At 41.8% G+C, this 564749-nt stretch overlaps 6 protein-coding genes across 10 annotated transcripts; 5 read left to right on the forward strand and 1 right to left on the reverse strand.

Moving 5' to 3' along the window:
• The first annotated feature begins 921 nt into the window (after nt 1-921).
• MTMR6 (myotubularin related protein 6) lies at nt 922-23747 on the forward strand. The gene is made up of 14 exons (XM_063127029.1): nt 922-1094; nt 9876-9992; nt 11519-11681; nt 11789-11946; nt 12660-12788; nt 13616-13750; nt 14767-14899; nt 15111-15220; nt 16255-16380; nt 16949-16998; nt 18347-18547; nt 19976-20110; nt 20194-20320; nt 21329-23747. The coding sequence occupies exons 1-14, from the start codon at nt 1071-1073 to the stop codon at nt 21587-21589; spliced, it is 1869 nt and encodes a 622-aa protein (XP_062983099.1). The 5' UTR covers nt 922-1070; the 3' UTR covers nt 21590-23747.
• A 57749-nt stretch (nt 23748-81496) lies between these two features.
• On the forward strand, nt 81497-93405 carry AMER2 (APC membrane recruitment protein 2). 2 transcript variants are annotated; one of them, XM_063127017.1, is made up of 2 exons: nt 81506-82381; nt 82559-93405. In XM_063127017.1, exons 1-2 carry the CDS (start codon nt 81514-81516, stop codon nt 83440-83442), a joined length of 1752 nt encoding a protein of 583 aa, XP_062983087.1. In that variant the 5' UTR covers nt 81506-81513; the 3' UTR covers nt 83443-93405. The 2 variants fall into 2 exon arrangements, with proteins under 2 accessions (XP_062983088.1, XP_062983087.1); XM_063127018.1 differs by having other exon boundaries at nt 81497-93405.
• A 69432-nt stretch (nt 93406-162837) lies between these two features.
• SPATA13 (spermatogenesis associated 13) lies at nt 162838-324803 on the forward strand. 4 transcript variants are annotated; one of them, XM_063127024.1, is made up of 15 exons: nt 162838-163109; nt 258614-258697; nt 258941-259019; nt 271603-273408; nt 289620-289976; nt 294735-294879; nt 306843-306979; nt 307297-307476; nt 311169-311354; nt 312657-312836; nt 313701-313933; nt 319416-319545; nt 321734-322106; nt 322981-323055; nt 323420-324803. In XM_063127024.1, exons 3-15 carry the CDS (start codon nt 258978-258980, stop codon nt 323599-323601), a joined length of 4026 nt encoding a protein of 1341 aa, XP_062983094.1. In that variant the 5' UTR covers nt 162838-163109; nt 258614-258697; nt 258941-258977; the 3' UTR covers nt 323602-324803. The 4 variants fall into 4 exon arrangements, with proteins under 4 accessions (XP_062983094.1, XP_062983095.1, XP_062983096.1 ...); XM_063127025.1 differs by lacking the exons at nt 162838-163109; nt 258614-258697; nt 258941-259019 and adding exons at nt 230457-230629; nt 231806-231841; XM_063127026.1 differs by lacking the exons at nt 162838-163109; nt 258614-258697; nt 258941-259019 and adding an exon at nt 230457-230629.
• Nucleotides 324804-336243: 11440 nt separating this feature from the next.
• On the forward strand, nt 336244-340498 carry LOC134399646 (complement C1q and tumor necrosis factor-related protein 9A-like). The gene is made up of 3 exons (XM_063127728.1): nt 336244-336415; nt 338278-338340; nt 339699-340498. The coding sequence occupies exons 1-3, from the start codon at nt 336244-336246 to the stop codon at nt 340496-340498; spliced, it is 1035 nt and encodes a 344-aa protein (XP_062983798.1).
• A 4303-nt stretch (nt 340499-344801) lies between these two features.
• Nucleotides 344802-425447, forward strand: MIPEP (mitochondrial intermediate peptidase). The gene is made up of 19 exons (XM_063127028.1): nt 344802-344981; nt 347390-347563; nt 348489-348577; nt 349920-350006; nt 352308-352371; nt 353380-353562; nt 355124-355280; nt 356050-356098; nt 356787-356847; nt 358441-358493; nt 367771-367924; nt 370314-370391; nt 371614-371818; nt 374813-374922; nt 382419-382493; nt 386514-386633; nt 413019-413140; nt 415150-415223; nt 425195-425447. The coding sequence occupies exons 1-19, from the start codon at nt 344802-344804 to the stop codon at nt 425290-425292; spliced, it is 2133 nt and encodes a 710-aa protein (XP_062983098.1). The 3' UTR covers nt 425293-425447.
• A 39260-nt stretch (nt 425448-464707) lies between these two features.
• On the reverse strand, nt 464708-531140 carry TNFRSF19 (TNF receptor superfamily member 19). The gene is made up of 10 exons (XM_063127033.1): nt 530699-531140; nt 502071-502169; nt 500398-500508; nt 489285-489463; nt 488415-488500; nt 469415-469579; nt 468698-468823; nt 467312-467414; nt 466229-466623; nt 464708-465208 (listed from the first exon to the last, which is right to left on the reverse strand). Exons 2-9 carry the CDS (start codon nt 502134-502136, stop codon nt 466236-466238), a joined length of 1224 nt encoding a protein of 407 aa, XP_062983103.1. The 5' UTR covers nt 502137-502169; nt 530699-531140; the 3' UTR covers nt 464708-465208; nt 466229-466235.
• Nucleotides 531141-564749: the final 33609 nt, after the last annotated feature.

The raw sequence follows: 564749 nt of genomic DNA on the forward strand, positions 1-564749 counted from the left end.
TCCTAGATGGTGCTTGGACTTTGCAGCAATTTCCTCTGCCTTTTAAATGCGTATAATGCAGATACAATATATGGACATACACAGAGAGATGTATGTATATAAAAAGCTTTCAATTTTTTTTAAAGAACTTTAAAATAATTGAAAACTTTAAAAACAAATTTAAATTTGAAAACAGTGTGTGTGTGTGTGTGTGTGTGTGGAGAGAGAGAGAGAAACACACATGGAGTAAACTCCAGCATCAGTCCTACTTCGAGTAGAGCCATTGAAATGAATGGGTCTTATATTAGTTGTGATTAACTCAAGTCTGATTCATTTCAATGGGTCTACTCTAAGTAGGACTTATAGAATCATATAAGGCCATAGAGTCCAACCCCATACTCAATGCAAGAATCCACCTTAAAGCATCCCTGACAGGTGGTTGTCCAGCTGCCTCTCAAGGGCCTCTAGTGTGGGAGAGCCCACGACCTCCCTAGGCAACTGATTCCATTGTCTTACTGCTCTAACAGTCAGGAAGTTTTTCCTAATGTCCAGCTGGAATCTGGCTTCCTGTCACTTGAGCCCATTATTCCGTGTCCTGCACTCTGGGAGGATCGAGAAGAGATCCTGGCCCTCCTCTGTGTGACAATCGTCCAAGTACTTGAACTCTCATGTCTCCCCTCAGCCTTCTCTTCTCCAGGCTAAACATGCCCAGTTCTTTCAGTCTCTTATGTTAGAGTTTACTCCGTGTGCGTGTTTTCTCTGTCTCTCTGTGTATATTTTACCCACACATACATACATATACAAGCATATGTATAGTCTGATGCCGTCCCTACGCTACTGCTTCTCCAGCATTTGTCTCTTTTCTTGACCGGGTCTTCCGGGCCACAGGGGTCGCTGTGAGAGTGACTCCGTCTCCCCCGCACCCGCGGCCGCTTTTATTGCTTCCCCGCCCTCTGCCCCTACTCGATCATCAGGAAGCGTCTCCTGGAGACGCCGGGTTCGCTGCCAGTTGGAGACGGGGCGGTGGCCGCCCATTGCTGCTGCTGTTACGGGTCCTGGTGGCGGCCAGCTAGCTCGGGCGCGGAGGTATCATGGAGCACATTCGCACCACGAAGGTAATTGAGCGCCGCCTCTTCCTCCTCCTCGCCCCTCCAGTCCGGTAGCCCGTTCGCCGTAGGCGGGCTGAGATCTCTTCTCCTTTAGCCCGCTGCTTCGGTCTCCCCAGTTGGGCTGGCGGTTCTCCTCCGTTGCCGCGGCGGGGGCCTCCAGACAGGCGGCCGAGAGAGCTTGCCGGAGCCCCGTCTCCTCCCCTCGGATGCGGCTGGCAGCCCCAGGAGCGAGCTTGCGCGGTGTGGCGGCTGCCCTGCCTCTGTTACCCGTTTATTTAATGGCCTCTACTTCATCTGTCAGTTAGCCGTTAACGTTTTCTGTGCGAACTGCAAAATACACTTTGGAATGAGTCGGTGGCAGCAAATTCGGGGTGTGGGTCTGAACGGCCTGGGTCCCGATCTTGTGCATGCTTACTCAAAAATAAGCCGTGTTGTGCTCGATGGGGCTTGCTTCCAAGAAAGGCTGGCGGGGATTGTAGCTTCACTGAATTCAGTGGAGCCTACTCCCGTGTAAGAAGTGTGTAGGGTTGCAGCCTTTAGTTTGTCACAGAAACGTGCATACAGAATAGTTTCATGGCACGTTAGAAAGCAAACCGATCTGGCAAAAGCTCTTACAGACTAGATCCAGTTTCATCATATTAAGCCAACATTTGAGGAAGCAGGTTCTAGTCTTCGATGGTGATTTTAAAGGTGCCACATGTTTGTGTATTTGTTGTAGCTGACTTGGTCTTTGTTGTAATGTTAGCTTTCAAAGGCAAGAGTCCACCCACTTCATCCGGTGTATATGATGGTGGGCTCTAGTCCACAGAAACTGTGAGCGTAATCTTATCTTCTGTATGCTCAGAAGTAAATTTCGCTAAATTCAAAAGGACTTGTGATAAGAATTCATAGGATTGCAGCCATATAACCAGAACAAACACATTTTTACTGGGAAGTAACTTGGTGTGTTCATTTTTAATAGTAATAATAATAATAATGTGTCATCTCTGTGTTTGGGATTTTACACAGTACAAAGGGGACAGGTCCCGGCCCTAAGGGGTTTACAGTCCAAAATTCAGCACAGGGAAACCGAGGAAGTAAGCAGGAGATAAATAGGAAAGCAATGGAGTGGGGGCATGGCTCAGTGGTAGAGCACCTGCTTTGCATACAGAAGGTCCCAAATTCAATCCTGGGCATCCTTCGTTAGGGCTGGAAAAATTCCTACCTGAAGGTCTGGAGAGTCACTGCCACTCAGTGTCAACAATACTGGGCTAAATGGACCATTGGTCTGATTCGGTGTAAAACAGCTTCCTATATTCCTGTTATATTTATTTATTACTTTTCTATACCACCCAATAGCTGAAGCCCCCTGGGCAGTTCAGAGAAATTAAAACCACAAAGTACAGTATAAAACAATATAAAATATAAAAGCTTGAAACTACAATATAAAAGTACGACCAGAATAAAACCTAGATTCTAAACTACAGGCTGAGTAACAGGGCATGGGGGAAGTAGGGGTTGTACTAAAGCCTTCACAGAAAAGATAGGTTTTGAGGAGGGATTTTAAGGAAGTAAGAGAGGTGCAGGTGTTCTGGGAGGCTGTTCAAAGCATACCACGCAGCAAGAGAGAAAAGGTGGAGTCTTTTGAGGGACCTGGAAAACTTTGGAGAGTGGAGCTGGAGGAGTAAAGGTCATGGGCAGGAATATATTGGGTTACAGCAGTGGAGAGGAACATAGGCCTCATGCAGAGTCCATCAAGACTGGTCCATCTAGCCCAGTATTGTAGACACTGACTGGCAGCAGCTATCCAGTGTTTCCGGCGGGATTCTTTCCCAGCCCTCCTACCTAGAAATGTCAGGGATTAAACCTAGGACTTTCTGCATTCAAAGCATGCATTCTAACGTTGAGCTACGACCCCTCTCTTAATACAGGGGATTGATATGGTGGAGGGGGGCAAGGCTGTGGGGGGATGAGCTTTTAAGGAAAAGATAAGGAGTTTGTGCCAGATCCAGAAGCAGATAGGAAGCCAGTGAAGGGGTTTTAAAGAGAAGTGCTGTGTGGGAAGATCAGAGCAATGAAGACAGTCGGGAAAACTTTGGCAGCAAAGTGCTGGGTAGCGGTGGGGGATCCAAGGTGAGACAACAAAAGACCAGAGAGGAGATGAATGCAGTTGTTCAGATGAAAAAGGAAGAAGTGACATGACCTGAACTGAACATGAGGAACAAAGGATGCCAGTGCTACATGCCTGCTCAACAGGGTGGATGGTAACATTATCAGTGGATGAGGAAACCAGGCAGGAAGAGGAAGGCATGGGCAGGAAGATTAGAAGTTCAGTCTTCGTAAGTATACTAGGTTTGCAGCCTTATTCTTTAAGATGCCCCAAGCCTAGGGTGACTATATGAAAAAGGACAAGACTCCTGTATCTTTAACAGTTGTATTGAAAAGGGAATTGCAGCAGGTGTCATTTGTATGCATGCAGCACCTGGTGAAGTTCCCTCTTCATCACAACAGTTAGAGCTGCACTAGCCCTGCCCTCTTGACCAGATACAAAAGAGGGCAGGGCAATTACAGCTTTAACTGTTGTGATGAAGAGGGCATTTCACCAGGTGCTGCATGCATACAAATGACACCTGCTGAAATTCCCTTTTCAATACATCTGTTAAAGTTACAGGAGTCCTGTCCTTCTTTCCATATTATCACCCTAGATAATATATCTTTTATGAACAAAGGGTTGGACCCTGAACATATTTAACTTGCAAGTAAATCCCACTGAAATCTGTGGAGCTTACTTCCATGAAAACAAGGTTAAGATCAAGATGTAAAAATTTGTTTTCCCCATCCCTGATTTGAGATGTGGGGTTGATTCCTTGTTCGGGAAGGGGAAACAACTCTGCAATTACTCAGAGGCACACACACACACACCATCCTTCATATGTTGATTGTCTGATAATAGGTGCCAGCGCTAAACCCCCGACACAAATTAAGCTTTGCTTTCTTCTGAGTAAGCATGTTTAGGAGTAGAATCTTAAGCCATGGCCCACAGTCCTTTTGATGTCCTAGTGTTGGTCTGCTCTAACAAAAACAAACACAAAAAAGTGGGCTTAGTCATTGGAGCAACCATTGTGATAGGGAGGGATAATTCAGAAGGACAGATCCTTTACTTAGCCTTTGTTTGATCTCTCTTCTCCCACTCCACCTTTTGCCAAAATATTAAGCAATACTCATAGTTTAATATTTCTGGGACCATGACAAGTTTATAGCTCTGCATCTGATGCCCATAATGGTGCACCATTGCACATTCCATATGAACCGGATCACCTTTTGCCATGTACTTGGGGGCCATCTTGAGCCTTGGCATGTTTAGCAGTAACAGTTCAAGGCAGAGAGACCAAGAGATTTGCACATGAAATGCTAAAGAATGAAGACTCCTCTCTGTGTGATTCATTTTCCACATGCTGTAGGATTCATATGTACTCTGAGGAGATGTTCCCTTCGTTTTAATTTTAATCTTAGGAATATATGGATCGGTTTTTGTGGACTGCAGCCTAAATTACAATGTAGTGATCTGAGTGGCTTGTATTCTTTGTCTAATTTAGGATAGGCTGCACTCCTTTTTCTCCCTTGATTGGGTGTTTCCCACATTCTCCTTGTAGCCTGCATGATGTTCTGCTAGGGATGTCAGCCAAGGGAGTCTCCCTGTTCCCCCACCCCCGAGATCATAGGTTTTGGAAATGGATAACACTCTCCAAACTTCTTTTCCATAGTCTTTTGAGTAGAAACCACATAATGGATACTTGACAGTTATTAATGAGGCTTATTTTCAATTTGAATGCAAATTTTAGATTTTAAAAGAATTAAGTTCTCATGAAACTAATGAAATTGTAAACAAATCTGCATGCAGATAAAATAGATATCTCTTCCATCTACTCTTTAGTCTTAAAACTATAGCAGTAACTAGGTGTTTCTTTATATGAATAGTCAGAAAAATGTGGCTAGAACTGAGTTTAAATTGTTGGGATTAAACCCCCCTCCCAAGATTATGGTTTAGATATGAAAAATATGAATCTTGCTCTGTGAATATTTACGGCTTTACTTTAGTTAAAGCTCAGTTGCATTGCAGAAGATCACTGATCTTGTTCTAAAATGTGGTCTGTATGCTGGGATCTCTAAACCATATAAACTATTTGCCAATGTAACATGCTCTATCAGAACTACAAACTATGAAATATCAATGAAATGCCCTCCTGTGGAGTGATCTGCAGTATCTAACTCCTTAGATCAAAATTATATGAGATGGGAGCACAGAAAGAGGAAGCAGGTGCTAATCTACTCTGCTATTCCAAATGTTTCAAAGAAACATTCTAATGCCGGGTGGAGGAAGTTGGGGGAAAAAACCTTGCATATTGGAAGTGGAAAAAGTCATGAGCAATTACATAATCATAAACTAAGGAGGAAGGATGTACACCACAAAAGGGGGTTGAAACCTAATGGATTTGTCTTAAAGTGGTAATCTGTTGGAAGGAAGAATCTGTTAAAAGTTGAGTTTGTGTTGTCTGTTCAAAATAGGTGCAACTCTTCCTTTATTTTTCCTAGTTCTTCAGAGACTTCTATGCCAAATTGGCTCTCCCAGTTGCCACGCCTTAAGACTATATTTTTCTGAGTTGTCTGCTTACTCTTTTGGCATGCAATGCAAACAGTTCAACTGCTCAAAGAGTTCAGCTGACTCCTAGGCTGGTGTTCTTCAAGTTATTATCCTAAGGGCTGCACAATTAATAATCTGACAGTCTAACCATAATTTAGCTTATGGAAAAAATTAATTATGCCATGTTTCAAAATAATAGTCTATAACTTACAAAACCTTGATCTTTTAAATTTCCCCACTTTTACATTGTATAAATAGGTACCTCTACAGCTAGACTTCATTTCTGAGGATACAAATATTTACATATTTTTTGATGTCCAGCTTGTGCATATCAAAAATTGCAGGATGACTGAGTAAGCCGGGTAAGTACAATTGCTCATAAATGGGCAAGTCTCTGCCCCAGAGGGATCACTTTATTTCCAACCTGCAATCCATTTAGCCTGTGTTGATGGTTCAAATGATTGTATAGCTTGGTTGCATATAATGCCTGCAGCAGGCTACTTTAATTCTGAGCTTAATAGAAACTGCCGATCGAAAGCCTGATTTCTGATAACTAAATATTTAAGAGTTACTGATGTATGGTTAAGCTACATTTTTAAGAGATACATTGATGTGTGGTTAAAAAGCAAAAGGTTGGATAATTGGTCATGAAACCTTTCTTGTAACTTAGCCAGATAAAATATTGATGATCAGATAATACTGAGGACTTTACCTGCATTGCTGATGTAGGATTTTCTGTTGCTGCTGCTGTATTCTCCCTTGACTTCAGATTCTGCTGCACACAGAGTTCAGGAGAAGTGCATTCTCTGAATCTAGTGGCAGTCCCATTGTTAGAAGTCTAGCAGCAGACTTCTGAATTACCACTAATGAGCCAGCTCTGCCAAGAGAATATGAGGAATGTTTCCTTGCCAAATCTTTCATTACAGCTTTGTGTGTGTGATGATGATTGTTTTTCAGGCTTTCTCTTGGGATTCAAACAAAACAAACCTTAGAGAACATTGAAAATGGCTGGTCTTGGTGAATTGCTCTCCACTACCGTTCAAAGCAGTGTTCTCCAACCTGTGTTCTTTTGGGGGAACATTGTGTGAAAGATCCTGTGGCTTGTACAGCCTTTGCTTTTGAATAGGTTTCTAAATCTGTGAGAAGGGTACGACATAATAGGAGATGTGTGGCTGAGGCTGCAACAAAGGGCATCCCCTCTTCTTCTCTCCCAATAACCCATAGTAAATTAAATGCATAACATCAATTCGTACTGAGTTTCCCATCCCTAAAGGGTAGCCAAGAGTTGCAAAGTTGGGGAAACCTGGAAGTTGGTGACTTCATATCACATGTTTTGTTTTGCTACTTATTACCAGGAAGAGAAGAGCAGGAAACACAGGGCTGTTGTTTTCAACAGGGCTAGGGTGACCATATGGAAAGGAGGACAGGGCTCCTGTATCTTTAACAGTTGAATAGAAAAGGGAATTTCAGCAGGTGTCATTTGTATGCATGCAGTACCTGGTGAAATTTCCTCTTCATCACAATAGTTAAAGCTACATGAGCCCTGCCGTCTTTTGTATCTGATCAAGAGGGCAGGGCTCCAACAGCTTTAAGTTCTCTGATGAAGAGGAAGTTTTACCAGGTGCTGCATACATACAGATGACACCTGCTGAAATTCTTTTCAATGCAACTGCTAAAGATACAGGAGCCCTGTCCTCCTTTTCATATGGTCACCCTAGACAGTGCCTTCTCATCTACAGCAACATTTTGTTCTGGCATTCATGCGTTTTCATATATGTGGCAATTCTGCCTATTTCACAATGAGAATACTTTTTTGTTAAGGCCAAAACACAATAACACTGCCACCAGGTCCTTTACCTGAGGTCCAATCCCTGTGCTTTGTGAGATGCGAGGGCACAATGGCTTTACTCTGACCTATTTATTCTCCCCATTACTTTACCCTTTTGTAGCCACAAACCATTATCATAGGATTTTGTAAAACGAAGAGATATTTATTAATTACAGCATTAAGATGTTAAATAGTAAATAAGTAACTTTTAAAGCTTCTATATATGTATTTCCTCTCACACACACCTGTTTTCTAATTTAGTCCCACAAGCACTAATCTGAGTCACTATCTGTTCGTAATCAGTCTCTTCACAGGCCCTATCCAAACGCCCCCCTCTCTCTCCCCACAAGCCCTATCTCGGCCTAAACATTTCCCTATCTGAACTACTCAAGCACAGCTCTCTGTTTATATAGCACTCCCCATCTCTCACACACACACTCCCTCATCCAAACATCTCACATATGCAAACACTCCACACCTCCTGCCACTCCTACCTCTCTCACTCTAGATCTACTTACCTTGAAACCTAGAGTTATAACATCAATACGCATATATACCCACGGGTTTACAATATATACAGTATGGGTCACAATGTATATGTTTCTTCATGTTGCTGACAGTCTTATTTAATGCTGCTGCTCAGTAATTAGTTCTGAGTAGACATCTATAGGATTGGGCTCAATTTATGCTCCCTAATCTTTAAATGAGCCCAGTCCTATACATGTCTACTCAAAACTAAATACTGTCCAGTTCAATATATAGGTACAGGATGTAGATACATTGGTTTTGTGTTGTTGAGAAATCTGCCCAGCAACTATAATGCAAGTGAGGTGCAAGAGAAGTGGCCCTCAACTGCCTGATCAGGAGCCCTTGTTCCAGTGTTACTGAGCTGCTCCTGCCAGATAAGTTCATTGCTATTTGAGAGATGGGAATTGTAGGAGAGAGTTGGCAGTTAACAGCCACCCTGGAACAAGCCCAGGGACTGGCTGGAATCAAGTGGACCCCATTACTGTTCTTGAGGCTGCATTGCCACTATAGGCCTCACCGCAAACATAACCTCTAGAACCATTTGATTTAGAGTTGCTGCTCAGCCAGCTTTTTCCTGGCATGACCAGAATTTTGTCCTCTTAGTTGTCACAACTGGAAGATGCAAAGCCAGAAATGCTTTAGCTTAGCTGTTCTCTGCATTAATGTGTATGTGTGAGAGGTCATAGCACACCGATAAGCACTAAAACATCACCTGGCTGGTGGGTGCAGGGTGTTTTCTGGTATTGTAATTTGTTGTACACCGCTTTGGTGATGTCTTTGGAAAGGCGGTATTGAAATATAAAAAATAATGTGCTGTGAAGGCTAAGGACTGTAAATGCAGATGTGTCGTGCACACTGCGTTAACTTACCAGACACAGATCTTCCCCTTCATAAGACGATCGTGCATGTGGTTTGTTCTACTATCTAGGACAGGGCGGGGGGACGGACTATTTTTGAGTCAAGAGCTGCATTCTCTTATGGGTAATCTGTCAGTGCCTGCTTGCTGGTGATGAGCAGGGCTGAAGCCAGCAGTTGGTGGAGCGAGAGCCAAGAGCCAACAGGGCCACCTCCTTTTTCTCTCTCTTTTCTACTCCCTCTTGTTACCTGAAGGGACATATTACTCTTGCCAGGGGTCTGCACTGATCCCTGGCAGAGGCCTTTTAAAATTAGGCTGAGGGCCTCATGTGGCCCTAGGATGGCAGGTGGCCCACCCTTGATCTAGGATGGGGCTGGGCAGAAAGTAGATCTCCAGCATTCCTGACTATTGGTCATCCTGTCAGGGGCTTCTGGCAGTTGAAGTCCAAAACATCTAGAGATCTACCTTCTCTCCACCCCTGATCTAGAATAACCTTGACTAGAGTCCATGTGTTTGTGTTGGTCCCTTTCCCTCACTGTTGTACAGATCAACTAACCATTTTGGATTAGAGCCTGAACCTCTTCCGCTACTTCACTTCTGGCTGCAGAGTATCCCAACCCCACCTGTCTGAAGGTGAGAGATATAGAGGAACAGATCTCACAGTGTACACTACTGTGGTCCATCTCTAGACAGACACAAGGGCATTCTCTTCCCAAAGGAAAGGCATTCTGCAGATGCTTAGGGACACTCAATTTGCAGACTAATTTTTTGGAAACGATTCACGCCAAAAATATGGAATGAGCAGCAGTGTTGTTTTCTGGAAGTTTTTGCTTTGTTTGTAGGTAACTTGTACAGGATAGCTTTAAATCTACTGAGTAATCAGGCTCCTGCTATGTTAAGAGTATACTTCATAGTTTACCTTTTTTTCCCTCTTCTTCTTTCTCCCACTCACAGGTTGAACAGGTGAAATTATTAGACCGATTCAGCACAAGCGTCAAGTCGCAAACAGGAACTCTTTACCTTACGGCAACTCATCTGTTATTTATAGACTCTAGCCAGAAGGAGACATGGGTGAGGATTCTTAAGTGCGCTCTCTCTCGTGTGTGGTGTACTCCTTGAATCAAATTCTGTGTTTTTGTTTTTGTGTGTGTCTCTTCTAAGACCTAGATGGGCTGATTTAGATGGCTCCCCATCTTCTGGCTTGTGATAAGTGGATTGTTGTTGTAAGCTGCCTTTAGCATGGGAGATGTGAGGTGTAATTGCTTTAAATGAATACGGGCCTCTGTGCCGCCTGATTGATCCTCATTGTTTCAATTCTAATCTATTCTAATGTGTTGCAAATTTACTCTTTCAAGAATCCCAGGCTCTAGCTTCCCTCCTACGGAACCAGGAGGGGTGGAATGATTTCATTGATCTCACATGGTTCAGGCCAGTTGCCCAGATACCATTCCTATATCTGCATGGTGTTTAGCACTAAAGCATATTGAAATGTCAGTCCCCATCCCAAAGCACATAATTATCTTCCTCTGTTCATAGCACTGCAACAGTTTCATTTTTCATACTGATTTTTTTTTAAAGTGTGCTGATTATCCCATACTGGTCTAGCTATTTAAATTTCATCATTTTCTGTGAGTTCTGAATAATTTTCCCTTTAGTATCTTAATTTTAATCCTTTAAATGAAAGATAATTTTGAGAATTTATGAACAAATCTCTGATTATTCTTCCTTAGTCCATGTAAGTGGTTTACCACCACCACTTTTCTCCTCTCTTCCTATCAGGAGGAGTGTGTGTATATGTGTCTGCCCTTGTCGCTGTTGACGGTCAACTTCAGTGACAGAACTAATATAAATATAAGTGAGGATCCATGCAACTAGCTCTTTGCACCCAAGGAGCTTTGCATGTTGTTCTCAAGGAGCAGCCCCTGCCCCAAATTCTACATAGAATCATAGAGCCATAGAATAGTAGAGTTGGAAGGGGCCTATAATGCCATCGAGCCCAACCCCCCACTCAATTCAGGAATCCACCTTAAAACATACATGACAGATTGCTGTCCAGCTGCCTTTGAATGCATCTAGTGTAGCAGAGCCCATCACCTCCCTAGGTAACTAGTTCCATTGTCATACTGCTCTAATGGTAAGGAAGTTTTTCCTGATGTCCAGCCGGAATCTGGCTTCCTGGAACTTGAGCCCATTATTTCGTGTCCTGCACTCTGGGAGGACTGAGAAGAGATCCTGTCCCTCCTCTGTGTAACAACCTTTCAAGTACTTGAAGAGTGCTATCATGTCTCTCCACAGTCTTCTCTTCTCAAGGCTAAAAATGCCCAGTTCTTTCAGTCTCTCCTCATAGGGCTTTTGAATCTGAGGAGAGTCTTCAAATATAATTCATGATGCAGGGAGTATGTGTATTAAAAAAAAAGTCAAAGCATTCCTCTGGGTGTAGCTAAAGTTGCTCAAAAAGCACCTTTGACATGATCCCTTGAACCGTTGTAGTTAACATGTAGATTGCCTAGTTCTTCCGTGGAAACCAAGGTTGAAGAAAGCGCCATTGAGCATCACTGTTGAATTAGTCACCCTCTGTGGACTCTTGTGTGCTACAGATACTGCACCATCATATTGCTGCCGTGGAGAAACTTGCCTTGACTACTTCCGGCTGCCCCTTGGTGATCCAATGCAAGAACTTCAGGATAGTCCACTTCATTGTACCCAGAGAAAGGGATTGCCATGATATTTATAACTCATTGCTCCAGCTTTCGAGGCCAGGTAGGGCGACTGCCTTCTTCATTGTGATGCGATACTTGTCCTCGCAAAACTAGACCGCAGGGGTCAGACTCCTTTCTATTTTTCCCTCCCTTCCTGGTTCGTTTTAGCAAGATATGATGAACTGTATGCCTTCTCATACAATCCAAAGCAAAACGAGGCGGAGAGAGTGCGAGGCTGGCAGCTGATTGACTTAGCAGATGAGTACAATCGCATGGGTGTGGCTGACTCTAACTGGCAGTTGACAGACGCAAATCGTGATTATAAGGTAATAGATGATAAGGTCATGCATTTATGTTTGTGTGTTCCACATTTTTAGTTCTTTCTCATTTTGCATTGCTCTGTGGCCCTCATTGGCTTTGAATGCTAAAATAAGCTCACGTGTGGGATGGATAGACTTCGAATGGGCCTGTGTGGTGTGTGCTTTAGATTTCTATAAATTGAAGTCTACGGGGAGGAGCATCTGTTTTTGCCCTTGGTGCTGGAATAACAGTGTCATCTATTCCTTGTCTTCAGTTTATAATTCTCTGTCCAAGGCACTGTCTGGAAACCTTGCTTCTTGCAATAATTTTTCAGTTGCTTTGAAGGGGCAGATCCCATCATGTCCTTGTGCAGGCAGCCAGGCCCACCATTCCTGGTGCATGCTCCGCTGGAGCCGACATGTACACGATAAAGCGCTTCGAGGGTCAAGCCCTGAAACGAGCAAAACGCCCATTTATGGAAGTGACAGGTTGTGCCCCTTCCAGAAACTAACCTCTCCCAGTCAGTGTCAACAATACTGGGCTAGACGGACCAATGGTCTGACTCCGTATAATGCAGCTTCCTAGGATCCTGTATTCGGAAGCCTTCTAGATAGTGATCCCAATCCAGCTATTTCTGGCATGCAGGTTGTGCTCTGCCCCATTGATTTCAGTAGATGGCACTACTTGCACACCATATCAAAATGAATGAAGTTTCTTACAGTTCCTTTTCCTCCCTCAGATCTGTGAGACATATCCCAGAGAACTTTATGTTCCCAGGACTGCAAGCAAGCATATAATAGTTGGCAGTTCTAAATTCCGAAGCAAAGGAAGATTCCCTGTGCTGTCATATTATCATAAAGATAATGAGGTATAGTCTGATTTCCTTTCAGTGCAAGTGGGCTAAAGGCTATTTTCCAACACAGGAAAAGACAAGAGGGTAAGTACAGTAGCATTAGGTGCCTAGATCTATTGTAGCTTGACGAATTAGTGCTACGTAACAATACGCTAAGACCTGCTTAACTTGGTGTCTGTGTCTCTACTAATTTTGATAAAGGTCCAGAAATGGAACCTAACTTGGTTTCGTATATAGCAATTATTCATACTAGTTGAAAAAATAAAACTTCAAGAATTGATCCACGCACATTCCTTTATGGGGGAAGTTTGAACCTATAACTAATGTCATGTGAGATGCCTAGAAAACAAGTAAATATGACTTCGGCATTGAACCTGATCTGAAATCAACTACATTTGTAAATATACTTGTGTTTATAATGCAATCTGTAGGTATCCCTTTTTAAAGAAACTAATCTGTCATCTCAGATCTCCAGCTTCGTCACTGAATTTGGGCAAAACCTCTCTGCCTGTGACGGTGGAAACCATGGGTGAAATTCAGTTTCATCAGTAGAACCAGGAGGGAGGCATTCCCCCTCCCCCAGACACCTTAAAATTTGTTCCAGAGAGTTGGGGAGTGTGTTTCCTACCCATAAACCCTTTAAAACATTTTAGTTTTTAGATTTTTCTTTTGAAGGTATTGCATGTTCAGTGTCCAGAGCATCATGGCTCTGGTTTTCCTTTTCTCTTGTTAGAGAACGAAATACTCAACTAAGATCTGGCCATGCTATTTATGTCTTCTAAAGTGCTCTCTTTTGATCTGTTACCTTGTTCTTCTATTTGCCCCCTCCGTCTTCTCACTAGGCTGCCATTTGCAGATGTAGTCAGCCTCTCTCAGGCTTCAGTGCCAGATGTCTGGAGGACGAGCAGATGTTGCAAGAAATCAGTAAAGCCACTCCTGCTAGTAGCTATATGTATGTCGTGGACACCAGGCCTAAAGTATGTGTCTCTCGTTTCTAGTTAATTTTCAGTGTTAGGTGATACTGTTGTTCTGAGATGGGAAGGAATAAGGTGGGATTACTGTTGACTCAATGGTGCTTTGTTGTTAGGTTGCCATTTTTGTTTGGAGCGAGTTTGATCAGTTCTCAGCTTGATCCTGAGAACAGCAATAAAATATCTGTGGCTTTTGTACCCATGTATACCACAATGTTTGTGTACTTCCGTTTTGGCAGGAGTTACCTGACCGAAGTCCCTGGCCAGAATCCAAAGAACTATACAACTAATTGGCCGTGTTCAGAAGACACGTTAAACCATGGCTTGAACCACAGTGAATAAGGCTCTTTTGCTTTATTCACCATGGTTAAATTCATGGTTTAAAGTGTCTTCTGAACACAGCCATTCTGTGCTCCAAGAGAATTTGGTCTGTTGTTTCTCAAAATAGCAGCCTTTCATGCCACATAGTAAACCAGTCTGGAAACAAAGGAGACTTTCAAAACAGATTGTGACTGTTTTGGGAACTGCTGTTGCGGGAGTTGAATATCCTACTGGAGGCACCTAAAGTACACCTTTGCATCAGAGCCATAGTATACTGGGTTTGGGCAGTATTATTTATTTATTTATTTATTTAGAATATTTATATACCGCTCCTCATTGAAAATACTATCATCCAGCCTCTCTGGCTATGATAAGTGGTCCAGTCCAGATTTCCTGTGCTAGGTAACATGCAGTCTGACATTACAATGTGAGGAGGATGGCTTCTGGCACTTCCTCTAAACCTGGTAATATTCCCTACCAGGTAACATGCAGGTAATTGGGATTCAATGTGACCAGTGACTTGGTGCAGGAGGGAGGAAATCATCAAGAAAAGCAGTTGGTCTGGGAGCCCAACTAATCAAATGGTCATAATCTTCTTCACTCTCAAATATGCACAGTTCAGGAAGCACATCACGGAATATATTAATCAAAAGTTGCTTTCTTTCTGACATTGTGACTACTTTGTTTTCCTTTTCTTTAAGCTGAATGCATTGGCGAACAGAGCGGCAGGTAAAGGCTATGAAAACGAAGACAACTATTCCAATATTAGATTCCAGTTTGTTGGAATTGAAAACATCCATGTAATGAGGTCCAGCCTGCAGAAGCTTTTGGAAGGTATGCGTGCATGTGCTCCTAACGAGTACAAATCATTGGATCATTGCCAGAAAAGAATCACTCATGTACCCCTTTAAAGTGGGGTTGTAATTGCAAGAATGAACTGTATTTCTTGAGACACTTTTGACTTAAAAAAAGAGGATAACATTTGGATCCTCTAGAAAGAACTGTTACTATTTGAGTTTAACCATGGAGTTCCTTTCCATTTTAGTCTGTGGAACAAGAGGCCTAACAGTCAATGATTTTCTGTCTGGTTTGGAGAGCTCTGGATGGTTGCGACACATCAAAGCGGTGTTGGATGCTGCTATCTTCTTAGCCAAAGTAATTACCATTGTTTAATTTGTGGAAAGTGGTGGGTACCCATGTTATACCCTTATAAAGTCAGCTTGTACTCAGCAAGCTTAGTTACATTCTAGGCCACGTTACCAAAAGTACCAATACCCCAGCAGAATGTTCTTCCTGCCTTAGTAAAGAAATAATTTCTGGCCCCAAATCCGGGGAACTGCAGGAGGTGATGCTGACATGTTCATGGAGTCCCCCGCTCCCCACTATTTGGGGCTGGACCATAGCTCAGTAGTAGAGCAGACGCATTGCAGGAGGTCCCAGGGTTCAGTCCCTGGCACCTTGAGTTAAAAAAAGGATCAGGTAGCAAGTGATGTGAAAGACCTCTGCTTGCGATCCGAGATTTCTGCTTCCAGTCAGAGCAAGCAACACTGGGCTCTATTAACAAATAGTCAGATGTGGTATAAGGCAGCCCCCTAGGTTCTGAAGGTAATGTGGTCAACGCCGTCCGAATCAGCAGTTCTGATCACCTTATGACATTTGGATGGGGAAGAGTAAGTGGTCTTGATTAACTTTTACCTAGTAATGGCCTCCCCTTCAAATGGCTTTAAAAGGGGATTGGACAAATTCATGGAGAAGGCTATCAATGGCTACTAGGCCTGTTGGCTCTATGCTACCTCCAGCACCAGAGGCAATGTGCCTATGTACACCAGTTGCTGGGGAACTTGGGCCAGGAGGGTGCTGTTGCACTCATGCTTGTGGGTTTCCCATGAGCAGCTGCTTGACCACTGTGTGAACAGACTGGTGGACTAGATGGACCTTTGGTCTGATCCAGCAGGGCTGTTCTTATGTTCTTACCTCCTCAGGCAATTGGCTGTAAATGCACCCTGGAGCAACAACCTATTGCACTCTTAGGGCAGATTCAAGTGCAGGGCAACTGTGTGCACCAGAAGGTGATGCCTAAAGGCTGTTGCTGAAATTGGATTAAGCTACGCATCTCAGTCAAACTGAACACCTGAATTTCTTTTCCTCCATGTTATCCACATTTTATTAAGACCTTGTCCTTTTCACAGGCCATCGCTCTCGAGCGTGCAAGCGTGTTAGTACATTGCTCCGATGGCTGGGACCGGACGTCTCAAGTGTGTTCCCTTGGTTCTTTGTTGTTGGATCCATTTTATAGGACAATCAAAGGATTCATGGTAGGTACTCAAAGCAAACTGAGTTGACGCATGTTAAAACAGGATTACTTTGAACAACTTAGTGGTTGCACAAAGTGATAAATCTTTTGGAGTTAATGTTGCAGATTAGACTGGAGTTTGCTCATCTTAATAAAAAATAGGGATAAAAAACATCTTGCTATATATGGAGGAAACTGTCTTATGTTTTAAGACAGATAAAACTTAAATTTGTAGAAGACAAAATTCAGTATTGACCTGCATTTTAAAATAATGGTGAATTTCAATAATACCTTAAGCACCTAAGGGAAATCAATTTGTAATTCCTTAGTGCTGTGCTGGAAAATGTTGGTTTGAATAATAATTTTGAATACTAAACCTATTGATTGAATCAATGCTATGTCTTTTGTGACTCTGACACTAGACTTTAATCTAATATACATTTGAGTTGAGATTCTTCTGTTCCTGCTTTGATGTTTTGAACAAACAAACCAAGAAAGCTGAACTGAGAACTTTGTCCTGGGGGATATTATCTAAAATAAAACCTACAGCATAAAAGTAGGAGAATGGCTAATGCCTTCTTTTCCCCTAGGTTTTAGTTGAGAAAGATTGGATTGCTTTTGGACACAAATTTTCAGACAGGTAAGGTCTTTTCCTTCAAAGATGCTGTGTGTGTGATTTTTTTTTGATACTTCATCATGTTAAATTAATATTTGGATTATATGACTGCATCTTTGTAATCTTATAGAGACATGGCTATTTTTAGGCCAGAAGAAGTATTTTTCTTTGTTTGGGGAAATGCCCCAAACGACTTTACTAAGTCCAGGAAATGATCTTGGAGCTGACAGAGCCCCTGCATTCTGGTATCCCTATTTCTTATTGTACTACCCAACCCCAAATACTCAGAAAATGTTAGTTCCCTTGACCATTGCAGAGCCCTCTCCTGGCTCTTAGCATCCCTCCTGTGTCTCATGGTATCACTGGTTAACTTGGACTTACAGCTTCCGATAATGAGCTGCAAGTTATGCTCATGTGGTCAGTCTCTGTCTCTCTGTCTCTCTCAGAATCATAAGCAATATCCACTGTGATACTTCTGCTAATGTAAATGATGCTTCACTTGCATAAAACACCTCTAAGACAACGCTGATAGTATTTGCTGGTACAATGGCTTTTCTGGGGAAACGTGTTGCTCCAGCAAATGCTATTGGTGTTGTGCCTAAAGGTAATTCCCGATAGCACATCATTTACATTAGCGCTAGCATTGAACTGGATAGTGCCCTATGTATATGGCTTAAGCAGACACATATACTTCTGCATATGAAGTTCCAGGGAAGCTATTCATATCTAAAAATCTGGCCTCCTTCCTGAAGATCTCAACTTCCTGTTTCCCATTTTGTTTAATTTTATAAGTGGGTTTTCCTCGGCTCAGCATATATTTCTCTGAATAACACAGCCGTAATTGCTTATACAGCAGCTATGGTCCAGAAATGCACAACTAGTACTGTATGCCCAATGAGGCTGTGGGCTTGAGTGTTTCAAGTAGCAGTCCATTTGGCCACCACACGCACACACCCTACCACAAGACAAAACTGCTTTTGAAATGACTTGGGGTTTCCTAAAAGCAAGCTCTTCTATGGAACAGAATGTGTTGTTTAAAGAAAAGTCAAAAATTCCATGAGGAATGCCTTAGGTAAGCTCTTTGGATCAAGTAATTTCAAGTAAGCCAATAATTTTTGTTTTGTTTGTGTTCACCAACCATTGTCACATAGATGAAACTAAACATATGGAAGCAGGAGGAGATATCTTGTGTGTATTACAGTCCTGTAACTACCCCGGATTTGTCTTCTTGAAACTGTAATGTCTTTCTTTCTGGACCAATATATACATGTATCAAGAGAGGCTGCTTTGCTAATGATCCCATACGGTCTGGTGGGGTGGGTGGGAAATACAGTATTCTGTCTGCATCATTAACATGGAATATATTTCATAGGTATGGACAACTGGATGGTGACCCAAAGGAAATCTCACCAGTCTTCACCCAGTTTTTAGAAAGTGTCTGGCACCTGACGGAACAGTTCCCGCAAGCCTTTGAGTACAACGAGGCTTTTCTCCTTCAGATCCATGAACACGTCCATTCGTGCCAGTTTGGAAACTTCATTGGAAACTGCCAAAAAGACCGAGAAGAACTAAGGTAGGTCTTCCTACACAGAACTGAACCCCTGCTCTTTTCCAGCAAGAGGAGCCAGGGAGTCTTCCCATGGGGTTATTAAATATGCAGCCATCAGATAAGATCTGTGGTGGAGGGCAATGCGCCTTGCTGGATGGCAAAGCAGCCAGTGGTTCTCATCATGGCAGACGCTCAGGAATCACCTTTCTAATGGAACAAAAACTGAATCAACGCCTATATAAGGAACATGTTTCTTATACTTGCAAAATCTTCTGGGAATGTATTTCTTTTAGCAAGGGAGAAGATTATGTGAACCTCATTCTCCTTCCAATCTCTCTTCCCCTGCCCCCTGCGACCTGCATGCCATTTCACTTATTTAAATTCCTCACCCCCAAGAAGCTATTTTCCATAGTGGATAAGGGAAGGGGAAGAGAAGTATCTAAATTGAATTATCTCTTTACACTCCTAAATTGGGTAAACACTCTCTGTGCATTCCGGAAGGGGGTCCAGACAGATGTTTTGAACTTGGCCTTTTAAATGGTTAGGGTTGCTAAGGTTCATTTTTAATGTTTTATTATGGCTGCATTCAGACAACACGATAGTCAACGGTGGGGTAATAATCAACTTGACAGTTGTTTATTGAGGGGGTACTCCCCAGACAACATGATGATAATGTAGGATCAGAGTAGGATCAGCATTGATTTGATTATCAGTCCATGCTGAGTTGACTCACTCATTCCCTGTCCTCTCTCCCCACTCCGTCCTCCCGCTAGTATCCCATCAGCCATTGCTGCCAAAAATCTATCCCAGCTAGACTAGAGCGGCAGCCACCTCTTTGACCGCTCTTGCCTTGCAACTCTGTGGCTGATGAAATAATCAACGGTGGCCAAGGAAATAACCAACAGTGTCCTCCACACAACACAATAACTAATGGTGGTTCAAATAGCCAACTTTGCACAGCATTGGTTATTTGCGCTGGTTGTTTCGGCCAAATAACCAACCGTTGGTTAAAAAAAACTCCTTCCACACGACACAATAATCCATGGTGGGTTAAATAACCAACCGTCGACTATTTAAACCACCATTGGTTACTGTGTTGTTTGAACTCAGTCTATGTTTTAGTGAAATGTTAAAAACATTGTTAACCAAATGGTTATGGTTCCTATTTCCTGAATGTTTTGTAAACCACCTTGGTTGGCTTCAGAAAAGCAGTACAGAAATGCCATATACAGTAGAAATGATAAATAAAAGAACCAGCGGTGGTGGAGAAGGACGGTTTAAAAGAGAACCTCTCTTCCAGCACTGCAGCCATAATCCAATTCTGCCTCATCTCCCCCATGGCTGGTTCCTGATCATAGATCTCTCACATTGTGTGTAGTTTTCCACTGTGATAGGGTCCTAAAGTTCTTTAGCTGTAGACAGTTATTGACTCCAAGTTCTTCTTGCCTTAAGATTGAAAGAGAAGACTTATTCACTGTGGCCTTTCCTTCTGGATGAGCATGAGAAATATCTAAACCCCGTCTACAATGAGAATTTTTCTGAGTCGCTTACGGTTCTGGAGCCTGACACAGTATCCTTTAATTTTAAGTAAGTTTGAATTACATTTTTATTTTGCATGCTCTTGCAACTAGAATCCTGTATTTACATAATATTCTGGTTGTTGCATGCAGGTTTTGGAGAAACATGTATCATCAGTTTGATCACACCATGCATCCCAGGCAATCTGTGCTCAGCCATGTCATGAGCATGAGTGAGCAAAATAAACTACTGGAGAAAGACATTAAGGAACTGGAAGCTGTGAGTATTAGCGATTTTATTTCTGTCCCCAACATAGGTCTGCTTTCCTCCTGCAAAGTTAATAAAAATCAGAACTTCATCCCTATACATTTCCTTTTCAATGATATTTTCTTTGCATTGCCTTTGTGAATATTGGGAGCTTTCAAATTTGTTAAGAGGAGGTTAACACTCTACCTCCTGGCCCATTCAAGAATACTTTCGCACAAGTGGATTGGATCAAGGAGAGGAGTTTGCCCTAAAGGGAGAGTTACAAGACACTTTTCATGTTCAGTTTTTAATCCATTTGCCATACATGTCAATTCTTTTGAATAGTATAACTTGGTATTGAAGTTGAGCTTCTAATGGTTTGCAGGATTAGTCTCTAGGGCCAGCGTTGCTCATGCTAACCCTAGACAGTTAGCTAGGGGTGTTGGCTACAAATGCAGATAAGCAGATAAGCAAAGAGTCCCCTTTCAGATACTGCCTTGAAGCATGTACCTGAGCAACAAAGATGCAAGAAAGATGAAGGACTTGATGTTGTAGGAAGGCAGCATAGGGAATCATAGTTCAGTGGTAGAGCACTCTCCAGTTAAAATGATCACTGGCTGCAGGCCGGGAAGGACCTTCACCTATTATTAGACCTATCCAGTGGAATTGTAAGATGTTTTTAAAATGTTTTTAGGATGTTTTTTAGGATGTTTTTAACAATGTATATTATGTTTTAGTTGAGTATTATGTATTTTATCATTTATTGTTGTTCCCCGCCTCGATCAAAATGGAGAGGTGGGCAAGAAATAAATTAGTTGTTGTTGTTGTTAGATCCAGGGGATCCCCTGCCAATTGGAGCAGAGCAGCTAGATAAACAAATGGTTAGGCTGGGTATAAGGCAGTGTCTTATGTTCCCAGGGAAGATGAGGAGTCCTGTGGGTTGGGGGACTGGCTGTGAGCAACATTTCACTTGGATCTGGACAGGTAGAAAAGGAAAAGGTCAAGTAACAACTAATTTTGAATTATTCTTTTAAATCCCAGAAACTAGGCCATGTAAAGAAGGAATTGGATACAGCCTTCACTAAGGAAACTTTGCGATCTGTTCATCCTGTGTCCCCCGTCCTTAAAACGCCCCAGTGCTTTAAGAAAGAGCAGCCTCTCTTGCATGGGAATGACTGCATTCGAACGATAGAGGGCTCCAACGCAGCAGATAACCGGTACAGCGAGTATATGGAAGAGCTCTCCAAGACGGAGCCTAATGTCGTCAGTCTGGAGTACGGTGTGGCAAGAATGACGTGTTAAATGTCAGGCGGAGCCCTGCTCTGTCTTTCTGAAAAGACTGGAATTCAAGCACGGGGCATTGTGAGCCTGTTCTCCAGGAGTATGACCAAAAACTGATTTGTGTAATAGAGAGCCTCATTCATGTAAACTTAGAACGGCACACTAGTGGCTAAGGAAACGCTATTCTTGTGAGAAGGAATCAAATCTAACAATATTGGAAGAGAGGTGGAGAACTTAGTAAACCTTTTGTGGCTTAAAGAACTAAGAAAAGGAAGTGGTTTAATATAACAAACTTATCGTTTGCACTAGATAACTCAGAATGTTATTTAATGTATCTGTTGCCAAATGGTTAATGGTCTTTGAAGGTGGACTTCTTGGACATAATGGACTACTTATAGGGTCCACTGAACGTATATATGTGCAGTGTATGCCTGCTCTTATCTAATCTGTTGCCTGCTGCTAATTTCTGACATCTCAAATGCCATTGAAAGTACTGTATCTCAAACTATGCTTACATTTTTCAGTCTGCTTTTTTCTTTGAGAGGAAAAGACTCCACCATACCCCCAGAGTATGCACAATGCCTTTTTGAAATTAGTTTCCTTCAAAATAATTCCATGAGGTTTTCAGATAAGAGGGAGAGGGTGGGTGGAGGGGAGAGAGAGAGAGAGAAATGCTCCATAGATTTTATCTATTGGCATGTTAGTGTGCATCAGCACGTGTGGAATTCCAGTCTCTCGTTTTTAAATGTCTTTTTATAAATATCAGGAAAATTGGTTACTTGGATTGTTAATGGATTGAAATTGTACCCTGGAGGCGGTGAATCTTTCAGATTCTTACCTGGCTAGGTGAAAGACAACCTAAGTGTTAAGACGTATAATCTATGCCCATGAAAGGAACAAAAATGTTTCAGGCTGTGTGATCAAAACAGAACTGGTACTAAACAAAAGCTGTGTGTCAGACTGGTCAAACTTTCAGACTTTACAGATTTGGCAACTGCGCATAAAATAGTTTGGACATCCCCCCCCCCCCCCAAAAAAAGGTCCATTCTAGGAACAGTACCTGTTTTTAAAGGTTTGAATCCCTAGGTGGTCATCTACAGGATTCTTGTTCATTTTGTAAATCTGTTTTTTTTAAAACACACAACACAGAAAAAGCAGCTCACTTTTAATTAGTAAAAATGCTACATTTAATCACATCTGCAAATAAGATCCCTTGAATGATGATGGCAACCATTCTTGTTTTGAAATTGAGAGAGAAATAAGCACCAGGTTTACAGGCCAGCTGGCTGCAGGTTCTCTAAAGCCACTTGCTTTGAAAAGCCATTAATATTCATATCCTCAGGGTACAGGATACCACCTGGGATTGAAGTGATCTCTACTTAACCAGAAGGCTTAGTTAGTAGGGTTATACTGTGTGCCTCGCATAGGAAAATCAAATGTTTCCCTAATGTCTTTGTTACCGCTTCCCCAGAAAAGGGAATGGATTCGCTTTTGATGCCTCTTTTTGCTATTCCCAATTTGTTTTTATTGTCCGAACGGAGGAAAGGAAATGAGCTTTGAGAGCTGAGATTATAAACATGCATGTCTTGGCGGTATTAAGCTCCCTAGGTGGTGCAGTTGGCTAATTTATACCCAAGGGATCAATTGCTTATTTGGCTCTGAGTGAAAATTAGTTTAGACTCACTCTAATCCCTGATGGCTGTTTGATCAAAACTGCCAACGCACCACACAAAACTTGACACAGTTGCCTGTATTTCCCTCTGCCTTAGTTGGGATCCAGGTTTTAATAACAACGGCAAATCAGGTCATTATTGTATAGTGGGGGAGGGGAGGGGAGGGGAGGGTGGTGAAGCTTAGCCCAAGTATTTTAAGGAGTTACCAATTTTGCATTATGACATGTATAAAGAGGGAGCAAGCTGAAGGCTTACTTGTCCACAGATTCTGGCTGGGTGGGGAAAGGGGGATCCAGCATTCAGTGTAGTAAACCTTGTGTATGTTCTCATGTTTTTGCCATTTTAGGCATGGTGTGGATTTTGCATTGAGACTGACTGTGGAAAGGTACGAGAGCAGAGAAATGCGTACCTTTTGGTTGTTTGTCCCTCTAGTCTTCTGCTATGGATGAATACTCGCCTATGTTACCTGAAACACTGAAAATACAAGACTAAATGTTGTCATCACACTTGTCTCTTGTTGTATTTTTATATTGCGAAAATTAACCCATGGGTGGCTTCATATCCAGCTTGTTGTGGAGCTATAGAATTAGCTTTTTAAACCAGCATTGTCATATGGATGTTTTAGAGCCAAGCTAGATGGGATACTGACCGCTTTACCTGAACTTATTTTTTATTCTTATAAAATAGCTAATAGCTGCTGTGGGATAAGGGGGCATTGTCAGGACTGTGGCACATAAAGCAGGGGAGGTTTAACCCTTTCCAGTGAGAACTTCCCTCCCCTAAGGGCTGATAACTGCCAGTGGTAGGGTGACCATATGAAAAGGAGGACAGGGCTCCTGTATCTTTAACAGTTGTATTGAAAAGGGAATTTCTGCAGGTGTCATTTGTATATATGGGGAACTTGGTGAAATTTCCTCTTTATCACAACAGTTAAAGCTGCAGGTGTCCTGCCCTCTTTTAAATCTGGACACTCTAGTATAGCTCCTGCACTTTAACTGTTGTGATGAAGAGGGAATTTCACCAGGTTCTCCATATATACAAATGACACCTGCTGAAATTCCCTTTTCTATGCAACTGTTAAAGATCCAGGACCCCTGTCCTCCTTTTCATATGGTCACCCTAGCCAGTGGCAACTTTCATTAGAAAAGTAGGAAAGGGATACACCTGCTCTTCTTGCGTGCCGCACTCTTGGCGAAAACCACCAGCCCCCTGGTGGGTGTTAGCTGAAAAATCAAAGATGAAATTTCAGGTGATGTGCGTAGTGTCACATTTGCTAGCTATTCCATTGCTCTCCTACTTGTGTGCTTGCACAGGCAGCTGATTCGCTGCTGTGCAAACAGAGTGCTGAACTAGATAGGCCTTGAGGCTGATGCAGAAGGTCTCTCATGTTGTTTTATGTTCTTACTTTGATACCCAGACTTTAAACAGATCTGCTCATATAACTCGACAATTGTTCAATGATAAGATCCATATAATCATGAAGAGACAGACAAACTATCAATGGCTACTACTCCTGTTGGCTGTATGCTACCTCCAGCATCAGAGGCAGCCTACCTATGTACACCAGTCCCTGGGGAACATGGGTGGGAGGGTGCTGGAGCACTCATGTGGGTTTTCCCATAGGCAGCGGGTTGGCCACTGTGTGAACATTATGCTGGATTTGATGGACCCTTGGTCTGATCCAGCACAGCACATCTCTCTGCCTGATGTCCTGGACAGCTGCTAGAAGGACCAATGGTCTGACTCCGTGTAAGGCAACTTCCTATGTTCCATTTATGAGTCTTTAGGGGGGGAAAGGTACACAGGTATTTGAAGCATGAGGAGAAGGGCAAGACTGATAGCTGAATCAGCGTTTGACGTGTAAATATCAAGTCACAAAGCCAGAATCAAATTTTGAATATTGTGATGTGTTCACACAATGCTTCATCTGTCTTCAACCAGGGTTTAAGTGTCATTTTTGTTTCTAATTTGCCAGGCAAATGAATGTTAGGGCATAATACTATGAATGTTTTCACAGAAAAATAAGGCCTGTAACTCCCAGCATCTGCTATAGTCTGAATTCCTTTCAGTGCAATCGGGCTAAAGGCTGCTTTCCAACACACACAAAAACAAGAGGGTAAGTATAGTAGCACTAGGTCCTTAAATCTAGAGTGACTTGATCTAGATACAGGAGGACAGGGCTCCTGTATCTTTAACAGTTGCATAGAAAAGGGAATTTCAGCAGGTGTCATTTGTATGCATGCAGCACCTGGTGAAATTCCTTCTTCATCACAACAGTTAAAGCTATAGGAGACCTGCCTTCTTGACCTTGAGGTAGGTTGAGAGTCAGTGAGTGGGCAAAAGTTACCAATTGAGCATCATGATTGATTGGGGACTAGAACCTGGATCTCTTAAGTTCCAGTTCAACACTAACCACTAGACCACATTGGCTCTCACGTATACATGTAGAAGTGAGATCTATAATACAAGGTTGCAATGTATTCTTTCCTTGTTGCAGGAGTGTTCCTGTTCAGGGTTCCAGACTGCCTTTTGTGCCTTTTTCCAGGATGCTCAGTTCTAATAAAGCTCCTGTATAGATCTTTGCAATCTTCCCAGGAGCTAGAACCTGGTGGGTGTCATGCTGTTCACATGCGAAATGATTGGGGCTTGAAATGGAGAGCGTTGGTATCACTTAGGAAAAACAATGAAAAAAGGCCAGCTGCTTGTAGGCCGGTGCTCTTTGATATAGGAGTGGACATACATACATTTCTTTGAAGAACTTCCTAACTCATTTTTCAGACTAGGGCCTGTTCCCCAACGTATCTATTCAGGTGTATTCCCTTTTGGTTACAGAGCAATTGCAGGAGGAAGTTCTTATTTCAGTTTGGGGACACTTTGGTGAAGGTTTTAGGTTCTGCACCTACATTAGATGAAAGGTGTGCTCCTAGTTTGATTAACACAGAAGTTACCGCCCAGAGAGCTGTGAACCGCCCAGAGAGCTTCGGCTGGGGGGCGGTATATAAATGTAATAAATAAATAAATACAAATGCTTTTGTAAATTTGGTCAGTTATATCATATGGATGAAATTGCCTGTTATTACAAAGCTCTGATGGGGTGGGGAATCTTGCAGAAGTAATGCCTTGTTAATAAAATCTCACCCAATTTTAAAGCATTTCCCCCAGGTGCATAGAGGTACAATTCTATGAAGTGCCTTACGGGTGAGAGTTAATTGTGTAGCGAGATCCTTTTTGTTTAATTGGAGCTTTAAATTTCCAGGCGTTTGCTTTTGTAGGACAGCTGCCAAATAGGCATACGAGCGAATGCAGCAGGGCTCTGCTGAGCTTGTGCATTTTCCATACATATCCAATTACTAGTGACCTGAATCTAGGAACGCGGCAACCTAGAAGCATCTACCCGCAAAGAGGAGCAGAAGCATCCCTACTGTTGGCTGGTCTCTTGCCCACCTTTGCCGTTTCAGATCAAAACAATCATCTCACTGTATGCTTCAAAGACTAGGCTGAAATGAGAAGAGATCGGAACATGTTCTGGGCTTGGCACGGAAGAATGTCCTTCTAGGAAATGGCGTTATGCATTCTCTTCTGCTGCAGTTATTTTTTCCTTTGCCAAAGACCTCTTCTTTTTTTTATCGACTCCCGCAGTCATAGGGCACATCTGGAAAGCGCTGAGATAACGCAATACTCTGATACTGCTGCATTGCAAAAAGAAGCCTCTCCATCCAACCATTCTGCGCTTAACAAAGACTCTCCCAGCTGTTTTATCAAGAGAGGGATCGAAGCCAAGGAGAAAGGCGGAGCTGCTGCCCCCTTTTTTACAAATGCTGTCATGGAATTCTGATTATTGCTGTTGTCGCTTCCCCCACCCACCAGCCCACTAAAAGTGCTGTGTTTTCTTTTACCTTACATCATTTTTTTATATTGCTTCCCAATACAATAATGCAAAGCAATTGCAGTACTTCAACAACACCCATACAGTGTATTTAAAGTTGTTCAATCACCTGGGCCGGATCTACACGACTGCTTTGAAGCACTTTAAAGTGCTTTATAACAGTTTTGACAACTGTTGGGGTGCAGGACACACTCCATATACAGTTGTCAAAACTGTTATAAAGCACTTTAAAGTAGTAGTGTAGATCCAACCCTGGTTGAAGCCTATTCCAATAAATGATAAATCGTATCCTGCTTTTTTTGTTGTTGCTTTTTTAAAATCTGGACGGAGCTAATTCTTACAGCAACTCCCATAGCAACTCATGAGTTGTTACTTTATTCATCACTGTAGTAGTCTAAGTCTTCTATTTCCATTGTACCAGAGACGATATGCATGTGTTTTGCCAAGCTTTTGCTAAGAGGATTCTTGTAGCTATTGACCACCATTAAATAGCTAGGGAACTGATCTTTAATATCATGCAGTAGTATAGTTGTTGGGGTTAATTGCAGCTCATAGCCTGTAATTTAGGGGTCCCCGACGCAGCTCCCGTGGGCACCATGGTGCCCACAGTGACCTGCAATGACGACCTCAAAGCTCTACACCCCCTGTCCCCATCAAAAAATGTTTTTTTAATTAAACCTTGAAAAATGTTAGGGAATTATTATTATATCATCATCATCTCTTTCTCGCTTGTGGTGGTTTTTCTAGACAGACATGATGGGCATGGTCAGGTCATGCTATCTTTTATTGATTCAGGAATTTCCTGACAATTCAGCATGTTTTACGTATGCTTGCTTTCTGGATGTTGGTGTGGATGATGATGATTCCCCACCTACGTATCTACAGAATATCCTAGGCAGCATACAAAGTTAAAACCATTTCAACAAGACAAAAACAATCCCTAAAATACCATTGGTAGCATAAAAGTGTTTAAAACAATAAAACCATACAGCATAAACCCCAAAATACAATGGTTAGTAATAAGAGTCTAAAAAGGGAAGGCCTGCTGGAATAATAGTCTTTAATGCCTGCCTAAAGACACTCAAAGAAGTCAGCAGGTGCCTTTCAACCGGCAGGTCATTCCACAGCTGAAAGGCAGCAAAGGAAAAGTTCCTCTGGCGTGTGGCTGCCAATATCACATTCAGCAGTCGCAACAGATAACCCTCTGAGGACCTTAAATGGCAGGCTGGAGTCTTCTTTTGCTTCCTTTCTGGCCTCTAGCCTTGCTCTTTCTCTGCCCTCTCCCTTGCTATTTTCCCCTCCCTCCCATCCTCTAGCTCCACTCTTTCCCTCCCTCCACACCCCAGCTCTTTAGCTCACTTTTGTCCAGCCAGGCACCCATGACAGTCATTGTGTAACTAACCACGTTTACTGTGGGGGCCATTTTGTAGTAGTGCCCACAGCAGTTTATCAAATTCAAATGTGCCCATGGGTCCAAACGTTTGGGGACCCTGGCTCTAATTTCTCTAATGCCATTTATTCTCTTTTTTAAAATGGACCATAGCGTGTTAAATGGTGCAGTCTTCCTCCTAGCCAGAAGCCAGCACCACAGTACATTGCTCTGATTTTCTGGAGGCCAATAAGAAGCTTGAAATTAAGCTTGGATAGTAGTCAGTAACCAAGGGCAACGGCATAGGGATCACAGGAAGCGGCCTCATGGCAGGTCAAACTATTTGTCCTTTTAGCCCCACATCGCTGTTCTAATTCAACTTTCGTCCATTTTGGTGGGACTTCTGCAGAAGTTATTATTATTATTATTATTATTATTATTATTATTATTATTATTAATTTATTTATATAGCTCCATCAATGTACATGGTGCTGTACAGAGTAAAACAGTAAATAGCAAGACTCTGCCGCATAGGCTTACAATCTAATAAAATCATAGTAAAACAATAAGGAGGGGAAGAGAAAGCAAACAGGCACAGGGTAGGGTAAGCAGGCACAGGGTAGGGTAAAACTAACAGTATAAAGTCTGCACAACATCAAGTTTTAAAAGCTTTAGGAAAAAGAAAAGTTTTTAGTTGAGCTTTAAAAGCTGCGATTGAAGTTGTAGTTCTCAAATGTTCTGGAAGAGCGTTCCAGGCGTAAGGGGCAGCAGAAGAAAATGGACGGAGCCGAGCAAGGGAAGTAGAGGCCCTTGGGCAGGCGAGAAACATGGCATCAGAGGAGCGAAGAGCACAAGCGGGGCAATAGTGTGAGATGAGAGAGGAGAGATAGGAAGGAGTGGTGATTGTTGCGTTCAAGGTGTTATGGAGTGTTCTGCCTGTTTTATATCTGTATCGTTGTGTTTTTGTCAGGTGCCATGCACGTTTACTCAGAAGCATAGGCTTATTCAAGTCAATGGAACTTACAGCCAAGTAAGGGCATATAGGATTTCTGCCTAAGAGTCTGAAGGACATACGGTCTTGTGTAGAGCTTTAGGGTTTTACCAGTGACAGCTCAGGTTTTGGAGGGTCTTTCACCAAGACTCCTTCAACGGACCCTTTCTCCTCAGTGAGCCTACTTTCTCACTGCCATTATGACTGTCTGCTCTTTCTCCCCATCCTTTCTCATCATTGCTACCACTTGCTTGCTTGACAGGCAGAGAGCCAATGCGTAAGTAGGCCGTGGCATCTCCAGCTCCTCCTTACCACCACCGTTGTCTGGGCTGGAGTAAGAGGCAGATGAAAAATAGGGAAGAGGAGGAGGAGCAACTCCAGGGGGCTCTTGCCAGTTCTGGGGTGTGGGTCCTTGGCAGGTGCCTGACCATGCCTACCTTTGACACCAGCCCTGGGTTTGACCTAGAGATTAAATGGTTCTGATATTTGTACTCCAGCCTTCCTTAACATGGTGCCCTCCATATGTTTTGGACTGCAGCACCCATCAGCCCTAGCCACCATGGCCAGTGGTCAGGGATGATGGGAGTTATAGTTCAATACATCTGGAAGTCACTACGTTAGGAAAGGCTAATGCATCCTGCCTTGGTAAAGTTAAGTCTTGCTAGGTGTGGGTGTGCCACGCCCACATTTAAGCACAGTTGGCATATCTGTGCCATGAGGCCCAGTGGAAAATTAGATGTTACACTACAGTGTTAGAAATGTACACATCATCTATAAGGGGGTAAGGTTGGGGTGAGGTTCTTGTGAATTACTAAATACGTATCATGTGGCAGAATGTATAAGATGGAACATGAGTGAAAGAAACAATACTTAAAACACCGTGGGGTGTTTATAATGGCCTAATTCAAAAGCTTTGAATGAACCTTCCTTCCCAGTTGCCCATCCTTTCCAAGAATTGTCTCTCTCGGCCCTGATAAGTGATTTGAGTGCATCTGTGGTTTTTCAAATTACCGTTTATGCTCCATAATCCACATTTATTTCTACATAATTCCCTATGCCCCTTCTCCCCCTCCCCCTCTCCCCAACATAATCTGCTTGCTTCTAAAAGGTGGCTTTAAATCCTTTGGTAGTGGTTTCCTGAACAGTGGTTTAAAAATACAACCCCACCAACGAAACCAAACAACGCTGTGCCCTACTTTCTAAAATGCTGGCATGGCCTTGCCATCATGGATACAAGTTTAATAAACTTTTGTCCGACAGGGAGTTCCTTGATTTTATCATGCAGTTCTTAAGCTATTGCAAGATTGTTCCTTTTATCGTTTTGTATTTTCACAAGAACCTTTTAACCAGCGTATGTGCATTTATGCCCCATCCCCCACCGCTCCTATAAAGATAGTCTGCAGAGTTTTATTTGCTAGCCTGGGGTGGGGCGGGGCATGCTTGCAAGAGCATTTGCATTCTGAAAGGCACTTTTGTGTGTTGGCGGTTGTTTTTAAATCCCGTTTCGGTCTCTAACTCTGAGCTCCATTGAAAAGCCTACTTCCCTTTAGGATGACTGATTTAGAGCTCTCTTTTTGTCTTTCTCAGAGGCTTTTCATGAGCTAGTGAACACGAAAAAGCATTGCTTGTCTCTTTCCTTTCATGGCTCTTGATTGTAAAGGAAACGGTCCTCCAGTGCTTTGCATCCTCAATTACGCAGACGCTTTAATGGAGTGTGAGCTGGGTGGGGAGAAATCAACCTTCTTTTTGATTAGATGAAAATGAAGTGCTGATAAGACAGCATGAAAATGGCAGATCACGTGTTAGTATGTTACCTTGCTTTAGCTTTGTTCCATTGGGTACAACTCCAATTCATTGGATTAGTGCTTTTTAAAAATACTAGTCATAATTGCATAATGCTTTGGGCCCAGATCCCACACTTAACCTGAGTGGGTCCAACCTTAGGCATGGTGAGGGAAACATGAATGATCATGGTTCCATTTTTGTCCTGCTCTAACAGTCAGGAAGTTTTTTCTGATGTCCAGCTGGAATCTGGCTTCCTATAATGGGCTAAAGTTACAGGAAGCCAGATTTCGGCTGGACATCAGGAAAAACTTCCTGACTATTAGAGCAGTACAACAATGAAACCAGTTACCTAGGGAGGTTGTGGGCTCTCCCATACTAGAGGTCTTCAAGAGGCAGCTGGACAACCATCTGTCAGGTATGCTTTAAGGTGGATTCTTGCATTGAGCAGGGGATTGGACTCGATGGCCTTATAGGCCCCTTCCAACTCTACTGTTCTATGATTCTATGACCCACCATCATGTCTACAACTTAACATGTGACATGACTGTGTGTGTGTGAATAGACTATGTGATCCTTCCATTCCTCCCCCTCCCTTGAGCAGGAAGGATCAGAAGAAGCATTTACCTGGTTATCTGCACCCTCCACTGTGACCAGTTTGAGAGGGGGGTGCTAATAAAGTTACTTATTTCCATTCTAACTTGGATTACACATTAAGAGCAGGATCTATGGGGCTTGTATGACTAAGGTCTGTGTTTGCCGTTTTGGTAGGTTTCAGCTTGTTCAGCCTGTGGAGGTGAACAGGTTGGTTGGAGGAGGACTAAGGCCAATGACTTGCTCATTAGACCCATGTCCACCTTGGCTGATTAAAACTGCCAGAGGAGAACTAGCAACATGGGTGATGGAGGCTATGTGGAGGAGGGCTGTGTTCTTTTTAAACTGAAGGGGGTAGTGATGCATTCTCTACTTAAAAAAAACATTTGGTCCTACCAAGGATAACTATTGGCCAATCTAAATTTTGCCTTTTACGAGTAAGATGTTTGAGTGAATGCTGGCTACTCACCTCCAGGATTTCTTGGAAGAAACTCCATATTTAGATCGTTTCTGGTCTAGATTCAGGTCTGGTCTGGGGACTGAAATAGCCTTGGTGGATGACCTTCACTGGGAACTAGACAGGGGAAGTACGTCTCCAGGCTGGTGTCAAAGGTAAGTATGTTTGGGCACCTTGACAAGAGCTCTCTGGAGTTGCTCCTCCTCTTCACTATTACAACCTGCTTGTTCACCTGCCACTTGCTCTGGCAGTGGTGAGAAGGAGGAGCAGTAGATGTCACTGCCTACTTGCTCCCTGGCTCTCTGTCTATCAAGCGAACAAGTGGTAGCAATGAAGAGAAAGAGGATGAGGATCAAAGCTAGTGACAATGGTGATGAGAAGGTAGACTCACCAAGGAAGAGAGTCTATTGAGGATGCCTGGCCCAAGGGTTCACAAAAACCTGGAGACAGCACTGTGTTTCCATGTAAGTTCTGCTGTATCTCTCAGAAGCTTTTTATACCATCACGCATGGTATCCTCCTGGGATGTTTGGTTGGGATGGGGCTAGGAGGCCCACCCTAATGCTGAGCCTACCCTCTACTTTTCCCAGATTAGACCCCATCAAAATTTGTTTATTTTCTATACTGACCAATAGCTAAAACTCTATGGGCAGTTCACAGAAATTAAAACCACAAAGTATATAATAAAAACAGCCAGTTGGTTCCTTGCAAATACAATTTGCAGAGAGAAATAAAATCTAATGAAAGGTTTAACTCTTAACTAAAGGATTATTATTATTATTATTATTATTATTATTATTATTATTATTATTATTATTTACATTTATATACTGCCCCATAGCTGAAGCTCTCTGGGTGGTTTACAAAAGTTAAAATGTACATTGATGGTGCTATATAAATAAATAATAATAATAATAAAAACAGTGAACATTAAAAAGAAATATACAAAATTTAAAAGCATAAAAAGCATAAAATACAAACAAAAACAGACAATATCCATTGTACAGAGACGTTTAAATGTTACTTTGTTAAATTTAACAGCTAGAGATTTCCCTTCTGAGCAATAACTGAACTTTGACTGGATTAGTTTAACTGTGGGTATCTCTTAATCCCTTTATGATTTGTTTACAGGCCATGTGTTACTGTCATACTGCACCTGTGTTTATAAAGATGTACAGAGACTTTTCTTATATTCCTATTTCATTTTGCTCCAATTTACAATTAATTATACTTGTTTAATTATACTTTTTGATATTAAAAATAAAAAATTACTCTATATTGTTTTCTTTTTTGTTTCCTTTCTTCTTTTTTAAAAAAATAGCTTTTTGGACATAAATAAACTTCAACTTTGAATTATACTGAAAACCATTGTTATCCATGGAATCTGTATGTCAAGAGCTTTCCAATGAAGTGTGTTTCATAAGAATGGTTCAATGGGAAGAAGTCAAAAAGGTATGAGCAAATAACTCCCAACTTTGAATTATATATGATATAAAATATAAAAGCTTAAAACTACAGTATAAAAATACAACCAGAATAAAACCTAGCAGTGCAGAGATTTAAAATACAGTAACAGATTTAAAACAGCAAATCTAAAAGAATAAAATTCTAAAATGCTGGTAAAATAATAAAAAAGAACTCTTTACCTGTCATTGGAAAGAGCACAATGTAGGTGCCTCTCTAGGGAGATCATTCTACAGCTGGGATGCCACAGCAGAAAAGGCCCTCTTTCTGGTAGCCACCCAGTCACCTCTCGACATGCTAAGTGTTGATGGGAAACTTCAAGGCCTCTGCTGTTCTCCATTCTGATGTTTCTTCATCCTTTAACTGGATTTGGATCAGACAGCTCTTCAAATAGAGGACTGTCTTTCAACAGCCATCCACACAGGGGCTGTCTTCTGTAAGGTAGGATGCATGGCCACCCTATCCCTACCCTAAAATTAGCAATTGGTCTTGCCTTCCTAAGCCCCAAAAGCTCCACTCTTCCCATCTGTTGCAATAGCACGACCTATAACAGTGTGTCTAGATGTTGCACATTATAGTCTCATGGAATCTCTTTGTATTGAGTGTCAAGGAGGAAATACGTAACGGGATACAAGTTGTTACAAGGTAGCTTCTGTGAGCAGTACTGACTCCATTTTGAAACAACCCAAAACCCCACCTACAGACTGAGAGCATTCACAAAAGGCCTAAGTCAAGTAACCATTTCCTGACAGACTTCTTCAAATGCATTCCCCAGAGACTTTCCCCAGTGGCAAAACGAAGCAGAATATGAATGCTGGATGGCAAGAGTCATACCTGGTCATACACATGCCAATGCAGCCCTGTTGCTGAACTCCAGGCTGCATCAAGTACAGCCATCATCCCAAATCACCCTCTTTTGTTCCCATAGCAAGTAGATCTTTAGATAAGATCATACAAAAACCCTCAAGTTTGTGGGAAGAAGGAGGCTAGCTCCCTCTCTCTCTTGAACCAGAAACACAGAGCATACTACACATTCCAGCTTGTGTGAGCAAGCTGCCATGGGTGAATGCTTTGCCTCACTGTATTCTTTTCCTCTTCACCTAGGACCAGGAGTTGCAACGCTCCCCAGTTCCAGTCTACAGGAAAGGGCTGCAGCCCAGGGAAAGGTATATTGCCTTTAAAGATTCCCTGTACTCTTTCCCCTGCTGTCTCTGTGTGTATGCTCTTAAGTTTCAAAAAGTCTATTTTTCAGTCTTGAAACTGCTTCTAAGCTTCCACTTGCTCAGCTAATTTCCCCAAAACTAGCTTGTGGCTTTGTATTTGTTTCAACCTCAATAAATGTGCCATTGTGGCGTTATCCCCTTCAGTGCTGTAAGTTTCTTGAGTAAGAATCGCCTTACTTAGCCACAGATGCTCTATTGCCAATGTCAAAAGATTCCTTATAAGCAGGTGTAAGTCTCATTAGAACGTGTGCAAGTTTGTACACGGGTCTAATAAGAGCACATCATGTAACAAGGTAGTGTTATGTCTGATGAATTAGTTAATTTGGATTTTGAAGGAAACAGAAGATCTACAAGCAGGAGTCTTCTAGAATTATCCATAATGGGTGCTTGTTTTTCTTCCCTCAGTTACAACATGCAGGTGAATCGCAAAAAAAGGGGACATGCCTCACCAAAAAAAGAGGATAAAACATCACACCAAGTTGAATGCAAGTTGCAGTTGCTGATTTACCTGTATTGATAAAAATCTAGACATTAGTATTTTTATTTAAATAGAATTCGACACATCTCACCATAGTGTGGAAGATTGTGACCATAGTATGGAAGACTAAGCGCGTCACCAGATGAGCATTTTATCACACACTCGTTACTGGCCACTCACAGTTTTTGGTGGGTCCTTTTGATGACGATGTCCACCTCACACGCGTCTCCCGCTCCTTTTGGTCTCTTTTCCGTCAAAAAATAAGACCCGGTAAATCTGATTTATTGCACTGCAGGAGAAGCAGTGCGATAAAAATGCCCACTGAGTGGGCCACGTGGTTGTTGCTGCATCTGCTTTCTTCTCCGTGTGAAGAAAGTGGAAGCGGTTCATTGCTGTTGTGGGACAACAGCAGGAGACCAAAGTGATGGTAGGGAAATGCGATGACGCTCTAAGCCTTGGTCAACCTGCTGTCCAGGTGCTCTGGATGGGCAACTTTAAAGCTCAGCTCTTGGCTTCTGATGGTTCTTTACCTTCAAAGCAGACTGGGACAGAACAGCCCTTCAAATCCAGGCTGCTCTCTGTAGAAGAGGACACACGGACATCATATCTTCAAACTATATTTCTCCGTGGAGGAAAAACATATCATAGAAGTTAGCCCCCTACTGTACAGATGAGGAGAGTTCCCATAGACTTGAACTGTTCAAGGATTTCATAAAATTCTCTGGGACATTCACGGTTCAGTCATCATCAAAATAAATCAGTGGCACAGACTGAGACTTCAACATCCCTTGCTTAATTGTGTTTCCCCGGAATATGAATCTTATTAATTTCTGTGGAAATTGCTACTCCTATGTATATATGAAGTGCATGGTGTGTGTGTGTTTTTAACTTTAATATGTTTTTAATTCTTTCAAGGCACCCAGGATACTTAGTCCTTAGTTCCAAATATCTATCTTGATTTATAGACCAAAACAAGTGATTTAATGGGATAGAACTTTTTTTTCTATTGCAAAACACTGAACTTGTATTAATTTTTCACATTTTCCAATAGAATCATAGAATCATAGAATAGCAGAGTTGGAAGGGGCCTACAAGGCCATCGAGTCCAACCCCCTGCTCAAGGCAAGAATCCACCCTAGAGCATCCCTGACAGATGGTTTTCCAGCTGCTTCTTGAATGCCTCTAGTGTGGGAGAGCCCACAACCTCCCTAGGTAACTGATTCCATTGTCGTACCGCTCCAACAGTCAGGAAGTTTTTCCTGATGTCCAGCTGGAATCTGGCTTCCTTTAACTTGAGCCCGTTATTCCGTGTCCTGCACTCAGGGAGGATCGAGAAGAGATCCTGGCCCTCCTCTGTGTGACAACCTTTTAAGTATTTGAAGAGTGCTATCATGTCTCCCCTCATCTTCTCTTCTCCAGGCTAAACATGCCCAGTTCTTTCAGTCTCTCTTCATAGGGCTTTGTTTCTAGACCCCTGATCATCCTGGTTGCCCTCTTCTGAACACGCTCCAGCTTGTCTGCATCCTTCTTGAAATGTGGAGCCCAGAACTGGACGCAATACTCTAGATGAGGCCTAACCAGGGCCGAATAGAGAGGAACCAGTACCTCACGTGATTTGGAAGCTATACTTCTATTAATGCAGCCCAAAATAGCATTGGCCTTTCTTGCAGCCATATCGCACTGTTGGCTCATATTCAGCTTGTGATCTACAACAATTCCAAGATCCTTCTCGTTTGTAGTATTGCTGAGCCAAGTGTCCCCCATCTTGTAACTGTGCATTTGGTTTCTATTCCCTAAATGTAGAACTTGGCATTTATCCCTATTAAATTTCATCCTGTTGTTTTCAGCCCAGCACTCCAGCCTATCAAGATCACTTTGAAGTTTGTTTCTGTCTTCCAGGTTATTAGCTAGCCCACCCAATTTGGTGTCATCTGCAGATTTGATCAGCGTTCCCTGCACCTCCTCATCCAAATCTAATAAAAACGTTGAAGAGCACTGGGCCCAGGACTGAGCCCTGCGGTACCCCACTCGTTGCCTCTCCCCAATTTGAGAAGGTTCCATTGATAAGTACTCTTTGAGTCCGATTCTGTAGCCAATTGTGAATCCACCTAATAACGTATCTATTTAAAAATATTTTTACTCCACAATTAAGGGTGGAACTCCTCCAAGGTAGTGTCAAACATAAACATAAGGGGAAAAGAATACAAGATAGTAAACAAATACAAAACAATACAACTCAATAAAAACAGTACTTACATAAGAACATAAGAAGAATCTTGCCAGATCAAAACAAGGGTTCCTCTAGTCCAGCACTGCGTTCACACAGTGGCCAACCAGCTGAAGGCCAGGGACCCACAAGCAGGACATGGGTGCAATAGCACCCTACTACCATATTCCCCAGCAACTGATGTACTTAGGCTTACTGCCTCGGATACTGGAGGCAGCATAGCCATCAGGACTAGTGGCCGTTCCTTCTCCAGGAATTTGTCCAGCCATTCAGATTGGGGGCCATAACTATGAGCTCCATCAGATGAGCGTTTTATTGCATGCTTGTTACTGGGCACTCACGGATTTTCACAGGGCCTTCTCATGATGTCGTCTGCCTCCTGCACGCCTCCTGTCCCTTCTAGTCTTCCTTGTGCACCAACAACAAAAACCCAGTAAGTCCGACTTATTTTTAAAGATGGAAGTTGCCGCTCTCTCCTGCTGTGTGTAGGAGAAGCAGCAGGATCAGAACGGCCCACTGAATGGGCCATGTGCACGTTGTTTACTTCCTCTTTCAAAATGAGGGACAACAATGTGGGTGGAGAAGCGACAGTAAGCAAATGCGATTTTCCCCTGTGTGATGACGCTCTACAGCTTGTGGTAGCAAATTCCACCACAAATTAACCCCAACACTATTATTATTATTATTATTATTATTATTATTATTATTATTATTATTACTATTATTATTATTATTATTACTATTATTTATTTATTTATTTATTTATTTATATAGCACCATCAATGTACATGGTGCTGTACAGAGTAAAACAGTAAATAGCAAGACTCTGCTGCATAGGCTTACATTCTAATAAAATCATATGTTTTCCTCTGATTGCTGCTGCTTCCTCTTTCTTGATTTTGATGCATGCCCTACTCCTGTTAAGTGTGTAGAGCAGCAGCAGACAGCGTCTGGAGGTCCAGGGGCCCTAGTCTTGGTTTCACAGCACTTCTCCCAAAAATATCTAATAGCAAACTGCTCTGTAGTTCTACAGAGTGCTGCAATCATTACGTTTAGCTTCCTTCCAAGCTAAACGTAAACCTTTTGGTACTCTGTAATGCCTATGGATCACCCAAAGGGCCAAATGTAGTTTTGCCCGCAAGCGAAATATGACTGTTTGGGGATGGCTTTTTAAAATTAATTATGGGGAGGAGGGCAACAGAAAGTGGAGGAGACTGCAATGCCACATGCATTCTATAGCCCACTCCTATTGTAGAGCAGTGGTCTTCAACACGTGGGTTACGATCCAAAAATAGGTCACGAGACCAGTCCAGATGGGTTGTGACAAAGCTGTTGCCACCATATTGGGCAGTTATGAAAGTGGGTCCCATATTGTAGGTTGGAAGTCCGAGGTGGGTCTCTGGTCTGGTCCAGTTGAAGACCACTGTTGTAGAAGTTTACAGCCTCAGTCAGCCTTCCCCAGCCAATCAAAAACCAATTTGAACTGTGAAGAGTTCCATCTTGGCCTACTGCACATTATTCAAGCAACAGTGTGGAGTTCCAGTGCTCATAGCCATATGGCTGGAGATGGCGGGATTTGTCATCCAACACATCTGGAGGACACCAACCAGGACAAGGAGGGCCTCCCTTGATGAAGTATCCAAGTGTGGGATCATGTTGTGGATGAGGTTATGTCATGACACTACATCTGATGTGATGTTACTGGACATAAGTGTCAGCTGATACAACCGTCTGGTTACACAATGACATCATTGAACACAATTTATAACGAGGGCAACATAAACAATGAGCAAGCATTTTGGCAACACGTGCTTTGCATGTGGGGAATAACCTAGAAATAAAAAAACAGTGAGAAGTTCCATCTCGGCTCAGTCCAGGACATTGTTCAAGCCATAATGTGGCTTCACTGCTGATTTGAGGGCTGTGAGGAGAAAAACTTTATTTCAAATGCTTTTTGTATTGTGTGCAATATGCTCTAAGTGCTACTGTTCCAGAAATCCCCAATAACACAATTTATCCAGGCTTTGAACGCAATTTCTACTTCCCGCCGTTCCCTTCGCAGTTTTGGCTGCTTTCTCTATCGAACATGACAAGTTTGAAATATTTTCCAGTGTGTGAAATGTGCCACAGGTATTGATTAGTTCTTCCCACCGGCTTACTAACTGGTGCATAAAGTAAATGAGCTCTTTTGGCAAACACAGGAGAAGTGCCACATGCCCACTCTCCTTGCTCCGTAGGCAAAACGTTGCATCAGCAAACGCTTCAATATTCACAGAATTTAATTCACTTGTAAGTAGAGCACAGGATTAATTGCTTTTATGGACTTGCTCTGCTGACACAATTTTTGGAAAAAAAAAGAGAAGCAGACTTTCAATTAAAAGTGGTCAGCAGCAAACCCTCTCGGCCCATTTTATAGTCAGTCATAGTGTAGCTTTGAAACATATGCTTTTGAGTAATTTGAAGGAAGGAGGAGATTAATACCTTTGTCTAGGTAACATTAGTTTCATTTTTGCCTTCAACCAAATCCTAAAATTAGTTTTATTATATACCACTTAGTGCATTCTGTGAATGGAAAAACAGTGCACCAGTTTTATTTATTTATTGTTAAACGTATTTGCCTAATCCTTGTTAAACATCCAAGAACCTGCTTTGAAACTTGGAGAGACCGATGCTGTTCTTATTTTTGCATGCATGGATTAGTCTAGCCTTCCCCAACCTGGTGCCTTCCAGATGTGTTGGACTACAACTCCCAGAATCCCCCAGCTGTATGGCCATGAGCAATGGAACTCCACACTATCCAATATGCTGGCTAGGGGATTCTGGGAATTGTAGTCCAACACATTAGAAGGGCACCAGGTTGGGGAAGGCTTAGTCACTTTCAGTTTAGATTACTGCAGCATGCTGTACATGGGGCTGCCCTTGAAGGGTGTTCAGAAACTGCAGCTGGTGCAAAACGATGCAGCCAGACTTCTTTCTGGTGTGTGTTTTACTGCCTACCCTGGCTCCTGATTTGTTCCGGGCCCAGTACAATGCTGATGCTTACCTAAAAAGTCCTAAACAGATTGGGCCAGGGGCCAGGGCCAGGATATCTGAAAGACAGCCTCCTCCCACATGAACTATGAAAATGAACTATAACAATGTATATGCTGTTGTGCCTTGCAATGACTGTTCACTCCTCGCATAAGCATCCTGGAATGTAAAGCGGAAGGGGTTAGGACTTTGCTGATGTACAGGGGAAGGGTTCTAGCTCGGTGGTAAAACACCTGCTTTGTATACAGAAAGTTCTAGGCAACTCCTGGAATCTCCAGGTAGGGCTAACCAGGAATTCTGCATGAATCCCTGGGGACCTGCTGCCAGTCAGTGTTGACAAGACTGGGCTAGATTTGTGCTGAGGCCCTTTGTGATAAGCACAGTTCTTTTGCACAGTGAACTGCTAACTAGCTGGACGAAATAACCACACATAGGTAGGTGGTTGCGTATGGGTAGACACAAGCAGAGGATAAATCAAAGGGAAAATCTACATGTAGTATTGGTAATAGCTGTCAGGATATACTTTGGTGCATTGCACATTATAACCATTAGATGCAACCCTTTCTCCATCTGGTAGGAGTTACTGGAAATATTTGTATTGTTTATTAGTAATTCCTGCTGTGTACAGAGAAACATTCCAAAGGAACTATCAGCAGCTTGTAGAAAAATCCATAAATGTTAGTTGAGTGAAACATGCTTAATAACATTTTGAGGCCCTCCTCTCGGGGCGCCGTCTTTCATAAGCAAGAACAAACACCACTGTGTATATCCATCAGCATATACAAACACTCAGGCATCTGGTAAAGGACTGTTAGTGTAATAGGCTTCCACCACACCTCACCAGCTTTCATTAGATCACAAAAGGGGTGATCTAACCCCCTACAACCCCCATAAGAAAAGCCGAAAAGGCTGGAGAAAACCAGCCATGGTTTCTGGTTCCTCATCATGCAGGTGTAAAAGAGGGGGATCCTACACGTATTATTATTATTATTATTATTATTTATTTATTTATTTATTTATTTATTTATTTATATAGCACCATCAATGTTTCCATGCGCCCCCAGTGCGGCCCCAAAGCGATTGTGTAACTTGCCTGGAGAAGAGACGAGGAAGAGGCGTCCTTGCCACCACCGCCATCGCCACCCACCTACTTCCTCGCTGGCCAGGACGGAGAGCTCGGCGGAAGAAGGCGGGGTGGAGAGCTTCCACCCCACCTTCTTCTGCCGAGCTCTCCAACCCGGCCGAGTCGGAGGTAGGTGGGTGGCGGCAAGGACGCCTCTTCCTCATCTCTTCTCCAGGCAAGTTACATGATCGCTTTGGGGCTGCACTGGGGGCGCATGGAAACGCCCTCAGTACTACGTGTGGAATCCCTGCTTTCCTTTCTAAACCTGCTTCATGCATTGCTTTTTCCAACAGCAATTGCTCTGTGGCATTTGGGCAGTTACTTCCTCATTGTCAACAAAAGAGGACAAAAGAAGATACCAATCTGCATAATAGTCATATATGTAATTCTATATGTATAGGCACAAATGTTGGAAATAACAACCCTATTCAGACAACATGCTAAGCCACAATAGTTAAGCGTTTTGAACCAAATGTTTTGAGCTAACCATTATGCCTTAGCGTGTTGTGAACCATTCCTAACCATGGTGGTTATGTAACCATGTTTTAAACACAATCACTAACCATTTGCAAAAGGGTTAGCGGCTTAACCATGGCTTAGGGCTCATCTACACCAAGCAGGATATTCCACTATGAAAGTGGTATGAAAGCGGTATATATAAAAGGCAGGAGCCACACTACTGCTTTATTGTGGTATTGAAGTGTACTGGAGGATCTACACTACTGTTTTATAGTGGTAAAGAAGTGCACTGACAACTGTTGGGGCCCATGACACATCTACACTGAGCAGTATATTCCACTATGAAAGTGGTATGAAAGCAGTATATGGTATTTGTCATGGGTCCCAATAGTTGTCAGCACACTTCAATTCCGCTATAAAGCAGTAGTCTTGCTCCTGCCTTTTATATACCGCTTTCATACAACTTTCATAGTGGAATATCTGCTTGGTGTAGATGAGCCCTTAGCATGTCATCTGAACTAGGTCAGTGGGCCTTCTTCAGGCAACACTTCAGGCTCTGTGGTTAGCGAAACTGGTTTCTCTGGGGTTAGCACTAACCACAAACCGTGCTGTTGCACACAACACTTTAAGCCATGGTTAGAGCTGCTAACCCTGCTGCAGCCGGTCCGACTGTGGTTAGTGAGTAAGCAGGGTTTAGCAAAATGAATCACCCAAGACACCTTAAACCCTGCTGCTTAACCAAGCGCCTTAACCAGCAGGCTTTAACGTGTCTTCTAAACAGGCCCAATAAGTATTATTCAAATAGAAAAACAATACATCTCATCATAATGGGCAAGATTGTGGCCAGGTCACTTGTGTGACTGCTAGGTCTGCTGCCCAGGTGCTCACTGTGGATGGACAACTTTGAGGTTTCCTGCTCCTCATGGTCCTTTGACTTTAAACTAGACTTCGACTGGACAGACCATCAAATAGGGGATACCTTCAACTAGAGGACTGTCCTCTGCCAGCTCTACAAAACAGAGGACTTTCCTCTGTAAATTAGGAAAACTGGGCACCTTACGAGCCAGAGGGTAAATTTGTCCCTGTTAAAACAGGCATACTTTTCAGAGCAACACCATTTCCACTATGCCTGAGGTTGCTAGCTTACAATCCGGGGCTCCTGACTTTACGAGGGGCTTGCCTATCTGTCCTATTGTATATCCCATAGAGGATGTGCAATGGCATCGCGTTAGTTTCTTGCAGTGTCCTTTTACCATGACTTTTCCATTTGTTCTGATGCCATCATGTTGTTTCTCCCGCCCATCAGTGGTGGCTTCAATTCATTCTCTCTCTCTCTCTCTCTCTCCTTCCAGTGTTGCATAAGAAATGAACTGAAGAAAGCCTTTTGAAGTCCTGTGCTGTGCCTGCACTTGTATTGCAGGAATACTTGTGAGTAAACGTTTTTTCTTTCTTCACTAAAGAAAAGTGTGGTCTCTTTTTTCAGCTGTTTGTGTGCATGTGGGACCAGTAAACACTCATTTTGTTCTGCTTTTTGCTTTTCTCTGTTCTCTGCCTTTTTAACAGGAGGTGGCACTACCAAATGATCCCATCTAGAGATGTGAAAGCCCAGAAAAAAAAAAACCCAGAAAAAATTAGGGGGGGGGGAAACCATCCCCCATCTGGGACCGTTTTTCCCCATAAAATTGGAAAAATTGAGCAGCGTTGGATTTTGAAATGTTTTCTTTTAGAATTTAAGTCAAAGTATTTATATATTGCTATCCAGGCTTTACTCTCCAAAAATGATTTCTAACAATTATGTTATAAGAACACTTTTATAGAAAGATTAGGGATGTGAAATGTCTGGAAATAATGAAGCCATAAGGGGATTTTTTTTTTATCCTCTCTCTAAGATTCCCAACGTAGTTATTTTTTAATTTCTTATTTTACTGATAGACACGAATGCTCAGTTTCCCAACATGTGAGTAGAGTCACAATTGTGCATTATTGACAGTAAATATGCATTCTTGACATTTTGGGTTTTATTCTATAGAATCATGTGTTTCTGATGCTGTAGCACTCGTTTAATGTAATTCTAATCCATTCGGACAATAATTACGAATTTACTGAGTTTACTTTTTAAAGTTTTAAAATATGATATTTTTATGAGCAAACTAAGTTATACATAAAATAACTTTAGGAACAGAAAGGTTGCTTTATGTTCCTAAAGCAGCCCTCTCCAACCTGATGCCCACCAGAAGTTGTAGACTACAGTGCCCAGCATCCCTGGCCACTGGCCATGCTGCCTGAGGCTGACAGGAGCTGAAGTCCAAAATATCTGGAGGGTACCAGGTTGGGGAAGGCTGCTATAAGCAACAAAGTGACTTTAGATCTGTAAAGAGTGCTGGAAAAAAAAGTATTGCTTATTTTTCATTTCCCCCAAATTTCATTTTTTTATAAACCCCCTCCTCCAAAAAACATATTTTTTCTGTGGCCTCAAATTTTTTAGAAATATTAAATCTCTAAACCCATCGCAGTGAACAATAACTGGAATGCTTTCTGAACAATCATTGAGTGTCATCACATGGGGGGAAATCGCGTTTCCTTACCGTTGCTTCTCCACCCCGCTTCTGACCCTCATGACTTCTCTTCTTCCCTGATGGGAAAGAAGAAGTGAACAACGACCACGTGGCCCATTAAGGGGCCATTTCTTTTGCACCGCTTTTCCTGTACACAGCAGGAGATCGCAGCACTTTCCATTTAAAAAAAAACAACTCAGTTTTTTGGGTCTATCTTGCCATGGAAAAACGAGCAGAAGGAATGGGAGGCACACGGGAGGCGGACGTTGTCGTCTAAAGGACACGCGCATGTCCGTAAGTGGGCAGTAGCATGCATGCGATAAAATGCTCTTCTGATGAACCTTGTTGTGTGTGTAAAATAAATGTACCATTATTGCTCATTTGGAGATTGCAAGTAACTTATTCCTTCTCAGAATCAATCTGGGCAAACTGTTGTGTGTGACCTGGGACCATGTGATCAAGCCATTTGTATTTTCATCATGCTGCTGATATCATGAACAGCATCCAAACCTGGGGAATTGTTTCTAGTTAAAGTTCCCTGAAAGAGGAAATGCAGGACGTGCATCCAGTAATGGGGCAGATAAATCTGACTCGGGAGAACCACTGAATATATTAAAATACTTAATGAGCGCCTGATGTATTCTTGCATTCGGTACAGCTACATTAACCCGGTTCCGTTGTAGAAAATGAGTTTTTCCTCGGCACATAAAGAAACATCTCCCCTCCCTCCCACTGTGAAGCATATGGGTATAAATCAACCTCTCTGTGGCAGGCAGTAATACAATATACATGGTTGCCTTTAACTTGTTTTTCATTCAGTTCAGCCTAATTTGTTAGCACCGTGGGAGAAACTGGCTTCAAAAGGAGACAAGCAACAATGCAATACATGGTACACAAGCAACGCTGTAATGTTTCCTCTTTATGTGGCATGAGAGATGGCTGTCCAATGAAGCACATGACGCACTTAAGACCCAGAGTATCTGGAGCTATCCATAAATAATCCTTGACATGGAACGTACAAAACTGCCATACACTGAATTGATCCCTCTAGCCCTCTCCCCTGATAGGCAGCAGTTGTCTAAAGCAAGGGTAGAAAAGTTGGTGTTCTCCAGATGTTTTGCACTACAACTCCCATCATCCCTGCCCATTGGTCATGCTGGTTGGGGCTTATGGGAGTTGCAATCCATAACATCTGGAGGGCACTAGGATGCCTACCCATGAGCTAAAGTCATAGGCAGGGTTCTTTCCCAACCCAGATCCTTCAAAGCAAGGTGACCCTCCAGAGATTCTTGGACTACAGCTCCCATCAGCCCTAGCCAGCACAGCCAATAGTGAAGGATGATGGGAGTTGCAGTCCAGCAACATCTAGAGGGGCACATGTTCCCTATCCCTGCTTTAATGGGAGATACAGGGATTGGGTTCTATGTGTGCAAAGCACATGCTCTACTACTGGCTTTTAGGGAGGCCTCCACCAAGCAGGACCAAGACGTTTCATAGCAAAGCATTCAGAGGCCCAAGTCTGAGTCCAGCACTTCAAGCTACAGTTTCTCTTTTAAGTGTTTTAGGTAGAGCAGCCTGCCTTCCCCAACCTAGTGCCCTTCAGATGTGTTAGCCTGCAAATCCCATAATTCCCAGCCAGCATGGCCAACGGCTGGTGGGAGGTTGAGAAAGATAATTTTTGGAATGGATTATAAGAGCTCAAGATGAGGATTTGGTTGTCTCCAACTCTACATAAACTTGAAAGCAAAGGTTTCCTAGCCCTTGTATAATCTGAGTACTGAAGTTGTACTAGGTTGTGTTTGTTTAATATTTGGGACTACTCCCTATGCCATTTTTTAAATGGAGGAGACATTCCAAAGGAAGTTTGTGGTGTGGCAATGAGAGAATCACTATTCAAAGACGTATCTCTATACTTTGGGTAGGCAACTTATGGCCCACACCTGTCCTTTGGCACATCCAGCTGCTGGATCCAGGCACTGTGGGCTTACTCTTGCTCTCTAGAATGCCCCTCTGGGAATCGCTTCCTCTTCAGGCATTTCTACACAAGCCTTTATTGTGCACTTGTGATTGCTCACTCACGACAGTTTGTGGGTTCTTTAGATGATGCCGTCATCCTCCAGGGCATCTCCTGCTTTTAGTAACCATTATCACAGGGTGGTTTTTTTCATGATGTGGAAAGTCTAATATTTCTCTCTATCCTGCCATAGAAACCTCATGAAAATGTGCAATTCCACTATGTCACAGCACCATCTAGTGGCTGAATAGAAAATATATAGAACTTGCCCAGAAAAAAAACTGGAAGAAACCACATGAAAAGGAGCTGATCTCAATCCTGCAAAAAATTCGGAAGCAGAAGCCCCGGTAAGGGTGCCAGGTTTTAGCCTTGTGTAGAAATGCTCTTAGTGTGTGTGCTTTCAAATGAGAAAGTATAAAGGAATGGGGTGGCCCAGTGAGAACAAGATCAGTTCCGCAATCCTGCACTTTTGGCTCAGCCTGCTGTCTGATCTGGCTCTGCTCACCACTAGCTGCAGCCTCCGATTGACTTTTCCCACATAAGAAAAAGGTTTCCTGCTCCATCTCTACATCAACTACTCAGATGCACTAGTTAATGAGATCTGTCTCCTTATATCTGATTTCTTCATAATAAGATAAACTCCTTAATCTTCATTTTCTAAGGAGAGAGAGAGAGAGTATTCAGATGACTTTTTTTTGAAACAGCAATTGTTGATACTGATCTATATCTCCTTTGTGAACCAGAACTGCCTTTTTTATTAACGGATTATCACTTTAGGAAACATTGACCACTGCAAGTGATTGTAGGGCCCCAATGGAGAGCAGGAAATGTATGTCTTCACTTCAGCAGTCTCCCCACTCACTCCTGTACAGGTCGTGATGATGATACAGCATCTGTGTAAGGGAGCCTGGGGGAACATGCCACCCAGTCTTCAAAAGAGATGGGATAGCAAGAGGTCTTTTGCCTTTGATCTAACCCGCTTTGCCTTCAACCCTGCCCACAACGGAAATGTCCCCACCCCCTGAGAGCATCTCCAAAATGGTTGAAAGAGGTTCTTCATCCCTGCTCTAGTAGGGTGACCAAATGTCAGGATTTCCCCGGATTTGTCCTGGTTTTTGTTCTTTCCATGGTGTCAGGGGGGATTTTCTATAATTTTCAATAATGTCCTGGAATGACACACCTTTCTCTTTAAGGCTGCCACTAGCATAGCAGGAGGGAATGACATGCTTTCTTGAGGCACATAATTCCCCCACCCTGAGCTCCAATTGAGGTCTTAAAGGGGAAAGTGGGTCATTCGTGGACATTATAGAAAAGGCCCCAATTGGAGTGGATGGTGGTGGTGCAGAATGAAATCCTTTCCCCTCCTCCACTCCAATCGGGTTCTTTAAGGTGGCGGGGGAATAACGTACTTTCTGTAGGACTCAGAAAGCTGCTTCCCCACACACACACTAGGTGTCCTCTTTTTTGGTTTCCCAAAAATGGTCACCCTATGCTCTAGGGTCCTAGGCAGAGGACTTCCATATCACCTGTTACATGAGAACCTATTAACTGGAGATGCTTGCGATTGAACCCATGACCTTCTGCATGTACCACTGAGCTAATACCACTCCCCTACCCTTCGGCCTGTTGGATAATAGGAACAACTCTGCATGTTTCCAGACACTAGGGGGTGATAGAGAATGTGTTGCATCAGCAGCCACATGGCATGTCTTGTTCATCCTGCTTGTTGTCCTGCAGCTTCCATTTCCTCTTTCCTTCTTCCCTCTTGTCTCTACAAGCACCATACAGCTCTGCAGAGGCAAAGTGAAGTGGTTCGTGCAGCAAAGGTTGGGAGGCAGCAGCAAAGTGTTGGAGGACAGAATTGTGTGGGGCATGGCCTACCTTGCACCCCCTAAGTTAGCCTGTGTGTGGGAAGCCAAGGAGGCTACAGGCTGCCAGAAAAAAATGGTTGTACAATGATTCATAAGTAAGGTAAGCACAAGAATCGCAAATGCACCCCATCAAAATTTGTTTATTTTCAAAAGTTTTTTCTTTTCTATCAAGTTGAATGAGAATGGCAGGGGGAAGTGTGGAAGAATTTTTCAGCACATCACTAGTTTAAAGTTATTATAGAATTTCAGGCCAAATCCTGTTTGCTTTACCTTTGTAGAGTGACTAAATACAAAAGAGGGCAGGGCTCCTGCAGCTTTAATTGTTGTAATGAAGAGGGAATTCCACCAGGTGCTGCATGCATACAAATGACACCTGTTAAAGATAGAGGAGCCCCGTCCTCCTTTTCCATATGGTCACCCTACTTGAACAGCTCCCATGAACTGTGACACAACTCTCCCTGTACCTGCGGTCTGTTTTTACCCTTGGCTGGCTTTAAAGACACTGTTCAAGTTACTGTTTTGGAACTGCTTTAATTCCACATCAAAGGAGTAGCCCAATAAAATAAAAGGAAGAAAACTTCCACACAATAATCAGACGAAGCAGACGAAAGCCAAGAGCCGGGGTAGAAAGTGGGAAGTTTGCAGCAGAGCAGTCATGCAGATTTGGCCTTGGCTTCATTCAAAATGAAGGGCACGATGGAGAGCCCCTGGCAAAAGCAAAACATGGAAAAATAACCTACCCAGATGGTGAATTGCACAGGGGCTGGGCAGGGTTGTGGGGAGAGCCATCTATTCTCCTCACTGCTCTCCTTCAGTTTGTCCTGTGTTTCTCATTCTCAGTAGAAACAGATGGGATACAAACGGGAGAAAGGAGGAAAGAGGCAGAGTTAATACGAATAGAAACATTTGTTCTAACTCTGTTTAGGCAGAAAAAGCATGCTTGTAAATAGAAAAGGATTAATAGGCATTAGCCTCTATTTCAAACTGTATTTTCTTTCTGTCAGCTTTAACCATCTGCATAAAAATCACAGGATTTTTAAACAACAAAGTGGGTGGCTAATATAACAGTAGGCCTCAGAAACGCTCAAGCTGCACTAAAGCTCCTCCCGACTTCCAGTCATGTTGGAGCAGCCTTCCACAACACATGTGTGGACCAACACATCTGGAGGATACCACATGTGTGGACCAATACATCTGGTGCTCTCCAGATGTGTTGGTCTACAACCTCCATCATCCCCAGCCACCATGGCCAATTTTAGACCCGGGGCTTAATGGCCTTATGCAGGGACCCCTTTAGATGACCATATGTATTACTTCAATTGGGAAGGACACAACTGATGTTTCCCTTCCACCCCCACCTTGCCACTCCATGCTTTAAAGCTCTTTCTACATGCCTGATGTTAGAACAGCAGCAACAACAAAACTGTTAGAAGAAGAAGAACGACAAAGGAAGCACTTCTTCATGTAGCGCGTAGTTAGGGTGACCATATGAGATGGAGGACAGAGCTCCTGTATCTTTAACAGTTGTATGGGAAAGGGGATTTCAGCAGGTGTCATTTGTATGCATGCAGCACCTGGTGGAATTTCCTCTTCATCACAACAGTTAAAGCTGCAGGAGCCCTGCCCTCTTTTATATCTGGTCAGGAGGGCAGGGCTCCTGCAGTTTTAACTGTTGTGACAAAGAGGGAATTTCTCCAGGTGCTGCATGTATACAAATGACACCTGCTGAAATCTCCTTTCCCATACAACCATTAAAGATACAGGAGCCCTGTCCTCCATCTCATATGGTCATCCTATGCATATTTGAACTATGGAATTCACTTCCAAAAGGCACAGTGATGGCCACCACTTGAGATGGCTTTAAAAAGGGATTGGAGGATAAAGCTATCAGTGGCTACTAGTCCTGATGGATATATGCTACCTCCAGTATCAGAGACAATATGTCTATGTATGCCAGTTGCTGGAAAACATGGGCAGGAGGGTGCTGTTGCACTCATGTCGTGCTTGCGGGCTTCCTACAGGCAGCTGTTTGGCCAATGTGTGAACTGAATGATAGATGGGCCCTTGGTTTGATGTAGCATGGCTCTTCTTATGTTCTTATATGACTGTTCACTAATCCTGATTTAGGGCTTCTCTACGTTAAGGAAAAATCCCAGCATTTCATTGGCTCCTCTTCTTCCAGAGTATTTGCAGGTTTACAATGGGCACAATATATGTGCTTCTCCCCCTGTTTTCCCCAGTTCCTTTGCAGACATGTTCCATATATACAGTCAGTAGATCACAGAATCATAGAATAGCAGAGTTGGAAGGGGCCTACAAGGCCATCGAGTCCAACCCCCTGCTCAATGCAGGAATCCACCCTAAAGCATTCCTGACAGATGCTTGTCCAGCTGTCTCTTGAAGGCCTCTAGTGTGGGAGAGCCCACAACCTCCCTAGGTAACTGATTCCATTGTCGTACCGCTCCAACAGTCAGGAAGTTTTTCCTGATGTCCAGCCGGAATCTGGCTTCCTTTAACTTGAGCCCGTTATTCCGTGTCCTGCACTCTGGGAGGATCGAGAAGAGATCCTGGCCTTCCTCTGTGTGACAACCTTTTAAGTATTTGAAGAGTGCTATCATGTCTCCCCTCAATCTTCTCTTCTCCAGGCTAAACATGCCCAGTTCTTTCAGTCTCTCTTCATAGGGCTTTGTTTCCAGACCCCTGATCATCCTGGTTGCCCTCCTCTGAACATGCTCCAGCTTGTCTGCGTCCTTCTTGAATTGTGGAGCCCAGAACTAGACGCAATACTCTAGATGAGGCCTAACCAGGGCCGAATAGAGAGGAACCAGTACTAGGGTGACCATATGAAAAGGAGGACAGGGCTCCTGTATCTTTAACAGTTGTATTGAAAAGAAAATTTCAGCAGTTGTCATTTGTATACATGGGGAACCGGGTGAAATTTCCTCTTCATCGTAACAGTTAAAGCTGCAGGTGCCCTGCCCTCTTTTCAATCTGTTCACTCTAGTATAGCTCCTGCACCTTTAACTGCTGTGATGAAGAGGAAATTTCCCCAGGTTCCCCATATATACAAATGACACCTGCTGAAATTCCCTTTTCTATGCAACTGTTAAAGATACAGGAGCCCTGTCCTCCTTTTCATATGGTCACCCTAACCAGTACCTCACGTGATTTGGAAGCTATACTTCTATTAATGCAGCCCAAAATAGCATTGGCCTTTCTTGCAGCCATATCGCACTGTTGGCTCATATTCAGCTTGCAATCTACAACAATTCCAAGATCTTTCTCGTTTGTAGTATTGCTGAGCCAAGTATCCCCCATCTTGTAACTGTGCCTTTGGTTTCTATTTCCTAAATGTAAAACTTGGCATTTATCCCTATTAAATTTCATCCTGTTGTTTTCAGCCCAGCACTCCAGCCTATCAAGATCACTTTGAAGTTTGTTTCTGTCTTCCAGGGTATTAGCTATCCCACCCAATTTTGTGTTATCTGCAAATTTGATCAGCGTTCCCTGCACCTCCTCGTCCAAATCATTAATAAAAATGTTGAAGAGCACTGGGCCCAGGACTGAGCCCTGCGGTACCCCACTCGTTGCCTCTCCCCAGTTTGAGAAGGTTCCATTGATAAGTACTCTTTGAGTCCGATTCTGTAGCCAGCTGTGAATCCACCTAATAGTTGTTCCATTTAGCCCACTAGATGTTTGTTAATCAGAATGTCATGTGGTACTTTGTCAAAAGCTTTGCTGAAGTCAAGATATATGATGTCTACAGCATTCCCACGGTCCACAAGGGAAGTTGCCCTATCAAAAAATAAGATCAAATTTGTCTAACAGGACTTGTTCTTGACAAATCCATGTTGGCTTCTAGTGATCACCGCATTGATTTCAAGGTGTTTACAGATTGACTTCTTTATAATCTGCTCCAGAATTTTCCCAGGGATGGATGTCAGACTGACTGGTCTGTAGTTCCCAGGTTCCTCCTTTTTGCCCTTTTTGAAGATGGCACTGCAAGATTTCCAAAATATTGCACGATTCTTGAATTACACCACCTCTTTGATGGCAGTTCTTGGCGGGTTTTATTTGTTACTGCATTTTCGGCAATTTTTAAAATGGCTGAATAAACCTAAAAAAACTACAAGAGAGGCATCAGAAGTTGACGACTTCATGAAAAAAACCTCAGAAACTTCCATGAGTGAACAATCACGAGCACATGATAAATGCCTCATGTAAAAGTGCCCTTAATTTAAAAACAACGACAGCCCTAGCACTCAGTGCATGTGCAGGTTTGCATTTTTAACTCACTGAAACCATACTACGACCAGGATTACAGAGATAAAATGGAGTTTGCTTATGCACCTGTTGCTCTCTGGGTGGTCACTGACCCCATCCCCTGGGCCGTGTGTCGATGGACTTTGACCCCAAGGTCCAGCCTTAGCTGCACCACTGAACATCTTGAATATTCCTAAATTCAGGAAAGCTTTCACTCTGGCCAGGTTTAACGTTCTACCTTCAGCTCTTTTGGATGGAAGGTTTGGAAATGTACCCTACCAAGAACGGGTATGTCCCTGTGAGATGGGTAAAGTGGAAACAGTAGACCATGTTCTGCTGTATTGTTCCTTTTATCAAGATCTACGCCAAACATTTATAACCTCTATCTTGCAGCGAATTCCCGGTAGATCAGATGAATATTACATAAAACATCTTCTATCGGATCAGAATCCTCAGGTTACTCTAAAAGTGGCCAGTTTTTGTGCGGCTGCCATAAGCCGACGGAAATTAATGTTGAAGAATTTTATTGCACCTTAGACTAAGGCTGAGACTGCCGCGTTTTATGGATTTTATGTATGTATTTTATTGTATATTGGGGGTTTTATGGATTTTATGTATGTATTTTATTGTATATTGGGGGTTTTAAGATTATTGTGATGATGTTTTATGTTGTGCTGGTCTATGACCGAAACAAACAAACAAACTGAACATCTGTGATTTTATTCTGCTGGGTTTCCTTTCCTCAACTTGTCTGCTTCTAGATTGTCCCCACTGTCTCTCATCCCCAGGGGTTCTGCATTTGATGCCAAGATTGTAGCAAAGGTTTTGGCCAGCATTATGCCTGTCGAGCTGAGCCTTGTATAAACCCAATCTGTGGGTCATCTGAGGTACCCATATCATTTTGAGGGAGGGGATTAGGATTTAGGTCTGACCATTTTTGTTTATTTTTAGCTTCAAATTCTGGCTTTCCATCTGGCTGTTGAGCAGCTCCAGTTATCTACTTATGCCTTTCATTAGACCTTTTGAAATATTTCTTCACTTTGCCTAGAACTCTGCATGGCTGTCTCCACATGTTGTCCATATGGCCCGTCAAATGACTTCATTGTATTTGGTTTCTTTTCTGCTTGCATTAACTACATTTTTTCTTTTAAATTATAACTTTTAACATTCATTTCTTTATCCTTTATAACAACTAGCTGATATGCCTGGCGTTGCTCAGGTCCATGAATAAAGTTTAGAACATTTATTTGATATATAATAAATTTCTATGCAACTTATTCATCTTTTGGTTGGTTGGGTTTTTTTAGTTTGGTTGAGTTAGTAAAGAATAAATTTATTTATTTATTTATTTATTTATTACGTTTATATACCGCCCCACAGCCAAAGCTCTCTGGGCGGTTCACAAAAGCTAAAAACAGTAAACATTAAAAGTATACAAAATCTAAAAACCACCAGAGACATAAAAACAACAGTATAAAAACAGCAGCATCCATTTAAAACAACAGTTCTGGGGTCAATTAAAAAACAAACTTAGCGTTGTTCAATGCCGTTCCATGCCTGGGAGAAGAGAAAAGTCTAGACCTGGTGCCTGAAAGATAACAATGTTGGTGCCAGGTGAGCCTCATCGGGGAGATCATTCCACAGTTGGGGGGCCACCACCGAAAAGGCCCTCTCCCTTGTTGCCATCCTCCAAGCTTCCCTCGGAGTAGGCACTCGGAGGAGGACCTTAGATGTTGAACGCAGTGTATGGGTAGGTTCATGTCATGTTAGAATATATGGGAAATTGTGTTAATAAGAACTGTATTTTAAATTAGAGCTTTGTGATAAACCACTGTTTTGTTTTACTTGAAAAGTCTACACCTCCCATTATGCCTTGGCCCAAAAGACCCAGAAAATCTGACTTTTGGGGCTGTGACGAACCTTGTCTTCATTTGTGCAGGAATGGGTCATGTGGTCATTGCTTGCTTCCTCTTTCTTCCCTGTGTGAAGAAAGAGGAAGCTATTCACCCCTATTGTGGGACAGAAGCAGAGTGCAAAGCAACGGAAGGGAAACACAATTTTCCCCCATATGATGATGCTCTAAATTACAGTAATTATTTCCAAGTATGCATATATACATATATATTAGCATATTCATTTTTTGGAATTTTTAAAATTGTTGTTCTACTAATACAGTCATCCTAAAGAAGTTTAAGGGGGAAAGCATTTAGAAACGTTATGCAAATGTATGCCTTCTTTTGTGCGTGTGATGCATTTCTTCTTTTTGGGCGATGCATAAGTGGCCACCTTAATTTTAAAAGCATTGAACAGTTTGAGATAATTTGAGAACAAAATCAGAAGGAATTGCCTGCTGAAATTCATTTTCAGCGCTACATTTGGCAGGCGGAGTCTTTTACAACCATTTTCTCTCTCTCTCTCTCTTTCTCTCTCTCTCTCTCTCTCTCTCATCCACACAATAAGCCTGTGGTGTCAGCTAGTTCTATGCCTGTTTTAAACATCTGGAACTAACTAAAGCTGAGAATAGCAGCTTGTCCAAGGCAACTGAAGTCACATGCAAACTACAAATGTAAAGCATTGAAATTGCTCTGGAACCAGTTTAACTGTCATAGCTTCCCCCAAAGATCCCTGGAAAAAGGAACCATTGGAAGGGTGCCAGCAATAATTCATTACATTTCCAGGATCTCATGAGTGGGGACCATTGCCATTAAACAAATTTGAAACCAGTCTAAATTTGTAATGTAAGCAGATCATTATTGAATCCTGAAGAAGGATATCAACGGCTACTAGTCCGGATTGCGCGCCATCTCCAATATCAGAGGCACTATGCCTATATAAACCAGTTGCTGGGGAACATGGGTGGGAGGGTGCAGTTGCACCCATGTCCTGCTTGTGGCTTCTTGGTCAACAGCTGGTTGGCTACTGAGTGAACAGAGTGCTGGACTAGATGGACCCTTGGTCTGATCTAGCACGGCTCTTCTTATGTTCTTATGAATCCAAGACAGAGTAAGAGTTTTACAGGCCCAGGTGCAGCACTCTAGGCCAGACTTCGCCAACTTAGTTCCCTCCAGAGGTTTTGGATAACAACTCTCAGCATTCCTGATGATTGGCCATGCTGACTGGGACTGAAGGGAGATGATGGGTGGGCACCAGATTAGGCCATAATGATGCTGTATGAATCAAAAACTGGATTTATATGCCAAGCCAGATTCCTGGGTACAGGCTGGTGTATCTTGTTCACATGAAACAATTGTTTTTATTCTTGAGCAAAAAACTGTATCCCATGTTGCAGGACTTCAAATTAAAACCAAAGACACAGCATAGAACAGCAAACCATGTAAAACCAAACAGAGTCTGCGTAGGAGAGAAAGAATGAGCCGGATGTTGATCTGTGCGTGGGTTTTCGTCAGTTCTTTGCCAAAAAATTCTCCCACTTCTTAATTTTTTTAATTTCACCATTTTCATTTGATTTGACAGAAAACAAATTGCTTTCAAAAAGTTATTCAAAGGAGAACTTCTCATGGGTTGAGTTCAGGGTTCTTGTGCTTTCCCTTACATATAGGAAGTGGCTAAGGAGTTTGTGCGAGTCTCCTCTCTTTCATTGTACAATCTTCTCTCTGGCAGACTGTGGCCTCCTTGGCTTCCCACAGTTCTATTAAAGCCCAGGGGAAGATATCCTGAGGTAATTCCCCCCACCATAGGGCTTTTTTAATCAGGGGGTGCAGAGTAATGTAGAAATGTGCGATAGAAAGGGGGGAACACATCAACCTCAGTCACCTCACAGTGATTAAGCTCAAAAACCTCACTAAAATAAATTAAAAATAAGCTTTAAAATGCCCTGAGAATGAAGCAGAAAAATGGAAGCCTCTTGAATGAGGGAAGAAAACTTGAAGGATGAACTTTTGGCATAGCACTAGCTCCACCTCTTCCCTGAAACTGGATACAACTTGCCCAACCTCCTCACATCTGCATTTTGGAGGATGCAATACAGTTAATGCTGTTGACTTGCAATGGCAGTGCATAAAACAGGAACCCTTAAGAAAAAAAGGAAGCAGTTATGCTACAGTTCCAGCCACTAGTGAGCTCCATCTATGAGAAACTGTTGAGAATTTCTCCTATCCCTGCAGAAATTTGGTGAATTTGTTCTCCCAATTTCTTTGGCCACAAATAAGGTGGAGAATTTTGAGAGGCCATTTGCGCATGGTTCATGATTCACAATTTGACAAATGGATCTGCAACTACATTGAAGAACATTCATAATCTACAAAGGTAGATATCATTGGAGAAGCACAATAGTATTCACAGAACATATTTCTATTTTATATTTATAGACTGCCTGCCAGTTTGGTGTAGTGGCTAAAGTGTTGGACTGGGAGACGGGAAATCTGGGTTCTAGAATCATAGAATAGCAGAGTTGGAAGGGGCCTACAAGGCCATCGAGTCCAACCCCCTGCTCAATGCAGGAATCCACCCTAAAGCATCCCTGACAGATGGTTGTTCAGCTGCCTCTTGAATGACTCTAGTGTGGTAGAGCCCACAACCTAGTACCCACACAGTACCCACACTAGTACCCACACAGCTATGGAAACCCACTGGGTGACTTTGGGCCAGTCACAGACTGTCAGCCCAGCCTACCTCACAGGGTTGTTGTGAGGATAACATGGAGAGGAGGAGGATTATGTATGCCTCCTTGGGTTCCTTGGAGGAAAAAAGGTGGGATAGAAATGCAATAATAAACAATAATAAATTCCAAAAGAAAGAATGGTGCATCTCTGTCCATACTGTGCAGCTGGGCTGGCCCTACCATTAGGCAGTGTGAGGGAGTCGTTTCAGGCAGAAGATGCTGGGAGGCAGCAGCAAGATATTGGGAAGAGAACATTGTGCCCCATGCAGTCTGCTCTGTGCCCCCTAGGTTAGCTTGCTCTCTTCAGGTGCAGTGGAGGATATTCTGTCATCAGTGTTACATAGGGTGACCATATGAAAAGGAGGACAGGGCTCCTGTATCTTTAACAGTTGCATAGAAAAGGGAATTTCAGCAGGTGTGATTTGTATATATGGAGAACCTAGTTAAATTTCCTCTTCATCACCACAGTTAAAGCTGCAGGTGCCCTGCCCTCTTTTAAATCAGGCCACTCTGGTATAGCTCCTGCAACTTTAACTGTTGTGATGAAGAGGGAATTTCACAAGGTGCTGCATGCATACAAATGACACCTGCTGAAATTCCCTTTTCTATGCAACTGTTAAAGATACAGGAGCCCTGTCCTCCTTTCCATATGGTCACCCTAGTGTTACACCGAATTATCAGCCAGTCAAACTGGCTTTTGTGCTAAGAATGGGAGTGGGAGGCACCATCTTGTTTTTTGCTTCAGGCATAAAATGTCTTGGTCCATCCCTGCTGTGCAGTCCTGACAAAGTTTACATAATCAGCTGTGCCTTATGATGTGAGTATGCACTTTTGTGTGCCTCTTCATCTGAACCTTATTCACCACATTTTGGATACTGTTCCTGAGTCAATATCCAATTACTGGATGCACATCCCAGGCAGGAAATTTACCTGAATATCACCCTCATGAGCATGCAAATCCCAATCTAGTAAGGGGATCCACATCTGTATTTTAGCATCTATCTATCTATCTATCTATCTATCTATCTATCTATCTATCTATCACCATGAAAGCTTTAAGAACATAAGAAGAGACATGCTGGCTCACAATAAATTACCCAAGAAGGAAAAAGACTCACAATATTAGCATTTTAAAAAAGAAAAAAGAAAAGCAATCTTGGAAAATAATTTGGCAAAATTAAAAATGCTTGCCTATGGCCTAAGCAAACTGGTATTCAAATCATTAATTCAAATCAGATTAAAAACATCTTTAGGTTAATAGGTCAGTAATCCACATGTGCTAAAATATGGGTTACCAGTTAAATCATTGCGAGGCTCAGAAACACAGATAAACCAAGCAGGGATTAAACTGCTAAGGCTGTATTAGTGTCTTTAGGGAAATCCCAAATTGAATTTTTACAGATAGACTTTGAAAGAGCACTGGATAGTCATCTGTAGTAGATGGAATAAGCACCTTTTAAAATAAAGGTTATTTGATCGTGCTGATATTTCTGAACAAGTTGAAATAAAAGGAGGGACAGACATTTTTGAACATATTTCCCATTTTTTTAATGTTACACTTCTATGACAGAGAAATCAGCACGGCAAGAGCTTTTGCTGTGTTTGTCAATGGCTGCCAGCAATTGATTCACCTATGTTTCAGAATGTTTGTACCCATGGCAGAGATCCAGTGAGTAATAGGGATGACGCGAATTTCATTCCAGTTCGCAAATTAACCAAACATACCCCATTCGCAATCCCTAACACAAACAGGAGTGCATTTTCCTCTGAACTTGCAATAGCATTTGAAAAATATGGCTTTTTTTAAAAAATGCTCACTTCAGATGCACATTTTTCAAAATTTATGCATTTTCACGCTTTAGTCAATAGGAGGAAAGTGTACACTTTTGAAAAATACGCACAGAAATGTACACTTTCCCCATTTGAAACACACACATTTCCTCTTGAAATGAACTGAAAAACAGATAGCTAATGAAAATGGGAGCAAGCCAAACCAAGCTTTAAAATGAAGTTTGTAAAATTTTGGTAATGCCTATTTACGAAGTTTGGCCACTCTTTTGTTATCTAGCATAGAGTGTTGATTGGAAATGTTTTATTGCAACAAGTAAAAGTATTTAAGTGGTTTGCCAACCATTTGTTAAATAAGTTAATTCCCTGAGGCATTGTCAAACATGTCATTGTTAGTCTTATGTTTTTGCCATGTATCATCAGGGGCCCCTTGAGAGATCTAAAAATGACTGAGGCCATAGCTAGACCTAAGGTTTATCCCTGGATCGTCCAGGGGTCAAACCTGTTCATCTAGGTGACACACAGGGATCCAGGGCTCAGGCAGGGGCGAACCCTGGATGATCCCAGGATAAACCTTAGGTCTAGCTGTGGCCTGAGCCTCACCGTTTACAAAATAGTTGTGCAGTGGCCAAGCCAGTCACAAAATGGTGGCACATGCAGGCAGCATTTTTCAGTACCAGCTGGCAATTATTGGTATAATTTTATATTGATATTCCTCCTTAGGAAATTTCTACATTCTTTCCAAAATGATTTCCTTGTAGCAGGGAGTTCCTTTTCTTCACAAACATCTGAAGGTAAATCGCAGTTGCACCTCATTTTATGCAGTCTTTCTCCCTTGTTCCATCATCCTTGCTACGTTCTATCTTGGGGCCTGGATAGGTATACTCCTTTTAAACCATCCACAATGTAGCCTTCAGTACCCACAACATTATAGATTTTTTCATGATTATTATACCTAGAAAACTGCATCTTTTGGAAGACAAGTAGGAAATATTTAATATATTCCAAATACCCTGAGATGACTGTTGCTGCTAATTGCGTTTGCAGCCTTTAGTAGATGTATACAAAAGCCAGCCTTTCCCATCCCCAGGCACAGTGGGTTTGATACAATGCCCTTCTTTTGGTTTTGTTTAATTGGGCTAACAAGGAAAGATGACAGCTGTAAGGGTGGGAATGACAAATCTCTGCACCTGTCCTGATTTTGATGACCATCATCCTGACAAGAAATTACCCGATGATGCTGGAGCCATTGTCACTAACAGAAAGAGTTGGCCTTTAATAAAATCCTGCTCTAAAATGGAGGTTAAAAATCTGGATTTTCAAATCACAACTTAAACATCTATCTAAATAATAATTTAGAAAATGATTTTGAAGAGGTGGTTCTCTTTAGTGTAGAAAGGACCAGGAAAAGGGGAAGGAACCAGAAAAATATGTGTCATTTTTCCAATAATCATTTTGCGGTTTGTATCAGCAATGGGGACAAAAGACATTCAGGTTGAGTATACACTTCTTGGGAAAAACTTACACCTATAACATGTTCTACAGTGTGCTCTACCCTACCTGAAACTCAAACAAAAGACTAAGGTTTGAGTATTTTTTTAGGCTGATGCTCACTATTTCAGTTCGGATCTGTAGGGCAAGTGGTCCTTAGAGTTACACCAAGGCAGGTTTGCATAATGCTAAACTCCCAAAGTCAACTAAACACCACCTTCCTATCCCACCTTCCCACCCTTACAGGTTCAAGTATGCAGGAAAAACAGGAGGCGTATTAAGGCCCTAGTAGGGCACAGTACCTGGCTGCTGAGCTGAATTAAGAAGCATTACGCCCATGTCTATCAACTGCTATCAGCTATAGAGAGCTTTGGCTATTGGGCGGTATAGAAATGCAATAAATAAATAAATAAATATAAATAAATAAATAGTTACTGAATGAGGCTTCTCTATTTGGGGGGAGTATACCTCAGAGTCCTAGATCAAGAGTGGGCAATGCATGAGCTGCATTTATTTTAACACATTTGTATACCACCTATCAGCTGAAGCTTGCTGTTAAGTTTAAACACATAAATTACAATAAGACAGTAAAGTATAATATAAAGCCCATGAGTTTAAAACAGAATAAAACCAAAGTAATAACAAACATAAAAGCCAACAGCAGTGCAAAGATCTAAAAATGCACTAACATGTGTTTTTTTTTTAACTGAAGTGCAAAACACCTGGGGGGGGGGAAGCTCTTCACCTGGTGTTGAAAAGACCACCATGTAAGTGCCAGACAAGCCTCTCTAGACAGATCATCCCATAACCCCCATGGTACAACCCACACAACTGTGCCTCTGTCAGTCTCTACCAAAATCTTCCCTGTCCAGGTAGAGAGGGAAGAAGCACTTTAAAAGTGGTGTGGGTGGGTGTATTCGTATGCACATGTGGAGAGAGAAAGGTATTGTAGAACTGGAAAAAGTGCTGAAAAGGACAACTAAAATGATCAAGGGGCTGGAGCATCTCCTCTATGAAGGAAGGTTAGAACAGCTGGGATCGTTCAGCTTGGAAAAAAGGAGACTAAGGGGAGACCTGATAGTACAAAATCATGCATGATGTGGAGAATGTGGATAGGGAGACATTTTCCTCCCTTTCCCATAATACTAGAACCCAGGGCCATCCCACAAAACTAATTGGTGGGAGATTCATGACCGATAAAGGGAAGTAATTCTTATGGAATTCACTACCACAAGATATAGTGATGGCCACCAATTTGGATGGCTTTAGAAGGGGGTTGGATAAGTCCCTGGAGAAGGCTATCAATGGCTATTAGTTCTGATGGCCAAGTACAACCTCCAATATCAGAGGCAGTAAGCCTGTATACACTAGTTGTTAGGGAACATGGGTGGGAGGGCTCTGTTGAACCATGTCCTTCTTGTGGTTCCCTGGTCGACAGCTCATTGATCACTGTGTGAACAGAGTGCTGGACTAGATGGACCCTTGGTCTGATCCAGTATGGCTCTTCTTATGTTCTTATGAGAAGAAGTGTAGAGGTGTGTGCATGTGTCTAAGTGTCTGAATCAGCAAATAAATTGTGTGTGTGTGTGTGAGAGAGAGAGAGAGAGACAAAGAGAGAGAGAGAGCATTGTGGTGGTAATCTTGAGGGTTAGCTTTTTTTTGGCTCCACCCATAAATTCCCTCAAAGGGAAAAGCAGTGCAAGGCAAGGCAGTGGCCGCAGCACCATGGAAAGCTCCAAGTGAACAACCTGCTCCTGCAAAGGTTGGAGGTGAGCTGAGGCCTTATGAGCCTGTCCATCCAGCCTACCTCTCCTCAGTCTGCCCCCTCTGCCTGAAGACTGACAACCCTTTGCCTTTCTCTGGCCTTGTGCACTTCCTATGCCATTGGGCAGGCACAGGGAAGCCCAAGGTACCTGCCTCTCCAGGGGAATCGGGCTCAAGGAAAGGCATCTGCATGTGTCCTGATCATTAGCCTCAGGTTCAGTCCGATGCCTCAGCTAGTGGTTCAAGTGCTCTGGACTCCGCCAGCTCATCTTCCTCTGACTCTGAGCTTGAGGCTGAGGCATTGACACAAATGGGAAATGGCCAGCTTTGGAGCTTCCAGAGGCATGTAACTGGTCACTGCTGAAAGTAGAATACTGTCTTAAATGAACCTTGGCCCGATTGTCAAGGCAGCTGTTGTATTATTTATTTATTATGACATTTATATCCATTTTTTTCCTTACACAAGGACCCCAAGATGGCTTACATAGTCTTCTCCTCTCCATTTTATCATCACAACAACCCTGTGAGGTAGGTTAGGCTGAGAGTCAATGACTGGCCTAAAGTCACCCAGTGCGCTACATGGCCCACTGGGGACTAGACCCAGTCTCCCATGTCCCAGTCCAACACTCTACTACACTACACTTGCTAAACTAAAATGAATTTATCTTTTATTGGGTTTTTTAAGTTGCAAAAGAAAGAGAGAGATCCCATCCTTCCATACTGCATTTGTCTTTGGATTTTGAATATGAAGCCCCAGGAATGCATGAGTGCTTGTTCCAGGACTAGATCCAGGTTTCAGGGGACCTTAACAGGGTACCCTCAGGCCTCCTACTAGATCCTGCTACCTGTGGCAGCAGTGAAAGTCTCTTTTTGTTCTCCCCATCTTCTGCGCAGCAAGGGCAGGTTGCAACAGCTGCTTATCTCCACTGTCACCTGTTCTCACCCAAACAAGTGGGCAGGCATCCAAAACAAGTGGCAATAGGGGCTAGGAGCATCAGCCACCACTGGCCAGAGGCAGAAGACCATTAGGGATGGCTGCTCTGCATGGTCATCATTATCACTCACTCGAGCAGATGAATAATTGATTTGCCCTGGTAAGGAACAGCTACAGCTGCCTGCCCTCTGCAGCAGATGGAGAGAAGATCAAGCCACCACCGCAGGTGCAAGGACTGGGGAATCCTTCTTGACAGATGTTGAGGTCAAATGGGCCCTCCCAGGATGCAGCCTTGCAGATGTTTGGTCAGGTTGGCTTCTGATCCTTGTATGTGTTCCCCATAAAAGTGAAGCCCTAACTGCTAAATCATGCATGGAGTGGGGAAAGTGGAGAGGGAGACATTTTTATCCCTCTCTCATAATACTATGAAACTGACTGGTAGGAGATTCAGGACAGGTAAAAGGAAGGACTTCTTCACACAGCGCATATGGAATTCACTTCCACAAGATGTGGTGATGGCCACCAGTTTGGATGGCTTTAAAAGGGTATTGGACAAATACATGGAGGAGAAGGCTATCCATGGCTACTAGTCCTGGTGGCTATATGCTGCCTCCAGTACCCAAGGCAGTAAATCTATGTACACCAGTTGCTGGGGAACATGGGCAGGGGGGTGCTGTGTCCTGCTTGTGGTTCCCTGGTTGACAACTGGTAGGCCAGTGTGTGAACAGAATGCTGGACTAGATGGACCCTTGGTCTGATCCAGCAGGGCTCTTCTTATGTCCTTACAGGCAGTGGTTCCGACTTACTTATAGAATTTGACCACCCATGGCAGAGTTGCTTTGTGCAGCAAAGTACAGTTCTGACCCACTGATCACTGTGCAGCGCAAGGGTGCAGAACCTCAGGCCCAGGGGCCAAATCCAGCTTACTTGTGGTGCCAATCTGGCACACCAGGGTTCCCTAGATGGCCATGCCCCTTCACCTAGCCCCACCTCCTTTCCCCCAACCACCAATAATTTGGTGGTTTCCAGAATGTTGTGTATTTTCCCCCTCATTCTAAAAGATTGAAGTGCCTCTCCTAAGGCTTAGAGCTTTATCACACCAGCATTATACTGTGCAATCACTGCGAATTGCGTGCAAAGGACTCCAAAGTTTTCCAGTTTATAATCTGCTTTGACTGTGAAGTACTCCCATGCATCCTGCTTTAATTGTGCTTCAAAGGCAAAAGAACCAACCTGTTTTGGTACTACTTTTGGAGTGAATCATTTGTTGTTTTCTGAGCAGCCACTGGGGGCGCAGGAGCAGGATTTGATATGTTTAAAGAAAAATTAAACAAATGCTTACATCTGTCTAAGTTTTAAAGATAGAGACATCAAAATTGGCACAGTAATAGATATTAAGGAGAGCTTTAAGCATACCAAATTTGAATCAGATTGGGTCATCTGTTGATTTTTAATGATTTTTTTACATTCCCCCCCTTAAACCCATTTCCTGGTATGCAAAGGATCTTAGGAGCACTGCCGCCCAGGGTGTGATTTAGTTAGCAACAACAACAACAACAACACACTGTAGGGGATAATTTGATGAAACAGGTACACGGGATGAAGCTCTTAGTTACAGGCAGTAAGAGAATTTAGCTAACAGATTATGGTATGTTTTGCTGCTTTTGACCCTGCCTCTTTTGTCTTCGGCTACACCCATCACTGGAATACAGCCCCCAAGACTGAATTCAGCCCTAGGACTGGATAACAGAATAGCCCTAGAAATGCAGGTGTTAGGTGTGCCTATCTGAAACAATAGTACAATTCACTGTAAGAGCAGTTCAGCAACGTTACAACTTTACTCAGAAGTAGGGGTGTGCACGGACCCCCCCGCTCCGCCCCGCGGGCCGATCCGAAAATTTCGGGTTGGCCCGCTCCGCTCCGCCCATACTCCGCTCCTCTTCGCCGCGGAGCTCCTTACCTGCGGACGCTTGCGGCCCAGACTTCCTGGTTGAACTGCGGGCTCAATTGAAGACGCCGACGGACCGCGGACGGAGGCAGGTAAGGGAGAGGAGGGCGGGGGGGGGGTTACTGGGCCCTGCCGCTGTCGCCGCATGGGCGACAGCAACAGCGGCAGGGCCTGGTAAACCCCACTTACCTTTCCGGCGGAGCTCTGGATCGAGGCGAAGGATCCGCCTTCACCTCGATCCTCTTCGCCACGCTCCGCCGGCCCCCCAATCCTCTTCGCCTCCGCCTTAAGGGCAGGCGAAGCACCCCGCTCCGCTTCTAATTCGCTGGTCCGATTAGAAGCGGAGCACATCCCTACTCAGAAGGTTATGAGATCTGCACCTCTAGGTACTATCAAGAAGAGCTTGGGTAGTCATCAACTGGGAAAGCTTTTGGACAAGAAATCCCAACATTCCTGGCCACTGGCCATGCTGGCTGGGGTTGATGGGAACTGAAGTCCAAAGCATCTGGAGGACACCATGGGGAAGGCTGCTTTTGATACTGGATCTTTTGTGTTGTGCTAGTGGGTTGGATTAGGCAATGATCAATTATGCCTATGATGAAATAACAATAATAATAATAATAATAATAATAATAATAATAATAATAATAATTTTCTTACCCACCTCTCCACTTGGATCGAGGCGGGGAACAACAGTGAATATAAAACACATTAAAAACTGATTAAAAACATAGCATACATGATTAAAACATCCTTAAAACATCCTAAAAACATTCTAAAATTTCACTGGATAGGCCTGCCGGAATAGATCAGTCAGTGACTGATATGAGTCAGTCAGTGCATTTCACAAGCATTGAGAGTCCCCATGATGACATCAAATTAATGACTTCCGTGGACTGCATCTAGGAATCATTTTAGAATAAATAAATGGTTTTATTTTATTATTTATTATTACATTTATATCCAATCTGTTTTCCTCTTACAAAGAACCCAAGGCAGCTTACATGGTCGTCCTACTCTCCATTTTTAACCTTACATAAAAACTGGTGAGGAAGGCTAGGCTGAGGGCAGGAGAGGGGGTGATCCCGGACTTACCTACTTCCAGGATCGTCGCCCTGTGTTTACACGTGGCATGCAACCCCCCGGGAAGAAGAGGACATTGCGCCCACCATTTTGTTTTTTGTTTTTATCGGAAAAGAGTGCTTGAGCGACAAAGGTAAGTTTAAAACAAAAAACAAAAAACACCTCACTCTCACCCCACCCCCGACGGGCACAGAGCTCCTGAGGAGTTCCGCGCCCTGTGCCTGGTTCCTGGCTCCTCGCAGTTACTCGCAAGGAGCCTGGAAGAACCTGGGACAGCTGGCTACATGTCTCGGGATCATCCCAAGACCACAGGAAAAAGTTGGGATTAAAGGGTAGGGCCATATCCCGGGGAAAGGGAGGGATCATCCCTTCCTGCTCCCTGGATCCCCTGTGTGTCATGTGGACACACAGGGATGATCCCCAGGATATCGCCCTGTCTAGACATGCCCTGAGAGTCAGTGATGGGCCCAAAGTCACCCAGTGAGCTTCATGGCTGAGTGGGGACTAGAACCCAGATTTCCCAACTCCCACTCCAACACTCTAACCACTACATCACACTGGCTCTTATATTGTCCCAAGTTCCCTGGAAACTCTCAGTGCTTTATGTGACTGAATGAAGCAGAAGGCAAAACAAAACCCCAGCCGAACCTGGAAGTCGGAATCTTTTTGACCCCGCAGAGATGGCATTTCTATACAGTACAGACGTACTTCTATCTCTCGCAATTCCAGCTAATGGACAAAAACAGAAGAACTGCTGCTATGGGTCAGAGCAATGATCCCTCTAGCATAGCATCCTCTCCAGCTACAATGGTCAAAGAATGCCCCAGGGAGATCTGCAAGCTTGTGAAAGTTGCTAAAGCCATCTCCTGCTGTTCTTCTTCTGCAGTCAGTAATCAAAGGTATACTGTCTCTTAACGGAGAAATTCCACTTTTGACTCCCACGGCTTGCACCTACAGAACTATTTCCCATGTATTTATATAACCCTTCTATGTTAGCTGCCACATTTACGACATCCTCCTAGTTATGGCAGAGAGAACACTCATTCTATGCGTGGAAATTCTACGTGGATTGTTCCCTGCCCCTCATTTTTCCCAATGTGAAAATTGCAGACCTCCAATAAAAAAACAGTTCAAATGATACCAAGGCACAAAGGGAAGAAAGAAAGAATGGGCAGTTGCTTAAAAAAAAAAGAGCCAGGAAGCCCTCGGCGTTTGTTTCAATGGACCTTGTATAGGAACAGCAGGCAAAATTAACCACATGACTTGAGCATTAAGGTCAGGATTGGATTAATCATTATGGTATGTGCTCTACAGAGCAGAACCCCAGGCAAAATTGCTATGGTTCAGTTATCTGGGAATTTTTCAGTGTGAAGAATATTAGAATTGAGAGCTGATGTGGCTTAGTAGTGGTTATGACATCAGTGATTCAAATATTATCTCAGCCACAAATTAACTAGGGCTGCAATCCTGAAATCAGTGGGATTTACTTCTGAGAAGATGTGCATAGGATTGTGCTGTAGATGTTCTTAGGCAAGCCAATATTTGTTCAGTCCCAGCCCCCCCTCCCCACAATATGGGGATAATATAACAATGGTCGTGTGGATAGTGTCATTATATAGTTTAGTCACCAGGTGGCGCTGGACTAAGTTGTATCTAGGTGAGTTGGGTTTCCTGTTGCTGCTCTGTTCCTGTTTATAAAAGACAATAAAGTTCTTCTTTAGATTCCTGTCTGGTTTGTCCTCTAAGCCTTCCATGCAACGCCATAACGACTGAGATAATGTGTGTGCCACTGTTAACTTTTGATATTTATTTAATTGTTCCGTTCCTTAGCTGCCTTTCAAGACCCCAGATGCAATCCTATGGGGAGGGCCATAAGCCTCAGAACTTGGAGTCTTACGGCTATCCAAAGCAGAGACACGATGGATGTGATCAGGGCCAGATGAAGGCCAGCTGATGCCCTAAGCACAACCCATTGCTTCGCCGGCAAGACATTAAGACTCAATAAGTGCTGAAGGTGAAATAAGACATTGAAAACTCAGTTTTCTTCAAGGCCAGAACACACAACTATATTAAATATAAAGTGATTTTTATTATATTTATTTAACACTAAATAGCAAGCAATATAAGCCAATTACTTATTTATAACTAGGGCAACAGAAAAAAAATATAATTTTTCATCACTGTTTAATGCATTTTTTAATAAAACTGTTATAAGGGGGGGATGCAATGCAAACATTTCTTAGAATATGTCGCTAGGTCCTTTCTATGAATCTGGAATTCCTTAAAATGAGATGGCTACAGCTATGGAACCAGTACTCTATGGTGCCCCCCTTCCCTTGGTGCCCTAAGCACGTGCTTATATTGCTTAAAGGTTAATCCAGGGCTGGATGTGATCTTTGCCTCTGCCCTCCTCCAGCTCTGTATTTTTGCTAGACTGAGCTGTCTGAGTGGGGGGCGGAAGGAGGCTGTGGAAGACTCGGGATGCAGTGTAAGCTGTCCCCTCCCTCTCCAGTGGCATGTTCCCTTCCCCTTTCCTCCAAGGTTGCTTTTGTGACCTTGGAAAGGCAGACAGCATGGTTCTCTCCCTGCCCGTGGGGAAGGGGAGCTCAGATTCTTGGTTCCAAGATAGGAGTGCTGTCTCCAACTTTGGATCCAGGAATCTGGACTATCCTAAGGTCACCCAGTTTGGGGGCCATAGATTGCTCTCTAGGTATGTTAGGGTGGTGGCTGTCTCCCTGGAAATCTGCTGTAGGAGCAGTGGCCTTTGGCTGTCTGTTGGAGAGTTTAAGCTGTGACTCTACCTGTGCTCAACCTGTATATATGTAGAAGGTAGGGGTGTGCACGGACCCCCCGCTCCGCTTCACTTGCAGATCTGCGATTTTCGGAGCGGGCCACTTCGCCCCGCCTCCGCTCCGCCCACTTCCGCTCCGCTCCGCTCGGAGCTCCGGATCCGGATCGGAGCTCCGTTTCCCCCCCCCATAGGCTTGCATTGAAAGCTAAAAAATTATACAACTTTTTTTCTGTTCAAGTTAGAAACCTCATGTTTGGCACCATGACACCTCATGGGGGTATACACACACACGCCAAGTTTCAAAGCAATCCCATCATCCCCTGATTTTTGGGGAATTTTTGAAAATTGGGCACCCCATTCACACCCCTTTCCATAGCTCCGTCAATTTGCACGTTAGAAACCTCAAACTCAGCACCATGATAGCTTATCCATGTGTCCCCATGGACGCCAAGTTTCAAGGCAATCCCATCATCCCCTGATTTTTGGGGAATTTTTGAAAATCGGGCACCCCATTCACACCCCTTTCCATAGCTCCGTCAATTTGCACATTAGAAACCTCAAACTCGCCACCAGGACAGCTTACCCATGTGTCCACACGCATGCCAAGTTTCAAGCAAATCCCATCATCCCCTGATTTTTGGGGAATTTATGAAAATCCAACACCCCTTTCCATAGCTCCGTCAATTTTGCACATTAAAAAAACCCCTCAAACTCACCACCATGAAAGCTTATCCAGGGATACATATGCACGCCGAGACTCAAGGCAGTCCCATCATCCCCTGTTTTTTGGCGGGGCTTAAACCTGCAAAATTTGGAACTTCCAAAACTCCAAGTGAGCGCAGGAAGGACTTCTCCCCTGAGTCAAAGCCACACACACACAACATCCCTGCGAGGTGGGCAGGGGAGGAGGGAGGGAAGGCAGGCAGGCAGGCAGCTGGCATTTCTGGGGGCATAAGGAAGTGAGCCAAGGATAAGCCAGTAATGCATATAAAATGGAATAAATAAACAAATAAATAAACAAAGGAGGGGTGGAATTAAAAGCAGCAGTGTTGCTGAATAAACAGCAAGAAGAACTTTTTTAAAAAGGCTATATCTGTCTTTTACCAGCAACAGGGGGACGTGCCCGGGGGAGAGGGAAGCAGCTGTCAGTTCAGCTCAAGAAAGCCATTGCTTCACCAACAGCTCTGAGAAGTAAACGCTCACTTCAACTCATAACAGGCATCGCTCCACCACTAAGAAGTAAACGCTCACTTCGACTCATGATAGGCATTGCTCCACCGGGTTACTCTCTTTGGAAGGCTCTGATGGCCTTCCAGTGCAGGAGAGAGTGGGGGCACGTCCACGATGAGATGCCCTAGGGGAGCTCATCCCCTTGCACCACATCTTTTCAGTTGTTTCCCAAAGTTAGGGTGGGTAGCAGTGCTGTGTTTCTATCTCTTATTCTTGGCTTAGTATATGATTTCAGGTTGTGTTTGTGCATTTGGTGGGGCTACTGTGTTAAAAAACATGGGGAAAAGTCCGTTCAGATTAAGAAAGAGAAGTTTCCCAGAATCCCAAGTTACCCATTTTGCCTATGTCCTCCTCTAACTTTGGGATCATGTGATCATGACCGGGAGCTGACTCTGCCCCTCAGCCCTTTGAAAAAGGTATTTTTCCCGCCGGTTTTTTTTAAAAATCTAGCGCGCGACCCGCACCACGCAGAGAGGTGAGAGTAGTCTCAAAATGACCCCCATCCATGACTCTCTGTGCACAAGAATTTTCAGAACGATAGCTTAAAAATCAACCCAGTTATCCCCGATTGTTTTCCGCAATGCAATCCTATGGGCGAAATGTTTCAAGATGGCGATCGGAGCGCTCCGCCTGAACTAGGAGCTCCGAAAAATGGCCGCTTCTCTTCGCCTTGCTTCTAGGGGTCCGCGGTCCGCTTCTACTCCGCCTCTGGGTAAGGCGGAGCAGGCCAATCCGCTACTGCTTCTCCGCTCCTAATCGGAGCGGAGCACATGCCTAGTAGAAGGGTGGAAAAAATGCAAATATTACCAGACAATAGTAAGCCATCAGTGACCTCCTCCCGGTGGAAAGCAAACCTAGGGAAGTCTTGTATCCCTGGAACTTCTCACCACTCTGAGAAGTGGCGTGAACATAATGATATGTATCCTCATAAACAAGGAGAGAACTGTTGCCATGATCTGTATTATAAGAAGGAGCAATGAACAGGAAGGCCTTAATGTGGATTACAATACGATTATAATGCTAAGCACTGTAGAAATTTTACTTTTGTGTCTTGGGCAGAGTAATGTATAGCAGAGTCATTTGTAATGGAGTGGTTTGTCCTCGCATAACTCTTCCAAGTTGTAACCAAGCAAAGATTTAAGAAAGAAAGAAAGAAAGAAAGAAAGAAAGAAAGAAAGAAAGAAAGAAAGAAAGACTATTTACATGATTCGGATTTGTTTGCTTGTTTGGTTTAGCCATTTGTCTTTTCCATCTAGTTAGTAGATGAAAGAAATGAAAATCCTAACGCTGGCAATAATCATTGTGGAAATAAATCTGGGATTGGGTACTGCAGTTCTTAGAGAGCCCAGTGACAATATTTCATAGAATCATAGAATCATAGAATAGCAGAGTTGGAAGGGGCCTACAAGGCCATCGAGTCCAACCCCCTGCTCAATGCAGGAATACACCCTAAAGCATCCCTGACAGATGGTTGTCCAGCTGCTTCTTGAATGCCTCTAGTGTGGGAGAGCCCACAACCTCCCTAGGTAACTGATTCCACCGTCACACTGCTCTAACAGTCAGGAAGTTTTTCCTGATGTCCAGCTGGAATCTGGCTTCCTTTAACTTGAGCCCGTTACCTTGCTATGGAAAGGATTAATCAGAAGACGTTTAAATAAAATGCAGTAGGTCAATGCATTGCCATATTATTAATTAGATGTAAATCCCTCTGTTCAGGAACAACATGAACTTTACATCTTTTGAATGTGTAACCAGTTTTAAGACAATTTACATCATATATTACTATGAGGAGGGAAATCAAGAGAACTACTTATCATTTCTACTTAATATTTCCCTTTAGGACACAAACCAAGAGTAAAGGCAGGATGGCTGTTTACACAAGCAACTGAGTTTTTTATATGGAGTATTCTTTGATTACACTTTTTATTCTTTTCCTTCTGCGAGGAACCAGGGATAATATATCAAGTCCTACTTCTCTTCTGTATTTCCCCACATAACAATCCTGTGAAGTAGGTTATTCAGAGAGATGGCAACTGATCTACAGCCACTCAGGGCTCATCTACACCAAGCAGGATATTCCACTATGAAAGTGGTTTGAAAGCAATATATGGTCTGTGTCAATGGGCCCCAACAGTTGTCAGTGCACTTCAATACCACTATAAAACAGTAGTGTGGCTCCTGCCTTTTATATACCACTTTCATACCACTTTCAAAGTGGAATATCCTGCTTGGTGTAGATGAGCCCTCAGTGAGTTTCATGATTGAGTGGGGATTTGTACCTGGATCTGCCCGGTCCTAGCCTGACACTCTAACCACTACACCACACTGGTTCTCAGTGTGTACTTTGAGCACAGAGCTGGCTGGATCTGCAGTCATTCCTTTGAAGACAGACATACAAACTTCCAAACTGAACTGAGCCCATGAGCAACCTGATTTCCAGGAGAATCTGGCTGTGCAGGTTGCTGACTGGCTGGTCCTTGTGGCAATCACAAAGCCACTACCCTCCCTCAAACAGTGCTTCAAGTTTTGTAAAACCAAACAAGCCAAATTGGCTCTGAAAAAACCCCAAAGCCTGTGGCAAAGGCTAGAAATTCACACTGAAGCTGGAACCAGGTACATGTGGTAAGAAGCGAAACTCACTCAAAGCAGAAAATTCTGCACTCACTTCTGTAGGGAGATGCATGTGTTTTGGCCTCCACCCTAACTATCGTCATCCAGGGTAAGGATGCCCTGAGCTTGTCCCCTGTCTCTTCTTACGTGACTTGAATCTTTTTTTTCTAAAGGCACTCTGGGGGCGAATCTACACTATTGCTTATCACGTATATTTCCCATGTTAATGATTTATTTCCTTGCGTTTTAAAATGCAAAGGGGAACACTTCGGGATTAAAGCATTACTTACCTTTCGTTTTGACGTTATAAATTCATTAGTTGTATAAAAGTGTTGTTTTTATACTGTTGTCTTTATGTTCCTGATGGTTTTTAAATTTTGTATGCTTTTTTAATGTTTACTGTTTTTAACTTCTGTAAACCGCCTAGAGAGCTTTGGCTATGGGGCGGTATATAAATGTAATAAATAAATAAATAAATAAATAAATAAGACCAGAACACACTGTTCCTAGTATCGCTGTAGCTTGGTGTTACATTTCTTCGGATGTTACATTGTTCCGCCCACTTCCTGTCCTCTAAGCCGAATGGACACGAGGACAAACCCAGGAAGTGTAGCTGTTTTCGGCGCCGAATTCAAATAAACATGCCCCCCCCCCCATGTCAATGATTGGATGAACAAGGTGGTTTGGAACTTGGAAGACACGTAGCGATAACGAAAGAAGGGGGCACATACTACCTCATGCAACATCGGTACAATGAAGAAAAAGAAAATATCCAACGATACAAAGAAGCAGAAAACAACGATGATAGGGCATTAGATAAAGAGCGTCATGTGTCCCAGTGAGGTATCGTAACCTTTCTTTAATGTTATTTTTCATTAGTGTAGATCCCCTCTGGGAGTTGGTCGTAAAGCAACAAAATCAGGCAGTGTACTGCATGTCCTACCACCACCTCTGTGTGAGGTTCTTATGTCAAATTATTTTTTTGGTAACCATTTTTCATTTGTTTGGTTTAGAGCAATGGTTCCCATTTAGCTAAGTACTGCGGACCCCTTGTTTTTCAAATGCCAAGCCATAGACCCCCTAATTTTGAAAAATGTTGTTATCTCTATGGTAGTTACCTGTGCAAAGCAATTTTTTGGAGAAAATAAGGGGTAGCCCCTAATAAGCAACGGATTTTAGATATACTAAAAAACAGACCATAAAATTTGTGATATTACCACGCAAAAATGACAATGATTTAGTTAGGAATATAAAGACGAATTTAATTTTACTAACATCTAGTTTACAATTGAACAAATTATGACATGTCTAGCAGCTACTAAACCTAATATGATGGAAGAAATCATGCCTCTTTTTGTCCCGAACAATCCCTTTCACATCCGATTCAATATTTCCTACTTTTAGTCTCAAATCTGGATCAACATCAAGCTGATTTCTATGCTTGTTCTTCACATAACAAAATGTCAAAGATGTTTGTTCACAAAGATATGTAGAACAAAAGGGAACTAGATGTTTCAAAGCTTTTTCACCTAACTTCTTATAATCAGGAAAAACCTTCACCCCGAATTGGTCCAGTCTATATTCTTTGAAAAATGATAGAGTTGTTAGTTGTATATTGCCACATTCAAAAGGATTCCTTATCCATGAGTTTTCAAGATTAGGTGCAGGGAAGTAATCTCTGAAGCTAGTCACTAAATTACACAGGTGCTCAGTGATGTTATATTTTACTTCTGATAGGAATTCATCATCAGTGGACTCCAGAAATGAATGGTGAATATGTGAATGATGCCGCGGACCCCCTGGGTGGGTTACGCGGACCCCCTGTGGTCCGCGGATCACCAATTGGGAACCACTGGTTTAGAGGTTATCAACATAGAACCCACTGGAATCCAGTCTTTGGGGAAGTCTACACCAGCCATTTATTGCAGGATTGTATCGCAGTCATCACTAATGGGGCATATGACGTTCACTGCTCCCGTGGTGATCTCAGCTTCACCTCTCAATTTTCCCAGAATATCACTGACTGCTTTTGTTGCAGTTTTTCTGGCTCTCTTGCTTGAATTCCGAAGAATGTTTGCAGTGTGCTCCCCTTTTACGAGGTCATTGCTGTTCGCTGCAAGTTCTGGGCTCCGTGAATAGCCAATCAGTTGTGAGGGGCATGTACATGGGTATTGGAGGTGAGGTGTGTGGGAGTAGACCTGTCTGCCATCGCCACATTTTGGATGGGTATCAGTGTGTTTTACTGCAGAGTGTGCTTGGTTTTTTAAAATACAAACATATCTCTGTGCAGGAACATAAATTCGACAGAATTCATATCCCCCCATGTGTTGCTGCATATCTGTGCTTGTGAACATCCCTCATGAGTCATTACAAAAACACCTCTGCCCATCTCCCTAGTCCCACCCACTTCTACCGATATACATGCGCAAGCGGTGTAATGGGGCACACGTGCTCCTGCAACAGTACTCCTATAATTGCGGTAAACATTGGTGGCGTGTGCCCCGTGAACGCCGATTGTGGAAGCAGGGAACATTCGCAAGCAGCCCTTTTCCATTTATGAAAGGGATGCAGGTGTAGGTTAGACCTTTATCACCGGCTCAGTATAGAACATTTGGAGAAAGGGAACTAATGTCTTAATTGCATACATTTTCTCTTTACTGCATACAGCAAGGCTACTACAGTACAGTCCCATTTTTCCCCCAAGAGGGAAGTGAGGCTAGAAGATGGCTTACACATGGATTCACTCTGAATTCATGGCAGTAGTGGGACAAAATCAAGTCTTCAAGCTGTAACATCAAAGCCACACCAGCTCTCCTATCTAGAACAATCCCTTCTTTGTTTGCTTTCTTTCTAGCTCAAGGGTGGCCAAATTACATCTTGGAGCTGTCTGTAATAGACAATTCACAAAAGGAGATAAAAGATGATAAAGCTTGCTCACTCTCCATGTGTATGGGTATGTATAGACACACATGCATATGAAAGGCACTATATTGACACGTTTCCCTTCCCTCAAATCATCAGATATCCATGTGATAGGGTGACCAGGTGTCCTACTTTTAAGAGGACAGCCCTCTATTTTGAAGAGATGGTAGAGGACAGTCCCCTGTTTGAAGGTGCCCTATGTTTGTTTGGTTGGCTGGCCAGTCAAAAAACTGGGTTAAAGCCTAACAATCATAAGGATGGAGAGCAGCAGGGTCCTTGGAGTTGCTTATCAACACTTAGCGTCTGAGCAGCAGCAGAGTGAGCAGGTATACAGGTCACTTGGACACTACCTTCCCCATTACAGTGAGATATATGGTATTTCTATTTAAATTATAGTTATTATTTTAACATTTGTATATATACACACACACCACACATGCAAATACTATGCAAATTGGGGTCCTTTTTGTGTGTGCATGGCCAGTCTATCATGTGGACATCATGTGTCACAAATAAATGGGCTGTGATGGACAGTCACTGCCAAACTTCCCATAAATCTCTCCTATCAGTGTAGGTGAGAGCCTTCTTGGCTGCATCACTGCATTCACCTCGGTGCCATGACTGATACAGATGTGTTTGTGTACATCAGGGCTGGTGTCAGTGCCTGGCATCCTAGGGAAGCTGCTGGGTCCCAGTGTCTGGGTAAGACCCACCATTGACACCTGCCCTGAATTATCTGCACCATCCAGCTGGATCAAGGAGCTGCCAGTCATTTTAATTTCCCACAATACCCCTGGGCAATATGATGTGAAGGTTACTGTGAATATTTAAAATGGTGGGGGTCTTACCACCAACAGACAAGCCTGCCTGGGTAGGGAGAAAGGCACCAATATAGGAGTGGGACCACCAGAGGATGCTTTGTCAGCCCCCCCTTCAAACCTGAAGCCCTAGCATGCAGAGACAATTACTACATGAAGATGCTTTCTTCATAAGACTTAGATACGTTTAAACTTGCCATGCAGTGTAAGAAGGCAATGCTGTGAAATAAAGTTTTGTCTTTTGCAAACTTCTGCTTATGTGCTGCAGTTGCTCCCAGCGAGATTTCTGTGCGTTTTTTGTTCGCTTTTCCAGCATGGGCTTCTGTTTACTTGGGGCTTTGAAAGAATAGTTTTGTGTGAATATCTGCATTATGTAATGTGGCAGCTGTGGGTGGGTTGTTGGCAATGAGTGCTGAACGCAAGACCTCTGGACCTAACATCAGAAGCTTTTTCTTCCCAAGAGTAAAAAACAAGCCCTATAGCAAATTCACAAAGCACGCTCTCTGACCCAGATTCCAGATATACATAATGCTCCAGAGTTAATAACATGGAGCAGCATTACCACTCTATATGTACTCTGATAATGTGACCAAAAAGTAATGTGCATTAAAAGGTCTTGGGATTGCCTGCATTGATTTATAATATTTGCAAATATTTGCAAATATTATTGCAAATATTTGTCCATCTAGTCCAATATTCTCTGCTACTATGACTGGCAGCACTTCTCTAGGGTCTGAGGCAGAGAGGGATCTTCCTATCACCTACCTACTCCCTGGTATTTTATCTGTAGATATTAGAGACAACCTTGGAATTTGTATGCTACCTCATCCTTCCTAACCATATCAGTTTCTTTATATAAAAACAGATTTAATAAAAGATCTCCCCACCCCCAATGTTCATGCTGGCACAATACATCATTTAAATTGTCTCTTACAGTTTGTTGGGACGGGGAAACCCAAATGTAGTAGGTATGATATTGTTTTCAACCATTCTCGGCCTAGGATATTTGAAGGAATGCCTTCTCCCATATGCTTCCTCTCACACTACAAGACAAGGATGGGGATCCTCTTGTCTGAATTGCCAAGGGCCCAATTCAATTTCAGAAAAGCTCTCAGGGACTGCATTCCTGTGGTGGGTCAAACTAAGCCTTAGGAGAGGTGTTTCAACCTTTTAGAATGGAGGAAAAATGCACAGAAGCTGGGGAGCCACCAGAGGATTGGTGGTAGGAGAAAGGGGAATGGAGCATAGCTATCTTGAGAACCGCAGAGGGCAGCATTGGGACCCAAGGCTCCTGGGCCTTAGGTTCCCCACCCCTGCTGTAAGATCTTCCAGAGGAGCCCAGTTAAGAGGGCCTCCAATGTCTGAGTTGTTGTGGGTGGCAACCATGCCAAAGGCTTCCTTTGTTGTAGCACTCTCTCTCTCTCTCTCTGGAGCCCTTTGCCTAGAGAGGTCTGGATAAATACCTCTTTCCCCATGTTTAGGAGCTTGAGCAAAACTTTCCTTTTGATAAAGAGTTTTGTAATTGAATTGTTTAGTCGTGCTGCTGTGTTTGCATACTTTGTGCCGTTGTCTTATTCTGGCTTGTCTATGTTTTCATTTATATTTTATAGCACCTATTCATGTTTTTACCATTGTAAGCTGCTTTGGAGGTCATTTTTGGCCAAGAAGGTGGTCACGATCCTCATCCTTACTCAGTATTCTTGCTGCTTCATGTCCTGCTACACAGTATCTTTGTATTGCATGGCCACCAGCCCACACTAGCATTAACTTCTGATGTGAATTCATTTTTCTCTGCATGTTGTATTTGATTTGTTTATGTAACATCTTTACTCTGAATCACTAAGCAAAGGGAGCGGAAGGGCACAGAGACAGCACAAAATATACAGCAAAATAATGAACAGTTATATGTCTGCATGCTCATCTGACTGTCCCTTACAACTGTTATCATCCTCATCCCCTTGACAAGAAAACACTCCTTCACGTTAACTGAAGAATTGTAAGATTAGAATATTGGTTAGTGGTTGAGTTGATCAGGAGGCAGAATCACTACTTTGCACTCCTCCTGTACCAGAGATGAATTGGTGCAAATGCATGTTATCTTTTAAATCTTATTATTATTATTATTATTATTATTATTATTATTATTATTATTTATTTATTTATTTATATAGCACCATCAATGTACATGGTGCTGTACAGAGTAAAACAGTAAATAGCAAGACCCTGCCGCATAGGCTTACAATCTAATAAAATCATAGTAAAACAATAAGGAGGGGAAGAGAATGCAAACAGGTACAGGGTAGGGTAAGCAGGCACAGGGTAGGGTAAAACTAACATATTATTATTATTATTTATGTGTGTGTTTGTGTGGGTGTAATAAATACACTATTGTCCATAGTTAACATCATAGGCACAAGGGAAATTCTTCCTGTATTAAAAATGAAACTAAACTATGACGGTGCTTAGATAGTATTAAAATTTTAGAGATTGCAATGAACACTACCAGCAGCAACTTAAAGGATCTGACCTTGCATTTTGGGTATGATGTGTAAACAGCACTTTGCTCAGAGATACTGCAGCTAATAATTACTTAGGATAATGTCTTTTGCAAGCAGTATAGATAAACCTGTCCCAGAACCTGTGAGGGGGTAGGGAATACAAAGGATTCCAGGATCCTCATTTCTCTATAGGGCCCATTCCATTCCAACAGACTATTACATCTGTTGGATCTATCCAGAAATCTAGCCCCAGAGCTCAGAATCCTCTTTGAACAAGTTACATGGATACATGGATTTGCAGGAAACGTCTTTGAGAATCATCCAAAGCAACATCCTGTGGATGCAAAATGTTCTGGAAGAATGGGCCCTTAACAAAACCATTCAAGAAAGCGACAAGAAAGGATTTACCAGCATCAGGCCAAACAACACGTTGCATGGTTGGATCATCAGGCATTGTTGTTTTTATCTTAAAGCAGTCATTGGGGAAGGAAGGTGTCTGAATTTGATCTAGGAATGGTGCTCAGGGAGAAGATGTTTAACCCTTTCCCCTGCACCATTTTCCTAATCTAAATCCCACCCCTGAGCTACTGTTAGCTCTGGTAACAGGACTGAATCTATCAATTTCTCTCTCTCTCTCTCTCTCTCTCTCTCTCTCTCTGCATTATCTATACAGCAGGGATGGCAACCTGGTACCCTCCATATGCTTTGGACTACAAATTTCATAATTCCTGATCATTGCCCATACAAACTAGGGCATATGGGACTTGCAGTCCAAAACATCTGGGGGGCACCAAGTTGCCTACCCCTGATGTACAGATTGATGTTGTAAATTAAACACGTACCTAACCTAATACTGGAATATTTCTCTTAACCAGTTTTAGGTAGTCCAGAAATCTCTGATTACCTGAGAAATTGATTTCATGTCATGTCAGTACTATGGGCAGGGTTTTAAATTTCTGAATCTTTTTATAATTGGGGGTTGAGACACACTGTGGCAATGTGAAATGCATTCTGGGTTGTAAGGAAAATAAATACGTATTTTGAAGTTCGGTGTGTGTGTATTTTTAAGTGTGTTTGGCAGAGAATGCCACCAGACCCTATGGAAATTGCCTAGCTTTTTTGGCTTGTAGTGTACACTGCAATAAAACGAGTCCTTTGTGTCTACATTCTCTGGGCAAGATGAGATGCAAACCCCTCTCCAACGTTTGTGTTTAGAGGTTTTTTTCAATGTGGAGGGTGGAATTTGACTAGGCAGGGGCCTCAGCCCTGCTGAAGATTATTTCCAACGTTTGTCAAAGTGCCTTTGAGCATGTGCAGAGCGCCTCCAACCCCCCTTCTCCAAAAAAGAAGAAGCTGTGATTGGAAAACTGTTTCTAAATTATTAGGCATGGTATCTACGAAAGGTTTACACCCCAGTCCTTCTCTCTTTCTTAGGAAATTAACCTCTGAAGTACAAGTGAGGAGGGAAGCTGGTGACCATAAACGTGTTTCCTAGTTTTGCTCGAGTGTGTCAGCAACAGCCTCGTGTGCCCCAAATAAAGCAGCCCCCCGCCTCCCTCCGCGCACAGGCATATGCTAGGCGAGCGAGCAGCCGCAGTAACAGCAGCCCCAAATGGATTAAGTTATATAAGCCCTCCCCCTCCCCGCTTTTAGAAAGGAGTGGAGGGGGAGTCGCCTCTCGCTCGCTCGCTCCCTCCCTCCCTCTCCCCCCGCTCTCTCCTACTCCCCGGCTTTGATTGTGGCTGTTGTAGCTCAGGTTGATCGGGAGTGGACGGCGGCGGCGGGGGCCTGGCGCAGGCCCAGGCCCAGGGCTGAGGAAAGCTGCTTAGCCCTGCCTAGGTTGCCATGGTGACGAGCAGGAGGTAGCGGCGGCCGCAGCAGCAGCGGCGAGGCTGTCAGTGAACGAGCGAGCGACGGAAATCAGGAGCAGGCATCAGTGGGGGGCTACAGGAGGGGAAGGCAGCAGGCGCCGCCGCCGCCGCCGCCGCCATGGACGTGCACTGCGATTGTGCCGAGCCCACCGCGGTGGGCGAGCAGCCGCCGCCCTCGGGCAAGCTCAACAAAACCGCCTTCAAACTGTTCAAGCGGAGGAAATCCGGGGGCGCCATGCCAAGCATCTTCGGCGTGAGGAGCAGCGGCAAAGGCAAAAGCGGCGAAGGGGGCGGCGGGCAGGCGGCGGTGGCGGCGGCGGGCATGGTGAGGAGCAAGACCCACGACGGGCTGGCCGAGGTGGTGCTGGAGGGCGGCAAGAAGGAGGAACCGGGCGGCGGTGGCGGCGGCGAGCAGTTCGGCGGCGGAGCCAAGGATTCCTCGTCTTCCTGCTCCCCCTCAGCGGCGGCGGCGGCGGCGGCAGTGGGCAAGTCGCACAGCTTCTTCTCGCTGCTGCGCAAAAACGGCCGCCCGAGTGAAGGCGGCAAAGGCGAGAGACCCAAAGGGCGCGGGGGGCTCAGGGGGCTCTTCAGCAGCATGAGGTGGCACCGGAGGGACAAGCCGGGCGGCGGCGGCGGGGCCAAGGAAGACGAGGCCAGCGACAGCGCCGAAGGCCAGCCCAGCCTCCTCATGCCCGGTTCCCTCACCGCCAGCCTGGAGTGCATCAAAGAGGAGGCGCCGCGGTCCCCGCTGGCCCCCCAAGCCCGCCAAAGCCCTCCGGGGCCGGCCAACGGAGAACAGCTGTTAGCCCCCACGCAGGCCGCTGAGGTGATGCCCACCCAAGAGAAGCAGGAGGTTGAGCCACAGCCCACGCCACGCACCCCCCGGGGAGAGGAGCCTCCCAGGATCGAGTCCCAGGCGAAGGAGAGCCACCCGGAGCAGCTGGAGGGCGATGGCCAAGGCACCAAGGAGGACTCAGCCATAACAGGTGACATCCCCATCGAGCCTTCCCCCCCTGTTGAACCCGAGTGTGAACGCGGCCAAGAGACGGCGGCGGCTGCCCCTGACCCTTCCTCTCTTGATCCACCCTCTGAGCCATCCATTGACCGTATTTGTTTGATGTTTGCTGACGTGACTTCACTGAAAAGCTTTGACTCTCTTACAGGCTGTGGGGACATTATTGCCGACCCGGAGGATGACGTGGGAAGCGGCGGTGGCAGTGGTGGAGGTGGCAGTGACAAGAGTGCCCCTGGGGTCAGCAAAGCGGGGATCTCCAAAAAGCCTCCTACCGTGGTGGCTTACCAAGGAGGAGGAGAGGAGATGGCCAGCCCCGAGCAGGTGGGGGATACGTGCACCCCAGAGTTTTGGGATATGTTGTCTCAAACTGAGGAGAAGTCACAGGACACACCAGGAAGGAAAGAATCTCCAGAGGCTTCCAAAGATGGCGGCTGTGCCAAAAGGGTTCCGGATGGGTCAACAGCTGGAAAACAAGTTGGGCTGAACCAGATTCCGGTTCACCACAACCATAAAGAAGACCAGAAACGGAGGGAAAAGGAGCAACAGGAAGCCATTCCCAGCGGTGATGAAGGTTATTGGGATTCCACCACACCTGGGCCTGAGGAGGACAATACCAACAGTATCCAGAAAGAGGTAATTCCCAGGGACAGTTACAGTGGAGATGCTCTCTATGACCTATATGCTGATCCTGATGAAAACCCAGCCACGGTGACTTCTGCAGAAGACGTCACCTCCGTGACTTGTTGCAAGCCACAGACTTCAGTAACTACCACATGTCCAGCCAAAACTCATACAACTTCACTCAAGGACTCCAAGATACCCATCAGTATCAAGCATTTTACATCACCACATGGCAGTCATGGGCCAGATACCACTAACAGCCATCACATTGCACACCATCAGCCTACCAAAAGTGAGATCCCTAGAACAAAAATCCCGGTTTCTAAAGTGCTCGTACACAGGGCCAGTTACCGGAGCTTAGCTGGGACAACAGGTAAAGCAGCCACATATCATGAAAGTGCCAAAAAATAGAAGGAGATAAAGATGGCATGCCAGCCTTTACAGGAACCCACTAGTAAGCAGTTTGGCATCACCTAAAGGAAGTCACCTACTTGTGTAAGGGACATGTGCTTCTGAATTCCATCTTGATATATAGTATATATATAAAGTAGATTCTTTTTGAGCACTTTTTTAACATTTGTATCTGCTTTTCTGAAGCACTAAACCACTTGGGAGGCCACTTTTCCATGCCTTTTGCGGAAGCAGGACTTTGATTAGGAATATAATTAATAATGCAAACTTGTGCCATGACTTCTTCAAAGTGGACAGAGCTATGAGAGAGAGAGGACCAAAAGGAGTTTTCACGTATATATAGGTTTTAGTTTTAAATGTTTTTGGCCTATACTGAGAAATTATGCTTGCTCTAATACTGTGGGAAAATATCAAGCAAAATAATAATAATAACAACAGTAAAATCCCAGGTATTTAACCTGAGATATAGAGAGCACTCTCAATTAGCAGCAGATTGAATTCACTTGTGAAAGGCAGCTGATTAACAAGTTAGATGGATTTCTATAATATAAAGAGATATTTTTGTTTGTCTGTTAGCTTTGGCCCTGTCCTAATGTAGGTGGGTGATGAAGAAATCTAGTGAATTCTCAGATGTTTACACCAATATTTTTCCGATGCATAAAATAATCAGGTTCAAGGGAATAATTTTCCTAAATGCCAATATAGAGACAACTACAACATTTAAGCTGTTCTTTGTGTATAAATAGATGCATATGTTACTCTTAGTGCTACAGTTTTTAAAAAAAATTAAATGTTTTTTTCTGTATTTACTAGAGTTGAAGCAAAATTAGTTTTTATAGCTTGATAATTTTACAATTCTAAATGTATGGAACTTCTTAAAAGTACAGTAAACTAGAGCAAAAATTTATATGGGCTCTAACACCCAATGATAAATGACTCTAGTGTTAATCTTACAAAAGTAATGAATGCATAATACCAGAGCCAAGGTTTTAATGCTGTTTTGTTTTGCTTTTTTGCAACCTCCTTGTTTTCAGAAATTTATAAAAAGGAACTTACGTTCACTCTCTTGCAGAGTGACAGCCTGAGGCTACAAACTCATTTTCAAAAGTTATTTTCAAACAATAATACATTTTATTTGGGATATTAAAGAAGTTTAGTTTCTTCCCTCACCCACCCCATGTTTTAGGCTTAAAGATTATTTTACTTTAATAAAGACAGGGAAATTGGCAAACTGTTAGTCCATTACATGGTTTTATCATGGTGGACATGACATACATATTAATGGCCACTGGATATAAGCCCTGCTTACTGAAAAGTAGTTACTGTATTGACTTCTTTTCAATTAAGCAGCATCACATGATGTGCATAAAGACCTATGTTCAAGGTAAATTGAAACATCCTAGTGGGAAAACAGTGCTTTAAATAACTAAAAATAGAACAATTCTAAGGTACTGTTTTCAAAATGGAAAATGCTTTTTTAAAATTAAAATTTGCTTTTAAAAACATATATATTCTACAACCCTAGAAAATCTTAAATTTACTTATGTGAGTCAATTAGATTTCACCTTAGTGAAGTGTTTGTTTAACTTCTTTTAATTGACTGTAAGTAAATGTAGGTATACATATAAGAGCATTAAAGCCATACGTTAAGAAAGGAAAGCTAGAAAATATGAAGACTGTAACCTTCCCGCTAGCTAGGTTGCTTATATCCCATTGACTTAATCATTATTTAAGCAGCCTCTACACAGGACCGCAGAAAAAATTAAGAGCTAGTGTGTTTATTTACAAAGGCCAAGGATCTAATTTAGGCACACCCAAAGGCTTGAGCATGCTGTATAGATTCTCCCTCTTCTTTTAAAGAGTGGACAGCTGACCCTCATGTGCTCTCACAAACTACTTGTACCTTCAGTTTCATAAGTAGCTTGCTATTTGGTAGTGGCAGGGGAGAAACACAACACCCATCCCCTCAATGGGCATCTGGAAGGAGTTATGCAGCTTTTTGGATCCCAGCCAAAGTTGCTACTCACAGTGGTCAGGTTCTGAAGAACTGTGGAACTAGTTTTGTGATTCTAATGGAACTTTAGACATTTCCCCAACCAGCAGTCTCCATGTCACACAGTAAACTGATTTTGCAAGTGATTGTTGGGTGGTGGTGGTGGTGGTGGAAGCAGTTTGTTCAACAACAAAAAGTTAGGTTAGAGCAAGTCCCTCCTATGAGCCTAAGTGGATCTTTGGATCCCAGTCAATAATATATTTTACTTCCAACCATGCAGATAGAGCTTATGATCCTCAAACCAGTTCATCTTTGAAAGTAGTGGGAATATTGGTTATAATGGTTTTTAGATTACATGCAACAAGGTTGAGGTGGATCATGTCTTCCATTATCCCAGGGGAGGGAGGCAAGAATCAATCGAATCTTAGCCTTTCACTTCATATTTACTTTGTTGCTGTGTGTTAGAGCCTGAAAGCTGACTTCTAAGCATGCTTAATTGGCAATAAGTTCTGTTGTAATTAATGGGTTTCCCAAGAAGACACTTGTTTAGAATCTGAGTGCTAACCTACTCAGGTGGGTTATTTTGTAGACTTTCTCAGAATGTGTGGTTGGATGCAGGCGCATCTATTCACACATTCCTATTGTACATATGCATGTATATTATTATGGACACACATACTGTACATGCACACACTACAGTAATATGCTAAAGGGCACATACACTTCCATGCACAGATTAACAGACTAAGGCTACACAGCAAGTCTTGTCAATTATTTTGACAGTTACTTATATTTGCCTGGGAAAGGGATTCATATTTGAACTGATTGAGTTCAAGTTTTATTTTTAAAAAGATTTAGGGTGCAGAGGGTGATTGACACCCTTGTATATTCCCTCCCATTGAGAGCTCTGAAAGTTCACCAGATTAAATAGTTTCCCCTTGTAGCTGTAATATTCGGAAAGCACAGAACTTTAATCCTAATGATATAACAAACAGTTATTCTCTATTTTACATCAGTGAAGGTCATGCTCTCCTTTTGCTTGCCATTTATGCAAAACTATCAAAATGTTGCTTGTTTGTTTTGAAGGAGCAATTGTGTAAAAAAAAAAAGTGGTTCAGGGAGTTGAAAGTTGAGCTGGAAAAGGGATGTTGTGATATGCAGGATAAGTTAATTAGGGCATAATCCTATGCTTGTTTAGACAAAAAAAAGTCATACAGCTCCCAACACTCCTCCAGCCAGTCATACTGGTTGGGGCATGCTGGGAATTGTAGGACTGCTTTTCTTTCTAAACTTGCATAGGATTTCACCCTTAGAGGTTGAAACAGTGGTGCGTCATTTAAAATACTAAGAAACAACTTTGCCATTTGAGAGTCCTTATTTTTCTCACATTTTTCACCATATGCATCTTGTTTATCTGTAGCCTGTATATGTATGAAGAAACACTAGAGTTAGCCATAGATAAGGTTTCCCTCACATTTATGACTAAGATACACCATTAAAAATATTTTGCCTTTCTTTCATTTTCTTGCGCTTTCATTTTCCATTTTGTTGTTGCTTCTCTTATGAAAGTTTATTCTGAAGACCTAAGATGTTATACACACAACCATTTTTTCACAGAAACAGCAGTAGTGCTAGCTGCAGTCAGTGTCTTCAGTGGTTATTAACAACATTTATAACAAACATTGTGCACGAGGGAGTATTTCCACGATAAAAAAAATGATCACATGTTTTTGCTGGGAAGAGAATAGCACCATGCATACAACTAGCTAACAATAACATTATTTCTTGGCCAGGAAGAAAGTACTTTGGCTTATGATTAACACACTGATGATGTACCAGTGATAGAAGTTTTGTAATGTTGGATGGAGTTAAAGTTTCCCTATTGTAAGTTTAATCATGGCAATGAAGGGAAATACCAAGGTTGCTATTCCCTTACTTGGCTGGCAGCTAGAAAGTAGGTCTGAAGAGGAGTTAAGGAAAGAGGAAGGAGTACGTTTGTAGCTACCGATTGGTACAACCTGGTACAGTAGCAGTTCTGTCTGTTTATAGTGTTTATAAGTTTATGACAATCATATCTTGAAAAGAAAGCGGAGAAGATAACTTGAAGTAGAGTGTTTGTGCATTTTACCACAATAACATGGGATTGGCTGGGTTACGAGTCAGATCAAAGACTGTGTAGACATAGGGATGGTTTCACATTTTAAAGATACAGAATAGTCTGTATGAATGGCGTATCTGTATGAAAACCACATTCATAGGGCACCTCTATAATTGCAGATGGGTCTTGTGAGAATGAGGTTTGCACATGTCTGTCTCTGTCAGAGACCTGTGAATTCCCTGAGCTGTTGCCAAAGTTTCAAGTCCAAGGCACATTTGGGAGCCAGGAATATGTGAAACTCAGTTCTCACAAGATACTTTGGCCTGAAGGGAAACAATGGAAAGTTCTTCCCACAACTGCAAAATATAGCATGTGGAAATGACACATTACTCTGGTTTTATGAGAGTTAATTGTATCAGTGCTGACTTTGAGTATGATGTTCCCCATTCACTCAGATCGGAATCTTTCATTATGTGCTTACATTTTGCCTTGCCCCAATCAGCACCGTTACACTCAACCCACATGCTGCTACAAACCAGTGTCTTAAGAACTGGTCCTTAATTATTTGTAAAACATCATTTCATACAGTGCAATCTTATGCCTGTTTACTCTGAAGTAAGTCCTATTGTTTAGTAGTCTCCCTGCCCCACCCCATGCAAGTATGCAGAAGGTTGCAGCCTAAAGTGGCTAACAATTTTTAAAATGTTTAATTCTGGAACTTATAAAGTGTAATTCGTTTTTGCCAGGATGCTTTTATTTTTAATAATAAGATTATATTTGTATGCTATAAATATAAGCAGTGCCTAGGACAATGCACTGAAAGGGATGTTCAACAAACTTACATAGGATATATTTCATTCCCTTTTGTTACCTGTAGAACACTCTGATAGGTTAATGATTGAGAAAAATGGTGAAGTGCTGGCATTAAAGGAATGAAACATAAGGATATTATCATCCTGGAGGCATTCTGTAGACATGTGCATTTTAATCACAGAGATTCCTGTATTTCTGCAGCCTGGATAGGCAGAAATTATATTCCAGGTCCCAAAGATGCTGTATTGGTTAAAAACGATGTCATTATTTTTATTCTCTAAAGATGGCTTTATTTGTGTAGAATTCTGTTAGGGATGATGCTTGTACAGTTGTTAACCCTATAGATAATATGTAAAGAGTGTGTTAGATGAACTGTAATTTGGCATTTTATACTCTTTGCACTTACAGGTCACCTGGTACAATTTATATGTTCTTAGAAAATGTTATAAAATACTGTATAATTCCAGTATTTTGTGTGGCATATGTTTTTAAAAGGAGGGCTCCCCCCTTTTAATAGTGTGAACTTCTTTGTGTGATTTTATTTTGCTCCCATTGGTGAAACGTTTGTTTGCGATAGGTGTGGTCTGCATCTGAGATGAAGACTTCAGTTCTCCTCTCAGTGCACAGACATTGCTCTCTTTGGCAGGAGTCCACAGCCCACTTATTCTGGAGCAGTTCAATTGACTTTAGCCTGGGATAAATGGTACGTGGACTGCTGCCATTAGCACTCATAGGAATAAAGCACATGCAGTATATTTAAGACAGGCCTTCGCTTTACAAAGTAGACACATGATCCGTTCCTGAAGAAGTGAACTGGTTGCCCTCTAAAAATCTCTGCCACAAAGTCCTAGATTAGCAACGAACAGAATCAGTAGGTTTGTGTGTATCACCTTCTCCTATGAAAATTCCTTCCCTGGTTAATTTTTCATGTCCTCTACTGAATTATTTATCTAGACTAAAATGATATTGCACCAAAGTCTTTGAAATGTCTGATTCTGAGGGCAATTTCATCATAGTGCTTCTGTTCCAGAGAAACCAAATCGTCAATGCTTTGCTTAGTGAAGCAGAACTGTTAGTTGGTCTGGAAATTTATGGGACTGACCAAGCTCAAAGGAAGCTGTTGATTTGCATCCTGGGCGCACTCAGAAACTTTTCATCCTGCTAAACAGCATGTTCTCCCCCTAAAAACTTTTTTGTTTAGATAATGCCGTAGCTGAGGCAATTTAATCTTACATTTGCTTTAGAAGTTACATATCTATTTAACAGCAAAAAATGTATAGTTTTTAAAGAAATGGGGTTGTTAGCAAAAAAAATTGTTATTGATATGAAAATATGTTGCTTTTTCTTTAGGTGAGGAAGAAACATACATATGAAGGTTGTTTAAGAATTGTATATTGACATTTTATGCAAAGCACAGCAGCAGTGTGTTCCACACCTATTCCTTAGGCAGAAATCACCCATTTGCCCGTGTATAATTATACTGACACTATTACCAGTTTGAGTAGTATAATAGCAGTGCATTTTAAAATAATCACGGGATAGATTCTGCTCACTTCATTGCTATTGATTACCATGGAAAGTCGTAATTTAAAATCAGTTGGTGGATATGTGAATTCTACAATAAATTACTAGTATTCCAGCTTTGTACTAAACAACCAGGCTTGGCATGGGAGTGCCAATTCCATTACCAACCAGACATGGGGAGGGCCAATTTTGATTGAGGTCATGGCATGGTGGAAGGGGGAGCGTAACCCTTTGACCCCAGGCTACAGCAGCAATCCACTCCACACTACCCAAAAGCTGCTTTTAGCTATGGAGGAGAAAACGTACAAGCTTATCTGCTTAAGTCTGTAGGTTTTCTCTTTCATAGCTAACAGAATCTTTGGGCAGGAGACATTTTAATTCAGAAAATTGGGGTGGGTGCAAAGGGGGAGACTACATCACAGCCCCCTCCAACCTGGCTGCTTTCTATAAAGAAAAAAAAATGGGGCTCCAATCACAGGACTCTCGCATCACATGTATTTTTACCCTGATACTTGTATAATCTAGGGTGGATGTGAAACAATGGAGCCCTTCCCAGCAGTTTATTTATTTATTAAATTTATATACCGCCCCATAGCTGAAGCTCTCTGGGCGGTTTACAAAAGTTAAAAACAGTGAACATTAAAAAAGTATACAAAATTTAAAGCCATCAAAAATATAAGAACAACAGTATAAAACAGTATCCATTTTTAAACAACAACAGTTCTGGGGTCCATTAAAAAACAAACTTAGCATATGTTGTTAAATGCTGTTAAATGCCTGGGAGAAGAGAAAGGTCTTGACCTGGCGCCGAAAAGATAACAATGTTGGCACCAGGCAAGCCTCATTGGTTCAGTTACTGTACTGAAACAGATTGGGAGGACTCATCTTTCAGAGGATCCAATCTGAGAGCTGCATCAAACATCATGTTGCTTGGTAGCACACCTTATATATTTTATATGTTTCAAAAATACGGGTATTGCCAGAGAGCCAGGACTGGCTATAGTTCCCAGTTATGTGTGCACTTGGTGTCAGACCTGATTTTATGTGTGAAGCCACCTTGTGTACCAACTGTGATGAAAGTTAAAATATAGTGTGTGGTTACATCAGAATATTTAAGGCATCCTAGGCCATAGCTAGACCAGGCCAATATCCTGGGATCGTCTCAGGATCATCCCTGTGCATCCAAATGACACACAGGGGATCCTGGGAGCAGGCAGGGACGACCCCTCCATTTGCCTGGGATACTCCTTAGGTCTAGCTAAGGCCCTAGTCTCTTTTCAGTATAAGAGTTGTAAGGATTAATCTAGACCTGCTGATTGTGTAGTTAAACATCCCTTCCTCGTAGGCTTAAGATGTTTTGAAATCTGTTTGTTCTTCCTCTGCTTCTGTTTTCATACCGTGTGCAGCATTTTCATGGAATCCTCTGGAGGTGATTGGCTTGAATAGGCAAAGGACCCCTTTTTCTTTTGCTCATAAAGACGACAGGAATCAGGAGGAAGGGATGCCAGCTATTATTTACCTTTCAAACCAGGGATTGTGGGTCATGGAAAAGCCATGCTACCTAGTGGTAGAAGAGAAAAGGAGCAGGTACAAAGTGCTAGGAGAACATGGGAGTTCCAGCATAACTTTTAGTTCATATTGCTCACTGAGCACAGAGAATGCTATTAAAATAATATGGGAGCTCTGGTGAAACATGGAATCCATTTGCATCACTGGTGGCAACACATCAACGTGCCAATCTACTTTTTGGTGGGCCCTTGATAAATGCCGCCTTTATGAATAGGACAGAGCCTAAAGACATAAAAGAGCGCATAACCTCATTGCCAAAATACTGGTGGTTGTCCACATCTATGCGCCTATGAAATTCAAATCCCCCTAATCTGCTGTTGTTTACCATGGACTGTGAGCATTACTGGCTAGGAGTAACTGGTTGTTCACACTCCAGCAGCACAAACCACCTTCACACACACACACACACACACACACATATTCAACATTAACTAATGCACTCTTCATACAGTTCTTTCTCCTCTGATGTTGCATAGATTCCATCTGTAGTTTTAACCTAGCCCCTTCCAGCACCAGCAGCGCATTTTTAATGTGCCTCCCTCCTGCTGCCACTATGTATTTTCTCATTGCCTGCTGTGTATACTCCATGCACATCCCTCTTGCTCTACTGCCAGCACTGATTACATCCTGCTTATCCTTCATGCTTTATCTGTGCCCATCCCCTTTTGCCCAACCAGAAATGCATTTTCTGGGAAAAATTCCCTCCCTTCTCTTGCCAAATACATGTTCTCCCTCCATAGCCAAGCACACTGCAGGCTGTACATGCATTTTCTTATGAGCATGTCACACAACATCAGTAGTGTATTTTCGATGAATTTTCCCATCAGTGCACTATTTATGAGCAACCCACTCCATGCTGCTGCCTCATGCTCCTATCTCCTTCCTCCGAAACGACACAGCCTAAATTTATTAACCTTCAAGGAACAATGTATAGCTCATAGAGGAGGAGAAATGCAGGGTTTGCTAGGAAATGGTGCTGTTGTTAGAAGATACGTTTTGTTTAGGAAGGGGTGTCACTGCATTGTGGAAAGCCAAATTATTACAGTATATGATATGGTAGTCAGCGCTGCTGGCTTATGTTAGATTTATCTCGATACATAAGGACCAGAAGTGTACAAATTACAGTTGCTGTCAGGGAGTGAGGGAAAAATTTGTCCTTTAATGAGCTCATTGTTCTGACTAAAATCAATGCAGTCAGAGCTTTAGGGCACATACTCCACGTCACTTAATAGACAATAGTCAGCACCTTTAGAAACTTCAACCATTCTTTTATGCACAGCATAATTGAAGAATAATGAAAGATATGCTTCCCCTACCACCCCACCCACAGTTTCATGACCTATGTCTGTGCAGCATACATTTAACCTCATTGGTGATATAAAACCAGAAACCCTTAGTTATTCTGGAGCAATTAATCCAAAATAAAAGGTTTTGATTTTAAGTATGTGCCACTGAAGCTGAAATATCTAACCTTCCATATTTGAAAGGAAAAATATACATTTTGACACCAATGAAAATCGAATCCATGAACAATCTTTGAATACACACCTCCGCTTCTATGTAAACAATTGTTTCACTGTTCTACAGAAATCCACACTGTTTAGTAGTTGTGCTAATCTCTCTCTTGTTTTCCTGATCTAAATGCAAATCATGTATTTCTTTTTTCGTTGTTGTTGTTGTTGTTGTTCCATTTTAACAAGCAACTCACTCCAGGACTTGACCCTGGCATTCAGCATGTGCAATTTGAAGCTAACACAATCATTGCCATCCTTAATTTAGCTTGTGAAGGCAGAAATGGGACCAGATCCTTGCAAAGTACAGTGAATCCTATGTGCTGTCTACAGTGTCACTCTGACTGCCTTCATTTTGTGATTTGTTAATACGTATGTTTTTTTAAAAACTTTAATTACAGTTTCAAGTAAAACAAAATATTATTTAGCAAGTTGATACAGTTGGTTTGAGATTGTAAGGTATTATTATTATTATTATTATTATTATTATTATTATTATTATTATTATTATGTCTGTGTTACATTAAAGAAATCACCACTGAAGTATAAAAGTAATTCAGTCTATTTTTTCACACAGACATATTGAAGAAAAATGGGTTGTATCTGTCTTGAATAAATAGCTGCTTTTACATAAATGGCTACTATTCACTCCAGTCAAAGTTACGGTCTCCTAACATTTATCCTAAGTCACAGCTGTTCAGTGAGCAGCCATGGCTCCTAAGAGGCAATTATGAAGATGTGCAGACAAGGATTCAGGAGGCAAATGTCTGTGTCTTGTAACCACAAACATTTCCCCTGATATGGGAAGGCTGATCTGTACATCATAGAATCATAGAATAGTAGAGTTGGAAGGGGCCTATAAGGCCATCGAGTCCAACCACCTGCTCAATGCAGGAATCCACCCTAAAGCATACAGCAGGCAATATAGGCCGGGCTCGCTCAATCGTGGGGTGGTTAATAAGCTGTGGTGGCTTGTTTACAACCCTGCCTGGGTACATCACGCAGAACCCTATAACATTCCATGGGTTCTGAGTGGCTTGTTACCTACGGGAAAAAAGCCAGACCAGCCAAGTTTGCATGACACGACAAGCTGCACTGCCAAGGCTAAATGCACAACTGGCATATGTGGCGGGAAAATAAGCCATCCTGGCTTACTTCCTCAGCCGCAATTATGTGAACTGGGCCACTGAGTCAGAGCATTGGTCTATCTAGGCTAGTTTTGTCAACACCTACTGGCAGGAGTCTTTCCTAGATCTACCCATAGATGCCGGGGATTCAACCTGGGAACTTCTGCATGCCAAGTATGTGCATGCAGCCTTTTGCATTGGTACTTGATGCAAATGCACATATATATTTTTGACATACATCTGCATTGTGATGCTCATCTTAGTCACTTTGAATTTGTTAGATGTGTCTTTTGATGGGGACGAGGATGCACATGTATTTAAGTCTGTGTTTCTTATTCTTTCTGTGACCAGATGCAGAGGAAGACAGGGATCCTGTACCTATAATAATAATAATTTCAGAAGGAGTGATTTTTCTCACTGCGTGAAAAGCTCCACCTACCAACATTCCTTCTTTCACACAGTTTTACAGGTATAGGAGCCATGTTCTCATTTTCAACTGGAGACTGATCCTTGCCCTCTTTCTTTTTTCTTTTTGTTGAAAACCTCAAATAAACAAAAATCAAGGCAATTGTGGTGCTGTTAGATACTGTAGGCCAGGACTCAACCTGTTGGTCTTGTCCTGCCATTTGAAAACCAATTGATCAAGGTAAGCATAACACTTAAGACATGGAAGTGACATTCCTGCTTTGTCAAGCATGAGAGGTGAAATCTGTGATGCTGCATAAAGTGTGAATTGGCCATTATGCCTGCAAATAATTAGGTAAAACTCAGTTCACATGCACTAACATGTTATTACATAGGAAGCCCCCTAGATTAAGGTGACCATAGTTAAAGGACAGGGCTCCTATATCTTTAACAATTGTATAGAAGAAGGAATTTCACCAGGTGCTGCATGCATACAAATGACACCTGCTAAAATTCCCTTTCCAATACAACTGTTAAAGATACAGGAGCCTTTTCATATGGTCCCCCTACCCTAGATTGAGAAAGAAAGCATTGCCATCATGAATGAAGTCATTAGAATTTGGCATTTTCCAGTATATGGCTCAGCAAGATCTTGTCAAAAGAGCTACTGAAGCCTTCTAGAACTCTATTGCTAAGGTCACCCGAAAATGCAATGAAAAATATGGTGAATTTGATTTAAACTCAGTCAGATAATTGCACCAACCTGTTTGCATACCGAAGGCCTCCAGGTAAAGCTGAGACCCCTGCATAAAAGCCTAGAGAGCTTTCACTACGGTGGGGAGATTCCAGATTATACATCTGGGGGGCACCAGGTTGGGGAAGACAGGTACAGACAATACCGAGCTAGATAAACCAGTGATCTGACTTGGTATTCAGCAGTTTTATATGTTCTTCTATGCTTGCTAGCAACTAAGGGGGAAAGCTCTGGAGGGCGCAATCCTATGCATGTTTAAACAACAAAAAAAGTCCTACAACTCCCAGCATTCCCAGCCAACCATGGGGGAATACTGGGAATTGTAGGACTTTTTTTCTGTCTAAACATGCATAGACTTGCACCTTAAGAGAGTTTAAGTTACCGTAAAGAAATCTAGAATACGCTTGATGCAAACTGACTGAGATGGATTTGTACTGTAATAAAATATTGATTTGCTGTATTGCGTTCAGCACATTGTAACTGACAGTTCGTTTTTAACGACAAGAATGTCCCTACTGCCACCCCAGTGCTCTTTTGGCTGAGCAATCTCCAATGCAGTAACATACGGCTTATTTAAGACATGAATTTTAAAAACATATCTGGATTTTCTCTTTCCATTCACTTGACCTTCTTGGTTGGAAAGTAACTAAGAGCCATAGTTTTCAGCAGTACAAGGTAAATGGCTTAATAAATGACAGCTGCATACTAGTTTGTTAAGTGCCTTTAAACTTTGCACACAATTTTATTGTGTTTTTCCTTGTTATGTCCTCCTTCAGCCTTCCCCAACATGGCGCCCTCTAGATGCTTCAGACACTACTCCCATTAGCTGCAGCCAGCATGGTCAATGGTCAGGGATAATCGGATAATGGGAGTTGAAATACAAAACATCTAGAAAGCACTATGGTGGCTGCGATTTTGTTGGGCTTATGAATCCATTCTGGGTTTCAGTCAGAACCAGCCAGAACTCTAAAGAAGGTATCCAAGGTGCTGTATCCTATCCTCAAAAGAGGGTCAGCACCTTGGTTAGCTCCTTTCGAGTTTTGGCTGGTTCCGACTGAAACCCAGAGTGGAATCACAGCCCCACCAAAATCGGAGCCACCAGTCACCGGGGCATGTGTATATTAAAAAATAAAACACTAGATGCAATTCACTTTCAGGTTCTGCTGTGGAAGCTCCATTGTAATGAGCAGAGATAGCGGGTAAAACTGCTCTGATCAACTCCCATTTATTGCAATGGGCCTTCCTTGCACCACAAGAAAAATCACAGGAAGTCCGAAATATTTTTTAAACCGGAAGTTGCTACTCTCTCCTGCTGTGTGCAGGAGAAGCAGCGTAATTAGAACGCCAGACTGAATGGGCCTCGTGCTCATTGTTTCCTTCCTGTTTTGAAACAGGAAGTAACTGAGCAACGAAACCAGGAGCGGAGAAGTGATGGTAGGGAGCGTGTTTTCCCATGTGTGATGGAGCAGAAGGAAGAGAAAAATAGAATTCTGTAGTGTCCTGTGTATATGCAGGCAAGCTTCTACCACAATTGCCTAGAGTGGGTCTTTTTTATTATTATTTTGCACCACTGGGAATGCTGATAGTGTTAGCAAAATGATTTCCATAGCCATTCATAAGGAATATGGATGGCTTGAACTAATTGTACAACCATCACTGTTGTATTTATGTGTCATGGTTAATATACCCAATACATTTTGTTTTCTGTTGTCCAGCAGTAAGATCAGTCCTGTGGAATTACACACCCAAATGTCTTGTTTATTTATTGATTGGAATGTTTATTTATTTGACGAAAACTTGTTACCTGCTTTTCTTTTCTTAATAAAAACCCATAGTGACTACTAACATTATATGCAAATAACTAGTATAAACAGATCAATATAACAATGTCAGTATAACAATATATGAAATGACAAAAAAAAACATGCAAAATTAAGTTTATATAAAAGCAGCAATAACACACACATAACTCATCAATGTGTAAAATACAACTACAGTTTTAAACACTGCCCTGATAAATATAAACGGCAGATAAATCACAAGGCTGACATTACATCAACTGCCCGGAAACCCAAACAGATAATGCTACTTGCAAATCAGCTCTCAGAATTCCACTAAACGCAATTGGATTACAGGCATAACACTGTGTAGAAAGAGACACTATAGTTGCTACTGCTTGTATCAAAATACGGTGGGAATAGCAATTAACCAAGCACAACAACAAAATCCAACCAGCTCTGTTCTTCAGTAAACCTGAGTGGATTGCAATTGGAACTAATACAGTAGCCAACACTATTTCTTACCAGTGCTCCCACTTTCTTCCAAAAGAGCCCAGAGCAGTTTGTAAACGGCCTAGGACTAATCTACACCAAGCAGGATATTGCACCATGAAAGCAGTATGAAAGCAGTACATAAAAGGCAGGAGCCACATTACTGCTTTATAGCAGTATTGAAGTGCACTGACAACTGTTGGGGCCCATTGACACATACCATGTATGGCTTTCATACTGCTATACACTGTTCGGTGTGGCTCCTGCCTTTTAGATACCACTTTCATAGTGCAATATCCTCCTTAGTGTAGATTAGGCCCTAGTTTGCACATCAATTCAGGGGTTGTTTAACCTATGAATTGGCAGGGTTGAGCCCAAGCAAGCAAGCTGCTTCCCGTGCAATAGGTTGTTTGATCTGATGCAAAGCAGAAGTGGCAAGCAGGCAGGAGGCAGCGCACTTGCTCCTGCGTGGCCCTGACAACCCATGGTTTAAACAATGAACCGCCCAGAGAGCTCCAGCTATTGGGTGGTATAGAAATGTAACAAATAAATAAATAAATAATAAACAACCCATGGTTTCCCATTACATGCGAACCAGGCCTATGTTTCCCAGACAGTCTCCCACTCCTATTTACAGATTAGTTTTCTGGACTATAGAAGTCAGCTTTGGAAGATAATGTGACCATGAATATATGTCCTTCTCTGGTGCTCTGCAAACACACTGCTTTGCACTGGCTGAGCTGTCCCCTCCTGAAGAACCACGAGCTTTAAACATCTCCCTCAGAACGAGGGAGGGAGGGAGTGTCTGCCACATAATTGGATCCTGAATCTTTTAGGCAGCTGCATTCCTCTCTTTCCTTTGAGGCATTCAATATTTCATTTGCATTATCACCAAGCTTGATGAAACAATGGATGACAAGCACAACCATCTTTCCGTAGAAAATCCACAAAAAAATTCTCCTTCCAACCCTTTATATAAAAGAGACAGGACCTGTTTACATGGCTAGAGCTGCAACCCTATACCCATTTAACTGAGAGGAAGCCTCATTGAATTCCATGGGACTTATTTCCACATAGACTGTATAGGATTGATCTGTAAGTACAACTTCTCTGTCTTCTTCCTGGACTGCCCCACACAGTGCAAAATGCACCTGAAAAAATAAAATAAATTGTTTTCTATGTTTGTCCTTCTCTAACATTTGCTGTGGGTTCTTTAAGAAATGAAATACAGTAAGATTGGACGAGAAATATAAAGCAGTTTTATCTTTTTTGTTTTCTCATTCACATAGTGTGTGGGTGTTTGTTTTTTTAAATTATTATATCTGTTGATATCGAATAACTGTAAATATGTATGCATAATGTGTCATTGTTTATAGATAAAAGGTGATTTTTAAAAAAAGAAAGAAAGAAAGAAAATGTTTTCCAGATGCAGAGAATGCAGAAAGGTGAATGTCAGCTCCCTATCTGAGAAAGAATGCTGAATTGTGACTGAGTGCTGAAGCCATCCATTTCTGCATCAGTTCGAGTGATTCTGTTGGCACTATTTATAGAACACTGCTTTTACAGTTCTATTAGCATATCTTCCCTTGGAGGATCTACGTGACTAACCCAAGCCAAGGTCTTGCTTCCATGGTTCAGCAGAGAAAGGCCAGCGTGAAACCAACCACTCTGGAGAGGAATATTATGGCTTATAACTCAACAGCTTCCAATGTGACATGATTGCATCTCAAGAGTAATGCCTGCATGATACTACTTGCCTACCAATATAATGGGTGTGTGTGTGTGTTACTCATGCTGCTTAGCTAAGCAGGCGGAAAGACTAGTTTGCTCTCTGACCAGTGTGCCATCCCCATGCAACCAGTGTTTGAGGCACCTCCTGGCACTGAAGCCTCAACTGCCTTTCTTATTTATTATTTATTTATTTATTACATTTTTATACCGCCCAATAGCCGAAGCTCTCTGGGCGGTTCACAAAAATTAAAACCACAAAAAACATCCAACAGGTTAAAAACACAATTACGAAATATAGTATAAAAAGCACAACCAGAATAAAACCACACAGCAAAGTTGATTATAAGATTAAAATACAGAGCTAAAACAGTAAAATTTAAATTTAAGTTAAAATTAAGTGTTAAAATACTGAGTGAATAAAAAGGTCTTCAGCTGGCGACGAAAGCAGTACAGTGTAGGCGCCAGGCGGACCTCTCTGGGGAGCTCATTCCACAACCGGGGTGCCACAGCGGAGAAAGCTCTCCTCCTAGTAGCCACCTGCCTCACTTTCTTTTCTTCTTTTTAATGATGTGGCAGCTGGAAATGTGGGGACAGGAGCCATAGTAAACAATGTATGAAGATGCACAAACATTACCGATAAGAAGGGGCTAACCAAGCCAGTTGGAGTCACTAGGTGGGCCACCCATTCAAGAATACAATGGCTGGGTTGACACAACACATTAACCTACATTCACTGGTTGAGTGTGGGTTGTTGCTGAACCATTATTTGTTGAACTGTGGGTTCGCATGTTGTCCGAACCTAGGACATTTTCTTCAGGGCAACCGAACAACAAGCCATGGATTCTCAAGGTGGCTTATTCAAGAAAAATATAAACCACATTGCATGGTTAACAAGCCACCCTGCAATTCAATGAACAACCCACAGTTCCACAATGACCCACACTCAACCACTGAGTGTGGGTTAGCATGTTGTGTGAACCCAGCCATTTTCTCTTTGTTACTGAAGAACAGCAATCACATGCAAGAGTGCACCACTGAAAGAGATGGGAGTTAGATGTTAGGCAGTTAGAGAGTTGGACTGATATTCAAGAGACCTGGGTTCTTAACCCCCCCCCCCATTTAGCCACGGAGCTCATTGGGTGATTTTGGGCCAGTCACTGACTTGTAGCCTAACCTATTTCACAGGGTTGTGAGGATAAAATGGAAAGGAGGAAGACCTACCTTGGGCTCCTTTAAGGAAAGATAGGGTACAAAAGTAACGTCTAAATAGTTCAATAGACCGAGAAACAGACGTGATAAATTGTTTAGGACAGGGATGGGGAACATGTGGCCCTCCAGATGTTGTTGGACTGCATCTTCCATTGTCCCTTACTGCTGGCATGGGTTGATGGGCCAAGTTGCAGTTTAACAACATCTGGAGGTCCCTGTTCCCCGCCCCTGGATTGCTCTGCCAGTGAAGTATCAAAATTGGAGGTGCTGCATTTCTGACCCAAGCCAGCCAGAGATATTGTGCTGGTGCAAACATGTGCATTGAAGCTATTGTTCCAACAAGACATAATTTATCCTTCGTACACATTCAGGAGAAGTGGAAAGAGAGACACCTGACAGGGAATCTACTTTCAGTTAATGCATAATTCTAGCCTAACATTCAAATTGAAAGGGGGATGTGAACCAGTTTTAGTGAATCTTCTGCTACCTGAATGAATTCAGAATTAACCCATGTTGCAACCAAAAAGCTTCTCTGGCGCACACAGGTTTCTGATGTCCTCACAACCAATTGATCTTGCTAGGGCAGCCTGCTAGCACCTCGGTTTGTCCCATGGGAAGACTAATTTTTATCGATCTACGCCTCTTACTGCCTTCCAGATGGTAGCAGGTTTCTTAACAAGCTTTCTAACCTTCCCTTTCCCTTTGGGACTTCATTTCAACCTTCCCTTGTCACATCTGGTTTTCTTTCTCCAAGCCGGTGATTTGCATTAGACATGTCAGATATTGCTTCTCCGAGATTTCACCCACCATCAAGGTCTGTTTCAAATCAAATATTTTTATCTAATGACATTTTACTTGTGCATCATCACCCGTCGTTCATGCACTGGGATTGCTCACCTCATGTGACAGCAACTTCAATTATGTTGCAATGAAAAACGTAAGCATCTCCATTTTGTTGTGAAAGCCCATTAATGTGCATCGCGGAGGCTCTCTATGGCCTCTGGAGTCTTTCATTTCTGAAGGTGCAGCTTTTTGTGGCCTTCTGATCACTTCCATTACAGTGCCTAAAAGGAATGAAGGAGATTCCCAAGGGAAGAATACTTAATATGATGGTATGTGGGGATAGGAGTAATCTGGAGTCGATTGCAAGCTCTGCCACAGATTTCTGGAAGGCTCTGGGGCAGATCCCTTAAGCCTACTGCTTCATGGTGTAGGCCAGGAGTGGTCCACCTGCTGTGATGAAATCCAGAGCTACTACAGAAGGCTAAAACCACCACATATAGCTTGGAAGCCAGATAATTTTGGCCATTTTCACCTTCCATAGTGGTCTGCCACCAAACATTGGTGGCAAATGGACGGGCTTTTTTTTGCCATCACTGAAGTTGGCAACGCACTGTTGGTGGTGGCAGGAGTGCAGCTAGGGAGGAGGGTTGGGGGTGCAAAAATGGTCCCCAGATCCCCCAAATGCAGGTGAAGTGAACTGAAATCTACTGCTTACTAGAAACCTACAGTCAACAATTTAGCTGGGTTATTACACACCAAATGTGAATATGAGGAGCCTTTGTCACACCTGCAGCATCTAGTACTAAATGTGCATGCATATGGGCACTGAATTCAGACCAAGTCTGAAACCCAAGCAGAACTGGGTAGTCTTTAGTCTCAAAGTAACATATTTTGCTTTAGTTCCGCTAAAGGTGACCTACAGGCCCACCTTCTAATCCTAGGGCACATTTTTCCCCCATGGCCTTCCATCACTGTGCTTTGGGAGAGGCCAAGGATAGGACCATGAGATGTCCAGTCTTCCAGTGCCAGCACACTTAACTATGAAAAGCCTTAAACTGGATTTAAAGCACCATAATTCCCAAGCCCCTGCTCCTATCCTTCTGAAACTTTGCAGGTTTCTTGTCTGGGGGGCACCTCTAATGACCTGTGCATTTTCATACACATTTACTGGAAAACTATGGCGAGGGGGTTCCTTCTGAACTTTTGTTGGTTTCTTACTTAGAGACACTTCTGGGCTATCTGTAATTTTCAGAACAATGATCCACAAGGAACATAAGGAGGTAAGTATGGCCTTAGCTAGACGAGGCTATATCCCGGTGCAAACCCCAGGATCGTCCCTGTGGGTCCAGATGACGCACAGGGGATCCCGGGATCAGGGAGGGAACATCCCTCCCTTGCCCCGGGATACAGCCCTCCCCTTTGGGCCCGGTTTTTCCTGAGAGGCTACCATGTCCACAATTATCATCCAATTCTAACCAAGAGAAAAAAGTTACAGTGTTGGTTTGTTTTTTTAATTTCCCATTATAGTCAACAGGAAGCATAAGGGCTCAGTTTTCCATACCTTGACTTGGGTTTGGTACTGAGCTGAAGTGGACAAACTCCAAATTGGCCCAAGCAGAACCGGGATGTTTTCCAAACTGCTGAATCAGTGTCTGAGTTAGCGGGGGAGGGGAGTCAGTGCATACCTTAATGCATGTATGCATGTATCTATCCCTCTATCTATCTATATACACAAAGGGCCGGTTCAGACTAGGGTGACCATATGAAAAGGACAGGGCTCCTGCATCTTTAACAGTTGCATAGAAAAAGGAATTTCACCAGGCATCATTTGTATGCATTCCCTCTTCACCACAACAATGAAAGCTAGAGGAGCCCTGCCCTCTTTTGTATCTGGTCAAGAGGTCAGGGCTCCTGCAGCTTTAACTGTTGTGATGCTGCATGCATACAAATGACACCTGCTAAATTTCCCTTTTCTATACAACTGTTAAAGATACAGGAGCCCTGTTCTTCTTTCCATATGGTCACCCTAGTTCAGACAACAAGCTAAGCCGTGGTTAGGCCACTAACCCTTTTGCAGCAAATGGTTAATGAGCCTGTTTAAACCATGTTTATGTAGCCACCATGGTTAGGAATGGTTCACAAGACCCTCTAGTCATGGTTCATATGACATGCTAAGCCGTAATGCTTAGCTCAAAATGCTTGACCACCGTGGTTTAGCGTGTCATTTGAATAGGGTCACACAAACATACATACATACATACATACCCACATTAGAGGTGTGCACCCGTCCCTTCGCCCCACTTCGACTAGATAAGCAAATGCAAATTTGTGTTATGGGCCTGTTCCCCACATCGTTTAAGAACCTAGCAACGCCCCTGAGACTGTCCTCTGTAAAGAAGAGTACCTCACCACTAGGGTGACCAACTGTCAGGATTTCCCCGGATTTGTCCTGGTTTTTGTTCTTTCCATGGTGTCAGGGGGGATTTTCTATAATTTTCAATAATGTCCTGGAATGACACACCTTCCCCTTTAAGGCTGCCATTAGCATGGCAGGAGTGAATGACCTGCTTTCTTGAGGCACATCATTCCCCCACCCCGAGCTCCAATTGAGGTCTTAAAGGGGAAAGTGGGTCATTCGTGGACATTATAGAAAAGGCTCCAATTGGAGTGGATGGTGGTGGTGCAGAATGAAATCCTTTCCCCTCCTCCACTCCAATCGGGTTCTTTAAGGTGGCAGGGGAATAACGTACTTTCTGAAGGACTCAGAAAGCTGCTTCCCCACACACACACAGGTGTCCTCTTTTTTGGTTTCCCAAATATGGTCACCCTACTCACCACCCTAAGAGCGGCAGGTGATGGAAGCAACAGCAAACAGGCCTGGTGTCAGCACCTGGGTCTGTATGACTATGCTGGCGGGCCCTGGGCCTGCCTCCGCTCATCACCAGCATCCTTCCTTTCTTCTTACTTTTTTTTAAAAAAGCATTTTATAGTCAGGGGAAACAGTTGATCAGGCATGGTTACAGATGCTAATTTTATCTTTTTTACTTTAGATCTATGTTATCTTTTTTTTCCAGCAAAAAGGTGCTTATTCCAAAGTTAATTAATTTAGCATCTGGGCAGCAGGAGCAAACTGCATTTTATTTCTGTAGTCATGACGGTGCTATTATTCCAGTGAATTTAAAATGAGAAACTTCACATTCTCAGATTTATTTTCATCAGGGATGGTAAACAGGATTTGAGGAAGGGGGGTGTACAAGCAGTTATAAAGCATGGAATGGTTGGAAAGGGGGGAATAGAAATATCAGTGGTGTGCTCCACAACCTATGCATGTTTAGACACACACAAAAGATCCTACAATTCCCAGCATACTGGGAGTTGTAGGACTTTTTTAAAAGAACATCAGAAGAGCCCTGCTGGATCAGACCAAGAGTCCATCTAGTTCAGCACTGCGTTCACACAGTGGCCAACCAGCTGTCGACCAGGAACCCACAAGCAGGACCTGGGTGCAAAAGCACCCTCCCACCCATGTTCCCCAGCTACTGGCATAGACCCAGCAACTGCATCTAATACTGGAAGTAGCACATAGGCATCAAGACTAGTAGCCATTTCTGTCTAAATATGCATAGGATTGCTCCCTAATACTGTCTAAATGCCTCCCATTTAAGTGCAAGGTCTAAAATTACCTCACTGCACCAGTGCCTAACGATAGGGCTGGCACGGCCAGGGACTCTTTCACAGACCATGAGACCCAAACTCCCAATATTCTATCAAACTTCATAATTAAACTGTCAAACTGTAGGTTTTTTATATACAAGCACAGTAACGTTTCTCAGCCTGAACTCTGCAGACAACATAGTTAATCCAGAATACTTGGTTTCAGTTAAATCATCTGAAACCCCAGTGCTGGGATGCCTGTCGCTTGATTTCATAGATGCTTTATCTGGGCTTTTGCATTCCCACCCCCACCCTGCTTACTGACATTTGCAGGAAAAAGGATTACTCAGTTCTGAAATTGATGTCATGAGAAACAAATTGGTAAATGAAATTATTTTTGAATGACATGCAATGCCTTGTTCTGCTAGACTTTTCTGTTTCATTCACTTTGATAGGCTGAAGGTGCAATCCTATGCATGTTTACACAGGGGAAAAGGTCTTTAAATTCTCACACTGGATGGAGCATCTGGGAGTTATAGGGTTTTTTCTGTTTAAACATCCATAGGATTGCACCCTTAACATTTTTTAAAGGATGGATCCTGTTCTACTGATCCAATACTTCACTGTGGCCATGGCTAGACCAGGCCTATATCCCGGGATCATCCTGAGATCATCCCCATACGTCCAAATGACACACAGGGGATACCGGGAGCAGACAGGGACAACCATCCATTTGCCTGGGATAATCCTTAGGTCTAGCTAAGGCCTATGTAGAAGGTGCATTTCAGCTTCCAAAACGCCCTTGATTGGTGGCTGAGATCTTCCCTTCCCTTTTCCTTCTCTACTGATCCTGGAAAGCTGTGCTGCTTACAGTGTGTGTGAATTTCACTCCCATACAATGTATAATTTTCATTAATTGTTTAAAGTGCTCTAATTTTCAGACTGTCTTGAAAGGATCTTTGTTTACACTGATAGCAGAGGGTAATATTTCCAGCACTAGTAACCATGGCAATGAATAATTCTATTCTCAGATTTGGTGCCAGCTGCTGTGCTGTCTTGATGGTACAGCTCAGCTTGTTAATGAGAGACTTTACATGTACTGAAGAGGGGGATTTTTACTGGGCCAAGAATTAGCCTGTGGTTTCTTTAAAAACATGCTCTTTTCCTTTTAACTTCTAAAAAGAAAGTTTCTTCCCTCCTCCTTTTTACCCCAACTGTTTTTCATTCATAAAATCATTATTTGCCTTTTTTAAAAAACAAAAAACAAAAAACTGGGGATATGTCTGTATATAAAAACAGTATTTTATCATGAAAAATAACTATATATTTTAAAACCAACTGGCTTTTTTGCCAAGTGATGTTAACATATTTGGCAGCCCAGTCCTATGTACCTTTGCTCAGAGGTAGGTCCCATTATGTTCAATAGGATTTACTCCCAGGAAGGTGTGAATAGGACTACCACGTTAAGTTCTGTTTGCATTGCTTGTGAATGTTGATAATATGACACCAGAAGTGGAAGAATGCCATATTAAAATCAAGCTTTGTCATAATATATTTGTGACTCTTTCACTTGATTTACAGATGCGGGAAATCAAAATATCGTTCCACACATCATATGTGAAAATATCCAGAGCTTTTGGGATTCTTGCTTTTGAAATGTTTTCGGAATGTGGCAAGGGAAGGGGCTACTATCATGAGAAAACTGTAAAGACGAAATTTGCTTATGCCCCCTGCCGCCCAATTGCTTCTGCCCCCCAAAATAGGCATGTGAAGGCCAAGGTAGATGTTATTAAGTTGGGAAATGTGGAGTCCCAACCCCATATTTGCCAAAACATCAGGGTGGGGAGAAGATGGGAAAACAGCAAGCAGGGGAGAGTGGTGATTAACCTCTCTTGTGACCCCCGAGTGTCTTCTACAAATGGCTCCCCTCCCCTTGCAGCCCCTGTTTCTCCCAGCTGGATCAAATTCTGTTTTCATTCAGTTTATGAGAACTGTTAGACAAGGCACCCTGAAAGGGCTTCTTCCCTCAGTGAGTTTGGCACTTGTTTGCTTGACAGGCAGAGAGCCAGTGTGCAAGCAGGCAATGGCATCTCCATCTCCTCCTCCTCCTCCTCCTCCCCCCACCACCACCTCTATTGTCTGGGCCAGGTGAACAACCATATTGCAATGGTGAAAAGGAGGAGCAACTCCAGGGGGCTCTTGTAGGGTGAAACATCAAAACCAAAAGGAGGAAAGCATCCAAGTCAAAAGGATTTATCTGTATGAAGCGCAACACGTTTCGGTCTGTGTCCTATTAATAATAATTCGTTGGCGACATTTTAGAGGAGACATATTATTGCTACAGGAAAATCTGCAGACATCTAACAACCCCCCGAAGAAGGCTTTTAATAGGACACAGGCCGAAATACGTTGGGCTTCATGCAAATAAACCCTTTTGCATCCTGAGGACTTGTTTCTCTCTTTTCTTGACTCTTGTAGGGTGGCCATTTACCATTGCCAAAAAAGAAAAAGGAATTGCAAAATCACAAAAAAGAGGGCAAAAGTGGACATCAATTTGAATAATATTTGCATCTGTATACGAATAGGTTCAGATTTAGAAATAAAAACTATTGTTTAAATAGAAATACAACCCATCTCACCATACTGGGGAAGACTATGGCCAGGGTGACTTTGCTCCTGTTGAGTCTGCTGTCCACATGCTATGTGTCAATGGGCAAATTTTAAGAGCCTGGTGCTGCTCTTCCTCCTTATGTCTCTTTGACTTTAAACCACACGGGCTGCCTCTACACTAAAGCCAACCCCTGCACTCTTACCGGATATTCTTCTTCCAGAGTCTTTCCAGGTTTACGACAGACTCCTTTAGACAGCGACCATGTGATTTGGAATTGAAAACTTTCCTCCTGGTAATGCTCTATTAGGTTCAATGAAATAGCACCATCTAGTGGCTGTATTGGCTGGAGAGCTCATCAACTAGAGGACACCTTCAAATAGAGGACTATCCTCTGCCAGCTCTCCAAAACAGAGGATTGTCCTCTGTAAAGTAGGATACCTGGCCACCCTATGTTAGTGAGTGCCACCCTTCTGGGTTTGGGCCCTTGGAAGTGCCTGACCTTGACTAGCCTTGATGCTGGCCCTGGTTTTCATAGCCAGTCATGCTGGAAAAAACCCTTCAAAAACGATCTGGGGAAGGAGAGGATTTGAAGGTGAAAATTTGCAAGGCTTAAGGCCTCCTCCACCTGCCAATTTTTTCTCTACCAATGCCTCCGCATCCCCTCCCCCTCTGCAGATCATTGCATGAATATATCACAATGGTGCTGGGAATCCTACGTTTCTCCCGTAATGGCTAATTCAGCCATGAACCAGCTGTTTGAAATGCAGGAGTCCCAGTTTTAAAAAAGAATGACTGACTTATCCCTAATGTCCTCATCCTGTCCAAGACTCACATCAGTGGTGCAATTTCCTGGCACAGTGCCCTAATGATGCGCATCCTGTAGTCTTGTAGCTATTTTTTTTAGTGAAAATATTGGCCAGCGTGGAGTGGGGGAACATTTTAGCACCATCCTCTAAAAGCAAAAGTAAAGCTATGCTGAGATCATGATCACACTGAAGAGGAAACCTAAGACCGACTATGCTTGGAATTCTTCATTATGTTTTAGTGTGACATGAAAGTAATGCTTTTAGAAACAGTTATGAATATATGGAAGGTTTTGGAAATATAGCAAGTATGTAGGAATTTGATGCTGACAACCCTATCCTATATTCTGTCATTAACAGAAGGTGAAGCAAAATTAATGGTGATGAACTTAGGCCAATTCTCTTCTAGTTAAGTACTTTTTCCCTTTCTTTTTTTTAAATTTGGGTTGGCAATTCTATCATAAGCTATTTATGACATCTCCTTGTGCAACAGCGTTCACTTGCCTCTGTTCCTTTGTCCAATACAATAAAGGCAAGCATGGAACACTCCATCTGCGTCCTACACAAGGAGAGATCATCCATTATCTGCAACAGTGCTCTGATTTTTTCTCTAAACGCAGAAGAAATGGGTTTAAATATTTCACAAGATTGATGTAATAAATAATTGAACCCTGGCTAAGAATAACTGCGGCATGTGTTTAACTCCTGATGTTTGGCTTCTGTGTTTTTCTCTCCTTACCATATAGGAAATATTGCTGTTGTATTACTAAATACAGCTTATATTTTGTAGGCATAGCTATGTTTCTGACTGATCTGTCACTGCAAATCACACCTCCCTCCCACAATCTGAGGCAGCTTTGAGGAAATCCCACAACCTTGCCCTGGGCTGACTGCTCTTATGAGGCAGAGTTAATATGCCACATTTTGAGACAGAAAGGTAAAAAGGAGAGCTGTGCCAAAAATGACTTTCACCTTTCTTTCGGCAATTCCCGTTCAATTTGATAGGAAAGAAATTGCTTTTGAAAAGAAATTCAAAGGAGAAGAAAATTTCAGAGAAATTCTCAAGGGTTAGGTTTGGGATTCTTGTGCTTAATTGTGTTACTTAGGAGGTGGCTGAGGAGTGTGTGAGAGTGTCCTGTCGTTCATTAGCCAATTTTCTCCAGCGGCCTGTAGCTTCCTTGGCTTCCCACACTTCAATTAAAGTCCAGGGGAAGTCATCCTGAGGTAATTCTTCCCATAGGGTTTTTGCAGATCAGGAAGTGCAGGCAACCTGGGAAGCTGCAGAGTAATAGAGAGATGTGTGTTAGGCCTAATCTACACCTGGAGGCCTTCTGGCAGTGGGGAGGGATGATCACAGATTGTAAGCCTATGCGGCAGGGTCTTGCTATTTACTGTTTTACTCTGTACAGTACCATGTACATTGATGGTGCTATATAAATAAATAATAATAATAATAATCACAGGGGGTTGTGCTTCTGGGATCCTCCCTCAGGGGCCACACGCCAGCGAGTTTCCCCAGAAGTAAAGGAGGGCCGTTTTGGGGCGCCTTTTATTTATTTATTTACAAGCGGAGACATCTGCGCAATAGCGCAGGCGCGATCCTGTGCAAAGGTACAACTTTTTTAAACAACAACAACAACACAACAACTTGGCTCTGGAAGGTGCTGAGAGCCATCGCAAACATGATGAAAGTGCTCTCCCCCTCCCCCTCGATGCCTACAGACCTGCAGGGAAGAGGGAGGATCCCTGGGAGGGAGAGCCACATCACCAGGGGACCTCGGGATTGTCCCAAGACCAGAGGGGAAAAACGGGACAAGAGCAGTCCCAGATATCCTGGGAGAACTGAGTGGTCGTCCCCAGTTCACCCCGGGATCATTTTGATAGACCTAGGGAGAGATTTCATCTCTCTGATGAATGTAATGTGCCAAGGGTTAAAAGATGGCTTCTCTGCCAAAGGGTGGCTACAGGTGGCTACATGCCAGATTTGCATTCCTTAATGGTGGACATCATGTGCTAGCAGACAAAGGGCAAAACTTTCGACCAATGGAGCATCGAATGTAACCTATGAGTCATTGAGATTGTGCACCTTAACTTGAAAATTGAATGTAACTTAATTTGCTAATCCAGAATTGACCAATAGAAAGGTTAGAAAGAGACTAACACCCTCTTGTAGTCAGGTCCTATATATACTGTGAGATTCCTTTGTTCTTGGTGTCTCCATTTTGTAGAACCAGAGAGCACCCCTATACTGCAGTATCGGAAGTAAATGGATTAAGAGCATTCTCCAGCCTTGTGTGTTTGATTGGCTACTAATGAGTTGGGGTAGTGAGCCTTTAACCCCTAGTTGAGGGGCAACAATTTGGACCCGCAGGGACGACCATGGGTCCACCCCAGCATAAATGGCAGGTATAGATTAGGCCATAGAAAGAAAAACATGCACACACATCAGCCTTGGCTACCTCACAGTGATTAAGTTCAAAAATGCGACCAAAATAAATTCAAAATAAAATATAAAATGCCCTAAGAATGAGGCAGAAAAATGAAAGCCTCTTTAATGATGGATGGAAACTTTCAGGAAATTGGAATACACATTTTAGCACAGCACTTGCTCCGCCTTTTCCCTGGAGCCGGGTTCAGCATGGGGAATTCAGTGAAACTGTCCTCCCAATTTCTCTGCCGACAAATGGGTGGAGAATTTTGAGAGACCACTTGCGCACAGCTCTGGTAAAAAAAAGGGGGGGAAAGACCCCCATTTGCCTGTGTTTTTATTAATCTAGGGATAGATCTAAACTACTGGGCCAGATCTAAACCAAGCAGGATATAACACTATGAAAGCAGTTTGAAAACAGAATATGGAATCTGGCACGGGCCCCAACTGTTATCAGTGCACTTCAATACTGTTATAAAGCAGTAGTGTAGATCCTGACTTGCTTTATAGTGGTATTGAAATGCACTGATAACTGTTGGGCCACATTACACATTCCATATACCACTTTCATAGTATTATTTCCTGCTTCTTACTCCACATCATCCAAAATACATGGGGGGGGGGCGTGTTTAAAGCACGTTTTCCAACTGCACAAATGCCCTGTCACACACACACACACACACACACACTCCTGCCCAAGCCAAACACATTGTTTCTCTTTCAAGACTGGAGAGATTATCACCAACACTAGTAGCACCATAAACTTAAAGGCCAGATCTGTACCAAGCAGGATATAATACTTTGAAAATGTTTTGAAAACGGTATAAGGTGTGTGTTCTGGGCCTAAACAGTTGTCACTACTGTTATAAACCATTATAAAGCAGTAGTGTAGATCCTGCCCACGACAGACTGACAGGGCCATACGGATACCCAGGAAGGACAACAGACCAAGAGAAGTACACCACTGGTTGTCACCTACAGCCCCCAATTGAGACCGCTGCAATGGATCATCAGTGAACTCCAACCTATTATCAGCACAGACACTTCTCTCACACAAGCCTTGGGAGGCAGACCAGTCCTGGCCTACAGGCAACCTCCCAACCTGAAGGAGATGCTAACCAGCAACAGTACACAGGACAGAGACACAGACAGAGGGACCAGACCATGCAATAGACTCAAGTACCAACTCTGCCCCCCCATCTATTCAGGCAACACTGTCACAGGACCAAACAACATCAGTCACACCATTAAGGGCTCTTGACCTGCATTCTTAGATAATTTGTGTTACATGCCATCCCTGACTTTTTCTAGTGTTAAGTTCTTAATAAACACATACACATAACATGTGTCTATTTTTTTTCACCACTTTTTTCAACTGCACATTATCAAATTTCCAACTGCACATTTTCCCCAACTGCACATTTCGTGTCCAACTGCACACTTAAAAAAAAAACCCTGCAAAATACCGCAACAAATATTGTGTCTCCTATGAAGTATGGCAGGTGTATAGCATTACCATGATGGGATCGTAATGATTTGACTCAAGGTGTAGTACTGGCCTAGGTGTATTGGACTTTGCATATGTCTCTATGTATTATCGTAGTACCTTATCCATTTTGATACTCCCACTGGAAATGTATTTATAATAGGGGTTTTTTTAAGAGCATATTGGAAGTGTAGACATATTTTCATAGTATATTTCAGATGGGGACATGATAGCACTCTTCATGTTCCTAAAAGGTTAACACAGGGAAGAGAGCTGAAACCTCTTCTCTATCATCCAAGATTGTAAGATGCAAAATAACAGGCTTAAGTTAAAGGAAGGCAGATTTCGCTTAAACATCAGGAAAAGCTTCCTAACAGTAAGAGCACTTGGACAATGGAACCAACTGCCTAGAGAGGTGATAGTCTGTCCGTCACTTGACAGGGGGTTAGACTTGATGGCCTTCATAGCCCCTTCAAACTCCAGAATTCCATGATCTGCAGACTTCCATCCCTCTTCTAAATATATTGTTACAGTTGCTCCAAGTGACACAAAGTTTCAGGGCCGCGGCCCTTACCTGGATTTGCTTTCCTTTGGACTTCTGACATTTTGCAATATTTGACTTCCCTGGAGACTTCTGACATTTTGCAATATTTGAGTTTATTTTCAAATATACGGGTTGAAATGCAGAGGCGCCGCTTAAAGACTCCACACACAGCCAAAGTCCGTTGCTCTCACATCAGTTGTCCAGAGTCCCAAAAATGCTGCCAGCTGATAGAACAAACTCAGCTATGTGTGCACACGTGTCTTTCTCTGACTCATCCCCTGCCTCTAACTGCAGTTTCTATTGTTTTTCTTTGCATAGAGGCAGGATCTATACTACTGCTTTAAAATGGTTTATAACAGTAGTGACAACTGTTGGCGCTCGGGATACACACCACATACAGTTTTCAAACCGTTTTCAAAGTGCCATATCCTGCTTGGGGTAGATCTGGCCAGAGACACCAAGATTACATTTTTTAAAAAAACAAAGTCTTGCAGCAGTTTAAAGACTAACATTTTTTTTCTGACATGAGCTTTTACGGATTATAGGCCACTTCATCAGATGTATGGAATATTATGGAGAGTTACAGTTTTTTTATACCATACATATCGTGTGTGTGTTTGTGTGTGTGTGTAAAGAATGGTAAACAGTGAGGTCAGAAGGAAATTCAATGCAGAAAATACTGATGGTGACCATCAGTATCAGACAGGCAGGAAATCATGCTTCCCTAACATCACTCTACTTACTGGTTCTCTTTTTTTGTGAACCACCCAGAGCGCTTCGGCTATTGGGCAGTATAAAAATGTAATAAATAAATAAATAAATAAATAAATAAATAAATAAATAAATAAAATTCTCTTCCGCAATAGGGACGAGCAGAATTACACAGGGGAAAAGGGGGAAGAAAGCAGCAGCCACGTGGCCCGTTCACTTTACTTATTTATTTACTAGCTGTACCCTGCCACACGTTGCTGTGGCTCAGTCTGGTTAAATTGAAAAGAAAGAAAAGACAAAGCAGATGTTTCTAATATGTTTAATTTCACAATGCTTGTGGATATACAATATTTTTAGTTGTTCCATTGTCTGTGTAGATATAGAGATTGTCTGGTTTGCCGACTCTAGAACACGCAACATATAATTGTCCATGTGAGAAGCAATCTGTGTCTAGATCTAAACCGCACAATTCTAAAGATTGGCCCTGAGCTTTGTTGATGGTGATTGCAAACGCCAATCGAATTGGGAATTGCAATCTCTTAAATTGAAATGGCATATCTGTTGGAATCATAGGAATGCGAGAAATGAGGACATCTTCACCTTTGAAAGGTCCTGTCAAGATTGATCTCTGACTATAACAATTGCCACTTCGTCTATAGTTGGAGCATTGAATCTTCGCACATGTTCTCCAGCAGGCGTTTTGTCAGCATGAATAACAATCTTGTGTGTATCAGATGGCATCATGTCAATTGCTGTTTTGAACAAATGTACTAAATTGTGTTTTTCGTGAAGTAGCTGTTGCAGTTTTGAAACGATGGACCTTTTTATGCCGGTATAAATTCCGCAGCGTGCATTCAATTCATCATTGCCATCACCAGTGAAATACATTTGTAGGAATTTATGTTGACTATCTTGAAACGGAAGGAAGGAGCCGGCTTTATGATAAATTTGTCCTTTGACTTTGAAAGTTGGCATAAATAGAGCTGTGATGATTTCTGCGCCGAACGACGTCATTTGGAAGCATGAGTTGTATTTCCTGATGTTAGATAGGAAATGCTTTGATTCTGCGGTATATCCGGCAAGCAAAGTTTGTAATGGCTCTGGTGGTTCTCCAAGTTAAGGCAGTTTAATTTTTCCAGCAGTGCAACACATTCCTTTTGTTTCTCCATTAAATTTAAGAGCCTTGCAATAAGGACACACTTCAGTCATAGTGCCGATGAGAACATGCCGCCTCAAACTATAATCATCAGCTGGGTTGTACCGGAATGCAAGGCGATTGTAATCGTGTGATTGTTTACCACGGAGTCATGTTTGACGCTGATGTGCTGTTTCTCGTTGACGTCTTTCACCCACTCTCAGCCTGTCGCATTCATTCTGTTGAGAACAAAGCAGATCTGAAGCTGTAGAACGCGATTGCCGTGCTCTCAATCGTGCATCCTCAAGTCTGGCTGAACGTTGCTTGGCTGGTTCCTTGGCACGTATTTGAGGCATTCTTTTTCTTTTTTTCTCGTTTGCTGATGCCCGTTCTTCCTCAGTCTGATTTGCAATTTCTCGTCGCAGTGCTTCCGCTCTGCGAGTATGACGACCTAAGTGTGATCTTCTGCGAGGCATTATTTGGATGAAGTAAAGCAGATTGTTTGGTTTTTTAAAAAGGATGTTTTTACGGTGAGAGGGTTAGTGGAAACTCCTGGCAGTTACCTTTCTTCAGAACGTGTAACTGTCACAGGTGTGACATCTATATTCACTCAGCCAATTGTGAGAGAACATGCAAATAGGAGAGGAGGCAGAGGCAGTGGATTGGCCTACTGGTTGGCAATGTCACAATGATCAGCAAGACTGGTTTTGAGGAGGCCTATTTCTTCGATTTCAAGACAAACTTTTGACCCCATATAGAACATAGTTACATAATGTTGTGCCGACTTCTACTGTTACTTTCTACTGTTAGTTTTACCCTACCCTGTGCCTGCTTACCCTACCCTGTACCTGTTTGCATTCTCTTCCCCTCCTTATTGTTTTACTATGATTTTATTAGATTGTAAGCCTATGCGGCAGGGTCTTGCTATTTACTGTTTTACTCTGTACAGCACCATGTACATTGATGGTGCTATATAAATAATAATAATAATAATAATAATAATAATAATAATAACAACGCTCGCATATTCGAATGCAACATTGTGTCAAAATTCCAAAGCAATCGGTGAAGAACTTTCAGAGATATAACGTCTGTTTCGAACGAACATTTACATTTTTATTTATATAGATTTATTTCATTTATATACCGCCCCATAACCGAAGCTCTCTGGGTGGTTTACAAAAGTTAAAAACAATGAACATTAAAAACAAATTTACAAAATTTTAAAAGCATAAAAACAGCAATATCCATTTTAAACTTTCCCAGTTTAGTGGGAAAGTGCCCTCTAGTGGGCATTTTGCGGCACAACTTCTTCTGCACACCGCAGGAAATTGCAACAAATATCACTATAGTTCAGAAAAGATGGGTTTGTGGGGTCTTATTTTGTGGCAGAAAAAAAGCAGAAGGAGCAGGAGGATCATGGCATCATCAAAATGACCAGTGAACATCTGTGAGTGGCCATTCATGAGCGTGCTATAAAATGTTCGTCTGAAGGAGCTCTAAGTTAACAGTGGTCATTTATAGTGCAGCTGTTGCTGATAACAAACATAAGCCAATTAACACATGTAGTGTGATTAAAATCCATTATCCTGATCCAAGCCTCTGGCGATAGAATTAAACCTGTCAATGAATCCTAACTCTGCCGTCTCTTGCCCTAATCTCCCTTTGAAGTTCCTTTGCTCCACAATGGCCGCTTTAAGATCTGTGTCTTGGGAGGTTGAAGTGTTCTCCCACCAGTTTCTTAGTATTACCATTTTTGATGCTAAATCTGTGTCTACTTATTCTTTACCTTAGAGACTGACCTGTTTGCCCTATTTAGAATAGGGTACTTGGCTCAGCAATACTACAAACGAGAAGGATCTTGGAATTGTTGTAGATTGCAAGCTGAATATGAGCCAACAGTGCGATATGGCTGCAAGAAAGGCAAATGCTATTTTGGGCTGCATTAATAGAAGTATAGCTTCCAAATCACGTGAGGTACTGGTTCCTCTCTATTGGGCCCTGGTTAGGCCTCATCTAGAGTATTGCGTCCAGTTCTGGGCTCCACAATTCAAGAAGGACTGTAAGCCTATGCGGCAGGGTCTTGCTATTTACTGCTTTACTCTGTACAGCACCATGTACATTGATGGTGCTATATAAATAAATAAATAAATAAATAAATAAATAATAATAAGAAGAAGAAGAAGAAGAAGAAGAAGAAGAAGAAGAAGAAGAAGAAGAAGAAGAAGAAGGACACAGACAAGCTGGAGCAGGTTCAGAGGAGGGCAACCAGGATGATCAGGGGTCTAGAAACAAAGCCCTATGAAGAGAGACTGAAAGAACTGGGCATGTTTAGCCTGGAGAAGAGAAGATTGAGGGGAGACATGATAGCACTCTTCAAATACTTAAAAGGTTGTCACACAGAGGAGGGCCAGGATCTCTTCTCGATCCTCCCAGAGTGCAGGACATGGAATAATGGACCCAAGTTAAAGGAAGCCAGATTCCAGCTGGCCATCAGGAAAAACTTCCTGACTGTTAGAGCAGTGCGACAATGGAATCAGTTACCTAGGGAGGTTGTGGGCTCTCCCACACTAGAGGCCTTGAAGAGGCAGCTGGACAAGCATCTGTCGGGGATGCTTTAGGGTGGATTCCTGCATTGAGCAGGGGGTTGGACTCTATGGCCTTGTAGGCCCCTTCCAACTCTGCTATTCTATGATTCTATGAATACAGGAAGGCATTGCACACAGAAAATTGCGTATATCACACTGGAAGATGAACATTGTCCTTAGCTAAGGAATATACCTCTTTCAGGTATCTCCTAGCCATTCTGACGACTCAAGACCACCTAACAAAAACATCTAATTTCCATGGAGACCCATCAGATGGATCTCTCAGGCGATGCCAGCACCTGATTTTAGCGGTCCCATAGTATGGTGCCATTCTCTCAGTGCTGCTGCCCCCTACCTAGTTATACCCCCATCCCTGCGACTGGATTTAAGTGAAGATGAAGAAATCTGGAAATCCAAACATAGATCTTCCATGTAATGGTGTTTGGCCCTGAAGGCGAGACAATACTAGAAGGAAATCCAAAAGCTGCTACACAGTGACAACCAGTTTCAGCTGGATTCATGGATACTGCAGTGAAGTCAGACTTTCCTTTTTAATGCAATCAGCTGGTGTCCTTCCCATTGGTCCAGCTAGGTAGATTTAGACCCTGGACTTAAGGTGCAATCCTATGCATGTTTGGGGGGGGGAGTCCTACAGTACTGGGAACTGTGGAACCTTTTTCTGTCTACACATGCATAGGATTGCACCCTTAATTGTCATATGGGGGTCGCGCCTTTAGATGGTCATGTGTATGATTTCAGTTGTGAAGCACACAACAAATATATGTCTTTTCCCATCCCATCCCACTGCCATTCCATATTTTAAAACTGCATCTATATTCCACATATGTTAGAACAACAACAATTTGCAAAACGTGATTAAAAAAGAATCCTCTGAGCATGTGTAGTTTTACATAGCACCATCATGACTACAGGAATAAAATGGAGTTGCTTCTGCACATGCCACTTTCTTGCAAGACAATGACATTGCTGTGAAAACTCAGGAAGGTTACAAGTGGAGGACGACACGCGGTGCCTCCAGGTGAGCCTTTCGTTGTGGAATTGCCCTGCCTCACACACAGAATTTTGTGATGTCCTCTTCCATTTGTAGAACTTCTTTAAATAAGCATTTTATAGCACGCTTGTGACTGGCTATTCACAGATGTTTGCCGGTCATTTCAACGACAATGTCAGCCTCCTGAGTGTCTCCTGCCCCATTCCTGGATTTTAGCGGTAAAAAATAAACCTCTGAAAACCCAACTCTTCTGAGATATATTAGCATTTATCACATTTTCCTGCCATGTACAGGCAAAGTTGTGTGATAAAACACCCACTAGAGGGTGCTGTCCCATTGAATTGTATGGGCCATGTGGTCACTGCTCTCTTCCTTGTGTAATTACAGCTCATTGCAAATGCAGAAGAGAAGCAGAGCTATGGTAAGGGAACACAATCCCCCCGCCCCACGGTCAGAACTAGCTCATAGCTCTCCCATGTTTTCCCACTGCTTCTTCCAACTTTCTTCTTATGGGGGTAGGGGGAATTAAGAAAGAAAAGATGGAATAGCTGCTTTTTGATTGGTGGTGCTAGGAAGCACCCATCGTCTGGACCACTGTAAAATTCCATGAATGAGGAGGGACAATTGCATAATAAAAGCCTCATCTGGAAGCACTAAGCTGATAACGTTTTCTAACGCACATGAATATGTGTGTGTGTGTGTGTGCGCGCGCGCGTGCGCGTGTTAGAGAGAGAGAGAGAGAGAAGCTAGTTAGGTTTTCCGTAAGGAGAACCAAATTAAAAAAGAATGTGGGCTAAGATATATCTGATTTTATGAGCTCACTCCAGAATCCTGTTTTCAAAAAGAGCACAGTGCTGCTCATTAGAAGTAATTAATTTCCCATGTACTCTTCTCTTGTCAGTTCACTCAACTGTCACATGCTCCATCAGCCGTGAAGAAGCAGTCAGGCATCACGAGCTGACAACTTTCTCAAACCTCTCTCTCTCTCTCTCTCTCTGGTCGTGCCCTTTACTCAGAAGCAAACCACTGAATGGCCAAGCGGTATATATTAATAGCTCTAAACTGACTAGATTTTCCCACCCACTGATCTCCCAAAGTAGGACAGAATTAGATATTACCAAAAAAACAAAAACCCACCCACCCAACAACAAACAAATAGAGCTACTGCTCAAGTGTATCACTTTCTTTTCACCTCAGCAATATGTAGTATGTAACACAATGTATGTTGTCATTGCATTTCCCTGCCTCAGATAATTGGTTATTAGTGGTGAGGAGCAAGGGACACAACAGAGTTCAATGACATCATCACATAACATGTTCAATAGATGTTACCAGGAAGAGGGGAGAAAGAGAAGACTAGGGCCATAGCTAGACCTAAGGTTTATCCCTGGATCGTCCAGGGGTCAAACCTGTTCATCTAGGTGACACACAGGGGATCCAGTGCTCAGGCAGGGGCGAGCCCTGGATGATCCCAGGATAAACCTTAGGTCTAGCTGTGGCCTAGAACTCTAAGAGTTCCACCATTTTAAAAATTAAGATCCACTTCTACCCCTAGACAACTCAATTAGTATATCCTTGACCATTTCTTCCACACAACTCATCTCCCCAATGCACTGTGCTGCTTTCAGAGCCCTGACCAGCTTCTTAACAGAGTAGGAATCTGTTACTTCAAAGAGTACTAGTACTTCTTCACATAGTGCATAGTTTAACTATGGAATCCACTAACACAAGATGTAGGAATGGCCGCCAACTTGGATGGCTTTAAAAAGGGAGCAGACAAATTCATGGAGGAGAAGGCTATCAATGGCTGCCAGTCATGATTTATATTGACATTTGTTATTACATTTATATCCCACCTCTTTTCCTCCAAGAAAACCATGTGATCCTCCTCTTCTCCATTTTATCCTCCCAACAACCCTGTGAGGTAGGTTAGGCTGAGAGTCAATGACCGGCCCAAAGTCACCCAGTGAGTTTCATGACTGAGTGGGGGCTAGTGCATTTTCAGGTGATGGAGGAGCATGTGTTGTATGTGTCTTTGTGTGTGTGTTGTGCATTCTGTGGAGTGTGTGAGCAGGTTTGGGCAGTCACGCCAGGGACTGTATGCCAGCAGTCGGGGTGGCTATGCCCATTTTTGGATGTGGCCCCATCCTCGGCTGGCATGCATGCCCAGAACCAATTCTGCCCTCACCTCTCCAGTAGAACTTATGTTACCCCCAATGGAAGTCTGTGTGCGGGCCCCCACATTGAAAGCTTTATGCTGGTTCTGCAGTTCTCTGGGTGGAGCCCATCATGAGTCAAGTAAAGTTTGCACTTCATGTTTTATTACTAATCTCATTTTCAGAGAAACAAAATATTTATTTGTTATTGCAAAAACAAAAATCCCCATACACCCCAACAGTCCTACATTGTTAACACCTACAGAACCTGGGCCAGATCTACACCAAGCAGGATACAACACTTTGAATGTGGTTTGAAAATGGTATGTGGCATGTGTGTGGGGCCCCAACAGTTGTCAATGCCATTATAAAGCAGTAGTGTAGATCTTGCCCTAGATAATTTGCCCAAGATATAAATCTGGTAGAATTTACCAACGTGCCAATTTAGAAATCAGCCTGTGCTTTCTTTCATCCTTGGTGCATTTTTGCTTCTGTGCAGTTTTGAAACCTCGCTTGGTAAGTTTTATGTGATGATTGTCATTGGCCCATTAATTCCAAAAGCTCTAGGGGGAAATTCTGTCTACTCCTCTTCACAGATCTGTTGCATCTGAGTTGTTCTTATTTACATAACCCATCTGCCTCCTTGCTTTGGAAACTGTCTGCAGGCCTGGATATCCAACTGATGCCAGATAACATGAGCTTAGTTTAGTCAAGTGAGCAATGATACAGGATGGAAGGACACTGCGGCCCTGGGCTTTTTGTGTCATTTATTCTACGGTTACCCACCACATAGGCAACGCTCTGTGTCTGTATAAAATTGAAATGTTCACCAGCTATGTTATCCGATCTCTATGTTACTGCTTAATACACCCACCCCAAGATTTAGTCTCTAGAGAGGGAGCCATTTATGCATCACCAAAAAAGGAGGACAAAAGTGGGCACCAATTTGCATAACATTTGCATGTGCAAATGTATATCTGTGCAGAAACTGATTTTTTGCGAGGTGAAAGTTTTAATAAGTTTATTTCAAGGACTAAAGGGTTAACTGCAGCAGGGGGGAAATGTGTGCCTTCCACTAGGAGCATGTGCCCAAGGACAGATGCATTGCACATATGATGTGCTGCTAATGGAGTGGGAGTTACTATTAACACTGAGAGGGGAATGTAAGGCCAGGTTTCTGTCTTATATATAAGAAATTGTTACCATCTGATTGGAGAGTAGTTAAACATCCCATAGATGCCTATTGGACATGAGTTTGAACAGAGGTGACATGATTGAATGTTGGCCACACCAAAGCCGATTGGCTGGAAGGTTCTGCCAGGAGCAAATATAAGGAGTTTGTCCAGAGGTGTTGTTGTGAGAGACTGGGAAAAACAGCAGCTAAGAAGAAGAGCAAGTGCAAGACCAGAAAGCTAATCAGAACGGTGAGAGAATGTGAGGCAGAAGTTGAAGAAGGTTTGTAAGTGAGGAGGGGAAGACACCTGAGGAAGCCTTTGGCTGAAAGAACTGAGGTCTGAGCTTCAGCTGCTGGTGGTAACCTGAAGACAGAGCAGCTACCGGACCAAACTGAAGACTTCAGGAGAAGCCTGGTGAACAACTTCCAAGGTTCCAGATAGCAGGCAAACCCTACCAGAGAAGACTGCTCATCTAGCCCTCATTGTTAGGCCTGTGAGTTAACTGGGGTGAAGCATGATGGGGGAATTAGCTTAGGTTTGGTTAAGGTTGGGGACTGTAGCTTAGCTTCTACCACCTGATTGGTGGTAACAGCAACAATATATATTGTTTTGAAAGTAACAATATAAAAACCTTGTTCTTAAAATAAGAGCAAGCATTACTCTTATGTAAACCACCCAGATTACTTTGGCTGTTGGGCTGTATAGAAATGTAATAAATAAATAGCCTTGTTTTGTTCCTTATAAGTAAATAAATAGCCCTTTATCTTCATTTATTATACCTGTACCTCTGATGTGTTTGTCTCATGCCCAACGACCAGTTAGCTTAGGTAAAGGGGTATATTTAATCAGGGGGTGTAGATTTATGGTGTCAGCAGAAGTGAATGGCAGGATAGCCTAGTAAAAGAGCAGATCCCCCAAAGTTGATGGCTATAGCAGTAGGATTGCCCCAGTGAGAAGGAGCATTCCTTCACAATATATATATAGGTGCAAATTTAGAAGTAGTAACTATAATTCAAACAGAAACACAATACATCTCACCATGGGCAAGAAGACGGACCAGGTGACTGGCATGCCTGCTCAGTCTGCTGACCAGGTTCTCACTGCTGATGGACAACTTCAAGGTCTCTGCTGCTCTTCCTCCTTCCGGTTCTTTGACAATAAACTAGGGTTGAGCTGGACAGCTCATCAAATAAAGGACACCTTCAAATAAAGGACTGTCCTCTTCCAGCTCTCCAAAATAGACGGCTGTCCTCTGTAAAGTAGGGCACCCGCCTATCCTATGTCTAGACCAGTTCACATTGGATTGATTCAGTGTGAAAATACCCCTTTTTGTAGCTTGGCTGCCAACCCATATAGCTGTCTTCTATTTCTCCTCTTTCTCTCTTGTAATGTTTAGTGATGCATTGTGAAAGCAACTGTACACACATTTTTAATTTTATTCTATTTAAAATATTTCTTGGCTGCCTCCCAAGGCAGAAGCCTCCCAAGGAGGATTATAGAAATACATTGAGCTCCACCCCTTAATAAGAGGATTCTGGAGGTGCGGGTGTTGTTTTACAGATACTTTGTGTGCATGTGTGGAAATGACACCCCTTTCCCTTAGGGGAAGGGAATTCTGCCCTTGCCCAGAGGCACTTGGCCCTGGAATTGTTGTAAACAATTGGGGTGGCCATGAATAGGTGGTTCTATTTACCTTCGTGAACCTTAGCCAATCAAGGAGTAAAGAAAATCACCTGTAAGCAGTCAATGGTTCTTCTGAATAGAGCTATATAGATCGAGGGTGCAAATCCTTCTGCAACCAATCAGCAGTATTCAACAGTCCCAAGCCTGAAAAAACACGATTTCATTTTACTGCAGAACCTTAGCAGATGTGTCCCTGTAAGGGAGACTGCTTGAGCACCATATATAAGCTGCTCTGAGCTCTACACAGGACTGGCCCGACTATTAGGCAGAGGAGTGGGGGCACGGAGCAGTGCCAAGGTCTTGGAGGACAGAGCTGTGTTTGTCATGTGGCCTGTCCTATGCCCCCTAACCTACCCCACACTACCCTCAGGTGTAGTGGAGGATGCTGGACGATTACAAGTATGAAAATAAGATCTAACTGGTAGTCCAAACATCTATAGATGGAATGGGTGGGATACCACCTTGCCCTTTGCCTCATGTACCAAAATCTCTTGGGCCAACCCTGGATCTATGGAAGAAGAGCAAGGTATAAGTGAAGTTGTTGTTGTTGTTGTTGTTAGGCTTCAACGAAACTGAAACCTACCCAACCTTCTGTGAGGTCTACCAGCTGCTAATACCAAGTGTATCTTTTCTAACCATAATTGGAAATGCGAGCAAATGTTCTCCATCTGTTTATGGCAGCATTTTAAGCATTTAAATGTGTCCTTTTGTCACCCACTGCACCCCATCATATTTTTCTCAAAGCATACAGTACCCACTCCTATAAGACTCTGTTGGCGTATTTTGAAGGCTAAGGGCGATGTCGATTTTATTATAATTTGTCTATAAAGAGCAACTAGATAGAATGAAATCATTGATGTAAACAGCTGAGAAAGCGAGAGAGCTCAGGACTTTTTATGAGCTAAAAAGAAAATGGATCCATAACGTCTATCTCTGGATTTGTGCTTCAGTACTACACTGTACCTTTGAACCAGCATTTGGGAAATTAGTTATCATGGTGGAGTGTCATGCCCTCACAGAACACTTTGCAGACCACATTGCTACTGGGTTTTAGTGCTTTGATTTTAGCATTTTCTCTGTAACCAAAGGGTTTAACAGATGGTTCCTGTCCAAACTGATTAGGGACAGTTAGCCTGAGAGAATTACAGCTGGAAGGCAAGCTTAAATTTAATCAAAAGCGGTCAATTTTGAGGGACAGCAATCCTCTCCCATGGGGGATAGTGTGATGGGAACAAACATGTAGAGTAAAATCTGTACCAGCATGTATTAGAGACTAACATCAAGCATTTTGGTGGAAAATTTCAATTATCCCCAAAGAGGCAAGTTGCAGCTTGGGATCATGATGCAGCGGGCAACGGTAGGGCAGATCTGTAGCTCAGTAGCAGAGCTCCTGCTTTGCCTGCAGAATGTCCCAGTCTCAATTCCTGGCATCTCTAGGTAGAAGATGTCTTAGAGCTGCAGGCTCTGACTCAGCATAAGGCAGTCCAGCGACCCATTGTTCACAGATTTATAGGATTTTAGAGTGTTCAAAGTGATTCACATGGGGATTCTTCGCTCACTCTGTACAGTCCCACATATGGTTCTTGTGTCTTTGCAGCCGAGTTTTGTTTTGGAAATTTCCAGACCTTGGCTAGCGTTTTGGAGGCTAGCATCCCCCACTTTCAGTGTGGATGCCCAACAAGGCATGGCTTCCACCTTCCCACCAAGGTCCTTTTGACCACCACAGTGGCAGCATCATTAGGAAGTTTAGCTTCCCTTAACTCTAGTTTGGCAAAAATAAGAGTTTTTATTTGGCCCTTTTCAGAAGACAGCTTAAATCATGGTGGTTAAGGGTTGAACCATGGTGGTTAAGGTGTCTTCTGAATAGGGCCTTTATCTCGTTCTGTCTCACACCACTTGCAGGGTGTTTTTGTGAGCCTCTAGCAATGTAGGCAGCTTAGGGTGTCCATTTGGGACTCAACAAAAAAGAGAACACGCTGCACTAAAAAAATAGACATTAATTTGCATTTGTCCATGTGCTTCCACATGGATTTATGGCCAGATTGGAGTCCACCAGGAGAAGAGTCTTCAGTAACGTGGCCCCCTTCCCTGCCTTTGCAGGTCAGGCAGGTGCCAATGTTGTGTTACTTCCGGTCCTTCCTGAAAAGGTTATTTCAAGAAGCCTTCCTTGAGTGGCTGGCTGTGGTACTATCAGAATTTGGTTTGAACAGAACTCTATTTCTTTTTTTAAAATAGTACTTATTTTAATATGGTTATTTTATTTTATGTTTTATTCTATCTGCTTTTCACTGCTCCAAAATCTTGGATGTGGAGTGGTACACAAATATTGTAAATAAATAAATAAATTTTACATATGCTAATTTAATATATATAGATGCAAATTCAGAAATGGTGATTATAATTGAAATAGAAAGTCCATCTCACCATAGTGTGGAAGACTGTGACCAGGTAACCTTCCATAGGTCTACTCTGTGTAGGAGTACCATTGGGTACTCATTATTATGGAGTCCTCCCGTGGACTAGCCACGGCCCCGTGATTCTTTACAAAGCACATGGCCATCCTTGCTATTCTTCTCCACCTGCAGGGCATTACAGAGTTCCTATACATGGATGACTAGCTCAGTGAACCCCATCTACAATCAGCTTGCTGACCATTTGGCTTTCACGCTCAGCCTCCTTGACACCTTGGGGCTCTGTGTGAATTGGAAAAGGCCTACCTGGTACCGACTTGCTGGCTCGACTTCATTGCACTCTCCTTGTCTCTGAGGCCAGGCGTGTGCATTTGCCAGTGAGCAGGTTGAAGGTTGTTGCTGGTCTTGGCCCTGAGGTTGCCCTCAGTACTGAGCAGAAGGGCCTCAAATCCAGGGCAATTTAATCAACCTAGGGAAGGAGTAGACTTCATAGCGGCTAGGATTGTGAACTGTGAAATCCCTGTGTAATTTCACCTCAGCCATGAACTCACTAAGTCCCCTTAGGCAAGCTGCTGTCTCTCAGCTTCCAGCTGATAATACTACCTCCAGGATCAGAGGCAGTATGGCCCTGTATACCCACTGCTGGGCAGGATGCTGATGCACTCATGTCCTCCTGCTGATGGGCTTCCCACAGGCATCTGGTTGACTGCAGTGGGAACCAGGAAGCTGGACAAGATAGGCCTTTGGTCTGATCCAGCAGGGCTCTTTCTACCATTATCTGCAACATGAGGATAATAAACACTGCACATGTTGCTTACCTGTAAACAGCTGATCTTTTCATGGTCATCTGTGCACCTATGGGTCCTGTGCAGTTCATACTCCTAGCTGCTAGGAACTCTACTCCCTCCCCAGGTCCATACAATTGCTAGATACATGGGATTGAAGTTAGTAAAATACACTCCCCATAGCTTTTAAGCTGTTGAAGCAAGCTGCAAGGTCCCTGGTTTGGAAATCCGAAGAACTGGAATTGTCGGTACGAAGGCAGGCACACACGAGCCCTATCTTAAGAGCTTGAATCCAGCCATGCAAATTGCCCAGGCTGGTCCTGCGGTTATCTCCATCCATTAGACAGGCAGGCCATTGATACAGAGTGAAGCCCCTTCTGCACTTAGTCTATCAGGACTTCACGCTCTTAACGAGAACAGCTGGGCCTCATCTTGATGGATGTGCATGAGTGCCACCAGACCCATGCATTTGCGCTCCTTCTCATCATTCACGTGCAAAGGACCGCAAGTGCAGGGGTTCACAAGCGAGGAGGAGCCCCTGTGCACGGGGGCGCCCACGCCTCCTTGCATCCCCATTTTGTTTTGCTTTAGAGAAGGTGCAGGCACCCAGTGCAGGGGGTGGCCAAATCTCCTGGCATCTCTTTTCATTTCTTTTCTTTTTAAAAAAAATATTTTGGCCTCTCTGTGCCAGAGAAGCGCAGAGGCAGGGCAGTGGCAATTCGACTCACTTGCCAGCCCCCTCCCCCCTGTCTGGGCAGATGGCAACCAATCAGGGTTCGCCATCTGCTCAGACACGCCTCGGAAGCAGCTCCGAAGCAAGGTAACAGACGGCAAATGTGCATCTGAGCCTTGCTGAAAGGAAAAAAAGTCGGGGCAAGTGACCAAGTTTTTTAAAGCGGAGCTTTGGGGGTTTGCCCCTGGATGGCTTTGCGATGGCAGCCTCGTCATGTAGATGACCTGCCACCACTCCGAATCCACCCCGGGGGCAAACCTTTTGTCAAGATGAGCCCTTGGTCTCCAATAAGCATCATGAGAACATGCCCTTGATTAAGTTAGTGGCTGATTTTAATGGCATTAAACTGTAACTATTGTTAGGGCCAGAAGATGGCAGTAATAAAACGCAGCTTTGCCTTGGCTTTGCTCGCTAGGAGTAAGCAGCCTGCCTGTAGGAGAAAAAGTGTCATCTGCAGTTTCTTTTATGTGCAGCGCTTGTTAAATTAGAAGAAAGTTTGAATGGTAGAGTCTCAGTTATAACCCTGGCAGGATCTACCTCTACTGCTTTAAAGCGCTTTATAACAGTTTTGACAACTGTTGGGGCCCAGGACACACTACATATACAGTTGTCAAAACTGTTATAAAGTGCTTTAAAGCAGTAGTGTAGATCCGTCCCCTTTAAGCAGACCTGGAGAAGTCTATAGGGACAAGTATAGATGATAACTCGACATCACCCATAGGAGGGCAGAAGTAAGTAAGACGTTTGAGAGGCAAACAGGCTACAGGGGGAGAAGTGATTCCAAACTGGCCCCCTCCAGATGTGTTGGACTGCAACTCTCAACATGACTAATGCTGACTGGGGATTACGGGGGTTGTAGTCCAACACATCTGGAAAGTGCGAAGCTGGGTAAGACTGCACTAAAGGCACAACAACGCTCCTTTTGAGTTCTCCAAAGAACCAAGTGTGAGGTTTCCTGCTGCTGGAGGCCCAGGGCAGTATATGAGCATCATAAAAGAGTATTCTGTTCCATAGTGACTTTTATGCAACAAAGGCTGTTCTTTTTGTCCAATTCTTTATGCTTTTTGCTGTCTTTACATTGTTGGGTGTGGGTGTGCTTAAGTTTACAGTTTGGAAGAGTCATTATTGTAGGGTGACCATATGAAAAGGAGGACAGGGCTCCTGTATCTTTAACAGTTGCATAGAAAAGGGAATTTCAGCAGGTGTCATTGGTATATATGGAGAACCTGGTGAAATCCCCTCTTCATCACAACAGTTAAAGGTGCAGAAGCTATACTAGAGTGACCAGATTTAAAAGAGGACAGGGCACCTGCAGCTTTAACTGTTGTGATGAAGAGGAAATTTCATGAGGTTCCCCATATAGACAAATGACACCTGCTGAAATTTCCTTTTCAGTACAACTGTTAAAGATACAGGAGCCCTGTCCTCCTTTTCATAGGGTCACCCTACATTATTGTATTGTTCTTACTGTAGTTCAACATGTTGTGCCCCATTTTTGGGGTCCTTTGGCCCAAAAAGCAGTGTAAAAATAAACATTGTTAATTGCTTCCTGTCCTGTGCTGTGTTGTCATCTTGTTACACGCTCTTGAATTTCACTGCATTTTGTCTGGAAGGTGACTGTGTGTCTCAGAGGAAATTGATGTGGAGAAAGAGACTGTGTATATTAGAGGCAGTTTCTCTCTGTAAAATTCTAAAATGGGAAACCTTTTGACAACAGTTAGTCATCCCGTCAGGAAGGAGACACCAAATCTAGTTAAATCATAGTGCCTTGTTAAATTGGGGACTGCCACTCAACCATTCAGAGAGCTTTGGCCATTAGGCAGTATAGAAATGCAATAAATAAATAAAATAACATGCACGTATTTTGCCAATGGCATATGCAGATCTGTTGAACCCAATAGAAGCCAAGTGGGAGGTGGAAGGGAAGGCTGGAACTTCTGTTGACTTTATTGAGATTGGCTTTTGCATGACAGTGTTTGGAATATAACTTTTTTTAACTATATGATAATGGGCAATATAAACTAAGGATGTTATTATGTTTGATGACTTGATGTATCTTGGTGATACAAAGGAGAGGGATGTGATTGATGCTGCATCAAAAGTGCTCTGTGTCATTAAGCAGGCCCTGGGTTGTTCATTATCCCACATTTCTCCAGATGGGCTAGCTTGATGCTGGGAATGGGATGTGACATGTCCTTTGGCTCTTGTGGGCAAAGTATTTTTTATTTTTATTTTATTTTTATTTATTACATTTTTATGTAACAATTTTTATGTAACAATAGCTGAAGCTCTCTGGGCGGTTCACAAAAATTAAAACCATTAGGAACATAATAAAACATCCAACAAGTTAAAAACCCAAATACAAAATACAATATAAAAAGCACAACCAGGAAAAAACCAAACAGCAGTTATTTGGGATGAAGGAACAATAATTGGCATCCGGTGGAGAAAGAGACCTCCTATATTAGAGACAGTTTCTCTTGGTAAAGCACTAAAATGGGAAGCCTTTGACAACAGTTGGTCATCCCATCGGGAAAGAAACAACAAGTCTAGTTACATCATGGAGCTTTTCTACATGAGACTGTTAATCGCTGTATCTACTTTCCGTTGTGTCAAAGAATTGTGATCCAAACTCTACAGAAAGAGCTTTTACCTTCCTGCTTTCCTGCTACATAACCTCTAGGTGGCGCTGTGCTATAGCAGAATATTGCAATTACACAAGTACGAAATTACCTTTTCTTTCACTTTCAGAAATAATACCCCATTTCCCTGCTCTAAAAAAACCAGGAAAGCACTCTTAAAAAGCAGAAGTGAAATTGAAGGATCATGTTGTCATCTAAAGAACCCATAAACAACTGTGACTGAGGAATCATGAGCGCATAATGAATGCCTTATGTAAAAAAGCTCATGGTGTCTTGTTCAATTGGAGACAACTACTCAACCATTGATAGCACATAGCCATCAGGATTAGTAGCCATTGATACCCTTATCCTCTATGAATTTGTCAAAACCCCTTTTAAAGCCATCCAAATTGGTCCCCATCGCTACATCTTGCGGTAGTAAACTCCATAGTTTGACTATGTGATGTGTGAAGTCCTGCCTTTTATCGGTCCTGGATCTCCCACCAATCAGCTTCATGGGATGACCCCAGGTTCTCTACACAATTCATAATTTTGTAAACCTCTATCGTGTCTCCCTTTATTTGGCTTTTGCCCAAACTAAACAATCTGAGATGTTGCAACATTTCTCCTTAGGGGAAATGATCCACCCCCTTGATTGTTTTAGTAGCCCTTTTCTGCACTTCTTTAAGCTCTACAATAACATTTTTTTTTAGGTGTGGTGACTGTTGATTGACCCTAGGTGTGGGGGAAATGAAAACCAAGTGGAAGAGGAATGGAAGGGAATGATTGGAATCCTCCATATAGCAATATTTTTCTGCACATCCCAGTTATCCCTACTATTACTATGCAGATGAGCCTGCCTGGGGCTACCTAGGAGCTTATGGCTAAGGCAAAATTTGAATTGTGATCTTGTTTCACAGCTCACACTACACAACACCGCTCTAATGCTCATGACGTAACTCAGAGGTTTACAAAACTGGGATGTCTCATTTAGAGTAACCTTTGCCAACTTGGCTGAGGCCAGCTGGCTAGGGATGATGGAAGCTTTAGTCCAATGCTTCTGGAGGGTGCCATCAATAGTATTAAGCAGGACCAAGCAGTTTGAACATATCCTGCTGGTCCTGTCTTGTTTGCACTGACTCCTAGTTTGTTTCTGAGCCCAATTCAAAGAGCTAGTCTTTGCTTATTAAGCTTTCCATGGGTTGGGACTTAAATATCTGATGGGACACCTTCTCCTCCCCATGTCCTAAGGTCATCCTCTGAGTGCCCCCTCCAGCTCTTATGCGGACTTCTTCAAGAAAGGTGAGTCTCAGAGTAATAGGACTGCATGTTTTAATAGAACAATAGCCTTTTTATGGTGGTATGTCACCTCCCAGAATCATCTGGTGGCTCCTTCACACTGCCAAGATGTGACCTTGCCAAACACAATGTGGATTGCACCCTACGATTAGTACAACGACACGGGTCATTCACATCCTGGGAAAGGAGCGAATAAAAGGCTGACAGAAAGAGTCACGGAAATGTAATCAAATTGGCGAAATGGCCATGCAAGGCCAAAGTTACCCCGTCAGTGTAGTGTACCCTCAAATTCTGTCGGAGAGGCTGTATTGACTGGATTGTCTAGTTCATCCCAGTTCAGGCTACTCCGGTGAACAGCAAATTTCATTAACTTGTCAAAACAGTCCAGTCCAAAATGCTTGTGGGCCAGCATAGAGAATTAGGGCATGAAAGACAGCTTATGTGGGAAGTCACAGACAATGAAAAGAAAGTCGACCACGCTTGAGGCCATTCCCATTCATCAGAGTCTTGTTAGTCTGGTTAGGGGCTGCTGAATAGATGTGTCTAATCACATTTTGTTTAACCATGCCAGCAAAACAAAGGTTAGGAGGGCATCCTTTGATTTTCCATAAGGCAAATGGAGGTTAGGGAGCACATGCAACGGCTTTTTTATTTTTATTTTTATCTTTTTCTGCAAATGTTGTTGTGTCCCACCTGCGTATACTTTATCACTTTATTGCTCTTTTTTCCTACTATATTTCAGAACACTTATTGTTTACCCAATGTGTGTCTGTTTATATCTGTGTGTGTGTGTGTGTGTGTGTTTGTGTGTGTGTGTGTGTGTGTGTGTGTGTGTCTGTGTGTTTGTCTGTGTGTGGGCAGACTGGCTCACAGGATATCAGAAATATTTAGGCTGGCCACTTATGAATTACCAAAAAGAGAGCACCAATTTGCATAAATCTGCATAATTAATGTGTATAGATGCACATTTAACCACACTGTGTGGCTTATTTTCTAGAAGAACCCATAGTTTGTTGTTGGATTGTTCAAGGTGGTTAACAAGCCACATTGCATAGTTAACAAGCCACCCCTGCGGATGTTCAGACAACACGCTAACCCATGGTTCAATAAACAAACCATTGAGTGTGGGCTAGTGTGTTGTCTAAACAGCCCCAGAGAGACAAAACCCAGGCAAAATACACACCACGCAGAAAAAGAATCAGAAACAAAATGAGGTAACTATGCCCTCCACATACCCCTCATGTGAAAAACATGTACCACATCCTTCATCATTTTTATGACACCCACAGGCATTCTTGAAAATAAAGATGCTGCTCAAAGCCAGCATTTTGCTTTGCAACTTGCCTGCCTCCTAGTTAATCTTTTTATTTTAAATATTAAAAAAACTGGAGGGCCAGAGAGGCTGGTGGGTGCCAAGGAAGGTGCCCATGGGCACTGTGTGGCGAGGGAACCCCAGACCAATATAATAATATTGTATAAATCAGTGTGAATACCTCATGGCGGCCCCATATGTTTTGGCCTGCATTTCGCACCATCCCTCACCATTAGCTATGTGATAGGAGTTGTAGGCCAAAACATCTGGAGGGCCACAAGTCCCCACCCCACAAGTATAAATGAGACCAAGGGCTGTTAGTGCAGGCTAGGATGGTTGCATTCCTGTTAACAGGTCTTCCATGTGCAGTTTAGTCTCACAGCACAATATTTTAAATGGAAATTGTTAATTCGCAGACGAGTAGCTATAGCAGCATCTCTCTATAAGCTGCGTATTGTCTTGAATGTGGCTACATTGAATGGTTCACAAGGTAGTATTGCAGTTTTAAAAAAAAACACATAAAATGAAATACAGACACTAAAACAACACCAATTTTCTCCAAATAATAATGCTTTCTATGCGTAGAGTAACCCCTTTGTTCAAGAATAAATCATGCATTTATTTCCTGTTGCGATCTTATCTAGAAAATGTGAGTGACCGTGACGTTCCTTTGAAATGTTGGCTGAGCAAAGGGAAGGATTCCTTCTTGGTTTGCGGTCCTGTTGCACTTGAGGCCACACCAGGCCTACAATTGATCCGTTGTAGCTTGCCTTTTTGCAAGGCCGTTATGACAAGAGATGGTCCTTTATTGAATTTTGGGAGGATGGATATAATATTTATGTTAATATTTATATTTGCTTGTTTTCTATATTGTAAGTGTATAAACTTGAAATTGTAAGTAGGATATACATCATTCTGTATTTGATAGTTTTGACTATTAGTATGAAGTTTCAGTTATTTAAGAAGAGAGAAAAAGAGAGAGAACTACCAGCAAAGGTAAGCCTGCCCTCCATGAATCTTTAGCCTCCCCTCCACCCACCCCACTCCAGATCACTGAAATGGCCCTCCTGGAATTTGCCACCTGCAAATGGGCTGGTGGCATTCTTGTTCAGCACTAGAAAATTTATGTTTTGTGCTAGTATGTCCACTGGAGGCTCCTATTTTAGTGGGGCAGTGAATCCTCTCTGAGTTTCAGCCGGAACCAGTCAGAACTCTAAAAGAGCTATCCAAAGTGCTGAACTCTATCCCCAAAACAGGCTCAGCACCTTGGATAACTCCTTTAGAGTTCTGGACTGAAACCCAGAGCAGATTTATTGCCCAATTGAAATAGGTGCCACCAGCCTCCACAGATTGTGACACTTTAGTAGCAAGTGTTGTATGGGGAATGGAACCCCTAACTGAACTCAGTGGGGCTGAACTCAATATATGTAGGCTTGGGCTACACCAAATGATAGTGGTTCTACTGCAGCCAGTCTGGCAGTTGAAAACTGGCATATTAGCTTCAGTAAAAGTAGTAGATCTCCACCAGCTTACATCTAAATCAGAGTTGGGTAACTTGGTACCCTCCAGATGTTTGGCACTTAAGTGCCATAAATCTCAGCCGGCACAGATTTTTCTAGTCCTACCTGGACATGCTGGTGTCAAGATCAGCCCCCTTCTTCCTAGTGTGGGGGGCTGGGTTTCAGGGGCTGAATCGGACTTGGAGACTGAAGAAGAAGCAGAACTAGAAGTACACCAGCCAGGAGAGGAAGTGGGTGAGGAGATTCTACAAGACTCTTCAGGAGTCAAGGATGAATCTTCCCAGGAGTTTATCAGACGGGATGCCCAGGCTCACAGATGATCCTCCCCCACCCCACCCCATGGAACTCAGTCTCTGTCAGAAGGTGAGGGAACATCAGAGTTGACAGATCCCAGAGTTTGCCACAGGGTCAAGTGGATAGAGTTGAGAGGATGTGGGAGTTGGTCCAGTAGGGTAGCCTGAGGGTCACCTGAGATTTCAACTCAAAGTAACTCCCCGAAGGAGGGATTTAGTAAAAGCCAATTGGCACTGCTGCAGAAACTGTCCATTTAGTTGAAAGGCAATGACCTTGCTTTGTTAGGCTAATTAAGCTCAGAAAATAGCTCCTAGCATTCACACTCTCTTCAGGTGTGAAGAGACGTCTATATAAAGCTTTGTGGATTGTACGGCAGACCTCTTTGTTGTCTCACATCTCGGTGGGAGGGCTTGGAAACAAGGCAGCTGGGATTGAACCTGGGGACTTTTGCCTGCAAGGCAGGGGCTCTACCACTGAGCTATGTCCCCACCCATCATCCCAAGACATTATAGTCCATGGTCAGGAAACCTGAGAGATGTAGTCCAAAATATCTGGAGAGCACCAGGTTGTTGCAGGCTCCTGTAAGGTTTCAATAAATCTTGGTTTCATAAGAGGTATTGTCAAAATACTATACACTTATGAATATGTATTTGGGTTATATGTATTTATAGCATTTTATTTACCAAAGCGTGAGGGTACCATCTCCCTAAAAACAGAGAGCTCCCCACCCCCGCCTCCCCAGTGGAATGATCTGCAGCAGCAAAACCTGAACAACAACCTATCAAGAAATTTCTATTCTTAGACCATGATGTGATGGAGACTCATATTGGCTAGCAAACTGAAATATAACGGGGTAAAATAAAGAAAAGAGCATCACTGTTAAATATTGACATGGACAATCACAGGTAAACATACTTTATGTTTCCTTATCTTTTAATGTAGGAATCCACCAGGAGTTTTGAAGAACGGAGGCGTGAGAAGACTTCAAAGCAGTTCCAAAGGCTTGGATGAATGGCTGTCAACATCATGGACAGTTGATGGCAGCTTCAAAGTCTGCTTTAGCTTTCAAGAGCGAGGGGGTGCATCAGCTGCCCGGGTGTTGGTTTTGCTGTGGAGGAACAGAGCGGTTGTGTACCCAGGGGCTGTCAAACAACACAAATCACTCTGCACACGTGACTTGGTGTTGAAAGAGCAAAATTAACCTGCAAAACAAGATGAACGTCAAACTACATTTCTAAATCAACCCATTTATTTACTGATACTCACAAACAGTGTGATCCCTCACAGGTCTCCTCAGAAGTAAACTCCATAAGGTTCAATAGGCCTTACTCCCAATTAAGTGCGCATTGGATTGCAGCCTAATGTTTGATTTATTTATTTAAATTATTGATATCCCGGCGTTCACAGTACAAAATCCTTCCAAGGCGGCTTGCAAATAATGTACATGAATAAAATCACAATACAGAATATCCAAATATAACAGCACCTAAGGATCCTTCTCACAGAGTTCTTGGTGGTAATGGCCCTGTGGAGGGGAAAGAGAGACATCTTCAAGGACAACAAGAAGAGGGGCTGGACTAGCTCACCTGCTTTGCATGCAGAAGGTCCAAGGTTCAATTCCGGGCATCTCCAGGCAGGGCTGAAAAACGCCTGCCTGAAAACTCTGGAGAGCAGTCACTGCCTGTCAGTGTCAATAATACTGGGCTAGATGAATCAGCTAGATGGACTCAGAGCACCTCTACATTAAGGGGGGGAAACCCGCATCCTTACCAGGCTTTCTTCTTCTGGAGTCTTTTCTGTGTTTACTACGGCTTCTTTAAGTGGTGACAAATAGTGACCACGTGATTGGTAATTGAAAACTCCCCCTCTTGGCAAAGCTCCATAAAGTTCAATGAAACAATGTCATCTAGGGGCTGCAGACCTGTTCAGACAACATACTAAGTCCTGGGTAGGCTGCTAACCCTTTTCCAGCAAACGGTTAGTGAGCATGTTTAAATAGTGGTTATGTAGCCACCATGGTTAGGAATGATTCACATGGCATGCTGAGTCATGGTTTATTTATTTATTTATTTATTTATTTATTTATTGCATTTATATCCTGCCTTTTTTCCTCCAAGGAACCCAAGCTATACCTCAAAACACTTAACCACTGTGGCTTAGTGTGTCATCTGAACAGGGTCAATATCATAGCGTAACACTGACTTCACACACTGGGGATATTTTGCAATAATTTTAAATAGTGCATCTCTTTTAAAGTGAGATTACCAGGGGAAGGGGCGGGAGACGTCCTGGAGGTTGATAGTGTCATGTAAAAGACCCTCAAACTTCCATGAATGGCCAATCACGAGTGTGCCATAAATTGCTAGTGTAGAGAAGCTCTCAGTATAAGGCAGCTTCCTAAGTTCCTAAGGGGCTTGCCAATTTTCTTTCTGGAAGGGGGCCTGGACTTTAACAGCTGTACAACAGGCAGAAAATCAGCAGGGATCCCTTTTTCTGGCATAAGAGATGAAGTTACAGGAGAAGGGCTCGCTTTTTTAGTTTCTGCAATCCTGTGGCTGTTTGTGGCACAGAAGCCCTTCCAGAAACAGCAGCCTAAAATGAAGGCAATATCATGGAGACATAACTTTTGTTCTCTCTTCTGCTTTTTCCTAGCAATGGCCATTTATGCTGCATTTTTGTGGTGGCCATCTGCACATGGCAGAAAGATGTCACACTAGTTACAGCAGTGTCTAAGAATGTAGGAAGAGCTCTGATGGATCAGACCAAAAGTTCAGCCAGTCCAACATCTGTTTTCCAGCAACGATCAGACAGATACCTCTTGAAAGCTCACAACCAGCCAATGAAGGCATTATTTTTGTAAACCGCCCAGAGAGCTTTAGCTATTAGGTGGTATAAAAATGCAATGAATATATAAATAAATATTAGACTGCTCCCACTCTGTATTCAATAATATACAATGCCTCTGAATATAGACATTCTATCTAAAAATCATGGCTGACTATTGATAGACCCAGGTTTAGGTGAAGAGCCATAAAATGCCCTAAATCATATATGAACATGCATCTGATGCTCTGTGCATACTCCACACATTGGATGAAGAGGGCTATAATCCACAAAATCTTATGCCAGAATGAATATATCAGGGCTTTCCTAAATGAGGCAATTAATGTGTGCTTGTCATTCCCTACTCATGGTTGTTTATGGGTTCTTTAGACAATGTCATGACCCTCCAGTTTCTCTTCTGTGTGTACTTTCAGCGAGGTTTTTTAGAGCAAGGGAAATGCAGCATTTAATTGTGAAAGCAAAAGAAAATGTGATTTCCTCTTGTTTACTTGCACTATTCTGCTATACCACAGTGCCACCTAGAGGTTATGTATTGGTAAAGCAGGAAAGGCAATGCTCCTTGTGTAGTGTATGGATCTCAATTCTGCGACGAAACTGAAAATAGATACAGCCAAATAATAGCTGATTAACAGCCAGCCACAAGACTTGGGTTTTCATTTTTTAAAAAAATAAATTTAAAAAAATCAGTTATACAAACCGCAGCTGTAATGTGCATATTTCAACATAATTTGTTTAATTTGCACAAATTGCAGCCATAATATGCTTAATTTCCCCAAATTGCACCTGCAATTTGTACAAAATCAAGCCTACTATGACCACAATTTGTGCAAATTGCAGCCCTAATTTGTGTAAAATATGCAAATTCGGGGTGCAATTTGCGTAAATGGTGATTTAAAAAAAAGAAATCTGAGAAAGTCCCAGATTTCAAGGGGAAAGCCGGCAGCTAGCTCGTAAATGCAAGCCAAGCCAGGGGCTCCGGGGAAATCCGTTGAGTCCAAAAAGCACCGGATTTCCCCACAACAGCAACCCTCGGCTCCAGTTGCTGGATCGTGGAGTTCTAGTAAAAACCAAAGTAAATCCTAACAGCCTGAAGTCTACCCACCTCTATTTTACACTGATTGGTTTTTTTATTACATCTCTATGCCATCTAATAGCCAAAGCTTTCTGGGTTGTTTGTTTATTTATTTATTTATTTATTTATTACATTTTTATACCGCCCAATAGCCGAAGCTCTCTGGGCGGTTCACAAAAATAAAAACCATACTAAAACTACCAACAGGTTAAAAACACAAATACAAAAAATACAGTATAAAAAGCACAACCAGGATAAAACCACGCAGCATAATTGATATAAGATTAAAATACAGAGTTAGAACAGTAAAATTTAAATTTAAGTTAAAATTAAGTGTTAAAATACTGAGAGAATAAAAAGGTCTTCAGCTGGCGACGAAAGGAGTACAGTGTAGGTGCCAGGCGGACCTCTCTGGGGAGCTTATTCCACAGCCGGGGTGCCACAGTGGAGAAAGCCCTCCTCCTAGTAGCCACCTGCCTCACTTCCTTTGGCAGGGGCTCACGGAGAAGGGCCCCTGCAGATGATCTTAAGGTCTGAGCAGGTACATATGGGAGGAGGCATTCCTTCAAATAACCTGGCCCCAAACCGTTTAGGGCTTTAAATGTCAATACCAGCACTTTGAATCGGGCCCAGACCTGGACTGGCAGCCAATGAAGCTGGAAAAGGACTGGCGTAATGTGATCTCGCCGGCCAGTCCCTGTTAGTAAACGGGCTGCCCTGTTTTGTACCATCTGAAGCTTCCGGACCGTTTTCAAAGGCAGCCCCACGTATAACGCATTGCGGCAGCATCTAAATAAACATCAAGAAGCAAGGCGGGCTACCTGTCGGGTGCTTATAAAGCCTTGTATAAAACTGCTGCTACCTTCTGTTTAATGAATTCTGTTTGCTTTTTGTATTTGAAGATGATCCTTAGAACCGTTGTGTTGGGGGTGGTCATAGGAGTTGGTCCTTAAAACCACTCGGTTAGGAAGTATTTTGATTCTGTATTGTTCTCTATGAAAAAATAAATGTTTATCCCTTTTTAAGTATTTTGATCTGAAGATGATCCCTAAAATGCTCTAATGATTTCCTTTGGCCATTTGGAATGAACCAATGCATTTCATCCGGTGTCCTTCTTTTTAGTATGTCCCGCCTGCCGGCCACCCTAAACTTAACTCTTACTGGCAGTCCCAGCAGCCTTCTCTTCCTCCGGCTTTGTTTAACAGAGTGTGGAAGTGCCAGTGGGGAGACTTCTGCTTTTGTGCCCCACTTGGGAATAAAAGAGAAAATCTCTCCGGCTTCAATTGCTTAAGAAGGGTTGACCTCTCCTCTCCCTTCATTGTCTCTCTTCTCCTCCCCCATCTTTAAGCCACTAGCAAGAACACACAAGCAGAAGCTGAATAAGCAGAGCGCTTGCAAAAAAATGACAATATGCAAAACGCCCCATACTCAATAAAGTGTGTGTGGGGTGGGTGGGTGTGCATGTCCTTTGCTTTCCCTCCTCCCTTGTTCTGAAGGAAATTGATGTCGTTATATGGGTGACAGCAAATTATTCTTGTGCCCTTAACCAATGAATCCGGCTAATGCAAAAGCTCTAGAATATTTTTTTTTTTTGTAAAGCCGATGTCAGCCTTCTTTCTCGGTTTCCTTATTGACAAGCATGATCCTAGTACAGTTGTCTCAAATGCGCTGTCTTACCAAAGGCTTTCAAGCGTTGGAGCTTCTTCAGATGAGCGTTTTATCGCATGCCCGTGACTCACGGTTGTTCACGGGTCATTTTGACGATGCAGTGATCCTCTAGGGCTTCTCCCACACTTTCTGCCATTTTCTTTGTTATAAAATAATGCTCAAAAACCACGACTCTTCTGAGCTAAAGCTAGGGTGACCATATTTGGGAAACCAAAAAAGAGGACACCTAGTGTGTGTGTGGGGAAGCAGCTTTCTGAGTCCTGCAGAAAGTATGTTATTCCCCCGCCACCTTAAAGAACCCGATTGGAGTGGAGGAGGGGAAAGGATTTCATTCTGCACCACCACCATCCACTCCAATTGGGGCCTTTTCTATAATGTCCACGAATGACCCACTTTCCCCTTTAAGACCTCAATTGGAGCTCGGGGTGGGGAAATGATGTGTCTAAAGAAAGCATGTCACTCCCTCCTGCCATGCTAATGGCAGCCTTAAAGAGGAAGGTGTGTCATTCCAGGACATTATTGAAAATTATAGAAAATCCCCCCTGACACCATGGAAAGAACAAAAACCAGGACAAATCCGGGGAAATCCTGACAGTTGGTCACCCTAGCTAAAGCAATATTTGTTGCTATTTATGTGCAGGAGAAATTTCACTGTAGAGGGCACTGTCCCACTAAACTGAATGGCCCATGTGGTCACTGCTTGCTTCCCCTTTCTCCCCTATTGCAGAAGAGAAGCAGGAAGAAAGAGCGATCGTAAGGAAACGCGATCTCTCCCCGTCCCAAAGAGCCCTTGATGCCTGCTTTTTATCCCATTCCTGTTAGGCCACTGCCAAATGCTTTTTTATCCATCTCTACCAGATCCATAATCATGTCACCCACTTCTTGGCTTATAGATTCAGTAATGAAGAGAAAGTGGGCAGCCACTTAAACATTGCCAAAAAGTGAGACACCAATTTGCATAACATTTGCAAGTGCAAATTTGGAAATAATAACTATAATTTAAATAGAAATACGATCCATCTCACCATAGTGGAGAAGACTGACCAGGTGACTGGTGTGCCTGCTCAGCCTGCTGTCCAGGTGCTAAGTGTTGATGGGCAATTTCAAGGCCCCTCCTGCTCCCCCTTCTTTGACTTTAAATCAGATTTGGACTTGACAGACCATTAAGTAGAGGACATATTCAAAAAGAGGCCTCTCCTCTGCCAGCTGTCGAAAGTAGAGGAATGTCCTCTGAAAAAGAGGGCACCTGGCCAACCTATCTTGATGCCCTCCAGATGTTTTGGACTTCAACTTCCTTCAGCCCCAGCCAGCATGGCCAATGGTTAGGAATGCTGGGAATTGTAGTTCGAAACATCTGGAGGACACTAGGCTGAAGAAGATCTAGCTAAATGGCACCTCCATGACCAGGGGCAGTGTACCTTTGAATACAAAATTCTAGTGGATAAATAACAGGAGGGGAGAATGAGCTGCCACTCTGCATGAGCGTGCACTGTGGTGTGTGATGTAAACAGGGACCAAAGTAAACTGCTAAACATTTGATCTTTATGAACATTTAAAATTAATAGAACTAGCTCACAAAAACTGAGAACCTACAGGGATTAACCAGAATGAATTGCATATCTTTTCCTGCCTACCAGGGCTGGTTATTTAATAAAAAGAGACATCATTGCCTCTATTTAGCATAATGATATAGAATGTTCTTGTCAAAAGCCTGTACCGTTTTTAAATTCAAAAACCCTGGTCTGATTTCTTATCCCTGGAGGATAAATGAGAATAAAAGGCTAGCTAGCTCCACCTTTTTAATGCATATGTATTGGCCTAGGATATGAAGGAAGGAAGGGTGAGGGGAGGGGAGGGAAGGGATCATGGGTTGAATTTGCCTCTCAACAAATCTCATTCACTCTTTCAAAAAATCTTGCTCTCTGTAACTCCAGGCATGTAAGACAAACTGGCTCCTTAATTCAGAGTGTGCTGGGAATGTCCAAATCTGACGTTTGGCCAGTTCCATCAGAATACGCTTTGGTTGGAGAAGTGACGATAAAGATCAAAGGAAGCTAACATACATCGCTAAGAAAAAATCCTCCTGGATTTTTTTGTAACATTCAGGAGATGGAGGCTTTAGAGACAAGAGAGGCCAGCCAGGAGCGCATCTCTGCCATATTCTGTGGCTTTCCCATAACATATTGTTGGGGTCTTCTGTTCCTGTGTAATGGATCCATTGCTTCAAGGATGCTGCCAGAGGTGTGTTGCTCTTCTTGTCTATTTAGGAAGTTGGTTTTACGAAGGGCAGTCCTTCGGGTAACTTTCTTTCTACACGAATCCAGCTGGCATTATATGGGCAAGAGCCCAAAAAGCTCTGGGTTGTACAAAAATGCTGGAGAGCTGCCCAGACTCAAGGAGGGCTGTGTACAAAGGACTTGTGTTAGCTGTGCTGGCATGGTGGTGCTGCTGTGGTGGTGGTGCTCGGAGCAGTTACAAATACAGTTAAAAATACAGCTCACATGACAAGGAGCCCAGTGAAGCTGGTGGCTATGGCAACGGAGGGCTTTGAAATGGCCGCCTGGCTCCAAACTTTACTCCATTGCTTTAAGGTTTTGTTAGGTTTGGCCAACAGGGGCAAGTAAGGATCTCTCTCTCTCTCTCTGTCTCTCTCTCTCTCTCAACCAATAACCATCTACTCATTAAGAAAAGTTTCAGCTTTGTGAGTTTTACAGCACTTTTTCAAGCAGAGCGGTTAGATTGAGAGAGACCCAAAGGCCCGCTTTGATTTGTCAGCTAACAATCACATCTTTTGACCTTCAGCTCAACTTTTCTGTTTGCTAATTAGGAAACATGAGATGACTTAATTTGTGGAACATTTTTCCTGGCACATTACTGCCTTTAATTTACTTTTTTATCCATTGGCTTTCTGTTTAGGGGGACCATGTATTTTAAGGAGCAGAATTTGAAAATGAAAATGCACGGAACTTGCTAAAATACAGATCGTGTTCTGTGGTCCAATATCAGCTTCCTCTCTTGTGCAGTGTGATTGTAGAATCATATTGACTATGGCTCTGACAAGACCATAGGGAGCATCCTTGTAAATATACAGTCGGGGACAACACAGTGAATGACACTACAGATTTGACTTCATGTTAACAACAGAGCACAGGTCCCAGGAGTTTACGTAACATTTACATGTGCTTTAATTCAGTGAACTCAGGTTCTTCTTGGATATGTTACACTTTCGGAGGCAGGCAAAAACTCTTTAGTTCCGCCAGGCCTTTGGGAATACTCTGGACCTGTGTTAAACTATTGGATTTTTTCTGAAATGTTTTTAATATAGGGTGACCATATTTGGGAAACCAAAAAAGAGGACACCTAGTGTGTGGGGGAGGGAAGCAGCTTTCTGAGTCCTGCAGAAAGTACGTTATTCCCCCGCCACCTTAAAGAACCTGATTGGAGTGGAGGAGGGGAAAGGATTTCATTCTGCACCACCACCATCCACTCCAATTGGGGCCTTTTCTATAATGTCCACGAATGACCCACTTTTCCCTTTAAGACCTCAATTGGAGCTCAGGGTGGGGGAATGATGTGCCTCAAGAAAGCATGTCATTCCCTCCTGCCATGCTAATGGCAGCCTTAAAGGGGAAGGTGTGTCATTCCAGGACATTATTGAAAATTATAGAAAATCCCCCCTGACACCATGGAAAGAACAAAAACCAGGACAAATCCGGGGAAATCCTGACAGTTGGTCACCCTATTTTAATATCACAGTGGGTTTAATTCTATTTTAACTTTTGGAAATTTATATTGTATACTTCAATTGTATATGTTTTAATCTTAGAAACTACCAGTATTGGAAAAAGTCAAGATAATAATAACAACAACAACCTTATCAAACAACCTACACTATACTATACATACTCACCTGAAATAATCTTGGAAAATGCAGATCATAAAATATACTGGGACAGAACAATTCATACTGACAAAACAATACCTTGCAACCGACCAGACATAAGAGTCATAGACAAAAAAGGGGGGGGACCATACCTCATCGACACAGCAATACCGAATGACAAAAATGTTGTTGAAAAGGAAGAGGAAAAGAGAGAAAAATTGGCCATGGAAGTCAAAGAATGATGGCAACAGGAAAAGGTCACTATTATTCCATTAGTCACATCAGTCACCGGCATCACATAAAAAAAAACTATACAGAAAACCTTCAGAAACTGGGCCTACCAAAATACATCCACACCAACATCCAGAAAGCAGTCATAATTAAAACATGCTCAATTGTCAGGAAATTCCAGAATCTGTAAAAGACAGCATGACTTGGCAGAGCCTGCCATGTTCGTCTAGAAAAACCACCATGAGCGGGAAAGAAATAACAATAACAACAACAACAACAACAACAACAATACTTTTTCAGGCAGGGCAAGAAAGGAAAAACTTTCCCTGCTACATTTTCTATAGCTTTTTATTTAGTCAATCAATTGTTCCTCTTCCTTGGCATTGCCATGGTCAGTTTGCTTTAGAGAACATATTAAGATACTGGAAACAGTTGATTTTTTAAAAGAAAAGAAAAGTATTGCTATAAGCATTTAGCACAATTTGAAGAAGAACATAAATTGTAATATTATTGAGACCAGCTCATAAGTATTTTAGGCTCATGCTAGGTGACCTTTTGGAATGACACGTGAAGCTACGGCTAGCTTCGTTGCATGCCATTGCCACAGAATAAGATTTTGGGATAGGGCAATATAATATAGCTCCTTCCTACAAGCCATGTGGCCACTACACATACATGCACACGCACAGGCCTATTCACACGTGTGAGGAGTGTTGGTTATGGTAACTATGGAGAGGGAATGTGTAGGCAAACCACTGCATGGGGGCCTGTCACATGACTGGGAACCATGCGGCCCCTCTGTAGTTACCTGGCGATCCTCCACACGGTTTAACCATGCATCCTGGTGTCCTTGGCAGTGTAAACGAGCTCTTGGCAGCCACCCCATCCATCACAATCTGCAGCGGCTAGTTCGTCACTGGAAATGTGGGACACTCTAGGCCACCATCTCTATGGTCATGGCCTGTAAACCACCTGGAACGTGTTTTAGCCACTGGAGAGCCCACCATACATTACAGTAAGTTATCCTGGAGCCGCTTAAACCTGCTGCAAAGGGATGATTAGCAGGGTGGTTTAATGACCATGTCATGTCCCCCCCCCATGACATGCTAAGCCACCATAGTTAGCTCAAAATGCTTAACTATCATGACTAAGCATGACATTTGAATGTTTTCAAGCAGCCACCACAAACTCAGTGGTTGCTTGCTTTTGCCTTTAGTGCAGAACGATAGATTGGTTCATTTCTAGTGCAGTGCTCTGCTCCTCTGTGCCCAGAGAGTTGACTCATGTACCAATTAAGCTCAGATTGTACAGATTGTCTTTGAGATGGCAGATTCAGTGGGAAACCTTAGCAACGTAGCCCAGGCACACCCTAACGTCTCAAGCAATACATGCTGAATCGAGGGGGCCATTGAGTAGGGATCCATAGGGGATCCAGACGCACCAGGAATGGTCCTCCAGCTGCTCCACTGCCATGCCGAAGAAACACTGCATTCAAGAGCACCGTTGAGAGCCAGTGTGGTGTAGTGGCTAAGATGTTGGACTGAGAGTCGGGAGATCTGACTTCTAGTCCCCACTTGGCCATGGGCTTGAGGAGCGTACTTATTCCCCCCCCCTTCACCTGCAATGGCCCTCCCACAGTCAGGCAAGCTGAACGTGGGTAGGGCATCGTTGTCTACAGTGTTTAATAAATGAATGTATAAAAATAATGTCCATTATGACTGAGTACTCAATCAATGTTCGCCTTAAAAAAAAATCCCTGGGTGCACACCCTAAAGAATGTGCTGTGCACACCTATGCATGCACCTGGGGGTAGATCCCCCTGAACTCAGAGGAGTTTACTTCTGAATAAATATACACAGGATGGGATGGGCATCATCTTCCAAGTTTCAAAAGTACACAAATGTACCTGGCTAGTTTGAGACACAAGCATCTTGACTGGGTTTTGCTTAGAGCTCCATCACACCAGCGATTTAATGCACTCTCACCATGCTTGGTGTGCGGATTTGCAGCACGGTACTCGCATGACGCCATGCATGTCCTGCTGACACTCCACCTCTTCCCCAGCCTTTTCCGTTTTTCCCTAGAACACCTAAAGTCTGGATTATTTTCCCTAAGCATGTTTTCCTTTGTTGCGGGCATGGGCTGTGATGGGAGCCTTGCCGTTGGCTTGAATGGATTGCATCAGGTCCTGGCAGGGAAAAGTGATCTCTCACAGCAGCCGGCTCCAAGCCTCAATAGAAAACCCAAACCTTGCATCCCAGACTCGACAGTGGTTTTTTTAAAATCATACAACGCCCAAATCTCTGCAGAGACAGGATTGTACTCCCTCGATGACCCCAAAGAGCCAGACTAAAGGGCAGAAAAGCGGCCTGGTTGAAGCACTCATCTGACAGAACCTGTCTTGTTAAAGGGGGGGGGAGGAAGGAGCAACCAATGAACTGATGGGAGAAAAAGAGGTGGGGTGGAGTCGAAGAGCAAACAAGTGAAAGAACATCACAGGTAAAAAAACGCGGAGACAAAGCAGGTGTGTGGGGGGGGAAATCACGTGTGATGGAGCCCTTAGGCTTCTGCCATGTTATTTCTTTACGTAGTCTTTCCACCCTACTGAGTTATACATGTATTAGCATGTTGCTGTTTTTTAAAAATGGAAATTGGCTTATACTGCAACACTCCTCAAAGGTCTTGCAATATAACTGCTCAAGTGTATGAAGGAAGGGGATAATTTCTAAAGCAAAGATGTAAAAATTACTAACCTGGTGAAAGCTTTTAATCTACTGGAACGCCACTTGGAGCCGTTAGTGTGGAAAGCAGGGGTGTTAAGCTGCCAAAAAGGTGTTTAATTACTGTAACGCCAGGCCAGCTAACCCAAAGCACCTGCTCATCCATGCTTTTCACATTACAACCTAATCCGAATGTTTTCTGCCTTCTACCTCTGCAAAATGATGAGCAGTTTGAAGCAGTTGTCTGCTAGGAAGTGATACACCCCACCACAAAAATCAATGGACAGAAGGTAAGAAATCTCTTTATGCAAAGAAGAAAATCCTCCACTGGTTCCCTTTATCTAGCTAGGCCTGAACAAAATATGAGTCATTAAATTCAAAATCTTGATGTTTTGATAGGGTGACCATATGAAAAGGAGGACAGGGCTCCTGTATCTTTAACAGTTGTATTGAAAAGGGAATTTTTGCAGGTGTCATTTGTATATATGGAGAACCTGGTGAAATTTCCTCTTCATCACAACAGTTAAAGCTGCAGGTGCCCTGCCCTCTTTTAAATCTGGTCACTCTAGTATAGCTCCTGCAGCTTTAACTGTTGTGATGAAGAGAGAATTTCACCAGGTGCTGCATGCCTACAAATGACACCTGCAGAATTTCCTTTTTCTATGCAACTTAAAGATACAGGAACCCTGTCGTCCTTTTCCTATGGTCACCCTAAGCTACTCGTAACATCCTGAATCCAGGATTATGATTAAGTGCACCTAAAAAAAGAAGAAGCCAGGATTTGTAAACTGACAAACAGCCCTGCTTTAAAGCTGGTTTATGATCCTGGGTAGTTTGCACACACTCACCCATAATCCTAGTTTTGAATGTCACGTGAAGATATCGCTTTCTGCATTGTTTACCTGCTCACAGTTAAGAGAGGAGTGAACTGGAAGTGAATAAGCTGCATGCATCCATACACAGCTAATTTACATTATGGTTTATTAAACCAAAACTTTGGCTTATTGTTACTTGCAAACACAGACAGTTATCCAGTTTGCATGTAACAGCAACAATTCCCAGGTTGTTTAACCCAGGAATTGCAGAGACAAGGAGAATGTGTGAGCCACTCATTTGTCGTTTCCACTTTTAATGTTTTGTGATGTGCAAATCCAGAAGTAACCCATTTGTCCAGGGTTTGTTGTTTGGTTAACTCTGTGTTGTTTAACCCATAAACAAGACAGAGTTTCTGGGTTTGCACATCACAAAACAATCCAGAAATGGGACGTTCCTAGGTTGTTGATTAAATGTGGAAATGATGAGCATGCAGCTTGAGTGCTCTGCAATTCCTGGTTTAAACAGCCAAGGAATTGTTGCCGTTATGGCTGAACCTTATTAATGTGTTTGTTGGTCTTTAAAGTGAACACTTTTTTGGGTTCCACTGCAAGATTGTATTCTCTTTCACTGGCAATTTTGCCAACTGTTTTCATAGATTAATGTAGCTGATTATTGGACTGAACATTGCAGACCTAAAAATAACTGTTGAAACAACAATGCAAAAAACAAAGTTGAGATTTTCCAGCTGCTGGGATTTACATCTGAATAAATATGCTTCAGATTGCAATGTTAAAACGCTGCATTAAAATTGCAAAGTTTTTTCACTAACTTAGGTTTGATTTTTTCCCCAACGGTTCATCAATTCACTGTTTACATCAGTCCATTTTCCAGCAAGATAAGTGTACACAAATGCTTTTTTAAAGTTAGCCAGACATTCAAGTATGGGGGTTTGTTTAGTACCCTTAAAGTCACTTTCTGCTGCACCAGGCCATGAGCTGTGTTGTGAAACAAGACCTTTGTTATCTTGTTAAAAAATATTCAGTGCTAATTGCTGAATTCTGGCTCACTGTCACTTCCCACCCCCATGGTAACAGTGACTATTGTAAATTGTATAGTCCACAATGATGCTTTTTTAAAAAAAAAATTGCTTCCTATTTGGCAGAACAAATACCAGAACAAATACAAATTTCCACAACATGTATGCTTCATTACTGAATTAAATATATTTAATTACAGGGAGACACTGGATTTCATAGGACTTTCTTTTTCCATTTCACTTGCTGTATACATATCCATTTCCCTAGTTCAGAACAGTTCAACGGTACAGCTTCTAATATCAGAGGCAGTAGGGCTTTTCACCAATTGCTGGGGAACATGGAGAATAGGGTGCTGATGCACTCGTGTCCTGCTTGTGGGTTCCTGGTTGGCCACTGTGTGAACAGAGTGCTGGACGAGATGGATCCTTGGTCCGATCCAACATGGCTCTTCATATGTTTTTGCACCTTGGAGAGCTAAGGGAGCTGTTGCTTTAGCAGTGAGACAGCACAGACTGAGAACTTATATTGGAGCTGGAGAATCCCACTTTCCTGGCTCTCAAGCTAGCCCTGAGCCAGGCAGATGCTTACATACATTTCCTTCTCCTCCTGTGTAGACACACACCAGACACCTCACTAGAGTTCCTGAAGCTCCTGCATGGCATAAGAACATAAGAAGACCCCTGCTGGATCAGACCAAGGGTCTATCTAGTTCAGCACTCTGTTCACACAGTGGCCATGCAGCTGTTAGCCAGGAACCCACAAGCAGGGCACGGTGTAACAGCACCCTCCCACCCATATTCCCACAAAGCTGGTGTATATAGGTTAACTGCCATCTTCTCTGCTCCTAAAGTCCTGAGAGGTAATGAGGTGTGTGTGTGTGTGTATGGGGGAGGGGGTGGATTCAAGAGTTGACCAGTAGCCCAGACAACTGGTATGGAGACTCCGGCATCTGCATGAGAAGGAACGCAAGTGCGAACTTTTGCCATGCCTGCTGAGCGGGAAAGGAACGAGGGCGCAGGAACAAGGCAGCCAGGAAGAAGAGAGAAGAGATGCCGGGTGCCCAAACCACTTCTCTTCCCTCTGACCTTTGTCTGGCCGCCCGTTCCTTCCCCTTTTTTTATTTTTATTATCTGTATCTGCGCAGCTCCGCAGACACAGATAATAACGCTTAAAAAGGGGGGAGGAACAGATCCCATTCCTCCCCCTGCCCTCATTTTTTATTATTATTATTATTTACCACGGGGCACAGGGCTCTCCTGAGGTCCACCCCTTCCCTGTCCAGCCCAAGCCTCCGCTGCCAAAAAAGTCGAGGTATGTGCCCAACTTTTTTTCAGCAAACTTTCTGGAGTTTGTCCCTGGATGGCTTCACGATGTCGGCTGCATCATGTAGATGACCTGCCGCTACTGCTATGCCACCCCGGGGCAAACCCTTGGTGTAGCCATGCCCCAAGTGCTCTTTACCCATCTTGGGCTGCAACTCCTTCCCTTCCAACTTGGATATATTTTGTCTGGTTGAGTAGAGCAGATGGAGACGGAGGCAAAGTAGGGAGTTGAGCCTGATATCATTTCTTCCGCATTAATCATCTGATGAGGTAGCAATAAGCATTTGACCATCTTTAATTGTTTTAATGTTTTTTTTACTGGAATTTCAGTTAGTTTACAAGACGCATCCTGAGTTCATCTGGTAAACTTCTAGAAAGCTGTCTGAATTTGCTTGACTTTATTAGAAGTAACGATTGGCACATCAACCCACCCACCCACCCCTATTTGCATGAAAGCAGATGGCTCAATGCACAGATGCTTGGAGACAGGAAAGCTGAATTAGAGCTTGTGTCTGATTAAATATTTGCAGACAAAACACCTGACATGTGTCAGCACAGTACTCAGGCTGCCACAGAACAAAGGGGCTTAGGCCTTTTATGAACATGAGCCCAAGCGATAAAAATAAAAACAAGATGATGGGCAGGTGGAGGGGACGAACCTCCACAAAGACTTTTCAACTCTTTTTCTCAGAAGTAATGATATTAATAGTTTGGATCAGGGTTTAAAAGTTGGATCAAGATTTAAAAGCCTTCTTTACTTAATCATTTAATTATTTAATTATATTTGTTATATTTTTTAAAAATTAGATTTCTCTAGGTGTTGTGCAGTTCACTTTAAAAGAGAAGCATAAGAAAAATAGAACAAAATCCAACATAACATCAAACCAGTAGATATATACCAGCACAGCATAAAATATAATAAAGGTACAAAATCTGCCCGCTGCAGTTTGGAATCTGGACCATAAGCAGCACACAGCCCTAATTAAAAATAGGATTGTATTGCATATAATATGTATAGTTTCATGGTTTGTTGGGGATAACATCCTCTTTGTTTAGCACCCATGACCAGGGCTGACTTGGCGACCGGGGGTGGACACTCTTTGGCCTCGGGTCCTTTTCCTGTGCTGAGGGAAAGGAAGTAATTCATTCTTCTACATGTGGTCTTTGGACATAGATCAGCTAAATCAACTTGAAAATATTAGATTTCTGTCTGTGTTCATGATAGTTCCCCCCCCCACATCCATTTTACTTATTCAATTAATTTTCTCATTTAATTTTGCTGAGGATAACGGTCATCTAAAATTGAATTGGAAGGCATAATGTCTGTTGAATGAGCTTTTGCTAGTTTTAGGCTTGAGGAAAGAAATATTTTGCCGTCAGATGAAATCATTTTCAGCTAATTGAAGATTTTTCTCACTCCGTTTAGCTGTTAAACCCTAGCATATGGGCTTTGAAGGGCTTTTGTATTCAAGTAGGCTGGTGGAGGGAGGGGAGAGGGCAAAGGGAGTACAGTAAGACAAACACTCAGAGTTCAGAATAAGCGTTTTGTTTTTGTTTGGATGGACAGCATGCAGCAATACAGTACACTCCGTTTTGAAGGCAGTATCAAAATCCCCTTAAAATGTGTGGGATATACCTCAGAGTAATCACGGATGAGATCAGGCTTATATTATTATTTTATGGTGTTAGTAGATAAGAATTGGGGCAGTAGGCTGTATATTGCAGCAAAAATATCCAACTTACTAACTTTTAAGTTTTGTGAATTAAATAAGACAAACTCTGTTGAGCTCTTCTCATGAAACAGGCCACGTGTTCTTTGTTTACTTCCTCTTTCTTCTCTGGGTAGAAAGAGGAAGGATCATGGGACAGGAGAGGGGGTGGAGAAGCGATGGTAAAGAAATGTGATCCCCCCGCCCCCGTACCCCAACTGATGGCTCTCTTAAGTTCAGATCAACACTTGTGACTGCAGCCAGCTTGCTGCTATGAGGCAAGAAACCTGATACAGAAAAGGAAAGAAAACTAAAGATACCATATAGGAGGAAGGGTTCCCAACTGCCATGTTACTTCAGGAAGCTCATGAAACACTTTCCTGTTGAAGCAGCAGGGAAGGGGCTTATTTGCTTCACAAGAAAACGTGTCCGGATACGCCAGGCTAATTTACCCTACATTACTTATGGTTTCATGATTTACAATTGTCGGAAGCACAGTGGTTGAGAGATTGAGCAGCGAACCAGCATCTCCTTAATTAATTTTTTAAAATTTCTTTCTTTTTAATTCACTAGATAGCCTCATTGGATGGCTGCCTGCTTTCTACTAGCCCTGCTTCTGTGTGTTTTAAGAGCATCCCTGACAGCAGACGAAGCTTTTTGCTATTGTGGTGATTAAGTGATGGGAAAATGCTGACTTGCTAAATGAACAGGTTGTGTCTAATGTTAGTCCTGTGTAAAGTAGACCCATTGAAAAAAATGGGACCTAAATTAAATGTGGCTAAAGTCACATTCATTTCAATGGGCCTACTCTAAACTTGGATACAACCCAGTTATGTCGGGCTGCTCTTCAAGACATATAGACAAGACCAGTACGAAAGTTGGTGGTTCTTGTTTCATAAGATAGTGTATCCTTAAGGAAGCTTCTGTCTCTCAGGGCTTGTCTATACACCCTGTTTAGCCCATTCTGGCTGCACAGTGCTGCTGCCTTGTTTACATGATGCAACCGCCAACTCGCAGCCACATCAGGCTTCTCCACCCCAAAACTGCACTTTTTCACAGTGTCGATTTACTGTGATTATTTAAGTTGCTCTGAGGTCACCACATTATTTCCTCCGTCTGTCAGGTTGAGCCATTGGGCATTCCTAGGGTAGGTCTGGATAAGTGTGGGAAGGCAGGGCTGAGGGCAGGCAGAGGACTCGAAACACCGAATCACTGCGAACACTGCAGCTTTTCTGTCTGGATAGCCTGCAGAGCTCCCTCCTACCATAAAGTTTTATCATTCCCACCCCGTAGCTGCGATGCTTCAGGGTTTTGTGGGAACCAAGCAGCAAAGCAGCGTTGTAAGGACACCCCCTCAGTCTTAGTCCACCCATCTGCAATATGAAAATAATACCTGCCTACCTTAAAGGCTTGTTTGTAAGGATTATGGCTAGAATGGTATAACAACAAATGCAGATTATTGCTCTGAGGTTTAAGTAACTTACCCCAACTCGGTGCTGTCCAGATTTTTGGACGAGTCCTAGAATTCCTGATAACTGGCCTTGCTTGCAGGTTGATGGGAGTTGAAGTCCAAAACATCTAGAGGGCAGCCAGTTGGAGAAAGCTGGCTTAAAGGTATGCAGAAATTAGAATTGCCTCAGATATGGTATCTTCATTCTCAAGCGCTTTTTCAAGGACAGATGATAGAAACAGAAATTTTAGGATGTTAATCCGCTCAGCTTTTAAAGAGTCAGGGATGATGTATGCTGTTTTGACAGTGAAGCTTGTATTAATGGACCCTCCCTGAAGATATGTATTACTGAGTAAGAGTGGCACAAAGAGAAACACAAATCTCCTCTCCAGTGTTAGCTGGAGAGCTAATGCTACTCTCCAACAACGTGACTTTGATTTAGTGCTTATGACTTTGCAACCAGGGACCACCGTGGTTTTTTCTGTTTTTAAGCTTCCATATATGCCATATATTAGCAGAGGTAGCATCTTGCTCCAGGGATGTGAAAATTTATAGCTCACTGATGAAGTCCTTATCCAGTTAAATTGATTGCAGTACATCTGTTGATTTCAAAAGGATTGGGACTGTACACTAAGTGATATAATTAATCAGAATATACTTTGAGAATCTGAGAAGCTGCACACATGAGGGGGAAAGAGTATGTGACCTTGTGACTCATTGTCAGTTATTCAACCCATGGTATGGAAGATCATCTAAAGTGAGCCACCAACTGACTATTCAAGACAAACAAATTGTCCTAAGTTTGTACCAGAGGCAGGAAAGTGTAACCCTCCAGATGTTGTTGGACTACAGCTCCCATTGGCCCTATCCTCCCATTGGTCATGATTTCTGGGACTGATGGGAGTTGGAGTCCCAAAAAATCTAGAGGGCTATTGGTTTCCCACTCATGAAGTATGCCAAGGATACAAATCCCCAACCTTTAAAACATACGATTTTTCTGTGTTGATAACACTGCCATTATTCTTATGAAGCATAACAAACAAACAAACAAACAGGAAATGATCACAACAGATGCTCTTAAAATGTACTTTGGGTAGGGGAGCAATTTAACTTTGAATCTTTCCAAGAGTGGTCTTTGGACCTTGCTGAACGCTGCCCCTCCTGATGATATCTAAAATGGTGTCCCTGGTGGATGTGTTTAGATTCCAGAAAACGTTAACGGTGCTCAAAAAGGTGATTGTAGGGCAGCGTGGGAGCTAGGTGAGAGGATGACAGGATGTGGGTCAGGACCTCTTGAGCCTGGAGATGTATATTCCAGCCGCTCTCTGTTTTGTAGCTGTTAATTAACTGGCTTACTTATTAGTCTCTTGAGGAGAAGGATTCGAACCATTCCTCTAATCAGCATGCTGGGAGGATGGGGGAGAATTAAGAGTTTAATGAATGGGCAAAGAAGTGCTAAAAGATTTCCATTCTCTTGAGTACAAAGTCCTACAGAACAAAATGAGTTTCAGCTGGGAAAATGAAAATGTTTTAATGAATTATATTTTAAGCGTGGTTGTTGTTGTTTTTTAAAAAATCCATAAAATAGCTGTAAAAATAGTGGTTAATAGTTGCACATTGTTGAAGCTTGAATCAAGGGTAGGCAACTTTGTTTCAATGGACACCAAGGTGCCCCCATGCCCCCAAGGTGCCCCCACCAGATATAAGCTGGTCACTCACCCCTGGGAGACCCTCTTCCTCGCTCTCGTGGCTCCCTCCCTCCCTCCCTCCCTGTAGACAGTGTGAGCTTGCTGGTCGCCATTAGGGGGCTGATTAGGATTTTTTTGCTCACGTTCTGAATTGGACGTGAGTTGTTTCGCCTACTCCACACTGTAAGACAGTCTGGGAGCATAAATAGGCGAATCTGGCTGCGCTCCATTTTGGTCACATCTCATTCATGGCAGGTAGGGACGGGCATCCACAGGGAACTGAATGGTGGGCATTCATAGGCACTGTTATAGTGATAAGTGACTCCTGAGGGCTCCCAGTGTTGAGCCTTGTGACTGGGCTGGGGGATAAGGACCACCTATGAGGCCGACCTCTCTCACCCACCTTAAGCCAAGGGGGCATGGGCTGGGGGTGACAAGGGAAGGCCTCCCTACCCCATCAGGGGATGGACAGCAGGGCGGAGAGAAATAGAGCGCCACCCGCTGGGCCAAGAAAGCTCGCCCCTCCGCGTAGAAGGTCTGCTTGCAGGCTTGACTGGATGCCCGACAAGGAACCCTTTGCAGATCTTGAATAAAAGTGGCCCAGTTTAAATCCAATATATGGTGTCGTCTCTCATTTCTTGCGTCTGCCCCACAATTTTCTCACCGGCAGCTTTTACTGTTGCATAAATGGGGCCTTTACAGCTGCCACTGATGCAGCGCGGGTGGGTGGGTGTGCGATTTCTGGATCCTCCATTGTGTACACAATGAAGGCTCTGGAAAATGTGCACTCCCCCTCCCAGTGCATCAATGGCGGCCACCATTGACACTGCGGTGGGAAGTGCGCAATTTCAGCAGTGAGGGCAGGCAGCTGCTGAACACTCGTGGGCCAAGCTGAGCCTCCAAAGAAGCTTGCATGGCCCAGCAAGCAGGGGTGGATGGCAGGGGTGACCAGGCGACCGTCCACCAAGTTGGATGCGGGTGAGTTTGCCCATCCCTAGCTGGGATTGCTGTGAGAAAGGTTTTTGTTGCTGCTGAAAACTGTGGGTTCAAAAAAAATCATGTGTTGGGGCTCAGTTCCCTTCCGCTGCCTTAAGAACCTAAGAAGTGTCATGCTGGATCAGACCATGGGTCCATCTAGACCAGCACTCTGTTCACACAATGGTCAACCAACCATTGGCCAGGGATGAACAAGCAGGACATGGTGCAACAGCACCCTCTCACCCATGTTCCCCAGCAACTGGTGCACACAGGCTTACTGCCTCGAACACTGGAGAGGGCACACAAAGACAAAGTCTTTGGGGCAAGTTACTTGTCCTTTCTGATGCCTTTCGTGCCAGCCATTTTGTGGTGGTGCCCAGGACAGTTTCTCAAATTGCCAAATAACTGAAGTGGCTTGTTGTGAATGCATGTTTGGCAAAGCCATGCAATTTGGATGTGCTGTAGTGGTAACTGGATGTCTTAAGCACACATGGAGCTTTCAAATTATTTAAGTCAACCTTACTGTGTAGGGTGGCCAATACACCTTTAGTAAGTGTGTAGGAATAGTAATTTCAGCAGATGTAGCATGACAGCCAAACTACACCTACCAATGGGGAAGAAATTCTTTGATTTGCATTTTAGTGAGAATTTACCTAATTTTGCACTTTTGAACCCATACATGAACTGAAACTCCAGAAATTCGCACAATGGAGTCTTCTGATCATGCATGCAAAAATACATGTAAAAGGGGAAAGGACATACAAAAATGTATATAGCATTGAAAATAACATCAAAAAATGTACCAGATTACGAAAATAGCTTGCAAAAATGTGTGTCCTGGGCAGAATTGAGAACCAAAATGCATGTATTATGAGAAATGTTCACAAAAATGCTTACGGATTTTCACGAAAACTTTTTTTAAAAAAGCACTCTCAAAGTTCAGGACAAACTGATCTTAATATCAGGGGGTGGGGGGAATCTCAAGATTTGGGATGAACCAAATTTAAGACGGAAAAAAATAGAAACTGAGATACGGCTGAATTGGCAGATTCGTCCAGACTTAGCTATACTTGCTAAAATGTCCCCTTCTGTTCAACTATTAAAGGTGCACGAGCCGCTGGGCATTGTCCTTGGCCTCCCTTTACCCTTTTGCTGTGGCACCCATTGGTCAATCTAGCTCAGTATTGTCTACACCAGCCTTCCCTGACTAGGGATGCATGGATTTAATTAAATCTGTTCATATCTATGTTTCACAGAATGTCAGGCATCTTTTGTTCCATCATCTGTTTATTCATGGATATGGATTTTTTTAAGGGATGTACGAGAATTTTGTTCTGCTTGTACAAGTCTTCATTAGCACAGGTGCACATTAGTGCAAGGGCACATTGGCGCTAATGAGCATTAGCAGGAGTGCAGGTTTGTGCTAATGCACATTAGTGCAGAACCAAATTTGCGCAAATCCCCCCAAAAGTGAAAAACAGGTCCATAGGTCTTTGGAATCTGCTGGTCTGCTGTGCAATCCCCAGGTCAGATTCACCGAAATTTGAACTCATTTGAATCCATTGCAGATTTCTCTGACAGGTCTGTCCCCAACCTAGTTCAGAACTAGTAACAAAAAGACCCCCCTTTCCATTTCAGCATGAAAAGAGGAAATCACAATATAAGAAAAGGCAGGCTACAGCACCATCTTGTGGCTGTATAAATGAAACATATAGAAGTTTGTGTAAAGAGAGCATGCCATGATTGTGGGCCAAAAACGGTAGCAGAAAGCTGTGGTAAAGTTGTGGGATTTCCCCTGATGTAGAAATGCTCTGTCTCAGCCTCCAAAAATAGTCTGATTTATTTATTAAATTTATATCCCACCCTTTTTCCTCCAAGGAGCCCAAGGCAGCTTACATGATCCTTTCCCCCTCTTTACTATCCTCACAACAACTCTGTGAGGTAATTTAGACAGGCTCAAAGTCACCCACTGAGCTTCATGACCGAGTGGAGACTAGAACCTGGATCTCCCGAGTCTCAGTCCAACGTTCTAACCACTACACCACACTGGCTCTCCTTTTATTCCCCCATCCCATTGACTTCAGTGGAATGGAACATAAACAAAGTGAGTTCCAGGGTTAGCATAGTTTTCTGGGGTTGTGTCTAAGGAAGGGGGGGAATCCAAACCTCACTCCAGATCTGCCGCCCCTGGCATGACCCCATTTTTGGCCTTCCTGCCACTGAGCTAGCCCTAATGGCAGAAAGCTCAACCATGGCCCAGGGAAGACCTCTCTAGCCAGTGGTCCATCTAGCTGAAAATTGTCCAGGAGTCCTGCACATTTCTGTTACCTGATGTTCCCTAACCGGACATACATGTAGCACATGAGCTCTTCCACAGAGCTCTAATTCCTCCTGAACTAGTGGGCCTTTTCCAGCTTTTGAACTAACCAGTCAAATCTTCAGCTGCAGATCTTTAATGCAGATATAATTTCTCAGATGGGAAAAATATTTATTTATTTATTTATTATTTACTACATTTCTTTGCCACGCCACAGCTGAGGCTCTCTGGATGGTTTGCAAAGATTAAAAATGGCATGGAGATTACTCATAATGATCAAGAAGACAGCTAAGTTGTTGTTGTTTTTTTAAAAAAATCAAAGTATGATGGATTGATGTCCAAGTTCAAAAGCTCACTTTATTCAGTTAGTCATTGTGCATTGTGTTTCACTTAAAATGGGACCACTGAACCAGCTTGCATGCCTGAGACACTTTTATTAGCACTGAATATGTTTAGGTTTTAGCACTGGCAATCAATTAAAGCAATATTCTATCCCAATTCAAGGCCGTGTCATTGAAGCAATGAATGAATGAATAATCCGACAAGGTAAGTCACTAGCTTTATCCCAATCCACGACAGTGGTGCAGTGGTACATTTTGAAGTGCAGGGGCTTATCATGACATCGTGTGTACACATGCCAACATGCCCACACACAAGCACACAAACACCAAGGAGCAGCAGTACATAGCACAATACCCGATGTCATGTATGCCCCTACTGCTCTGGTGTTGGGAGCAGGTGACGCAGAGAATCAATCAGAAACAGAGTCTGATTCAGAAGATGCTGAGCCAGTGGGGGAGGAAGTTCACACGGAAGAACCTCCAGCTGCGAATGCGCCCCTCCCAGAGTCTGTCTCCCCAAGGCCAGATCCTATGCTCTCAAGAGACAGGGAGTCAACTTCCGGGGGTGAACATTCCAAAACATTACTAGATGCTAAGAATCCCCAGAAGTTAAAATGTTCAGCGAGATTAGCAGCAAAGGGACAGTCGGAGAGGTTGCGTGAGAAGGCGTCTACGCTCCCTCCTCCACCTTGAAGCTGGGGACATTTGAAAAGCCTTTTCTTTCCTTTGAACAATCAATTGTTTTGCTTAGTTTGCATAGCGTTGCCTAGGGGGGATTTTCCCATAAAGGTGCCTAGGTTGTGCTACAGAAGTGTTAATTGTTTGCAATAAAGCTTTGTAGATTAGCCTAGGAACTTTCCTTAGTTTTGACTTCTTGGGGATGCTTGAGCAGCTACAGCCCATAACACCCAATTTGTTCAGATCAGCATGTCTGCAATGCTATGCATAGTTATCTGGGAGTAATCTCCATTGAACTCAATGGGCCGCTAACAATTTTGCAGGAAATGCTTAGTGAGTGTGTTTAAACCATGGCTATGTAGCCACTCTGGTTAGGAATGGCTCACATGACACCCCAAGCCATAATGTTTAGCTCAAAATGCTTAATCCACCATGGCTCAGAATGTCATCCGAACATGATCAGTGGTTAGTATCCAATGTTAGTTCTACTTAGAATAGCCCCATTGAAATGAATAGGAACCAAGTTATCCATGCCTAACTTAAGTCTCATTCATTTCAATGGGTCTGCTCTAAGTAGGACTAACATTGGATACTACCGAATGTATAAAACATATTGAGCTTTCTGTTCGGTTCCTTAATTTGGGAAAAACTGGTGCGTCTGCAACTCCAACCCTGCGAGGTCGATCAGGATGCAAATCACACTTTGTTTATACTCCTCAGGGGTCGGCTGCCACTCCCTATGGAATATTTAAAAGTTTTATCAAATATTAAGATTTAATCATTCGTCCCCTGGATACATGGGAATCGAAGTGTAAGATGTTTATATATTTTAGAAACCTAGTTCTTGGTTTTTTTAGCCATTGTATCAATTCCTGTGCCGTTCAATGTTTTACATTAAATTGCATTTTATTCTCTAAATATTTGTATGGCATGTTACCATTTTAACTTTGTTTTAAAATGGCATTTTAGTTTTTTAATTTGTTGTAATTAAACGGTTTTTGTTGTTTATTCATTCAGTCGCTAGTTCAGATCACGAACTTCTTATTGCACAATTTAGAATCAAACTAAAGAGAATAGGGAAGACCCACAGATCAGTTAGATATGAGCTCACTAATATTCCTAATGAATATGCAGTGGAAGTGAAGAATAGATTTAAGGGACTAGATTTAGTAGATAGGGTCCCGGAAGAACTATGGACAGAAGTTCGCAACATTGTCCAAGAGGTGACAACAAAAAACGTCCCAAAGAAAAAGAAAACCAAGAAGGCAAGATGGCTGTCTGCTGAGTCACTGGAAGTAGCCCAAGAAAGAAGGAAAGCAAAAGGCAACAGTGATAGGGGGAGATATGCCCAATTAAATGCAAAATTCCAGAGGTTAGCCAGAAGAGATAAGGAATTATTTTTAAACAAGCAATGCGTGGAAGTGGAAGAAGACAATAGAATAGGAAGGACAAAAGACCTCTTCCAGAAAATTAGAAACATCGGAGGTAAATTAACGGTAGTAGAACAGTAGTTATTGGGTGGATTAGAAGTTACTAAATAAATAAAATAAATATATGGAGGAGAGGCCCCTTTTACGGAGCTGCCTTTAAACTCTGGAACTCTTTAAACTCCTTAAGTATTTGTGGGGGGGGGGGATGTTGAATGGGAAATTAAGAACATTTGCTTTATCAGAAACCTGCTCCTATCAGATGAAAATTCCTAGAACTGGTTTGTTGATATAAATCAATAGAGCTGCCTGTAGTTTTGGACTCTCCTTGTGGGTGGGGAGCTATGGTGACTGTCATGATGAGTGCCTGCACTTCAGAATTTACTAATGCACCACTGCCAATCTGGTCCCTATGGGAATCCTGCAACTAGGCATGAATGCAATAGCTCCTTCCCACTCACCTTTCCCCAGCAACTGGCATGCAGAGGCATTTTGCCTCTGATAACAGAGATAATATATAGTCACCACGGCTAGTAGATATCACGTAGGGAGACCACATGAAAAGGAGGACAGGGCTCCTGTATATTTAACAGTTGTATAGAAAAGGGAATTTCAGCATGTGTCATTTGTATGCATGCAGCACCTGGTGAAATTCCCTCTCCATCACAACAGTTAAAGCTGCACGAGCCCTGCTCTCTTGACCAGATACAAAATATGGTCACCCTAATAATAGCATGGCTCCTTCAAATGTTAATATACAACTTGTGCTGAAAGCTGTAGACAGTTGTAGCTGACTATTTTACCATCCATATTTATGTATATGCAGACAAGCCTTCAGGTAACAGACAGCACCAGTGAGCCTGTTACTGCCACCCCCAACCCCATCACTCTCTTCCCACTCTTGTTTTCCACACCCACCTGTCCTATCTTATCCCTTTGAAGCTAGTAGAATAAGTCTTGAGAAATTCTCACTTAATATGTTACTATTTCAGGCCATTTCCAGCCTTGCGGGGACCCCCCGTCTGATTTTTCAGTGCCACCAAGTGAACAGTGCATTCCCCCAGTACGCAAAATAGGAAATAGCAGCAGAACACCCTGGGACTCCACATTAATAGCTGCAACTGACTTACTGAATATCCCTTCTGCATCAATATAGATTAAGCGAGTGTTTTGTCATTGCATGTTTAGGTATGGCTCCCAAGGTCTCCCTCGAGCGGTTTAATCGCTGAGAAATCAATTTGGATTAGCACAGAAATGTAGAGCAGGGTTGCCAAATGTGTGTGTGGGGAACCTACTAACCTGTTTTCGGAGCAAAAAATAAAATCAAACTTTTCAGCAAGTAAAGCGGCACCTTAAGCGAAGTTTCGTGTCCTATTGCAGAAGCCAGATATTCTACAAGGAATTTCTTCTCCTGAACCATTTCCTTTCCATCGTCCCTTCCAATCCTTTAGCAGATTCTATTGTGTGTGTTTTTTGGACTCAGACTAAATCTGCAAAGCTTTCTGTGGTGCAAAAGCATGACAACATAAAGGCAGAGGGGACCAGAGTGATCCACGGAACCCTAGTCCTTTGCTACCTTGAAGTGGGAGCCAAACTAGAAGAGAAGTCATCCACACCATTAGGCATTGTGAATGGCTTATTAAAAGTAAATTGCAGTTCTGGCTGTACCTCCAGAGGTTGCTGCCAACCAGTGTAGACCAGCCATCCTCAACCTGGTACCCTCCAGATGTGTGGACATAAGTTCTGAACTTATCAGAACTGTGGTCCACAATATATTAAATAAATAAATAAATAAATAAATAAGATTGTCTGGCTAGATTAGCTATCTGGGACTTAACAATTCAACACCATGTGCATGATAATAATATTCTGATTTGCTAACACACTTTCTAAGGAATGGTTGTAAGTTTTCTTCCAGTGATATTTGAGAAGGAATCAGTACTAGGAGGAGGTGTTAGCTCACAATCCCCCCCCCCATGGTATAGTTTGGCCAACTGTATATATCGTTGGGTAACGCTGAATGGAGCTAAATCATCCGGCTGCGCTGATATTGTTGCAGAGAGAAAGAAACTATGGTTCTCGCTAGGTGACAGCGATTTCTTTGTGCAACAGCCTAGACCCACGATATAAAGGTCACCTTTTGGTAGGCTTTGGTAGCAGCGAACAGCAGTTCAAAGTTAAGACCGGCACATAGAAGCCCAGCTCCCCGTGGAGCAGGCCTAAGTGTACAATGCGTGTCATGGCTCTGTGTCAGCATTGAGGAGGAGAGACAAAGGGGCAATTCTCAAAGGACGTCTGTTCCTCTGCTTTAATAAATGCGCCAATTTGATTTGTTTTCCCAGATCTCAGCTCCCTTCCCCCATGCAAAGTGTTTGGCTAACCTGTTAGTCTCAACTCAGACTGGTAAAACCAGCTAATCTGATTAGTTCTCTCTCTCTCTCTTTCTCTCTCTCTCTCTCACACACACACACACGAAGAAAGGCTGCTGGGAAAATTGGGGCCTTCACAGCATTCTGAGGCTTCAGCTTGGATCAATAGGTTAGGGGGTTGCTGAATGCATCAAGCGCAGAGTGGCACGGGTCCGGAGCAAGCAGGAGAAGTGGCGTCCTCCTTTTTGCTTTCTTAACCTGGGCCTGGAGACCACCCGAATATGAGCCATCATGTTCCGCGTCACGTTCAATGTGGTGACGGAGAAAGTTACCTTCACCTTGGAAGCCTGCCCCTCCATCACGTGGAAGGTAAGCACAGAAAAAAAAAAACCCAAACATAGGTAGGGTGCAGGGGAATGCAAGCAAATTCAGGGGCCAAGAGCGTTTCAGTGATAATATTCCTGACGAGGCTGAAGAGCATCATGGTGGGAAGTTGCATATTGCAATGATAATATTGTGGTTTGGAGGGAAAAGGATTGTTTGCCCTTGATTTTAGGAAATGCTCTGTGATCTGCTCTTCCCTCTCTTTCTTTTTTAAAACTCCTTCCTACGCTTTTAAATGAAGCAAAATCCAAAACAACCTCTACAGAAACGGGAGAGGAAAGGAATCCTATATTTGCATATCAGCATTGTCAAAACTGTCCTGCCATCCAGTGCCACTTTCTGAAGCACTTTTTAAGTTCCTAGCACGATTCTCTCCCCCTTCCCAGAGATTCCATATTGAACAGGTTTTCATCTTATGAAACAGTAATAAAAATAAAATTCAAAAAGGGGTTTTCTGACTGGAGAAAAGCAGAATAGAGGCTGTAGTATTAATGGGTTATGCAAAGCATTTCTGTGGTAGACATTAATAATACGATCTGGCTTTCCTCCATTGCAAAATTGTGATTTCAAAGTCAATTCCTAGTTTAATTTCATTTTTTAATGACTAGGTCTCTCTGTACAATGCTCCAAATTGCTCTGTAATATCAGTCTACTATTAGTATGTAGGGTTTATGCTACCTAAAACTGCAATTGGAAAACATTTTCAGGAATATCATACTACACGTCTGACAAATCAAATTTTGGCATTGCCTGTGCCATGTGTGTGCATCTTGTAGTACACCGTGCAATGTCAACACTGCACACCGTTGACATTAAATGCTTTTTAAGCAGGAAGAGCAGCTGAAGCAAACATGTTTTGAAGGGATTCGGACAGTTCATGATAGTAACATGGAGAGGGGGCATATTTTATACATCTACATGGAAATAATATCAAAATGTGTCGGAACACTGAGTAACTTTTAGCCTGCCTTCTGCAGGAGAACAACCAACAACAATCACTTTTGGCTCCATCAAAATTAATGAGATTTGCAACAACAACAAAAAAGCACATCTTACACAGTCCCTCCCCATTAATTCCAACTGGGAATTGGGCAGGAGAGGGTCCTGGTAGATGTGTGTTGTCTGTCACTTTTCTACTTGGAGAGCATGTTGCAGAGAGCAAGGGTTGTCACTTCTTGTTTGTACAGAGTTTGGTAGGTGCAGTGGGTTGCTGTCGTAACTCTGGCCTGTAGGCATTGGAGTTGTGCATGATGTTAAATATGGATGTGATCATTTTAGACAAAAAGAAAGAAGTGTAAGTTAAGTCCGTCATGGAATGATATGCCTTTCCTCGGGGTTATAGTCTTATCTGAGACACTTTGGGATAGATTTTAGAATTTCTGCAGTCAGTCACTTTTGATTTGGACTGTGCATTCGTGAACATCTAATTCAAGGGAGAGTAGGAATTTCAGCAAGAAGAGCTGTAGATTCATAGAAGTGCTTGGATATTCATTCCATTCTCTCAACTATATTTTAGCAATCACAATGCAAATTCCATACAAAGTGCTAGGAAGCCATGCAGGGATTTGAATGCACAAGCAATATGTATATAATATATCTTCCTAACATTGCAACAAAATATTGCAGGCAAGTTTTACCTATTTTCTGTTCTCCTCGGAAATAATTAACTGCACAATCCTATGCATGTTTACTCAGAAGTAAACCCATTGTGTTCAATGGGGCTTACTCCATAGAATTCTGTTTACCATTGCAGCTTAACTGACTTTTCTATTTATTTTTAGCATTCCAAGGAAATATTTATTCTATTTATTTCCTGTCACAAACCTTTTGTGACATCAGGTCCTGTAAATGACAATTTTTCCCAGCATGGCCAGACACATTGCTTGCCATTTTCTTGACTTGCAGTGTGGAGGGGTCTCCGAGAGGGAGGCCTCTGAAGATGTTCTAAAGGTCCGAGCAGATATTCCGCATTGTTGAGCATGAAAGGGAAAGGTTAGCTTTTGAAGGGTATCAATTGGCTAGTATCTGTGATCTCACAAAACCTAACTTCCATCCCAACTATCTCCCCTCCACCAGCAAAATAGGTGAAGAATGAATGTATAAATGAGCAAATGTACCTGCAACACTTAAAAACAAAAAGGTGGCCAGCCTGCCTGCAGCTGGGGAGCTGCCACCTCACATAGGCTTTGAACTGCTTCATATAAAGCAGGAAATAAGATAGCTACCCCCTCCATCGTCATGTCATCTGCTCCATCCCCTGCAATGGTAGACACCATGGTGGTGAGTCATGGGCAGCCTACAGAGCCAGCCTCATGTGGAGCAGGACTCAAAACATGAATCCTTGGAATGGAACTTGAGGGGAATCCATCTAGCATGGGAAGAAGAGCCAGAGGTGTCAGCCAGGAAGACAAAGCCAAGTTGACTATTGCTCAGGTGAAGTCCAAGCCTAACCCAGAAATGTCCAAAATAGGGGTGTCAAACTTCTTTTACTTTTGGAGAAATTTGGGGGGGGGCGCATTCCAGGGGTAGGTGGGGCTGAAGGAAAAGGGGAAAGGCCAAAGGCAAAAGAGGTCGGCCAAAAATACTAGCATATTTTAGTTTAAAGCTCTTTCTGCTAGCAATTAAGCTGCAGGAGAAGCATTTAAACCTTTTAGAATGGGGAAAAACCTGCAAAAGTTATGAAACTATCAAATAATCGGTGATTGGGGGAAAGAAGGTGGGGCCAGTGAAGGTGGCATCTTCGAGGGCCGAATTTGGCCCACTGGCTTGAAGTTGAACGCCCTTGGTTTAAAAGTTGACCAGGACAGGACAGACAAATAGACTTTCCTGGTGGGTGGAGCTGCTGGACATCACAGCCTTTGGAACTTTTTAAACTCTCTTGAATGATTCACCACAAGGGGCAGCAGAGTACAGGTTTGCAAATTCCTGGGTCGATTCCCAGTGGCATCTGACAAGAGCTGAAGGAAAAGGGTGGCCCAGAGAAAAGGGAATTTCAGCAGCTGCCATTTGTATGCATGCAGCACCTGGCGAAATTCCCTCTCCATCACAACAGTTAAAGCTGCAGGAGTATAGCTAGAGTGACCAGATACAAAAGAGGGCAGGGCTCCTGCAGCTTTAACTGTTGTGATGAAGAGGGAATTTTACCAGGTGCTGAACGTATACAAATAACACCTGCTGAAATTCCCCGTTCTATTCCACTGTTAAAGATAGAGAGGCTGTGTCCTCCTTTTCATATGGTCACCCTAGCTAAAGCAGAAATACTAGTCAGCTTACTGGGAGTGTGAATCGCAAAGCCTGGAGAAAGCCAAGTTCCTACCACAGGCGCAGAAACCAATCTGTCTTTGCTTTTCATATTATAAATATGTGAAATAAGCTTGAGAAATATAATCTACAAATAAGCTGCTTTACAAGTACAGAAAGGATATTATTGTTATTATTTCACTTAATGAAATCAGAACTGAACTTTTATAATCTTGTCAATGGTGAATAGTTTTCAGTCTACATCTGTAATTAGCTATTTGAAGTAAATGAGTGCAGTGTAACATTATTGCCTGTTGCTTTCAGGGAGGTTTCAAGTATAAAAGTTCTCCTTGCTCACTTTTTATTGACCTAAAAGTGAACATATTTTTCTCTTTTACTTGAACAGATGTTCCCTAGTTAAAGGTTAATCTGAAAGGGTCCATGGTGGATCACAAGAGCCATTCAGCCTCCTTTAGGCAGGAACAAGCAGTAAACAGAATTATGTGTTTTTCAAAACAAGGCCAAAGAGACCAATGCAGTAGAATAGTTCGTTCTTTGGATGTCTAACATCCTGGAAAATCTTGCACGGAATCAAAATGCATGCCAAAACAGAACCATGCCAATAAGAAGCATGGAAAAGTCTTTTTGGAAGTCACTTCTACAGCTTTCGTGATGATAGGACTCATTTACATCACAACTGGCAACTGAATAAAGCTGGCAATCGAATCCACAACTGAAACTGATCTAAAGTCACACAGAGTTTTGAGATTCTTCCTCTTTTGCGTTCAGAAAATGCAAAATCACTTCACACTCCTGGGCAGTTCAGGAATGCCAGTTTTCCTTATATTCATTGGGTTGGATCCTTATATTCATTGGGTTGGTACATGCAACTGGGCTGGACTTCCCTCCCCCAAATCCCCCCCCCCCCCGTGGCGGTACTTTGAACCTGTCAGCTCTGGCTCCACTACTCCACTGATGTCTGATAGCTAAAAGATTCCTGGTTTCCCACTCCACATTTGACTCCCACATCTGTATTCATGGGAATATCATGATGTGGGAAATGTAACACTGAGAACTCATCCAAATTCATAGTCCATGAAGTTTTTAGAACTTCAGATTGTTTCGATCTGTCTGTGGGTAAAAGCCATGTGCTTCCTTTCCCCCAATATGTTCTTCCCAGTATAAACACCGCCCCCTCATCTGCAAAAGTTTGAAAAAAAATTAATTGCCTTATGCTTGAGGAAGCCGTTTTCATTCTATTTGCGGAGGGTATAATAATGTTCGATAGTTGTGAATTGCCCTAATTCTATTACACAACCCAAGATCTGTAAAATATCTTCAGGATACTTTCTAAAGAAAGCTCAGATTTCCTGTAGGAAAAAAACTGAAATGCATTATTGGAAGGGTGATAGGACAGGAAGGGTTTAAATCATGACCCATGTGGAAGGTCTATTTCCATCTAAAAGGGGACAAAGGGATAAGTGGCAGCACGTTTTGTGAGTTTCCTTCAAAATAGCTATCATAAAAGATCAATTTATATGCCCATAAACAAGACTCTTGTGGTCGATAACATTATTTTCCAGGATTGTTTACTACCCTTTAATCAGCCTGCCTTACTTTCCATCAGGGCGGTGAGTATGGTCAGTGCCAAGTCCAAGTTTTGGAGGGCCCTTGGACACCTTCAATGCCTGCCCTCAGTGAGTCTCCCTTCTCATCCGCATGGTCACCAGCTGCTCTTGCACCTCATCCTCATCATTGCTGACACTTGCTTGCTCGACAGGCAGAGAAATAGTGAGCCAGTAGCATCTACGGCTCCTCCTTCTCACCACTACTGGTGCCTGGGCCAGAGCGAGAGGCAGGTGAACAAGCAAATAGTTGTGACGAGGAGGGACAACTCCAGGGGGCTTTTGCCAGTGGGCCATCATCCCAGCGAGGGCCCTCAGCAAGTATCCAACAATACCTGCCCTTGATGCCAGCCCTGAATGGTGGACTATTTCAACTCTTTCAACGCGTGGTTCTTGTTTAAGTCATAATCCTAATTTATCTTAATGGTTACCTACAGACTGGGAAAATATTCCTTTATGTATTCAAACTATAAGCCATGTTTCAGGTCTGTGTCCTGAAAATTCTTCTGGATTGATTATTTGGATTAGTTAGTTTGGAGTAAAACAGGGTGATCTCATTTGCTCTCTTTCCCAGACAATCTTCAGTGTAAATCCATGTCTTTCTATTGAAGGATCAGGGCTGCGGGGTCACACACTCCCTCGTCTCAGCCCCTCCCCAGAACAAATTTCCCCACTCACCCTAATTGTGGTAATAGAATATGTTGGCATACCTGATACATCCCGGTTAACAAACCACGCTCCCTGCTTAACCGAAAATTGGTATTATTAAGTAGTATTCTTAATCAGAGTTTGAAGCTTGTTAGGAATGTCGATGCAAGTCTCAACTGTGGTTGAAAATAGCCCCCAAAGCCTTCACCATCTCTAAGAACATGTAGCATAAACAGAGCTGGGATTTCAGAGCTTCTGCCCATTAAATGATTTTGAATGTTGTCTACAAATGTGCATCCCACAATAAAGCAGTAAGAAGCTACAGCGGTTACTGCAAACATCTTGTTGCTACAGTCTGTGGACCATTCTGCAGACATGTGCACTGCATGCCCTTTTAGCAGAATTGTGGTGAAAGCTCCACCTCGTGGTGGATAGATGCATTTTGTCTTGTTATTTTTTGCCAATGTTTAGCTTCATCCCACATACCTGTTTCCCTCAAATTATCCCCTACAGCACTAAGCTGTTGTTGTTGTTGTTGTTGTTAGCTAAATCACACCCTGGGCGGCAGCGCTCCTAAGATCCTTTGCATACCAGGAAAAGGGTTGGGGGGGAATGTAAAAAAATCATAACAAATCAATGGATGACTCAATCTGATTCAAATTTGGTGTGCTTTAAGCTCTCCTTAATATCTATTACTGTGCCAATTTTGACGTCTTTATCTTTAAAACTTACGCAGATGTAAGCATTTGTTTAATTTGAAGCTTAAGGGTATCAAATCCTGCTCCTGTGCCCCCAGTGGCCGCTCAGAAAACAACAAATGATTTGCTCCAAAACTAGTAGCAAAATAGGTCGGGTCTTTTGGCTTTATAGCACAATTAAAGCAGGATGCATGGGAGTACTTCACAGTCAAAGCAGATTTTAAACTGGAAAACTTCAGAATACTTCGCAATAAAAGCAGATTATAAGATAGAAAACTTTGGAGTCCTTTGCACGCAATTCGCAGTGATTGCACAGTATAACGCTGGTGTGATAAAGCTCGTTGTCCCATATTAAGCTAGCTCTGTTTCTCTAAACTAGCATTTCATGGCACCTGTTAGACTAGATGGGCATAAAGCTGTGATGGAGGACATGCCTGATTTTCTCTCCTGTTTTTAATAGTGTGGGCATTAGGGGCAAATCAATCAGCGATGTGCAATTTAAAATGTTGTTGTTCCATTTTGCACCATTGCTGTATGTGTCACTTTGCAGGGTTACATAAGCAAAGGGAGTGCAAAGGAGTGCAAAGGAGGAAGATGGGTGAAGGAAAGGGAAAGGGAGCCACACTCATCCTGTATTTCAGTCTTCCCCAACCTGGTATTCTATGTGGGATTGCAAATCTCATAATTCTCAGCCAATTTGGCCAATGGCCCTGCATCGAGTCCTTTAAAAGGGCAGGAGAACTTTGTGGGGTGAAGGTTTAGAGAGCAGGAGGAGCAAAAGCAAGGGCCGGACGTATCATGAGATAGGAAATGGAAAGATTTGTGGGTAAAGGGCAGAGAGCTTTAAAAGGTAAGAACACAAAATAGAGAACCAATGTGGTGTAGTGGCTAGAGTGTCGGACTGGGAGTCGGGAAATCCAGGTTCTGGTCCCCACTCGGCCATGGAAACCCACTGGGTGACTTTGGACCAATCATAGATTCTCAGCCCAACCCACCTCACAGGGTTGTTGTGAGGATAAAGTGGAGAGGAGGAGGAGGATTATGTAGGCTGCCTTGGGTTCCTTGCAGGAAAAAAAGCGGGATATAAATGCAATAATAAATAAATAAATAAAATTGGTACTGGATGTGAAAGAAGCTGGGAAGCCATTGTGGACATTGCAAGAGCAGTGTGTGTGTACTGTGACCTTCAATGATATTCAGAACACCGAACATGGGATTCTCAGGAACTCTCCTCTCCGAGTACATCCTTGTTAGAACATCTGATACATTTGTCTTAGTGCTCCTGAATTATCTTGAAAGTTGTCTTTTCTGCTATAACTTTGATCTGGGTATAATAAACAAGAGACTTATTCCATGGTAAAGTAGCCCTTGCGGGGGGGGGGGGGGAATGCCCCAAACTCTTGGAAAGTTATGGAAACTTAGCCAGTACTCAGAACATAATCACTGACTGGATGCAGCAGTAAAGAAGTCAGGTTTCCTTTTCAGTAATTAACTCACAGTTCTTAGTTTGTTCGTAACCTTTTGGTAACAGCCAACATTGCTGTGTTAGGTGGCTGAAATAACATTGTTTACCTTTTGCACGACACACACTAAAGGAACGTTGCTTTACTTTTCAAAAAGTCAGCACAACTGGCAATCCCAATATAAATTTCCAAGAAGAAGGTCAATTTTGCATGACAGAGTTCTGTAAATTGTTACAGATGCCTCTTGCGCTTTGAAATTCTGGAGGAAATAGCTGGCTTGAGATGTGGGAAGAACAGAGAATAGAAGAAATTAAATTACTCGCAATATAAAAGATGCCACAAGGAATGTCAGATGGTGCAAAATGAAGTTCTTATGGACCAATTTGGAGGTTTACTGCGCCAGAAATTAATTTAGGATGGTGATGTAGATTGTGATGACAGGGCAGCTGCATAAAACATTATGGCGTGATAGTTGAAGTCTAATTGTTTCAACGGGTGAGTTGAGCCTGTGCTAAAGGGCTTTTCTACTGTGTCTGCTTTCGGTTTCATCGCAGAATTGAGATCCCAGCACTATAAGAGGAGTGTTTCCTTTCCTAACCTCTAGGTAGCACTGTGGTATAGCAGAATAGCGCAAATACACAAGTGGAAACAGCATTTTCTTTCACCATCAGATATAATAGACCATTTCCACGGCTCTAAAATAATTAGCCAAAAAGAGGTGTTTACAAACTGGAGTAAACATGTTGTTGTCAAAAGAACCTGTAAACAACCATGAATAGGGAATGATAACTGCACTATAAATGCCTCATGTAGAAAAGCTAAAAATCTCTCCCACTGAACTCTAAGCAACTTAAACGTGCTTGCTTCTGCTGGGTTATACACTATGTTGTTTTAGAAATGCAGCAGTGTTCCTGCAGGCAAATATGCCAGGGAAATGTTTAGAATTGTACAGATAACTTAAACTGTGGGTGATAGAAATGCTGAGTGTGTTGTACCCTAAACAGAATTATTGCTCACCATTCCCCCACCACCACCACAAGATCACCTAGAAAAATATGTAGGAAGGTGTATGTAAATCGCCCAGATATGTATTCAATGTTTATCAGAGCTGGAAGTCTGGAAGTCAAGAGATGGGACTTCCTGTCCAGTGGGATAAAACTGAAAATCAATCAACAACAGAGGCAACTTCAAAGGCCAGGGGAGTTCTGAGTGCAAAATTGTCATGTGGACAAATTTGGCCACACCACTGTCTCTCCTTCACCCATTCATAACCCTCCTGGTGGCTGTTTCCCAGGTTGCTATCCCATGTGATTGAAGTGTTTGTGCTAGAAAACTACCACTTTGGTGAGGACAATCCTATGTGTGACAAACACCAATATTCTGATGTAGCTCGACAGTGCTCCCCTAAGAGTGTCTGGAATGCTGGCACCATGCTGGAATGCCTGAATAGGCTTATCTCTTTCATTCCCAATACACATTCAAAAATATAAGGTCTTTTTTTATTTAAAATGATGCACCTCTTTTGGAATTCCTTGATGGATCACACATCTTAATGCTGGTACTTCAAAACACCTGGAGATCTACATTCTGCCTGCCCTTGCTCTGGAAAGCCTTCCCCAACCTGGTGCCTGTCAGATGTGTTGGGTTGCAACTCTCAACATGAGGAGATGCGCTAAAAAAGAGAGAGAAGTAGTAGCCCTAAGTTGTTCATCATTGGTTTTCCACAACCCCACAGTCACCTCTGCATATCATATTCTCCATCCTGTCCTCATGGTTTATCTGCTTTGGGAGAATGAGAATTTCACTTGCACTTTCTGCCTCCTTAGGATGCAGTGTTAAGGCTTGTGAGCCTTAACTCCCAGTTTCCCTGCTTTTTGGTGCTTGGTTGAAAGCTCTAGAGCCTTAATGCTGTTTTGTAAACTGTAGTTTTTTTGTTTAATCAGTTATCTTATGACTTGTTGTAAACCACCCAGAGAAATGAAATAAAGAAATAGATAAATACCCAAGATTCTACTCAAGTAGGTAACATATAACTAGGTAAGTTAAATTGACTTTATTAATTTTATTTGGAATTGTGGTGTGTTTGCATGTGTGTGTGCAAGTTAACCTTTGCTTGTTTTTCCCCTCCCCCTTCCTCCTAGCACTGAAGGGGGGAAGGGACCTTGGCGAAAGGGCTCAGAAAAAAGGGGGCAAGTCCCTTCCCTTTTTTATGTTCGGACATCTGGCTGTGTTATTTTAAAAAGGGATTCTCGCTAAACTCTTCCCCATGCGAAGGACTGCACAGTCACAAAAGTACCATTTGTGTGCTTAGGAGTTTGTACAAGATTTTTGTGTGTTCTGTGTTTCTGGGCTTTGGGAAAGAAAATCCCAAACACCTTTCTTTTTATTTGTTTTTTCTCCGGCTGGGCTGAAAGGGTGGGAGAGGGACCTAGGCAAAAGGGCTCAGAACCTCCCCAAACAGCTGAACAAACTAGGGTAGGGTGACCATATAAAAAAGAGGACAGGGCTCCTTTATCTTTAACAGTTGCACTGAAAAGGGAATTTCAGCAGGTGCCATTTGTATGCATGCAGCATCTGGTGAAATTCCCTCTTCATCACAACATTTAAAGCTGCAGGAGCCCTGCCTAGTGTGACCAGATACAAAAGAGGACAGGGCTCCTGCAGCTTTAACAGCTGTGATGACAAGAGTGTTTTCTATCCATTTTTCCTGGACAAGTGTTTGGTGATCAGGTTTCTTTTAGGCATTTCTTTTAATGTTTTGCTACATGTGTGCATGTGAAACTGTACATAGTTTCGCTTCTTTATAAATAATTAATTAGATCTAGACTTAGGCCTTAGCTAGACTGGGCTTTATCATGGGGCAAACCCCGGGATCGTCCCTGTGCATCCACATGACGCACAGGGGATCCTGGGATGAGGGAGGGATGATCCCTCCCTTGCCCCAGGACACAGCCCTCCCCTTTGGGCCTGCTTTTTTTACCCTGCTCTGCGCACGGGGCACAGTGCTCCTCAGGAGCGCTGCGCCCATTGGGATTAGGGTGGGGGGAGCGGGGAAAGTACTTAATTTTTTTTAAAAAAAAACCTTACCTTCAGCGCACGAGCTTTCATGTGCTCCGTCCTCTTTAAAAAAAAAAAATGGTCGGCGCGATGCCTCTCTTCCTGAGGTCAGTGCACCTCACGTGTAAATGGAGGAGGGATCTCGCGTTAAACCAAACACGAGATCTTCCCTCCTCTGTCCTGGATTAAACAGTAGGTCCAGCTAAGCCTTAGTCATATTTAGAGTAGACTCATTGAAATCAATGGAGCTTAAGTCAATCATGATTAACTGAAGTCTCATTAATTTTAATGGGTCTGTTGTAAGTATGACTTAGTCTAGATCAAACTTACATTGATCCCTTTGGGTCCAATGAGTGATAAATATAAATAATGACTGAGATGATGACTGGGGCATTTTTGTAATACCAAGAGACGCAGGGAAGTTGAGAACATCTCATTATCCAGGGTGTATTTCCTTTCCTTTCTACTTGCCTCAGCTTTTGATTAACCTGTAGGTTGTGTAAACAGATCTGAGACTGAAGTGAGTTAAGGGGGCTATTATCTCAGGATAATGAACCATGTAAATATGTGCTGGAGTGAGAACCTGTGTTGAATCAAGGCATAGATTTTATCCATTTTCTGCCCCTTGTAACCAGCAGAAACACCACAGCCCAATTAACATAGATGCAGCCAATTTGCTTGCATGTAAGATGATTAATCATCTCCTGGAGCAAGAGAGCACAGCTCACATCCAAGAGCTCATTCCTCTCTTAAATGAGACATGCTTGGCTAGGAGAGGAGGGAGTCACTCCATCAGTGGATTTTAAGATTATCAAATTTCTGTAATGAGAGGATTCATCATGGTGCCTGAAACTTGTCTGGCCTTTAAAACCTTTGTCTGCAGTGGGCAATCTCAGAGGGGTGTTTGAAAAAATTGAGTCCAGGCTTTATTTGCCTAGACCAGTGGCTAGGCCCAAAGGACCAGGAGATTGTTTTGGGAAAGCCACCCACCCACCCTGGTATATGTTAGGTTAGCAGTGGTTTTGTCCCCCAGAAATATGAGGCTCTTTAGAAGCTTATCCAGCATTCCTCAATGAAAAAACCAGTAATGGTGGACAGTTTTCCCTAGAAAGACATTGGGCCCACCATCGCTCATCTTCCCCTCTCCACGGGGCATGTGAATCACATGGCTGTATGCAATATGCAGGGTTGCTCAAAAGGCAATTTGATATTGGCCCAAGATAGTTTGGTGTTTGATGCAGAAAATCGAAATGGTGTCATTGTGATATAGATGATGCTGATGAATAATAATAATTTGTCACCCTTGAATGATACCTCCAAATTTGCTAATTCATCCTTCATAATGATAGTGTTGGTTGATTATAGAAAGGATTCCCTTAAGGTAGACTATTTGAAAGCCCATGCATTCAATTAATATGACACTACACACTCAGTGAGTGTCTCTACATTAAGGAAAACCCCTGCATCCTTAGCAGGCTTTCCCCCCTCAGGTTTTCCCACATTCACTATGGGCTTCTTCAAATGGCAACCAACAGTGACCAGGTGATTGATTTCTAATTGAAACCTTTCCCTCTGGGCAATGTTCCATCAAGTTCAGTGAAACAGCACCCTCTAGTGGTGGAATAAATCTGTGATTATTTTAAATACTGGATTATCTCCGGGGTGGGTATTAAGATTTCTTGGGGAAGGCGCAGGAGATGTCGTGGAGGTTGAGAGCATCATGTAAAGGACCCGCAAACTCCTGCGAGTGTGCAATTCTGTCTCTCATTCTGTCAAGACCTCATCTTTCTTTTCAGTCATCATCTTAACCCTTCATCTCAAATTACCCATCGGCAGATGCATGCTCCCAATGGTCTTTCTGAAGTGCTGCCAGAGCCTTACTAAGACTTATAAATTGTATAGTGACATTATTCATTTTGTAGCTTTAGGTTTAGACCTTTATCATAAAAGGCTTGAAATGACACATGACCATTATTCACACTTTTTAAAAGAAGAAACAAAAGTGTGCTTAAATTGTCTGCATTTATTTTGGAGAAAAATAATTTGCGGGATCTGATACAGATGGGTGTTCTGTGCCATTTTATTTTTTGCTGAAAATGATCCACTCCCTACTGCTCTTTGCCTCCAAAAGTTCTGTTTAGTGTAATGCAAACAGCAGTTTCAGGGGCAAATAGGGAGGGGGCAAATTTCAGTAGAAAATTAGAGCAAGGCCCCCCCATCTGGATTGAGAGCACAATCTAGATCAGGGCCCTACAGCTGCTTTTGCTCCAAAATAAAAGCTAATTGGTTGTGTTGCACTTAAAAAATAATGTTAAAAAGCCTAAATAATCTTGTGTAGGTCAGCCCAAAGCTATCCTATAAATTGGATATTCGATGTTGCAGTTATTTTTTCATACCAGTAGAGGTCAGAAGAAAACAGAATTAGAAAAAAAGCATGTAGAAGACTGTAGAAGCATCAGACTTTTAACTTCATGTTTTCAACTTATGTTTTCAGTGAATGAGACAGCAGGCTTTAATCTAAAAAACAACAACACCTTTCCATCGCTTGGCAACAGTGAAACACATTTTTTGAATAATGCATATGCCAAAATTTTCCAATGCTCACATGGATACAGCTTGTCAAGGGAAAGACCCTGACTTGACAGCACGTTAAGTATGATGTCGTCAAAATGCAATACTCCAGTTAAGCCTTTTTTTTTTTGAGATTTCACATTTTAAAAGAAATTCTGATAAATGTGGACATTTTCACTGCATTTTCTCACAGTTGACTGCAATATCAAGAGCATTGAACAAACTAGATTTTTCCACCTTCTGCTTTACAGTTCAGTTGCACAAAAAGTTGGGGTGAGGGTATTTGATTTATTTCCAGGTTTCCATGTCCTGTGGCTTCCTTTTCAGATTGTATCCTAGAGGCTGTGATTTCATTTTAGTTGGTTTTATATGGGATGGTGTTTCCTTTATTTAGCAAACACCTATCTAAGGACTTGTCCTTAAGACCAAATTGATCCTTTATAAAGTATGTCAGCAACATTAGCTTTCATCTACATCAAGGGTGTTATAGAGAAATAAGGAAAAGCAGGCAGGCTGTTTTCTACCCAACAGGTCAGTAATGACTAAACCTGGTGCGCTTTCTAGTGTCCTGGCTAATGAATGAAAAAGAACTGGGATAAATAACAAAGGGCATATTCAGACAGAGAGCATTATCACACGGGTGGAAATCGTGTTTGCTTACCATCGTTTCTCCACCCACATGTTTGTCCCTCATTACTTCCTCTTTTGAAAGAGGAAGTAAACAACCTGCACGTGGCCCATTCACTGGGCATTTTGATCCTGCTGCTTCTCCTGCACACAGCAGGAAATAGCGACAAGTTCCGTCTTTAAAAATAAGTCAGACTTACTGTATTGTTGTTTTTGTGAGTGAAGAAAGCTAGAAGGGGTGGGAGGCGTGCAAGAGGCGGATGACATTGTGAGAGGGACCCACAAAAATTTGTGAGTGCCTAGTAAAAAGCATGCAATAAAACACTCGTCTGATGGAGTTGAGAGCTTTTCTCCCACGATTCACCACTTGTTCCTGGATTCTTTTCAAGATTTAAATGGGGGTTTTATATGGCCATTTTTTTTTCTTTTATGCATAACGCTATATGCGATTTTCACGGGTGGGTGGAGCCTGGCAGGATGTTATCACACTTCTACCTCTCTGGTGTAGCCCCTCCCCATAACATGCAAAAAAGTGGGGAAGAGGTGGGAGAACAACTGCATGATAATGGCATCGTGTAAAGCGCATGGGGAAAACGGTGACCAAACCATGATGATCGCACAAAAAATTGCCTGTCTGAAGAATCCCAAAGACTAGGCACTCATTTTTTAGTTGTTATAAAATTAAGATTTTATTGTATTAATATTTAATATACTTCAATAACTTCAAACATTTTTGGCCACAGCCTGAATTTAAATTTTTGGTAGGGCTGTGCACTGCCTCAGATCCAAACCCCGAATCCGAAGCGGATCGGGGTGATTCGGACCTCCGAATAATTGCTCCGAGGCAGGTCAGCCAACCCCCAAGGCAGATCAGGGCAGCTTCAGGGGCTCTGGATCGGCCTCCGAGGTGGATCGGGGGGTGGCTGCACAGCCCTAATTTTTTGCAATTCTACATTGATTTTCCTCATCTACTTTCCAGTGGGCCGTGGGTCCATTAATCACAAAACCTCTGGCTACAGGCTTGCTGGCACAATGTTGACTTCCTTTTCAAACTGATGGTGAGAGGAAGTCGCAAGGAACTACTTTACTGACAGGAAGTAGGAAGGAACCTACTATCTAGTCCCTATCAAACAGTTGTTGGAATTGTAAAATCCCATTTTTTCTTGCACTTTACAATACAATCCGTGGTTCCAAGTGGCAGTGTTGCTGAGAGGTTGCATCAGCACCCTGGAGGTAATCCTATGGTTCAGTGCAATTGCTTTTTAGCTGTTTAAAATTTATTTATTTATTTATTTATTTATTTATTACATTTTTATACCGCCCAATAGCCGAAGCTCTCTGGGCGGTTCACTTTTAGCCCCTTTTAATGATAATGTCATATTTTTGTATTTTGTATGAATTGTTGTAAACTGCCCAGAGAGTTTCAGCTATGGGACAATATAGAAACAACAGCAACAAGAACGACGACGATAATAATCCTAGGGGAGAAGTGGAGACTGGCCAAGCCAAAGTGTTTGTGGGCCCTGCTAGTCACTAGGGGCTATGAGGCCTCAGACGTCTGCCCAGAAGTCCAATGCTAACAGCACCCCTGCTCAAACTGTCTCTATGAGCCTGTTCAGACAACACACTAAGCCATGGTTTAGGCTGCTAACCCCTTGCAGCAAATGGTTAGTAAGCGTGTTTAAACTGTGGTTATGTAGTAGCCACCAGGGTTAAGAATGGTTAACACAACATGGTAAGCTATAATGTATAGATCAAAATTCTTAACCACAGTGGCTTAGTGTATCATCTGAACAGGGTCATTATCAAACAAATCTACTGTAGAGAATTACTGTTGTAATTGAATCCTCTGGTCATCACAATGATACTTTAAAAACTGCATTTCCTGCCCTCCAGCGACCTTTTGTTAGACTTAACAGTGGTTTCAAAGGTTTCTTTTAGAATTTAATGAAAAGCCTAGTACAGGGCTGCTTGGGCTTTGAAACAATTCCATTTCTAATAGGAATGTTTTCGGGGTGGGGTGGGGATCTACACTACTGCTTTTAAAGCGCTTTAAAGCACTTTGAAAACATTTTGAAACCTGTATATGCAGTGTGTCCTGGGCCCCAACAGTTGTCAAAACTGTTATAAAGCGCTTTAAAGCACTTTAAAGCAGTAGTGTAGAACCCCCTAAATGTCTCTGAAGAGCCATTTTAGTAGGAGAACAAACGAGGCCTTAATTTTTGCCTTTGGGTTCAAGACTGGACAGGGCTGGCCCAGGATATTTTGCTGGCAGAGGTGGAGCAACAAATGGCTCTCCTCTCTTCCCAGACCCACACGAGCCAAGCTGCATAGTTAGTACCCAAGGCCAGTCAAGTTATTTTGGCACCTGAGGCAGACACACACACACATGGCTCTCCCCATCCGTTCCAGTAAACATACAATAATAATCTCCCATCCAGCAGGTTGGAAAGACTGATTTAGGATGCAATCCCATGCACGTTTAGACAGAAAAAAATGTCCTACAACTCCCACAATTCCCCTGCCAGACATATTGGCTGGGGAATTCTGGGAATTTTAAGACCTTTTTCTGTAAATGTATTTAGGATTGCACTGTAAATAACTAAACAACAACAACAAAAATGCTGCCCTTCCAATACGAGACGCCTAAAGCAGCTGCCTGACTTTGCCTAATGGTTGGACCGGCAGTGAGACCGAACCCTCATACTCCTGATCAATAATACCCAAATGAATTACCATTCGCTGGTTCACAGTTCACTATCTCTAGTGTGGATTGATACTCAGTAATAAACATTAACAGGTTGGGAAACCTTGGGTGCAAAAGAGCACTTGAAGCGTATGTTAAGGAATAAGAACGCTATGGGCATTAAAGGTTTGTAGGATTTTGCTACGAATTTTGTTTAGAATCATCGATAGCAGTGCTACACAACCTGCAACTTCAAGGTCCCAAATGAAATCGAACAGTATTCTGGTTTTATTCCTGTTGTACCTTCTGTGTAATTTTAGAGACTGATACTACGAAACCCTGATGTTTATTAGGCAGTGTGAGACTTTTATTTCCGCTGCAATCCATCGGGATAGGCGTCCCTCCCCCACACTCACACAAGCACATACTTCAGTATGTCACCTCAGGACCATTTGGCGGAGAGGGAGGAAGACTTTTGAAAATCACAATGGTGTTTTTTGTTTTGTTTTTGCAACGCAGTATCTACGGCCATTACTCATCGCCACAGAATGAAAGTTTATCTGGCATGTAGAATGAGCATGACACATAACCGTAAATGCAAAGGAATTAAAATTTAAGCTACACCACAGAATACAAGAACTATTCTTGGACTGGCAGACACTAATTGTGGTGTTGTATCTGCTCTAAACCCACATATCCCAACATTAATTTGGCAGTCTTCCATCCATTATCAAAATGTCCTTTAGAACTAGAGATTGCTACTCTGCCACTGTGGGATAAATGCGGCTTGCGGGCCATGTGTTGCCTCCCCACCAGTCTAAGGGTAGGCTGTGATTATTCACTGGTGAGGGAAATATACTTTGGACATGGTCAGAGACACCCATATTTTTTAATTATGGACCATGGCTGAGTTCTAGTGTTCAAAATACATTCTCTAACTAAACTATTTTGTCCTGCTTAGTCTCAGAACCTATTTTGAATACTAACACTTCAGCCCTGTTCTAGGGGTGCTTCCAGACAGCCAACGTCTAGCACTACCATTCAAACAACATTGTGCAGCTATTCTGCCTTTTCCTCTTTAACAGATTTTTTTGGGGAAAGAAAAGACATGGAAGAAGAGCCAGAGAGTTCCAAATGGACAATGATGTCATTGTTTGAAAGTGCCCCACGTGGCATAATAAAGGAAAGGGGACTTCTGAAGACAGTCACAAAAACTGAATGGGATGGATTGTAATTGTGGGGAATTGTTTGGAAGAATGAAGAGGGAAATTACCACATTCTCTGTAGTTCTTTTAAAAGTGGGTTTTACCGGGAATAGGGCAGGACACGTCCTGGTTGTTGACGACAACATATGATGGACCCCAAACTTCTGTGAGTGGCCAATCAGAGGCACACAATAAATCATTCATTTAGAGGAGCCTTGTATGTTAAACATATTTAACTGAAACAACTGCATTAGGCTATCGAGTCCAACCCCCTGTTCAATGCAAGGATCCACCTGCAAGCATACCTAACAGATGGCTGTCCAGTTGTTTCTTGAAGGCTTCTAGTGTGGGAGAGCCCACAACCTCCCTAGGTCATTGATTCTATTGTCGTACTGCTCTAACAGTCAGGAAGTTTTTCCTGAAGTCCAGCCAGAATCTGGCTTCCTGTAACTTGAGCCCATTGTTCTGTGTCCTGCACTCTGGGATGATCGAGAAAAGATCCTGGCCCTCCTCTGTGTGACAACCTTTCAAGTATTTGAAGAATGCTGTCATGTCTCCCCTCAATCTTCTGTTCTCCAGGCTCAACATGCCCAGTTCTTTCAGTCTCTCCTCATAGGGCTTTGTTCCCAGACCCCTGATCAGCAGGGAGCTCGGATTCCTGGGGATGCAATCCTATTTGATCCACCCTGGGTACTCATAAGCATGCAAACTCAGAAGCAAACAACTATCCAATGCAGAGCCAGCCGGAGATGCGTTGTATCTCATACTCTGCATTTTAGATAGACAGGTGTGCCTAGTGGAGGGTTTGGGGAGGAAAGGAGGTTGGGGATGGCTGAGGATAGCTCGTATCCCTGCATCCCCAGTCTCCTCCACTCCCTACCCACCAGCAAGCCTCCCTTCACTCTTCTACGAGCTTGCATTTGCAAGCTCATGGCGCGGTTCTCTCTGTGCTGGCTGCAAGGGTGCTGGGGAGCTTGGACTCCTGGCTCCAAGGTTGGAATGCTGCGAGCTCTGGCTTCAGATCCAGGTATCTGAAATAACCTTTATCCCCCCCCAGACTCTGTCTAGAGTTGCATAGGATGGCTCTCTCCATCAATTAAATGATAACAGTGTTGTACAGATGTTAGGGGAGCTTGACAATAAAGACTGTCTTACAGATCCCAGCGAGTCATGTTTTATTTTATTTTATTTTATTGGCAATCTGGAGTGAAACTACTTTAAAAAAAAAATATTGCTCTGTATTTAAAGGGGAGAAAAAAATGACTCACTGGGTTGGAATTGTTAACGTTCTCGATGGTGGCTTGGAGGAGGTCCCATGGAGAATAGCTCTCTTTTTGTTGTAAATGCTTTCCTCCTATGAAGATAATAAACCTTGACATTCAAGTCAATTTGTCACCTTTCCAAGACAAGGCTCTAACACTGGCACACAAAGACATATACTGGCACGTAGCCATATTAGTATCGATGGGATTTGTGTGTGGGGGGGTAAAAGGTTTAGAAGGGTGAGGGTCTGTTGACTGCCAAGTGCCAGTATGACTGGGGCTATTGGAATTTCACAAGTTATCAGTAGCCATGAATAGCCATTCACATCATCAAGATTAGTCATGAGCTTGTTGAAGAAAGGGAAAAAGTCATGCTCCCCCCCTTCTTAATTAATACTATAAAACTAAGGGCCTGTTCTTGGGAACATCTTGTTCATAACTCCAAAAAACAACAACAACCAGGCTGTGCAAATTTCTAGCAACACCAACCCGGCACATGCCATGGCTTAGAGATATTTTGATATGGACAGCTGTATATAGATCTATTATATAAATAAATAACCCAACATGGCTTGTTTAGCTTACATTGATTATGCAAACCAGACAACATGCTAACCCACACTTAGTGGTTGGGTGTGGGTTCTTGTTGAACCATGGGTTGTTTGTTGAACTGTGGGTTAACATGTTGTCCAAACCCAGGACAGTTTCCACAGTGTGGGTTGTTAACCATGCAGCGTGGCTTATTTTTCTTGAACAAGCCAGCTTGAGAAACCATGGTTTGTTGTTGGGTAGTTCAGAGTGGTTAACAAACCACACTGTGGAAAATGCCCAGGGTTTGGACAACACTTTAACCCACAGTTCAACAAATACCCCATGCTTCAAAGACAATCCACACTCAAACACTGAGTTTGGGTTAGTGTGAACTCAGCCTATGAACCTGACACCCTCCAGATGTGTTGGACTAGAACTCCCAATGGCCATGCTGGCTTGGAATTATGGGAGTTGCAGCCTAACACATCTGGAGGGTGCCAGGTTGGGAAAGGTTGGTGTAGGACTTATATTTTGCAAAGTCACAGCCCAGGCATCTGTTTTCACTGCCAGAATTCAACCCAGTAATATCTGGAGAAAGAATAGCATCCCTTAGGGCCTGCAAAATACAATTTGCTCATTATCACTGAGTAACTACAGAGAGTCCCCATGCAACAAGAGTGAAGGTGGCCTTTCCCTGAATTAGAGGAAAGAACTTCCAGACAAGAGGGTGCTTGAAAGGGATATGTGATTATAAAAGGTAGTGTCTTCACTAATGTCTAAAATTAGCTAGGAGAAGAAACATGGGAACAATGTATATTATATTAGAAGTGGGTATTTACTTTTAAAGATTTTTAAGAGAAGTCTTTTAAGAGAAGATAGTATTCTTATGTAGGAAAGCCCCTAAAACTTTGTTAAAAAGAATGAGGCTGTTGTCTATATGATACTACTCCTATTGTTAATTTAATTGTTTGTTTTATAGCTCCTGAAGAGGGAGACTTCTTCTCAGAAAAACATAGAGCACAATACATTTTCTTTCTTCCTCTGAGCACCAGAGTTTGCCTCCTCTGTCATTTGATTTATAAATAAGACCATAAGAAGAGCCATGCTGGATCAGACCAAGGGTCCATCTAGCCCAGTACTCTGTTCACACAGTGGCCAACCAGCCATTGGCCAGGGATGAACAAGCAGGACATGGTGCAACAGCACCCTCCCACCCATGTTCCCCAGAAACTGGTGCACACAGGCTTACTGCCTCGAATACTGGAGATAGCACACAACCATTGGGGCTAGTAGCCATTGATAGCCTTTGCCTCCAACCCCCTTTTAAAGCTATCCAAATTGGTGGCCATCACTACATCATGTGGTAGTGAGTTCCATAATTTAACTATGCGCTGTGTGAAGAAGTACTTCTTTTTATTTGTCCTGGATCGCCCACCAATCAGCTTCCTGGGATGACCCCGGGCTCTAGTTTTCTGAGAGAGGGAGAAAAATGTCTCCCTATCCACATTCTACATACCATGCATAATTTTGTGCACCTCTATCATGTCTCCCCTTTGCCTCCTTTTTTCCAAGCTGAACAATCCCAGCTGTTGTCCAATGTTCAAGGAATATTTTATGTTGAAGTTGTATTTGAAATTGTATTTGAAACCCGCAAGAGTGCTTCATTGTGCAATTGTGGTGGTACAATGCAGTCCTCTGAGGTCACTGAAACTTGTTTCCTGGCTAATGTAATGGGAGGAAGGCCGGTGGCTCTCCGTTATTGATTCCCTTCACTGTCTCTGGTACAGAAACTTGGAGCCCTATTAGTGTCCTTGTCAAGCCAGTTTGGCAGCTTATCACAGGAAATCATAGAAAGACGCTTGGCAAGTTTATAACTGGTCCTGCTGCATTTGTTGTGATTTGTGTGTGGGGGGAGGAGGTCCTTCCGGGTTTCTTGCTTAATTATTTTTAGCCGTTTGGAATGAAAGATTTATGTGTAGGTCAATAAGTGAGATTTGTAAACTTCTGAGAATGAATCCTGATGGTGGTTGAGCAGACCTGATATTTCAATGGCTGTCTCTGAGCAGTTCGAATGGAATTTAGACTGTATTGTATTCCATTCCCAAAATACTTATTCCACTGATGAGTATTTATTGCATGTCCTATTCTGTAAATTATTGGATTACTGGCTAAGAACCCAGGACTATGATGGGACAGTGAGCATGCTGCGATGGAAGAAAAGTGCCAGGGTTTTCAACTGCCCCTCCCTGACCTAACAGCAAGCCACCATGCATAAATTCCCCCATGAGGTCTTGTCGTTTTGCATTTTGAAAATTCAGGCTGCAGCAGACCAGGTTTTCCCAATTCTGCAGACTTTTCTTTTGCTTTCCTTATTACTCTTATGCAAATTTGATAATGGAAAATTACATTAAATAAAAAAAATACATCAGCCAAAAATGCACATTTCCCCCATAGGATAAAGCATAAAAATGTGCGTGGGGGGAATTTGCTCATTTTTGGAGTGTGTGTGTGTAAATATCCAATTCTGGCAATGAGTGGATGATGGAATGAAAGGCACCTGACAAACCATGAAAGGCAGATGGAATGGATTTTACAAAATCCATACATCCATAATGCTGACTCACCAGTGAATATACCTTGGCACTCAAAATTAGGGATGTTCGGATTGTGCCTGTTCAGATGACATGCTAAGCCATGATTAGGCTGATAATCCTTTGGCAGCAAATGGTTAGTGAGTGCGGTTAAACCAAGGTTATGCAACCGCTATGGTTAGGAATGGTTTACACGACATGCTAAGCTATAATGTTTAGCTCAAAATGCTTAACCACTGCGGTTTAGCGTATCGTCTGAACAGGGTCATTGTGTTTAATCCAATCTGCATGAATTCCATGGATTGGGTGGAGTTTTGAAGTCTGTTGTTCACAAACTCACAAATTTGAATTTCCTTTTCCCTGCGCCAAAAATTACATAAATAAATTTGCAGCAAGTTACGTAAGTATTTATGTAACAATTAACAGAATCTATATTTGTGAATTGTGTAACATTCTTCCTTTAACTTGCAATTTTACCTACAAATTTATGTATGTAAATTTCAGGGTTTTTTTCTTTTCTTTTTAAAGGCTGCATGGGCACAGAATTCGCATGATGCACAGATGCTGGTATGGCGCGAAATCCGCGGATCAGATTTTAAGATATCCAGTTTCATTTCAGTCCATCATGGATTTCTCCAAATCCAAATCTCTACTCAAAATATATTCACACAACTGTCCTTATTTATTGTGTTAGGGTTAGTTCAGTGGCAGACAGCATGCTTTGCACGCCGGTGATCTGGGTTCATCCCAGTGGGGCTAGTAGCTCTGATGTCAGTGGGGCAGTGAATCCACTCCAGGTTTCAGTCAAAACCAGTCAGAACTCTAAAGGAGCTTCCCCACTGCCCCCCTGACCGCCCCTGACATCAGAGGCCCCAGCCTCTATTGGTTCATTCCCTGACATCTTCTGTTTAGAAAGGATTCTGGCTAGCAAGGTTACCTGGAAAGATCTCTGCCTATAGCTTTGGAAAAACACTGGCTGTCCAGAGTAGGTGATACTGGGGCCTTAGCTAGACCTAAGGTTTATTCCGGGATCATCCCTGTTCATGTAAATGACACACAGGGGATCCCGGGAGCAGGCAGGGACGACCCCAGGACGATCCTGGGATAAACCTTAGGTCTAGCTAAGGCCTCAGTTTAATGGTCCTCTCGTCTCATTTGGTCGAAAGCAACTTGCTCTGTTCAAATCAATCATCCTCCAAATAGTCTTGGCTACTGTGAGAAAGCTGTGACCTGCCTTCCATGGAGCATGGTTACGTAAGCCCAACCCAGACAGAGAACAATTCTTTTGTTCTGGACCAGAGGGGTGCAAATGGGACCAGAAGCAACACCGGGAGGAGTTAATTAAAGAGAGAGAGAATGAATTAGGGGTATCCACCTTATTTCTTCGGGGAAGATATGAACTCTTCCTTGTAAGCAGACTTGGACGTGTTTGCCGTGAAGGGGACCACATAACCCGTCCTCCTCAATCATTCCCCGCATAGAGCCAAATCACAGATGTCAGAAAAAACTCATTTGGTGGCATTAATCAAAATGGATTAGATGGAGCTCTGACCAAGCAGCCCTGCGACCATAAGCCTCAAAGAGACCTTCCACCCAGCCCCAATGGCTGCATCAACTGCTTTGAAATTCTGTAGCCAGCCAAACATTTATCGGAGTGACATGTTTGTTGTCTTGTGGTTAAGGGCATGCTGAAACTTCATGTATTTCTGTATTTCTCTTCTGTTTACATTATAAGTAATCTGGTACATTCAGGTGCTGGTGTTTGGAAGAATTTCAGAGCTCCAATTAAGATCCCAGCCGGCTTGTCCGCTTTGACTGTTCTGTGGTGATTGCTAATGGACCACCACAGAGCCTGTTCATGCTGCTGTGAACAAATCCACTCCCACATATATGACATCGGTATAATGCTTCTAAAGCCAGAAGGTTTTCTTGGCTTCTGCTTTGAATGGTGCCTTTCCTCCTTCCTCTCCTCATGAAAGGAAAAAAACAAAAACAGATTGGGATTAGATCTTTGAAACAGACGTGGCTTCCCTTCCCCCATCTTTGTGTGTGGGGATAATAAAATGTATTTTTCTAGAGTAGTAGTGTATTCTGAGAAGAAAATAAAATTATGTGGTAAGGATGGCATTATATTGGGTGCTAGGTTTTTTGTTTGATTGATTGATTTGTTTTGTTTTATGCCACAAAATAGTCTTATGCATTGGATGGAGGAAAACACAGGCCTGCCGTATGAGTGATATTTCCCATAAGGTGTGTGGGGGTGGGTGGGGGGGTGTATACGTACATACAGACCTAAGTATCTCTACCATCTGTCTGTCTGTCTGTCTATGTTTTAAGAATGTTTTAAAGATGTTTTAATCATGTGTGGTATGTTTTTAATCACTTTTTTAACGTGTATTTTATTAGGGTGGCCATATGAAAAGGAGGACTGGGCTCCTGTATCTTTAACAGTTGCATAGAAAAGGGAATTTCAGCAGGCTTCATTTGTATATATGGAGTACCTGGTGAAGTTCCCTCTTCATCACAACAGTTAAAGGTGCAGGAGCTATACTGCAGTGACCAGATTTAAAAGAGGGCAGGGCACCTGCAGCTTTAACTGTTGTGATGAAGAGGAAATTTCACCAGGTTCCCCATATATACAAATGACATCTGCTGAAATTTCCTTTTCAATACAACTGTTAAAGATACAGGAGCCCTGTCCTCCTTTTCATATGGTCACCTTAATTTTGTATCATGTTTTTATACTGTTTGTTTTAGACTTTGAGTGGTTTTAGTTTTTGTGAACCGCCCAGGGAGCTTCGGCTATTGGGCGGTATAAAAATGCAATAAATAATAATAATAATAATAATAATAATAATAATAATAATAATAATTATTTATTTAAAATACTCAGTATTTTAACATTTAATTTTTACTTAAATTTAAATTTTACTGTTTTAACTCTGTATTTTAATCTTATATCAATTTTGCTGCATGGTTTTATCCTGGTTGTGCTTTTTTTGCTGTATTTTGTATTTGTGCTTTTAACCTGTTGGTTGTTTTATCATGGTTTTAAGTTTTGTGAACTGCCCAGAGAGCTTCGGCTATTGGGCGGTATAAAAAATGTAATAAATAAATAAATAAATAATATCTAAGTGCATATCTATCTATTTAGCTCTGGGGTTTCCAATGTGGTGCCCTTGGACACCTCTCTTGGCACCTACCAGTTCCCTGCCCCTCCTGATTTTATTTTATTTCTTAAGATTTGTTGTTGTTGTTGTTGTTGTTGTTGTTGTTATCATTATTATCTATGCTCCCATCTTGACGGCAGTGCCTTGGCACCAGGAGGCCTCGGGCTCCTGCACTCGCAGTCCTTCCTGGCATCTGTTCTGTGCCACAGCCTGCCATGTAGTTCCAAGGTCTGAAACATCTCAGTTCTGGGAGGTTGCTGATGAGGGAAACCACCAAGCTGGTGATCTCTTTGCACTTGCCTTCCCATTGGCCTCCAGTAGTATTCCAGGAATTTGCTGCTTCTTCATTATGGGTGATCAGAACTATTTTTCACTATTTTTCGGCTCCTCCCTGCTCCTAGTGAATGGAGAGATGCCGTGGGCTGAAAACAAGTGGCCGTAAGATAGTCATGGGATAAGGACCCTTAGCTAGACCGAAGGATTATCCCAGGCAAATGGAGGGGTCGTCCCTGCCTGCTCCCGGTATCCCCTGTGTGTCATTTGGATGTACAGGGATGATCCCAGGCCTTAGTCTCCAAATGCATATGTGAAGCTTCCAATAGGACAAAAGGGTGGAGGGTGGCCATGTGTCCAGCTTTAGAAAAGACAGTCTTCTATTTGAACAGTGGTGAGAGGATGGTCCTCTGTTTGGAGTGGCTTTGTAGTAGAAGGGCTGTCCGGTCCAAGTATGGTGTAAAATAATGTAAAGAACCTCAACAAGGGAGAGCAGGGGCCCTGAAGCTGCCTGTCCACAGTTAGCACCTTTGCTAAGCAGGTGCACAGGTAGTTAAGCAGGTGCTCAAGTAGTTGACAGTCTTTCCCACCAGGGGGAGATGTGTTCTATTTCTGTTTAAATTATAGTAGTTATATGTAAATGTTTCACAAATCTCTGTCCTCTTTTATCCTCTTTTTTTGGTGATGAATATCTGCTTTTGTGGCCTTGTGTAAAGTAGCTACCCTAATGATGTGGTGGCTTATTTAAGCTGTAGCTGTAGTCCAAAACATCTGGAGAGCACCAGGATGGGGAAAGTTGCTTCAATTTCTCCCATAGAAGTCAATGGGAGCTGTACTGACACAGTCAGATTGCCCACTAAGGACTCAGCAAAGTATTTCTCAGTCTCCAATTTGCATGGGATTTTACACAAGTCCTTTTGGTCTTCATTAGATAACATCTTCCAGTGACCCTGGGAGAGCTCTCCAGCTATTCATGCATTTTCTAAATAATCTGTCACGATCACAAAGGGGCACAGCGGCCATGGCGTGGATATTTATTGGTGGTGTTGACCTTTTAACACTGTGACAAACAACACTCATTCAGAGAGGGGAGTGAAAGCAGGCTGTTTTCTAGTCAAAATGCAATTCAGCTGTCTGACTTTCCTCTCCACATGGGGTCACAGACTCTGATAGTCTCTCTCTCTCTCTCTCTCTCTCTCTCTCTCTCTCTCTCTCTCTCTCTCTGTTTCGTGCTGTGTCTCACTCACACACTTAGCCATGAAGCGCTCAAGAAAGTTCACCTGATTTTAGACATAACAACCTAATTTCATAAAGTAACCTTTCCCCCTCCATATGTTTTGGAGTACAACTCACATAATCCCTGACCACTGGACTTCTTGTGGTCAAGGGAATTGTAGTCCAAAGCATCTGAAGGATACCCAGTTGCTTTGGACTATGCCAGCTTTGCTCATGGCAAAATGTCAGAATACCAGCTTTGCTTTGCTTGTGGAGCAATATCAGAATTCTTTGTACAGTAGTTATTTTGGTTAAACTTGGGGACTAAATGACTGTATAAAAAGAAAGCTTCCATTCCACAGGGGGGAAAATAGTTCATCCTCCTGTTTTAACATATCTATGGCAGGTTGATGCTTCATGCAGAAATAAATAAGTAGACATGCCTGTAGGTTTCCAATGTAAAGTTATTTATTATTATTTAACATATTTATATCCCACACTACCTCCAAGGAGCCTAAAAGGGTGAATATGGGATTTTCCTGTTTTATTCTCACATCAACCCTATAAGAGAAAGGTAGTATGGTGTAGTGGCTAGAGCGCTGGACTGGGAATCAGGAAATCCAAGTTCTAGTCCCCACTCAGCCACAGAAGCTCACTGGGTGAGTTTGGGCCAGTCACAGACTCGCAGCCCAACCTACCTCACAGGTTGTTATGAGGATAAAATGGAGAGGAGGAGGATTATGTACTCCACCTTGGGTTCCTTGGAGGAAAAAAGGTGGGATATAAATGTAATAATAAAAATAAATAAAGTAGGTTGATTTGGACAATGACTGCTCCAAGGTCTTCCAATAAGCTCCATTACTCTCAATTTCATCTGGAACCCAGATCCCCCATTCCATTTCAGACATGCTGCCTGCTTCATGGACACTTTCCCAGTACATGAGAAAAATCCAGGGGTGAGGGTAAAGGAAGATGTAACAGCAGCAGCCACATTTCATTGTTTATGTGTCTGCCTTGTGCACATGTCTGTGACGGTGCCCAGCTAGTGATCCTCAGTGTTAGAATTTGAGTGTTACACTTTTGGAAAGTATAAAATACCCTTAAAATAGGATGCCCATGTGTCATCCTTCACAGACAACAGTCATAAGAACATAAGAAGAGCCGGGCTGGATCAGACCAAGGGTCCATCTAGTCCAGCATTCTGTTCACTCAGTGGCTGCCCATCTGCCCACAGGAAACCCACAAGCAGGCCATGAGTTCAAAAGCAGTCTCCTGTCCATGTTCCCCAGCAACTGGTGTGCATAGGACATACTGTCTCTGGTACTGAAGATAGCATATAGCCATCAGGACTGGAAGCCATCAATAGTCCTTCATTTGATGGCACCCTCTGTTTGAAGGGTTATCTAATCAAAGCTTGGCTTAAAGTTAAAGAACCCTAAGAAGGGAGAACAGCAAGAGCCTTGAAGTGGCCATCTACTGTTAATACTAGGGCTGTGCTCCGCTCCGTTTCGGGCAGATCCGAATCGGGTCGGGGGAGCTGCGGATCGAGGCGAAGCAGTTTGCCTCAACCCGGAGGTCCGAACGCAGGTAAGTGGGGGGGAGGGGCTCACCTGACGCCGGGGCTCACCTGTGTCCGTTGCGGCCTGCTTCTGCTTTGAGGCCTGGGCCTCAGTTGAAGCCGGCGCCGGACTGTGCCGGAGGTAGATAAGTGGGGGGGAGGGGGCTTACTTGGTGCTGCCGCTGCAGTCTGTGCAGCGATGGCGGCGGAGCCAGGTAAGCGGGGAGGGGGGCTTATTCGGCCCCCATTTTGTCCCCCCTTCCTCACTTACCTGCCTCCGCCGTCTGCCGCAGAGGCAAGTAAGTAGGGAAGGGGGGCAAAATCTTGATGCATCCCTCCGGATCTCACTCTGCGGAGCAGAGCAGGGGAGGGTCGGATCGACCCGAAGTGGTTCGGGCCTGATCCGGAAGTTCTGGATCAGGCCACAAAGCAGTTCGGGGGAGTCCATGCATAGCCCTAGTTAACACCTGCCTCTGGAAAACTTTGTATTCCTTTTGGTGCCTCCTGGAAACATCTTTATTCCAGGAAGCATTTCCTTAATGACTAGCCGTGGTTTACTGTACATTTTGCATCTTTTAAAATCTATTTTAAAGTGTTTTATTCTGTTTTTATTTTATTTTATCTGGTACACCACTCCGAAATTTTCGATGGGGAGTGGTATATAAATATTATAAATAAATAAATAAAATAAAATAAAAAATAAACACCTGGACAGCAGGCTGAACAAAAAACAACTCACCTGGTCACAGTTTCCTCCACTATGGTGAGATGTACTGCATTTCTATTTAAATTATAGTCATTATTTCTAAATGTGCGTGTACACATATTTATTTATTTATTTATTTATTACATTTTTATACCACCCAATAGCCGAAGCTCTCTGGGCGGTTCATAGAAATTATCATCAGCAAACATATTGCAAATCTGTGTCATATTTTGTCCTCTCTTTGGGTGATGCATAAGTGGCTACCCTACCACAAAAGTATGCATAAATAAGTAAATAAATAAAAGTCCCTCTTGGCTGTATTTGAGAAGCCATGCTTTAGATAGGTTGCTGTGATAAAACACAAGTCACTTAGGAACAAGCTCAGCACTCTGGTGGTGGGGAGCAGGGGAAAGAAACATTCTTCCTTATATAAACAATGTTTGTTAGCTTTAGGAGATGGGGGGTGGGAGGTACCTGAGGAGGATTAGGTTGGAATCTTGTGTCTATGTTGTTCCAAATGTGTCTCAAAACATCCCACAGTTAATTACTGAGGAAACATGTTTCAACCTTCAGAAGAATGGTGTGGGAACTTCTGCGGAGTGAGGGGAGAGCAGAATGTGTCACATTAAGTGTTTCCGAAAAAGAACCTTGAAGTTAAGCTTGTATTAGTTTTTAATTTAGTCCTGATTTGCAGGCTGCAAATCAGGACGCCTCGGACACAATGAATTGCATTCACTCGGCGGTGTACAAGCAGCTACCATAATGAAATCCTTACACTTGCTTAACCGTGATGGAGTTTGTGTTGTAATCATGGCTGTGGTTTAATTGCACAGGTCTGGGTGTGGTCTGGCCAGTGCTTAGTTGAGAGGCCACCTGGAACCCCAATTATGCCACCTTGAGTTCTAAGACGAGAAGTAGGATATACATGGAATATCCAAATCCAGAAATCACAGAGTTGCGAGGCCGCTGTGGTGCCGAAAGCTTTCTGCTCACTCTTGACCAGGCTGATCTGTCGAGGAGATAGGGATTGAAGTGCACTTGGCCAGCGTTTGGCATGTGGTTCCACATCCCCACAAGAAATGTTCAACACTGCCATAGCTGACAAATTCCTGATGTCGGATTCAGTCGGCGTAGCCAAGAAATGTCATTCAGAAGTGACAAACCCAATGATTCACACACAGTGTAGAGGCTAGCAGTGGAGACTGGGCCAAATCTCCCTTCTCTAGGGGATACAGTCTTTTCCTGGTTGCCAGCCTACAACAGAGGTTGGCAACTTGTGGCCCTCTAGATTTTTTGACCTACAATTCCCATCATGCCTCACCATTGACTAGCTTGGTTAGGGCTGATGGGAATTGTAGGCCAAAATATCTGGAGGGCCGTAAGTCATAGGGGACAAAGAGTTGTGGCAAGGGGGTGTCTTTGGTAACAGCAGGCAATGGTAGACAAGTGGAAAACCTGGCCTACCAGCTCTCATTTCTTCTCAAAGCAGGAAAAATAGTTGCTGTTCAGAGATCTACATGGTTTTGCCTGGTTCCCACCAAATTCAGTCTGCAGCATCTCCAGTTAAAGGATCTGGTTGCCAGTAAAGAGAAAGATTTGGCTGCCTAGTCCCCTGGAGAGTCACTGCTAATCAGATTAGACCAGGGGTGGGTAATTTCAGGCTTGGAAATAAGCAAAATTTGACACTTTCAAACCTCCTTCGGAGTTTGCCACCAAATTTCGGTTAGCAAACCATGGATTTTTATTATTATTATTTTTGCCAGTGCACCAATGAATTTCAGTAGTGTGGAGGTGGCAGCAGGGTTGGCAGCAAGGGTAGCGGGGCCACACTCAAGGCCATGGTAGCTGCATCCCACCCATAGGTGGCATGTTGCCACCCCTGGATTAGATAATGCTGGACTAGGTGGACCAACGGGCTGATCTGGTATAAGGCAACTACATTGTGATACACTAATAGTGGAGGAGCTGTAGTGCTCTTCCCCCTCGATTGTGCCCTCATCTGCTCAGAAATCCAGGAACAGGCATTCAATAAGCATTGAAAGCCTTGTGCCCAAGATTTTACAAGGCTAATCTTTTGCAAACAACTTCTTATTCCTTTTTCTTCTCTCCAGTGCTTTTCCCTCACTCCCTTTATGCCATTAAAATTCTTGCCCTTCACAGTCCTTTGGTGAGCCCAAATGAGACACCTTCCCCCCCCTTTTGACATTCCCCTGTAACAGACATTCCAAAAAGTTTTCATAGTTCATTATTCATTGCTTCATTAATTATCCTCCCTTAGTAGGAGAGATAACACAGCCCACCTACATTATGTCTTGGCAACTGAAGCGTCTTCTTCTTTTCGAAATAGACAGAGTTCGTATTCCAAAGTGGGCACATGCAGCAAGTTGTTTACCTCTATCTTGCGCTTATGACTTTTATAGCGGAGCGTATCCAGGTTGTATCAGGCTTCCAATTCCCAGCGGGTTGAGAAAAAAATTAATTCATGCTATGACTTAGAACTATGCTTGTTATGCCTAGCAATGGATTTTGTGGGATTTACTGGGTATTTGAAAGGTATTAAGTTTTAATCACGTGGAACAATATTCACTCTAAATCTGGCAGGAATGCTGTCAGAATTAGGCTTCCCCCCTTTTAAACATGCACAGAAGAAATCTCCCCCATATTGCTTCAACTGTCCCCATTTATCAGGGACTGTCCTCGTTTTTTGGTACCTGCCCCTGGTAAATAATTGGCCCTGTTCAGATGATTATATCTCCACTTAATTCAGCAGAGACATGCATGAAGCTTTCCCCTGCACATGCAGCTTCTGTGCATGAGCTGTGACTAAACCAGGAAGTCTCTAATTAACCATAGTTTCCCATTTTGTGTGAACCTGGAATCCCTAGTTATCACTTTGGAACAAACCAGGATACTAAACCAATTCCAAACTATAGTTTAATATCCCGGCTTGTTTTGAAGCTAGTAACATTGTTTCTTGGTTTAGACAAAATGGGAAACTGTGTTTAATTAGGGACTTCCTGGTTTTGTTTGCTGCATGCTGCAAATAGAAGCACAATGGGACTTCTGGCAAAAGGCTCATGCATATCTCAGCTCACCACTGCTGCCAGGTAAGCCCAGACCCAGCAGTGTAAGAAGACCACTTTGCCAAGAGCTAGGCTGGCCATTTATGAACTGCCAGAAGAGAGGAAATGCTCCACCAAAAAAAGAGGACAAAAGAGGACAAAATTAGTATTTGCATATACTAATTTGCTTTCTCTTCCCCTCCTTATTGTTTTATTATGGTTTTATTAGAATGTAAGCCTATGCGGCAGGGTCTTGCTATTTACTGTTTTACTCTGTACAGCACCATGTACATTGATGGTGCTATATAAATAAATAAATAATAATAATAATAATAATAATAATAATGATATGTGTAGAGGCAAATTTAGAAATAAAACACCCACTAGAAGGTGCTGTCCCATTCAATACTATGAGCACTGAAGTTTTCAATTACAGACCAGGTGGTCGCCTCTCCTCCCATGTAATTCAGCTCATTACAATTGCGGAAGAGAAGCAGGTGCCGATAAGCGAATGTGACTTTCCTTTAGGACTGCAAAAACCAAAGTTGCCAAGAACCTAGCAGTCACAATACTGGGCAGAGTTCAATATGGTGGGTCACAAATGATAAAGGCTTACTACAGAACTCACAAGTCCTTTCCCTCGAGTTACTTGTATTTTCTTTGGAACATCCATAAAAGTGTCAGTGTTAGATATCTTTTGTCAGTCTGTTACGGATTATTGCAGACTTTGATTTCATTGTGCTTGCATCGATCCAACTCTGCTTTCCAACTGGGTGCAGTGACTATCAGTCTAGTCTTGCGGAAAAGGTGGTGTCCTAGTCTAGGCTTTTTTGGGTAGAGTTTCTGTGCCTTTGAACAGAGGTGGACAACTTAGAATCATAGAATAGCAGAGTTGGCTCTCCAGTTGGCCCTCAGAGTTGGCCCTCCAGGACTTGTGGCCCTCCAGTTGTTTTTGCCTACAACTCCCATGATCCCGCACCATTGGCTATGCTGGCAAGGAGCTTATGGGAGTTGTAGGCCATAACATCTAAAGGGCCGCAACTTCTCCATCCCATGCTTTAACAGTTGCATGTTTATTCATTCCTGTTATTCAAGAATAGTAATAAAGAAATAATGAACAGACTTTATAACACACAAGTGAAAAACGTGAGTGGCTTTAGAAGCATGAATTGTTCATCTGGAAATAATAAGCTGCCACAGGGTGCATACTTCCATTTGTAAAGACCTTTCGGTTGTCTTGAATGCACTGCTGGTATGACTCACCTCAAATGGCTTGCCAAGGCAATTCAGTGACTGCTATTCACAAATTAACTCCATTGTGATCGCTTCCTCCACTCCCACAGTTTGACTTGCGCTCATTACACAATCAAATGTGCCTACCTGCGCGAGATCTCCTGAGGCATAATGCAAAACTTTTTATCATGGTGTCGCTATACTGTTGTAGTCAATGTGAGAACTGATCTCAGGTTAAGAGATTTTAAGCAGGCCATGGCTCGTGAATCTTCTCCACCCTTTCTTCCCCTTTCTGGTGCATATTCCTGTCTTACTTCTCTTCAGCTTTAACCATGTGTTAATGTTATATCTGCATCAAAACTACCCCATGATTAATGCCAGGGCTGTTGAACCTCTTTTAGCCCAAGGAGAATTCTCCATTTTGGAGAGGTTCTCAGGGATTGTCTTCCAGTAGTGGGTGGGGCTTAAGGCAAAGGGGTGGAGCATAACTACCCAAAACACCTTTGCTTTTCCCCTAGCCCTGTAATATGAGCTCCTTTTAACTGGAGATACTACAGACTGAACCCGGAATGCTGTAAAAATAAACATGTCCTCTGCCAACTTCTACCTTTAAAGGAAACCAGTCACTTACTTTTATAAGCCTAGTAGTGGGAAGGACTGTTCAGCTATAGCTGGATAGAACTATTGGTTACATCTTCTCCAAGAGGAAATCTCATTTTCCTCTGCAGCCTGATCCATTTTCTTCTCAGTTAGAATTAATGCTCTAATAGGGTTAGTTGATCTTGCTGTTTTAAACCTCACTATGCCCATGTGAGAAGGGAAACCGAGTTGTATGTAATTAACTTTGCCCTCTTTAGAATGGGCTTCCAGTGTAGAATAGTAAGAGTATTTGGTTTTGCTTGTAGCAAGACTAAGGTCCATTTTGTACTGATACACCCACTTACCTGTATATTGTTTTAGTGCAGTTCTAATCTCACTTTGGGTAAAGTCACACATGTAGGTTAATAATTTTGTGACTACTACATCAAGTGAAGATGCCAGATTGAAAAAGACTTCGCAGGGCAAACTGATCTTTGGTCAAACAGCAGGGCAAAGAGAAATTAGGAGGTGGCCTGAAACACTCCCTTTGGTGCCTGGGCCAGAATATCCAAATGATTCCACCACCACCACCTCCCTAGGAAGTAAAATCTACTAAACTAAACAGTTGGCAATTCACTTCCCCTTGAAAATACCACCTGATCTTTTGCCTGGGGTTAGCGCTAGCCCTTGACTGAGAAAATTTATACAGTGGGGAGGGGATGCGCTGGAATGATCTAGAGCAAGCAGTCCTTTGGGAAATTCTGGTAGTAGCTGTAATCACTCCCTTGCTGGAATTAGTGTGGCCACATGCACCACCCAAAATGCGGAAATAAAGCAAGCACATCTAGTAAGCACAGTCCCCTGTGTAACTGGACCTTGCTTTTTAATAGGGAAAACCTACAAAAACAATTTGCATGGTATTTGTGAGTGCTAATTTATATGTGAATATGCAAATTGGAAATAGTAACTATAACTTAAAGAGAAATACAGTGCATCTCACCCTAGGGGAGAGGACCCTGGCCCTTGCTCACTCTGCGGTCCAGGCGCTAACTGCCCATGGGCAACTTCAAGGCCCCTGGTGCTGCTCTCCCTCCTTATGACTCTTCATCTTTAAACCAGGCTTGGAGTAGGCAAATAAAGGACCGTTTCAAAGAGCAAGCTGTCTTCTCTAAAGTAAGACACATGATTGCCTTCCCTGATACCCTTGTTGTCCCAGGACATTTTTCTGCCTGACACAGAGGCTGCGTTCAGACAACACAATAGTCAATGGTGTTTAAAGTCGTCAACCGTTAGTTGAGTTGTCAACGGGTGGTTATTGTGTTGTCTGTCGGGCAAAAACCACCCCACAGTTGACTATTTTCCCAAAATCACTAACTGAGAAATACAATGTGCTGCGGAGTTGACTAGTCGCACAACTGTTAGTTAGCATCTTGTCTGTTAGGCTCAGTGGACTATTTTGCAGGGTTGAGTTTACTATCTCAGGTGGCCAAAACCGCGCCGGCTGTTCTGCTATGGTTGGCACAACTCGCAGAGGCTGCTGAGATAGCACCGGCAGGAGCGAGGGCGGGGAGGGGGGCAGGGGCTGTGTCAGTCAAGTGCCAGGTTGACTATTAGTCGACTCAACGCCAGCCCCAACCATTCCACAGTTGTGTAAGAACATGTTGTGTGGGGAGTACCCCTTAGATAACCAACTGTGAGTAGACTATTCCCCCACGCCATTGACTATTGTGCGAATGCAGCCAGAGTCTAAATAGGCCCATGCTTTAAAAACTCTTGTTGCATTCAGGCACCAGCTCCAGCCTTCGGCAGTCTCTTCCTCCTCCTCCTCCTCCTCCTCATCATCATCATCATGGTGCCAACTATAACAGGTTGCTTCATCCTGCTATATGGCAGAGCTGGGTCTACCAGGGATCTTAGCAAGCAGGCACACCCTATGTAACTGGAGCTTGCTGTTTCACAGGGAGAACTTGCAGAGGATGAATTCTCCCATAGACTTGGCCTTGAATTTCTAGCTACAGTTGCAGCACTGACAGAAATAGCAACACCGAGTTGTTTGCAATCGTATATTACTTCCCACTAACACGCTTTGTTCAGACTCTGGAGCATGATTGTAAAGTTCCATGTGCTTTTAAATGGGAACTGGCATTGGTTACATAATCATAGACTCATCGTCATGCTGCTTCATTAAATGTGGATTAATGAAGGTAACATTCTTTTTGTAGGCTCCCTTCCAAAGAGAACAAGAAAAATCTCACTGTCTGACATACAGTGGAAGGAATATCATTGACTTTTCTCATATTTATATGGAGTGCTTCTCTGGCTAGAGCATGCTGGGAGTTACTGGCCTTTTTCTGTTTAAACATGCCTAGGTTTTCAACCTTGTTTTTTTTTATTATTATTATTATTTAAAAAATATGTGGTGATTTTGTAAAGCTTCCTTAAAATGGCTTCATATAAGGTGGTATAGAAATGGTAAATAAAATAAATTAATCCAACAGCATATTCTGGTTGAAGTGAGGATTCCAATAATTTATTGGAAAAACCCAACTTTCAAAACATAGTCTAATTCTAATTGCTCATTGAACTGCTGAAATTGAACATTCAGATAAATATTCCCCCTTGCCCCTCCCCCCAACAGGGCCTGATTCTCAGCCAATGAAAGCCAATTTATTGCATTTACTATCAGTATACATGTCCGTAAAGCCACTTTATAATGAATCAGGTTGTTGTCTATCTAGCCCAAAGCTTTCTGCTCTGATTTTTCGCTCTTTGGGCCCTCACGAAAGGGTCTTCCTTAGTCTTGCTGTTAGAGATCCCTTTTAGCTAGAGATGATTATGGTCAGCCTAAGATATTTTGTTACCTGAGGTCAAGGACAAGATGGTGCTCCACCCCGTTGCATGTACAGAAGCCAACCAGACTGACAGTTTCAGCACGAATGAAAGCATAGGGTTGTCCACTATACCTCAGGCTAGTAGGACATACCGCATGGAACACACAGATCAGTCCTTCAACATTTTGCCATTGCTCTTTGCCATGGCCTTATTCACTGTGGTTAAAGCCATGGTTTAAGGTGTCTTCTGAATATGGCCTGGCTTTCTGGCTTAACCACCATGGTTAAAGCTGTGGTTTAAGGTGTCTTCTGAATGGGGCCAGTGTATCACTAAGCTATGGCCTCCTCCCTACAAAAAAGCCACAGCAGCTTAATATTGTCAAAACTGTAATATTCAAACATGTGCACCAACCCTCTCTGGAGCTCTATACTATCTTAGGTTTTCCTAGAATCCAGCAAAGACATTGCATTATGGTTTGTACATCACTTGAGGAGTCCACACTTTTTGAGTTGCATCTTCCAAGTGTGTGAACAGATTCTCCTGAAAAGCAAATGATATGGACGTTCTGCCTGCACAATTTGATATGTGATCCAGACACGTCAGTCAACAATTAAATGCTGCAGGCATCAATGGATGAACATGTGAATTGGTCCTCATTTCAAATGAAGAGGAGAATACTCAGTGTTCACTTGCAACGGTGACCAAAAGTGCCATGCACACATCACAGTCAGTATAGTTCACTGATGATTAACAAGTGACATCATAATTGCACCCCTGCTCAGTGAGGTTAGCTGTTCCTAGTACTGAAAGAAGCAGGAGAAGAAAGGTACAGGAGCTGGAAACAGGGAGACAAATGAGGTAAATGAAGCGAGAAAGCAAGGGAGAATGCAACTGATATGGCCTGAGGTGTAATAACTCATGGATTTTCCCCAGGTATGACACATTATGTTATAAAATTAAAAAGGGAGTGGTGAATTTAAGAGACTGCTTCTTCATGATAAATCTTACTTTGAGGTGCATAAACTTCACAACTCCTTTGAACAAGCTATAGTTTGCAGCAACCAGAAAGAGTGGTTTGATTTTGCCCTATCAAGCCAGCTTTCTGGAGTGGAAAGTATCAAGAAGCCCACAATCTCAATACTTCAGCAATCTCCTTGAAATTCTTACATTGTGAGAAGCAGATCCACTGTGGCTGTGCATAATTGTCCTGTTGGAATGGGGATTCATTGGCTCTGCTTACAAATTTCTTACACAGTTAGGGGAAGCAAAGAAACAGTGAGTATGTCTTCACCAGGCGATATCCCGGGGATAATCCCAGGATCGTCCCTGTGTGTCCACATGACACACAGGGAATCCCGGGAGCAAGGAGGGATGATCCCTCCATTTCCCCAAGATATTGCCATACACTTTTGTCATGTTTTTCCCCGCAGTCCTGGGATGATTCAGAGGACTGCGGGTGGTATGGCCACCCATCCCGGCTTCTTCCCTCTTCCCCGTGAGTAGTGGGGGTCATCAGAGGCAAGATGCCTGGCTTGGGAAAGTCCAGGGCCATCGGGGGTGGGGTGGGAGCATGGTTGAACCTTTTTTTAAAAAAAAACTTTTCGCTGGAGCGCAGGTGTGCTCCAGTTCCTGTGTTTAAAAAGAAAATGGTGGGCCACATCCTGCTTCCTCCCTGGACGTCGTGCGCTGTGTGTGAACTCAGGGGGAGGACCTCAGGATCAGCATATCGCAAGATCCTCCCCCTCTCCTCTCCCCCCCGATGTAGACTTGCCTGGAGGCTATGGGACAGATTCTTCAGAATGCTTCTGTAATATACATGGGTGATCATATGGTTTTTCTGTCTCCTGGGAAAAGCAAAGGGTAAAGAACTGTTTTTGTTCCTAGGTAGAGCAGGGGTGAAGAACTGTTTTGAGGGCCAGATGGCATTATCTGCCCTGCTCCATTTCATCTTTCTCAGTGCTAGAGAGGAAGGGAGTTCTGTGTCTCTCTCAGCAGAGAGAAGTGGGGCTCCTTCACACAGAGCTTATGTAGTGCAATCAAGATCGGTTACTCACTGAAGTTTGCGGGTCCTTTTCATGAATGTCATCATCCTCCAGTATCTCTCCTGTCGTTTTTTAGTTCTAGTCTGCCATGATTTAACTAGCTGAAAATGGAGTAATAAATGGGAGGGTGGAATATTGTTGTAATGTTACAGCGCCATGTGCTGGCTGTATAAATGGAACCTATGGAACTTCCCCACAACAGAAATGGCAAAAACGTGGGGGGGGGGGACGGGGGAGGTACGTCTATTGTGCCTATCATAATCCCAGAAACTCTCTGCAAGAAGAAAGCCCAGTAAAGGTGTGAGTTGAGGTTTTTGTTTAATGTAGAGAAGCCCAGGGACTTGGTCATGCTGGGAAGAGAAGCCAATCCCCCCATCTTCAGCTGAGTCCATTGTTTTGTGTTGTCCCCATGGTAGAGTTTCTATGCAGCAGGATATCCTGTTCTGACAGAGACTGTCGCTGACATGGAAACTGCCAGTTTTAAAAAAGAAAGATCCATATGATCAACTGTAGTATACCACATTGTCACAAAGTAATGCCCACATGGAAATTCTATTCAGCTTCTTAATGTGTGATAGCGGTAATACTTTTTAGAAAGTTTCCAGGATGAAGAGCAGCAGCCCAGCACCACTTGCTGGAATTGCCTTGTGAGATAGGAGCAGAACCACTGCAAACCTGTGCTCCACACTCAGCGGGGTTGTTGCATGACATCACATACTAATCTGGGTTATGTGAGGCTGTGGCGTGTGTGGCTGCCATTTTGAATATGCAATCCCTGCTCAGGGGTTGTCATGTTGTGTGAACCTGGCGAGCACAGGTTATGCGAGGGTTAAACAATGTTCACATAAGCCATGGTCTGTTTTAGGGTTATGCGAAGGTTATTTAACCCTTGCATAACCCATGCTTGCTGGGTTTGAATGACGCAGCAATGCCAGAGCAGGGATTGGCACCATGGCTCATCATGGATTAAATAACCTACAATGAGGGTGTCGTCTTAATCCAGTCAATGTATGCAAGTGGTCCAGAAGGGCACCATGATAGATGGTATCAAAAGCTGCAGAGAGCCCCAGGGAAATCAAGAGGTTCACACTCCCCCTATACAACTGTACCCCTCTCCCAGAAAAGAACAAAAACCTGAGAAACCAAAGTAGCTTCTGTCTGGAATGAGACCAGACACCATATTGAAATGGATCTAGGTAAACCATTTCATTCAAGAATGCCTGGAGCTTATGCTTTGAGAGACAGCTTTAAAAAAAAAAGTGAATTACATTCTTCTTCTTTTTTAAGGTAAATAAATTTATCTTTATTTTCAATGTATCAGTTTTGTAGCTTTTAAATTATATAAATTATCTTTAACATACATATAAATTGCACCCTTTCATTATACCTCTTTAATTTGCCATAGAAATACAAAGTGCCTTTTAGGGCAAATGAAATACAGGCCTAAAGAATCAATAGAGGCACAAGGCTTTTATTGTATGACATTATGGGTGAAAATGACTGAAATGAGTGTATGTAGATAAAATCTTCTGAGATGAGGAGTACCTTTCTCTCACTAGGAGTATATCAAAAGGGAAAACAGAGCCATGAAGGTCATTCAGCATTCAAACTACAAAGTGGGAATTTTGTCTTTTGTGGGAGGAAAGGGGCCCACTAAATTCTCCCTCAGAGAGCTGGCACAATAATTCCTCTCTTCCCATGTTTGATCTTTTCCTTCTTATCCTATGCCTGTTTTAGTGGCGAGAACTTTTAAAAAGACACATTTTCTAGCCACAATGCCCAACACATGCCACTCTTCAGTAATGTTGCTTACTGAAACAAGGCCATTATAGGCAAGGCTGGATTGATTAAGTCAGTATGCTATAGAAAATGCTCTTCTGTGGTGGAATTATTTGAGATTTCACTGGGGCAGAGACATTGTTCTCTTTAAAAGTTTCCCTCAAAATAAAGCTGCTGCTTCGTCACCTGACAGACAAAGTAACAAGCCTATTCTTACAACTATGGAGAATACCAGTAACCTATTTGGCTTGAGAAATGGAATGATGTGCTGTTCTCTTTACTGCTTCAGATTTCAGGTGTGGTGTGGGTGGACGTTTTATCAAGGCAGATGTCTTTCAGGTTGCTTTCCAGGGTTGGAGGAGTTATGGAAGATCTATGGCATCTTGAGTGAGAAAAGTGGATATGAACTAGAAGATTACAAAACATAAATGAGGCCAGCTATAGAATTATGCTATAAAGGCTAAAGTGAAGGGGAGCATGTTTTGATTGGATATTTTGGATAAGACCTTACTTTCTTAAATTGGGCCAGCACTCAGGTTATATGTACAGTCTGCCACAACTACACAGAGTCATGGCCGTGGTGAGGCACCAGACTAGGACCAGTCACACCATTAGGCAAAGTATTGTTGTGGGGCAATACTTTGGGGCAAGTGGACTGACCTTTGTCCCCTAAGCTATCCTCCTGCCTTCAGGTGTGGTGGAGGATGTCCCATCACCAGTGTTAAAGAGAGAAAGATTAAACGCCCTCCAGTCAACTTTTGTACATGGAATGGTACCAAAATGTCAGGTACCAAAATGTCTTGGTCTGGCCCTGACTCTTCAAATTAATCTTCCATTTAAATAATATCTAGCCTTTTGACTTGCAGCAACTTAAGTAAAAGTGTGCTACTAGTATTTTATGTTTATTTATTTATTTATTTATTTATTTATTTATTTATTTCATTTATATTCTGCCTTTTTTCCTCCAAGGAACCCAAGGCGGCATTCATAATCCACCTCCTCTCCATATTATCCTCACATCAACAATCCTGTGAGGTAGGTTGGGCTGAGAGTCTGTGACTGGCCCAAAATCACCCAGTGGGTTTCCATGGCCGAGTGCGGACTAGAACCCAGATCTCCCGACTCCCAGTCCAACACCTTAGCCACTACACCACACTAGTATTCTACTCAGTTGCTCAGTAAGGACTAAGTGTAACGAATACTTGCAGATTTTTCTGTCACAAAGTGTGGCGATGATCACTAGCTTAGGTGGCTTAATTTAATTAATAATTAGACAGGTTCCTGGAGGCTAGGTCTGTTGATGGCTATTAGCCATGATAACTAAGTGAAGCTTCCATGTTTAGAGGCAGTATACCTCTGAATATCAGATACTGGGGATTAGGCAAATTGATGGATGATAAGGCTGTCAATGGCTAGTAGTCATGATGGCTACATATTATAATCAGTATTGAAGTAGTATGCCACTGTATGACTGTTGCTGGGGGACACAAGAGGGAGGGTGCTGTTGCACTCATGTCCTGCTTCCTACAGGCACCTGGTTGACCACTGTGTGAACAGAATGCTGGACTAGACAGGCCTTTGGTGTTATTGAACATGTCTCTCCTTACATTGAACATGGCCACAGCTAGACCTAAGGTTTATCCTGGGTTCATCCTGGGTTCGCCCCTGCCTGAGCACTGGATCCCCTGTGTGTCACCTAGATGAACAAGTTTGACCCCTGGACGATCCAGGGATAAACCTTAGGTCTAGCTATGGCCTATGTCTCTCCTTACATATGTAACAGGCCAGGTTGATAATTGGACAAATAGTTTGGATCCTGGGATGATTTCTGCAGGAGGGATCTCATGGCTACCTTCTTCAAGGTGTGGTGATGTAGTATCCCAATAATTTTGAGGTTCTTCATTCAAGAGTAACAATTTCCAGAAGCTAACCGTGTTAGTCTCCTGCAGCAAAACCACCAAAGAATCTTGTGGCATCTTAAAAATAACAAGTTTATTCTGGCATAAGCTTTCATGGACTATATTTCACTTGAGTTTTAAGATAATTTGAGGTATGTGCATGTGACTGTTCAGTTTGAATAAACTCATGTATATATTTGTTCTTGAGTTATGATAGCAAATTATATCCTGAATTTTATATTGCTTATATTTATTGGTTTATGGTTAAACGTAATTCTTCCTTCTTTCGGTGATCTCACCTTTAAAACTGTTGTTTAAAGTATGAAAGCCATATTTTTTCTTACTCTTCATTAAACCCTCCTTGCTCCTTAAAAAAATATCGCCACAGTGAAATTTATTATTGCCTATATTTCTTTAGCCATCACATTCCTCTGTATTACTGTAGTAATGGGTGTTGCTGAGATGGTGGTGTAAACAATCCCAACTGTGAAGTAACTAACAGCTTGCTTATTAACTGAGAGACAATAAAGGTTTTTTTAACCATTGTTGCCATAAATATAGAATTCAACAGATCTTGAACAAACAATGACATTTCATACTAATAATTCATCCTGAGAAAAGTGATCCTAGAAAAATGCCTGAGGCTTACTATAAATTATATTTGTCTGTAGGCTAGATGTTTCCTTACAAATGATACTTGTAAAACAAGACTAAAGCTTCAAATATATGAAATACTGTATTTAAGAAGGCAACACTGTTGTAATGAGTCAGTCCTTGAAAGAAAGAGACTGCTTTTAAGATCAGGATGATTATAATAGAGACTCTTGTGAAGATCTGGAGATTTTCAGTATGTTTTCTATAACTAAACAGAAAATTTGAAAGAAACTGAAACAGTAGAGGAAATACAATATAGTCCTGAAATTGCAAGTCTGTGTTGCTCAGACTGTACAGAAGTTTTCACACTACAGATGTATATTGGTTTTACACCAATTTAAGTGTCACAGTTTTCTCCAAAGTATGCTGGGGATTTTCATTTGGCCAAGTCATGAGATTTCTTTTGCTACAGAAAGAATTCTGTTCCCCCTCTTACAGATCTAAAGTTCCCTGTAGATAAAAAAAAAAGTCTGCTCAACCAGTTCAAAAGGATTCAGATATTATAGACCTGGAGAAGGTGCAGAAAAGGGCAACCAAAATGATCAAGGTGAGATGGGTAAACTATTCCCACTTCATCTGATTAGCTTGTGTCTTTTACCTAAACAGGAGTGTCTGAGGGCATGTCTGCACCAGCCATTTATCCTGGGCTGGTCACGTGGTCGTCCCTGAGCATCTAAATGATGCACAGGGGATCCCAGGGTTAACCAGGGACGACCACTCACTTTGCTTGGGATAACTGGGACCACAGTTTCCCCAAATTTTACTGTGTTCCTGGGACAACCCAGCTGATTAATAGCTCTGTGCAGGGCCAGTGCTACCATAGAGGCCACTCAGGCAGCCGCCTAGAGCGCCAAGCTAAGAGGGGTGCTGGGCGCAGCGCAGCACTCACGCGCGTTGGCTGTGAGCTGGCCCGAGGATTCAGCTGGGCCTGGGCAGGTGAGATGGTGCCCTGCGCCCATCCAGCTGAAGCAAAGCCAGGGACGCTTGTGGGGGGGGCTCCATGTTCAGACTTCCACCTGGAAGCCGCCCTCCAGGGCGGCTTCCGGGTGGAAGTCCGAACGTGGAGCCGCCCCCACCCCCACCCCAGCGTCCCTGGCTTCCCTTCAGCTGGATGGGCGCGAGGCGCCATCTCCCCCGCCGAAGCGAAGCCAGGGACGCTGGGATGGGCAGCTCCACGTTTGGACTTCCGGAACGTGAATGGGGTGCATGGGGTCTTTGAGTGAATGCATGTGTTCATGTGTGTGTTTGTTTGGAGTGAGCGATGCTGAGTGTGTGTGTGTGTGTGCACACGCGTGTGAGTTGGGGGGGATGATTTGGAGGTGATATTCCTATTAAATAATGCATTTTAGACCCATAGACGTTCCTTTCCAATTTGTTTGCTATAATTGGCATGATGTATTTCTTGCACTTTAAAATAAATTTAGCAGTTTCAAGTTTTGTGCTTCTTATTTCTTCCAGGAAACATATGTTCTTAAAAATCAAAGTTGGCATTTGGGGTGGTGGTGAGGGGGGGTGAAAGTAGCTCACCTTGACTAGGGCACAAAATAGTCTGGCACCAGCCCTGGCTCTGTGGTCATATCTTCTCCAAGCCAAACATGTATTAAAACGCCAGTTCTCCAGTCCTGTTGTCACACTTCCCATATCTTTACATTTATAGCAAGAGTCCAACCATCCCTATCCTTGACACCAGCCCTGCCTTATGCATGCTAAGGATGTTTGAAGCATCTTACACAATAGAGTACCAAAGTATATGGGACTCTCCTGCTTTTGACTAGGGGGGGATCTACACTACTGCTTTAAAGCGCTTTATAACAGTTTTGACAACTGTTGGGGCCCAGGACACACTGCATATACAGGTTTCAAAGCGCTTTAAAGCACTTTAAAGCGCTTTAAAAGCAGTAGTGTAGATCCCCCCTAGGCATCTTTTTAGAGTTCATTGTGAGTCTTTTGTTTTAATCACATAATAATGCCCTTCTTTTATTTGCCCTTCTTAAAATCTTCCTTTGAACCAAGATCCCATTTTGTCCTGCTGTGTTGTTGTTGTTGTTGTTGTTGTTGTTGTTGTTGTTTTAGTGAGGAAAAAAGATCAAGGCGTATGTTGTCTGTTGGGGGGCAGTTGCTATGCAGGTCTCTTCCACTCAGATTATTTTTGTTTGTTTCATGGCTCATCACCACCCACGTAGCATCTCAGCGGAACTTGTATCATGTGAGGAGCTATTAGCTGTTTGCTCGCCCACCCTGTGCTGCCACTGGAATGAGTTTCCAGGTGGTCACATATGAATGTGCAGCTTGCTCATAGTTAGCATGCTCTGTTGACAGGCAGAGAGAGCACAAGAGATAAATATTGTTGGCTGTCTCCTGTGGCTATGCCAAGCAGGACTAAGTTAAAGGTGGGGTGGAAGGGCTCAACCCATGTAACTGAGACCAGATGAAGGGGCCTCAGCTCCCCTGAGAATCCATAGGTATGAAACTTAGCGTCTACATTGCAATCCCCACTCTAGTCTCTCTCTCTCTCTCTCTCTCTCTCTCTCAGGAGTATGCAAAGAATGTTTGATGAATAATCAGGTGCTTTAGATGAACCTGTCTTTAAACAAATAAAGGCTTTAACAGTGCAGTCCTATGTATGTTTACTCAGAAGTAAGTCCACCACTGTGCAATGAAGCTTACGCCCTAGTGCAGCTTTCCCCAAGCTGGTGCTATTTTGGGCTACAGTTCCCAATATCCCTGACCATTGGCCTTCCTGGCTGGGGCTGATGGGAGTTGAAGTCTCTGATAAAAGAATTTTACTGGTTGTTAATAAGCTACCGAGCCAAGGTTAAGATTCTGTTATTAACGTGTAAAGTTCTATCCATGGAAACAGGTTACCTGAGGGATTGCCTGACCTCTTATGTCCTTGCCTGGTCCTTGTGGTGCTCAGAAAGCACACTTCTGATGGTGCCACATGCTCCTGAAGTTTTCCTCGGAGCATTTCGTGTCAAAGAACATGCTCCCAATTGACATTAGACAGGCGTCTTCAAGATCTTTAGACATCTGCTTGAGACCCGCCACTTCATGGTGGCTTTCCCTGAGGTGGAACCCAACCAGTATAGTTATAGTTTTATTGTCTACTATTGATTATTTTACTGTATCATCATCATCATCATCATCATCATCATCATCATCTTAACCACTTTGATATTTCACTGGAAAGCGGTATATAAATCTGTGCAATTATTATTTTTTAAAAAGTCCAAAACAGCTGGAGGGTACCAGTTTGGGGACTGAAGCCTAAAGCGGTCTTATCAATCATATTTCAGCTTTCTTCAGCATTCCAAAGCTATTTCCTCCATTTATTTATTAGTATTCATTTGTTTTAAAAGAACTCTATACTGCATTTCAGTATGAATTCACAAAGCAGTGTACAATAAAGTATAACATTTTCCATTATTTTTCTGTGCATATGCCATTAGAAACCAACAGTCCTAATTTTCTCAGTGAAAATGCATACATCAAGGCTGAGGATGGTGTCTCAGTTATACTGATGCTGTAGGAGTCCCTTGTTTAGATGCCCATGACAGTTATAAAACCTCTGGTCATATACTATAGCATTCACAACTGCAAGTATCATCCAGAGCTTTGATGATAACTGGGAGAGATTTCTTCCTTTGGCCCAGTTCACACATCTCAACAAGTATCCATGCTGGCTCCTGCCCCTTAATTGTTTCTGCTGCAACCAGGATGGGCTAAATAACCCGAAGGTGATCTATCCCTGGTTGTTTAGCGTTGTGTGTGAACTAGGAACTCTGAGTTGTTGTGGGAAAGAAAACCCAGAGTTGGAACCCAGGGTTTAACAAAACGCTAAACAATCCAGGAACAGAGTAACTCTGGGTGGTTTAGACCCTCTTGTTTGCAGCAGGAGTGATCAGGCAGCAGGAGCCAACATACTCATTTTCACTCAGGTAACAAAACCTGGATTGTTGTGACAAGCAAACCAGCCCTCCCCACCCCTTGCTACACACATGCAGACACTATTCCAGGTTAGCTAGGAGAGAACTGGAAGCTTCACTCCAGTTTCTTCAGTCTTTATGCAGATAGGGAGGGAGGAATGTTCCAAAAGAATGTCCATTGTATCCCATGTGGTCAGATGGAGAGCCCACAGTAGAGACTTGATCTCTGATGGGCTAACTGGAGTGATGAATTCCGGAGATGAGAGCTCTCCAGTGAGAATGCCATGTCCTCAGCTGACTACCACAGTATCTGTGAAGTATTTGCAAAACATGGAATGTGAAGTATGCAAAGTACTTCTGTTTCTGTAATGCAATGGTCATGCCAAGGTACCCACCACAAGTGTGTGATCCAGTGACCCTGCATACTGTTAAAATAATCTGCAAAATACAACTGATTTTAGCAGTAGAATTCGCTATTATATTGTTACCATATTTTTGTAAACTGTTCTGGAAGCTGTGCTGAAGGGCGGCATATATATATGTTTAAATAAATAAATAGTGTGCCTGATAAAGTTTGGTCTTGCCTACAAAAGTTCGTGCTGAAATAAATTAATTGTTAAGGCATCATGGAGCTTTTTGTCTAGAATAAAAGAGTAATGAACAACTGCATAAATTTGAGAATACAACACAAATCGTGTCTCCTCTAATTTCTTAGAATCCATAACCTAAGCTCTTCCTGTTGCTCCATATTTAACAGCTAATGACAGAGTTTATTGTAAGGCTAATAGTTTGAAAGAAAATTCAGATTTTTTGACTAGGCAGACAAACTGAATCTCCACAAACATTTATTGTTGTGGAAGTCCCAGCTATGTATTCTGTCTTATTGCAAGGCAAGATTGGCCTCCGTGAGAACTAGGGGACTTTTCCGTGGTAGCCCCAGAATTCTAGAGCACTGTCCCAGGAGCTGTCTATAGACCTCTTTGAAGTCCACCCCTCCTTTTACCCAAGCTTTCCCCTATTATCTCTTTAAACCTAGGATAATAAGCCTAAGGAGTGGGAAGTTACTACCAAATCAGCTGTATCCACAGACTTAGCTAACCATTTAGCCAAACACAATTCATGCTGAGCGTGTCAAATGTATCACTGTTACTGTAACTTCTAATTTGGGAAGTGAGTGCTAACTATTATGCGTTCATGTATGAGGTAGCGTAAACCAAGCTGGCACATTGATTTAACTCAGAAAAATAAAATAAAACTTTATTATTTAGAAGATGATTTTAATTAGCCTATGCTTTCCTTCCTATCACTCTAAATCCCCCACCCCATCCAAGATGGTGTTCTGCTGGTCCCCAAACCCTCTCTCCCCAAAGCTGAAAAAATGGGGGGGACCCTCCTGATATCACCCACTCCCCCTGGTAGAATTAAAACAGCCAATCACACACGAGCCCCATCCTGCCCACAGTTAACCCTTTCTCACCTGTACAAACATTTCTTGCAAAACTAAATACATTAATATTAATACAATAAAACAGATTAACATAGCAAGCAGGTGATTTTGTCACAGTCTCCCTCCTGATTACTTATCCAGAGTCAAATGAAAATCCTTCTTTTTCATTGCATCTTTGGTGGCTGATTGATTAAGCTATTTATACTCTGCTGTTTTATTTTCTTGTTAATTTATTTTGAGACATTTAATCCTGTTTTAGTTGAATTTGTTTAAAAAATATTTTGTTATGCTGCTTTGCAAATTTGCATTGAAAAAATAACTTTGAAATATTTCAAATTAATAGATGAACAGATGGGATTGTTAGCATTTGGTATTAAATGTAAAAAGAACTGAATTATAATTCAAAAGGTGTTTGAAAGCCTGATTTAGAATTTGTCCAGGGAAAATTATGATTAGTCCACTCCTCAAATTCTCTGCTGGTGTCAATCTTCTAAAAATGAAACGAACTTGTATCAGTGAAGCACTCTTGAACACTAGGGAAAAATAATAATGGCACATTTACATTTCTGTTCTCTTTAAATAGATATCTACCACTCCCTGCACACTCACATTCATATAGTATGTTCATCATCAACATTCTTACAAATATTCAGTCTAATTAGGTCCAAAATTTCCTTGCGTCCCTCTGCAATGGGGGTCCATTTCTACAGCTGACTCTCCTGGTCAGGTCTTAACCTGCCCTCCACACACACACTTTCTTTGTTGTTTTTATACTGTTTTTTATGTGTGTGTGTGTGTTGTTGTTGTTTAAATTGTATACTTTTAATGTTTACTATTTTTAAATGTTGTAAACCGCCCAGAGAGCTTCGGCTGTGGGGCGGTATATAAATGTAATTAAATAAATAAATAAATAAATTTCTGTTATTGCGATTTCACCAGATGTCAGGCAGATTCTGGCTGGACATTAGGAAAAAACTTCATGTTAGAGCAGTACAACAACGGAACTAATTACCTAGGGAGGTGGTGGACTCTCTCAAGAGGCAACTGGTCATCTGTTTGTCAGGGATGCTTTATGGTGGATTCCTGCATTGAGCAGGGGGTTGGACTCGATGGCTTTATAGGCCCCTTCCAACTCTACTATTCTATGATTCTATGATTTATTCCACAGTAGCACGCCTGCTAATCAACTGCATAGATGTTTATGCAGAGAGCAGCTAGTCTGTAGAAAGTGTCAATTGGCTAGTCACTAGACTGGTCAGGACAGGACAGTCCTCTGACAGGACAGTCCTTTATTTGAAATGCTGGGCAGTCCAAGTCAAGTTTAAAGATAAAGAACCGTAAGAAAGGAGAACAAGAGCCTTGAAGTTGCCCATCCACTGTTAGTACGTGGACAGCAAACTGAGCAGACATACAGAATGGGTTCGGACAACACATTAAGCCATGATTGTTTATTTTTCTGAATTAACCATGATGGCTTATTGTGTCATCTGCACACTGTTTTTCTCAACCACGGTGGTTTATTTAGCCAAAATAAGCCACCCTGGTAAGCCACAGTCTGCACTGAGGTCTATTTAAACCATCATGTCTTATTGTGCTGTCTGGCGCTTCAGAAGGGTTTAAGTACATTGCCTACAGAGTCGCTTGGCAAGAGAGCTCAAAACCACTGCTGCCACTCTGCTCCTTTCAGGCATTCTCTGTTTCCGACATCTGCCTAGCAACAGATGGTGCTCTCTGCCCTCACCCCTCCCTCAGCGGTGCATTCTGCAAACTTCCAAAGTGTCAAACCCCCACATTTCGTATGGAGAGGCATAGCCTCGCAAGGTTTTAGTTCCGCCTCGGGTGACTCCTCACAATGAGAACTTGTGTGTGAAATTTTGTCCCAATCCTGCAAACTTTCAAGGGTTTAGAGCTGACACCCCCTTTTTGGTGCAGAGGCATAGCAGTGTGGGGTTTTCATTGGGGTGCATCCCCATAAGGGGCACGAGTGTATGAAATTTGGCTCTAGTCCTGCAAATGTTCGACGGTTTAGAACAGCTCCCCGCTTTTGGGTGCAAAGTACCTTAGTAGGTTCAAAGCAGTATTAAGGAAGCCCAGTTTTAAGCAAGCCAAATAAGCTGCTTTGTATGCCTTTTATTTCTGTGTTGTTGCTTGCAAGGAAGGAAGGGTTTGGACATTGGGGCTGCGGGATAGGAATAAGAAATGGGGAACAGGGGGGAGCAAAGGGAAGGGAAGGGGAGCTCACTTTTCCGTGCAAAAAAGTTTCAGCTCACTTTTCCGTGCAAAAGCAGAGTCAATAAGGCAGAAACAGAGGACACAAGAAGACGCCCTCTAACATGCAGCTGACCAGCTGAAGAGGGGACCGTAGCATAGCTTCAGCATGAGGGTTGTCAGGATAGGGCATCCTCTGCAAAGGATGCTGGGAGACTATCCTGGCTGAGTGGGAAGACTACAGAAGGAGGAGATGGTGATGGTGGGGGAATAAACCACACTGCATAGCTTAATTGTCCGATTGTGTGAGGGATCACAGTAGCTTATAAACCACCATGGCTTAAAGTGACATGCGAACCCACGGATTACCTGGTCACAGTTGTTCCCACCATGGTTAGATGTATTGTATTTCTATTTAAATTTAACTAATTATTTCTAAATGGGCATCTGTACAAATAAACCAGCATATTCGGGGGGGGGGGGGGTTGCATTCTTCCATCTTTTTTGGCAAGGCATGTCCTCTTTTTTCTTTCTTTTTGTTAATGTGTAACTAGCTGCCCTACTATTATCCCACTACCACCAATCACGCTCTTTCGCCAAAGCCAACACTAGCGGCTTTATCTTTAATGGGGAGAATCAGGAGTCTACTTAGGCTATGGGTTACCTTGCTTCTGTGAACCTTCCTATTTCTCTTCTTATGCATGTTTAACAGAATCACATGTGTTCACGAGTATAGGATTGCTAAGTTAAGGGCTGGAGACCTGTGCCTAATTTTGTGCAAGAAGCCAATCTAGTGAGAGGGAATACCTCCAAGCCTAAGACATTTTGGTATAAGAGGTAAAGAGCAAGATGGCTCCCACCCCCCACTTCCTATTCCATGTACAAAAGCTGACTTGACTGGCAGATGGATCTTTCTTCAACACTGAAGATGGGACAGCATCTTCCACTGCACAAAGACAGCAGGTTAGCTTAGCAGGCACAGAGACACTCAGCTCTCTCCTCTAACACCGTGCTGCCACCTCCCCACATCTGCCACTTGAGATAACTGCCTCACTCTTCCTAATGGTAGGGCCGGCCCAGGGGCCCACATTCTTGCTGCCGCTTTGTGGCACTGTGACAGCAAATACCTGGGATTTCACCTACCCAGCCCTGCCCATAGCTCCGTCTCTTAGTCAGATATTGCATGACATCCCTCCATTTACTTTAGTAATCCCTGTTTTTGAGGACACAAAAGATAAACTCTTACTTTTCAGGAGGAGGAGAAGACAACCATTTCCATCACAGAAATCCCAGAATCCTTTGCCTGAGCCAGTTCAAAAGGGTGCATTCCAGTTAAAATAATGAAGAGCATTTTTAAAACAAATGATGTGAGATCTGATCAAGTAATAACGGCCCACAACAGGATATGCCTGGGAAACCACACAACCTGAAAAAAGTAGTTCTGATGGGTAAAGATGAAATTAAAACCCACCAGCAAAACGAAACACAAACTGGTTCTACCAGTTCTTAAGCCAATTGGGCAAGAGCCCGGAAACATTAATGTCCCAGAAGAACAAAAAGAAAAAAGAAAAGGAAAAAAAGTATTTTCTTTCTTTGTGAAGAGTCCAAACAACTTTTAACATTTTCTTTGGTCTATCATTAGAATATTTACATATAATTCTTGTAAGTAAAATATTTATTTCACGATCAAGTCAATATAGCTGCTGTTATCCATATCTGCAAGGTCTGAGGAGCTTTTACATGGGATAAAATATTCAAAGAACCTTGAGTGTTTTTCTGTTTCAAGCGATCATTAACATGCATTGTATCACTTTTAATGTGCAATGCACTGCAAATCTGTGAGGTAGGTCTATATTAATCTCATTTTATAGGCAGGAACTAAGGCTGAGCTATGATAGCATAGTCAAGAACCTCATAGCTGAGGCAAGATTTGAACAGAATTCTCTAAGACTTGGTTCACTGAATAAAACCAACTCTCCTAGCATAAAGGAACTAGGACACAAAGGGTAAAATCCAACATAAATCATAGTTAGAGTAGACCCATTATAATGAATGGGACTTAAATTAGTCATGACTAAATTCAATCCCATTCATTTCAATGGGTCAATTCAGCCCCTGTCCTAATTGCATCTCCCTGTAGAAATCTTTTTTTCCCCCATACATTTTAGTGGGACCAGCCCTACCATTAGGCAGAATGAGGCAGCAGATTCTGAGCAAAGAGGAGGGCAAAGTGTTGGAGGACAGAGTGTACCATACAGACTACCTGTGCTCCCTTATTTATCCTACTGCTCTCAAGTGCAATAGGCAGTTAACAACATATGATGAGTTTGTTTTAAATGGATATTATTGTTTTTATGCTTTTGATGGTTTTAAATTTTTATATTTGTTTTTAATGTTCACTGTTTTTAACTTTTGTAAACTGCCGAGAGCGCTTCGGCTGTGGGGCGGTATATAAATGTAATAAATAAATAAATAAATTAAGGCAGCTAGTGTTGAAGTCAGATTCAATGGCCAGGCTAGTTGGCTTTTGTACATGGAATGGGGTAGAGGTGGAGGCATAATCTTGACCTTTGCCTCAGGCAGCACAATGTCTTGGGCCAGCCTTAGGGCTTACCTTCAGGTAAATGTGTTTATGGTACTAGAAAAGTACAGCTTGTTATATTGTAATACCTTCCTGTTCAATTTATGGCTCTCTAAGCTAGTATAAGTTGAATACATATGGCAGCCCACCTGGGCTTCAATAAATAGTTTGGTTTTTGCTGATTGCCTGTTACCAAAAAACAGGAGAGTTGTCAAACATCCAGCAGGCCACAATATACTGAGTTTGTTGGATCTCGAATTCTGCAACCTTAAGGTGACCATATGAAAAGGAGGACAGGGCTCCTGTATCTTTAACAGCTGCATAGAAAAGGGAATTTCAGCAGGTGTCATTGGTATACATGCAGCACCTGATGAAATTCCCTCTTCATCACAACAGTTAAAGCTGCAGGAGCCCTATCCTCTTGACCAGGTACAAAAGAGGGCAGGGCTCCTGCAACTTTAACTGCTGTGATGAAGAGGGAATTTCACCAGGTGCTGCATGCATGCAAATGACACCTGCTGAAATTCCCTTTTCTGTGCAACTGTTAAAGATACAGGAGCCCTGTCCTCCTTTCCATAGGGTCGCCCTACCATTAGATACTCTGGATTGAATCTGGGACCTTCTGCATCCAAAGCATATGCTCTGTCTGTAGCACTGTGCTTTGGACCGTCCTCTTGGTTCATGCAGGGTCATTGCTGCAGTGAGGGGAAAAGTTTGCATTGGCTTAGTTTCACGAATGGGCATCCTGCAGAAGGAAGAGGGAGTGCAGGATCACACAGAGAAGCACCACATGGCTTCTCACTCACACTCACCAGGGCATCTTTTCCAATACATTTCTCCCCTACTTCGCTTCCTATTCATCATAATGATGGACATTTTGATAGTGTGACACTAAAAGTGAAAAGCAGCAGCCTGTTTAAACATTCTGGATGCTGTTTTAAAAATAAAACAAGTCCTTTCCCAAGCCGGCTCCTTAATCATTAACATACATAGCTGCATAGCCAGGGTGGGGGTTGCAGAGGTAGCTTTTTTTAACCACTCTTCAGACTTTGCCCTGTAAGCCTTCAACAAGCTAAAGTAAATACACGTCCTGTTCTGCTGTGCGGATGGTGTCACCAGGCCATGTTTGATGACTATGCCCACTGTATCTCAAAGCACTGGTACTAATCTGCTCTGGGTTGCTTTTCCCGCACCCATCACAGCAGGGCCCTGGGAACATGCGACTTGATTGTATTAGCAGCTGGCTGAAGAGCAAGGGATAGGTTGAACTACATATTTAACTCAGACTGGACTTTTAGATATACGCTGGGAACAAGCCACATTAAACGTGGTGGGACTCAACATCCCAATTAAATAAGCATAACATGAGCTTCCTCATTTAATTGTTAGAGCGTTAAGTGATTTTACAGTATGACAGTCAATTAGGTATGAAGGTCCTTTTGCTGCCTTCAAGAACAGCTTAACAATAGAATATTTGTTTATTCTGTGTTTATTTGTTTGGGACATTTCTATGCCACCAAAACAAAGCAAAAGCTCCCAGGAGAATTTACAATAATTTTTTTTTAAAAAAAACAGTAAATATGTAGACCACTGCAAAAGCAAAACAGCAGAATCAGAAGGTTAAACAAACTAATTTATTCACGGCACAAACCTATACAAGCTCCATTGAAATGAATGTGAGTTGTGCAAGAGTGTGATGGATCATGCTCCTAGTCTTTTATATTTTATTTTATTCATTTATTTAATCCATTTCTTAGTTGCATTTCAAAACCTGGTCTTGAGCCACATCCCAAGAGTTCAGGGTGATTAATGATGTGTTAAGAAAACAAAGCCTTAAGCATGCAATACAATGTACGATTAGACAGAAAAAAGTCCTACAAAAATCTGTCGAAACATGCATAGGATTGCACCATAAATCAATCTTCTCCAACCAACTAGGTGGGAGATGATGGGGTTTGTAGTCCAATACATCTGGAGGGCACCAGATTGAGGAAGCTGCCCTAAAGAGTAAAATGAAGCAAAAAGATAATTAATTATAGATTGATGTCAGCCTGTGATAAGAACATCAGAACATAGAAAAAGCCATGGTGGATCAGACCAAGGATCCATCTAGTCCAGCACTCTGTTCACACCAGGGACCCACAAGCAGGACACGGGTGCAACAGCACCCTCCCACCCATGTTCCCCAGCAATTGGTGTACTTAGGCTTACTGCCTCTCATACTGGATATAGCAAATAGCGACTAGTAGCCATTGATAACTTTCTCCAGGAATTTATCCAAGCCCTTTTAAAGCCATCCAAATTGGTGCCCATCACTACATCTTGTGATAGTGAATTCCATAGTTTAATTACGTGCTGTGTGAAGAAGTACTTAGTTTTATCTGTCCTGAATCTAATTACTGTTGCATCATAATGACAGCGTTACTTGGTTGCTGACACACACAAAAAGAGGAATTATGTTTGTATTTAAGCAATTCAAAATTCTAGAGAAAAAATAACTGATTTTCTCCAGATACTGATGCAACTGTGCTTAAGTGAAACTGCACAAGGAAGTCAATGGGGAACAGGTTTGGTTTCCTTTCTTGCCCAGAAAATGCTAGGAGCAGACCTTTCTGGCAGCAGGTTATCAAATTACAAGCATTACATCATCAGAATATGCTCTCATTTGCAGAACTGTGGCCTAAAGCCATTTCACAGTTGGCTGCTGCACGATGCAAAGCTGTCACATTAAAGAAATTAACTCTTTCATGGGGCACAGGGTCCAGAAAAGCAGAAGAGCATGTTAGATACTCTGGATTGAATTGGAGACCTTCTGCATCTAAAGCATATGCTCTGTAGCACTGTGCTTTGGGCCTTCCTCTTGCTTCATGCGGGGACATTGCTGCAGTGAGGGCAAAAGTTTGCATTCGGTGGCTTAGTTTTCATGAACGGGCATCTTGCAGGAGCTGTGCTGGCCCATTTTTGTTTTAAAAAATAGTAATCCAAAATGCACAGTTCAGCAATACCGTTATTAGGACCAACCAAACTTCCACAAAAATGTGCAAGCTTTCGAGTTTTCCAGGATTCTTCATCAGGCTAAGTGGTACAAGATGCAGGGGATAACGGAAGAAAGAAAAGTCCAAACATTTGTCCAGTTGTCTGCAGTTTAGATAGACCTAGCCTCAGAATGGAGATGTGGAGTCTGAATTAATTAGCCAGTAGATTGCAACTCACAATGCATTTTGGGATAGAGAAACAGTGGCTGCTTTCTATTTCTGAAAACTGGCTATAAGTCTCATGTGCCTCTTGCCTACTTGGGCAAAATGCACAAGTTTCTGAGTCAGCATCAGGGTCATGTAATGGAAATGGAGCATTATGTCAAATTACACTAAATTAATCAGAAACTAAAATGGAATGTGCGCTGTGGCCACATTTGGAATAGTGGCACTGCCTAGCAGAGAGTGACTCCCAGCTAGATGCAAACTCAGATAAATGGCTCTTTAACACATTTTCCCCATTGAAAACCACCTTATCTTCTAACACTGCTCAGCTGCTCATTCTGAGGCCTGGTCTACCCGTGCAACAGACTGAGGAGATCGAGTGGTTCATACCACAAATGCCATGCCAGAATTGGTCTCTACAGACTGTCAGTGTCACCAACCTGAACAAATCTTAGGGTGGCTACTTACGCATTGCCAAAAAGAAAAAAAGGAATTTTATCACCAGAAAAGAAGATGAAAGAGAACCTCAATTTGCATAACGTGCATAGGTACAAATTTAGAAATAATAACTATAATTTAATTAGAAATACAATACATCCCACTGTTGTGGAGAAAACAGACCAGGTGACCCATGCACCTGCTTTCCAGGTGCTGTTGATGGGCGCCTTCAAGGCTCCTGCTGCTCTTTCTTGTTATGGTTCTTTGACTTTAAACCAGACTTGGACTGGAGAGTCCATCAAATAGAGGACATCTTCAAATAGAGACCGTCATCTACCAGATCTCCAGAATAGAGGACTGTCCTCTGTAAAGTAGGATACCTGACCACTTTGAAAAAAGGTCTATCCTGTCAAATAGCGGGAGCAGTACTGTGTTGGAAGAATAACCAGTAGTGACACAACAACAGAAATTAGGAGCTAATGTAGACAGGCCTAGCAGCACCAGGCAGCCGCAGACAGGCAGCTGCTGAGGGCCCAGCATTACATCTTTACTGCTGCCCCTTCTTCCTCACCAACCATGGTGCTACTTCCATTTCCTCTGTTGGCACCACTGCTGGTTTTGATGCCTCCTCCTCCTCCTCCTCTCACTTCCCACTGTAAGCAAGGAGGTTGTGCCAAGTACTCGCCCATCCACCAATAGCAGACTTATGTAGGATGGAGAGACAGGAGAATGAGAAAGGACCTGGGGCTCACCTGGCTGTCACTCATTGCAATGGGAATGGCCATGTGCTTCTCAAGGGGTTCACATTGAGGGCCTAAAGAAACCTGGAGCTGGCTCTGAATGTAGACCTGGACCTGGTGGGCCAGCTGCACCATGTGGTGGTGGAAAGTCTCCGTTGCAGGGTGATTTGGGGCCATGCTGCCTGAATGTTTGTAAAATTTATAAGGCAGCATCATAATTTCATAGGGCTTCAGGTTTGTCTGCATTCTACCACCTTATATATATACACACACATAACTTTCTATATCATTGATTCACCAAAGCACTTATCTCTAAATCCTATTCAAGGTACACATTTAAACATTTTTGACTATTGAAGTTCTAAGTGCACAGTTTGCACTGATGAAAGGATTGTTCAGATACTAAAGGCATTGGCCATATTCCAGCAAAACAACCCCATACATGCTGGCAGAACTTCCTCCTCTTGGTTAGACATGGAACAGGAAAGAGCCCCGAGGGCTCCCAAAACACAGTTTGCTAGCAATGGGAGTATGATATGGGAGTCTGGATTGCAGCCATTACCCTCTAAAGTGCATCCGTACACACACACACACACACACACACACACACACACACATTTTCTCCTCCATACTCAGTGCCAACATTGTCTCGATCTAGCTGGCCATAAATCATTCGTTTCTCCAAAGAGTTTTTAAAATTATCTACATGGGATTTGTATTTTATTTGTGCAAGTAAAATGTTGATTATTATCATTCTGATGCATGTATCCCAGGCTTTTCATAGAATCATAGAATAGTAGAGTTGGAAGGGGCCTACAAGGCCATCGAGTCCAACCCCCTGCTCAATGCAGGAATCCACCCTAAAGCATCCCTGACAGATGGCTGTCCAGCTGCCTCTTGAATGCCTCTAGTGTGGGAGAGCTCACAACCTCCCTAGGTAACTGGTTCCATTGTCGTACTGCTCTAACAGTCAGTAAGTTTTTCCTGATGTCCAGCCGGAATCTGGCGTCTTGTAACTTGAGCCTGTTATTCCGTGTCCTACACTCTGGGATGATCAAGAAGAGGTCCAGGCCCTCCTCTGTGTGACAACTTTTTAAGTAATTGAAGAATGCTACCGTATTTCTTCGATTGTAAGACGCCATCGATTGTAAGATGCACACTAATTTCAGTACCACCAACAGAAAAAAAAAACCTAAGACACACCAGCGATTCTAAGACACACCCCATTTTTAGAGACGTTTACATGGGGGGAAAAGTATGTCTTAGAATCGAAGAAATAGGGTATCATGTCTCCCCTCAGTCTTCTCTTCTCCAGGCTATGGGGGCTTCGTTATGGAGGACTTCAATAGACTACCTAATCAAGAGTGGCTTGGGATTTCATGACTTCCATGACCAGCATGAAAACCATGAAATATCTGGCCCAATACATGTAGCAGGTAATGCATTAGATCTTGTCTTTGGTACTGGCTTATTGGATAATGAAATGTGGGTAGGGGAGCCTGTAATGGCACCATTGCTGTGGGGAGATTATTACCTGATTCAGATTGACCTTGGCAAAACTTGTAGTCTGTACAGAGGTGGAGGAACTATTGTAATGGTCCACCCTTGGAAGCTGATCGATATATATTTGTGAACCGCCCAGAGAGCTCCGGCTATTGGCCGGTCTAGAACTGTAATAAATAAATAAATAAATAAATAAATAAATAAATAAATAAATATGGAGGATCTCCTGAAGTCTCTGGGGGGTTTCCTTGAGATTTAACTGGCAATCCTGCCAAAGCCATTGTTTCTGCCTAGGTTAGGAAGATGACTGGGGCAATTGATACAATTGCATTCAGGTGTCTTCGACCCAGTCGTAGAGTTTTCCAGGGTGCTTCAGGCAATAAAACAGCTATAGCACATATAGCAGAAGACATATGAGCAGAATGGCTGAAGACAGGTAAGAAACAACTAAGAGAAATTCAGGTATTGCTCTTCGGTGCATCTTGCACCACCCTTGTAGAAATCATGTGATTGGAATTGTAAGGGCTATGAATGCCCTATGGAAATATGTCACTTTCAACATTTTTTGGCCTCGTGATTTTATAAGAATTTTCAATCTTGCCTGCTACAAATGTTAGTGTTTGTTCTCTCTCTTTCTGAGCATCATCTGACCCGGGGGCAGGGGCGGGGGGAGATCACATTTCCCTACTGTTGCTTTGCCCCCTGCTTCTGTCCCACAATAGGGACAAACAGCTTCCTCTTTCTTCACAGGGGTGGGTGGGGAGAGGAAGCAAGCAACGACCACATTACCCATTCAGTGGGCGTTTTTATCACACAGCTTCTCCTGCACATAGCAGGAAATGGCAGCAAGATTCACTATAGCCAAAAAAAAAAAAACCCCGGATTTTCTCTGCTTTCTTTTATGATGGAAAAAAAGACCAGAAGGAGCAGTAGATGTGGAGGAGGCGGATGGCGTCATCAAAAGGACCCGCAAAAAAATACGAGTGGCCAGTAACAAATGTGCTATAAAATGCTTGACTGATGATGTTCTCTCTCTCTCTCTCTCTCACTCACACACACATGCACACACACATACATCCCTTTTGTTTCTAAAATTACATGGAAGTTTTCTATGACTTGATCAGTAGATTCTTACCAGTGTTTTGGTATTCAGCAAAACACTGGGAATGAAATTACTTCATCATGTCATCTCCAAGGAACACATTCTATGATGCTCATAAGAGGAAGGCAAACACATTGTAAGTATAATATTTTGGTTGAAACCTGTTCTAGATAAGCAAAGCTAACATTGAGCACAACTCCAGTATGTATTTTTCACTAGGAATGGTATGCTAAGCAGACTTAATCGTATCTTATAAAATACTTCTAAGGCAGTGGTTGGCTCACCGAAACTATAGTCACTTTGTGGGGAAGATAAGCGTTGATTTTGTTAAAATCATAAAATAAATTAACACAATCCCAAACAAACGTCAACCCTAACCAGAGTTAAGCACATTTAAATCACATGATCCAACCAGAGCTACAGTAAGTGCTTTAAAATCCCATTGGCTTTAATGGGAGAGATTTAAACATGTGCTTAATTCTCCCAATTAAAATGAATGGAATTTCACAGTAGTTTAAAGCAGAGAGCTGAACTTCACATAGGGCTCCATCACACCTTTTTTTATCCGGTTTTCATCCACGGTTTCTCCCTCCGTTTCCTTAGCAAGTCAAGCGCTGGGCACTTTCACATCTGTGCGTTGTTGCGTTCTTTCAGCTCATGTATCTTTTCACCTGGATCGCTACTATGCCGGCAAAATCTCCGGCCCCGCTCCTTACATTCTCCTTTCCCCTGCAGTTGTTTATTTATTTATTTTAAATTATTTCTGCGCAAATACAATGGTACGTCAACCTGAAACTGCACAATTACGATAAAACAACACACTATACTTTCTCCTAGGAAGGAAGGGAGGCCATCTGTAGGAAGCAGGAGGAAGCGCATGGGCCGAGACTGTTGCTGCTGCTTGGCTTGGGAAAGGTTTACAGGGGAGGAAGAGCAAATATGCACTGCAGCTCGGCACGCCGGTGCCTAACTCCATTTCTAAAAAAAAGCAAGTTTTTAACTGCGAAGCTTCGCAGTTCTAGGGAGGCACGGGAGTGAACCACCACCACCCATGTCCCAGTGCATTTCTTTTAAGGTGAAAATGTACCCCTGGTCATGACTACTCAGGAGTAAGAACATAGAGTTAAATGGGACCTCTCTCCCTCCCCTTCACGGTTGAGCAGAGAACCGCCCCGCCCCGCCCTCTTTTGTCAGCGAGACTGCCCTTAGACACAGATGCCCCCAACAAAGAATGAGATGATTGGATAGACAGCAATACACAGGAGGGAGGAACACATTTATTTCACATGGAGGGGGGAAAACAGACTTTCCCCGCTCCAAAATGAAATGAAAAAGGCTCGTGCTCTTCGCTCCTCTGATGCCATGTTTCTCGCCTGCCCAAGGGCCTCTACTTCCCTTGCTCGGCTTCGTCCATTTTCGTCTGCTGCCCCTTACGCCTGGAACGCTCTTCCAGAACATTTGAGAACTACAAGTTCAACCGCAGCTTTTAAAGCTCAGCTAAAAACTTTTCTTTTTCCTAAAGCTTTTAAAACTTGATGTTGTGCAGACTTCTACTGTTACTTTCTACTGTTAGTTTTTCCCTACCCTGTGCCTGCTTACCCTTCCCTGTACCTGTTTGCATTCTCTTCCCCTCCTTATTGTTTTACTATGATTTTATTAGATTGTAAGCCTATGCGGCAGGGTCTTGCTATTTACTGTTTTACTCTGTACAGCACCATGTACATTGATGGTGCTATATAAATAAATAATAATAATAATAATAATAATAATAATAATAAAGGGAGGGGAAGGGGCGAAATGAGTGCAGGACAGGGTCGACGTCATGTGAGTACCGGGTTGGAAAACCGCATACCAGCCATGGTGAGTGTGCGATAAATCGCTGCTGTGATGGAGCTCATAGATTTATGTAGCACTTTTAGAAATTTTGAAGTGCTTCACAGACATTGCCTTGAAACTCTTATAATAACCTTGCAAGGCTGGTATGCCCATATTGTAGATGGGAGACTTGAGGCTGAGAAGCACTTGCCTAAGGCCACCTTAGTTCAAGCTCAAGTAAAAAAGTGAGATTTAAACCAGGACTGCCTGATTTATAGCTCAGTCTTTTAGCCACTGTGCTACACCACTTCTCAGTCTTCTTCCTTGACATCAGTGTGTTTAACTTTGGCTAGATCATGTCTATTTGTTGTAAGCTGCACATAAGGAAGATTATGAATTTGTAGTCATTATACTTAAAGCTCTTTGCATAGCACTTTAGGGCACATTCCTATGCATATTTAGAGAGGGGAAAAAATCATACAACTGACAGCATTCCCCGTCTGGTTACGCTTTATTTGTCTAAACACTCATAGGATTGCACTCCTAGGGCACAATCCTGTGCATGATTAGACAGAAAAAAGGCCTACAACTCCCAGCATGCCCCAGCCAGCCATGGGTATATAAAGAGCTTCATGTGGATTATCTCAGTAATCTTTACAAAAGCCCTGTAAGGTAGGCCTGTATTATTATCCCATGTTATAGATTGAGTGGACAAAGGCCACGCTAAGAAATATCAGACTGCCTAACACTATCTATGCAGGTCATAGGCAAAGAGGGACTTTCTGGCTCACAGCTCATGCTTCTACCATTGCACTACACCTGCATTCTGCATCATCACCCACCCAAATACATTGGCTGCAACAATTGTCACCCAACCCACGTAACACATTTTTTAAAGGATAATGGCTTTAATTCTGTGTGAGAGTCAGTGTGGTGTCGTAGTTAGAGTGTTGGATGGGACTCGGAAGATCTGGGTTCTAATCCCTACTTGCCATGAAGCTCACTGGGTGACTTTGGGACAGATGCTGACTCTTAGCCCAGCCTACCTCTACAGCAGTGGTCTCGGAACAGGTGGGTTGCAACCCCAAAAGTGGGTTCCAAGAAGACTACTGCTTTATAGGGTTGTTGTGAAGATAAAATGGAGAGGAGGAGTACCGTGTAAACCATCTTGGATTCCTTGGAAGAGAAAAAAGGTGTTATATAAATGTAATAATAAATAAACAATAAAAATCCAACCCTGAAACTGATCTGGATGCTGATGTATAATCTCAGCACTTCATTCATTGCAGCTACTCACATATCTTTATGACAGATGGATACATCCAGCAAGGGTTGGCCACCTGTCTTCAAGTAATTATATTTGGGAGAGAGAAAAAACTTAATTATGTGTAAGAGAGAAAAGGAAATGGTTACTGCTGTGCTATTGAAAGTGGACAGAATGTTCTAAATTGCGGGGATGTTTAGAAGAAGCACGAACAAGAGTATCTAAAATAAATGGTAAAGGTTAGCATGACTTGGGCTGGTTTATGTCTCTGACTGATGGCTCCATAGCTCTAACCCAGTGTTTCCCCGAGGGTGTGCCACATGAGCGCCGGATGTATGTCACACAAAAATGATCCTTTTTGCATCTGAATCAGCTTTATGCATGTACGTTTAAATGCAATCGGACTCTGTGCCATGAGGAGCCACAAAGCATGTCACTAAGATCCGGTGCATGGTTGAGTCCACAGTCTGTCCATAAATGGGCATATCATCTCATGTGAATATGCCAAGATTTTCCCCATGTGCTCAGTACACATAACAGGAGAATCCCAGAAATATTGTTGCTGCTTGTAGAATGTGGTAACTAACGAAAGTAGGGTCACTAGAACTGTTCTCACTGTTCCTCTTATATCAGCGGAGGTTGAAACACTTTCAGGCCAAGGGCTGAATTCTATTTCGGAGAAGGTCTTGGGGACCTCATTATGGTGATGGTGGAACTGAAGGCAAAAATGGTGGTGCCAAAGAACCAAAAATACTACCTTATTTTAGCTTAAGGGTGCAATCCTATGCATGTTTAGACAGGGATGCTGGGATTTGTAGGACTTTTTTCTATGCTGTCTGGTGAATGCTGGGATTTCTGGAACTATTTTCTGTCTAAACATGCATAGGATTGTGCCCTAAATCTCTTCGTGCCAGTAACTAAGCCTTAGGGGATGCATTTAGTGTAGCTGCACCCACCCTCTGGAACGAATTGATATTAGACAGGCCCCAAAGTTCTGATGTTTAAAACATATTCTTAAAACTCATCTCTTCACACAGGCTTTCCCTGAAGTGTGACCCAGCCAGCTATGATTTGTAGCATACAGTTGAGTGTGCATTTTTATTGCTGATTAATTTCATATTGTGTGGTTTTATTGTTATATTTATTATTGTTTTGATGCCATTGTATTTTTATGTTCACTGCTTTGATTCCTCTTTGGAAAGTGGTATATACATTTGAATCATAAATAATAAAAAGTAAAATCAATAACATTTCAACCTTTTAGAATGGGCCTGGGGGAACTGCACAAAAGCCAGAAAAACCACGAAACGTTAATTGATTGAGGGAAAGGCGGTAGGACCAGAGGAAGGAGGTGTGTGGGACCTGCTTGATGTATTGACTGGACACATACATGGGGAGTGGGAATTTATTTATTTATTTATTACATTTATATTCCGCCCCACAACCGAAGCTCTCTGGGCAGATTACAGTGCATTTGATAGCACCATCCCTGACCTCTGTGGAGAATGTGAATAAGATTTTTCCCACATAGGCTCTGTAGGCATGATCACAAACCTTGATTCCCGTCCCGCTTTCTGCTGAGTAGAAGGACAAGGCTAGCAAGCACCAGTCATTCAACACACAGAAGGAAGGTGAAAATAGAGTTATAGTGTACATAAGAGTAGAATTTGCTGCCTATTTTAATTTAGGAAAATGTTGTCTACTCACAACAGCCTACCATTGCTGTGTTGCCGTGTGTGTGTGTGTGTGTGTGTGTGTGTGTGTTTTCCTGCATGTGGATGTGATTGGGCAAAAAATGGCCACTGTACATAAGCAAAACATGGCACGCCTGTTAGTGTTCTTTCTCTTGGGAAAGCACCCTCTTTCCAACATTTTTAATTTTTGTAAACCACCCAGGGAGCTTTGGCTATTGGGCGGTATAAAAATGCAATAAATAAATAAACCCTGAGAATTCAATGGTTGTTATCTGCCTTAGGTCCTTTGTGGAGAAGGGCACCACATAAATCTCTGAAAATAAGAAAAAAAATTACCCTGAGTGACTGAGTTCATGTAGCACTCATCCCAAACTGGATCAACTGTTTTTAGCACCCAGCGTCATCACAAGTTTCTATGGGCACCTCCCCAGACTGAGTTAGAAATATGTCCATGACATTATCCTCTTCAGATTTGCAAATTACATTGTACTTGGGCCATAGATATTCAAAGGTTGGAGAGGAAAGCAGGTTGTGTAGCTTCTTTTCCAAAGTAGCTACCATTTTATTTTCTGTATAAGATCACACTCTGATCTTCACATTAACTAGTCAAGAAGAAGAATACATAGATGTAAACATCTATTTTCATACCTACAATCACCGTGAATTAGAAGAATCATCGCAGCATGGGGAATAAACCCAGCCTCTCCCAGAAGAATGCATGGAAAAGGGAGGGAAACCTACCCTTCATCCTGACTGTAAGTACAAGGGTGATCAAAGAGTGTTAAGGAACAACTGATCTTGAGATTTTGGAAGAATACAAGTAACAAATTTGACTTTGATCAATACCCATCTTAGCATTAGATCTGAGTGGGAAATGTATTTCCCCAAAATCAGATTGGCTGGTGAAATTGCTTTTTCTTTGTTGGTGTTTATTCTCACCCACCCTACCCCACCCTCTAATATCTTTTTCTCAAGTTGATACTGAATGTTTTTTAGTTCTAAATATTCTGTTATATAACTCTTGTAAAGGCCGAAGATAATTTATTTTATGTTATTTTAATATGTAGGGAGGCATTGAAACTATTCTAAATTATAAATACACCTCTCTATTTCGGTTTGCATTTAATGTTCTGTTGCTTTTCTTTTTGGACTGTGGTAGCTTTTGTAGGATGGGTTATTTCTAAAGTAGGGAGCCCACGTGCACACACCCCTGGAGCCTAAGTGGAGGAAAGGAAGTCTGGCAGAGACAAATATCGGGGAACCCTGCATTGCCCGTCACCCTAAAACTATTTCTTATATTCCTCTCTCTCAATTTAAAAGGGCCTAGTTACGTTTTTCTAGGCTGAGTCCATTTTTTGCATAGTCGGTTCTTTTATGCAGAAACTCCTGACAAAGGAAAAAGTGAGAGAGCTAACAGCTTAAAGGGCCTTTTCAGACAGCACGCTAAGCCATGGTTAGGCCACTAACCCTTTTTCAGAATGGTTCACACGACAGGCTAAGCCATCATGTTTAGCTTAAGATGCTTAACCACCAGGACTTAGCATGTCCTCCGAATGCCTAGCAGCTGTGTCTTGTTTTTTTCTCTCATTTCTTACTCTGGAGTAAACGCAGCCCCCCATCCCAAATCCAGATCGGTACTCCCGCATGGGGAGTGAAAAGGAAGCTTTTAAAAGCCCGTCCTCTCCCCTGCACCTACTCTTGAGTAAAAAACTAAAACGAGATACAAGCTGCTAAATCAGCCTTCTCCAACCTGGCGCCGTCCAGATGTGTTGGACTACAGATCCCATGACCCGCCAGTTCACAGCTCCCATCGGTTTGGGGGAAGGCTGGTTTAGACACATTTAAAGTAAAGTCTGCTTTGGCCCTGTGTCAACAAACTAGTTACAGGGTCTAAGTCTATGTTCTTGAGAAGGAAGACAAGGCCAGGTCATGTCTCCAGCCCCGCCAAAAAAAAGAGAGGAAAAAATCCATTTCAAAAATGACGAAACGTGCTTGTTCTTTGCGCCGCCGCTCGCGTCTAGCTGTGCCTTCGCTCGGGCGGAGGCGAGGGAGGCTTGAGGCGAAAGAGGAAGGAGAGGACGGCTCGGGCGCTGCTGATTGGTGGGAGAGGTGGCTACTGCAAACACGGGCGGCCGGAGAGCTCCGAATCGCACTTAAAAGCCTTGAGCGGTACCTCCGCTGCACTTCGCCCAGGCTTAAGAAGGGTAAACATTCGTCACGGCACGACCCGAAAGCGGAGGCAGCAGCGGCAGAAGAAAGAGGGCTCCAAGAGGGAGGCATTATTATTTTTATGCTGCTGGGGGAGGAAAGAATCCTTTGGGATCCCTGCCGCACTTGGGGGAAGGATCTGCAGATGCCTCTGGATTTCTGCTTCACAGGCAGGTAAGGCTGCTGTTGCGCTCGTCCACTCTGCTTTTTCTTTTACCCTTTGCTTTTGCTCTGATTCTCTGGAAGTTTATAACAGCGCGAAGCGGCACCATAAAAGTGATCTGGCTTGTTGCGGCACAGGCGATGAAATGAGCGTGGAGATTAAACTCTAGCCGTCGATGCTTTTTTATTTTATTTAAAAAAAAACCTCTCCAGATACCCAGGTCTTGAGCATTCTACTATATAACTTTATGCTGTAAAGTCTACACACCATACAGATGGATAAAAGCTAAAGTCCTGGGCGCGCACACTCACTCACTGGAAAGTCAATCGCCATGTGCCTAGGAGAATTTACTTAGGAGAACATCCGCATAGGATTGGTCTGTGAATGAGATATACGCGTGTGAGATAAATCTTTTAAAATTAATACAAGTTTTTAAAAATCTAAAAGTGGAAACAGTTCCCAACAGACTAAAACACACTCGGATTGCCACGATTCTGGTGTGTACAGGTCTGGCACTTTAATTCTGATCACTGATACTTGTTACAGTTTGATTTTTGAAGGCTCCTAAAATGAGGAATGTATGGATATACGGGTTTGTGGATTTGTATGCTTGTTTGCGTGTGCGTGAATACACTCTAAAACCTTTTATTTGAGAGTAAGTCAACTGCTGAGACTTATTAGTTTGTTTGTTCTTTTATATCTGTTCTTTCTGTAGTTTTAATGGCTCTGAGGCAGTAAATATTATTAGTTAATACATTCAGTCCTGGATGCAACTTGTACAGTATTTTTTTAATGTGAATGGCATGATCAAAGGTTAACATAAGAAGAGTGTTATTTACTCAGGGTTGCTGTAGGAGCAGCAGGTGAGAACTGCTTTGTGGATTTGCAAATCCATTGATTATGAAGAACACTGGTCTCGGATTAATGTGAACATTTTTAAAATGTATTATCTGTGGCCAGATCTACATCAAGCAATTGGAATACCAGGAATGTGTTAGGCAGCCATTGAAAATGAACATACCCCACCCACCCCAAATTGTCTGCCTTCTTTTGACATTCATGTGTATATTTCATGTGGGATTAAATTAGTTAAGTGGGAGAACAGCTTGATTGATAGAACATAAGAACATCATGTAAAATGTTGTCCAGCTTTAGAATGTCAGATCCATTCAATGTTCTTTCTTTAGCTCCTCCCAGCCACCTGCCTGTTCCTTCTGAATCTGGTGAGTTGTCTCTACACCCTTAGCTCTGCTCAGTTACTGCTGTTTAGTGGGACTGATATGGCCCTAAAATGACTCCAAATCTTTCCCCAAAGTGTGAGAAAGGCATGTTACTTTCAATATGGGAAGGGTAGTCAAGAGCAGGATCACGTATACTGGGTGGGAGTGTACATTTTAGTCATTTTTTTAAAATAACAAAAATTCTTATTGCCAAGTAGAATTGCTTCAAACCAAAGTGAGGAACTGTGTGACTAGGAGAGAACCCGGGGAAGTCATAAGAACATAAGAGGAGCCCTGCTGGATCAGACCAAGAGTCCATCTAGTCCAGCACTCTGTTCATACAGTAGCCAACCAGCTCTCAACCAGGGACCCACAAGCAGGACACAGGTGCAAAACCACCCATGTTCCCCAGCATCTAGTGTATACAGGCTTACCTACCTTACTGGAAAGCTGGGAAATAAATAAATTAATATATCTCCCAAGGAGGTGTACGAAAAGCTGTGTGTGGAAATATATCCCCTAGAACTGTGGTCTTCAAATGGTCCAGACCTGAGACCCACGTCGGACTCCCAACCTGCAACATGGGACCCACTTTCACAATTTTTTCCATGCCTAACATGGTGGCAACAGCTTCGCCACGATCCACTTTTGGGTTGCAGCCCACCAGTTGAAGACCCCCTGCCCTACAGTGTATGATAAGTTGGACATAGAAGCATGGGGTTTCCAGATTGTGGTCTGATCCTCATAAACTTTTAATCAGTACTGCTCTCAGCAAAAGAGAACAGCTAACAGGAAAAGATCAACAAATGCGCCCAATTAATTCTAGAACTGGTGTTAAGGAAGAATTTAGCAATATGGTGTCTTCATGGTCAGGTGTCATTTGAATGATGGGGCAGATAGTCTTATGGGGTTTTTGGCCCGCTGCAGCTTCTTGTGAGTTCTCAAATTGATGTCCCAGGTTGGTTGGATAGAAACACAGAGTGCTGCAAGCTATCCTCAATAGGGTAGAAATTGTTCGGGGACAGTGTATCCACATGAAAGTATCACTCCAACATACCTGCCAAGGTCAGGTAGACCTTAGCTGATCTCCTGTCCAATTGTTGGCAGGCTACTATGTAAGGTTTGGCTGTTTGGGTCTGCTTTAATTCATGCATCCAGTTTATTCCGGTTATCAGAAATCCTGGGAGCAATGCAGCTTTCTACTTATGCCCAGTTTATTTTTCCTGGGCCATTGCTATCATCATGCATGAAGACTGGATGCATTCCCTATGTTACTCAGTGCTCCATAATGCAATACCTTTGCAAATTTCATTCACTTTAACGGAGCCTGGAGGAAAAGTGTCAAACTCTCTTTCCCTCTCTTTATACATATTTTTATATTTAAGACCTTTTCCACTGATTTACATTTGGCTTGGATCCATTTGCTGCCAGAAATCATTCAGATATTCCTTTTGTGCAGAAAAAGATCTTGTTAGGCATATTGATAGTCTAGAATCAGGTATCTTAGGGGTAGGAGGGCTACAACCCTTCTGTGCTGCCCCAAATGGCAGGACTTAAGTTACAAGAAAGTAGATTTTGGTTCTACATTAGGAGACTATGACCCTGTTCAGATAACACACATGTTGAACTAAACGTTATGGCTTAGCATGTCATGTGAACCATGACTTACTGTGTTGTGTGAACCATTCCTAACCATGGTGGCTACATAACCACAGCTTAAACACACTCACTAATCATTTGCTGCAAAAGGATTCACGGCCTAACCATGGTTTATCATGTTGTCTGAACAGGGCCATTCTTAACAGTAACAGCAGCCCAACAGTGGAACCAACTACCTGAGGGTGAGGTGAGATGGGGTGGGGTCAGCAGGTGCTCCCTCAGTCTTCAAGCAGAGGCTAGGCAGGCTCTGAATTCCCCGCATTGAGCAGTGGTTGGACTAGATCAAGGGTCTCCAACATGGCAGCTGCGAAACTTTGGCACACAAAAAAATCCTCCCTTTTAAAAAAAATATACGTACATGGATTTCTGTATATCCATAGCGATGAATAGATATGAAATGCCTATATCTGAAAATACAACTTTCTAGCAATTGTAGTCTTGCTGTTTCTCTCCACCCAGTCCTTTTCCTTGCTATTTCTCTCCTTTCCCCGTTCCTAGCCTTTCTTTCTCTTCCCAGCCTCTAACCCCTTGCTTTTTCTCTCCCACTCGCCCCTTTATCAATGCTGTTTCTCTCAACTCGTAGCCTAGCTATTTCTCTTCCCATCCTCTTTACCTTGCTATTTCTCCCGACTCCTAGTTTCTAGCCTTGTCCTTTCTTTATTTTATTTTTATTATTATTTTATTAATTACATTTCTATACCGCCCAATAGCCAGAGCTCTCTGGACGGTTCACAAAAATTAAAAACATTCAAAGTATAAAACAACAGTATAAAACCATAATATAAAATACAATTTAAAATTTGTATTGTACAATTTCTTTCCCCTCTACCCCTCTGCCTTGCTCTTTCCTTCTTCCTCCCAGTCTCTTGCCTTGCTATTTCTCTTCCCCACCACTTGACTAGCCACGTCCTCCTTGGGAGCCATTTTGTACTGGTGCCCACAGCTGTTTCTCAGATTCCCAAATGTGCCCACAGGTCCAAAACATTTGGGTACCCCTGGACTAGATGGCTTACAAGCCTCCCTCCGTGTTATCATAGAGCCCTCTTTGGTTGCAGCAGGGAAGAAATCTTGGACCTTCTCCCTCTCTTTCCACCTCCCTGTAGCCCTCACGCCCACCCAAAAATTTGTTCCAGAGGATTTCCCAGCCCCCTGGAGCTGTGTTTGAGGGCATGTGGAATGGGAGAAGGAGTCTCAGAGAAGCTCTTAGGGGCTAAAGGCAAAGGGGGCGGGGCCAACCCCTTCAAAAGCTCTTGTCACCAGCAAGGAAGCCTTAGCAGAGACATTTCAACCTTTTAGAATGGGGATAAACTGCACAAAAGCTGAGGAACAACTGGTGGTTGGGGAGGAGGGAGAGGCCAGGGGAAGGAGGCGGGGCGGGGCCTTCTGAGGGCCACGCCTGTACCCCTGAATTAAAGGATGGACTCATGGTGCCTTTTGAGTGGGGGCTAAACCTGTTGCTATTTGTTTACTAAAACATTTATATCCCTCCCACACACACACACAGCAAGGCAGTTTACAGTACAAAGTTTTAAAACAATAAATTTAAATATATTCAACATTTTTTAAAAAATAATCATTTAAGAATCAAGCCTGCTCCTACTTAGTTCCATTCTGGGTTCTGCTTCTCACTCACTCTGAAGGTTTGGAGAGTTGGACAGGATGTTTGGAACTGGCTTTTACAGAGAGATGGACATATTTCATTTTATATGTTATATACATGAGTTGGTTCCCCGCGAAAACAGTTCTCCGAGAAAAATCAAAACTAATGAAAGGTTTAACTTGACTAAATGTGTACAGAGAATTTTAAATGTTATTTTGTTAAATTTAACAGCTAGAGACTTCCTTTCTGAGCAATAATTAAACTTTGGCTGGTTTACTTTTAACTGTAGGTGTCTCTTAATCTCATCATGATTTGTTTACGGGCTATATGTTACTGGCATATCATTGTACTTGGGCCGGCACCTATCTTTATAAATAAGTATAGATCCATTTTTTGTGTTCCTACTTCATTTTGCTCTAATTTGCAATTAATTATTTTTGTTTGATTATCCTTGCCTTTGATATTAAACTTTATCGTACATTGTTATAGAAAATAGTGTAATTCTTTAAAAAAAACATTTTATGGACATAAATAAACTCTATACTCTGAATTATAGTGAAACCGTTGTTATTTGTGGAATCTGTGTGTCAAGGGCTTTCCAATTGGTCAATTTGGATGGCTTTAAAAGGGGGTTGGATCCATTCCTGGAGGAGAAGGCTATCAATGGCTACTGGTCCTGATGGCTATGTGTACCTCCAGTATCAGAGTCTATATACACAAGTTGCTGGGGAACATGGGTGGGAGGCTGCTGTTGCACTGCATCCTGCTTGTGGGTCCCTGGTCGACAGCTGGTGGGCCACTGTGCACACAGAGTGCTGGACTGAATGACCCTTGTTCTGATCCAGCATGGCTCTTCTTATGTTCTTAATGGGAAGGCAGTGAAAAAGGGATGACCTTGACTTATAGACCATATTTCTCTGATTCTAAGACACACTTCCCCCCCCCCCCCATATAAACATCTCTAAAAACGGGGTGCGTCTTATAATTGCTGGTGCGATTATTATTCTTAGAATCAAAGCTTTTTTCCTGTTGGTGGTACTGAAATTAGTGTGTGTCTTACAATCGATGGCGTCTTACAATCGAAGAAATATGGTATATGGACATTAGTTTTATAAGCCTGGAAAGATACATATTTGTCATTTGTAATTCTTTCATAATTAGTCATTAATTGAGCATTAGCCCAGAAGTACTGGAAGTCTTGTGAAAGTACTGCATGTATCTAATATCAAACGTAGGAGGACACCCACTTATCAGGTGGGCTTCTTTTGTACACATGATTATCTCAGACTGTACTGGTAGTTGTGTGTGTGTGTGTGTGTATATCAGGGTTCTTCTTTTTTCTCAAATCACTAGAAATGGGTAGAGTAATGAAAAATATAGTTAGCAGAGGTGTAGGCCATTGCTTATTCCTATGGGATAAAAGCAAATGAGCTGATGGGTATCTCTGGGTATGAGGAAAAGTGGAGGCAGCTTGTTTTTTACATATCACATTTCTCTATAATTATTGCCAGTCCCAGAGGATAAGTAAGAATGAAATGCAGAAAAGCAGTCGGAGGGTTTTCCCCACTTTAATGAAATTAGTGTGTATTTTGCTTTTTTAAAACTAAAATATGAAGAAATAACGGCATAAGCATAAGCTCTTCCTTTGTTTTATGAAACATTCAAAGCTAAGCGGAGATTTTTTAAATCACTACAAGGAGCCAGAAATAAACAGCTTGAGCCATTAAAATGTTATTAAAAGGCAGCAGGGTCCAATTTAGTTCTGAACAAAACACCTGACACAGCTGGGCAGTGGTGTTTCAGTGGAGTCAAGCAAAAAGGTAAAAACAAACACTTCTCACATATTATTGCAGAGTCTGCTGATTCAGATGTTACAGATAGGTGTGACATGTTCATTACTCTTGTAAAAAGGGATTTTTTTATACTCATCTTCTACTGACAGTTCAAAGGATCATAATATATTTTCGTGTGTAGGTAAGAGTGAGCAACTTTTCTGCCCAGAAGAATCAAATTCTTCCTAAGAGCAAGTGAGAGTTCTCGCCTAAGCATATCTACTTTGAAGTAAGTCAATTGAGATCAATGCAATTTACTCTCAGGTAAAGACACATATTGTGGCACAATCCTTTGCATGTTTAGACAGAAAAAAGGCCTACAACTCCCAGCATTCCCCAGCCAGCTGTGGAAGTTATAGGGCTTTTTTCTGTCTAAACATGCATGGTATTGCACCCTTAACTGCTTTAAGAGGCCTACCATAGCATAGGGTGACCACATGGAAAGGAGGACAGGGCTCCTGTATCTTTAACAGTTGTATAGAAAACAGATTTTCAGCAGGTGTCATTTGTATGCATGCAACACCTGGTGAAATTCCCTCTTCATCACAACAGTTAAAGCTGCAGGAGCCCTGCCCTCTTGACCAGATACAAGAGAGGGCAGGATTCCTGCAGCTTTAACTGTTGTGATGAAGTGTGAAATTACCAGGTGCTGCATGCATACAAATGACACCTGCTGAAATTCCCTTTTCTATATAGCTGTTAAAGATATAGGAGTCCTGTTCTGCTTTTCATATTGTCACCCTACCATAGCATCTAAGGGTACGTCTGCACAATTGTCTTGAATGTGCAGCTCAATCCGATGCATGTTTACTCAGAAGTAAGTTTCACTGTGTCCAGTGGGACTTACTCTTCAGTAGTACATGTGCTCATGATTGCAGTCCTAATTTCTCTTTTTTTCTCTCTACTTGTGTCTGATCCAGTGCCCTGCATTGTATTTTGTTCCAGTAACTCAATACCCCAGTGCTGGTCTCTATACAGTCTCCTTTGATGTGCTCTCCACCTCTTGATTGTGAACTGCTTTTTGAGGTGTTAATTTAAAAGAATAAACAAAACTTTTGTTAGAAAAGCACGTATTTTCAATTTGTTTCATTTTAGCACTGGTTAGAGTAGTTTTTAATTTATTTTCTTGTTATTACATTTATATTCCACCTTTTTTCCTCTTGCAAATAACCCAAGGTGGCTCATGTGGTCCTCATCCATTTTATCCTCACAACAGCAACCCTATGAGGTAGGTTAGGCTGAGAATCAGTGACTGGCACAAAGTCACCCAATGAGCTTCATGGCTGTGTGGGGACTAGAACCTGGAACTCTCCAGTCCAACCCTCTAACCACTACACCATGCTGGATCGCTGTATTGAATAAGATTTATTCCTGGATTAATTGCTGAGAAATATGTCCAAATAAGGGCTCTTTAGGTGTGACTGTCTTTAAGTTAGAGCTACAAGTTTAAGGCTGCAATTGTATACCCCAGCCTTCGCCAACATGGTGCCCTCCAAATGTTTTGGACTCTAAATCCCATCATCCCTGACAGTTGACCAAGCTGATGGGCTTGTGGAAGTTGTACAGAGGGCATCATGTTGGGGGAGGGTTTTATACTTACCTGGGAGTAAGTCCCACTGAACTCAATGGGACTTACTTCTGAGTAGACCTGCATAGGATTGCACTGTTAAATCAATTGACAGCACAAGCTTATACAATACTTGTTTTAACAGAAGTAAGTCCCACTTTGTCCAAACAGAGCATGCTTCTAGAGGCTGTAGCCTTAAAGAAATGATAGATCAACTGAAAATTTATTTGATTGGTAGCTTTACTTTTGAATACTAAATTCAGAAGAGGTAGGTTTTCATTAGGATTATGCAGTTTTATCATTGTTTAGTGTACAATTGCAGGGCTACTCCACTCCACAGTCTACTTTTTGAAAGGTGTTTGGATTAGCCAGAGCTCCACTAATGAGCTCCATTGTGGCTAAAAAGATTGCCTATCACTCAATGATATGCCAGTTACAAGTTAGTTTGAGTGCTAATGAAATGCGGATTGGAACAGATGGTCTGTGGAATATAAAAAGTGCCACCTTATCTGCACGAAGTTGTTCCTGCTGGCAAACAACACCAATGGGGTGGGGGTGGGGCAAAATACATGCATCATTACCAAGAATTGCATGCCTCCCTTAATGAAGGCGTATTGTCACCTAAAAGGTTCTATTTAAGTGGGAGGGAGAGAGAATTAGCTTCTGCAAATCTTCCAGTTTGACTACCTCAGTGAAAGCATAATTTTACTTTCCTAGGACGGCTTTTATATACAGATTTTCTGCAGTTTTCAATAAGTAGAATTTCACATTGTGTAAGTGATCTGGTGCAGAATTTGGGTGGAGGTGACCCTATGGAAAGGAGGACCGGGCTCCTGTATTTTTAACAGTTGTAAAGAAAAGGGAATTTCAGCAGGTGTCATTGGTATGCATGCAGCACCTGGTGAAATTCCCTCTTCATCGCAACAGTTAAAGCTGCAGGAGCTCCACTAGATACAATATGGCCACCCAAAGATAGAGGAATGAGATCAAAGGGTAGCCAGGAGCATGATTATCTTTCACCTTCCATCTCATTGTAGTTGAGTTCTGCAGAATCAGCAAGCAGATCCCACACTGAGATGGAAAATACAACTGGTTGTCTTTTTCAGGACAGGGAAGAAAGGGTGCAGGGAGAGAATCTCTAAGTACTTTCTGTTTAGAAGTCCCATAACATAAGGTGGTTCTGTGCCTACCAAGTAAATAATTATTAGGCCATTAGTTAAATTAGCCCCGGGAGGGCCAAGGGTTACCAGTGGGAAACCAAATAATATGGAGCGTTCGTTCTTCTCATTGAAGCACATGCTGGCTTTCAGAGTAAAGAGGAAACCTTTCTTTGGATTTAAAGCTGCATGTTGACAAAGGTTATAAGGCAGTGCCAACAACATAAGTAAAATTGTATGTTTGACGAAAAAAACACATTTTTGTATATACACTTCTCTGCTGAGAAACCATTTTCAGATTTTTAGTCCTGATCCTACTGTTGCGGCTTTGTGACAAGACTCCAAGGCCATAGCTAGACCTAAGGTTTATCCCTGGATTGTTCAGGGGTCAAACCTGTTCATCTAGGTGACACACAGGGGATCCAGTGCTCAGGGGCGAACCCTGGATGATCCCAGGATAAACCTTAGGTCCAAGTCCCTAGTAATGTTTGCACGCAGCAAATAAAGGATTTTATTTTCTTCTTCTTCTTCTTCCCTTGTAAACATACAAGCTTTTGCAACGTAAACTGAACGTTGCTCAGTTGTTGTGACAAGTACTCTAAACAGTTTTTGATTGACGTTAAACTTAGGCCACGAAATGTTTCACTGCACATTTGTCAGAAAATTGTCATCGGAGGTTCAGTAGGGTGCACTGAGGCAGCAATCCCATGCACACTTACTTGGGATAAGACTCATTGAACTGGATGGGGCTTACTATTGAGTAGACATGCATTGGATTGAGAATGGAGGACTATGGGTGGCATCTGCTGGTGTCGTACAGCCAACAGAAGGGAAACGCTGGTGAAACTGACTTCCCCTTCCTTCCTGCATGTCCCCCAAATCTGTTCTGGAAGTTTGGGGGACCCTTGAGTAGATTTGGGGTGCATACAGGAGGCTGCAGAGAGGAGGAGGAGACAAAGAGGTCCTATCGTGCAACTGGACTTTTGCTCACACAGGTATTGGATCGAACCCAGCTTGATGCCACTTTATGCAGTCTTGAAAGCTAACTTGGGGACATGTCAATCCTTGGCAGCAAGCATGCAGAGATGCTTTGCTTTTACTCAAAAGCTGATATCAGTGGTGGGGAAGGTGTTATTGGACTGGACCTCCCGTCTGCCCTAGCCAACAGACAGGGACAACGGCCACACCTTCGCCATCCCTGATCTATGTGGTTGCACCTTGCTCTAATATGGGGGGGGACAAAGGTGCTATGCTCATACTCCCCTGTTCCGAGGAATGATTCCTTCTCTCCGTCCATATCTAGAAGGTGTTTTCCTTCTCATAGCTCAGATGCAGCTGATCCATGCAGACTTCGTGGCAGCTGTGCACATGCCACACCAGTCCTCAGACAGTCCACAGCAGGGGTCAGAAACATGGTGCCCATGGGTACCTGTCAAGCCCCCCATCAGTGCCCGCCAAAAGTCATGTGCCCACTCAAAGGAAAGGAGTGCATCATTGTCCCCAGTTGTTAAGTTCGTACATATCACACTTTCTAAAACGGCATGAGAGTGCATCACGAGGAAGCAACTTCCAGACTGCTGTGAGCCTGGTTTGCACATAAGGACAACCCAAGTGCTGTTTGAATAGTATGACACCAATGGGTTGCTGGGGATGGGTGGAAGAGAGTGGGTGTACTGCCTATTGTTGGGTTAACTGCTAAACAACCCAAGGGTCTGGGTTTGGACATCAAACTCAGCAGAAGCCATTTATGGGTTATTGAGCTAATCATGGGCTACAGAGTAAAAACAGAAGAGCCACACTTTCTCCCACTTGTCCCCAACAACCTATCAGTTTCTAAACCAATTGCTGCTTGTTACGTGTGAACCAGTTCCCAGAGTTTGGGTTGAGTATGGCTTGTCGTTGAATCATGAGTTCTCATTATATGTGAATCCTGTACTATGGTCATTACATGCGAATCCTGCACTATGGTTTAACTATGAGTTGTTAACCATGAACAACCCAGGAAGAGAACCTATGGTGTGTTGTTGGGGTGTGAACTCCCATGTTGTTTGTGGTTGTAGTCCAACACATCTGGAGGGAATCGGGTTGGGGAAGTTGGCTTTACAGAAATAAATGAGTATGGGAAAGAAAGACTTCCGCCTTTGTTATTGCGTGTAGTAGCAGTTAAAAATAAAAACCAGATAAATCTTTTGAACATACTCCAACCTGCGCCAGCTCCCAAAGAGGATTCTCTGTACCATGTTTACAAGTACTTCCAAGAAGAAAGATTTCTTTTTGTACACTGTTATCAGACACGACTTTGCCCACAAATAGGTCTCCCAGTGGCAAGTAACAGATAGGCAGTCTTTTGTTAAAAACAAGGCTCCGCAATGGGGCCCAACTCCTGCCTTCCTTATTTGGACGTGCAAGTAGCACTTCCAAATAGCACTAGGCAGGTCTATTTTTTTTAAAAAAAAAGGAAGAGGAGGCTTAGCTCTTAACAGCCACTTGTTATACATAATAAGCGACAAGCACATTCTTTGTTATTATAAGTTGTTGTTATTTTTTAATTTAAAAAATCCCAATAAATTTTAGGAATAGTTTAGCTATTTCAATTAGAGTGTTAACCTTAACATTAAAGCCCTTGGGTTAGCACTTTGCTGCACTGCCTAAATATTTCCACAGCATCCCCCAAGTGTTTATCTTTCATCTGTCTCAGCTTTTATGTCCCATAGCTGCTAAGATGAGAAGATGAAGGATGTTATTAAAAATCGGATGGCAGCAAGTTGAACTTTATCAGAAGCATCTGGGGGTGGTGTAGAGAACAGCACATGTAACAGGTTGCAGACAAGATAGGAATGAACAAATAGGTGTTGACCCAACCTGGCTGAAGAAGGATGGGATTTGTGGTCCTAGCACATCTGGAGGACATGAGGGGGCTGTTCAGACATAACGGTAAGACACTGTGAATCACTCAGAAACGCGATCCACAGTGGCTTAGCTGGGAATGGCTGTGCGGAATCCTTGGGTTTTCTCCACGTCAGCTCAATGTCTGCTAAAATTAACAAGTCTTGTCTGAGTCGTTTTAGCTCATGTGAACAACAGGCTGCACAGGTCATGGGGAGTGTCTCCTGTTGACTTACCCTGTGTTGAAACAAGGTAGTTGCCTGTTTGCACTAGCCTTCTAGCATAGTGTCAGCCAGCCGCTCTTGACCCAACCTAATCAAGTCACAAGATTTACTGGTGCATTATCAAGCCATCATCATTTGAATGGGTTTGATAAGGAATAAGTATGAAGGTTCCATGCAGCATACGAAGAACATAAGAAGAGCCATACTGGATTAGACCAAGAGCCCATCTAGTCCAGCACTCTGTTCACGCAGTGGCCAACCAGCTGTCGGCCAGGGACCAACAAAGCAGGACATGATTCAACAGCACCCTCCAACCCATGTTCCCCAGGAACTGGTGCACACAGGCTTACTGCCTTGGATACTGGAGGTAGCACATAACCATCAGGGCTAGTAGCCACTGATAGCCTTCTCATCCAGCAATTTATCGAACCCCCTTTTAAAGCCGTCTAAATTGGAGAATTATTAGCACAAACCCCTGGCACAGAGGGCTTTCTGGTGATCCCTTGTTTTTTTGAATGAGAAGCAAATGGCTGTTTTAGAGCAGAGATAGGAATCTTGAAAACAGGACATTTGCTGCACCACCTCCTCGGTATATATTAATTAACCAACTTAATGGCGGAACATACATGCCAAGTGGCATCTATTCGACCAATAGATCCATCATTCATTTTCTTGAACTGGAGATGGCAACTTTGCCAACAGTGTCTGAAGTTAAAAGTTTGGTCTTTTGGGGGGTGAAGCAGAATGAGATGTTGGCAGTGTGCCGTTATGGTGACAAAGACTACTGCAAGAGATATGGTGAGCCGCTTGGCATTGCTAGAGTATGGAGTGGATGCCTGGATTGCGGCAGAACCAGAGCTGGAGTGGGTAGTCCTACAAGAGAAGCACTATGCAGGTTAGACTGCTGGAAAAGTAGATGAGTTCAAGGATAGTCAGGCTCTTAAGCAAGGCAGGGCCTGGTGGAGTCACAAAGCAGGGCCTTCTCAGTTGTGGCATGTCAGCTTGGGAACTTCCTACCCCTTCAATTTATCAGGCAGCCACCCTCACTTGACATTTGGTGTTTTCCCTTTCATAGAACCATAGAATAGTAGGGATGGATGGATGGATGATATTCTGGAGGTGACGGACTTGATCTTGGGGGAGCTAGGGGTAGCGACAGCCGACAGAAAGCTCTGGCGTGGGCTGGTCCATGAAATCACGAAGAGTCGGAAGTGACTGAACGAATAAACAACAGAGTTGGAAGGGGCCTATAAGGCCATTGAGTCAAAAAACCCTGCTCAATGCAGGAATCTACCTTAAAGCATCCGTGACAGATGGCTGTCCAGCTGCCTCTAGCTTTTCAATGGTATTTAATTTTAGTGCTGTTTTATTCCCAGATGTTGATTATATTTTTAGCATATTATTGTGTTATTCTGTTTTATTTTAATTGTGACTCTAACATGTTTACTGTTTTAAAGGGTTGTGAAATGTCTCGACAGCTATAGACAAAGAGTTTGAATTAAAATATTTAAATAAATAAATACAATAGAAGCAAGCAGTCTGGCTGGCTAGCAGGTGGGGAATTTGGCAGGCACTAAAATACCTTGGTCCTTTACAGAAGGAAGGGAGAGGTGATTGGTTTGCCCTGGGTTGGTTTGCCCTACACTAGTTCTTTTTATCAGTATTTAAGCGCACTGATTACTATTGGGGCACATGACTCATTCTGTATACTGCTTTTCTAGTTTTGTTTCCTGCTTTTTATTCAGTAATATCCAAAAGATTGCAACAGGTGTCATTGTATGCACTACAAGGCTGAAATGTGCAAAGGCGATATAGTGTCATCATGATGGGATCATATAGATGTGACGCGAGGTGTAGATTTGGCCCATCCCACCGCTGGAGTAGTTCTGCACAGAGATTTCTGCTTGTGTTCAAAGGGCCTGCAGTTCTGCTTCTGACCAGCAATGGTGTCCTAGTTGCCTGTTGCAATTAACGGGGACTGCAGCAACCCAATAGGTGGCAGCATGGAGGGGATTACTGTTTGTTTCAACAACTTTAGTGCAGGAGTAGACCATGGTAATGGACTGTGCATCTGGAACAGTGAAGAGCTTCTGTTTCTAAAACATTAAAAATTTTGTGGGTCTATTTTTAACAATGCTGCACTCACAGGGCAGTTGTAAACCCTAATTAATTATAGTTGAATTGGAGCCCTGCAATTAAAGATGTTCTAAAGATGTTCTTTGATGGAGAATATGTGGAGGCGTTTTCCTACATGAGCTGTTGTGATCCTACAGCATCTTTTAAAAGGAACAAGGCAATGAACAATCAGCTGTGTGTGTGTGTGTAATGAAAAGCTGACAGAACAGCACTACATACCCACAGGGCCGGCCCTAACATTAGGCAGAGTAAATCATAGAATCATAGAATCATAGAATAGCAGAGTTGGAAGGGGCCTACAAGGCCATCGAGTCCAACCCCCTGCTCAATGCAGGAATCCACCCTAAAGCATCCCTGACAGATGGTTGTCCAGCTGCCTCTTGAATGCCTCTAGTGTGGGAGAGCCCACAACCTCCCTAGGTAGCTGATTCCACTGTCGCACTGCTCTAACAGTCAGGAAGTTTTTCCTGATGTCCAGCCGGAATCTGGCTTCCTTTAACTTGAGCCCGTTATTCCGTGTCCTGCACTCTGGGAGAATCGAGAAGAGATCCTGGCCCTCCTCTGTGTGACAACCTTTTAAGTATTTGAAGAGTGCTATCATGTCTCCCCTCAATCTTCTCTTCTCCAGGCTAAACATGCCCAGTTCTTTCAGTCTCTCTTCATAGGGCTTTGTTTCTAGACCTCTGATCATCCTGGTTGCCCTCTTCTGAACACGCTCCAGCTTGTCTGCGTCCTTCTTGAATTGTGGAGCCCAGAACTGGACGCAATACTCTAGATGAGGCCTAACCAGGGCCGAATAGAGAGGAACCAGTACCTCACGTGATTTGGAAGCTATACTTCTATTAATGCAGCCCAAAATAGCATTTGCCTTTCTTGCAGCCATATCGCACTGTTGGCTCATATTCAGCTCATATGTGAAGAACAAGATGGTGGACCCTCCCATTCCACCTCAGGTGGCAGATATTGGGAAGTGGCAGCAAGATGTTGGAAGAGAGACTGTGTCAGGTGGCCTGCTCTGTGTGTCAGGCGGCCTAAGTTAACCTGGTGTCTTCAGGTGCAGTGGAGGATGCTGCCCCATCAACAATGTTGTTGACAGATTCACCTGCCATTCCTGTTGGTTTTTGTATTTGGAATGGGAGGGTCCACCATCTTGTTCTTCACCTCAGGCAGCAAAATGTCTTAGGCCAGCCCTGCATACACAGTGTATAAGGATCAACTGAAAGCAGCGTTGGAGCTCTCCTCTCCTGCATTCCTACCCCATTACACCGGTGCACACAACTGTGGGGAAATGCCCATATTTGGGCTTGATTAATTTTTTGGGGCATACCCCCCTCCCCCAAAGGGTAGCTTCAGTGCTGGAGGGTGGAAGGTAGGAGGAAAAACTGCATTACCAAATGTGTTTTTACTTGTACAGTTGGAAACTGGTGATATTTTTTCTCTCTTGAGGGTATTAGAAGAAATGCCACACGTTGCTCTCCTTCCTCATACCAATGAGTCAGCTGCGAACTTGCCTTTTAATTCATTTTATGATAGCACCTAGATTTTGATGCTGTTTAAGCTCCAAGTCACTAACTCCTCGGCTTCATCACAGCCTCTTTCACCTGTACAAGATCTTGTAATACAGCCCATCTAGCAAGGGCACTTCAGGGGGTGGGGGGAAGGAGGTTGGAGAGACCTCAGGATAGCTCGTATCATGGCCTCTCCAGCCTCCCCCATTCTGCGCCAATCAGAATGGCCCCTTTCCTCCTCCTACGAGGTCGCTTTCCCCAACCTCGGAGGGCAGCTGGCACAGTCCCTTTTGCACCAGCTGCAAGGGGCTCCAGGGGAGGGGGGATATATCCGACTTTCCTTTCCAAGGTTGGAGCACTGCCTCCGACCTTGGGAGGGTTTTTCCGAACAATCCTATGGTCCCTGGGAAACTCTTCCAGGGACCATAGGACTGCTCTCTCCATGTTTTACATTATGATTTACGAATTGTTTTAATATGTAGTACTGCGCTGGGAGGGGTAACCTGAAAAGCACCCTATAAATAAAGTTATAATGACTAGGTTTTACCTTTAATTCCCAAGATGTTTTAAAATTTTATAGGCTGATTCAAACACTATATAGCCACAATCCAACAGAGAGTTAGCCATTATTTCAATAGGCTTAAGCATCCTTAATTCTGTTGGAATGTAACCTATGACTAGAAAAGCAGCTGAATTTTATAAATCATTTATTCATTCATTCCTTGAATGTATATCCTTCATTTTAGCCATAGACCTCAAGGAGGCTCTCTCATGGAAAACTAACACAACATCCAAAACCAAGACAACATAAACACTATTAAAACCACTAAAAATCATCACAAATATTAAACATGTTTAGATAATAATCTGTAGCAGCCTCCCACAACCCTTGTGCCCTCTGGATGTGCTGGACCACAATTCCCTTCATCTGTTGCTCATGTTGGTTGGGGATAATGGGACCTGTATTCCAACACATTTGGGGGAGGCTTACCTGTAGAATGGACAGCCTGAGACCTAGGCCTTAGCTAGACCTAAGATTTATCCTGGGATTGTCCCGGGGTCATCCCTGTTCATGTAAATGATACACAGGATATCCCGGGAGCAGGCAGGGACGATCTCGGGATAAACCTTAGGTCTAGCTAAGGCCCAAGTATCATTCCCCAAAGGCTCTCCTAAATAGGAAGGGTTTTGCATGGCTTGGCATTGCAATATGCATGTAGCATGAGTAATAATTAGTTCTGTAATAACCGTATTAATATCTGAGTAGCCCATTTGTTTATGTTACTAGACATTCATTAGTTTTTTTCAATATGAAGAGCAAAAATTAGAGGTAACACCAGTGTTGGCCCAAGACATTTCGCTGCGTGAAGCATAACAGTAAATGCCCTCCTCCCTAAGTCAAGTGCGTAGTACCTCAAGCCAAATTATTTTGCTGCTTAGGGTGGAAAATCCCATAAGCCCCTCTCCCCATCCCTGACAGTAGAAGTATGATGATAACAGAGTAAATAACTATTTGCTTTCCATTTATGACACTCCAAATCTGCTGCCTACAGCGCCTACCTCACGTTGCCTAATGGTAGAGCTGGCCCTTGGTAACACATGACTTTTCCCTTGGCTTGTGAGCATGGTTACTCATCCAGGCTTGGGAGTCTGGCCTTTTAAATTAGCAACCTGCTCACCCATATCGCCATCACAGAAAGGAACAGTTCAGCGATTTACAAAGTCCAGTACCAAAACAATAGCAGCAAAACAGCAGAGAACTCTCTGGGCAAAAAACCCATAACCCTTTATGGCCGTCTGTCCGCACCTCTCCTTCCTTTTGCTGTTTTTAGCGCCCTCCTCTCCCCCCTCTAAAAGAGCAGGCTTTCCCCCCCTCTCCTTTTCATCTGATGTAAGACTAATTAGCTCAGCCTGCAATTCCACCTGCACTCTCCACTCCACAAACATGTATTCACAACAAGGACAATAAAGCATGACAATGCTGCAGCATAAACACAGGCCTCACATTCATTCTCCCCTTTACACGGGAGGTATATAGTCACTCTCTCATGATTCTTCCTTTCTGTCTCAAGGGGAAACCTAGTTTCTGAACGTTTTCTCCCATCCCAGGCTAAACAACCTGTTTTGCCATGATTTATTACGGTCTTGAAACAACATGACCAAAGCAAGAAACCAGCAAGTGAATCCTAGGATGTTTATCTTTCATCATTATCTCCCAAGCGAATAAGGATGGTCCAGTAACCAGGATAAAAGGGTCGTGCCTACATTTCTGCACCTAATGTGAGAAGCTGCTTTCCCCAACCAGTTACGTTTCAGACTACACGTCCCAGCATTCCTGACTGCTGGCTGTGCTGATCGGAGCTGATGGGAGTTGGTCCAAAATATGTAGAGCCAGTGTGGTGTAGTGGCTAGAGTGTTGGACTATGGGCGGGTTCTAGTCCCCACTTGGCCATGGAAGCTCACTGGGTGACTTGGGTCAGTCACAGACTTGGGCCAACCTACCTCGCAGGGTCGTTGTGAGGATGAAAATGGAGATGAGGAGCATGTACGCTACTTTAAGTTCCTTGGAGAGGAAAAAGGCTGGATATAAATGCAAAAAATTAAATAAAGCAGGAGTGTTGAACCCCTTTCCGTTGCAGGGAAGCTCATGGGAGCCATATTCCAGCGGTGGGCAGGGCCAAGGTAAAGGGGGAGGAGCCAAAGGCAAACCAGATGGAGGGCCAACGTATAACAAATTCCAGCATATTTTTTTCTGAAAATTCTTCCTGCCAATAGCTCAGCTTTAGGAGAAACATTTCAACCTTTTTGTGTGTGTGCGTGTGGTGGGGAGAATCCATGCAAAAGCCAATAAACTACCCAGTGATCAGGGAAAATGGGCTGGGGCCAGGGGCAGGGGGCATGATCATCTGGGGACCCCAGGGGGGCTAGATCCGGCCTAAAGCCTGAGGTTCTACGCCCCTGACTTAGGAGGCACCAAATTGGGGAAGGCTGCAGTAAATAATACTTTAGTCTTTTTTCCTTTCTTTTTTTGCGCTCTTTGTAGCTAAGTACTAATTTTCGATGGTATTCTGTTTCTTCTTCCTGGGAAATAGTTTTAGACTAATATGAAGAATTGGATGCTCTTCTTTCATATTGCTCCTGAGCTTTCTCGAGAAGCATCACAGTGAAATATGAATGGCTTTGTAAAATCTGAGCTAATAATTATTGGCTCTAAACACAGTGCCTCTTGGAATGTATCAAAAACTACCTGATGTTCTTTTGTCCAAACCACTTCCATTTATTTATTTATTTATTACATTTATATCCGGCCTTTTTTCCCCCAAGGAACCCAAGGCAGTGTACATAAGCCGCCCCCTCTCCATGTTATCCTCACAACAAGAACCCTGTGAGGTAGACTGAGCTGAGAGTCTGTGACTGGCCCAAAGTCACCCAGTGGCCGAGTGGGGACTGGAACCCGGATCTCCTGACTCCCAGTCCAACACCTTAGCCACTACACTACACTGGATCTTATCTATTGTTTTGTTTTTTAAAACAAATTAAATGATGGAGCAGCTATCACTGAGAAATTTGGGACAAAACATCCAGGGGTATTGTGTTAACATCATTACATTTCACTTGTTGCTGCTGTTATAGTCAAGAGTGCTTCCATTTTTGCCACATGGTATTTTATTTATTTATTTATTTATTTATTTATTACATTTTTATACCGCCCAATAGCCGAAGCTCTCTGGGTGGTACCGCAATCATGTGATGGGCCTGCTTACAGTGGTTCTGCTAGAGGCAGTTGCCGTAACGACCACCCCTCCTTGCACGCGTAAATAGGGCCAGTGTCTGGGTTCACATAACACTAACCCAAACTCCGCTCTGTTCCAAACATACAAAAAAATGTCCAAGCGACAATAGAGGAAGTCCTTCTCTTGTTCATAGAGAAGGTTCGTGCAACCATAGAGAAGGTGTGTGACAGCTACAGCGTCGCTAGAAGTGTTGTCCACTCTAGGCCATTATCTCTATGGTTGTGGTCTTTTAACCACCAGAGATCCCATCACACATCATGTTAAGCCACCCCAGAAGCCCTTGACCAAGCATGGTTATCTGGGGTGGTTCTATAAACTTTGTGGTGCCATTTCCCTCCCTACCCCCTTTACATGGTAAGCCACCATAGTTAGTCCTCAGCCCTTAACTATCATGGGTTAGCGTGATGCCTGAACAGGCCCTATGTCTGCTTTTTATCAGGATGATCAAGTTCATCTGCGTCAGTGGCAATGACTGAGCCATGTCAAACTACTCACAACTTACCAAATATTTAACTAGGGATCTGTTATTAACAGAAGCAACGTATCCTTTTAATTAAATGAAGATGTTGTATTTTCCTGTTTTCCCTGTGGATTAATTTCACATATAAATCAAAACATCTGTCATCTTGGGCTGTGATACTGGAGCAATACCATAATTGTGTATTATGATTAATAAAATGGAATTATAAATTATGCTGGGTTTATCCCTTTTTTGTTTTCGATGTGATTTTGTAAGTAACTTAGTCATCTTATACCCTGGTTTGCACTTTATGTGTTATGCATTAACTCGGGTTTCAAGTCTGTGTACTGCTTAGTGCTACTTCTAGAAACTATGGGCTCTCGACTCAAATGCCCTCGTCACCTTGCCGATCTGAGCCAGTTAACACCCAGACAACAGCGAACATTTAATTATCCGAAGCTCCCCCCAAAAATTGTGCTCCCAGTGGAGCAAGGTTCATTCTGTAGCTGTGAGATGTTTACATGGGCTGAGGAAAGCTCCTTTTAAAAACCAACCAGTTTCTTACCTTGCAGGTGTTTGAAAACTTTACAAGGTAGGTAGGTAGAGCAGCACTTACGTTTAGAGTTTATTATTTTCTTCTTATTTTCTTCCAAATGGCCTACTTTACTTAGGACAGATTTCCCCACAATGGTGAGATGTAATGTATTTCTATTTAAATTATAGTAGTTAGTTCTAAATCTGCATCACTACATACAAATTAGCACATGCAAATGTTATGCAAATTAATGCCCTCTTTTGTTCTCTGTTTTGGTGATACATTTCTTTTTATTTGTTAATTTTTGCCAGTGCATAAGTGGCCACCCTATTTAATTCTCAGTTGTCCTAAGAAGGGAAATTTTGTTTAATATTCCTGCCTTCAGATTTCTTTAGTCATCTGTTATTCTCCGGCTATCTGTATGACAAATTTCAGCTTTCTGGGGGCATGAAAATACTTTTAACTACCTAGGGTTGCAAATCTTGTCCCCTTTTTCTAGGCAGAGACACTGGCCATTTCTACACCTGCCTTCCCCCACCCCCACCCCCAATCATCCCTGTGCATCCAACAAATGACACAGAGGGGATCCCGGGAGCAGGCAGGGACAATCCCTCCATTTTCCTGGGATAATCCTTAGGTGTAGAAAGGGCCTTAATAACTACTGTCTCACTCTTTAGGCTTAGCATCTCATTGGCTATGTGTGCCAAACATACATGTCCGCCAAGTTTCAGCTTTCTGAATTTCCTGGAAGTACCTTAACTATCCTAGGCTACAATCTGAATTCCCTGTTTTGAAGGAGATGTGTGCAAATGTGCAAAGGCTTAGACTACACAAGTACCAAATTTCAAGGTACCAGCTCATGGAGAAGCACGCTTTAACAATTCTGAGATGCATCCTGTTGGACCAGTGAGTGAGGCCTGAGCACCTATGTGTGCATGTGCACATGTATGTATACAAAAATATAATTATAGAACCAGGCCAATAAGTCTTAGGAATGGCATGTTAGCGTTTTAGACAGGGGATGAAACTGCACAAAACCCAGCTGTCAGCAGTTGTGGAAAGGGGGTGGGGCCAAGCAAAAGGGGCATGGCCATCTGGGGAACACTGGAGGGCTAGATTGGGACTACAGGCAGGCCAGATTTGGCCCACAGTTCTAAAGTACTGCACCCTTGCTTTAAATGCTTGCTTATATTTTCCTGCTCTGATTGGCCTGTGGCTCCCTGATAGTTCACGAATGTTTACAGATGGAGATCTGTTTCCTCCACTTTGAATATTTGCTGCAGGAAACTCATGGCAAGCACAATTACATGGTGATATACGGACAAAGTCGTGCCCAGCTTGTGTCAAAGGAACTTTGGTACTGCCAGGATTTTGTTCCTTTCATCCACATTCAAAAAGTTAAGAAAATGGAATCTTTAAAAGGTCAACGTTACAAAAGAGTTCTTAAAACAGATGCGCTGTTTCCTTCGTAGGAAAATAAACACAGCAAACATACAGGCAGTGAAGCGAGTGGCAAACTCCCCGCTTACTTTAATCACTCTGAAAGTGGTACTGCATAAGAACTGTGGGTGTTAACTTGTTCCATCTATTCCATTTTTTTCCCTGGAAGTATGTTATTGCTGTATTGTGGAAATATGTGATTATTTACTAGAGTTTAAAGTGCGGCGTTTCATTATATTGCATCTCTTTTCAGCTTCTGAAAGCAGTTCAAAATTTGTTTCCATGGGTATTTGTTTCTGTTCTTTTATCCATTGTTTAAAACGTATCAACTGGAGCTTGCCCAGAGGACTCTTTCTCCATGTCCAGATCTGTATGGCATCAAACGAGAAGGAACTTGGAATTGATGTAGAATATGAGCCAACAGTGTGATGTGGATGCAAAAAAAAAGCAAGTGCTATTTTGGGCTGCATTAATAGAAGTATAGCTTCCAAATTGCATCAAGTACTAGTTCCCCTCTATACTGTATGCTTTTATCTGTATGCCGCCCTAAGATCTTATTGATATAGGGCGGGATATAAATGTTTTAAATTAAATAAATAAAATAAATATTCGCCACTGGTTAGGCCTCATCTTGAGTATTGCATCCAGTTCTGGGCACCACACTTCAAATAGGATGAAGACAAGCTGGAGCGTGTTCAGAGGAGGGCAACTAGGATGATCAGGGGTCTGGAAACAAAGCCCTATGAGGAGAGTCTGAAAGAACTGGGCATGTTTAGTTTGGAGAAGAGAAGATTGAGGGGAGACATGATAGCACTCTTCAAGTACTTGAAAGGTTGTCACACAGAGGGCCAGGATCTCTTCTTGATCATCCCAGAATGCAGGACATGGAATAATGGGCTCAAGTTACAGGAAGTTACAGAAAAACTTCCTGACTGTTAGAGCAGTACAACAACGGAGCCAATTACCTAGGGAGGTGGTGGGCTCTCCCACACTAGAGGCCTTCAAGATGCAGCTGACAGCCATCTTTCAGGTATGCTTTGAGGTGGATTCTTGCATTGAGCAGGGGGTTGACTCAATGGATTTATAGGCCCCTTCCAACACTACTATTCTATGAAATCCAAGCAGAGAAAGAGAGTAATCTCTCTTTGTCCAGATCACTTGACTTCTGTGCTGCACAGTGAGGAGGGCAGCCCCTTGCCCATTCCTGCCCCCCAAGCAACAGCTTCTGTGCTGCTTGGGGGGCTGAGGGGGCAAGGGGCTGCCCTTCTTACTGTACAGCACAGAAGCCAAGTGATCAGGGGGCTGTCTTCACGGTGCCGAGTTGGTGCCACTCCGCCGCCGAACCCTGCACTATCACTGGTACGTGGCGGTGGCAAGTTATACATACAGAGGGAGGCAGCGTGGGATTTCTGGTGGTCATTAGGCTTGCCAGCCCTGCCCCCTCCCTCTTCCATGGCTTCCGGTGACCAATGGCAGGTTGCCTTCCACCTGGGAATGCCCCTGGAGCAGAGCCTGAATGAGGACAGACGGTGAAGAGCTGCGCTGATGTCACTCTTGCAGGAAAAGTTGGGGTAAATCCCCGACTTTTCTGTTCAGCATCTTTAGCTCTTTGCCCTGGGGCGGCTCTGAATTGACACCTAGGTCATATAAACGACGCAGCGCAAATTCAAAGCCACTCTGGGCCAAGACAACGTATAGACAGCCCCCTGGACACAGAGAAATAGATTACTCTCTTTCTCCGCTTGGATTTGATGGCATACAAATGTGATAAAATAAATGAATCAAAATCTACCCTTGTTATGAATGTAAAATTGTGAATAAGGTTATTTGTAGGACCCATTTCTTATTGAGATTATGAAATGAAGACAAAGAGTGTTTCCAGACAGAGGTTTCTATTGTTCACAATCAAAAGGAATTGTGTAGCTATTCCATCTTTACTTCTTTAATGGGTTTTTTTCCTCGTAAGAGAAAAGACAGAAGTGGCAGTGGGAAAACATTGGAGGGCTTACACATTAAAGACAGCGATGTCTGGAAACCTACCTCCCATAAAATTCTGGAAATGAGGCAGTATGATTGGTTACATGATAAAAGCCTCGTCTGGAAGCACTCGAAATACAAACCAGAGCAAAATCAGATGACGGTTTTCCTGAAAGGGTGCATCCAGTTCTTTCCATGAGTAAGCAGGATTTTAAGGAAAGCTAGACAAAGGAGACGGATAGGAAATGAGAATAAATTAAAGGGTGGCTAAAGGTACAATTGGCTAATCTAGCAAGCTAGTCCTTTTCATCTGTAGGAAGTTAGATTTACTGGATCTGCTGCTTTGAAAGAACCAGAGATATAGGTGGAAGTTTGTATAAATAGAGGAGGCTCTTATTAACAAAGGAAGTTTTTATTAGAATCTTTTTGCTGTAAGATTAGAACAACACTTTATTTCTGTATTGAAGCATGAGCAAAGCAAATTATTTCAATTAGCCACCTTTCTCTTTGGGATGGCAATAGTAAATATAAATCAGTTTATTGTTAAAGACCTAATTTTCTGTTTATTGACAAGCTACTTAACATCCGCCGAACCTTAATACCAGTTCAAAAGCTTTAGCTAAAGTAGAATTTGAATGCTAGAACTTGCTGAAACTATACCTTTTATCTGTATGTATTTTAAAAATTAGTATTCATTGCGTCGGTTACTTTGACAATTCCAACATCTAAATTATTAAAACTTGCATTGCCAGAGTGGCTGTATATTTTTTGCTGGATGTCTGTGCTTTAAATACCTTGGGTAGTATCCCGTGTCAGTCCTACTCAAAGTAGACCCATTGAATGAATGAGGCTTAAGTTAGTTATGACTAATTTGTCCCATTCATTTTAATGGGTCTACTATACATACAATAACATGCAGGAATGCAACAAGTTATGCTTTTCTCTGCGTTAATATGCAATAGTAGAAAAATCTTCATTTGCTGAATTCTTCTTGTCATGCCAGCTGTAAAAGGCACAGGAGCTCTGCCAGGGAAAAAAAGTTGTCAACATTTATAGTAAGTTGTCAGAAATGGATACCGTGAAGTTATTATCAAATACATATTTGTGGCATGCTACTGGACCTCATGAAAGCAGCTTGTGCATGTGACATTATTATAGTTGCTCTCTATTTATCCTTTATTTACTTAATGTAGAACAAGTTGAGTTGGCAGGTCTTGAGACTGGAAAAATGTAACAACAGAAAATTTGTTTTTAGGATTGCTCACCCAGAGTGAATATGCAAACCCAAAAAGCTGCAACTGCTTTTCTTCCTGCATCTGGGGGATCTTAAAAACTATTTGTAGGTTGCCTGGGTTGCATCCTGACAACAACACTAAAAACAAGCTTTCCTGTGACATCTATAGTAGGATATGCAAAACCTTCCCTAGTTCTGTTTAGTATTAAAAGTTTGGCACAGTTGGTCGTTTGGAAAACATGTACTGCTGTCAATTATGATGGTGAAAAGCACTAATTTCCTAGGACTTCAAAAATATTGTTCCTTAGTGGTATTCAGAATTCCAAAAGATAGAGCACTGTGATCAAAGTGCTATGCCAACCATTTCATGTACTTGTCGAGCTGCAGTATAAAGTGATTGGAAGTGTTGATTTGACAATCCAGACTGACTGTTAAACTGAAATATCTAATCCCCTGAATTCCATAGCGCTTCGGAACCTACGAAGCATATTTTCTTAGTTTGCTACTGTTCGGATAATGTCTCAGTCATCTGGGATTGCGTGTAACAATGGTCCATTTCTTACTCTCCTATTTGCTGGTGTGCTTTTTTACTTTACTTTTCATGGAAAAAGCATGAATCCTTCTTGTATATTCTGTGAAAATATCATTTTCTTCAGACCCGTAAAGACTTTCCCACTGTTTTATAATGAAAGCCTTTTGTACAAGCCTCAGCTGTGCTATAAAAAGTTACCCAGTGCTGACAAAAGGCCCAATCCGCCAGTCCTTGCTTCTGAACAGCGCTTGTTTATTCCATGTTCGGGATTAACAGTATGTAAAGAGCTACTGCAAGAGATAGATCTGAAAAGGTGGTGTGTGTGCACTTGTAGGTGCAGCATGAGAGAACCAGGTGTGCCTTTCTGAAAACAAGTTTTACATGTAATTGCCACGAAGGTCCTACAAAAGTTAGGATGCTGGTTGTGCTTATAAATAATCGTGATTGACTTCTCTTGATGATGCAGAGAAATGTAATAGCTGCATGGGTTGGAGGGACATCAGCCATAATAGCTGTCTTTTCATTTGGATAACAACAAAGAATATCAACTCTTCAAAAAAAGGCAACAATTTATTTCATTGCACACTGTTGAGTGTACATTCTAACTTTTGTGGAGAAATTAATTTCACTTACTATATCCTTATGCAATAATAATACGTGTAATTAATCAGATTTTTTTTATTATGCGGTCACAGACCCAATAAAAGCAATACCAACAATCATTAATTTAAAACCATAAAATCACAGTCTTTTGTTCAACAGGCTAAAAGAGTTATTTAAAACATACACATATTTAAAATATATAGGCATAGTTAATTAATATATTCTAATAGATCCAATTTTTGCCTTTTGGATGCATGGGTATTTCAAGACATAGGAGAGAGACTCAGTTTGTATACCACTGTGCATACAACATGTAATAAAAACCACAACCTATGCAAAACAATGTAAACGTATTTTAATTACAGGTTATATGTTTGAAAGGGGGTTTGTTTATGCATGCTTAGTTTTGGCTCTGGCCACATGGATAGCCTGTCTGTCCAGTTGTGTGTGAACTGGTCCTTGAGCAATCCGTTATTTACTATAGGTCTGTTCCATAGCTGTAATTCTATGTTTGACTTACATATCCTTGATGAGGTTAGGATCTCTACTCAGTTCTGCTACACCAGTAGAAAGAAAAACTACACGGATGTAGTGAATTTATGCTGGCGTCGCGTGGGATTGTTGTGCTGGTGATGTGATTATTATTTATTACATTTATATACCGCCCCATAGCCGAAGCTCTCTGGGCAGTTTACAACTCCTATGCTAGCAGGACTCTGCCAGTAAAAGGAGTAAATCGTGGCCATAAGTTAGGACATGGTCTTGGAAGATAGGGGCTTTCTTCACATCCTGTACTTGCTTAGGGGTTGATCCTGATTTGACGACAGGATAACATTTCGTTAATGAAAGAGGTGGCCCAAGTAAATGCACTTCCAATTACACACAACGGCTCCCCCCACCTCCTCCTTTTTTTGCCCTGCAGTCAGTAGAGGATAGGATTCTAATATATTGCTCAGCAACGGAACACAGATCACACATCAAGACACATGATATGGGGCTTCATTACTCTGCCTCCATGTCTGCAGAACCATAACTATAAGAGTGGAGATTTTGGTGATGGGGAACTACAGTGAAAGAGAATGTTCTGCAAAAAGAGGGAACTTTGCACACTTTGCAACCAACAATAACAAAAATAGGGAAGGCAGATGTATAATGATTGTCTTTATTAGAAAACTCACAGGGACAATGCTGCAGGACTCCAAGCGCAAATACCATCCGAAACCTCCGCTGAGGTGCAACTTGTGCTACATGGACAAGGTACCCCACACAGGTAAGCAAGAGGGGTCTCACCACAGAGGGGGAGCCCGTACCTTACAATTCCTGACCATCCTCCATCTCTCCATCCCCATAAGCAGACTCCCATGGTCACAGAATGCCTCCTCCTGCCCCCTTTACCCTGCAATTGTATACCATGTACATAGTTTAACAACCCTCCTGTCCTCAACAGGGATATGGAGTATGTATGCATTGTGCAGACAGTGGGGTGGGCTGTTAGCTACATCCCAGGAAGCCCCCACTATGTATTGGGGGAAGCTGTGGGGAACACAGACATATTGTTGGTGAACATCAAGCACTCTGTTCTTCTTACTGGAGCTGGCGGCCAAACACTTGTGACTCATTCTTCCTTTCAGGATCAGAGCCAGGGCACAAGGAACATTTGAAATAAGCAGTCCCTGGGGACAGAATTCCATTGCCACTCTTCTTCCATTGGATGGGTGAGTATTGCCCCAATGACTACATTGTCTCCCTACAACAGGTGAATTTCCAAATGTTGTCATCAGCAAAACTGCCAATAGGAAAACAGGGCTGGGGCATTTAGAATAGAAGAGCACATAGGGGGCACCTCTCTTTCTTGAACATGCATTTGCCAACGAATGAGCACCCACCCTCAAACCTTATCTGTTGCAATTGCTACTCATTATTCATTATCCCGCCATGTCTGTCTTGTCTCTCCACAGGCAACCAGATAGCCATTGAACCCTCTCAGGGGGAAGGATGCTCCCTACCATCACCAGTGCCATGCAGAGCACAGGCAAGGTCTACAGCAGCAGCAACTAGCGGGAAACCATGAGGAAAAAGTTGCTAGCTTTTTCCTCCCTGGGCTCCTATGCCTCTCGGAAGTACATGACAGATGGAAATGTAGGGATGCAGGGTTGGGAGGGAAAACGCAGCACCTGTTGGTCTGTTATGTCACTCAGAGAGGCACAAGAATCCTATGAGAATAAACCAGTGGCAACCTCATGCTGCTTCGGTGCTGTCAGAACCCACTTCAACAATGAAACTGTTCCATTAAAATTGCCGGTGTCAGCTGTGTTTCTGTTCTGTTGATGTCTAGCAGATGTGTTCACTCTGGGGAGGTGTACGGGTCCTCCACCACCATACCTCTCCCATGCTGAAGATCTGTGTAGGAATCAAATCCACATTTCACATTACATTGCTCTTTCCTACTGGGAATTCATTGTATTGCCTTGTGTGAGCTTGCTGTTGTAGTGTGCATTTTTCCTTGTCCCAGTGGCTAGTTCCCCTCTTCATAGAATCATAGAATAGCAGAGTTGGAAGGGGCCTACAAAACCATCGAGTCCAACCCTCTGCTCAATGCAGGAATCCACCCTAAAGCATCCCTGACAGATGGTTGTCCAGCTGCCTCTTGAATACCTCTAGTGTGGGAGAGACCACAACCTCCCTAGGTAACTGGTTCCATTGTCGTACTGCTCTAACAGTCAGGAAGTTTTTCCTGATGTCCAGCCGGAATCTGGCTTCCTTTAACTTGAGCCCGTTATTCCATGTCCTGCACTCTGGGAGGATCGAGAAGAGATCCTGGCTCTCCTCTGTGTGACAACCTTTTAAGCATTTGAAGAGTGCTATCATGTCTCCCCTCAATCTTCTCTTCTCCAGGCTAAACATGCCCAGTTCTTTCAGTCTCTCTTCATAGGGCTTTGTTTCCAGACCCTTGATCATCCTGGTTGCCCTCCTCTGTTTGCTCTCTTAATACCAGGAGTGTACAGCCTTTTTAGCCCCAAGGGTCACATCAGACAGTACCAGGAGGCCAGACACGTAAACTTGCACTCGCATGCACATATGAACACACATAAACCTGGGGATTCCCTTGCTAGTACTAGCAAGGGAATCCCTCTGGTTCCTCTTACTAGCAATAGGGACAGGATTCACTTGCTAACACTGCCAAGAGCAACCCCAGGTAGTGTTGCCGCCGCTGCAGATGCAAGATGGTCTGGTGGGCCACCAGAAATGGTTTGGTGGGCAGCATGTGGCCCACGGGCCATACATTTTGCATCCCTGCCTTAACTATTTGTGAAAATTATTTGTGTGGAATTCCTAATACTGCAGTAGGATTTGAAATCATTTTTGGCAGAAGAGAGCTATGGTCTATAAGTTCTACATGCAGGCTTCCATCCTACTGAGCTATAAGTAGGATGGATGGTTTGTGTGATATAAATGGGACTGTTCCCTTCTGTCTGGTTTTGGCTTTTTCCTTGTCAAAAGAGTTGTTTGCAGGGTACATTAACATCCCAGGATATCTGAACTGTTGTTAAAGGGGAGACCTGGAACTTGGGGTTCCAGGGCTCCTCCTAAACATTGAACCTTAGGAGGCTATGACAGGGAAATCTCTGTTGACTCTTTTTGGGAACAATGCTCATCCATTGTGTGTGAAAACAAATGTGAAATGGGTTCTATGACATCAAAATGGCATCCCCTAAGAAATATGACCTCAATTAGTCACTGAGAGCTTTAATGAGATTTAGATTTACATAGTTTCAGAGCATTGCACAACAGGAGTTTTCATTCTTTTTTAAAAAAAGTTAATGAATTTAATCAAATATGAATACAGAATAAAACACTGGTTTTCCAGAAGGGTTCTAGGGAATGTTAGGGTTCCTCAGAAGTTCATGAGAAGTTACTCAATGAGAAGTAATGGTGGACAGGCTTCTGAAATAGATATCTTTCTCACCATTGTAAATCTTTCCCTGAAATGCAAATCCACAGAAGAGCGTTGGGAATGCTCAGTGGTGCACTTGCACTTAACACACAGCACTGGTGAGGCCAAACGAGCCTAGCCTGGGCCTTGTGTGAACATAGATTATGTCCCAGGCTCCTTTTCAACACATAGAGGTTCCAGTGTAAACATACAGAGGGTCCTTGACATGTCAGTGTAACAATGTAATACGAGGAAGGGGCTTGTAGTTGAATTTTTAGAAGCTTTCTTAGGTTGAATGGCTTTGGATGGTACAAAAGTATGAAGGGAACAGGAAGTGCATCTACCTCATGCTTCCTGTTCCTCTACTTCTCCATCATGAGCAAAATAGATCTTTCTAATCTTCTCCAGTGAAGGAATGCATAACCTCCTGTTACATGGACAGCTTGCCCACCTTTCCACTAGGAAAATTTAGGCTGCAATCTTATACACACCTACCTGGGATTTACTTATGAGTAGATATGCATAGGATTGCACTGTTATGCCTATTTCATAGCAGATGGAAGACAAGAGTGTGAAACAGTTATGCTTCTTTTTTTCCTGTGCACTGTTATACAATCTGAAGTGGCTCAAAGGGACCCGAGTCTTGCAATCTTGGAGTTACCCCACTTACAGGGGCTTCCCCTTTTACTTCAACATATCCGTTTCTATATGAGAAACTGCCACATCCAATGAGAAAGCTCAGGTTAAACAGATGTAATATAAATCAAGTGAAATATGTCTGTGAACCTCACTTAAATTAATGGACTCAAAGTGTACAGTTAAGCACTTGATTTTGGTGGGAATTAAACAGTGCATAATTTTTGCTGCGGCTTTCTGTATATATCTATGAACCAATAATTGCCCAGAGCCTTTCAACATAACAATTGCAACATAACAAAGCAGCTAAGGTAACCAGGCTCTTACCAAATTCATTGGGGTATTTTTGTTGCATCATGCAAGATCAGTTTTGTTGTTGTGAAAGGAATGATTGTTACAAGAAAGTAAATGTTGGGAATATTTTAAGAATCACATTTTGTTAATTTATATTATAATTCATAAGTTAAGCATGTACCAATTGAAAAGCTGGCACAGAAAGTGTTTTGTTTGTTTGGCTGGGTGGGTGGAAGGCTCTTAGCCTTCCTCGAAATGTGGGGGTTGTACAAACTATTCTTCATTTGTTTGTCTATCGGACCGTTGCACAGAAGGCTGTATACTGTGAGCGTTCTGGATAAGAAAGTGAGGTTTGCTTGTTGTTGTTTTATTTTTTGTTTTTACTGTTTTTGCAATAGTGTAAGTTTTAAACCAATATGGCCCCATTCAGAAGACACCTTAAACCATGGCTTTAACCATGGTGGTTAAGCCAGAAAGCCAGGCTGTGTTCAGAAGACACCGTAAACCATGGCTTTAATCATGGTGGTTAAGCCAGAATGCCTTATTCACCGTGGTTAAAGCCATGGTTTAAGGTGTCTTCTGAATACAGCCTGGCTTTCTGGCTTAACCACCGTGGTTAAAGCCGTGGTTTAAGGTGTCTTCTGAACAGGGCCAATAAATACTACACCTTGCTGGGCCAGTCTAGTGGCAGTATCCAATGCTGTGTGCTCGTGCAACGGGAAACTAGCGATTCTTAAAGCAACAGTTCCTAAATGACTGAAATGCTAGTTTCTAGAACAGAGCAGGTCAGTGGAGCTCGTAGAAGGGAACTTTGCTCACCTGTGCCATTCTGGAAACTAGTGTTATGGCCTGTTTCTGGGGTTGCTTTAGGAAGCACTGTTTCTTATTGCTTCTGTGGTTGATCCCATAGGCGCAACAGAATGAAGGGAGACACAGTGGTAGAACTGGATACTGCCCCAAAAGTCCATCTAGCTAAGAAGGGACAGGTTCGTGTTGTTCTTTATAGCTACTCCCTTTCCATCTGGAATATGATCCCCCATAATCTGAATATTCTTTTCATTTAAGAGGATACATGTATGCCACAATTGCTTAATAATCCCTAGTTACAGAAAAACATTTTGTAAAATTAATTTGAAAAAACTTGACCACTTCCATCAAACTCTGTTTCTTCTTCTGTTTTACTTTCCCATTTTTAAAACATTAAGTCATAAGAAGAGGGGAGGGGGAAAGGTAGTCTTGCAGCTTTCTTAATTGGAAACAGGAAGTTTTCTTTATGTTTGGACACAATGATCTATTTATTAGAAACTGCTCTTTCGTCTTATGAAGCATCTCTTCATGTCATGCTGCCTAAATAATGCCTCTTGAGGATGGGAACACAATAATAGCGTCAGAAGCAAGCTCAAATGAGGATATAAATAGCTTTCTTCCAGACTGAAAGGCTGAATCCATCATTAAGTTGCATGCAGCTGTAGTGGTATAGGAGGGTGGGTAAAAGCAGCTCTGACAGAATATAATGGTAACCTGGTACGCAGAGGTCCTCTTTCTCAGATTGCATCATTCCATGAAGCTTTTGTTCCCAAACCTAAATTACAACTCTGTGCCAAGTGGAGTGAAGTGCAATAAGCTCTTAGCAAATTTGCAGGAGAGTGGCTGATAAAACTGTGATCTGTATTCAATTATTTGGCTTACATTTCAGCCTTAGTCTTGGGGATGGAATTTTTTATACTTGACTTGGTGGATGTTGTTAATTGAGAGAACCTTTAAAAACCTTTAGCAAAGAGTTGAGTTATTTTTACATGCTTCTTTCAGATTAAAAGGACAACCAGAGCAATTTCATTCAGGCATTTTACTAGCCAGGGAGGGATCTACACTACTGCTTTAAAGCACTTTAAAGTGCTTTATAACAGTTTTGACAACTGTTGGGGCCCAGGACACACTGCATATACAGTTTTCAAAACGTTTTCAAAGTGCTTTAAAGCGCTTTAAAGGCAGTAGTGTAGATCCCCCCCCCCCCTGTTGTTCACATTTACTAAACTACAGAATTGAATGGGCAGCAAGTAAACCATCTAATGAATTTGGATCATTCTGTTCAGTTCAACACATATGACTAGAACTATAAAAACTGCTGGTTTAGAATTTGGTATGTACAGAATCAGTTATAATATGCATGGTGTGGAGAAAGTGGATAGGGAGACATTTTTCTCCTATAATACTAGAACCTGGGGGTCATCTGATTGGTGGGGGATTCAGAATAGATAAAAGGAAGTACTTCTTCACACAGCACTTGGTTAAACTATAGAATTTTCTACCACAAGATGTAGTGATGGCCACCAATTTGGATGGCTTTAAAAGGAGACTGGACATTTTATGGAGGATAAGGCTCCATAAAGGCTCGTAGATAATGGCTACGAGCCCTGATGGCTATATACTACTTCCAGTATTAGAGCCAGCATGCCTACGTTCACCAGTTGCTGGGATACATGAGCAGGAGGGTGCTATTGCATTCATGTCCTCCTTGTGGGTTCCCTAGTCAGATGATTGGCCACTGTGTGAACAGAATATTGGACTAGATGAACCTTTGGTCATCTGATCTAGCACGGCTCTTGTTATGTTACATATATATATATATTCAAATGCCAAGAGATCAGGTATTGCAGCACCTTTTTTAAAATGGCTGCATTTGGATGTAACAATAAACCATGTTTTATCATATGGATGGACCTAGGTAAACCTCTAGCTTGCACAGTTGCAAGAAGGTCAGAACTTTTTTGCTTCAGTTTTTAACTAAACCTTGCTTAGCATTATTTCAAAACTTGGACAAACTATGGTTAGTGGTTTACTAAAACAAGCCAAGTTCAAACCATGGTTTACAAAACTGGCAATTTTCAATAAACTATAGGTAAGATTAAACAGAATCTAAGGTTTGAACACAATACTAAACTGTGTTTAACTGAAAATGGAAGAAATACCTTCCAAATTATTTGCAACACACCAAAGCAGGAAAGTGGAGATGAGAACATACGTGCCCAAAGCTTGAGCATGTAACAATAAATCATAGTGTTATGGTTTCCCCCATTTTGTTATATTAAACCCATATTCTCCTTTATTCAAACAACTCCATTCTGCTCCTCACCCCAAACTCTCTATTTCATATTTTCTCACTGTATGGGAAAAGCACCAGGCTGTTGATCTTCACAACAGGCTAGGTGGCTTTCTTCTAAGTAAATCCGCTAGTGAAGAAGGCATAAATCTGCTTTCTAGCAGATCAACTCCAGAAGACTGTTTTTATTACATGTTCCTTGGAGGCAGGCATATGGGCTCTGTTACATGTTTCTTGTTTCAAGAACGTTGCACAATGAGCCTGGCTATTCTCAGCATTGGTCTGAAACCTAGCAATGGGAAGTCAGGAATTAATTTTGAATTTTTTCCTCTAAGTAGGGATTTTCTACCCTAGATATGTTTCTCTGCAAATTTCTGCAGCTTGAGGAACGTAGCAAACCCTATATCAGTTATTTATATCCAAAAGAAGTGCATAATATGATAAGTACAATAGTTACTGTAGGTTTGATATTATGATGTTTATCCCACTTTCCACTTTCCACCTTACACAAAGGCCTCCACAGACAGAAGGCAGGTTCTGAACTTCATTTAAGTTCTATAAAATTGTCCAGAGCAAAACCAAATATGGAGATGGTAGAGTATAATAGCTGCAAAAGTGGTAAGGCAGATAAGCTGTAAAATATGTATCTTAATACTGAAAGCGGCAGAATATTCAAATCTTGAATTATTGACCTAATTCTAGGGAGAGAAGTATATATGTACTCTGTCAAAGATATTGTATACATTGACTTTTGCTAAGTTAATGTCTCTGGACTCCATCTGTAAAATGGGAATAATTATGATTTATTATACAAGCTTGTGCAAAGTCAAATACAGACTGGGTTTGGACAACACGATAACCAACGGTGGGTTAAATAGTAAATGGTGGGTTAACTAGTCAATCGTTGGTTATTGTGTCATCTGTCAGGACTTTTTCAGATGGTTGGTTATTCGGCTGAAATAACCAATGCTGTGCAGAGTTGATTATTTGAACATCCATTGGTTATCATGTCATGTGTCGGGCACTGTTGACAATTTTGTCGCACACAGTTAGTTATTTTTGGCGGCTACAGAGTCCCCCGGCAAGAGCAACCAAAGCGGCAGCTGCCGCTCTACTCCAGCCAGCAGAACTTGCAATGGTTGATGGGATACCAGCGGGAGAACTGGGGGGGACGTGTCAATCAAACACACCATTTACTAATAGTCAACTCAATGTTGGTTGATTATAAACATGTTGTGCGGGGAGTACCCCCTCGATAATCAACTGTGCATTTGACTATTTATCCTCTATTGACTACTGTATTGTCCAAATGCAGCCAGCGTAAAGATTGAAAAGCACTCTGCAAATGAGAAGGGCTATATAAAAGTTAAATAGTATTGGCAATTTATATAAACGGCCAATATACACAACACACATTATAGTTTCCCCCTTAATTTGCTTAATGTTTAGACCAAAAACAAACCCACCTTCAATATAAGTTGCTTCCTGTAACATTTGTGTAACTATTTCACACACTGCTTGTTTGTAATCCTCTTCATTCCTTGTCACATGCATATTAAACCTTTAAATTGGAGATTTAAAATTCTAAAACATGCTTTACATTTTGTTGCTATAAATACTTGAGACCATCATCATCAAATAGACTAATAGCTCTTTTGTCCTTCACCAAGCTGGAATTTGCTCTCCACGCTTTTTATGTCCATATCTACACTTGATTTTCCCACATTTTATAATGTTAGCAGAGGCACTGATTGAAGAATTACATACTATATTCTTCAGCCGGGGACAAAATAATACTTTGTAAATAAAGTGTAGTGTAGGTTCTCAGAACTACCTATACAAAGGCTTTGTACAATTTCTTGTATGTCCATTGCTTTGGCCGCATGCTAATATAATCCTTCAGACATTACTTTCCTTGGTTAAGGAATTGGGAGCTGGCTGTGGGACCACATACTCCTCCTCCTGGTTATGGCACCACCAGCCTTAGCCACAAATGATAGTCACATTAGGGAAATTTGCAGTTCTGCCGTCTGTGTCTATGGTTTGGTGATGGGTTGTGCCTATGGACACTCATTTTCCTTTTCTCCCCCTCATTGTTCCCCCTCCAATCTTGTTAGCTTTAACTATGGTATAGTTTTATAGCTGCATCAGCATAACCATGGTTGCCACTAACCATAGTTAGTATTTTAGCCTGAGATTGAAACCAGTTTCTAATCCTGGTTTAAAAGCCAAGTTTGGTTAGTAGTACCTATGGTTATGCCATTGCATGTATAATGCTGTGCCATAGTTAACACTAACCAAAGAAGAGTGTGTGTGGGGGGGGGGAGGATTTGCATGGGGGGAGAAGAAGAGAACCACAAGAGCTCAAAGAATGCTGGTGATAACCAAATATGCTTTTTGCAAGTTCCCAACCACTATACAGAACTTTGTTTCTTTTGCAAGGTGTACACTTTTATTTCTTAATAAACCTGAATTAATGGTAGGTTTTCTATTGTGTGTATATGGCCAGATATCTGTAATCAGTTTGTATTATATGGCCTCGTTCTCTATAATCAGTAAAATAAATCAAGTACAGGGTCACGTACATATATTCTTGAGTATTTCACAACCTTTCTGAAGGCCACCTAAATGGAGCTTTTGAACAAGTTTGAGAACTTCTACCCTAGATAATATATAAAACTGGGAACTGTGTATGGAGTTTTCTTCATAAGAAGTGGGAAATGTAGGCCATTTAATTTTCTAGATTTAAGTAAACACATCTGCAAATTAAAAATGAAAAGTTCTCAGATGTGCAGTTAACAATACATTAAATTCACAAGAGGTGATTTAAAGGTGAAAACTTCTTTTGTTTTCTCCTAGTACTCAATCTTGAGATTTCAAAAAACAAACAAACAATCAGTTTGAATTGAATAAGCAGTTGTGCCCTAATAAGGATGGGGTTTTGCAGGGCAATACTTTCACAGGGCAATCCTGTGCATGTCTACTAAGTCCCATTGAATTCAATGAGGTTTACTTCTAGATATTGGGGTATAACAATCTCCGCTTTTATTTATTTATTTAGAATGTTTTCAGTTCTAACTATTTTGAAAGGGGAAATCACTCAACACTTTGGAGTAAAGACTTGGGGGAGGGAGCACGTCAAGAAATTGATAATCAAAATGTGTTTTAAATAAAACATCGCATATTCCTAACCTCACCAAAATTTAGGAAGGTGACTTTTAAAAACCATGTTCACTAGCCACACCAGGCAAAGGCGGCCGCCGCCCTAGTTCATTTGTATTAGCCACGCTGCTTCTTTCGTTGTTCCCAGCCGTTCAAATGATAATGAATTCTAACAGACTCCCTTTGTCTCTGGCGGAGTCGGAAGGAAGGCGGGAAAAGTGGGGGAAATCGACGCCTTAATGAGTGTTTGCCCAAATGTAAATCACTCTGTTAAGTGAGATGCATTATTATTTTATCCCGGCGCCCCCGCCTCCCTCCTCCCCGCATGTCCCGGGTCAACTTTTGTTGTGTTTGGTAGATAAAGGGGCATGGACTCTGCCTCAGGGGTGAAGAGGCCGGAGCGGGGGCATCAGCTGTGACACTTTCCTCCTCCACTAAGGGAACGAGGAGTATTTCTCTCACGAACGGGAAGAGGAGGGGAAGGGAAGCGATGGGAAAGAGTAGATCCACAGAGGGCTTCTTAGAGCCTCCTCTCTTCAAGGCCAGCGGGCACTCCTCGCCTGCCAGGACTAGTGAAGTTCCTGTCCTCATTGCCTCGGAGATGTTTCTCCCTTTCTCTACTGAAGCCCCCTCTCTAGGGTGCTACCTCCAGTATTCGAGGCAGGAAACCTGTGTGTTCCTGTGTTGGGGAACATGGGTGGGAGGGTGCTGTTGCACCATGCCCTGCTTTGTGGGCCCCTGGCCGGCAGCTGGTTGGCCACTGTGTGAAGAGAGTGCTGGACTAGATGGACCCTCGGCCTGATCCAGCGTGGCACTTCTTATGTTCTGACCCTCCTTGCTTTTGAGGGCGCAGGCTTCGTTCTCTAGTGAAGCCCCTGCCCGCATCGCTTTCGAGGCTCTGCTTTCTCTAGCGACTGCCTTTGAGGCGTTTCTTTCTTTTCTGTAGTGGAGCCCCTGTCCTCGTTGCCTGGCTCCTTTCTTTCCCTTTGTTGAGCCCTTCAAAGCACCTTTGAACTCCGCCAGCTTCCCCTCCTGAGTCTTCAGGCTTTCCCCTGCAGCCGCCCTCTTTTCTCGCTCGTGTGTTGCGCCTATAGGGTTTCCCCTCCCTTCTGTTCCGGTTGCTGCCATAGTGATGCGGGGAAGCAGATTAGCCTCCTATACCCGGGGAGGGGGGGGAAGGAGCAGCAGCCACAGCGACAGGAGGAAGAGAAGGGGAACGGTGTGCATTTCTGTTGCCGCTGCTCCTCTTCCTCCTCCACCGGTGTGGGGGCTGAGGAGGATTTGGGCTGCTGCTGCTGCTGCTGCTCTTTCCAAGGCTGACCCAGAGCTGCTGTCTGGCGCATGCAGAAATTCAGCCCTCTTTCCCAGGTAACTGCTGCTGCCAAGATTTGGGGCTGGTGGTGGGTAACAACAGGGAGCCGAGCGCATGACTTCCCCTGCTTTCCTGAGCCACGAGAGCATATCTTTTCTGTTAGTTTTCTCCCTTTCCTGGGTTTGGAAAAAGGAACCCCGGAGCTTAGCAGGTGCCTCTGTCGCGGAGTTACTGAAAGTTAAAAGCGAATTGAAACTTTTGAGAGAGAGGAAAGGAGGAGGGGATACGTCATCCTTTGCTGGCCAGTGAGAAAACGATTCATCGAAAGCACATTTTAAATAACAGCCGCCTCACGCTCGTGGGTTTTTTTTTTTTTTAAAAAAAAATACTGTCCTTACCCGCCAGTGTATTTTTTATTATTATTGTTAGATGTATGGATATTAAACAGTTGACTGCTTAAAATTATAATACATGATTCTATGTGGTAACTTCTCCCGTCTTTTTCCACATGTCATTCCCCCCCCCACGCTACATTTTAAATTTTAACCTTTTTAGATTTATGACGTACATTTTTATACACGTTTAGCCAAGAGTAGACTCTGTGTTCAGTGGGGCTTACTCCGAAGTAAGTGTATTCAGACTTGCAGCTTCGAAAACAAGTTTTGTTGTGAAAGCCATTGACTCAATCCAACCTCTTGCCTCCCCCCCCCCCAACGCCCGCCCTCTTCTTGGCTTTAAAATATAATCAGAAGTAGAGGAATGCTGATTAGTGAAATACATGAATCTGAAGCCTCTCAAAGTTATCTGAAATATTGTGCCAGACCCATTTAAAGCAGCTTCCTGTAAATATTTACATTTAAGCGTGCCTTCGTGAGCTAAATAATTACTCCTTTTGCAGTATGGTGGGTTAAGTTGTGAAAAATTGAGTAGGGTAGCAGAGGGAGATGAAATTACAAGAAGGGTGTTAAATATCTCATGGGAACCCACACTAAAATCCTATTATCCCCATGTAAGGTAAACTTTAAATGAAAGAAAATAAAATCTATATAAAGGGAGGACATGGAACTCATAAAGGCTAAGGTTAATTGTGAGGGAGGATATTAGGAGTTTCCAGGTGATTTTATGAAGTGTGCACTAGATATTGCTAGCTAGCTTTATGCAATGTATTCTTTATTCTAAGCTAGAAGTTTAAAACAAGATTGGAAAGTAATAGGTTTGTGTCTGAATTTCTAATAATCAATTTTGTGCTTATTTACGTGGATTACTAAGGGATGAGCCAGGCAGGTGTTTTCCCCCTTTTTTTCTCCGTCTTTCTGTTTAGTATTTATTAAATTTTGATTCTATGTTGATTTAGTGTATTTGTTGTTTTGATTTTAGGAATTTAGATCCTTCCCTCAGCAAGTTCCCAGGGTGGCTTACAAAAGATTAAAAGCTGTGAACAGGGAAGCTTTCTGTTTCCCTGCTTCTTTGGGTTGCCTTTTCTGTGGTTGCTAAGGGGGCTTTACTTCCTGTTTATAAAGTAGCTCAGAAAGTTCACATGATCAAAGGAATGCCTTCCATTGAGAAGCAGCAGATCCAACAAGGGTGATCAATGCTCAAAAGAGTTTGACTGCAGCCACCCTAGACTCTGCACTCACTCAGTAATTTCGGGATCATATCCACATGCCATCACTTAACAAATGTTTACTGCAATCAGCGCTGATAACTCTGGATCCAGCCTTTCTTACCCCCCTCTCCCCCCCCCCCCCCCGTGATTTGTGCTATCATAGGTGGCAGCACCAAACAACCTTTGAGCAGACACAGTGATTCTTCTAGAAAATGAGACAAGGAGATCTTCGCATCAAAGACTGGAATCTTACAAATAGGTGCCCTAAAAAGCTGGCTGCAAAATTCAGTTACAATGACAATATAAGGTGAAGGGCCTTGATAAGTAAAAAAGAAAGGGAAAGGTCTAAATTCTCTTTTGCCTGTTGGATTTTTCTAGTTTCTGTATCTGAACCAGCAGAGCAAACACATCTTTATAATATTTTTTTAATAGATAGTTTAATGTTGGTGTCGTTCTCAAAGTCTTTCCCAGCTCCACACAATAGCCTCGTTTAAGAATTTCTTGAATTTTATACAAAGAATCCCTCTTTTCTGTGGAGAAACATGCTAAATATTGGCTTTGTTTTCTTCATTGCAGGCAGTGCAGACTACTGGAGAGCTAAATTCACACAACAGATGTGAAAACAATAACCCCAAAAGATGCACAACTGAAGAAAGGCTTTGGTTTGGAGAGGATGAAGAAGACAAGGTTTTGGATGTGAGCTACAACTCCCTATATCCTCATGCTTATGCTGATAACATGACAACGTTTCAGAATGGCTGTGGAAATGGCGCTTCTGTTACCTGTATAGTGATGGATAATAAAGAATCGATGAACAATGCTACCTCATTATGTCACAATGGGGGATGTGACACAAGCAGCAGCTGTGAAATTGAGGGCCAGGATGATAAAGCCAGCCCTTCCAAAATCATGCGCTTTTTCTCCACTCCTCGGAAAAGATCCAGCTCCAATGTGGAAAGGCCTCGGTCTCTGATTGTTATGGGGAACTCCTCAACATGGAATGCTTTGTCTTCCATTAGAAAAATGGGATCTTTCAAGAAGTTGAAATCCTCAGTTCTCCAAGGAATTCCAGCCAAGGAAGACTTGGACAACTTAAACAACAGCACACCGGAGAACAATATTAGAAAGCATGTCCAAAACAGTACAGTGGTGAGAGTTCAGACCAACAGGTATTCTTATTCAGGGCCCTTACATGACTTGCATAGCACAACAGACAATGCTTTAGTTTCTGATAATTCTGACGGAGAGGAAAGCGATGATTCCTTCCTGAGGAACACTCGTCGGTCACGCAGCATCAGGCGTGCCTATGGGATTGGTCGTATAAATTTATTAGACACTGATAAAATTCAGGGTCATCAGGACAGTACTAGGACAATATCCCCTGTCATCCAGGAATCCCAGATTTGTGAAATTGTAGTGAAAGGTTCTGAAAACAGCAAAGTCACCTACAGGAGGAGCAAGAGCACAGATAACCTGAACTTCCTGAAAAAGAGTTCATTCAAAAGGAAGTCGACCTCAAACCTCACCGACCTCAAAGCTGTAAATGATCAGCAAACTCCACAGAGGACAACAAGCACTTCTTCAGCCGACTCAGACAAAGCCAACAGGAACTCAGAGCGAAGATCAAAACGCTGGAAGAGCCCAATTAGAGCTAAGGATTTTGACAGAGTTTTGAAACTTGTCAGCAACGTCGCTGATGTTGCATTGAAGAAAGACAGTCCTAAGAGTGGAATTCCCTCTTCTAGTGAACAGAACCAAAGGACGAGACCAAATAGTAGACTACATGATGATTATTCACGTAGGGTTTCTAGTAGCACTGAAAATGACCGGCGGAGGTGTCTACCTCCCAGCTGTAGTCCAGACTTAACGGTTTCCAGATCTAGTGTCCAGAGTTCTGAGGATGACAATTCTGGGATGAATATATTAACCCCTGATGCTGGTGACTATAGGATATCATCTTGTGACCTTACAGATTCCCTTTGTTCACCATCTTCACTTAAAGACATTGGACCAATTCCTAATGAAGTATTTCATGAAGACTCTGATGGGCCAAAATGTTCCAGCCAGTTTACATGTACCTCTGAGCAGCCCATCATTCCTGCTAGGCCCGTTGTACCCAAACCTCAGAGCCCTAGTACTGAAAACATCAAGTGCAATACAGATTTCCATTGTCCAGACCGGCACAGCACTTTGTCACTCAGCTCAATGGAAAGTGAAGAAAGAGGGGAGGGACCTTCTGCCAAGACAGGGAAGAGCCCTGTTTCCTTCCAGGAGTCTGTGCAAGCTGTGTACTATGATGATATGAATGAAGACAGTGGCATCAGCAGCCACTCTCAGCTGAGTCTCAATTTAGCTCCAGGTGCTGACGAAAAGAAGGAAGAGGTAAGAAAGAAAGCCATGTCTTTAAAGCAGGCAGGAATGCAACACTTCCTGGGTAAATTAAGCATTGGCTACAACTCAAATAGGTGGCTTAGCTTGTGTGTGTGTCTGTTTTTATCCCTGTTGCAGTGCTATCCTGTGCATGGTTACTCAGGAGTAAGTCCCACTAAGTACAATGAGGCTTACTCCCAGTAAGTGGGCATAGAATTGCTGCATTCAACAATTCAATTTTGAAAGCGATATCAAGTTATTGGGCCTCCCTGTGCATGTTAATAAAGAAGTACTGGAACAGAGGTTGTTTGTGTACATTTCCAAGGCTAGCTTTATTGCTTTTTGCAAGCTTACTACTATGTGACAGGATCAAGACTGAGCAGGATCCAGCTAGGAATGTCCTTGGCTGGAGCCCTGACAAGGAACACTTAGTTCACCACATGGCAGGGGTGATGGTGAACTGGTAAGTGACGTTGGAATCAATCCCAAATGTGCTTATACACGGCACAATAATTAATTAATTAATTAATTTCTTATCTGACTCTCCCTCTGGATCGAGGCGGGGAACAAGTTAAATACAATAATACAATATAAATAAAATGCATAAAACTGATTAAAAGAGCATATGAAACCAATACAATATTAAAATAACAATCAGAACATCTTAACATTCTTAGGTTTAAAATTCATCTGGGTAGGCTTGCTGGAAGAGATTAGTCTTTATGGCTGTCTTAAACTCGGAGAGAGTGTTAAGTTGATGAATCTCTCGCAGCAGGCTATTCCACAGTGGGGGCAGCAGAAGAAAAGGTCCTCTGGGTAACAGTTGTCAGCCTAGTTTTGGCTGACTGGAGTAAATTTTCCCCAGAGGACCTGAGTTTGCACGACGGATTGCATGGGGGAAGGTGATCCCACAGGTAACCTGGACCCAAACCATGTAGAGCTTTAAAGGTAATAATCAACACTTTGTACTTCACCCAGAAACTAATTGGCAGCCAGTGGAGTGATTTTAATGTTGCTGTAATATGGTCACCCCTAAGTGTTCTGGTGACTATCCTTGCTGCTGTATTTTTAACTAATTGAAGTTTCTGAACTGGGTAGAAAGGTAGCCCTATGTACAGCGCATTGCAGAAGTCGAGACTCAAAGTTACAGTGACTCTAGGAAAGGGCACAGCTGGCGTATCAGCTGAAGCTGATAGTAGGCACTCCTGGCCGTCGCATCTATCTGAGCTATCATTTGGAGCAATGGATCCAGAAGCACCCTCAAGCTACAAACACATTCTTTCAGGGGGAGTCCAGAAATAGTTGACACACCTCCAAACCCAGGTTAGGGCTCTTGACAGTAAGCACCTCCATTTTGTCTATATTCAGCCTCCAAGCATTCATTCACAGGAGACACACTATCCTTAGCTGACACTGTTGTCGAAGGTATAGAGAAATATATTTAGGTGTTATCAGCATATTGATAGCACCCCACCCCATACTGTAGGATGATCTCTCCCAGCGGTTTCATGTAGTTGTTAAACAGCATTGGAGATAGGATGGTGCTTTGTGGTATGCCATATAACAGCTCCTTCTTTGAGGAGCAGCTATCCCCAAGCATCACCATCTGGAACCTACCTGAGAGGTAGGACCGGAAACACTAGAGCACAGTGCCCCCTATTCCCAATCTCCTCAGGTGTTCCAGAAGGATATCATGGTCGATGGTATCGAAAGCTGTTGAGAGGTCCAAAAGTACCAGCAGGGACATACTCCCCCTGTCAATACCCATGTGAAGATAATCCACTAAGGTGACCACAGCAGTCTCAATTCCGTATCCTGCTTTGAAGCTGGTTTGAAATGGGTCTAGAAAAACTGTATCATCCAAGACTGCTTGGAGTTGGAAGGCAACTACTGGCTCTCAGCCCAAAAATGGAAGATTTGATACTGGTTTGTAATTATTAAGGTCCAGGGAGGGCTTTTTTTTAGAAGCGGCCATACCACTGCTTCTTTTAAACATGGTGGAAAACTTCCCTCCCTAAGAGATGCGTTAATAAGATTTTGTAGTTGTAGTCTAACTGCACCTCCTCCCTGGGCAACCAGCCAAGAAGGACAGGAATTGAGAGGGCAAGTTGTCTTCCTCACGCGTCTGAGCAGCTTGTCCGCGTCCTCGGTACTCACCAACTGAAACTGATCCAGCGTAATCCTACTTGTGGAGTTGCTGGACACTCCATTGTCAGCTTCTGCTATAATGACGGCATCCAAGCTGGCTCTTCTCCGAATGGTTTTACCTGCGAAATGATCATTAAAAGCATCACCGTAAGCTACTGCAGTCTCTAGACTCGGGTTCAGGGGGGAAGGTATCTGAGTTAGACCCCTCACCACTCTGAACAGTTTGCTGGATGTGAATTCACAGATGCAATTTGTGCAGAGAAGAAAACTTTCTTCTCTGCATGTATTGCCACCCCATAGGAACAAGATGTTCTCTACGTCGTGTCTTGTCAGATATAAGTCAAGTTTTCCGTCATTGGCATTCCAATCGTTGTCCTTCCCGTTTCAACTCCCTGAGATCTTCTGTGTACCAAGGTGCCCAGGTAGAAGTGGGTTGGAGAGGATGTTTGGGGGCGATTGTGTCGATAGCCCTAGTTAGGTCTTGATGCCATCTACTGACGAGGGCTTCAACAGGATCGTCAATGATACCAGCCATAAAACCCTCCAAAGCTATCTAGAATCCATGAGCCTTCAAGGATGGATCATCTTAATAGATCTGCCACCCCTGCAGATACGAACCCTGACCAGAAAATGATCTGTCCATGACACCGCAGTGTTGTGACAGATGCCACCTACACAAATCTTGGTTGCAAAGTTAGAGGCATATTTCAAAATGATCCATTATTTGCTATAGTCTGTTTATAAAATGGCAGCTGGAGATGTAATATGATTCCAATAGTTACAATGTTCCCATGTATTGATTTTTCCCTTGTTAGCTATTTCAGAAGCTTCCTTCATCTCCACTTCCTGTCTCAACAGCCTTATTCTAAATAGCACCTGAATATTTCAGAATCATTAATATACTTCTTAAAATGTTTCAGTAATATATAAAGTGCAGTTAGCCACTTTGGTTTTGGTCTTTCATCACATAAATATAGAATTGCACAAACTATTTCAAGAATATCTATCTTTACAATGTAGTCTTCTAACCCTTTGGGTTGGATAGAATGGCTTGAACATTTGTCTAGTGAAAGTTCAAAACCAGTAGTTGGTCTGGTTAGCATTTCAACCCGGACAAGTTTTAATAGCCCTCCAACGTTGTTCCACTCACTCTCAATATGCTTATTTTCCTCTCCACTTCTTTCTTGCTCTCTGACACTATACACCATTCCTGGAAAGTTTGAAAATACTTTGAAAAACTGAATCCTGGGAGCAGAACTATACTAAGTAAATACATTGGCATGTGTTTTAATTCCTGTATATTATTCCAAGATCAGTATTTAGGCCTTTTGTTCAGAGCGTATGCAACATGATTGTGTGAGACACATTGAGGCGATGCAATGTGATACCTTTAGCAAAAATTCACAGGTGAGTTTGTGAAAGAGCAGGTATTTACCCAGATCCCACTGTGCTTTTTATTTTGCTTCTTGTTTCTGAACTTGCAACACATACTGACAGTTATATCATTGCATAATTGCAGGAAGGTTAAAAACAACAACTTCTATTTAAATTGAGAAACACCCCCCCCCCCCAATCTTTCTCTCCTACTGGTGTGATTATAATTTAGCTATAAGTCTGTTGAAGTTCTCTGGTGAATAGCTAAAATGGTTTATACAGCATACATGTGAGGGGAAGATCTTCCTCTAGCACCATGGCTGAATCATATAGAGCTTCTATACACCATGCTTTTATCCCACAGCTTTGCTGGAGCTTCTTCTTCCAGATTCTTTGCGGGATCAAGCTTGGCTTCAATTTGCGTGGTCAGGCTGGTGGGGGGGGGGAGGTTTTGGAAGGGGAGATTTCCTTTGTCTGCAAATTCTGTATGTTTCATTAAACAGCCACTAGATGGCACTGTGGTATAGCAAAATTGTTTATTTACATGCAGCAATATTGCACTTCCCAGATTTATTTCCACATTTTCCCCCTTAAGGGAAAAGCTGTGGTATTGGTCACAAAGGACAGGAGAATCCCTGGAGGTTGATGGCATCATGTAAAGTCCCACAAATTTCTGTAAGTGACCAATGATGAGCAGATGATAAAAGCCTTGTGTAGAGAAGCTCATAGTGAGAGGCAGAAGGGAATAAAATCTACACTTTCTTTCCACCCTTACAAACTGATCCATGTGGAAGGATAAATGAATGTCAGGACTGCAGAATAATTTTGGACATTAAGTCATAAAGCTTCAAATAGCATGTGTTTGTGCATTCTCACCTCTGAGTGCAACACAAATTCTGCCCTTGTAATAAACTGCAGATTAATTACATGCGTATAAATATTTTTATAGGTAATATTTACAGTTCCTTGAGAGCCCTCTGTGTGCCAAAATTTCTGGACTGCAGTCTTTTGTGCCATCACTGATACTCAATTGCTACTTGATTTGGTGGAGAAGCCATAAAAATGGATTGAATCATCTCCCTTCATGAGAACATGAAACATTTTAATGAAAGCTGAGAAGTTTTGTGTTCCCAATTTTGAAGCAAACTGCAAATAGTGATCTCTGTAGGAACATGAAAACATAGAATACCTAGGATGCTGACCTTAAAGATCATTATGCACTTCTTGATAAATATGTGCCTTCATGCTTTGAATCAGATTTATTCTATCACAGCTTTTGGAAACCGTAATTTGGAAAAGTCCATTTGTGTTCTTAATCTGCCATCTAGTGGTGAGATATGATAAACCCAAAGGTACTTTGTAAGTTCGACAGGTTCAAGTCTTGGTTTGGAATTTTATCAAACTATCCCCTAATTTTCTAACTTACCAGTGATCCAGAAAACATGCTAAGACATACACAATGGCTTCATTTACTAGGTATTCTGATCCCCCCCGCCCCTTTGAGACCCCACTACAGCCTTGTAGAATTCCCAGATGTCTCTAGAACCATTTGATGTGCCACATCTGGAACATCTGCTTAGGATTTAAAAAGAGCAATCTCCAAGTTCCCACCGGATGTGCCATATTAGTAGTTCAGTTGTCAGAATTATGTTCTTATGAGACAAGGCTGAAGTTTGCATTGGAGAAAGAGGATTTTTTCATTCCACTTCACTGACAACATTTTGATTGTAAGGTCCTTGGGGCAGTGATCTGCCTTTTTGCGTGTGTTGCTTGGTATATTGCCATGTAAATTAGTGATGATACTATATTGATGATAATAACTTGTGATAAAAAAACCTTGGCTATTGGGCAGTATAAATATGTAATAAATAAATAAATAATGATAAGTTCGTTGAGCTGCTGAGTTGTAACAATGCTGCAGTTATTTTGGAGTAAAAAAAGCCTATTATTATTATTATCTGTAGTATTTATTGGCATTATTTGCAATCCAGAGTGAAACTTAGTGCATTTAAATCCTATTCAAATTCATGGGATACACATGCCTGCTGTGCACAGAATTATAGCCATAATATATTATTAGCTGATGAAAGTTTTGGAAATGTTTTTACCAATATGAATTGAGGTAAATGAAGGCGATTTAAACCAGTAATTTAAGACAAGTTTCCCATCAAAACTTTTTCATTTATTTCCTGACCAATGGTGCAAATCTGACCACTAAACTGTGTTAATTTACAACTAAAGGCTATTATTTACACTTTTATTCTTTCAAGCAGGGCTTGCATCACCAGTTTATTTGTATACTGCTTTTCCACAGTAAACCATGCTCGAAAGTGGCTCACTTCATTAGAAGAGTTTACATAATAAAATATAACATTTCAAGATGATTGATTAACAATGGCAAGGCAACAAAATACAAATAATCATACAAATATTAATAAATATACCTTAAGTTTAAACAATCCACTAATAATTCATAGTAGTGCCTAGCAATAGAAATACAAAAAACATGCCTATTTGTGTGTCACGACAGCCCACCGTGGCTTCACGTACTCATGGGAGCTGTTGTGTTGTGCTGGGTGCCATTTTTGCATAGTGCCCGTGGACCCCTGGCTTGCCATGGCTTGTCATGTCATGCAAACCCAGGTGGCAGTAGTTGTTTGAGAGGGTTGGACTGGGGGTTGGACTCAATGACTTTATAGGCCCCTTCCAACTCTACTATTCTATGATTCTATGAGGGTTAGACAACCCTCAAATAACCCTTAAATAAGCCTTGGGTTATTTGAAGGTTGTCTAACCCTCAAACATCCCCTGATGTCATGTTTGCATGATTCAGCCCACTACGGAAAACTGAGTGCCTCAAGGCACCATGAAAAAATGTCACCTGTGGGCACCACCACAAAACAACATTCCCCGGGAATAAATTAAGCCATGCCTGGCTGTTGTGTCATGCAAACCAGGTCAATCTAAACAGCAATGAGAACAGTACATCATCACCAAGAAGGTCCTGCTCTATACCCTCTAAGATGGCAACCTTTTATCTTTCCAATCTTTTGTCAGCTGCCATTTCATGAGATGTGCATTTATGTGAAATATTCACTATGTGAAACTGACAAGATTAAAATAATCTTGTGATGATTGTCCTGCTTGAAATATTACCATGGGCGTGATCTAGTCAAAATTAAGCATTTTAGTCCCCATTGATTTCAATGGAAGAAAATAAAAGCATTTGATTAATACTTTTGTGCTAAATCAATGATACTTAGAAGTGCGTATCTTTGATCGATTTGTGCACCATATGTGTCAGTTAGGTATTTCTCTTTGGAAATTGGGACACCACACATCAGAGATAATAATCCTCCTGCTGTTACTTTTCTCAAAATGAAGAGAAGGTAAATCATCAATGCTTGAATTTTGCTGATTCATCACTAATTCATAAATTGAATATGTGAATAGATTGGAATTTAGGCATTGTTACCTCAGGATAACAGACTGTGCAAAGAGGTCCAGAGTCTGTTGAAAATAGCCTAACTTCTTGACTGATGATTGGTGGTTACCTCAGTATTTTATTGTTTAGAGCAATTAATTAATGTTTTGTAGGGATGAAGGGTAGCATAATATACTTTGTAGCAATGAAGGGTAGATCCAGTGTGCTGTAGTGGCTAGAGTGTTGGACTGAGAATCGGGAGATCCGGATTCTAGTCCCCATTTGGCCATGGAATCTCTATGGGTGACTTTGGGCCAGTCACAGACTATCAGCCCAACCTACCTCACAGGGTTGTTGTTGTGAGGATAAAATGGAGAGGAGGCGGATTATATATGTTGCCTTGGGTTCCTTGGAGGAAAAAAGGTGGGATATAAACATAATTAAATAATTACATAAAAATATAAAAAACATTTATATGGCATTTCCAAGTCTTCAAAGTGTTTCATGTGCATTAACTCATCCTAGTATATTTCTACAAAAATAAAAGTAAAAAGGTGTTTATTTACTTTCTGCATGGCACTTTTTAAATTAATGTTCCCAAAGGTGGAATATATGTGCCTAATAAACAGGACTTCCACATTCTGGAATCTTCCTATTTTGTTTTAGGACTTTTTTTTTAAAAAAAAAAAAATCCGTATTGGCTTCTCCTACTTTATCTTTGTTTCTGAAGCATTATAAAATCCATCAGTCATGTTTTCTAGGAGGCTGTTCCTCTGTAACAAGGAAATTGGGAATCTCTCCACCCACCCCACATGATTTTCATGACCCATCATACTATTACAAGAGATGGGCAATCATCTCATTTTTAGGTCATTCTTGTGATTCACAAGGTTTGAGCTGTATAAAGATGGTAAAATTCTGCAAGCAGTTAGTACCACTCTAATGCAGATATGCCAGACTATTTTTTTTTTAAAAAAAAAATCTATAGGGAAGCAAGTCCCATTGATTTCAATATAGGGTATCACATTCCCAAGCAAGAGTTTTTAAGATTTCAGCCTTAGGTTATTTTGATAGGAAAACCCCCAGCATTGACCATGTTAATAAAGTCGAAGAGATTTTCATTGCTAATATAATTCCCCCCCCCTGCTGTTTTAAATGTTTTCTCAGGAATAGATTATAAACAGCTGCATTAAGCCATTTTGAGCGTGGGAGGCAAGGCCATTGCTGCAACATGGGTTACAAATCATTCTATCAATTCTTTGTTCTCATCAAACGAAAATGAAACATTAAAGGCATTAATTTAATAATGGTGTTCCAGTCTCAGGAGATTAGAGAAGTAGCCAGAGCAAAGAAAAAAACTCTCTGGGCTATTAATGATAGCATTGTTCTTCCTTGCAATCTGCTTTAACCAGCTTGGATGTTAAGAACGTTGCATTCCTTGGTATAGAAAGGACAATGAAATGTGCATGAGAATCAGAATGAGTTCATGCTGAAAGAGAAAGTGGCAGAAGGAGGACTAACTTGAGCAGTGGAATCTAGAGAAATAGGCTATGTAGGGAATTGATATGAGAAGTTCTATTCTTGAGCCCAGAGAAGCCTAATGTGGCTATTTTATTGCTCTAATCAGTTCTAGCCTTGTCTAATAGAATACAGAGTGCATTGGCACACTATGCCATGAGAAAGACTGGTGGATATGCTCACAACTTTAAAAAGAGATCACCTAAAAGACACTGGTGCAGCAAATACGTTCTGAAGAATATCTCACCACAGTCACTTGAAGAAGACAACATCAGTTATCTTCTGGTGGATAACCTTGAAATACCTTTAATTTGTCTTGACCTGATGCTCTCACCTTAACAAAACCATCAGTTGCAAGAGCTTAGTTTTAATAGCTTGAAGGCAGAACTCTCTTACTGAAGTAACAGCAGAATGGGTTTGACCACAAAGACATGTAAAGGTAATGGCTGCAAAACATTGGTTAGCATTTTCCCCTAGTAAGACTGAGCTAAGATTTATAATCCAGAGGGGCCTTGTGTTGCATTGCTTAAGACAAAAGTAATGTGCCTATAGGGTTACTGTAGAAATGATATGTTTGATGTGATGTTGAGCTGTATCTACAAAAATGGTACGCCTTAGCCAGCTACGGACATGATATTAACTGGGTTGTACTTTAGTCATAGCAGATAAAGTATGCATGTACAATTAAGCAAATGATCAATCGATTTGTTATTTCCCCCTATCATTTAGGCAAACAGAATTTCAGCAAGCATTATGGGCTATGCTGGGCCACTCATTATCAGAAAGTAATATTAAGCACCTGGTTCAGGAAGTAGACTCCAGAGGGAATGCCCTTTTTTGCTAATAGTCTCTCTCAGTGTGTACTAGCTCTAAAGCAATTGGGATGGGGTGGAGAAAGATGCACAGATATTTTTGTTGGAATAGCAATAGCAGGGGATCATACAAACATACACAAAAGGCATAAGTTAAGGGTTAATTTGTTCTTGGGCTTTTTGAAGCAGTTGATGCAGTGGCAGTGGTCACTTGGACTGCAGAGCTAATTAATGGCTGTATATACATCAGAGAGCTTTAGGGGCAAATAGTAACCAAAGTGGGCTGAGATGATGATGATGATGATGATGATGATGATGATGATGATGATGATGATGATGATGATGATTTGCATTTCTACACCACGCAACAGCCGAAAGTCCCCTGGCTACCTAGCAGCCAGGTAGAATGAAACTTTCCATTTTAGCTTGGGTTTCTTTTTATAAAATTACTAGCATGTTCACTGTGTTTCATGGTTCCCCATTCTATTAGAGAAGCCTGGCCTGCTTTGCTGTTTTATATATTGCATAATTAACGAAGATAGTGTCTTTAGGACTCAGTAAACTATGTCAAGCCCCTCACTTTCTGGATAAAGTCTGTTTTACTGCTAGCAATTTTGGCCTTTCACTTGGCTGTGGGAAGGTGGCTGGGTGTCAATTTGATTTGATAATTGGTTGTGATTCTATACATTCATTTTAAGGCTATATGTAATTGTATTCACAATCAAGTTTTTTTTAATCCTTTTACATGGCTTTATCTCCTGCTGTTCTTTTTCCTCTAATTTTAGAAGCTTTTAGCAGGAATTCTCTTTTATGAAGCACCATGCCTATTGCTAATGTTTTATATATGAAGGAGGAAGTATATACAAGAAGTAAATCATTTAGCATTGATTAAAGTATTTGATTTTCAAATCACTGGCACCCACAAAACTTCGTAGATTTACACAGTTAATAATTATTAATGCTTCTAAAATGTAGGCTATCAGAATCTGCTGTTTGGTCAAGAACAGCTTATTTGATATACCAATACTAATAATTTCTGTATGAAGCCTATATTGGATTTACCTAGTGAGGATAGTGGCCTAAATTCTGTGAGCATTTTAGAGACATCAGACGTTCTGTAGAAATTGTAGTTCATGTTCAACTGCTTATGAGATTGTGGCATAAAGGCCTGAGGAAGAACTTGTTATCAGATTGGTGACAAGTTTTCTGGCTGACAGCCAATATAACTATTTATTATCTAATGTGTGGTAACTTTATAATTTTGCTTGTGAATCTACCCTGGTTTCTTTATTTGCCAATGCGGGATTTTACATTAGATCAATCGATCACTAGATCTATATTTAGTGTTAGAAATTCTGGCTGATTAGTCATAGGCCATAGCTAGTCCTAAGGTTTATCCCTGGATCGTCCAGGGGTCAAACCTGTTCATCTAGGTGACACACAGGGGATCCAGTGCTCAGGCAGGGGCGAACTCTGGATGATCCCAGGATAAACCTTAGGTCTAGCTATGGCCATAGTCTGAAAGAACATGATGCAGCAATCATAACAATATATTTATTTCTTACCCGCCTCTCCCTCTGGATTGAGGCAGGGAACAACATTTAATACAAAAATACTATATAAATCAAATGCATAAAACTGATTAAAAACATATAAAACCGATACAATATAATAATCAGACATCTTAAAATTCATCTGGTTAGGCCTGCCAAAAGAGATAAGTCTTTATAGCTGCCTTAAACTCAGAGAGAATATTAAATTAACGAATCTCTCCCGGCAGGCCATTCCACAGTCTGGGAGCAGCAGAAGAGAAGGTCCTCTGGTTAACAGTTGTCAGACTAGTTTTGGCTGATTGAAGTAAACTCTTCCCAGAGGAAATGAGTGTGCAGGGCGGATTGTACGGGGGAAGGCGATCCCGCAGGTAACCTGGACCCAAACCATGTAGGGCTTTAAAGGTAATAACCAACACTTTATACTTCACCCAGAAACTAATTGGCAGCCAGTGGAGTGATTTTAATGTTGGTGTAATATGGTCAGCCCTAGGTTTGCTGGTGACCAACTTGGCTGCCATATTTTGAACTAGTTTTATAAGGCAGAGCAATTTCACAATGGAAACCTCATCTGAAAGCACCCATTTGAGAATGTTGGTGTGTGTGTGTGTGAGTGTGCCTGTGCACATGCTTACATGGACAAATACATACTGCTTTGTGTACAGTATAGATTATAGTATAGATTATAGATGATAGTATATATACGAATTGATTAAATAAAATCCATATTGTCTTAGTCCTAGCTGCTTTCTGGAATAATACTAACAACAACAACCCAATGTTCAGTGGGTTTCTATGCATAGACTAGTTGTAATATGTACAACAACATAAGGCAGTATTCTTATGCCCCCATATGGGGGGGATACTGAATCTGGAATGGCATGGGTTGTCCAAGGCCACCTAGTGTGTTCATGGCAGAGACAAGATTTGAACCAGAGATTTCTTGATTTGTAGCTCAGTTTATTAGCCACAAAGTGATATACATATATATTAAATGAATTAATAAATAGAAATAAAATAATGTTAGATCTCTTTGCAGCAAACCAGAACAGACTGTTCTCTGTTCTGCTAATGTAATTTGGGCAGAGTGCAGCAAATTGTAATCTCTCCAATTGTCTGCCAACTTTTATGGCTTAAGATAGGGCAATAATGAATAGCATACAAGAAGAGGGCATGTGACGTGTCCTTTCCTTAGTTTAAAGGTACAAGGTCATGGAAATTAAAACATTATGCCCGTCTACCTGCGTTGGGTGTCATGCTCGTTTTTCCAACTCATTTGTATAACTAAGTGAATATGACGGAAGAATGACTTTAATCAACTCTTTGATGTCTCAGTGTGTATGTGGGGCTCCTGTGTCTATGTCTGAGAGCAAGGTATGTTCCTGTGAACTGATTGTTTTAGTTTGTGATTTTCCTGCTCAGGCATATAATTTTATGGACAAGTCCTTAGCTGATATGAAGCAATGTATAACTCTTTATTTTTAACTTCAGCAGGGTGTTACTCTGATTTCCATCAGATAACAATCTGGATTTATATGAATAAAAAGCATTGAGTGATTTTTGTAGCAGATCTGTAATGCAAGGTCCATGTGGCTATTTTATAAAATGAAATAAAAACAGTACAGGAAAGAGAGAGTCACTGAGTCGGGTAGATTGGGGTGTGCCACACACACTGAAGAGGTGTGTTAAAATTATTTAACTGCATAATATGGGAGGGAGATCAGTACTTTGAACACGGTGGGACTTACTTCTGAGTAAACATGGCTGCAATCCTATGCACATTTAACAGGGTTTAGACCCTTTCGACACAATGGGCTTAGCTTCTAACTAAACATGCATCAGATTGGCCTACATAACTCCATTCCAATGCAGACCTACCTAGTGGTGGTAAGTCCCATTGAATACAGTGGGGCTTGCTTCTGAATAAATTTGCTAAAGCTTGGGTATTTTACAATGCAGACACTTACTGAGACTTACTGTGTTCGATAGGGATTGCTCCTTAGTAAGTTTGTTTAGGATTGTCAGTGTACTTCATGATGCTATTTTTGATTTTTTTTTCATGCCCGTATTAAATATTTAGGCGTTTTCATTTAATAATAAAATAAAGGGCATTGTCAGAAGGGAGAAGGAGAAGCTCTGGTGACTGGACAAAATCAGTTCATTTTCATTTGGGACCTGTGTAGAGATGTTTAGGGCAAAACTCACTTAAACACTTTGGGCCTCTGATAGGGTCCCCTCTTTCTAGGTTCAAATGTGTCACAAACGTCTCTATTTCACCCAGCCTTCCAATCCCAGTATGTTATCAGTCAAAAATCAGACTAAGTTGATTAAGTTATAATTTAACAAAAGTCTGCTGGCATCAGTACCAATATGAGTTCTACAAGGTCAATGATTGGTAAGACATTATTAAACATCATGGAGGTTATAAGATGTTACAACTTTCAGAAATGGCCTCTCACTGTGAGTTTGTTCACACACGGACATTCAGCATTTTTTTCTCATCACTGGATTAGTCTCTAAGATGAGATGAAAAGCCTGTCTGCAGTATTTCATTAGAGGTGGCTTGTTCGCATATGCAAGTCATCAGTTGTTGCTTCAGTCACCAGCATGAACACACACATTTGAACAATTCCGCTCTCTTTTTCTCTTCATTCTTTCACTGATAATGTATAAGTGCAGGCAGTCATCTGCTGCACAAATTACTGCATTGTGACATTTATTATGGGCATGAGCTGTCGCTCCGTGGTAGAGCACATGGTGTGTATGCAGAAGGTCCCAGGTTCAATCTCTGGCATCTCCAGGTATTTTGGGGAAAGACTCCTGTTGTTGGCCAGTGAGCCTTTGCTGCCAGTCAGTGTAGGCAGTACTGAGCTAGATAGACCAATGGTCTGACTCAGTATAAAGCAATTTCCTCTTTTATCGTAAACCAGAGAGCTTCGGCTATGGGGCGGTATATAAATGTAATAAATACACTTTTGTTTTGAATTGTTTTCTTTTAGGATGACGTAGAGAGAAGTGCTCTCTGCATTTAAAACTAGATAGCTGCAGGGGTGGGATGGGGGGTTACAATCCACTGGCTCTGCTGTGGATAACATAGAAATGATAGATTAGAGTAGTCCCATTGGATTACGGAATAAATTTTGAGATGGAGCATAGTCAATCAAGGTGTTAATTCTATATGAAGGATGAGAAAATTACTTCTAGAACTGTGCAAGGAGTTGGAGTCTGCTCTTCTCTGCAATGTCAACGTTTGAAGTCACAAATGTGAAGTGTTTAACAGGAAGCACAAAACAATATCTCAGGACTTTTGATGCCACCATACTTTTATTAAGGTCCCTTCTATCCAGTTATTGATAGCGTGGCCCAAAGGCAAACTGTATATGCTCTTCCTCCTTGTGTAATGAGCTGGCGCAGGGCTTAATGCCCAGAAAAGCTGTGGCATTCATTTACAGAGCAATTTTATATGTATATTTGACCTATTTTTATTGTGAAAACATGCAATGGTAATCATGGTTAATCTCGTTCTCTCTGAAGGAAACTACCTTCAACCTGTTAAGCTCTAACCTAGTGCTAAGGTTTTGTAGGAGGAAGGCGTGATATAATTATGGATCAGTAGGCAGCATAGTAGCTCCTTGCTCTACTCTCATTTTCTCCATTTGCCTGGTGCAAGCAGTGAAAGCAGCTGTGATAACTGAAACTCTTGGAGATTCAGGCAACTACCTCTTCCTATTCTGCCTATTATGCAATAACAACTGTAGTCACTGCAAGTAGAATTAAGTATTCTGAAGGACCAGTGCAAGCAGACCAGAATCAGTGGTATATGCTCAGCCCTTCTGGTCCCTGTTATCAATTTGCTGCCACATTTTGCACAGGCTGCAGTTTCAGAACTGTCTTCAGAGGCAGCCCCACATAGAGCGCATTGCAGTAATCTCATCTAGAGATTACCATAGCACGGACTAAAGAAGCTAGGTTATCTTTGTCCAGATAGAGATGTAACTGGGCCAAACAGCTAAAGCCAATAGAAGACACTTCACCTCATTGAGGCCACCTGAGCCTCAAGTGACAGTAATGGACCCAGTAGGTGGGGCTGCAAAAGCCATCATTCAATGTAATGTAAAACCTAGTCTTCTTGTCTGAAACATTATCTTTAGTAGTAAATTCATTGTAACATAAATAAATGGACAAGAAAACAAATTAGCATCCCCTCTGCATGTGTACTCAGAAGTAAGTCCCACTGTGTTAAATACAACCTATTCCCTAGTAAGTGTATCAAGGGCTGCAGCTTGATGTATTGGTGTATTGGTAGCATTGGTGTAATAGGAAATTTTTATCACATTTATATCTTGGTGTTTTTCCATGGTGTTTTCAAAACACAATTATGTGGCAGCAACCACATTTTCAGTGTGATACTATCCCCCATAGCTTCCTTACTATTCAGTATTATGTACATCAGTTTAGTATATGGGTAAACTGTCTACATCTGCATGTTGATCTTGATGAAATTAGTGGATCAAAGGTCAGTCTTTTGGGGTGGAACAAAAATGGTATTTATCACCTGTTGTAAAATGTATTAACAGTTCAACTTGGTAGAAAATATCTAACTTCCCAATCCTTAAGTATGCTGTTTCAGAAGTGGGCCCTGTTGAAATTTGTGGCATTTACTTACAAGGAAATTGTTACAAATTATTTGCATTTTGAACTACTATATATATTTGAGAAATAAATAGTGCTGCACAGGGGGAAAATATGTTCGAGGTCTTGTTCCTGTATTACATGGTCATGTAAATACATAATAATAGTGGATTGTTAGTAAAACATTTCTCCCTTAATAACTTCTACTATCTAGTAGTGTTTATACATTTTGCTTGTAAGGAATTAAAAGTATTTCCGATTTACAACAAAGATGCTTTTTTCCTAAACATGATTAATTGTACCCACAGTGTAATGCATGAACAATCCCTTGTATATTATACTATAGTGTGACATGTTGCCTCAACCTGAAGATTGTTTTACATATTGGCAGCTGATGCTGTATCAAGCAACGGCTGCAAATCAATTTTTTTTATTGAATGAAGATCCCCTTAAAAAAATATATTAATTATACTTGGCTAACATTGGCTAATAATAGAAAATGCCTACAAATTTGCCTTCTAGTTTCTTATAATATGTATCACAAGCCACAACGTTTGATCTCAGCTATGGTTTTCATTTGCTCCTAAACATCGACTCACATTTATTTACTCCAATGTGCTTTGTTTTATATGTGTAGCAATTTTAATTTCTATAATGAGTATTTAAACCCCATGTAGGAAGACTAAATCCTAATATCATGGGAAGGATGTAGCTTAAATTCTTAAAGTGCTTTTGCCTTATTTGAATTGTTCACATTTAAAAAAGGTTGTTACTGATGATCACTGGAAGAAGCCCCCACTCCAAGATGAAGAAAGAACAGATGCTCAAAAGGTCATGCCCAGAAGATGGGGCTCTGGAAAAAGATCCCGGCCTCGACCCCTCTCAGATTATGGCCAGTTGGCAATTAGGAGTTCCTCAATACCAGAAGATTCCGTTGCTGTGGAGTCACAGGAAGTGGACTGTGCGGATGATGACGATGAGCCCAGATCACCTTCTGTTGAACCAGGAGCCTGCACAGTAGCCAACCAAAGAGGTCGCAAGAGGAGACCCATCTCTGTCATTGGTGGGCTCAGTTTCTATGGGAACAACCAAACAGAAGAAATAACAGATCTCCTTACACAAGTAAGACATAAAATGCACTCTCCGTGAAACTCAATCAAAAGACCATCCTCCTTCCTTGCCTATAACCTTCAAGTTAGAAAATAGTGGACACTCCTTTTCTTTCCTTTCCTTCTGCTTCTCCCAAATCATCATCAAATATTTTCTAAAAGCATGAAATCAGATTAACCAATGTATACTAACTCTTTCCTTCCCTAAATGCTGATACTTCCATCTGAGTTTTAAAAATATTTTCCTGTTTAATTGTGTACCTGAACAGTATTAACATGATAAGAGTGTTTCTTAGTCTGTTGAAAGTGTTTATTATTTTGGAAATATTTGTGGGCACTAATTTTGGCATTTGCCCAATAACAACAAAATGGATAGTAGATTTGAAAACGGACTCTTCTGTGATTGGCAGTTTGAGGTGAAGCCTGGCCAGACTTGGTAGCAGCACTGTTAACAAACAAGTGGCACTTTAAAGATTAAACTATTTAATATAGTCCAGGGACCATGTCATCAGATGCATGAAGTGGGTAGGTATATATCCCTGAGTACTAAGAGAAGAAGAAGAAAAAAGTTTGGGTAACAACCTACTCATTACGATGACCACGTCACTGTGTTTGTTTAATTATTGTGCTTTTAATTTCAAACTAAAAGCCAAAGCAGCTAACAACATAATAATAAAGTCTAAAAAACACACACCCAATCACAAGTATCTAGGGTGGCTGCTTATGAATTGCAAAAAAGCAAGAAATTCATCACGAAAAGAACAAGACAAAAGAGAACAGTGGTTTGCAAAACAACATATACATAAATTATTATTATTATTATTATTATTATTATTATTATTATTATTATTATTATTATTATTATTACAAAAATACAGTACATGTCACCATACTATAGAAGACTGTGTGCCAGCCTGTTCAGCATGCATTCCTTATGGCTCATTATCTTTAAACTGAAATTAGAAAGGACAGCCCTTCAATTTGAAGATGCATTTAAATTAAGGATGGTTTTCTGGCAGCCCTTCAAGTAGAGGACAGTCCTTGGTAAAAGAGGACACTTGGCCACTCTAGCTTCACCCCACAAAACATTATGTCAATGTGTTAGTTTTTAAGGTACCACAAAACTTTGTTGTTTTTGCTGCATCAGGCTAAAATGGCTACCCATGGGCTGACTATATCTTTTAAATGCCCCGCGGTGGCTGCACGGTTGAACGAGAGTGGCACTAAGGGAGTGCTGTCAAGGCAGGGTCCCAGATTCAGCTTTTTGGCACACTATTACTAACCAATATTTAGAATATCTTGAAGAGGTATGCCGAAAGCTAAATTCACTCCATGGCAGAGAATGTACATTACTGCCTTGTGTACGGTAAGAACTAGCTGGAATTATGTATGGTTTGGTTTTTTCATTCACAGCCTGGGATGGCTGTGTTAATTGGACTTGACATAAGGCATCATTTTTTTTTAATTCTAACACACACACACACACACCTTCCTCCTACACAGATACCATGATACCATCCCAGACAAACAATCTCATGAATTATGAAAAAAAAGTTTCTGTTTTAATTCTACAATTACATTTTCTACATTTCTAAAATGACACCATGGCTCACACTAAGGCTTTTTTCTAACATACCCCAAACTCCCAACCCTTATTTTTCTTTAACGTAATATTTAACGTAAGGACAAATCCCATAAAGCTGGTCGACTATTCTGTAGCATTTGGTTTAATGACCAACATGGCTGTAAATGTAAATATAAATCCTCCTTAAAGGTAGGGGTGTGGGGATGTTTCACTGCACATGAATTATCTCCCTATAACCAATTTCTTTTGCAAGTTCACACTTGATTGGTGGCTTAACTGTTCCTGCCCTATGGGAAACCGCCTGTAGTTCTTTATGAGTTGCATGTTGAAACTTCTTTCAGCTTCTACCGTAGTAAAAAAAATTGGTAGGGCTAATTACTGAAAATAAGTTTTAGTTTTTGGGGAAATTTCATTTAGTAAGGTAAGCGAGGATAGTTCATATTCTTTTTCAAAACTAGACTTGACACTTTTTAGATGGAAATTTTGACAAGATCTGTAGAGTACTTGTCAAGTAGACACTTATTCACATATATTTCAGGCCTATAAATCCTACCAGCAGAACTGGCTCCCACTAAACATGGGATCAATGTCCCTGATTATTATGGGACTTTCTCTCTGCAACTCATAATTCTTGAAATAGTATGTCACATATACAGTGAAGCACAATTTTTCCTGTCTTTCAAACTACAAAGTGTACCACACTCACCCCATTATTGCTTGTTTTAAAAGTAGCCCATAGATATTTATTATTTATTTTATTTATTTATCATACTTCTACCCCGCTCCTCAGCCAAAAAAGGCTCTCGGAGCGGCTTACACTTAGCAAAAAAGATAGTCCCTGCCCTCAGGCTTACAATCTAATAAAGACATGACACACAAGGAAAAGGAGTCAAGGAGGGAGGGAGGGAGGAGAGAAAGAGAGAGAGAGAGTCCAGCAGGAGCAGGCCCCGATGTTACTTCTGCCTGCTCCTGTCCCCTCGGTCCTTCTTCTTCCCCACAGGGCCAAGATGGCAGTTTGTAACCCAAGATAGTTGGGTTACAACACTGACAAAGTGCCTGTTTTGATGTACTGCATTTGACACAGCTTACATGAAATACAAGCTATAAGTGAGAAAAGGTTAAACTGAATTAACTTACATTTTACTTTCAAACATTCTGGAACCTTTAAAAAAGAATTGACTTGAATTTTACTTACAACAGTTATGACATAATTCCAAACCTTTACCTTTCCTCTTGGGACAGTGCCTCATACTAGGAAGTTCCTTTGCAGTGGAAAAAAGAAACTTTCATAGCAAGAGTCCTTAATCTCATTCATTTAAGTTGTGATAGGGAGCTGTACAGTCTCTTGTGAAATTTACTCCGCAAGCCTATACACACTAGCCTGGGAGTAAGTCTGTTTGAACTCAGGGCTTATTTCTGCGTAAGCGTGCACAGCATTGTGTTGTATGGGTTTCTAGCAGGTATCTGTATGCATTCATTTAGATCTCTCGTGTATCAATATCCTTTAACAAAAATGGCCTCGTTTTTACATACACAGAAACAAATGGAAGTTTTTCTTTAGAAGGACTGCAGCATGAGATCCTGAAATGTTCACTTTCGTCTTAACTTCTCTGTAGTGGTGGGCGTTTGGCTTCATGTTTTATAATAACTATCACCAAATTATAGAACCTTGTTACTATGGATATATCGTGAATGCTGTTTCATAGTTTTATGACTCTTTTAAGCTTTCCAGCAAGGCGGGAGGTTCTCTTTCCTCCCTAATCCAAGTTTTCTGCAGTGCGCAATATATTTAAAGGGGGAGGGGATCCCCTCACACCTGTGATTCCTCCACACATGCTGTGTTTTCATTGGTAACATTCAGCAAGGCTGCCGTTTTATGAGTACTTTTATAAGTCCGTTCTTGCTGAATGTAACTTTATGCCGTGCTGGAAATCAAGGAACAAATTCCGAGATAGAGAACTATTTTGAAGGTAGGTATGTTATTGATACTACTAATGCTAAAAAAAAAAGGGGGGTAAATTCTCAAGGCTTAGATTTTGTTCAGTAGAAAGTCTTGCAGCAAAGCTAACATTCAAAGTATAATGAATGCACAATAAACAATACACAGTTCCTTTTGCCTGCATTAAAATCCACATAACTGAGACTATTAGATGTTGAACTGTATAGAATTGAACTGTATAGTTTGTTAGGGGAGTTGAAATTACATAAGAGTGTATAATATGAGGCATTTAAAGAATAAGAATAAAATTGGGCATTTTAAGATAGTTCTGAAGATATATATATATATTTAGGGCTATATTTTTCTTTAAGAGAAAGGTGATGAATCCGGAGAGGGGAAACACACAAAAGTACAAGTATACCTAAGAAGTGTTTTATAAGCAGCATTTAAAGAATAATTGTCATCCAAGTTTTGTTTTTGTTTTTCTCTCTTGTAAGCTCTATATGCCCAGTAGAATGCCAAAAAAAAGCAAAACAAAACCCTTGTTAACACTTCTTTTTATTTGCTTGCCAGTTTAATTCAAGGGAAACTGTAATGTAAAACTCTTGTTTTGTACTAAAGGATCAAACAAAGATTTCTAGAAAGGAAGCATTTAAGTTTTAATAAATACTATTTTAGGAGAAAAAATGCTTGAAAATCTGAGAAAATCTGAAGATGAGGGTGTCAGTGCTTTAGAGTTTAGTGTGGAAGTTATTAATGCAAAACTTGACTATGAGCAAACAAACTGGAAAGACTTATAAATAAGAAAAAATGTCAAGGAACCGTATATAACTTTATTATGTAATATAATGACCTCAATGCATTCATTTACTTGCAAGGCAGGCTTACAGAAAAACATAGATAGATTTGGGTTTCCCTTACCCTTAGTTTTTGTTCTAAAGTTTTTTTGTACTTCTGCATACTTTGGGTTTCCCCAAATCTGCTAATACTTTTCTCTTGTTGATGGACGGTGTTGTTTTAGCTACATAATAGATTAGCAGACAACTGAGTTTGCTAATAGTATATAGATGATTAAACTTTAAAATTACATGGAAACCTAATACTGATTCACTGTGATATAGTTCAGAGAAAACTTTTTACCTGGGTACACAGTTTCACTTCTAAATAAATATTGTTTCCTACTTGGCTTAGTTAGGCTTCCGGGTAGGTTTTCATGGTAACAAGCTTTCTTTCTTTGCTTTTTTCAGCCGGTTGCACGTCCTCCAGTACCAGCACATCAGGTTCCTCCGTACAAAGCTGTCTCTGCTAGATTCCGTCCCTTCACCTTTTCTCAAAGCACACCTATCGGCCTGGACAGAGTTGGATGTAAGCGGCAAATGAGAACATCCAATGGTGAGTTTCACATGGCCCTAGTGCAAAATAAATAAGTGAATCTGGTAATACTTCAAAAGTTGTCCGAATTGGTTGTAGCGCCCAGACTTTTGGAACTCCCTCCCGTGAGAGGCCTATCCTGCTCTGTCCTGGCTGCCTTTTTTAGGTAGGTTTACAATATAGATTAATTCTCCCCCCCCCCCATGCTCTCTGAATGACCATTCTTAAAATTTGGCTTGACTGTATTTTGTATAGTTGCTGTTTTTCATGATTTATGATTGGTTTCATTGCATTTTAGTTATAACTATGGTATTTGGGGGGAGGGTGTTGAAAAGCAAACTTTACATTTTTTTAAAAAAACCCACAAGCAAATAAATAGTGAGAACTAACTTGTGCCACCTGTGCTCCTGGCGATAGTATTTTAGACTGGGTACTTCAGAAAAGTATGTTTGTTAAATGCCCATTAATACACCCTATGTCCTTAGGAGGTTAGACAGAATCTCTCAGTTTCCCTTCTCTGAGATGTATCCAATATTGTGATTTCATTCACGGAAGGCTCTTTGATTCAACAGATGCGTCTATAAACAGAAGTGGAGGGAGGCAATTTTTCACTGATTCCCTTTGCAGCCACCTTCCACACTAAGATCATAAGAACATAAAAAGAGCCATGCTGGCTCAGACCAAAGGCCTATCTAGTCCAGCATTCTGCCCCACAGTGACCGACCAGTGATCAACCATGGGAAGCCCACAAGCAGGACATGAGCACACTAGCCTCCTACCGGTTGTGTTCCCTAGCAATTGGCATGCAGAGACATACTGCCTCTGATCCTGGAAGTAATATATAGCCATAATGACTTGTAGCCATCAATAGCCTTATCCAGTTCCAGAGGGTCTCCGGACCAGATTTATAAGGGGGCATAGGAAGCGGTAGGGGGAAGGGAAAGTACCAAAAATTACTCCATTCCCCCACTGCCCCCTTCGCAGAAGCAGCTATTTGATCAAAGAACCTTATGTGAATGGAGCAATATCATTGGATACAGCCCTCTATTTCTAAAATGTGCAGGTAAATGTACTTTCCCAAGAAACTAAGATATATTCTTTTCTCATTAAACTAAGATATATTTCCAAGTAAACATGCCAAGGGTGTTGTATATATATATATTAAATGCATGTGTGTAATGACCAATTTAATGGGCTGTACATAGCTGTAGAACTAACATTCAAGATGGAAAAGGTTGCTAGGAGTGATGCTTCTTGGCAACTGTCCTTCCTGCTCAGGTACATAACATATATATTGTATGCTTGTGGCATGCAAAATTAGTGCAGTTTAGTCTGATTTTCCCCAATCGACTAGTTTCCTGCCATTAAGTCATCCTGGTATGCAAAATACCACTCAGTTTTTCTAGGATTGAATTACATCACCTTCTGCCAAAGGTAAATTTAGTTAAAAGGCGTTTTTGTATACAGTGCTGTTATGGTGAGGACCTTCAAAACATATATTGGCGTTCACATATTAGTCACCACTATTTGCATACATAGGTTTTTCCCCCTTAGTTTTGACTTGCTGCTTATCTTCGCTACTGGCTCCTGAATCATTTAGTAGAAGATGTTCAATGCCATCTGCCTTCTCTCTGATACTTGAGAGCCTCCTCTCCACATGACAGTTCCTTCTTTATCCAAAATGTGTTCTTCCCTTCAGGAGTTTATAGTTCATCCTTGAAATGTTACTATCTGGGAAAGAGTCCCATTTTGATTTTCATGTTGTTATTTATTCATTCAGTCGCTTCCGACTCTTCGTGACTTCATGGACCAGCCCACGCCAGAGCTTTCTGTTGGCTGTCGCCACCCCTAGATCCCCCAAGGTCAAGTCTGTCACCTCCAGAATATCATCCATCCATCTTGCCCTTGGTCTGCCCCTCTTCCTTTTGCCTTCCACTTTCCCTAGCATCAGCCTCTTCTCCAGGGTATCCTGTCTTCTCATTATGTGGCCAAAGTACTTCAATTTTGCCTTTAATACCATTCCCTCAAGTGAGCAACCAAGCTTTTGCACTTTCTTCTTTCACCTTTGTCATAAGGCTCTTCAGCTCCTCCTCGCTTTCAGCCATCAATGTGGTGTCGTCATAGAGAATTTTTTTAAAAAAACCTCAAATCCTTAAAAACTATATGCTGTCTCCTAACAATTTAATTCTAGTGCCCAGGAATTTGAAATATTTTTTTCCAACCCATGGTATTCGCCCTCCCTCTGTCCCTATTGTTCATTCACAGTATTGTGTTCTCTGACTTGTAACACAATGCTGAATTAGGGTTTAGGGGCTGGGTGCAGACTGTAGGGCTGGGATTCCCAGTGGAGTGCCTCTGTCACCAATGTGCCTGGGGCGCCCTCTACTGGTGCCCTGCTCAGCCATTGAGCGTCATGGCTGTGCTTGGATTCAAATCCACTCCATCACACTGTCAAGTAGATTCATGGATGCTTTGCCAGTGTGATGCAGTGGAAAGAGTATTAGACATGTACCAAGAGACCTGTGTTCAAATCCCCACACAGCCATGAAAAAGAGAGGTTAAATCAGTCACCATCTCTTAGCTTAATCTATCCCACATTTTCAATAAACACCTAAAACAGATCAGCATTGGGGCCTAACATACCTCAGAGGAGAGATCATTTCTGAGGGTATTCATCATCATGAGCTCCTTAGAGGATACAAATGTGAAAAATAAATAAATTCAGGAGTGAGCAGACTTCAGGCTTGCACAACCTACATACACTTTTGGGCAGATGACATATACTTTGAATTTAAGAATTCTGAATCTTTCCACACAAAAATCCTCATGTCCTTGGGGGAGTCATCTTGAAATGTACTCCATATCACCAAGAGGTATACTCATAGATCCAGATTTATCCTCTGCCCACCTTGGCTCTAATATTTTCAAAAAGATTAAGTGTTTTCCAAAAGATGACTTCCAAGGTTGTGGATTTTTAAGTTTAGCAATTATTCATTGGAAATTCTTTACTTTTCCCTATGTGAAACCCTAGCATCAGAGAGGTTAGAAGCTTCTCATGAAGAAAAAAGCAATTTCTTATTTTCACATGCTTCATTAGATACTTTTTAATGTATATTCAGATTTAAAATTCACCATTGCCTAATAGTACGGATTACGTGTATTTCTTTTGGATGGCAGCTCTTGTTTCTCAGTGGTTTGAATAAAGCCAAGCTTTTGTTTGATAACTTGAGCTGCAATCGACTACACAGCTTAAATCCCATTGACTCAGTGGGATTTAAGAAGCCCAGCTGTGTGCAGTATTACCCAGTTGTGAATGTGGCATTCAGATGCTTTTCTTAATGTTTTGTTCTGCAGTCACATTTATCAGCAGCTGATAAGGATGTGATTGTATTCACTGCCATAAGATGTGGTGATGGCCATTAACTTGGATCAAGCGTGGGGAGACTTCAGGCTTGCTAGACCTACTAGTCTGAGTTTTTTTTACAAGCTTAGTGTTGACCAGGTGGAAAACAGTGGCTTGGGTGGAGTGAAGAGTTGTGTCCAATGTTAGTCTAACTTAAGTCTCATTCATTTCAATGGGTATATTCTAACTAGGACTAACATTGGACACAATCTAACATTAAGGAACAGTGTGCTTCTCAGCACATGCTCAGGCCAGGAATATGTCTGTGTATCAGTACCGAGCTTGTAGTCCTTTCATACACAAACCCACTCCTGGTTTCCCCTAAGTTTTAATTTAACCCATCTTTTTGTTGCTGTTGTTAAACAGGCAATCAGAAGCCTTTGCTGATCTACTGCAAATCACTCGGTGATCCAACAGTAGCCCATAAAGGTTAGATGACTTTAAAGGGACTTTAGAGAGGCTCATAGAGGAGACTTTTATCAACAGCCATGATCATGAAATGGAACCTCCATGTTCAGTAACCATATATTTCTGAATATCAAATTCTGGGAACCAACAATATTGTGCCTTGCTTCCTCAAAGAGCTAGTGTGGTGTAGTGGCTAAAGTGTTGGACTGGGGGTCAGCAGATCCGGGTTCTAGTCCCCACTCCACCATGGAAACCCACTGGGTGACTTTGGGCCAGTCACAGACTCTCAGCCCAACCCACCTCACAGGGTTATTGTTGTGAGGATAAGACGGAGAGGAGGAGGATTGCGTACTCTGCCTTGGGTTCCTTGGAGGAAAAAAGGTGGGATATAAATGCAATATTAAAATAAAATTTAAAAAATTAACTGGCCACTGCTGGAAACATGATCCTGGGTGGACTCTCAGTCTGCCCAGCAGGGCTCTTCTTACAGCTGCTGATGCAGAAAGATCTTTTTTTTTCCCCCCCAAAAAAAACAGGCAGCCACTTTCAACGGACAGTGAAATGCAAGGTTTTTTTGTAATTGAGAAGTGTAGAGATTGCTGTGTAATCTGGCTTCTCATTTTTCTGTTTGAGCCACCAGCATCCGGGAAGCCATGTGACGTCTGTGGGTGTTTTGAAACTGTTTGCACGCTGTAGGGCCCTCAAGGGTCTTCTGAGCAAGTCAGTATTGTAAGAAAGGGTGGGGAGGGTGGGGGGAAATGTCCCAGTTTAAAGGACCAGCATAACTAAGGTACATTGTCTCTGAAAAGAAAGTGCTCTGAGTTTGGAAAGCCGTAGCAATTTAATCTAGTGGTGTTGAATTTACTTTCTGCCCAGATGATCAGAACCCTTCTTAAAATGGCGATCCAAATGCAGCAGTATACAAGCTGTACATATTCTGAGGTGCTAGCTTATGTGTCGGATGGGTGACGTAGAAGCATTGGAAAGCGCAACCCTGATCTTGTGTGTGAAATTGGTATTGCTGTTCCTGGGAGAGGAAGTATTCCATATTGGGGAGCAGCTCTCTTTCGAAACATTTCAGGTTCTGACGTGATGACGGCTAGCCAGGCTTTATTCAGCTGTGGGAAAGGTGAAAGTTTGGCTGTGTGGGTGCTTCTGATTTCTTGCCCCACACCCATCTTTTCATTGTGCCCTACAGATAAGTTTGGTGTGTTGTTGCTAAGGTGTAAGAAAACAGGATACAGAAATGGTTCCTGTGTACAGATGTAACATTTTCAAAGTGCTGGAAGCCAAGCACACGTAACCCACTTATCCTGCTATAGTCTTCGTTCAATTTGGTTTTGAATTTAAAGTTGTTTTTAAATGTATATTGTCTTTATATGCGGTCTATTTTTATGCTTCTATGATTTTAAATTTTGTATATCAATTTTTAATTTTGAATGTTTTAATCTTTGTAAACCGCCCAGAGAGCTTTGGTTATGGGGCGGTATAGAGATGATGATGATGATGATGATGATGATTTTGTAGGCCTTTGGCACAGGTCAAGCTGTCCCTGAGAAAACACTCTCTTCAGAAGAGTGAGCAAGGCTTGTTTGACAGATGTAAGAACAGCTCTTGTGGTTGCCTGTTGCAACCAAGCAGTGCTCTTTCCTCACCCACTCCATTATACTCTCTTGAGCAGTTATGCAATTGATTTTTTGAAGATTTTAAGAAAAAGTGTTTGACTAGGATGAATGTCATCTGAAGGAAATTGGGTGGTGCCTGGGGAGAGGCCTTCTCAGTTGTGGCACCCCGCCTTGGGAATTTTCTCCTCAGGGGTGCTTGCCTGGTACCTGTTCCAATGGACTTTTGGCACCAGGTGAAGCCTTTTGAACTCCTGGGTTGTTTCTAGGCTTCTCTTAATGTTTATTTATTTATTACCAGAATGCTATGTTTTGTGCTCCCATTATATGCAATTACATAGTAATTTTTTCCCCCAAATTGGGTTTTTATTATGTATAATTTAAATTTTATTTATTTATTATGTTAGCCCCCCTGGATTCCGTGTTATTGAAGAGCAGGATATAAAAATATTGTTATTAAAAATGAACATATATCCATATAATGCTCTCTAAAAATATTCTCCCAAATAGTATAGTATTCACCCCTCCCCCCAAAAAAACACCTCTCTGCCATTTTAAAATAAGTTTCTTATTTATTAAAGTGCATTTTTCAGTGAACAGGACATGTTTCCCCTTTCCAGCACTAGAACCATCTCCTGGGTTGTCCAGCTACTGAAGCTGGATTGGGGCTAGAACCACTATAGCAGAGGTAGGTAAACTGGTCTCCTCCAGATAGTTTGGATGGCAACTCCCTTAAGCCCCAGACAGCATGGCCATTGGCAGGGTTTATGGGAGTTGTAGTCCAAAACATCTGAAGGGCACAATGGGCAGTATCCAACAGAGCTGCTGCACTTAAGCAAGTGATACAGTGCTAGCGTAAGCTGCCTCTAGCACTATGCCAGTAGTGTAAGCTGGAGTGATGGGTTTCCCCATAAGCACAGTGGCCCCACTAGATACTCTCCAGGGTTGTCTACTCTTGTGCTGCAGCTATAAGGGAAGAAACATCTCTCTTGTTGCTTCACAAAGATAACCAGCTAATCACAGCCTGATGCCAAAATTTAGTAGTAGTGTTGTACATATGAGGGTCCAGCTATTGAGTTCTGATATCCAGAGTTTTCTCAGTCGGAGATGAGGGTAGCAGAAGATGAAAGTCCAAAACAGGCCAAGTTGAGTTCCAGAAAAGGTAGAGACCAGGATTCAAGAATCAGATGCAGGAGTATAGTCAGAAGCAGAGAGAAGGCAAAAGCTCCAGAGAATACAGGTCAGGATCCAAGGGCTAGAGGCGGGAGCGTAGGTGAAGCCAAGGTCCGAGACAGCAATATTGGCATGGAAAGGCCAAGAGGAGGAGGAAGGTCAAATCAGGCAGTGGTTAGTGTCAGAAACAGCAGATAGAAAAAAGGAGAGGAGAGTAAGTGGAGTCATCACAGTCAAGACGAGTTGCTCAAACTGAGGAGCAAGCTCTGACGAGAAGCCTTTATAAGCCTTGTTAAAAAACAAACACAGCAAGCTTTGGCCTGTGGGAAAGGCTGATATTGTTCAGGCAGGCTTCAGTCTTGGTGGCACCTTTGACTCCCACAGAGCTTAACATGTCGGATTTGCCAAAGAAACCAGGTTTGAGAAACACACACAGCCACTGTCTTACAGCCAGCTTCAGTGCATTTTTATTTAAAACTTATGGTTTCAATTTACATTTTGGAATGATGCTATATACTTCACAACCTGCACCGAGCAAATATTTTTTACATTTGGCTGGGAGAAGAATCAAGCTATTTGGCCACAGAGCCTTTCCTTTGGACTAGAGTAAAAAGTAGGGACATGCACAGTGAGAGTCTAATTCAGAACAACAATAATAAATCTGTGCTGTAAGCATTTAAGGCATGAGCAAGCTGTGCATGCATTATGTGGATGAGCACTGTGTGTACAGTTGTGTGTGTGTTTGTAACTTCCTCCCTAAGGGTACCCCATGATGTCACTGAAGGCACTAAACTCACAGCTACTCTGAACAGGGAGTGAGCTGTCAGTTTCGAAGTAGACTCCAGCCTGAAATGCACAAACAGAAGCTCAAAGCGATGAATAAGCTGTTTCTGCATTTCCACTAGCTTGCAGCCTCCCTGGATCTCGGTGATTGTTTCTCCCCCCCCCCTTTTTTTTTTTTGAAGGACTAAACCTTACCTATTAAAAACCAAGCACTGCATTGTGTGTGGTATTTTTGGGGGACAGCAGGATGGTAGCCAGAGGGGAAATGGCCCGGTTTTGGAGTCTGGAGAGCCTTCAGATAGGTATGTTTGAGTAGGAGATGAGCTCCATTTATTCTCTATGGCTTTTATGTTTCAAACTGTTATAATCGTGGGGCTTGACTCCGACATAAAATAATGCTTGTACTAGCAAAGCTAGCAGTTAGACCAACACAAAAAATGAAATGAGATGAAAACCAGTCTGTTTGTTTGTTTTTAGTTTTGACATTCCATTAGAGAGATAAGAATTGCCCATTCATAGCTGCATATTTACTCCAGGCAGTAAACAATAGAGAAATGGCTAAAGAGAGCAAGAGATAGAAAGCTTATTTTACAGAATCTCTACAGCAAAGGAGGACTGAGCTCCAGATTAGTTATTTTTCAGTAGGTGGCTCTTTTATAATATTTGTGTATAAGTATTCACAATTTACCATGGCTGTTAAAAACAACAACAACAACGAGGTGGAGGATGAAATCTTCCAAATGCAGTGTTAGGCTAGGAATTATTTACAGATCTTTATGGAAGCGCATTTCCAATATGTCAATATAAGGAAAGTATGCCTTTTTATAAATTCATAAACTTGCATCTCTGTTCATAATCCTGTATTTCAGGAATGTGTCATCTGTTGTAGATTATGATAGAGATGAATTCTATATAAAATGTGAATTTAAAGAATTGAGACCTGGGTGTTAAGAACTGACAGATTTGCTCTACTGAGGAATAAAATCCAAAAGGAAAATGTTTCATCAGGTCTTTGTTCAACTCTAAAAATTAGGTCTCATAAGCCTTGAAAAGGTTAGAAATTGTAACAGCAAAAGGAGGGGGGGCACTTTTTGTCATGCTGTGTCGTCATGAGCACCTGGTGGTCAATCTTTGGCACATCCAAAGTATAAGACAATACAAAGCTCTCTTGGGCTTTGCTGTGGATTTAGCTCTAGACTACAGAGTTTGGGAGCTGGTGACTGCAGCTCTGGAGAGCTATACAGGAATGCAGGCCTGATCTTGTGTCTTAGCCCGGTCTAGAGGCCCTCCTGCGCCTAAACACTGTTTGCCTCTAACTCCATCTGCCGATACCACTTGTCATTCCTGCATGCAGGTTGTCCGCCCATGACCAAGCAAGTCAGATTGCACGTGGTCATTCTACAGCTATATTACCAAAATCCCATACTGTATGAAAATGTAACCAACCGTTGCTGTGATCGCCCAAATCATACATTTACTACCATGCTCTGTCCCCTGAAGCTGGAACATCCAGTTCTGAAGTTACTTCTACTCTCTTTTTTATATGAAGAACATCATCTATATTTATCATGAAACATCGGGATTTAAAAGGATAATCTTGTCTTTATTAGGGTCTATATTGTGGCTTCTTGCTGCTCCTGAGCTGGATCTGAAATTTCCTGGCCTCTTTTTTTTTAAAAAAATGCATTTCACCAATGTCAAAAAAGAGCTTACAATCCACTCCTGGGACTAAACCATCCCTTTGAAAACTGCTGTTTTTATATCATTTTAGTCCTTGATTTACTTGGCTTTTTTGGAAAAAACATACTATGTGATTTTCCCCACCCTCTGTTAACCATGGATGTTCTCTAAAGACTTGTCTACTTGATTAGGTTGGCTCAATTTCCTCTACCTCACTGTCTGTTCTTGGAATCTAATTTGCTATTCCACACTACCTCTTCTTGTTAAGTCCATGAATTGCTACAGAATTAATAACCACCAATCATTCCAGTGTGGTGTAGTGGCTACAGTGTCAGACTAGGAGTCGAGAGATCCGGGTTCTAGTCCCCACTCAGCAATGAAAACCCACAGGGTGACTTTGGGCCAGTCACAGACTCTCAGCCCAACCCACCTTACAGGGTTGTTGTTGTGAGGATAAAGTGGAGAGGAGGAGGATTATGTATGCCACCTTGGGTTCCTTGGAGGAAAAAAGGTGGGATATAAATGCAATAATAAATAAATAAATAAATAACAGCAAGAGGAGAAGTCATGGCTCAGTGGAAGAGCACCTGCTTTGCATGCAAGAGGTCCCAGGTTCAACCCCCAGTCTGTCCACATAGGGCTGCTAACTGCTGCCAGTCAGGGTCAACAGTACTGGGCTAGATGGATCAATGGTCTGACTCAGTATAAGTCAGCTTCGTTTGTTCCTTTCTAACGGTTACACTATTTATTTATTTATTTATTTATTACATTTGTTTTATACCTATAAAATACAAAATCAATTCAAAACGGAACAATTATACAATAAAAAAATCCGACGATCAATTTTAAAAATCCAACTATACAAGTAACAACCCAATAACGTGCAATTCAAACTGCAGGAGCCAAAACCACCATCAGTGTCAACAAGACCTTTAAAGGCCTAGGAGAATAGAAAAGTCTTAGCCTGGCACTGAAAGGATAGCAATGACCGCACTAGGCAAGCTTTCCTAGGGAGCATTCCATTGCCTTGGGGCCACTCTTGAAAAGGCCCTGACCAGGTTCACACAATCACCACAGCCCACCATGTCTTATTTAAACTACATAATCCCAAAACAGCCCATGGTTTATGCTCAGGTTGTTTAAGCCTCACATAAGCCAGGTTCGCACAACACAAAAAGCCCACAGTGGCTTGAATATTCAAAATGGCTGCTGGGATGTGCCTCAGTCCAGCATGGTTTAACCAACCCACTCTGTCATGTCCACCCTCTGAATTTCAGATTGGGGAGGCACTCAGAGGTGGATGCATATGGGAGAAGACATTACACTGGGACCCAGACTTCTCAAAGCAGGACCACTGTTCTTAATATGTTCTTAGCTTCCCCATCACAACTTTATTGCTGCAGCCTTTTTGCGACTATATTATTTTCTTGACTGGACAGCAGCTAATCCATTCCCATCAAAGTTTTGAGGTTGTATCAGTGGTTGCCTATGTATATAATGATGTGGCTACTTTTTGATTGGGATTATTTCAGTTGTTTTTTAAGTGGGTGTTTATATATATATATATATATATATATATATATATATATATTAGCATTTCATGATATTTTAGACTAATAGTTTTGTGGTCATTCTAAACTTTGTACATCACTTTGGATATCTTTGGGGTAGAAAAGTGATTAACGAAAGCAATAAATAAAATAATAATAATTACATACTTTTCTGAATATTTTGGACTATAGATTACTAGGAAGTTAGTACAGAAACACCCTGAGAAGACAGTTTCGTTTTGGAAATGTGGCTGAGCCCAGTTTCAATGTCTGTCAGTATTTTGGAAAAGTGGTATGAAAAACTATACTGGGCTTAATTTCAGAAAATGGGAAAGATGTAATAGGTTGAGTTGGTAGAATCCTGGATTGTAATACTTCCGATTGCAGGTAGAAGCAAATGTATTCCTACCTGTCCACCCATTTCATGTAACAGACTACCTATTAACACTTGAGGGGTGGGGGAGCTGTCATGCTCCTTGTTATTGCTTTTTACATGGGAGAACATCAAAAATATGCTTTGCCACTCTGAATAAGTGCAGAATGAACGATACAGTTCATTCTCCAAGCCAATATACTAATAGTGAACTCATTCTCTGAGCATGGATCCTTATGTAATTTACACTTACTAGGGAATAATAAGATAATTAATTGGCACCAAAATTGTCATCTTTTTGGCGCCAGGTCAAGACTTTTCTCTTCTCCGAGGCATTTAACAGCATATGTTGAGTTTCTATCTGGCCCCAGAATGGTTGTTTTGAATGGATATTGTCAGTTTTTATGCTTTTTATGTTTTTTAACAGTAATGTTCAATGTTTTAATCTTTGTAAATTGTCCAGAGAGCTTCGGCTATGAGGCAGTATATTATTATTATTATTATTATTATTATTATTATTATTATTATTATTATTATTATTATTATATAGTACCAGCAGGCTTGGAGGACCCCCAAGATTTGCAGAAGTACAAAAAATAATAATTGAGGCGAGGGAAGGAACCTAAAAGAGGGCTGAGCATGCTCCATGAGGATGGAATGCTAATTAACTGTTAGAAGGGAAAAATGGAACGGAGTATTCTGGAAGAATGCATGCCTGGCTGGAAGAATGAACAGGAACACTCCACACTGCAACATTTTGTTTCAAATCTTATTCATTCTGCATAATATGTACGTCAGCCTGTTACTGTAGGTTCAAATTCATCCCTGCTCTAAGTCTTTCCTTCAGTGGGTTTTTTTGCAGTTCATGTAAGTGGCTATGAGAAGTGGGAAATGAGGAATCCATGCTTTTTTATATATAAGGAGACTTTAAAAAATGTCACAGAAGAGGGCTGTGACTATACCTAATTACTTGATATTTCACATCCATGCAGTTGCTGCAGATGGTGGTACTGAATCTTCTGCCTTAGTGGATGACAATGGGAGCGAGGAGGATTACAGCTATGAGGAACTCTGCCAAGCCAGCCCTAGGTACTTGCAGCCCGGAGGGGAGCAGCTTGCCATTAACGAGGTAATACCATGACATTTGTGCATGAATCTTTTCTGCTAACTTGAAGAAATGTAAGCTTCGTGGTAGAACAATCAGTTCCGTGGGTCCATGATCCATTCTTGTTGTTTTATTGAGAATTTTCTGTTTATTTCTTGTATTTATCACCATTTTGAAAAGGAAGTATTTCTGCAGAGGATACCTAGAGAAGCTTAAGAAAATTAGCTCAGTATTGCTATCCCTGCACCTGCTGCTTACATCTGCACATCGCTACATAACCTATTTGTCTCTTTGGCCATCCCAGCAGAAGTTTTGCCCTTCACAGAATGTTTCTGTTTCAGTTGATAAGCGATGGGAGCATGGTCTGTGCAGAGGCACTCTGGGATCACGTGACCATGGATGATCAGGAGTTAGCCTTCAAAGCTGGTGAAGTCATCCAAGTCCTTGAAGCGTCCAACAAGGATTGGTGGTGGGGAAGAAATGAGGACAAGGAAGCCTGGTTTCCAGCTAGCTTTGTCAGGGTGAGTAATGCACGTTTTGTGCAACCTTGGAGTTTTGTGCAACATTGCGTGGCTGGTACATTGCCCACGTTTAGCAATACTGCTTCCCTTCCCACTGTAACTTCCAGATTCCAGTGATACATTGTATTATTTTTAATTTTAATTTTCTGGCTTCATGTAAACCCAACTGTTACAAATCTCCCTGTCCAGAATGTCTTGCTCCTCTGCTTCCTCATTTTTGTGCTTTCTATATAAAACACATAGATATAATATAGCTTTCTCCAACCTGATGCTCTCCAGATGTTTTCAATCATAAATCCTACCTTTCTTGACCATTGGCCATATTAGCTGGGGCTGGTCCAAAACATCTGGAGAGCACCAGATTGGGGAAGGCTGATACAGTGGTGCAGCTAGGTAATTTTAGACCCTGACTTAACGGGCTTACTGGAGAGGGGGAGGGCTTTAGACTGACATGTGTGTATTACCTCACTTGGGAAGCACACAATGAACAATTCTCTCCCCGCCCCACCCCCAGGGCCATTTCTTACTTCACAACTGCTCCTACATTCCTGATATTTTAGGGAGAAAGAAACCTATAGAATCATAGAATAGCAGAGTTGGAAGGGGCCTACAAGGCCATCGAGTCCAACCCCCTGCTCAATTCAGGAATCCACCCTAAAGCATCCCTGACAGATGCTTGTCCAGCTGCCTCTTGAAGGCCTCTAGTGTGGGAGAGCCCACAACCTCCCTAGGTAACTGATTCCATTGTCGTACTGCTCTAACAGTCAGGAAGTTTTTCCTGATGTCCAGCTGGAATCTGGCTTCCTTTAACTTGAGCCTGTTATTCCGTGTCCTGCACTCTGGGAGGATTGAGAAGAGATCCCGGCCCTCCTCTGTGTGACAACTTTTTAAGTATTTGAAGAGTGTTATCATGTCTCCCCTCAATCTTCTCTTCTCCAGGCAGCCCTGTTTGCCATCCATGGTTGCTGTTGTTTTTAAAGACGTGAGCATGTGATATTTTGCATTTTAAACTCACTTAAATCATGACTTGGGGAATAAAATGGATTTTGTGTTTGTTGCTCAGATGCTAAATTCAGTTACTGGGGAATAAGCACCATTTTTTTTAGAAATGGAAAATATATATTAAAAATAAATATAATAACTTGAGTGTCCGTCACTATGTACATGCCCGGTCTGCCAAACCATTGTTGATACAATATTTTTTAAAAAATGAGGAAAGGTGGTGGGTGGGATTTGAACCTAAGTCTTCTGAGCCAGACTTGATACTCTGTCCACTGCACCATACTGGCCGACATGTACAGAAATAAGTTCCTAATTTAATTTCTTTAAAAGCTGCCCCTCATAAACATTTAGGCACACATCATCATCATCATCATCATCATCATTATTATTATTATTATTATTATTATTATTGCTTTTATCATTCATGGTGCTTTTTTGTAGACAGACATGACAGGTTTTGCCAGGTCATGCTGTCTTTTACTGTTTCAGGGATTTCCTGACAATTGAACATGTTTTAAGTATAACCGCTTTCTGGATGTTGGTATGGATGTATTTTGGTATTATTATTATTATATTTATTTATTATTATTATTGAAAGATTAATTTAAGGTAGGAACTAAACAGACCCTGCTATGAATAGCCTGCAAACTAAAAAAGTCATTTGTCAATCATTTACATCTGATTATATGGGGAAGGGAAGATAGTTCACTTGTCCAGCATAACAGAGGAAGTCAATTTAGCTAGTCATTTAAATCTAGATCTAGTGAGTCCTTTGCTAATACTCTACCTACAATTTTGATATTTCTTTGTCCCTGTGTAATATTGTGTTAGATGGTATTTTCAAGATATTACAACTGCCATCTTATGCACGCACCCTTGGGAATAAATTTGCAATGATTTCAATAAATATGTACGGAATCAGGTTACATGTGTAGCTTTAAGATATGTGAGGCTGTGTCAGTGTGTCATACTTCTGTTTCTGTAAGAAGAAAGGGAATAATGAGTAAGAGAAGAAGAAAGGGCCATGAGTTAGTGGTTTCAGATTGGTATCGCCCTTCCTGAATGTGGTTTTAAAACCTTCATTTAATTGCCCAACTTTTCTTGATGGGGAACACTCATCAGTATCTTTGCATTAACAAACGTGTTTAAATTCCACAAAGCTTTACATATTCACATACACTGTGTACCTGAGGACTACTCACACAATGGTTTCAGCGAGATAGAGACCCAAACCAACTTTCCCCATTCCCGAAGTGATCTTTTCAAATGGACATCACAGTGCCAGCTGAAAATCCAGATACTCAGCATTTCAAGTTCCTGATTCTTGGGGCTATTTTTTACTTGAGACATAAATAATGAATCACTTTAAAAGCCTATTGTAAAAGCTAAGCAGCCAGTGTAAAGGTTAAAAGGTTTCTCTATAGAAGACAGGCTGATATTAATTGGGAACCTCTCTTTAGATTGCTTATTTGATCTTATCCATTTCAAAACTATATGTTAAGCCTCATTTTTAGATGGCAAAATCACTGTTTGGCTCATTCACCTCTTCTATTGGACAAAGTCCAAACCAATGCATTTGCTGAAAGATGAGCACACTGAGCATAAAAGAGGCTTTACAAATGGTCAGCTATATTTTCACTTAGGGCTTATTTACATGGGGTCTGTAATAAGGTTCTTTCACGGAATCCTGTTACAAAACGTTTACAGTGGCACTACCCAGAGTTGAACAGCCAGTTGTCTAGTTAGGCTCCTATGATGAGTAAAAATCTCCTCCAGGTGACCAAGAATGAAGATTTTCAAAAATTGACCTTTGTTTTCATGTAGAACTCACATGGGCAGCAGACTAATCAGTTTTGTGAACTTAATTCCACAATTAATTTAAGTGGAGTTTCAACTCCAGTAGCCACAGAGAACATAGGAGGCTGCCTGACACCAAGTTAGATTATTTGTCCATTTTAGCCCAGTATTGTCTATAGTTGTACCACTGTGTAAGTTTAGATTTGGACTTAATGGCCATGACCCCCCCCTTTCAATGCGATGCGTATCACCTCAGTTGCAAAGCACACAACTAACACTCTCTTCCCATTCCCATTCCATGCTTTATAACTGCTTCTACATTCCTGATATATTAGAAAAGCAAAAAAAAAAATATTTGCCAACCCTGATTTTAAAAGAATTACTCTGGGCATGTGCAGGTTTCTATTTTAAACTCACTTAAATCAGAGTTTGTTTTCGCTGCCTTCATCTGCTGCTCTTTAGGTGATCATTTATCCCCACCCCCTTGCAGCTGTAACACCCTGAATTTTGGCCTCAGGTTCTAGCCTTAGCTGCACCATTGATCATCTGCTCTGACTGCCATTGGCCCTCTAAAGTCTCAGAAAGTGGTCTTTCCCATCACCTGTTCCCTGCTCCTTTCTTAACTGAAGATGCCATGGAGTGAACTTGGGACCTTCTCCATGCAATGAAAGCATGGGCTCTGTTGTCTATGACCTAACCCAATCATGTGGGCTCTATCTCTGTCCTAACCCATTTTGGAGTCATAGTATGTGGTATCGATTCAACTGTGTATTTAAAAATTAATTTAAATACCTTGCTCTTTAGCTGCTAACTTTGTGTTTCTAGTACTCTCTGCACTACAGATGTGCTTCTTCAACTCATTTGTGGGTTTTTTCTCTCGCTTACAATTCCAGCTTCGGGTCAATCAGGAAGAACTTGCAGAGAACTGTGGTGGTCTCCAAGATGAAGAACCAAATGCAGACCCTGAAAAGCACCGCCAAAAAATGGCTGAAAACAAGGATCAGATGAGAACAAATGTGATTCAGGAAATAATGAATACAGAGCGGATCTATATCAAACACCTCAAGGACATCTGTGAGGTAAGCTATAGTGTGCCAGAGAAAAGTAAAGGAGAAAAAAATACTGGTGTTATGAAAGGAAGGCCAAGGTCTGTCTTGGGGTGAGGAGTCCATGGGCTTCACATAGGCCATAGCTGACTTCCACCTGGCCAGTAGTGTCACTCTGCTCTTCATTTACTGTGGGCTCGCTCTTGGCTCTCAGGACCACCCATTTCTTTTCTGGTGGGTGTGTTAGAGAGAAGTGCAGAGCACCATCAGCAGTGGAGAAATGGCAATAAAGAAATCACTGAGCCATTCTACATGTGCATGGAGAAATGAGAGATCAGACAGGGAGCTAGGGGAAGTAGGAAAAAAGGCAAAACAGGCAGATGACAATGGTTTAAAATTATGCATGACTTTCCACTGCAAAAGCCATCTCGAAGCGAGCTCCACAAATACAGGAATCCATACTTAATATAACAGAAAAAGAGAGAGGTAAGATGAAAGATCAAACTGAGAAAGGGAAGGGAGTAAAGTGAAGGTGGGGGAGGAAATTTGACAGGTAGGCAGAGAGATCAGACTGAGTGAGGGGAGAAACCAATAATTTACTGTTATGGCTCTAACCACTTGGTGAGCTGCTTGTCTTTAGTGTCTGGCATCTCACTAGTAATAAATCTTCTCCACCTAAAGTTTGCATGGTAAAATCCTCTTGTGGTTGCCACGATAAATGCCATGTATTATCATGGCTTTTACTTGATTAGCCATTGCTCTGGCTTACTATTGGCTCCAGCCCCGATTGATTTTTCCCATGGGCCACTGGCCCTTCACAGAAAAAAGGTTCCTCGTCTTAAGAAAAGAAGTGATCAGACAGTAAAGTGGGGGAAAGGAAGGCACATGGGGTGGTTAGCTGCATTTCTCTGTCAAGAAGTCAAAGCCATGAGTCCTACCACCGTAGTACTGGACTGGGTGTCCTTGCCTGGGAAATGTAGTGCAGCACTTTGGCAGCCAGCTGCAGTTTGCTGTTTGTGTGTTCTCCTGAAATACTTGTTACTTGCTCAAGGTGAGTAGCAAAACGGTTGCTACTATTCTAGGATTTCTATTTGAGCTGGCGTTCTGGGCTCCCTGGCACATTGGTTCTACAATGAACTAGAATTCAGAACATGCAACTTGATCTTTGGACATGTAAACATCATTACTTCCCATGAATCATGGTTTGCAAAGGAAAAGCGAGGTAGTCTTAAGATTTGTTGGCAAGCAAAATAGATTATTATTCTATACAACACTTACTTCTAATCTCTTTAACTGCTTTGACAAATATTAAGAGTCCTGCTGTGTCATTTCTAGGGGTACATTCGGCAGTGTCGTAAACATACAGGAATGTTCACTGCAGCCCAACTAAACACCATATTTGGAAATATTGAAGACATATACAAATTCCAAAGGAAGTTCTTGAAAGATCTAGAGAAGCAATACAACAAAGAAGAGCCCCACTTAAGTGAAATAGGGTCGTGCTTTCTTCAGCATGTAAGTTGGTTAATTCTACTGTGTTAATTTGATCAACAGATGTTAAGCTAGATAGTCTTCTTGGAGCCAGGACAGATGTGACAACACTGCGGAATTTAATGCTTCTTTAAGGAATCTCCCCAGTCCTACAATACTTAAATCTAAACAGGTTTTGATTCCTTCACAAATATAGTCATAGGTACCAGCATCACCTTTATGATAGCTCTTTGTACAATGGCTAGAATAGATCCATACCTCATGACCTGAAACCTAGTTGATTTTTTTGGTTCATATGTAAGACCTTTTCATATGGGGAAGGGACTGTGGTTGATAAATGGAAGAAAAGGCTTCCAGCTTCCTATCACCTCAAATAAATAATACTGAAATAGGTCACTAGGAGGCAACCAGTAGCTGGGTGGCATGCGTCCTGGAGGGATCCGGTTGGCGACTGTTGGAAAAACGGGATGCTGGACCAGACAGGCCTCCAGTAGGACTCTTCTTATTCACGCGCCCCTCCGTCTCCATCTTCTTCCCAGCATGCAGTTCAGGGTAGGAGGTGAGAGACTGTCTCTTCTTCATGCTCCCTTTCGCTCATCATTCCATCGCCTCTCTTCTTTCTGTGGCATTTTCAGATGGAAAAGAGGAGAGCGAGGGGTGCCTGTGTGTGTGGTGGTGAGGGGACAGGATTGTCCTTCTCACATGTCCTTCTGTGTCTTTGTCTCTCTTCAGTATCTCTGAGAAGTCTCAAGAAGTATGGAAAGGACAGAGGGGGAAAAGTATGCGGGGAATCAGAAAGCACCTTTCCTAATCCCTTCCTTGATATATTTTTTAACAAAAACACCTTTGGATATGTTAACCAAACTTTTGTTGCTTTTTTTTTTTTAGCAAGAAGGCTTTGCTATCTACTCTGAGTATTGTAATAATCATCCCAGTGCCTGCATTGAGCTCTCCAACCTAATAAAACAGGGAAAGTACCGCCACTTCTTTGAGGCGTGTCGCCTCCTTCAACAAATGATTGACATTGCCATTGATGGTTTTCTTCTCACGCCGGTTCAGAAAATCTGTAAATACCCCCTACAGCTTGCAGAGCTACTCAAGTACACCACTCACGATCACAGGTAAGACAAGCGATCCCTCAGGGAAACTCCCATGCTTACCCACCAGAAGTACACCCACTCATGTTGTTTCCACATACGCTAACTCAGATTTGTATGTCCCCTTCATACATAAACCGTTAATGAGAGTGGAAGAAGATGCAATACGGCTTCTTAACAGTCTTGATGAGTGGACAAAATCATGGTTAAATCGTGTTGAAGGGTAACTTTGGCATTTGTGTTGGCAGCATTCACTTGGCCAATCACCCTGCTCACTGGGGATTATGGAAGTTGTAGTCCAACACATCTGGAGGGTGCCAGGTTAGGATTCATATCAACAAAGTGCCCTTAAACAACAATCCACAAATGACTTATTTTTTTCTTAGCCCACGTGAAGTCAAAGGGATTAATTAGTACAAGTATTCTGCTTTTAGCACTTAAAACAAAGGTTACATTGATTGCACAATATGGCTGGCACAAGTCCTGTTACTGTGAATGGAATGAAGCCCATTCAGAATGTCTGAGTAGTTGAATATTGTTGTTCCCCACCTCTAGCCAAAGGGAGAGGCAGATAAGAAAATAATAATAACAACAACAACAACAACAACAACATAATGGAATACTGTTTGCAGCAGCCTTCTCCAATCTAGTGCGCTGGACTACAACTGTCATTTTCCCCACCCAGCAGCCATAGTAGCTGAGGATGATTGGAGTTGCAATCCAACATATCTGGAGGGTACCAGGTTGGGGAAGGCTGTATTACACTGTTTCCAGGATATAGAACCACGTAGGGGAAGGACATACATATAGCCAATTGTGGCAATCTGTTACATATTCGTAGTCTTTATGTGCATGCATGTGGGCTTTGTTTGTCACTCCCCTGAACAGGATGCTTATTTGTCTTTTAACTTTTTCACAATCATTATGCTGCTATAGGATTGGAACAAAAAAGGACAGCTTAAGCATAGAAGGGATGTGTGTGGAAACCAAACTGTAGTATAATCATGCAAAAATAAAGGCGATCCTGTGTTGATAGAACAGCCTTCCCCAGTCTGGTGCCCTCCCTATGGTTTGTGCTTTAACTACTGTCAGCCCCAGCCAGCACAATGGGGATTGTAGTCACAAACATCTGGAGCATACCAGGTTAGGAAATGCTGGGTTTGAGTGTTTGACTCAGACCAGGCAAATCTAAACTTCTACTTTACAAGGATTTTGTGAGGAGGGACCACAGTTCAGTAATAGCATTCATGCTTTGCATGCAGAAGGTCCCAGGTTCAATTCTTAGTATCTCCTAGCACTACTTACTTGATCCTTTTTACATGGAAAGACTTCTCTGCCTGAGACCCTGAAGAGCCACTACTAGTCAGAGTGGTCACACTGATGGACAAATATTCTGATGTATTATATGTCAGCTTCCATTAAAAAAAACACACGCAGAGAGAGAAATCCAAATTGTGCACAGATTGAAGTTTATTGCCTATGCCCATGGAAGCCGTGGTGTTTCCATCCTTGTACATTTATGTTGTGCAGCAAATGGAAATATATAAATGTTACATGTCAAACACTTAGAGATTTGTTTATGGTAAGCAGTGTATAAGTGTTATTGAATAAATATAGTGGAGGATAGATTTGCTGGGTGGTACAGTCCTCTCACATGGCTTTATCACTTTATCAGAAGAAACGTGTGATTGTGTGTTTGAAAATTTCCCCATGTCTAAATCTTTCAGCATATGGAAAGTTAACAGGCCAACAGAAACTGCTTATAGCATGTTCAAACAAGTGAGCCCCTCTGTGCATTCAGATATGCTGTACCAGCTCAGCTTGATTGAATCAATTCCTATGATGCGCATTACATTTGCTCGCAATTGATGTTGATGTGTGATGAATAACAAGGGGATTGTCAGGCAAACCTGCTTGAAATCTAAAGCAAGCATCAGCAACTGCTTCACGCAGACAAACTCATCTTTGATCAAGGGGGCAAGCTCTAATTCATGTTGTGAAAGCGTTCAGACACTGAGCCAATTAAGCCTGTGAATCCTTAACGTTTTGGTTAATGTGCAACCAATCCAGGAAGTAACACTGCTGAGGCCACATTCTCTTTCAGTGCAATAATCCCCTCCAGTAGTTCTACTTTCCTACCCCAACCCACAGCACCGCTCACGATGCCACTGAGCAGGGCTCTTGTGGGTGGGGGGAACTGCTTTGTTGTCTGTTTCCTTCCTCTCCAACTTTCTTCTTTGGTACTTATTCAGTGCTGTCTCAGAAACCTCGATGAAAAGAACTGTCTTAGCTTTGTGCAGAAAGGGCCTGAGCTTTCCCTTCATTGGAGCTGTTCCATCATACTCTCTGCCTACACAAAAGGACTGCTGTTTGAGCTATTGTCTCTGCTCGACGTGAGGATCCCAGATTAGCAACAGCAGAAATAGATCCCCCTACCACTCCTCCCACATCTCTCTCTCTCTCTTTCTCTCTCTCTCTCTCTCTCTCTCTCTGTGTGTGTTTTAATGAAATCATAACCCTTAGTTTCATTCTGTGCTTTACAATTTTTTGTTGAATTACTAAAATAGCAAAAATTTAGCAGGAAAATGGACATTTGAAGAGAATAGTTAGGACATGGTGAGCTTTTCTTCTATTTAAATGTATTCAGTTGTGATAATTTTAAAAAGTTATTCAGACCTGTGGGAAGTGGCTGTTGTTTATGAAAACCTAATTTGGAATATTGATACTTCTTCCATGATATCAACACTGTTGTTTTTGTTGTTTTTATTTTTTGTTGTGGTTTATGGATTCATTTAAAACCTGTTTTCCAAATTGGAGCTTTAGTGTCAAATGTGCTGCAAATTTCAAACAACAAGCAAAACTCCAGGAAGATATAACAGGCAGGCCTGCTGGATAAAATCTGGAAAATATAAAACTAGAGAATGGAAACCTGTAATAGTTGACAAGCTATCAAACTTGTAGCCTATCAAACAAAAGCAAAAAGCTTACTATAAGCTTATATTTCATTTAAAATTATATTTAGATGTTAACAAGCCAAAGAGTTGATAGTCTGTACTATTTCCTAGCTTTATAGTGAGATATATCTTAGATTTAGCATGTTTAACATAACAGTTCTGTTTAGCTGAAGAGCATTTCTCAGATAGAGGGTGAGTTTGCATGTCACGCTAGGCCACCATGGGTTGGTTATTCGCTCACTAACCCGATAGACGATTAGGCACTCCACAGCTTTCCGTGGTTTGTTTCCCCCCTCAGTCCTCCCACCAGCTCTCGACATGTATCCCAGGCACCTTTGCGGCAGAGTTTCTCAGTCCCGGCATCAGCACCCTTTCTGTAATTGGTCTGCTGGTGTTGCCAGCTACCGAGGGAAACGCCACGCCACCTCCTCCCACCTCGCTCAGAAGACCAAATGGAATTAATTTTATGAGACCTTATGAAACCGGGTCTTGCACAATATGCCCCTTTTGTCAACATCCTTGTCAATTTCATCTTCCACATTGACACTTGCCTTGCTACTGAACACCCTTTTTTTTTTTTTACTTCACATACTACCAGTTACAGCCGCCTGAAGAGCTCCTTCTCCTGCAGCTGCAAGCTGCTTTCAGCTCCCCTTCATGCTTGTTGCTTCCCTCCACTGGCCTCTGTTGTTAGCATTCAGATAGATATGGGTTACAAAGCAGTGATGGGATTGGTAAAGCTACACAAATTTCAAGGCAGAGCAGGGAGTGAGCGAGATCGTTAAGGATACACAAACTTCAAGGCAGAGTAGTGAATGGGATCAGTAAAGATGTGAAAATTTTATGGTAAAGCATTAAAGCAAAGGGGGAAATTACACAGATTTTGAATGTGCATACTTTTGTGAGACCGGGGTGGGGGGAGGTTTATGAACATGTTCGGGACACTCTCCAGTGTCCTGTCTTCTCAATTTTTAGCAGCATGGGGCAGAGGGGGTAAGGGAGAAAGTCTGGGGCACTAGCAGGACTGCAGGGCTATTCGCTACTCTTGCTGGGGGGCTCTCTTGCTGTTCCCAGCAACCCACAATGAAGCCACCATTGATATCACGACAAGCCACCCTGAACAACCGAACAAGCAGCCATGGATTCTCAGGGTAGCTTGTTCATGAAAAATAAGCCACCCTGCTTATTTTTCATGAACAAGCCACAAGATTCGGACATCACAACAACCCACCATGGGTGATCAACCACTCTGAAACCCTAGAACAAGCCATGGGTTTCAGGATGGTTTGCAGACCACCCCAGCTACCCATCCTCACTGGGTTGGATGTCACAACAACCCGCACCTCACGAAGGTAATTATACTAATTCGATGGTTCATGACTGGCATGCGTGCCGCGCAGAGAGGGAAAATAAACCACTGTGGCTTCTTTTCCCTCTGTAATCGTGCGAACCTGATCAGCATCTCTTGAAGCTGTCATCAAAAAAGTACAGTTAAGATGGAATTCCTAAGCATACTTAGTAGGGAATAATCCCCACTGAACGCATTGGGATTTACTGCTGCATAGACATGTAGTAAGACTCACTGTACATTAAATCTAGTTACTTATGTTTCATGAATCTTAGGAATTAACATTTGTACTATTAAATACTAGTGTAATTCCTGAACATATCTAAGGGCGCTTCTAGACAGCTTCTAGCACTACCAAAGGCATTTCGTCTTTTCCTTTTGAACAGATTTGTTGCAGTAAGAAAAAAAAGACAAAGAGATGGGAAAATATGGGAGGGTTACAAATGGAAGATAATGATATCTGGACACCCCACCCTGCAATACAATTCTGTGTTTGGGGCAGTGCAGTTGCTCAATAAAAGCCTCATTTGGGATGTAAGGGGCCTAAAAAAAGAATCGTCATTTAACACAAAAGTTTTCAAACAAGTTTCTCACGTGGCCAGAATCTCTAAATCATCCAGACCGAGGGTAATCATTGTATTATTAACTCAAAGCAGTATTGTACAGTCAAGACCTGTGGTGATTGTGATTCCAAAGTTTAACAGATGGTTTTATGGGCACAGCAAAAGTAACATTCTTAGCCCCTTCACCCCATGGCTAAGAGATTGGGATTGGACTACAAGTCTGTGTACTCCCTTCCCCCAGCTCTCCTCTTGAGTATGAATTTCCCTTGAAGACACCACATTGAAGGCTTATGCAAGCCCCAATCTTATTAATGCTAACTAGGCTTCGCTATTAATCAGGTTTTGAAAATAGCTTCATATCCTGATTTAAAATCTTGGTTATCAGCCAACTTTGATTCATATAAATATGTTTGAAGATAATGCCAGCACTTAACTGTGGGTGGGAAAAATGATGCTATAAATCTTTGTGCATTAACTCTCACTGTTAATGAGTTTCGATGAATCATACCAAAGTCTATCTAGCCTAACTTTGTGTTTCTGATAGTGGCTAGCCACATGGCACCGGGAACTCACAAGCCAAGTATGAAGGTTGTAAAATGATCAGCTCAAATGATTGACCTGTGCCTACTTTTATTTTGCAGTGATTATAACAATATAAAGGCAGCGTACGAAGCCATGAAGAATGTAGCCTGTCTGATTAATGAACGCAAACGAAGGCTAGAAAGTATAGACAAAATTGCCCGCTGGCAAGTGTCCATTGTGAACTGGGAGGTAAGGATGCACTTCCAGGAAGTTGTAAAGCGTAAAGACGCGGAATATTTAACAGCCAGTTCCATTTGTGTGTCAACTTTTGCGATCTTCTGGGGAAGCCCAGAAGAGGTACGCCTGGTGGGAAGGCACGCCTGGTGGGAACATGAGAGAGGGACTTCTTGGTGGTGCTCCAATGCTCTGGATCTCCCTTCCCAGGGAAGCTGGACTGGCTCCCTCCTTGATGTGCTTTTGGAAGCAGGCAAAAACTTCTTTGTTCCGGCAGGCCTTTGGCGAATAATCTGGGCCTCTGTCTATATTAAGGACTTGTAAAATTGTCGTGTATTTTAAATGTTTAATGTTTTAATATTGTAATTAATATATTTGTATATTTCTTACCATAGGTTTTAAAATGTATATGTTTTAAATTTTGTAAGGCCACCTTGAGGCCCAGAATTGGGCAAAGGGCGAGATACAAATAAATATAATAATAATAATTAATAATAATATAATTTATTCAAGAAAGTCATCATTGATTTCCATCTTGTTGATTCATTTTGGAGAGTTTTATTTATTTATAGCACTTGTATTTTTAACATTTGTTCACAAAGTGGTTTATGGCATAAAGCACAGGTAATACCAACAGAACCCTCACTGTCAAAAGCCCTATGGCAGAAAAATGATTTTTCCCTGTATATAAAATGAAGCAAGTGACAGGGCCAAGCTAGGCCTAATCTACACCAAGCAGAATATTGCATTATGAAAGCGGCATATAAAAGGCAGGAGCTGCACTACTGCTTTGTAGCAGTACTGAAGTGCACTGACAACTGTTGGGGCCCATTGACACATACTATATACTGCTTTCATACCGCTTTCATAGTGCAATATATCCTGCTTGGTGTGGCTCCTGCCTTTTATATACTGCTTTCATACAATATCCTGCTTAGTGTGGTTCCTGCCATTTATATACCAATTTCATACCACTTTCATAGTGCTATATCCTGCTTTGTGTAGATTCGGGCCTAGTCTCCAGGCAGAAGGACAATTTAAAAATACTGGGACAACTACTGAAAATACTTTGCTCCATAATGTATATGTCAATTCTTTTTACAGTTATTCTCTTAGCAATAGAGTGATCACTTAATCATATATTTGAAATAGAGAACAAGGGGAAAAGAGTTGTTCTCTCTCTCTCTCACTCACTCACTCACTCACACACACACAATTACAAGGGAGAGAGGGACAAGCCTGTTGCCCCCTCTGCCCCCCTGTGTCCCTGTTCCTGCAGTTCCTATGTGTGGGGGGCTGAACATCTTCAGTAAGGAAATATTTCTTCTTGGGTAGGCTTTCCATGTGATGTAAAATCATGACTGGGTTCAGATGACACAATAACCAATGGTGGGTTAAATAGTCAACAGTAGGTTAAATAGTCAACGGTTGGTTATCGTGTCATCTATCGGGACTTTTTCATACCACGGTTGATTATTTGATCAAAATAACCAATGCTGTGCAGAGTTGATTATTTGAACAACCATTGGTTATTAGGTTGTGTGTCGGGCACCGTTGACTATTTTGTCGCACACACTTGGTTATTTTTGGCAACTACAGAGTCCCCTGGCAAGAGTGACCAAAGCAGTGGCTGCCACTCTAGTCCAACCAGCAGAACTCACATTGACTGAGGGGATACCAGCTAAAAGACGGGGGGGGGGGGGATGTGTCAATCAAATAATAGTCAACTCAATGCCGACCTTAAACCACACCATGGTAGATTATAATCAAATTGTGTGGGGAGTACCCCTTCAATAGTCAATCGTGGAGTTGATTATTAACTCAGCATTGACCATTGTGTTGTCCGAACGCAGCTCAAGTGGGGACTGCAGGAATAGAGGCATATGGGAGGTGAAGGGGCCAACAGGCTTGTTCCTGCTCTCTCATGTAATGATACTTGTGCAGCAGGGTGGAGGTAAACAATTGAGCAGGGCTTAAATCTGAACTCCAACACAGAGTTAAATATGCCTAAAGCCAGCTTTCAGTGAACATAATAAGCATGCTTAATTCTGATTTGGATTGTGACCAAAGGGCTTGGTCCAAAGAGACACCCATACGCCAATGATTCCAATATAAGTTATTCATACTGTCAACTAAGATAATGGTAATTGTACAAGAAAATAACCTTGGGTCTTTCTTTTTCTGTTTCTTGCAAATGTTTTAGGGGCAAGACATCTTAGGCAGAAGCTCGGAATTGATCCACTCGGGAGAACTGACCAAAATCTCCAAGCAAGGCAAGAGCCAGCAAAGGACTTTCTTTCTCTTTGACCACCAGCTTGTGTTCTGTAAGAAAGATTTATTGAGAAGGGACATGCTGTACTACAAGGGCCGGATGGATATGGACGAGATGGAGGTGCTAGACATTGAGGATGGCAGAGACAAGGACTTCAATACCAATGTAAAAAATGCTTTCAAAATTGTAAATCGTGCCACAGAAGAGGTTCATCTGTTTTTTGGTAAAAAGGCAGGGGATAAGAAAAGGTGGCTGGAGGCTTGTGCAAATGAGAGGAGACGAGTGCAAGAAGACAAAGAAATGGGTAAGTAACATCTTCTAGTAAACGAAAGTATTAAAACAAGAGGTTATCTTGTGTCTACTGCTCTTTTCTTTTGCTCTTCATGGATTCCAAGACTTTTATAGAATCATAGAATAGTAGAGGTAGAAGGGGCCTATAAGGCCATCGAGTCCAACCCCCTGCTCAATGCAAGAATCCACCTTAAAGCATACCTGACAGATGGTTGTCCAGCTTCATCTTGAGTGCCTCTAGTGTGGGAGAGCCCACAACCTCCCTAGGTAACTGATTCCATTGTTGTACTGCTCTCAGTCAGGAAGCTTTTCCTGATGTCCGGCCAGAATCTGGCTTCCTGCAACTTGAGCCCAGTATTCCATATACTGCACTCTAGGATGATTGAGAAGAGATCCTGGCCCTCCTCTGTATGACAACCTTTCAAGTATTTGAAGAGTTCTATGATGTTTCCCCTCAGTCTTCTCTTCTCCAAACTAAACATGTCACTTTTTTGATGCCACTGACACAGCAACAATTTTGGTGGGAGCAGGATCCCCTGTAAAAACAACCATGCGGGGAGGGGCACAAGCAGCCTATAGACTGTGTGCGTTGTCCATCCCTGGTTTATACTGACTGGCAGCCCACCCACCCCCACCCCCCAGGATTTAACAGAGGTTTGTCTCAACCCTACTTGGAGATGATAGGATTTGAACCTGGGACCTTTCGGATACAAAGCATGGTAGGAGGGGTGTGCTCTATTACTGAGCTGTGACTCCTCCCCACTTGAATTGCACCATTAAGCCTAGTGTTTTTGTATGATGTTTTCACTGTTCTTTGCTTTTAAAATTTACTGCAGTCATATATTTCAAATGGCATTTAAATACAGATGATTTAACCCCAAATGTAGGAATGGAGATCTCGGAAAACCAAAAGAAACAAGCCATGCAAAATGCACGGAAGTCAAGACACGGAAAGATTAAAGGTTAATATTTAAATCGTCTTTTCCCCCTGCATGATTGAAGGCTCATTCGCCCTTTACATGAGGAGTCCTGGCTGACACTGGGCATGGTGGGGAAAGGTGGTAACACATGAACCAGCCATTGCCGCTCTAGTTGACAGACATTCCCTCACTTTCAGTGGCTGGAAGGGCAAGGCAACTGCAGAGACTGCTCCTAGCTACTGTATAACTGTGGTAATTCACATGTTACCTTTACCCATGAGTGCACGGCTATGGACATTTGGGATAACTGGAGTGTAAAGCAAAATGTCTTGTGCAAACTGGCCCTAAACTGTAAATCCAGTATTCATGTTTCTGTATTCATGTTCTCAATGCTTTCTTTCCCCAGCTGTCGGCTACAGCGGGTGTCCTGTCCCGCCACCTCACCAGAGTTTACACCCTATCCATCAGCGTCACATCACTGTGCCCACTAGCATTCCACAACAGCAGGTCTTTGCCCTGGCAGAACCAAAACGGAAGCCGTCACTTTTCTGGCACACTTTTAACAAACTGACACCTTTCAAGAAATGAATGGCTAGAGGTCCGTGGACTAGAAGGACATGTGGTAAAGGAGAACCAATTGCCAGCAAAGAATGTGTTGGTCCAGCTGGAAAACCATGGATTCTGCCCTGAATGGAAGGAGTTAGGATCCTCCTAACCTTCCACCATAACCTTCGTTGAGAACGATGAAGTACAGGTGGTTTAATGAAGAAGACTGTGGTGTGATCTGAAGCAAATGTTGATCTGCGTCAATAAACGTTGCTGATGAAGAACCTGCCACTTGGTCACAAGGGGAAATTGCTGCTATCCTAGAACAGTGGCGTATGTTTATCTTATACTTGTACCAAAGGAATGGTTAAAATCTCTGGGTCATTTTGCCTGTCTTAATAATGAATTGATGGCCAAATTTAGAAATAGGAAGGAAAGCATTTTTTCCCCCTGCACAGCATGTTGGCAAAGAGAAGTATCATCTTTTCTGTGAGCACCAAGTGGCTCTCATGTGATCAGGTTGCCGCTACTGCAAGAACTGCTGAACTTCAGTCCTTCCTGTTTGTCTTAGTTCGCTGTCTTTTTCTGTTAATTTAACTAAACGGGAGTAGGACTTCCTGCAAGGCCTTAGCATCTTCCCAGCAAAATGGGAGGGCATGTTAATTTGGTGGCATAAATGAACACGCATTTTTACATGCTGTTGCAAATAATGAAGGACCCAATGCATCATGAGATAATTCTTACCAAAAACAGTACTTTGCTGCATGTATTGTATGCATTTCAAGAAATTGATTTCATTTTATTTTGTTACCTGCAGCTTTTTAGCCTGTGAAAATTGCCTCTGTGATTTCCAGTATGCCTACTTTTTACACTATGAAAAGCTGAAGTGTTCTCTGTTTTAATGGTGTTTTTGATGGCACTAATGTGACGGTACAAAGAAAAAGAATCTGAGAGACTGTTAACTCAAAAGAGGTTTTTGTCACTATCTTGTAAATATACTCATTCTGACTGGTTTGTATAACCCTTAGAAAAGGCTTCCAAAGGGTTTCCTAAATGGTACTTAATTGGGTTATTCTTGCATACATCAGTGAAGTGAGAGAGTTGCTTAGCAATTAATTTCTTTGCAGTGATGTCAAGAAGATCCTACACCAAGAACCATCTAGTAGCATCAAAGATGAACTTTGATTAAAACTTAGGTCAAATGTGGCCTATTTATGGAATATTAAAATGATATCTCATTTTGATTTGATTTGTTCTGTTCTATTCTGCGAAATGAAGTTGTTTTTAACATAACTTTTAAAAAATTGACCCCAAGTTTATGGCACACACTATTCCCACCCCAGCCCATGCCCAAGTGGTGATATATTAATATTTATATTAAATATACATTATCAACAGGATGGAGTGAGAAAGAGACTCTATTTCAAAACTGGTTTCCAAATTGACAAACTCTGACCAGGGATATTTTCTAATAGCAAAGGTAGATTCAGGAATGACTTCGACAGTGAAAACAAGGTAATTAGCTTTGTGGGGTTAAACTATATGAAGGACAATGGGCAGCAGTCAGGATTCTTAATCAGAGGGTGAAATGTAAATCAATCTTAAGTGTATTTACTAGGAAGTAAATCACTTTGAATTCATGGGAACTTACTTCTGAGCAGACATGATTAGGAGTGGGCTGTTCCCACTACTAACCACTTTCCTTTCTCTGTCTCTCCCCCACACCCCACCACACCCAGCCATCCCACACCCCAATAGGTATGACAGAATCCTATTTTGCATTGAACTGAGATTTAAAAGTTCCAGAGCTTGGCTGAATTGTGCCACCATATATGTCAGCCTTTCCCAACCAGGTGCCTACCAATGTGTTGGACTACAGCCCCTATCATCCCCAGCCAGTCCTCTCTGGGGACTATGGGCTCATAATCCAAAATGCAAGTTGGGGAAGGCTGACACGCATGTAGATTGTTCAAATGATTTTTAATTTGATTGGCAGCTTCTGCAATAGACAATAAAAGCCTTATCATCTGTTAAGATACAAATGCTGACCTAAGACACATCCTGGTAGATTTATTGACTGAGGACTTAGATTGAAATAAGTTCTTGCACCTGCATTTTTCATACTCGTGAAAGTGACAAAGCATTTTTAAACAGAAGTGACAGCTTTTAAAAACAGGTGTGTTAGATATGCCTTCTATACATAGCTCAGCAATGACTGGGGGGAAAATATGTTGACGCTCAGCTGTATTGTCCAGGGCCAGATCTACACTACTGCTTTAAAGCGCTTTATAACAGTTATAAAGCGCTTTAACTGCTTTAAAGCGCTATAAAACTGTTATAAAGCGCTTTAAAGCAGTAGTGTAGATCCGGCCCAGCATGCTGTGAACCTCATTGCTTGCTTTTCAATATTAACGTTTTCAAATGAAATACCTGAGAACTGGATAAGTAGAATTATAGACTGGCATTTTACTTGCAGAAATTATTCACTTGTTAAAAGTGTTTTAAAACAGCATTGCAACAGAGATCTGGGTTTGATACAAAAGAAAATGTGCCCATTTGATTTGTACAGTCACCTGCTTTGGTAGTACAAGTGCTGAATGTACACTTATAGTTGTTGGGTGAGGATTTTTGAGGCACTGCCTCAACTCCCTTTGCTCCATTCATGTTCTAAAAATGTGGCCTAAAGTTATTTCTTAACAACTGTGATCTGTAATAGCATGTTGAAATGTATTCTCACCTAACAGAAGGGTGCCAGGTGGCCATGTCCTCCAGGAAGCCGTACCCACTTTTCCATTTTTCTTTTCCAGTTGACATTTTCTCACTGCTGAACAAACTCAGTCGTCTTTGGACTGGGCTGCTCCGTTAACTTTATGAGGGCTCTTTAGATGTTTTATACTTAAGCAAATCTCTTGGGTTTCTGCCTCTTTTTTCTCAGTGGCTCCATTTTGATGCTATTTATTGTCTTTTTATACAACTATTAAAACTTGAGAAGCTTCAAGGCTCAACTGACCCATCCAGATAGCGGTGTCTGCCTCTGGCCATGTGCCTATGCCATGATGACAGTGTTTGTGCAAGAAATATTGGCTTAGTTAATGGGCTGGATGTTGTTAAAAGCTGCAGTCGTTCACAGAGCGTAAGGTCCAGAATGGCTCCCACCAGTTATTTTTGGCTGGATGTTCCCTGCCAGGACTAGGCAACCTGTGGTGACAGGAGGCCCTACTGCACTACGGCCAGCTTTTTCTCTTTTTTTGCCGCCCTCCGCCCCTGCCCCAGGTGCAGATGTACAGCAGACTATGGAAGCCAAGGAAATGCTCCAGATAGTCCTAGGTAAGCCTGGGCCTTCACGCCCAGTGTCTTTTCTCTCCAGGGAGTGTTGTAGTTTTAGCACTGGAAAGGAGCAGAGAACACTTGCAGATGCACTGATGTTACTTCAGGAAACTCTCACTTGTTGTAAAGAGAGGGAAATCGTACCATTATTTAGGTTACTCAGGAACAATGTTACATACGGTACTGTGCACATCAAATTGGTTTAGGTAATGATCTTCACCATTGCTTCTTGCAGCCTAATTTTGCATTGTGTGTGTGAAGAAGTTGATGGATGCAGCTTGTTGAAGCTGGCTGCTGTAGATGATGATGATCAATAACAATAATTAACAAGGTTTAAAAATGTTCTGAATTTGGAGGATCTGAAGGCTGGAAAAGTACACTGGATTTAGATTCTTCCAAGATCTTTCGGTAAACATGTTATACTCTCAACCAAAGTGGCATTACCCAGGAAATTCAATATAGTTTTGTTGGCCAGGATCCAAAGGGCTACTTCAGATTAGTCAAAGGGTTTGTTCTTATCAAGTGGGATTTAATGGGGGTACTCCCCCACCCCTGCAATGAGAATTGCTATGTTGTATTAGAAGCTGCTTTTTCAACTCCCATCAGTTTCAAAAGTTGTTTGCCAATTGCACCAAAGCAGGCTGCTGTTTAAGAAATATGAAACCAACCCCACTTCGGGCATGCAAAATTAATTGAGCAGTTCTTTAGATCCTGGTCTAGGTCCCTGTTGAAAATCAGCTATACATTTAAGAATGTTATGTTTGCCTTGATCAGATTTACATCAAGTTAATGTCCTTTTTAATAATATGGTTTGCTTTAAATTTGCATATCAATACCACCCCCACTGCCAAAAAGAAAGAAAAGAAAAGAAATCAGGACTGAACTCTTAATTTCCAAAGCAACACTTGACCATTTTCTCATATACAGTGGTTCCCAACCTCGGGTTCCCAGATGTTCTTCATCAACAGCACCTATCATCCATGACCAATGGTCATGCTGGCTGTGGATGATGGGAGTTGTAGTCTAACACCATCTGGGACTGAAGGTTGGGAACGATGATGATGATCACAACCCACTAAAGCACAGCTTAGCAAGAGAGACCCCATTTTATAAATGGTCCTCTCAGCAAGGCAGAAAAGCACACCCTTCCAACCCCTAACTTGTTTCTATTGCGCTAAGCTAGCGCCAAACTCTAACTCTTTAGTTTGCTACCAGTATCATCTTTCTGCAGATAAATAAGCTAGGTTTAATAGTGGCTTGCATTTCAATATTTTTAAAAAATGAAGGAGCTTAATAATTGAAATATTACACATTTCATTGTGTGTGGCATTATTATTTTTAATTGTATTTTAGATTTTAGCTTGGATTTTGAGCCAAAGGATCTTAGCCATAATAAAATGGTATATTTTTGTCAACTGCCTTTCTTTCTCAATGTGTATGGCATTTGCATATGGGAGACGCCTTCTGAATGATTCTGTAATTTAAAAATATTATTGGTATGTATTAGGGCTGCTTGTTTAACTCGCCAGTATATTTTATTTTGACCAGTGTTCTGTAACATTTTTTCTTCTATATCTGCTTTATGCATCTTAACACCTGTGTAATGCTCCGTATATTGCAATTCAGGGGCCGTGGCTTCAGAAAAAGTGAATTGGCTGTTGACAGCTGAAGTATAATGTATAGGATCTCTTTTACCTTCATATGTATTGGTGTGAAGTGATCTGTTGCCAGATTTATTTGCATTCAATATGCTTTTTTTATATAAAAAAACCTATTTTCTGGAAATGTGTATACAAATGTACATTCCTTTTATCTTCTTCTAACCTTATATGTTTTAATATGCATAAATTAACACTTCTCAGCTGTGTCTTATATAATTTCACTGTACAGTTTTGTTTTTTGTGTATAAATTCTTGTATGTGAGCTTTAAATATTTGGAGGTCACTATCAGACAGCAAAAATACTATGTTTTAATTTGGTCTTATTCATAGTCTTGCTCAAATGAATTCAGGGCAACGTTTTTTAAGCATATAGTTAATTTTAGCTTTTATCACTTTTCATGGAAAATAATTACACAGTCCATAAAGCTGAAGTGCAGCGTCTGCTATTTCAAATTCAAATGGGTTGGGAGACTACATTCTATATCCATATTTCGTGTGTGGGATGCGCTTCTAATATTTCACTGAAAGAGCATTACTTCAATATCAAATATCTGCATCAGTTCTGCTTCCAACACTGAAAATCAATCTCAATTTGCAAAGAGGAGAGAGATTTTTCCCCTGGTAAGTTTTATCAGCTGTGAAGCACTGATATTTTGAGTTATAACACTGCCATGAGGAAAGATCAAGAAGGAATTTGTCTGCTTTTCTCCCAGCTACTGAGATGTACAATACAAAGCACCTCAGGATACCCTCAATACCTTTTACAAATGCAGCAAAAGCACATAAGCAGTTGTGGCGGGATCTCAAATCTGCCTTTGGTGAATGGAAAGGCTCAGTTCAGGAAAGGTGCCCCTGCTCAATTTTATGGGATCCCCATAAACACAATCCCTCCCTTTGCGTCTAGTGGTCATCTACATCTTGTGGTAGTGAATTCCATAGCTCAACTGTGCACTGTGCGAAGAATATTTTAAATGGCCACAAGATGGCAATACAGTCTTGGGAGACTGGTACATGTTTTTGTGGTTTCTACCCTGTGAAAACCATGTCTAACTGCCTATTTGTCAGAGGGATTATTTATTAATGAATCCACCAGTTTCCTGGAAAAGGATAATACATTATCCCACAGGAGGTTCTGGTGGAGTAAAAGCAGTTGCCTTGATCAACCAATTTTCCCTCATCCCGGATTGCAAAAGGTCAGACTTCGACCCTTTCCGAGGCCATCTCTCACCAAGCAAATATCTCCAAAATCCTCATATTTCCAAGTGAGAGATGAAGGAGTTTGGTTTTCCAGAATTATCACAGTCAAACTTCTTACTCTAAAATGTTTCCTTGAGGGGATCCCATTGCCGCAAGAAAAACGTGAATGGTTTGAATAATAATACTGTGAGTTGATCATATCCATACAAAAATCAGGATAAATTACCTCAAGATGGGTGGGAGGCTTAAACAGAATGGATCAGGCCTGAGAAGTAGGGATAAAATGGCATAGTGATACAAGAGCCTGTGCTGGTTGGTGATGGAAATATGAATAGGGAGACATTTTTCTCCCTCTTCTGTAATACTATAACCCGGGGTCATCACATGAAGCTGATTAGTGGGAACTGCAGAACATATAAAAGGTAGTACTTTTTTGCACAGCACATATGGAATTCCCTGCTTCTGGAGGTCAGGCAAGCGTCAACTTTGTATTCCTTCCAGTACCTCCTGAAAAAAACATTGTTCCAAGAAGCCTGCCCTTAATGACCACCTGCGGTTTATTTTGCACTTTGTTTCTTTTAAAAATGTAATTTAGTGTGTTTTTTATTGCTTTTATTTTATTTTGTCCACTGCTCCAAAATTCTGAATGGGGAGTGATATATAAATATTGTAAATAAATTTTAAATTTAGAATTCACTTCCACAAGATGTGGTGATGGCCACCAATTTGCATGGCTTTAAAAGGGGTTTGGATAAATTCCTATCAATGGCTACTAGTACCAATGGCTCTGTGCTACCTCCAGTATCAGAGGCAGTAAGCGTGTACACACCAGATGCTGGGGAACATGGGTGCATCGTGTCCTACTTGTGAGTTCCTGGTCTTCAGCTGGTTGGCCACTGTGTGAATAGTGATGGACTAGATGGATCCTTGGTCTGATCCAGCAGGGCTCTTCTTATATTCTTATGAGTTGTAGTTAGTGTGGCACCTGTGAATTCCCCCCCCCCACACACACACAAAAGGACACACATCACCAAAAACAGGACACCATTGTGTTTGTTAATTTATACATGTTGATGCAAATCTAGAAATTATAATCTAAATAGAAATACAGCACAACACACTAGAGTCTGGCAGACTGTGTGCCTTACACAGTCTGCTTTCTAAGTGCTGTTGATGGGCAACTTCAAGGCCCAGGTCTTCCCTTCTAACGGTTATATAGCTTTCTACTGGGACAAGATAGCCCTTCAAATAGTGAATACCTTCAAAATAGATGGGAGTCCTCTGGTAGCTGTTCAGATAGAGGGCTCTCCTCTATAAAAGAGGACACCTCCCCTACCCCAAGGTAGACCGAGAGATCTGAAGGGCAATAGAAAACCTCTTATTAGCAGAAGCTGCAGTTGAGAAATAAGGAATGGCTATTGCACCCTCTGTGGACAGTTTGTCATTATATGGTCTACTTCTGGGGTTGCCACTGTGGTGCCTGACACCAGCGTGCCCACATACATTGCTCTTGGTGCCTGCCAGGGTCCCTCTCCTTCCTGATTTTTATGTTATTTCTCAAGATGTCTTTTTAGATAAAATTATTACTTGAGAGGCTAACATGTTGCAAACTGAAGTGCCACCCCCATCTTTATTTGGGTTCATAAGAGTGGTTTTATGTTTTGGACTTAAGAACTTGCCTGAGCTTAGTTCTTGGATAACTTACTTTACTTTTAATATCACAAGTTTGACCTTTAAGAAATGAGTGTTTTGTGACTAGCCATGTTCATCCTGGCAGCCATTTTTAATGGCTTCCCCCACCCATGGTAACCATTTTGTGAGAGCACCCATGACACTCCCTCAAAATTCCACATGTGGCCACCAGCCCAAAATGACTGGGGATCCTGGTGGCAATGGACATAGTTGTATCTGAGTCCAGCGGTGACCTGGCTGTGGTATCCCTCAGATTGTGTCTTGCTAAAATGTGCAGGACACAGTCTGAGCCTTCCGGTCTCACCAAAGATGTAAACGCCCTATTTATGGGAGTAATGACTAAGTGCCATCAAGCTAGGCTCATGGGAAGTCCAGATGCCTGGTATAGCACAGTAGTTGTGGCAGGACTTCCAGTTGTTTTCAAGTTAGATTCTGGAGCTGATGCTAACACAATTCCAAAAGACACAGAGTGCTTGCAGGATAAAGTGTGTGCAGCGATGACAAATGTGACATTAGTTGCCTTTGGGGGAGCAAAGGTCAAACCAAGAGGGGCCATTGTAGCTCCCTGCAAAAATGGTCTTAAGAATCGAAATCTAACCTTCTATGTCACAGATACTAGAGATCCACTACTTCTTGGTCGGTCAGCCTGTGTAGCCCTTGATTTGATCAGACATGTGCACGTAGTAGCAGTACATTCTCCAACCAAGATGGAGGATGTCCTCAAACATTATTGTGGTGTTTTTGAAGGCCTGAGTTGTTTCCCAGGTGTGCAATATATTCATGTGGATCCCACAGTGTTAGCTATGGTGCATGGATGTAGAAAGATTCCATATGCAGTCATTGCCCCCTTGAAAACAACACTGGAAGACTTAGAGTCAAAGGGAGTCATTACAAAGGTGACTAATCCAACAGCATGGTGCTAACACAAAAAAAGAATGGTTCACTCAGGTTATGCCTTGATCCCAGGGATCTGAACAAAGCAGTGAAGCAACATCTTTCAATCCCTACAGTTGAGGATGTGCAGAGAGACCTTGCTGGCAAAAAGTTGTTTACCATCTTAGATGAGACGGATGGCTACTGGCAAGTGGCCCTAGATAAGGAGTCAGCAGAACTCTATATGTTTAATACCCCATGGGGAGGTACCATTTTAATAGACTGCCCTTCGACATCAAGTCAGCAAGTGAAGTCTTCCAACAGAAGAATTATGAGTGCTTTGGGGACATTCCTGGCATACACATCAAACTGCCTGCTTCAAAGCCCACACCAAGGAGAGCATAAAGCAGAAGCCCCACCCAGGCCTTCGAGCAGGACCTGGAGACTAACAGCTGCAGACCTGTTAAAGATACATTGATATGTGACACTGGCAAGAGCCACTTTGGCTTCAGGTGCTGCCACTGAGGCCACTTCAGGGGCTTTCCTGGGTTGTGTGGGGGGGCTCTCCTCTCCTCCCCCATCCCAGTCAAGAAATTACTTGACGGAAGGCCATGTTCTTGATATCCTGCATGGTATTTTTCTGTTGGCATCATCGACTTAGGAGGCCTCTTCCACTTTGTGGTGCCACATAATCCCCCCCTTCACCTTCTGCAGAGCCTATTAACAAAAGGAGCAGAAATCTCTCTCTCTCTCTCTCTCTCTCACACACACACACACACACACACACACACACACACAGAGCGAGAGAGAGAGAGAGAGCACAGAAACCCACACCACTGCTGTGGGTAATAGCTTGGGTGGCCACTTACACATCACCCAAAAAGAAGATAAATGACACAGATCATGACACAAAATTTGTGTATGCTAATTTATATGCATAAATGAACGCTTACAAATAATTACAGTTTAAATAGTGAGGAAGCCTGTAACCCGGTGACCTGTCTGTCCAGGTGCTACATATTGATAGGCAACTTCAAGGCCCCTGCTGCTCTCCCTTTTTAGGCTTCTTTGTCTTTAAACTGGCCTTGGACCAACAGCCCTTGGGAAAGGCCGTGGCTCGGTGTGATGGAGCCCATGTTTTGCATGTATAAAGTCCCACGTTCAATCCCCAGCATCTCCAAGTAGGGCTGGAAAAATTCGTGCCTGAAACCCTGGAGAGCTGCTGCCAGTCAGTGTTGACAATATTGGGCCAGATGGACCACAGGTCTGACTCAGTTAAGGCAGCTTCCTGTGGTCCTACAGAGGTTGTCTTCAAATAGAGGAGTGACCTCTGGAAAGTGAGACACATGGCCAGCCTAGAATAGCACTTTGCAGCCCTGTTGAGTAGCTTGGAGCTACCAGAATCTGTTTGGTGGGTGCATCATGGCGCAATGCTGTGCTCTTAATAACATTGGACTTTTGTGTTTAGAATAGAAAACATACAAAGCATCATACACTGGTAATTAATATTCAAGTGCTAGGATGATTCCACATCAGCATCTTGGCATAAACCTCTATATTAATCATTGAAGGTCTCTGAAGACTGAATAACAGCTTTTGGAACTTAGTAACCAACCTAATAGCTGCCCTTGTTTTGCCTTCACCTACAATCTTTGCATGTAAGCAGAAGATGCCTGAAAATGGTTTCCTACTAGGCAGTGGCAGAAAAGGTAAGACTTGAATGTAAACTATATCTGTTACTTTATGAGTGAATCTATAGGGGACAAGTGTGTGTTCGGAAAATAGGGTGGTATCCAGAATTAGTCTTATTTAGAGTGAACCAGATATGCAAATAAGTATCCATTTGAACATGGCATCTATATGGCACCCGTTCAAATGCTGAAAGCATTATTATTATTATTATTATTATTATTATTATTATTATTATTATTATTATTATTACTACTACTACCTGTATGCTTCCGAGCCCAATTCAAGGTGCTCATTATTATTTATTACATTTATATACCGCCCCATAGCCAAAGCTCTCTGGGCGGTTTACAAAAGTTAAAAACAGCGAACATTAAAAAGAAATATACAAATTTTAAAACCATAAAAAGCATAAAATACAAACAAAACAGACAATATTATAAGGTCCTCAGTCCTTTGCATTACAGGAGGTGAGTGTTTATCCTTCCAATGTTGAAATATCAGTCTTTTAGCTATAAGAACATAAGACGTGCCCTGATGCTGGATCAGACCCAGGGTCCATCTAGTCCAGCACTCTGTCCACACAGTGGCCAGCCAGCCATCGGCCAGGGAACAACAATGTAGGACATAGTGCAAAGCACCCTCCCTCCCTATCAAGAAGGCATGGAGAATCCATTTACACTGACCATGCATTAACTTCCAGGAAGCAGGTAGATATTTTAAAAGAGTGTGTACATCAAAGAATATTAGTGATTGTTCCAGCACAACATTTTTCCATATAATAACCTCTTCCCCCATCTCCCCAAAAGCAACTACTGGACATTGCCCAAACACATACGCTTAAAAGAAACTTTACCTACATTGCACTGCCAACAATTAGCTGAATTAAACAATCCCTTATTAAAGTGTCATTGCAGTATCCAATGGACACAAAAACAAAATTTGCTGAGTAAGATGCAGCCTAAGACCCATAGATGCAACAGGTATAGACACCAAAGAGATGATCCATTGATTAGGCAGAATGGGACAATCCAATTCCCTATTCCATTCCAGAAAAGCCAGGAAGAGGGTGGGATGGCAGCTCCAGGACTCAGATGACCGCCAGAAACCCTGCACTCTTTCCTTGGCGTTGGGATTACCCGACACCACCCTAGGTAAGCAAAACCACGGGTTTGGGGGGAACGTGGCACCAACTCAGCACCATTAAGACAGCCCCCTAGACAAGTTAACCACATTTTAAAACAGAGATAGTATGAATGTATCAGCATAAAAAATGCCACACATGTTTTCTGAGTGGGTATCTCTAGATCAGTGTTGGGCAATCTGTGGTCTTTGGCATAATTTTGAAAGCCCTCTTGATGTAAGCCAACTTCATGTGTTCACAGTATTACCAGCCTTCCACATCCTGGTACCTGCTGGATATACTCCCATCATTCCTAGCTGGCATAGCTAGCCATACTGGCTGGGAAGGATGGGAGTTGTAGTCCAACACATCTGGAGGGCACCAGGCTAGGGAAGGCTGTATTAACCCTTCTCCATTATCTGAATGATTTTTACCCCTAGATACCTATATGTTGCATTTATATCCCGTCTTTTCCTCAAAGGGACACAAGGCTCCTTGCCCAAGCTGCAGTGATGCCTACCACCAATTTGGATGGCTTTAAAGGGGGATTGGACAAATTTATGGAAGAAAAGTCTGTTGATGCTACTAGTCCTGATGGCTATATATGTACATCATTTGCCAGGGAACATGGATGGTGTGTGTGTGTGTGTGTGCGCTGTTGCGCTCATGTCCTGCTTATGCATTTCTTGTGGGCAGCTGGTTGGCCACTGTGTGAATAGAATGAGGGACTAGATGGACACTGACTCTGATCCAGCAGGGTTCTTCTTATGTTCTTAAGGTAGCATACAAGTTCCTTCTCCTCTTCATTGTATCCTCCAATGACCCTATGAGATAGGTTAGGCTGAGAGTCAGTGACGGGTCTCAACACTTTAACTACTATACAGGCACACTGGTATAGAAATAGTTACATCATAAAACCTTGTGCCAAATCAACATTATGTGTTAGCTCTCTATATTTATCTAAGCATTGTCCTGATTCTTAACATGTATTTAAAATAAAGGTAATGTTGCATAACGTCTCTAGTTTATTATTATGACTTAGCATTTATTTTGCAACATGTGCAAGTTGCTGAGTTTTTACTTTTTTTAATACATTGATTCTTTCAGTTCAAATTAGATAGGATGAAGTTCTGGATTCTTATTCTTCTGCTGGCCATCGCATTCGGCACGGAAGAAATACAAAGACAAAACAGTTGTATCGATAGATTTCCTGGGATCCCTGGGAACCCTGGACACAATGGCTTACCAGGACGGGATGGCCGAGATGGAACAAAGGGAGAAAAAGGAGACACAGGTATCAAACTGTTTAAAGTTTCTAATGTTTATGTTTATAGCAGTAGTTCTGAAGGATGTATAAATGGACATTATACAAGGATAAATATTCAGCTCTTAATCTGATCCAAAGCACTTTTATATTCACATATTCTTAAGCAAAGTTGCATACCTGGGTTCATTTAACAGAGCCTGACTATGCACACTTGGGGCTCATCTACAACAAGCAAGATATTCCACTATGAAAGTGGTATATAAAAGGCAGGAGCCACACTACTCCTCTTCCAGAACATTTACAAACTACAAGTTCAATCACAGTTTTTAAAGCTCAGCTAAAAACTTTTCTTTTTTCTAAAGCTTTTAGAACTTGATTTTAATCTTACTTTTATACTGTTAGTTTTACTCCACCCTGTGCCTGTTTGGTGCATTCTCCTCCCCTTCTTACTGTTTTATTATGATTCTATTAGACTGTAAGCCTATGTGGCAGGGTTTTGCTATTTTATTGTTTTACTCTGTACAGCACCATGTATGCTGATGACGCTATATAAATAAATAAATAAATAAATAAATAAATAAATAATAGCAGTATTGAAGTGCACTGACAACTGTTGGGGCCTACTGACACATTCCATATACCACTTTCATAGTGTTATAACCTGCTTGGTGTAGATGTGTCATGGCCCCCCAACAGTTGTCAGTGCACTTCAGTACCACTATAAAGCAGTAGTGTGACTCCTGCCTTTTATATACTGCTTTCATAGTGGAATATCCTGCTTCGTGTAGATGAGCCTTTGGTTTACGAGTATACTAGCAAATGGAACCGGCTTCACATAGGTTGGAATAGCCCTTAGTATGGTACAACAAAGTCTTCATGTGAAATTATGCAGCTGTTGGAGTTGGACACATTGTGCCTGCCCCACTTGCGTGAAGTCATGCCCTCTGGGAACATTAGACATACCCCTATAGCCTCTGTTCACTCCATTCCTGGGGGCAGGGGAGGCTGCCCCATAGTAGGGGGAAGGGGAAAGGTGTGTAGCTCTGTCCCTTGGAATACTACCCCCTTCCTTCAAACTGTGGCCTAATCTACACCAAGCAGGATATTGCACTATGAAAGCAGTATAAAAGCGGTATATAAAATGCAGGAACTACACCAAACAAGGTATAGCAGTATGAAAGCAGTATATGGTATGTGTGTCATACAGTTATCAGTGCACTTCAATATCGCTATAAAGCAGTAGTGTGGCTCCTGCCTTTTATATACTGCTTTCATAGTGGAATATCCTGCTTGGTATAGATTAGGGCCATATGTCAACTGCAAAGCTTTTGAAATGGTTAGGGACATCTGCCACCTAGTAATGGAAGATAATATTGCAGGTTTCAAATGCACTCCACATTTAAATTAATTAAAATTACTTAGAGCACAGTCTATGCATGCTTAGACAGAAAGACGTCCTACAGCTCCCAGCATTCCCCAGCCAGCCATGCCAAAAATAAGGATTCTAGTTTCAAAAAAGAAAGATTCACACATCCATGAATCTACCAGTAATCTGAATGGGTTATATAATACATTTACACCAGCCTTCCCTAACTTGGTGCCCTCCAGATGTTTTGGGCTACAACTGCCAGCATTCCTGAACAGTGTCTATGCTGGCTAGAGCTGATTGGAATTGAAGTCAAAACATTTGCAGGGCACCAAGCTGGGGGACACTAACCTAGTTAACCTTGAGGTGATACTACCGTGGTACCTTTTGGATCTGCCCGGTGAAACAGAATTGTGTATTCTTGCAGGATGCAATAGCTAGTTTTTGAAGTCCAAAAGTGAATGGCCATCTTTTTGAGTACACAGTGGTTAATGGAACAGATATTGTCTTTTGCTGCTGGTAGGTGAACCAGGACGTCCAGGAAAATCAGGCACAGATGGCAGAAGTGGAGATAAGGGAGAACCAGGTGAGAACAAAAAGTGTTTTAATTGAAAATATGTGGGGTTTCTATGCTGGTGGTGGTGTGGTGTGATTGCTTGCTAAGTTATACCATATCCTATGTTCTTTCATGCCAATCCAGGTGGGGTAGCCGTTAAGTTGGGGGGGGGGAGTCTATTTTTAATTTTTTTTGTGATTATAAAACATATCAGTAGACCACAGGAATTCTAATTTTTAAAAGAAAGCAGGGGGAGAGTAGACTACACAACATTGAAGTCACCAAGCCATAAACTAATTGGTACCTACCTACCAGTAATCTGAATGGGTTACAAAATTCAGCTACTTGCTTTGACTTCAATGAGTGGGAGATTCGTAGTTGGACTTCTGTCAAATCCTAAAGCCCATCGGCTGGCATAATTTTCAGTATAGAATTGCACCCTAAATGGGAGGACATTTAGTTTGCAGCCATGTCAAATGAATTAAACAGTACCACTGTTGGAGAGTTGAGGTGATTGTCTCTTACCAGCTCTTAAATGCTGCACTGAAGAGATCATGATCAAAATAGCCTCCCATTTTCTATACGTCTGCCTTGGGAGCCATAGCCCCTTATTTTGCCCTTTCTCCACCTGACAGGTAAATTGCAAACATCAAGTAGCTCTGGAAAGTCTATTTCCCCTTTTTCCCTTTCCCTGGGGCTCCCAAAAATGCATGGAAGAACCCAACCTCATCTGCTACTAGCATCATGTTAGCTAATCCAGAAATGGTAAATGCCTTCTCCTGTTATCTTGCACTTACAATTCCAACAGTCAGGGATTGTCTATATGTGCTCAAAGCCATGCAGTGGCTGTGAATCAGCGCTGCGTCAGTCACGTGACACAGCCACAGATTTGCAGCCACTGCGGGACTTTTCCGTAAAGCTGCACAGTTAGAAAGTTGACGATTTACCCAGACTTTTTCAGTGGGAGTGAGGTCACCCTGGCTCTTCCACCATCTGACCTTGTTCCATGGTCAATCTGTGGGGTGGTCCGGGCGGGCAGATGGTATTCAGCGACTGGTTGCCGAAAACCAGGAAGGGGGGGGACTCCAGTACCGGGATGACCACTGGAACTCCTGCGCTCCCTCCTTGGTGTGGGGATTACCAAGTGCAACCCTGCAGGAGGGAAACAGTGCGGTTTAGGGGGAACGGGCACTAATGAAGCACTGTCAGGACTGGGGAATCTTTTTTGATCCTGAATTTGCTATATGCATGCAGGTTGTGGGGCACATGCCTGCACTGGATGGGGCCACATTCCAAAGTGCTGGCATTTGGTGCCCCCGACATAATTGGCCAGACAGTGAGATAATCAAGCAATGTATAAAAATGATGATTGTTTCCTTCCTCTTTAGGAGCTGATGGCAGAGTTGAAGAGAAAGGGAGCAAAGGAGATAAAGGGGAGAGAGGCTGGCCTGGGAAATTTGGACCAAAGGGAATACCTGGGCCTGTAGGTGACAAAGGTCAAAAGGGTGAGCTAGGTCCACAAGGACGAAAGGGGATAAAAGGTGACCTTGGCCCAATTGGCCCAAAAGGGATTAAAGGTGAAATCGGAGTCCAGGGTGAAATCGGTTTAAGGGGTCCCACTGGACCAATGGGTCCAGTTGGTACGAAAGGAGAGATAGGAGGCCCAGGACCGAAAGGCAGTAAAGGAATTCAGGGAGAAAGAGGCTGGAAGGGGGACACAGGAGAAAAGGGAAACATTGGGAGTCCCCCAGTTATCCCCAGAAGTGCCTTTAGTGTAGGTCTTACCACCAAGTTTCCCCCTTTAAATGTGCCCATCAAATTTGACAAAGTGATATATAACAGCTTAAACCATTATAACACAGCCACTGGAGTATTCACCTGCCAGATTGCAGGTGTCTATTATTTTACCTACCACATCACTGTTTTTGCAAGGAATGTCTGGGTAACTCTGGTTAAAAATGGGGAAAGGATGCTCCACACCGCAGACATGTACCAAGGTGCTGAAGACCAGGCCTCAGGAGGAACTATCTTGGAGCTCCAGAAAGGTGATCATATATGGTTGCAGACCTATGGAAGGGAGAATTCTAATGGGTTGTTTGCAGATCCAGATGACGACACAGTCTTCACGGGCTTCCTTCTATTTACTACCTCAGAGACATCAGAGCCTATACCATCCTCCATAGTGTGAGCTGTTGTTTTTAGTGTGAAGTCAGTTGCATATACCACTGTTTAATGCCATGCCAATCACATTGTTTGATGCTAAACAATATTTTGTTTAAGCTATTCCTAGTATGTTTTGCTGTTTTGCATGAATAAATCTGAAATAGAATCATAGAATAGAATCATAGAATAGCAGAGTTGGAAGGGACCTACAAGGCCATCTAGTCCAACCCCCTGCTCAATGCAGGAATCCACCCTAAAGCATCCCTGACAGATGGTTGTCCAGCTGCCTCTTGAATGCCTCTAGTGTGGGAGAGCCCACAACCTCCCTAGGTAGACAGCTAGCATATGTCACAGTTTATAAAACTCTGCCTATATCTTATGTAACCCTCAGAATGACAAGGATGGGGAATGTATCTTACCTTGGAATAAGGCGGTAGTTGTTTAATTGAGCAGACTATGCTTCCACATTTATTTGTCAGAACAGCTTTAGACCTCGATTAAATTATAGAATGATCTCCCTGATGAAACCCGCCTGGCACCAACATTGCTATCTTTTCAGTGCAAGCTCAACGTTTTTTTCTCTTCCCAGGCATTTAGCAGCATGTGATGAGATTTCAATCAATCCAAGATCTGGTTTTTAGGTTTGGCTGATCACTGAAAATTGTTTTTAGATGTATGTTGTCTGTTGTATGTTTTTATGATTTTAAATTTTGTGTATCACTTTTATTGTTTTAATCTTTTTTAAACTTCCCAGAGAGCTTCAGTTATGGGGCGGTATAGAAATAATAATAATAATAATAATAATAATAATAATAATAATAATAATAATAATGAGCTCAGTGAGGTCTGCTGATTTCCACCTTGTTCCTGTTCCTGAATTTTATTTTATTTTTTGCAAATAGGAAAAGTGCATATTTTCAAATGGGAAAAGCACCATTTTTTTCAAAATGCATGAACCCAAATGCATACTTTTCCACCATTGACTAAAGCGTAAAATGCATTTTTAAGAAAAGAAGTGCATTTTAAAGTGTGCATTTTCTCCAAAAGACATTTTGTGAATGTAATTGTAAGTTTGAGAATGTGAGATGTTTCATGGAGATATGAACTCCTTTTTCTATTAGGGATTATGAACAGAGTATTTTTTGCTGATTTGCAAACTGAAATGAAATTTACAGGATTCTGGACACGAATCCTGTAAAAATAGGGGAGTATGAAACCGATGGAGAGGGATGCAGTCAGATCAGTACCATGGCAAAGAACAAGGCTGAGAAGAGGGGAACTTGATTGAATAGTTTGAATGGACCATCACATATCCAGGTTTAAGTGGAGCAATTTGCTTGCTTGAAGGCATGATTGTGACTTCCAGTTGAACTCTTGCAGACAAGTTCACCCAGCCTACAGGTTAGCAGGCCAGAGGATTTTTGGAAGTGGAGTGGCTTTTACATCTCATGAAAGCTGCTAATATTATTCCAGTTTGACCTGGTCAAGAAGCTGAAAAATGAAGAGGAGCCTGCCTGAGATATGGGGATAGTTCTGCAAGTCAGATACAAGTGGCTTGCAGTCAAGAACTTCCAGACAAACTTAGAGGTGTCCCTCCATCATTTAGCTAGATGGAATTAATCATTAATCTTGACAGTAGCATCTGGCAATGGCTACTGCCCTGCAAACATGTTGAAACACAAGGCCTGGCTCTCTTGCAGCCTGATCCTAAACATGTTTATGCAGGAGCAGGGGAACATGGGTTCATCCCTGGCCGATGGCTGGTTGGCCACTGTGTGAACACAGTGCTGGACTAGATGGACCCTTGGCCTGATCCAGCACGGCTCTTCTTATGTTCTTAAGCAGCTCCCTGAGTTTAAAGGGTTTTATTTCCTAATGCAAGTTTAGTTCTACAGCCATAGCTATAGTCATTTGCAATTAACTTGTTCAAAACCAAATTTCTTTGAATAGGTCCAATTTCTACACCCACAAGGTAGAGATGAGGGCTGTCAGATTTCAATCCAGAGAATTATTTTTACTTTTCATACTCCTCTGGCAGGGGTGTGTGTTGGCAATACTTGCTGCTCGCCGCCTTCTTTATAGGGCAAATCAGAATTGCCATTGGTATTAGCATAGCCTTTCCCAACCTGGTGAACTACAACTCCCACCATACACAGCCAACAAGGCCAATATCCATTTTTGGCTGGGTGTTCAGAACACTTCTAGATGACATCAGGTTGGGGAAGGCTGCTTTAGTAGGGGTGGAATGGGAGTAGGAGTACAACTCTAATGTGACTGTCAGGATACAGGACGAGAAGAAGCTAAAAATAATCTTCTGGGTTGCAGCCTAGCAACTCTAATGTACATTTTCTCCTGAGTGTGCAAAATGGGAGCTTTCATGGCCATTTGACTTGGAGAGAGTAATTATAAATCACATTGAAGAGGAAGGAGAAACTATAGTTGGCAATTGGGAGAATAAATCGGACATATTCATATAGAGATGACAGAGACACAATATAAATTTAATGAACAAGGTTCAAATGCCTGGGTTGTCCAGAACTTAACAGTGCTCTGATATCTTCGAAAGTAACCACAGAAGGCAAAACATTCACCATCAGTAGTGTATTGATAGCTTATAACACATCTTACAGAATTCTCCCTTCTATGCAACTTTTAGAGGTATAGCATTCTTCTCAGGCCACCTACTCTTTCAGATGACTCTTGTCCTGTGCCTGAAGATCCAGCGAAATCAAGCATGTAATGGTTTTAAGGATTGGGATCCACATGAGTTCACATCCCATTATATGGTTTTGGTTTTGGTTGCTCCTTCCAACACAAACCCTATTGGGGATTCAGTGAGACTATTTTGGATTAATTCAGTCTGCCTAGCAACCTGTGCTTGGAAGCAAGTTTACCCATGCATCATAATGAAATGGTAGAGTTATGAGATGCTGGAATAGAATGTTGCTCCGTCAGAGCACATATGGGAGATACTAATTTAAACAACCCCTTCATAATAAGCAAGCAAACAAACTTTCTATAAGTCAGGAGTGGGCAGCCTTCAGACTTGTAGGATTTACTTTGTTTTTTTTTTACTAGAACCCTGAGATACCCCCAAGAGGAGCCAAAATCCTACAACTCCCATAATTTCCTGGCCAGCATGGGGACCTCCCCCCCCCCCTTATAGTATTCTTTCACTACAGGATTTGTACAAATGAGAAGAGGTATTGAAATATTGCTAATAAATAAATATTGCTAATAAACACGCTCAGAATTAAGCAATAGAAAGGTGCCTCTGAACACATGCTTAGCCCAGGAATTTTTGAACAGTACCAGAACCAAGATCAAAAATATTTTCACACAAATCCCCACTTCTGACTTCCGGCTCCCAGTGTTCATTTTCAGCAACCTAATAGTGGTGGTGGAGGCTTTTTAGTTGTCACTATTATCAAGCAATTGGGAGTCAGAAATCCTTGATCTTCTGCAAATCACCTTGCTGATCTACTGTAAAAATACTTTCTGCTCACCCCTGCTGGAAGTAACCTTTGTAAACCACCCAGCTTCGGCTATGGGGCAATATATAAATGTCATAAATAAATAAAATAATATACGACTAATAGCAGTGTGAAAGGTTCTACTGCAATTTCTCTTTGTAAACAATGGGTCTTGTGGCACCATGAACACATCTATTCTGCTCTAAATTTTTGTGGATTATAGCCCACTTCATCAGATGTTTTCCCCAAAATAGGATCCTCCCCTGCAATCTATAGTAATATCCATAGCTCCTCCCCCCCCCCCCCCACAAGTGGTACAGTCAGCTCCCTCTTCCTCAGGATTCTACCACCTTATTCTGCAGAATATGTAGGACAGGCTTCCCCAACTGGGTGCCCTCCAAATGTGTTGTGACTCCCATGGCTGGCTGAGAATGATGGGAATATGAGTCCAACAGACCGCGTTGGGGAAGGCTGATACAGAAACTGCCTCGCTGACGCGCTGAAACACTTTAGCCCAGCGACACACAAAAACGGATCGCTTCAAACGTCACACCCGAAGCAAGGGCAGGCTGGTTCAGAAGCCGCTCCTGTAACACCGGGGCGAATCTCTCTCTCCCTTTCTGTTCCTGAGGCGGCCGAGCACAAGCAGCCTCCGAGAGAAAGAAAGGCAAACAGGAGGGGGAAGGCGGGAGAAAGCCGACCTCGTTGAGGCCCCTCCTCTCGGCCGGGCCGCGTAAGAGGCCGTCGCCGGAACCCGGAACGAGCCGGGCGCCTGCCTGCTGCGTGAAGCGAAGCGAGTTTTCTCCTCGGAGTCGTGCCTGGGCGAGCGGGGACGGGAGGTGGCTCAGCGCCACCATGCTGGCTGGCTGGCGGCGGGTGGCGCGGACCGCCGTGAGCGGCCTGAGGCGAGTGGGGCCGGGCCGGCTCGGTGGCTGCAGCACGGCCACCACGAGATGGGTCAGCACCAGCTGGTCCCCGGTGGGAGCCGCCTTCAATGCCCAGCAGCAGCACAGACGGGAGGTGGGGAAGAAAACGGTGAGAGACGGCCTGTGTTGACGTCCCACTCGTTCCCTGCTCGTGGGACTCAAGGGACACGCTTGGTTTGAGCCCAGGTGCCAAGGCTGAAAAGCTCTGGAGCATGTGAGGCAAAAACAGTGTCACTGAGCACGGACAGAATTCTGTTTATTATGTTTTCAGTCGTTGCTCTTCCTCCAAAGAGCTAAAACAGGAGTGGGGAACGTGGAGCCTTCGAGATGTTGCTGGACTGCAACTCCCATCATCCCTGGCCAGCATAGCTAATGATGAGGGATCTGAAGGGCCACATGTTCCCCATGCCTGAGCTAAAGGAATATGTGGTAATAATGTAACGTTGCTATACCACCCTTTATCCTCACAACCACCCTGTGAGGTAGATTAATCTGAGAGACAGTGGCTGAGTTCAGACGACACACTAATCAACGGTGGTTTCCCATTCTGTTCCTATTACCACCACCACCCCAGTTGATTAGCGTATTGTCCAAACTCAGCCAAAGCCTGCTCCAAGGTTACTTCTAGTAAGCTTTATGACTAAGGAAAGGTTCAACACAATCCTATTCATGTCTGCTCAGAAGTTGTGGGCAGCCATCACTGCATCTTGTAGTGAATTCCATAGTTTGCCTATGTGCAGTGTGAAGTAGTACGCCCTTATCTTTGCTGAATTGTCCACCCTTTAGCTTCATTCAAACCTTTCTTAGTACCATGCTGGCTGCAGTACCGTGTTCTCCTCACTGAGCTCAGCCCACACTTCTGGGATATAGGCAAGAGGAACTCTGACAAAATAGACCTTCACTGATAGTTGACCCCCTTTTTTATACCAGGCAGGGCTCCATGATAGGCAAAAATTCAGCAGGAGCAGCTTTTGCATGACTGCATCTTCCTGCCAGGGAAAACTTCCTATGCTGATTATTTGTTTGTTATATAGAGGTGAAAGTTCTATATAACCTTGCCAACTCTACCACTTTCCTGACATGTATGTTCAGTGAATTTTATTTAACCACTTGAGTTTGGGTGAGGTGATTTTGACCCAGGGCTTTTAATGTACTATCACCTTGCACTGCTTGCACATTTTTTGCGATCTGTTGACACGTCGTCATTATTATCCTGCAGTTACCATGTTTTTTCACAACAAGGAAAATCTGTTAATTTTTTCCTGGTGCGTTATAGCACTGCGAAGAACCACTGGTGTGATCCCTGTTTTTGGCATTTCTGTGGGTTCATGGTTGTGATGTTACTATGATATTCCTGAATGGGCATGTCTGCATAGCACAATTTTGTTCCCCTTTGTGTCATTTTGTTTCTGGCTGTCATAGTACAAATATGGCTATTTCTCCTTTAAATGTGCTTTCCTGCTTCTTCTAGTACAGTCCTATGGCTTACCTGAAGAGTAGGTAAAAGTTGCCAGGAATGCAGAGAAGCACTCACACCATAAAGGCAGCAGCCCTAGGCTTAACAATGTATCTATATTTACAAATAAGTGTCTATTCAAGAGTTCTGTTTCTTTGGAAAAGCAGTTGGAGGAGAAAAAATGGAAAACCAGGAGAGGGAACGGAATGGAGTATCCCAAAAGAGTAGTATTCCACATTTTGTTGCAGGCCCCATTTGTAATTCCTACTTTTCAATCAGCTATGAACACAAGACTATTTTGCTTTAGACTTCGGAAATGTAATTTTATAAAAAACATTTTCATAAAAATATATTGCCAATGGTGAACAAATCAGCAAAAACGGTTTGAAAGAGTTTGATACTTAATAATAATGTAACTGTCTTTTCCGTTCATATTGTTGTAATGGGTATAAGTCTGAATAATCCTCAAAAGTTCAATGGAACTTACTCCCAGGTAAATGTGTATAGGATTGCAGCCTTAGAGAAGGTGGTTCTTTAGGGTGAAATCCTATTGCAATTATCATAAGCCTCTGAGGTTGGTGGTTTATGGTCATCCTATGCAGGGCGGGAAGAACAGTAGAAGTTATCTCCTCATCCTCCTGCCCTGCATTTTTGCTAGATGGGCTTCTTAGCCCATCTAGCTGGGGTATCTAGGAGGTGGAGGGCTGAAGAGGCCTCAGGATAGCTTGTATCCTGGCCTCTCCAATCATCTCCCCACCCCTGGCTACCAACGACCCCTTTTCCCTCTCTCCGAGGTCACATTCCTGACCTGAGAGGGCGATTGGTCGGAGCTCCAATTCCAAGCTCCGAAGTTGAAGCACTGCCTCCGAACTCGGATCTGGGAATATGAAGTACCCCATTGCCCCTTAGACACTTCATAGGGGCCATAGAATTGTTCCCTCTGATAATTTTGTAAGTGTACAAAAGGGCATAAATGTGATAATCATCCTCATTCTGTATATAACAAAAAAAAATGTATAGTGTATTTGTTACTTATGTTGGTACTCTTCTCTGTGTTTTAGGGTTTGTTTGGTGTAACAGAGCTGAACTGTCCAGAAGGATTTCAAGAAGCTCAAGAAAAATCATTGCAAGAAACGGAACGCTTAGTACAAAAAGCATGTACTGCACCTCCTGGGAAGGAAATAATTATGATATTTGATCAACTCTCAGATGCCTTGTGTAGAGTGGCAGATCTAGTAAGACGTTTTTGTAACTTTGAAATTACCTTTTGTGAATTGATACTTACTGGTACGTTTCTAGATTAATTCCAGTTGTGTAGTTTTTGTAAATACACCTGAACTACAGCAATATTATAAGCTACTGAAACTAAGACTGGTTAGACTGAATATGTTGTTCTTACTAACTTCTAGGTAACTTTAAAAAAATTGTTATAATGCCAACTGTAGTGAACAGAGGGCTGGCTTGTCCATGTGTTACTTTTAGGCTGTGATTCATTTACTTGGAAGTAAGTTCTACTGAAATCAGTGGGACTTTTCCTCAACTTTAGGACAAGAATACCAGTTTGGTTTTCCAGAGGGGAAATGGGTAAGAATCTCTGTAGTTCTAATACTTCCGCAATAGATTAGCTATGTTTGGCAGAGTTAGGTTCCTAGATATGGATGGATTTTGACATAAGTTTGATATAAAAGGATGAACTAAGTGCCAAAAAGTTTGCCATGAATTTGCTGTTTCCAGCTTTCATGTATATCATTATATGAAAATGTTACACAGGGGCCTGGGTAACACGTAAGAAGAAACCCTGGGTTGTTGGGGCCAAGCCAGAACAACTGAGTGCACTGTCTCCCTTTCTGCTCGCCACCTGAGAAGCAGCATGCTTGTTCGCTCCAGGACTGCCCTGCCAATTCATGGATTAAACAACACATGAATTGGCATTATGTGTGAATCAGGTCACTGTGTAGACGTTCTTTTCCCTAAGGTTGTGTAAGGAAAATGTCATGTTAAGAAGAATTGTAAGTCTATGAAAACAATATGCTTTTATGCAAAAAGATTCACCTAACAGTTTGAGTATGTATGAAGTTAGCTAGAACTTCTGGCTTTCCTGTAAATGTCAAAGCAAAATTTTCCTATCGCTATTGTACTTTCTCTTTTCTACTGCGTTAGGCTGACTTTGTGAAAATTGCCCATCCTGACCTTGCTTTCAGAGAAGCTGCTGAGGATGCCTGTAGAAGCATTGGCACCATGGTAGAAAAGTATGTTTTATTTAGTACATTACAACATCTGTTTAAGGAATGCTGTTATGATCATGATGTTGTTAGTCTTTATGGGAAAAGGAGATTTTCATTTCTAATTTAAGAAATCTGGTAAAAATGTTTTTAGTTCATAATAGGTACAATTCTAATATTCCAAACTGAAATGCATGATTTTCAGCCACTAGAGCTACTTCCAGACTGGTAGTTCCTAGTGCTACTAATCATTGTTCTTTTGCTGTAAGCTACGTAATAAATGGCAGTTGATATTCTGCACCATGAGAGATATTCTGCTTTTTCTGTATGTATAGCTCGCTGTGTTCCATCCACACCAGTGAATCTGACCATTGCCTTCTGGGATAGAAAGGAGAAGGTCCAATTCACCTCATGGTCCAATTTATACCATTTAGAAAAACCCGAAGGAATCTTTTCAAAAAGCTTAGGATGCAATCCTATTGGACAGAAATAAGACTGACAACTTCCAGCATCCCCCAGAGAGCATAGCTAGCTAGGGAGTGCTGGGAATTGTAGGAGTTTTTTCTGTCTAAACATGGATAGGATTGCACCTTTATTCACTTAAGTGTGAGTGTCTGATTATTACCCATAAAATCTAAAAAAGCAGAGTTTAACTTTGGATTGGCGGTATAGTTAGGAAGTGTTTAATCGGAGAGAGAAACTAGTTGCTATAACGTCTTCATTGGTTTGCTTGGGGGAAAGGAGGAAAATGCCTGTTGCATTATCCAGCAAGAAATTTGTTTCCCCAAATGTTTTCAGAGGTGCTACTTTTTTTTCCACCCATACAAATCCATGGAGAATATAAGAAAAAAAAATCAATTTGGCACTATAGCATTTTATTTAAGTATTACATAAATATCTTATTTTTTTAAAAAAATAGCTAGAAAAGCATTTTAGCACTAATTAAAAGATCCATTAAAAATTAAAAATGGCATTGTCTGGAAAGGTAATAGTGAAAGAGTGCTGAGTGGCAGTGGGTTTGTCTGCCTGATGCATCGCTGTTCATTTTGAAATCCTGGGCCTGTAGATAGAGGGAAGAGTAGGCTAAGGCCTCCTGCACCTATGCTACTCTTTCATACTTCCAAACAAAAGTAAGAGTTTTTGTGTCCTACGCAAAGATGGAAGAATCATAGGGGAAACACAGGAGAACAATATTTGGATTACAGTGTTGTGTGGATGCCCTGTAAAAAGTGAGTGAGTGAGTCATGGCAATTGTTCAGTAAATGCAGAGTGTCGAAGTACCCTATGGTATTTTTTATGCTGAACTAGTAAACCAAAAAATGAATGCTTGTATTGTTAATAATTTGTTCTTTAACCCATATATTTCTAGATTAAATACAGATGTAGATTTGTGTCAAAGTCTGAGAAAATTGGTGGCTGATAAAGATATTATGGCTTCCCTTGATCCAGAAACAAGGTAAAGATTGTTAGTTTTGTTACAGTAGGGATTGGTTTATAACAGACTATTTGAATAGATCAGCATACTTTCTGACAGGGCTTGGCAACTTGGTGCTCTCCAGATGTTTTGGACTACAACTCCCATAATTCTTGACTATGCTGATTGGAATTGTAGTCAAAAACATCTGGAGAGCACCAGGTTGTATTACCCTTGCCTTATGATAAAGTACATAATACTTTTCAGTCTATTTCTTATTCCATTCTTTTACAAGTGTACTAAAATAATCTGAGAGTCTGTGCTTACAAATGTAATTACATGTCTTTAGATACATCTGTACTATATCCAGATTTCTTCTTTGATAGGTGTCTCATGCCTTCAGTTACATTACTCAATCCATACTCAGAACGTATTCCCTCAACTGAAACTAAAGAGCTCATTGTGAAATTCTGTGGCTGTCTCTTGTTTGTCAGATTTGGCATACCTAATGCTCTGATTATCCTGGCCCCTCTCAATTCGTTTTGACTCCCTTTTTTGTTTAAGGACATGCCTTGGCATCTTATTTCTTTTTTCATCTTTCCATACATCCCCATGCTTCCTGCCTCCTTTGCTAGTTGACATAGCTGACTGAGGCCTTAGTTAGACCTAAGGTAGGCTGACCATATGAAAAGGAGGACAGGGCTCCTGTATCTTTAACAGTTGTACCGAAAAGGCAATTTCAGCAGGTGTCATTTGTATATATGGGGAACCTGGGGAAATTTCCTCTTCATCACAACAGTTAAAGCTGCAGGTGCCCTGCCCTCTTTTAAATCTGGTCACTCTAGTATAGCTCCTGCAGCTTTAACTGTGGTGCTGAAGAGGGAATTTCACCAGGATCTCCATATATACAAATGACACCTGCTGAAATTCCCTTTTCTATGCAACTGTTAAAGATACAAGAGCCCTGTCCTCCTTTTCATATGGTCACCCTACCTAAGGTTTAACCCAGGATTGTCCTGGGGTCATCCCTGTTCATGTAAATGACACACAGGATATCTTAAGAGCAGGCAGGGATGACCCTGGGACGATCCTGGGATAAACCTTAGGTCTAGCTAAGGCCTGAGACTGGTGGTCAGTGTTATGCAACAAGGCATGACAATACCTATATATTGTCAGAAGAGATGATAGTATGCAAATGTTTGTTTTATATTTGAACATGAAGGTTGCCTGTAGCTAATGACAGACCTAGTTTCCATTTATTTACTTAATTCTATTTAAAAGCTGGGACAACCCCCTGAGGCAGTTACTTCTAAAATGTCAATTATATCACACAAAGACATGTTTTCATAAGGAATATATTTCATTGCCCTAAGAGTGGATCTCGATTACTACTTGTTTCCAACAGCACCAGGCAGTCTATGACCAAACTGGATAGTTGGTCACCCCAATGATTCACTATATCTTTATTAGTTTTAAAATTATACTATGCATAGGATGACCATAAAGAAAGGAGGACAGGGCTCCTGTATCTTTAACAGTTGTATAGAAAAGGGAATTTTAGCAGGTGTCTTTTTTGTGTGCATACAGCACCTGGTGAAATTCTCTCTTCATCACAACAGTTAAAGCTGCAAGAGCCCTGCCCTCTTAACCAGATATAAAAGAGGGCAGGGCTCCTGCAGCTTTAACTGTTGTGATGAAGAGGGAATTTCACTAGGTGCTGCATGCATACAAATGACACCTGCTGAAATTCCCTTTTCTAACTGTTAAAGGTACAGGAGCCCAGTTCTCCTTTCCATATAGACACCCTAACTATGTCATCTGGCATTTTCTACTTAACGGACTTTTGTATGTGTGTGTATAGTTCATCTAATGATTAAAGTTGCCTCCTATGCATGCTAATTTAGGAGTAAGCTTCATTAAACACAGTGTAACTTATTTCTTAGTTAATGTGTATAGAATTGGGAAGCACATGGCACAATACTAAATGAGCTTCCATCAGACACTAAATTACATATTTTTACAGAAAATACAGAAAAGCAGAAAATATGCTGCTTTTTATAATGCAGATATGCAAATGTAATACTAATTTGTGATCCTGTTATTGAAAAGGATAAATAGATTGCAGTGCTTACTTATGTAGGCATAAATCTTATTGAATCTAATGGGACTTACTCCTGAGTAGTCATGTATAGGATTGCACTGATAGTTTTTTAAAAATTATCATAGAAGTACTTGGCCTGTAACATAATAATCTGCAAAATGTAACATATCTTCAAAAAGGATGAATTTGTAGCAATATGTGCTTTGAAATTATTTTCTCTTAATGGGATTTTATTCTTTTAGGAGAGTGGCAGAACTTTTCATGTTTGATTTTGAAATCAGTGGTATTCATTTGGATGAGGAAAAGGTAATTATTTCCACTATAAGGGAGAGACTATTGGCTGAGACATCTAGAAGCTTCTTAATTTAACTCTTTATCCCAAGTAGTATCTTCTGATTAAAATAATGTAATCAAGATTTACAGAATACTATGATCCTTGATCACAGTGGTGTCGAATTAAGCCGTGAATCTAAGGCCTTAGCTAGACCTACTGTAAAGTCTGGGGTAGAGGAGGGGAGACCTCGTGTTGTGAATAACGTGAAATCTCGCCCCCATTTACACACAAGGTGCGACGACCTCAGGAAGTGAGGCGTTGTGCCCGCCAATTTATTTTTTATTTTTAAAGGGACAGGAGCGCTCGAGCAACTCAATGTAACTCTTTTTTTTTTTTAAAAAAATGATTTCCCCCGCTCCCCCACCCTAGCCCCGATGGGCGCAGCGCTTCTGAGGAGCGCTGCGCCCCATGTGTGGCTCACTCGCAAGGAGCCAGGTAAACTCGCGGAAATGGGCCACACGTTCCGTGGCTCAGCCTGAGACAGCGGAAAAAGCGGGGCCAAAGCGTAGGACTGTATCCCGGGGCAAGGGAGGGATGATCCCTCCCTGATCCCTGGATCCCCTGGATGCTTTGGGATTATCCCTGGTCCCTTGGATGCACAGGGATGATCCCGGGTATCACCCCAGGATATAGCCTGGTCTAGCTAAGGCCTAAATACTATTGCCTCAGTTTTGTAAACTTCTCCATCTCACAAGCAGCTTATGTATGTATGGGAGTATTCTTAAAGATTGCTGTACCAATTTGCTGCTTCTATGCTGTAAACCCCTAAGGGGGTGGGAACCTGTGGCCCTCGAGTTGTTGTACTCCAACTCCCATTAGCTCCAGTAAGCGTGGTCAGTGGTCAGGCATGATTGGAGTTGTAATCCAGCAACATCTGGAGGATTGCAGGTTCCCCAGCCCTGTTACAGGACTTATTTAAAATGTCAAAAGTTTTACTTATTTGAAAGACGTATTCTATTTTGTGTATTTCCCATTTGCAGCGTACAAGGGCAGTAGATCTCAATGTCAAAATACTGGATTTATGTAATGAATTTCTCATGGGATCTCACCTTCCAAACAAAATTGAGAAGCATATTTTACCAGAACATATTCGGCACAACTTTGCAGTTGAAGGCAATCATGCCCAAATCACTGGTCTCAATGCTGATAGTCCAGATGATCTGGTATGTATATTTTAAATATGTTACAGCATCATATATGCTATGTGTCAGTATTAATTTTATCAATACTGACACAGTTGGACTTGATGGCCTTATCGGGCCCTTCCAACTCTACTATTCTATGAATCTGTGGAAATACCTCTATAAATGATAACCTCTAGTTGTGCTATTTTACAGTGAGCAAAAAATATTGCCCAGGCAGCATAACCAGGAAGGCTGTCTCGTATGTGTTTTTGACCTTCCTTCCCACTTTATACATGATCAGAATGGTGCTGGGTTTAAGTACACAAGTCTGCCATTGTTACATGTGAACCTTAGAATCCAAGATATGTGCTTGACCTCCTAGTATTAAGGGCTACTTTCCAGTCCTTGGAACTGTTTTGGAGTAACCAGCCAGGCCTGGGAAATCTCTGTGCAGTTGGCGTCTCCATTCTGTACATGAGCTGAGCTATGAGTACTGGATGTCAGAGATGATGACATTATGATTCCACCCTCTGAGGTCCATTTGTGCACCCAGACCATAGGGATGATATCTAATTGTGTAAATGCTATCATTTTTAATGCTCCATGAATTGCTATAGCTATGAATGGGGAGGGGGGAAGGTTTAGAAATATATTGAATAATTAATAGAACTGAGTATTTTCTTAATTTACTAATAGGTGATATGATGGGCAGGAAACCTCTGGCTCATGGGGCTTTCTAATCCAGCCTGCACCCTCTTACTCTTGATATGTCCCTGGAGATTTTGCAATGTTCCCTTGTGTTTACATATGGTTGTTTTTTGTTTTTTGGCTGGACTCACTTTTTAAGTGGGGAACTGCTCTTATCTCCAGTCAACTGCTGACTGGAGATAAGAGCATTTCCTTGCAAGAGAATGGTGGTAGGGCCTGGGGAGGAAGTTGCTGAGTGATTCAGTCCTGCTTATGTCTGAGGCTTGCCCTGATTACAAGCAGAGGCTTTGGATTTGGTATGCTATGTGAAAGTGCTGCTGAGAGATTCAGTATTGCTTCCTTATAAGTAGACATAACAACTTAGAGATTTTACTGTATTAAGTGGCATATAAGTATTACTAATATAGGGTGACCATATGAAGAGGACAGGGCTCCTATATCTTTAACAGTTGTGAAGAAAAGGGAATTTCAGCAAATGACATTTGTATGCATGCAGCACCTGGTGAAATTCCCTCTTCATCACAACATTTAAAGCTGCAGGAGATATACTAGAGTGACCAGATACAAAAGATGGCAGGGCTCCTGCAGCTTTAACTGTTGTGATGAAAAGGGAAATTCACCAGGTCTAATTTGTTAAAGACACAGGAGCCCTGTCCTCCTTTTCATATGGTCACCCTAACTAATAAATACTCATAGGTAAATAGATATGCAGAGGCTTGGTATTAGGGAAACTATCAGTCCTGCTTACTTTTGAGTAATCACGCAGGGTTATTCTGCTTATTCCTGAGTAGGCATAAAATCAGTAAGAATCATACTTTAATCCTTTTTAATAGTCATGCCAGGTTGCTATGATAGCTGTCTGTTCATTATTTTTCATTTGAATTAACATTAGGTACGTGAAGTTGCCTACAAGGTTTTTCTCTACCCAAATACACAACAACTGCACTGTTTAGAGGAACTGCTTACCAACAGAAACCTTCTCGCCCAGTTAGTTGGATATGATACATTTGCTCATCGGGCTCTTCAGGGAACAATGGTCAAAACCCCAGGTAATACAAATTTAAGGAGAAGAAGATGTGAATTATGCAAATCATTGAGGTTAAATGCTGGCTGTGCAGATTGTACACGTGATTAGTAACGCACTTTTGCTACAGTGGATTTTCTTAGTGCCATTTTTTACTAATTCATACATTGGTCAACATTTAAGTAAATTACATCATGATACTAAATATACTACATGGAAGTTGGTGTCATTGAAATATTATATATATATATATATATATATATATATATATATGTTATTGCTTTGCATTCTGTTCATTATTAAGTTGATTATTCATGAATATTTTTTATATTTGATTGTTAATAGACATTAAAATTGCCCTTTTCAATATTTTCCTGTTGTTTAAAAGTTCTAGTGAACATGACATTCAAACTACTGCATTGCGATTTAAGCGCTATTAGTCAGTTCTAATGTGGAGAAAAGACAAGTTGCAGTAGTTTTCTCTGGTTATTTATTTTTGACCAGCTGACTGTGGTCTATGTCGAACTCAAAATGACCTTTCATGAGTATCTTCAAAGAATATACATCAATATTTTCACATTTATTTTTTTATGGTTTCTTTGATAACCAAAAACAGATGATTACTACATTCAGCCTTTTTTCATTCTGACTTAAAATAAACTTCTGAATTATGCATTGTTTATTTTATTTTAAACGAAGTTTACAGTTTTTGTTATTTCCTAAAAGTTCTGTTTGCCTAGGGCACCAATAACTTTTTTCTTCCATTCTGATTTTGCTCTTGTTTTTTTTTTTAGAGAAAGTAATGCAATTTCTTGTAAAGCTTTCAGATAAGTTATCCAGTCGGTGAGTCTATTTTTTTTATTTAATCTTATTAAATAGAGCAAATCTTCCTTTCTTCAAAGCAATAAGCTTGTTGCAATTTAGTAATAGCACTTATGAAAACAGCCTTAGATTTCTGAATGAATTTAATTTTTTTTCTGCAAGTCTTGATTAAGGGTATTATACAGTTTTGAAAAGAATTAAATCTAATCAGCTACAGGTTAAGATTGGAATTGTACGAGGAGTCTAAATTATTTTGTAGTGAAGAAAAGAGGGAAAAGCAGCAGATAATTTCTCAATATTACTTAGTATAATCCTTTTGCATCAAATGGTTAGTGAGCATGTTTAAACTGTGGTTATATAGCCACCATGGTTAGGAATGGTTCACATGACACTAAGGCCTTAGCTAGACCCAAGGATTATCCCAGGCAAATGGAGGGGTCATCCCTGCCTGCTCCCGGGATCCCATGTGTGTCATTTGGATGCACAGGGATGGTCCCGAGATATAGGCGTGGTCTAGTCATGGCCTAAATCATAATGCTTAGTTCAACATGCTTAACCACCGTGGTTTAGTGTGTCATCTTAACAGGATTATTTTGTAAATGTTTTGCTTGAGTGATCTTTATATTTGTATAGTATATTTTCTAGTAATTGTATTGCATATCTTTTGAAAAGCCCTTTATCAAAATGTAATGGTGAAATTGCTTTGTAGAACTGTGAAGGATTTTGAAATGATGGAAGGCATGAAAATGAAACTAAATCCTATCAAATCAGTAAGTTATATATTGTGCATTTTTTTCTCATAACTTGAATGAGTTGGACACTTGCTAGAGAAAATAGTTTTTATAATTTCAATGATATGTTGATTCAGTCTAACCATTCTCTTTCTTTTGGCTTGGATTTCAAGGCTCTTTTCTCTAAGGGAAACTAAGTGCTGAAAGGAAGATATTGGTTTAAACACAGTGATTTATGTAGTAGCCAAAATTTAAGATGGAAAATGTAACGTGCTCCCTTATGTATGTTATACATTATGTTCAATTAGTTTATGCAAGCTTGAAAGAGCAAAGGTCAGATTTGAAAAATCACATGCATTTAACTTAAAAGTTGGCAGTCTCTAATGCTTTTGTTCACAAACCATGGCTTTTACAGTCACTGTGTTGTTGCATGACTATTCCGATAGCTCTGCCTCATAATGTATAATTTAGGTCTACAAATGCCCCTGAATAAAAATTTGTTTAGTGAATACAAGTGGAAATTTTTAGATCATATTATTTAAACCTTTAACTCACCTACCCTGAATGTTAAGTGCAAGTAAAAGTACTTTAAATCTGTCAGTACCACGTTGGCCTGTTTGTTGGCAGCTCTACATGGAACCAGACTTGAAGAGTACGTCCTTATCTCAAGGTCTGTGAAGTCATTTGCAGCAGCTAGGGTGTTGACCTGAAGCCAGAAACTGAAGTTTCTGCCATATTGACCAGGCAAAGATCTTGGAATTAATATCTGACTAGCTGGTCTAGAGGTCTTCTGCTGCTTGAGAACTGCATTGAATGTATATTCCTGTTTCCTTCTTTGCCTGAAAAGGGCTCTGAGTACATACAACCCTGGATAATATATCAGGCTAGGTTCCAACCTCATATCACCAAGTACCCAGTTTAAGCTACAGATCTCCTGACACAAGCAGTCTATAAGACAAAAGAATGATGCATGCGTGAAGCTCAGCTTAGATGCAACAACCAAGGCTTTAGCTAGACCTAAGGTTTATTCCAGGATCATCCTGGGGTCATCCCTGTTCATGTAAATGACACACAGGGGATCCAGGGATCAGGCAGGGATGACCCCGGGACGATCTCTAGCTAAGGCCCCAAAGTCAGCCCAAATAGAATAGTTCTGCAACACTGCAGAACTGAGCTAAAACTTCCACGTTCTCCAAGACTTTTAAAATATTTTAAAAGTATTTCTTAAATGTTTTAGTATGTTAGTGTTTTATTATTTTAGTCCTTGCAATCCGGTTTTACCTTATAACTGATACTATGTTTTATGCTGTGTTGGTACATTTATTCCATTTTCAATTGTTGGTTTTATTTTAATCTTATTTGTATTATGTTTTTTTTGTAAAATTTCTGAAAAACTGAGGCATTAAATAAATTTAATAAATAAATAAACTGGATTATTGTCCTAAGTATACTGTACATAGGAGTAGATTTGACAACAGAAAACTCTTAACTACTTTTCTTTTTAAAAAAAGTATCACTTCATTACCAGTGTTTTCATGTTAAAATATAACAAGAAGAACCTTATTTACAGATGATAAGCTGTTCCACTTGATTTCTGTTATGCTTCAAAACTTGGATTCTTTTGCTTTTCAGAAATTTATGCCTTGGGATCATCCATACCACAGTGGTGTCCTACGTGCTGAGAGGTAAGTATAGACTTCCCGAGTTTTCAGTTACTAAGAGTTTACTTCTGTGTATTCTCCTATAACAAATTATTGTTCTTTTATCTGTTTGCATTGGGGTGTGTGTGTGTGTGTGTGTGTGTGTGTGTGTGTGTGTGTGCTTTTCTGTCTGTCTTTGTTTCGACTTGCATCAGAACCACACATAGATCCACAAGCTTTCCATGTATAAATTTTCCTTTCTTGCTCTAAAGCTATCTGTATGGTAGTTTTCTTTTCTGTGAGGAAGTGTGCAGCTAAAAAAACCTATTTCGTCAGCTTCCTTCAAAATTGTATTGATCATTTCTGAAAAAATGGGATTTTAAACACCTCTGCTATTTGTTGGATTTCATTAATGGTATGGATATACCTACAGTTAATCTGTCCAAATTAGAATACACCAGTGGGCTCCCAGATAGTGCTCATCATATATATTCATCATACAATATATCTTCATCATGCTGAAACCAGCTAAAACATATGTATGTTAATTTGGTGAGGTATTCCCAATAACAAAGCTAAGTAGATCATTAATGGAACATTGGGATACCTTGTGCTATTGTGACAAAATAATATTGTGATTAATTTATTACTATACTGCTGGATAACAAACATGTGCAATCAGTGAAAGTAGTCATTTAGTACAGCAAGAATATAATGATAAAGGCCATGTTAATCATATTTCCTTTGAATAGAATTTCTTGGAAACACTGGGTTGGTTCCAGAACAGACTGAGATCCAGTTGAGGATCCTTGCTGGGCAGGTAGAGGGGGGAGAAATTTTCCCCCAATTAACCTCTGCAGACCATGCTGCTCTAGAGAATCCCTTGGCTTTCCAGAGCAGATTTTCAAGAGACACAGAGGCTACAGGGAAAAGGAGGGATCGCCAAAACGGGTCTTCCTCCTCTTCCTCTGGCTTTAGTGCATTTCTGCTAATTGTAAGTCTAGATCCAGCCTAGTAGGATGTCTGAGTAATGTTTTTTAATGAATGGAATATAAGGACAACGTTTTGGTCCCTGACTTGTTCCATGAACAGGATACAGCATGGAATAGGCTTTCCCAGCCTGCCTTCCCTTTGCAGACCCCCTGCCCCACCTCCCTTGTGTCCCCTGAAAATCTACTGTTGAGGTTTCAGACACAAGGAACAGAATGCCATGTGTTGTGGTGGGTTCTAGGAGAAAGGGGGAATTACCAAAAATCAGGGTGGGATACTCCCCTCACCCCACCCCCACACAAGGAGAGTTTTCTTCTGCTTGCACAGCAATAACTTTGGATCCAAACGATTATTATGTTTGAGTTTTTAAGCAAAATCTGTATTGCCTACAAACTGACTGTGCTAAGTCATCTTGAATTTGTCCCCTCTTCTGGAAGTCTCTCTTATATAGCTGTCTCAACATGTCTTTAAGTTCCCGTTATGTTTAGTCATTTGCTTAATACCGCCCAGGGAGCTTCGGCTGTTGGGCAGTATAAAAATGCAATAAATAATAATAATAATAATAATAATAATAATAATAATAATAGTAGGCAATAATTTGAATGGCACCACCGCTTTTGAACCAATGTAGTGTAGTGGCTAAAGTGTTGGACTGGGAGTCAGGAGATCTGGGTTCTAGTCCCCATACAGCCATGGAAACCCACTGGATGACTTTGGGCCAGTCACAGACTCTCAGCCCAACCTTCCTCACAGGGTTGTTATTGTGAGGATAAAATGGAGAGGAGGATTATGTACATTGCCTTGGGCTCCTTGGAGGAAAAAAAGGCTGGATATAAATGCAATACATAAATTAAATAAATAAATAAAAATAAAAATCTTGAATACCTTTCATTCTTTCTCTGTGTAAAAAAGTTGCTATATTGTCTCTGATTTGGAATGGTACATAATGAAAAATATTTTGTTTCGCTAATGTCTTTGGCCCTGATTTTAGTGGTAGTTTTAATGTTTGATGTCAGTAGTAGGACTTGGATCTAACTATCCCATTGCACAATCAGAAGTCACCTGTGCTTGCAGAGGGCAGGACTACCATTTCCCCTCCTTCAGCTCTCTCTGAAGCCGCTATAAAGGATCCCTTGATTCCCTAAAGCCAGTTTTCAGAGGCTGCAGTGTGCTACAGTTGGAAAAAGCAGGAAATAAATGAACCCTGTTTCCTGAGAACAAGTACTTTCCACTTGTGTAGCATGATCTTTGGATCCAAACCTATGACCAGTATCATTTCTAAAGTTTAAACACCAGAAGGCGCTCTTGCATCAATTTGCCCATTTCTACATAGCTTTGTGAAGTATTCTTTGGAAAAATGAGCTGCCTCTGAGATGTATCTATATTTATTTATTAATTTTTTTATCTATCCAGACGGATGTTCTCTAGGTGGATTACAAACATTTGAAAAATTAAAATATAACAATAAGTAAAAGAATAAAATACACTCCAAAATGATCTACCATCAGACAGTAGCAGTAGAAATAGTTTCAAATAGTTAGAAAAATATTTGATAAAATAATGCTTTGTCTGGATGTGCCATTTGTTTTGGCTATCTATTTTAATAGCTGCATATTTATAAAGACAAAATCGGCACATTATTGCACATTTAAAATGTTTGATGTCAGAGTCTGAAATATGTGTGCTTCCATGACTTAAGGGCTTTTTAAAACAAAAAGACAGGGTATACATTTCATAAATATAATTAAATGAATACCTTAAAAAAAAGACAAGACATTTAAGAGAAAGAATTTTGGCAACAAATAGATGAGAAAATAGTGATTGCCAGAACATGCTTCAATCATAAACAAGTAAGAAATTGTCTATTGTTTGTGTATAAGAGACTATAGTGGTCTCCTTAAGTTTTAGTTTAAGAAACTGCATGAATGTTATCAGCATGGTGATATATAACCAGTCATAACAGCTACAGATTTGGGATTTTGGTTTCTAATACTGCAAGCCTAAACAGCATGCTAGAAAGTAAGCCCCATTTGGAAGGGGTGAGAGTTCTGAGTTATTTGGAATATATCCCATTGAATACACTAAGAGTGCAATCCTGTACATGCCTACTCAGAAGTAAGTGCTATTGAGTTCAGGTACGTGGGTAGAAGATTGCACCCTTAGGGTGTTTCCGGTCAGAAGGCTCTTAGCATTTACAGTCAAAAGGCGTTATGCCAGGGCACCTATGTGTGCCATGGTGCCTGTGAAGAGGTCCCCAAGTTAGTGTCCAGGGGCACCCAAATATTTTTTTATATTATTTTCCCCATTTTTTAATGTACGTACCTAGATTTGTATGAAATGCATATAATTTTCTAACGATTATACATAGGCTTCAACAAAAGCAGAGCAAATAGCCAAATAAGTATCTATCTAAAGATGGCAGCTATACGCCACCAATTCAGATATTGAAAGTGTTGTACGGTCCTCAATCCATTGCATTATACAAGGTGAACGTTCAACCCTCCAGTGTAGTGTAGTATTATCAGCCTTTTAGCTGTCAAAAGGGCACAGAGAGTCCATTTATGCTGACCATTTGTTAATTTCCTTGAAGCAGGTAAATAATTTTAAAGAGCGTGTATATCAGTCAATATTAAAGGCTTTTCCAGTACAAAATTTCCCTGTAATTACCTGCCCCACAAAAGAAGCAACTACTGGACATTGCCAAAACATATGTTTAAAAGAAGTATTAGCTGTATTGCATCGGTGACAATTGATTATCCATTTTGTGGTAGTGGCCACATCAGTTTCTGAAATTCCTAAATGTGCCCACCGGTCCAAAAAAGTTGGGGACCCCTGCATTATGAATTATGCATCTTTTCTTCAATAGTGATTTTTTTCCAGTAAGAAAAAAGATGGGAAAAGTGGTGGGAAAACACAGGAGAGCTATAAATTGAAGACATTGTCTAGACCCCCACCCACTGTAAAATTCTGTATGATTGCATAATAAAAGCCTCATCTGGAACTGCCCAAGAACATACTATACTTCTGAGTCAACTTGCATAAATTTAGGTTATGTATAAACTTGCTATTTTTCCCCTCTTGGGTGATAAATTGTGCCCATGGGGAGGGAGAAGATTTACAAGATTTTTAGGGCACAATCCTATGTGATCTGCCTTTATTTATTTATTTATTTCCATTTTTATATTGTCCAATAGACGAGACTCTCTGGGCACTGCACAATTAAAACCATAAAAATATAGGAATTGCCTCCAGGTATCTAACCCCCTTTTAATGCCATCCAAACTGTTGTAGTCATCTTGTGGTATTGAGTTCCATAATTTAACTATGCGCTGTGTGAAGAAGTACTTCCTCTTATTTGTCCTGGATTTCCCACCAATCAGCTTCATGGGATGACTCCGGGTTCTAGTATTTTGAGAGAGGGAGAAAAATGTCTCCCTATCCACATTCTCCATACCATGCACAATTTTGTACACCTCTATCATGTCTCCCCATAGCCTCCTTTTTTCCAAACTAAACAATCCCAGTTGATGTACCCTTCCCTCATAGGGGAGATGCTCCAGCCCCTTCATCATTTTAGTTGCCCTTTTCTGCACTTTTTCCAGCTCTGTAATATCTTTTTTTAGGTGTGGTGACCAGAACTGTACACAGTATTCTAAGTGTGGTTGCACCATAGATTTGTATAAAGGCAATATGATACTGGCTGTTTTATTTTCAATTCCTTTTCTTATAATGCCTAACATGGAGTTTGCCATCTTTACAGTGGCCGCACACTGGGTGGACATTTTCATCGAGCTGTCCACCACAATCCCAAGATCTCTTTCTTGTTCGGTCACTGCCAGCTCAGATTCTGTTCGGTTATACTTGAAGTTGGATTTAAATGCCCCAATGTGCATCACCTTACACTTGCTTATATTGAACTGCATCTACCATTTGGATCCCACTCTCCCAGCTTGGAGAGATCCCCTTGGAGCTCTTCACAATCCCTTTTTTGTTTTAGCAGCCTTAAATAATTTGGTGTCGTTGGCAAACTTGGCTACTTCACTGCTCACTCCTAATTCCAGATCATTTAAGAACAAGTTGAAAAGAATTGGTCCCAATACCAATCTCTGTGGGACCCCATTGTTTACTTCCCTCCAGTGGGAGAATTGACCATTTATTCCTACTCTTTGTTTTCTGTTCTCTAATGAGTTACTGATCCATAAGAGGACCTCTCCTCTTATTCTATGACTACTAAGTTTATTCAGGAGTCTTTGGTGGGAGACTTAATCAAAAGCCTTTTGGAAATCCAAGTAAACAATGTCCACTGGATCACACCTGTCTACATGTTTGTCGACACTCTCAAAGAATTCTAGTAGATTAGTGAGACAGGACTTGCCTTTGCAGAAGCCATGTTGATTCTTCTTCAGCAGGATCTGCCCTTCTATATGCTTACTATATGCCACACCAAGCAGTATATAGCACTCTGAAAACGGTGGAAGTAGTATGTGTCAATGGGCCCCAATAGTTGTCAGTGCACTTCAATACTGCTATAAAGCAGTAGTGTAGCTCCTGTCTCTTATATACTGCTGTCATACTGCTTTCATGGTGAAATATCCTGCTTGGTGTAGATTAGGCCATTGTGGAGGGGGAGGGGAAGAGAATGGAAAGGCCTCAGGATACCCTGTAAGCCAGCCTCTCTGCTCACAGAAATGCCCCCTTTACCTCCTTCAAAGTGATGTTGCAACCTCAGAGGGGAGGGGAACTCCGATTCTTATATCCATGGTCAGAACACAACCTTGGAACCAGCAATCTGAAATATCCTATGTCTCCTCCACTCTGCCTCGAGGCCATAGGATTATTTCCCACTAAGGTTTCAATGTTATGTTTGGGAGTAAGTCCTGATGAATTCATTGAGACTTCATATGCCAGTTTACTAAGAAGTATCAGGCTGCAGAGTAAATATACCTAGTTGGATAGATGAAGTTTTAACTGTTAAACACAAGACAAACTCCAATATATTTTTAATGTGTTTGTCTCTGAATTTTTGGAAAACACCTTAGGGCACAATCCTATGCATGTTGAGACAGAAAACCTTTTCTGTCTAAACATGCATAGGACTGCACCCTAAAGCTCTTAGTAAGGAGAGAGAAACTGTGTATGTGAATTTATCGTATGGGCAGTGGTGTGCAGGAAGAATTGCAGCTGAAAGTTTTGTACTCCTTGTTTGTCTCTTTCTTCAAGTATCTGTTGAGGGATGCAATCCAAAATATTCATACTTAAGAGAGCCAGTATATGAAGTGAATATAATGTTGGTTTTGGATTTAGAGGACCTTGGTTCAAAACACCTCTTAGCCATGAAGCTTCTTGGGTGGTTTGGAGTCAGTCACTATCTCTTAGCCTAACCTACCACACAAGGTTGTTGTGAGCCAAAAATTGAGTAATGCCATGTATACTGCCCTCAGTTCCATGGAGAAAAGGTGGTAATATAAAATATTATTTATGACATTTCTATACCGCCCAATAGCGAAAGATCTCTGGGCAGTTCACAACAATTGGGGTAGGGCCTTAGCTGAGTGGTAGAGTATCTGCTTTGCATGCAGGTTTGATCCTGGCATCTCCAGGTAGGACGGGAAATAATCCTGCCTGAAACCGTGGGGAGCTGCTGCCAGAGTGTGTCAACAGTATTGGGCTAGATGGACCAATGTTTGAGTCAGTATAAGGTAGCTTCCTATGTTCCTAATTAAAACCATAACATGCAGCACACAAAAACAAAATATAAACCTACAGAATAACAACAAAAGTGATATGATAAATGAGTAAAAACTGTCAGTATAGCTTTCTGACACATAATTAACACTAGAAAGGATATTAAATTAGTCATTCCTTTGGCTTAAAGTCTTTCAGTGTTTTGGTTGTTTAAAACGAACTCTCAAAATACTGAACGTTCAAACAAACCCAAAGACATTTGATTTATTAGGGCTAATAAAATTACATTTTCCCTATTCACAACTCAATACTGTCTTCTGTCTCTTATATGCTGTGGTTAAGGAATGCCACACACACACAAAAATCTCACCAAGTGCACAATTTGTTCTGAATGCTCAGTCCTTAATTATATTGAAATGACAAATAGGTCTATCCAAAATATTTTGAATACAGGTTATAGCAATCATGATACACAAGACAGTCTTAATTTATTTCTTAAGTTGTGGTTTTACATGCCTATACTTTTATTTAGACTCCAGGAGGACATGCAGCCTTAGAAATAATTATTTATAATGGCTCATATCTTTTTCTCTTTAGCAGCACTGTCTTTTCTATTTGAATCATCTTGTTCATAAAGAATACTGATCAAATATTGTGCCATTTATCTTCTTGTTTAAAGCAGTTGGCTTAGGGTCTTGATACTAAAATATTGGTGAACCAAATGCTGTGTGATTGGGATCTTTGGATTCCCCACTGCCCACAGCTCATCTTTTTGATATAAAACCAGATTTCAGATCAAATAAATCAATATCCTCTTTGTTTTATCAACTTTATTACTGAATGCATTGTGCTATCTCGCAATAAAATGTATCCCATTCATCTTTTTATGTATCATGCAGTAAAAAAATGAATTCTATTTTTAATCCTAATGTAACATGCACAGTTTTTACTATAGAAATTAGGCACTTGGAAGGAACGTGGGGGGTGAAATGTACTTATATAGCTATCAGCAATAAAACTGTCAACCACTATATCAACGGTCTTAAGTGTGTGGCATGCTGTGTCTTGTGTGCTATTTTTCATTATGGCACAATTGAGTTGTCTCACAATCTGCTGTTGCTTGATAAAAAAAATCTCTTTCAAGCTCTAAATTAATTGAATGTTTAGTAGCAAGGGGCTTCACCTTTTCCCTTGATTCACTTGTTTGCCACACTTGATAGTAATAATTATTGGCATTTATTGAGTACTAGCAGCATAGAAGCGAGATGGGCTACGGTCAAAGAGTTTTCATGTGACATTGACACAGGGATGGGAACAGAAAAGGGAAGAGAGATCAGAGAATAACAAATGCATAGTGTGTCTAAGGTAATTCAGGAAATAATTTGCTAAAAGATCCAGCAGTTCTGTTTCTTTTTGTTGCTTGCGGCTCATGGAGTTTATGAAAACCTTTTGAATATGAAATGAAAGCATTTCAAAATATAGGAGAAAAATGGGCCACAATCCATCAGACAGCTACCCCTGCTTAACCCTCACTGAATTTGCTGGGCCTGAAGCACAATTAATTGTTAGATTGTTACTATGTGTAGAAAAATTGTAAAATATGGCAACTAGGATAAGAACCCATTTGGGACCCCAGCAACACGAAACCCAGTTTAACCTTTTTAACTTGTACAGTATTTTTCCTTTGTCCATTTGTCTACAGCAAGTTTCCCGGCACAGTTTTATAGCTGGCATTGCTTCAAGTCACTTAGGCTAGAGATTAAATGTGTTGGCTCACTTTGTTATCCTAAAACTTTGGTTCCCAATTACCGACATGGAAGATCTGCTTTTCAGAGATTTTGAACATTTGCACTCTTAGGCTGCAATCCGACACCCACTTATCTGGAAGTAAGTCCCATTGAACCCAATGGTTCTTGCTCTTTAGTAGACATATATGGACTGCACTATTAGTGTGAGAGATCTTTTAAGGTGCAATCCTATGCATATTTAGACAGAAAAAGTCCTACAATTCCCAGCATGACCCAGCTGGCATGCTGGAAATTGTAGGACTTTTTCTGTCTAAATATGCATAGGATTGTGCCCTTAGTCTTAATCAAAACGCTAACAGATGCCTCTAGTACATAATGAGCATGTGCACATGTTTCTTCGTAATAAGTGCTTTGCTGAGTGGGGAAGGGGTGCTGTTGAACCCATGCCTTTCTTGTGGACTTCACACAGGCTACTAGTTGGCCACTGTGTGAACAGAATGCTGGCCTAGGTGGATCTTTTGTATGATTCAGCATGGATCTTCTTTGGTTCCTTTGTTTCAAAGTGACAATTGCCAGAAAGCTCTATGACATGCTCTCTTTCCCCCTGCCCCACATCCAATGATACAAAATGTGTGATGAATTTCAGTATGCTCTGAGATTCCTTTCCTCTGCTGGCACTGAAATGAGGCAAGAAAATTTGGAGTGAAGTGGGATCCTAGCATATATTTAGTACATATTTTGCTTTTTTGGGTGGCAGCCAGGCAGTTCTCATCATGTCTTCTTCCAGCCTTGTTGTTGAATGTTAGCATTTACAATATTTCTAGCAAATATATTTTGATGTTTAATTCATTTGTGTCTTGTGACTTTTTGTAACATGGCTTTTCCCCCCTGTGTTTTAGGTATAATATTGAACCCAGCCTGTATTGTCCCTTTTTCTCTCTTGGAGCATGTATGGAAGGACTGAACATCCTGTTCAATAAACTCTTTGGGATCTCGCTTTATGCTGAACAGCCTGAGAAGGGAGAGGTGTGGTGTGAGGATGTTCGCAAACTGGTAAGAATTCTTAATTCTGGAACGTTGTAGACAAATACAATAAAGACAGCCAGTAAACATAATTTACTATTGAGGAAGGTGCACAATGCTCTAAAAGAAAGACAATTTCTGAAATAACACCCACCCTCCGCCACTGTTCAATTAGAACATAGGTGGTACTATCTGAGTTCACTTCTTGGAATGTCTTTGTTATGTTAAATGGCTCATATCCAGACTATATTAGTCCTGCTTTAATCCTATTGTAATCCCATTAAGGCTGCAATCCTATGCATATTTAGACAGAAAAAAGTCTTGCAATTCTCAGCATCCCTTAGCCAGCATGGACTGGTTGAGGAATACTGGAAGTTTAGGATTGGTCCCTAAGTTAGTCATTACTAATTTGACTGATCGATTCAGTGGGAAAGAAAGAGGTCTGGCACCCCTAGACTGAAACATGACTAACTTAATCTAGATCCAACCATATTGTTTTATAAAGTTCTTTAAATGCGCAAAGGCTTTCATAAGCTTTATTTTGATATGTAGACATTAATGCTTTAAGCATGTCACTTTTATTCCTATTTTAAAGAAAGGAGAAATGTGTTGGACACTTGGGTCTAAAGGAAGGGACAGATGGCAGACAGGCATAAGATTATTTCTCTGGCAGCACAGTGCCACCTTCCACAGTGTTACCAGGTCAAGAGAGGAAAGCAGATCTGGGACAAAAATGGCATGGGATTGTCCCCTCTGATAACGTATGGAGCAGGAGGACCCTGCACAGTTGTCAGTGGGGGTTTTCAGCATGAACTGATTAAAGTCCCTTCCTGATTATTCAGAAGACACACTAAGCCATAGTGTGTCTGTATTTTGAGTTAAACATTATGGCTTAGCATGTCATGTGAACCATAATTTAGTGTTCCTAACCATGATGGCTACATAGCCATGGTATGAACATGCTCACCAAACATTTACTGCAGAAGGAACTAACCATGGCTTACCGTGTTGTCTGAACAGGCCCAATAAGACTTAGTATGTATAGGTAATCCTATACATACTTAGGCATAAAAAAGACTTACAACATCCAGCATTCCTCAGCCAGACATTCATGGCTGGCTGGGAAATGTTGGGAGTTGTTGGACTTTTTTCATTCTAAATATGCATAGGGTTGCACTCTTAGTAAAACTATTTGCCCAGTACCAATTCTAACAATTCTATTTACCTCTTTCCGTTTTTTTAAAAAACAACTTAATCATGGAAGCAACTTGAAAATGACTAAGAATAGATATGTTGCAAAGTTCAAAAATGCCAAGTATGAGGTCACAGGAGCTTTGCTAATTGCATGGCTTTTCTGGTGTTGCTTGAACTTGTATTTTTGCTTTTCTCCTTTCTACAGGAGACCCAAAGCAGCATTTTAACAGTAGGGAAATCTGACATTCAGATCAGCCTTCAATTTGTGACATGGGGCTCATATACACCAAGCAGGATGTTCCATTATGAAAGCAGTATATAAAAGGCAGGAGCCACACTGCTGCTTTGTAGTGGTATTGAAGTGCACTGACAACTGTTGGGGCCCATGACACATACCATATACCACTTTCATACCACTTTCATAGAGTTATATCCAGCTTGGTGTAGATGTGTCATGGGCCCTAACAGTTGTTAGTGCACTTCAGTACCACTACAAAGCAGTAGTGTAAATCCTGCAGTGCACTTCAATACTGCTGTAAAGCAGTAGTGTGGCTCCTGCCTTTTATATACCGCTTTCATAGTGGAATATCCTGCTTGGTGTGGATGAGCCCTAAGAAAATATTTAAAGTTAGGTTTACCAGATCTAAGTACACATAGATTCCTGGTGTCTTTTTTATTTCCTCTCTTAATGATCTCTAGTAGGTCACCCTTCTCACTTCAACAGTTCTACTTCAAAGGCCAAGTGGCAGCAGGGGTGTCATTTATCAAATCACTGTAAAGCGGATTAATTATTCCTGGCTAATCTTTCATAACTGCTTCCTACTAGAACTACATCCACTATGTTTAATTGTGATATACAGCTTGAAGCAGATTTAATATGTTAAATATTGCTTAAAAGGTGTTGGTTATTTATACATTATTTCATACATTACTTTATGACTCAGCCATTTGGATAAACTGCAAAACTTGTGTACTGAAACTTCTAGTGATTTCCAAATGAACCTTAAAATTTTGGGGTGCAATCCTAGAACACTTTCCTGGGAATATGTGCATTGAACTCAAGTGAGGGCTTACTTCTGAGTAGACCTGTTTGGGATTGCAATGAAGCATACGTATAAATGTTCAGTATCAAAAATTTGGACAGGTTTTTATTTGCTTTGATAAAACCACCACTACATCATAGGTTATTGAGTCTTTTACTTAAATTTTCACCTTTTATTTTTAGGCAGTTGTCCATGAACAAGAAGGATTATTGGGGTATATCTACTGTGATTTCTTTCAAAGACCAGAAAAGCCTCATCAGGTAACAGCTCTAACAACATAAAGTTATAAAGACTATGATCCCTCCCCATAATTGCTTGGGAGGACATTTGTTTATATAAATCAGTCAAGGGACATCCCACTTAACTTGAATTAAAACGCTGTATAAGACAAATGTTGAATAAAGTCCAGAACTTACTTCCAGAGCTATTCTATGAAAAGTATTGAACCGACGTCTTGCTGATACATATCATGCCAGAATTTATTGCTGCCGTCTTCTGAGTAATAGGGAAAGACTTATCTCACAAATAATAGTAACTGTTGAGACAATAGAAGTGCTTTACATTAGGATAAGTAACATCTTTGGAAATTATATTCCTATTAAAACCTGCATGCATCTTATTCTATTTATGCTCATTAAATGGTGGCATTTTTATAGTTCTGTAATCTCAGGTTGTGAGAAGCCTTACTCATTCCTGGCCATTTGAACATGTATGTAGGGGTCAAGCTTAGGTTTGTCCTTGAAATGAAGAATTGTGCCCTCAGTGTGCACACCGACTTCCATTCTATGTCTTTCAGTGCAGTCGTACGCAAATTTATCAGAAGTCTGTCTGACTGGGTTCAAGGTGACTTAATTCATGTAATTATGCAAAGGATTGGCCCTTAAGTCTTAGATACCAAGATCCTGGGTTTCTTAGGATTCTGCGGTCCTGAGAAAGCTCATGGAAATGGGCTTTTCCATCCCCTGCACCCCTAAAAGGACTTCTTGGTCAGGGGACCCTCCTGAATGGGGTAGAATTGTGTGCAGGGATCTACTGGTGGGGGGTGCAGGCGGGGGAGGAATTGCTCCAAATCCTCAGAAGTGGTATCACATTGCACTGCGTTTTGTATTTCCCCCCTGTTCACTTTGATAATGAGTACAAGAGTCTGGCTGGCATTTTAATTTTAAATGTATGTCCTGAACATGTGTACTAGATTTTATTTTGGTATGTCAGTGTTAAACTGAGTTACCGTGTTAACAATATACTGACAAACCTAAAAACAGAATGCTAAACAGTTAAGTTAAACCAATGGCCTCACTTTGCTCAGCCAAGTATATGTCTTCATTCAGCATCTCTTCCGGTACAATATAACAGCTCGATTTCAGGTAATTGTAATTATAAGTACATCCACTGTTTGAATCTGTAGTGATGTCTTAAAATGACATTAGTATGGCAAGGTATTGAACCATTTTTTTCTGAGATTTTATTTATTTATTTAAATAGGATTGCCACTTTACGATACGTGGAGGCAGACTAAGGGAAAATGGAGAATACCAGCTTCCTGTTGTTGTCCTTATGTTAAGTTTGCCCCATTCCACTAGTGGATCACCAGCGTTGCTAACTCCTGGAATGATGGAAAATCTCTTTCATGAAATGGGACATGCGATGCATTCTATGCTGGGAAGAACTCGATATCAACATGTTACTGGTAGGAAATAACTGTTTGTTTACTAGTTAAAGGTCAAATAAATGCTTCACTTTTCACAAGCAAACGTTTAATAGTTTTTACGTTGTATATCTTGGTTGTGATGTAGGTTTCAGTTTTATATTTTAAGGCAGCAGAAAGTAGTTTTTTCCAGTCTTTATTTGTTACTGGCCTTTAAATAATGTAACTGATTACTCCAAATTATGTTCTATATTATATAAAAGTCATTAACCAACAGTACATCATACTTTCGTGTGAATATAAAACAGAAAGTAGGAAGGTGCTATGCAAGACCGGGTTTAATTCTAAATGGATGGAATAGAAAGCAGAGGTAGGGTTTAGCTCCTGTCTCAATTTTGTCCATGTTAATGATGGAGATTTTGTTAGTATTAAAATAAGTATAAGTTAAACTTTTTAGATAAGTGGTGGGATAGTAGAACTTTAAATTTATCCTAATTCATGTGTCCTATCAGTAGTAGGAGTTGATCTTGAAACTGTGGTATGTGAAAACAGATTGAAACCGAAAGAGTAATAAAAGTACAATTGGGTAATAATGCCACCCTAACATCTTTCTTCCTGGACAATTTTTCCCTCCTTCCTTTTAAAGAGAACAGAAATAGAGAAGGATGGTGTCTGCTTAGGAGGGAGGTGTTTGGTTGGAATAATCCACTCTGTAGTATCTCCCCCCACTTCCTTACCTTCGCACCTCCCCTTCTTCTATTGGAACTCAGCAGATATTCACAGGATAGTGTATGGAGTACCTGGTTTTGCTTTTCTTTCCCTCCCTCCCTCTTCCTTGAGTGATGGAGGAACTGCCCCCTTTGTCCTAAAGATGTAAGCTGTAATGCAATAACACTTCAGAGGAAGTCAACAAATATGCTTATTGCAAATTGGATATAAAAGTTACCATATAAATAATGACATGTGAAGCCAAGGCTGATATTGCTGGAGTATTCTTTCTTCAGGGAACAAAATATTCTCCTTCATTGTTAGAATTCAGGGCCTGCGTAATTCCGCAGTCACAAATAAGGGTTAGCTGGGGAAGACTTGGGCCTTAGCTAGACCTAAGGATTATCCCAGGCAAATGGAGGGGTCATCCCTGCCTGCTCCTGGGATCCACTGTGTGTTATTTGGATGCACAGGGATGATCCCGGGACGATCCCTGGATATAGGCCTAGTCTAGCTATGGCCTAGCTTCCTAGGCCTAACCTACATACACCAAGCAGGATATTGCACTACGAAAGTGGTATGAAAATGGTATATAAAAGGCAGGAGCCACACTACTGCTTTATAGTGGTATTCAAGTGTACTGACAGCCGCTGGGGCCCATTGACACATAGCATATACCACTTTCATACGGCTATATCCTACTTGGTGTGGCTCCTGCCTTTTATATACTGCTTTCATACCGCTTTCATAGTGCAATATCCTGCTTGGTGTAGATTACGCCCTAGTTTCAGTCCTGACTTTTGCATTGGGGACCAGAATTTCAGTGAGGCTCCTGAGCCATCAGCTAAATTCCTGTTTTCTCATTGGCTTCACAGTCTGCCATTCTTTCTCTCTCTCTCTTTGTCTTTGTCTTTGCTTTCCCATTTGGCCAGTAGATTCTTTTACATTTTCCTCCACTTTTCTTCTTCTTCATAAGCTGGATTTGGATGTGGATGATTCTGATTGTGTGCCATTGGCCTGCAAAGATATTTAGTTGTTTTGAGCTGAAAGTGACCAGTTCTTAGACTGTATCAGGTAGTGTATCCCAGACTGTGTAGAGTTGAGCATAGATAGCTAAAATCCAAAATATATGAATAAAGTTTGAGTGTTCCAAGAAATCTCTACCAGATTGATACGTGAGAAGAGAAGTCTGGGGCCAGGAGTGAGGGGAGAGGATTCTACAGAAGGGGCAAACATAAGCACAACAGGTTGTAGATACTTAATAGTTTGGCTGCATCAAAAATTGGAGCAAAGATTATGCGTTGATAAATTGACGGCTGCCCTAAGTGCATCCTCTGTGGCAGTGAGAAGTGTTTATAGTGTAAGGGCATATTCAAACAATATAAACCACTTTGGGGGGTTGGGGATATTTTCCACTCTTAAATTCCTGATCCAGTGATATCCTGCTCATGCATGTGTGCTCCAGTGCTGCAAATGGGAAGTACTCTGTGTGGTCTACCACCAACTTGGCCCTAGTAGATGTTCATGACGCTCACATTGCACACAATTGCCCCATTAGCTAAGGCAAAATAATAACATGAACACAGTGATAATATCTTATGGTCTGAGTGAGTGTTGAGAAACTGCAAAATCCCTGAAACAGAACTTGCTTGTGGAAAGATGTCTACATGCTATACAAAAAAATTGATATTTGTTGCTCAAGAAACTGATAATCTGGAAAGGCTTAAAGTTCACAGGGCACAGGGGAAGAAAGGATGGATTTGAGGAATGAAGTTTTTAAAAGTAAAAAGTATTTCATCATCATCATATGTCTTGCAGTAGTAAAAAAACCACACCTCTTCAAGTGATTGACATCTTGAACAATAAAAGAAAACAAACGTGAACAATAATGGTGTGAGCTCATCAGACGGATGGGGATGATCATATTTGTAAATGGGATTAAATTCTCAAGCCGAGTTTGATTTTTTTATTGTAATTGGGTATAGAGTTAAGGCAATTAAAGACTTGGTGTTTAATGTGGGGCCAGATTGGCTGCAGCCCGGCTTTCATTTATAAAGGGTGTGATCCATAGTTTTATATGGTGCCTCACCCAGCTGTTCAAATATTGTGTTTCACTTTGTGATTTGCAATGAAACATGTAGGATTATAATTTAGCTTTTCTGCCAATATGTACAATAGCACTAGAGAAATGAAATATTTATTTAGTGAATTATTTATCACAGTTCATCAAAAGTGCAAATGAAAAGCTAAGAGTTGCTTTGGGGAAGATAGAAATTATGTAAATGTTATGGCTACCTGCATATTAGCGCTTCTTCATATCCTCTGCAGGGACAAGATGTTCTACTGACTTTGCTGAAGTTCCCTCTATCTTGATGGAGTACTTTGCAAATGATTATCGAGTGGTGAACCAATTTGCAAGGCATTATAAAACAGGTCAGGTAAGGATAACTAAAAAGCAGGCTGATTGTAAACAAAAAGCAGGGAAGGGGTTCTAAAAAAAACATTCAGTTCAGTTCTGTTAGATAAAGAAACTTTTTTGTCATGTGCTTCACTCCTCTTGCCCGCCTTTACACACAACCATTACACAGTGGTTGTGGTTGCCTTTTAAAAATAAAACTCCCCATTTGAATCAGGCGTAATAATTACCTTACCTCTTCTGTGTGTTGTAGGGTTTTCAAATCCTGTATAGTGGTGGGAGTTTAGGGCAGTCATATAGAACTCCATGTTGATAAAAAGGTCAGGTTGGGATGGCTGTTTCCCAGTACATTTCAATTCATTTGTTTGTATAGTGCTTTTTAGTAGAGCTGAAAATATCCCAGGCACCTAAACATTTAATGTTGACTTTACAAAGATGTTTGTATTGCTGAGGAATGTGTAATACCTTGTCAGCCCACTATCTAGCCTTATGGAACTGAGTTCATAAGTGCAACCCTAAGTCCAACTGAATCCAATGGGATTTACCCTCAGGTAAGTATCTAGTATTCCAGTCTTAGAATATAATATGCTGCTTTATATTTCAGAAAAGCATGGCAGACTTTGTTTCTTTTTAGTTCACAAATCTGGAGCTAGGCACTGTTTGTCCCATTCTTAAAATGTTTGAAGTTGTTTGGCATAAAATCAGTTGTGTACCAGGAAGCAATTGAGTCGGTTTTAATTCAGCCTTGAAGGGCAGACAGGATGAGCTGTAATGTAGGATTAGGACTGAAGCCTGAATCTACTGTTTTGCTGTCATGTTTCTGAATGTGTGTTTCTTTTGAATTATTTTTAAAATTATGTTAGACTCAGCTGTCTAATTTTTCTTTTAAAAGTAGGATTGGTTTAAGAAGATTTGCTTCCAAAGACTTTATTTCCTGTAACTTTAAATATAAATAGTAATCAGAGTGTGGGAGTAGATCTGTTGGTCATTATGATAATATTAGTTTTGCTGTCTATTCTGTCTAAAGAAAACCTTATTTTATATGCTTAGAAGTAGGGCCAATCCTGCTTACTTTCCTCATCATTGTTTATGCAAATTGAGAACTGTTGCTTTGATTTAATGATCTCAATTATGTCAGCTTGTCTAAAACCTATGCAAAAAGCTTTTCGTTAAGGATTCTTGGTTGCAGAACAAAAAAAGTAGGGCTATGTTCTAAACCAGAATAACTGCTACATATCCCTTGTGGTCTTAATCTAGAAACCTTATTCTACATAAGAACATAAAAAGAGCCATGCTGGATCAGACGAAGGGTTGTCCTGCATTCTGTATACACAGGGGCCAACCAGCTGTTCAGCAGCAACCGACAAGCAAGACACGGGTGCAATAGCACCCTCCCACCCATGTTACCCAGCAACTGGTGTACATAGGCTTACCACCTCTGCTGCTGGAGGTAGCACATAGCTATCAGGACAAGTAGCCATTAATAACCTGCTCCTCCAGGAATTTATCTAACCCCCTTTTAAAGCCATCCAAATTGGTGGCCATCAGTCCATCTTGTGGAAGTGAATTCCATAGTTTAACTATGCACTGTGTGAAGAAGTACTTCTTTTTATCTGTCCCAAATCTCCCACTAATCTGCTGCACGGGATGACCCCGGGATCTAGTATTTTGAGAGAGGGAGAAAAAATAAGAGGTGCCTTGTTAGATCATACTGGGGACCTTGTCCAGCATCTTGATTTCTACAGTGGCCAGCCATAATCCTCCTGAAATTGTACAAGCAGGGCAGAAAGCCAACTTCTTTCCCCTTGTAGTGTCCCCAGTCTCTGTTGTACAGAGTGATACTGCCACTGTACAAGGAAGAGCTTTTTGGCCATCCTGGCTGATATAATTGATAGAATTTGTCTAATCCTGATTTAAAACCTTAAAGAAATGGTCTAATCCTCTTTTAAAACCTTCTAATCTAGTAGCCGTTACCATATCTTGTGAATTCCATGTTAATTATGTATTGTATGAAGAAGTACTTTACTTTTGTCGGTCCTACTGGCAATCAATTTCATTGGGCATTCCTGACTTCTAGAGGTATAGGTGTATGTATATTCAATCCATCCTTACTATGCAGTCCTATGCATATCTTTTCAGAAATAAGCCCCATTGAGTTCACTGAGGCTTACCTCCAGGTAAATGGGTATTGGATTGTAACCTTAAGAGCAATCCTGCCTTATATTAACAGTGGCGTGGTGGGAGATTCACTTGGTGGAACATCTGTCACACTCTGTGTCCTATGATTTCAAGGTAGGTAGGGTGAGAGATGAAGTGAAATTTTCTGCCTCCCATTGTCTGCAATGGGAAGAACTTAACTAAGCCAGTCTTGGTGGAGACATGTACTGGTTCCTGGGTAAGTTAGGGCAACAAAGGGGCTTACGGTGTAGATCTTCACACAAATACCTCTGACATGCCTCATTCTCCCCACCCCCTTTGCTGGCAGAAGATCACTGATAGAATACCTTCAACGGCTGAGCTTTCTGTGGGTGGGCCTGGAGTGGCATTTACACCACTTCCAAAGGCCTTCTTTCAGCCAGCTTATTAGAGAACCACATCTACTGTCTTCATACATATTGTTCTATCAATTTATTTCAGGTCCCATTCTCTTCCCCGCTCTAAATTAAATGGTGAAGCATTCCATAGGTGAAGTGCTCCAACTCCTTGACCATTTGGGTTATTCTTTTCTGTACCATCATAGCCTTTTTTGAGGGTGTAGCAAATAGAATAATACACAGTATTCCAAACGTATATACCACTACATAGTTTTATAAATTGGTATTGCAATGTTTTATTATAATTCCTAACATTTTGTTTTTCAATGCCATGGCACACTGAGTTTGATGTTTTCGATGCACTATCCACTACAGTCCCAAGATCAGTTTCCTAGATAGTCACATCCGGTTCAGACCCCACCAGAGTTAAGAATTTCCCCCTCAATGTGCTTCACTTTACATTTACTTTGAATCTTATTTGCTGTTTTGTTCCCCACTCACTCAACAAAGAGCAACAGAGGAAGAGATACGTAGCTATAATTGCCCACTTTCCACTCTTTTTTTTTTAATTTATTTTACCAGGGGGTAGACAACTCTACCCATTACCACATGGGCACATTTGGTAATTTGAGAAACTGTCCCAGGCACCAACACAAAATGGGTGCGCTGCAGATGAATGTTTAGCCTGCAACCATCTGCCATCTTCATTTCCTAAGGATGTCTCTGAGACCCACGCATGGCCCAGAGGCATTCACGGGAAAAGAAGTTTCTGAGATTCCCCTCAGATAGTGGCACTTTTATCATCCTCCAATTGTCTGTAAGGAGGCTATTTTAATGATAATTGCATATATATTTTTATGGAAGTTCAGCAATTTTCACATTTGAATTCTATACGGACTCTCAATTGAATGTGATCTGGCCCCAGTGAGCTGTTTAGTTTGTAATGTATCTATCTAAAACACCTGTTTGTGTGTTTGTGGTAACTACTCTCATAAGAAAATGGGGAATGGGGGAGTTGTAGACGCCTATCCTCTCAGAACCTATGTGCTGCTTCGTACACAATACTTTTCCTATATGGAAAGAACCTTTTGTCAGTGAAAACTTTTGTAAGCTGCCCAGAGAGCTTCGGCTATGGGGCGGTATATAAACTTAATAAATAATAAATAACAATAATAACTACCACAGTTGCACATTTGGAACGGCAACCAATTAATTTGCAAATGTGTCTAATTGCAATTAAGGAGCCACCGGGATAGTTTCCATATACAAACAAGGTACATGTGTGTACACTTTTTCCTAAACCTGTAAAGAGAAAATATATTTGATGTACCCTTACTGTAATAGCTACAGTGGTGCTTTAACTGAGCTAGGAGTAATGTTTACCCCTCCACTAGTATCCAACAGAAGTGCACGGTAACGTATGTTGCCCATTCCCTGACGACAACAAAAACTCCCTGCTATATGCTCCAGTGAACTGCAGACCTGGATTTCCATTTCAGTGAAGCTTTGCGGGATTGTGGTTTACCAAAATACCAATTAGCAGGGTTCTGCTAGTTTGTTCTGTTTTAAACAGGATAACATTTGACAGTTGGTGATTTGAAACAGCCGAAGTATGAAACTGTGAAAAATTAAAGTTATACTGCGAGAGCCAATTTGGTTGTAATCGTGTTAAAAATTAGAGCTCTATAAAATGAATCTATTCACTGCTGCCAAGTTTTTCAGTGTTTATATTTTATAGAGCAGGAAAAAATTCTACTATAGCAGGGTATCAAATGGGGGAAACTCTCAGGTGTACAGTGACCATGGTGGGTCATGGCTGGGCAGAAGAGAGTTTAGAACATAAGACAAGTTTTGCTGGATCAGACCAAAGTTTCATAAGACAATATTTTGTTTCCGTTAGTGGCCAAAGCCAACAAAAAGGGAACTCCATGAGGAATGCCAGAAAAACCAAAAGCAAAGGGGTAGACAAAAAAGATGTTTAATTCAATGAAAACATTTCCAAAAGGTTTCAAATCCTTAGATCCTTCTTCGGACAATTTAATATAATGGGTGTTGTTTCCTCCTCAAATACCAGTCTCTTATACTATGCTTGCGCAATTTCAAAAACAAAAACTAATTCCTTTGATGGGGGACAACGGAAATGCCTAACAAACTGTGAAACACAGACAGAACAGATTTTACACAATGTGTAGATCCCTAGTTTATCCACTGCATTTTCATAGATATATTCTCTCTGAACATGGAGCTTCCATTTAGCTAACATGGATAATAGTCATTGATCTATTATCCTGTTTTAAAGCCATCTGAGCTAGTGGCCATCACCACATCTTCTGGTGTGGAATTCCATAAAAAAATTATGCATTGCCCAAAGAAGTACTTCTTCCTTTTTTCCTATCCCAAATCTACGACCAATCAGTTTATCCGATCCAGTATGGGAGAATTCTCCTGCCTTCAAAAGTGGGAAGGCATAAATCTATAGTTTCATCTTTGTCACAAGATTTGATCATCTTGGGTTATGCAAGATCTGTCACCCAGTCGTGTGAATTAATTTACAGGCCAGGACATAATGATGCAGTGTTCTTTGAGCCTCTTGCCCCCCCCCCCTTTTAAGCAAGGTATGCCACCTGGACCATTATGGGCTCCAGCTGTGGAGTCCATAAGAGTAAAGTATTAACAGGCAAAGTAGTAATTACCAGCTTTAAAAAGGTATGTTTTCAACTTTTACGTTTTTTTCATTAAAAGATGTAAGAAGAAAATCTTGGGTCAGCCTGTCTTTGCTTTTATCTCTGTAGTGCTGATTAGGCCTGTGTGTGGTCTGACATTTATGTCTGTGTTTTATATTTATGTTTATATTCTTTACAGGTTTTTTGGGGGGGAATCTTTTTCTTGTTACAAAATCTTTCTAAGAAGAGGGTCCATATTTGGGGGATGTCCCAGAATAGCAATTTTCTACAATGTGGAATAAATATATGTTGGTTAAACGGTGCTACTGAAAAGTACAGCTTTGCACATTGAATGTTCCTAAATTTTCAAAACTATACTACTATTTTCTGGATGAGAAAATTATAGATCTTGCCTAGCTAACAACTACGTGAAGCAGCCTTTCAGTTTAGGAGCAGTTCTTATCCATTGTTCAGTTCCAGCATCTCTCTAGTTAGTCAATAATTTTTTTCTCAATTTGCAGTAACTTTTATGCAATTGTTCTGTTAACATCAATATTGTTTTTCTAGATCTCATAATTGGTGCAGAACCCAAAAATGTAAATTTTGATGTAACAATTCTTAAACACTTCAACTGTAAAGCTTCAGGCCTGATTGTAGAGTTCTTTACAGATGCCAGACATCTGTGTCCCATTTTAGAAGCCAGAGAAGCTTTTTAACATGTTAAGAGGCTTTGGTCACACCAGAACTCAGGCCAAAACCACACATTATAAGAAACACAGGACAGCCCATGTTCTGTTCTCTTCCTCCCCTCCATAACAGAGTAAACTTATCTTGTGCCTTAATGCCATTCGGGGTAATGAAACGCACACTGTGATGACCCAGTGTAGGTTTTACTACACCTTATGGAGGAGAATGGGGAAACTAGACATGAGGATACTGTTTTCAAAGGCAGTGTTTCTGGCAGTGTATAGCTGCGTCTTCAAAGTCTATCTAAATCAGCTTTACCCAGCCTGATGCTTCCAGATGTTTAGGACCTCCGCTCCCATTTTCCCTGGCCAGCATGGCCAGTGGTCAGGAATGCAGGGAGTGGTAGTTCAAGACATCTGGTGGGCACCAGGTTGAGGAAGGCAATTCTACTTCATATCAAACGAAGTAGAAGGATGCTTCTCTTGTGCATATTTTTTTTCTTTGCCTCTTCACAGGTAACAATAGATACTTTCTCCTCTCATAAAAACAGGGTTAATGTGTATGTCTGGAATACATTACCTGTAAATTTCTCTTTATGGTTCTCTGCCAAAAAGAGCATTTATTTGTGTATTCATGCAAATGCCTATCCTTAAGAGAAGCTCCATGGTGCAAAGGGTCTCTTAAACTCGCAACAACCCCTACTACCAGAAAGAGAAATAAATTATATGAGCCAGGAAGCAGGGCATTTTTCTCAATTCCCTACTGTTTAAAACAGGGCCGGGCAGGTTTGGGAGGTCTGGGACCATTTTTCTCTCCCCCCCCCCCCCCGGTGGACCACAGTCTGAGGGGCATCGTGAAGTCTCTGGGGTGCCCACAAATTGCTGGTTTGCTGTCAAAATTTTGTGGATAGCCACGCTTGCAAACAAGCTAAATTTGGCCATTTGGGTTCTCCATAGCTGCTATAAATGCCATTTTTAAAGTTTTTTTTTTTAAAAAAATTGGAGGCCGCATTGTGGGGCAGTAGGGGGCCACATGGTGCTCCTGGTCTGCAAGTGGTGGACACACCTCTGGTTTGCAGTATAGGAATGACCTATTGGGGGTTATTTTCCCACTTATATCTCTTTCTGTTCAGTGCCTTTCTTCCCTTTCTCTTTCCTCCTCCCTGTCCTCAGAAAGAAGTAATTTTGTCTCATGTAATCCAACTATTGCTACTCCAAATAAAGTTATGTTTGCACAAGCACAATTCACAAGAGTCTGTGCATTACCTTTACGCAACCTATTGTGCAAACATAATGCACAACCACTTACATAATAGAAAGATTTGATGGATCCCTACTAGCACTATTTGAGTTTGTTAAATGCTACTGTTGGATACTAACCTATGTTTTCACTTGGGCCAATCATCTCCCTTCTCAAAAGTAGGAGGGAAGCAAAACAAAGCAAAGTCAAGTGCTCTTGCAGAAAGAAACTGAGATGGTGAGACAGAAGCAATTGAGAGCCCCATCTTGTTCTTGCACAGCTTATAATTAAATCCATACAGTTTTACTTTCATTTGACTTTTATTCTGTTTGTTCATTAGTAATATGTAAAAACTGATAACTGCTACCAGCATTGTTTTATTCTTTCTATTCAAGGCACTGCCCAAAAACATGGTGTCAAGGCTCTGTGAATCTAAAAAAGTTTGTGCTGCTGCTGATATGCAGCTTCAGGTACGTTGATTTGTTCCATTTGAGTTTACCTTTACAATGAAGCTGTAACAGATCTTAGGTTAGCATAGCATCATTTCTGAAATATAGCTCAGTGATGTAGATACTCTGCCATATCTGTGCAACTCTTGAATGAATTTTACTTGAAACCTGTCGATGATTTTAATGTAGTTAAAGGTTTACCTATTTCTTTATTTAAAACTGCACGTCTGACCCTGACCACCTTTAAAGTTTGAGTTCAATAACACTGGAAAAGTAATACATATGCAAATTAAAACAGACTTTAAAAGCTAAAACTTGCCAGTAAAATGCTAGCCTAAATAATAAGGTGGCAAATGCATTCAGGAAGACCTGAAGCAAATCTAGTGAATGTGTGGAGACTTATGTGGTCTTTGTAAGATGTACCTGCCAGCAATCTAGCTGCTGCATTTTGCCCTAGCTGCAACGTCTGAGTCATTTTTATACTGTGTTTTTATGCTTTTTATGTTTTTAAATTTTGTATATTTGTTTTAATGTTTACTGTTTTTAATTTTTGTAAACCGCCCAGACAGCTTCAGATATGGTCGGTATATAAATGCAATAAATAAATAAATATAAATTCAAGGGCAGCCCCACGTAGAGTGCACTGCAGTAGTCTAATCGGGAAGTTACCAGTGCATGCACTACTGTGGCTAGGTTGTCCCTGTCCAGGAAAGGCTGTAGCTGGCGGATCAGCTGAAACTGACCCCAAGTACTCCGTGCCACAGAGTCCACCTGGGCCTCTAGTAACAGTGATGGATCTAGGAGTACTCCCAAGCTATGCAACTGCTCCTTCAGAGGGAGCGCCACCTCATCCAGAACAGGTCGCTTACCCAATTCTCAGACTCGGGAACCACCAATCCACAGAGCTTCCGTCTTATCAGGATTCAGCTTTATTGGCCCTCATCCAGCCCATTACGACCTCCAGGCACTGGTCCAGCACCTTCATAGCCCCAGCTGACTCCGACGACAAGGAAAAGTAGAGCTGAGTATCATCAGCATACTGATGGCACCCAACTGCAAAACCCCTAATGACCTCCCCCAATGGCTTCATATAGATGTTGAACAGCATGGGGGATAGAATAGAACCCAGTGGCACCCCACAGCTTAATTGCCATGGGGTGGAACAGGAATCCCCCAATACCACTCTCTGGAATCGGTCCTGCAAGTAGGAGCGGAACCACTGTAACACAGTGCCTCCTACTCCCATCTTGCAGAGCCGGTCTAGTAAGATACCATGATCAATGGTATCAAAAGCCACTGAGAGATCCAGGAAGATCAGCAGGGTAGCACTCCCCCTGTCTTTCACCCGGATTGCACCCTAACTAAATAATTAGGACTACTGGGATCCGATGGTGGTGCAGCATTAGTGATAAAGCAATGCACTAGTATAAACCAATGCTAGTGCAATGTCATTAGCACTTGCTAGCGCAAAGTGAGAAAGCAGTGATTTGCTGTTGAAATTTGATGGTGCCACTGAATTTGGTGGGAACTTTGGCAGCAAATTCCCATTTTTCTCTTTGTAATAGCATGCATTAATTATGTTGTGCTAGCATTGGGTTAAACTTGCACAACGTTGTTAGTGTTCGTGCTGAGCCACCATAGGATACTCCCCACTGTCTCAGTGGGTATGGAAGACGGCTGGTACGGAAATGGCCTTTCTCTCTCTCTCATTTCTCTTAAGTAAATAAAACATCCCTTGGTGAAAAAACATATGAAATGCATTGACTGTGGGAGATAATATACACATAATGTATGGGAATGGCATCAATCTTAAATGAGTCTTTTCACCTTTCAGATCAATCCAGTCCTTGCTTGTTGAAGTCTGGGCTATACAATTGCGAATATTGCAGGCAGCACTGCCCAAGTAATCCACATGGAAGTTAATCACAAGATTCACCCTTGTCTCCATGACTATGGGTGTTCTTGCTTAGGCTTCGGTTGATTGTCACATGATTTTTTTCCTACTGAGATTAGAAACCTTAATTAACAGTAATCATCAAGCAAATGCTAGCTCAACGAAAAGGATCTTGCCTTGCCTTGCAAATATCCCCTAGTCTCTGGCTTTGGAGAACCTCCAAAAGTTTCAAAGGTGCTGAGCATGCACATACAGTAGAAGGCCTCTATTCATGCCCTTGTTATATGATCAGTGAGGCTGAGGTGGCAGGTTCCATTGAATTGAGGGTGCTCTCAGTTGATCATGGGTCCCATTGTGAAAGAAGACTGCCCTGCAGGGGACTTTCTGCTTTTAAAACATACTGTTCTGGAAGGATTGAGCCTTCTGTCATGACATCAAGAGCCATAATGGCATAGTCACTTTCTCTCTCTTAGCAGTCATAGCAATTTCTTCAACACCAAGCTTTCACTGGAAATTGCAGGGTGACTAAAAGTTATGCCTAGGTCACCCACCTCATCCTACAGAGAACAAGGACAGTCTGAAACATAAGTGAGGTTAAATGTCTGTCTTCTCCAAGCCACTTCAGGATATCACGGCTTAGATAATTATACCTTTAAATTCTTAGCTCTTTCTCCTTCAGTTCTCTCCAAACCCACAGTTGAGTTGGGAATATGTGGAATTTCAGATCCAGGATAGAGAAACTTAGGTCTTTTTTTCACATCAGAGGAGTCATTTCTAGACTGGGCTGCTTCAAATAGGGAGTTGCATTTAGTCTAGCCCCCTCCCTGTTGGGTTATTTTTTTTCACTTGGAAGGACTTCTTTAATGTGCAGAAGCAACTCCAAAATATGATCCTTTTCTGCAATCTGAAGCAGTTAAGTTTTGCTCCACCACAAACTAGAATAAAGTAGCCTTGGGGCAAAATTACAGGTATCTCTATAACAGTTGTGGAGCGTCATAGTAATTCAACTTTTACAGATCTCTCACCAGATTCTTAATACAGCAAACCTTTTGGGTTTTTCCACTGTCAGATCTATGTAATACCTTGTTTTTTAGATTTCTCATGTCAGAAATATTAGCTTGTTTTTCCAAGCATGATGAAAGTATTTGGGTTTTTATAGCCTCTCTGACATTAGACCCAAAAAGAAGTGGGTGGCTTGTTCTAGCATGGTCATGCTATAATGTTCTATGCCAAGGTCCACAGAGCACAGGGCTGATAATTGGTGAGTTTTTTGAGCCAAGAAAAGGCATTCTTAAAATCTGAAATATCAGGGTGCAATCCAATCAGTGTTAAGCATTTTTAAATCATGCTGATTTCATTGGGATAGAAAAGCATATGGGACCTAAACATGTGTAACTCCTGCAGATTAGTCCTCTCTTTAGAAATAGTGCTACATTTTGTTTTAGATACATACGCTTACAAAATTTTACTGTTCCCTCAAAGCTGCAGAAGGGCTAATGCAAGACATCCTGCAACTTCGTGCTTGGGTGACGGTGTTCTAAGAGTGGCTTGAAAAAGACCTGGAGATGGATTTTATTTTATTTTATTTGGTAGTATGTCCTGCCTGCCTTCAAACTATTTGCAGTGTTCTGTGAATGACAACAAAATGAGGCTAGAGGATCCAACACAGTGCTTGGTTTCTCATCCCCTTCCCTCCTTCCTTGACTTATTAACCTCAGGTGTTGATTAAAATTTTAATCTGGAAATAAAATTAGAAATGGTAGCCTTGGATCTGCTCATGTGTCTCAAGGGTAACACCCATGAAGAACTGAGGACCGTGAGGAGATGGGTGATAGTTTTTAACTGAAGAGTGCATAGACATGTTTATACGCACAGTATCTTTTAAGCATCAGGCTGACAATTCCATGAAATTATGGGGCTTCATTTTGGAAAAATAGTGCTTCATGTGTATATACAAGTTCTTGAGAACACTGAATGTGTGAACTAAATTATTCCGTACATTGTTCTATATTATGCTCTTAAAGTAAAGCAAGAAAATCCATGTATTTCAATTTTATTTTTCATCCTGGTGCATGTCTGGATTGGTTAACCACATGCTGAATGGCAAGACTGAGCCACAGCTAAGTCTATATATATTATCTGTCTAGGTCTTTTATGCTGTTTTGGACCAAATATACCATGGGAAGCATCCTCTACCAAAGTCAACCACAGAAATTTTAAAGGAAACACAAGAGAAATTTTATGGATTGCCATACGTTCCTAATACTGTGAGTACCATGTTTCATGCTAATTCATGTTTTAAAGGAAAAATGAAGGTTAGGCAGCTATACTGCACAAGCAGAAAAGGTGGGTTTTTCCCCATTCTATGATTTTGCTTTAAAAACATTGGCGATGCCCCATTAAAATAAATTTGAACAAGTTGAGACTCTGTAAAACACTGCTGGGGAGGAAGCGGGGTAGAGGATGAAAATTCATTCTCTTGTTCTTCTTCCTTCTCCAGTGCTGCCTTCTCTGCATTCTCATAGGTGCCCAGAATACACATACACTTATCCTCTGAAATGCATTCTTGTACAGCATCGCAAATATACCCTCACCTTTCTTTTCCTCCCTGTTCATCTGGGTAGTAGCAAGGTGTGATGTTCAGTACCACAGAGCTCCATCACACCAGCGTTTTATCGCACTCTCGTCATGCCTGGCTTGTGTTTTTGCAACATGGTACTCACATGACGTCATCACTGACCTGCACTCATCTTGCCTCTTCCCCTCCCTTATCCATAGAATCATAAAATCATAGAATCATAGAATAGCAGAGTTGGAAGGGGCCTACAAGGCCATCGAGTCCAACCCCCTGCTCAATGCAGGAATCCACCCTAAAGCATCCCTTTTTTATTATTATTAAATTTTTATTCATTTTCAACATTATATAAACATAGATAAACATTACCAAAATATAACTGAAACAAAACACAATAAGAAAAAAAAAACATCAAATATCTACTGCATACATATTGAATGATTGTTGAGTACAAATATCAAAAACTATTACATATACCTTATCATACTACAACATCTTCGTTCTTAACATAAAAGTGCACCCCCCACCTCGGGATCATTCTTGAGTCCAAAATCTAATCGTTTCTTCTGCTGGTGGCTTCCCACTTCCCTTAGTAAACACAAACACTAGGAACTGTTTCCAAATTCCTTCGAACTCATTTATTTTAGTTACGCCTTTTCTCCACTTAATATTACATGACAGTTTATCATTAATGGCTATGTCCCAGACTTCTTTATACCATTCCTCAATAGAGTATTCCCCTTGGATCTTCCAGTTCCTAGCTACCATCAGTCGTGCTGCAACCAACAAATTCGATATCAGCTCTATAGTTCCTTTTCCACACTTTATATCTTCAAATAGTGACAGCAATGCTATTTTTGGTGTTTGTTCTATTTTCATTCCCACTATTTCTTCAATTTCTGAGAACACCATCTTCCATAATCTTTGTACATATTTGCATTGCCACCACATATGTAAATACGTTCCTTTTTCCCCACAACCTCTCCAACAATTTGCTGAATGTTGATCACTTATCTTATTCAATCTAACCGGGGTTAGGTACCACCTCCATAGAATTTTAAAATAATTCTCCTTTATTCTTACTGATAAACTTCTCAACACTCTTTGTTTCCATAGTCCCTCCCAGCTCTGTCGCCCTATTTGTATCTTCAAATCTGATTCCCAAACCATTTTCTCTGTATTCTCTCTAAACTCCTTCTCTAACAATATTTTATATATTTCACTCATTAATCCTTTTGAAACTATACTACCTCCTTTCCCTTCCTCCTTACTTACTACTAGTTCTTCAAACCTCGTCATCTTTCTGCACATTCTATTATCTTTAATCCACTTTTTATTCCATTGCTCTAATTGACCATATTCTAGCCAAGATAGCTTCTTCTCCTTTAACAAATTTTCCATATCCTCTCTTGTTTTAATATCTCTTACCCAATCCTTTAATCTTATTTTATTTTTCTCTTTTAATATTTTACATAATCTACCCTTTAGATCCTCTGGGAAATTCTTTAACATTATTATCGGTGCTAAGGGAGAGTTGCTCGGAAGCAGCTTCCCTTTAAATTTACTCCAAATTTCCCATTGAGTCCTCAGGAGTGGATTATCTATACTTCCAACCCACTTTCTTCCTCCGTCTTTAAAAAAAACATTCTCCAAATTCATCTCTACCTTATTTATGGTTTTTTCTTCCATCCAATATAATTCTCCTACTCCCATAATTGCTTCTACAACATGTCTTAATCTATTTGCTACGTAGTATAATTTTATGTTTGGGAGACCCATTCCCCCCTTTTTTTGGCTTAGGTACCAATTATTTTTATTCACTCTTGCTCTCTTTTCTCCATTACAATATTTATTAATAATATTTTGCCAACTTTTTATCTCGGTTTCTGATATTTTTATAGGTAACATTCTAAATACAAAATTAATTTTAGCTAATATCTTCATTTTTATTAAGGCTATTCTTCCGAACCAAGATAAATTTAATCTTTTATATTTCTCCAATTTCTCTAATACCTCTTTCTTTAACCTCGTTAAATTTTCCTTTTCAAGATTCTCTAAATTTTTTGTAATTTTAATTCCCAAATATTTAATCTCATTCTTAACTTTCAATTCCATTCCCTTAAATTCCCAATCCTTTTCTTCCTTCTTGGTATAGTTAAACAACATCATCTCTGATTTAGACCAATTTATTTTTAACCCTGTAATTTCCTCAAATTCCCTCAACTGATATTTAATTCTTTCTAATTTTCTTAATGGATTCTTAATGGTCAATAAAGTGTCATCCGCAAACATGTTTAACTTTATTTCCCTTACCTCTCCAATTCCTTCTAACTCTTCATCCTCCCTTAGTGCCTTCGCCAAAACTTCCATAACCATTACAAACAGGACCGGCGAGAGCGGACATCCTTGTCTTGTTCCTCTGGCTAGTCGTATCTTTTCAGTAAGTCCGTCATTTACCACCACTACCGCCGTATTTTGGGAATATAGCTGTTCTATTACATTTTTAAATTTATTTCCAAATCCCAATTTATCTATAATACTCTTTAGTGCCTGCCAGCTCACACAATCAAAAGCTTTAAAAATATCTAATGCCATAATACCTGCCTTAATATTTGCTTTTTTTATTACATTTAAAACTCTACCCACTAAATTATGCATATGCCTTCCTACCACAAACCCACATTGATCTGCTCCTATATATTCTGCCAAAAATTTATTTAGCCGTTTGGCCATAATAGATGTAAAAATTTTAGCATCCTGATTTATTAAAGAAATAGGTCTATAAGAATCGGGATTAGTCAAATCTTTATCTGGTTTTGGGATCAGAATTATCACTGAATGTTCCCATGATTCAGGTATCTTCTCTCCTGATAATATCCTATTATAAAGTTCCATTAATTTTGGAACTAAACAGTCTTTGAAGACCTTATAATATTCTGGACCCAAACCATCTGCTCCCGGTGATTTACCAACTTTTAACTTATCAATAACCTCTTCAACTTCTCTTTGAGTTATTACTGACTCCATTAACTCCTTATATTCTAATTTTATTCCCTTCTTTATAAACCTTCCAATATACTCCTCCACCTTTTCTTGTTGAATTTCTTTACCCTTATACAATTCCTGATAAAATTACTGAAAAATTTTTATTTTAGCTTTCGTTGCATGACAATAATTCCCTCGGCTATCTTTCAACGTTTCTATCCCATTCCTCCCTTTTTCTTTTTGTGTGAGCTTGGCAAGCAACCTCGAGTTCTTATCACTGTTTTCAAAATATTCCCTTTTCATATACATTAAATTCTTTTGAATCTCTTCTATATTTAAATTTTCTAATTGTTTCTTCTTAGCTTGTATTTCCACTAATTTATATTTATCTTTAACTCGCCAATATCTTTCCTCCAAGTTTTTAATTTCTATCTCTAACTTTTCCTGTTCTGCACGTTGTTGTCTTTTTAAACTACATGTTTCTCTAATACAGATTCCTCTTGCTACAGCCTTCATGGTGTCCCAAATGACTGACCCAGCTGTTCCTCCTTTTTCATTAATTTCCCATGACTCCGACAGTTCCTTCCGAATTTTATCTACTATTTTATTATATTTCAATATCTTTGTATTCAGCTTCCATCTATATGCCTCTTTATAATCTTTCTTAACTGTAAATTCTAGACTTAACAAGGCATGATCAGTTACTTTTATTACCCCCATTTCCATTTTACAAATCCTCGTTGCAAAATCTTTTGAAACAAATATATAATCTATCCTGGAGTATGTATGATGAACTGGGGAAAAGTATGAAAATCCAGGCCTATTCCCGTTAAGTAAACGCCACGAATCTAAATAATCATTTTCTTTTACTAATTTATTCAATATAGTCATATTGTTCCTCTTTTCAGCATTAGTGGGATTTGACCTGTCCCGTTTATTATCCATAACCATATTAAAATCCCCAGCTAATATAGCATACCCCTCCTTAAATTCTTCTATTTCTTTAAACAACTTTATAAAAAACTCTCTATGCCTCTCATTTGGGGCATAAACATTAATCAAAGTATAGACCTTTCCCTCAATTTTACCTTTTAACATAAGATATCTACCCTTATCATCCTTTTTTACTTCTTCTAATATAAACCCACTTTTTTTTGAAATCAAAGTGGCCACTCCATTTTTTTTCGATGTCCCTAATGACTTTTCATAATAGGCTAGCCACTTTAATTTTATCATATTCGAATTCTCGGAGCCTTGGTGTGTCTCTTGGACCATTATAATATCTGATCCCTCTTTATTAAGCATTTGTTCTATTCTCTTCCTTTTCACGACTGCCCCCAAACCTTTAACATTGAGTGTTGATACCTTTATCTTTTTATCCATAATCACCCTTTTGAAATCTCTTCCGATCCCTTGTGCTCAGCAATTCAAACTTGCTTACATAAAAAAACAAACTCCATACATAAAACCCCCACCCTCCTACCCCAATCCCTCCTCTCCTACCTTCCCCCCTCCCCACCCCCACTCTAATCCCCCCCCCATATCCCCGTGAGTCTAGTACTCCAGCCATCTACTTTAAAGGGGGGGGGGAGGCAGTGCTGCGCCTGGCCGGCAGGTTTCTATATTAGCATTTCTATTTGCAATTATCTCCAAACATAATTAACAATTCTCTTACTCTCCAGATGTCCCAGCCTCATTCCCTCCCCCACCCACTCCAGCCCCATTTGCTTCCCCATCCAGACCCAGCCTCTTCAGCAATTCTTTACCTTGATCCAATGAGGTTACTCTGTGTTCCCTCCTCCCATATGTAAATCTTAAGAAAACCGGGTAACCCCATGCATATGGAATTTTGTTCTGCATTAACATTCCAGTTATTGGTTTAATACTCTGTCTCCAATTTAATGTATGTTGAGAAAGATCATTATAAATTTGCACTGCTTTGCCTTTATATTGTAACTGGGTCAAAGATCTCAATTCTTTCATGATTTGCTCTTTTTTATAATAGTTACCAAATTTCACCAAAATATCTCTAGTCCCTTTGTAGTTTTGCCCCCCCACGCGGTGGACTCGGTCCAGATCCGATCCATCTATTGGTATGTCAGGCATCAGCTCTTTGAACCAGTTCAGAATGATTTCTCTAAGGTCTTCTCCTTGTATCTGCTTCAGCTGCTTTATTCGAATCGAAGATCTACGAGATTGGTCTTCCAAGGCAATCAGACGTAATTCCCATTCCTTGAATTGAATATTTGTTGATTTTTCAAAAGCCTCTTGCTTCTTCTGGTCCAATTCCGCTTTTGCCTCTATCTCTTTGATCTTATCCGAGTTTTCTGCGGTCTTATCCGAAAGAACACGCATTTGTTGTCTAAATTCATTCATTTGCTGATCCATTTTTTAAAAAATGATGATATTATTCTCTACAATAACTGCCTTAATTTCTGCTAGGGAGGGAAAGTTGCTGTCCATTGCTTTTCCCCCTTCAGCCATATTCTTTTCTTTATTTGGTACTGTATCCAAAGAAACTGGGTCTATAACTTCGTCTTCCTGGTCTGTTCCGGGGGCTGTATCTTCCAGGTGGGAGAGGTGGGTTAAATTATGATTTGAAGGTTTCAACTTTTCCCACTTCTTAATCTTTTTTTTAATGTTGGACATAGGACCCTTCTGAGTAGGGCATAAATCTTAGAGCCCCCACTTCCTTAGCAACTTTTACTGGCTTCTCTTCTATGTGCCAAACACACCACCTTCTTCCCGAGGGGGAGGAAATATATTCAGTTCACAACAGCATTCACTAGAGGGGATCAGATCCAATCATTCACAGTTTCTCAAAATCCCACATCTCCCTCACAGAATGCTGTTTCTTCCCCTTCACCCCCCCCTTCTCGGCACACCGCAAACAGCTTCCACTTTCCACTTTACAAAGATTACAGCAAACAACTTCAAAGCCAGTATTTCAATCTTTCCAACTTAAGATAAGGGATGAGAAGTGAGGATCGCTGTAAATCAGATCAACGTCTAACAAGCATAAGTTCTTTCTTTTCAAACTGCGACATCAATCATGTTACTTTCGGTTTTGCCTCTGCAGTTTATAAAGACATTCCATCAAGCTCACCTCCTCCCATCGGCTCTTCTCAACACTTTCCAGCTCCGATAGCTTTTATAATCATTTCCTGTCGTTTGCTCAAAGATTTATGCCCATTAAAAAATAGATAATTGCTTTTTCCGGCAAAGCCACTCAGAGCCTCAGAAGAAACCTGCCACCGCCATGGCTGCCAAGCTCCGCCCCCCCCACCCTAAAGCATCCCTGACAGATGCTTGTCCAGCTGCCTCTTGAATGCCTCTAGTGTGGGAGAGCCCACAACCTCCCTAAGTAACTGATTCCATTGTTGTACTGCTCTAACAGTCAGGAAGTTTATCCTGATGTCCAGCTGGAATCTGGTTTCCTTTAACTTGAGCCCGTTATTCCGTGTCCTGCACTCTGGGAGGATCGAGAAGAGATCCTGGCCCTCCTCTGTGTGACAACCTTTTAAGTATTTGAAGAGTGCTATCATGTCTCCCCTCAATCTTCTCTTCTCCAGGCTAAACATGCCCAGTTCTTTCAGTCTCTCTTCATAGGGCTTTGTTTCCAGACCCCTGAGCATCCCGGTTGCCCTCCTCTGAACACGCTCCAGCTTGTCTGCGTCCTTCTTGAATTGTGGAGCCCAGAACTGGACACAATACTCTAGATGAGGCCTAACCAGGGCCGAATAGAGAGGAACCAGTACCTCACGTGATTTGGAAGCTATACTTCTATTAATGCAGCCCAAAATAGCATTTGCCTTTCTTGCAGCCATATCGCACTGTTGGCTCATATTCAGCTTGCAATCTACAACAATTCCAAGATCCTTCTCGTTTGTAGTATTGCTGAGCCAAGTGTCCCCCATCTTGTAACTGCATTTGGTTTCTATTTCCTAAATGTAGAACTTGGCATTTATCCCTATTAAATTTCATCCTGTTGTTTTCAGCCCAGCACTCCAGCCTATCAAGATCACTTTGAAGTTTGTTTCTGTCTTCCAGGGTATTCGCTATCCCACCCAATTTTGTGTCATCTGCAAATTTGATCAGCGTTCCCTGCACCTCCTCATCCAAATCATTAATAAAAATGTTGAAGAGCACTGGGCCCAGGACTGAGCCCTGCGGTACCCCACTCGTTGCCTCTCCCCAGTTTGAGAAGGTTCCATTGATAAGTACTCTTTGAGTCCGATTCTGTAGCCAACTGTGAATCCACCTAATAGTTGTTCCATCTAGCCCACTTTTAGCTAGTTTGTTAATCAGAATGTCATGTGGTACTTTGTCAGAAGCTTTGCTGAAGTCAAGATATATGACGTCCACAGCTTCCCACGGTCCACAAGGGAGGTTACCTTATCAAAAAATGAGATCAAATTTGTCTGACAGGACTTGTTCTTGACAAATCCATGTTGGCTTCTAGTAATCACCGCATTGATTTCAAGGTGTTTACAGATTGACTTCTTTATAATCTGCTCCAGAATTTTCCCAGGGATGGATGTCAGACTGACTGGTCTGTAGTTCCCAGGTTCCTCCTTTTTGCCCTTTTTGAAGATAGGGACAATGTTAGCCCTCCTCCAGTCGTCCGGCACCTCACCCGTCTTCCATGATTTTGCAAAGATAATAGACAAAGGTTTTGAGAGTTCTTCCGCTAGCTCCTTCATTACTCTAGGATGCAGTTCATCGGGCCCTAGAGATTTGAACGCATTCAAGGAAATTAGGTGTTCTTTGACCATTTGTTTATCAATTTCAAACTATAATCCTTCCCCCTCAACTTCTGCTTCACTTTTTCTAGGGGCGTCATAGACCTGCTTTTGGGAGAAGACTGAGGCAAAGTAGGAATTGAGCACTTCAGCCTTTTCTTTGTCATCTGTTATCAATTTGCCATCCTCATTAAGCAGTTGAACCACCATTTCTTTCCTCTGTCTTTTACTACTCACATATCTGAAGAAAGCCTTTTTATTGCTTTTAGCATCCCTCGCTAATCTCAGCTCATTCTGAGCTTTAGCCTTCCTGACGCCATTTCGGCACTTCTGCGCCACTTGTCTGTACTCTTCTTTTGTAGCCTGGCCTTCCTTCCACCTTTTTGTTTTCAGGTAATCTCTAAGCTTTTTGTGGAGCCACATTGGTTTCCTCTGTTGTCTTCTATCTTTTCTCCTTGTTGGAATTGTTTGTAACTGTGCCTTTAAAATTTCCTTTTTAAAATACTCCCACCCATCCTGCACTCCTTTTCTCATTAGGCTCACTTGCCATGGGGCCTTACTTATCATAGTTCTGAGTTTATTAAAATCAGCTTTCCTAAAATCCAGAGTACGTGTATGGCTACACTCAACTTTTGTCTCCTTCATAATCAAGAATTCAAGTATGACGTGGTCACTTTCCCCCAGAGTTTCCGTAACTGCCACTTTATCCACTAAGTCATCCCTATTGGTCAATATCAAGTCAAGGATTGCCGATCCTCTAGTTCCTTCCTCCACTTTCTGTAGGAGAAAGTTATCACCCACGCATGTCGGGAATTTCTTGGAAGGGCCGCTTTTGGCAGTATTGGTCTCCCAACAGATATCAGGGTAATTGAAGTCCCCCATCACTACTATATCACACTTCCTTGAAACACTGGCAATTTGTTTCTCAAAAGTTTCGTCCTCGTCTTCTCCTTGATTAGGTGGTCGGTAGTAGACTCCGATTATCATGTTCTTTTTATTCCTTGCCCCATTTATTTTAATCCAGATGCTCTCGATGGGGCTCCCAGTCTGATCCGCCTGTATTTCTGTGCAGGGATAGGTATTTTTAACATATAGTGCAACCCCACCTCCCTTTCTATTTCTTCTGTTCTTTTTGAACAAGTTATATCCTTCAATTGCTATATTTTAGTCATAGGAGTCATCCCACCAAGTTTCAGTTATACCTATCAAGTCGTATTTGCCTTCATGTAATAAGAGTTCAAGTTCGTTCTGTTTGTTTCCCATGCTCTGGGCATTAGTATATAGACATCGAAGATCATGTGTTTTATAGTCTGGCTTTGTTCCTACATTGTTGCGGACACTATTTTGGGGCACTATGGGAGCTGTTCTCTGTACTGTGGTGCCTTGGCCTTCATCCCTTGTTGCCTCGAGATTTACTTCTCCCACCCCCGTAAGATTCAGTTTAAAGCCCTCCTGATCAAGTTCTTCATCGTGGTCTCTATGCATCACACATATGGGCTCTGCGCCTGCGCTGAGACCTAGATTGGAACCTCCAATAGCTAAGCGAAACGCTTTTGGGCGGGAACCCCTCCCCCACGCCACTGCGCATGTACCGTGGGTTCCCGCCCTTACCTCAGTTCTTCTTCGTCCGCCATTGTGCTAGACGCTAGAATCCAACCTCCGTTACTTACCGTTTTTTCGTCTTCAACGACAAGTTGAGATCTCTTGATCTTCTTTCCTTCCTTATCCCTGTTTTTATACATAAAAAAAAATTAGAGTAGTTAGTTTTATTTATTTATTTATTTATTACATTTTTATACCGCCCAATAGCCGAAGCTCTCTGGGCGGTTCACAAAAATTAAAACCATAAAAAACATCCAACAGGTTAAAAACACTCAGCGATCTTTTGGTCGCCGCCGCCTAAGGCGTATGGCAGTTAAGGCCCCATTTCGTAAATGTGTAAGCTGCGGGGCTAAACTCCCGCCCACAGATGGGCATTCTCTTTGTGTACTCTGCCTAGGCGAGGGTCACAAGGTGCAGGCCTGCCATCATTGTATGGCCTTTACTAAGCAGACCCGCAAGAATAGGGCAGACAGACTACGCTCTATTCTGTGGGAGAAGGCGCTCAAGGCCACTAACACAGCACGGTAAAGAATGGACAAACCAGTCACTCAAGAGACCGCTGAGGTTGAACACGATACCGAAACGTGCTCGTTCGTAATCTCTGACAAGACCGTGGCGGACTATAGGGCAAAGATACCCCTCACGCCAGGACGGTCATTAGCGAGTTCCGCAGCTAAGAAAATTGCCAAGAAAGCCCGGACTCCTAAATCCTCCGAAACGGAGAAGAAAAAGAAAAAGAGGCTGGATAAGTCCTCTTCAAGGCCTTCGGAGGCTTCTAAGCCAAGTCAGAGCGGCACGTCCACCTCGATACCGACGGCTACGGCAACCGCTTCGGTACCGATCCGTCGTTCGATACCGACTACGGTAGCGACATCTACCACTCCAAACCAGCAAGACCCTCCAAGCCTTTCTGAAGGCGAGATAAGGGACTCGGCCTCAGTAACCTCTATACGAGGCCCCATAAGACCTACGACGATAGAGGAGGTTGTTGAAATAACCCGGCTCCCATCGCCGGCATCAGTGACTGCAATTCAAGAGCACCGTTCACCCAGATCAGACTGGGACAGGTCATCCCAACATTCCGACCCCAGGTCTAGACAGCGCTATTACGACTGGGAATATTATCGCCCGCGTGACTACTTTCCCGATGAGCGAAGGTATCAATACCCGCCAGAAGCATATTTCACCCAGCCACCGCCTCCAACCAGAGTTTTTCAGATTCCGGTTGCTCCGCCTCCATCTCACCACGCTTCGCCGGTATCAAGCCATCGGCGCCGAGACCATGCTTCCCCGATACCATCGGCACCTATGGTACCTCCACATCAAGAGCAAGCCTTAGAGCCAGTACAGCAGCAGCTACGACTTCCTACACCTTCCTCTCCAGAGGAAGACTACCCTTCTGACTCTGAATCTGCCGTTTCAATTGCTCCGTCACTCCCATCGCCTGAGGACGCAGTGTATACCGCTGATCCGGCGTCTCCTTCAGAGGACATGGGCCGATTCTCCGAACACATCCTGAGAATGGCCCAGTCGTTAGGTCTAAATATCCAAAAACCTGACAAGCCCATCGACGAGCCCATATACGACGTCTTTCATACAGACTCGAACACGGCAGTCGCTATACCACTCCCGCCAACTCTGAAACAAACAGCCCAGTTGTCTTGGAAGACCCCGGCACTGACGCAACCTACTTCTAGGAAACTAGAAACTATGTACAGGGTCCAAGAAAAGGACGCAGGTTTTTTACTACAACATCCGAAACCCAACTCCATAGTGGTCGAATCTGCACAGGGCCGATCGCAGAGAACTCACTCGGCACCGACAGACAAAGAGGGCAGGAAGCTGGATGTAACGGGGAGAAAAATTTACTCCTCATCATCGCTCGGTATCAGGGCTGCCACTTATGAGGCCACAATGGCCCGGTACCAGTTGTTTCTTTGGGAGAAGATAGGATCGTTATGTGACTATCTTCCAGAGGACAAAAGAGAGTTAGCCAGAGTGTTTCAGTCGGAGGCTTCGGCCATAGCCAGGCAACAACTATCCACAGCCAGGCACCAGACTGATTGCCACTCCAAATCCATGATGTGCGCCATATCTTTGAGAAGGCACGCTTGGTTGAGATCTGCTAATCTAACCAACGAGACTAAGACTAGGATAGAGAGCCTGCCCTTCGACGGGGAGGCTTATTCAATTCCAAGACGGATGATGCCCTCGATTCGATATACAAGGACCGCACCACCGCTAAAAAGATGGGTTTCACAGCACCCGTCTCCCAGTACAGGCCAAAATGGTGGTCAAGACCACCTCCTCAACAGTATCAACAATGTCCTCATTATCAAGGACAACCACGACAACAACAACAATTACAGAAGAAGAGACCTTATCAAGGTCGATTCCAGTCGGACAAACGTCAGCCAGACTTCAACAAAAAGCAGCGGGTTTGACTTCTGTGCCCCAAATCTACCACCTTTTGCAAACCGTCTAGCACCCCATTACCATCAATGGGAGTTAATAACAACCGACTCCTGGGTGCTCACTATCATCAAAGAGGGGTATGCCATCGAGTTCGATGCCCTCCCTCCTTCTTCGGGTGTGAAAGTAACGACGCCATCCCCCCCCCCTGCTACTCGAGGTACAAATCCTACTAACGAAAGGAGCCATCTCTCCTGTACCAGCAGACCAGACCAATCAGGGGTTCTTCTTGCGCTACTTCACGATCCCGAAGAAGGATGGGGGTCTTCGACCAATTATGGACCTCAGAAAATTAAACAATTACATCACCCCCAAAAAGTTCCGTATGACAACGGTTTCTTCTATTCTCCAACTCCTTCATACGGGAGTTTGGTTCGCTGTGGTAGATTTGAGGGATGCCTACTTCCACATATCCATCATGAAGTCGCATCAAGCTTACCTGCGGTTCGCCATTGGAACTCAACAGTTCCAGTTCACTGTCCTGCCCTTTGGACTTGTGACGGCGCCGAGGGTCTTCACGAAGGTGATGGCGGTAGTGTGCGCCCACCTACGACAGAAAGAGATTTATGTCTACCCATATCTAGACGACTGGCTCCTGGCGGAGAACAGTTCCACACTCCAGGAAAGTATAACTATGACTCTCAACCTATTAGACTCGTTAGGACTTTGGGTCAACGAGGAGAAATCCATCCTAACCCCACAAAGGAAAATAGACTTTATAGGGGTGACCTTATCGTCCCTGGATGGGAGAGCCTATCTTCCCGTGCCCAGGGCAAAGACACTTCAAGATCTCATCCTCTGTACCGAGAGTCGAGTAAAACTCTCAGCTTGGACGATCCAAAGACTGCTTGGTCTAATGGCAGCAACTACCGCAGTGATCAAGTTTGCAAGACTGCGTATGAGAGTTCTGCAAGGGTGGTTTTTAAGAACGTTCGACCTTTGACGCAACGCTCACAGAACCTTTCTTTCCATCCCGAGACAAGTGCGAGCATCTCTGAAATGGTGGCTGTCGATAGGGAACTTACTAGAAGGGGTTCCGTTCCAAAGACTGTCGCCCTCGGTAACGATCACAACCGATGCCTCCATGGATGGGTGGGGAGCTCATTGCGACTCCCTTACCGCCCAAGGTCGATGGTCTCCCAGCTTAAAGGAGGAACATATCAATCACCTAGAGCTTTTGGCAGTAGAGAATGCGGTAAAGACCTTCGCCCAGATCATCGAGGGCCGAAACGTCCTGATTGCCACAGATAACACCACCGTAGTCTGTTATATCAACAGACAGGGCGGAACCAGATCGTACCCATTGACTCGATCTGCGATCAGAATATGGAATTGGTGTATAAAGAAAAATACCTACCTGACTGCGATCCATGTCGCAGGGAAAGACAACACCATCGCGGACTCACTCAGCAGGTCTTTCCATGCCGACCACGAGTGGGAGCTCGATACCAAAACGAGGGAACACCTTTTTCGGTACTGGAGGTATCCAGCCGTCGATGTCTTCGCCACCGAAGAAAACGCAGTCTGTTCCAGATTCTGCAGCAGAGCAGGAAAAGGAGAGAACTCGCTAGGAGACGCTTTCACAAGAACGTGGAAGGGGGATCTTCTTTACATTTTCCCCCCGTTCCCTCTGCTAACAAGAGTCCTAGCGAAAATCCAAACAGACAACTCAGACTGCATCCTGATAACGCCGTGGTGGCCTCTACAGGCCTGGTTCCCGCACACTCTTCGACTGTCGAAGCGGGACTACATCAGACTCCCACGGTACCGAAGCTCTTGTCTCGACACCAGGGCAGGGTTCGACATGCAGACCTGTCGACACTCAAGATGACAGCGTGGAGGATAACCCCGACTCCTCCCGTACCGTAAACCTGACAGTTGACCAGATACTGACGGCATCGAGGAAGCCATCAACAAGGAAATCTTACGCAATAAAATGGCGGAGATTTCTAACATTCACTTCACAGAACGATCAGATAGCAAACTCTTGCCCTATTTCGACAATACTCGAAAACTTACTGTCGTTGTATCGACAAGGACTGAAACTGTCCTCAATTAGGGTTCATTTAGCAGCTATAGCAGCTTCTCATAAAGGTATCGATGGACACTCGCCCTTTACGCACCCCCTCTCAAAAACATTCCTAAAGGGCTCGAAGAACACGATACTGACCATCAAAGAGGTCGTCCCATCGTGGAGCCTATCGGTGGTCTTGCAGTCTCTAACTACTAAACCTTTCGAACCTATGGCCACAACGGATCTAAGACTTCTATCTTTTAAGACTGTTTTCCTAGTAGCTATAACTTAAGCGAGACGTGCAAGCGAGCTTAAAGCTCTCAAGATCGACCCCCCTTTCACAATTTTTCATAGGGACAAGGTTGTTTTACGTACGGACCCTTCATTTCTACCCAAGGTAGTATCAAAATTTCATGTCTCTCAAGACATCATCCTCCCGGCATTTTTTCCAAATCCAGCAACAGCGATCGATGCATCACTCCATACACTCGATGTGAGGAGAGCTCTCGCCTTCTACAAGGCTAGAACTGAGAGCTTTAGAAAAACTAAACAATTGTTTGTTTGTTATGGAGAACCATCTAAAGGACTCCCAGTCTCATGCCAAAGATTATCAAAGTGGATTATTGAGACAATTAATCTTGCCTATTCACTATCGAAGCTAAAGTTACAGCAACCGGTGACAGCTCACTCAACCAGAGCTGTAGCAATATCTGTTGCGTTTAGCAGAGGAATTCCTCTGACAGACGTCTGTAAAGCCGCGACGTGGTCCACCCCGTCTACGTTTGTCAGGCACTACAGTTTGGACACTCGTGCCCGTCAGGACTGCTCCATTATTATTATTATTATTATTATTATTATTATTATTATTATTATTATTATTATTTTATTTATTTATTTATATAGCACCATCAATGTACATGGTGCTGTACAGAGTAAAACAGTAAATAGCAAGACCCTGCCGCATAGGCTTACAATCTAATAAAATCATAGTAAAACAATAAGGAGGGGAAGAGAATGCAAACAGGTACAGGGTAGGGTAAGGAGGCACAGGGTAGGGTAAAACTAACAGTAGAAAGTAACAGTAGAAGTCTGCACAACATCAAGTGTTAAAAGCTTTAGGAAAAAGAAAAGTTTTTAGTTGAGCTTACTTTCTGAGGTTTTGAGATGACGCACCAACCCAGTGCGTTCTGAGGTGTTAAGATGATGCACCAACCCACCTCCAAGGTATGTCAGCTTGCTATTCGCCCATATGTGTGATGCATAGAGACCACGATGAAGAAATGCAGGTTGCTTACCTGTAACTGTAGTTCTTCGAGTGGTCATCTATGCATTCACACAACCCACCCACCAACCCCACTTGGTGGTACATGTTATTCTTTATTCTGCAGATGCTTTATATATGTGGTAAAGTACATATTGAGACAATATTATTACATTCATGTTTATGGGAGCACAATGTCGGACTCCTATGAACTGAGGTATGGGCGGGAACCCACGGTACATGCGCAGTGGCGTGGGGGAGGGGTTCCCGCCCAAAAGCGTTTCACTTAGCTATTGGAGGTTCCGATCTAGGTCTCAGCGCAGGCGCAGAGCCCATATGTGTGAATGCATAGATGACCACTCGAAGAACTACAGTTACAGGTAAGCAACCTGCATTTCTTCATGCTGTGGCCGAACACATTCTTTCCAGCCCTTGAGAGGTGCAACCCATCCCTTGCCAGCAGTTCATGTTCCAAGTAGCGTAGCCAGTGGTCCCAGAATCCAAAACTCTCACGTCGGCACCACCTTTGTAGCCAGTCGTTCATCCGGAGTATTTTTCTTTCCCTTTCTAATCCTCTTCCAAGAACCGGGAGGATGGATGAGAAAACTACCTGGGCCCCAAAGTTCTTCAGTTTCCTTCCCAGAGCTTCAAAGTCTGAAATGATTTCTTCGTAGCTCTGCTTGGCAACATCATTTGTTCCCACATGGATGAGAAGAAAGGGGCATGTGTCCGTGGACTTTATGAGCTTCGGTAACCCTGTCTGCTTTACTTCTTCCTCTGCAAACTGTCCTTCAGACTCATCCTCCAGAAGCTGAAAGCGGTTGCTTAACTCGAATGGTTCCACCGGTGCAGAATGCCTTCTAGTTCTTCTGCTCCTAACTGTCACTCTTTTCCAGAGAGTTTCCTCTTCATTGGCTTTCCTCCCCTCAGCATACTCCACTTCTGCTTCAGCTGGCTGTTGTTGCTGTTGCAGTTCCACCGTTCGGTCTAAGAACTCCTCGTCTTCTCTTATTCTTTGGAGGGTGGACACTCGCCGCTCAAGTCCTCTCACTTTTTCTTCCAAAAATGCCACCAGCTTGCACTTGTTGCAGGTATACGCCATGTTGAGCTCAGGCAGAAACACGAACATTGCACACCCTTTGCAGGTCACCACCTCTAGGGGTTCCTTTCCATCCATACTGTCTATTTCTGATTTGTTTTTTCACTTTCTGATTATAGTGGAATTGCCTTTGCTTTGTCCTGTCCTCTCTGAAGGTACACAACTATATGAGTATGTCTTAAGGGAAAATAAGATTTTTTGGTTGGTTTTTTTTGTGTGTGTGTGGTTTTGTGGGGTTTTTTTCTCTTTATGTTTTTCTTTGTTTTTTCCCCCCTCTTTGTTTTTGTTTTTTTTCTTAGAGGCCTCCCCCTTGACCTCCCCTGCCGAACTCCCGTTTGTTCTTCCTGTTAGCTCGCTCTCTGTTCGCTCTCTCTCTGGGAACTGGCTTACTTTTATAGCGTCTACTTGAGCTGGGCCAAAATCCATCTTATTTTGGAGCGGGGAAAGTCTGGTTTATTTCCTCCATGCGGGATTAAAGTGCCCTTCCACCCCAATGTATTGCCGTCCTTGCGTTTTTTCTTTTGTTGGGGGCATGTGCTTTGAACATGTGCCAATCAGCAGGCACCTCGCTTAGGTCAGTGTCAGCCTGTATTGCAGTTCATCATGTCTTTGAGAGAGGGGTTGAAGACAGAATTTGTAGCCAGAGATGGATTGCAGACATGCGTTTTGTAATAGGGTATTGAGAGCACGGCAGACACCAACCTGTGGCTAACTTGCTGTATGTACAGCTTAGGGAAGCACACTTTGGCCTGGATCAAAAAAACTACACAATTACTTCAGTACATCCAAGAAGGTTTGGACTTACTTAAACAAAAGACTCCTATGGCAAATGTCCTTTGAGCAGAGTTTCATAGGCAGTCTGTGATGCAACATCAGGAAAGGTGAAGGGAATCTGCCATTCAAATTGTGGGAACGAAAGAAACATTCCATTGTGTTTCCCCAAGCACTAAAGTTGCTCTTTGGACTCCAACATAATGGAGGCTTGCTGTAAACCATAGAAAAAAGTCTTAAGTTACAACTTCAAATTGTTTGGGTGTTGTTTAGTTTATAACTTCCTACAGGTATAATATAACCATTCACTTACATATATTTTATACAAGCAATGCTAAGAACACTTTTAATCTGCAATGAAGAACTTCTGAATGTTGTTTAATGTTATATAGAAAGCAGAAGAGGGTAATTTTAAATCAAGTGTATGTTGTGGTCAGTGTGGTTCTTTAATTCAATTTACAAACACAGGAAATTCAAAAATTCAGATTTTAGAATCAATCCTGAAAACATCCCTTAGCTTCGGAATGCTTGTAACTTGCTGCTTCAGCCAAACTAGAAAAGCCATTTGTTTATACAAATTGTATACCCTTGGATTAACTTTCAACTGGGTCATCTTAAAGTATACTGTAAAACCAGATTTTTAAGAGACTGAGTGTAGGAAGAGGAAAATTAAATGAATGTGTAACAGATCCCTTTGTGGAATTTGCTGTAAATAGTATGTGATGGTTGCTTTATAGGGGAGTTTTCATAAACTCAACATTCACCTCAAAACCATAACAAAAGTTGATACTTTGAAACCAGCACATGAATCTTGGCTTTAAAAGAAAGCCTTTCATTTATCCATTTTAAACAGGAATACTAGAGATAATGATAGGAATCTAAAGAAGGTTATGGCTACAATCCTATACATATTTGATTAAGTCCCATTGAACTCAGTGGGACTTACTTCTGAGTTGACACATATAGGCTTGTAGATTAAGTCACACAAGTTCCACTAAAATAAATGGGACAAGTTAGCTGTAATTAATCACTCATTAATTTTAATGGAAGACTTTAAGTCCCAAAAGCCACTGCTGTCAGCCCTGTTGCAAATAATGGGAGATGCATATATATGCACATGTACATACACACACACATATATATAAATAATTCAAGGACCATATGGTATCTTTCCGGAAACGCATAAGTGGTTAATTGCATGTTAAATTCCTTTCCTCTTCTCCAGTATAAACTACTACAAAAATATTTATATCCCTTGTCTTGCTGGGTTTATTTATGGCTTGGTAATAAAAACACAAAAGTGTTATAAATTGAAACTTTTAATCTCTTGTTTGACTCACTTTTCATCATCTCAGGGGTCTTTTTTGTTGTTTATCTTTTTTTTTTACTCTCCAATTCCTGACTTCAGAATATCCTCTTCCTGTATTATTTTAGGCTGCAGTCCTGCACACACTTACCTAGGAGTAAGCCTTATAGAATACAGTGTAACTTTACTTTGGAGAAAATATGCACAGACTTGCACTGTGAAAAGGCAAAAGAAATGTTCTTATTATAAGTTCTCTTTGCTTTTTGTCTGGGGGTGTTTTTTGCTTATGTAACTTTAGGAAAAATATCTCTTGATCTGGAAGACATCTTGAAAACTAAATAAGACTAAAAAAAATCACAATAACATAAAGCAGTGAGGCCTTAAGTCACCTTTTAATCTTGAAATTATGCTTCTGATGAAAATTTCTAACTTGTATTTACCACCAATATAAATGAAAGTTTCAGGTTTTAAATTTAAATTTAAAGAATTATGTCCCTGGTTCTTGTAGGGCAATCTAGTAACTGGGATTGCCCTTTTATACAGGTACAGAAAGAAACATCCTCCAACTAGTGTTAATTTGAAAATCAAGACCAAGCTAGATGTTGACCTTCTGCTCCACGGGAGGTTTCTGTTGCTCTTGAGCATGCCTCATCTCAGGACAATTGCATCAGGTTAGAGAATTGTGCCAGATGTCCTCCTCATGAGGACAGCCCAACACATGAGTAGTCCTCTTCAATAAGTGAGCACTCCTTCGCCTGACCAGAGTCCTATCACGAATCTTGAAGCACTGGCACTCTCAGGGTCTAGATGGTAGCCTAGCCCAGCATCTCCCTCTGCCTCAGAAGCTAAGCTTTCCACCCTTCAAGGGGGAATATCTGAAGCCCTCGCTCCCAAGACCCCAGGACCTTCCCAGTCAGCCCCAAGATCTCCTGAAGTGACTTGTTCTCTGGGCACATCCTCAGATCATTCTCTGAGGAGGATTCCTCGAAGGAGGGCATAACACTGGAATGGAACTGCCCTTGTACATCCCAGTGAGTAATTCAGGATCCTGTTTCCCACGGTGGCCAGTCAGATGCTATTGTGAAGTCCTCAACCAGAGCATGAAGGCAACAGCTCTTCTCTGGTGTTACTCCCTAGCAACCCATATCTATTCAGAGGCATAATGCTTCTGAAACTAGAGACTCAATTTTGTCATCATGACGAAAAGCAATTCCGATGAGCAGACTGCCCTACTTCTACTAGAAAGAACAGGAGATTTTTGAATAAGACAAAATCCCCACATTTGAGATTTATCACCATCTTTGGTATATAAAACAGCTAAGGGAATGTGCCTTATTAAACATGCAAGCGTTTTACTTACATGTAAGATTTCATCAGGGAGAATGAGCAAAGAACTTCACACACAATGATTCACAGCAGATTAGAAAATGTTTCAATCGCTTAAGAATGCTATTTGCCCCCTTTGTCATGGGAATGATAAGCACGTGCACTCGCATAAGCAAAAGTGATCGCATCAGAAATGATGTGTCTCCAGATTAGAGCCCAGGAAGCAGTTTTGTTGTCTAAGGGAATACTGAGCAGGGTGGCATACTAGGAGACTTGATGGATAGGTTTTGCTTCACTTTCAGGGTCTTAACAGATTGCTATCTTTGGGTTGAGAAGAGCTCCTTGCTAGCAACCTTGGTTGTTATCTTTTATTTACTTGTAACTTAACTTGCTTTTATAGCATGTGCCTTGTTTCATTTGCCCAAGGCATGCATCTCTGGTGTGGTTCATCTTTACTTGTTCCTACATTTTTGTAGCATAGCATACTTCCTTTTTTTTTTACACATTCGAAACATGATGGAAGGGTACTTGTGGACTAGAGAAATCTTATTTGCACCTGCAGTTGCTTTTTGCTAGACTTTTGCCATAAGAGGTCCCCAGCATGGAGGACCTCTTATAAATGCAAATCTTTCTATAACTCACAGGACATACTTTTGCTAACACTGTATCACAAGCATAGTGCTTTACTGGCTTTGTTGTGATATTATGTTGCTGTTGCAAGCAAGTAAGCCATTGTACAAACGGTTGCTGTCATGATGCACCGTTTGTACTAACAGCAAACATTTCCATGCACCTGAACAATTCATATTATTCATTATCCAGAAGGGGACTAAGCATTGTTGTAAAGCAGGGATACAGAACTTTTTCAGTTGGGGAACCAAATTATGTTAGTGGGTATGGCCAGCCCACTGATGTCAAGGGGGCGGAGCAACTTCTCTATAAGAGATGGTTGCAACAGCTGGGATTGTTCAGCTTGGAAAAAAAGCGAGTTAAGGGGAGACATGATAGGTGTGTATAAAATTATGCATGGTGTGGAGAATGTGGACAGGGAGACAGTTTTCTCTGTCTCTGATATACTAGAACCAAGGTCATCTCATGAAGCTGATTGGTGAGAGATTTGGGACACATAAAAGGGAGTCCTTCTTCATACAGCACATAGTTAAGCTATGGAATTCGCTAACACAAGATGTAGTAATCACCAATTTGGATGGCTTTAAAAGGGAGTTAAAATTTCTGGAGGAGAAGGCTATCAATGGCTACTAGGCGTGATGACTGTATGCTGTCTCCAGTATCAAAGGAAGTATGCCTATGTACACCAGTTGCTGGGCAATATGGGCAGGAAGGTGTTGTTGCATTCTTGTCCAGCTTCTGGGTTTCCTGTGGACAGCTAGTTGGCCACTGTGTGAACAGAATCCTGGACTAGATGAATCTTTGGTGATCCAACATGACTCTTCTTATGTTCTTATGATGTCATCAGTCCTCCCCCTGCTCTTTTTTATTCTCCGTGCTGGGAGACGCACAGAGAGAGGGACTTGGCCGGCTTGCGGAGGAATTTACAATTGCGTCCAAATCCCTAAATGTTATCTTCAGCTGTACTTTCACTTTAAGATCTTTCTGCTTTTACAAATTGTAGACCAGAATTTGACTTACTGCTCTCTAACATTTTGTATAACAATTCCATCAACTTTTGACTAACTCAGATGTTAGCAGCTTTAAAGTTTCAACTGACCTCTTTTGATAGCATATGGCTGCAGTTTGCATCAAAGCTTTATGTGTGCTAAATAGAATGTAGGGAATAGTAGTAATGCCCTTAAAATTCTGTTTTATCATCCCAGAATATAGCAAATGTGTATCTTATTTAAGTCTCTTGGCCACAAGAGAGCAGTTAGCTTTACATCCTTCTAATAAAAATCACGTATGGGTTTTTGGAAAGCCTTCAGACAAGATAATCATTGGTGGATTGATGGTATGTTGATGAGAAGCAGGCATATTTAACTATTAATTTTATAGATCAGTCATGCACCTTCATTTCTGTCAGTTATGTTATATAAAAAAGCAAGCAGGAACATGACCTGCAGATGGCATGTTATCGTAACCCCTGGGCTATGCTATAGAACGCACCACTATTTAATAAACTCCTGGAATGTTTTCCTGCAGCTTTTTCAGGACTTATTACATACTTTACAGGAGTAGATAATGTAGTTGAAAACTTCATCAACTGACTTCCAACTTAGAAGCATGACCTTCAGGAAGATGTTTGTTCTACTTATTTGTGTGTGTAGCCTGGGGGGAGTGTTCAAAAGGGAAATTTGAAATATTAGAGGGTTATTTTAATTCTTAAAAAGATGAGATCATTTAGTGACATAGATGAAATGAATTTGAAAACTAAGCGCCTGTACATATTAGAAATTTTCAACAGAAGCATAATTTCAAGATTAAAAGGTGACTGCTACAAATCCTAGTAAAACACTATTATTTAATATCCCCTAGAAATCTTTACTACAGAATATGGTAATGATTCATAGCCATGTTCTTTTGAAATGAGTTATTAGCTGGCCTCTAATCTCATCTCTATATTGGTGTATAAACACCATATTTCTCCTTTTCTTTAGGGACATACGTGCCTTAGTAGTCCTAACAGGATGTGTTACATTGGAGCAAACTTGTAAAATTTAAAGTTTAAATATTGGCTTAGATTTGAGTATATTGATGTATAGGCTTCAGAAAGGTCTGTGAAATGGTGTGAACTCTTAAGATTAAATTGAAAACGTTGTTTATTGCAGAATAACTGAAACCAAGTTTGAGCTGTGGGAGGTAATTTCTAGAAGAGGGTGGATTAAATATATATTTACTGGTCTTACTATTACGTGGTGCAAAAATCTGGTGCGGGGTAGGGAAAAATTACAAGCCGCAGTGATCTAGGGACAAACCTTCAGTTATTCAGGAATACTACTGACTGCTTTTGCCCCGGTTTTTCCAGCTCTCTCACTACAATGCTGGTGTGCCCCCCCTTCCTGAAGCTGTTGCTGTTTGGTGCGAGCTCCTGGCTCAGCTAACAGCCAACCTACTGTCAGGAGCATTTTCAGCAGTTTTGGACTTCTGCAGGAGTGGGCGACTGCCATTTTCGGCATATTTGATTGGCTAGCAGCGTATTTTGGCACTGACGGTGGTTTTTTTTTTTAACACAACCATATCGATGCGCAGGAGCGCATCTTCAACACAGTACCTATCCCCTACTCCATTTCTGTGTATTTGCGCTCGTGCGCATCTCGGAGGAGTTATTATTAATAATAATAATTTATTTCTTACACGCTTCTCCATTTTGATCGAGGCGGGGAATAGCAGTAAATATACATAAAACTGAATTAAAACATAATATACATTGTTAAAACATCCTAAAATCATTTAAAAAACATCCTAAAATTACACTGGATAGGCCTGCCTATGTCCCATACCCATCTGTCAGTCCCACCCACTTCTCCTGATACACCTTGGAAGCGCCATCACAGGGCACAGGTCCTCCTGCAACAACTCTCCTTTACTTGCGGGTAACTTCCCCTGCATGTGCCCTTGAGGGACAATCGCAGAAGCGGGAAAACCTCATAATTATCCCTCCTCTGTTTATTATTTATTTATTACATTTATATACCACCCCGTAGCCGAAGCTCTCTGGGCGGTTTACAAAGCTCTCTGGGCGGCTTACAAAAGGGTGGTAGGTGTAGATTAGGCCTAAATTGTCTATCATGAGTTTTTAACCCATGATTGTTTATTGTGCCAAAATAGTCCACTCTGATAATCCACCATCTGCAGAGTGGTTTACTTAATCTATAATGGGTTATTGTGCCAGGTGGTGGTCACCGTGGGTTATTTGGGATGCTTACAGAGTCACTTGGCAAGAGTGGTCAAAATTGCTGCCACCACTGTCCCCCAACTGGCAGATCTCTGGCAAATCTAAACTAGTTAGTCCCAAATCCAGTGTGGAAGGAGGAGTCTGCAGGTCATGTGATGGTTACAGGAGGGCTGTACTGCCCCTGGTTACACTGGGAAGGAGGGGTGAGGAAATGTTGCATCCTCCATTTGGGGGAATATAAAGTCCAACTATTCTTAGTAGTCTTTTCCATCTTGGTCAGATCACATGGGCTCCTTTTGCTGGTGAATCATGGAGAGAAATTAGGTAGCCTTGATTTTAGCAGTGCAGGAGGTAGCTTTATATGCGGTTGTGGTTAATTAAAGTTAATTCATGCTAATTTGGGTAGCATTATCTAGTAGTTGGAAGGGGTGGACCCTTAGAGAATGAAGTCCCTGCTTCTGGCGGTGTAAAATTCTGGAATTTACTATCACAACATATAGTAATGACCACAACTTGGACAGCTTTGCAAAGGGATTGAACAAATTTATGCAGGACAAGGTTATCAATAGCTACTAATCAGGAGGTATATCATCTCCAGTATCAAAGGCAATATGCCTCTCTATGCCAGTTGTTGGTGAAAACAAGTGGGAGGCACTATTGCTTTCATGTCTTGTTGTGGGCTTCCAATGGGCATCTATCTGGTTGGCTACTGTGCAAATAGAACACTGGGCTATATGAGCCTTTGGTATTTGGCCTTTATGGTCTTATCGCTACTCATTCACACTTTTGTATGTAGGTCTATTTGAAAATAATTTGGATTATGGGCATGTTCAGAATGGTTCTGCTCATGGAAGGGATGTAAACTTTCAAGCTGAAACTTCAAATCCTTAGATGAAAAGCATATTATAGACTAGAATGAATACCGCTATGCTTTATTGCTTCAGCCTGGGCCCCCAATACATTTTGAATGTGTTTTGTGTGGTAAATTATGCTAAAGGGACTAGTTGGGGGTGGGTGGGGGGAGGAAGAAAAAGATGATAAGTACAAATGTTTCTTCCAAAGTACTTTTCCACTATATGTAGAATAATCTGACTTGAAGCTGAACTTATTTTTGGACTCTTGGAGTCCAAAAATTAAACAAGGAGATAGGATATGGTTTGAAGCTCGATAACTGCTCTGTACTTAATCTGAAAGCCAGAAGGCCCTTTTCATTTCATGTAGTGTATAGCCTGCATACAATTACAGAAGAATATAGATGCTTGGTGGCAGAGCATGAGCAATATTTTACTTGGTTGGAACAATGGATGCATTTCCCCAGCAATTATTTGCGAGCGACTGATGCGTTTTAGCATAAAACTTAGGAGCACAAGCCTATGCACACGTACGTGGGAGTAAGCCTCATTGGACATAGTATGATTTACTTTCAAGTAATTGGATTGTGCTACACATCAGCTAGGGAAAAAGATTTTTTAAAATATCTATTCTGTTTTTTTTAAAAACGACCCCTGGATAAACTGGCCAGTACTAACCCAGCTGATTTGAATTGAAAGGAAACCCAGCTGATACATAAGCCATGAGTGTATATATGATTTTTTCTAGTTATAGATCCTAATTAAAGTGTATTATAAAATATTATTTTAAAAATCCACTGAAAATAGGCTCCTTTAAATGCTGTCAATAGCAAACATATTTTGGGTTTGGTACTTTTGGCTTTTATAAAAAGAAAATCCACTAGTAGTTTCTACCAGTAATCTCTGTAAATCCTCTCCAGCCTCTGTTTCTCATTAGGGAATTCAAAGAGCACCAGAGCGTCTGCAATTTTCAGGGTGCCAATTTCATTGTTTCCACTTTGGTTTCAGTGGAAACTTGGAAAATCCAGTGGTTCTTTCAGCTGGACTCACTCTGTGAAGTCATAACCCCCTTATCCTGGAAAGATATTATTAACATTAATAGTATGACTTGGTGCTATTTAATAGCAGCAGTTGGAAGAAGAATCAAAGAATGCATAATAAAGTCCTGACAGTTTAGGGACAAATAGCAGTAGAATTACAAATGATGGTAATCTTTTATAAATACAAAAACAAACCAGTGAAGAACGGCATTTTGTGTGTGTATCTCACCAACCTCTGAGCTTGTATTTTGGCATGTGGGAAGGTGTTTTTTAAGAAGTAGCAAGGACATGTCTCTACTGTAATTTTGTTTTGGCAGACTCTTGCAGGCTTACCTGTTCCAGGTGCAGCGCATGTATCTATATGGAAAACAAAACACAGTGGTACTTGTAACATGTAAACTGTGGTTTTCCTTTAATCCCACAAAAGAAACAGTGTGTGTATAATGGAATACACCTGCATTTTCATGCCAACCGTTATTCATTTCTTTTTGCACTGTTTATTCATTGAAGAAATTCTTAAGATAAGAGTAGTTAAAATGTTAGCATTTTGTTTAAAAAGTTACTTAAGGGCAATTTCTCTCCCCCTCCCCACATTATATATCACCTTGAGTACTATTTTTTGGTAGAAAGGTAGGGTATAAATTAAATAAATATTGTTCACATCTAACATTTTTATAAACTGTGCTTTAGTTTCAAAACAAACATTCCTCAAGAATGACGAATCTTCTTTCTCTCTATTTTTTCTCTTTCACATACAGGCCTGGCAGCTCCGATTCAGCCATCTTGTGGGTTACGGTGCCAAGTACTATTCCTACCTCATGTCTAGGGCTGTGGCATCCATGGTATGGAAACAGTGTTTCGTGCAGGATCCCTTCAACAGGTACGCAATTAAAATGCAGAACACTGTGCAAGTTTTTTTAAAGAATAAATCTTAAGTGTTATGCAACTTCCAGATGTCATCCAGCATTCTTGTTACATCTGTACCACTGTTCTTTTACCTGTTGTAGCATTTAGAATTATCTAGATTTAGCAGCTTGCAACTGGTGTCAGATTTCCTTTCCGTCCTCCTGTTACTTGCTGTAAATAGACATAGTTTGTGCCTTTGTCATTCTGAAGTGCAATGTGGCGCAGGGAGTGGTGGCTGTGGGGTAAAATGGATGAGGAGTACCAGAAATGGAACATTTTTCTCCTTCATTGTCACTGATTCAGAATCAGTGATGATAATGCTGCAGATTGCCTCCTGATTGATTGTTGTTGTAAAATGCAGGGGATTTTCCGTTGTATTATTTAATTTATTTATTTAACCTACTTCTGTACCGCTTGATCACTAAGTGGTTTACATAAAAATACTTATAATACAGTATAAAAACCAATGTGAAAACAATTTAAAATAATAAATACATTTAAAATGTTACTACGAGAGCAGTAAAACAGAGCAGTGTCATGATCAATTTCAAATGAGGGCAAGTCTGAATAAACAAATGTCTCAAGAGGTGTTTAAAGCTCACCACATTTTACCTCTCAAACCACGCATGGCAGAGTGTTCCAGAGGGTGAGTGCCACGAACGAGAAGGCCTCCTTATGTGCTGTTACCTGGCAACACGCTGTTGGATGATGAATAAGGACTCCTTGGGACAATCTCAGGGATCAGTTTGGTGCTTATAGGGGAAGGCAGTTTGTATGACCAGTTGCTTTCAAAACAGGCCTCCTGAGCTTTCCATAGTAGCCCGCTGTTGCAACACTTGTGATCGCAAAAAAAAAATATATCACCTGCTGAAAGGCTGTATTGCAGTTGTTGATCTCGTAGGAAGCCTGTCCCGTGTGGAACTGGCCACTCTAGTCTGTGGGTGTTTAGAACTCTGAAGAACAAATTGGCTTGTTCTACTTCTATTAACAATGAAACATATTATGCCTGGCTCAGCTCATTGCATTGGAGCCCATCACTGTAGTCTTTGTGAAGAACTTTCCCCACACCAATGGGAAACGCCTCCCATAGAGAATTCTGGGAGGAGCTTGGAAGAGGTCTGAGGCAAATGTACAGCGGCCTCTCTTCCGGCTGTGGCAGCTGAGAGATGGAGGATCCTTGCTTTCCTGCAGCATATGTTTCCCAAACTCTGGAGGCAGATTGACATCCCCTGACTTTACACTTGACATGACATGGGAACAGTGGCTCCAATACCAGTGGGATGGTGAATCCTCTCTGGGTTTCAGTCTAAAGGAGTTATTCAAGGTGAATTCACCACCTCACTGATATTGGAGCCACCAGCCTCCACTGCATGAGAACATGCCCCTGCCTGCCTACCTGCCTCTCTCCTTACAGAGCTTCAGTTCCCTTGTAATGATGCATGTGTCAGTCATCTGTTCCTTTTTAATCTCATTAACCCATTCTGGATTTTCTGGGGAATAAATTGCTGTCACTTACATAACTTCATACCCATGAGTGACACCACAATGGGTTTTTTAAAACAACAACAACAACCATGACTATTATGTTGACTCTGACAGCCTATTTTAGTGTGAAAATATATTTTATAGTGCAATGTGAGTCTTGGAAGCAATGATGTGAAACTCTTACATCTTTCCCATTTAGCACAATGAAAGCACTATCTGGGATGAGTGGTTTTAAAATACGGCACTGACAAAGTGAAGATTTCTATCATACTTTGATTACACATTTAGTCTTTCAAGCTCAGCATGCTCTAGTATAACTTTACAGACTATCATTTTGGAATGAGCATGTGAGTTTAAAGTGGCAGACTTCATTAGATCTTTATCTGTATCAGTTCAGCTAGGAACCTGGAGACAGGTGTGACAGAAAGCTGAACTAGTTGTGATTGCAGGTGTCAATAATAATAATAATAATAATAATACCACCATTTCTTCCTTTAGGGCAATGGGTGAACGTTATCGCAGAGAAATGCTAGCACATGGTGGTGGAAAAGAACCCATGCTCATGGTTCAAGGTAATATAAATATTGTCAAAGTTTTATTCCCCCTTACTGTTTTTCCCCCAGCACACTTTTGTGCAAAGAGCTTTTCCACATGGGGCTGTTAATCCACTGTATCTACTTTTGGTTTACTCAAAGTATTGAATCCAAACGCTATATAAAAGGCATTTCCGTTCCTGCATTTCCACTGCATCACCTTTAGGTGGCATTATAGAATAGACAAATAGCACAATTACACAAATGGAATAGGCATTTTCTTTTGCTTTTTCATACCGTTTTCCATGCTGAAAGTGCAGTTTAAAAACAGAACAACATCTATAGAACCCATAAACTAGTGTGAGTTAGAAAAGATGAGCGCACAATAAATGCTTTGTGTATAAAAACTTAAAGAGTGCTATATGTACTTTAAATGCCACATGCTCATTAAACATATTTCCTATTGTATCTTTTTAAATTTCATCTTAGTAAATTACATTACAGTAAATTGCACTTACTGAATGGTGCACATAATACAGGAAACCAATTCTTAAGCCCTTAATAGATGAACAGCAGTTGTTACAATCAAAACCACAGCTGCCACAGTATAGGATGCTTTCAAATATCGCATTGGCTCCTCTGTTGTTGGCACACACCAGCATTAGAAAGCCTGACATCCTTACTTCTAGTTCTCTAGTTACTTTAGCCCCTAAAAGAATACTAGTAAGTCTACAGAAGAATGCAGATGATTTTCCTCACTCCCTTCCATTTTGTGTTAGCCCCCAGTACTGCACAATTGCATTAACTGCTGGCTGTTTCTCCCTTCCTCCGCAGAGGACACGCACACACATGCATGACTCCAATGTGACCAAGAGATAGGATATAAATTTTAAAATAAAAATTGCTGAGGTGGGAATGGAGCTAGTAGAGGGGTGGATAAGGGAGCTGGGCCTAATTGCTCCTGGATATTTTGATAATCAGAATTTTACTCATTAGTTTTAACTATTTATTTATTTATTACATTTTTATACCGCCCAATAGCGGTTCACAAAAATTATTTATTTTTATGAACTCTCTCTGGGCGGTTCACAAAAATTACGCTCTCTGGGCGGTTCACAAAAATTAAAACTAGGGGTATGCACAGACCCCCCGCTCCGCTTCTCTTCCAGATCCGCGATTTGCGGATCGGTCCGCTTCGCTCCGCCCCCGCTCTGCCTATGTCTGCTGCAGAGCCAAGACTCCGCACGCCAAGACTCAAGGCAATCCCATCATCCCCTGATTTTTGGGGAATTTATGAAAATCGGGCACCCCATTCTCACCCCTTTCGATAGCTCCGTCAATTTGCACGTTAGAAACCTCAAACTCGCCACCATGACAGCTTATCCAGGGATACACATGCAGCCAAGACTCAAGGCAGTCCCATCATCCCCTGATTTTGGGGGAATTTATGAAAATCGGGCACCCCATTCACACCCCTTTCGATAGCTCCGTCAATGTGCACGTTAAAAACCTCAAACTTGCCACCATGATAGCTTATCCAGGGATAAACATGCACGCCAAGACTCAAGGCAGTCCCATCATCCCCTGATTTTTGGGGAATTTATGAAAATCGGGCACCCCATTCACACCCCTTTCAATAGCTCCGTCAATGTGCACGTTAAAAACCTCAAACTCGCCACCATGATAGCTTATTCAGGGATACACATGCACGCCAAGACTCAAGGCAGTCCCATCATCCCCTGATTTTTGGGGAATTTATGAAAATCAGGCACCCCATTCACACCCCTTTCAATAGCTCCGTCAATGTGCACGTTAAAAACCTCAAACTCACCACCATGATAGCTTATCCAGGGATACACATGCACGCCAAGACTCAAGGCAGTCCCATCATCCCCTGATTTTTGAGGAATTTATGAAAATCGGGCACCCCATTCACACCCCTTTCGATAGCTCCGTCAATGTGCACTTTAAAAACCTCAAACTTGCCACCATGATAGCTTATCCAGGGATACACATGCATGCCCAGACTCAAGGCAGTCCCATCATCCCCTGATTTTTGGGGAATTTATGAAAATCGGGCACCCCATTTGCAGACGTGGACTGTTCTCTGACATTTGGACAGATAAAAAAAAGGGAAGTGGGCACACTCACAGATGCCATCTAGACCCACAATCATGCCAAGGTACAAGGTAATCCCATCATCCCCTGATTTTTGGCGGGGCTTAAACCTGCAGACAGCTCAATGGGGCCATTTCAAAGGAAATCCCAACATGCCATGAATTGGGGAGTAGAGATCAACCTAAATGAATCTTCTTCCACACTTGAAAAATGGATTTGGAACTTCCAAAACTCTAAGTGAGCGCAGGAAGGACTTCTCCCCTGAGTCAAAGCCAGACACAAACCATCCCTGCGAGGCGAGCAGGGGAGGAGGGAGGGAAGGCAGGCAGGCAGCAGACATTTCTGGGGGCATAAGGAAGTGAGCCAAGGATAAGCCAGTAATGCACATAAAATGGAATAAATAAATAAATAAACAAACAAACAAACAAACAAAGGGGTGGAATTAAAAGCAGCAGTGTTGCTGAATAAACAACAAGAAGAACTTCTTTAAAAAGGCTATATCTGTCCACCCCTTATTACTGTCTTTTACCAGTAATAAGGGGTGGTGGTGGACGTGCCCAGATGGGGAATCATCGGCCAATTTAACTGGTCCTGTCTAAGAACCAGTCTTTTAAGAAGCAAAGCTCTCACTTCAACTCATGATAGGCATTGCTCCACCGGGTTACTCTCTTTGGAGGGCTCTGATGGTCCTCCAAGTACAGGAGAGAGTGAGGGCACGTCCACATGCCTTAGGGGAGCTCATCCCCTTGCACCACATCTTTTCAGTTGTTCCCCAAAGTTAGGGTGGGTAGCAGTGCTGTGTTTCTATCTCTTATTATTGGCTTAGTAAATGATTTGAGGTTGTGTTTGTGCATTTGGTGGGGCTACTGTTTTAAAAAAACACTGGGAAAAGTCTGTTCAGACTAAGAAAGAGAAGTTCCCAGAATCCCAAGTTACCCGTTTTGCCTATCCCCTCCTCCAACTTTGGGATCATGTGATCATGACCGGGAGTTGACTCTGCCCCTCAGCAATCGAAAAGGTAATCTTTTTCCCGCCTTTACCCTACTTTTTAAAAAATTCTAGCAAGCGAACCGCACCACGCAGAGAGCTGAGAGTAGGCTCAAAATTACCCCCATCCACGACTCTCTAAGCACAAGAAGTTTCAGAAAGATAGCTTCAAAAACAACACAGTTATCCCCTTTTCTTTTCCGCAATGCAATCCTATGGGCGAAATATTTCAAAATGGCGATCGGATTGGCCCGCGGAAAGAGAAGCGCTCCGAAAATGGGCGCTTCTCTTCGCCTTGCTTCTAGGGGTCCCCGGTCCGCTTCTACTCCGCCTCTGGGCAAGGCGGAGCAGGCCAATTCGCTTCTGCTTCTACGCTTCTAATCAGAGCGGAGCACATCCCTAATTAAAACCATAATAAAACAACCAACAGGTTAAAAGCACAAATACAAAATACAGTATAAAAAGCACAACCAGTATAAAACCACACAGCAAAATTGATATAAGATTAAAATACAGAGTTAAAACAGTGAAATTTAAATTAAAATTAAAATTAAGTGTTAAAATACTGAGAGAATAAAAAGGTCTTCAGCTGGCGATGAAAGGAGTACAGTGTAGGTGCCAGGTGGACCTCTCTGGGGAGCTCATTCCACAACCGGGGTGCCACAGCGGAGAAAGCCCTCCTCCTAGTAGCCACCTGCCTCACTTCCTTTGGCAGGGGCTCACAGAGAAGGGCCCCTGTAGATGATCTTAAGGTCCGGGCAGGTACATATGTAACTACATGTTACATGTTAATTGAATATTCACTTAAAGGTTATATGCCATTCTGATAATGTAATATGTGTCTTAGCCTTAGCTGTAAGGAACAATAAATACTAACTTAAGAGATCAAGCTAACGTAACCAGAATAATTATGAAGTTTAAGAGAACAAGAGAGCAGCTTTTTGCCCCAGTGTTTGCAATGTGGTTGAAAGCTGGGAGCAGCCATTTCCAGAAAAAGTGTTGTCATGTGGAAGGTGTAGGACTTCAAAGGAGGTGATTTCTATACTTGCCGTAGGCTTGGGAAGGACTGGCTTGAAATTACAGTTAGGCTCTGCTTATAAAATAAATTCAGAATTTTAAAAATGGCAGCTGTTTTTGTTAGATCTCTTTGGGAACTCAAAAACTTTGTCTTCTATATATATCCCTTACTTTAACGATTATAGTTTAACTAATGTTTAAAGGGACTAATGCTGTTATAGTCATTTGATCCTTGAGTTCCCAAACAAAGAAAATGTTGCTTTGAAGGGTGTGGACATTTGGGGGTGGGGGGTGGGTGTCTGGTAGATTTTGGATTTGATACGACCTCAGACCAAGTTTGTTTGACATAAATTTCCAGTTCTTATGGCTGCAGAGATGATTTTGGAAATATGGCTACAATGTGGGCTACACTTTGCTCTCAGTGTTTCCCTGTTGAAGCAACTGGGGAGTGTTATCATTATGTCATTTTAGATTTTGGGAAGTGTGAGAGGGTTAGGGTTTTAGTACAAAAGAGACGTTTTGGTACAAAAAACAGAGGCCTGGGTGGTCAAAAGCGTAATGGATAGTGAGGAGAAGGGAACAGTTGGTTGAGTGTAGGGGCAAATAACAGGGCAGCAGAGTGAGAGGGGCACCAGCAAAGGTTGTGCTCTGTGTGCCTTTAATACCTATAGTTACCATTTTGGCAACAGCGATGTGACCTCCACAGCAGGGGAGAGGTTTTGCGTCTGGAAGTTTTGTTTGAGCTTAGTTCCTCTGTCTTCATTTGGCTCTCAGTTCCTGCTTTCCCAAAGGCTGATCTTCCAGTTTGCTTTTATTCTATTTGAAGGGAAAGTTAACAAGCCTAGTGAATTTTTCAAAATGCTTCTTGTACTTCAAAAATATTATTTGACTACTTTTTAATTCTTTTCTTTTGGGTGTGTGTGTTTAATTTGCACCACTCATCAACCGCCTTTATGGGTGTTCTTGTTGATACTTGCAAAGCAACATATTTTAAGCTTAATTAAAATCATGATGTGCTGAGATCCTAGTAAGAACACTTTTAGTAACAGCTTCAAACTGCCTCAAGATCTGGACTCTCACTCTTCGTGGCTGGGTGTTTGTTTTTCCTTTTTTGAAACTATTACTGTACATGCAAAAATACCTAATCAAACCAGTTGACTCTTGTAGAAACTCATTAAAGGGCTCAGTAGAAGATTTCAATTTCCCTAAATGCAGCTTGTATTATTATTATTATTACTCCCATGGAAACCAAATAGTCTGAAGCATATAGGAATATTAAGAGATTGTACGAGGTATTCCTACAGTAAAGAGTGCAGCAAGGTTATATTTATATTGGCAGTTCGGACAGAGTGATTTGCTTCAAAGAAAAGCAAAGTTTACATAGAGTGCTTTCTTTTTCCAGTGCAGAACAATATTGGAAATTTCCTAATTTAATGTTTAAAATGTTAACATGAAAATAAATACACGTGTATATGTTAGACTGTATATTCTTTTCTCTGTTGGAAAGCATATACACAGCATCAAGCCAGAGAGAGCAGTGCACACGTACAAAATACATTCTGCTATATGCTGTCCAGCACCTTCCAGCTAATACCATCTATCGCCAAGTACTCTCGATTCAGGAAAGTGCAGAAAGTCAACCTCCACACAGTGCTCAACTTATTTCAGTTCATATTGCTTTTCCAAGACTGCAGCTGGTCTTTGGACCCCTGAACACAGCGTTCTTCATCCCCCTTCTTTGTGTGTGCTCCTGTTCCTCATGGTTTGTCATTACTTGTGAATGCTGTTCAAGTGATGCCTTGCTAGCCAAAGATGATGATGATGATGATGATGATGATGATTTATATAGCACCATCAATGTACATAGTGCTGTACAGAGTAAAACAATAAATAGCAAGACCCTGACGCATAGGCTTACATTCTAATAAAATCATAATAAAACAGTAAGGAGGGGAAGAGAATGCACCAAACAGGCAGTATAAAAGTCAGAGCAAAATCAAGTTTTAAAAGCTTTAGGAAAAAGAAAAGCTTTTAGCTGAGCTGGCCCCTGTGTTGCTCACAACCTTCTCTCTCTCTTCTTGAAGATCCCAGTTAGGTGCCTATTGTGCACCTTTTCTAGATTTCTGTGTGCCCCTTGAAAGTGGACCAGCAGGCAGTTAGGCTGTCCAAACCCAGTCATGGAAACGCTGGTTTGGGGTCCTGCTTCTTGCACCCTGTGATTGCACCCAATAAATCCTTGTTATGGCCTAGGAACATCAGCTCCACTTGGATTCAACCTGCCATTGAGGATCTCTGTTTCCTTTCCCTATGTCATGATTCTCAGCAGATTCAAATAGGTTAAAAACTCTTACTTTCTTATTCTCCATCTTCTCCCCTCTCCCCACCCCACCTGTCCTCCTCCTTCCTGAGACACCTTCAGTCATTTATTTATTTATTTATTTATTTATTACATTTATATACCGCCCCACAGCCGAAGCTCTCTGGGCAGTTCACCTTTGTCTTTACCTTTGTCTTTTGTCTTTGTTTCTCCTTCCCAAATTTTGGTGTAGGTAGCAGGTACTTGCTACCTTTGTTTCTCCTTCTCCAATTTTGGTGTAGGCAGCAGGTACTTGCTACCTACACCAAAATTCTTAACGTTACTTACTCTGTGTCCCTGTTGATTTGGTAAAGCATGCTAGCTTCTGGCCCAGGACAACCACAGTGACAGCAACCTGTCTTTCAGCAGGCTAGAGACAGGGTTGTAGAGGAAAGAGATTACCCTACTAGCAGAGAAATTTTCCTCCAGTCATTTGTATTCTTAAGAGGCTTATTCCCTGAACATGGAAAAGTTGGTTTCAGACATATGAGGAGACTGGCATCCTGAGCAGGCATGATAATAATTGCTGTATGTGTGAAGGGTACATGGTTGTAGAAATAAATGTGTGGTTCAGCTGAAGAGCACATATTTTGCATTTGAGGGGCCCTGACTGAGTCCTTAGGATTTCTACCTAAGAAATCCTTAGTAGCAGAGCTGAGAAGAACACTCTTCTGGACACTTTTGAGAATGATTGCTAGCAGTAGTGCAAAGTAAAGAGCTAGGAAACCAACTCATGAACTGCTCCTTTATACTACACCTAGAAGTGTTGTGCCAAGCCTTTTCCTTTAAAGAGGCATGCACTTAATGTTGCACATGTGTACCATACAAATTTGAGAGGACACATGTAGTTTGTATTCTGATATGCATATCTATCTAATATTATTTTAAACGAAAATGGTCCTAAGATGAGAAAAGTTGTCTGTGAGTCTTCAGCAGGCAAGGAGAATGTTGAACGTGATTTTTGTTTCACTCGTCACAAAAGCCCTATGCAGGAATTATAACCTAACATGTTTTTCATCATGTGAGGTGCATTCCCTGGTCCTGAACCCTCCATCAGTGGATAGGGAGCTATTTTTCTCCTTCTCTCATAATACTAGAACACAGGATCATCTCCTGAAACTGATTCGGGACAGATAAGAGGAAGTATTATTATTATTATTATTATTTATTATTATTATTATTTATTTATATAGCACCATCAATGTACATGGTGCTGTACAGAGTAAAACAGTAAATAGCAAGACCCTGCCGCATAGGCTTACAATCTAATAAAATCATAGTAAAACAATAAGGAGGGGAAGAGAATGCAAACAGGTACAGGGTAGGGTAAGCAGGCACAGGGTAGGGTAAAAAGTAACAGTAGAACAGTAGAAAGTAACAGTACTTTCTACTTTCTAACAGTAGAAAGTAACAGTAGAAGTCTGCACAACATCAAGTTTTAAAAGCTTTAGGAAAAAGAAAAGTTTTTAGTTGAGCTTTAAAAGCTGCAGTTGAACTTGTAGTTCTCAAATGTTCTGGAAGAGCGTTCCAGGCGTAAGGGGCAGCAGACGAAAATGGACGAAGCCGAGCAAGGGAAGTAGAGGCCCTTGGGCAGGCGAGAAACATGGCATCAGAGGAGCGAAGAGCACGAGCGGGGCAATAGTGTGAGATGAGAGAGGAGAGAGAGGAAGGAGCTAGACCGTGAAAAGCTTTGAAGGTTAACAGGAGAAGTTTATATTGGATTCTGAAGTGAATTGGAAGCCAGAAGAGATTTCAGAAGCGGAGTAACATGGTCGGAGCAGCGAGCCAAGAAGATGATCTTTGCGGCAGAGTGGTGAACAGAAACCAACGGACTGATGTGAGAAGAAGGAAGGCCAGAGAGAAGAAGGTTGCAGTAGTCCAACCGTGAAATAACCAGTGCATGAACAAGTGTCTTGGCGGAAGAGACAGACAAAAATGATCTAATCCTGGCAATATTATACAGGAAAAATCAACAAGATTTAGCTACTGCCTCAATATGAGGAATAAAGGAGAGCGAGGAGTCGAATATAAAGCCAAGGCTACGAGCTTCCTTGACCGGAGTAAGCGTAACATCATTGACAGTAAGAGAGAATGAGAGATGAGGAGAAGGTTTAGGAGGAAAAACAAGCAATTCAGTCTTTGCCATGTTAAGTTTCAAGCGACGATGAAGCAGCCAAGCTGAGATATCTGAAAGACATGCCGAGATACGATCGTGAACATCAGGAGAAAGTTCCGGAGATGACAGATATAGTTGTGTATCATCGGCGTACAGATGATATTGGAGGCCATGAGATTGAATAAGCTTGCCCAAGGGCAACATGTATAAGGAAAACAACAAGGGGCCAAGCACCGAGCCTTGCGGAACCCCTACTGAAAGGGGAAAGGAGGAAGACGAGCTGCCATTAGTCAACACGCTGAAAGAGCGACCCGCTAGATAGGAGGCAAACCAGTTATAGACAGAGCCACAAAGTCCAAGGTCATGAAGGGAATCTAAGAGAAGATCATGATCAACCGTGTCAAAGGCTGCAGTTAGATCAAGGAGAATAAGAACGGAATAGTACTTCATCACACAGCATATAATTAAACTAAACTATGGAATTCACTTCCACAAGATGTTAGTGATAGCCTCCAATTGGATGGCTTTAAAGGGGGATGGGACAAATTCATGTAGGATAAAGCTGTCAATAGCTACTAGTCCTGATGGCTATATGTTTCCTCTAGTATAAGAGGCAGCATGCCTATATACACCAGTTACTGGAGAACTTGGGCAGGACGGTCCCGTTGCAGTCATGTCTTGCTTGTGGGTTTCCGGTGGGCAGATGGGCAGCCACTGTGCAAAGAGAATGCTGGACTAGGTGGGCCCTTGGTCTGATCCCGCCTGCCTTTTCTTATGTCCTTACGACCCCACTGCAGCATCCCACCACCCTCCACACACTGGAGGCGAAGGATGCAGTGGGGAGCCTGCTCCCTGCTACATACCTTTGCCCTTCCAGTGGGTGGAGAGCGTCGGGTCCAAGGAGCAGGGGCTGGAAGCACACCTCTACTCTCCCCTTCACAAGTTAGGCATTGGACGCCTGAATAGGGCTGTACTATATTTGGCCCCAGGGCCTGAGGTTCTGGACTCCTGGGCTATGGAGATGGGGAGAAACTGAAACAGAAATGTAAGTAATAAAGCCATACAAGATTCTTGATATTTTGAGGGTATATTTCTAGCTTCATGGTTTTTGTTTTTGTTTTAAAATGTTCCTTTGTAAAAAGATGGAGAGAAATTGAATTTTTCCAATACATTATTATTAAAGTTATTATTTTCATAGTTAAGGGAGTTTTAAACTGCTGATCATTCACCTTGACATTTCTAAATCTACTGCCGCATAAGCCAATTCCATTCTTCTTGGCAGCAGCTCTTGTCACAGCTATATTGCAGTGGTTCAGTGTGGCAGAAATTGCTTCCTGTTTAGGGCTGCCTGGAAGCAGTTGTCATAGTAGCAAAAATTATTTTTTTCTGACTAACTTTTGATGTTATTTTCCTTAGGGATGCTTCAGACACGTCCATCAATGGAAGACTTTGTGGATGCCCTTGTGTCAGACTTAGATCAAGACTTTGAAACATTCTTTATGGATTCTGAATAACAGAGAAGAAAAATTACACGTTCTGGTGAAGGCTGTGTTTCACCAAAACTTATTATCAACAGTGTACATAGAACGTCTGTGGATCACATTGCCATATCTTGATGAGTGCTTGTGAAAATGCTTGTGTAAAATAAATGGTTTATCTGGAGAGTAAATGTTTGTTTTGTTGTCACAGAAAGATCATGGCTTAGGAATGTATTCCTAAGTATGGGGATATGCACCCAATACCATAAAAAAACAACCCATATGTGTTTAATGAATGTGAGCCATGCCTTCCGGGCTGCATCTTAGGCATTCGTGTTCAAGGGACCCTTTAACGCATACAGCGGACTGGCCAGGGTTCCCCCGTGGTGTGGAGGACTACATAATTACAGCTGTACGTGTGTGTAATGCAGGCTGTGATACATTGCAGCCAGGAGGCATAATCTCACTCTGCCTTCAGGTCTTTGTTGAATGGAGGGGAGGGAGGTGCAGTTCCATATCCCATATGTGATTATCATCAGCAACTTTCTTCTACCTGGAAAGGAAAGGAACCTCTCGTGCAAGCACTGAGTCATTACTGACTCTTGGAGGGACGCCTGCTTTCGCTGATGTTTTCTTGGCAGGCCTAATAGTGGGGTGGTTTGCCATTGCCTTCCTCGGCCATTATTACCTTTCCCCCAGCTAGCTGGGTACTCATTTTACCGACCTCGGGAGGATGGAAAGCTGAGTCGACCCGAGCCGGCTGCTTGAAATCAGCTTCTGCTGGGATCGAACTCAGGCCGTGGGGAGAGTTTCAGCTGCAGAAACTGCTGCTTTACTGCTCTGCGCCACATGAGGCTCTTTCTTCTACCTACTCATGATTTAAAAAGAATAGAAACCAAATAATAATTACAAATCAGAAGAAAGAGGGTTTTTATTTATTTATTTATTTATTTATTTATTTAATTACATTTATATACCGCCCCACAGCCGAAGCTCTCTGGGCGGTTTACAACATTTAAAAATAGTAAACATTAAAAGTATACAATTTAAAACACACACACACACACACACACACACACACACACACACACACATAAAAAACAGTATAAAAACAACAGTATCCATTTAAAAACAACAATTGTGGGGTCCATTAAAAACAAACTTAACGTTGTTAAATGCTGTTAAGCTACAGCTGCCCACTAGCCAGAAAAAGATAACAACAAATCAACTGACTTTTAACAGCCACTTGATATGCAGGAACCAGAAAATTTTCACAGCATAAAGTTAAACATGTCTGTATTTATTTATTTATTTATTTTCCAGTAATTTTATTGCATTTCTATACCACCCAATTCCAACCTCTTCCCCGTGCCCGCCCCCCAACCCATCCCTGGTCCTTTTTCTGGAAATAGCTTTGAACAAAGAACATGCCAGACATGGACAGGTTGCAATAGACCCTCAAATCTGCATTTGTATTCCCGGCCTTCCCTAACCTGGTGCTCTTCAGACTACAATTTTCAGCATTCCTGACTATTGGCCATGTTGTCTGGGATTGATGGGAGTTGGAGTCCAAAATACCTGGAGAGCATCAGGTTGGGGAAGGCTAGTATACCCCTTCCACGCTAACTCAACCTCCATGGAAGTAAGTACTAGAGAAACCACCTGGAGGTTGACCACATCCTCCCAGGCTATTGATTGGTCAGTCTGACCCACTGAGCAGAGGTTGTAAAAGAAACCTTTGGTTCATTGATTGATTGATTGATTGATTACATATTTATACTGCACAATAGCCTAAGCTCTCTGGGCAGTTTACAACTAAAACCATAAACTCCAGTTTAAAACTTTTAAATCACATAAAACCAGAATAAATTACAGTCCAGGGAAGGCTTGTCTAAAAAGATATGTTTTTAGGAGGCGTTTAAAAGTTATTATGTTTTCTGCCTCCAGAACTGCATGAGGAAGGGTTTTCCAGAGGGTGGGTGCTGCTACAGAGAAGGTTCTTCTCTGAGGTTCTTCATGGCGACATTATCGTCATTTTGGGATGACGAACAGGGTTGTAAAAGAAACCTTTGTTTCCCAACTGGCTGGCAAAGAGTGAGCCAATGGAATGAAGTGACAAAGTCTCAGGATGTTGGGGGGAAATGTGATTTATTCCAGGAAATAGCCCTGAATATGGGCTTTTTACAGGGCCTAGAATAGAGAAAGAAGAAAGGGACAAAAATACATAAATGTACATGGGATCAATGCTAATTTTCAAATTGCAAAATTGTCTAAATAAAACCACATATATTTTTTCAAAGTCCTGAGATTTTCTCTCTATTCCATTGGATTATTGTGGATGTTCTACAGTTTTGTTTTACCCTGGCAAAGAACAAAGACAAGATCAAGCTGGGCTCAGAGGCCAGGTGGCCTCATCACACTCCCCACCTGAAAGTTTCTTTGGTGAGTTTATTTATTTATTACATTTTTATGCCACCCAATAGATGAAGCTTTCTGGGCAGTTCACAAAAATTAAAACCATGAAGAGCATAAAAACAACCAACAAATTCTTAGGATCCTGAATAGCAAGGTTAAAGATGCAATCCTATGCATGTTTAGACAGGAAAAAGCCCTACAACTCCCAGCATTCCCCAGCTGGCCTTTTAAAAGCAACTATTTCTGAACTTCTCTCTGGTTCTTAAATAAATATATTAATCTGGAAACTGAAACTGAATTAATTATCTTGCCTAATCTAAAGGGTGACTTTACCCAAATGCTGCACCAGCTTGGCATGCATGATAACCTGGTTTTAGGGAGTTTAAAGGAAGCTCTGGAAAGTGCCCCCTCCATATATAAATACCTTACGCTTGGACCCCCATGTATCCAGCGTATGATTGATTAAATCTTAATATTTCATAAGAAATTAATACACAGGTGGCTGCAGACTACTGCTGGGTAATATAGAAAAGGGTGTCTTGCAGCCTGTCCTACTTCGCAGGGTTGAAAGTGCAGACATGCCGGTTTGTCACATTGCTGTTGAGAGCTTACAAGCAGGAGCCAGTAAAAGAATAAAAGTTGACGAACCTACTGTAAAATCAGGCACCTCAATCTTCCTTTCCCGAACAAGTCAGGACATAAAGATGCATCACAAATTATACTATAAAATAACTTAGGATGGATTGGAGTAGACTAGGATGCATTATTTCAAGAAATACTTCCACCAAATGCATGAAAGGTTTTTCTCCCTACTGCTACCCATCTTCACAATGACTAGTGTCTATCTTGTTATCCCCAAACAGACAACCACTTTTCTACTTTGCCCTGTTCTTCTGCCCACTGTAATGGCAGTAAGGAAAGGCGGGTGGATAGAGAGAGGGGTAGGGAGGTGGGAATGTGATGAGCTGGAGGACAGGGAGGAAAGAAGTGGGCAGGTGTGTGTGTCTATCCTTAGTTGCTGAGGCAAAGCAGTAGACAAAATCCAGAAAATGGAAAGCTGAGATATTTGAAGGCTGTAGTAGGACATCCACCAGGCAGGAACAGCACTGGATGGGGTGCTAGAAGAGGAGCTCAGTCACAAGTTCCAAGCAGGACTTGGGAAGATCATGTATTTCCAGGCTACCGTAGGGCTCCCAAAGGGCTTTGATGAACATGGAATAATGGAGCAGACAGATGGCCACTCAATGGGACTTGGTCAAAGTGGTTGCCGGAAAGACTATTCTTGAAAGCACACCAAGCAGATAACCTTACAAATAAAGGGCAACGGTGTCTACTGCAATGAGAGTTTTATTAAAAACAAAGGGGGCGGAAGTGCCAAGGTTGGTTCTGAAAGGATTTGTGCGTACAGAGGCTTGCTGGGTGAACAGTAGTAGGCCCAGGCCTCTTGGTATTATCAAGCAACATTGCCTTAAGCTGCTAGCCCATGACTGTGATGGAAAAGATGGAGGCATCAGGACAACAACATGAAACTTTCTAGAGTGGCATTTTTTTTAAAAAAATAGGGGGGAATATAAAATCAGGTTGAGGAGAACTTTATTGAAACAGAAAAGCTAAGATCTTTCTCACTGTGCTGGGAGGCTTTGTGTGTTCACAAGCTCTCATTCAATTTCATTTGGTAGAATGTGGTCTTGTAAATGAGTTCAATATGTGTGAGAGCTCTTTGTTATAGGGCCCCATAGAAATAACATAAACAAACAACCTACCACCACACACACAAAACCTCTACAACTGGGTCTTATTGAACCACATGGTGGCTTGATGCACAGTGAGGGGAAATGCACAAATTTGTTTAGTTTAGTTAGCAGAATCTTGAAAAAAAGAGGGAGGGAAAACATTGTTGGAGGTGGGACCTTGAGGGAGAAGATACTTAGAGACCAAAGAGAAAGACTCAAGTTGGATGAAAAAGGGAGAAAGCGAGGAAATTACTGAGGCAAAAAGTAATGCAATTTTGGAAATAGGCACAAAATATCAAGTAGCAGAAAGAGGGAATGAAAGCAGTAATTGTATGTTTTGTTTGCCTTGCGGGTCTAGCCGAGTTGCAGGCCAGAAGGTGAACACTGGTAGAAATCATTCCATGCAAGGCGGAGGAGAAATCATGTTCCTTCCTGGAATTTCACAGGACTGTTCCAAGCTCCTGTAAGTGTCTTTGCTAAAGGTTTTGGGTTAAGGTTTCTTTAGTAGAGTCTTAAGCTTTACAAAGACATTTTCACAACTTGACACTGAGCTCCATCAGAGGAGTGTTTTATTGCACGCTTGTTGCTGGGCACACACGGATTTTCGCAGGTCCCTCTCACAACGTCGTCTGCCTCCTGCCCCTTCTAGCCTTCTTCGCGCCACAAAAAGCCACAGTAAGTCAAATTTATTTTGAAGATAGAAGTTGCCTCTATCTCCTGTGTGCAGGAGAAGCAGCGTGATCAGAATGGGCCTACTGAATGTTGTTTACTTCCTCTTTCAAAAGAGGAAGTAATGAGGGACAAATATGCAGGCAGACATGTGCATCTGATGGGACTCATAGAATCATAGAATAGCAGAGTTGGAAGGGGCCTATAAGGCCATCGAGTCCAACCCCCTGCTCAATGCAGGAATCCACCCTAAAGCATCCCTGACAGATGGTTGTCCAGCTGCCTCTTGAATGCCTCTAGTGTGGGAGAGCCCACAACCTCCCTAGGTAACTGGTTCTATTGTCGTACTGCTCTAACAGTCAGGAAGTTTTTCCTGATGTCCAACCGGAATCTGGATTCCTTTAACTTGAGCCCTCTGTTTAACTTGAGCCCTCTAACTGAACTCCCTCACTAGTTCCTACGGGAAAGGGGGCAATCCCCCCAAATTGGGTGGAGGTGCTGTCTGTGAGCTCCACTCCACTCACAGAAGGTGCCTCTGCCTCATTTCTGGGAGATCCCATATACCACAGCCCACCACATTCAGCAAGACCCTCTGTGTAGCTTTCTCTGGGGGCTGGAGGGACTGGTGTAAGGAGGAAGAGGTGAAGAAGTCTGCTTCAACCAGCCCAGTTCCATGCACTTAAATCTGAATCCAACCCTCTATCCACAGGGCATTCACTTTTCAATTGCTACTATGCCATCCTTAAGCCATCTTTGTTTTGTATTGTTTGTGTTTTTAATTTAAAGGTCTTTGACCAGTGCCAGCAACTCCTCTGGATGAGATGGGATTCGTTGTGTTAACACTCTGCATTTAGTTTGGCTCCAGCCACAACAGTGTGGGAACTCATTAGTTTTTATCATCCTGCAAGCATAACTTTTTTATGAATGGTAAAATTCACTCTAAACTAATTGCTTTAGATTAAAGATGCCAATAAAAAACAACTTACAATAATGATAAAGAGGAGCAACAATGGAATATTACCTGGGGCTTTTCCTTGCTCTTGGAGAACAAAAGTCAAAATAATTTGTCTTTCTGTCATTCCCAGTTGAAGCTAGGAGAGTTCTCAAGTTTTCCAGTTCCTTCAATATAACCCATAAAAACAGAACACAAATATTCCCTAATAACTGTGCACACCTTCTTTTGAGGAGGCTTCGAAGTGTGGAAATCTTAGCAGATACAAACTACTGTTTTCTGCTTTTATCTTCCAAGCGAACCTATCATAGGAGGTGCAAACTTATCATAGGAGGTGACTGAGGATCCTTCTGAATGCTGTAAAGAGATTTCTCAATTCAATTAATTTTTATCTAGGAAAGAATTTATATTACATTTATATACTGCCCCATAGCCGAAGCTCTCTGGGCGGTTTACAAAGATGAAAACACTGACCATTAAAAGTGATATACAAAATTTAAAACCATAAGAAGCATAAAAACAGATTAGACAATATCCATTTAAAGCAACTATTCTGGGTCAGTTAAAACTCAACATCTGCTGTTAAATGCCTGGGAGAAGAGAAAAGTCTTGACCTGGCGCCAAAAAGCTAAGAATGTTGGTGCCAGGTGAGCCTCATCAGGGAGATTGTTTCATGATTGGGGGCCACCACAGAGAAGGCCCTCTCCTCTCCCTTGTTGACATCCTCTGGGCTCCCCTCAGGCTAGCACTGTATATAAGCTGTTCTATGGTGGACTTTTTGTTGCTGCTTTTATTAAGCCCCACTGAGTTCAGTGAAATAATCCATCATGTACTTAAATGTCTCCCTTTCAAATCAATGAACTTAAATGGCTTAATCATGCTCTTAAGATCTAAAGTCTTTCAAAAGGAGTCGTCTGTTTTTGCACTGCCCTTTACCATGTTGCCAGAGTCAGTTCAGAGGGAAAATAGTTGTAACACTTTCCATTGGAGCCTCAAGGGAATACAGGTGAACTAACAACTTTTATAACACACTAAAATCCTCTATAAAAATAAATTATGATATCAGAATAATTGATACTAGGCAGTGGTAAAAGGTGTTTATTGCCAACTGGGTGTTTATATTACAGTTTATTATGGCCTTTGAAAAAGCATTGTGCAAATAGCCCGAGGAAAGAGGCTGCCTAAATGGCATTCGTGTTCCAACCTCTTGTGTGTAAATTAGATGGAATCTTTCAAGATGTTTTATATCAAACTTCAAAATAAATAACCCACCTGGAATCTCTCTCATGAAAGCCCTTTGGGAAAATGGGATTTTTACCTCAATGCTAGTAAGTTTCTCAGAAAATCTTGCCCACTCAAATTCATTATTTAACCATCATATCCTCAATTAGCCACTGCAAACATAATTCATTCTTTAGAAAAATCATAAGCAGATTACCTGTCTGTATTGTTTACAGAAAGGATAGGGAATGTGTGGCCCTCCAGATGTTGTTGGACTGCAATTCCCGTTCTGTCTAGCCAGCATAGGCAATGGGGAGAAATGATGGGATTTACAGTCCAACAACATCTGGAGAGCCAGTGTGGTGTAGTGGCTAAAGTGTTGGACTGGGAGTTGGGAGGTCCGGGTTCTAGTCCCCACTCGGCCATGGAAACCCACTGGGTGACTTTGGGCCAGTCACAGACTCTCAGCCCAACCAACCTCACAGGGTTGTTGTTGTGAGGATAAAATGGAGAGGAGGAGGATTATGTACACCGCCTTGGGTTCCTTAAGAGGAAAAAAGGCGGGATATAAACGTAATAATAATAATAATAATAATAATAATAATAATGATGATGATGATGATGATGATGATGATCCCCAACCCTGGTTTACAGCAATGCTGCGTGTACTACCCCATGCCCCATCCCTGCATTAAAATATTGATGGGCATAATCCAGCTAAAGCTACTGATGTATAGAACTGGCCAGACAGGTATATGCTCCTGATGAATAATCACACGGGGTCTGAAACACAGGAGATCGGGGAAATTAGTCCCCTGTCCTCCTTACGCAGCCCTCCTGCGTTGGGCTTAAACCATCTCTGCATAAGTGGCTAGAATAAAAGCAATTCCCACCCTATGCCCTTGCCAGCGGCTGCTGCCATTCCTGCCCTTCCTCAACCTGCTTCTGTGAGGACTTATCTTCTTTGTATACCAGTGCTGCAACGTATCTGACAATGGCAAAGACAACGGTATCAAAAAATGCTGATCAGCTTGTTGGCAGAAGCACAGTGCCACAGGTCATGGGCATTCGCTCAGCTTTCCTCATATCACCTCCTAGTAGGATTGCCAGCTTCTCAACCAGCCGCTGCAGCTGTGCCTTTAAATGCCAGCTTGCTGTGCAGGCATTCGCAGCGGATCATCTTTATTTCCCATGCTGTGAAAAGTTGCACCTGTTGGCTTCCGCACATCAAACTGCTAATGAATGCGCAAGACCAGTCCAAGTCATTTCCCCCACCCCTAGCTCAGTTGGCCATGCTCCATGCTGTTTTGCTGGCAGAACAGCTCTGAAATTGGAAGGTGTCTTGACCCTGCAAATCTTTTCCATGATGAATGTTTACAGGCAAGAGTAGTCCACCGAGTTCACTGCAACTCTTTCTGGGCATATGTTTTAAGTATGCACACAAAAAAACACCAGTTTCCAGCATGGCGGCAGGGTTTCATAAATTGGACTCTTGTTAGGAAGAAGGGTTCAAAGCACTTCTGTAATAAATTAATTATATATGTGTAATAACATGTGGAGGAATATTATGATTCATGCAGTCGTTCAAAGCAGTTGCTGTTTGTTAAATGCTAGAAGAGCTTTGAAGCTCCCCAATTCTCTGCTGGATCTTTTTTCTTTTCATTTTTTTTTAAATGTATCTTAGAATTTCCTTCTGTTGCCATCAGTTGATACAGCTGCAAAGCTAATACGAACAATGGCAAAGATTTAAACAGCTGCTTAGCTGTATATGCTTTGTGAATAGCCTGTTAGAAAGGGCATAAATCAAGCAAGCACCTGTATATATTTTTGCAGGCTTAGGATCAACAGGAGTGCAAACTAAAGAAAGGCTAGACTTTTACTAGTTACAGTAAAAGTCTGTTGTGTTGAATCACTCCAGCATCCATACATGTCCTGTTCTGCAGCTGTAGTTTAAAAATTGCCCTTCTCTCTCACGCACAGCTTGCTTCCTGGCTGCCACCATCTGGGCCTGGACCAATCTGAATTTTCAATTTAAAGAAATATTTCCCAGTACAGATGCAGCCCCAATAAGAAAAGTTGACCCAAGCAAACAAGTTTGATAGGCAGTAGGGGTGTGCAAGGACCGCCCAATTTACGGATCGGGCCGCTTCGCTCCGCCCCGCCCCGCCTATAGTCCGCTGCGGAGCTCCGGATCCGGATCGGAACTCCGCTTTTCCCCCCCATAGGCTTGCATTGAAATCCAAAAAAGTCTACAACTTTTTTTCTGTTAAAGTTAGAAACCTCAAGTTTGGCACCATGACACCTCATGGACATATACACATGCATGCCAAGCCTCAAGCCAATCCAAGCGTCCCCTGATTTTTGGGGAATTTATGAAACTCGGACCCCCCATTTTCAGACATGGACTGTTCTCCAACATTTTGACAGATAAAAAAAATTGAAGTGGGCACCCCCACAGATGCCATCTAGATCCACATTCATGCCAAGTTTCAAGCAAATCCCATCATCCCCTGATTTTTGGCGGGGCTTAAACCTCTAACGCACCACCCATAACCCCAATTCACACCCCTTTTGATATCTCCGTCAATTTTCACGTTAGAAACCTCAAACTCGGCACCATGATAGATTATCCATGGATACACATGCATGCCAAGACTCAAGCCAATCCCACCATCCCCTGATTTTTGGGGAATTTATGAAAATCAGACACCCCAGTATCTCAGGGACTTAAAGCTGCAGACAGCTCAATGGGGCCATTTCAAAGGAAATCCCAACATGCCATGAATTGGGAAGTAGAGATAAACCTATATGAATCTTCTTCCACACTTGAAAAATTGATTTGGAACTTCCAAAAGTCTAAGTGAGCGCAGGAAGGACTTATCCCCTGAGTCAAAGCAAGACACACACAAACCATCCCTGCGAGGCGGTCAGGGGAGGAGGGAGGGAAGGCAGGCAGGCAGCAGAAATTTCTGGGGGCATAAGGAAGTGAGCCAAGGATAATTTCAAAGCCAGTAATGCAAACCATCCCTGTGAGGTGGGAGCAGCACAGAGAGATGCCTTTTCTTTTGCATCCCATAACTACTAGGAGGCTAGGAGGATAAGAGTAAAGCTTTGTGATCCTTGCTTCAGAGTTGATTGACTGCACTGTGATCACAGCCATTATTAAACAACAAAATAATAATGTTAATAGCAGTACTAATTAATATTAATAGCAGCAGCAACAACAACAACAACAACAATAAGGAGTTGAACCACAATGAAAGCCTGCCTCTTCACTGAAGAGGAAAAGCCAGGAGAGCTTGGGCTATGGGGTGTAAATATAAAATGGAATAAATAAACAAACAAACAAACAAAGGAGGGGTGGAATTAAAAGCAGCAGTGTTGCTGAATAAACAACAAGTAGATTTTTTAAAAAAAGGCTATATCTGTCTTTTACCAGTAAGAGGGAAGTGGACGTGCCCAGGGGGAGGGGGAATTGTGCCAATTTTGACTGTCCCTGTCTAGGGACCACTCTTTAAGAAGCAAACTTTCACTTCAACTCATGATAGGCATTGGCAATAGCTTGCTTCTCCACTGGTTACTCTTTGGAGGGCTCTGATGACCCTCCAAGGGTGGGAGAGTGTGTGCACTGGGCACGTCCACATGCCCTAGGGGACCTCATCCCCTTGCACCACATCTATTCAGTTGTTCCCCAAGGTTAGGGTGGGTAGCAGTGCTGTGTTTCCTATCTGTTATTCCTTTGCTTAGTATATGATTTCAGGTTGTGTTTGTGCATTTGGTGGGGCTACTGTTTTAAAAAACACTGGGAAAAGTCCGTTCAGAGTAGAAAGAGAAGTTTCCCAGAATCCCAAGTTACCCGTTTTGCCTATCCCCTCCTCCAACTTCGGGATCATGTGATCATGACAGGGAGTTGACTCTGCCCCTCAGCACTTCGAAAAGGTACCTTTCCCCGTTTTTTTAACATATTTTTTCAAAAAATTCTAGCAAGCGAACCGCACCACACAGAGAGCTGAGAGTAGGTTCAAAATGACCCCCAGCCACGACTCTCTAAGCACCAGAAGTTTCAGAAAGATAGCTTAAAAAACAACACAGTTATCCCCTATTCTTTTCCGCAATGCAATCCTATGGGCGAAATTTTTCAAAAAGGCGATCGGAGCGCTACGCGGAAAGAGAAGCGCTCCACCTATGTGCGCTTCTATTCGCCGTGCTTCTAAGGGTCTGCGGTCCGCTTCTAGGAGGAGCAGGCCAATTCGCTTCTGATTCCCCGATTCTAATCGGAGCGGAGCACATCTCTAATAGGCAGTGAATCACGAGTCATGGGAAGAGAGCTACACTGTAGTGACATTGGGCGTCATCGGACGAGTGTTTTATCCCATGCTCATGACTGGCCACTTATGGATCTTCACGGGTCATTTCAACGATGCCATGATCCTGCCGCACATCTCTTGCTCCATTTCCCTGTTTTCGTGTCTTAAAATGAGCCACACAAAACATGATTTTTAAAAAATAAGTTGCAATTTGTTGGGATTTCCTGCTGTATGCAGGAAAGTTCTGCTATAACTTCTGCTGTTCCCATTGTTCTGTAGGGGCCACGTGGTCTCTGGACACTTCCCCATGTAATTGGAGCTCGTTTCTAATGCGAACATGAAGCAGGGAGCAGAGCAACGGTACGTGACAGTAGGGCAACGCGATTTCCCTCCTTCTGATGATCCTAACTGATACGACAGACATCCTCTGGCGAGAGGCAATGTTCCATTCACAGAACTGAGACGTTGAATTGGCAGCAAACATTTTGAAGAATTAACTCTCAACTTTCCTTTCCTTTGACTTGCCCTGTTCTCAGCTTGGTGTTCTGGAAGAAATGTATTCTACATATCTGTGCCTTGATTGCGCAGGAACACGGAAAAGTCAAAATGTGGTACTGGCTGCAGAATCCAACCTCCTATGAATCTGCAGGTTTCTGGTCTTTATGACTGTAAGAGGCATGCTTGAAAATGTGAGGGGTGGACTGAACAGCTTATCAAACAGAGGAGACCCTCCAATACAGAGGACTGTCTCTTGTGAATTAGATCCTAATTCACAGAAGATCTAGGGGCCCTAGATTTTTGGGTACCTTTAGCCGTATTCAGGCATTTGGTACCTGTGGATAATGAATGCACGAAGAATGTGTGGGTGAGTCCTTCCGCACACATCAGTTCAGTCCCCTGGCCAATTCATGTTCACTGTCAGCCTTCAGTGGGCATATGAACGCACTCCCTCCACAACGATGGGAATCCTGACGGAGGGAGAGATGCCCTCCCCCTCAGACTGACACTGACCAGGTGGCGGCCAGGTGGCATAGCTGGCACATGAGTCAAAGCCACTCGTACCTCCTTGCTAGCCTCTTCAGCTGTTCCGTACAGAATGTTGGAATAGTTTTACTCAGAATTCAGGCTTCCCCATCGTTCTCTCTACCCTCTGAGGACAGCCTTTATCTGAAGGGTTCGCAGAGGATTTCCCTGTATTTTGAAGGCATCCTGTGTTTGGAGAGCTGACCAGCCCAAGTGGTGCTACTGGTGGTTCTGCATAGACCTACCCTCCAATTGGAGTCCACCAGGGGAAGAGCCTTCAGCGTGGTAGCCCCCTCCTATGGAATTCCCTGCCTCTGGAGGTCAGGCAGGTGCCAACTTTGTATTCCTTTCAGGGCCTCCTGAAAACGTGGTTGTTCCAGGAAGCCTTCCTTTGATGACCAGCCATGGTTCACTTTGCATTTTGCTTTTAAAAAACCAAACTATTTTAATGTGTTTTTATTCTGTTTTTATTTTATTTTATCTTGTACACCACTCTGAAATTTTGAATGGGGAATGGTGTGTGTGTGTGTGTGTGTGTGTGTGTGTATATATATATATATATATATATAATAAGTAAAATAAATAAAATTCAGTATAAAGGTAAAGACCCATTACACCAGCTGGGCCTTAAAGTAGCCCCTCAAAGTTGCCCCTGGACAGCAGATTGACCAAGCCACATGGCTCACCTGATCACAATCTACCTAACTATAGTGAGATCAATTCAATAGACTTTCTATTGAAATTCTAACAATTATTTCTAAATTTGCATCGGTACATATAAATTAGCATATGCAGCTTTTATGCCAGATTGGTGTGCTCCTTTGTTCTCTTTCTTTGGCGATGTTTTTCCTCTTTCTCAGGGATTCTAAGTGGCCATCCTACTGACTAAGTAGACAGCATAAAAGGTTTTTTAGCGAACTAGATTTCCCTTGTGCATGTAGCATGTTTTACCTGAAGATGGGTGTGGATTGGGGAAACTAAATGCTTAGTTTTCATAAATAATTCCCGTGAGGATGGAATGCTTTTCCAGGGGTGCTGCCTTGCTAAAAGGATTAGCTCTCAAAACATGCCCAGAGGCTTCTTTCTCTGGGACTCATCCCATGATTCATTCAAAGTTCAAGGCCATGATCCAGGCAAAGTTAAACAAGAATCAGTCCCATTAGAAAAGCCTCCTTCAGAATTTCCTTTATTCTGGATCTGGGGGAGGGACTCGAGGAATTGAGAGGAGAGCTTTGATGGTGTATGTCCTAAGGAGCAATCCTATGCTCCCTAAACAGTGGTGTCTCTACATTAAGCGAAACAAAAAACAACCCACAACAACTTGCATCTTTACTGTGGCTTTCTGCTTTTGGGTAGTTTGCAGTATTAGGATGGGCTTCTTTATATGGAAGACACATGGTTTGAATCGAGGGAGCGCCTCCCTCCCTCCCTGGCATGTGTGCAAAGGAGGGGGGGGGAGTCTTGTTTTTGTCTGTTTCCTCGCAGTTCCCAGGAAAGCCAGGTCTTACTTCTGAGTAGATGCAAAATTGTGTTGAAAGTCTGCAACCCTCGGAACACTTACTTGAGAGGAAGCCCCATTGAACACAATGGGACTTACTTCTGAGTAGACATAAGATTGCACCATAAGTCTACAACCCATGGCACACTTACTGAACTTAAAGGCGTGTGCTTGCTGGGGTGGGGAATCAAGATCTGCCTCCCTTTGTTGCAAGGAGGCATATAATCCCCTTTTGCTTCTGCTCGCAGACATTGAGAGCTTCATCCCACATACCTGCTTCCCTCGGATAGCGCTAAGCTTTCGTGGTTGTGGTTGTTTTTGCTACCCGGCGACAGCGATCCTTTGCATACCAGGAAATGAGTTTAAGGGGGGAAATGTAAAAAATCATAAAAAATCAACAGATGACCCAATTCAATTCAAATTTGGTATGCTTAAAGCTCTCCCTAATATCTATTACTGTGCCAATTTTGGTGTCTTTATCATTAAAGCTTACGCAGATGTAAGCATTTCATTAAAATCCTGCTCCTGTGCCCGTGGCGGCTCGGAAGATACGCTCAAAAAGTAGGGGCTAAATATGGCAAATCTTTTTGCTTTATTGCACAATTAAGGCAGGATGCATGGGGGTACTTCACAACCAAAGCAGATTGTAAGGTGGAAAACTTCGGAGTCCTTTGCATGCAATTCGCAGTGATTGCACAATATAACACAGGTGTGATAAAGATCATTATTATTATTATTATTATTATTATTATTATTATTATTATTATTTATTTATATAGCACCATCAATGTACATGGTGCTGTACAGATAACACAGTAAATAGCAAGACCCTGCCGCATAGGCTTACAATCTAATAAGTTGTAGTAAACAATAAAGAGGGAAGGAGAATGCAAACAGGCACAGGGAAGTGTAAACAGGCACCGGGTAGGGTGAAGCTAACAGTATAGAGTCAGAACAAACTCAATATTTGAAGGCTATAGGGAAAAGAAAAGTTTTTAGCTGAGTTTTAAAAGCAGTGATTGAGTTTGTAGTTCTCAAGTGTTCTGGAAGAGCGTTCCAGGCGTAAGGGGCAGCAGAAGAAAAAGGACGAAGCCGAGTAAGGGAAGTGGAGGTCCTTGGGCCGGCGAGAAGCATGGCATCAGAGGAGCGGAGAGCACGAGCAGGGGCGATAGTGTGAGATGAGAGAGGAGAGATAGGCAGGAGCTAGACCGTGAAGAGCTTTGAAGGTCAGCAGGAGAAGTTTATATTGGATTCTGGAGTGAATTGGAAGCCAATGAAGAGATTTCAGAAGTGGAGTGACATGGTCAGAGCGGCGGGCCAAGAAGATGATCTTAGCGGCAGAGTGGTGGACAGAGACCAGCGGACTGATGTGAGACAAAGGAAGGCCAGAGAGAAGAAGTTTGCAGTAGTCCAACCGAGAGATAACCAGTGCGTGAACGAGAGTCTTGGCAGGAGAGACAGACAAAAATGGTCGAATCCTGGCAATATTATACAGGAAGAAACGACAGGATTTAGCTATTGCCTCGATGTGAGGAGTAAAGGAGAGCGAGGAGTCAAATATAAAGCCAAGACTACGAGCTTCCTTGACCGGAGTAAGCGTGACATCGTTGACAGTAAGAGAGAATGAGAGGTGAGGAGAAGGTTTAGGAGGGAAAACAAGCAATTCAGTCTTTGCCATAGTGCAATGCTGGCTTCGCACAGTGTTGCACCATTAAGTTTTGCACCATTAAGGGTTTGTTCCAGTTAATCTCTGATCTTTTTTTTTTTTAAAAAAAAAAGGGGGGGATGAGGGACTGTGGGAGACGTCCTGTTTGTAGATAACGTCATAAAACTGACCCTGCAAACATCCGTGAATAACCAGTCACAAGTGTGTTATAAATTGTTTGGTCAGAGAAGCTCAGTGTCTGGGGCATATGGGGCAGTTTGATTTCCTGGCTCTGACCTCAGGGAAAGGAAACTCCCCTCCCCTTCCCCCTCCCATGCTTCCAGCCTGGAAAGAGCTGCACTTGCTGCTGCTACAGGGTGACAGGGGGTGTTCCCAGAGGCAGGGGGAAGACTCCCCCTCACCAAAGCCTCCACTAGACAGGCAAAATCGCCTGTCTAGATAAAATGCAGAGCAGAGAGGCGCAAGGATAGTGCACTAAATACCCATTAGCCTCCGTGTTTAGAGGATTATGAGTACCCAAGGCGGATCCCATAGGATTGCGCCTTTGCTATTCAGATATACATATGCTCTGGCGTGTGTGTGTGTGTGTGTATAATTTTTGGTTTGGCAATATCCATGAATTTATGTCTGAATTTATGAGTTTTTTGCACATAATATATTTGAATATTGTATCTTATATTTTGGAAGCAGTTTTTAAAAATACATACTCAAAAAAAACTTAAAAATACATACTTATAAAAAAACAGGTAGTGATAGTGCAGTGTCCTACATTGTCCATCAATGTGAAAAACTAGGATTGAACCATGTCTGAGCGTATATAAGCATCCAAGTCTTCTTTCTGTCATGGTAGTGTTTGGCATCCTGGCGTATGTATGTGTAGACATGGAATTCCACACCTGCATTCTGAAATCGTAGAATCCCAGGTGGGCTGTACCATGTGACTTTCCTGGACATTAGACCACTTCTATTAAAAAGTCGTTGGCAAGGAAACATTCCCAAAGAAAATCTGTCTGCCAGATGAAGTTCCCGAAGACACAGAAGTTTGTTGATCAAAGCTTGTTCCATTTATAGTCAGCTGTCTTCATTATACAACTCTTAGGTTCTTTTCTTCCTCAGCCACGCACCTCCTCTTTCAGTAAGTGGTGATTTAAAAAAGAAAAAAAAAGGAGGGAAACTGGTTGAAAAGGTCAGTCAGTGCCCAAATGACATGCCGTGTTTTTTTTCACAAGCAATGAGTTGAAACATGTTACCTTTCATTTCTGCAAGACAAAAGCATGCAGTGCAGATTACTCAGCTTTGGAGAAATTAAGTGTAATTGTCCCCGGAGGCCTGGAAATCCCATAAGATGCTGTAACACACGCAGCTTGCTCTCTGCAGAAGCACCCCATCTAATTTCTCTCTGGAAATAACGACTTCGTTACACTGCTGTGCATCTTCTATGTGAGGAGCAGGGAAACTCAGCCCCCCCCCCAAATCTGGCCCTCTTGGGATCTCAATCCAGCTGTCTTGGGGGGGAAGGGGTGTTCCAAGATGGCTGCATATCCTTTCCTTGGCCACATCCCGGTTCCCACAATCACTGATTATTCCATGGTTTCCAGGCTTTTTTGTTTTTGCAGGTTTTCCCCATTCTGAATGCTTGTAAACTTCTGCTAAGGTTTCATTAGACTAAGCTTAAAGATATAAAATACCATTTTGGCTCCACCTCTTTTTGCTTTTGGCCCCACTCCCTTTGCCTTCAGGCCTACCCACTACTGGAACATGGCCCCTGAGAGCTTCTCTGAAACTGAATTTGGCTCTCTGTCTGAAAGACGTTCCTCATGCTTCCCCCCAAAAAACAGCTACTAGCTCCAGCTATAGTGGCTGATATCGATCCCCTAATTTTATTAATTTGCCTACACCAGGGCTGAATTCACCATTAGGCAGAGTGAAGTGGTTGCTTCAGGTGGTAAATTCTGGGAGGTGGCAGCAAAGTGTTGGAAGAGTGAGACCTTAGCTAGACCTAAGGATTATCCCAGGCAAATGGAGGGGTCGTCCCTGCCTGCTCCCGGTATCCCCTGTGCGTCATTTGGATGCACAGGGATGATTCCAGGACGATCCTGGGATATAGGCCTGGTCTAGCCATGGCCTTATTTGTGTACTAAGCGGCCTGTCCTGGGCTCTCTAAGCTAGCCTTCTGCCTTCAAGTGCAGTGGAGGATGCTGTTCCATTAACAGTGTTGAAAGAACAGTAGAGATGTGAAGGCCTGGGGGGAAAAAACTAGAAAGAAATCAGAAAAAATCTGTTTCCCCCATTTTTTCTGAAGTCTGCTTTGGGTTTTCCCCTGAAAAATTCAAAAATTGAAAAAAATGAAGAAAAATAGATTATGAAATGTTTTATTTTAGCATGATGAATACAATGTTTAAGACATTGGTGTTTAAGACATTAAGGTGTTCATATATTTACACCCCCCCCGCAAAAAAATTTTTTTTCCATGGCTTCAAAATTTCTAGAAATTTTACATCTCTGAAACAGTCCAATTGGGCGTTGTAGATGGAATGGGAGAGGGTGCCATTTTGTTCTCCACCTCAGGCAGCAAATTGTCTTGGGCTAGCCCAGACCTATACTGTGGTGAATTGACCCAGGAAAGTCAAATAGGATTCCTTCATTTGTACAATGTAACTACTCAGAAGTGTAAGTGGTATGGGATTACAGCTCCAATTGTAATCCTATACCAAGCAGCAGTGGTGTAGTGCTTAGAGTATTGTGTGTGTGAGAGGGTTTTATTGCATTCAGCCAAAGGCCTCCTTAAATAAGAACATAAGAAGAACCATGCTGTATCAGACCAAGGGACACAGTGGCCAGCCAGCTGTCGACCAGGGCCCACAAGTAGGACACAGGTGCAATAGCACCCTCCCATCCATGTTCCCCAGCAACTGGAATATATATTTATTTTTGTATTTATTTAAAACATTTGTATCCTGCCCTATATTATTAAGATCTCAGGGCGGCGTACAGATAAAAGCATACAGTATAAAATAAATACACAGCTAAAAACAAATTAAATCATTTAGGCTTACTGCCTCTTATAATTTACAAAATAAAATGGATGGTAGACATAAAAACCTGTCATAATTAAAATCCATCTCCTCATAAAACATAACTCAGTCAAGATCAAAAGCAAAGTTCATTAAAAAGTGTGCATGCAATTTGCTGATTGCTATGACAAATAATGTCACCATGTAAGTAAGATAACACTGGCTATCTAATAATAACTCTGTCATGGTGTCTTGAGTGTTGTTTATCGGTACTGTGAAAGAATATTTGATTTAGTCGGCATGGTAATTTCTGCACGTAGTTTGATGGGATCATTTAATCACTACTGATGAAGAAAGACAGTAGATTTACCCACCTTCTAGAGCAGTGGTTCTCAACCTTCCTAATGCCGCGACCCTTTAATACAGTTCCTCATGTTGTGGTGACCCCCAACCATAAAATTATTTTCGTTGCTACTTCATAACTGTAATTTTGCTACTGTTATGAATCGTAATGTAAATATCTGATATGCAGGATGTATTTTCATTGTTACAAATTGAAATATGTGTTTTCCGATGGTCTTAGGCAACCCCTGTGAAAGGGTCGTTCGACCCCCAAAGGGGTCGCGACCCACAGGTTGAGAACCGCTGTTCTAGAGGCTGGTGAGAGGAAGGTGGCCTATTTAATTAATGTATTTCTTGTTTTCTCAAGTCACACTAGCAGAGTGAGTGCGAGTATCCACTGACAGAATGTCCTTGCTCATCCTCCCAACCCCACACCTCAGGTAACATCATAGGTCCCACCTATGCCTTTGTCTCTTGGATGCTGGAATCGGGGCCGGCCCTTCTGAGGTAGCTGATTTGGGGTATTGTGAAAGAGCAGCTAACAACTGTTCAAGGGCGCAATCCTATGCATGTTTAGACAGAAAAAAAGGTGTACCATTCCCCGGGGAGCATGTTGTATTTTTACTGCCTGGAAGGGGGAGGGGCATTTGTTGGATTTCCTGTCTCGTGCCAAAATAACTTGACTGGCTTTGGCTACGATGCACCATCTTTTACTTGGGAAGGGGTGTGTGTTATGTGCTGTTCCACCTCAGGCAGCAAAATATCTTAGGCCAGTCCTGAATTCAGTACTTTAACAGAATGGCTTATATAAGTGAGTAATTCAGTAATTCCAGATTTAATATAAAGAGCTTTATCACACTGTGCAATTATACTGTGCAATCACTGCGAATTGCGTGCAAAGGACTCCGAAGTTTTCCACTTTATAATCTGCTTTGACTGTGACGTACTCCCATGCATCCTGCTTTAATTGTACTATATAGGGAAAAGCCTCGCTGTATTTAGCCACTAGTTTTTGAGCGTGTCTTCCGAGCAGCCACTGGAGCACAGGAGCAGGATTTGAAAAAAATTAAATGCTTACATCTGCGTAAGCTTTAAAGATAGAAACATCAAAATCAGCACAGTAGTAAATATTAAGGAGAGCTTTAAGCATACCAAATTTGAATTGCATTGGGTCATTGTTGATTTTTTATGATTTTTTTTTTACATTTCCCCCCTTAAACCAATTTCTTGGTATGCAAAGGATCTCTGCCGCCCAGTAGCAACAACAATGCCAACGTCTTAGCGCTGTAGGGGATAATTCGAGGGAAACAGGTACGTGGAATGAAGCTTAAAGTAAAAAGATGTATATAGGTAGAACCTCCCCTTCTGTCTATGTTTACCCCCATCCCCATTGTCCTTTTATACCTTAACATTGCCTCAGTTTCTGGAAAGGTTGGGTGTTCAGGGTTCCCTTATAATATCCTCAGTTACCTCTGGCTCATATTATTCAACTATCTGGATTCTTTAACTGAACGATTTCTCAAGGCAATTTGTTAAGGCAAATGGTATCAAACTTGTTTTCCATGGTTTCCACCTTTTGGGGGTGGGGAGGATCCCTGTACCTTTGACTGGTGTAAAACAAGTGAGATTTTCTATCACTGCATTCCAAATGTTTCTGTTGTAGAACCTCTATTATATAGCTTTTAAAGGGAAAACTTTCTACTTACACAAGATTTACTTATACAGAATAGATCAGGCAGGTTCCTATTATTGTACTCTGGGGGGCGGGGGGCGGGGAGATTTGCATCTTTACCAGTAAGGGACCATAATTAAACTGAAGAATGAGTTCAATCCATAGAAGTTGGGGATAAGAACTATGGCAACAATCGCAGTTCCACCCCTCTCACCCCACGCCCCCCGACACACATTTCAAAGGTGTGTAAAAGGTTTCTATTATCTTCATTGGCAGGCTGTTTCCTGAAAATGTCATGTGAAAGAGACAGGAGCATTTGTTATTTATTGCATTTATAATACTGCCCTTTTGCCAAAGAAACCCAGGCATTCTATAAATTAAAAAGAAAGCAAAAACAACAAAAAGTTGTCACAGAATATAAACCAGAAGACGTCTTGGCTCATTGGTGGGTCTCCTCAGGAGGTGAGGGCAAGAGCTCCCTGGCTTTGGCCTTCTTTCCTGCCTTGCCCTCAGGTCACGGCGGTCTTTGGTTTACACCAGCCTGCCCCAGCCTGATCCCTTCCAGAGTTTTGGACTCCGCCAGGATAGCCAATAGTTAGGGATACTAGGAGTTGTAGTACAAAACTTCTGGAGGGCACCATGTTGAGGTTGGTTGGTTTCCATGCACTTTTTCAAACCCTACAAATATCTTAGACTTCTTGGAGAGCAAAACACATACCTTTCCCCTTACCTAAGATGACAAATTGTTTCCCAAAAGGCACTGTACAAATGGAGAAATGTTACTACAAAGGGAATACCATGTAAGTCTGGGTGGGAGGGGTGGCAGATATAATACCTGTATGACTGCTAGTGGGCACTTGCCAAACTTTAAATTCCTATAAATAAGCTTTTTTCTTTTTCTTTTTCTGGTCTTTTCTATCTTCAAATTGGAACAGAACACCCTTCAACCCAGCTTTCCTACGTTGCTAAGTTTTGGGTCAGTCTGTTGAGTCTAGTAAGGCATAGAACCTACTCCGCCTCCACACCATTTCTGATTATAATGGCAGAATGCAATTCAGTCAATTACTCCTTAACATAGAGCTGCTGTAAATGTCAGTGGCCACCTCAGACCCTGAAATCTATGGTGGTAAAAGGCGATTCTTGAGGCAGAAGGGAGAAATAATACTAGAGAGGAATGGAGAAAGAAATAGCCCCCCATGTAGATTATACTTTAGAGTTCAGGCAATTTTAGATTGTTTATTCATGGTATTTCCAAAAAAAAAAAAGCACTTTTAATCATGTCTCTCTTAGATGTTTATTATAAATGGGAAAATTAGCTTGGAGTCTATTTCTAGCTTTCATTAATCCTTTCATAAGACTTCAATCAAATTGTGTTGCTTTCTCTTGTTGTTTTAACCTTTGTTGGCACTAAGAGCTTTAATTGGCTGCTCGTTTGGCTCTTTTCTTAGAAGCTAATGCACCATTACAGGCAAATAGCCTCTCTTCTGATGCCAGTCAAAACAGTTGGCTTTTCAAAAAAAGAAGAAGACAAAACTGTATTACCAATAGCTTCTGCTTTCCAGCATAGGGACCTTTCATAGTTTATTCTCAGGGCTGCTTCATGTTACAAGAAGCAGCAAGAAACCTGGTTGTCTCAGGAGCATAATCAGTGAGCTTCTCTACATGCGCAATTTATTGCACACTTATGACTGGCCATTCATGGACATTTATGGGTCCTTTATATGACACCATCAACCTCCGGGACACCTCCTGTGCTTTTCCATGGTAATCTCCATTAAAAAAAAAGATCATGCAATATTAATTGAATTAAGTCCACCACTACATGGTGCTGTTTCATTTAACTTTATGGAGCATTGCCCGGAGGGGTAGTTTTCAATTACAAATCACGCGGTCACCATTGGTCGCCGTCTAAAGGAAATCTGAGAGGGAAAAGCCTGGTAAAGATGTGCGTGTTTTCCATAATGAAGAGATGCCCAGTGTTTTGCTGACCAACCATTCTTGTAACATGCAAAAAAGAAACTTAAGCATTTCAACATCTCTATCCAATGGCACATCTCTTCGTAAGAATGTAAGAAGAGCCCTACTGGATCAGCCAAAGGTCCACCTAGTCCAGCACTCTGTTCACACAGTGGCCAACCAGCTGTCGACCAGGAAGCCACAAGCAGAACATGGGTGCAACAGCACCCTCCCACCCATGTTCCCCAGCAACTGGTTTATACAGGCTTCCTGCTTCTGATACTGGAGGTAGCACACAGCCATGAGGACTAGTAACCATTGATAGCTCTTTCCTCCAGGAATTTGTCCAACCCCCTTTTAAAGCCATCCAAATTGGTGGCCACCACTACATCTTGTGGTAGTGAATTCCATAGTTTAACTATGCACTGTGTGAAGAAGGTCTTCCTCTTATCTGTCCTGAATCTCCCACCAACCAGCTTCATGGGATGACCCCATTGGGTTCTAGTATTATGGGAGAGGAAGAAAAATGTCTCCCTATGCACATTCTCCACACCATGCATAATTGTGTACACCTCAATAAGGTCTCCCCTTCTGTCCTTCAAATTCTTTATGAACCATTTTTTCAGTGAATTTGCTCTGCCCTGCTTTGATCCTGGGCTACAACAAAACCAAGGTGAATGTGACACAGCTGTTACCTTCACCTCTTCCATCTTTCCATACTACCCACTGTCAAATTTTATATTGCAAGCTGCTTGATACAAGGGCTTGTCTGTCTGTCTGTCAGTTTGCTTGCTTTCCTGCTTATGCTGTAAAGCACCAAATACACTGGCAGAGGTATAAATACTAAGTAAGTTCATGGTAATAATTTCCTCCCTTTCCCCAAAGAGATGCATATATTCCACATGCGTCTGGAGCTATCAAACTCTCTAGTCATTTCCTTCTTCACATGAATTGCAAGGACCCTTCAGATATATGAATTGCCTTTTGCACATTAAATATTTACTCTTTACTGTTTCTTGAAATGTAGTACTTAGTGCAAACTCCAGCACTGGGATCCAAACATCTGCCTGATGCATCCCCAAGGGCTGGGTGTGTCCAGTGGGATTTTCGATACTTTTCTTTGAATAGCAGATTCGGCATGGTATATCACAAGCCGTTTTCAAATCTCTTCTCAATTTTCATTTCGTTTTGCTATGGGGCATTGAAAAAACTGAAGCCCAAATCCCCCTTTGAATCCTACCCATAATTAATGCAGAGCGCATCTAGACCGCCACTTACTCTGTTGCATTTCATTTTACTTTTATCTGTCGCTCTCCAGATACAGATCTCTTATACATAGGTTGACCATATGGAAAGGAGGACAGGGCTCCTGTGTCTTTAACAGTTGTACTGAAAAGGGAATTTTAGCAGGTGTCATTTATATGCATGCAGCACCTGGTGAAATTCCCTCTTCATCTCAACAATTAAAGCTGCAGGAGCCCTGCCCTCTTTTTGTAACTGGGCAAGAGGGCAGGTCTCCTGCAACTTTAACTGTTGTGATGAAGAGGGAATTTCACCAGGTGCTGTGTGCATACAAATGACACCTGCTAAAATTCCCTTTTCAATACAACTATTAAAGATACAGGAGCCCTATCCTCCTTTCCATATGGTCACCCTACTTATACATGTAAGCTTACTTCTTCTGGAATCGCAAGCTCAGGTTTCTATTATTATTATTTTATTAAAATTCGTAACAAATATTTGAAGTACACATGTTTGAAGTACACATCTTGATAAAGTGTGTAGTTTGCTCTATAAAAGACATGGTGCGATCAGAATGTGGCTTAACATTGGTATAAAGCCTTTGTGGGAAGGACGTTTCCCGGAGGCCCCCCACCTGGCTCCCACCCTCTTAAACAAGTAATTCAACAATCGGGCGTCATGCCACAGCTAAGAGCTACAGCTAATGCAATAGGAAGTTGAGGTTTTTCTTGGATTAACTACAGGTGTAACCTGTTATCCTTGTCACACCAGCATTTAGCCATCAATCAACAGATGAGAAGACGGACATCATTTAAAAGGTCTTGTTTATCAAGCGGCTCTTAGAACTGCAGCAGGAAGAGAGAGTGAAATCTACTAAGCGTGGGCCTAATATTCTTGCAGTTTCATTTTATACAAATGCAGAGAAGAACGTTAACTTTTGTATATTTCTATTTAAAGGCTTTAATTGTATATGTTTTAATTTTGTAAAGCCACGAGGCCCAGCATTGGGCAAAAGGTGGGATGATGATGATTGATGATAATAATAATAATCTCTTAAAACATTATTATTGAGATTGTGCTCTTTGTTTTGCTTGAATCTCTTACAAACTCTACACTTTAACTGCTCTACACATTCCAAATCTATTAGGTGAACTCTATTAGCTCTTCTAAAGTTGAAACATTTACATGACTCATCTGACAACACTTTGGCAAGATTAACAACTTGATCCCATAGCTGGGGTAGCTGTGATTGTGCCCACAAAAACCTGTGTGAGGGTGGGCTTGAGTCAGCTGCAGAGCTGCCTTGTCAGTTTCAATCCACTTTATAAAACTACTGCCAATGTTATTTGTTAGGGAACATCTGCCTCACTACTAAAGGTGGGTGAACATGGAATAAGGCCTAAGAAGTTGACTAGAGAGCTAACTATGTCTATATGGAATGAAGTGATCCTTCAGATATTTTAGGGATGTAGGTTTATTAGGGCTTTGTATATAACTTGTGCTTTAGAAAAACAGAGCTGTACAACAATGGGTTTTATCCTATGGATTGTATCCAAAGACAGTCTAACTGAAGTCCCATTCATTTCTAAGCAGGGCTTACATTGGACACAACCCAATATGATCCAAACTGTCTGCAGCGTCCTGTGTTGAAAATGTCCATCACTACAATGGGTTTGTAGCGGGAGAAGTATTACAAAGACCCTGGAAAGACAGGGCAGATCCAGCCCATGGCTGTGCATTGCAGAACAGAAGGAACATAAATATAAGCACTCTGTGTGTGTGTGTGTGTGTGTGTTAAATCATTTATTATTAAATATTAATTAAATATAAAACAATTAACACAGAGAGAGAGACTAAAATACAGCTGTAAGCCTTCACAATGTGTGCTTTCTTGCCTTCATGTCTCCTTCAGTCCCTAATAAACTTGAATAAAAAATATTTTCAAATGTTTAATCTGAAATGCTGTATAACATATGTAAAATCTTGGCCCTTGATCTTTGATTTGTCTTGAGACCTTTTTGATTCGTAAGTAATAACAGCCAGTAAAGAAACTTCAGTGCAAGCACTTCTAGGCTTTCTGACAGATTTAATTAATTTACTGACAAGGGCAAAGAAAGCCGTTGTGTGTCAAGAAACTTAATGAAAACTGGATGATGCCCCGTCTGCTCTAGGGAGGGTTATACAGTGATGCCTTTTATACGGAGGCAGAAGACCTTTGGCCCTTGCATTCCTGTTGCAAGGCCTGGGCTTCTGTAAATGGCTGGAGAGGCAGTGAGCAATGACCCAGCCTCTAGCTTGAGGGCATCACTTTGAAGACACTGCAAATATTACTTCTGTGTAAATCAGAACAGGACTTACTCCAATCAAGGGGTGGCAGCTGTATCCCCCACCTCCACAGGATGCTGGTAAAATCTATTAACAAAGATGATTGGGGGTTTATTGTCCTTCTGCCTGCCCCCCTCCGCCCCCTCAGAGAACAGTTGTCTATTTTGAGGAGCTGTCAGAAGACAATCCTCTGTTTAAAGGTGTCCACTATCTGAAAGCCTGTCCGGTCCAATTCCAGTTTAAAAATAAACACAAGAAATTACCCCGTCACCTATTAAACCTGGACAACTGACTGAGTGTTAGGCATGCAGGTCACCTGGTCACTGCCTCCTGTACTATGAGAAGTACTGTATTTCTCTTTAAATAACAATAACTATTGATAAATTTGCAACAATACATATAAATCAGCACACTGATTTTATGCAAAATGTAATTCTCTTTTGCTGTCTTTGTTGGTAATGCATTTCCTCTTTTTTTGGCAAGTCATAAGTGACTCCTAAGTGTAAGTGTATGAGAGAGTGACTTGGACAAGGAGGTGCAGGGAATGCTTATTAAATTTGTAGATGACACAAAATAGGGTGGGAAAGTGAATACCTTGGAAGAAAGAAACAAAGTTCAAAGTAATCTTGATAGGTTGGAGCACTGGGCTGAAAACTACAGAATAAAATTTAATAGGGATAAATGCCAAGTTCTACACCTAGGAAAAAGAAAACAAATACAGTTACAAGATGGGGGATACTTGACTCAGCAACACTACAAGCAAGAAGGGTCTTGGAATTGTTGTAGATCACAAGCTGAATATGAGCCAACAGTGCGATATGGCTGCAAAAACAGCAAATGCTATTATGGGCTGCATTAATAGAAGTATAGTTCCCAAATCGCGCGAGGTACTGGTTCCCTTCTATTCGGCACTAGTTAGGCTTCATGTTGAGTACTGCATCCAGTTCTGGGCACCATACTTCAAGAAGAATGCGGACAAGCTGGAGTGTGTTCAGAGGAGGGCAACGAGGATGATCAGGGGTCTGGAAACAGCCCTATGAAGAGAGACTGAAAGAACTGGGCATGTTTAGCCTGGAGAAGAGAAGATTGAGGGGAGACATGATAGCACTCTTCAAATACTTGAAAGGTTGTCACACAGGAGGGCCAGGATCTCTTCTCGGTCATCCCAGAGTGCAGGACACAGAATAACGGGCTCAAGTTACAGGAAGCCAGATTCCGGCTGGACATCAGGAAAAACTTCCTGACTATTAGAGCAGTATGACAATGGAACCAATGACCTAGGAATGTCGTAGGCTCTCCCGCACTAGAGGCCTTCAAGAGGCAGCTGGACAACCATCTGTCAGGGATGCTTTTAAGGTGGATTCCTGCATTGAGCAGGGGGTTGGACTCTATGGCCTTGTAGGCCCCTTCCAACTCTATTATTCTATGATTTTAGGAGAGGGAGAGAGAGAGAATGAATGTAACATTCTGATGTCTTGTTTCCAGCCTTTGGGGTAGCTCAGTTAAAAAGTAGACCGCTGCACTTCAGGCAAAGACTGAGTCAAGCTAAAAAACATGAACACCAGTTCCAGAAGAAGTAAAGGTGTGTCTGCAAAACACACCTGTGCTTTATTTCCCACCCCCCCAACCCGCTTTAATTTCTGCTCAGCACATTCAAAAGCAACCAGTAGGCAGCCTGGCCAAGGGTTCAGAGAGCAAGCTGATCCAGGGCTAGCTTTGAACCTAGCAGTTCCTCTTTCCTCTGGCGCTATCAATGAGCGGCAGACATGAGCAGTTAAAACAGGAAAGGTATAATTAGCATTCCCTCACCCTCTAATCTGTCTCTCTCAAGGTGCAATTGGTTTATACCTTGGCATGTAAATTACTAGTTGTAGATGTTTTTAACTGGTCACATCAAAGGTCTTGCCTAAAAGAACATCAAAAGAGACTCCTTCAAAATTAGTACTAGGATGAGATGCTCCTTTTTTTAAAAAAATAAAAAAAAATAAAGGAAGGACCAGACCCTATGAGATGCTGCTTTGGCAAATAAGAGCTTAGGGTTAGAAAGAAGCCTGTACAACTTCTGGGTCATCAAGCTGAACAGAGACGACCGGCCACCCAGTATTGTGGCCCACCAGGGGCTGATAAACACCCCAGTGGGCCTTTTCAGACAACATGCTACCCCTTTTGCAGTAAATGGTTAGTGGGTGTGCTTAAACCATGGTTTTGTAGCCACCATGGTGAGGAATGGTTCACATACTCCTCTAAGCCATAATGCTTAACTCAACATGCTTAACCACCACATCTTAGCATGTTGTCTGAACAGGGTCTGTATTTGCTACCTTGCCTAGGGCTATGAAAAGCATCGGTGGATGGGAGAGGATGAGTTGTCTTATCAAGAGCCACAATACGCAGGACATTGTCACAGTGGATCACAAGTTGTGGAGACCTGCTACAAGCCTCATGTTAACTCTAGGTTAGCAGGAACAAACAAGAGGACACCAGGGAAGTAATGAATAGAACCGCGTACAAATGGGTGTTTTGGGGGGTGATTCTTAATCTGTATTATCTGGGATGTATGTATCCCCAAAAACTCAACATATGCAAAAATTCATTCACGTTGTACAATATGTTATACAAACATTGATATGATTAGTCAAAGTGCATTAAAGTATGACAACCCTTACACAGATACAAGGCTCTTGACATGAGATTACAATTTAGGGCAAAATATTTTATATGCCTCATTAAGCACAGACTCATTTACAGGACATAAATGCAAGAAAACACATGTATACAACTCTAGGTTAGCGCAACAGTGTTGGGCGCTGTCAACCTCATCATCTGGGTGCAGAACCTCATACTCGAGGGCCGAATCCACCCACCTGGGGTCCCCCGAAAGTCCACGCCCCTTTCTCCCCAACAACCAATCATTTGGAGGTTTCCCAGCTTTTGTGCAGTTCTTCGTCGTTCTAAAAGGCTGAAATGCCTCTCTTTGCTACTGGCAGTATGAACTTTAAGCTAAAATATGCTGGTGCTTTCGGACCTGCCTCTATTGCCTTTGGCTCCACCCACCACCGGACCCCAGACCCCAAGAGCTTCTGCAAAATGGAATTTGGCTCTTGGACTCCAAACAGTTCGATTTTATTTATTGATTGATTGATTACATTTTTATACCGCCCAATAGCCGAAGCTCTCTGGGCGGTTCACAGAAATTAAAACCATAATAAAACAACCAACAGGTTAAAAGCACAAATACAAAATACAGTATAAAAAGCACAACCAGGATAAAACCACACAGCAAAATTGATATAAGATTAAAATACAGAGTTATAACAGTAAAATTTAAATTTAAGTTAAAATTAAGTATTAAAATACTGAGAGAATAAAAAGGTCTTCAGCTGGCGACGAAAGGAGTACAGTGTAGGCGCCAGGCGGACGTCTCTGGGTTCAATACCCCTATATCTCCATCCTCAGTGCAAGGGGCCTGTGACAGTGTACTGTGGTGCTTTATCCTGGTTGTGCTTTTATATTGTGTTTTATATTATGGTTTTATACTGTTGTTTTATACTTTGAATGGTTTTAATTTTTGTGAGCCACCCAGAGAGCTTCGGCTGTTGGGCGATATACAAATGCAAATAATAAATAAATATCAACCAAGCTGATGCCCTCAAGATCCCTCACCATGCCACAGAGGATGCTGGGACACTTTTCTCAGATTTCCTGCTGCTCTGTTGCCACCCTCAAGCTACCTAGGTTGCTTTTCTTGTGCAGTCCCCACCCAAGTGAAACAGAGAACTACTGCTAGGTGGGAGAGTCCTATCTGCACATTATAAATCCTGCACACGTGCATGAATTTGTGTAATACTTTCTACTGGGGTAATTCTTTTAGCTTGGCAATGCTATTGTAGCTATGTCAGTTCAAGCCCCTCATGGCATCATCATCACAGCTATACATCTATATTTTACAGGGTTAGTATTCTAGTGGATAGCGTTTCAGTGAAATGTGGTTTCTGCTTGAGTTAAGGCTGCCAGCTTTAGGGCACAATCCTATCCATGTTTAGACAGAAAAAAGCCCAACAACTCCCAGCATGGGGCTTCTTTCTGCCTATAGACACAGAGGGTTGTACCACAAATTTGTTTATTCAGTAGTTTGACTCAACAAAGCTGATTTGTGAAGTCCAGTTTTAATTGGTGCAGCTGGAAATTAAGGGAATGCTCCCCTTTATTTAGCTGCTCTGTACCCATTTATCCCTGAGTAAACCCCATGAAACTAGGGTACTTTTATTCTGGTTTGTTACTATAATGGGGCATGAAAAACAAAATACTACGATTACTTTCCTTTTGACAATGTGTGGTACCTTTTGCTTTTTAAATTGAACGTTTTCTTCTTTAGGGGTAAGGAGCTTGTTGCCTCCTGCAGGTTGGCCATGGCTGATGGGATTTAGAGTCAATAATGTCTGCAGGGCCACATGTTCCCTGCCCCCACATTAAGATCTCAAAATTACCTGTTTGGGAAATATTTATTCATTTGTTATATCTATATCCCACCTGTTCCTCCAAGAGGCCCAAGATGGCATACAGGATATTCTTCCTCACAACAGCCCTGTGAGGTAGGTTAGGGTGAGATCAGTGGTTGGCCCACATCAGCCAGTAAGCTTCATGGCTATGTCGGGACTTGAACTCGGGTCTCCCCACTTCTAGTCCATCACTCTAACCACTACACCACACTAGGTCTCAAATACAATAGATTTAGATTTAGTCAATTAATTAATCAGTTAAAAAGTAGACAATCAATTAAATCATTTTAGCTTTCAGCCCTGCTATATTTTTAGATTTTAATTAAAATTATTTAGTTTGAATTAATGCACAGTCCTTTAATTAAGGCAGCATACTGCAGGTTATTGTTCCAGCAGGGAACAAATATCTGGCTTTAGAGAGAAAACACTTGCTTTAGTTACAAAAGCTAGATTTTTGTTCTAGGATCCAAAGTTTCCTCATTTAGATCTTGGGAGTGGCTCACTCCTGTCACTGGCAGGTGCACTTCTTGCTGGGAATATATGTACAAATTAATTAGGGCAGAGAATGAAAAGTTTGGCTATAGGCAGAAATATGTTTATGCACTAATAAAAGTTCTGACGTGACTTGACAAAAGGCCAGAAAAAGGCGAGTGAAGAGAAACCAAGGGAGACATGACTCTCTGCAACCTCTGTTTTGAGAGCTGAGTTTGATGATATATTTTGCAGATATTAATCTGTGTTTAACTTCTCTATCTGTCAGAGAGAAGCTAGGCTTCCCTTCTCTCCAATAAATATTTTGTATATGGGTGGGCTATAAATTTAATAAATAAATAATAATATATGATATAATTGTTAAAGGATCTCTGTGTTTCCCTAGTTAGGGTGACCATATGGAAAGGAGGACAGGGCTCCTGTATCTTTAACAGTTGTATAGAAAAGGGAGTTTCAGTAGGTGTCACTTGTATGCACGAAGCACCTGGTGAAATTCCCTCTTCATCACAACAGTTAAAGCTGCAGGAGCTATACTAGAGTGACCAGATACAGAAGAGGGCAGGGCTCCTGCAGCTTTAACTGTTGTGATGAAGAGGGAATTTTACCAGGTGCTACATGCATACAAATGACACCTGCCTGAAATTCCCTTTTCTTTACAACTGTTAAAGATACAGGAGCCCTGTCCTCCTTTTGATACGGTTGCCTAAGGGGACTTAAGCTCCACTATGAATATCTAGTTTTGGAAAAGGCAAGGAACTGCAGTAGTCCTGAAAACAAATTGATAAAAGAAAAAATAATTCAAACACAATAAAATAGATAACAATAGATAACATCCCATGTATAGAAACCACATACTTACCAATATCCAAAGGGTAACATAAAAGCTAACAGAATCACTCAAAAGGCTTCCCTTGCAGGAACCTAGAAGGTGTCCACAACAGTTGAGAAAACTTAAAAGCCCTCTTCGAATACTAGGCTGCAATCACAGGCGTGGAGGATGGAGCCTGATTGAACCACCATTGGTTCCTTAAAGGGCACCCAGCCACAAAAACCTAGTATCAGAAAGTTGTTACAGAAACTTCAAACAACATACCACATAATGGCCAAAGATTTTTTATTTTATTTTAAAAAAATGCATAGTACTATTATTAGTGATTTGTTTTAGTATGTAACCACCCAGTCTAGCTCCTCATTTAGGCTGACTGGAGATTTAATCTTTAAAGTGCAAATCCCAAACAGTTCCTTTGGTAGAACTTCCAGTGCAGCTGTTGTCCTTGAGCTTCAACCATTCCGAAACAGCAGAACTTCAAATCATTCCTATTCTGTCTACATTTGAGAGAATGCTGAACAACCGCGGGGGGTGGGACCGGCTTGCATCCTCTGGTTTCTTTTGCAGCTTTTATGTTCGCAGATCTTGATTTTGTTAACGCTTGTCATCATTCCAACATACACTTCTATACAAGGGCATAGGTTAGCATGTTTAACTCCTTTAGTATTCTAGTTAAAGAAACCTTGGTAGAAATATTGTGCATTAACTACAGGGTTAGCAAAACTCCTGCCTCCATAGCAGTTAATACATACACTGCAATGAAGATAGGAAACATGGCCTTTCCCTGAGGGGGTGCTGTCAGTCAGTGTGGGCTTAGTTTGCAAGCAATATGCAGAAATATGTCTCTAATATATCTCTGTTTCTGTTTATATGCTATCTCTGTTTCTGTTTATATGCAAACAAAGGGATACCCTGACGTCCTGAATTTTCTTTTGCATGAATATATTGACCTGATTTGCATGTAATGACAGCTACTTTTTAATTCAGCAAGCTACTCCTTCATAGGTTTTGGAGTGTGACATGCGAACCCAGGCTGCTGGGTTGTTTAGGGCTATGGTTTGTTGTTGGGGTAACCACCGTGTTGTTTAGCTAGGGTGACCATATGAAAAAGAGGACAGGGCCCCTGTATCTTTAACAGTTGCATAGAAAAGGAAATTTCAGCAGGTGTTGTTTGTATATATGGAAAACCTGGTGAAATTTCCTCTTCGTCACAATAGTTAAAGCTGCAGGTGCCCTGCCCTCTTTTAAATCTGGTAAGTCTAGTATAGCTCCTGCAGCTTTAACTGTGGTGATAAAGAGGAAATTTCACCAGGTTCTCCATATATACAAACAACACCTGCTGAAATTCCCTTTTCTATGCAACTGTTAAAGATACAGGGGCCCTGTCCTCCTTTTCATATGGTCACCCTAGTTTAGCCCCTAAACAACCCAGCGGTCTGAGTTCGGATGTCACAATCTGCAACCAAAAAAGGAGCAGATTGTGGTTTGCGGAGGCAGTGTTGCAGGCAGCGTGTCCACTCTCTCCCACTTATACCTGGCAACCCATGGGTTGTTTAACCCATGGGCTGTTGTTTAACCCATTGTGGTGGGCTGGGGTTTAGTTCAAATGACTTTTCAAGGGTTGCTTAAAGAAAACCATAAAAATCTTAATGATTTTTAAGTTTTAAAAGAAGACTTTTAAGATTATAAACTGAGAGGCCCAAACTATAAAACACAAATTATTTAAAAGGCCTGGGTGGTTGAAGAGAACCTGGATGTGGATATCACAGGATCAGAGCCATTATGCTGCATGTGGATATCTCAGAATCAGAGCCATTATGTCATTGCTATCATTCCTAAACACAATTAATTAATAAAAACCTGTAAGCAAAATAAAGTCAGTGCTGTAGCAACTTTGAGATTGAGATCAGTTTGTAACCTGCCTCATTTTGTTTCTCAGCATGATGTTTTTGAGGTTCAAAGGACACCAAGAGTTTCTAATCCCCTTTTTATCTGCCTGCTGAAGGCTGAGAGGTTTCTTTCGTGGGCTTTTTTTTTAAAAAAAACTCCCTTCTAACACAGGCCCTGTACAAATTATGCCTTTGAACTTTTTTGGAATGCTTTGACACTAACCAGCACAGTCAAATCTGAAGCTATCTCTGTTCTTGTCCCATTAAAATTTGAATGATTGCAATGTATGTACTTGAAATCTCTGAGACTTCATATTTTTCACATATTTGCCAGAAGACTGCTAATTTTTTTATTATTTATATATTTATTTATTTATTTATGAGAGCAAAATGATACATACTATATAAACAATCAGTAAGAGAACACATTTTACAATCAATAAGACCTTCTCTGGGTTACTAAATTTAGGTATATACATTTTCATATTCATATATCATACATTACAAGTTTCATATGCAGAATCCAAAAAAGAACACCTGGGAATCTGCTAGAATATTACTGGAGCTTAACTGTAGGAGTTCATTGCGATCAAATCAAAGTCTTTACATCTTTAATTCACATCTGATAACAAATCTTTAAGTAAAGGCTTCATCACACCTACACATTTGTCCTGCTTTTCCCTCAAATTATCCCACTTCGTTTCCATAGCATATGAAAGCTTGCAAACTTACACTTGTGCACTTGTACGTCCCAAGCCTCCTTAACCTCTCCTGTAGCGCATTGCTGTTATCCCACTTCAACTCTCTTTTGGATGTTTGCTGATGGGTTTTTGCTTTTGGGCATGAGGAAGGGTGTGTTCAGGCTTTAGGGTTTGTGGTTGTGGTTTTGTTTAGTTTTAAATAGTCATTGTGATACTGCTGCTTTAAACTTATGTTTCAATGCATTGTTTGAATGTTGCAATGGGCGACTCCTCATCCCACCTCAGTTGAAGCCAGAGAACATGCTTGCTGCCGCCACCTCTTTTCCCTCCGTTGTTCCTTCCCTCAGGAGCGTCGCCCATCGCCCGTGACGGATCCCCTCAGCCTGGGCGCCACCACTGCTGCAACTGCAGGCCGCCAAAATTTCATCTCTCCTTGCTCTGATTACGGGGTGACTCTTGTGCTTCCTCCACCCTCAAATGCACCTGCAATGTTGTCCCTCCACCCCAGCACTGCCAGAGGAGCCTCTTGTGGCGCCCGTCAGCCTCCCCTCCACCCCTGCACCACTAGCTGCCTTCTGCCCTCCATTAAGCCTGGTCCGCCTCCCTGTTTCCTGCTGGCTTTGGACTCCCAAGTGCAGTCTGTTTCCCGTCTCCGTGCTAGTTTCCCCTCAGAAGTGGCTAGTGCCCATTGAGGCTGGTGGGGCGAAGGGCAGGGCACTTAAGAGCAGGAGAAAACAATGGAAGAATTGGACTTTCTGTGCACCAAAATACGTTGCTAAGGGGGGGGGGAACAACCACAATCACAGCAGGACATCGTCAGCGTCATCTGAGTCCTTTGCATGCAATTCGCCCTGACAGCAGTCTATAAGGTTGGCATCATCTGAGTCCTTTGCATTCAATTTGCCATGACAGCAGACTATAAAGCTGGGATGATAAAGCTTTGAGAGTCCAAAAAAGCCAGGATGAGGGTTGATTATCCTTAAAAAATAATTTTAAAAAAATGCAATGGCATTTAACATCAATAGATTTGAAAATTAACCACAGAAGTTATATTTGTAAGCTTCCCCCTATCCCAACACTGGATTGAAGATTAAGAGCATCATCACATGGGGGGAAATCACATTTCCTTACCATCGCTTCTCTGCCTGAGCATTTGTTCCTCATTACTTCCTCTTTTGAAAGAGGAAGTAAACAACCTGCACAGGGCCTATTCAGTGGACTATTTTGATCCTGCTGCTTCTCCTACACACAGTGGGAGATAGTGGCAACTTCCATCTCAAAAAATAAGTTGGACTTACTGGGGTGTGGGGTTTTTGTCATGCAAAGAAAGCTAGAAGGGGTAGGAGGCATGCAGGACAAAAATCCATGTGAGCCCAGCAACAAATGTGCAATAAAATGCTCATCTGATGACACCCTGAGCTGCTCCATCTGAAGTATTAGAAAAGCATAACTTGCAAACTGAAGTAGAGATTATATTTCCTTTTGTTACGAGCATACACACACCCTGTGAAGGATCAGAGTGACCTATAAAGCCTTGCATGGCTTGGGACCACAGTAATTTATGCTGCGCCTCTCCCGGCCTGAACCCTCATTACGTTTAGCATCTAAGCCCTCCTTCAGGTGACCCCTCTGAAGTGGCAGCAAGAGACAGGGCCATCTTGGTGGTGGCTCCTCCAATTATGGAATGATCTACCTGGTGAGGCCCCGCCTGGCACCAATATTATCTTTTCCGTGCCAGGTTAAAACTGCCCTCTTTTCTCAGGCACTTGGCAGCATATAATGAATTTTCAATCAGGTCATGGATTGTCTTTGGTTGTTTTAAAATTGTTTTCAGATATACTTTGTCTCTGTGTTTGCTGTCTGTTTATATGTAAATGGTTTTGCACTTTGCATTATGTATTTTTAGCGTGTGTTTTTTAAAAATTTTGTGAAGTGTCCAGAGAGATTTGGCTATGTTGTGGATAGAAATATAATAAATGAAATGATCAAAAGCACAGCATAGGGAAATCAGAACGTTCCTTGTAATGGAGAAATTAGGCCACTTTCTCCTATTCTTAACATGCGTTCCATCAGCTCCCACCACCCACCCCATCAGCGCACTCTTATGGAACATCTCCTTTAATCCCATCATTTGATGCTGATGTGAAAAACAGCAGGACCACTGGCAAATCCACCTGCAACTATTCCATTCCCTGGCTGGAGCTGCATTGCAGGACCCAATCAAAGAGCCCCTGTACACTGCAAAGGCCATGGACTGTTTGCCAGCACTCCTGCCGAAACCAAGTATGGATTAAATTGCACCCTGCTAACACAGTGTGTGCATTGTGCTCCTTTGTTATGTAAGTATGCCAATCACATTATCTTGCAAAGGGCACACACTGGCTCTAATAAGGGCCCTTTGTTTTTCTCTCTTTTTGTTAAAACTAGTGGCTGAATTGGAATGTGCTTCAGGTAGTAACCTAAACCCCAGTCATAGCGCACAGAGGAACGGGTGTGTGGGAAGAGAGGATTAATTTAATCCAGGGGAGATATTGCTTGGAGGAACTTCCTGGCAGGCAAAGTTAACGTTCTGAAAGTGCCCACAACAAAGGAGAAATTTTAACTATGCTGAACTCATTGTGGACAAGAAGTATTCCATTAATGGTTCCTGCACTTTGCACGGCCAACACAGCAATTAGTTGGCTTTCAAGTAATACAGCGTGAGAACTCCACATTTTCAGGGTGTAAAAATATTGTGTTTGAGGTAAGTTGATAGGAAACATCTCCTTATAGTGTTGCAGATGTGACGGCTGTTTCAAACACACAAGTCACCATCTGATGCTGAAGCTATTATGCGATGTACACGCATAGGCGAATGTGGACGGGATTGACCTCGTTTTCTCACGTTTGGCACAAGCTCCATAACTGCATGTGTATATGCATGATTTGGTAGCAGAGCTACTGCAATAGTCTTAGCATTATTTTTAACATTATAAGCTACTTAGGAAGGATGGTCACCATTTTGGCATCACCATGTACAATCTGTTACTAGATGCACTTATTTATATGTAATAAATAAATAAATAAATAAATATGAAAGCATTTTAAGCAAAACCCTCTTGTGAAGATTGCAAAGAATGGGAGAGGGGATTATTTTATTACATTTATATCCCACCTTCCTTCCGTTGTGGAACTCAAGGTTGCTGCATTTATTTATTTATTTATTTTATCTCCCACACAGATTATTTTTCCTTTCAAGGAGTAATGTGCATCTTGACCCAGAAGGTACAAGAATCCCCCTTCCCCTCCCCAGACCTGGAAGCAGCAAGAAATGAAGCATGAATTCTTAGGCTAAGAAATAAAAATGGAGGCAGGATTTCATCAGGATGGATGACATGGATTTCCTACATAGAATATTCTGTTTTGCAACAGCCTGCCAGAGATGAAGACTGTAGAGATTTAGATGAAAACTATACTTTGAAACACACATATAAACCATTAATATTTTAACGGCTATTTATTAACAAATAGAAAAAATATATAAACATGTACACAATGTTGTAATTTACACACACACCTTTTGAATTCCTGTCTATAAAATAATATTGGGAAGACATTTTTGTTTGAAAACAGATTGTCTAAAAAATGATGTTTTCTATTGGCATATACATCATCGCTTGCCATGGGCAACATAATCAAGACCAATTTGGTTAAATCAAACATTTTGTAAACTGTATTTACACAATATACATATTTAAAATCCTTTTCTTGCTTCATTTTGAACAAGTGATCCGAGTGTAGGCTCGTGGAGAGATCTAATCACATGAAGTGTAAATTCCAATGGGAAACAGACTCCTTAGTGGACAAAAAGACATTTTGAAAGCAGTTTTCATAAGGTATACAGTAGTCTATACACATAGTCTATCAACAGGTTTGCAGAATACTGAAATGCACATTGGATTATTTTATTTACAAACTTTACACAAATATATGGTTTTTCATGCAAGAAGTGTACAAATTATTTACTGGTTTTCTCTAGTGTATAAAAACAGTGACCCTGTTCAGATGACATGCTAAGCCATGGAGGTTAAGCACTTTGAGCTAAACATTATGGTTTAGCATGTCATGTGAACCATTCCTAACCATGGTGGCTACATAACCATGGTTTAAAAATACTCATTAACCATTTGCTGCAAAGGGGTTAGTGGCCTAATCATGGCTTAGTGTGTTGTCTGAGCAGACCCAACATGAATTTCATAACAGTTTTCTAACATAGAAGCCTGATCCTATGCATGTTTGCTCAAAACTAAATTGAGTGGGGTTTGCTTCCAAACAAGTGTACATAGGAATGCAGACTTAAATTTATAATTTAATTTATAATTCTAATGAATTGCCACTCAGTATGAAAGTTAACAGTGCAATCCCATACATGCCTACTCAGAAACAAGTACCATGGAATTCAATGGTGCTTATTCCCAGATAAGTAGGTACAGGATTGCAGCCTAAGTCACATTTCTTTGTTTCAAACATAATATCTATATACAGGGTATACTGTTGGCAAACGTAAACACGTAAATCCTACTGCTATTATGAGAGTTACAAGTAAACAAACATTCCCACTGAAATAAATGCCATTTAAAGGTGTTTAACTTTGGCTGGAAATTGCCAACAGTTTCAGTACACCATCATATAAATTCAAAAATGTATAAGAAAAATATTTCACTGAATATTAGAACTAACATCTTTTGGCAGGAATAAATCTTAATACCAAATTAGAGCTCCAATCCTATGCACACTTACCTGGAAGTAAGCATCAATGAACATCAGGTTCTGAGTAGACATGTATAGGATTACACTGTAAATAGCTGTGCAAAAAGCACTTTAGTAAGGTCTTATAATTTTCAAAGCACGGCTTCCCCACACAAACATTTGTGCATACTGTAATGTAACAGACAGACACGGAAGTTTGCAAGTTCACAATAAACAAGAGTAAGAAAGCAAAAAAAAAAAAAAAAGGGGGGATTTTTTTCTCCAGGCTTTTCCGCAGTGTTGAATTTTTGGCACATTCTAAGTTGACTCAGCACAGCTTGTTGAAAACCCTATTAAATGCTTCCTTTTGTCAAAAGAATAATGGACAACCCACTGACACACACACCTGCTGCTGTTAGTAGCTAGCCATACACACTCAAATCTGCTATTCTATCGCTTGTGATATTTACATGATCTGAGATCAGTCCACCACATTTCGATTGTGTGTCGATGAGACACTAAAGCTTGTTGTTCAAAAAAGAGACTAGCATGGTTCTGCCTTTGGTCTTTACCATGCTGCTCCTTGAAGTTTTCCCATACAGCTGCTGTGTCTCAAAATGCAACTTCCCGAGAGCTTTGAAATGCTGCCAATGTATTTCAGCTGTTTCTGAAACCTTGTAACACTGAGATCCAGGGCGCATTCCGTTCACAAGCATTAGAAGAGAGCTATGTGGGGAAGCATTCAGTTTAAGAGCTGCCAGGAAAGGTCCTTTGGATTCCTAAAAAAAAGCAAGGTGGCAGGTGTTACTCAAATACATAGAACCCACGTGCCTACACCTGGCCACATCTCATATCTTACAGTTATAAAAGGGTAGTTTTGCCACCCATTATCTGTAACCCAAAAGCTTTTTTTGGAACACAAGTGTTGCATACCAATTATATTTTTTATCTAAAGGACAAATCTAGTCAGAAAGACTGGAAAGAATATTTTCAGTCTTCCTTCCTCAAAGTAAGATTGTAACACATCCCCAGCTGCCTTTGTACATTCGCAGTGTCATGATTTCCCCTTCTGATGAACCCATCAGTTTATGTTCGCCTCCCAGTTGGTCCATGTCCTGCTGTCCTTCCCTTTCCCCCTCTCTGAGAGAGGGATTATCCAGAGAATCAGTTCTGCCAGCAGTAGCGCTCCTCAGGCTGAAAGGAGGGGCATCTTGCCATAGTCTTATTCCAGATAATATTTCAATGGCCTTTGCTAGACCAGGCTATATCCCGGGCTGATACCCAGGATCGTCACTGTGCGTCCAGATGACGCACAGGGGATCCCGGAATCAGGGAGGGATCATCCCTCCCTTGCCCTGGGATACAGGCCTACCCTTTGGCCCCGGTTTTTCCTGCGGTCTTGGGCTGAGCCCGAGACCGTCAGAGTGTGGCCCGTTTCCGCAGCTTTACTTGCGCAGAGCCGGGAGCTGTGCATGGGGCGCAGCACTCCTCAGGAGCGCTGTGCCCATCAGGGTTAGGGTGGGGGGAGCAGGGAAATCTTTTTTTTTTTTTTAAAAAAAAGACTCACTGTTTGTCGCTGGAGTGCTCCTGTCTCTTTAAAAATTAAAAAATGGCGGGCGCGACACCTCTCTTCTTGAGGTTGTCGTGCCTTGCGTGTAAACAAGGGCGAGATCTCGCATTTTTCACAACACGAGGTCTCCCCTCCTCTCCCCCGGAACGACAGGTAGGTCTAGCTAAGGCCAATATTTACTTGATACTGCACAGTACTCTATCTGCTAGATTCATTGATTTGTTCTTACCTGTTCATCAGTTTGGGGAATCGCTAACTGTTCTGTCATATTCTGTTGCTGACAGTTGTTCAGCGGTGATGAACTGATTTAATGAAGCAGTGATACAATAAGTATGATTGGGATGTTCAGTTGTCTCTGTCAAACTTTCAAAATGACACTTCATAGATGTGGGTACACTTGGATCCCGTTCATTTTCTGAATCCACAAAGGCTATTTTTTCAGTCTCTAGGCTGAAAGAATTGTCATCTTCTCCCATTAGCTCAGGATATGACTCACAGAAAGATATGCTATCACAACAAGCTGGATTTTGAATAAGGGGCCAAGCATCCGAAAGATCTCCACAGGTAGAATGTGAAAGAGAACCGAGGAATGCTGGAATCATTTCCCCAACAGAATTTGAATTCCTGCAAAACATCATGGGAAATAAGAGTCAACTTTAACAAGGTTCAGAAGCAACACTACAAACCAAGAAATCAAGAAATGAAGTAAGAACTAGTAACCTTATTTCACTTGTGTGGTAGCAGAAAATACCGAACAGTGTGTGTTGCAAAAATACAATATCCCTGCAATGGAAATGCTACCTTAAGGTAAAATGACACCTTTCCCCATCCCCAGCAGGCAACTGAACTACTGCACATTTACTGTGTATTAAAATGATAATCTAGATGGAGCCTTTAACTTTGGGTTTCAGGCAACCCCCCCGTTAAAATTAGTACATATAGTACTTTATGCATCAAGCACTAGGGAATCGCCTTATTATCTTCAAAGGCAACGAAGAAGGAAATATGGCTACCCACCCAGAAACAGTTATGTTGTGCAACTTATTAGAATTCAGACTCCAGAATTCAAGAGTAATAAAAATTGGCCTTCATTCAGATTCTCATTTGGGTACAAAAGTAATATTGGTCATGCCATAAAGATGAATTTTCCATGAAGCTGGCACAAACATTTGTCAGCAGTTCAAAGTTTCTTACTTTGGTCTGCAGGAATACGTAAATCCTGTAATAAGCATATCCCGTAATAAATAATAAAATTAACTAACGGAGAGAATAGTTAATAAATGGGCACAGTTTAAAAAAACACCTGAATTACCTTTCATGAAGAGAAGTCTGAGAGTGAAAAGGGCAGCTATGACAACTGTGTTCCAGACTACATGTCTCATCACAGCACAGTGATGGAATCAAATGCACGGGACCTAAAAAAATAACATGTTTATCTTAACACGCAGTACACATCTAGACTTGCTGCATGTTTGTCCAGAGGTTAAAAGATTAAAGTATGTCAAATTTAGCTTAAAAGTTGTATAGCCAGTTAATACTAGCAACCCAATCCTAAAAATCTTCTCACAACTTCAAGAAGTACACTGTTTTCTAGAAATGCAATCTATGATTCTTAGGGCTATGGGCTGGTTTACCCAAGCTACCGAGCATGCAATCCATGCATAGTGATGACGCAGGAGCCAGCTTCTGGCCCCTGCCTGTCTACTGGGGATGGAATATAATGTGCAACAACAAGGCACACATGTATATGCTTGCATATGCATAGGCTCAAATCATCTCTCTCTCTCTTTCCACTACTTCTCTCTCTCTCTTTTGGGAGGTGGGGCAGGGAGGATAATGCACTCATAAGTTACACACTAGTGGTCATATGTGTGGGAACTCCACATCACAAGCCAAGACTCACATCTGTATTTCACAATGCCCTCTGAGTGCGTAAAGCCTTAGCCATAGCTTACACTTTAATATTTTTACATTTCTAATTCTGATTTCCAGTTAAATCCTCCACATGTTATTCCACCTATGATGCCATGCATGATGGCATCTGGCCAATTCCTGGAGGAGCCTCATTACAGCACTATTTGGTCATCAGAGAAAGGATTGGATATTGAAGTAACAATACTCTAATATTCAAAGTATTACACCAACGTAAGCCGTATGAAACAATGGAGCTATAGTAGTAAACTTACTAGCACTGTAGTAGCTAAACTCATTTTATATTTAAGGGATCATCACTCAGCAGGAGAGCTGCCATCCAACCAATTAAACGCAGGTTGTTGGCAAGGCCTGTGAATTCAGATTCTCAACATACTTCAAAATCACTGTACAAGCAGGTCAGGTGCGGAAGCCCAGAAAAATAATCTGGCATTCATATGGCTGATATGAGGGCAAAGCCATGGGCACCAACCACCATGGTCACATTGCTCCTTCCTCCAACTGAAGGGGTACAGGAAAGACACAACAGATGGCTTATTATGGAAGGAATACTGTAACTGCTGTTCCATTGTTGAGTTAGCACAGCATGTCCAGAACGTATCTATAGCCCTCACATTTCTATGCACATTGCAGAATGAGGAATGGTGTGAACAGTTGGGTTTCAATGGCATGCAAGAGTATACAGACATGCAACTGCATCTCCTGTATCTCTGCTACTTGGACTAATCCTGGTCCCATAAAGCTTCCCCAATATGACTCTACTTACCACACAACTGTGACGGGTCCCGCTGGCACTGGGAACATGTTCTGTGAGCATAAATATTAAGTTGTGGTCTGTCAAAACATGAAAGTTCAGAGCCTTCATAGTGAACATCCTGTGATCTCAGAGACCCTTCAGAATAAAAAAGAGATTGACACTGGATATTGATAAATTGCCTAATTAGTGTTCATGGTAACATTTCACATTCATGTAAAAGTATAGTTTGGAGCATCTATTCAGAGGTTCTGTTTTGAATATAATGGGTTATAATTTCTTATAATTTCATCCTGAACTTCCTGCTTTGAGCTTACTTCAGATTGCTTTAGAGTCTTGACTATGGGGAACAGGTAGAAATCATTTGCAAAGTGAAGTTATTTCAAGTCAGTAGTCCAGTATGTTCCCCAGCTCTGGGTTAGTATTGACTCATAAAACTGTTTTCTCAATATAATATGATGTTTGGGTAGTCATCTTGTGAAGTAGGATTTTATGGTCTTGTGAATGGGTTCAGCTCAATTCCTTCGCAGGACCATCTTCCACACAATTCTCATTTATGATGTAACTGCACAAGGTGGGGAGAACATTTTGCAATTCAGCCCCAAATTACAGTTAGTAAGGCTCAAATAATTTCTTTCCTTTGTCTATTCTGTTGACAAAGTGATAGGTCTCAAGGTAAAGACAACATGGGCAACAATGTTAATTAAAAATATAGTATGAGAAACTTACAGCTGGGCTTCTTTTCCATAAATTGTCTTTTGCAATAGATAACACACAGGATGAGGAGAGCTAAAAGTACAGTTGCCAGTGCACTGCATATCACAGCAGCAAGGGCAGTGTCTCGTGGGCTGGAAGCAGTTGATGGGATTTTCACCAAATTCACTTTTGTAGTACCTAAATACAAAGAATTGCATACACGTTGTACTGGTGTGAAACCATATGCAAGGGCTATCCAAGAAATACAGATAGAAGAAGTTCTTAATGCAAAAAATATCAGTTGTTTAAGGAACAACACCACTATCAAGGAACAAAACAAGCATATGCTTAATATAGCTTTTTCTTAAATGCAATGCCAGGCTCCATGAATAACCACCTCTATAAATGCTATGTTCTATTGTGGAGACAGATTATTCAAAAGTCCATGTCATAGAGTTTCTCTACTGGTCAAACCATCCCGATCAAGAATTTGTAAAAAAGATTGAAGACGCAAAGCAACAACTCCCAAAACAATCAGTTGGACCCAAACTTGTATGGAAAGAAACTCCACCAACTGAATGCTCCTGTGAGTGGGGGAAATGATTTATGCCAATTACCCCTTCAGCCCTCTGAAGATTTGCACCAATGGGCTAGGAGTCTTCTGAAACAGTGTGGGAAGTGGCCCACGGTACTGCAAAAGGAAGGGGGGAATCAGCAAAACCAACCAACTAAAAACAAAACAGCTTCTCCTTCTATCTAATGGGAGCCTTTGCTGGATCCATGACCTTTCCACAAATGGGACGGGTGCTTTTGCTTGCAGAACAGCATGTCTGGATACATCCCAATGGAAACAGAAACCTGTCAGCACAAACCTTATGGGACAGGCAGACTAAGTTTTTTCTTCTTCTTCTTCTCCACTCTTCACATTTTTAAAAACATGTTTAAAATGTCTTACTCACTACACCAACCCTGTAGCACACAGAGCCTCGTGGCATCTTCACTCAATTTACCCAATCATAGAACCCTAAGGTGACTCAATATAATTTAGGGATGATTCAGATATATCACAAGTGAAATCTGTGCTCCCTCCTCTACTTTTCTTTTTTCTACTGTTTTTAGAACTTGACTTTGTTCTTACTTTCACACTGTTAGTTTTATTGTCCCCTGTGCCTATCTGGTGCATTCTCTTCCTGTTCTTATTGTTTTATTAAGATTTTATTAGAATGTAAGCCTATGTGGCAGGGTGTTTCTGTTTTATTCTTTTACTATGTACAGCACCATGTACATTGATGGTGCTATATAAGTAAGTAAGTAAGTAAGTAAGTAAGTAAGTAAGTAAATAAATAAATAAATAATAATACTTATGTGCTCAGCTTACTAAGTAACTTCCCAGTTTGTTCAAACCGTAGTTTGCTATTACATCCAAACAAGCAAACTAAAGTTAGTATGAGCCCTCCAGGATTAAATTACGTTTTGCATTCCTGGTTTGGATTAACTTAATTAATTGGGAAACAAATGAGTTCAGCAGCTAGGATTAATAGTATAAAGATTTTCTGCATCAGAGCTAAGCAGAGAGTCTGCCAGAGTCTGTTTTCCACAACTTTTCTGATCACAAGTCAACATTCATTAAAACACAAAGTTAATTTTTAAATCTCATTGTTATAAATAATTCAGATAATATTTTGCCACAAAGTTAACAACAAAGAAGAAAAAGGAATAAACTTTGAAACACAGAGATACAGCGCTATAATAAACATTAGTTTATTCCGAAACAGAATCCCAAGCAAGAAATGTTTTTGCCCTGGAAATGTAGAAGTCTATATGTAAATTCATGGGCCACGCAGCTGATCTGCGTAACACACATATTTTCCATGCCAAGGAAACTTATTAAAATGCTTGGGATGTTCTGAGAGCTATTTTGTCTTTAGCTGCAAATGGAGATCAATGTCCTCGGAAGGAATCTATCCAGGGATTTTTGGCCAACTTCAAATGCTGATGAACTTGGTCATTCAGGGCGTGGAGAGAACTAAAAGGGGTTACTATTTTCAGTGTGTCAAAAAAACTAAAAACAAAACCCCAAAATCGCAGGCTGGAAACGTTTAAGGCTTAGGACAGGTAGTATTTCTTAAGATTGATGAAAGAAGTTTCAGAGGCATTGTTTCCCATGTCAGATACACATACTTCTTTTGTCTCATTAGCCCTCTTCAGACTTTCATCAGGATATAATAACAGTGTTTTATCTCTACCTATAAAGCGAAAAGTATGCATGTGTCATGTATGTCCCAAAATGTTTACCCATTGCTATTACACATTCCTTAGTGCTTTTCACCCAGATAGGTCTTCATGTACATGGATCAGAAAAATTCTAAAAACATGAATTTTGGGGTTTAAAATATTTTTAAAGAATTTAATAAAAAACTGATTTTATGCCTACAACTCCCGGCATGCCTTGGGTGGGAGGCCAGACTTACTGACCTTTGGCGGCCATTGTGGTTCCTAAAGTCAGTCAACCCAATTCCACATAAAAGGAAACAACCCACATAAATGGGCTGCATCCATTTGCGGTGCCTTCTCCCACCTGTCATGTGTGGTTTTAAAATCATAACTAGTTACAACAGCGTGACTTCAAGGCAGCCCTGGACAGGCGTTGAGGGAGAAAAAGAGAAGAAACTAATTTAATTTGTTTTAAAGTTACCTCACAGGCCTAGGACTGGCCTATCGTGCAGCGACTTTAAGATGATTACCTCACAGATATGTATAGCTTAGGGGACCCAAGCAAAGCTGAGTAGAAATTTACTAACAAAACCAAACTAAAAACAACAACCAACCAACGTAAAGATGAATAAGTTGCAGAGAAATTTATTATTTATCAAATAAATGTTATAAACATTATTCATGGACCCGAGCAACGTCGGGCATATCAGCTAGTTGTGGGATAAAATAAAGGATGCATCATCAGGGCAGCCAGCTTCACACTTGACCTATACAAATTTATCGCAATTTGTCCACATCGCCCCCATGTACAACGACTCCCTACACACATTTATTATGAGCATCTAAAGAGGGCTATCATCACTTCTAGTCAAACACATTTGAAATCATAAAAACTTGCAAAACCCATTTAGCAGAGGCAAAAAATGGAATGAGTGTGATATTTCAAACACCCTTCAACTCTCTGAAAAAGAATCATGTCTTTAACTCAAAAAGGTGCAAGATTTTATGCACCCAATGCCTCAGAAAGGAAAAAAAGACTAAAAATTATATTTTTTAGTTTTACAAGTGTCAGTTCAACAACTATGAATTGCAGTGCTTATGGAACCTCACATCAATTCAACAACTTCACAGGCAAAGAACAACAAAGATTTGATATGACAAACAATTAAAAGAAAACCCAAATGCATTAGCTTCCGAAAAAATGTAACGTTTGTCCATTCCCACAAGCATGTCTGGACAAGACTGAAAGACTATAATTTTTATGGGAAATTATCTTTGTAGTCATAATGACCAGTTAGGCACTGCCAAAGTATGGTAAAATCACCATACAATTTAACATGTAAAAAAACAACCCAGTTATGTTAAGTTGTAACTGCTCTAACAGTCAGGAAGTTTTTCCTGATGTCCAGCTGGAATCTGGCTACCTGTAACTTGAGCCCAGAATTGTATTGCACTCTGGGATGATCGAGAAGAGATCTTGGCTCTTCTCTGTGTGACAACCTTTCAAGTATTTGAAGAGTGCTATCATATCTCCCCTCAGTCTTCTCTTCTCCAGGCTAAACATGTCCAGTTCTTTCATTCTTTCTTCATAGGGCTTTGTTTCCAGATCCCTGATCATCCTTGTTGCCTTCCTCTGAACCCCTCTAGCTTGTCTGCATCCTTTTTGAAATGTGGTGCCCAGAACTAGACACAATACTCTAGATGAGGCCTAACCAGTGCTGAATAGAGTATTTTTGTATTTGTGCTTTTAACCTGTTGGTTGTTTTATTATGGTTTTAATTTTTGTGAACCGCCCAGAGAGCTTCGGCTATTGGGCAGTATAAAAATGTAATAAATAAATAAATAAATAAAGGGGAGCCAGTACCTCAACATGATTTGGAAGCTATACTTCCATTAATGCAGCCCAAACAGCATTTGCTTTTTGGCTCTTGTTCACATAAATGGTTTACCAAATGGGGGTTGGTCTTATTCCTAAGGTAATAGTGATTTATACCCACTTCCCTGTTCTCTTGGGACTTTGGTAAATTGCCGATATCAGGGAAATAGGGCCTTCCTAATTTCTAAAGACAGGTGAGCTATAATTGAAAGTATAAACAATCCACATATTCTGAGATGAAATCATTTCTCTGTTTGTGTTGTATTAATACCACTGCACCAGGGGAATTTAACATCAAGACCACAAGTATAAATTACCACCATTTGGCTGTCCTACATGATCCATAGTCACTTTGCACTGGTATCAAGTTATGGTAATCCCAAGACTTGACACAGCACTCCGTCTTTTACTGGAGCTGCTGAACATACAAATGGGTTTGAATTCTTTGTATATGTAATCACTTAATGTGGTTTAATAGAGATTGGACATAGCTGAATTTTGTGTATAGAAATACAAAACGTTAAAACTATAGGTGCAAACTTGCTAGCACCCACCCCCTCCATCTACACCAAGCAAGATATTCCACTATAAAAGGCAGGAGCCACACTACTGCTTTATAGCAGTATTGAAGTGCACTGACAACTGCTGGGGCCCATTGACACATACCATATACCGCTTTCATACCACTTTCATAGTGTTATATCCTGCTCAGTGTAGATATGACATGGGCCCCAACAGTTGTCAGTGCACTTCAGTACCACTATAAAGCAGTAGTGTAGATCCTGCAGTACACTTCAATACTGCTATAAAGCGGTAGTGTGGCTCCTGCCTTTTATATACCGCATTCATAGGAGCCCTCTAGAAGCTAGTACAGCCCTCCTCATCTCTGCTGGTTTGCCTCTATGCAAGCCAATAGCACATAGCTGGCCATTCCCCATTGTTGCAAGTCCATATACTCAAACGCAAGGTCTTTTCCCATCTCCCCAGAGGATCTAGAAGCTGGGCTCTGTATGCTGCTCTACTTCTGCTCGTTCCAGGGTTAGCCAGAGCACTGGAATCCTGGAGAAGAACAAGCTGCTGCAAGCTGCCAAGGGAGGTGTTGAAAGTTTCACCTTTGAGTGTACAGACTGCCAGCAATGCTACACCCCTGGCAGCGCATCAGTGGCTCGCTGTGGAAGCAACTCCTTGGGGGAAGGATGGGCTATAAACAAGTGGGGCTTGCAGGATTGCACTCTGTATCTGAACATCTAAAAGGTAACGGCTTGAGGAGCAAGAACATAGGCCATTATGGCCTGAGCAAAATAATATTTCCTGAGGCATGATATTTTCTCACACAAACAAAAATGAAATGCCACTGAAACGTTATTTTCACTTATTATGGCTGACAACATGGTGAGTTCTGAGCACAACAGACAAGCTCAACAAAATGTATGTAGATAAGTTCCATGCAATCTAGCTGTTTAATGAGCTGTATCTAGCAGATTAGACACTACTTAACATCAAATGTTCCTTTCTAAATTCAAAGCATGAATGCATGAGTACTGTAAGTGGCCTGAAGGGTCAACTGTATTAATAAATATATAAGACAGGCCACAAAGAGCTATAGGTCAATCATTATCCCATTCTCTCAGAAAGATTTCAAGTTCAACTGAGCAGCTACCTCTTTGTTAATAAAAAGTAATGATTAAGTTAAATATCTTGCAGACATACTATACCTAAAACAAACACTCACTTAGCCTCTGGCAAAGAAGGCTGCTAATTATAGGATTGACTCAAGAGATGAAAGGTTGGTTCTAGTAGTGACTTGTGCAAAGAGCTGGTTAAGAGAAATACTGATATTCTCAAACCCTGTAGCTGAAATTAACACTTTCCTCCCACTTTCCAAAAATTAGAGCAAATCACAGACTATTGGTACAATCATTCCTGCACATGGAGAGACCCTCATACTTCAAAACAGTGATATTTTCTCTCTGCGTCCTTGGTGTGTGTGTGTGTGTGTGTGTGTGTGTATGTGTGTGTGTGTATGCACCAAGGTGTGAATATTGGGTCATAAGGGAGAATGAGGAGGCCTCAGTGTACATCCCAGATGCCCATCCAGCCTGCCCTTTCTGTTTAGCAAAGGAATAAAGCTCCATGTCCTTTGACCAAGGACAGGAGAACTGGATGGGATATCAGAGGCCTGCACAGATCTTGCTTTCTTCACAAGGCTATAAATGGCAACTAGTCACAATGATTATATATTGCCTCCAGATTAAGAAGCAATATGCTTCTGTATATGTGTTGGTGGGGAATGTGAGTGGGAGGGTGCTATTGCACTGATGTCCTATTTGCGGGCTTTCCACAAGCAGCAGGTTGACCACTGTGTGAACAGAATGCTGAACTAGATAGGTGTTTGATTAGATCCAGCATGGCTCCTCTTATGTTCTTACAATAGTCGTGTGCTGACAGAAATGACAAAAATAATAGTAATAATAATAATAAATGTATTTGTTACCCGCCTCTCCCTCCGGATCGAGGTGGGGCACAACGCAAATGCAACACCATACAACTAATTAAAACACTTAAAACCAATACATCACTAAAAGCAGCACATCATTTCCTATCTCTCCTCTCTCATCTCACACTATTGCCCCGCTCGTGCTCTTCGCTCCTCTAATGCCATGTTTCTCGCCTGCCCAAGGGTCTCCACTTCCCTAGCTCGGCTTCGTCCATTTTCTTCTGCTGCCCCTTACGCCTGGAACGCTCTTCCAGAACATTTGAGAACTACAAGTTCAATCGCAGCTTTTAAAGATCAGCTAAAAACTTTTCTTTTTCCTAAAGCTTTTAAAACTTGATGTTGTTCGGACTTTATACTGTTAGTTTTACCCTACCCTGTGCCTGTTTACCCTACCCTGTGCCTGTTTGCATTCTCTTCCCCTCCTTATTGTTCTACTATGATTTTATTAGATTGTAAGCCTATGCGGCAGAGTCTTGCTATTTACTGTTTTACTCTGTACAGCACCATGTACATTGATGGTGCTATATAAATAAATAAATAAATAATAAATAATAATAATAATCATTAAAAGGCTAATTTAAAATTCAAGTGGGTAGGTTATGTCCTATGCAGTGGGTAAGGGGTGATTTTCCGGGGAGGGGTTGCAGGATTCGCAAGGGGAAGTTCACTCACCCCCCCAAATGCCCCACCATTTACATTTAGGGCTTTTAAAAGCCTCCATGGTCACCAATGGAAGCCTTTTGAAAGCCTCACTTGCAGTGTGAAAGGGTGGAGGGGAAATCCCGTATCTCCAATCTCTGATTGACAATAAAGACAAGGGAATCCCTTTACATCCAATGTATATATTAATCTGAGCAATACACATACTTTAGTATGGATAACTTTGAATCCTAGTTGTAATTTGAATGAATTTGGAAAGTTATTTTAAAAGGCCATACCTTCATTTAATTATTTATTTCATTTCAAGGATTTCTATGCTGTTTTTCAAAATAAAGTTTTCTCAAGGTCGTGATAAAAAAATATTTTAACACAACATCAGCATCTAAAATAGTAAAACATTGGCCTTAGCTAGACCTAGCTGGTCTAGCGAGACGGAGGGGTGAAGATCTCGCGACATTTTTATCGTGAAATCTCCCCCTCTGTTCACACATGAAGCGCAACGACCTCAGAGGGAGAGGCTCGCACCCGCCACTTTGTGTTTTTTTTCTTAAAGGGGAAGATGCACACGAGCGCTCGTGTGCAGAAGGTAGGGTGTTTTTTTAAAAAAATTCCCTGCTCCCCCCACTCCACCCCCGATGGTGCAGTGCTCCTGAGGAGCTCTGCGCCCTGTGTGTGGGTCCCGGCTCCTCACGAGGAACCGTGACAAACCAGGATGCCCAACCCCACATTTTGCGGTCTTGGGCTCAGCCTGGGACCGTGGAAAAAGCAGGCTCAAAGGGTAGGGCGATATCCCAGGGCAAGGGAGGGATCATCCCCTTACGCCTGGAACGCTCTTCCAGAACATTTGAGAACTACAAGTTCAATCGCAGCTTTTAAAGCTCAACTAAAAAGTTTTCTTATTCCTAAAGCTTTTAAAACTTGATGTTGTGCGGACTTTATACTGTTAGTTTTACCCTACCCTGTACCTGCTTACCCTACCCTGTGCCTGTTGGCATTCTCTTCCCCTCCTTATTGTTTTACTATGATTTTATTAGATTGTAAGCCTATGCGGCAGGGTCTTGCTATTTACTGTTTTACTCTGTACAGCACCATGTACACTGATGGTGCTATATAAATAAATAAATAAATAAATAAATAAATAAATAATAATAATAATAATCCCTCCCTGATTCAGGGATTCCCTGTGCACCATGTGAACGCACAGGGACAATCGTGGGGATTGCCCCGGGATTTCGCCCCATCTAGCTAAGGCCTAAGAGAAATATAAAGTATTTCAAAGCAACACTTCTGTACATCATTTTAGTGCCTGGGGAGGTTTATATGGATGGAGACAATCCTTCAAGTAATCTGGTTTCTTAAAAGGAGAACAGAAATCCCATAGCATCACTAAGTTTGTCCTGCTCTGAACGACCACATCTACCACAACAGCATGTCTCCCAGACCCACTGCAGCCCAGAAGGAGTCAGAAGGATACCGTGGTTGATAATATTGAAGGCCAGTGAGAGGTCCAGGAAAACCAACGGAGTTGCAGTCCCTGCCCCCATCCTCCCCTGGTGTAAGTCACCAACCAGGGTGACTAAGGTTGTTTCTGTCCCATATGGAGGACAGACTGGAATGGATCCAAATAATCAGTATTATCCAAAACTTCCTTGAGTTGAGATGTCATCATCCTCTCCAGTATCTCAATCAGAAACGGAATTGAGGCCATGGAAGGATATTCAAGCTCAAGAGGAGTTTCATTTTGGAGACATGCCAGCATAATTTATAATATAAGACATTCAAATGCCACACGAAAGACAATGTGCACTCTAAATTAGAAAGAGGCACAATCTTAACAAGCGGAGAAGTAAAACATCTTCTCTCTTTAGAGCTGTCCTTTTTTCACCAGCCAGATAAAATGTAACAAGTGTATATATAGATTTATAGCTGACTTGCAAATTCTGAGAATGCAAACAGCTTGAAAGACTTAATGGGCTAATGATCCCTGGGGTGCTGGGTTGTTTTGTCTCATCTGGAGTCTCTTTAGGAGGGCGAGGCCCTCTCAGAGAATAAAACACTGAGACAGCGCTTTCAAGAGGAACAGAAAGAAAAGCTGGAGGGAAAGAAGCAGTCACGTCAGCAAGCCAAAAACATGAGTGGCAAAGGTATGATGGTAGCTGCTTGTCCTATGACCCCTGAGCTCCAAGGAAAAAGCAGCCCAGACTGAAAGATGTGGTGGCGGGTTGGGGGGATGGGAATCAGTGTAACGTATTATAAATATGACCGCTCAGTTGATGGAGAAGCACTGATCATTGTGTTCTTGGGCCTCCATTCCATAGCTAGAACTTGAAGGAGGATCTGGATGGTGATGATGGGGCAAATACTTGGACAGCGATCTTAACCATTCCTATTTAAAAGTGTGCTTGCTTGAAATCAATAAGGGTCTGTTTCTAAGAAAATGGCTTTAGAATTTTGGGCCTTAAAGTTGTAACCAGAAAGGATAAAAAAATAACGAGGATTGGCAAGTCTTACGACAGGAGGGCATATCTCACTGAGGGGTTTACAGCTTCCTAGCATGGCTCCACTATTATAACTGATAAGGTGACTGAAACACATTCCACAACAACATGGTGTCTGATGAAAATTTTGGACATAGGGAATATGTCCTATTTGCATATTTTTTGTCCCTGTGGTTAACAATCGGGATAACTGTCCTGAGTAAACAACCTTAGGTAGTCTAGATCATATAAATAAGCTCTTGCTTTCCACATTTCAGGAAAACGAACATCGTAGAAGAAATGCTGATATAACTAACACTCAGTCGCAATATAGTTAAGTCAGACTAGAATCTTGTTTTGCTAAATATAATAATCAGTACGTGTGGAAAAAAGGAATTCCCCCCCCCCTCCCGCCCCATTTCCTTGAAAAATAAAACCAGAAATAGAGGAAATGTAAGCAGATCCTAGAGCAGAGTTTACTAAACAAACATTCAAGGGCCAAATTATGTTCAGCAATGTATCTGCTCAGCTCCTTTAATCAGGACCCCATTATCTTAACGTATATTTAGTTGGCATGCGCCAGTAAAGCCATATGCTCACTTTAAGGAAATATGAGAATACTGTAAGTAAGTATCATGATACTCAGTTATACAGGATGGAAAAACTAATAGCAATGTTTTGAACAGCGCTAGTTTTTATTATACAGAAACAAACATGTTGTCTCTGTCCAATGCTCTCTCACACCTCTTTCTGCCTGATAGCTCTGAGAGGCCAGACAGATGCATTAGTTGTAATCTAGGCATTAGAAATGTGTTCTGATTGATATGAAGAGAGCAACCGGCTACAGAGAGGAATGCACAACTGGAAAATTATCTTAAACTATGTGGTCAGTCCGCCTGATTCGTCATAACTGCTCCCTTTATGGAACATGAAGCATGCCTCTTTATACCAGCTGCTGGGGAATATGAGAATGAGGCTGCCATTGCACTTACGTCCTGCTTGTAGACTTCTCATAGGCATTTAGTTTGCCAGTGGCCTAATCTTCACCAAGCAGGATATATTGCACTATAAAAGCAGTGTATAAAAGGCAGGAGGCACACAACTGCTTTATAGAGGTATTGAAGTGCAATGACAACTGTTGGGGCCCATTGACACATACCATATACCACTTTCATACCACCATATCCTGCTTGGTGTGGCTCCTGTCTTTTAAATACCGCTTTCACAGTGCAATATCCTGCTTGGTGTAGATTAAGCCAATGTGAGAACAGATTGCTGGACTAACTAGGTTTTTGGTCTTATCTAACACAGCTCTTTTTTATGTTCTTAACATTTATTGAGGGCTGTTTTTGGGTCTTGTTATTGATTTAGCCCAAAAGTCCCTACTGTAGAAATGGTTTTTCCAAATTTCATTCCAGCTTCCAAGAGGGACTAAAACCACCAATGGACGAAGCCTTCTTTCCTCTTCTGCTTTTGCTCCTCCTCCTCCTGAAACTAGCCTATTGACCAGGGAAGTAAAGGTTGTTTTTTTATGGGGGATGGGTCTGGAGCAAGGCAGTGGGACAAGCTAAGGATGGGGGCAATGTTCCCAAGCCAATGGGGGGTGCGGAAGTGCGGAGCTGGAAAAATTCTGAGCCTATCCAAAGAGTCTTGCAGGATTCACCCATATCTAGCATATATACACAGCCATACACCCTCCCCCACCCACACATAACACACACCTCTACCTCATTAAGAAATACTAACTTCTCATAACACTGAAGCCATTTTAAAATAATTTGCTATTGTGGTCGCTGTGAAGAAAAATTACAGAATGAAATGAAATTATAATGGAGTGAAGTTGTTTCCTTAACGAAAAAGAAAGGATATGCCACACAAACAAAGGGGAATAAAACAAATCTTGTGGAGTCTTACAATAAGTAGGGGGTTGGACTCAATGGCCTTATAGACCCTTTCCAACTCTACTATTCGGTGATTCTATGAAATCCCAAAGGCACATTCAACACGTGGCAACATTATGGAAAAACTAAGGTGAAGCCAACTAAATAGAAATCAGAGGGCATGTCTACACCAGCCCTATATCCCGGGATGGTCCTGGGATCATCCCCGTGCATCCAAATGCCACACAGGGGATCCCAGCAGCAGGCAGGGACGATCCCTCCATTTTCCTTAAGTGTAGAAAGGGCCAGAGACACAGCACAATCCAAATTCTTACTGGTGCTCCAAAGTCCACACACTGTACTTTTGGCTAGCATAGGCATTTAGAACTTTTGCCATCACTGCAATGAATAGTGAAGCTGATCCATGTGCATTAGTGCTCCTGTTCATGCCTGAAGCAGTTTTATCAAATGTGCTCTTCTAAACAAACTGATATAAAGTAATATATGGCAAATACTGTATGGCTAAATTATTCAACATGACAGTGAGTTCTCTCTTAACTAAACAGTACTGATGTTTAATGAAACACTTAATGAAGGTAAGTCACGCTGTTAGAATTCATTTTAGTTGTAATTGTCTTAATAATACTTTGGAAAATTACATGTGCTAATTTTGGTTACATATTTTATAATCGTTGTAATACAGCAAAGAAGAGTATAAGTGGAACGGGTGTGATGAAATTAGAGAAAACCTGTGGTTAAATACATTCAAAGCATGTTTGAATTAAACCAAGTTCTCAAGCTGATCTCACTTATTTAACATTCTTATTTCATAGCCTAATCAGGAATAGATCTGAAGTCAACCTCACACTATTAAAATGCTTAATATTATCGTTTTAGCTTTCTAAAAGCCTTATGTAAGGGCACAGGTAAGTTGTAACAAAAATTACAGGGATGGGGACAGGATGATTACACACACAGCAGCTGTCTTTGGCAACAGCCTCATGTACATTCGAATGTTCTGGCCTAATCTTCAAAACAGAGCTATAGTTCAATCAGATATTGTTAGAAATCTATACTTTCTACAAAGTGAGTATTTTTTGTTCCAAAGCAATAGAACATTGTGCAATCAATAATAATAATAATTATTATTTTTATACAATTAATAGTTATTCATAAAGTAATGGAAACAAAACTAGCCCATGTCTTGACTAGAGAAAGCTAGACTAGAAAATGTTATGCAAAACAAGTACCTCCAATGAAACTATTCTGCATTCAGCTCTCAATGACCTTAATGAAATTTGCTATTTTATAACAATCTGTAACACAGGCTTGGACAGTAAACCAAGAATTCCATAACAAATGAAAACAGAATTTGGACTAACTTCTAATCATGCCTTATTCTGCATTAGGTTTCTAAATGGCCTACTGTTTAATGGGGGAGAAAATAACCCAATTTAGAAAATGGTTGTCTTTATTGGTAGATCTGAAGATCTGTATTTTAATAATCATATTTTATTCATGTAACGGGGGCAATGCAGGCACCAATGTGTCCTTCGCCGGCGGAAGCCGCTTGTCTTGTGACATACGAAGAGACCGCTCCTGATGGAGCCAGGTTCAGCAAAGTTAATAGAAAGATTTGGACCAAACTTACACAGCAATGGTTTATTTCAGTTATTTCCACAAACAGGTTTTCTATAAGCAGACACATTAATAAACAACTGGATTGCAACATCTGTAATGATGAACTTGCTAAGCACCATTCCCCAAACTAATTTGGCCACAAAAGACTTTTGGTCTGGAAATATATTGATGGAACTCAAAAATGCTGTTTTAGAGGGAATGAAATATTCCTGGGATAAAGGGAGGTTGGAGAGTGCTTGGAGCAAAAGATAGGCATTTAAGCCTATTTTCATACCAAAAAATTGCCGCACATAAATGCTCAAAAGTACATCTGATATTAAAATTAATAAGTTAGGTTTGGGGATATTTTACAGAGAACATATATAAAGAGGGCAAAACAAAGGAAAATTATCTGAATGAATAACTGTCCATCTGATAGGAGCCCCTAAAGATATATTTGTGGAGCCTAGAGCTACTGCTAATGCCTTAAAAATTAATTTACAGGGCCAACAGCCCTACAATTAATTTACAAAGCCTAGAACTGCATCCAAGCCCTATAAATTAATTTAGGAACATAGGAAGATGTCTTATCCTGAGTCAGACCATTGGTCCATTTAGCCCAGTATTGTCTGATGACAGAGTGGTAAGCAAACCACGCAGTGCCGCACAGTTCCCGGTCGTTTGACAGGTACACATATTGTGGTTTTGCTAACTCTCCCAGCTCTACAGTTACCCTAACCACCCTTCCCCCAGTCTCATGTGAATAGATACCCATTGCTCAAAGCTACAGAAAAGACCAAAACTTGTCTCCAGACTCTGCTCTCTATGAGTTTATATCCTGACACCTGACTCTGGCTGCATATAAGGCCATGTGATGCAGAGGCAGTGCTCTGATAGTGCTGTGTGTCTTCTCTGGGCATATCTACACCAAGCAGGACATTGCACTATGAAAGTGGTATGAAAACGGTATATGGTATGTGTCAATGGGTCCCAACAGTTGTCAGTGCACTTCAATACCGCTATAAAGCAGCCGTGTGGCTCCTGCCTTTTATATGCCGCTTTCATAGTGCAATATCCTGCTTGGTGTAGATTAGGTTTATGTCACCCATAATAGCCTGAGGAGAGGGAAGGGAGTGCTTTGTCTTTTTCATTGGTTCTAGCTTGCAGGAGCCAATGAGACTTTATGATCATAGAATCATAGAATAGCAGAGTTGGAAGGGTCCTACAAGGCCATCGAGTCCAACCCCCTACTCAATGCAGGAATCCACCCTAAAGCATCCCTGACAGATGCTTGTCCAGCTGCCTCTTGAATGCCTCTAGTGTGGGAGAGCCCACAACCTCCCTAGGTAACTGATTCCACCGTCGCACTGCTCTAACAGTCAGGAAGTTTTTCCTGATGTCCAGCCGGAATCTGGCTTCCTTTAACTTGAGCCCGTTATTCCGTATCCTGCACTCTGGGAGGATCGAGAAGAGATCCTGGCCCTCCTCTGTGTGACAACCTTTTAAGTATTTGAAGAGTGCTATCATGTCTCCCCTCAATCTTCTCTTCTCCAGGCTAAACATGCCCAGTTCTTTCAGTCTTTCTTCATAGGGCTTTGTTTCTAGACCCCTGATCATCCTGGTTGCCCTCTTCTGAACACGCTCCAGCTTGTCTGCATCCTTCTTGAATTGTGGAGCCCAGAACTGGACACAATACTCTAGATGAGGCCTAACCAGGACCGAATAGAGAGGAACCAGTACTTCACGTGATTTGGAAGCTATACTTCTATTAATGCAGCCCAAAATAGCATTTGCCTTTCTTGCAGCCATATCGCATTGTTGGCTCATATTCAGCTTGCGATCTACAACAATTCCAAGATCTTTCTCGGAAAGATCATATGACCATATCACAATAGCAGCTTTTACAATCTAAATACTATTCCACTAAGTATTTTCTAATACATACATAATATTATATTTAATATTTTACCGAGAAAATAGTGCTCTCATGGACCCCTATTCACAGTTTGGGAAACACTGTGCTAAAGGGAACCCAAAATTATTTAATTAATAATAAATTGGGCTGCACACAGGACGGGAAGGAGCAGCCCGACTCAACCAGGGCTTGCAGGAGTCCGCTTTTGCAGCTTGGAGAGGGTTGGGGCTTTATGCCTCTCTTTGCATGGAGAGTTTCTTTAAGTGGGCAGGGACTGATTACATCACTGGAAAGGAAGGGATTTGGGGGTAAGAGCATGTCCCCTGAAATCATCCGGTCCACTGGCTTGGTCTGGGGTGTGAGAGTGTGGGTAATCTGACCCCTAGACCAAAAGAAGTTGCCCTCCTTTGATTTAATGTATTTTATCTCACTTTTCAGGCAATTATTGTCGCTCAATAAAAAGGAAAGGACCTCAGGATTACAAACTAAAAAGACAAAGTAAAAAATGGGAAGGGGAGTAGAACAGAAAGGAAGAGGAGTGAGATCCGTTTTTTAAGGGCAGAATAAGATGCTAAACTATAAGCAGGCACTTGAAAGCAGTTCAGGCCAAACTGATCTTCCCTTGTTGGTGTTCTTGCTTGAATAGCATTTGTTGTCTCTTATTCTTTTGACTGATGGATGGGGCCAGAGTGTTCTTTTCCCGTACTTCTGCAGTTCCAGGGCTACAGGCCAATTGCCAAGAAAGCCAAGTTTTCTTTCTGACAAGGATGGAGAAGCGAGCTCCCTACAGCTGTTCCTTCTCTGGCTGATGGATGGATTCAGGCTAATCTTCCCCTTGCCTTGATGTTATTCTGGGGAAGTGGTGGGTGCAACCTTCCAGTAGTCCAAATACTGCCCAACAGCCGAAGCTCTCTGATGGCAGAAGCTAGAATATGGTTCCCTTCTCCTCTCCAGTTCCAGGGCAAATAAGAATAAATATTACATTGAATATTAACATATAAAGGGGTTTCTGGATTTGGCAGGCCTGCTAATGCTATTCACTATGTTAGCTAGCCATGAATTCATCCAATAGATTTCCAGGGTCTACAGAAGAACTGAAAGTGGAAGCTTTTCTCTCATTGTGATAAGCAGGTAAGTGGAGAGGGGATTCCTATTGGGACTGTGGCAGGTACAAAGGTTAAAGCTTCCTTCTCCCCAAGTCATGGTCTGGATCTGGCTTTGCACTCCCCCTCCCACCACCACATTAGCTATTTGTTAAAGAAAATCAACTATACAACTGCAAACGTCACATCTAGTTTGGCCCTTAGAGGCATTGTTTTTCTATTTTCTGGAGAATCTGCCGCCATTCTCTATCTCTCCTTGTTACAAACCATGTATAAAACAAATGCTCTAGCGCTAATAATTTTCATGTGTGAGTTGTATAATCCTGGCTCCTGAATTGGGAGGACTAAATACAAGGCTAATTAAGCTTAGCCAAACAGCTGCTGAAAAAGTGCCAGATGCATGGAGTCCTTTGGCACCACTTTTCAGCTACTTTTGGCAGCAAGTTTCTTTTTGCAGAAAGGAGCTTGGTAGATGCAAACAACAGCGGCTCCTCCCTAGAAACACAGGTTAGGCCAATGCACATATCCAATTGCATTTCCCAAAAGAGTCACCCATGAGTTTGTGATTTGAGAAACTGATTTGGGCTAAGTTAGTGGTAGCAAGCAGCAGCCAGTGACAATTTTGACTGGCTGAGCCTATGGGACCATAGTTAAAAATGTGTTGCTTAAGGGCCATGGATCTCAAATCTGCTTTATGTTCCCTTGCTTGGATGGAACCCTAAGCAAAACAAGCAAAATAAGTCTTTAGAACTTCATATACTGGCATTCGAAACACATCTTTTCCAAAGCAAAAGGTGAAACTCTGATCATGGAGAAGAATACTTATTCAAAACATGTGTACATGCTTAATAGGAGATAAGAAAGAACACCTGGTAGTATATATAGCATGATGCCTTTTGGGCAAATGTTATATTTTCCTACATCTGATTCATTCCAGCTGCTTCTATCTGAAATGGAAAACTGCCAAGACTTTTCTATTGTTCAATTATTATTTTTGTGTAATTAATTCCATTTGATTTCCATTACTGTTTTAAAAAATTGAAAAATCCCATCTGGGAGAAGGATACATGCATTTTACATAGTCTATATCTTAATTTTTCTGTTTGTATACTTTCTTACCTTTGTTTTTAAAGTTATATGTTTCCCCCAACAAGGGAATAGCTGAACATGTCATACATTCATTCAATGTTGTTTCTAGTAATTTCAGTTAAAAATGGAACTTTGTATTGCCATTGTACAATCAAAATTTTCTCATAACAAAAGGTGATTTATTTGAACTTATTTAAAATGAATTTATGCATAAGAATAATTCACCATTATCAAATGACACAGAATCCAGTGTTTACCCTATAAAGTTTACCCAAGACCGATTACAATTGTCCTGGCCTTTTACACTCCTTACTTGTCCATTACAGAATCCTTTCAACTTTGATGGTCTTTTAACAACCCACAACCAGCTTTTTCATGAGTAAATATTTAAACCACAACTCTGTTTTAAAAGGTCTGCAGCAGAGAGAAGATGAAAGGTAGCCCTGAAATTTATAGTCAACTGGGTAATAATCAACTGCTACCAACATTTTGTGGTCCTCATTAATGTCCCAGTTATATTATGGGACTTTAGCTCAGGAAGTCTGTGTCCCCAGCTTAGCTTTCAAAAGCAAACAAAAATATGCCAAAGCTTAGAGATTGTGATTAATTTATATAGACATATAACATTTAATATTTGTCCCTTTCATTGTACAAGATACAGAATTAGCAGTGTACAAATGTCTACCTACTTGCACAAATTTGGAGCATTACACTCTTCCTAATAATTCAGAATTTTATCCATATAATTAGTATTCTATTATTTCCTAGTTACATAGCATCAGTATACACCATTCTTCAAAATTTCATAAGCAAGAACTAGCCATAAATAAAAATAAATTAGAAAGCACCATAAATTAGTTATGTAAGAACACCAAAACATTAGAAAAATAGTTCGATATCAGAATTCATTATTAAACATAATTAACTAGAGATATATGGAAAACCTTAAGCAACATATTTCAATTCGAAGGGGGCAGACAACAGCTCCCAAACTGCATATCTCTGAATGCTATTAGCTTACACATGAGATCTGTCACAAAATGTTGCAGTGTGAAGTGTTCCTGTTCACTGTCCCAGTCAGCTATCTCCTTCTTCACAATAATCCATTCAATTTCCCCCACCCCCCACATCCTTCTCCCCAACAATCTGTCAATAAAACAGGGTCATAGGGTATCCTTAATTTCTCAATGTGCTGTTTTGGGGAGTTCCCCATCTTTAATGTTTTTTTCTATAGAGATTTTTTGGGAACTTCCTTGGGGTTTCCCCAAGCTTGTGTTTGTGAGTAAAGTTGACAAGTGTTTCAGCCCTAGTTATATGCAATCTACTCAAAGGTCTCCAGAAATTAAACACACTGTAGCTATCCAGATAATTCCCCCACATTTAAGCAGTGTAAATGCCAGGGATTACAGTCAGAGAAATATAAGCAGATGTTCTGCTTTCCCACTGATCCCAACATGAACTATAAGTGTTCAAACTTTGGATCATACCACATTTTCCCTGTTATCTTACCAATTATTAATAAATGGAGTTGCACATTAACCCCATATATTTACCTCTTTCTTAAAAGAGTAACTCATCTTAGAGGCGTGACATCTGCCTTTTTGGGGAAGGTACTTTTGTCAACAAATCATTTTCAAATTATCGAAATAAATGTAAAAGAAAAAGTCTAAAATTGGTGTCATACTGCATCAGGAACACTTACAGTGAGGTTCATATGGAGGAGGTGGGTCACCACAAGGAACACACTCCATATCCTGAAAGCCCCCAAGCTTTGTCTTTCTATAGAATCTGGAAGACAGAGGAGCAGATCACAAACTTCTCATATACCTAGCCTACAAATTCTTAACACAGCAGGACACAAGGGTCTAATTTCCTAGTTGTGATAAAAGGCAGCGAGACCTTTTCTATTTTATTCTGAAATAAAATAACTGAGGCAATGGCTAGACCAGGACTATTTCCAAGGATTGTCCCGGGATCATCCCTGTGCATCCAAATGACACACAAGGGATCCAGGGAGCAGGCATGGACGACCCCTCCATTTGCCTGGGATAATCCTTAGGTCTAGCTAAGGCCTGAGATCAGGCAATAAGTCAGAGTCTGAGCTGGAAGATAAAATCAGACTGAGCTGAAAGTTCTCAACTGAGTAGTTCCTCATATCTAACACATTTCAAATCAGCAGGGCATAGATATGGATGCATGGTAGTATGAAGTTTTAGTGTATTTTTAATTTATCTGAGTAATAGGAGGTTTTCTACTATTTTAAAATGAGCCAGGGAAGCAAGAGAAGTACATTCAGTTTGTGGATTTCTTAGTTCTGAAATATTCCATCGTTAAATAATAATTAATGTGTTACTCCCGTAATCTGAGACACCAAAATATTAATCACTGATATGAATGAGTGCTTCAGACTTTAAGATTCACCCATTTTCACTAGCAGAAAGGTAAAGTAATCAGTTCTTCGTGGCAAAGCCAGCCAAGACTAACATAACAGAACTTTCCAAATCCAAACTCTGTTGTACTAGGAGTGCAGATATGTTACTTGCAGTTTCCTTGAGAACCTTCTTAAACTCACCCTGGTAAGCAGTCTCCACAAACAGCATTGCTAGTTGAAGAACAATTGGCTTTCTGAAATCGATTTACTAGAGCGCAGTCCAAACATGGCTTGCACTTCTGAAAGCCCCAGTCCTCCTTGAATCTGTTTGGCCTGCATGTCATGCACTGGGCATCCTCTCCATAGCCAAAGCCGCATTCCTGTAGGGATTAACAAGCAAGAACACACTATTCAGAAATTCAGAAGCGTGAATAAAGAGAGACTGCAAGGATGAAATGAAGACCCAGTATAATTATTTCTGAGAATAAGGACTGTGTAGAGACAAAAGCAATCCTTTCAGCAAGTTCAAATGTGTCTTCCACTACTAATAATCTCCCTTACTCCTATAAGCAATACGTATTCATCCACTTTGAGAAACCGCTGAGCATTTGAATGATAAAGAGCTCCCTGGACTCCCACTGCTACATTATTACTAGCTTATGGGAATTTCTAAGCTGCCCGTTTTTTAATTAAGGCATATATGTGAAAATGTAAAAGCTAGACTATGTGAATATTTCCAGACATTTATATTAAAACAGCAACAATAGAGTTTTGATATAACATTTTAGAAGGTATATAACATTTTGATATAAAAGGTTCATGCCTATGCTGAAAAAATTATATGACCAACATCAACTGTTCAGAAGATTTGTGTTATATTCGTTCTAGTTAACAGTAACACTTTGCTTAACATTAAAAAGTAAAAGTATGTGTGGTACCAAAGAAAAAGTTTTAAAAAACCAAATACTAAAGATTTTTATTATTATTATCTCTTTCTCACATTGCTAAGTCATGTTGTCTTTTACAGATTCAGGAATTTCCTGACAATTGAGCAAGTTTTAATTATGACTGCTTTCGGGATGTTGGTGTGGATGTATTTTGGTAGGTCCACTTTCTGAAGGTTTTCTATATATTTTTTTTATTTATTTATTTATTTATTTATTATTATTATTATTATTATTATTATTTTATTTAATAGCAGCTCATTATTTTGAGGGCTTTGATAGGAATCAAGGAAGCTGCCTTATACTGAATCATACCATTGATCCATGTATACCAGTATTGTTGACACTGACTGGCAGCAATGGCTCTCCAGGGTTTCAGGCAGGATTCTTTCCTAGCCCTAACTGGGGATGCCAGGGATTGAACGTGGGACCTCCTGCATGCAAAGCATGTCCTCTACTACTGAGCTATAGTCCCTTATATGCATCTATAATATTATACAGATTAAAACATTTGTGCAATTTGATTAAAAATAGTGTACAAGAGAGTAGTTTATTTAAGGAATTTATTATATGCCATCCTTCAATAAATATTTCTAATATGGGTTCACATAAAGATATAAAACCATACATAACAAAACATCAATAAAATAGCAGAATAATGTTAAAAAAGCAGCAGAAAATATCAAGTTTAAATATCTGAGATAGTAAAAAGGAACTTGTCTGGTATCAAAAAGACTTTAACATAGGCACCAGGCAAACTTTCCCAGGAAAGAATTCCTTTGGTGAAGTGCCACAGCTGAGAAGCCCCTGCACCTACCCACCTCACATCAGACTGGGATGGGTAGGCACCCCTTGAAGACGGCCTCCGAAAACTCAGAGGAGTAGAGTCAGGGCGTCATCTACAAACATTTTATTGCACACTCGTTACTGGGCACTCACGGATTTTTCACTGGTTCTGTTCACGACATCATCTGTATCCTGCGTGCCTCCCATCCCTTCTAGTCTTCTTCGCATGACAAAAATAGACCCTGGTAAATCTGAATTATTTTTGCTGTGTGCAAGAGAAGCAACGCGATCAAAATGGGCCATGTACACATTGTTTACTTTCTCTTTCGAAAGAGGAAGTAATTAGGGACAAAAGCGTGGGTGGAGAAGTGACGATAAGGAAACACAATTTCTCCCCTTGTGATGACACTGGCCCTTTCCACACCATACCAGTGTAGAGGGAGGGAGGGGAGAGGATCTCGCAATATCCTGATTGCGAGAGCCTCCCCTTAGTCCACATGTGGGTGCAACATCCTGAGAGGAAGGAGGGTGTCGCACCTGCCATTTTTATTAAAAGAGATGAGCACACATGTGCTCCAACTAAACATAACGTGGTTTAAAAAAAAAAAAGAAGAAGAAGCTCCCCCCTCACGCTTCCTCCTGACCTGATTCCTTCCCTCTACTGATCCCTGGTACTCGCGGGGAGGAGAGAAGAAGCTGGGACAGGTGGCCACACCTCCTGCGGTCTCGGGATGATCCCAAGACCGCTGGAAAAATCGGGTTTTCCTAGGGAGTACTTATCCCTGGGAAAACCCGTTCTAGTCCCTTCTTCTTCCCGGGAGTTCCTGTGCGTCATTTGAATGCACAGGGACTCAGCCATGACCAGTCCAGATTTTCGGGCTGGTGTAGAAACGGCCACTGACAAGTAAGCTATAATTTGCGGCAAAGGGAAGGTTCATGACAAAGTTTTACCTTCTCTTTCTTGCATGTGTTCAAGCCTGTCTTTCAGCCATTGTTTCCCTTATCCACTGATGGTTCAGTGGCACCAGTGGTATGGCTAGGGAATTTTAGACACCCCCCTTTAGATGTGGACATGTGTATTACTTCAATTGTGAAGCACACAACTAACATTTTTCTTCTCCCACCCCAAGTGCTTTTAAATTATGGGTATGTTAGAGCGGGGGAGGGGGAAGCTATTTGCCAGCCCTGATAAAAAGAAATACACTGAGCAGTGTCACTTGCTTAAACCATAGCATTATCATGACTACAGGTTGTTTGCCATGGCCAACGGCTATAAGCAATAAACATTTTGTTGCTGTTGATGACAGGAATAAAATGGAGTTTGAATCTGCTGGTGTGATGCTAAACAAAATTGTGTGGCTATAGAAAAGTATAACTGCCGATGTTATGCACATGCCTGGCTGGCCACCCATAACTACAAAATCTCTTTTAAAAAGGAGAATAAAAGATACTGAGCTCTGGTGCACCCCAGTATGTCTGTGCTGGCCTGGGGGATGGTCTGCCGTGGCCCCCATCATCTTTGACTTTCTGGGTGGTGATTTGGGGCTCCCTGGGCTGGTGGGCCCTGGACTTGCTCTAAGGGCTCATCTATACCAAGCAGGATATTGAACTATGAAAGCAGTATGAAAGCAGTATATAAAAGGCAGGAGCCACACCAAGCAGGATATAGCGGTATGAAAGCTGTATGTGGTATGTGTCAATGGGCCCCAACAGTTGTCAGTGCACTTCAATATCGCTATAAAGCAGTAGTGTGGCTCCTGCCTTTTATATACAACATTCATACCACTTGCATAGTGTAATATCCTGCTTGATGTAGATGAGCCCTAAGAACCAGTTGCAACTGGACTACTGAGTGTCACTTTTAAAGGTTGAATAGGCTTCTTCACTGTGCAAACCCAACCAATTAGGGGTCAAATAACAGACATGATAACGTCAAGTACAAAGTTGCTGTGTGATATCTGGCTTCCATTGCCCTCACTCTCTAAAAGGGTGGGGGGGGGAGAAAAATGTGTCCCCATTGCCCAGGCAACTGAGACACATTCCTTCTTCCCAACATCTGCCCCCTGATGAACAGTTTTATATTGTTTCTCACAGAGGTGGAAAAATATCACTGAAAAGGGAGCTGATTTCACGGAGGGGGCAAGAATGTTAATTAAACATATCTATCTCTTTTGACTCAGTTCTATAGAAGAGACAGACCCTCTCACTCCTGCTGTTCACTGATTCACCTCAGTTCTTTCCCAACAACGGCACAATTATAGTAAGCCAAGAGAAAGTTTATGGAGACTAGGGTAGGTATTTGAATGAGAAAATGGGAAAATTGAATTGTTGCAAAGCAAATAAAGTAATATTTTAAAAGTGTGCATTTAGATAATTGTCTCCTTCTGACACACCAGTTACAGGTCTTTTTCATGGTATGGTTGAATACCAATCCAGCACCTAGTCAAGAGGAATTTATCTTTGATCTTCCCCTTATATCCTGATTTTCCTACTTTGTTGGGAAATCTTTTCCCTAGATTTCTTCTTGTAAATTTCTGCTGCCAAAGCCAGTCCAATCCAGTTTAGACTCTTTCTTGCAATAGCTAACTCAATACCAGTGCAAGACATAATGATCTGCTTTGCCTTTAGGCAGAAGCTGAAAGTCCCTCTCATTTGGCTTTTAGTGCCTATTGGGAGTCTTTTGGCATCCACTTTTGTTTTTGTAAGAATACGTAGGTATGTTGTTGATTAGTTGGTGATTACAGGTGATGCCTGTTGTTAAAAGAAAATATAATTGCTCCGTTCAAATTCTTCAGAGCTATAATATTGAATTATAAGAAATTATAGTTTCTGTTCTAACTAGGTCAACCATCATCCTGAATAAAGGTCAACTAATACTACCCTCAGTTCTAATCTTGTGCATTATTTGCAAGAAACAAAATCTGTTGATGACAATGCGAACTTCTCAAATAAATTCAGTTTTAGATATGTAACATTATTAGTTACATAAAGCAACTGAGTGAATAACAAACAAAAATTATCTAGGAAAACTTGTTTTTGTTCTATATTAACAATATGCTACAGAAGGTAATGGGTCTGTTCAGACAACATGGTAAGCCATAGTTAGGCCACTAATGCTTTTGCAGCAAATAGATAGTGAGCATGTTTAAACTGTGGTTATGCAGCCACCATAGTTAGGAATGGTTCACATGGCACGATGACCCTGTTCAGACAACTTGCTAAACCACAGTGGTTAAGCATTTTGAGCTAAACATGTGTGTTAACTATTCCTAACCCTGGTGGCTACATAACCATGGCTTAGTGAGTTGTCTGAACAGGGTCGCTGTTATTATTTATACAATGTCATGGGTACATACTGTATTTTCTGGTGTATAAGACTACTTTTTAACCCAGGAAAATCTTCTCAAAAGTTGGGGGTCATCTTATACGCCCAGTATAAGATGACTTTTTAACCCAGGAAGATCTTCTCAAAAGTTGGGGGTCGTCTTATACGCCCAGTCGTCTTATACGCCAGAAAATACGGTATTTGTTCCCTTATATTTGCACATATTTTACCTAAGATACCCAAACTAAGTACATCATTGGTTACAATTTTAAACAGTGGTTTATGGCATAATCCTATGAGATCTGCCTTTGATGCTTATTAGTCTTTGAACCTGGAGGCTTACAAGCATCCAGGGCAGAGCGGGAGGTGCGGCAGAGATAACTGTTCCTTCTGCCGTGCCTCCTACTCTGCATTTCAGCTAGAGGGGCTTTTTCACCTGTCTAGCTGGGGCATTGCGGAGTGGGAGATAAGGAGGCTAATAAGCATGAGAATATCACCACTGTAAAATATTTCCTATAAATAACCACACAAGACTATATCCTCAAAATAAAATGCAAGGGATATCTGCATTTATACTGTCCTGGCAAATGGTAGTAAATAGGGATGATATCATGGACAAAAATGCTAAAGGCAGCCACATCTCCCACATCCTTCCCTAAAATGCTAGCTGAACTGAGGTAAGGCATTTTATGTGAAGTAATTTGTTTCTAAAAAAAGAGGACTCTGAAATGTACATTCTACAGCTAGACATATTTTTCAAAGTATGTTGTTTGAAAGAGATAATTTTGAAGGACAAAAAACGTTATCCAGTAATTGGTTCAAAATAGTTCCCTTTGAAAGACTTGCCAAAGATACAGAAGATATGTTTTAAGTAGCACATACAATAAACCAGTTTCCTGATCTACTCTTTGGGGATTACTATGTTAAAAGCAAACAAGATGACCTAATGTGTGTCTAAAGAACAGAATTGGACAAAATAAATAGTTCTTCAGGGGTTATCAATGAGCCTTCCTTCAGAGACTGATGTGGGTAATCCTTGGAAGGATTTGTATCCTGAGAGGGATATGAATTATTACATTAAACTAGTTAGAGCTAAGATCAGAATTCCATGAATTTTTCTAACCCTTAAAAAAAAGAAGCTTTCTAAGCAAGTCATAGTGATATGTAAATTTTAGCTGATTTCCTATGATTCCCTTTGTCCATTTTTCCTTCTTTTTCCTTCTCAGATCCTCCACTTCCCTACTTTGAATCACCATCTTTTGGTTTTAGATAGAATAGACCCTTTACTCCCAGGTAGAGAGGAAAACCCCATTTACTTAATAGAGTAAGTCCACTTATTCTCATGTAAACCAGGAGCCTCAACCACTAAAGAGGCTTGGTCTACCCATAGAAAACTAAGGGAACTCATATTGAGACCATATAGCCCATTAAATGAATAGAATGGAGGGCCTGGTCTACCCATTAGGAATATAGAGGTAAAAGGCAGGTTCACTTAGAGTAGTAATGAAACCTGGTCTAGCGCCATGTTTTGGGGATGGTTTTGTTCTGGTAGCCATTAATGTAATCTTCGGAGTCTTCTCTCTTTCTCTCTTTTCCCACGGTTTGGCGGGAATTGGGGAGGGAATGGTGAATTGGGAATGGCTAAGGGAAGCAGGAATGGGAAAAACTCTCCAGACAATGGGGGATTTAAGTAATCTGGGATAGGTATGTCCTAGGGTGCATTGCTGAAGGGATCATGCGGTAGTATGCAAAGCTAACCGATTTCCTCCCTAGACATCAACTGTGATGAATTGGGCTGCTAGCCAATTACAATTGTTTAAAGTTTGTCCTCTGTATAAAACTCAACGTTAACATCCATTCGAGGTCTCTCTCCATTTTGGTGTGGAAGGGAGAACCGTTTGCGCAAAGGTTTCCTATTTTACCTGCAGTGTTGGAATAAAATCTTTTTCTTTGAAACCAAATCTTCTGCATCCAGATTGCTTTTATTGGATTTAAATCACAAAATGGTTCGTATTATTCCTATTTTTATAACAAAAGTGAATCTTTAAGTTAGCTATGTATTATATAAAGTTGAACAAACACAATACACCATGAAGATGTTCCTTCCGCCCCCCACACAGCAAGTACCACATGTCCCTCACCTCTTCCCCTTCCATCACATATACACACAGTTAGTTTCTTCCCTCCAAAGAAAATGTTGCTCCTCTAGCCTATTTATTTATTACATTTTTATACCGCCCCATAGCTGAAGCTGTCTGGGTGGTTTACAAAAATTAAACCAATGTTCCGCTTACAACTATTATAAAATATAAAAGCTTAAAACTATGGTATAAAAGTACAACCACAATGAAACCTAGCAGCAATGCAAAGCTAAAAGACTAGAATGCTAAAATGCTAGGAAATGAAAAAGGACTTCGAAAGGAGTACAGCATAGGTGCTCGGTGAACCTCTCTAGGGAGCTCATTCCACAGCAGAAAAGGCTGCCTCATTGTCATTACTGGCTTCCTTAACAGTGCTTTGCCCAAAAATCTAATTGTTAGGACAAGACTCCACCTTGGAAGATTTTATCTGCCAATTGTTGGCATCTGCCAGTGCTTTTGCTCCCTCTTCCCCGTTTGCTTCAAAATGGCTAATTTAAGATAGGCATATTGGAATCCTAATGCTCACCTCCAGTAAGTTGTAAGGGTTTCAAACAGGTCAATTCCCCATCTCTCCCCATTCCCATTTACCTTTTCCCACACCAGCAGCTTCAAAATTCCATGGTCCAGCTGCCCTCAAACCACAGATTTAATTGACAGACTTGCACAGTCTGCTCAAATTGTTTCCTTTACATTACAATCCTATGCAGGTTTACTCAGAAGAAAGCCCCATTGAGTTCAATGCCAGTTATGCTGATGCAAACGTGTATAGTTTTTATGCCGATGCAAACGTGTATCACGCGACCCCCACCATCCCTTCTTGCCATCCAAATTCATTTTTAATTTTTTTTTAAAGAAAGAAGGCATCCATAGTAGCCACAGAGTGCTAAAAGGTCAAAATTGGCTTGTTTACAAGAAAAACAAGCTAATTTTGACTCCTTGGGAGCAACATAACCACTATAGACACCGATCCTTTTTTCCCTTTTTTGGAAAAAAAGAAAAGATGTCTTTCTCGACATCTGCATGTGTATGTGTGTTTGTACAGACTGTGGGAGCGGTGATTTGAGGGCAAATATGGTGTACAGGATTCCAGTCTTAGACTCCCCCAACCCCAAATCAGAAATGAGAGTGGTCCTGCATAAATCCAGGATTTTAGGATAACTGGGCAGTAGCATGTAACACTCCCTCCCAGCCTACCAAACATAGCAGATATGAGTTGGTGTTCAATGCGAACCTGGATATTTCCTCTCCAGACAAGATGAATTACTCAAATGTTTCCTTATCTCATGCCCTCAATATTCTGTTGGTTCTAGAAGCTCACAGGTCCATTTTGGTCTTCTGAAAACATTTTATCTTTTTAAAATTTACAAATGAATATACTTCTGCATACCTAGGGAATCCACTGAATATGAAGAAACTACTACCTTGATTTTGGGTGGCCCCCTTTTGCTTCCAGACTGAGAGGCACTTGGCCACCCAGGCACTATTACATGGAGCAATATGTAAAGAATGGGAGGAGAGGACCCTACTGATGAAAATCTATGCATCATAGATTGCTGGACTAAAATCAACGCTGGCAGTTAACATTTTAATTAGCAACATTGCTCCAAGGCGGCAGGAGCTGAAGAGCTAATATTTACCATCCATCCAAAGATAAAGATAAAAAGCAATAGTCAGCCAAGGGAGAGACTTTCACAAAAGACAGCCAGACTATCATAAGAAATCTAACCTGAGTTACCACTCCAATGTCTCCTCAACAACTTCTGCTATGAACTCTGTGAACCCTGCTTAATATGGGAGACTTGTTTTCTAAAAATAAATAAATCATGATGACATTCAAGAGAGAAGGAATAGGTTCAGAATATTTGTCCATCAAATCTGTCAATACAACTGAGTTTGAGAACTCTCCTGTTTTAAAATCCCATTCACTGGTGTGTGTGTGTGTGTGTGTGTGTGTGATGGTGCCCATTGTTACAAATATGGTGCATTCTCAGGATCAGGAATTCATCTAAACCTTTTCAGGGACAGCACAAACAGGGACAGTATAAGGGAAAGAAATTCATTATTTGAAAACTCAGTATCTTTCAAGATGGGGATTCAACTGAAGAACAGAGAAAGTAAAACAAGAAAATGTGATTATATTTTGATTTTATAGGGAAAGCAGATACCATGCCATTAGCAAAATTCTTCACATCTCTTACATAGAGAGATGTATACAACAAAGTGCACTTCAGTTAACAGTACTAGTTTTATGCTGCAAAATTAAGGGTGAAGTTATATACAGATTTACCTGAGAGTAAGGCCCATTAAACACAGTGGGACTTACTTCTGAGTAAATATGCATAGGATTTCTCTGTAAGGGTACTATAGAAATGTGAAGACAAATAAGGAGAAGACCTGCAGGAAACAAGGGGGCACACATAAAGAAAGTTTCCCGCAATGACAGGAATGCCATTGTGGGAGGATGTGTGTCCCCTGACGGCATTTCCGCATATGCATCGGGAGAAGTGGGTGGGGCTGGGCAGATTACAGGGCTACAGGACTTTTTTTATGAATCTGGAGGGATGCGCATGAATGCAAAATCACAACTATGCATGGGGCGGATAGGAGGTCCAGCGAATATGTGATGCTGCACAGAGATGTTTGTGTTAAATAAAACCACATGGGCAGCGCCAAAACATGGTGATAGCTAATCAAAAATTGTGCTAAAAATGGCAGATGGGTCCACTCCCACACACCTGTGAAACCTCTGGACACACCCCTGACAGCGGGTTGGAGGTCCTCTGAGCCGGGAACTCGCACCGGACAACAATAGGTTCGCAAAGGGGGGGCACCCCAGCCACAGACTTCGGGGTTGTAGCAAGAGAGCCAAAAAAAACCAGTGACAAAAGCAGTCACAGATATTCCTGAATAACTGAGGGGTCGACCCAAGATCACAGTAGGATCAGCTATGCGTCATAGGCCCAGTAGGGGCAACTTCCATTTTATCCTGGAATAAATGGTTGGTGTAGACAAGCATATGGAGCAGCTCCAGCCCTCATCAAAAGATTAGAGTTGAGTGCCCGTGACTTGCCAGTTTTGAAACAACTACCACTTTGTTTCAAAAAGGCTCCTTTATGACTTGGTTCCTGAAGGACCATCTTCTTCCACATCAACCTGCCCATGTGTTGAGAGGTCATCATCAGAGGCCTTTCACCGGTTGTTCCTGACCTCTCTGGTTAGGCTGAGGGTGACCAGAGAGAGGTCCTTCTCAGCTGTGGTAAGGGAGGTTTGCATGGCTCCATCTGTTGTGTCTTCTTGGTGCCAGGCAACCCCCCTCCCCAACCCCAACCTTAGAAGTGACACCTGAATTAATTGGGAGCTGTTATGCTCTTAAGTTTTAATATGGTTGATATGTTTGATTTGCTATTTCAAGATGTTCTTTAATTTTTTAACTGTTTATTGTCAATATAACATTTAGAATAGTTATAGATTATATTTCAGATATTTTAAAAGAATAAATAAATAACCAACCATACCACTGCATATCATAAGAGCTATAGTATGTAATGTAGCATGAAAAATACTTAGTTTTCCATGTGTCATGAAGCACACAGAAGAATAATTAAATCCAGTTATGACACATAGAAATGTTCTGAAAAGCTGTGCATCTTAACCAAAAGTATGGTTAAAAAAAAGGGTGTATTGTTCTTTAAGACTAAAATCCCTTAGTAAGTTTTAAGCTCATGGATTTTTGAGCAAATCTTTTCAAACCACCCAGAAACCACAAAGCTTTGGTTTTTGTATTTTTTTCTTTGAGCAAAATATAGCTAAGAATGTAAGAACCACACATTCACTTTTTTTTTTAAAAGAAGGGAACAGATTTAGGCGTTACTTCTATATATTAAATACATAACAATATTCCTTGTTAGCCCTTCTGACTATATAAATGGGTATCACTGCAAAGGTAATTAAATTTCCAAAACAGTTACTTCGCAACTACAAGTGCTGTTTCACTTCCAAGAGGAGCTCAATATACAAACATATATACATTGCAGAAAAGTATTTAACTTAATTATCATAGTTGCAATTTTTGTTGTTGATAAAATCAAAGGAATAATTTACAGAGCACTCGTGCATACCTTAGACAGTTCCATTCCAGGTCCACACTGTTCACACAGCATACAGTTTCCATCATGATCTCTGAACTCTTGCTCTCTGCAGTCTCCTGTTTCACAAATTACAGTATTTGACTAAAAACAAGAGAAAAGTAATTAAAGTCATGCTTCAGCATCTTTTTCATCTGAAACTTTTAACAGTGCAATCCTCTATATATTCACTCAGAAGTGTCCTATCGAATTCAATGAGACTTACTCCCAAATAATTGTGCATAAGATTACAGCCTGAGTCTTCTAAACATAATTTACTGAAATAACATCTGACCTTAAATCCATCTATAACTGAAATGGGATAATCCATCTGTAGCTGAAATGGGATAATCCATCCTTCTCTGTGAGCCCCTGCCAAAGGAAATGAGGCAGGTGGCTACCAGGAGGAGGGCCTTCTCTGCTGTGGCACCCTAGCTGTGGAATGAGCTCCCTAAGGAGGTTCACTTGGCACCTACATTATATTCTTTTAGATGCCTGGCAAAGACCTTTTTATTTTCTCAGTATTTTAACAGTCTATAAATTAATTTTAACTTGGTGTTTTAAATTTGTATTTTTGCATTGCTGCTGTTTTTATCTGGTTGAGCTTTTATATTGTATTTTATATTATGGTTTTGTACTGTTGTTTTATACTTGAATTGTCTTAATTTTGTAAACCACCCAGAGAGCTTCGGCTATTGGGTGGTATAGAAATGCAATAAATAAATAAATAGCAGCAATTGTTAGTGTCTAGGTTTGCTCCAGCGCTTGTACAGCATCAGACTCACCATCATTATAGGAACCACTTATTGAGGCTGGTCAGGCAAAGTGACCCACACTCCATGTCTATAAATGCTTGTTCTTGGTTGAATAAGTATGATACACAGGGTTATCGATCAAAGTGGAGAGGCGGATAAGAAATAAATTTATTATTATTAATATTATTAAAGCAGGAATGGAATAGGTAATTGGATTATCCCATTCTGTCTAATCAGTGGATCGCAACTTTGGCATCTATACCAGTTGTGTCTATGGATCTTAGGCTGCGATTTAATTCAGCAAAAACTTTTGTTTTGGGTATATTGGACACAGCAACATCTGTTCAATAAGGGATTGTCTAATCCAGCTAATGTTTTGGCAATGTCCAGTATTCACTTCTTTTTGGGAGGAGGTTATTACACTGATAAATTCTGTACTGGAACAATCTTTAATAATCACTGATGTACACGCTCTTTGCATTTCATATGTATTCATTGCTATGGATATATACAAATTGATATGTGTATTAAAAAAAGAAAAGAAATGTTACACAATGAGTATACACTAGCTGCCTCTTTGTGAAGCATCAAATTGCTTTGGGCGAAACCACATTATTTTAATCCGCTCAGTTTTTAAACAGAGTATCTAATGAGACCTAGCCAGTTATTCTGTAGCTGCCACAGATTAAGGAACAAGCACTCTGACATCATGATACCACAGCAGCTCCACATTTAGGCAGAGTAATTCTTCTATTGCAATACTAACTTCATGGTATAACATATATTTGCCCTGGAGCTACAAAATATCTACCCATGTCAGTTACTTTAGTCATTAAAAGTGCATGAGGATATATTTGTGCAACATGCTGCAGCATAAATTCAAAATACACAATAAAAGTCTTAACTACTTACAAAATATATTAGAAGTACAAGCAGTTTCAGTATGGAAGATTGCCACTGTGACATTTTCATATCCATTCTTGAAGCCTTTTCTTTAACAAAGTACTGTACCTGTGAACAAAATAATAACAATAATAATTTTAAATTCTCAGGATGGAGCTGCACATTGTGACCACATTACACAGCAACATAGAAAAGGCACTAGCTATGTTATATCTTGTTTCAGTGTTGTCCAGACTAGGCCTGTACAATGATGAGGAACATGCAGGAACGACCCTAGACTAGTTGCCAGCAACTGGCGCTCTAGGCGAACCATGTAATCAGCACGCCCAACTCCAAACCTCAACGGCAGATCTAGGTTGAGGATTTTGGTAAACTGGCAAACATTTTGCCCCTGTTTTCCATTTAATAAAGAGGCACCCCCCCACCATCCCCTGCATCTTCGGAAGCAGAAATATGATCATTTGAAATAAAGTGCTCCCAAAATAGTAAAAACCAAACCAACTCCAAAACTAAGTAGAGTATCAGCACGGAAAGTCTGATAAAAACAGCAAAGGAGACAAGCACAGCCAGATGCTATGTGAAGCAACAGTAGTCCATAATGCCCAAGGGAGGTTCCTGAAAGAAGGGTCCTGGTTGCATCCTCAGGGTCACATGGCCAACAAGGAACCACCAGCCCCTCTGCTCTGCTCTCCGAGGGCAAAGGAAGTGGATATAATAATATCCAACCGTTCCTCCTTTTAAGGTGACATATAAGTCCCCTTCTCTCCATTTTATCTTTATAACAACCCTGTTAGGTAGGTTAGACTGAGAGATAGTGACTAGCACAGGATTGCCCAGTGAGTTTTGTGACTGAGTGGAGATTTGAGCCTGGGTCTTCCTAGTCCAAGTATTAACTCTATAATCACTACACCACAGGATGTATCAGATGAAAGTAAATCTATAGGATATCTCCTTCTATCTCCTGATGTGGCAGGATGTTCTGTAACTTAAGCCTTCACTGCAGGTTCTTAATTTTTTATCATTAGGATTCTCCACCCTATCCCCCCCACACACATTTAATCTAAATCTGCTGTTCTGTAACCTTAGGGACAAACTATGTGTGATATTAAACAAGTGGTTTAACCCTTTGCATGTGTGTGTGTGTGTGTGTTGCTTTTTACTGTATATTTTTAATATTTGGCACTCTTTATAGGTTGCCAAATATCCATGTTCTTTGGGAGGCTCACAAAACATAAAAAATAAAAATATAATAATCACAAAAAAAGCACATTGCAGCATAAAATTTCTTGTTGGCAGTAGAAAAAAATGAAATCAAGTTATCCAGTCTCCAACTGGAAGCAGTAGCAAAGCAGGAAGATACCCCACACTGCCTCAGAGAGGACTGGGCCCCAAAGGTGGGCTGCTGGATAGGAATGGGTTGAAAATCCACCTAGGCCTCTTACTCACCAGATGCCCTTTGCTTGTTCCTCGGGCTCTGCCAAACACACCAGGTAGATTTTTCAGGCACCGATGGGGGCGGGAAAGCATGCTTTCTGGGCCTCCAAAAAGTGCACTGATTCCCCCAGCCACACCTCCCTTGCCCATTAGGGCCAAAAGGACCTCTTACTGCAAGCGGTAAGAGGCCCTTTCAGGCCCGGATGCGTGCAGGGGGAGGCAGGGAAAGTGCACATACGAGGGGCCTCTGGAAAGTGCACAATTCTGCCAGCTAATAGCACACCATGGAAATTGCACAATTTTTGGAGGCCTCAGATGCACACAATACCGAGTGTTTATTGGGCTGGCTTGGGTGAAAGAAGGCTGGCCAGGCAGCTCTCAGGGAGCTCGCCATTCACTACTGGTGGGTGGCCTGATTCAGTCCCTTGCTCACCTCCCCACCTTGCTTACTTCCACAACCTTAGTCATATTCCCTCTGTATGTGTACAGGAATTGACATAATGACATCTTTGTTATTTTATTTGTTTATTTTTTAATTTGTATTTTCCTCCTCAAATTCGGCACGCCATTTAACTTGCTGTCCTAGGCCACAGAAATAGGATACAGAGCATGTGATTCAGTCACTAACCTCTTGAGAACCTAGCCTAATTCTCATTTAGGTGGTAAACTAATTCTTTGTTTGGCTCTACCATGCCATGGGTGTAGGGATGGGGGTAGGAATGAGATCATATCACTGAATGCTCCACACGAAAAAAAAAATCCTCCACAAATAAGATAGACGACAGAAAGAAGGGTTTTTAACCGAATCTTCTCTCTGGTATGCTAGTTCTTTATGTCTAGGGAATGTTTTTGTAAGAAGAACTTTTAGTCACGTGTTAAACCTTGAGACACAGTTTTACCACCTGAATGAGAACAGGCCCTCTCTTTTGGGTGCTAAAGAGCATTCAACAGTTGCTAAGCCATGGACTATAGCAAAGCATACTATAATCCAGTCATAGGAACTGGGTCTTGAATGCATCAAAAGGCAATCACTCTCTGTGGCCTTAGCTAGACCTAAGGTTTATCCTGGGATCGTCCTGGGATCATACCAGTTCATGTAAATGACACACAGGAGATCCCAGGAGCAGGCAGGCTCAATCCCGGGATAAACCTTAGGTCTAGTTAAGGCCTGTGTTTACTGCAGAAGCAGTATTCATAGGAGGAAGAATAAATGTTTGTTTTGTTTTTAACCAAACTTGAACTTGAATCCAACACAGCATAGAACTTTTATCTTTCCTGATTTGGAATGGAACCTGAATTATATTTTGAAAGTCTCTGTTGAACATAAATCATGTTCATAAAACATAAAAATGGATTGTCTGCCTGATACACAAGGGGCATGACAGAGGGTTGACACACTTCCTTGGCTTCAGGAGTACCTTACTGATCCAGCATTTGACTAGTTATAGGCACATATTATAAAAATTGCAAATCTGAGTTAAAATAGCCAGTGAGAAACCTCTTGTGATCACTCTTAGAATATTTTGTTTGTCTTCACCCTTACTAGAGGAAGGGAGAGGACAGAATCTTTCCTTTTTAATCTTTGACCTAAAGGTCAGCATATGGTTGTTTAAAGTCTGTTAACTGTAACAAGATTAAACCCATTAACATCCTCCACTGGATGAAAGGACCTACAACTCTGTGGAACCTGAAAGAGTACAGAACATTTACATTATGACTTGGATCTGCTCCAAGAACTCAGTGACCTTCAGTGGCTGCCATCCAATTAGTGAATTGGATAAATTATTGTTTTCTTACTGCATCATATTTTACAATTGGGAAACACTGATTGGTAAAAATATAGCGATATACCTAACAGCAAAGTCACAAATCAAATAATTAAAAACAGGGATTTCCCATGTTTTATTCTTTTCTATTGTTGTTGTTATTATTATTATTATTATTTACATTTATATACTGCCCCATAGCTGAAGCTCCCTAAGCAGTTTACAAAGATTCAAAATAGTTCAAAATAGTTATTAATTTCAAGCATTTCTTCAGCACGAACATTTCAAAACAGTATTTAAACATGTACTGTTTAGTTTGCTTATTATGAAAAAGAGCTGTTATATTTAACTTTGCTGAAGTCTATTAATGATACTACATAAGTATCTTTCATACCTTGATTTATTGGTCACTATACAGCACTTACTTTTTGTAAATATAGTTATAATGTCTTGCTATTTACTGTTTTACTCTGTACCGCGCCATGTACATTGATGGTGCTATATAAATAAATAAATAATAATAATAATAATAATAATAATAATAATAATAATAATTAATCTAATGAAGCTTCTTCACTGTGTAATTAACCATGTACTTTAAAACTGGATATATTAGGTTTTGTTATAATAAAGGCTTAAATAAAGTACCACACAAATAATGATTGATTGGATGGAAACCTGATGTTGCCATCCTCCTCCTCCCTTTTGGACCCAGGGCTCTTGGGTTCAAGGTGAGCGGCAGCAGTCACTGCCAATGAATGAAGAAGCTGTAAGTACAGGTAACCTGGAAATACAACACAAGCCCCCCCATGGGGTTCCTATATTCCATCACATACTTTCCAGATAGCAGAAAGATGGGGAGACATGGCTCCATAGGCCTGCCTAACCCAACTGCCACATGGCCTCTCCTCTCTCAGGCTTTAGCTAGACCTAAGGTTTATCCTGGGATCGTCCCGGGGTCATCCCTGCCTGAACAGGGATGACCCCGGGACGATCCCGGGATAAACCTTAGGTCTAGCTAAGACCTCAGTCTCCATTACTGGTCAGTCACTCTAAAGCAGGGGTTAATAAGCTTTCCTGGGTTAGTGAGCACATTTGGAATTTTGAGAGAGTTTTGTGGGCACTCATGGGGCTTGGCCATTCATAAAATGGCTGCCTAGTGACCATGGCCAGTCACAAAACATTTCCCAGATGGCAAACTGGTGAAGCTAAAAGAGAAGTAACTTGCTCAACAAACTCAATACAAGGCAAAGTGTGGGCTGAGTTTTAAAACACAAAACCTCTTGTTTGAATCCAAAGAAAGATGGCGCTTGAGACCCAGTATTGGACAAAAGGCAGGATACAAATAATAATAATAATAATAATAACAACAACAACAACAATAATAATACTTCATTTTACAGTATGCCAGCCTCTCAATTAATACAAAAAAAATAGAAATAAAATAAAAGTCAGGAGGGCCAGAGAGTCTGACAAGCACCAAGACAGGAGCCTGCAGGCACCACTTTGGAGGTCCTGGCTCTGCTGGGAGCAGAGAAGAGGGAGACAGCAAGGTCCATTCCACTGGCCTGCTTTGATCCATTTGTGTTTTAGACTTACTGTGTTATTTGCCTTGAGTTTTTTGAACAACAACCAATGTCAGGATATAGATATAATAAAATAAAGATCTACCACTGTACTCAATTATCTCTGGTTAACAAAAGCCAGCCAAAATAATACAAAGTAAGTTTACTTAACCTTAAAAGCTATGTGTACATACTATTCTAAACCACACATATTTTTGTCGGCTTTTCTACTGATATTTTTTTTTTCTTATGCAACTGGTAAGTATTTTTTCTACTGAACGGCAAATCTAAAGTTTTTCTACTAACATTGCCAAATCCAACATCAGAAATTTCATATGCTAAAACTCAGAAACAGCCTTCCAAAATCAAGCATTTTACATGGCATGATTCTATGCTAGCCCAGTACCTCTGGTCTTTTTCCTGTGCTGTAAGTAAGCTGATTGCCTCATTTATACATTGAAAAATTACTCAACTTCCAAGATAGTGTAATTCATCACAAAGTTATGAGCTGAAGTTTACGATTTTTGGAACTTCCAAAAAGAAGCTTGTGAACATCTGGATATTATGTTTCAGAGAACTTGTACAGCCTCAGCTTGTACAGTTGCACATTCTCTTCTGAACTTTAAGAAAGAAATAACAGAAGTTTTATAGGCATTGTCCCATTCCAAGAAAAAAAAAATCCCAGGAGACAGATCAGCTAATATATGTAGAAACGGTACCCAACATAGCATGTAATATGATTTCTGGACCAGAATATTCAGTAATAATACGGTGCTTTTCACACAGAAAATTAGATTAAAAATTAAAGGAGTTGGAGCATACAAATAACTGCCTAATTCGCCTGGAAGCAAGTCTTGAAAGAAACAAAACTGTGCCAACTGCATATTTCCTGTTTCTGTCTCCAGTTTAAACATTTCTGGCTTAAAAACAGGCATTGCTGCATTTAATAATAGGCTGCTATTGGGCAAATTTGTTCTCTGCTGCTATCAAATGGCACTGTACTGATGTCAGCTGGACACAAGCCATCCAGTCTATCCTTTTCCTGTGTATACAGAGAGAAAAGTATGTCCAGAGTTGGTGTCTCCACAAATTCAACAGATAGTCAAGTTTTCTTTCTACTTATAGACATTAATATTTATAATAAGCTGCATTATTAAATTAAAAAAAACTAGGGGACAATTCCATCAAGATGAAATCATCATTATTAAGTAACATTTAACAATCAATAATATTGTACATAATGTGTGCTCATGCTAAATCTTCCAAATCCTGAACTATGGGGTAATTACATCAAAGTAAATGTCTGTGTGCTCATTTACACTCAATAGAAATCAGCAGGACAAGCAGGTAGGTGCCTATGGGCACTTTTATCTTTAGGTAAAGTTTACCTAGTAAATTAAACCTGGGGGAGTAAAAGTAATTTTAATGTGAATAATAGACAAGTATCTGGGATACATGATCCCCTCACTCCTTGCAAATATGGAAGTTCCTAACATACATCAATCTGCATGGTGCAGTGCCTAATATTAATTTTGGCCAGACATACTGTGGGTTCACACAACCCACCATGGTTTATTGTGTTGTCTGAGCTCAGCATGTTTTCTGCAGGGTGGGTTAACATGTTGTCTGAATGCAGCGTGTTTTCTGCAGGGTGGGTTATCATATTGTCAGAACACAGCACGTTTTCCTCAGGATGGTCTGTTAACCATGCAGGGTGGTTTATTTTTCTCAAACAAGCCTATTTGAGAACCCAGTGCTTGTTACTAGGTTGCTCAGGGTGGTTAACAAGCCACACTGCATGGTTAACAAGCAACCCCACGGAAAATTCGCTGCGTTCAGACAACCAGACAACCCACCCTGCAGAAAAGGCACTGTGTTCAGATAACACGAAAACTCACCCTGTGGAAAACGCACTGCATTCAGACAATATGATAACCCATGGTTCAACAACAACCACCCACATTGGATGAAGTAGGAGACCTCCTCACTTTCCAGACGGCTCCACTTTTCGTTTTTATTCACTAAGTCTTAGGATAACCTAACTTTTCAAGCCATTATACAGCTTTAGGAAAACCTGTTCCAAGTATTTTTAAAATTTTGTAGTGCCTATATCATTGACAGAATAAACAATATAACAATCGCACTAATGATGTGATATTTTTTTTTAAAAAAACACTCTCTTCTAAATTACAAAATATTCAAAAACCTCCAACTAACTTAGTTCTACATGATGGTTGTAGTGTATGTAGAATAGACAGTACTGAATAGGATGTAAAGTTCTTGTTGTTATCAAAGTGTATGGTAATTTCTAAAGCATGCATGTGTCCCTCTGAATGTTTTGGCCTACAACTACCCCCAGCCAGTACAGCTAACCCTGAGGGCAGGCCAAAACATGGAAAGCCACATGTTGCCTACCTTTGCTCTAAAGCAGTGGTTCTCAACCTGGGGCGCTCCAGATGTGTTAGACTGCATCTCCCAGAATGCCCCAGGCTGGCTGGGGCATTCTGGGAGTTGTAGTCCAACACATCTGGAGCGCCCCAGGTTGAGAAAGGCTGCTCTAAAGTATATGAAGCAAACACACCTCCTGCTCAAGGAATTGCACGGAAGGTGGAATTATTAAAGGTGATTTGTTCAAATCCTACCCCCTGCCCATTCCTTTCTTCTCCCCCAAAACTGAAGTTCCACACAATGCTACTATGGAAACAAAAGCCTACCCTATTTAACCTTGCCCCAACCTGCCTGTCTGGCCAAGGGGTATTCAGCCTAACAACTTTCCACTGCTTTATTAATCACTGCATTTCTGCTTGTAGAAAGAATAATTTCAAAGCATCTATTAGGCTGAAACATGTGATGTATACTTGTGATTAAAAAAAAAGTTAGTGAACATTCGCACAAGTATCTGCAGGAGGCTGAAAAATGATGTTGCTGGGAGGGGGGAGAAGAGGCAGTTTAACTACTGGTTGTTTTTCCACTCAAAATTGTCCCCAAGCTGTTTTTCTCTCCAGGAGTTGTAAAGCAGCTGCTAACTTCCCGATTTCAAGTTCCAACAGTTCCTATCTAAGATACAAAGAGCTACATTAGGGATGCCCAAAAACAAGGGCATGCCCAGCAGGAATTCTAATCCCCTCTCCCCAACATCAGATCCCTATGCCATATCACAAGCTACTTTGTAAAGTCCCTTCCTTTCAAAGCAGCTTGCCAAGTGGCGGTGTGTGTGTGTGTGTGTGTGTGTGCCTTTTTGAAAACGCAAGTAAGAAGTCCTTTTAAGCACATGAACTAATTGTGCAGTTCTTTAGATCTTGACCAATAAATTTCAGAAACACAATCAGGTGACAAAACTGCAATCATTCATCTATAGGTGAAAAGGTCCTGTTATATTTTCACTATGAGTAATTTCAATTCTATTGAAATCTGCCAACAAACATTTATGAATAAGAACAATTCAATACGTTTTAAGACAGCAGATCTAATTTTATTTCTAGTAGACTAGACTCTTGTAGAGGTTGAAAAAGATTAACTGTTAAGATTGGACTGTTTCTTCATTTTATTACTAAGAGCCTGGATAGATTTAGTTGTATTTGAACTAACTGTTGATTCAAATTATTGCATTGCCTTTCTACGTTTCTGTGATCCTCCTGTTTTGCAGTTCTTTTGTCACTTTTGCATGATTAGATATGACAACAGCATAATTTTACTGAATGCAATTTCTGGTATTACTTTCTAGTATATGTCTAACATATTAAGGAGCTTTTAAATTATTATTATTATTATTATTAAAGATACATGTCAAAAAGTACAGTTAACAAAAGGAATAAAAACAAATCGACAAAATAAACCAAAAACAATTCAGATGGGTAATCCAAGGTATAGGTATGCAGCTGTAAGAAAGCAGAGATAGATGCCAGTCAGAAATAAAAGCATTACTCTCTCTCCATTATCATCTCAGTAGTCCAGTAGACCTATTGCACAGGCAAGGCCTAACAGTAAATGAATTCCATCCAAACTCATTCTTTCTTCTTCTTAGGGTGCCTTCTCCTATCGGAGGTTAGCTATCATTACAGCTAGGTTTGTTTTTGATGCCACTGCTTTAATTAATTGTATAGAAGTACTGCTATACAATTCCCTCAAGTTCTTTGGACTTTATTCAGGCCAGTATTCTATATTAAATATTAAAAATCTAGAACCAATGAAGCAGACCTGAAAAAACTGTGAACTTCTTTTTCATATAATACTTCAATGAAACTCAAACATAAATTTCCTTTATCATAAAAGAGCTGTCAAAAAACGGGGTTCGATATGAAACATCAAACTATCTGCTATACATCTGTCTGATCACAGCAAAACGACGGCAGATATAGGTGATATGTTGATATGCTCATTAAACTACATGGTGAAATAGTCATTATAACCTATAATATGCAAATCTTGACACTGAAGTAATTGATGAGAATATACATATGCATTGTTTTTTCCACCACCAATATTACTGCTTAGGCATTCTCTTTATTAATAAAAATCTGTAATACACTTGTGCAGTTGCTACCACTGCAATGCTTGGAAACCATAGTACAAACAAGTCCATAAAGTTGGTATATACATCGTCTACTGCAAGTTTCGTTGGCTGTGATTTGGCAGGTGCAGTGAACTGCCTTCGGTAATTTTTATGAAGTTGGTTCTTCTTGTGGTTGTTGTGGCTATTGGATGAAGATCCATGTAAATGTTGCCATCCCCATTGTTCTGTAAACACGTTGTAAATGCCAAGTGTTTTTCATACCAAACACTGGAAATGAACCGAGTACAAGTGGTACATAGCAGCATTAACAGTTGGAGGGAGATATCCAATGTTAAGCTTTCTGTAGAGAGGTTCTTAATATATTTATTGCATGCTGAGTGGTTCATAATCCATAGAGCTTGCTGGCTTTCCATCATCCTCACCCATCCCTCCTTGGCCTTTTGATGATCTCATGAGGGTTTGTTCTATGAAACGATCTGTCCATACTCACATTTTGTTCTGAGAATTTACTTTACTGGAATGCTTTGTCTACTTCTGAATGCTTGTCTTTAAGTTCTATCATTTGCTGAACGTATAGTCTGGCACGTTTGGCATAATTATTGGGTCCACCACTTGAAAAAAAAATAGTTCAAGACTCTGAAAATGTAATTTCCAGTTTCCAGGCATTTCTGTCCATATATCAACCATGTGAAAGCACACAATCCAAAGGTATATTGTTCTACATTTTCTCAGAATTTCTTTCCTTTCTTCAAGCCTTTTGGATGAGATTTGTTCAACTATCAAAAAATGTAAATGGTGTTTCTTTAGTTTCTTTTGATTTCTCAAAAAGTAAGAAAAAATCCTCGATTACTTCTCAGTCTCCATTGCTTCACTGGATTCAGGGGACAGTTCTTTGTTCTCTTTAGTGGTCGTTGCTATGGTATATTTATTGACAACGGAGCACATGTGAGTATGCTTTGTCTGCCATTATGACCCACAGAATTACACAGACATCAGCTCCAGGACTTCCTAAATATCAGATTCACTCATCACGATTGCCAATGGCTCTCAAATACAGCATCAGAAGTTGGAATCCTCCAAGACATATAATCTTAAACTTTGTAAGATGTGAACTTACTATTTGAATTACTTTTATCCACAGACTCTGGCTGAAAGTAATAACAGGCACATGCACAGCCAATCTCTGTGAATCTGCACATATGAATGTTACTATAGTGTACATGCAACTGAGACCAATTGGATTTAAGTCAATCAGTTGTAACTCAGGCCTTAGCTAGACCAAGCTGTATCCCAGGGCGAACCCAGGGATCGTTCCTGTGCGTCCATGTGATGTACAGGGGATCCCAGGATCAGGGAGGGATCATCCCTCCCTTGCCCCGGGACACAGCCCTACACTTTGGGCCCGCTTTTTCCATGGTCCCGGGCTGAGCCCGGGACCGTAGAACGTGTGGCCTGTTGTCGGGGAGCCAGGAGTTGCGCCCATCAGGGTTAGGATGGGGGGAGTAGGGAAACCAAATTAATTTTTTAAAAAAACTTACCTTCAACGCTGCCATCGTTTTAAATTTTTTTTAAAAAAGGTGGGCGCAAAGCCTCTCTTTCTGAGGTTGTTGCACCTTATGTGTAAACGGGGGAGAGATCTCGTGTCAATCCCAACGCTAGATCGCCCCTCCTCTCTCCTGGAACAAAAGGTAGGTCTAGCTAAGGCCTGAGAGGCTACATACATAGTCCATATATATCCTGACCATTCAGGCCCTGGTTGATTTTGCAGTCTGTTTGTAACCTACAGCAACAGGGCTGGCTCTCATCATGAGGCAGGGTGAATCAGGTAGGAGAATAGGAAGAACAGCAATTTGCATGCTCCCTCCTCCTAGCCACTGCCTTGCTCCAGAGAACTCCACCAGCTGCTCTCCCACTGTGGCATTTGATTTATGAACCTTCAGTTCATCTCGATGAACTTCCTTAAATTTTTCACGCAAATTGTCATGTCTTTCCTTGCTTGCTTCAATTATGCTTCTCATGCATTTTTTCTTAAAGAACCACACAACATTCATCGCCTCCAACAACAGTCACAAATAATAGATTGTTCAACATCCTTGGTTGTGAAATTTATTGAAATGTTAAATTAAAAATAACAGCTGCATTACTGGTATTACTTCACTTTCAACATTTTGTGTCTTAAAACATATATCACGTATGTTAAGTAAAGATAAAACTGATATAAATGCAAAAAACCAGGAAAACAGCCTTTCCTCAGGAAGAAAACTTTAGATTATTATTATTATTATTTTGTCTTTGCACAGAGACTTTCTCCAAAAAGAGAGGATGTTTTGGGTGGAATTAGTTTACAGTCAACTTCTACATCTAATGGATACAGCCGTAACTCATGAACCCAAATATGACCCATCAATAAAGGCGTGTACACTTATATTTCCTTGGTACATTTTCTTTTTCTTCAGACATGGGGAAAAAGAACCATTATCATAGGATTGTTGACTCTCCTGAGTACTAGCTTCCTAAATTTGATATGTTAATTCTCTGGGTAACATGGCCTTTGATATGGGGTTACATCAATAATTATTGGGAAAAAACTTGAACTGAATAGTACAAAGGTCTTTTGAACAAATCGAGTATTTGACATATTTACTGAATTCTTTCTTCATACCTCAAGATACTGAGGATTATTCTGTTGAAATTCAGGGTGGTATTTTAGTAAGGTGAGAACCCAAAAGCTAATGGTGAGAAGCCAAGAATGAGCTTTTGTTGTCACGCATCTCAAAATCAAGGGTAGAAGATATAACTGGATGACTCAGGCAAATATGAGGTCCTTTATTCTTCTTTAATACCAGCACATCCAAAGATGATGATGATGATGATGATGATAATAATATATTTATTTATTACCCACCTCTCTCTCTGGATCGAGGCGGGGAACAACACCAAACACAATATAAGAATAGAGAACTAAGTGGAGGTTATTAAACTAACTTGCAATATAACTACAATTAAGGGCAATGCAAGATAAGAATGTTGTGTGTTTGCACAGCCATATAATATCCAGACAAAAATGCAACAGTAAGGCCACTTATTGCTACAGATATTTTCAGTGTACTCCTGCATGGCCTGGGATTCCAGCCTACACAAAACAGATAACCAAGCACTACCACCTTGGGAAGTCTTGTTCTTAAAAATAAGTTGGGCTTGGAATAATAACAGAAGCCTTGGAAATACAACCATTCCAACTACTGCAAGAGAGATTTTTCACAGACCAATTCTTCAAATCCCTTCTAATATACTGAATAACAGTCATATTTCAATTCATTAAGTTATTGCAGGTTAGGAGAAACATACACCGTATCTTACAAGGCTTTATCAGACCATTGAAAAGAGTATAGTTTTGTATGGGTTTTGAAATGATCCCATTAATTACTGCCAATTTACTAACATTTAGGTTATAAGTAGAGATACTACCAAATTTGTCAAATTCAGTTTCAAGGGAGGGAGGGCTGTGCTTGGGTCTGTAACTTATACCACTATTTGTCTGCATATAGATTGAGCTTATGTTCAATGTTCTCTATGTTAATTTGAAAGTTGTTCCTCAAAGCAGTATGAAGGGTTCAAATGCAAAGGGGAATCAGCAGGAAGGATGGGGGGCACCCCTGTCTGGTACCTCTATCCATGGGCATTGTTGACTATTCGCTCCAACCGTAGCTCTGGGTAGTATACGCTGCACCAACTGCTCTATGGAAACTCGGACCATTCATACCAGCACTTAATTCAGCTACTATCATTCCATGCAATCAAAGGCCTTCTCAAAGTCCACTGAAACTACTGTCAGTGGAAGACTCTGATCTTATGGCTGAAATTAACTGACCTGCATATACTGCCCATTAAATTTCATCCTGGCATAAATCTTCATTTAATGATATTATCAATAATTTGAATAATATTACAAATAATTACATTTTATTGATTTGTTTATTACATTTCTATACTGCCCAATAGCCAAAGCTCTCTGGGTGGTTCACAAAAATTAAAACCACAACTAAGCATAAAAACCAAATAAAATATAAAGGCCTAAAACTACAGTATAAAAGTACAACCAGAAAAAAACCCTAGCAGCAATGCAGAGATTAGGCCAGGGATGGGGAACTTGTGGCCCTCTAAATGTTTTGGCTTACAACTCCCATCATCCTTCACCATTAGCTATGCTTACTAGGGCTGATGGGAGTTGTAGGGCAAAATGTACAGGCCAGAGGTTGTTCACCCCTGAATTAGGCTATAAAGCTGATCTGGAAGACTAGTTTCGCCTCTGACCCAAAATACATCCCAAATAGTGCACAACGTGACATAACTTTACCATCTTAATGAACCAACCAACACCCCCCCCCCACCGCCCGCCCAAATATGAACAAACAAGAACAACAACTGTGTGATAGGGCTGAAATTTCAGCCTTGTCAAACTCCCTTCTGCTTTTCTTGAGTGTTCTCCAAGCAGCATCCCCACTAAATATATACAGAGAGAAACGTATTTAAGTAGTCCAGGATATCTTCCAACATCATCACAAATTTGAATTAGAACACCCATCACCTACTGCAAGGGTGGTGGTGCTGGTAGGAAAATCTACCCTGCAAAGGCTCTTTTAACAACCCTAGTGTAAGTACCACATGGATGAGTTAAGAGGCTACTAATCCATCTGAAAGTATCTTGATTATGTAGCTTGAGTTTTTCACAAGCTCCTTTTATAATTTTAGGTGTACATCAAAGTCTGCAATCCAACTGGCAATTACCTCAAAGTAAGGCCCAGCAAACACAGTGTCTCTTATTTCTGTGAAAATATGCACAAGATTAGGTCGCACAACTTTTAAAGTAGACACCTAAAATATAATGCAGGAATGCAACAAATATATCTTTACAAACACGCAGATCATACAAACCAAAGAGTTAGGATTGGCTGCAGCAGAACCTAACAATCTTGCACAATCAGAACTGAAGCATCTAACAGCAGCCTGCCAATGCTTTTACAAAGCAAGGCATAAAGACAAGTGCTCCTGCACTTGCCCCTAGCAAATAATATTCAGAGACATATAGCCTTTTCACATGGAGGTTCCAGATGAGTGCACAGTCATTGAAAGTACACTTATTGACACACTAGGGTTTGAAGTTGCATAATGCATGCCATTTTAATTCATTTAAGAGCTACAGGTTGCAAGGCTATGCCTACCTATCTGGGAGTAAGCACCACTGCACATAGTGGGATTCAATCCTAAGTAAACATGCACAGGATAGCAGTCTTATATCCCGCTTTCCCATTATATATACCCCTTAAGGCAGCTTACAAGGCAAATTTGGGTAATTAAACAAGAGAAACACATCCTAAAAACTAATAGAACAAAAACAACATTACAGTAACCAAATTAAAAAGAAAGGAGGAATACAAATAGCAGCACGAAATCCTGGGAAACATATAAAGACCTAAGCAAGCCAGGAAAAGCTTGTGGAGTGGGTGGGTGGGTGGGAGGTCAGTTTTCGCCTGACAGCTTATTAATGATAAAATAACGACGGTGCCAGGCAAGTCTCTAAAGGCCAGAAGTTATGAAGCCCGGTGTCACCACAGAAAAGTCCCTCAGCGGGTGAGCTTAATACGGCCGAAATGGCCCTCGGCCGTCTCCTCCTCCTCCTCCTCCTCCTCCTGGTACCCAAACCATCTTTCCCCTGACCGGTATCAGCATCCCAACATCACAGTGCTCCGTTTTCTTCCCAGCATAGCTCTCCTCTTCCTCCTCCAAAACTCCCTCACGCCTTCAAGTCGCCTCAAGCTCCCTCTCCTCTCCAGTAGCCCCATAAAGACAAACGGTCCGTCTCTCTCTTCTCTCCCCCGCTTAGCTCCAGGTGGCTTCCCTCAGCCTCACCGTCATGGTCCGTCGTCACTTGTCTCTCCGGTGGTGGCGGCGGCGGGGCAGAAGAAGAAGAAACCCACCCAGAAAGAAAGGGGGGGGAAGATGAGGGGGGGAGGAAGCTTAGAGTTGCTGAGGTATCTGTGGCCGTTAGAAACTCAGTCGCCCACCGGCTGCCGCAATGAGAAGCCCTCGCTCAGCCCGACGCCGCTTCTCGGATTTCGCCGCTCGCCGGCCTCCCCCCGCCTCTCTTTCTGCCCCGCAACCCTTTCGTAACCAGGGCAACCATCCGCCGCTCCCCCTCCCATCTCCGGCTAGAAGATGGAGCCAATCGCTGGCCGCCGCAACACGTGACCCTCCCAGGAGGCGGCAACGCTCAAAAGTGGAGGAGGCGATAGCCAAGCAAGCAGCCAGCAGCCATTGAAATTCCTTGTCCTGTACGTGCCTCAGTAGGAGGGAGTTTTAAAAACCTAAGAAGAGCCACGCTGGGTCTATCTAGTCCACCATTCTGTCCACACGGTGGCCAAACAGCTGTCGACCAGGACCCACAAGCAGGCCATGAGTTCAAAAGCACCCCCACCCCCTGCCCATGTTCCCCAGCAACTGTTGTAGAAAGGCATACTGCCTCTGATACCGGAGGTAGCACATAGCCATCAGGACCGGAAGCCATTGATAGCCTCCAGGACTTTGTCCAGTACCCTTTTAAAGCCATCCAAATTGGTGGCCATCACTACACCTTGTGGAAATGAATTCCATAGTTTAACTATGCTCTTTGAGAAGAGGTACTTCTGTTTATCAGTCCTGAACCTCCCACCAACCAGGTTCATGGGATGACCCCAGATTCAAGCATTATGAGAGAGTGAGAAAAATGTCTCCCTATCCACTTTCTTTGCACCATGCATGCCTTTTACACCCCTATCATATCTCTCCTTACTTAGCTTTTTTCTAAGCTAAACAGACCCAGATATTGTAACTTTTCCACATAGGGGAGTTGCTCCAGACTCATTAGTTACCCTTTTCTGCACTTTTTCCAACTTGACAATATTCCTTTTTTTAAGTGTGACCAGAGCTGTAGACAGTTTTCCTAGTGTGGTTGTATCATAGATTTGTATAAGTTAGGTATGATCCCTGTATCATCTTTGTTGCCTTCCTCTGTACCTGCTCTAATCTGTCGATGTCCTTTTGGAAATGTGGTGCCCAGAATCATACACAGTACTCCATGTGTGGTCTCACTAGTGTTGAGTAGAGAGGAATAAGGACTTCACGCGTCTTTGATACAATGCTTCTTCTAATGCAGCCCAGAACTGTGTCAGCCCTTCTAGCAGCTATCTCACACTGCTGACTCATGTTCAGATTGCTGTCAACAACCACACCCAAATCCTTCTCCGCTGTAGTGCTTCAAAGCCATGAATCCCCATCTTATATGTGAACCCTACATTTTCCCTCCCTAAATGTAATTCCTTACATTTCTTGCTAAAGGACATCTTGTTGCTCTCCGCCCAGTCTTCAAATCTGTCCAAATCAGATTGCAGTCCCATTCTGTCATCATGGGTGTTGGCCAGACCTTGCAGTTTTGTGTCATCCACAAATTTGATAAACCCATCAATCCTGTCATCCAGGTCATTAATAAAAATGTTGAATAATACTGGCCTCAAGACAGAACCCTTTGGTATCCCACTGGTTACTGCTCTCCAACTCGATGTAGAGCCATTAATGCTGGCTCTCTGAGTGCAGTTAGCCAACTTTAGTAGCTTGTCAATGAGAATATCATGTGGAACCTTGTCAAAAGCTTTGCTGAAATCAAGGTAAATTATGTCCACAGCATTCCCTTGTCCACTAGAATAGTTACTCTGTGAAAAAAAGAGACAAGATTTGTCTCACATGACATATTTTTGACAAAGCCATGCTCTTAGCAATCACAGCATTGCCTTCAAGTTTCTTACAAATGGACTGCTTTATTACCTGTTTTAACAGCTTTCCAAGGATTGATGCTAGACTCGCTGGTTGTTAATTATTGGGGGTCTTCTTTTTTCCCTTTCTTGAAGAGGGGGACTACATTTGCTCTTGTCCAGTCCTCTGGCACATCCCCAGTTCTCAAAGGACTCGTCAAAGATGATTTACAGAGGGCCCAATAGCTCTTCAGCCAGTTCCTTCAATATTCTAGGGTATATTTCATCAGGCCCTGGGGACTTGAAAGCATTCAAATTGGCTAAAAGTTCCTGTACCATATCCTTACTGATTTACACCCTCCCCTGTCGTGTTCATTTCCAGTCTTTTCTACTTAACTCATTGTTTCCTTTGGATGTAAAGACAGAGGCAAAATAGGAGTTGAGTTCCTCTGCTTTTTCTTGGTCCTCTGTTAAGTTTTCTCCATTTGGTGTAAGCAGTGAGCCTACCGCCTTTGTTGTCTACCTCTTGCTATTGACATATTTGAAGAAACCCTCCCTTGCTAACCTTAGCTCATTTTCTGCCTTTTCCTTCCTGACCTCATTCCTACATTTCTTCACTAAAGCTTTGTAGACTTCCTTGGTCATAAGCCCTTCCTTCCATTTCCAGTGAGCATCTTTCTTTAGTCTCAACTCCTTCATGAGGTACCTGTTCAACCACATTGGCTTCTTTAAATGTCTCCTCATTTTCTTCCTCATTGGTATTGCTTGAGATTGCACTATCCTTAATTCCTTTTTCAAGAAATCCCAGTTGCTACAACAATTGTTTATCGTTGCTTTGACGATAATCAGTTTATGAATTAGCTAACTACCAGTTCCTCCTCATTTGCCCTGAGGCAATTAAAAAACAATAAAAATATCATTAATGCTGCAAGCCTATGAAACTTTACCTGGGAATACAGTCCATTGCACACAATGAGAGTCAGGCTTAGTTCTGAGTATGTCTTGTATACAACTATGCTGTAATATATTAAATAAAAACACTTTTGATATCACCACTAAGATTGCTCTGCTTTTAACAAGAGTGGTTCTTTTGCATCTGGTGTTGCTAATGAATATGCAGTGTCAACACTAATGCACTTAGGAGTCATGAAGTTTGCTGGGATATGTGATAATAAGCCTACAATGAGATGTAAAAAAGTCAGAGAAGAAAACACTTTTGGTTCCACCACTAGGACTGCTATGCTTTTAACAAGAGTGATTCTTGCTGCGCCTGCTGGTGTTAATGAATAAGCCACAGTGCACATTTGTGCTGGTAAGTTAACACTAATGCACTTTGGAGTCATGAGGATTGCTGGGATATTGGTAACAAGCCAACTATGAGATGTTAAAGGTCAGAGAAGGGCCTGAATGGTGCTGCGCACCCACTGTAGTGCAGACAATAGAGAGGAAATATGAAAAGCTAAAGCCAGGTTTTCTGGAGTGATAAATTGCATTATGTAGCTCTGTTGTGTAAGAATCATCAGGCGTGTCTACACCTAAAGGTGTAGAGGGAGGGGGGATCGTGGACTTACCTGCTTTCACGATCCTCCCCCAGTATCTTGATGGCTGTGTGACATACGTTGTGGCCCTCATTTTTTTCTTTTAAGTAGAGCCATGCCCGCACGCAGCTGTCAAAAATAATGTAAAAAACAACAACACACCCAGCCCCCTGCCATACCTGGGATGGCAAAATTGCTGCCCCCGCCCCCAAAGGACATGGAGCCCGCCCCCAAACGGCTCCGTGCTTGGCACTGCTACGCACGGGGATGAAGGGGGAAGCCGGGATGGGCACCCACACCAGCCGCGGTCCTCAGGATGGTCCCAGGACCACGGTGAAAATTGGGATAACTACAGAAGCAGTTATCCTGGGAAAATGGAGGGGTTGACCCTGGGGATGCACAGGGATGACCCCAGGAAAAAAGTATAGTGTAGACATGCCCATCTTATACTAGGTATGCCATCTGCCTTCTACAAATACTGCCTCCAATGGTTTGGGACATTCTAATTTTAATCTACTTGTCTATGATGTTGCTGACTCAAATTTGTGTACAGCAGGCTTTGTCGTGTTTCTGGGACAGGCTGAATGCATGAAATAAAGGCCTATCTACAAAAAAATTGTCAAGTATTTTATGGCTCACTGAATGAAATATTAACTTATTAGAAACAACCCTGACTGGGAATCTTCTGCGCATCTCCCGCTCCTTCTGGTCTTTTTCCCATCACAAAATAGGACAGAGAAAATCCAATATTTGCAGCTATAGGGAAACTTGCCGCCATTTTCTGCTGTGTGCAGGAGAAGCAGCGCTACAAAAATAAACACTGAATGGGTCATGTGGTTGTTGCTTGCTTCCTCTTTCTTCCCAGGGGCTGAATTCTATTTCAGAGAAGCTTGAGGTGGGGGGAAGGGGGAAATTCCAGTAGAGAACAGTGGTTCTAAGCAAAATGAGATGGGCCCAAATGCAAAAGTGGCAGGACAAAAGCACCAGCATATGTAAGCTTAAAGCTCTTACTGCCAGCAGCTAAGTCTTAAGAAAGGCAGAATGTTGTGGGGGGGGGGGGGACTGCAGAAATGCTAGGAAACCACCAATTGATTGGCAGTTGAGGGGGAAGGTGGGACTAGAGGAAGGGGCGTAGGCCTCTGAGGGATCCCAGAGAAGCAGATTGGGACACCCGGAAAACTGGGCTGCGACCCCAGGCTTCAAATTCTGTAGTCCTGAAACAGAGGGTCTGTGAATGCTTTGCTCTTGGCACAGGGTTAGATCTGCATTAGCACTCTGTCTCAGAGATTTTCTCAAATCACTTTAATGTCTGTTTCCTGGGGCTGACTGACACTCAAACTGCAGTGTAATAAATAATAAGAGCCAGGGTGCATGTTGGAAAAGATTCCCAGTCACGGTTGTTTCTAATAAGATAATATTTTGTTCAGTCAGTCATAAAATACTGTACTTCACAAACATTTTGTCGATAGGCCTTTATTTTGTGCATTCAGCCTGTCCCAGAAACATGACAAAGCCTTCTACGAGTGACCAGTAACGAGCGTGCAACAAAGCACTCATCTGATGATGCTCTCAGGCCCTTTCTACACCAAAGGATTATCCCAGGAAAATGGAGGGATTGTCCCTGCCTGCTCCCTGGATCCTGTGTGTCATTTGTATGCACGGGGATGATCCCGGGATAAATGGCTGGTGTAGACATGCCCTTAGTGTTGCTATTGGAATGGCTTGAATCTACCTGACCCTGTATTTATTGGCTTTCAAATGTTCTAGCTTCAGGAAACCCTTTCTATTTTAACCTGTCTTTTGAGGAACCTCTACTTGCAGAAGGCAGAGCAACCCAAATCATTGTCTCTGCTTCACCTTTTCTTCCCATCACATGCTACTTTCAATTATGCCTTGCCATTTATCCATGTCAACTATGAATATGCCCTAGAGTACACACATTTCAAAGGTCATACAGGCTTCTCCAGGGGACAGCACAAAACCCACTCCTTTAATGTATTGCCTCTCTTTTATCTCACATCGGGCCTGCTGATTACTTGTCTGTCAACTACCCTATTCTGAAGGCCTGAGCTGCATATTTTTATGCCATTTATTCACAAGTAAAACTTTAATCAGTTTGTGCTTAAATCTACATAATACAACTAAAATTGTATTGAAAATAATAATATAATAATAATGTAATGCAAATTTACATTGCATTCTATACCAGAGCGCATTCCAATTAACCATAACATACAAAACACAACAATATAAACAAAAATCAATAAATACACACTAGATAAAGTACTAACAAATTCATGACTAATCAATTTAAATAATCAAATAATTTAAAACCCCCAAAGAAACTGATTGTTCCTTGCTCCATGCACCAACACATATGGCTCTAACAATAAATAGGTTTTCATATGCATTTAGTTTGTCTTCCACATAAACAGCTCAATCCTAAGCAGAGTTAGGCATGATTTAAAGTGCAATCTACTACATAGCTACTCAGAAGTCCCACTGAATTCAGTGGGGCTTAGTCACAATAAGTGGGAATGCAGCATTACCCTATTGAAATAAATAGGCTTATTTGCAACTAAGTGTGCAGAATTGTTTGCATCTAAATCTACCTCTGCAAAAAGATTATTATTATTATTTTTATTTATTTATTTATTTATTTATTTATTTATTTATATAGCACCATCAATGTACATGGTGCTGTACAGAGTAAAACAGTAAATAGCAAGACCCTGCCGCATAGGCTTACATTCTAATAAAACCATAATAAAACAATAAGGAGGGGAAGAGAAAGCAAACAGGCACAGGGTAGGGTAAACAGGCACAGGGTAGGGTAAAACTAACAGTATAAAGTATAAAGATTGCACTTAATTTGTTCTGGCTGTTATTTTCTAGGTATATTATTTCACTTTTTATTTCTAAACTATCTGTTTGCATTATTTTTAGTTATTCTAATGACTAGAAACTAATCCCTTCATAGCTCAAACAGAACTTCCCCTGTGTGTAACATTTTTTTTTATCTAAAAAATGTTCTCCTTGCAGATAATATCATTGATATGTCAGGCATGACTGCCTTGCTTGTTCCTATGCCTGACTTCCTCATTCCAGTTTCCAACACCATATCTTGTACTTCTTAACCTGTATCTTTAATGGGAACAAATATTTGTGTCTTCTTTTTGCTCTTTCCTAAATTTCATTACTTTGATTTCTTTTACTTTCTGAAGGTTGGCACATATGCATTTACTGCATAAAGACTATTTCCTTTGAGTGCCAGGCCACTTTATGATGTATTTTATATTTGTTGGATTAAATATAAGTAACTGTAACCATAAAGGGCCAAGCCCACTCCCTTGATGACCAAATTTTACTGAAATAATGAGTGGGTTCTAAAATTTGAGACTACACAAAAACAAAATTAGACATGGTAATTTTGTTCAGTTTGTCTATCCAGAAAATAATATTTTAACTCAGGGGTGTTAAGGAAGTAGACTGGGATCTACTGATAGATCTCTGGGTGATTTGTAGTCGATTGCCAGGGTTTCTGACTCCCAGTGGTTTAATAGCCAAAAAATAAAAAAAAATAAAAAAATCGATTTTTCTTCCCCTAATTAGGTTGCATGAAATATTTGGTGGGAAAACCAAGAGTGAATTTTTGTGTGTGAGCTCAGTTCTTATACTGAAAACAAATTCTTAGGCTGAGCAAGCACATAGAAACACATTGTTTCTTAATTCAAAGGGCTTCTCTGCACAAGGCTTTTATTGTGCATTTGTGATTGGTCATTCATAGAAGTTTGTGGGTCCTTTACGCAATGTTGTCAACCTCCAGGGCCTCTCCCGTACTTCATAAACTTTATCCTCGCTTTTTTTCCTAACAGGGAAAATGTGGTAATAGAATTTAAGCATGTTTTGAAGCGCTCTGAAGGCCGGTGAATTTCCAGAATCCCGCTATATCTACAGGACTGCATGCAGTCACTAGATAGTGCTATGATGTACAGAACTGCAGAAAAAGGAAATCCTTGAAAAAAGTCACGCGTAATTGAGCTGATCTTAATCTCACAAAGACACCTCTTGCTCTTTTGGCATTGAATACTTGAAACCCTCCAAGATCAGAGGTTTCCATCTAACGAGGGCGCAACCCATACGCTTGTTCCCGAAGTTATGAACATGTGTGTCAGTGCAGGACTCCAATTCATATTGGGTAGGATATATTCAAAGAAGCCCTTTCACATGAAGTCATAGTTTTGGATTTGCTATTTTACTCCCCAATGTGCAGTGAAAGTGGGACTAAATCTGAAGATACTCTTCTTGCACAAATATGAGAACTGCTATAGAACGTACTTATAGCGCTATGTCACTCTTCTGATAGCACTTGTGCAATAATTTGCAGAACAATGCTAGCAACTATCTTCATTCCACTTAGTTCTTTGAATCCATTTATTATTTTTACTGAGTCAGGGACACTGCAAATTTACCACAGGTACATGTACAACAAGAGCAAATATTTATGATGAAGAACCTCTGCAAGTTGGACCTGCAACAAAATGTTGCAGTGTGCAGTTCTCCTGTTCATGGTTCCAACTAGGCCTTTTTTCAAAATACTCCATTCCATTTCCTCTACCCCGGCTTTCCTTTTTCTCTCTTCCAACAGACGGTCAACATGATGCGGCCACTGAGCATACTCAGTCATCATTGGGATGTTTGGTGGAGGGCGTGTGATCGTAAAGGAGGAGAAGGCTATTAATGTCTACTAGTCCTGATAGCTATGTGCTACCTCCAGTAGCAGAGTCAGTAAGCCAATGTACACCAGTTGCTGGGGAACATGGGGAATAGGGTGCTGTTGCACTCATGTCCTGCTTGTGTATTCCTAGTCAACAGCTGGTTGGCCATTGTGTGAGCAGAATGCTGAACTAGATGGACCCTTGGTCTGATTCAGCATGCCTCTTATGTCCTTATGTAAAGATGTTTTTGTACTTCCACAAATCTTGGGGTTTTCTCTAGCCTCTTGTGTATGTGTGGTGCTGTTTTGGCAACATAAATAATGGCACTCTTCCATGGTGGGAAAATAGAGGGGATGATGACCTGAGATTAAAAAGGGTATGCACTGTTAGATCAGTGGGTGTGAAAGCACTAGATAAGTTGCAGAGAATTAACTACCTCTGTTTTGTCCAGTAGAAAGTTCTGCCTAACAGCAAAACTTTAAATGCTCTCTTCTTTTATTGTTCCACTTTATCGCCCAATTTTAATCACTGGTGAAAAAGAAAAAAAAATCTGTTTGGGAAGTTAGATGAATTGAACCTTATAATAAAGCAAAAATATATGGAATATCATCTCTGTAGCTCGACAACTGAGACAGCTCTAAAGACAGATCTGCACTTGTTATGACAGCTGTTGGAAACCGATGTCAATATTATATTACCGAGTGTTTTAGTAATCTTTACTTCTACTAGTCCCAAAATATGTTTATGGTGTTACCCGAGACAGTTTGATTGTAGAAAGGAATCAATAATTGCTCGCATCTGTTGAGTAAATAAATAGTATATGTTCATGTGTCTCTTGAAGTCAGTTTTGTTGAAAACTTTGTGCAGAGGATTAATGAATGTTTGTGTAGTGCTTTGAAAGTCTAAAGTATTGTAAGTGCCAGGTATTATTATTAAATCCTTTATGAATCAGGCCCATTAAAGGCTAAACCACTGGGTTTTTTAAAGTGGCAGAATGCTGCAGTTAGTTTAGTCTTTGTTGCTTTTTGCATTGCTTCTGGTCATTCTGCACATATCTAGCTCTCATGGTGGTATAGATATTTATCACATTTGTATCTTCAGGGAACGTAGTGACTTTATTCAATTTTACTCTCCCAACAACCCTGTGAAGGAGATTAGGCAAAATTGCTAATTAGGGCTGGGTGGGTGCTATGAGCCTATCATACCAATGCTTTTCCAACTCCACTACCTCTCAGTCTGAATGCCTAGGTCAAAGTGCTGGTTTTGACCTTTAAGGCCCTTCATGGCTTGGGAGCAAGAAACCTGAAGGATCAGATGTCCCCATATGCATCTATCCAAACCTTAAATTCTTGTTCTTAGGCTTTCTCTGGGTGGTCCAGCCAGGTGAGGTATGACATGTGGCTACTGCAGAAAGGGTCTTTTTCAGTGGTGGAACGCTTACTATGGAAAAACCATCTCAGAGAGGAGGATCTTCAAATACTCTTCAAATACTTAAAAGGTTGTCACACAGAGGAGGGCCAGGATCTCTTCTCGATCCTCCCAGAGTGCAGGACACGGAATAACGGGCTCAAGTTAAAGGAAGCCAGATTCCAGCTGGACATCAGGAAAAACTTCCTGACTGTTAGAGCAGAACGACAATGGAATCAGTTACCTAGGGAGGTTGTGGGCTCTCCCACACTAGAGGCATTCAAGAGGCAGCTGGACTACCATCTGTCAGGGATGCTTTAGGGTGGATTCCTGCATTGAGCAGGGAGTTGGACTCGATGGCCTTGTAGGCCCCTTCCAACTCTGCTATGCTATGATTCTATGATCTATTATTTTACCAAGCTGTTCTTGCTTTAAATTTGTTCTAAATTTAAACTTGTTTTTATGCTATGCTAATACGTTTTATGGATTTTTTTGGCAAGTATTTTAATTTGTTTTCAACTTTGTTGTAAGCTATCCTAAGGACATGGTTAAAGGGCAGCATACACATATTTTTAAACTCATAGGCTGAGTGTGAGTGACTTGCCCATAACCTTTTATGTCTGACTGGGGATTTGAAATCAGGCCTTCCTGGTCCAACACTCTATTCAGTACAACAAAATGGCACTGTTTTTAGCCATTTTAAGAAAGGTACAATTAATCTCCATCAGATTTATTTATTTATTACACTTTTATACTGCCTGTCAGTTGAAGCTCTGTGGGCAGTGCACAATTAAAAACCATAAAATATAACAAGTCTAAATTTAAAACATGAGAAAGTTAAAAAGGCAATATAAAACCAGCTACATTAAAAACCAGGGAAAGCCTGTGTAAAAAGGTATGCCTTCAGGAGGCGTTTAAAAGATGTTAGTTTTCTGCCTCCCAAACCGCACGAGGGAGGGTTTTCCAGAGGGTGGGGGCCGCTACAGAGAAGGGCCCGCGGCTGAGGTTCTTCATGGCGGCATTCCGTTCGTCTCGGAATGGCCAGTTTAGGCAGTCCTGACATCTCTTCCTGTAAATTAAACATCTCTAACTCCTTGTGACCAATACTGAAGACAGTAACTGTAGTTCTCATACTGAGGTGAGACTACTTACATATGAAAATTATTTGCCACATTTTAGCACAGACTTAGGTGCACTTAAGCCCATTAAAATTAACAGACTTCTGTGTGCCTCACTCTGTAATGTTCGCATTGCCAGAACTTATGATGTTTTATATGTATTAGAATAGCTGTAGGAATTTGAAGCAACTGTGTTTGTTAGAAATGCAACTTCCTACAATCTTACAATAATTATTTACTTCTGATGGCTAGTTTTTGTAGCAGACTGCAAAACCCTTTTAAATGTTTTTAATAATAAAGGTACTGAACAAATGGAAACAGTCAACACGAAATGTAGCAAATTGAAACAGTATTTGTAAGAGGAGAAGAGTGACAAGGTTGGTGAAGGAGGAAGATATGTATTTTCTTCAAGAAATTTCTATTTGGGGAAAAATGGAAATATTTTAAATATTTAAAGGAAATCAAAATGCATAAAGTTATATATAAGTTATTTATTACTACTAACCTAAAATACAAAAGTTGTGATAAGAGTTGTTAGACACAGACTGTTAGACATTGTAAATCCTATAAAAGTTAAGGGAAGGGTGGTAGATTCTTAATGTTAAGGAGAAAACTATAAGAACTTAAAGATCACATTTATTATTAATATTTTTATTATTATTAGTACCCCTAATAATAGCCAAAACCAATCTTAAGAAAAACTAATTTAAAAGTGGATGAGAGCATTGAAGTGACTCCACTAGATTAGTTAAGGTTGATAAATCAAAATATTATGCAAGCCATACCTAAATAATTTCACTTGTGGCTAGTATATCCTTTGACAAAAATAAAAAAAATATCCTTCGACTAAATAGAAGCAATAAACTTGTCGAAGAGGCCACCATGACACATATTTTAGAACTGATTACACTATTTCCTTTAATAATTACTTCAGTGAATATTAAGAAAGCATAAACTGAAGCTAGTATTTATGCTGATCACATGACTGTGATAAGAGAATTGGTATGGAGGAAACTGCAAGGAATATTTTGAGATTTAATAGTAAAGCATGCTTGTAAGTTGTGGCTTTACTTTTAGAAAAAGAAGGAAGGAAAGACATTTTAAATGTTGTCAGTCTTTACGTTAGGTTTGGTATACAAATATTTGGGGACACAAAGAAATTACATCTTAATATATGTGTTGGGGTCATTAGAATATTGACCTGTTAGTGTCAGGTTTTCATGTACAGACAGCACCAGAAATATGGGCCAATTTTCTGAAAACTCTTCATGTTCATAATGTTCTTCAGAGTATTTGGAAGTTTAGCCAGGAGTCTCATGGTAGACGATTATGGGTCCTAAAAAATATGGCTATGATCTCATATTGAGAGGCTGGATTTTCAAACAGAACAACCAAAAACCTTAAACAGATGTTCAGTGCTAATATATGTTAAGAGCAGTTAATCCTCAGTTAACATGTTCTGGGTATTAGCTGGTTTTTGTTTTGGTTTAAACAGGAGTTTGTGAACCAATTTTAATTCAATTTTGGCCACCGTTGTAAAAACTAGGATTTATTAATTTATTTTAGTCCCTCATTAAAACAACTTCAGGGTGTGTATGTATATACGCAGTGCCTGATTAAGATATGAACAAGCATATAATCCAGCACGTGTACTTTTTCCTGTTTAACGTTCTAAAAAAGTAAGTAGATTTTTTTTAAAGCATGGGTTAATCTTCTTTACAAATAGAAAGCAAATAATATCTATAGGGATCCTTAGACTGCAATCTGAAATACACTTGCTAGGTAGTAAGCCCAATCAAACACGGAGAGACTTACTTCTGAGTAAACTTGCATAGCATTATGTTGTTAATACCAAAATGCCAGGCTTTTAATGAATGCATATTTGAACATGGCCATAACTTAAACTGATTATATGTGTATTACATCCTAGAGACTTTCACACATAGTTTCTTGCATGCATTAGAGCACGAATCTGCACACAGATTTCATATATGCAAGGGCTTTCCCACTGAGTTTAGCATTTGCAGCATCTCCATTTACTTGTAGAGTTGTCCTGACAATTCAATCAGTTGGAGAACCTGACCTTGAACACACAGACATTTAGACTGGACTTACAGCAATCCTACAACAAAATATAGCAAACGTAACTTAGCACATTTACTACTGAGTAAGCTCCATCAAACTCAGTAAGATTTAAGGTGATCATGCTTATTATTATTGGAGTAGTGCTGCACTCACTCTGTCTTCTGGATATAGTTTATATTCCACTGAGCGAAACAACTCAATTCTAAACACATTTGCTTAAGAAGTAAGTCTCATTGATGACAATGGAATCCTAAAGGTTTCATTTGAGAGTAATTGGCACAGAGTTGCAACCACACACCATGATCCTCAAATAATTTCAATATAAAACATCCAGTTGATTTCAGAGAGGTTACGAGAATACATACATATAATTGAAGATCTGAGCTGCTTATATGCTCATTAAGTGAATCTGAACAAGTCTTAAGATCTACATGTATTTTTTAAAAAATAAAAGGGCTCCCAGCTGTGTAATGAAAACATTTGATTTCTTTTCTGAACCATACTTTGAGTAGCTGTAGTTTCAATAAGATAATGCACAACAGATTCTGCCATTAAGAATGTTGCTGAAATATTTCCTACATTTAGATGCATGCCAATCTTAAACTGCAAATATCTGTGTGGACGTTTCATATATCTATCAGTCTCCTAAACTAGGCTTCCCATTAAAACATGTTGAAAAAATCAAATGAAATAATAAAAAATACAGTACCTGATGTATGCTGATGCTTATCCAATAGCCACTCTTTCTGCAACTAAATTTCACTCTGCCAGAGCTTCTGTATTAAATGCCTTCATCTCCTTTTTTTTTAATGTCAGCACAAGCCCAGGCAAACTTCAAATCCAGGAAAATAAAATTAAGCACGCAGATCAAAGGCAGACGAGCAGTGAGACCAAATGCCTGTAATCTGATCAGTGATCTGTTGCCATACATCAAAGGCTGTGCTTTGGAGACTAGAGAGAGAAAGAACTTTCTTTTTAGCAGGTAGTTGTGCTCCGTTCTCTGCCTTCCCCCTTTCCTCAAATACATTTAATAAAAACCCATCACTAGAGATCCACCTACCCCCCCTGTTTTGTCATGGAGGGAGTAATACATGATTCTTGGAGTTGAATGGCTGGATCTGTAGCCTTCTCTCTCTCTTTTTTGTTCTCAAGCTGTGCTCGACGCAGATTGTGTGTTGGAAGCTTTCCCCAGTGCCAGCGGGTTCCGCTTTATGCCTTTCATCTCACTGAACTGATCCCATGACATCATTCAATGCTGTGGGACTGGTTGGAAAGCTGTAATACAGCCTGTGGGGAAACACAGCTGAACAGCATAAGAGTCTGTGTGGTTTTTAATTGAGTTAGCTGCTGTAAACACTGCAAGAAAGTCCTTTCAAAGTTTCTGTTATTTGGAATTTTCATGTGAAGCCATGAAAAAGAGACAGTGCCTTTTAAATGTTCTTGTGCAATAACATTAAGGGTGAGGGTATTTACCAGCATTGTGTCTGACCAAAATCAAAATTTCCCACACAGGCTTAAATTATAAACCTGTGGGATGATTCGTAACAGCTGCCAAGAAATTGCCACTGAAACCACCAAAAGAATTTTTAAAAACCCACCCTCCTACAACACACACACATTCCCACACTCAGATCTAGTACTGAAAAAGCTTTAGAGAAAAAAAATGTGTAAGTATGTCTACAAGTTGTTAAGTCTGAGAAGAGAGGCTCAAAGCCCAGTCCTGTGCATATCAACTCAGAAGTAAGTCCCACTGATTTAAATGGGACTTGCCCCCAAGTAAATATGCATATTTTATTAGAATATAAGCTTATGTGGCAGGGAGCTGCTGCTTTATTGTTTTACTATACACAGCACCATAGATGGTGCCAAATAATAATAATAATAACAACAACAACAACAACAACAACAACACAGTTGCAGCCCTAACATGAACCGGGGCCGGATCTACACTACTGCTTTAAAGTGCTTTATAACAGTTTTATAGCGCTTTAAAGCAGTTAAAGCGCTTTATAACTGTTATAAAGCGCTTTAAAGCAGTAGTGTAGATCTGGCCCAGGTGAACTATAATGCTTCGAACAAGATCCTGGGAATCATTGAATTGTTTTGCTTATCACTGCTACTGGGGCAATACTTATGCAAGACAGTTAAGTAATACTTCTGTGTGAACTGAGTTAGTACCTTAATGTGCCTGCCCTTTCTTGCTGATCTATGGCAAGAAACCCCGGTCCTGCAGCTAGATGCTGATTTATTTTCTCTCCTTCCTAAAGAGTATGGCTTCGCATGTGACTGAGATGCAAGCTCCACTTCACAGTTTTTGTCTGTGCATTTCCATCATGTGTGGTGTGGAACATAATTTTCACACCTTTTCCCACTTGCGAGCGGCACAAGCTGCATTTGCATCAGGAGCAGCGTGTTGCCATGATAGTACTCATTTCGACATGAATAAACATGAGGACAGGAAGATCATAAAACAAAGTAGCACCTATTTCTCCTTCTTCGGGGGGAAGAAATTATGTGAGTAATAAACTTTTCCTTCCCACACAGTGGACAGGTGAGGATCTAGCTAAACAGTGTAACCTACTGAATGAGGCATAGGCTGCATTCAGACAACACAATAGTCAATAGTGGGTTAATAGTCAACTCCACGGTTATTATCGAGGGGGTACTCCCCTCATGACATGATTATAATCAACCAAGATGTGGATTAAAGCCAGCATTGAGTTGACTAGTCAACGGTGTGTTTGATTGCCACATCCCCCACCCTCTCTTCCCCCTCAGTCTTCCTGCTGGTATCCCATCAGCCATTGTGAGTTCTGCTAGCTGGACTAGAGTGGCAGCCGCCACTTTGGTTGCTCTTGCCAGGGGACTCTGTAGTCACCAAAAATAACCAACTGTGTGTTACGAAATAGTCAACGGTGTCCAACAAATGACATGATAGCCAACACTTGTTCAAATAACCAAATCTGCACAGTGTTGGTTATTTGCGTTGGTTATTTTGGCTGAGTAACCAACCATGGTGTGCAAAAGTCCTGACAGATGACACAATAACCAACCATTGACTAGCCCAACATTGGTTATTGTGTCGTCCGAACACTGTCATAGTCTTTTGCATAAATTGATGGTCCTTGAAGTCCGTTGGATTTGGATGTAGGACTGGAAACCCTCAACTGCCAGGTAGGCTTAGTGTGCTTAACACATCCCACCAGCTGTCAAGGAAGATAAAGAGAATACCAAGTATGTTATCTAAGCTCCTGATCATTAGAAGGGATTGGAAATAAAGGTGTTGTTATATCCTTATAAACACATTTATATAGGGTGACCATATGAAAAGGAAGACAGGGCTCATGTATCTTTATCAGTTGCATAGAAAAGGGAATTTTAGCAGGTGTCATTTGTATATATGGAGAACCTGGTGAAATTCCCTCTTCATCACAACAGTTAAAGCTGCAGGCACTATATTAGAGCGACCAGGTTTAAAAGAGGGCAGGGCACCTGCAGCTTTAACTGTTGTGATGAAGAGGAAATTTCACCAGGTTCTCCATATATATAAATGACACCTTCAGAAATTCCCTTTTCAATACAACTGTTAAAGATACAGGAGCCCTACATTTATAGTAAGGTCACATTTGGAATACTGAGTACAGTTCTGGTTGTCCTATCTCCAAAAGGATATTGTAGAGATAGAAAAGGTACCGAACAGGGCAACCAAAATGTTTCAGGGAGCTTCCTTTCAAGGCAGGGTTAAAGCATCTGGGGATTTTTAGCTAAAACAAATGGCTGGGGGAATGATAGGGGTTTATAATATTATGAAGAGAAAGTTTTCAATGTTGTTTTGCATACTCCATATGGCTGGAGGACGCAACTCGCATGTGTACATCAAACAAGTATGAAGGGATCTTTTCCAAAGGTGTGGTGTACATACCACAGATTTATGCATAGCGCTTCAACAAAGTAGGGAATAGCTACTACTATAGTGGGGTGGTGGTAGGGAAATAGCTCAAGCAACCTTTCAAGTTATTTTTAATGTCGAGATAGAGAATGATGGACATTGGGGGAAATTAGTGTTTGCCAAATAAGGAGTAGAAAGTGGTGTTTTAGAAATGTCCTTGGGAGGCTCCAAGGAAAAAGCTTGAGTGTTGTTGAATATGGTGGGCTGCCAGTGGCTGGGTGGCAAAATGGCTAGATTTAGGACAGGAAAGGACAAGAAGAAGAGCATAAGCAGAGTGACAAGAAGCCAAAGGACTTTCCAGTTGGTCACAGATAGTTAGAAAGATTCTGTGGGTACAGAGTATCCTCAGGTCTCCCAGTTTTTAGTTACAAATCAGATGGGGTGAAAGCCTCAAGCTGCTTAGGCAGCCTTGTGTATCAAGTTGTCCAGGAGCAGCTGTTACATCCAGGGCGTGGGCAGCAGGGAGCTAGGCTGGGCCACCGGGACCCAGGGGAGTGAGACAGAAGAGAACACCACACTGAAGTGGGATGAAGAAGGGTTCAGCTTTATTGACTGTCACAAGTGTGTGCTAGGCCCAGAGCCAGAGGCCCCCTCCTATAGCATGCAAGAGTTCAGAAGCACAGTTGAACCTGAGTCCGGCCCAAGCTGGAGCAACATCCCAGAACTGGCATGAAGGTCCAGCACCGCCTGCCGAGACAGAGACAGAACCATGGCATAGTCTAGAGACAGTCAAAGGGTCAGGAACCAACAAGGCGTGGCAGAGGCAAGGCAAAGTTCAAAGGCAGTCCAGAAGTCAGGAACCAACAAGATCAGGAACGGGTGTAGAGGTATGCAGGAAGTGGAGCTAGGCAGTATAGGAACGGTGTTGCTGTGGCAAGGGTTGAGAGAGAAATGCAGTGCTTAAATAGCTCTTACCCTGGCCCCACCCAACTGGACTCCAATCACACCCCCTGCATGTAGTTAGTCAGGGGCCTGAAGCTTGCAAACACCCCAGCAGGACAGATCCTGACTGAAGACCTGGGTTCTGCAAGCACTCAGTACAGCATAGACCTGGGTTCTGCAAGCACTCAGTACAGCATAGATCCTGACAGCAGCTAATAGATGATATAGCCACAGGTGGTTCTGGCACAATTACTCACAGCGATGATCAGGAAACCGAATGGAGGGTTAGCTGTTATAAGGGATCCCAGGTGCTACAAGATGTCAGACTCCAGGTCTGTAGATGTGGCTCCAGGATTCATGGTTGGGTAGATATGAAATTTACATTTATATGAAGAATATAGGAATCATTTGTAGGAGGGTCTGGAAAGTAATGTGTAAATCTGTTCTGTTTTCTTAACAGCTGTATAACAATGTTCCTTGTTTTGGAAACTGGGATGTGTTAATGAAACATCTGCATGAGACCATGGCCTAATCCACACCAGCTGAATAGTATTGAGGTCATCCCTGCCGTGTCACATGATGCACAGCTGATCCTGTAGTGATCTAGAGATGACCCCTCAGTTTTCCTGGGATATCAATGACAGCTTTTGTCCCAGTTTTCCCCCGCTCTCACAAAAATCTTGAGGTGTGCAGCTGGTGTGCCCCCCCCCCCCCCGTGAAGCTGTTCCTGATCCTCGTGAGTAGCGGGGCTCAGCAAACAGGCAACCAGCTGTGCAAAGCGAGCCCATGAGTATTGGGGGTGTGTGGGAGAGCGTTGTCGGCACATTCTGGATGGGTCTCAGGGTCTTTCAGTGCTGAGTGTTTGTTTTTGTTTTTTTAAACTCATCTTTGCGCAGAATTGCAACTCTGTTCTTGCACAAGAGTCAGGAGTCGTAAAAAAATAAATTTAAAAAAAAATCGTCCCGGAACAGCTCTCCTTAAATTGTGGGCAAACTTGCTGGAAACTCGCAGAAAACTTCACGATCATCCCTCCACCCTCTCAAAAGGGCTCTAGGTGTAGATGAGCCCCATGTCAAGAGCCTTAGGCCTTAGCTAGACCTAAGGTTTATCCCGGGATCGTCCCGGGGTCATCCCTGCTCTTGTAAATGACACAGAGGGGATCCCGGGAGCAGGCAGGGACGACCCCAGGACAATCCTGGAATAAACCTTAGGTATACCTAAGGCCTTAGTGGATGAGCCTGACGAAATTTTATTTATTTCTTACCCAGCATTCTTTCCCAGCTCAACTGGAAAGGCTCTGAGAGTGGCTTACATGAGATTAGTACTCAAAATGTGTCCTTGCCCACAGGCTTACTATTGAAAAATCACAACACAAAAGGAAAAAGGGATGAGGGGTGAAAAGGAAAACAAACAAACTCAGGCACCAGTTCTTAACATTGCAAAGTTCTTACAACAACCAGCTTGAATGGAAACACTTTAGGGAGAGGAGCAGCAAAATGGAGCTGATCTAGCATGAGAACCCTGCTTCCTTATTGCAGTTCACTATTGAGAGACCAGCTCCATTAGGCTCCCTCAGCTGTCACCTCGTATAGGCGTGGGCAGAAGGTGGATCTCCAGATGTTTTGGACTTCAACTCCCAGAAGCCCTCGCCAGCATGGCCAATGGTCAGGAATGCTGGGAGTTGAAGTCCAAAACATCTGGAGGTCTATTTTTTGCCCATAGCAGGACTAGATGAGGGTGGAGGAAGGGAGTAGGCTGAGTAGCTGGTCTCTCAGCAACCCAGCTTCCCACCATCCCCTATGCTGTAGCCTGAGTGATATTGTCCAGTGTCAATGGCTATAAATGAGTTTGACTCTTTCCAGTCAACTGGTGGCCCGGCTTTACGTCCTGTGTTGCGTGAACGTTTATATGACCTCAAAGGCTAGATCTTTTCTTATGAATTCTTTATATAGAGGAGTGGCTTTAAAACAACTCTAGATAGAGGCTCATAAAACCTATGCACTTCATTTTTTCCATGTGTGTATAAATGAAAACACTTTATATTTTAGCCTTAATATGTTTTGTATTAAAGTTAGATTGTAAACAGGTTTATTTTTAAATGGCTTGAACTAAAATGTAATACATATCTTATTTATTTTGTTTCTAAAGCTTGTGACACACAATCCAGTCCAAAGTAAGTACTTTTAAGACCCAGCAACTTAAGCAGGGGCGTTAAGAATCTTCTTAAATGTCTCCCATTAAAATCAATGAATATAAAAGTGTTATGTTTTGGCTGGAGTGTTCCCTTGTTTTTAAAAACCATGCAGCTGAGTTACTTCTATCTGCTTTAGTCTTATTTTCCCTGCACCTTAAAACAATCTATATAGCACAGTCATGATAAACCTAGGATCGCCTGCATGAAATATAAGAACATGGCAGATGTAAATGATTCCACCTTGGCTTCAAAGACAGATTGTGCTAGAGAAAATTACTGTTTGCAAGAGGTAATAATCTTTGTGTACTTGGATATAAGTAAAAACCAAAGACTAAACAATTTCAAGTATTCTTTGTTCTAATCTCAAACATTAGAGGAAGGTGAAGATTACCATTTGAAAATTGTTAGTATTCATAATACTGTAGTTCTGTGTGCTTACAGAACAGATGTTAAAATCTGGAGCCCAGCAGTCTAGCCAGCTCAGTTCCTTGTTATCCTGTTTCTGCCCATATGGCTTAGAAGTTATTAGGTAATAAAAGGTTACTTTTGCATCTATATTTTGTGTCCAAACATCCCTCAAAATACTTTCCAAAATTGTTCATGGTTATTTCTGCCATTGGACACATAAGTGAAAGCTGAGCTTACATGGTTTTCTGTAGATCTATGCATAGCTTGTAAAAGAGACTGGAAGGCAACATTTTTGGTTGAATCCAGGATCTGTCTTCCGTTGCTCATGGAAAGGGCCTCCATCTGATTTGTGGGGAGGGGGTAAGGAAGTCTCCTCTCCTCCACACCACATTGTTAAGCTATGGGCAGCAATTTGGATGGCTTTAAAAGGGATTAGAAAATTTCATGGAGGATAAAGCCACCAATGGCTACAGGTTCTGATGGCTATATGCCAGATGCAGTATCAGTGGCCAGCCTTGTGTGAGTTGATAAGGTTTGAGTATAAATCTGTGGCTGTGCTGTGCTACATGAAAATTCACCTGCAAGCCAGGAACTAGATTGTGTTTGGATTTTTGAAAGGGTGAAGTGACCTCATCCTAACTCTTTCATTTCTCCTTGCAGATTGCAGGTTTCACGTGCATCTTAAATTCTGATGGGGATAATGGCAAATCCCCTGCAGCAGATCTTTTCATCTATGTGTGTATTCAATGTTAGTCATTATTATTATTACTACTACTACTATTTAGAGTAGACCCATCGGTATGCCTATGTACACCAGATGCTAGGAGACACAAACAGGAGGTTGCTGATGTACTCATGTCCTGCTTGTGGGTCTCCCGTTGACAGCTGGTTGGCCACTGTGTGAACAGAATGCTAGACTAGATGAACCTTTTTTCCTTTTTTTCTGATCCAGCATGGCTCTTCTTCTGTCCTTATGCTATACGTATGGTGCATTACAGTAATAAAACTGGAATATAGCAGAAGATGAGCAACAACGACCAGGTATGACTTCTTCTGGAAAGGGTGTAGCTGGTATATGAGATGGTGTTGGTAAAAGGCACTCATAGCCACCGCTGTGGCCCTGCACATCCATAAGCATAAATGAATCAAACAGTACTCCCAAACTGTTTTTTTAAAAATATGTTATTAATTATCCAAAGGCAAACACAGAAAATTACATCAGCTTTAAATCTAGTTGTTGATAGAGGGAAGTACATTTAACATATTCCTCCCCCACTTCTTTACTGTACAGATAAAAATATGGGAAGAATCCATTGGCTGCGTGGCGATTTTTTAAAATCGTTTCTCATAATAGCAAATTGTATTTAGTCTCTTTTCCATAATCTGAGGAAAGTCTTTGATAAATGTTGCTTCATATGTCCCTGATTTGTATGTCTCTGGTTTATATGAAATCAAATTATGCTCTATTTATTGTATAAAAAACAGATATTTTAACTCTGCCTTTAGCTAATTTAAGTTGATGCATCAATTTTTCTCCATGGCTTTTTGCTTGAGCTCCATATATCATTCAATCTTAAAAGTGCTGCGGTTTTCCTACTTCTAGCTATTACCCTACAAGGTACAATTAGCAGGAATACAAACACAAATTAATTCCTTAGATGTCACTTTTGCATTTTGTTCTTCTCATATCATTAATAGAGCCAATGCTGGTGTGGCATCATATGCAGTTTGTACTCTCAAACCGTGACAACTCCCAAATTGTGAACCTTTTGTTTCGGGACACAATCCTATTGGAGGCTGATGGGCATCTAATGCAGAGCGGGAGGAGTGTGGAGGTGGTCCTCGTCTCCTTTCTCCTCCTGCTCTGCATTTTTGCTAAATGGGCTTCCCCCCCCCCCCCGCACATCTAGCTGAGGCTCTGTGGAGCAAGAGGGAAGGAGGCTGGGGAAGGCTGGGGATAGTTTATATTCCCATTTCCCAAGTCACCTCCCTGCGCACTGGAACACCCCCTTTCTATACTCTCTGACATTGCTTTTGCGAGATCAGAGAGGCAGCCAGTGCAGTTCTCTCTGTGGCAGCTGGGAGGGGGTGGGGACCCAGGAATCTGAACGATATAACACACCCACTCCCCACACTGTCTAGAAGCCATAAGATTGCTTTCTCAGGTAAAGGACAGAACAAGTTAAATACCTCCTCCAGGATCATCAGAACTTCCAACTGAATGCCCTTCCCATCTTTTGGGGGTTAAGTTGCAGTGTAGACATTTTACTAGCATGTCCCAACCAAAGCTCTTCCTGACTAAATTCTTGACATCTATTATGCAGTGTCCATCCATCTATTTGCCACTTCAAACATGGAAAAAATGAGGAGTGTGTTAAAGTGAATAAGTTAGTGAGGAAAGTTTTTAAACACACGCATACACACAAACCACTACTGCATCTTGAGAACTTTTTTTAAAAAAATCTTGCTTAGCGTGGGCTCCTGTCAATGAGTTGTGAACCAGGGGTGGGCACAACCTCCAAACAACTAGAAATAAAAGACGGAAGAAAATGATGCAGCATGCTTGAGCAATTGATAGAATGTAATTATACAGGGTAATGAAGGTGTTGTTTCGTTGGTCAGTAAATATGAGAACCAGTGTGGTGTAGTGGTAAGAAGGTTGGGACTGGAATTCAGGAAATCTCAGTTCTAGTCCCCATTTGGCCATAAAGCTTACTGGGTGACTTTGGGCCAGTCACTGACTCCCAGCCTAACCTATTGCAATGTCCTATAACAATGGAGTTAAGGGAGTACTAAAGGAGGACAGGGAGTTTGCAGAGAAGCTGAATGAATTATTCACATCAGTGTTCTCACTGCAGAAGATATAGGACAGATACCTGTGCCTGAACTTGTGTTTTCAGGGATGAAGTCTAAGGAGCTGAGGCAAATAGTGGTGACAAAAGATGAAGTTCTCAACCTTACTGACAAATTGAAAGCAAATAAATCACCAAGCTCAAATGCTATCCATCCTAGAGTTCTCAAAGACATGTTGCATATTTTGGTTAGAAGACCAGCAATTTCAAGTATACCATTTGGACCTCTGTACTGGAGGATGACCAATATAACACCAATTTTTAAAAGGAATCCAGGGGGATCTGGAAATTACGGACTGATTAGCTCAACGTCTGTTCTGGGTAAATTGGTTGAAAACATTATTAAAGATAAAATTAGTAAGCATGTAGCAGAACAAGTCCTTCTGAAAAAGAATCAACATGGCTTCTGCAAAGGTAAATCCTGTCACTAGTCTTTAGAGTTCTTTGAGAATGCCAATAACCATTAAACAGAGGTGATCTGGTCGACATTGTTTACTTGAACTTCCAAAAGGCTTTTGATAAAGTCCCCCACCAAAGACTCCTGAACAAACTTAGTAGTCATGGAATAAGAGGAGAGGTCCTCTTATGGATCAGTAACTGGTTAAAGAATAGAAAGCAGAGAGTAGGAATAAATGGTAAATTCTCCCAATGGAGGGAGGTAAATAGTGGGGTCACACAGGGATCTGTATTGAGAACGAGATCACATTACGCCAGTCCTTTTACAACTTCATTGGCTGCCAGTCCAGGTCCGGGCCCAATTCAAAGTGCTGGTATTAACATTTAAAGCCCTAAACGGTTTGGAGCCAGGTTATCTGAAGGAACGCCTCCTCCCATATGTACCTACCCAGACCTTAAGATCATCTACAGGGGGCCTTCTCCATGAGCCCCTGCCAAAGGAAGTGAGGCAGGTGGCTACTAGGAGGAGGGCTTTCTCCGCTGTGGCACCCCGGTTGTGGAACGAGCTCCCCAGAGAGGTCCGCTTGGCGCCTACACTGTACTGCTTTCGTCGCCAGCTGAAGACCTTTTTATTCACTCAGTATTATAACACTTAATTTTAACTTAAATTTAAATTTTACTGTTTTAACTCTGTATTTTAATCCTATATCAACTTTGCTGTGTGGTTTTATCCTGGTTGCGCTTTTTATACTGTATTTTGTAATTGTGTTTTAAACTGTTGGGTGTTTTACTGTGGTTTTAATTTTTGTGAACCGCCCAGAGAGCTTCGGCTATTGGGCGGTATAAAAATGTAATAAATAAATAAATAAATAAATAAAACAATTCTTTTCAACTTGTTCATAAATGATCTGGAATTAGGAATGAGCAGTGAAGTGGCCAAGCTTGCTGATGACACCAAATTATTTAAGGCAGTTAAAACAAAAAGGGATTGTGAGGAGCAACAAGCCTATATACCCAGTTGCTGGGGAACATGGGTGGGAGGATGCTGTTGCATTGTTTCCTGCCTGTGGGTCCCTGATCAACAGCTGTTTGGCTACTGTGTGAACAGAGTGCTGGACTAGATGGATCCTTAATCTGATCCAGCGTGGCTCTTCTTAAGTTCTTATGAATTACAATTATGATGTTCATTCTGATGATTTCAACATTTCAGATGCATTTTTGTGATAATGTGTGGGCTTATAGCTCAGTGAGAGATGCATAAGGTCACACACATGCATAACATTCCAGATTTGTCCAATTAAACCCCAGTGCTGTGTAAGTAAAGAGCCACTGTGATGGGCAACTGTAGACAAAACTGGTCCTGCAGTTTCATATTTTCACACTGCTGGACCAAGGTACATTGCTGCTTGAAGCAGAACACAAACGGCAGTAGTTTAAAAAGCCTTATTCACCACGTGGACAGCAATTCCTCCCTTTATCTATCCTCCTTCCCACTGTTCAACAAAGATGTTTTATCCTGCTGAATGGTAAGGCCAGCCCTGTATGTTCATTGGAGTTGATAAGGTTTAAGTATAAACCTGTGGCTGTGCTGTGCTACATGAAAATTCACCTGCAAGCCAGGAACTAGATTGTGTTTGGATTTTTCAAAGGGTGAAGTGACCTCATCCTTTCATTTCACATCACTGATTGCAGGTTCCAGCTGCTTCTTAAGTTCTGATGAAATAATGCCAAATCCCTTGCAGCAAATCTTTTCATCTATGGGTTGTATCCAATTTTAGAGCAGACCCATTGAAATTGTCACACAGAGGAGGGCCAGGATCTCTTCTTGATCATCCCAGAGTGCAGGACATGGAATAATAGGCTCAAGTTACAGGAAGCCGGATTCCGGCTGGACATCAGGAAAAACTTCCTGACTATTAGAGCAGTACAACAATGGAACCAATTATCTAGGGAGGTAGTCAGCGTTCCCACGTTAGAGTCCTTCAAGAGGCAGCGGGACAGCCAACTCTCAGGGATGCTTTAAGGTGGATTCCTGTATTGGGCAGAAGGGTAGAGTTGGTGGCCTTATAGTCGTATGATTCTACGACTGGAACATAAATTAGACTAAGACTGGATATAATCCTATGCCTTGCAAAGCTTCTTCGCTACAATCAATAAAAACAAGACTCACAATTAAAAAAAAGTAAGACACATGATTTCCAAATGAGCAGAGATCACACACTTATTTTAGTTAATTTGTCTGCATTATCCTGATACACAGCTCTGAAAAGGAGACATATTTTTAATGGTCACATTTCTTACATCAAGAGTACTTCAGCAACCTATATACTGTTAGCCATTGCAGAGATTTTTTTCCTTTCAATTTTTCTTGCTATTGTTAAAATATTGAGAGTCAGATATCTACTGCAAATCACCCAGAGGTCTACCAGTAGATTACAGTCTGCCTTCTGGCCATGCCTAGACGAGAGAATGCAACAGAGACACAAGTTCATTATCTTCATGAATATGCTTCATTACTTATTTAAAAATAAAATGAAGGTGTCTCCATTACTTAAGAGCTTCATGGAAGAAAAACCTATTACAGCTTTAGACCTGCTAGTGTTTTAAGAGGTTCTGTACCAGCATGCAGAACTTTAATAATGAAACATTCTTTCCAGAGGTTTTTAAGCGCAGTTGACTCCATGAACTGATCTCCTCAGGCTGTTGGAATTAGATCAACAGTATTTATTAATATAGCTAAAACAGAATAGACTAGGCTCATGCTTTTGAAAAAGACTTTCTAAAGAGCAACGAACTGCTGAATTTTTAGAGATCCTTCTCTCAGGTAACTGTCACAATATAGTACTGATACTCACTAGCACAGCCTTCCTTAATCTGGTACCCTCCAGACGTTTTGGGCTACAACACCAAGCAGTCCTGACCATGGGCCATGCTGTGTTTGATGGGAGTTGATGTCTGAAACTTCTGGAGGGCACAGTTAGGGAAGAGCAGTTTCTCTTTTGTTCAAAGGTGGAATTTGTTGGGGAAGACAATGGAAAGGAACTTGAAGGAAGAAATCCTTTTCTGATGCCCATTGGCCGACGAAGTTCACTGTTTGTGTTCTTTATGTTTAAAATAACATCTCTCAACAAATTCCTTATTACCCTCATCCACATATGCTTCATCACAATGAAGTTGATGGATTTGATTATTTTTCATTGGTTGAACTTAGCTGGGAGCAGAAAACACACTGTAATTTCTCTTTTATGTTGTGGTAAAAGACTGGATCCTGTAGTGTTCATGACAATTTTCATATAAGCTATGAATATAAAAATGCCAAAAGAGTAAGAAGACAATAAACAGTCCCGCTTGAGTTGTAAAATGCATCAGATCAGTCAGGCATTTATTGCCTGTTTTTCCCCAGAACAGCTGTTACTCATCTGGTTTTGGCTTGAAGAACTATCAACAGGTACTTGCTGTTCCCTGCTTTGTACACCTTGTAAACTTAACCTCCTATCTAAATTCTCGTATTCATCCTGATTTTTGCTTATTGTTTACTACTTCCATTCAAAAAGGCACCAAAGTTCCCATCTCCTCAGCTGAGTATTCCAGAGTGATGAAGTTCATTGGCAGTGCTAACCTTTCACATGCTCAATGGACGGGGTGCTGGGTCAGCAGCAAAGCCATTGGGATGGACCACAATGACTTTTTGACATTTCATTGGCAGATCAAGCCATCAGAGATGCTACATTGGTAGAATAGGTCAGGTAGACAAAAGAGGGTGCTGTCCATAAGATCTGTGCCAATTTGCATGTGCCAATTTAGGAGTAGATACGCAAATTTAGGAATTACTTTAATTTCAGTAGAAGTACAATACATCTCACTGTAATGGCCTTGCCTCCTGCTCACTCAGCTGCCCATGTACTAAGTGTTGATGGGCAACTTGAAGCCCCTGCTCTGCTTTCAAACAGACTTGGACTGGACATCCCTTCAAACAGAGCAAAGTAGGGCACAGGTACACCCTAAGAACAGGGTAGCTTGGTAGGAACAAATAGCACAATAATCTAGTGTGAAGTATCAATGACATAAAAGGCAGCCACACCGCTAGGAAATGAGTATACAGGAAGGCACAATGAAGTGATGGACAGGATGGAACATTTTGACCACCATGCTGTCATCTATGTTTATAGAAATGTTTCCACAGGAAAGGAGACCGGCATATTTTCTTCAGGAAAAAAGAAACCTGGATTCTCTGAAGGCAATATCTGATTTTGAAATTTGCTATCATGGTAGGGCAGATGTCAGGTCCCCAGACTGCACATTGCTTTAGTTATTTACTTAAACACAGCCTTCAGTGGAAGCACAACATTAAAATATACATGTTATTTACTTCCCTTTAATTCAAGATGGCTTATAATTAAAGTTAATGATGCTGTTCTTTGATACCTTGTGGGAAGATATTTAAGATTCCATGACAGAGGTGCTGGGGAAAGGGAGGCAGGCAGAACGTTTTCTGTGTGTTTGAATGGTGGCCAAAGAATTTTATAACTATCTCTTTGAAGCATTTTAACTGACCAAAAGAAAATTTTGGTTGCCGATACTGCTTGATGCTCAGACTTTGTTAATATTTTTCATCGTCTCTGAAGAGATGTTTACCCAGTCAACCTTAGCAGATGCTGATACCTTATTTCATGAGCATGTTTGTTAATGATTATTTTAACATTCACCAGGCACAAAATAATTTTAAAGAGTACTTTGTATTTAGGAGGGATAGAAATTGAAATAATAATAATAATAATAATAATAATAATAATAATAATAATATGCACTTCAGCTTGAGAGAGAGAGAGAGAAAATCTTCAAGAAGATATTCCAATTTAATGACATTGTAGAGATATTTTTACTAATGAGCAGATTGTTTATTTTTATTCATTTTATTTATGTGTCTATTTATGTTTATTTTATTTATTCATTTTATATATTGCCTATATACAGAATACCCTAGGCAGCATTTAAGTTAAAACAATTTAAACAAGATAAAATAATCAATAAAGTACCATCATAAGCAGCATAAAAATGTTAAAAACAATGTTAAAAAATACAACAATAGACAAAACCATACAGCATAAAAACAATATATATCGGCCAGCAATAAGATTCTAAGAAAGGAAGGCCTGCCGGGTTAACAGATTCTTTAATGCCTGCCTAAAGACATACAAAGAAGTCAGCAAGCACGTTTCAAGTGGCAGATCGTTCCACAGCTGGGGGCCGGCAAAGGAAAAGGACCTCTGGTGTGTGCCTGCCAATCTCATGTTAGGCAGTCGCAGCAGATGGTCCTCAGAGGACCTGAAACATAGGGCAGGAAGGTACCTTGGACCTAGACCACGTAGGATTGTCGTAAGGTTGAAAGGAAGTGGGGAGCCAACGTTTGAGTCAGCCCCTGTAGCTGTCCCTTTAGAAGCAGATTGATCTAAATGAAGGCAGTGATCATGTTTAACCGAGTCCATAGCAAGAAAACCTTCACAGGCAAAGTTCTGCTACTCAAAATGCCTGTTAAAGGTACAGAAGCAAACCAGAGTAGTTTTTTTTCATGGCTAGTTGTCAACATGAAGGGGAAGACAATACCGCCCTTTGGCTAATCCTGCAGGCTTCCATTTTAGTGGATTGGTTTAATTTTCTTGGGCATATTTAGCTTTTGACTAATCAGGCATAGTTCTTCGAGGTATGACCCATGTGGAGTTTTTAATTAAAATGCAGTGCTCCAGGGAAAATGAGAAAGATGTCTTCATCCAGACCTTCCCCTAACAAATAGACATGCAGATTCCCACCCACCCCCAGTAAATGTGGTTATTTTCATCAGTCTGTGCCTCGGAATTATAAATAGCTATTTGGACCGGTCTTTCAGTTAGGGAATTGTTTTGTAAATTGGTACGGTGTTGCTTCTCTTTCCCTTTCTTTCATGCCACAAATGGCATTAAACTTTGCCCAAATCAGAACACAAGTAGTTAAAACATAACACATATATTTCTTTAAGGAACGTATCATCCAGAAGGAGTTCCCTGATAAGGAATGATTCCATCTCACTCACCTAACTTCACTTACTTCCCTTTCTAACACCTGTCTTTGCCACCAGCCTTTCACTTAACATTTCCATCTGTCTGAGCCCGCTCACTCACCTCACTATTCAAATATCATGATAACCCATGATAAGTTAATAAGCTCATGGCTGATAGGCAGTATAAAAATGTAACAAATAAATAAATGAAAAGCTACTCACAGTAGCTTATTTTGAAATAGTCCATGATTCCCTGGCACATGAATGGGCTAACAAGTTACTGTGAGTAGCTTATTAAGCTACAGTGTGTAATTTGACTCCCCACCCCTGCCCCTTGTCCTGATGCAGTCCTCCTGTCCGAGTGGAGCCACTGTTTCACCTCCAAAGCCAGGAGGCACCTGATCCAGCATCAAAACCCCGTGCAACTATTCGACAAGGAGCGAAAACCAAATGCACCAACAAGAAGGTGATAGCTACAAAATCTTGGGGGTTGCAGGACTGGAGCAAAACATTCAAACCTGTCTCTCCTAATCAGGAGGCACCTGATCCAAGAACAAAACCCCACAGGACTACTCTCAACTGATCCTAACTCTACCTTTCATTCCATTCTAGCCCCTGCTGGCAATCACCCTTCTGGTACAACCACCTACAGCTTTACAGACCATTAGGACTCTCCCATTTATATATATGACTGTGAGCCTGTTCAGACAACATGCTAAACCAAGGTTAGGCTGCTAACCCTTTTGCAGCAAATGGTGAGTGAGCGTGTTTAAACTGTGGTAATGTGTGCCAACATGGTTAGGAATGGTTCACAGGATGCGCTAAGCCATAATGTTTAGCTCAAAATGCTTAACCACCGTGACTTAGCGTGCCGTCTGAACAGGATCTTTGTAATTCATAGCCAGTGTGTAGGGTGAAATGCACTGAACTTGCAATCAGACCTGAACACATTTATGTATTAAAATCCATATATTTATTGATGAAAAATAACAGCCAGAACAAATAGTCATTTGATACAGAATGAGAAATAATAGTTCAACTATTCTAATCTAACAGAGTCCCCTCTTTATCAGCTGTCCCAACCATGAGTCTTTCACTGCATCTTTCCTCTCCCACAACCCTCCCCTTATTCCTCTGTCTTCAACTTCCTCTTCTATCTCAACTGACTCTCCCCACCTGTCACTCACGCTCTCCATTGCCATTCCACCACATTCCCCAAGTATTCTTCCGTTACACATGACTTCAAACACTTGGTTGAAAGAAGGCTAACCAGCTTTCATACTGACAGCAAAATCAGACAAAGTGTCTCCTTTCAACCCAACTCCTTTTATGTACAGTCAAGTGGAAAATGATTCCTACCAAACTCCACAAGAGCGTGGAGGAGAATTGGCAAAGTTCTATTCACCCGTCCAAGCAAATTCTGAAATTACACTTCACTGTACCTTGGTATTATTTTATGATTCTTCCTCTCACACATATTAATATGACACATTTGAATTCTAGGGTTCCCCAAGTGACATACAACACAATTAATAAAAACAGCAATTACATTATTAATAAAAACAAGAGCAATGAAATTAGGGCCACAATGTTTAATTGATACTCAGTTGGATTAAAAGAACTGATTGACTAAAAAGGTTCTCTGATTATGCAGGTAGCATATAATTGGACAATATATATATATATATATATATATATATATATATATATATATGATAATAACTAGCTTGACTTGCACAGACCATCTGCGCGCTAGTACTTTATTGCTCTGTATCATACTTTCCTGGCTTTTCCATGGCTGCCTGGAAAAGCTGGGTGCAAGGCCGTTCGGGATTCCCCACTCCCAGCTGCTCCCCCTGTTCCCTCCCAACTGCTCCCCCCTGCTCATCTGCCCATGGGACTTATCTGAGGCCTTTGTGTGCACTGGCGAGCTACCTGGACTCCTCTCTGGACTCCCTTCCTCCTAGCCATTCCCCTCACTCCTTCCCAGCCACTGCCCCCCCTCCCCCCCCCAGTTGCCTGGCTGCCGACCTGCAGGACTTACCTGAGGCCTCTGCGCGAACCACTTCGGCAATGATATGTTTCAATGATGCCGCTACCCCCAGCAGCTCCCAGCTGTGTTGATATATCCTGTTGCTTCGCTTAGCAAAACAGAGTTCGCCTCATAGCTCAGGACCTCCAGGTGCCACACATTGCAAAGTGCCATGCATTACCTTAGCATTTTTTATAGAGAGAGATAATGTTGATGAGGAGACTCATCAACTTAACAATCTTTTATCATTTAAGAAAGAAATAAAGACTGATCTGTTCTGGCAGGCCCTATCCGGTGGAATTTTAGGATTTTTTAGGATGTTTTAATAATGTATACTATGTTTTAAATTCAGTTTTATGTATTTTATACTTATTGTATAATGGGTCGATTCAAACGGAAAGGCGGGTAAAAAATAAATGTATTATTGATAATAATAATACAAGTATTATAAAAACTGCAGAGAGCAAGCAATCTCTTAAAATAGTTATTCCACCTTTTTTCTCATGCAGGAAGGAATATTTATTCAAAGCTGATATCTGCTCAATGCATGTGTGTCTATCATTTTTTAAAAGTATGCTTTTTCCTTCTGAACTATCGTTTTTACCAGAAGCATGCTGGTAAATACTGGTCTGAAACACCAGTAAGGGGGGAAATGATGCGGGGAGGAGAAACGTCCAGAGAGAAAGAAGCCAACTGGGGAACTGTTAAGAATTCCCTTCCCCTGCCTTTCTGTGCTGCAAAGGGGACATTGAAATGGAGAAGCTGTTGGTAGGAATGCCATGAATCCTACTTTACAGAGGACAGTTTTCTGCTGGAACGCGTCCTCTACTTAAAGCACTGTCCGGTCTTAGTCCTGTTTAAAGATAAGGGAGAGCATCAAGGGCTCCATTAACAAGCTCCATCAACAATTCACATTTGGACAGTAGACTGAGCAGGCACAAAGGTAACGTGGTTACAGTCTTGCCCACTATAGTTAGATGTATGCAAGTTCTATTAAAATTATAGTAATTATTGTCAGACAACACACTAAGCCATGGTTAGGCTGCTAACACTTTTGCAGCAAATAGTGCAGGGTGACCATATGAAAAGGAGGCCAGGGCTCCTGTGTCTTTAACAGTTGCATAGAAAAGGGAATTTCAGCAGGTGTCTTTTGTATATATGGAGAACCTGGTGAAATTCCCTCTTCATCACAACAGTTAAAGCTGCAGAAGCTATATTACAGTAACCAGATTTAAAAGAGGGCAGGGCACCTGCAGCTTTAACTGTTGTGATGAAGAGGAAATTTCACCAGCTTCTCCATATACACAAATGATACCTGCTGAAATTCCCTTTTCAATACAACTGTTAAAGATACAGGAGCCCTGTCCTCCTTTTCATATAGTCACCCTAAAATAGTGAGCGTGTTTAAACTGTGGTTATGTAGGTTCAGAATGGTTCACATGACACGCTAAGTCATGGTTCATACGATGCGCTAAGCCATAATGTTTAACTCAAAATGCTTAACCATCATGGCTTAGCATGTCAGAACAGGGCCTAAATGTGCATCTCTACACACACATTATCATATGCACATTTTATGCAAATCCGTGTCCTCTTCTTTTGGCGATACATTTCCAACTTTTGGGGGATGTGCAAGTGGTCACCCTAACTAAGGACAACAGTTATATCATTGGCTGAACACTCAACACCTTGAGATTCTAGGGACTGTCACAAAAATGTAGGTAGTAGAAAAAAGCAGTTGAAAATGCATACAGCTTCTCCAACAGCAGACATGCCTGCTGTTCTAAAAAGTACCTACAGCAGCCATTAAAAAAAAATTCCTGATATGAAAACAACAATTACACCTTCACCAACCACATTATAAAAATTAATGAAATTCAAGGGATGTTTATAATTATATTGATTATTATTGTCTTAACATACTAACTTTCATGTAAGGATCATGAAGAATCTTGCAAGGCAGAGGAAGTATTATCAGAATAACAACAAAGGGGCTAAGTATAAAAGAATTAGAAGGGGAAAATCAGAAAACAAAGACCTCTTTGAATTGCTAGAAGTTGTGGGGAAAAGAGCGGATATGTAGCATAACTTCAGGAAGTTCTGTATTCTGGCTTGTTTGTATGGTATAAACTGAATCCTCTTTAAGATGGATTCAATACTGTTGCATTGCAGTAATTGTTTAGCATGACCCAAACAACACGCCAGTATTAGAAAATCAAAATGCAGAGCCAGTGTTTTCAAAAACTGAAATATGAACTTGATTTAATGGGAAGGATCCAGAGGTATCAGTGACCTAGTGCTGTTGGCATTGTGCAAGCATGGGTTTACCCTAGCGCAACTTCAATATTGCTAGTGCATGGACACTGTCGGATCCGTCCCATAATCCTTCATTTGAGAATATCACATTTCTACAGAGCACATGTGACTAGAAAACACATCGTTGGTCCATACTCTCTCCTGTTTTTTAAAAGTAAATTTAGCAGTGCTTGATAATGACCATGGTAGCAATGATGGGAATGGAAGAAAAGCGTTGTAGGGGAAAGTAGTCAAATAACTGGCTGTTCAAGTCCAGCTGGATCTGGAAAAACATTAGCTTTTTGGACCCATGCAATTTCACTCTTTGACTAAGCTGACAGAAGAACCACGAATTTTAATAAGTTTTCCAACCAACTTTTTATTTATTTCGTTAATGGGATTTTATTTGTGTCCCCCTCCGCCCTGCATTTATTACTATCTTCAAGCTATTGGGATTGGACAGGATATATATTTAAATGAGTTGTTTTTTTAATTGGTAAAGATTAAAACACTAGTTGAAACAAAGCTGACTAATAGCTACCAGTGTTTTCATTCTGCTGTGTGAGGTTAGAATCACAGAACTTTCACTACTAGGGCTCTTCCACACGTCGTACTGAAAGTGCTTCCATCCGCCCCCAGTGCACCGCGAAAACGATCGTGTAGCTTGCCTGTAAAAGAGACGAGGAAGAGGCATCCTTGCTGGCGGCGCCGCCACCACCCACCTCCGCTGGAACGGAGAGCTCGGTGGAAGAAGGCGGAGTGGAGAGCGGCTCTCCACCCCACCTTCTTCTGCCGAGCTCTCCGTCCCGGCGGGTGAAGAGGGAGGTGGGTGGCGGCGCCGGCACCAGCAAGGACGCCTCTTCCTCATCTCTTTTACAGGCAAGCTACACAATCGTTTTCGGGGTGCACTGGGGGTGGATGGAAGCACTTTCAGTACAACATGTGGAAGAGCCCCAAGATTCCCTCTTTTATGAAATCTATGGAGAACTTAATCATGGAAAAAGTCCATCAGTTGTTTAGATTTCAGGCTAAAATCACTTTGAGAATGCTTCAACAATAAGGTGTGGCAGATCCATTTGGACACATGATTTGAGGGCACATTGACATACATCTTGGTTCTATGTAGATCTTACCATGAGGAGAATGGCGAGGGGAAAACAGTCACATGAGATCATCATGACACCATTTGTTGTATCGTGGAACATTTCATGTCAACATTTCTTTTTGCTCTTTGTTGTTTATTTTGTGGATGAATCTCCCACTTCACCACTTCACCACATGACTACTTAATGCTTTCTTGCCACAGATTCCATCAAACTGGTTTAGTAGTTACACTCACTAATCCTTCTCCTGAGTTACCCTCTAAAGAATTTTTCTAGCTTGGAGGCAGTGTCTTCCATTATCAGAACCACACTAAATTGTGCCAACTGTGCCCTGTTTTGTTTTAAAGTTCTATATTTTTAGTGATGGTTGTGTAATTTGATAACATTCACAGAGGTCTTGGACTTATCTATTCAAAAAGGTTTCAAGAGCTGGCAGGGTGATGGGATAACCCCATTCTAATTTATTTATAAAGCACTGTTAATCCAAATGCCAGAAGCCAGTACTTCAAAGTGATCTGGAAAGATCAAACATATTGCAGTGTGAAATAGTTATAATTAAATATGTACTTTAGAGGAGCGTTTGAAAAACATAGGTTTGAATTTGGTATTCATGAAAGAAAGAGATTAATATGGTTCTGCCTTTTGCCAGGAGTTGCTGTAGCACGATTCCCCACTCAGGTTGGCAATTGTTCTTAGGTTTCAATCTAGTGCTGTTAAATTTTCCCATGGTACTCTTCTGTGTTTACTTTGGCAACTTCTTTTGTTTGAATCCTTTCAAACACTGTGTGAACACAACTGTCCCTTTGGAGTAGGGACATTTCATGGAACCTTTCTCAGTTTGAGGTTCAGAGGTGAACTTCAAGAAGTCTTTTGATACATCCAAGCAGATGCAACTAAGGCTGAGCCAAAATTTCAGCCCTTAAAGGGAATGGTGGATGGAGGATGATTTGAGGTGTGTGTGTGTGTGTGTTAAATTCTTTAAAAGTCTTCTGAAGCTAGAAAGTGTTGGGTATCCTAGGTCTGGAATAGGCAGAAAGTAGATTTCCAGATGCTTTGAATTTCAGTTCCCAGCATTCCTGGCCATTGGCCATGTTGGTACGGGATTCTGGGAGTTACTTATTGAGCACTTTTATCCCACCCTTTAGCCAAAAAGGCTCTCAAGGCGGCTTACAAAAATATTTCTTAAGACAGTCCCTGCCCAACAATACCATCCACCTCATGTATGTCTTCCGCTCCTTCTGGTCTTTTTCCATGACAAAATAAGACCTGGTAAATCTGATTTTTTTATTGAAGCAAAACTTGCTGCCATTTCCTGCTGTGTGCAGGAAGAGCAGAGCGATAAAAACATGTGGAGGTCGTGCAAGAAGAAGAGATACAGCAGCCAGAGTTCCAGGGTGTAGTGATGGTCGCCGAAAGGGGATTAGACAAATTCATGGAAGGTAAGGCTATAAATGGCTACTAGTCTTAATGGATGGATGTTACCTTCACGATCAAAGGCAGTATGCCTCTCAGTGTCAATTGATGGGGAACATGAGCAGGAGGGTGCTATTATGCGCATGTCCTGCTTGTTGTCTTCCCATAGGCATAGAAACACAGGGAGATGCCTTATACTGAGTCATACTATTGGTCCATCTAGCCCAATATTGTCAATATTGGCTGGCAGCAGCTCTTTGGGGTTTCTGGCAAGAGTTTTTCTGGCCCTACTTAAAGATGCCAGGGATTGAACTCAAGACATTTTGCATGTAAAGCATGTGTTTTACCACTGAGCTATGGCCCTCCCTAACTGAACTCTGGTTGGCCAGTGTGGGAGAAGAATGCTTCACTAGATAGGCTTTTGGTCTGGTCCAGGACAGCTCTTCTGATGTTGTTATGAAATTCAGGGATGAAGATTTACCATCTGCACTACACCATAAGTCTTATGAGAAGATGGTGTTCAGTGACACCATATTCCCCATACTAAGAACATAAGAAGAGCTCTGCTGGATCAGACCAAGGATCCATCTAGCTCAGCATTCCGTTCACCCAGTGGCCGAGCATCTGTCAACCAGAAACCCACAAGCAGGACACACCCTCTTACCCACATTCCCCAGCAACTGGTGTACATAGGCATACTGTCTATGATACTGGAGGTAGCATGTAGCCATCAGGACTAGTAGCCATTGAGAGCCTTATCCTCCATGTCTAATCCCCCTTTAAAGCCATCCCAATTGGTGGCCATCAGTAAAAGCTTCTGGTATACTGCTAAACTGGGCATCATGAGATCTCAAATGCTTTAGCAGAGAAAAAAATGCAAATGAGAACTTTGGTTTTTTTTGTACGTGTACTCAGTAAATCACTCCTTTATATTATTTTTTTGCCCAAAACATGAGTTTGCATGTCTTGCAAAACACACACACACACACCCCTCTTTGAAACAATGCTAAACCAGCCAGTCACCTATTGCTCTCCAAAGTCTATCTTCCAGGTAATCTCTAAGTAAATCTCATAGCTAATGAGTACTTCTGCATTTCCTAAGGTTGCCAAAACCTAGTTTGCTTAAAAATATTTTTCTATGAACACTGCACCATCTACTGGCCAAATTAAAAATAAATTCCCAAGGGCATGGACATGTTCCTGTTGAAGTCAGTAGCAAAATAAAATAATAATAATAATAATCATAATAATAATAATAATGATAATGATAAAATAAACCTCATATAGGATGTCCTCATATGGGACTAGACAAATAATTTTCCAAAAAATATTCAACTACTTTTCCATGACAACCATTAGGAGGCACACTTCATTTTGGTATCCCTGTGACAACTTTGCTTGTCCCAATGGCGCCCCAGGGACTAGCAGGATGGCACAGTCCAAAACAGCTGCTGTGATGCAGCCATCTCCAGCAATAGTTAATATTGGCGGAAGTCTAAATGCGTGTGTTCTTAAAGAACAGTATTAGAGACAACTCTTTAATGGTAAACAATAAAATTGTGACTTACTTTATTCTTATAACAAATATTGAAACATTAATAAACTAGGAGTGGTGGGGAGATAAACAAAACAAGACCTCTTGGAGAGCTCTTATCAACTGTCAACAGAAAATATGTCATCAGAGAGAGCAGTTAGAACCAGGGAGCAAGCCTAAGAATTGCATCAAAGGACACTCATAGAATCTTCAGTTTAAAGAGATATTCTCAAGCTGAGTTTCTTGCATTTGATGTTGATTACATCTAACAGTTAATACTTTCAGTGGTTTCTACTCACTAGTTTAGCGCTGCAATTCTTAAACTTGCTGTGGAGAAGTTGCCTGACAGCTTGTAGCCCTCCAGATGTTTTGGCCTACAACTGCCCTCACCCCTCACCATTGACTACTCGGGCTATGTTGGAATCTTAAGAGACCAGCTCTGAACCAGAGTAACCTACAGTAGTTGCCATGCTTAGTTGCTAAAGAAATGTTGCAAAATGTCTAAGAGAAGCCATTCTTAAGATAACCAAAATCAAGTGAATGTTCTCCAGGGAACAGTGAGTACTGTAGATGCTTGCCAAGAAAATGTATTTCCATGTACTTTTTTCTTTCCAGCTACAAATTTCCTGTTAGATGGTGCCTACATATGCAGCACCAGAGAAGATAGTGTATAAATACCTCCCTCCCTCCCTTGCGAGCAGGCACATGCTTTGCAGCAATTAGCTCCAGTGCCTCTTTATTTTGCAGAATAAACACTGTTTGACCCATTCCACTTCTCCTCTCCTCCTTGTGTGCTGAATTGGACTTGGTATACCAGGGAACGAGCTATTTTTTTTGCTACAGCTAGGCTCGTGGGAGTAGTAGGCCAAAACATCTGGAGGGCTGCAAGTTGCCCATGCCTGGTCTAGAGAATCCTTAATTGAGCCTCCTAAATTGCCTCACTATGAGACAAACAAGATGTGATGGAGGCAGCCATATTTGTTTGTATACAGATTTTTATTTTAAAGAGCTGTGTTGGGGAGGGCCAGACTAAAATCTCCAAACGTTTACATTTCACTTAAAGGCAGTAGTCGGGACAGTGTACATATTTGATTGGAGTGCCTACTATCAGTTTCAGCTGATACACCAGCTACGCCCCTTCCTAGAGTTGGAAGACCTAAAGATGGTAGTGCACACGCTGGTAACTTCAAGGCTTGACTTCTGCAATGCGCTCTATATAGGGCTACCTTTGTGTCTAGTCCGGAAACTTCACTAAGTTCAAAATACGGCAGCCAGGTTGGTCACCGGTACACCTAGGGCTGGCCATATTACACCAACTTTAAAATCACTTCACTGGCTGCCAATTAGTTTCTCGGTGAAGTATAAAGTGTTGGCTATTACCTTTAAAGCCCTACATGGTTTGGGTCCAGGTTACCTGTGGGATCGCCTTCTCCCATACAATCCGTCCCACACACTCCAGTCCTCTGGGAAGGGTTTACTCCAGTCAGCCACAATTAGGCTGGCAACTGTTACCCAGAGGACCTTTTCTTCTACTGCCCCCAGACTGTGGAATGGTCTGCCAGAAGAGATTCGTCAGCTTAATGCTCTTGTAGCAAAAATAGCTCGTTCCCTGGTGCACCAAGTCCAGTTCAGCACACTAGGAGAGGAGAAGAAGTTTGGGTCAAACAGCGTTTATTCTGCAGAATAAAGAGGCACTGGAGCTAATTGCTGCAAAGCATGTGCCTACCTCTCAAGGGAGGTAGCTAGGTATTTATATACTATCTTCTCAGGCACCGCATTTGTAGGCAGCCTTCTAACAGGAAATTTCTAGCTGAAAAGTAAAGTACATGGAAATACAGTCTCTCTGTTCTTTTGGTTCAGTTATCTTAAGAATTTCTTAACTTCTTAGACATTTCAATTTTGCAACGTTTTGTTAGCAACTTGGCATAGCAACTACCGTAGGTTACTCTGGTTCAGAGCTTCAACACAATTCGTCAGCTTAAAACTCTCTCTGAGTTTAAGACAGCTGTAAAGACTAGGGCCTTGCTAGACCTGCCGGCTTACGCCGGCAGGGAGGCGGGGCCGAGGCGCGCTACCGTTAGCGCGCCTCCCCCAGGCTTCCAGACGGCGGAGACGCAGGGAGGACGGAAGCCCTGCGTCGTCCGCCATTTTTTGTTTGTTTGTTTAAAGGGGCCGCGTTTGGCCCGAAGACGGTAAGTGGCTTTTTGACTTATTTTTTTGAAACGGGGGGGGGGAAGGATGGGAGGGTGGGTGGCATGGGGGGAGGGCGGGTGCGATTGCGCCGCCGCCCGAGCAAGCAGCCGTGCGGCGCTTGCCCGGGCAATGCCTGGGATGGGGCGGCATTGCCCGGGCAAGCGCCGCTCGCCTGCTTGCTCGAGCGCCGCCGCCGCGATCACACCCGCCCTCCCCCGTGCCACCCACCCTCCCATCCTTGCCCCTGCCATCCTTCGCCCCCCCCCCGCCGATGGGCACAGCGCTCCTATGAGCGCTGTGCCAGGTCCGCGGCTTTTCGCGGCTCCTCGCGAGAGCGAGGAGCCGCGAAAAGCCGCGGAAGTCTCCACACTTTCCCCAGCCCCAGCCTGAGGCCGGAGCTGGGGAAAAAGCGCGCCATGAGCGCATTGGCTTATGGCGCGTTGGAGGAGGCCTCAGCGCAGCCTGCCTCCGGATTCCCCTGTGCGTCATCTGGACGCACAGCAGGGAAGCCGGGTCAGAAGGCGCGCTAAGGCCTCGTCTAGGAAGGCCCCTAGTCTCGTCCGGCAGGCCTACCCAGATGAATTTTCAACTTAAGAATTTTAAGATAATGTGATTGTTGTTTTAATATTGTATGGTTTTATATGCTCTTTTAACTAATTTTATGTATTATATTGTGTTTGGTGTTGTTCCCCGCCTCGATCCAGAGGGAAAGGCGGGTAATAAATAATAATAATAATAATAATAATAATAATAATAATAATAATAATTGAACTGGTGGGAAATGACAAAGCTTCCCCCATTTCAGTAGTGAATTGGGAGAAGCCTGGGGCGTTGCTAGACCTACCGGGTGTTCCGTCGTTGAGGAGCGGTGAAAGCGGCTTTTCCCGTTCAGCCGTGACGCCTCATGATCCACACCTGCCTTCGATTTATGGCGGAAGTTTGCGCCGGTTGTGCTGCTGCCGCCGCGAGCACGGTTGCGCAGCCACACCGGCCTGATTGCCGCGGCTTTTTTTTTCGCTCGCTGCACGGTTTGCGCACGTCCGAAAGACCGCAAACTTGCGCAGCCGTCAGCGATGCCGCCGCCGGCCCTGGCGGCGGCAGCGGCGGCAGTGCCAGTGCCAGCTGAAGTGCTGCTGGTGCTGTTGAGGGTCAACATTGATGCGCTCACTTCCTGATGGGGGTCGTGGCGGGTGTCATATGACCCGAGGTCAATCGTCTGCATGGCCACTCTGTGCCTACATCTCCCATCATGCCTCTGAGGTGTCGGCGGCGATGACCGCCTCTGTGCCCTGTGCCCCATCCCAAGGAGCCAACCCACATCTGGCCGTAGCCATGGCAGCAGCCCACAAACAGCTCTGCCCTCTGCCAGCCTGGTACCCACACTAACAGGCAGCGTACAGCACCGCCATTATGCGGCCACGGTAGCTGCCCACCGCAAGGAGTCACCAGCCACTTTTGCGGTCCTCCGTTCCTGCGCAAACTGTCACTGGGGAAATAAAAAAAAAAAGCCGCTCCGCCGCGCTGCCCCAGCTGGCGGACTGCGCGCAAATGGCGGAGGCGGCTTGACCGAAGCCGCTGACCACTCCCCCTTAGCACGCCTTTTCCTGACCAGTGCCGACCGCAGTGACCTCACATCCTCCCACACGTACTCCGAATTACCGCGGGACAGCAGGAAAAGGCGCACTACAACTCACTTTTTTAAAGTCGGGAGAAAGAGGCTTCACCGCGGGATAACGGCGGATCCTCGTGAACGTCATCTGGAAGCCTCGACGTGGCTGCGGAAGGTAACGCGCGCTACAGCCTCGTCTAGTAACGCCCCTGGTGAAACTGATGAGCTTTTTCTATTTCTAAGGACCCCCTGCTGGGGTGGGAGAGAAGCATATCAATTTCACCAATGCTTTTTTTTTTTTAAAGACAAACTTTCCTGTATACTACTGCTGATGCACCATACATAATGAAATTGACAAGGATTCACCCCATCTGGAAGCCAATAGAGAGAAGCTGATAAAGCTTGTCAGATTCTGTAGGTTTCTCTATCAATTCACTCCTAAGAAGGAATTTTGTTTTGCTTTTTCCCCGTTTTGCTCTGCCAGAGTTGGAGAGGTGGTGGTGATGATGATGAGGGAAGCTGCTAAGGAGACAGAAAGCTGGCAAAAAAATGGGCCAGCACTGCCAAGACTTTCTCCTTTTTGTGGAACCAGAGTGGTGGTAGCAGCAGCAGCGGTGAGGAAGGAAGCAGCGCCAGATTAGGCAATGAAGGGTTAATTCAATCAACTCTGCACATGTGCAGAAATGGCATTGTTTTGAGATATAGTCCGCACATGCTTGGAACCTGGCAATCAATTCTGAGCTTAATAACAAATTCATAAACGGCTGATCTATGCTCGTCCTTTTACAACTTCATTGGCTGCCAGTCCAGGTCCGGGCCCAATTCAAAGTGCTGGTATTAACATTTAAAGCCCTAAACGGTTTGGGGCCAGGTTATCTGAAGGAACGCCTCCTCCCATATGTACCTACCCGGACCTTAAGATCATCTACAGGGGGCCTTCTCCATGAGCCCCTGCCAAAGGAAGTGAGGCAGGTGGCTACTAGGAGGAGGGCTTTCTCCGCTGTGGCACCCCGGTTGTGGAACGAGCTCCCCAGAGAGGTCCGCTTGGCGCCTACACTGTACTGCTTTCGTCGCCAGCTGAAGACCTTTTTATTCACTCAGTATTTTAACACTTAATTTTAACTTAAATTTAAATTTTACTGTTTTAACTCTGTATTTTAATCCTATATCAACTTTGCTGTGTGGTTTCATCCTGGTTGCGCTTTTTATACTGTATTTCGTAATTGTGTTTTAAACTGTTAGGTGTTTTACTGTGGTTTTAATTTTTGTGAACCGCCCAGAGAGCTTCGGCTATTGGGCGGTATAAAAATGTAATAAATAAATAAATAAAAAAATAAAAAGGTGAGCATCACAAATAGGTGAGATTCGACCAGCAGGCAGACTAATTATGAAATTTGGCAGCATGACTACCCAAAACATTTGCTATGTCATTATGGTAAATGAGTCCATAATGGGTGCTGCACTCTGGATATAATGATTCCTTAGGGACTATTAGCTGCAATAGACTCTGGGGGGGAATCCACACGTCGTACTGAGGCCGCTTCCATGCGGCCCCAGTGCACCCTGAAAACGATCGTGTAGCTTGCCTGTAAAAGAGACGAGGAAGAGGCATCCTTGCCGCCACCGCCGCTGCCACCCACCTCCCTCCTCGCCGGCTGGCTCGGAGAGCTCGGCAGAAGAAGGCGGGGTGGAGAGCTTCTTCCGCTCTCTACCCTGCCTTCTTCCGCCGAGCTCTCCTCGCCGACCGGCGAGGAGGGAGGTGGGTGGCAGTGGCGCTGCCGGCAAGGACGCCTCTTCCTCGTCTCTTTTACAGGCAAGCTACACGATCGTTTTTGGGGTGCACTGGGGCCGCATGGAAACGGCCTCAGTACGACGTGTGGATTCCCCCTTAATTTCCATATAAACGGATAGCAGAATCTCAATGTGTTCTTTGCCAGTGTAAATTTGATTGCTATCTTTTTAAAGCATGCCTTTATAAATCTTGACTATGTAAGCTTATTCTTTGAAACGACCAAGTAGCTATAAGAGACGTATCTACAGAGAAATAAGAATTTAGAACATCTTTCATCAACATCATAGCTGCTGCAAAACTTGGTGGGGTTGGGGAAAAAAGAAAACTGAAGTCTGAAGTCGTATGTAGAAACCACTTCTCTGTGATATATTTGTCCAAAGTCTTGTAGAGTAGATAATTTCTAACATTGCTTCGAAGCATTCCTGATGAAAGGAGGTAGAATAAGCATCAGTAAACAATGCCGGGCAGGCAAAAATAAAATATGAGTGAAAGTAGCTCAGAAATAATAAGATGACTGGAAACTGTTTATGTTTGTCTGATGTATAATGGGAAGTGATGAAACCTCTTGGCTTTATAAGCACATCTTCACATAGCTGAAAACCACAAGATCTGGTACTGTAAAGTCTGGAGAGACATTATTGATTTATGATGTGTTCTTGTGTGTTCTGGTTAGAGGGCAATTTCTCCCTCTCTCTTTCCTCTCCCTTGCTATTTTGCAGAAGAACAAACACACTGGAGTGGACATGTCTACACGGCAGCTGCCTGTACTCTTAGTTGAGCAATGCAGTGCATAGCTGGGAGTGGAAGATGAGTGCATGCATATGGGGGTGGGAGTAGGTATCTTTCCCACAATATCTTTGGTGAGCTATTCAAGTGTATGTGAAAATAGAAAAGCACACCAGTCCCAAACACCATTGCTTAATGTCTTGGTGTGTGCGTGTGAGGGATGGAATACAATTCTGCCTGGATTGGAAAAATTGCCCTCTGCTTTGGAAGCCGTTACCCCTCATACCTGTTGTGTGTGGGCTTCCTGTCATAAGGGAAATGAATTCTGCATGTGCTCTGGGAAACTATTTTTCATAAAATAAGTCCTGCTCAGTATATCTTTTTTATAATCATGAACGATAGTAGTCCTAAAGCCCTACATGATTTGGGTCCAGGTTACCTGAGAGATTGCCTTCTCCCGGTCAATCTTCCCCGCACACTCAGGTCCTCTGGGAAGAATTTACTTCAGCCAACAAAAACTAGATTGACAACTGTTACCCAGAGGACCTTCTCTGCTGCCGCTCCCAGACTGGCCAGCTGGGAGAGATCCGCCAACTCAATAGTGTTTCTGAATATAAAAAAGCAATAAAGACTGATCTCTTCCGGCAGGCCTACCCAGTCGAATTTTAAGACCTCTGGCTGTTGTTTTAATAATGTATTAGTTTTTATATGTTTTAATCAGTTTTATGTATTTTATAATACTTTGTATTCCATGTTGTTCTCAGCCTCGATCCAGAAGGAGAGGCAGGTAATAAATAAATTTATTATTATTATTATTATTATTATTATTATTATTATTATTATTAAATAAGAGTGTGGTGAAATGCACCTTTAGATTTTAGCATTATGTTCCACAACTTTGTACTACTACTTGTGGAATGAAAACAATTTCATTGGTATACTTTGCTTCAAAGGCCTTCATGTGAAAAGCTGCCATTGTCTCAATTAAAAATTTGCTTAAAAATTGAACATGACTGTGATAGTCTTTTGATCCACATATTAAAATAGCAGCGAGTTGAATTTGTCAATAATTTAATTACTAGTGCAACCCATTTGTTTTACTTTTAGTTAAAATAAAACATCTGCAGTTGTTCATACATTATTATTTAGTCGATTTATTATAGCTGGATTCAGATTATAATTTCCCTGCCTTTAGGATGAGCTGAACCCGATCCAATTTTGTAAATTAAAAACTGGTGTCCAGATGTTTGGAAATTCCAAATAAGGCAGATCTGTGTACACTCTCTTGCCAAAATTAGTTCATAACATGAAAGATTTACAGTCAAAAATTTGGCCCAGCTTAAATTACATTACAATTAAGACTAGGTTTGTCAAGGATTAGATTTCATTGGTTAAAATTAAAATAGGCTCTTCCCAATTAATAAATCATCCAATTTAAAGAGTGCAACTTTCACATGTAATAATTATTATACACATTCTGGTGGAGCTGCTTGTTCCAAAGTAGCATTTGAATATTGTATGCTTTAAAATACTAATAATAAAGGGTCTTAGATCATCTTAAAGACTAACAGATTAAGAGAGCTATCTATGGTCCCTGGGTGTCCCAGGGACCATAGGATGACTCAGGAAACCCTCGGAGATAGCACTTCAACCTCGTAAGGGGGAGTTGGAGATCTGACCCCAGACCCCTCCCCCTTTCAGCCAGCATAGAAAGAACTGTGCTGGCTGCTTCTCCAAGGTTGGAAAAGGTAACAACAACTGGGATTGTTTAGCTTGGAAAAAAGGAGGCTAAGGGGAGACATGATAGGGCTGTACAAAATCATGCATGGTGTGGAGAATGTGGATAGGGAGACAGTTTTCTCAAAATACTGGAACCCGGGGTCATCCCATGAAACTGATTGGTGGGGGATTCAGGACAGATAAAAGGAAGTACTTCTTCACACAGCGCATAGTTAAATTATGGAATTCACTACCACAAGATGTAGTGATGGCCACCCATTTGGATGGCTTTAAAAGGGGGTTGGATAAATTCCTGGAGGAGAAGGCTATCAATGGCTACTAGCCCTGATGGTTGTGTGCTACCTCTAGTATCCGAGGCAATAAGCCTGTGTGCACCAGTTGCTGGGGAACATAGGTGGGAGGGTGCTGTTGCAGTCATGTCCTGCTTTGTTGGTTCCTGGTCGACAGCTGGTTGGCCACTGTGTGAACAGAGTGCTGGACTAGATGGACTCCTGGTCTGATCCAGCAGGGTACTTCTTATGTTCTTATGTTCTTAAGCTTGGAGGAAGAAAGGAGGCATTGCAGTGGGAAGTGAGGGGAGGCGACTGGAGAGTTATTTTGAGCCTCCTTCCCTCCCCCTCCAAAATGCTCTCACTAGACAGGCTGAAAAGGCGTCTACCGAAAATACAGGAGAGCTGCAGGCAGGGAGGTGAAGATTGCTTCTGCTGCTCCTCCCACTCTGCTGGTTTCAGCCCAGCAGGGCATAGGAATCTCTGAAGCCCCCAAGTTCAGGGGCTGCCGAGTGGTGAGGCCACAGTCCATAGGACATAGGTTCCTGCACTGAACATCCACCAGGTGACGGTTTATAGGTGGGGTGGAAACATGCAGTCTTTAGGCCACATGCTAATTGCCCCATGACCATTTTTGAGGCTCCCCTGCTCCCACTGCCTCACTTAAATTTGCTGCAGCAGCAACAAAAACACTGATTTTGCAAGGAAATATGGCATGCAGGGACTACACAACTTGTTTGCAAGCAGAATCACACTCCCAAGAGCCTCAGTTTGCAAACACAGCACACGCTCCATCCATCCTAAGCTCTGACAGCAACACCCCAAGAGGTTGGGAGGAACAGCAGAGCCCTGTTCCTCATAAAATGCATTTAACATGAGACGGGTCCCTGAGCTTATCTAACTCACAAATCTTGTCAGGGGCAGGGATGGGAGCTGAGTGGCTGTGGATTGGGCAAACCCATGACCTTCCCTGGCCCCACCTACTGGCCTGCCCCAACACATCCTTTTCCCTCCCCACCTGCGGTCATGACACTGACCTCCAGAGAGGGAGCTGCCATGGAGCGTTCCACTGTGGCTGGGAGGGTTGGGGTTGGGGAAACCCCATTCCAATTTTGAGGTCACCGCTCTGCCTTGTGGCTTTGGACAGGGAAATCCTCAGCATCCAACACTTCGGACACTGTGTAAGGCAGCTCGGCACCCTGGGCAAATGCCTAAGTCACCTGCCCCTAAGGCCAGCCCTGTTACTGGACACTTACCTGGGAGTAAGTCCTATTGAACTCATTGTGGATTACTTCTGAGTAGACATGTAGACTGTTATTGGTGCATACCTGTTTGTGGA

Source organism: Elgaria multicarinata, chromosome 5 (assembly GCF_023053635.1).
Source record: "Elgaria multicarinata webbii isolate HBS135686 ecotype San Diego chromosome 5, rElgMul1.1.pri, whole genome shotgun sequence".
NCBI classification, from domain to species: domain Eukaryota; kingdom Metazoa; phylum Chordata; class Lepidosauria; order Squamata; family Anguidae; genus Elgaria; species Elgaria multicarinata.

Bases quoted from the DNA above. Each gene is read 5' to 3' on its own strand.
- MTMR6 (XM_063127029.1), top strand. From the start codon at position 1,071: ATGGAGCACATTCGCACCACGAAG. The intron at 12,789-13,615 runs GTATAGTCTGAT...TCTTCTCACTAG, and splicing joins ATTATCATAAAGATAATGAG to GCTGCCATTTGCAGATGTAG. The intron at 18,548-19,975 runs GTAGGTCTTCCT...TCTTGCCTTAAG, and splicing joins AAAGACCGAGAAGAACTAAG to ATTGAAAGAGAAGACTTATT.
- AMER2 (XM_063127018.1), top strand. From the start codon at position 81,514: ATGGACGTGCACTGCGATTGTGCCGAGCCCACCGCGGTGGGCGAGCAG.
- SPATA13 (XM_063127024.1), top strand. From the start codon at position 258,978: ATGCTCCCTACCATCACCAGTGCCATGCAGAGCACAGGCAAG. The intron at 294,880-306,842 runs GTGAGTTTCACA...ACATCCATGCAG, and splicing joins GCAAATGAGAACATCCAATG to TTGCTGCAGATGGTGGTACT. The intron at 319,546-321,733 runs GTAAGGATGCAC...CAAATGTTTTAG, and splicing joins TGTCCATTGTGAACTGGGAG to GGGCAAGACATCTTAGGCAG.
- LOC134399646 (XM_063127728.1), top strand. From the start codon at position 336,244: ATGAAGTTCTGGATTCTTATTCTTCTGCTGGCCATCGCATTCGGCACG. The intron at 336,416-338,277 runs GTATCAAACTGT...TGCTGCTGGTAG, and splicing joins GGGAGAAAAAGGAGACACAG to GTGAACCAGGACGTCCAGGA. The intron at 338,341-339,698 runs GTGAGAACAAAA...CTTCCTCTTTAG, and splicing joins TGGAGATAAGGGAGAACCAG to GAGCTGATGGCAGAGTTGAA.
- MIPEP (XM_063127028.1), top strand. From the start codon at position 344,802: ATGCTGGCTGGCTGGCGGCGGGTGGCGCGGACCGCCGTGAGCGGCCTG. The intron at 355,281-356,049 runs GTAATACAAATT...TTTTTTTTTTAG, and splicing joins AACAATGGTCAAAACCCCAG to AGAAAGTAATGCAATTTCTT. The intron at 382,494-386,513 runs GTACGTTGATTT...TTATCTGTCTAG, and splicing joins CTGCTGATATGCAGCTTCAG to GTCTTTTATGCTGTTTTGGA.
- TNFRSF19 (XM_063127033.1), bottom strand. From the start codon at position 502,136: ATGGATATGAAAATGTCACAGTGGCAATCTTCCATACTGAAACTGCTT. The intron at 500,509-502,070 runs GTAAGTAGTTAA...TCTTGTTTTTAG, and splicing joins TTGTACTTCTAATATATTTT to TCAAATACTGTAATTTGTGA. The intron at 489,464-500,397 runs GTATGCACGAGT...TAATCCCTACAG, and splicing joins CTGGAATGGAACTGTCTAAG to GAATGCGGCTTTGGCTATGG.